This window comes from Myotis myotis, unplaced genomic scaffold (genome assembly GCF_014108235.1).
Source record: "Myotis myotis isolate mMyoMyo1 unplaced genomic scaffold, mMyoMyo1.p scaffold_m19_p_3, whole genome shotgun sequence".
Lineage (NCBI taxonomy): Eukaryota > Metazoa > Chordata > Mammalia > Chiroptera > Vespertilionidae > Myotis > Myotis myotis.
Window position 1 is genome coordinate 132924428 of NW_023416335.1, and position 576716 is coordinate 133501143.

General features: G+C 38.2%; 4 protein-coding genes and 2 pseudogenes across 5 annotated transcripts; 3 read left to right on the forward strand and 3 right to left on the reverse strand.

The window, feature by feature from the left end:
• The first annotated feature begins 31421 nt into the window (after positions 1-31421).
• On the forward strand, positions 31422-42568 carry LOC118650594 (annotated as a pseudogene).
• An 81864-nt stretch (positions 42569-124432) lies between these two features.
• On the reverse strand, positions 124433-147045 carry ALX1 (ALX homeobox 1). The gene is made up of 4 exons (XM_036300400.1): positions 146763-147045; positions 143686-143990; positions 140613-140741; positions 124433-125058 (listed from the first exon to the last, which is right to left on the reverse strand). The coding sequence occupies exons 1-4, from the start codon at positions 146986-146988 to the stop codon at positions 124738-124740; spliced, it is 981 nt and encodes a 326-aa protein (XP_036156293.1). The 5' UTR covers positions 146989-147045; the 3' UTR covers positions 124433-124737.
• A 6424-nt stretch (positions 147046-153469) lies between these two features.
• LRRIQ1 (leucine rich repeats and IQ motif containing 1) lies at positions 153470-416082 on the reverse strand. Its single transcript, XM_036298965.1, has 24 exons — positions 415945-416082; positions 413002-413113; positions 405749-405840; positions 403497-403611; positions 402438-402661; positions 397992-398066; positions 392612-394243; positions 385279-385431; positions 382417-382567; positions 347294-347487; positions 346638-346765; positions 341811-341884; positions 338432-338525; positions 321089-321268; positions 315750-316190; positions 301639-301849; positions 290563-290682; positions 278402-278491; positions 277618-277739; positions 276996-277091; positions 276649-276731; positions 213534-213666; positions 211226-211286; positions 153470-153718 (listed from the first exon to the last, which is right to left on the reverse strand). Exons 1-24 carry the CDS (start codon positions 416080-416082, stop codon positions 153470-153472), a joined length of 4968 nt encoding a protein of 1655 aa, XP_036154858.1.
• On the reverse strand, positions 225193-225293 carry LOC118652284 (annotated as a pseudogene).
• Positions 416083-425193: 9111 nt separating the features above from the next.
• On the forward strand, positions 425194-443593 carry TSPAN19 (tetraspanin 19). Its single transcript, XM_036297790.1, has 8 exons — positions 425194-425259; positions 425348-425420; positions 431363-431487; positions 432922-432996; positions 436540-436650; positions 438591-438734; positions 439910-439993; positions 443525-443593. Exons 1-8 carry the CDS (start codon positions 425194-425196, stop codon positions 443591-443593), a joined length of 747 nt encoding a protein of 248 aa, XP_036153683.1.
• Positions 443594-507305: 63712 nt separating this feature from the next.
• SLC6A15 (solute carrier family 6 member 15) lies at positions 507306-547666 on the forward strand. 2 transcript variants are annotated; one of them, XM_036301595.1, is made up of 12 exons: positions 507306-507765; positions 514198-514355; positions 514712-514838; positions 515990-516171; positions 526314-526424; positions 529740-529981; positions 530083-530275; positions 533653-533845; positions 538972-539131; positions 540725-540887; positions 541962-542091; positions 547434-547666. In XM_036301595.1, the coding sequence occupies exons 1-12, from the start codon at positions 507480-507482 to the stop codon at positions 547565-547567; spliced, it is 2079 nt and encodes a 692-aa protein (XP_036157488.1). In that variant the 5' UTR covers positions 507306-507479; the 3' UTR covers positions 547568-547666. The 2 variants fall into 2 exon arrangements, with proteins under 2 accessions (XP_036157488.1, XP_036157487.1); XM_036301594.1 differs by lacking the exon at positions 547434-547666 and having other exon boundaries at positions 541962-543394.
• The last annotated feature ends 29050 nt before the right edge of the window (positions 547667-576716 follow it).

Consider the following 576716-nt stretch of genomic DNA (forward strand, 5'->3'; position numbering starts at 1 on the left):
ATTAAGGAATAATAAGTAAAGAATGAGAGAGAATGTGTATAGATGATAAAGGTTTAAGGTGAATAATTATCAAGTGTTTCCATCAAGTGAATTCAGTGTGGCTGGGTGATATGCATTAGGATTAAATCAAAGCTTTAGGAATTTAAGCACAAAAAGTTGTTTCACTTTAGCGTATTTTAAACTTGTTATTTTACTAATATTGGCTGATTTTATTACTTTCTGATACTCAAATATTAGCACTAGTCTAAAGATAAGTACGTTGTTAAGAGCAAAAGTCTCTATCTGATTCATTTTGGTTATTGTCAATGGAAGGATTTGATTTTATAGTAGGAACAAAACTAATAAAAAACTTCCCAATTTCAGTGCATTTTTAAAAAGTCATTTCCTGGTCATGATTCAGACAGTAAAGATAAAGCAAGTTCAAAGTTCAGAAAAGATTTGGTTATAGATAATCATCATCCAATATTTTAAAGATCTAACAGTTTAAGCCACTGCATGCATTTCTGCCAAAGACCATGGCTTTTCCCTCTTGATGCAGACACATTGTGATATAAAGAATAAGCTTGTTTTCAGATCCTGGATATTTGCAAAGTGGGAATTAGAGGAAAAATATGTCTATTCACTTTCATTATGGAAAAAAAATGCACATATACATAAACAGCAACATATTACTATCAGCAGAATAACTTGTCGATGAAATTATAAGGAAGCGGTCATCAAGATTTAGTGCGAGTTTTTAAATGTTTTTATTAATTTCACTTAGAAGCCTTATTATACTGCTTAATAAAATAATTAAAACATGAGTTATCTATACATTATAGGCTAAATAAATAATAAGGCATTGCAGAATATTGACCTAAATGTCCCCTGTGGGCTATGGAGTATTTAGGACAATATACAAACTGAAGTGAGGAAATTGGAAAGTAACTTGAAAAAATTTGGCAAAATTGGATTCATAAAATACATCGATGCTTGAGACAATGAAGCCTTCAAAATTTAACTGAGCGCTTTATCCTTTTCACACGGTCCTTTTTATATTTTCTTAAAAATTCTCCTACAACACCAAAATATCAAAGGGGGAACAAATGAACGCCAACTGGTACACTAACAACCGGCAGAGGCTGTGAGGTTGCCACACCCACGTAACCTCTTGCTTCAATTTGCACTGCAAACTGTTGCATTTCATTTTATAACATCAAAAGTAAGCAGAAAGCATGCTCCCGAGTCAATTAACACAACAGGCAAGCCTTTCCTACCTCTGATCTTAAACAGTGCCTGTGAACTGAAGCACACAGTAAGGGGCTTGCTGGTAAATGTGACCTCTGAAGAGTCACCCGTTAGTCCTAATCATTCAAGAAAGCATATCCTCGGTTTTATGATTTGGAGCATAGAGTGTTTACCTGTTTTATATCAATTACTTCATTTAGTTGGACCTGAGATTCAGGGAAAAGCTAAGGGATGCTGCAAACCTGAAGGCTGTAGACACTATTGTAAGAATGAGTCACTCTTAACCGGGGATATTTTCTTGGAGTTTTTTTTTTTCATCAACTGGGTTTTCTACTCATATATCTTGAACCTCAGTTCAAAGGGCACACTCCACTAAGAAGCAACTTATTTATCTGTGCATCTTCTTTTTCCCCCAAGTGATTGATGAGAGGTTTTCATCAATATTTTTATTTTATTTACTTTTTTACTAATCTATTTTTATTTCATTTGCACTATATTGTATACATTGAAATATTCTAAGTTAAATTTATTGGTGTGATATTGGTTAAAATTGCATAGGTTTCAAGTGTATATTTCTATGGTACATGATCTATATCTTGCATTGTGTTTAAAAAAGAAAGATGCTAAACTGATAATCAATGAAATTGATTCTCACATATGTGATATCAAAGTGGAGTTCATGTACTATGGGACCCCTTGATAAAACAAGAGTTTTTCTGAGTATTTAACTTACTGTCTGAGAAGATATATTTCAATCTATTGTAAATCGAAATTCACTTGATAATGATTTTATTACTTAAATAGTTTAAAGTGAAAATGGCATACCAATAACTTTCTTATACATTTTTTTCCACAAAAACAATTCTCTAATATTTGTTTCTGTGGAATCATTTAAAGAATTTAGTTTTCATCTGAAATATTTTTTCTCCATTGAAATTAATGTGAAAATTAGGCAAGTAAATTATAGCAACTGAATACTCTGGTCTCATGCAGATACAGATGTATCTCATGGCCCTAACTGGTTTGGCTCAGTGGATAGAGCGTCGGCCTGCGGACTGAAGGGTCCCAGGTTCGATTCCGGTCAAGGGCATGTACCTTGGTTGTGGGCACATCCCCTGTAGGGAGTGTGCAGGAGGCAGCTGATCGATGTTTCTCTCTCATCGATGTTTCTAACTCTCTATCCCTCTCCCTTCCTCTCTGTAAAAAATCAATAAAATATATTTAAAAAAATTATTAAAAAAAAAGATGTATCTCATGAATTGTCAAAGGGCTGCTTCGGACTAGGGTAACACCTCACACAGTGGATGTTGGTGACTGATTCTTAGCTGAGGAAAGAACTATTTTGGTACTAATTTTTGTCCAAAAGGGACTCAAAGTACTTTTTAAATTAAGCCCTAGCATTAAGTTGAAATGAAGCCACCCTGGAGAGATTGCATGGCCTGTCAATCATTGAGGAGCCACTAGACAGTTGACGGGAAACAGCATTTTTGGCAACCATGGTAAAACCCTTTTCAGACCAAAATACAGTGGTGACTTTGATCTCAAAGAGAAAAGGAAAGACTGGCTAGCTTTTTCTTCAAGGATTCATCCAAAAATCTATAAGACAAAATCCATTACTCATACAAAACTAACTGTAGTTGACCACAACATAGAAAACAGACCTGTTCAGAAGCATTCAATAGGGAATTTTCCCCTCATTCTAAAGCTTGCAAAATTCCTGAGAGATATCTCGGGAATATAATTCTCACCGCAAGTACATTCATCAGGTATACCAAATTCTTTCCAATTGAAACTTTGCTCTGTTGTTTTGATAATAGTGCACATATAATTGTTTTTTATAGTTTTATTTTGTATGTGTGTATGTGTGTATTTATGTATATTTCTAAAAAGTTAGGAATTCCTACAAAGTTAAGGATGTACTTTCAAAAGCCAGGTTTAAATTTGTCAATTCTTTGTCAAGCGTTAAATAAGAGGACTAAGGTATTTCTAACAAAGTATGATTTTTAAAAATATACTTTAATCCTTTTATTTTGTGTTAATCCTCACATGAGGATATTTTTTCTATTGCTTTTCAGAGAGAATGTAAGGGAGGGAAGAAAGGGGGAGAGAGAGAGAGAGAGAGAGGAACATCAATGTGAGAGAGACACATTGACTGGGTGCCTCCTGTACACGCCCTGCTAACTAAGATGCCCTTGACCAGAAATCGAACCCTCCACCTTCCGGTGCACAGGCTGGTGCTCTAATCACTGGGAATACAGGCCACCGCTAATTATTCTTTTAATTATCAGTTTCTAGTGAGAAACATAGCAATTTATTCATTTGTAATCCTCCCAGTTATGATAAAAGGGGTCATAGAAAAAATGGACCCTGGAAAATTGTTTTATACTAGTACAGTTACGGTACTTCATGATCTGGGCTTTGTTGAGCTTGACTCCAGATCTCAAATGGGAAATGAAAATGAAATAAAATTTCTAGAGCACATACTATGTGCCTGGTACTCTGCTAGGAGCTTCGCTTTTCATCTCATTTGATCCTCACAGCAGTCCTGTGGGCATGTGATGACTTAGGATTGTTCCCAGTTACTCACTGTTCTTGCTTGTGAGACGGTGCTTCTTTCCTACCCCACTCATGGGAGGCTTGGGTATGTGACTTCCTCTGGGCTATTTAAAGGTCAGTGAGAACGATGCAAGAATCTTTCAGGCAGACCCTCGGAGCGCCATCCCATGGTTCCTGAATCTCCTTTTCTCTCTGCCATGAGACAAACACACGCCAGGAGGGCTGGCTTTTTCAGTCAGGAGGAAAACAGGGTGCCAAGCTGTAGCTGACCTGAAAAGGATCTGCCATCCAAGAAAGGAAGGGACCCTTGCTGTGAGCCATTCAGATTTGGGCAATGTTTGTCACACAGTGTAATTTAACAGAATGCAGGTAAGCGACGTTGTACTTACTTTGTTAAGGAGTGAATAAAGGATCAGTGGAATGAAGCAGGTTGCCTACGTAACACCGGTAGTAAACGAGGCAGCTTCAGAGATATCTGACTCCATGTCCCGTAGTCTTTCTCCCTTATGGCACTGGAGGTCAACAATGCATGCCAACTCAGTGTCCAGGAGATTCCTAGCTAAACGAGCTGGCCAAAATGATCAGATATCCAATTGTATCCCCCAATCTTCTTGCAAATGTGAGCCTACCAGTTTGAAAAACTCCTTTGTTCTCTTCTCTTTACTTTTCTATTCTTTGTCATTTGTCATCTACTTCTATAACTTCCAAGATTAATATACATATCTTTCAATATTTTCAGTATTCAAATCTCAATATTATAACTGGGTTTAAATCTCGACTCTGCCACTCTGTGGCCTTGAATAATCTCTGTGAGCTGCAGTTCTTGGTGTATACAATAGGGTAATAACTTTCATGGGCTTTCTGTGAGAATTAATAATCCATGAAAAATGTAGACACAGTGCACACATAACTAATATTAAAATCTTGTTTCTAGTGTTCTATCTTTTCTTCTGGTGAGGCAACATCTGTCTAGAATAGATGAGAAAGGTTCATTGGAAGCTGGATCCATAAAATGCCTAGATAACATTCTTAAAACAAAACCATTGAATAAAATAATTTGCTTGACCTTGATTTTCCTTAGTTTACACCTTTTAGCCTTTAGTTTCCTCCAAAGAGAGAATCTTGTTCTATTTTGCTTTGTTTTTCTAATTATTTTAAAGATTTTTTCAAAATAGTGGCAAGTTTGGCAATATTTTTTGTTTCTATTAAATTGAAAATACCAGATATTCCATATTAGATTCCTTGAGCATTACTGTCTTTATTCCACCACATTATATAGCCTTAAGCACAAAATACTAAAAAATTCTTAGCTATAGCCTTTTTTAATCTAATTACCAATCCGAATTTGAGAAGTTATCTCTAACTATATTTAGCATTGCTAAAGTATAACATCAGGGTGGCAGATGCATCCTCTATTTAATGTCAAATTGTTTATCTTTACATTAAATTTTGGCATTGGCCATTATGTCTTGAGTCACTTTAACAAACTATTTTACTTTTATGGGAATCATAAAAAGAAAAGGGAGCAGACTTCAAGTTCAAAACCAGGATTGAAATTAGAATCCCATCAATTACTAGAACATCCTTGAGTCTCAATTTTCCTTTCTGTTAAATGGAATAAAATTTTATAAATTCATGATACACAATGAAATTTTGAATTCCAAAGGAAAAAGCATTAGAAAAACATTACTATAAACTATTAAGTGGTATTAAATGTTAGAAAATTTTCTATTGCACCTAAGATAATAAAAAATACAGCATTTTCCTCTGTGCTCTATATCATCTCAGCAGTTGCAGAAACCTCAACTTAATATTTTAAAATATATGTGTAAACAATATTACAAATGCATTTATATATATTTATATATGTATAAAGTTATGCATTTTTAATTTGCAAGAAAATGAATTGTTTTCCACATTTGATTATATCATATTATTAACAGAGTGGTACAGAAATTACTTAAATATTTTTACTTACATGGAGAGATAAAAAGGGCTTTTTATGAATTAAGGACATTTTAAAAGATATTTGAGTAAGGCAATAGCATATTACAACTTTCATTTGTAAATCTACAAAAAAAGTAGCTTTGCTGACCCTTTTCCTTGTAGTTCAATTTTATCTTTTCATTCTAAGATGTACATATTATGTTCAATTTCCTTTTCCATCCTCTATCAAATTTAGTGTCCAGGTTATTTTCATTTCTGTAACTCATCACTACTCATCAGGTATTATTAGTGCTAGTTTTTCTGCTCAAATAAATGTGAAACAAATTTAAAACCAAAGGAGCTGATCGTGAAGTAATCCTAGGAGAAAACATGGTTTTCAAATTCTCCACAGCCTGCACAATAAATTAAGCTGAGACACAGAGACTTTTTACAGAGAAATTCAACGTCTATAGAAAAAACATTTTTGCCTGTGTGCTCATGTTTCTCAATTGCTTTTCCTCTAAAGCTGATACTTGATTTGATCTGAGCACTTTTAAGAAATAGGAAACAACTAGGTGCCAAATGCCTCTTTGTCACCTCTTTACATATTACCAGCTATAATGTTTAGCTCTGCATTATCCTTTCACATATCTGTAGTAATGCTTAATCACATCTCTTTAGCGGTTGTTTTTCGTAAGTATAAAGACACAGAAAGAAAAAAATGTTACTTAAGTTAGTATTTCTTAGAGTCTACCAAGTTGGAATTCACGGTGTAACGATCACAGAACCTTGCCTTTGTGGTTGTTTAAAATGAAAACGGCAGAGTTCACAGGCTTGGCTCACCATGCTATCTGTCCACGGTCTCTGAAAGATGGCATATTTTCAAATATTCCAGACTGGTTCGAAATGCTGTCATGTGTCACATCAGATTACCTTAGCCAGCTTGTGTTATGTTACATCAAGGATGTGACTAACATCAACCACATGTAACGCAGCAGAGCAGTGCTGTCCGCCAGATAAATTTCAAAATGGCACGGTTTTTACAAACCAGGATTTAGAAATTTCTGGTCATTAAGGAAGAAAAAGAGATCTTTAAATTATTTTGAAAGAGATTTTTTTTTTTTTTACTCTCACTTTCAAAGGGGTTGGCAATTATAGATAAATGACAGCTTGCCATACTGAGTATTCCAAATCAAAGTTAAACATCAAAAAATTCTGAAATTTATAATATCAAGAGCATTCTAGAATACAAATAACCAGGAGAAAGTTAAATGCAAGTACTTTAGAAAACACCAACTAGCTGATTATATGTAAATAAAGAAAATATCTAATGAAACAGGAGGAGATGCTGTGAAATTCAACTGTGGTTCAGGCTCCACTAGTTTCATTTTGTTAAATGATTATATAGTTGCATATTTTGGGGGGGAAATAAAAGGAATAAGGGATACTTACCAACAAAATAATCAGAACAATAATGCAAATATTTCTAACACCGAGAATCTAAATTTATGCAAATCAATTAGTAAAAATTATATATTGGAAATACTGTTTAAAATATCATGTAACTAATAATGTTACTTTATAAGGTTCAACAAAATCCTAATATTCTATCAGCCTTCAAAGATACTAAAATTCTCCATGATGCCATTAGAGTTCATTGTCAATGATAAAATAAAAAAAAAACCAAGTGAGAAAGAGTCTGATCCGATTTATGCCCACCTTAATACTGGAGATGCAATCCAGCCCTGAAAATGGGGTCAGCAAGAATAGTGTCTCTCAGGTAAGCCTATTCATGGATATGCAGTATTAGCCAACTGTACAAAGAGGATATGCCACTTTCAAATTAAAATTTATAAATATTTCATACCTTTTTCATTTTCTTCTCCATGGTAAATCCCATCTTCAACCACTTAGAAGTCTTTAATCTTCCTGACTTCATTCCTCCATCTACCCTGGATCCTACTTGAACTAATCTTACAATAGCAAGTACAAATATATTGAGTTCCTGTTCTTGTTGTTCATTCTTATGATTGTTACTTCACTTAAGGAAAATTGCCTGAGCCATATATTTTAAGAACCAAATTACTAATCTTGGTAGGGTTTTATGGTTTTCTTATTACTCTATACTCTCTTCTCAGTTACTATCATTTAAGTCAGTGTTCTGAATGGGCTAATTCTTCCACCCCTGAGCTATTTGTCATGTCTAGAGACATTTTTGGTTGTCATAAGTAGACTGCTGCTACCAGTCTCTGGTGGGTAGAGGCGAGAGATGCTCCAAACACCCTACAATACACAGCACTCCCTGAACAATAAAGAATCACTGGCCTAAAATGTCAATAATGCCAATATTGAGAAGCTCTGGTTTAAGCTTTAACTATACCACTTATGCGTGCATTAACATTTTCACTACAAATATCTCCTTTGGGCATTTGACCTATACATCCAAATGTCTATATACCCTCTCCATCGGCATGTCTCAAAGTTGTTCAAACTCAGTTTCAGTCCTCAACCCCAATCCTAGCGCGTGGCCTCACTACCCACCACCGACTGTCACAAGCCAGACACCCAGCCCAGAGTCCCCATTCACCTCTAACTGCCTTTCCACATGTCCAATCTATTACTAAGTTTTACTATTTCTACAGGCTAATTATTCTTAAATGCATCAACTTCTCTCTACTCTAATGCCAAACACCTGGTGTGAGCTACTAGCATTTCTTACCTAAACAACTTAGCCTTCTAACCGGACTTGCCAAAACCACTCGTAGATTTCTCCAGTCCAGTCACCCAAATGCATCTAGAGTGGTTTATGTTTTTGTTTTTTGGTTTTGTTTTGTTTTGCAAGCTCAGATGTTACCCTGTATCCCAAATTTCTAACAGATGCATGTTTAAGAACTCAACCTTCTTTCCAATATTCTGAGAAAGGCTCACCATTTTTGGTCCCCGCCTGCTCCCTCAGCCTTATTCCATGACACCTCTCTCCTATCAGTCTCACCAGAGCAGCCTTCATTTCACCTTCCCCCAAGTTTCTCCTTTATTTAAATAATTTCATGCTTTGGATTTATTTTATTAATTTTACAACACACACATTATCATTCAATAACTTATCTTAATTTTTAGATAATTCTAGACTAATATTTGTAATAATCCTTAAACTTAATTTAGAAAGTTAGAATTCATCACCATTCCTTCTATCCAATGATGTCTTCATTCTTGAGTTCAGCTTTTTAGAATGTATAGATACCTATACTTTCCAGGTAACTACATATATAAACACGTCTTAGTATTGCCTTATATATTAGTCCAGTGATCAAATTCTTGGCCACAATATTTTTTTTTAAATCTTTTTGCAGCACTACAGAGAAACCTGAGACCAGACCTATTTTTATTTATTTATTTTGTAGACAACTTTTTCCCTGTTTCTGGGAGTTCTTTTAAGAATTATTAAATGTAATTTCATGTAATTAAAATTTGTTGTAACCTATGTCTTGTTGTATCTATTTTCTAATACTAAAAATGGCAATTATGATGTGAATATTATTATTAATTAAGCCCTTGGTATGAGTCAGAAGCCAAGCTAACTGCCTTATACATAGTATTTAACCTTCACAATTACCTTGTGAGCTGATTACTATTGTTATTCCCATTTTAAAAATTGGGAAAGCTGAAACTTAGAAAGGTTAAGCAATATCCCAAGGTTGTACAAATTGGGCTCAGGTAAGGACCAGTTCTTGCTAACAAAATGATGGTAAAAGTTGTCAGTTTAGCAATAAGGCCAAAAAGGATATGAGTTCTTTACCCTCTTTTTCATCAACTCGCCAATTGGATATTAATACCCACGGACGTCATTACCAAAGATGTTAGAGCTTCCATCAGCCTAGGTCCCGGAATGTACTGGGTGTGGTAAAAGTAGGCTTATGTTGCATTCTTGTATTATTTAATAATTATTGTATTATTTTTCATTTAAGCAATTGTAATTCTACTTTTTCCCCACCCTGTATCTGCTCTGAATAATTATCCTAGTGATAGTATAGATTTAGCAACACAATGTTTCCAACTATAATATTACAAATGCAAAATATTTTCAGTATTAACAAGCGTAACCATAGCTAATTACCTTAAACTAAAAATGTATTGAAGGGTTGATTGAATCAAATATTTCTGCATCCAGTGAGCCCTTTAACATGTTTAAAAGTATATTTTATTAAAAACCTTAAAATGCTTAAATTCTCTGACTTCAATTTTTTAAATATGTTTTCTTTGATTTTTAGAGAGAGAGGGCGAGAGAGAGGAACATAGATCGCTGACTCCTGCATGTCCCTTACTCGGATCTGCAACCCGAGTTTATGTGCCCTGACTGGGAATCAAACTTGTGACCTCTTGGTGCATGGTTTGACACTCAACCACTGAGCCACATTGACCAGACTCTGATCTCAATTTTGATTTTGGTGATCTATCCCAAACAAATTATGCTAAACACATAAAAAATATGCCAAAAATATTTATGCTATTAGTTCATGTAAAATTGAAGCAAACTATGTGTCCAGAAAAAGGCATATATTAGGAAAATTATAGCACAATTTTTGTTTAAATATTATTGAGAAATTTTATTTGTTATTCATAGCAATATCTAGGATAACACAAAGACAGTGAATTAGAAGGACTGTGAGTATTGTGTACACAACTGAAAGTTTGATATAATTATGCTAGAACTATTAGTTTTATATAACTATATCCATGTACATATTTACATTTATATTCATATCCAAAAAATTGCCTTTTCAGCTCTTATCTTCCATATATACAATATTTATGATTATGTTATTCTTTAAAAGATTACTTGTTAAAATAGTTCCATGAAACCTATCAATGTATTTATTTTAAGAAATGTGTTGAGGATATCTTTTTATTACATCATAAGATGTCCTCATTACTAGGACTCATGGGGGGAAAAAAGCTCTAATTCTAGGCATAATTGGAACTGCTCCTAGACAAGAATTTAATTTTCATTTTGGGCTATAAATCAAATAGAGTAACAGTTTCCACTTTGGCAACTAAGAATCTGAGAACCAAAATGTGTTCTTGCTCTTGGCATGTATACAGGATTGTATGGCATATGTTTTATGTTGCAACTTCCACCTGGTACCTTCTCATTTTTAATCCTTATTTTACATCCTCCAATTTTTCATTGTTTATTTTCAATCAATTTTATGTAACTCTATTGTTGCAGCTCAGTAGAACCTAGAACTCGTTGCATTTATTGTATGCCAGAACTATACTAAGCAGTTAATATGAATTACTGAATCCTCCTAATTACCTTAAGAGTATATATAATTATTGTAAGATCTACATTGTACAAATAAGAAAACTGAGACGGGAAGGAGTAAAGTCATTTGGCCAAGTTCACACAGTTAATAAGACTGCAAATCTAGACAGCATTTAAAGCTCTCAAGCTCTATGCTTGTGTCTTAATTACATCACCTTAAATCATTTTTGGAGCAAGTTAAAAAACAAATACATTGTCCGAAAAATAGAAAGTTTTTTTTTAGAAACTAGAAAATAGCTACATTTAAAATGAGAATTTGTAGCAAAGAAACCATTAATAAAATGAAAAGGCAACCGACTGAATGGTAAAATCTATTTGCAAGTCATATACTTGATAAGAGGTTGATATTCAAAACATAAAGAACTCATACAATTCAATAGCAAAAAAAAATACAATCTGATTATAAACCAGGCAGAGGATCTGAATAGACATTTTTCCAAAGATAGACAGATGGCCCCAAAGTACATGAAAAGTTATTCAGCAACAATAACGGTCAGGGAAAGGCAAATAGAACCCACGATGAGATAACACCTCACACCTGGTAGAATGGCTATTATCGAAAAGACCAGAAGTAACAGGTGTTGGTGAGGGTGTGGAGAAAAAGAAACCCTTGTGCATGATCGGTAATAATATATTTTTTGGTGCAACAGCTATGGAAAACAGTAGGGAGGTGCCTCAAAAATGTGAACTATCATATGATTCAGCAGTTTCACTTCTGGGTATTTCTTCAGAGGAAACCAAAAATTAATGAAAAGACATATGCATTCCATGTTCATTGCAACATTATTTATCAAGCCATAGACAAGGTATGGGAACAAACTAAGTGTTCATTGATGGATAAATGGATAAAAGAAAATGTGATATTTATATTTAACAGAATATTATTCAGCCATTAAAAAAAAAGGAGGAAACCTTGCCATTTGCAACAATATGGATGGACCTTGAGGGTATTATGCTAAGTGAAATAAGTCAGATAAAGTAAAAAAAAAATTGTAATGATCATATATGTGGAATCTAAAAACAATCAAACAAAAATGAGCTAATAGATACAGAGAACAGATTGGTGGTTGGGTGGGTGGTGGGAAGCAAAAGGAGCATAAGGGGTCAAAAGGCACAAACTCCCAGTGATTAAATAAGCCATGGGGATATAATGCACAGCATGGTAACTATGGTTAATAATACTGTATTGCATATTTGAAAGTTGCTAAGAGAGTAAATATTCAAAGTTCCCATCACAAGAAAAAAATTGTAATTATGTATGAACATTAACTAGACCTATTGTGATGATAATTTCATGCAGATACAAATATCACATCATTATGTTGTACACCTGAAATAAATATAATGTTACATATTAATTATATCTCGATTCTAAAAAAAAAAAAAAAATTGACTTGACTCTCATGCATACCTGAAAAGCCAATGGCATAGATTCAAAGCTGTGACTTGATCCAGGTGTTTGACTAACATCACTGTCTGTCTCTTGGGTCTGTTTTTTTTTCTCTGTTGGTTTCCTTCTCAGACAGGGTCACCCATCCATGCAGTGCCAACCATAGTTGACAGAAACTCCAGGCTTCCTGATTCTTACTGCACTCCAGTGCTTACCATCTCAGCAAAAGGGGGGCAGCCTTTCCAGTGCAGGGAAAGCCTTGAGAAAAGATCTCATGGCTAAAAGGGATCATCTACCAAGCCTGGCCCAATCAGTGTCAACAATTATTAGCTGAGTCAGCGTCTAGGACCACCCTTTGACCTGGGGGAAGAGGTGGGATTAGTCCCACTGAACCACAGGACTGGAAATGAGGAAGGAGTGGGTTTTAAGGAAGGAAATAGATCATGGAGAATTTAAAACCGTGCATGTACAGGATTGAGACCCCAACCCTACATAACCTACTGACACTTAGATTTTTGAAAAAAATGATAATAAATAAATTAAAAGAAAATGAGAATCTTTGGTTAATTCAACATCCTACAATATTGTATTTATTTTCTGTTTATCTTTTTTCTTTAGTACAAGCAATAAAGAGATGAGAATACATCCAATTCTTTTTTTTAATATATTTTATTGATTTTTTACAGAGAGGAAGGGTGTGGGATAGAGAGTTAGAAACATCGATGAGAGAGAAACATTGATTGACTGCCTCCTGCACACCCGCTACTGGGGATGTGCCTGCAACCAAGGTACATGCCCTTGACCGGAATCGAACCCGGGACCCTTCAGTCCGCAGGCTGGCTCTCTATCCACTGAGCCAAACCGGTTAGGGCTAACACATCCAATTCTTAAGAAGGTACCTTATGAAAATGGAAACCACAGTTTTATTTCCTCTTAAATAGTGATTTGAACCACTTTTCAAACTCTATGTGCATATCAATCACCTGGGATCCTGTTAAAGTGCAGATTCTGATTTAACACGTTTGGGTTTTGCAGAAGATTCTGCATGTCTAACAAGTAACCAGGTCACGCTGGGGTTGGTGCTGGTCAATAACCACGTGAGAGTAGCAAGGCTTTAGACAAGCAGATGAGGCTTCGAGTGAAATTGTGACACTATTTAAATTGATTACACTAGTATATACCTAAAAGAATCAATGACCCTTTCAAAAGTTCTTAATTTGGGTCTAATAATACCTCAGGGAACAGGAGAATCTAGCTGTAAAGCATGCTGATAACCACACCGAGAAACAGAGGGAGAAGTTACATTCTTGCATCATATAAAAGAATGTTCTCCAAGATGAAATGAAGCACATATTTATTAGTGGGTTAGCACCACTTTTGCTGTCAGCAGATGTGTTCCAGTCAGTTGTCTAAAGTGGGATAATAGCTTATTTTTCTTTATTTACATCTTTATTTTCAGTGGTGAAGGTAAGGCACAGACCCCTGCTCCCATAACCTGCCCCCCCCTCCCCCACAAAAACACAGACTGCCTGGATTCAAACGTCATCCCCATGGCTTAGTAGTTGTGGTGTGTAGGACAAGCCGCTACATAGCTTCCATGTCATCATGTGTAAATTAGGAATAATATTAATATCTACCTCAACTGTTTTTTGTGAAGATTAAATTAGCTAACGTATATAATATGCTTAGGACAGAGTCTGGCATTTTATTGGCACTAGTATATGTGTTATTATTTGTTTGTCTCCTGGCAATTAAAAAAAAGCAGTTTCAAGATGCTTGGTACTAGCTGGTAATTAGGAAAATCATTGAATTGTGTAAGCTCGATTTAAGAACACATAGCAACATTGACTGAATAGAGAGAATTAGCTCTTATCTTTTGCCAATTATAACTTTAGCTGAGGTTGCTGGTTAAACACCAGACACTAACTAGTATACACAGCAGGACAAAATAGTTAGCAAAATCTCCAATTAGGGTTTTGTTTGCACTTCCAGTGGGAGGGATGATTTTTTTAAGTTTGAAAGAAACCTTTCGTGTTGATTACAGGTGTCAACACATCCAAGTTTTCACTGTGCTTGAATACCTGCTGGGAAATGCAAGATGCAAAAAAAAAAAAAAAAAAGAGCCTAATTGTTTTAATTCAAATTCAAACATATTTTCATTTATAATTGTGTTGATTGCTTTGACCCAGGCTGAGTAACATGTAAAACAAAACTTTAAAATCAATGTTTTTAACATGAATAATTGGACCTAAGTCAAGGAAATTTCTTGTTTCTCCCTTTGCTGCTAAAAAAAATACCTTATCTTTAGTAATTAAACAGTGACAGATGTATTACATCCCTCTTATGTAAGTCAGGTCTGAGATACGAGTTTAATTTTGTCTTTGGAAAGGACTAGAATGTATGTGTGCTTGTGGGAATAAGAACACTCTGAAATCAACAAATTCAGGAATAAATAAGACTCAGGTAGAGATACATAAAAAAAAAAAAACATTGCCAAAAATGGATCCTCCCACATGTATTCTTCATTCTTGGATGTGAATGTGGGGATGGGTTTGAGGGGAAGATGGATGGCTACCTTATGAAATAGGAAGGTAGATTGTGATATTTTCTGATGTCGTGATTTCTATAAAGTCCCCCAAAAGGACCTTTCAAATGTACACACTTATGTTCCCTTTATAATTTTATAATATGCTAGTGATATTTAATATATTAGGGGTTTTATTGCTAACTGGCTTCTTAGGATTTAATTTCAAATACAAAATCACCCAGATAATTTGGACTTTATGACACTGATGCAAGCTATTATTTACTGCTACCGTTTTATTGAATAAATAGAAATGAAAAACATTAGATTAAGTGAAAAAAATGAATAATGTTAAAAAACATGTCTGTTTGTTTTATCAACTTTAACTTTTGGGGCATTCAGCTCAGGCTACAATAAAATAAACAACCAAGGATTGTCTTCCCTGCTGAAGTTAATTTAAATCAGAACAGAGTATTTACCTTTTCTTCGAGTTTGTGGGATTCAAGGTTGGTCTATTTTGGAAAGTCCAAGGAAGGCAAACCTAATCCTTTTCTGAAGCTCATTAATTGGAAGCAGGGCCACACTGCAATAGCCTTTTTCTAAGCTGAAGGGACTAATTACGAATGTAAATCTGGTGAAAACCCTAAAATAACACTCTCCTAGTGGCTTCTTCTGTTTATACAGTTATACCCTAAATATAAAGCTGACACCATTCGTGTTAAATTTCACTAGTTAACTGATAAGCTAGAGCAGAGAGTACATTATAGCTCTGGGTAGTCTTGTCAGTCACTCTGAGAGAGCTCGTAATCAATGTTTGTGGATTTCCACGTCGCTGCCAAAACCCTTTCTTTTTAAAGCAGTGTATAAATGGATACATGGCTAGATACGTGGGTTAACAATTTCATCAATCACTCCCCTCATATTACTATCAGGTCTTGAAGATTTTAAATATTATTTAAGCTTCTCCAAGTGAATGAATATATGACTGACATTATGTACTATTCTTACAAAGATCTGGAACATATAACATTTCTTGTAATTGTGCAATTGACCGCAATGTCACAATCTTGCACTATTTCAGCCGTCTCCCCAATGAAAACCAAACTGAAGATTAAAGTGAGTTGCATAATGGAATAAAATTCTTCCACTAATATTTTAAGCCTTAAACATGACTTTTTGGCATGTTTCAAGAATATAAAATATAATAATTATCCAGTGCAAAGCACTGTCTATCATTTATATTCAATGTATATTTTGATGCTGAAAAATACCTATATCTTGTATGCCGAATCACTTTGAGGGTAACTCAGAAAAACAGAAAGCCTCGTTTTTCTGAAGAGGTAGCATGGTCTGGTAGTAGTAGCATGGCCCTGAAATTTAGTCCCTGCTCTGCTGCTAGATAGTTTAGTGGTGCATGGGCAAACAACTGGGGCACATCTGGCCCCTCCGCGGATTCACTTCTATCTTGACTCTATGAGACCACACTGTTTGAACGGTTTAGGCATAACAGAGAAGCCAGATCACAGCCTTTAGATCTGGAAGGCCCACTTGCCATCCCTTTATAATTACTCTCAAAATCCCCAAAAGACTGGTCTTCACAAACTATTTCCAAATTTACCCTCTCCCACCATCATTGTCCCTTTCGGCTAGAGCATGAAGTAGAGTCTATAACTTACATGAAATATAATGCATGACTGTGGCACATGCTTACAGGTGATTTGGGGAGTGGGTGCCAAAGGTTTCATTGGATTTTCAAAGGAATCCGTGAATGGAAAAGATTAAGAGTCCCTCCTCTAGTGTCTATCCCTAGTTTGTCTATGTAATCTAGCATTATATAATCCATGTCTTCCTACAGTTTCAAATATTTCTCTTTGAAGAACATTTCCAACTCCACATTAGGATTTAAATCTCCAGAAAATAATTAACTTTTTGGAATCAGAAAGGATTGGATTCAAAGTCTAGCTCTATAACTTACAGATAGGAAACTTTGGGAAGTTTACTTAAGCCGCAAGGTACTCGTTTTCAACATATAGACTACTCTTTTAAATACTGATTATTCAAATATTTTTGTACAACAATGTGTCAGTAATGATATCAGGAGGGTTGGGTTTCTTGTTTTGTTTTGCTTTGATGGTTAAGCAAAGACAATTTGATAAGGTAACATTTGAGCAGAGACCCAAGGCAGCGAAGGAGTGAACTCTGAAAATATAAGAGAGGTGATCATTCCATTTAGGAGAAATAGTAAATGTGAAGGCCGTGGGGCCTCCCTGCTCAGCGAGTTTCAGGAATAGCAAGAAATGCATCCTTGGCTGGAACAAGGGGTAGAGAAAGTGAGAGGGGATTAGAAATGTCGCTAAGCATTTTGGTAAAGATTTCAGCTTTTTTTCTTCTGAGGATTATTAGCACAGGAGTGGCATGATATGACACATGTTTTAAAGGAACAACTCTAGTTGTTATATGGATCATGGGCTGAAAGGGGCAAGAGGGAAAGGAAATGGTTTATGGAATGCTTGTATTAGTCCAAGTGAGACATAATGTTGGTTTTTACCAGGGAAGCAGTGGTAAAGGTGGAGATAAATAAATAAATTCTGAATTTATTTTAAAGGTTGAACTTACTAGATATACTTATGGATTAGATGTGAAGTGTGAGAGAGGAAGATAGTGTAGGACAGCTCCTTTTGGGTTTGGTTTTGTTTGCTTTAGTAACTGGATGGGTGGAGTTGCCATTTTCTGAGATATGAAAGCTCAGGAGATGTGGATGAGAAAAGTGAAATCAAGACTTTGTTTTGGGCTATGTTAGGTCCAACATACCTATTAGGCACGCAGAGTTCTGGGGAAGTCTGGCCCTGTACACTTATTTATGTCAGTGTCTTCAACATAAAGGTTGTGCTTTAAGACAAGACTAGGTGCAAGATCACTTAGGGAATGAGTGTAGGTAGAAGGAAAAAGAGGGTCAAAGACTGAGCTTTAGAGTGCTCTTATATTTAGAGTTCAAGGATGTGAGTTAAAACCAGCCACTGAGACAAAAAAAAAGTGCCTCAGTAGGATAATGTAAAAAAATTATCTAAGCTAATGGGTATATAAATTTAACTGGCTTTTTAAAAACAATGCCTTGTATATCATAAACCACCAATAAATAAAATATATTTTATTCATAGTAACCTCTCTAACTTTAGGCTTAGTCTGAAATTTTTAGTATCCATTGCCCAACAATGGGCATTAGCATCTGACTGTTCTGTTCGCACCTCGAATTCAAATTATCTAACACTAAGATTCATCACCTGCACCATAAACCAGATAATCCAGTTATGTTGTATACCTTGGTTTTGAGTAAGACTGCTCTCCAGACTAGTTAGAGTAAAATTACTTTCAAAAAGATTTATGGCCGAAACTGGTTTGGCTCAGTGGATAGAGCGTCAGCCTGCGGACTGAAAGGTCCCAGGTTCGATTCCGGTCAAGGGCATGTACCTGGGTTGTGGGCACTTCCCCAATGGGGGATGTGCAGGAGGCAGCTGATCGATGTTTCTCTCTCATCGATGTTTCTCTCTCATCGATGTTTCTAACTCTCTATCTCTTTCTCTTCCTCTCTGTAAAAAATCAATAAAAAATATATTTAAAAAAAAAAAAGCTATCATGATAGGGAACAACACATCAGTTCTCAGTAACTCCGACATCAACAGTTTTTCCTCCAGCTTTGGGCTTTGGACAGATCATGTGTTCTATGTTTGAGCCCATAAGAAGAAGCTGACTAATATATAGGGGCCATGCCACATGAAAAATATGCTTATATGTCATCTAACACTAGGAAGACACTCAGAGGTGTGATTCACGCACATTGTGAATGGCAGAGAGGAACTGAGACAGACAGATCTCAGGTCACAGAGCCAGCTTTTCCGTATCATACTCACTCTGGGACGTTTTTGAGAGGAATGGCAAATGAGGTCACGGCACTACAATGGGATGTTCTTTTCTCATTGAGAACAAATGATTCCTTCATTTTTTGCCAATTTACTAAAGTAAATTCAATTACGTTAAATTTAAGAGATATTCCACCTTGGCAAAATGAAGGGGACAAGACTAGAGGCGGCTGATCGATGTTTCTCTCTCATCGATGTTTCTGACTATCTCTCTCCCTTCCTCTCTGTAAAATATCAATAAAAATATATTTTAAAAAAAGATTTATGTTTATTCTGTGGTTTTGCTGAAGTGCAGAGTTTTATGCACTTGCTTTCTGAAACATAATTCTATAACTAAAATTCAAGTTTCTTAATAATGGCATCCCAGGCCCGCAGTGATTTAGACCAAACCTTTTTCAAACCATCCCATATTCTCATTTATTTGTTCATTTGTTTGTTTGTTTGTTTTTATTCTCACCAAAGGATATTTTTATTGATTTGAAAGAGAGAGAGAGAGAGAGAGAGAGAGAGAGAGAGAGAGAGATTGATCAGTTGACTCCTGTGTGTGCCCCAACTGGGAATCAAACCCACGACCTAGGTATATGCCCTGATGGTGAATTAAATCCTCAGACTTTTGGTCACAGGAGGATGCTCCAACTAACTGAGCCAGCCGGCTAGGGCCCTATCGTTTTATTTTTTTGTTTGTTTTTAAATATATTTTTTATTGATTAAGATATTACATATGTGTCCTTATCCCCACATTGCCCCCCCCCCCCGCCCGCTCATGCCCTCACCCCCCCATTGTCCGTGTCCATTGGTTAGGCTTATATGCTTGCATATAAGTCCTTTGGTTGATCTTTCCCCTTTACCCCCACCCTCCCCTACCTTCCCTCCAAGGCCTGACAGTCCAATCAATGCCTCTCCATCTCTGGATCAGTCCTTGTTCATCAGTTTATGTTGTTCATTATATTCCACAAATGAGTGAGATCATGTGGTATTTATCCGCTCTCCAGTTCCATCCATGCTGTGGCAAATGGTAAGAGTTCCTTTTTCTTCTTCCTCTTCTTAAAGAATACCTTTCAGCATTTCATATAATGCTGGTTTGGTGGTGATGAACTCCTTTAGCTTTTTCTTATCTGTGAAGCTCTTTATCTGACCTTCTATTCTGAATGATAGCTTTGCTGGATAAAGTAATCTTGGTTGTAGGTTCTTGCTATTCATCACTTTGAATATGTCTTGCCACTCCCTTCTGGCCTGCATGGTTTCTGTTGAGAAATCAGCTGACAGTCGTATGGGTACTCCCTTGTAGGTAACTGATGGTCTTTCTCTTGCTGCTTTTAAGATTCTCTCTTTATCTTTTGCTCTTGGCATTTTAATTATGATGTGTCTTGGTGTGGTCCTCTTTGGGTTCCTTTTGTTTGGGTTCTCTGTGCTTCCTGGACTTGTAAGTCTATTTCTTTGACCAGGTAGGGGAAGTTTTCTGTCATTATTTCTTCAAATAGGTTTTCAATATCTTGCCCTCTCTCTTCTTCTGGTACCCCTATAATTCTGATGTTGGTACGCTTGAAGCTGTCCCAGAGGCTCCTTACACTATCTTCATATTTTTGGAATCTTTTTTCTTTTTCGGTTGGGCATTTTTTGTTTCTTCGTATTTCAAATCTTTGACTTGATTCTTGGGATCCTCTTGTCTGCTGTTGGATCTCTGTATATTATTCTTTATTTCAGTGAGCGAATGCTTAATTTCTAGTTGGTCTTTTTTCATATCCTCCAGGTTCTCACTAAATTTATCGGCGGTTTCCATAAAATTCTTGAAAAACCTTATAAACGTGGTTTTGAACTCTATATCCAGTCATTTGCTTTCCTCCATTTCTGTCATTTGTGACCTGTTTCTTTGTCTCCACATTTTTTATGCTTCCCTGTGTTGGTAGAGTGGTTTTTTGTGCTAGGTGTCCTGTAGGGCCCAGTGGCTCAGCCTCCCCAGTTACCTGAGGTGGACACTCTTGGTGCACCCCCTTGTGGACTTTGTGCACAGTCTTGTTGTAGTTATGCCTTGATTGTTGTAGGATCACTGGGAGGAATTGACCTCCAGGCCAATTGGCAGTGAGAATCAGCTGTGTCTGCAGTGGGAGAACTTCTGTGCTGAAGACACCCTTCTGGGGCAAGACTTGCTTCAGTGGGGCTTTGGTGCTCACTGAGTCTGCACCCTGAGTGTGTCCCTTGTGGATCTGAGGAGTTGTAATCTGGATGGTCCCCCTCTGACCACTGGGTACACTGGCTCTTGGATCTAAAGAGGTGCTAATTTAGCCTCTTCCTGAGGTTACCCAGCAGGAGCTACGAAAAGAACTGCAGATTCCCCTTCCTTTTTTGGAGTTTGGAGGTGCCCTGATGAGGTCCAGCTGTGAAGCAATGCAAGCTGCTGTGGGGCCTTGGGCCTTCTCTTGGAAGTTCTGGGTCTGTCTGGCCCAGGTGCAATTTGTTAGGTAATTTTCAGATTGCAAAGGGCCAGGGCATTCATATGCAAAAGCCTCTGCTACAGTCTGGGGGGGGAGGGGTCTCAGGGAATCAAATGGCGGACAAGCAGCTATGGCTGGTCCTCAGCCCTGCCCTAAGGGGCTGCGCGTCTCAGTGTCCTGATAATTGCTGCAAGCACCTCTGAGGGAAAGCTGCCCTCAAGTTCAGAGTTCTGCCTGCTGCCAGACAGTCCAGTTTCTCCCCGTATGAGTCCTGGGTCCCCAGAGACTTCCCAGAACCGGAGTTCAGAGCAGTAGGGAGCTTGTGACTCCCTCCTGATTCAAAAAGACAGCCGCGTCCTCAGGTCCCAGCCCCTTTCCGCACGTGCTCCTGAGCCTCCATACCTTTGCACTTTACTTCCGCAGCTCCTCTGAGTCTCAGTGTGCTTTTCTCTTTTCTTCTAGTTGTAGAATTTACACTCAGCCAGCCTTCCTGTAGTTCTGGATGATCCGTTTTGTCTTTTCGTTGTATTTTTGAAGTTGTTGTGGGAGGCAGCAATTTCCAGGTGTTTACCTATGCCACCATCTTGGTTTCTCTCCTCCCTATTCGTTTTTAAGAATAGCTTGTGCTTCTATGAATATAGGGGTGCATATATTCTTTCTGATTGGTGTTTTGGTGTTTTGAAAATATATTCCTAGAATTGGGATCACTGGGTCAAATGAAAGTTCCATTTTTAATTTTTTGAGGAAATTCCATACTGTTTTCCATAGTGGCTGCACCAGTCTGCATTTCCACCAGAGTGAACTAGTGCTCCCTTTTCTCCGCATCTTTACCAGCACTTGTTCGTTGATTTTTTTTTTATGATAGCCATTCTGACAGGTATGAGGTGATATATCATTATGGTTTTAATTTGCATTTCTCTGATGATTAGTGACTTTAAGCTAAGATTTGGGAACAGCCCAAGTGCCCATCAGTAGATGAATGGATAAAAAAGCTGTGGGACATTTACACAATAGAATACTATGCAGCTGTAAAAAAAAAAAAAAAAAAAAGGATCTCTTACCCTTTCTGACAGCATGGATGGACCTGGAGGCTATTATGCTAAGTGAAATAAGTCAACATGAGAAAGACAAATATCATATGATCTCATTTATTTGGAATCTGTGAACAAAATGAATTAATCAACAAAATAAGACTCAAAGCATGGAAGCACAAAGCAGATTGACATACCTCCATGTGGGGATTAGGGGTACAAGAAGAGATAAACGAAAGAACTTATAAACTTACTAGAGGCCCAGTGCATGAATTCATGCATTGGTGGGGTTCGGCCGGTCTGCCCAGATCGGGCTGGGGGGGCCAACCAGGGCGGGCTGGCTTGGGGGAGGGGCTGCAGAGGTTGGCCAGCTGGCCCTGCCCCTGATTGGGCCAGTTGGCTGGCCACAGTGCACATCATAGCGACAGTCCGTTCCGGTCATTCCAGTTGCTTGGCTTTTATATAGAGAGATAGCCCATGGACACAGGCAATAGGGTGAGTGAAGACCTGGCAGGGGGGTGGGTAGGGGCTTGGAGAAGGGGGGTAAAGTGGGGTGGAATGGGAGACATCTATAATACTATCAACTATATAAATATATGTATTTAATATATATATTAAAGAGAGGAATAGCTTGTTCTAGTCAGTATCAGTAAGTCTTTTTTATCAAAACTATTCTGTATACTGTTGTCAAGTCACTCTTTGAATTAACTTTCTTCCCATCTCTGTTTGGTCTAATAATATTTAACTGTTGCCACAATAGCACAATTCCACCTTATTGGAAGCTCACCCATCTTCAAGGGTGTTTCCAGTGAGATGTTTTTCCAAAAATTTCCTGTCTTCAGTCAGAAGGGCCCTCACTGTCCTCTCAGAGCACTTGACTTTCAACCTGCCTATACTACATACCACTTGTTCCTAGTACTTCTTTAAAAATTATTTGTGCATGACCTCATTTCTCTTCCAGATTTTAACCTGCTTGGGAGTTTGTGAATATTATTTACTATTGAAGTAATTAAACAAGTAGACTGTGCCGTGCACAGCATGGCCAGGGGTGAACCTGATAGTGGGAGGTGGGGAGCCGGGGGAAGGGGTGAAGGATTAAAGAAGACAGACAAAAGAATAAAGCTGGGGTTAGGTGGAACACTGCTCTCGGATGGAGATACAGTGCCACAGCCTGCAAGCCGAGTCTTTATTTTATAGCCAGATTCCATGAGGCAAAGTAAGGGTGTGGTCAAGATGTTTTTACAACATTCTTGTGGGTTTCTAATCTACTCAATTACGTGCATCTGAACTCTATCAAGCCCACATCACTCAGCCTCCTGGGACCACAGGTTCGGACCATAAGGTCAAGCTTACAACTATAGCCTTTGGCTATAATTGTGCTGGGAGGGCTTTGCCCTCCAAGCTGGGACTTGCACATGGCTTTGCCACGAGAGGACCGTGCCCTCTCATTAGTCCCAGGCTTGAACCTGTCCAAACGCTATAGCTGCTCTCCAGAGTAGACCATTAGACAGAGGCGGCTAGAATGCTTTGGTAGCCTACATGTGCAAACCGAAAACTGAAGCAGAGACAATTCCTGTAAATGCACTTGTATGGGAGAAAACAAAGTTTTAGAACAACTAATCACAGGCAGCCTGCTAGACTTTCCCCCAAAATGCAACCACTTAAGCTCTAGACCAGGGGTGGGCAACCCCTGGCATGCGTGCCAAACATGGCACGCCAGTAACTTTTTCTGGCACTCAAAACCCTCTCTTATAATCTTCCATTTACAATTTTTTTTCTTAATATCAACTTTATTTTTCACATAAATTCAGTGTAGGTGCATCCTAGATAAATAAATAATTTTACATAACAAGTTATCTTAAAGACCATAGACATGGATTGACGAGAGAGGGAAAGAGCAATTTCTATGCCTCTGCCTTAACTCTCCCTACCTTCCTAGATCCGACCAGTGTTTTGGTTTCATCCACATACACTTGTGAATCTATTTTCTCAGTGATGAATTTTGTTAAGTCTCTTAATAGGAGTAGCCTGACAGATGAAAGTAGTAGCTTGTGCATATCTCTGAAGGTCACGAAATATAAACCTGATGTAAAATCTCTGTCATCAGTGATGCAGCAGCAAAAGTCCCACTGATAATATCAAACGGAGTCATAAAGTTTTCTGTCGGGCTATCAGTGTACATGTATACAGTAAAAAAATAAATGTATTTTTCATCATCATATACTGTGTTTTTGTCGCTCGAATGAATTTTATTATTTCTTCAAGGTTCTCCACATAGGTACACCTTAAGAGATATCAAGTAGGCTTACATGTTCTCAAAAAATTAGGGTTGGCACGCAGAAGAATTTTGAGTCAGAGATTTTGCTTGTTTTGGCATGCACTTACAAAAAGGTTGCCCACTCCTGCTCTAGACAATCAAATGATTTTCTTGCTTTGCTTCTGCAACTGCTTGTTGAAGGAGGTCATGGAAAGGATGCAATCTCAGGTTGCCCTGGGAGCTGGAGCCGGGCAACGGGAGGCTCTGCACCTCCCCCTCAGTCCTTGGAATGTACACTCTTCCCACAGCCAGAGTTTTTTTTCAAGGCCACAACCTTGAGAGTACAATGTGCTGTCAAGACAGCCTGGATGGTATAAATGACTGAACCCCGTTAAGGCCTTTATATACTAGTACTAGTAAACTTTCAAGATTCAGGTGGGCAGCTGCAGAGATCCACTATTCTTGTGGCCATCTGAGACAAGCCTCCTATAGATAAGTTCCCTTGCTTATTAAAACTGCCACCCACCAATTTGGAGAAGTCTACTTTTTTCTTCAGTCTCTCCTAGCCCTCCTTGTATGGAGACCAATTGCAGATGTCACCTGGAAAGCTCTGAGCGTAGGAGCCTATGATGCGCCACGAAAGCCTTTCCCAGGCTCCTGCCAAAGGAGTGTGCTCTTCATCACTCTGAGTTCGGTGCTGCCCAATTTCAATTAATTTTTGCTCAAATAAACGCTTGAAAATTTTAATTTACCTCAGTTAAACATTTAACACTTCCATCACTAACATCTTTCCCGCGTGTTTTATAAAAAGTTCCCTTAATATGTGTTTAACTGTATTCACTGTACACCAGCAGCCTTATTTTAAAAATGAAGTGCTGATGCCCCATGAGTTTTAATTACCTGCCCAGAGACCACATAGTGGCCTCGACAGAATTATGAGAATTATACTAAATTCAATTGTTCTTCCAATTACCCCATAGTAAATTATATTTTAATACAATAGGATATTGTCTGACGTTATAGTATTTCAAATCAATAATTCTGTCAGTCTTAAAAAAGATAAATATGTAATTTCAAATGTCAATAAATATACATATTTCTCCCACATCTTTGCCTCAGCTGACTTGGTTTGGCTATTTTTTTTATTATTATTCTTTTTTTTTTTTTGAATCCTTCTAATAGATGATTCCCCTTTGAATTTCAAAACACTTTGCAATTTAGTACAATAAGGTAAATCCCTTAATATAAGTAAGTAAAAAAATGTTTAAAAACATAGGGAAGTGAAGTCAAAGAAAGGTTAGGGAAGACTTATAGATTTACCATTTGAAAGACACCTTGACATTATCCAGCAAGAAAAGAAAAGAAAAAAAAGTAGTGAAAACATTAAAGTATAAACGATGTTTAGAAACCGGAAAACTGTGTGAATAGTGCATGAGTGGTGGGAACATAGTTGGAAAGAAGGATAGAGAGCAGATGTTAAAAGAATGTTTCCTCAGAAAGCATTTTTTGAAAGTAATTTTCACTTTCATTTTCACATGTTTATATATATATATATATATATATATATATATATATATATCCATAAACAGCTTCCACTGTTTTTTCCCTCAATGTGCATGTGTGTTTGTAAATTTCATTTAGATGGTATCATACTTGCAGGCATCATTATAAGCCATGTCTTTTCTTAATTTAATACTGTTTCTGAGAAATGTCCATGTTGTTGTATGTAGTTCTAGTTCATTTATTTACCTGCTGATTAGTACTCCACAACATACATCTATCCATTTTCCTGTTGGAGAACATTTAATGTTTCCAAATGTTTCCATTTTAAAGGATGCTGCAATACTTGGGTATATTATTTCTTGGAATATATTTGAAAATTTCTCTCTTGCAAATACCTAGAGTTGAAATTGTATCTCACTTGTGGCATTTTCAGGGTTTGTTTTTTTTTAACTGAATCATGAGGTATTTTGTTAAATATTCTTAATAATAATTGTATTATTTCCAATAATCTTTCTTAGATTAATTCTCTCTCTTTCACTCATTGCTCTTCGGCCTTGACAGAATCAATGCTGTTGTTCCAAGTCTAATGAAAATCTTTGCCCACAAAAGTAATGGTACAAGCATGGAAATTTATTTTTTAAGAGTAGCTGTAGAGAAGAGGACATTGCTTTATATGCCCCTCGAAAAATGGAGAGGATAATAAAATAGAAGTCCAAAGAAATGTATGAGGGATAAAGAAAGAAGATACTTTTTGGTTATCTTTCTAGTCCCTTCCTAGGGGTTATTTAGGTTAGAGGCTAAGAACCCTGGTTTAAGAAATCAACTCTCTCTGCTTTTATCATGTTTCCTCATCTCACAATGATTAATTTTCTCTAACTTATTTTTTTTACTTTGTTTTTGTTGTAGACACTATTACAGGTGTCCCCTCTCCCCCCTCCACTTTGCTCACCTTCACCCAGAAACCCCACCTGCCTGGCCATCACTCCAAGGGCTATGCATATATGTTCTTTGGTCAATCTCTTCACCAAGAAGTAAAAAATAAATAAATAAAAATAAAAGAATGTTAAGAGGTCAAGTATCTCGAGGTTGGGGGCAGGTATTCTATATCTGTGTTCTTGAAAAAAATAAAGTTCTGAGGAATGGGCTGGATGAAAAAAACACTGTCACAGAAAGACACTTAGGGGCTAATAAAAAGAAAATGATGAGGGTCTAAATTTATTTTTTGGTTTCCAAATAAAGCAAAATTCAACATGATATATTTTTGAAAAACGTAATTTAAAAATTACCCCTCTGCCCCTCACCCCTTTCTCTCTGTCCCTCTCTCTCTCTGTCTTACTGTCTCACTGTCTGTGTCTCAGAAAGACACTGATTTTCCTAAGGTGCAAATCCTTTACTTCACACTGATGATGGAACTAGAGGCCTGATGCACGAAATTCATGCAAGGGGCTCAGCCCTTGCAGCCCCGGCTTGCCTCAGCCTCACAGCCCCAGCTTCATCAGTAAGGTTGTCTGGAATGTTGTCCAGCCATCTGGTCTAATTAGCATATTACACTTTTATTATTATAATAGAACTAGAGGCCCGGTGCACAAAAATTTGTGCATTTGCGGGGGGATCCCTCAGCCTGGCCTGCGCCCATTTACAGTCCAGGACCCCTTGGGTGATGTCCACCTGTCGACTTAGGCCCACTCCCTGGGGGATCAGGCCTAAGCTTGCAGTCAGGCATCCTTCTGGCAGCCAGGGAGCCCTCGGGGGATGTCCGACTAAAGGCTTAGGCCCTCAAGGGATCAGGTCTAAACTGTTAGTTGGACATTTACTTAGTGCTGCCACAGAGGTGGAAGAGGCTCCTGCCACCACCACTGAGCTGGCCAGCCATGAGCCAGCTTCTAGCTGAGTGGCACTCTTCATATGGAAGTTCACTGACCACCAGGGGGCAGCTACTGCATTGAGCATCTGCCCTCTGGTGGCCAGTGTGCATCATAGCAATCGGTCATTCTGCCATTCAGTCAATGTGCATATTAGCCTTTTATTATTATTATATAAGATGTCCCTATTTCCCCCCTTTTGCTCCCTCTACCCAGCTCTTGCCCCCCACTTCTCTCTGGCCATCACCATACTATTGTCTTTGTCATGGGTTGTGCATATATTTTCTTTGGCTAATCCCTTCTTTAAATTCACTTCTTTAAATTTTTATTTTCAGATAAGGGCTTATAACTGCACTATTATATATTTTCCATTATATCATTTAGAATTAAGATATTTTTTAATTGAACCCTTGTAAATTTTAGCACAATTTAATAAATTATGCTAGAAGCAATTAGGAGATTTTTCATGTAATGCAGATACATTTCAATTAATATTTTATTAATTTTTAATTTTTAATATTTTAATTTTAAATAATCTCATACATGTAAAAAAAAAAACTATAAAATACTACAGCATATTATATGTACCCTTCACCCAATTTCTTAGGTGTTAATAATTTAAACATAACCATTATACAACTAACAAAATTTGGAATATATTTTTCTTATAATCTCTTTAATGTTACTTAATCCATTTACTTTGCTTTTGTTAATCTTCACCCAAGGATATTTTTCCATTGAATTTTAGAGAGAGTGAAGGGAAAGAGAGAGACACATTGATTGGTTGCCTCCTGCACATGCTCTGATAGGGACTGGGGATCAAGCCAGCAAGTGAGGTACATGCCCTTGACTGGAATGGAATCTGGGACCCTTCAGTCCACGGGCTAATGCTCTATCCACTGAGCAAAACAGGCTGCAGCTTAATTCATTTACTTTTAATCTATATGTGTCTTTATATTTAAAGTGGGTTTTGTTTTTGATTTACTCTCATAATCTGTCTTTTAATTGGTGCATTTATGCCACTGACTTTCAGAGTGCTTACTGATAGAGTTACTACCATATCAGGTGGCTTCTGGGGCTTCTGAGGTAGGGCTGCCTTGCCGCCCCAGAACCCACCAATCGGGGTCCCTGGCAGCAAGGCGGGGCCGGGCCTGCCCTGGATGCTGGTGGCTCACCCTGTTCCGCCCTGCCTACAGAATGCAAATTAGCCACCATCTTTGTTGGCGGTTAATTTGCATATTGTGCCGATTAGCCAATTGGAGGGGTAGCGAAGGTACGGTCAATTACCATGTTTGTCTATTATTAGATAGGATCCCTGAGAAAGAAAGCTTTTGAATCCTTAGCACTTTTTATTTTCTCAGATATTTCAACTGCTGCTTAGTCTTTAATAAGAGAAAACCCACCAAACTCAAAATTCCTAGCACAAGGCTTGAGAGAGTTTACAGAGGGTTTTCATTAGATTATATACATCTTACCATCCAGTGCCACATTCTCTCCAGTAACTCCATTAAGTGAGAATAATTATTCTTGCAGTGTATTTGAAAGTTCCGTAGGGTAAAATCCACAGCATATGGTTTTGACTCTGATCACCCCCCTTAATAATAATAATAAAAAGTTTAAGTTAAAGTGGTGTATGGTATAAATTTATAAGTAATATTATGTCTGGGGTATATAAAAATTTTATCATTTATGGCTAAAAATTGCAAAAAGGCCCTTTCCACAAATTTTATTTTTCCATAAGAAGGAGTGGTAATTTTACAGTATAATAAAATGGCTATATTATGTTTTTCCAAATCTATCTTAATATGTCTTATATTAGAATGAGCTGAAAGCAATTTCAACTCTTCATTAACATGCATTCTGAAGTATGTCATAAACATAATCCTAAAAATGCTTCTCATACATTAAATAGAATATATTGCCCTACAGCGATGATTACTAACTTGTTTTGGCATAGAAAAGAATAATTACTTGTGTCCTTTTGCATACAAAAAACTGAGCAAGCCTTCAGGGAACCATTGTTTGTATTTTACCTGTTTATGTGTTTATTAAACAAATATTCACTGAAGGCATAGCTGTTAGCAGAGCTCTAACTTCATAATGCTTATATGCTTATTAATTAATTATTAATATACTCTGTAGTATTAAGGTTCTTTAATACATCTCTACTCCAGGGTTTTTCCAACTTGGCACTTTGACAACAACCAAAATGTTTCCACAAGTTAACAAATGGCCCCTTGAGAACAAAATCTACCCCCTACAGAGAATCATTGCTCTGTTAAAACAAGAAGAGAAAAAAAAAAAAAAAAAAAAAAAAAGCCCGGCCTGCATGGCTTAGTGGTTCAACGTTGACCTATAAACCAGGAGGTCACGGTTCAATTCCCCGTCAGGGAACATGCCGGGGTTATGGGCTAGATCCCCAGTGTGGGGCATGCCAGAGGAAACCAATCAATGATTCTCTCACATCATTGATGTTTCTATCTCTCTCTCCCTCCCTCTTCCTTCCTCTCTGATAACAATAAAAATATATTTTTAAAAAATAAGAGAATGTTGTGCTCTTCACTTTAAATAATGCCATACACACACACACACACACACACACACACACACACACACATATGACTATTTCTAAATGATGCCCCAAATTTAGGTAAAACTTAAACTAAAAAATTCCATTATGTTATTTCATAACATGTCAATGTTATTTAATAGCTTGATATTTTGTGTTATATAGTCCAAGCAATTAGATGACTGAATAAATATTCAATTTTCATGTGGAAATGTAGTAGGTTTTCTTTTGAAATGTAACTTTTCATACTCTTATTTTAAGAAATGAAAGAGTTAACTTCTCTTCTAAAATCTCATAGTAGCTCAATAGTTATAAATCAAGGTGTGTATGAAGTGACTATGAATAGCTATGTAACGCAAAATGGTTACCCTGCAACATTAAAATCGCTTTATTGCTCCTGGTTAAAGGCTGAGATTCAGGACCCTCTTCCAACATCGCCCAGCCACTCCCCAAACAAGACCATGGCAACGAGTCAGAGACAAACCTGCACAAAGTTCACAGAAGATCACTTGAAAATCCTCATCAAAGCATTCAGCCGAAAACCTTACCCAGGCCACACCACCAAACAAAAGCTTGTTTTAGAAATAACACCCGAAGAGTTGAAAATCCAGGTTTGGTTTCAGAATGGAAGAGTTAGCCTTCGAGTCTGGAAAAGTTCCGAACCTGAGGAGTACTTAGAAGCAAGGCGAGCCCACCATCACCCTGAAGAGAGGAATCAGAGCAGAGAAGATGCCGGTGTCATGCCAACTTCTGCCCGATCACACGTCCTTATCACGGCACGTAGGAAGAACCCTTACACTGACATCGATTCCAGAATCAAGAGTCCAAATTTGGTTTTAAAATAGAAAGTCTAGATTCCATGTCCAGTGTAAACAGAAACAAGTTTAGCTGCAAGATCTCCGAGATGAGAGAGTTCAAGGTATAGAAACTACCCAAAATGGTGCCAATCTCACCAGCAACTGTCTTATTTCTCTGAAGCCAAAACAGGATGAACTGAAAGACCAATTCAGTGTAGTTGACATCAAAAGACTGGGTTCAGATCTCTCTGTCTTCTTGGCAACCTACTGTTCTAAACATACCTTCAGCCTTCTGTGATGGTAAACAGGACTTCAGGGGGCAGAGAGGTACACGGCACCACACAGCCCTACAGGCAGAGCCTGGTTCCCAGTCCAGCAGATGTCAGTCAAGGATGATGAAAAAAAAAATCATTCATATCCTTTTTAAGTCATCACAGTATTGACTGATTCAGGCAAGAACCAATGGATATGTAATATCATGATTTAGAAGAAATATGCTCTTCATCTACAGAGCTTCGAAAGCCATGGGAACTTCCTGTGATGGTAGCAGTAAAGTGTCCCTTATTATAAAATACTGTCATTTGCGACATTGTGGATGGATCTTGAGAATATCATGCTAAGTGGAATACGTCAGACAGAAAAAGTTAAGAACCATATGATTTCACTCATATGTGCGATATAAAACTGAAAGCAACAAGTGAACAAACAAGAAAAGAAACAACCCAAAACTCATAGACACAGACAATAGCATGGCACTTACCAGAGGGAAGGGGATTGGAGAGGTATTAAAAGGTAAAGGGGATCAAATATATGGCTACAGAAGAAGATTTGACTTGGGGTGGGGAGTACACAGTGCAATATACAGATAATGTATTATAGAAATGTGCACTTGAAACTTATATAATCTTATTAACCAATGTCACCAAAAAATTTTTTAATTGCACTAGCTTTTGAGGCAGTATGTGCTCTGGCCTGGCTTTCCTCTCTGATACCTCCTTTTCACACCTCCTTGGCTCCTCCTACTGGAGTCTAGCCATGGGTGCCTTTATTTCAGTTTCTCAAATACGTCAAACTTATTCTCTCAAGGCCTCTGCATCCTCCCAGGGCCTGGAATTTTCTTGTCACATAACTTGTGTCATGTTGTCATTCAGATCTCTACTAAAAGTGGTCTCCATGGGGAAGTGTATCATTTTCTAATTTTCTAAAATGTGCGTATTTATGATCCATTTCACATCACTAGACACGAAGCTTCATTAGAACAGGTTCATGGCTGCCTTCTTTACTGCTACATCTACAGGATCTAGCATAATGCTTCCTCATGATTGGTGCTCAATAAATATTTATTGTAGGGGAGAGTGAATGAATGAAAGCCATGAGTGCATAGGGCCATTTTTTAATACCTAATTCCTTTGTGGGGGGGAGAGGTACATAGTATGTTGCTGGTTCACTTCATGTGCCTAGGAAGATTTTTAAAACATAGCAAGGTACTTCACATTTCTACTATTCATTTCTGGCTTGTTGGGCCCACAAAATATAAAAATAAATACAACAATTTTGAGCCAATTATTTGTATTTTCCAATTATTGGAGTTTAACCAACAGTTTTAGAAATTTACACCCAAAACATTAGATCTATTTATAAAGTGCAGTATTTTGGTAATGATTGGTCAAAAACTAAAGGCATCGATGCAGTATTTTGGTAATGATTGGTCAAAAACTAAAGGCATCGATACAACTACAATTAGTCCACAAGTGAAAGACTAATTTTTCATTGGTAGAACACCATAACTCTTATTACTTAAAGAGAAACGTGTCTTATTACAAAACCTATAACTCACTTCCTTTGTGATTTCAACTGCAAAGAGCTTTATTTCAGCACATGTATACAACACCCTCTAATTCACAAATCCTGTTCAATTTAATAGAAAAGAAGGTTTTAAACTGATCATTATAAATGGGTGCTCTTTCTTCAAATGCCTCTTGTTTGATGATCTTAAATTGGAGTTACCATAAAGACTGAAACCGTGATATGATAGGATCTTTGTTCTTACAGCCCACGACTGTTTCATTTAACTACATAGCTTTGACACATTATTTTATTGCTTTGAAGCAAGGAGGGCAAATAGAGCCCTTAAAAAAAACCCACTAGAATTTAACTTGTAGTAATAAAGTAAGGAAGAAATTTTTTGCATTATTTCGTTCGTTAGTCCTGTCTATCCTCACGTCATCACATTTTCAGGAAGAAGGATTGGCTGAGAACTGGCTCCAACTAAATCCTTTTTAGTGCTGTTTCGCTGAAGGACTGGAAAGTGACAATTCCTATCAAGCAGCTGGTTTTTCCTACCCTTGCCAGACTCCAGGGCAATCAAGTTAAATTGAGAAAAACCACAACTCAATCGTGGGTCTTCCACTTAATTTTTCATACAAATTTAAGGTCAGACTGTGGTCTAACACCCAGTTAGGTACTTGCAACACAGAAAAAGTTACACACCATGCAGCTCTTCTGAATACCATCACCATATTACCTGACAAGAGAATGCTTTTAAGATGTAGTAGAGATGGAATTCGGTACAATGGTGCATTTTGAAGGCTGGGCTTACTCTCATAAAAATTTAGTTTTTATTTACTATGGATTGTAAAGTATTGTCAGTAAGCAAAGTTAAAGAGCTTGAATTAACTTTTGCAAAAGAATACATTTCTTATAGAAACAACTACAATCAAATAATCTATTATAGATAAAATTTTTACCTATAGGTATTTATAAGTAAACTAGTGACCTGGTGCACAGATTTGTGCACATTGAAAGGAAATTAATTAGAAGGTGGATGGTGGGGTGGGACTGGGCAAGATGGGCTGGACACACCCTGGAGCCAACCTCCAGCGGTCCCTCCCTGGCCTGGCCTGTGGGGATCGGGCCAAAACTGGCTCTCCCACATCCCCCGAGGGGTCCCGGAGGGCGAGAGGGCACTCTGTTGTACAGGGTGTGGAATGCAAATGCAAGTGTTCAGTAAGCCAGATTCGGGCCTGACAGTGCCCCAGCAACAACATAACCCACAGCCAAAAGTGGAATCATGTGGCCCCATGAGGAATTGGGCTCCCTCCTCTCTGGTTTCGGGGTGCATCACCTGAGAACCGCTGTCAAGTCACTGCAGCTTGGCAGCTCCTGCATTGAGCATCTGCCCCTGGGTGGTCAGTGCACTTCATAGTGACCAGTCAGATGGTCAGATACCTAGCATATTAGCCTTTTATATCTATACTAGAGGCCCAGTGCATGAATTTGTGCACAGGTGGGGTCCAGCTGGCATTGGCGGGTCAGGGCCGGGCCTGTCAGGAGAAGGAGATGGCGGGAGGTTGGCTGGCTGGCCTGCCCCAATTGGGGCCTGATTAAGGCTGGGCCAGCTGGAGAGAGGTGCCGCGGGCAATTGGCCAGCGGGTCCTGCCCCTGATTGTGGGCGGTGGGCCGGCTGGCCTTGCCCCCAAATAGGGTGGGAGGGCCGATCAGGGGCCAGCAGACTGGGGGAGGAGCCATGAGTTGTTGGCCAGCCGGCCCTGTCCCTGATCGGGGTGGGGGGGCGATCAGGGTTAGAGCTGGCTGGGGAAGGGGCTGTGGGACGATTGGGGTGGTAGGGGCTGATCAGGGGTTGGGCCAGCTGTGGGGATGGGCTGTAGGCAGTGGGCTGGCCAGCCTTGCATCCGAATGGGGTGGGAGGGCAATTTGGGGGCCAGTGCCCTGGGGGAGGGACCATGGGTGGTTGGCCAGCCAGCCCTGCCCCTTGTTGGGGTGGGGGTCAATCAGGGATGGGGCTGGCCTAGGGGAGGGGCTGTGGGAGATTGGCCGGCCGGCCCCACCCCCTATTGGGTTGGGCAGGGGGTCAATCAGGGGCGGGGCTGGCCTAGGGAAGAGGCTGCAGGCTGATCAGGGTGGGGCCAGCTTGGGGGAAGGGCTGCAGGGAGGTTGGCCAGCCACTCCACCCTTGACTGGGGTGGGAGAGGCCAATCAGAGGCAGGGCCGGCTGTGGGGAGGGGCTTCAGGAGGTTGGCCAATCAGCCCCACCCCCTGATCAGGCAGGTGTTCTGGATGCAGTGGGCATCATAGCAACCGGTTATTCTGGTCGTTTGGGCATTCTGGCAGCTGACTTTTTATATATAGATAGATATATAAAAGCCTAAGCGACTGAATGACCAAACGACTGGTTGACAGGTCACTATGATGTTCACTGACCACCAGGGGGCAGACACTCAATGCAGAAGCTTCCCCCTGGTGGTCAGTGAACTCCCTCAGTGGGAGCACCACTCAGCGAGCTTACCGGCAGCAGCAGGTGCAACATGGCCAGGATGAGTGGGAGCAGCGTGGCGCCCGGCCTGGGTTTGGGCTCCTCCTCGGCCACCTGCCACTTCGCACACTATTACATCCCAGTCTGACATCCCCCGAGGAGTCCCGGATTGCGAGAGGGCACAGGCCAGGCTGAGGGACCCACTGGTGCACTAGGCCTCTAGTATATAGATAAGAAAATAAGAGAGGGAGATCAATGTGTGTTCTTGAGTCTGGAGTTTCCATTTAAAAGCAAATATTATGTTGTTCCTTTTTTTTTTCATATGATGAAGCATATGACTATCATTTTTAAGTAATTGAATTAAAATGGTTCTCATATAATTTTTTTCCGGAAGCGTTCAGTGCTTACTTACTGAATGTTGAATAGAACCTTAAATACTTTGATTTTTAAAGCTTGAGAATTCTTGTTCCACTTACTCATCTGGAGGGACATGCAAATATTGAACAGCATTTAATATTCATCAGCTCTTAGGCTGCTCTTAAGTCTTTTGGTTGACATCTTCTATGAATTGGCCATGTGATGCCTGATAGAGTCCTGAACTCTATGTTTTTCTGATGACTAGATTGGCCCTTTAGTAACATTTGCTCACCGTCAATATTCTATGAATGAGGTGATGTTTCATTGGAAGAAACAGATTAAAAACTTATGTCTCCAATTTTGTCACATCTGGGTGAAGCTCTCAATGCAATTGTTTTTACTTTATTTTAATCTTACAAAGAAATGTTAAAACTGAAGGACTGACCCTGTGTTTAAAGTCATTGTCAGAAACAGTGAAGTCATAAGTTTCTGTTTTTAATAATCCTTCATAAAACACAGAGCATCATTAATCATAAATGGCTGCAGATTTCCTAGATCCTGGCATTGCTAAGGGGCCTAAGAATTTTTAAAGGTCTTATAAATTTGAGCAAACAACAGCCTCATGACATTGCATAAAAATTTGGCTGTGATGAAAAAATGAAAAAAAAAACAAAACAGTTGAAAGCATTAAAATACTTAGAAACTGAAGATAGTTTTATTGCCTTCCAATAAAATATGTCTAATTTTCAACTACTTTCAGTTTTTATGTTTCACTAACATATCAATCAATCAACAACTTTTTATTGAGTGACAATGTGTTCAGCACCATTAAGCACTGTAGGGAATACAGAAACTTATGAAAAATGTATTCATTCATGAAACATTCTATCCAGCATCTATTCTGAGTGCTTTGGAAGTACTCTGTGCTTGGTAAAGATGAGGAAGGAATGACTCCTTTCTTTAAGAAACCTACATCCAGTTAGGGAGGTACAAATTTTACACATAAATTTTTGGGGAAAATACTGGACAAGTAAAACATATTATAGTTCAAAGAAACTCTCCTTTGGTTCTTTTTTCAGGAAATATTTTTTCTGCTTGAGATGGGAACTAATTTTGATCTTCAACTTGGGATTCAGATAAGAAGAAATAGGTGAATGCTATAATCTGAATATTTGTACCCCCTGACCCCCCCTCCCAAATTTATGTGTTAAAATCCTAATCCACAAAGTGATAAGGGCCTTGGGAACTTATTAAGTCATGAGAGCTGCACCCTCACGAATAGAATTAGTGTCCTTATAAAAGACATCTCGGAGAGCGGGCTTGCCCCTTCCACCATGTGAGGACAGGTGGGAAGGCACCACCAGCCGTGAACCAGGAAGAGGGCCCTCATCAAAATGAGAACATGCTGGTGCCTTGATCTTGGATTTTTTTTTTTTTTTTAGAACCTTAAAAGATAAATTTCTGTGGCTTATAAGCAGTCCAGTTCATGGTATTTTGTTATAGCAGCCTGAACAGACTAAGACAAGGAACTTTCAGTTAGAGAAATAACACGGACAAGACACATATATGAATATGCATACCTGTAAAAGATACATGTAAAAGGTCTACCTACACATGTATGTTTCAGGAGAAAGTGAATAGATCAGTATTAGTAGAGGGAGTTCATGTGGAAGAAATAAAGTTCACAAAAATATCGTGACGATTTTATTTGCACAGTGCTTCTTCAACTCAAGTGAGTAGATTGCATTCAACATTATGCATAGACATATGGCTAAATTTCATAAGGAGTGAAAATGGAAGAGATAGCGCATGAGTTCTCAAAGAACTTTTAATAAAGCATTGGGGGATATATAAAGAATTCTGACTAATTTTGGAATATAAAACTATGGGTATGCAGGAAAGAAACTTTTTAAAGTTGTCAATGTGAGCTAAATCTTTTAGAGAGTGTTTGGATAACATAAGCAGAAGTAGACTGTGAAGTCATTCCATGTTGAAGGAGCAAATGGACACAGGGAGCTGAGAAAAATGAAAGATACCCACATTGAAGACAACATATCTACTTTCATTTGAATGTTTGAGAAGTTAGAAATCAAGCTTCATATAATGATCTGCTGGTGAAGTTTAAAAAATTTATGCATGGCCCTAACCGGTTTGGCTCAGTGGGTAGAGCATCGGCCTGCGGACTGAATGGTGCCAGGTTCTATTCCGGCCAAGGGCATGTACGTTGGTTGTGAGCACATCCCCAGTGGGGGGGGGTGCAAGAGGCAGCTGATTGATGTTTCTCTCTCATTGATGTTTCTAACTCTCTATCCCTCTCCCTTCCTCTCTGTAAAAAATCAATAAAATATATTTAAATATATATATGCATGCATATAGACATATCTATTAGTGTACATCGATTTAAAATAAACTTTACAGATGCAAAGGATGTGTAACTCACAATTTTATTAAAAATAATAAAATATAAAATACTTTTTATAGAATTTTCATATAGACAAATGATTCTCACAGAGTGCTTTCATCAGTTTTGGCTGCATTATTTTATAAAGAGCCAAACTATAGCTGTAATCGACAATCCATGGTAGTTCCAACATGAATATTGGTTGATACCTTTGTTTACATTAATTAGTAAGATAAAGTAAAACAATAAAGATGAATGCTGAACTTTCATTCATTCATCACTGACACTAGCAACTTCTTTGTTAAATCAGATAATAGTGCTTGAATACTGGGGGAACATTGCCTCCATTTGTTATAGTCTTCATGACTGGAGGGCTATAGGCATGACACATGTTTAAGTTTGAACTGCATTATCAACGTTTTTCTATCAGTTTCTTAAATCTAGACCAGGGGTTAGCAAAATACAGTCTACAGGTCAAATCTTTTTGTGTGCTATTTGTATCTTGTTTTGGAATCAAGCTAATATTAGCATTATAAAATGTACATAGCATATACGAAAATAATTTTCTGTTTTTTTGGAATTTGATACAATTTGTTGCTGGGACATTCTTTAATGGCTCATGTGGGGGTTTTTTTGTTTTGTTTTTTAATGCTTTCCAGAATTTTGTTTATTTCATATTTTTAAAAATTTAGTGCATTGTTTTTCATATTTATTAGTTTTAAATTTATCATTTATAATCGTTAAATATGTATTGTGTCATTATTTATATTTTATTCCGTATTTTACGGAATCAGCCCAAGAGGAATGAGACACAAGGTTATTGCTTTGAGACCCAAGAGCTTCAATTAAATAAAATCTTTTGCATCAAGAGCCCAGGATCCGCCAAAACTGGTTTGGTTCAGTGGATAGAGCGTCGGCCTGCGGACTGAAAGGTCCCAGGTTCGATTCCGGTCAAGGGCATGTACCTGGGTTGCGGGCACATCCCCGGTGGGGGATGTGCAGGAGGCGGCTGATCGATGTTTCTCTCTCATCGATGTTTCTGACTCTCTATCTCTCTCCCTTCCTCTCTGTAAAAAATCAATAAAATATATTAAAAAAAAAAAAATGAGCCCAGGATCCTAATTCCTAAGCCATGTATACATATGAATAAAGCCTAAGGATGTATTTTAGATGACCCCATCCCTTTTAAAAGTTATTAAAATGAAATTCCATTTCTCAAAATGTCATTCTGAAGGTCCTGGGGCGGGGGGGTGGGGGGGGATGCTGGTCTAATTAGCATATTACACTTTTATTATTATAGATTATCTCTTTATAATTTGCTTTTTCTTGATTCTTTAGTCTGTTGTTTTTATTCAAGCTTTCTCAGTTACGTTTTTAATCTATTGATTTTTAAATATTTCTTTTTTCTTATCTTAGAGCGTTACTCAAATTTTGGTGTTTTGTTTTTTTTCCTGTAGTTCAATTCTAAGCATTTCACTGTTACCTTTGCCTTTTTTAACCCAAAGGTAAATTAATAATATGCTTTGGAGTTTCCAATATGTGGGATTTTTAATAAACTATACATATTTTATTTGTTGTGGTTAGGCAGCATATTCTGCAGGGTGTTAATTCCGTGGAATTTATTTAATATTTATTTGTGACCTAGAATATAATACATTTTTGCAAATATACATTTGTTCTTTGTTGGGTGTTGAGTTTTTTATGCATTTATTAGTTTGAATGTAAACTTTGTATATCTTTTACATATTTACTTATTTTTCAATTTCTGAGATGCATTTGTTTCAAACTATAATTGTTGACATACATGTTTTTCCTTGTAGTTGTTAGTAATCTACACTAATAAAAGACAAACATGAAAACATGCAAATTGACCGTACCTTTGCTATGCCTTAAGCCACGCCCACCAGCCAATCAGAGCGACTATATGAAAATTAACCAAACCAAGATGGCGGCCGGCAGCCACGGAGCTGGAGCGAGCAGGTGGCTTGGTTGCCCCAATGATGGAGGAAGCTTCCTGCCTGCCACGGCCCCAGCTTTGAGCTCCACTTAAAGCAACAAAGTTTCAATTATAGAAGGTAAATAATTGCTTTCAGCCAGCCGTGACCACGGAGCTGGAGCGAGCAGGAGTGGGTTGCCCCTGGCAATGGAGGAAGCCAGGCTTCCCTCCCGCCCACCCTGGCCGGCTCTGAGCTCCTCTCAAGGCTACAAAGTTTCAATTATAAAAGGTAAATAAATTCCAGAATAAAAAAGAAAAAAAGAAAAAAAGGAGAGGCTGGGAGCTTCCGTCACCGGGGGGCTTGGCCAGCCTGAAAACGGCCCTCAGCCCCTCACCAAGACTGGCCAGGCACCTCAGTGTGGATCCCCCACCCTAAAGGGGTGTGGCCATCCTGAAAACAGCCATCAGCCCCTCACCCAGGCTGGCCAAACCTCCATGGGGTGAGGGTCCCCACTGGGAGGGGCTTGACCAGTCTGCAAACAGCCATCAGCTTCTCACTCAGTCTGGCCAGGCACCCCAGTGGGGACCCCCACCCTGAAGGGGGTGTGACCAGCCTGCAAACACCCATCAGCCCTTCACCCAGGATGGCCAGGCACCCCAGCAGGACCCCCACCCTGATCCGGATCACCCTTCAGGGCAAACCAGCTGGCCCCCACCCGTGCACCAGGCCTCTATCCTATATAATAAAAGGGTAATATGCAAACTGACGCTAACAGCAGAAAGACTGGGAATGACTGGTCACTATGACACACACTGACCACCAGAGGTCAGATGCTCAATGCAGGAGCTGCCCCCTGGTGGTCAGTGCACTCCCACAGGGGGAGCTCTGCTCAGCCACAAGCCAGGCTGACAGCTGCTAGTACAGCGGTGGTGGTGGGAGCCTCTCCCGCCTCCTCAGCAGCACTAAGGATGTCCGACTGCAGCTTAGGCCTACTCCCTGCTGGCAAGTAGACATCCCCTGAGGGCTGCCGGGCTGCCAGAGGGATGTTTGTCTGCCAGCTTGGGCCTGATCCCCCGGGGAGCGGACCTAAGCCAGCAGGTGGACATCCTCCGAGGGGTCCCAGACTGCAAGAAGGCACAGGCCAGGCTGAGGAACCCCTCCGCCCCCCCCAGTGCACAAATGTTTGTGCACCAGGCCTCTAGTTTATAAATAAAAGTAAAGGATTTCTGTCCAGAGAATTGTTTACTATTTATTATTAATATCTGTAAAAACATGTAGTGAGATTTGGAAGCAGACTACAATTCATATTAAAAAAGTGGTGTGGTTGGGGAAATAGTCTGTGTTCTTTTATTTTTATTTTTTATTTTTTTTGTCACATGGTGTGGTTTGCCGCTCTGAACTTCTCCTTCGGAATGGAGGTGCTCATTCCTTAGATGATGAAGATATTTATAGTTGGCAGCTGCCAATGAAAATTCTTTTCTGTAAAATGGCCTCAGCTGAAGGGAGCCACACACTAAGTTATGCCTCCAGTCAAATGAGGGATCCATATGGACATTAAAGACTGTGTCCCTTACCTCAAGGAAGAACAACTCTGAAGAACCATCCAAGCTGCAGAGACTCCTATGATCTGAGACATCTGTGACAGCTCTGTTTCAGTGTAACCCCTCCCTTTGCTCATTGTTATCGCCCTCACTCCCTCACAGGGTTAGTCCAAGTCCTGAGAGCACTCTCCAAGTTTCCTGCACAAACACCTCCATTCCGGAGTCCCTTTTCCTGAGGGAATGCAGCCTAAACAACGCGCTTGCACTTGTGAGTCTGAATGAGTGGAAAAATAAATGTCTACTTCCACAAGAAGCCTATACACTGCCCCTGGTGATCCCTGAGGAGCTCATTTTTTGAATACTCAGTACCAGTATCAATGGGTAGCGGAAATTAGCCTTTGCTATCACAGAAGTTGAGGGTGTGGGGTGAAGATCTGCTCATGTGATGTTGAAGAAGGCAGACATCAACCTCACCAAGAGGACAGGCGAGCTCACTAAGGACGAGGTGGACTATGTGGTCACCATTATGCATAATCCACACCGGTACAAGATCTCAGACTTGTTGTTGAACAGACTGAAGGATGTGAAGGATGTAAAATAAAGCCAGGTCCTGGCCAAAGGTCTGGACAACAAGCTCTGAGAAGACCTGGAATTACTGAAGAAAATTCAGGTCCAAAGAGAGCTTTACTCCTTCTGGGGTCTTTGTGTTCCAGGCTAGTACACCAAGACCACCAAGAAGAAATAAATTAGTAGACCTTGTCTATTAATAAATAGCTTATACACCTAAAAATATAAATAAATTCATAAACTGAATGGCAGGATAGTCCCTGTAATGTACTGCTCAACACATCATTTTTTAATAAATGTACTAGAGGCCTGGTGCATGAAATTCGTGGACAGGAGGCTGGGGATGTCCTTCAGCCTGGCCTGCACCCTCTTACAATCCGGGACCCCTCAGGTAGGGTCCTTGGCCGGTGATCAGGACCTATGAGGGTTTTCCTTCCCCCGGCTACCTGCAGCTGGCCCTGCCCCCACCACTACCACTAATTGCCATTTGTGTGGTGCTTTCCCCCCTCCCCTGCTACTGGCCGCCTCCCTCTGAAGGCGACAGGCATGGGGTGTGATTGCTTGGTTGGCCTGGGCCAGCCTCTGCGGGGCAATCACTGGGAGGCCCCACACACCTGCCACAGCATCATGGGCCGGTGGCCTAGGCCTCCCTCTATGGACTGATCAATTGCAGGGCCCCCCAATGGGTTGCCCAGCAGAGGGAGGCCTCATCCACCCACCACAGCACGACTGGCTGGGTAGCCTGGGCCTACCTCTTTGGGGAGATCGAGCGTGGAGTCCCCTGTTGATCGCCCCACAGAGGATCGCCTGGGCCTTCCTCTGCAAGGTGATCGTAGGGCAATGACAGGTCCCCCTGACCAATCGCATCGCACCCTTCTTGGCTGGCCTGGTGCCAGTGTATGTCATAGTGTGGTTGTCCAGAAGGTCATCAGGACGGTCATTCTGCTGTTCGGTCGTTTGGTCAATTTGCATATTATGCTTTTATTATTATGGACTAGAGGCCCGGTGCACAAAAATTTGTGCACTCGGGGGGAGAGGGGGTCCCTCAGCCCGGCCTGTGCCCTCTCGCAGTCTGGGACCCCACGGGAGATAATGACCTGCTGTCTTAGGCCTGCTCCTGGGTGGCAGAGGGCAGGCCCAATCCCTAGGTGCAGCCCTTGGTCGGGCTCAGAGCAGGGCCTATTGGGGAATTGGGGCGCCACCCCCTGTCATGCACAGAGCAGGGCAGATTGGGAGGTTGCGATGACACCCTCAGTCACGCTCAGGGTAGGGCCGATTGGGGGGTTGGGACACCGCCCCGTCACACTCAAGGCAGGGTCGATGGGGAGGTTGCAGCACCACCCCCTGACATGCACAGAGCAGGGCCCATCAGGGGGTTGGGGCTCCATACCCTGTCATGCACAGAGCAGGGCCAATCAGGGGGTTGGGGCACTGCCCCCTGTCACACACAGAGCAGGGCCCATCAGGGGGGTTGGGGCTCCATACCCTGTCACACACAGAGCAGGGTCAATCAAGGGGTTGGGGAGCTCCCCCCTGTCATGCACAGAGCAGGGCCGATAGGGGAGTTGGGGCACCGCCCCCTGTCACACTCAGGGCAGGGCGGATCAGGGGGTTGGGGCACTGCCCTCTATCACCCACAGAGCAGGGCCGATCAGGGAGTTGGGGCGCTGCCACTCTCACACTCAGGGCAGGGCCGATGGGGAGGTTATGGCTCTACCCCGTCACACACAGAGCAGGGCCCGTGGCAGGGGGGTTGGGGGGGGCGCGTTGGGGCACTGCACCGTCACACACAGAGCAGGGTTTATCACGGGGGTGAGGCGCCGCACCCTGTCACACACAGAGCCGCAGGGCAATCAGGGGGTTGGGGATCTCCCCCCTGTCACTCACAGAGTAGGGCCGATAGGGGAGTTGGGGCACCACCCCCTGTCACACTCAGAGCAGGGCTGATCAGGGGGTTGGGGCGCCGCCACTGTCACGCTGATCCCGATGCTGGGAGGCATATTACCCTTTTACTATATAGAATAGAGGCCCTGTGCATGGGTGGGGCTGGCTGGTTTGCCCTGAAGGGTGTCCTGGATCAGGGTGGGGGTCCCCACTGGGGTGCCTGGCCAGCCTGGGTGAGGGGATGATGGCTGTTTGCAGCTGGTCACACACCCTTCAGGGTGGGGGTCCCCACTGGGGTGCCTGGCCAGCCTGGGTGAGGGGATGATGGCTGTTTGCAGCTGGTCACACACCCTTCAGGGTGGGGGTCCCCACTGGGGTGCCTGGCCAGTCTGGGTGAGGGCCTGAGGGCTGTTTTCAGGCTGACTGGTGACTGAAGCTCCCAACTGCTCCTTTTTTTCTTTTTTTTTTATTCTGGGCAAGTTTTAGCTCTGGCTCCAGCTCTTGGCCTCTGCTCCTGAAAGCAGGTATCTGGTTTGTTTCGGTTCTATAATTGAAACACTGTATAACTCCAGCTCTGAGATCCCAGCCTCGCTGAAAGCAGGTTTCTGGGGTTTTGTTTAGCTTCTATATTTGTTACAATGTTTCTTAAACTGCAGCTCAGAGGCCAGCAAAGCAGGCGGGGAACATTGGTTTCCTCCGTCACTGAAGCAAGCAAGCCTCATGTTAGTTTCAAGCTGCCTGGCTGCCGGCCGCCATCTTGGCTGGCAGTTAATTTGCATATCTCGCTGATTAGCCAATGGGAAGGGTAGAGGTCGTACGCCAATTACTATGTTTCTCTTTTATTAGATAGGATAGTGTATTGATTTTTTTTTGATTTTTTTTTTAGAGGGAAAGAAGAAGGCAGAGGGAGAGAGAGAGAAACATCGATGTGAGAGCACAATATCCATTGGCCGCCTCCTGCACTTCTCCTGCCAGGATTCTCAAGCAGCATCCCTCCTGGGTCTGTTCCCTGGAATCCAACTGGCAACCTCCTGGTGCATGGGAAGAAGCCCAGCCAACTGAGCTACACCAGCCAGGCTCAACACATCTTTTTATGGTGGTGTCAGCTCCTAAAGACACCATCTAGACCAGCTGTGGGCAAACTACAGCCCGCGGGCCGGATCCGGCCCGTTTGAAATGAATAAAACAAAACAAAACAAAAAAGACCATACCCTTTTATGTAATGATGTTTACTTTGAATTTATATTAGTTCACACAAACACTCCATCCATGCTTTTGTTCCGGCCCTCCGGTCCAGTTTAAGAACCCATTGTGGCCCTCGAGTCAAAAAGTTTGCCCACCCCTGACCTAGACACACAAGAAATCCTATCTAATAAAGAGGGGATATGCTAATTGACCCTCATGCCATCACAAAGATGGCAGCGCCTACAGCCAATAAGGAGGGGATATGCTAATTGACTGCCACACCCTCAAAGATGGAGGCACCCACAGCCACAAGATGGGCAGCAGGGGAGGGCAGTTGTGGGCGACCAAGCCTGTAGGGAAGGGCAGTTGGGGGCGACCAGGCCAGCAGGGGAGTGGTTAGGGGGTGATCAGGTTGGCAGGCAGGCAAGTGGTTGAGAGCCAGCAGTCCTGGATTGTGAGAAGGATGTTTAGGCCCAATCCCTAAACCGGCAGTTGGACATCCCCCGAGGGGTCCCAGATTGGAGAGTGTACAGACTGGGCTGAGGGGCCCCCCATCCAGTGTATGAATTTCGTGCACCGGGCCTCTAGTTATAAAATAAAAGGAAATGCAATTGAACTAGAGAAGTCTTAAAAATAAAAGATTGTGGGTCTGGGTAGAGAGTTCATAAGAGATTTAAAACCTGCTAGAGAAAAGTTTGAAAGGAAAGTCAAAGTAGAAATGAAAGTTTGTTCCTAACAAGGTTAATAAGTTTTATTAACAAAACCTAACAGTGATGGAAAAGGTGATGAAAAGACACTTCAAAAGCATAAAATATTGAGAATCAGTGAGAAAAGCTACATAATATCAGGGGAGAAAGCATGTATGACAAGAACACAGAAGAGCTTTGCAACAATGTGCTATGTAGTTTCAGCTATATGCAATAATTTGAAAATAGAATATTTTTAAATGCTCTGTATTAGATTTGGAAGCTAAAATTAAGTATTACAGGTCATCCTTTTCTATTGAATTCATAGATGTATGTTTGTGACTGGCACCACACTGGAAACTGAGATACATAAAAAGAAGAATTATACATTGTTAAGAACTTATATATTGTTGGCTCAAGAGAGAGACTGATATGAAAACAAATAAAAATAATAAAGGCAGATAAAAATCACATGGGCTAACAAATGAAATTCATTCAGCAGTTTTTGAGGTGAACTGACATGCCCAAATGTAAGAGCCCTGGGTCATCATTTCAACTCAGTGAATAAACTGAAAGGTGAGGAATGGCAAGTTCCCAGATGGCTTTAGTTTGGTTTGGCTCTGAAGCACAAATACTGTACTCTTAAAGAGAAAATGATATTTCAGCATTTATGTTCAAATGGAAAAAAAAAAAAAGAATTGTAAATCTTTGAAGAGGAAGTTGATTTTCACCAAGCTTTTAGCCTCAGTTTCAAAGGGCAAAAATAAATCCATTTCTGTTTAGATAACACTTATTAATATTTCAATTTCCAGCAAATCACAACAAATCTATGTTTTTTAAAGTTTCTCTTAAGTTTTTCTCCTTAAAAAATTATTTAATAAAATAGCTGTTTCCTAAGCAAGTTACTGAAATATAGTAACCATAGCACATAAATTTTTGTACTCAATCTCTTTTGAGCTGCCAAGTTCAATTTTATAAATTATCCAAGTTTTCTGAAGTGTACACTGGAAGATATTTCCTAAAAAAGTTTGAAGTGTATATATATTATTATTAAAGTTTATCAATAAGTGTCTTGTTCTGTAATGTATCAAGATGATATAATTCTTCATAAAGAAGTACACAGGTTCATAAAATAATTTCACAGACTTATATATAAGAATATACTTAATTAGATACATATTTTAATTTAGAAGTCTACTTTTTAATAAAAGGTAAATAACTTTTTTCACTGCAGCTTACATTCTAATTTTGTATGTACATATATTTTAAAGATTTAGATAGTTTTAATTAATTCATATTTTTCTTTTTGTTGGTTTAAGTAAGCCATTATGATAGCAAATAAAAAAGACTCTTGTATTTATAAAATATGTACAAATGTACTGAACTAAAGAGATACAGTTGAATGATTAATTATCTCATATGACAGTCAAAAACTTACAATCTTTAATGTCATAACTGTACTAATATTTTCTACTGAACTGTCATAGAAAAATGCAACACATAATCAATAAACATGCCCAGAAAAGGCACTGAAAGTCAAAAGAATCTTTCATTACTTAAAGCTAAGGGTCTTGTGATGAGGATTGATAATTTTAAGATGATATTCATCCATCCTTCTTTGAGCATCTGTAGTTTCGATTCACTAAGGTGATTAACAAGTACTGTATCAAAGCATTTCCTTATGGAGCGGGACAAAGTTGGTATCTGCTTTATGTCCAAGACAATGAATGAGGTTGATGCCAAAAAAAAAAAAAAAACAGAAACAAAAAACCCCCACCAACTACACAGAATTATCAAAGCAAGGTTTTGGCTACTCATACTTCAACACTTATTGCCTTTCTATGCTTAAATGTATGCTACAGTAGAGGCCAACCATTTCCTACCTTTATTGCACAGTCAAACTAGGTCAGAGAAAAGCTAAAACAACTATAAGAAATTTCATACACTCCAAGTTTATTATATAACCAAAACTGTGCTTGATATTTTCCTCACAGCAAACCAGTGAAAACAGCACATTTTTATAAAGAACAGAGGATTTAAATAAGTTGCAGAATCTTACCACATAGATGAACAAGAAATCGGGATTGTAAATTTGAAAGTTATCCTGGCCCTTTTCCTCCCAACTCCACCCTCCCAACATACACACATACAAATCATTAGCTAATAGTTTATCCAGATAAATCTATCTCTCTTAAATGTAAATATTCTTATTTAAAATTTAAACAATTCATACACTGTTACAAGAAAAATTTACAAAACTGCCATAAATAAGGAAAAAATGGCTAGAATAAAATTCACTAGAAAGAAAGGTTGTCACAAAGCATTTAGAATATTAATCAACATTATAGCATGCACTATCACCAACATATAAAACTAACTGAATGTAGCAATTGCTGTTGTAATGGAAGACCAAAAATTTAAACATTAAGAATGGTTGTGTAGGCTGCAGTAGGTGAGAAACACACAACAGGAAAAAGAAACACAGGAAACTGGTAGAAGAAAGGAAACAGTGAAACAATTTCAGAAATAAAACCTTAAACTGAAGAAACAGAAAGGAGATTAGATCCTAACGAAACCATATATACATATATATGAGATAGACAAAGTGATGAATATCAAGAACAGGAAGAGATGATTCATTGTATATATAATTGAAATTCCTGAAGAAGAAAATAAAACTATGAGACAAAACAAAAAAATTTAATATGTAATTGAAGAAAATGTTCTGGAATAGAAAAACCATGACCTCTTCATATATTGAAAGATCACATTGTGTACCAAGGAAACCTTATTCATAGCAATAAGACATTTCTTCATAAAGTTATTGAACTTCAAATTTAAAAAGCCGAGCAAAAAAGATTGTCACAAATGAAAAAGATACAGACTTTCAGCACAACATTCCACATAAACCTTATTCACAGTTCCTCAAGCTTTCCTTCAGTATAAATATTAAAGACAAATGTTTTTGAACCTGAACAATAAATATATTTTAAGTGAAAAAAATGAAGTATAGAATAAATAGGGGACAGATAAAATATATATCTGTATTTTTATTTTCTTGTGTTAAAAAAAACACACACAACAACAACACTGGAAGCATACACAAAAAGCCAAAAAGAAAAAAGAAAAAAGGAGGGTTAATCATTAGAATAGTGGACAAGGACAGAAATGGAATAGAAAAATCCAAATGGAACCATTTTTGATTCATATGATTTTTGAGTCATATGAATTATTTATTGAAAATTTTAATCTAAATTTTAAGATTAAGAGAGATTACCATAATAATTTTCATATATATATATGTATATATAATACTATGAATTTAAGAACTTTGAAAGATAAGTACACAGACATTTCAATTTATGCACAATTTTTTAAAAAATGCATTCTGTGTACAAGAAACTATAGAAAAGATGAGTCTAAACAAGTTCAGCAATTCTTTATGTCCAGGTTTGTCAGAGAAATCTGTATGCTAGGTAAGCAATAAGTAGTTTATATTTAACAGCATTTGCCAAATGTATCCAAATTTACTAAAAGCACCTATCAATATGTTAAGGAGCAAAGCTCGAGAAATTCTACCTGTATATTAAAATGTTATGCTAATAAAATGTTCAACCAGGCAGTAACTTTGAAATGATAAAATTTTTGTGGTTATTTATTTAAATTGAAGGTTAAATATTGTGGTATTCCTTTAACATAACCTCATAGAACTTTATAATCTGTCCAACAAAAACAAGGGCTCATTCTTAAAGTTCTGGTTTAGGAATAAGTTGTTTTTCACATTGTGTCTGGATTTCCCCCTTGACAACCTGTTATCACTTCCTAGAAACAAGGTCCAGTGGTCCAGAGAAGGTAGGATTCATTTTTTGTTAAGGCAGCTATTTTCAACCCATGTGCCATAAATTTTTTTAAAATGCAATACCTGACTATTTAGTCAGGGCCACTGACCTCTTTTCTCTTAGACTCTCAAATACAAAAATGACAACAGCCAATACAACAGTAACCCTCCAATGCGAATGAATCAAAATCATACCTATTTAGTCAGATCAGAATTTTGGTAATTAGTTTGCATGTGCCATGAGATAAAGAAGCTTGAAAATCACTGGGTTAAAATAATCAGGAAAAGATTATTAGCAAAAATGTAAATCAGATCTTGAAGTAATATAATGAATACAAGTTTTGAAAATATCATCCCCAGCAAAACTATGGGGACTCTCAGAAGCACAGCTCTGACTTAACTAAGGAATACAGTCACACAATGGGTTTCTTTCTGGAATCTCTATTAAGAATTCTGTTATCAATTTTTCTTTCGTTGAGTCAGTGCCACACTGTCTCACTTATTAGAGCTTCATATTAAGTTCTGACATTAGCTGTGGCAAGACCTCACCTCCTGCTCCTTTTTAGAAGTCTCCTAGCTGCTCTTGGATATTTACTCTACAACATAAATATTATCAAATTCCATGGCTTTTTTCCCAACTATTCAGCTGAGTAACTTTTAACCAAAATTTTTCTGGGACTTATAGACTATTTTTTAAGGGCCTGCCTTTAGTAATAATCAATTATGTAATGTATTATGGCATGGTGAAAAGAGTTGTGGACCTTCCCAGCCTTTGCATTTTTTACTCTGGTGAAATTTGCATTTTTTACTCTGGTGAAATTGGGTGAAGAGTCTTTTAAATTCTCTGAACCTCTGATTTTTTATTTTTACATTTGTGTTAAACTTTGGTTATTTTTTTATTTATCTAATATGTGAAAAGCATTGTGGAAAGATAATACAAAAACATAATGGAAGCACTTCTATATTTCAGAAACATGTAATTCAGTAAAGAACCAAAGTATAAATAAGAATACACTTAAATTCTAATATAGAGACTAAATGACCACAAAAATTTATATAATTTCAGAAGATATGACAATTACCTCCCATGTGAGTAATGTAAAGAATGAGTATTATAATCTCAAATCAGTATTTATAATTACAGTAGTTATGGATAAATCCTTATTCATTTATAGGTAAATGTCCTTTGCATCTAAATCCATAGGAAACTGACTTTCCAATCTCAGGCAGTAATTCACCACCAAAGAAAAGTATACAATTCTGTTGTCAGAAAGCCCTAATTAATTGGCCAGCCCAGTGACATCCATCATTTAGTCTACTTTCAGGATTGCTGCTCTGAGTGTAATTGTACGGACATGTCCAATTTTGAAGTTAAATAAATGATCATGGAATAAACTGACATTGTTCCCAGAATTATTTGAATTTGATGCTTACACTGATTAAATTAATGATTCCTTTGGCACAATCAACAAAATTATTATTCTTGAATTCCAATCTGTTCAAAATAACTAGTTTTAGTTGCAAAGGTTCTACCACTTTTGTTTTTTCAAAAGATTAACAGTCAATTAGATGCTGATGCTGACTAACCAGTATAAAATGTGGATTGTAGGTTTTAACTTATACCTTATCTAACGGGAGAGCCTGCTGTGTTGTCCTAGGCACTCTGGCCAAGGGAGGTGTCAAATATTTGTCTGTCACCTAATGCTGGGCTCAAAAGTTACTAAGTACTTCTTGGATTTCTGAGCAAGGTTACTTAGAGAGGGCCTATTATGGATTGTTAATTCTCTAAGAAAACATTATAAAGTAGCTTTTAATTGGCCTCATGCAATGGTAAAGAGATTAACCAGAGGGGGTTCTATTTAGACAGAAAGGAATTAAACCTGGAAACATCCTGCAACAATTTGTGTAAGATTCTAATTATATGTTTTAAATACACACAGAATAAGAACACCATTTCCTTTTTTTTTTTTTTTTTTTTTTTTGTCTCTTCAGTACTCCGTTTAGTAAATATAATTTGATGACCATGAAACTTTAAGCCTTGGATTACATCATAGCTTTAAATAAACTAACATTCATTCATTCATTATTCTTCTTAACAAAGATTTAAGTTTTAGCTCCATGCCAAGCCCTAGAAATATAAAGTTGTATAAGATAAGATTGTCCCCCTTACAAATATTAGTCAAGTAGACTTGTATCAGTCAAGTAGAAAAACACACAAACAATATAAGTAGAATATTTGGTAGGTTTTTTAAAATCTGTGGAATCACTCAAGTGGCAGAGCAAAGCACAAATTAAAGTGAGATGACAAAGGTGGGAGAACAATGGATAGTACAAAGTAAAGATTATGAAATCCCAGAAGAAGGCAATAGCAATGAATCAGAAGATACCACCTGAAAGTAATAATGATAGTGATAATAATGGCAATAAGAGCTAGTATTGAGTACTCACTCTTTGACAAATGGCATTCTAGGAAATTTCCACATAATACATTTAATGGTCAGAACAACCCCAAGGCCTTCATTCAATTATTCCCATTTTACAGATGAGAAAACCAAGATACTGAGCAATCAGGCATCTTCCCCAAGGTCACTCCAATTATAAGTGAAGGACCTATTGAGCTGGAACTCAAACTCAAAGAAGGACTCCAGAGTCTTTCATAACTAGCAAATCATGAAAAATAAAGAATAAGAAGGGTCCAGATTTATCTGAAATGATTGCATGGGCAGCATGCTCCTATTAAAAATAAATATTAGAGTGGAAAGATCGTTGGAAGTGGGGGAGAGAATTAAATTTACTTCTGCTTATGTTGAATTTGAGAGTCTTATAGGAGACCTAAGTAGAGTAAGCTGCTGTTAAAAACAGAAATGTGGACCTGGGAGTTAAAAATTAGAGATAAGTATTTGGAGGGCATTCGATTGAAGTCATTAACTCACCCACAAATGAGTAGAATCAGGAAAGATCCCAGAATAGAGCTATGGAGTAGAACATTATTGAATGTGTAGGCAGAGAAAGGTGAGCCAGCGAAGTATTCTGAATCTAAATGTCCAAAGAAGAAAGAAAAGAGATTTCAAATGGTCAGGGGAGGGGATTCAAAGTAGTATCAATATTAAGTATAGGTTAAGTAAAATAAGGAATGAAAAGTAATGATTCAATATGGTATTTAACAAATCTTGATAAGAGCAATTTCAAGGAAAATATAAGGAGAAAATTCAGATTTTAGTTGGTTAGTCATCCTAAATATATGAGTAAACAACTGAATGCTTAAAATGGTACAGGTGGCAAGCTAATTGCTTTACATGATGATGAAGAGGTAAAAAAAAAATGAATATAGCAAGTTAAATGATCTTCTCAGTGTTCTACTTCAAGTACACAATCCTTCTCATGGATTTCTATGCTCATCTTTGTTACTTCTGTCAGGACTTTGTACCTGTTCTGAATCAAAATGTGTTTTGTAACTAAGGTTCTATATAGAATTATAGAAAGCAGTTAAACAATCAGAAGAGGTGATACTGTTAAAAAAAAAAAAAAAAGCAAGAACAACAAAATGTTAAACTCATGAAAAAATGTAACTAGGAAAAGCTAGTAAGACAATCGTTTAAAAACACTGAATTCATTCAAACCAGATCATTTGTTTCTATTTAGGCTCTAAGCCACAAGGAATCACTGAATGAAGAGATAAGGAAACCAAGGTCTTTGGAGCTAAAATAATCTGCCAAAAATCAGATAGCTAGTAGTGGTGGAATACAAACCAGAACATGTTTCCTGATTACAATCTTGGTGTTCTTTTGGCTACCCTATACTGTGTCCTTACAGACTTTATTGTCTAACTTAAACTCCTACCTGAAAACTTTTATACCTATACTTAAACTAGAGGCCTGGTGCACGACATTTGTGCACTGCGGGGGTGGGGGGGTGCCCCCTAGCCCAGCCTGCTCCCTTTTGCAGTCTGGGAGCCCTTGGGGGATGTCCGACTGACGGCTTAGTCCAGCTCCCTGTTAGTGCTGCCACGGAGGTGTGCTGCTGTGCTCGCCAGCCATCAGGCTGGCTTGTGGCTGAACGGTGCTCCCCTTGTGGGAGCGCACTGACCATGAGGGAGCAGCTCCTGCACTGCGCATCTGCCCCTTGGTGATCAGTGCACGTCATAGTGACTGGTTGTTCCACTGTTTGATCAATTTGCATATTACCTTTTTATTATATAGGATGAGTCAGCTAACTATATTAAGTACTCATACATAGATTGATGAATAAGTTGACATGTTGACTGTGTACATGACTGAATATATTACGGAACAATTGTAACTCTTTCATTATTATTCTTGTGTCTGGTAGGTAAAACAAACTTTTAATTAATAAAAAGATTAGCTTTCAAAGAGGATCTCTATTCCCAAGAATTGTGCAAAAAGATAAATCATCATTACCAATTACCATTCGTTTTTGGCTTCTTGGCATAGTAAGTATCTTCTATAAAGAGCTAAAGCAAGCCTGCAAAAGAATGATTCTCACGAGGAGGGGAGTCTCCTTCCTCGCCAATGGAAACATGTCTATGTACTAGTACAGGCCTTCATACACTATGCCCAGTCCAAGCGCTTTTTAAAGTCTCTAAAAAAAGAGGGTGCCACAAACTTAGTAAAATTAGTATTTTCTTATAACATTTGCATCCAAAGGAAGAAAACCAGGGGAAAGTATCCAAAACTAAAAACCTTTAGGTTCTTGAAAATGTGCTATTACAGGGTGGGGCAAAAGTAGGTTTATAGTTGTGAGTAAACAAAATACAGTTTAATCTTGTATTATTATTTGTTATTAATTGTATTATTCTCCATACTAACAACTATAAGCCTATTTTTGTCCCACCTTTTATATAATAAAGCCTATAACAGAAAATCACTATGTTCGTTAGTCAAAAAAAATCAGCAGATATTTTTGTACTGTGCATTTGTCTGTATGTATATTCTATTTCAACTAAATGCTTCCTTTTTAAAAACAGGAATAAGAAAGAACCCTTATAATTGCTATGACCAAAATCTGTATTTTAAGCCTTTTTATAAACCATGAAATAAACCATGAACTAAAATTGTTTTTCATTCCTTAAATACGAGAAAATTTTTAAATAAAAAAATAAATAAATAACTGGGTAGGCATACTTTTGTTTTATTATCGTAACAAAAGTGTTATAAATAATTTTTATATCTTTTTATTAATTTTAGAGAGAGAGAAAGGGAGAGGAGGAGAGAGAGAAAAATATTCATGAGAGAGAAACATAGATCAGCTACTTTCTGCACTCCCCTTACTGGGGATCTAGCCTGCAACCCTGGCATGTGCCCTGACCAGGAATCAAACCAATAACCTCTTGGTTCATGGGTTGTTGCTCAACCACTGAGCCACACCGGTTGGGCTAGAAGTACTTTATTTAGGTTTTAAAATAATGGAACTTTTTGAGAATATAGTCACTGTTGCTCCTATAAAACCTCTTAGGTTGACAATGAGCTTAAAGCATGTAGACACAAATCACTTCTGAAGATTAAGTTGAGCAGTTAGTAAAATTAATTGTCAGGAGTGAGAGGAATCTGAAATATAAGGAAGCCTGCATTAAGATCAATTATAAAAATGCCCACGTAGGTAAAACTTACAAAGGCCAGGGCTTGAGCTTATCATCAGCAAGGATCTATGTTGGAATTTGGGAGTTAGAATTTCTCAGTGAACCCATAATTTCAAACTGTCAAATGGGAAATTTTTACTACAAAATAAGTTCTTTTAGAGAAGAGACTATGAATTACAATGTCTTTTTATATTATTACTTTCACCTCTTTCTATGCAGCAAGCACTCAAGGGTGTTTGTTGACAAAATAATTAGTGAAGTCTCTCTTTGGCAAAAACTTGGCCTAGAAATGTTTTGTTTCTCCCTTTAGAAATTCTAATGAGATGTATTCCTAATATACTCATTTAAATAATAAGGAGGACCACAAGTTACTAGAGAAATAAAGGTCAGCTTCACTTAATCTTACCCAACTGAGTTTAGGGACAATATTCCAACAGGTCTCTTTTTGTCCACTTTATTTTCACTGCTTTATCTTTCAAGATAAAAGGAATGAGGAGAGATCAACTGAGAGAAATGAAAACTGTCAGTGTGGAGAGGTATATGTGTGTGATATATGTAAACAACCCAGCCAACCCAATCAGATTTAGAGACCTGGGTACCCAGCAGTGCTGTTCCCTAGAATAAAGTCCTACACTTTTCCAGATATTTCTCTGGAGACTTCAGAGTCCCATCCCCACCCGAACCTCTTATAGACTTTACTTTTATTCCCAAAGTGTCCACTTCCTTATTTCAGTGTCCTATGATATCATAATGCCTTATTCACTTCCGCTTATCATCCGCCCCTCAGAGAATAACCAGTATTTTCCACTGGGATATAGTATAGCCTTTTAAATAGAAAAGATGTTTACTTTTCAAATATGTTGTAAATATATCTCCATGTGAAACGAATCATATAAAATAAATGATCAGCTAAAAATTCTTCTCAGGGCTGAAGTGCAAAAGATCTAGTTTTCTTTAACCTAAAAATATGTAGTAGTTGAATTCCACAGAGAGATTTGGCAGTGTTGTGATATGTTTCTAACCAGGGCCTAATTTCTTGCCATTACCAGTGGTTTATGGTCAAAGAATTATAGTCAGCACATTGTAAAAGACATTCGGAGAGTGGCTTACTCAGTGCCAAACTGGAATTGAAATTTCATTCCTGGTAGCCTATCTACACACATCCCCAAAGGCACCCTAGATCTAATACTGTGATAAACACAAACAAAGGAGCAACCAGAGTAGAAAATCAATCTATATCGGTGGTTTGTTTTTAAGCTGGCTCTGCCCTTCACTTGAGTGAAAAAACCAACATGCAATCAGGGTGAGTGTTGCCCAAAGAAGGAAGTAAATTTTAAGATTTCTTACATTGCAATGAACTAAAGAATGTAGCATTTGCAAACCACTTTTGAAGCCTATAATTTCTGTTAGAATGATTCAGGGTGATGAGCTTTTCAGACAACTGGGACTTAACATTACACCAGGATTCAGCTTTTCCTTCTAGTTTCTCAAGGCCTCTGAAGGCTAGCCTGCTTGCTACACTGTGGTTGGAGGTTAACTGTTCATGGCTTTCTTTTTAAAGAACTTATGGCACAGGAGCCAATTAGGAGCCAGGCACTGTGTTAGACCTCAGGAATGCAAAAATTAATAAATCATGGTTTTTGACCCTCAGACATTTATTGCCAGTTTAGAAGATAATTGATAAAAAGATCCTTCAAGTGTGATAAGTGTGGTAATACAAAGAAAACCAGGGTGCTATGAGGAGTAAGAAATAAAAGGATGCAAAACCCAACCACCATGGACTCAGAGAAGGATTCCTAGAAAAAATGAGTCTTGAAGAATAAGGCAGAATCTCACACAGTAAATATTCAATAACTAGTACCTACTATTGTTACTATTATTACCATTCATATGCATAAAAGATAGTTATAAATTTCTAGTTCTAACTGGTAGTTCATTGCACATGAAAGATGAATACTTACTGGGCACACATTATTTTTATTTTTTATTTTTTTATTTTATTTTTTTTTAGAAATTAGTTAATGGAAAGTGCAGAGCAGCAGGTCAGATAAACTTTATCATGACCATCAGTGTTCTCATGCAGCTGCCAGTATCGCAGTGAAGCATTGTTTTATATGTGATCTGTAGCAATAATCCTAAAAAACTAACTGAATTATGATCATCATGTTGCAAAGAAGTAATGCCTTTGGCTGGATCACTCTAGAGTTAACCTTGTCCCTGGCATATGGACTTCCTACTTCCAGTTTGGATCCCATTATATAAAAGTGTGTCAAGCACAAATGAAAAAGGAACTAGAGTCATAATTCAGAGTGTTAGACCAGGGATCAGCAAACTATGGCTTATGGACCAAATCCAACCAGTTGCCTATTTTTGTAAATAAAGTTTTATTGAAACAGACACACCCATTGTGGGCTGCTTTCACACTAGAAAGGCAGAACTGAGTAGTTATGACCCCCAAAGCCTTCATTATCTGACTCCTTAAAGAGAAAGTTTTCTGAACCCTGTATTAGACTAGTAAAGCAATTCACAGTAGGTTACACATTGCAATCATTGCTTCCCCACACCCAAGGAGGGAAATCATCACTAATAGTTTCATCTCTAACTATCCAAGTGTAAGGAGCTAATTTCAAATAATTACTCATTTGAGTCATTTTACATTCTCACTGCATTGAGTTGTTTAGATGTTATAATAATTCTTTACCTGTTCTTATATATTTGCTTATCAATTGATTATTCATAAGCTACCTGCAATAAAGTACAATATAATTTTAAAGCCTATTTTTTATAAAAACGTTACAACCTTTTATTGCCCAATTCAATTTAATTTTGCCTTAAATATGACTCTTATTGACACCTTAGGGAAGACTGCTTAGAAAAATTTTTGTCACTAATTCTACCTCATATGAATCCTGACCAATTAAGTATAAATGAAAAAGAAATTACTGGTAATTTACAGTCCTGGTCTAGAGTTTTTATAGATTAGCAGATCTAAGTTGATGAGTACTAACTGCCTGTGTATCTTCAGCCAGATGGGAGGGAGTGTAGAGGATGAGGGAGTGGACTCTGTGTGTAAAATTTGAAGATCCTTTTGATCATCCCAATAAATCTGGTACCCATCTGACACAATATGTAGTTATTAGAATGTTATAGGCTATATTCCCTGTGTTGTACTTTACATTCCCATGACTATTCGGTACCAACAAGATTTATTGAGATGATCACTTAGTAAGATATATAATGTCTAACCACTGAGGTGTAACACCTGAAACTAATATAATATTATATGTTAAGTGTAATTGAAAAATAAAAAAAATTATTTAAAAGAAGATTCTTTTGATTGTGGAGCACAACACAATGACACTGGAATAGATGAAAGGCAGAACTCTGTTACTTACGGAGCCACAGTATAGGTGGGGCCACACACCACACGGAGGGCACCAGCAATTGGAAACTGTAGTGAGGCAGCACATGTATGGAAAGTGGGGTGGGTTATGTTTTCCTGGCTCCTGTGTATTGGCTAATTTGAATGATTGTACCCATTCCAAAAGGCTCTGGCCTTAATTGCCTAATACTTGGTCCTGGAATGATCAGGGCTGGTACATAGCAGCCAAGAGTATGAGAGCCCAAAAAGTAAAGTGTTGGGAATGGATTTAATTAGCTGCTTCAGAATGACAACTAACCGGCCTCTAGTCAGGACTTTAAACCTGGGTCAAGACAACTTTTAAAACACATTACACTCTGGAGTCCAAGTGCTTGGATTCAAATCTGGCTACAATACTTGCTAATGATTTAACCTTGGGCAAGTATGTCAACCACTTTAAAGCTCAGCTCCCAGATCTTTAAAATAAAAATAAAAAGAATACTTATCTTTCAGGGGCTGTTGCATGATGAAATAAGAGGTCCATATCAAGTGTTGGGCACAGCATGCATTATTTTTGGGGCCAATCTGTGCTTGATACAGATTCCTATGGTCTTTTATCCCAGAAAATACTATTACACAAAATGGACTACCATACATATTTCTTAATTATTTTTTTACTTATGCCTCTTTAAATATAGAAAATCAAATATATACTCTCTGCAATATCTAAACTAATTTTTCTTTTAACAGCTTGTCTGTTAAAAATATTCTAATGATGTACTGTTCATCACTAAATTGGTTGTACAGTCAATATAAATCAGTAGATTATAATTTTGAAAATTACAAATAAAATTGCTTTTTATTGATCTTTTGAAAAGTAAAGAGCATCATATAATTTTAGTTTTCAATAGCCACAGTAACCTACAGCTTAACAATGGCTTATGCCATCTTTTTAAACTTAAAATAAAGATCTATTGATTTGTTCACTTGCTTTTTAATATAATAAAATAAAGACTCTAACTGCAAATAGGTTTCATCTGAAGATTCTGAATAAGACTTTTAGCTAAACACTTGCAGATATGATCAATTTTTTTAGTACTTTCTAAATATGTAATGTTTTTAGTTGCCATACTAACACATAATTTATATTTATTTATAGAACATTAAATATTTTGAGAGAAATAAAACCTAGAGTTATAAGTGTTATGAGAAATTGGAAAAAATATGGAATGATATGGAATTTTTGTATCTGCTATTCCCTTGTTAACATAAATAACTAAAGTTATTATTTAAATAATTAAGTGAGATGTTTATGTTGATATGTAGTTCTCAATCTAAGATCATTCAATGTATAATTTAATATATATAATAGAATATTAGATGTGTGCAGTATAATCCTATATAATAAAGATGTAATATGCAAATTAACCCTCATGCCCTCACAAAGATGGCTGCCCACAACCAGGCCGGCAGGGGGGTTAATGAGGGATGACCAAATGACTGAGCAGCAGGCTGCATGGGGTGACCAGGCTGGCAAGGGGGTCAGAAGGGGTGACCAGGTTGGCAAAGGGGGGGCAGTGAGGGGTGATGAGGCCAGCGGGCAGCAGGGGGGGCAGTTGGAGGCAACCAGGCCAGCAGGCGAGGGCAGTTGGGGGTGACCAGGCAGGCAGACAGGTGAGCTATTGGAGCCAGAAGTCCAGGATTGTGAAAGGGCAGTTGGACATCCCCCAAGGGGTCCCGGATTGGAAGGTGCAGGCTGGGCTGAGGGAACTCCTCCCCCGACCCCCCGCACAAATTTTGTGCACTGGGCCTCTAGTTATGTATATAAAACACATAAACAAATCATGCAACACAAAAGCAGAGTATAGAATCACCCAAAACTGAACACAGCAATGAATATTACTGTTGATAAACCTATAGCCCTGGAAGTCAGCATATAGCTAGAGATTTGAGGCATTATATAATTCAGAGAGGGATGAGATGACATTGATTCTACAGGACCAGGGAAACATAAATCTTCCCTTAGTAATGAGTTGCCTAAAAATCAGGGTCTAGTCAACCATCCCAATTCCTTATCTCTTTTAGACGAGATCCTGGGTATTTGTAGAAATGGATTAATTGTCTAAGAAAATTCATGAGAGTTTTTATTTTCTCTTACAATTTCATCAGAAAATAAACACTTGTAGGAAGGAGATTTACAGAAGAAGATTTCATTTGAAGCATCCTGCTAGCAAGGAAAAAAAAACAAAAAAACTAAACTCAGCTCCACCCTGAATATTTGGACAAACTTTCCTTAGAGTCTGGCCAAAATCAACATTGTGTTCCTGGATTGCTGAATTTGTTTCACAAACCCTGAATTGACATTGCATCTGGGTTGGCTGCTAATCTAACTCATTACTCATTCTCAGAAAAGGATGACTTTTGATTTTGACATAACCTTTATTTTGATTTGAAAACTACAAACAAGTGGTGTGATGAAATTGGATTTTTTTTTTTTTGCCATAGTTACTATCATTACACAAGAACTATTTTTAGTATATTATATAAATGATATTGGGTTGACAATAATAATCACAACATATAGAAGAATATCTGTTTCCTGTAAGCAACAAGCAATCGTCAGACGAAGCCATCTTGTGTTTACCAGAAGGCTCAGTTTTCATCATCAAGTCATCATTTATATTTTCCCAGGTCAATTTTTGCAATTGTGTTCATTGTTTATGCTCATTTCACAACACAACAGTGTCCTTTTAACCTTTGTGTTGCTCCAGAAAAACTATGCCTGTAACATATCAAAATGAAAGGTCCAAATCAGAAAATGATCCAAGACATGTGATATGTTGGGATGGTTGGTCAATTGTAAACCAAAAGGTTTGGAGAAAGTATAAAGCCATTATTTATTTATGGATTGTGCTCTGAACTTTATATATCTCTAATAGGATGCTTTTGAGAATAAGCATTTATTTCCTCATCAAGGAAGAAAGAAAAAGAGAAAGGAAGTTAGAGAAGAAAGAAAAGAGGAAGGAAGGAAGGAAGGAAGGAAGGAAGGAAGGAAGGAAGGAAGGAAGGAAGGAAGGAAGGAAGGAAGGAAGGAAGGAAGGAAGGAAGGGAGGAAGGGAGGAAGGGAGGAAACTTTCAAGTATGTTTTCTTTGGAATTCTTTTCTGTCTGCCTGACTTTTTACTAATTCTTTGATTTTATTTATGCTTCAAACAGCCTTAGATGGCCTCTTTTGATCAGTGAGGAAAATTGAATACTTTTACCTTACGCTATAGGGGGAAAATGAAGCTTCATAAGTCATTTGCAAAGTGCTATGTAAATTGCATATTTGGCTCATTGACCCATTGTTTACTTGTGAGAATTTCACTCTAAATATAATGTGTTTGGCAAACAGAATGCTGAAATTCTTGTACTTTATTGTTGGTTATAAAGTATGTGAAGTGACCATGTCTTTTTTACCAGCAAAACCTTACCACTATATCAGGGCCAACTCCTGGCGGTCCTCTTTTAAGGAATGCTTAGAAACTGAATTGATAATAGCATCACATGCAGCATGTCATATAGATGTTTGGTTTTAATGTTGTTAGTACACTGGGCACATCTTAAATATTAATGGGTCAATTATTTGAAGTTTGAAACTTTCAGCAGAAAGTAAAGAGGGTTAATTGATTTATACTAACACAGATAAAGGGGTTTTGTATTGCTGAGAATTGGTTAAAGCAAATTTGTCTAAGCATGATTCTAACCAGGAAAGACATTAAACACTAAACGTCTGTTCAGGGTAAGATTCCAAATGTAACTTGAGATGAATGCTTCATATTTCAACATCATAGAGGATTCATAATTAAAAGGAGCACTGGATTAAGAGTCCGGAATAAAATTCCACTCTATAATTTAATTAATCATGTCATTTTTTAAAGGTTATTTTAAATACTTTCAGCCTCAGTTTTTTTCAACAGGAGAGTGGGGGAAATGTTATTTAATCTGTTTAGTTAACACTTATCCAATTTAGCTAAATGAGATAATGACTAAGAACATACTTTGAAAATTATTTACACACATGATCATATAAAAAAATGAACTCATTAAAATGAGCTCCTGGAGATCATATAGCTATAACCCACTGCAAGCAAAAAAAAAAAAAAAAAAGTCAAGCTGTTCTGGACATGAGTAGGGCACAAAGGTCACTGAAATATTTCGATGGATGTCTAAGAAGGTAAGAGGAGTCAGGGGCATATAAATCATCCCTACCTACACCGTCACTGTTTCTTCTCATGTTGACTTCGAGTTGGAAAGGTTGCCCCATCTCCTAGCTAAGCTTAGCTCTCAGACATAAGACAGATGAAGCAGGTTATCAGCAACCAGTGTGGGGAGGCCAGCTTATAACTTTCCAGTTTACAACAGGATCTTTTCAAAATTCCACTATAAAACTAGACACATGTACTTTGTATAAGTGCTTTTTTAAAAATATACCTTCTATTTTCAAGCATATGTCTGGAGTGGGGAAGTGCAGATAAAAAGTACCATTTTATTTTACACTATGCCTCTTTGTACCCCACTTGGTGCAAAGAACAGAATAGATGCCCAAACCAAGCCTATAAAAATTAGGACTTTGGGCCAGAAGCTAAACAGTCTCTTACAAATAGTAATCACAAATCTTTTCTGAGGTGACCTGGGTTATAAAGAAAATGAAAACCCTTCTGAAAAGCCCATAAGAAATAAAGTGTTATCTTTCCAGCTGAGGTTAGAGTTGTTAGTGACCTTAGAGCTGGCAGCAATGGAAAAACCATGTTGAGCTTTAATACGTTACTCACAAGGAATAAATGCACATGTGATTCCGATGACCTCATATGAGATAGAAAGGTGTTACATTGGAATAAAAGACCAAAACCTTTACTTGAAACCTTTTTCATGCAGAGTGCTCAAGATATTGCCTACACAATATAAATTATACAGGGTTTTCCAAACTTTTAACTGCCTGCTTTTAACTGAAGCTAAAGCCAGCAAAGCTATAGGATTTTGCTGTTTTGACCTCCGATAGCAAAAAACGAGGCATGAATTTTGAGTAATGGGGGAAGGGAGCAGGAAGTATTTTCCAGTGAGATTATCCTCAAGGGATATTATATAGTAAATAGCAACACCTGTTTATTTAAGCTGAGTCTGTAAATAAAAAGCCCCTCTGGGACAAAATAAGTAGATAATGAAGTATTTGAAAAACATAAAGCAGAGATGTAACAGCATCATTAAATGCAAAGAAAATTAGGCAGACTGGAACAACAGTAAGCAGAGATAGGCCTGTCTGGCCTAGATATAAACAGTAGCAAAAGTCTGTAAGCATTTCTCCTTCCTTTGATTAATTCTTACCTATCAGAACATTTTTAAATGACCCTTCTAATGTCACTGTTTTTAGTGAAAAGATAGAATTCTGAAATTCATTTTCCAGCTTCAGAAAAATGTTTTCAGGAATTTAAAAGAATTTAAAAATAGTTTTGAAAGATGATACATATATTTTGTGTATATATTTGATATATATTCATAGATAATAGATTAAGAATGTTACATATATGCATATGTGTAAATACACAAAAATTTACACACACACAAGTTTTTGCCAAATATTTTTGAAAAGCCATCATGTACAGCTCCTCAAGAGCAGTTGATTAATTGACACAGTCATTCCAGCAGACTCAATTAGCTGTTCATGGACACATCACAAATGTTTGAATTTTCCCAACTTGGTCCTTGTGTTGAAAATGCTCAATATAATAGTCAAGATATAGCTCCCTTAACCATTGTTTTAATCAAAGCAGTAATATAAGAAAAAGAATATTCAACCACACATATAGCCTTTTGAAGAATATAGCTCTGTTTTTAAAAAGTCAGTTGAATCATCTTAATGCCTATGGAAAATAGTATTAGCATAATTTCAAGAGATTTCTTTTTTCCCAAGGGTTAACTCCAAGCAAACAGCTTTCAAGTATTTACACTGTTCTCATCGAAACTTTCCCCCCATGTTAACTTAATTTAGTACATGGAAAAACTATAAAACATATACTTTTTCACTATATTTAAAACATTATTTGTTTTACATTATAAAGAAATGATGTACTTACTTTTACTTTGCACTGCTACTGGGATTTTTTGCTTTTTTTATTTTATTACTAGTGTCCCAGTGCATAGATTCATGCATGTGTGAATCAACTTAGCCTTTTATAGATATAGAACAAACTTACTCAATTAGACCTGCTTTCTGATTTAGCTAAAGTTTTACCAGCCCAGTGAAGCACCCCAACTTCTCTTTCAGGTAACTGTCAGCAACACAGCAGTAAATATCAACACAAAGCAGATTGTTATTGTAGATCATGCAGGGAGAACAAAGGGTAAAATATTTAACTGCAGCAGTGTTTGACTATATTCTGCGAAGTGAGAAAACCTGAAGTCATTTTCAGGTTCCACCATTTCTTACTTCTCGGGTCAAGTTTCTAAACTTTCTAAAGCTCTGTTTTCCGGCTAATGAAAAGAAAATAGGATTCTACCAAGTAAGTCTCCTATCTACCTACTCCAGGACTTCTGTGAGAATCAAATGAGATGAGGCATGTGACACAAACATTTGGTTAAACTATAAAATGCTTGCCTGGCTATAAAGCAAGTCATGTTGCTGGGCTGCAGAAACTATAAGGAGGCTAGTCACTAGGGAGAGGAAGCTGGGCGCTGCTATGTGATGTCATTACCCAGAGCCTGCAGCGACTGTTTCTTGGCTGGGCTGGGCTATGGGCCGCATTTTGTGCCATGGAGTCTTGGCAGCATTGGCTGTGATTTGGTGGGGTGTTGCTCTGGGGTGGTGGCAGAGTCTGTGTCCCACTTGGGGTAAGCTGAGTGCTGGTTTATCAGCACCAGGTCTGTGGTGCCGTTTATTTTTAAACTAGTGACTGGGTGCACGGATTCATGCACATTGAAAGGAAATTAATTAGAAAGTGGCCAGTGGGGTAGCACTGGGCCATATGGACCGGACATGCCCTGGAGCCAACCTCTCATGGTCCCTCCCAGGCAGGCTGCATGTGGGGTGGCGCCATGGCTCAAAGGGTGACTGCAGAGTGAGCGGGGATCCCTGTGGCAGATGGGGTGCCACAGCCTGGCCTGCAGGGATCAGGCCAAAAGCAGCTCTCCAACATCCCTGACGGGTCCCGGAGTACAAGAGGGCACTCTAAATTTGCTGTTGTACAGGGTGTGGAATGCAAACACAAGTGTGCAATAAACCAGATTCAGGGCCAACAGTGCCCCAGCAACAACATAACCCACGGTGGAAGGTGGAATCACGCAGCCCTATGAGGAATCTGGCTCTCTCCTCTCTGGTTTCGGGTGTATCACCTGAGAACCACCACTGCCAAGTCACTGCAGCTCTTGTGTTGAGCATCTGCACTCTGGTAGTCAGTGCACATCATAACTACTAGTCGGACTGACACTTAGCACATTAGCCTTTTATATATATACTAGCGGCCCGGTGCACAAAAATTTGTGCACTCGGGGGGGAGGGTGGGTCCCTCAGCCCAGCCTGTGCCCCTCTCGAAGTCTGGGACCCCTTGAGGGATGACCTCCTGCTTTCTTAGGCCCGCTCCCCGGAGGATTGGGCCTAAGCTGGCAATCAGACATCCCTCTGGCAGCCTGGCAGCCCTCAGGGGATGTCCACTTGCCAGTGGGGAGCAGGACTAAACTGCAGTCGGACATCCTTAGCGCTGCTGAGGAGGCAGGAGAGGCTCCCACCACCACCACTGTACTGGTAGCCATCAGCCTGGCTTGTGGCTGAGCAGAGCTCCTCCCATGTGAGAGCGCCCTGACCACCAGGGGGCAGCTCCTGAATTGAGCATCTGCCCCCTGGTGGTCAGTGTGTGTCATAGTGACCAGTCATTCCCAGTCTTTCTGCTGTTGTTAGGGTCAGTTTGCATATTACCCTTTTACTATATAGAATAGAGGCCTGGTGCACGGGTGGGGGCTGGCTGGTTTGCCCTGGAGGGTGTCCCGGATCAGGATGGGGGTCCCGCTTGGGTGCCTGGCCAGCCTGGATGAGGGGATGATGGCTATTTGCAGCTGGTCACACCCCCTTCAGGGTGGGGGTCCCCACTGGGGTGCCTGGCCAGTCTGGGTGAGGGGATGATGGCTGTTTGCAGCTGGTCACATACCCTTCAGGGTGGGGGTCCCCACTAGGGTGCCTGGCCAGTCTGGATGAGGGGCTGAGGGCCATTTTCAGGCTGGGGGGTGACTGAAGCTCCCAACTGCTCCTTTTTTCTTTTTCTTTTTTTATTCTGGGATTTATTTACCTTCTATGGCCATCACTGGAACTGAGAGCTGGCTTTAGCTCTGAGGATTGGCTCCAGCTCTGAGACCTTGGCTGCTGGAAGCAGGTATCTGGGTTTCTTTGAGTTCTATAATTGTAACACTGTTGCAGTCCTGCTCGCTCCAGCTCTGACGGCTGAAAGCAGGTTTATGGGGTTTGTTTAGCTTCTATAATTGCAACATTGTTTCTTAGAGTGCAGCTCAGAGGACGGCAGCGGCAGGCGGGGAACCTTGGCTTCCTCCATCACTGGAGCAATCAAGCCTCCTGTTCGCTTCAGCTGCCTGGCTGCCGGCCACCTTCTTGGTTGGCAGTTAATTTGCATATCTCGCTGATTAGCCAGTGGGAAGGGTAGGGAAGTTATGGTTAATTACCAGGTTTCTCTATTATTAGATAGGATAAATGGCCAGTCATGGCAGCTCATGCATTGTCTGCCCCCTGGTGGTCAGTGTATATCATAGTTACTGGCCAGATGGACGGACACTTAGCCTTTTATATATATAGATTTTTACCAGTTTTAACCAGTGGGGAAAAACACTAGGTAGTGTAACTGGAAGACTGTTTTATTCTCAGTCCTCCCACTCTAGCCTTGCAAGCTCTGTTCAGTTGATGTCTCTGAGCTTGTTTTCCCCTCTCACTTAAAATTTTGAGGTTATTTTCTCCCCTCCTTTGGAAACTTGTACCATTAAATAGGCAGTTCCTCATGTTTATCTTCAGACTATTTCTTTCTATTGGTTTCCTCTCTATTTATGTGCTTTCATAAATATGTTTATATTTCTTTTGCTAAATATTTGTAAAATCATACAAACATGCACACAAGCTAGAAAACTTTTCTTGATCTTGTCTCCTCATAACTACCATCTTGTCTCTCTATATTTTAATAATCTCAAATTATTTCAGGCCCTCAAAAACTCTGTGATCTTCAAAAATATTTTGGCAACACATGGCAATGCTAAGAACTAGATCCAATGATTCAGAATTTTACTATCAGTTAAATACATCAGAAAAATTTTCACACTTGGACAATAGGTGATGTACAAAAATTTTTAGAGCTGTCATGTTAGTAAAGCAAAATTCTGGAAACAAACCAAATAGCTAATAGAAGTCTAAAGAAATTCTTATATCTCTTACATTGAACAATTATACAATAATGAAATTTAATTTACTTCAGCTACAAGAATAAGTATGAATGACTCTCAAAACATATTGAACTTAAAAATCATAAAATAATAAATAATAAAATCATGTAATAAGTTTTCATTCAAATAAACTAAAAACTAGCAAAATTTAATACATAAATTAAAAATATATATGTATATATAAATAATATAAAGCAAGACAAGAAAATAACAATTCATAACACTAATTACATATTGAATATATAAAGAGCATATTATGTATATGTATGTGTGTGTGTGTGTGAGAGAGAGAGAGAGAGAGAGAGAGAGAGAGAGAGAGAGAAAGGGAGTCAGATACATAGTCTTTCAAAATTATTAGTAACATTTTATTTCCAATAAGAAAGTGAGGTGGTAAGTTTGTAAAGGTTATATCTAAATTTTATGGGTATTATCTATGTTACAATTTAAAAACTCTGGTACAGCCACCATGGAAAAGAGTGTGAAGTTTTCTCAAAAAATTGAGAATGGGTCTGCTGTTTGACCCAGTGATCCCACTTCTGGGTATATATCCTGAGAATCCCAAAACACTAGTCAGAAAGAATATATGGACCCCTATGTTCATAATAGCATTATTTACAATAGCTAAGATCTAGAAATAGCCCAAGTTCCCATCAGTAGATGAGTGGATAAAAAAGCTGTGGTACATTTATGCCATGGAATACTATGCAGCTATAAAAAAAGGAAGTATCTCTTACCCTTTGAGACAACATGGAGGGACCTGGAGATTATTATGGCAAGGGAAATAAGCAGAAAGACAAATATCACATGACCTCATTTATATGTGGAATCTAATGAATAAAATAAACTGATGAACAAAATAGGACCAGAAGCATGGATGCATGGAATAGACAGACAGATCTCAGAGGGAAGGGAGGTGGAGAGGGGTGGTAAGAGATTAACCAAATAATTTATATGCATATTAGACACCCGGTGCATGAAATTCCTGTGGGGGGGGGGTCCCCTCAGCCCAGCCTGCATCTTCTCCAATATAGGACCCCTCGGACATCCCTCTCACAATCCAGGATGCTAACTGACCCCCTGCAAGTCTGGTTGCCCCTCACTGCCCTTTTCGGATGGCCTGGTCATTCCTCACTGCCCCCCCCTGCTGGCCTGGTCGTCCCACGCAGCCTGCTGTTTGGTTATTTGGTCACCCCTCACTGCCCCCCCTGCCCGCCTGATCACCCCATACAGGCTGCTCAATAGTTTGGTCATCCCTCACTAACCCCCCTGCTGGCCTGGTCGCCCCACGCAGCCTGCTGCTCAGTCTTTTGGTCATCCCTGACTAACTCCCCTGCTTGCCTGGTCACCCATGCAGCCTGTTCGGTCGTCCATTCGGTTGTTTCTGATGTGACAGCTCCTGGCTATATGTGTAGATAGATAGATAGATAGATAGATAGATAGATAGATAGATAGATAGATAGATAGATTGATAGATTGATAATAGATAGATATGCATAGCTTTGGGACACAGACAATAGTGCAGTGAAGGCCTGGGGTGAGGTGGGAGCTGGGTGGAGGGGGCATTTGGTGGAAAAACAAGGGGAGCATCTGTAATGCTCTTAAAATTAAGATAAATAAATAAATAAATAAATAACAAAACTCTACGATCTCTCTTGTTACTATTCTTTTATATATTTCTCAGCCAGTTACATTTTTTTTCTATTTTCCTGTGCTCCCCTTCTATGTTTACTGATTAACTCCAACTTATATTCCCAGTCTCATGGTAGGTTCTAAAATAGGCCAGCTCCTTTGTTATATTAGCACCTGGCATCATGTTCTTAGTCTTTCTTAATACTCGGCTCACGAGCTAAATGATGTTTCTCCCCACCGGCCTCTGAGCTCCACTAGGGAACATAGTACTTAGCTCAGAACCTAACACAAAGTGCATGATCCATAAATACTTCTTGAATTGAATTACTTTGGGGGAAGAGGGGCTAAACTTATACTAACAGTTTATAATCATCACGAAAGCTTCCTCCAGGTCACATTTACTCTTCGTTATTCTAGAATATGGCGTCTGTCTTCACAAATCTGTCGTTTGTTTTCAGAGAAGTCGCCAGTGACCTCGTAATGGCCTTTAGTTAGTGTCAATTCTTGAGCAATTGTCTTCTCTGGGAGGTTTGGCACTCCTCAGGAGGACATTTGGTAACTTGTATAGCCCTTACTGAATGTTTCGTATGTGTCAGAAAATGCAAAAATGCTTCCCTTGGATTTCATAGCACATCCTTCATGCAGTTGTGCTACTTCTCCTGCTTTTCTTCGTGGACCTCCATTTGCTCTCGTTTTCACTGCGGGTTGCTCCCATCCCTTGACTCTTCCTATTCTACATGCTATTCTCACTGGTAATTCTTCCTTAGTTATGAAACTGAGTGTCACCACTTAAACTATTATAATATCCTTCTTACTGCTCCCTGTCTCTAATCATTCCTGTGCCAAGGCACCTTCCACACTAACCTTTCTCTTTAAAAAAAATCCACTGTTATCTGCTTTAAAATGTAGAATTTCCTCTGATTGATCATGGGATACAACTGAAAGTCATTAGCCCAGACTTTTCCCATTGTCTCATTAGCTTCCTCTGCAGCCTCATTTTCAGGTAGTCCCTATTGTGTTCTATGCCCATCCATCCACCCCAAATTACGTGACTTTGTTATAACACATCCTACAGTCAGTCACATACAGGCCTGTGCTCACATTCTACCTTCTGCCAAAGTTTCTTTTACTTTGCTTCTTTGCTCATAAAATTTCAAAGATCTTACATTACAGAAGAGAGGTTGTCAGAAAACCACTTCCAAATCTGATAAAATAATATATGGAACCTCTTGTCAGATAAATTCATACTACATACAATTTATTGTAGCATTTATAGGAATTTTCTCTGCCTTATTTACTTTTCAACAATGAAAATGAGTTGAATGATTTGAATATGAAAATACTATGTGAGTGTGATGAACTCTTCCTTCTTCCACCCAGACAGCAAAATCTTATGCGCTTCTTTGTCTGTATAGAGAACCCAAGTGAAATAGTTTCAAAGGAACGTTGACTTGGCAATGTTATCAGTTTTGTTGTGCTTTAAAAACAGATGATAGAGTCTCTATCCAGATCTGTAGTGTGTTAAGCAGTTGGGTATTTCATGAAATGGTACAAACATTCCCTAAAGTCAAATTAGAGGACACTAGGAGTAGTGAGGGTCAGAATATAATTACCTGAGAAAAACAGTACTGTGTGAGATTATGGAAAGCTAGCAGGTTAAGACCACACAGCTTATAAGTCATCATCTCTCAAATCTCTAGCCTCCTCTTCAACAATTAACCATTCCACAAACATGCATTATGTATTACTCCAGGTTAGGCATTATACTAGAAACGAGGGTACACAGGATAATAAACATGTTCTCTGATCATGAGTTTTATTATCTCGAAGATTACGGCATTCTTTATATCTAGTTCCCCATGCAATACATAGGTGAATGATTCATTCTATATATATATATATATATATATATATATATATATATATATATGCTAAACATGACTTTAGAGGAGACAGGCTGTCATTATGTACAGTCTGAGCTCAAACACCAGTATGATCAACTCTGTTACCTTGACCAATTCAAAATGCAAAAAGGACACCACAGAAATGCCAGCATGGACCTAATGAAACCTTGCGGGGACTGACCGGCAGACCCTGAGCGACGGATGAATGGGTTACTCTGACACACGTTTCTGTGAAAGAGAGGCTAACGGGCTAGTTTGCTTTAGGAGCAAATAGCCCTGTTCGTCTGCCTCCTTAGGCTTTTGTCACAACAACTTGAACTAAAATTAACCTCTAGATACAATCATCAGGGTACGTATCCTTGAGAAAACACCTGCATCTGTAGTGTCTTTCAAACAAGGAAGGTTTGAAGTCTAAACATAAAGATTCTAGTAAAACACCGGGGAGTCAGACTTGTTTGGAAAAGTCAAGGCAGGGGCTGCTGACTTCGGCAAGGTCCCCCAGAGGCCTCCGACCTTTCCGAGATTCCTCCTTACAGACCTTCCAACCAAGTCCAGTGCTTCCCCACACAACCTGATAAAAATGTTTTATTTTTTAATAAAAGTGTTGCATGAAATAACCAATGTTACTCCTATAAGCCACTAAGTTATGACTTTGTTGTATTGAATGTCATAAGGTCTATAAATGCCAATTGGATAGGCAAAAGGAAACACTGACTGATAATGAGTGAAGGAAACTGTGTAAGTCTGCGCAGCCCGGGCAGTCCCCACTGACTGATGTATTCTACAGCAGAAATTGAAAGGACATATACTTACCCTAAAATGCTGAGCATAGTTTGAAAGGAATGTGCTTACCACTGAGCAATTGACCCATGGAACTTTTTACTCCATCTAAGAGGAAAAATGTGTTCTGTGAAGCTGAAGTTTGAAATGTAGATTTTTTAAAGTTAATTTCACATTTTATTGAGATGTTTTGCATAAAAAACATAGCAATTACATGTGTATTAACATTTTTAAAGGAGGTTACAAAAGGAATAAAAGATCTATGAAACAGTAGCTAAAAATGTGGCATTTTCTTGTTAAGCAATTTTTAGATGTCCATTTGCTTTCAAAAGTTTATTATTGTTTTATTATTTCCTAAAAGTTACAAGCAGCAACCGGCTTCATACAAAGTCCCTATAGCATACTGAATATGCTTACAAACAGAAAAAAATACATTTTTCACCATTATTTTCAGCCACACCCATCACCATAGAGGAACTATGGAGTGGGTATCTGTGAGTTTATGAGCCATTGAATCCAAAAAACTAACTTTTCAGAGTGATTATTAATTTTGTTTTCAGAATCACAGAAAATATCCTTGGGATGGTATTATATTTAAGTTTTTCTGAAGAATACTAAGTGTAATCTAGTGTCAGTTATACTGCGTATATCAGCAATAAATGGACGAAAGGAAGAAACAAGTAAAACATAGTTTAGTATTTTAAATGATTATGGGGCCTTTGAATTTATAAAATAGGTGCAGCAATGTTCACTCATCAAACTTTAACACCTTATGAATTATGAATTATGGGACTTTAATCTCAATTTTACCAATGAAGAAAATAGGCAAGCCTTGAAGGATTAGAACAGGTAGGTCAAGAGTCTTACTGTGCAAAATCCAGGACTTTTAACCCATCTAATATAGTGACTGAGGATCTCACCAAGAATGAAAAATATATAAATCCTTTAAAAAAAAGAAAGAAAATAAACAGTCAAAATAAACTACTCATGAAAACAAATCACCTAAAGTAATTTGTAAGAACTGGAAAGAACATGATACATTATGCATTATCCACTAAGTCCCAAGTAGGCATGATATTGCTCTCAATAGGTCTCAACAAATACAAATTAATAAACAGAACAGATCTTCCTAGCTAACATTTCCCATAAAATGTAAATTAAGAATGGTGAAGTGGAAAACGAAATTTAGCAAGATTTTGTCATCCCCTTGAGTAACATTAGCCCAAAGATAACAACTCTGAATTTGATCATCTAGGAAGTAGTTCTCTTACCTAAAAGCCACATAGTCTAAATCAGTAACTCTTCATACACACGCCAGAGGAAACCCATAAGACCCTTCAACCTGCCATGTCATCCCAAAGCTGCTGCACAACCATTCCTACCTACTTCATTACTGTGGGGACCTAATTCTGTCTGTACTCAGGAAGTTATTACACCCCACAGAAAGGAACCAAGAGTTCACTCATCAGTAGCATTTGAGCAGATATTCTGTGTCCTTCCTTTCCTTAAGACATCTTCAAAGCATCAAAATAAGCAAAGCTAGTCATGGACATTCAACCTAAACTATGATAGATTGTTCATAAGGGTCATAATTAAGTGACTTTTCTGATAAACTCTAAGGAAACAAATCCTATATAATAAAAGGCTAATATGCAAATCAACCAAACCAGTCGCTATGATGCACACTGACTACCAGGGGGAGATGCTTAATGCAGGAGCTGCCCCTGGTGGTCAGTGTGCTCCCACAGCGGGAGTGCCGCTCAGCCAGAAGCCTGGCTCACACTGGCAAGTGCAGTGGCAGTGGCAGGAGCCTCTCCCACCTCCACAGCAGCGCTAAGGATGTCCAACTGATGGCTTAGGCCTGCTCCCCATGGACATCCCCCGAGGGCTCCCGGACTGCTAGAGGGTGCAGGCTGGGCTGAGGGACCCCCTCTCCCCCAAGTGCAAGAATTTCGTGCACTGGGTCTCTAGTATTAAAAGAAGATGCATAAGTTATATACTAGGTTTGCAGGTAGAAAAACTATTAGGTAGAGAATGAATAACTCAGTGTGTTTTCTTGTTTAGAAGGAAGGTTACTCCACCTTTGCACAAAGAATGCTACACAGTCCAGGGATTGATATGAGTAAGTGCAGGCTTCATCACCCAGTTTTTCTTAAAATGTTCTATAGATTTATAAGGAGTAAATTTACAGGCTAAAGTATGAACTACAGAAAGTGAAAAAGCTTTGAAGACATTTAGTAAAACAGAATCCAGCAGTTAGCAGCTTGTCACATACTGGATATCAGACATATTTGTTGAATGACCTGGGCAAAAAATTTCACTATAGTTTGAACAGTGATGATAATAACAATGCTGATGAATTATTTTAATTTAGTCCAGCATACATTTATTGAGTGCCAAATAGGTATGTCAATCAGCATATATTGTGCTTAGTGAAAATTCGAAGTTAGATTAAAAGATAGCAAATTTTCCAAATAAATTAATTTTCTGATGTTTTTATTTATTTGTTATGGGATAGATTTTAGTCACAACTGCAAGAAAAGGATAGCAGATAGCAAGAAGAAATTTCTGATATTCTGAGATTTACAGAGAAGAGGTAAATAAAGGAATAAAGGTAACTGTATTTTGCAAGTGTATATATATTATTTATTATATATGTTATAATGTAAAATGTTTAATAATTTAATAATTTAACATTATTTAACAAGCAAAATTATAACAATTTATTTTAAAATACCTTAGATAAAAATGCATGTTAGAATAACATAACAACATATAAAACTGTGTAGTATTGACTTTTGTGGTAATTTTTACAGAAAATGACCATTTTATTCTTCTGATTACAGCTATTATTCTCTATGAGACCTCACCGAAATGTTTTTAGATGTAAGATGTGTTAAAACTCTATTAAAGAAGTCAGTCAATTATAGGTAATCCATTGGCTAAATGAGGTTTCTATAAACAGACTAAAGTGATAACTGCTTTACATGGGATTGAAGATTGAATCTATTCATAAAAATGTGTTCGCTATTGACTGGTAATTAAAGATCTTGATCACTTAGTTTTAATTTTCAAACTATAGTTGGTGTCCCAAAACTCTACTTGAAATTTCTTTGATTAGTCTTTTCACACAGGAGCCAGTTCGTTCCTCGTAAACGCTCTGCACTTTTCAGGGATTACTCTAAGTGTGAATTGCCAAGTATTCCTTCCAGCTGCCTCCTGTCAGGCTATAATCCCATACTGAGCCTTGTCAGAGGTCACTGAGCTTTTGACTAATGCCCTTCATTGCAGGAGGAAAGCAGAATGCACACAAATGGCAGGAGACGCACAGCAGAGCCAGGGAATACTTTTAAAAAAAATCAAACTAAACTTTAAATCCATGAAATTTTAAAAGTTGCTTTCAGTACATTTCCAATTATTCAGAACAAAAGTTACCATATAAAATGTTTATAAACATTTGCATTGTATTTCAATAATTGATAAATTTTGAAATTAAAACTTTTAAGCTATTAACAATAATGCATGAATTATTGATATGAAAAAAGTACTTATATCTATGGACCTGTTTCTTTCCCACAATTGCCCCCTTAAATCAATTTTGGGGATATATGTTTTCTCACTTGTCCCTGATATTTAATATATTATCACATTTATTTCGATCTTTGAAATCCTTCGTATTAAAATCTACTTTCGGTGAAGGTAGAAATCCGCAATTAAAGAAAGTGTTAAACTTTAAATTTCAAAAAATGTATCTTGTAGAATCCTTTGACACATGAACATTTTATTGTCTCAGTAAGATATAATTAGCCAAAATGTTTGTCCACCATTGTATAATAGACTTTTTAGAATTGTTCTTTAAGCAAACTGATGTTTCTGTTATTATTGTTGTGGTTTAGCCTTAAACAATCTTAAAAGAAGATTTTTTTCGTTAGAAAGACACTACTATTCATTATGAAACATACCAAGAAATATTTTCTTGTTACTTCCATTGTCAAATTTAAATAACCTTATCAGAAGGTGGGGAAAATATGAGTTTACTGAAATGATTTCATAGTTGAATAAGGTAAAAGAAGTTTTGTTTCTACATAAAGATAAATTGTTTTTAGGAAAGTATCAATACTTTCAATCACACCTGTCAAAACTACATAATTAAGCTACATTGTCAAAAATAGTAAAATGAGCCATAACTGGTTTGGCTCAGTGGATAGAGCGTCAGCCTGCGGACTGAAGGGTCCCAGGTTCGATTCCGGTCAAGGGCATGTACGTTGGTTGTGGGCACATCCCCAGTAGGAGGTGTGCAGGAGGCAGCTGATCGATGTTTCTCTCTCATTGATGTTTCTGACTCTCTATCTCTCTCCCTTCCTCTCTGTAAAATCAATAAAATATATTTCAAAAAATAGTAAAATGAAATAACCAGTATCTGATCACCATACTGTCCCTATTGGCAAATAAGTTATCACTTCAAGAAAAACTTCTTACAGTGGTTCTCAACTTTCCTAATACAGTTCCTCATGTTGTGGTGACCCCCAACCATAAAATTATTTTTTGTTGCTACTTCATAACTGTAATTTTGCTACTGTTATGAATCGTAATGTAAATATCTGATATGCAGGATGTACTTTCAAGGGTCTCGACCCACAGGTTGAGAACCGCTGCTAGAAGATGGTTTCTTTTACTTAAATATATTTTTATTGATTTCAGAGAGGAAAGGAGAGATAGAAACATCAATGATGAGAGAGAATCATTGATCGGCAGCCTCCTGTACATTCCCTACTGGGGATCAAGCCCAAAACCTGGGCATATGCCCTTGACCTGGATCAAACCTGGGACCCTTCAGTCCATAATAGATGCTCTATCCACTGAGTCAAACCGACTAGGACAGAAGATTGTTTCTTTTAAAGGTCACTGGAAAGTGTCATTTTAAAAGAAAAAATAAGGTAAAATAAATTGAAAATGTTGCCAAATTTTAAGAAGCTGTATATTTAAAAATTAATGTTTTGTTTGTTAACATGAAATGACTTTTTTGCATTATTTTCTTGAAAGAATTAACTAATTGATTGCACATCTGTCATAAAGAGTTACCTTTATAGGAAAGTCAGTGATGTATCTGTTCTCTTCTTTGTTTTTCAGACTGAATATGCAAATGTAATTGCTTAGAGCAGTGATACCATTGCTATTTTTTAATCATTTTAATTTTTTTGTCTTTGTTTATTATTCATCTTCTCTAAGAAGTGTTTTTATTTTATTCTCCTTCCATTTTCTCTGAATAAAGTATATATATCTAACTAACATTCTGGTCAAAGAAACCCTAACGTGTGCAATTATTTCTCAATCACAGTTTAAAAAGTCATTTATAAATTCAGAGCTTAAATTAAGAACCACTGGATTCTCATAATTGCTTTAGGCTCTTTCTGAGTGGGAGAACTCTGAGATTATACAGCCTTTAGTACCCCTTTTAACCCTAAAATTATTTGCTTTTACATTTAGCCACACAATGAAATAATGCAAACTAACAATTGTGAGATTTAAAAAAATCTTTGAGACTGACTGACTCTATGCCTATCATTTGCTAGAAGCTCAAACTGAAAATATGAAGTATATAACAAGAAAGAAACGCCTTTCATAAGATATTTTAAAATAATAAATTAGCAAGCATATATATTTTGACTTTTAAAAATATCATTTGCTGGTTTATTTCTCCGCTACCTTTTGTTTATCCAATCCAGGGCAAGGAAAATATACAATAAGACTAGAACTCTTTTTACATATGGAAGTGGGAGGTGCTTCATAAATGATGAGGAGATAAAATGATAAAGAAGCCAACATGAAAGCAGCTACCAGTGACTCAATTTGTGACCATTTAATAGAAATAATTGATAGAAACAGGTTATAACACATTTTTAAAAATTAGAAACCTTGAAACTATTTGTTATAAATAAAGAGATGAATTAATTGAAAGTTTGTTGAGGAATAGGACATCGACATAATGTAGACAAAATATCCTATCTAATAATAGAGAAACATGGTAATTAGCCATACCTCCGCTACCCTTCCCATTGGCTAATCAGGGTGATATGCAAATTAACTGCCAGCCAAGATGGCGGCCGGCAGCCAGGCAGCTTGAAGCGAACATGAACATGAGGCTTGCTTACTCCAGTGATGGAGGAAGTCAATGTTCCCCGCCTGCTGCAGCTCAGCTCTGAGCTCTGGATGAAACAATGCTGCAATTATAGAACCTAAACAAACCCCAGAAACCTGCTTTCAGCCAGCGCGGCCTCAGAGTTTAGAGCGGCCAGTGATGGCAACAGAGTTTCAATTATAGAATCTAAACAAACCCAGGTACCCGCTTTCAGCCAGCAACGGCCTCAGAGCTGGAGTCTGCTCTCAGCTCCAGTGACAGCTATAGAAGGTAAATTAATCCCAGAATAAAAAAAAAAAAGAAAAAAGGAGAGTCTGGGAGCTTCAGTAGCCCACCAGCCTGAAAACAGCCCTTAGCCCCTCACCCAAACTGGCCAGGAACCCCAGTGGGGACCCCCACCCTGAAGGGTGTGTGACCAGCTACAAACAGCCATCATCCCCTCATCCAGACTGGCCAGGCACCCAAGCGGGACCCCCACCCTGAAGGGGGTGTAACCAGCTTAAAACAGCCATCATCCCATCATCCAGGCTGGCCAGGCACCCAAGTGGGGCCCCCACCCTGATCGAGGACACCCTTCAGGGCAAACCAGCCGGCCCCCACCCGCGCACCAGGCCTCTATCCTATATAGTAACAGGGTAATATGGAAACTGACCCTAACAGCAGAAGGACTGGGAATAACTGATCACTATGACACACACTGACCACCAGGCGGCAGACGCTCAATGCAGAAGCTGCCCCCTGGTGGTCAGGGCGCTCTCACATGGGAGGAGCTCTGCTCAGCCACAAGTCAGGCTTATGGCTGCCAGTACAGTGGTGGTGGTGGGAGCCTCTCCTGCCTCCTCAGCAACGCTAAGGATGTCCGACTGCAGCTTAAGCCTGTTCCCCGCTGGCAAGTGGACATCCCCCGAGGGCTGCTGGGCTGCCAGAAGGATGTCTGATTGCCATCTTAGGCCCAATCCCCTGGGGAGCGGGCCTAAGCCAGCAGGTGGTCATCCCCTGAGGGGTCCCAGACTGTGAGAGGGCACAGGCCGGGCTGAGGGATTCCTCTCCCACCCCCAAGTGCACAAATTTTTGTGCACCGGGCTTCTAGTTTATTATAAAAGACAAAAGATTAATTTGGAGTGGAGAAATCTATCTAATAAAGTGATCAAAATGAATAGCATTAGTGTGGGACTAATTGAAATCATATACTGCCCAACAGGATGAAAGGAGAAGAGTGCAGTGATGTGTCAGTGACACATAACCTGAATCTACCCACTTGGAAACATTACACAAGTCCCATATGAGAGACACTTCAACAATGTAAATGCCTGTAATTTTATTAGTATCACCTTAGCTCATAGACTCTTCTTAACACCTTGGTTAAATTTTTTCTATTAGCCTCCTAAGTGGCCTCATGCTTCTGTTCTCACTCATTTCAACCTACTCTTAACACAGCAACCAGAGTGATCCTGTGAAAGCATGTCATATCAGGCTACAACTCTGCTCAAAACATTTCATTGCTTCCCAGATCACTCACGTAAAGCCAAAGTCCCAGAAACAACCTTTGGGGCCTCTAAATTCTCTACTTTCCTCTTCTCTGTTGCTCAGAATCTTCTCCTTCTCCTATTTAAAGTCTTCTCTCAAATGCTATAACCTTAGCAGATCTTCCCTGATGTTCCTGTATAAAAATCATATCCATTTACTCCTGCACTTTTTCTTAACCTTCCTGGTTTCTCTTTCATTTTGCCTCAGAGCACTTCACTAACATTCTATGCACTTTTGTTATTATTGCCAATTGGCTGCCTTCCGTACTATAATGTAAGCTCCACAACAGAATAAATGTTTGTCTGTTATTCACTGCTCTTTCCTGTGCATCTCATACAGTGCCTGGCATATATTAGGCACTTAATAAATTCTTCTCAAATGCTTAAACCAACGTGCCCAAGCGTGCCCTCTTTATCAAGGGCCAGTACCAGAACTGAAATCCAGATGTCTGATTTCAGAGTCTATGCTCTTATCCCTTGTACTGTATTTTTAAAATTACCTTTAGCTCATCAACATCTCAAACCTAAATACCATTTTTTTTCACCACTCTCAGTAAACTGCGCCATTCCCCAGAATTTCTCTGATGTTGCAACTCTGGCAATATGTGTAAAGTGAACTGATGAATGCAGAATGTTTTTGTTATAGAAGGATGGGTTTAAAAGGAGATGTGTTTAGAATATTTCAAATAGGGGGATACTTGCATGTATGTCAAGTCATGGCAAGATTTTATATGGTTCTAGAGTCAGTGTGTATGTACAACTGGTAAATTCAGTAAATGGTTTCCAAGCACCAAAAAGTTTTATGTTTTACAGAGTATCTATAACACACACACACACACACACACACACACACACACACACACACACATTTCTCACCCCTTCACCACAATTGGCACTGATATTCTGTAATATTCTACACCCTAAACATAGACACACCTGTGTAGGTTAGTATGAAAGCCAAGTTGACAGCATGTTTTATGCACTGGCTTATTTCTTGGCCAAAGATTTGTTTTCTGTCATGGAGACCAGGTTTTGGAGCTGTTTTTAATGCAACATAATAGAACACATATAGAGAGATCTCAGCCAACTTAAAATGTGTATATTGAACACCTCCTCTGTCCAAGGTGCAATGAGGCTAGAAAAAAGGATAAAATGTCATTGTGTTGAGAAGGAGTTTCAGTTTGGATGAGGAAATTAAATTAATATATACATAAAATAAATATCAAAAAAATAAGTGACAAATTGTAATCTTGGAGTCAAGATGAAAAAGATGTACCCCATGAACCAGCATAGCTAAGGAAGGTTCTGTGAAGGAATGAGAAAGCACACTTAGTAAGCACCTGCTATGTGCCAGGTGCTTTGCATATATTGCCTCACTTAATCATCACAGTAACCATATGGGGTCTGAATCATGTTTATTTTATAGGTGAGGAAATTGAGTTGAGGTCAGTCCAGCAAGAATTTATTGCAACCTTATTGCAGTCATTTTGTATCTTCAGTCAGGAATGCAATGCCAAACTTGGAACTGACTTTTCAGTCTTGGTTGAGGAGGTTGGTAACAGGATAGGTCCGTGGTCGGCAAACCGCGGCTCGCGAGCCACATGCGGCTCTTTGGCCCCTTGAGTGTGGCTCTTCCACAAAATACCATGTGCGGGCGCACACGTACAGTGCGATTGAAACTTCGTGGCCCATGCACAAAAGTCGGTATTTTGTGGAAGAGCCACACTCAAGGGGCCAAAGAGCTGCATGTGGCTTGCGACCCGCAGTTTGCCGAGTCGCAGTTTGCCAACCACTGGATCCGACAGGTGAACAAAATTTCAATTTAATGTTAAATCATACTAATAGGACTAAGCTTACATTCTGTGGGAACGAGAAGCTTCTACCCCAAAATGTGGGTCCCAACAAAGTTTTCAAGAGGTAATGTCTATGCTGAATCTAGAATGATGACAAGGTCGAAACAGTGATTTTTCAGACAAAGGGGACTGCAACAACTAAGTTACAGAGCCCTGATACTGTATGGCATGCTTATTAGTCAAAGTTCTGTTGTAACAAACAACCCCAACATTTATATTGGCTCAAACCTGCTGGAATTGTTCCAATGCTTGTACTTTCCCAGTGAGTGCTCCTGATGTCAGAGAGACTCTTCTTAAAGTGATGATTCAGGGACCCTTCTGTCTTAAATCTCTGCCATTGTCAACATGTGGCCTTCAAGTTCTGCAAGCACTTTGGCATCAGGTTGAAAGAAGGGTAAGAGAAACTTTGGGAGGTTTTCACAGCCCAGCTCTGGAAGTACTTGCCCTTTCATTTTTCTGGAGCACAGTGGCATGGCCATTCCTATCTGCAAGTGAGGCTGGGAAATATAGTTATCTTTTTTACACAGGAAGGGAGTACATTGTTTTCATGAATACATAGTGGTATTTGCCATTGTGTATAAATTCTGTTATTGCTGTGGAATAAGGTTCAGTGAGAAAGAAACAGCTTCATCATAGAGAACCTTTTATTTCATGATAAAGAACTTCAGTTCAAATCAACAAACATTTATTGAGCATGACCAGGTACTATATTAAGCAGTAGAAGGCAAAGACTAAAGCTCAAGCTTTGCCTTCAAGGTGATTATATTTTAATAGCATACACTGGAAAACACATGGATAAGAGGAGCTTTGATTTGTATTTTGTAGGTGATGGAGACATGGTGAGGGAGGGACATGAAAGTAAGGGGATGGCACAAGCTTATTTGCTTCTATATGCATTATTTAGATGACAGCAAGCATGATGCACTTGAGAGTGAAAGATTAAAAGCAAATAAGAGAAAATGTTACTTAAAATTGGTCAGTTTTAGTGGGATGAAAAGTAAAAATGAAAAGTAGAAGGTCACAATTTACAATATGAAGAGAATAGAGGAGGAGTCATAGATGAACTCTAGGTTTCTGACTTGGGTAAATGAATGGATAACTTTACCAACAATTAGATGTTAAATACAAAAAGAGAATTTGGCTTAGCATATAGGATAACACAGTGATTTCAATTTTAATAAGGTGAGTTTGAAATGCCTGTGAAACATCTAGTTGGACATAATCATCTGAGTCTTTAATAGGATATTTTGATAGGCTGGAAAATCCCCCCCTTAGAAAATCCACATCTTAATCCCTGGAATTTCACATAAGAAAAGAGACTTTATAAATGGGATTAAGAGATGGGTAGGTTTGTCTTATCCAGGTGGGCCCAATATAATCATAAGGTTATTTATTAGAGGACTCTGGAATATCAGACTCAGACAGAAAATATAGCAGAGCCCTAACCGGTTTGGTTCAGTGGATAGAGCATCGGCCTGTGGACTGAAGAGTCCCAGGTATGATTCCAGTCAAAGGCATGTACCTTGGTTGTGGGCACATCCCCAGTAGGGAGTGTGCAGGAGGCAGCTGATCAATGTTTCTTTCTCATTGATGTTTCTAGCTCTCTATCCATCTCCCTTCCTCTCTGCAAAAAAAAATCAATAAAATATATTTTAAAAAATAAGAAAATATAGCAGATTGCAAGCAGAGATCAGAAAGAGAGAAAATGCTCTGCTGCTGACTTTGAATGTGGGGGAAGGGGACATGAGCCAAGCAATGGGCGTTGGAAAGTAAAAGTGGTAAAAGGCAAGGAAACAGATTCTTGCCTAGAACCTACAAAAGGAACCAGCTCTGCTGACATTGTTTCCCCTGATAACTTGATTTTAGCCTGGTTTAACTAATTTTATATTTCTTACCTCCAGAACTGTAAGAGAATAACTTCTTTAAAAGTTTTTATTGATTTCAGAGAGAGGAAGGGAGAAGGAGAGAGAGATAGAAACATCATTGATGAGAGAGAATCATTTATGGGCTGCCTCCTGCACACCCCATACTGGGGATCAAGCCTGAAACCAGGGCATGTGCTCTGACTGGAATTGAATTATGATCTCCTGGTTCACATGTTGATGCTCAACCACTGAGCAACACTGGCCAGGTGAGAATAACTTTTTTTGTTGTTTTAAGCCATTAAGTGTGTGGCTGTAATTGAAGCAATAGAAAAATAACACAGGTGCAAATATTCAAGTTCAAGGAATAAGCATGTAGGTAAATGATAGTTAAAACCATGAAACTAGATGCATATCTAGAAAGTATGAGGAAATATAATATATTGAACTTGATATCTGTAACACTGATTTTTTTTTCTTTAAAAGATATTTTTTATTGATTTCAGAGAAGAAGGGAGAGGGGGAGAGAGAGAGAGAAACCTCAATGATGAGAGAGAATCATTGATCAGCTGCCTCCCTGCACGCTCCACACTGGGGCGTGCTGGGAGGGCCCTGCCCTCCAAGCTGGTACTTGCACGTGGCAGTGAGAGGACTGTGCCCTTTCATCAGTCTAAGGCTTGAACCTGTCCAAAACACTGTAGTGGCTCCCCACAAAAAAGTTTTAATACATTATATTAGAGGTTGTGGTGGTACAGTTTTACCCACAGCGTCTACAGGAATTGCTGCAAATTTACTTCTCGGTGGAAGAACCTTTCATTCCCAATATAAATGACCAATTCAAGCACTCTGAAAGTGTTTTCACTCTTAATGTGGTGTACAGGGAGATATTAGAATAAGTTTAATCAATTTATCAGTCACTGTTTGCATCACTGTTGTTTTTATATCATGTTTTTGTTGTTTTCATATCATGTTTTTGTCGTTTTTATATCATGCCTCTGTTGTTATATCCTTTTTTACTGTTTATTTATTAATAAATTTATATATTATTTTCATATACATTTTACTAATTTCCTTTCATTTCTCACAATTCTATTATAGAGAAAGGGCAAATAGCAATATTAAAATATCTCCACTAATTAATTCCCTTTTTTTAAAAAAATATATTTTATTGATTTTTTACAGAGAGGAAGGGAGGAGGATAGAGAGTTAGAAACATTGATGAGAGAGAAACATCGATCAGCTGCCTCCTGCACACTCCTCACTGGGTATGTGCCTGCAACCCAGGTACATGCCCTTGACTGGAATCGAACCTGGGATCCTTGAGTCCGCAAGCCGATGCTCTATCCACTGAGCTAAACCGGTTAGGGCAATTAATTCCCTTTTAATGTGCATGAATTTTGTGCACCGGGCTACTAGTTATTAAAATAAAACAATGTGATGCCTCACTTTAGAATATTTTTAGTCCAAATTTCTTGGAAAATAAAGTTATGTTCTACTTAAAGGATAACAAACATCAAGATGTGATTTCATGGGAGGAGGTGGCAGGCCAGTAACAGTGAAATCAGAATGGTATGACAGACAGTACTCTACCCATGAATGGCTGCTTTTCACTGAATTGACTTTGTATCATTTCCTTTCAAATACATAACTCGTTCTGCTAGATGTCAAGATCCTTAGTTTATATGTGCAAAAACAGATTTAAGAGCTTAACCACCTTGCTCAAGGTATAGCTAATAAATAGCAAAATTAGATTTTAATCCATGCCTCTTTCAATAAAAATTCTAGTACATACCATTATCCCATTGTATATCAGTCTATAGGATAAGCAAGTAAAAAGGAAATCATATTTCACAGACACTAAGTTATTAATCAGTGTTCCCCAAAGTGACATTTTTTAATAAAAAAAGGTTTTCCATAGATGTTTCTATAATGAAAAAAGTCATAGTATTTTTAATACTGACTAATTTTATGTAATTGGTTAGTGCAATATGCTTTTCTGATGTCTGCTCTATGAAAATAGAATATAAATTTCACTTTTACCACTTCAATGTCTTTAATATTTAGTAACAATTTAATGTATAGAAAAGTATATTACATTTTACATAGTATTAAAATATATAAACTAGTACATACTTTGAAATATTATTCATAAGTTAGTAACACATGATTTTATTGGACTATAGATTTTGTGAATGCTATAATTATATAAAATGTGAAAAATATAATAATAAATTCTGATTTCAATATTTCTCAAATATTCCATCTTTTTCTAAATGAAGTGTTTCCTTCATAAATGTAAACTGCTTTTTTTCATGTTTTCCTCATTTTCAGATATTTTCCTGCAATTTCACTTCAAGAATCAATATGAGTGCAGCTGTGGTCTTTAAGGAGGTGTTTACACCACTTTTTTTGTACAGAGTTTTCCATCATATTCTACTCACATATTTCAAGAATTAAAATATAGAATAATAGTGGCAAATGCATTTATACCAGATAGGGCCCCAGAAATGCAAAATACATAAGAAAAAGTTAAAGTACACCAAATCTAAACTTAAATATGAGTAATACCTTTGTATGACCTTTTGCTCAAATGAGTGTAAAGATACTTAAAATTTTAGTTCCCAGCTAGGTTTAATATTAAATATAAGCTTTATATTGAAAAGACATTATTTAAAAGGACTGAAATATAAAAGCAGAATATGTACTTCTCTTTTCACAAGTCATTATTTCCAATGAGTTTGACCTTCCTATATCCCATCCTTTGGGTCAAGAAGATTTTTTAAAAAAACAGGACATTTCATGCTCCCTTTCAAAAAGTTTGGTTCTGCCTTTGCTGCCCATCAATTTACACTAAAACTGCTTTACTGCCCTGACCAGTTTGGCTCAGTGGATAGAACATCGGCCTGCAAACTGAAGGGTCCCAGGTTCGATTCTGGTCAAGGGCATGTACCTTGGTTGCGGGCACATCCCCAGTAGGGGGTGTGTAGGGGGCAGCTGATTGATGTTTCTCTCTCATTGATGTTTCTAACTCTCTATCCCTCTCCCTTCCTCTCTGTAAAAAATCAATAAAATATATTAAAAAATAAAAAATAAATAAAACTGCTTTACTACAGCATCCAAAAACCCTTCATGATGGGGCATAAATTTTATTTCAGAGATCTCTTTTCCCTGTGGTGGAACAACCATTATATTACTTGCAATACCCCATATATGTCATTTACTATCTAAATATGCATATACCATGTACAAGCAAAACATTAAGCCAAGCAATAACAAAAGCATTTTTATTAAAATCTACCAGAAATGTTTGTCATCTCCTTCAGTGCTTACCTACCTATTAACCATGCTTCAACTCCAGCTTAAATACAACCTCTATTTGAAGCTATTTATTTTAGTCTAGGCCTGATTGCTCCCTCTTCTGCGCTGTAATCACACTGTCATCAAATTAATGTGATACATTATGCATTGCACTGCAAGTTTGTGGCTGCATGTCTGTCTTCCTAATTGGACTATGAGCCCTATGAAAATAGGGACCATGTCTTATCTTTCTTTAACTCCCTAGAGCTTAGCAAGTGCAAATTCTTAATTCTATATCTGAAACTTTTTGGTGCAATACAACAGTCTTTTGGGTTTTAGGAAAATATTATGGCATATATGACATGTAATCTGTAAGACCACACTCGGTTTGGGGCACTATACTCTAGAATGACTGTAGTATTTCTGCATCGAAATATAATATGGTCATTTATTAGTGCTATTTAGCAAATATATTTCCCGTTCTCTTCCTTACCAGGCACACAGTAGGATTATACTTCTGTTTGTGAGAAGCCATGTGGCCAGTTTTTGTTTTGTTTTGTTTTTGTTCATTTTGTTTTGGGTTTGGTTTGTTTTTTTAGTGTAAGTGATGTTTGTCATTTCTAAATTGAAGTATTAATTTTTAATGCAAAATCTTTCACAGCTCTCTACAGTCAGCAGTAGTATTTGAGGTGGTGGATGATCCATCAGCCAAGGTTCTTGAGTGACTGTGACAATCCATGGTGGATGTGTTGTTGTAAGCCACTATAGTTAGAGGGTTTTAATACTACACCAGAATAACTTAATTCATCCTGACTGATATACACATGAGCATTCACACTAAGCGGACAAAAATGACTATAAAATGGTATGTTATTTCAGATCATGTTTTGTAATAAAATATAACCAAATAATTTATTTGGTCATAATGGGTTTTTCTACCAAATAAGTAACATAAAGTTTCAATTTTCTGAGTTTCATAATATTGGAATTATGAAAAAGGTACTGTGAGTCAATATCTACCAAACTTATAACAGGCAATCTAGCAGAAAACGATAGGCAACAAAAGGAAAGGAGGAACCTCCTTGATTGGATAAAGGGCGATACACTTTTGCTCCACCCAGTTTTGCTCAAGTGGTTAGAGTGTCAGTCGTGGACTAAAGGGTCCCAGGTTTGATTCTGATCAAGAGCATGCACCTTGATCCCCTAGTTGGGGTGCGTGCGTGCGGGAGGCAACCAATCAGGTGTCTCTCTCATATTGATGTTTCTCTCTCTCTCTCTCTTCCTCTCTTCCCTCTCTTCTGTTCTCTCTAAAAATCAATGGAAAAATTACCTCAGGTAAGGATTTTTAAAAAGAAAGGAAAAAAAGAGAAATGGGTATAAACTTTTGATATATTTACTGGCTTTATAAAAATTTTGCATGTAAATGGTAAGAAAATAAAATAGTATAGGTACAATAATATTGATTTTTTAATTTTATTTTCTACTGATCACTGAAAAGTAATGTAAAGAAAAAAATTAGATTAATATTTGACGCCTGAATGTTCTTTACATGAGGAAACCTCCCCATAATCATTCTGATTTCTATACATATATGTAAAATAAGAATAGACATTTTGCCGAAACCGGTTTGGCTCAGTGGATAGAGCGTCGGCCTGCGGACTGAAAGGTCCCAGGTTCGATTCCGGTCAAGGGCATGTACCTGGGTTGCGGGCATATCCCCAGTAGGAGATGTGCAGGAGGCAGCTGATCAATGTTTCTCTCTCATTGATGTTTCTAATTCTGTATCTCTCTCTCTTCCTCTCTGTAAAAAATCAATAAAATATATTTAAAAAAAAAAAGAATAGACATTTTTGTCCTCTATCTATCATTTGTTAGATAACTTTATTGAGAACTACTATGTATAGGTATATTTTAAACACTTTATATGGATTTATACATGGCAGCATAAAAATATCTCTATAGGGTTTTATTATGAGGTCAATTTTATACTATTGGGCAAAGAAATAGACACAAAGAGAAAGGCTACTTGTTTAAAATTACAAGATTAGTAAATTGGTTATACCCAGGAAGTCTGGAGAGAGAGAGAGATAGAAACATCATAGATGAGAGAGAACCATTGGTCAGCTGCCTCCTGCACACACCCCCACTGGGGATGGAGCCAGCAACCTGGCATGTGCCCAGACCTAGAATCGAACTGTGAGCTCCTGTTTCATAGGTCAACGCTCAACCAATGAACCACGTGGGCCGGACACAGAACCTCTACTCTTGACAAGTATATTTTGTGAACTGTACAGCAACTCTCCACCTAAGGAAATAAGAAATACCCATTAATATTTCTTTTATTCCATTTATCCTGGGCCTTATTTATCATACTTTAGTCACTTTTGCTTCCCCACTGAAATTCTCTTCAGGTTCTTTGATCCTGAGTGGTTGATTGAAAAAGCTATTAAAGGATCAGAATCAGAGGTAAATTGCTTAAATGTTACAATATTACATTAGAATTGCCTTTAAAAATACCATTTCTGCCCTAACTGGTTTGGCTCAGTGGATAGAGCGTTGGCCTGCAGACTGAAAGGTCCCAGGTTCGATTCTGGTCAAGGGCATGTACCTTGGTTGCGGGCACATCCCCAGTAGGAGGTGTGCAGGAGGCAGCTGATGGATGTTTCTCTCTCATCGATGTTTCTAACTCTCTATCCCTCTCTCTTCCTCTCTGTAAAAATCAATAAAATATATTAAAAAATAATAATAATAAAAATACCATTTCAATGTGGTTGGTTCATATTTTGTTTGCCAGTCATTAAATACTAAGTATATGTTTTCAGAAAATATGTCATAGCTGCCCATTTTATTTCAAAATGTCCCTCAAGATACACTCATTACTATTGAATGCATAATACTAAAGTAATTCTAGCTCCCATTTATTGAGCATGTACTATCTGCCAAATGTTATACTAGGCATTTTGAATTTATTACCTCATTTAGTCTGTACAACAGCATTTCAAGTTTCTCACTTTTAATTTTATTTTACAGATGAGGAAATAGATTCAGCATAGGTTTTGCAATTTATTCGGAGGTAGGAATGAAATTCCCAGCCTCAAAGTCTGTGCTCTCTACCCTATGGACATAAGATATTTGAATGGGTATTGGAAATAAGCTAAAAATAATTTCATATGAGGATTTGGGGTTTTGTCCTTCTTTTTGGTTTTTGATATCTTAAAAAATGCCATAATAGATGATATAAAAATAAAATGCATTCTATTCCAATATGTATTTCAAAAATAAGTGAACTAGTGAATATTATTTTCTTGGAAAGCTCTCTAACAAGTCAAGTCAATATATATAGTATGGTGGCACATAAATATGGAGACTATAATTTGCTTTCTTTAGAAGTTTATTTTATACAATTTAAATTTATAATGAGGTATCTCAGAGATATACTAACTTCTTCAACTACAAATCAGGTATTTTCATTTAAAAATGTAGTCCATATCAACATTCCTTAGTTCTCTTGGGGGGAAATATGTTTTAATAAGTGTTTTCTGTAGTTGATAAGCATCAACCAGCCCCAGTGCCTAAAGCATTTTAAAGAGCTTTGATAAACTTCAGTTTAAAAAGTGCATTTTTTTTTTTAGAAAAATGTACATCACACAATTCAAATGCCAAGGTAGTTTGGTAGGGATTATGGTAACACCTATAACAAAAGATCTATTTCTAATAAATGTTGTAGTTATTTATTACCAGGTACCACCTCGTTTTCCTTAGAAATAACTACCCTTAGCAAGCAACTTTAGAAACACTCATGTCTAAGAGAACACCAGAAGCAGCATAAATCCTCTACAGGAGCAGTAAAATACCTTTCCAAAAAACCTGGTCCAGATTCCATACCATAATTCAGGCAGCACAGCCCATCATAAACAAAAATTCATTATGCCTGCCGTGTGGAAAAATGTTAAGCAAGAAGAAATAAACAGAGAATGTTTTAACAAATCATATTAGTCAAATGAAAAAAAAGAGAGAGAGAGGATAAAGCCACAGTTCTGAATGAGTCTGCCAATAAAGCTTAAAACCGAGCCAAAATTCAGAAGAAATCTAAACATAGCAGGACCAAGCCTGAGTCTCTCTAAGATATTATATTCTGGGTGTTTTCTTTCAACTATTTCCTTTAGTTATAAGGGGAAACCTTGACCAGTCTGGAGATGTGATGTTAAACGCACACACACACAAATTGTATCCAAATTTAAATTGAGGATGCAATCGAGTGAAATTGAGAGACATGAAACAGAGCATCATTCCCATACTAGAATTACAAAATACATCAGAAAAAAATACATTAGGAGAAGATGAAGATGTTTGTAGTTCTAGAATGTTGCCTTTTAAAAAAATAAGCTAAAAAAAATGCTTGTTTGTAATTCAGTCCGCCATCGATGTGCAAAGCCATAAGTAGATGCAGTATATACTGTATATTCCTCAGAAGTTTAGCAGCATGTTGAATTTTGTTACAAATGTGTAATAAAATGGCCTAGTCTGGATGGCCAGATACAATTCAAAATACTTTCTTACTTGACATACACACAGTGACAACTCCCTGCCTGAGAAAATCCAAGGAAAACTGAAAAGCCCCAACACGAAATAAAATCTGTCTTTGGTACAAGGCAATCGCTCAGTTCTTTTCCACCCTGTTACTGCAGACAGGCGCTCTCTACATGATGAAATTGGGCAAATACAAGTTGACTTTCCTCTGTATGGATGAGAAGGTCACCTTCATGTGCTGCTCAGTGTTCCACAATTGTGATCTTGGGAGAGGAAGAAGGAACAAAGATAAAGTGAGAAGGAGAGAGAAAAAGGGAGAAAGGGAAGGAATATAGTTATCAGGAGCTAAAAGCAACAAATTGCCTTCCCTCTGCTGATGGATTGTGAAGTTATGCACATCCTTTTTTCTTATATGTATATATCAAGGAACAACATAGGGTGTAGAGTTAGGCTAAATATGTCTTTGTGGATTATCCTGAGATCTTAACCATTATGTTTAATAGTGTGCTATTGAAGAAAAAAGGTCTATTAAGTTCCACTACACCAAATAATGAAGATATTTTTAGAGCACACTGCCTTTGGAAGAGGTAGTGCATTTATTAAAACACTATCCATGCACCAACCACAACAATTGAAACAGACTGCACAATATTCACAATTGAGACATCCAAAAGGAACCAAATCGATGAATTATCTGAAAAATAATTGATTAGATGCCTATCTATAAAAGCAGTGGCACATTCTTCTTCACTGTAAACATTTTAAACATGATCTTCCAAATACTGAATTTTCTCCTCATGGATAAATTTCTGAACCATATGTGTGCTTTGAAACAATCTGTGTTTCTTCCTATCCTTTATACCTGTATATACTCAAGTGATCTTAAAGAGAGGAAGAGATGACAGGAAATGAAAGAAGAATATGCAGCATATTTTGTCTGCATAGCTGCCTTTTTATTCAATATCCCAAGGCAACTCTCTCTCTTATTATCCCCTCTCCTTCTCACTTTTCTCTACTATGTACCTCACCCATTTTATCTAAATCATCCTTAACCAATCTTCCTCCCTGAAAGAAGAAGAAGAAAGATGATACAGGTGAATGGAGAGAGAATATAGAAGGGAAAATCTCAATAAAGACCAGAAGGCAATTCTCAGATTAAGAATTAGAATGATATACAGATGCCATTTATGCAGATAAAAACTGTCTTTATTATGGTCTTAATACTAAATTGGTGGGGAAAGGGGGATTTGTTTGGCCAATTTTTTAAGGAGGTAATTTTAAAAATGCCAAAATCTTATTGTTAGTAAATATATAATTTCATTCTCCAGTGTCATTTTCTCACCAGAAATACTAATAAGTTGAAATAATGATTTGAGTTCCCCCTCTTCTATGCCTACAATAAAATAAGTGTGTGGGGGTGTATGCATGTAAATCGTGAAGAAACAGTGAGTCTATAGTGAACAATTACCCTGAAAAAATACACTCAGAAAGGCTGATATATGGTTAATTCATAAATATTACAGGACATAGCTTGTGGTCAAGCTTTTCCTTGTAATTAAATACAGCCCTATTCTAAATTACAAAAAGTTTTGAGGATTATTGAATTCAGTAAAAAAACAAAAATAAAGAAACTGATAGTAACCTTGTTTATTACCTAATTGTTATTAAAGACTTACTTATTTGCCTAAACTTTTTTTCATATTAGTTTTTGTTCTGAAAAATACTAAATGAAATGCATTCATCAGTATGAATCTACGACTAAGATTTCCTTCTCAGGTCTTAAAATAAAATCCCAGAAAACAAACATGATTATTTATTTTTGTGACATTTGCTATGTCACATCCTTTAAATGCTATCAGAATAAAAATTATAGCAATGACTACTTCAGGCTAATGGCTAAATATTCCAGTTTAAATAGACATTCTTTCTTCTATGTGCTTTTCAACAAAAGCTTTCCTTATACTATATTCAAGGCTGACAACTAGTTAATTTACTGAAACTGAAATATCCATATTTATACTATCAATAAATCATTTATGTTTCCACAGGCATGGAAACAAATACATTGCTGTTTGATTATATGTATTTAGAAATCACAACTTTTTAAGTCAACCAGATGACACTGGAGATTTAAGTGAGCTTCTACATAAGCAAATACAACATGGAACTACTGACAAGAGTAAAGACACTTAGAATTAAGAACAAAAAGGAAAGAATAGCTTGAATAAGCTATTTTACTAAATAACTTATGTGGTTTTAAGTTTTAGGTGTATTTCTGGGTGAAAAGGTTTGGTTTTTATGCTTTGTAAATCATAAACAAGGTTGTTGTTTTCTCTGTAATGTGATATCAGGTTATTGAAAGTAATAATGTAAAGATTACATTATTATAACAGTAAATAACAAATATTTAAAAGCTTTTTGGCTATTTATTCACATTAAGTTACACAGGCAAATTTCACAATCTGTTCTAAGGATAACAACATGGATTGGTCAAATAAAATATTTATTCTTATTTGATATCTTAATTTGTGATTTAGAGAGCAAGAATATTATATTTTTAAAAATTCACTAGCAATGCATTTTTATTTTAATTAAATACCCACATTTATAATACTAAAACTCAAATTTTGCATTATTTATGAAATCAGTAACATGATTATTAGCATTCTAATTTTTAATTATTATTTTTGATAACATAAAATATGCTCATTTTTAAAATTAGAAAATATAAAGAAGCAAAAATAATTTTTAAATGACCAGGTAATCTCAATATGGGATACATAGAGAATGAGGTATAAAGATAAAGATATAGTTATTCATATGTTCCAATGTTCATTGATCACTTGATCAATTGTGGGATAAACATGCTATCCCACAAATACTTTCACTCATGTACATATTTGTTTCCTGTTTTTATCTTCTTTCTTTTTATTCTAGCCTCTGCCTGCAAATGTGCATATGTGATATAGAGAGACAGGGGCATAAATACATTTTATATGTCAAAGTACTACTGTACTTAGATTAAGTAAATTTTAGAAGCTGTAAAACAAAAAAAAATAAACATAAAGGAGGATTTGTATCATTTCTTTATATCTCTATATGTGTAGGTATACTGTGTACACTTTCATGTACATAGACATCCACAGAGCACATGTTACCAATTAAAAGTTACATAAACTTTAAGCAAAAAAGCTTCAAAGCATTTTGGCCTCTGAAAAACATACATTGCCTTAAATTCAATGAAAAACACACAAAAAATATTTTCCTAAATAAGCACAAGAATTCTTCTATATTTAACTTTTTTCCTGTAGATCTATAAACTCAGGGAGGGGAATAGGCAAAGATAAACTACTCTGGATTTTTGCTCAGTATGATATAAGAACTAAAGATTAGTATGGCAGCTATTTTCCTTTGAAATTAGATATCATATCCATTGCTGCCACTTCTTTATAATCACTTTTTTTTAGTGTTAACTCAAATTTTTAATTTTAAAAATTAGAATGTGAATGTCCACCTATTTATTGAATGTGTGTCTGGCACCTACTAAATAAAATGAACTCTGTGAAATACTAAAGGTATAAAAAATACTCCCTGAAGAATGTATATTCTAGCAGAGGAAACATTTGCATGCTCAGCTACCTATATCACGTGAGGTAATGGAGATATGATCAAAGCATCAAGAAAACATTCAGAAGAGAGTGACAAGTTCCGACTGGGAGGTTGAAAACCTAGAGACTTCACAGATATCCTTCGTAAGAAACAGTAGCAGCAGATTTCAAAGAACATGTCATAACTTAAAATGTAAAAAAAAAGTCAGGGAACCATGGCATGTCATAACAAACAAGACACAGAGTGATACTGTCTAGTCATATAAACCAGTTTGATGTTTTGACTGACTTAATCAGTCAGGTCAGGAGAAAAAAAACGAAGGGTGTACTCATGATTGACATGACTGATACAGACAAAATAATCACACTTGTTTGTGTGTGTAAAGAACCAGTGTGCATATGTGTATACATTGAACATTTAAAGAAAGACACATGGGTGATAGAAGTGACTGTGTTAATGTATTTAATGATCAGATCATTCTCTTTACCCTGCAATAAAACTGAAGAGGAGAAGAGAAATGTAAAAGAAATAGCACTTAGAATTCTATTTCAAATACAGAGAGGCATTATATGGAGTGAGTGGTAGAGAGCTAGAGGGGCAGTCTACTAGAAAAGCAAGATTTGACAAAATGGAAAGGGAAGGAAGGAAGGAAGGAAGGAAGGAAGGAAGGAAGGAAGGAAGGAAGGAAGGAAGGAAGGAAGGAAGGAAGGAAGGAAGGCGGGAGGAAGGGAGGGAGAGAGGGAAGGAGATGGAGGAATAAATGTGTATCATTCAACTGAGGAAAATAGAAACTATTAAAGAAAGATGAAGGTGAGTCCTGTTTGTGTGAAGAGGAAAAGGATAGTCGAACTTTGGCCCACAGACAACGTGGCACACACTACAATGCTTTTTTGATGGTGTGGATACAGGAAATTTTTCAGTTTATTTATGCTGGCTAGTAAGCCTTTGATAACACAGATTCCATGTTTTCAGCATCTTAACATTCTTTTGCAATTGTCCACTGAAAATGCACATCATATCCTGAATAGAAATGAACCAGGCAAAGTTATCTATTGAAAGAATTTGAAGGAAGCTATTTTAAGTTTGTTTTCTTTTGACTTGGGATGATTAGCAATGAAAGATATAACTGCCATTTTAACAAGCTAATAAATGGCATTTGCCAAGCCTATTTCAGTCCTGTTGAGCTTTTATATTACTTCTTTTGTTCAACACAATACCCAAAGCAATCTACCATTTTCCATAACTGAGGTTCAGAAACTTTTCCATATGTCCTTATTATTTTGATATAAAAATACATTTGATACATCATTAAATTAGAATACATGACATTATTTTCAAGAACAATGTTCTACTTTATGAGCTAATCTACTATATATCAGGCAAAATACAAAACTTTTAAGGCACTCCTCAATGGACAATACTTATGTTCCTTTAGGTGGATTCAATCGACACACTAATTTATTAGGTAGCACAGTTCTATTCTTGCTTCAGACTCATCAGCCCACAGCACTCCCAACTGAACAGTTTCCATGTGAAATACTAACTGCTCTCTTACCTTTTATTCTCTTTAAATGTGTAAAATTCATTTTATTAAGAAGTAATAATGGAATTACTATCAAAATATAAATATGTTTCATAGTGAAACTATATATATATTAAACTATACATATATAGTTTATCTGTTTGATTATATTTAAGCCTTTTTACAGAAGACCAAGTAATAAATACAGAAGAAATGAGAAAGATAAAAAATCCCAATTAGAACACCAGTAGTAATTCTGGAGGAAAGATTTACTAATGAATACTATAATTAGCAGGTGAAACTTTAAGGGAAAACAGGATATTTGCATAGCCTCAAAGTAGCTCCCCAAATATTTATTAATATCTGTGGTGGTTTTAACACATGTCCACAAATTCTTTGATTTTCTTCCCTCCAAGAGGGGAAGCTTAATTCTCTTTCCAAATATAGTGTGGAATGGGAAAAAAATAGTAATTTACAGTGGAGAAAACCAAGTGATGAAGGCTAATGTCATCAGTGGTGAACCATGTTGATATGATGTACCCAGGCATGATATAAAGAGAATGGCATTTTACCTCCTTGAGAATTCCTTTCAAAAATCCATCCTTTTTGTTTTGTTTACTGCTATATGCCAAGCACCTAGAACAGTGACTAGCATCAAGGAATAAATATTTGCTAAATGAATGAATTAATATATTCTATAAATATTGCATTTTACTATGTTTTAAGTGCCAAGAACATTAAAAGGACATTATCCATATGTTCATGAAATGTTACAGTGCAATAAGGAGGTAGATACAAAAACATCTATAATAAAATATGATAATTGCTATAACCAGGGAAGTAGGTGTAGAAAGACAGTGACAGAACCACCTACACCAATTGTTAGCAAAGAGTCAGCCAAGACCTCCTGACATACAGTGAGTGGCCAGATTATTATGGCCACCCCATCAGTACTTCGTTGGGCCACCTTTTGCCTTCAATACTGTGGTGATTCTTCCTGGCATTGACTTCACGAGATGTTGAAAGATGATGTGAGGAATCTGACACCATGCCTGATGAATAGCACTGCCCAGTTCTGTGAGATTTGATGGTTGTGGAAATAGCTGCCTGATGGCTCTTTAAATTTCATCCCACAAATGCTCAGTTTGATTCAGATCTGGTGATTGTGGCGGCCACCTAAGCAAGGTAAAGTCTCCCTCATGTTCTTGAAACCACTCTTGCACAATACGAGCACCATGGCATGGCGCATTGTCTTGTGGGAAGAAGCCATCTCCATTGGGATACGCCATCAACATGATAGGATGAACTTGATCAGCAATGATACTTAGGTATGTTGTACTATTCAGACGTTTATAATGATCTGGCCCTCTAGCAACTTCAGAGGGAAATTATAGCTAATTTGCCTGCAAATGATTTTGAAGTTAGAACTCAAGTTAGGAGGAGCCTGACTGGAGTAGCTCAATTGGTTGAGCATCATCCTGTGCACTGAAAGGTTGCCAGCTGATTTGGGTCAGGGCACATACCTGAGTTGCAAGTTGGAAGACAATGTTTCTCTCTCACATGTGATGTTTCTCTCTCTTCCTTTCTCTCTAAGCATGTCCTCAGGTGAGAATTTTTTTTAAATCCACAAAAAAAAAAATGTGGGAGGATAATTAGAAAAAAAGTAGAGGAAGAAAACATTTATTTTGAGGCAAAAGTGATATATAGGAAAACCTAAAGATCAAAAAGAGCATAGATTGCATGCAGGACTTGGACAATAATTGGCCTTGGGCTGGAACATCAAGTGGAAAAGGTAGAAATTTTAGAGGACGCCAACTTACAGAGGCCTTGTCAACCATGTTACAGGATTTTGACTTTAAGTACTTAAAGACATGAAAGAGTTTGAAGCAGAGAACTGATTTGATCAGATGTGCATTTTACACTCTATTGCAGTAGGGAGACGGACTATGGGTTGAAATAGGTAAGATGAGGCAGAGGTGCCGAAATCCAGGTTGACATAATGAATAGATTAAAATTTTTATTCCCATATGAAGGGATTTTGCTTTTTGTCTTGTTTTATGTGGAATATTTAGTAACAGCTTTTTCTTAAACTAATATTAGTCATTAACTCAGATTACTAACTCATGAAAGATAAGTCTCAACATGGCCTCAAAGCATCTTTCTGTCTTACTCTCCTTTCATACCTTCTTAATCTGCACACATACAATCATACATACATTGCCATACACACATGCACACACATGTTACATTGACATCTATTTTTAAATAGCTGCTGTTATAATAAAATGATTAGGGTCTTTATAAGAGATGATTCTTCTACAACGTATTAACATGCATATGTTTACTTAATAATAAAACTTTAGTTTCTTCATAGCTATATGAGCTTTTTAAAAAACTAAAGTTTATCCCTGCCAATTGAAAGTCCAATATAAAATATTTTTAAAGTGGCATAGCATGCTTTTTTTTTTCATTCCAATCACTCAAGGTCAGTTTATATAAAACTTTTAAATTTTTATTACGGTAATAGTTAAGCTATAAATCTGTTAAGGAGAGGATCTATATCTAAGAATGTATTCCTGTATCCTCCATGATACTTAACAATAGCTATGTTATCCATACATGACATTTAATCTACTGGTAAATTAATTCAACAAAATTTTACTGATTACTTATGGTGTGCCATCCATAGTGTAATGTTTTGCTGTCCAATGAGAGCTCACAAAAGAGAAAAGGATTATACATGTTTATAGAGTTTGTAAGTCCTGTCACCTTATTTAGTATGATTATACTGATTATTTCATTAGAAATTAGTATCTACATGTCAATGTCCAGGAGGTGATTTTGGGTGGCACATAGATTGAAAGTTAACACCATGAATATCACAAATAAAAGACATTTATTTTTTCTTCTCTACTTTTCTTTCTATGCTCCTACTTTCATGAAGTCTCCATGATCGCCCTGGCCTCCAGGGCTCCCCTGTCACTCTGCCTCTAAAGCTCTGTAATGAGGTGTCTGAGCCAGCGATAATCCCCAGAGGTTCTCAGTGTTCCAAGATCCCCTTTCTCCCTTCCCCCTCCACAATGAAAACTTGAGACCAGTATTTTGGAAAAGCATTTCTGGAAGGCTGCCAGCTCTGCCCTGGACATTAGTGAGACTTGATTTTCATTCCATTTGTGTGACCTTACTTCTTCTAAAAAAGAAAAATATGGTAGGTTTTCTAGAGGTGGGGGCATTGGTAGCAAAAACAATAGAAAAAGGATTGAAGTTATTTAACAGGAGCTAAAAGAAAAAGTAAGAGAATTCAATGTGTTTAACACTTGTTCTTCTTTGGGGGACCATATTATGTGTGTGTGTGATGAATTGCACATTGGCACTTTTAGATTTCTCCACAGGAAAGAGCCTTTGCCGAAAACAAACCCTTGATAATTGGCTTGCATTTTTGCTATGTCAGTCTCCTATCACATGAATTGTACATTTATTCTTTCATCTCTCGATCCTCATGGCATTGAAACACAGAAATATCCTCACACAATAGTTTGATTCACGTTGCTCTAACCTGGAAAATGCCCCAGAAGCAAGTGGGCCTTCCTGTGGCTGTGCCACAAAGAAGAATTCAGGATATGGAGTACATTTCATGACTCAATCGCCACTTCAGTACTGTGTGCATAATGAGCTTACACCACTCACTGTGCATTCTGGCTAATAAGACCTCATCTCATAGTTAGGCTTCTGAATGAGGGCTTCTTAAGGTACGTTGTGGGGAGGATTTGTAGTCTCTGCCAGTCAGCCAGTCCTCTATGAGCTCTATAAGCATCTTAAATGCTTATATTAGAAGTTCAAAAAGTGATTAAAGACTTGGGGGCAGTAGGTTTCTCTGAAACTTGTACCCAAACAGCCATGGAAATCAACAGGGCTGGCACTTCAAAACATATGTTACAAGGAAAAGGTTAGTGGAAGGTCAAGGGGGGATGTGACAATTTACCTTAAGTTCTTTCAAAACGCTTCACAGTCAAAAGTATCTTGTTTTCAAAGTTACCAAGTTTTCTCCCTCTATCAATGGAATCAAAAGTAATAATTCAGAGGCGATCTCTTCCTCCTCAAGGCAGGAAGCTTCCACACTATGCCACTCATGTATCCCTTGCAATTGATTAAGATCGCCTTAGATGTGGGGAAGCTGTTTCTGATCCCCTTATCACAGTATAAAGTAAAACATGCTTGAGTGGTTAATAAAAATGGAAGATGGAGTTACAAAGAGGAAAAGTTCACTTGAAAATCCAAACAAAGACTAAAGTCCTTTGGTCACACCCAAGTAAGTCAGACAAGCATATTTTAGAAATAGAGGGTTAAAGGCTCCTTGGAAAAATTTTTCGAATTTATCATTAATTACAAATATAACTCTGAAAAAGGGCACTAGTAGCTGTCTGAATTCAAATACATAAAACATAACCAAAAAAAAAAAGAATGTTTTGCAGGTTTAAGTTCCACAGTCTAGGTATGCAATTGCCAAAGGCATCTGTAAAAGCAATTTTTTCCTATGTACAGGGAACACTAAATGAGTTCACTGTACTTCATAAGTTATTAATATGTATGATTTTTTGCTTCCCCTTCATAAATCACCATTCATTCTCTCTAGTTTTCCATTTATAATATATTCCATTTTAGACACTGCATTAGTAGTCATTTCTCTAAGAATTTGCTAGAACAATTAGAGAGAATCATAGAACATGAGACCTTCATGGAGCTGAAGTATCAGCTAAATCATCCCCTCATTTTACAGATGGGGAATCTAAGACATTGAAATTAAGGTCAGAGCTGTGTCAGAACTGGTCCCCCAACAATGTTCTTTCTATGGGAGACCATGCATACTATAATGGTTACAAGGGTTGGTTGTGGAGTAAAGTTGTCAGGGTTTGAATCCTGGCTCTCCCGTTGACTAACTTGTTGTGTTTACTTTGGATAAATTACTTAAGCTCTAAACCTCAGTTTCCTCGTCTATGAACTGGGTGTAATAATAGTAGCTGTCTCATAGCACGATTTTGAAAGTTGTTGATGAAGTGCTTAGCAGAATAACAATTTGCTATGCTAAGCTTTGTAATATATCAACTGTCATTCATAATTTCACCCCAATTTGGGCTGTAAGATCTGGAACCATCATTTACTCTAGGGGATGTTTGCTTGAAAGGAAAGCTTATTTGAAATCAAACAACAATCATGACAAATACTTAGTTTTTATGTTCCAAAACCTCTTAGTAGAGTGTCTGATATTACTAAATGCCCATTTTTATGAATATAAATCTATATCACCCAATCATAAGGTGTTGCATAAAGAATCTTTAATGAGAGAGTACACATGTGAAAAATAACAGAAGAAATTAAAAACTGATTATAGAATATATTGCCCACCCTATGCGGCTCAGTGGTTGAGCAGAGATCTATGAACCAGGAGGTGACAGTTTGATTCCAGGTCAAGACACATGTCCAGGTTGGGGGCTTCGTCCTTGGTGGGGAGTGTGCAGGAGGCAGCCAATCCATAATTATCTCTCGTCAAAGATGTTTCTATCTCTTTCTGCCTTCCTCTCTGAAATCAATAAAAATATTTTTAAAAGGATATAAAAAGCATTAAACTTATTATATTTAATTGTGATGGCTTTCAGAAACTTAATTTCTGAAGCTTGAACTATTTTGATTTTTAACAGAAACAAGTTTTATTGACACTTGTTCTTAAGAAGACTCACCAGCTTATATTTAGAACTTGTTATATTATTCTGAATATATTTTCTTAAAGCACACTCCTCTGTGTGGTTGAAAAGTTCACAGGAGGCCCCTTTCGCTTCTCAAGCCTCACATAAATGGAGTGGTTTCAAGTCGTTTCTAAGCACTTAAAAAGAGCTTGCAATGTGGTTCGTTTTAGTGCTGGGAAATTCTTCTTGGTGTTACCCTGACCTCAAGTGGTCTATTTCCTAACGCTTTTAGCAGCAAAAACAGCATTACGTTATATTCAAACCTCTTTTTTATTTACATAGTTTCTAAATTAGATGGAAAACACCATCAAGTTTAAATATCCAACTTTTCCTTAAAATCTGAAACAAAGACAAATTTGCTCTTTGGGATTCATCTTACTCAATTTTTGGTTCTCTTCCTCCTCACCTTCTCTCCACAAAGCCAAGACCTGTATGTTCTCATTGTCCTGGACCTCACTTTTGGCACTTCTGTTTACTTTGGTAGTTTCACATAATGTATGCCTTGAATTTCCCATAATGAAACCTATGTACTTATTTATTCCTTCAAGACCCTGAGCAATGCAGATATATTTTCTCAGCCTCAATTTCTTCTATGATAAAAGATGACAAGAATACCTATATAGGTGTTCTGTGATGTGTCCAAATTGGGGCATTGTAATAGCATAGTGCTTAAGAATGCAGATTTCAGGTCAGATGGAGATCATGTCAAAGTCCATCTTGGCTACATACTATACGTCTTGAGTAAGACTCTTGCGTTTTTGTCATCTGCAAACTGGATGTAAACAGTGAGCTTGACTTCAAGGAATTGTTGGAAGAATTAATTGAAATACTGGAAAGTACAAAACAGCATTGTGTATAGCACACTAAATGGTCAAAAATATTGGCTACTGTCACTATCATGTAAAGTAACTGGTATAGTACTTGGTATATGTGATTGAGTAAATGGAAATTGTTATTTTTAAATATTAGAGCTACAGCTTTTAACAAAAATAGGACAAAAAGCTATACTCACTTCTAGGTTAATAGGTAATGTGCCAACTTTCAGATGCAGCATAACATATATTAACCTGCTGGTGACACTCAGCCTCATTCAAATGTTGGAAATGAGCATGATTTGGAAGGCAGATCTGAGGGTCAGGGCCTGCACTCTGCAGCTCACAGGTGGCCGGTCATGTACTCTGATCGAGCTCCAGGCCTGCCCTGACGGTTGCCTATGGGGACTTCAGCTACATCACATGTGCTTTTTATTAGTGAGAATTGTATTTTACCTTTGAAGTTCTTGTTTTAAAATTCAATAATACCAAATACTCAGCAATCCACAAATTATATATAACTGATCTGGGATTGAATATAGCTCTTTCTCCTATGAGCTTACCAATTTCTATGTCAAATACAAACTTTATTTTATATACACTAAATCCTAAAGACATTTATTTTGGAAACTTTTGGCACTTTAGTTCAAAACAGATGCACATGACCCAATAAAATGAGGTTTATTGTATAAATTATGTAATCACATCTCTGAGTCAGGCATTCCAAAGAACCTGTATTTAACAATAAAAATCGGGTTGATATTCTCACTTACCCCCAGGAGAGCATCAAAGTTTACATTAGTATTTCCCAGATTAGGTGTTAACTAACAAAAATATTCTGGGATTAATTAGATTAGTAACCTCCTTATAATATATATATGACATATATATATGTCACATCTGAGATTCAGTATGTACATTAATATGTTAAAAGTTCTGAAAATTCAGATAGAACAGAAATATGTTCAAAATTGTTTTTCCTCACTAATAAATAAATGTAAAATATGTTTTTTAATTTAAAGGGCATCCATTATCAGGGATAATTGGTGATGAAAGACTTGATGTGGAGTGGTAAACACACAATACAATAAACAGATGATGTTTTATAAAATTGTATACTTGAAACATATATAATTTTATTAACCAATGTCACCCCAATAAATTCAATAAATAAAGAACACTTACCTTTTGCCAACCTGAGAAATTAGTGTTCTTTGACACATATTGGGGAGAAAAAATATTAATTTGGATGACTAATTTAGGAAAATAGTACCCTCCCCCCACCCCATTAGATTGCCTAAGTGAGCAATATTTGGTATCTCAGCTGTCACATCCAGCCTCTGGAAAGAGAGGAAGCCCAAGTTCTTGCTGCAATCTAGATAAGTCACATACTTAGCAGCCTGCCATTGAATTTTGCATACCTTTGTCTTTGTGGTTAGAGGAGCTGAGGCTGGCCAGAATTAATTGAAGATAATTTATACAGTTTCACAAAATTCTAAACCAAGAACTTTAAACCTAAATAACAAAAATAAATTCCTACTAAATACACCAAAATTAGGTGTAATATATCTTAATAATACAACTAATAGAAACCTACAATGGCAAAGTGTTAGAATTAAAGGTGTTAAGTCCATTCATTTAAAAACATTTAATAAACAGGTATTGAGCACCATGCATTGAATGTCTAGATGCCGGAAACATGTTCCTGACAGAAACGCAATCACTGCCCTAAGGAGAGTGGCAGAGATGGATGTAGTACATGAACGGCAGATAAGGAGTAAGTACTGTGATGGAGTGAACACAGGATGCTATGGGAGCAGATCAGAGGGGCACTTAGCCCAATCTCAGGGGATTGGGTTTCAGAGAAGGCTGCCCTATAACACAGATAAAATAGAGGATGCCCAGTTACATTTGAATTTCTGATAAAAAATGAATAATTTCTTAATATAAGTATGTTCCATGCAATATTTATAACTATGTATAAATACTATACCTATATATTATTCCTATATTCTGTATTTTTATTTCCTAAATCTGGCAACTGTATAGGACATGGTGTTTTAGTTCCTGAGGAAAAGAGTCAGGTGGAGAAACAGAAAGATCACCAGAAGCAAATGGACGCCTATCTACAAAGATGAAGATTTAACCCAAGGCCCAGAGCCTGTGGAGAAGTACAAGCTGGTCACTGTGGCAGAATTAGACTTTTTTTTTTTTCAAATATATTTTATTGATTTTTTACAGAGAGAAAGGGAGAGGGATAGAGAGTCAGAAACATCGATGAGAGAGAAACATCGATCAGCTGCCTCCTGCACACCTCCTATTGGGAATGTGCCCGCAACCAAGGTACATGCCCTTGACCAGAATCAATCCTGGGACCTTTCAGTCCATAGACTGATGCTCTATCCATTGAGCCAAACCGGTTAGGGCAGAATTAGACATTTGAATGAAGGGGGAAGTTGTAACATATTTTGGAGGTGATGGGGAGCCATGAGATGGTTTTATGTTTAGTGTTATCAGATTCGTGCTTTAGAAGTAGCAACCTGGATGAGGGCCAGACTGGATGCAAGAAGCTTATTAAGAGAGTGCTGTTAGTAAACTTACTGAAATGTGATGGTCCTTGAATTAATATGGTGGCAATGAGGATAAAGATATATTAATGACTTCAAAATATATTTAGAAAGTAGTGTAATGGTAGAAGGTTCATTTTTTTTGAAATCTAATTGCTCTGTCACTTATGAGCTGTGTGGCAGTACACCATAAGGGTTAAGAATAAAGATTTTTCAGTCTATTTATATAAGTAGAGTTCTCTCTGAGCTCAGGCTTTCACTATTAATATGGGCCTAATAATAGCATAGGGTTATTTTAGCATTACATGTAAAGTGCTTAGCACAGGACTTGGTGGTTGATTCACTATTAGAGAGAAGAGAGGGGAATAAAGAATGATACCCAGGTTTCTATTGGGGAAGTTAAAATAATGGCATATGAAAATCAGATATAGCCTAGAAACAAGACTCACACAAATATTGTCAATTGATCTTTGACAATGGAGCAAAATTGATTCAAGTGAGAAAAAAATAGTCTTTTCAACAAATGGTGCTGGAACAAGTAGACATCAACATGCAAAAAAAGTGAATCTAGCCGAAACCCGTTTGGCTCAGTGGATAGAGCGTCGGCCTGCAGACTGAAAGGTCCCAGGTTTGATTCGGTCAAGGGCATGTACCTGGGTTGCAGGCACATCCCTGTAGAAGATGTGCAGGAGGCAGCTGATCGATGTTTCTCTCTCATCGATGTTTCTAACTCTCTATCTCTCTCCCTTACTCTCTGTGAAAAATCAATAAAATGTATTTAAAAATAAATAAATAAATAAATAAATAAATAAATAAATAAATAAATAAAGTGAATCTAGACATAGACCTCACACTTTTTATAAAAAATTAATTCAGTATAAGCCAAAGACATAAAAGTGAAAGACAAAACTGTAAAACTTGTAGGAGAAAATCTAGGTGACCTTGAGTTTGGCAATCACATTTTAGATATAACACCAAAAGCATGATTCATGAAAGAAAAAGATTGATACATTAAGAAACATTAAAATTACAAATTCCTGGTCTGTGAAAGAGAATGCAAAGACAAGTCATGGAATGGGGGGAAATTTTTCACAAAACACATATCTGATAGAAGACTTGTATCTATCTGAAACATACAAAGAATTCTTAAAGCTCAACAATAAGAAAACATACCCAATTGTAAAAATTGGCAGGCAAATACCTCACTAAAGAATATATACAGCCCTGGCTGGTTTGACTCCCTGGATAGAGTGTCAGCCTGGGGACTGAAGGGTCCCAGGTTCGATTCCGGTCAAGGGCATGTACCTTGGTTGCGGGCACATCCCCAGTAGGGGATGTGCTGGAGGCAGCTGATGGATGTTTCTCTCTCATCGATGTTTCTAACTCTTCATCTTTCTCCCTTCCTCTCTGTAAAAAATCAATAAAATATATTTTTTTAAAAAAGAATATATACAAATGGCAAATCTATGTTATAAAAAGCCAGTGGCTATAATGCCGTAACAACCAAACAACTGGTCACCAGGAGGTGCATTGACGGGTCTCACAGTGCGGTGAGTCTGGACCCCGCCCACGCGGCGGGTTTCTGGGTCCCGCGGGCACAGCAGGTCTGAGTCTCATGCAATTTTGTGTGCTGGGCCTCTAGTCTTTATACATAAAACACTAAGTGTCCAACCGTCGGACAGACCAACCTGCCAGTACATATGACTTGCAGTGGCAATCCTATATAATAAAAACCTAATATGCTAAGTGTCTGACCATTCGTTAGATGAGTTGCTATGATGTGCACTGATAACCAGGGGGCTGATAGGTTAGCTTGCTGCGGGGGTCCAGACGATCCGGACTGGGTAAGACAGGCCAGATACGCCCTGAAGTTCTCCCCAGCCCCGATCATGCATCGGTGGGCTCACTCAGCCTGGCCTGCACCCTCTCGCAACCCGGGACCCCTTGGGGGATATCAGAGAGCCAGTTTCGGTCTGATCCCCACAGGCCTCTAGTCTAAAAAATAAATGTTGACTTTCACATGTGCGATACTTTTAAAACTCTCGCTGGCGCCAATGGTGCCCGACGCCAGAATATGTATGAAGACCAACTATTGGCACAACATACCTCAGAAGCCAAAAGAAGCCAGCGTTGTTGGAAGAATGTATCTGAAGACCAACTATTGTTTAATCAATTTATTAGTCATTGTTTTTATCAATGTTGTTTTTATATCATGTTTTTGTTTTTATATCATGTCTTTGTTGTTCTTATATCATATCTTTGTTGTTTTTATATCATGACTTTGTTGTTATATCATGTTGTTGTATATTTATTAATCAATTTATATATTATTCCCATATACATTTTACTAATTTTCTTTCATCTCTGACACTTCTATTATAAAGAAAGGCTGAATAGTGATTTTAAAATATTTTGTATTTTAATTTTATAATACTATACTAGTAGCCCGGTGCACAAAATTCGTGCACTGGGGTGGGGGGGGGGCGTGGAAAGGGCCCCTCAGTCTGGCCTTCACCATCTCTAATCTGAGACTCCTCAGGGAATGTCCAACTACCTGTTTGTGCCCACACTTTTAACAGGTAACAGCTCCATTGTTGTTTCTTTCTTTCTTTCTTTCTTTTTTAATATATTTTATTGATTTTTCACAGAGAGGAAGGGAGAGAGATAGAGAGTTAGAAACATCGATGAGAGAGAAACATCGATCAGCTGCCTCCTGCACATCTCCCACTGGGGATGTGCCCCCAACCAAGGTACATGCCCTTGACCGGAATCGAACCTGGGACCTTTCAGTCTGCAGGCCTACGCTCTATCCACTGAGCCAAACCAGTTTCGGCTGTTGTTTCTTTCTTATGCTTAAAACCATTGGAATTAGTAGGTATTCAAAGTGTGTATACATTTTGGGGGGACACCCTGTATATCTCTAGTCAGCGGTGAGAGAAACCAACAGCAGATTTGGAACCCCCAGACAGGGAACCACGCTCACTCCCCACATGTCTCCCCACTTCACTTTCCACCTTCGTGGGCAGCAGGAGAATCAACATTTTCTCTCATTAATTTGGAAAAGCACATCCTGTCACCCGCTGCCTGGCAGGAGTGCACTAGGCCCCAAGCAAGCGAAGCTCAGTCAGGGCAGCCTTCGCTCATGGGTGCTGGCACCCAAAGTGCACATTCCTCCTCTACAGTCACCCCAACTATCCCACTGTTTCACTGAGAGGATGGAATTCCTCTCCACCTCTGGGTTCTTGATCTTGAATGCTGACCGAAGGCACCTCAGCGAGGGCCGCCCGCGCCCACCAGGTGTGTCTGTCTGCACCTGCTCCCGCGTCAGCACCTGCATTCACCCCCTAGTGATCTAGTAGCTGCACTGGCCTCCATGGGAACAGGGCATCACCACTCCACCCTCTCACTGTCATCTCACAGGCGCCACCCTCAGCCCCCAGGACACCCAGACACTCTCCAAAGGACGTGAGCGCATCAGAGGGGATGTGTGCACATCCTGTGGGGATGTTAGGCATGCTGGGTTGATGGAAGTGCGGTGGAGAGGCAGGGGGAACTTGTGCACGCCTTGGTTTGCAACTGTTGCAGGCGCAGGAGGGTGACAGTGTGCTGGGGGATGTTCGCATGCCAGGGGGGAATGTGCACACCAGAGGCCTCTGGCTTTGCAGATCCGCAAACCCCCATGGTGCGGCCAGGAGGACGTCAGTCTGGCCCACCAGGGTGGCTGTCCCTGCGATCCTGCACCTTTTGGGCCAGGAGGCGGATCTTGCGCAGCCACTCCTGGGTGCTGATGGCCTGCAGGCACTACTTCAGCTCAGCCTGCAGGCTCCACTTGGAGCGCTCACAGCTGTCACCACTGCCATGTGGGGAGTACAGGCCACCCTCCGCCAGCCTGCCTCCCCTGTCCAGAGACTCTCTGTGCTGCTCACCTGCCCAGAGTGACTGGGGCTGGGTGGAAGCCAGGCGTCCTGCCCTGCCCAACCCCAGCCGATCAGCCCCTGTGCGAGCTGCCACCCAGCCGGGAAGGGTCATGGATCCGGTCCCGGGACAGCGGACAGCCTCAAACACTGCCCCCCTCCCGGCAGGGTCACAGATCCATGTCTTGGTCCCGTGGACAGCCTCAAGTGCTGCCCCCCACCCGCCAGGTCACGGATTTGGGTCCCAGACCGCGGACAGCCTCAAGCGCTGCCCCCCGCCTGCCAGGTCAAGGATCCGGGTCCCAGACCGAGGACAGCCTCAAGCTCTGCCCCCCGCCCACCAGGTCATGGATCCGCGTCATGGATCCGGGTCACAGACCATGGACAGCCTCAAGCATAGCACCCGCCTGCCAGGTCATGGATCTGGGTCCAAGACCGCAGACAGCCTCAAGCGCTGCCCCCTGCCCGGCAGGGTCACAGATCCGGTCCCAGACCACGGACAGCCTTGCCTGCTGCCGCCAGCCTTCAGTATGCAAATTAGCCGCCATCTTGTTGCTTCTGAGTGGGGGTCCCCACTGGGGTGCCTGGCCTGTCTGGGTGAGGGTCTGAGGGCCGTTTTCAGGCTGGCGGGTAACTGAAGCTCCCAACTTCTCCTTTTTTCTTTTTTTTTTAATCTGGGATTTATTTACCTTCTATGGCTGTCACTGGAGCTGAGAGCCGGCTTTAGCTCTGAGGCCCGGCTTTAGCTCTGAGGCCTCGGCTGCTGAAAGCAGGGATCTGGGTTTGTTTGGCTTTTATAATCAAAACACTGTTTCAACTCCAGCTCTGAGATCCCGGCTGGCTGAAAGAGGTTTCTGGGGTTTTGTTTAGCTTCTATATTTGTAACAATGTTTCAAACTGCAAGCTCAGAGGCCAGCAGTGGCAGGCGGGGAATGTTGGCTTCCTCCGTCACTGAAGCAAGCAAGTCTCAGGTTCGCTTCAAGCTGCCTGGCTGCTGGCCACCATCTTGGCTGGCAGTAAATTTGCATATCACTCTGATTAGCCAATGGGAAGGGTAGCGGAGGTATGGCTAATTGCCATGTTTCTCTTTTATTAGATAGGATTATGTATACTATTTTGACATGTAATTTTTTGCAGTAACATAAATCTTTCCTCTAATTAATTTCCTTTCAATGTGCACAAATTCATGCCCTGGCCCAGTAGTAGGTATATAAAAGGTGATCAAGATTATATGTCATCAGTGAATTGCAAACTAAAACAACAATGAGATATCACTACATGCCAATTAGAATTGCCAAAATCCAAAACACTGACAATACCAAATTCTGTGACAATGTGGAACAAAAAATAACTCTCACTGATTGCTGATGGGAATAAAAAGTTGTATAGTTATTTTGGAAGACAGTTTGGCAATTTCTTACAAAACTAAATATGCTCTTACCATATAATCCAGCAATTATGCAGCTTGGTATTTACCCAAATGAGTTGAATACTTATGTCCACACAAAAATCTCAGCATGAATGCTTATGGCAGCTTTATTCATGATTACTAAAACTTAGAAGCAATTGAGATGGCCTTTAAGAGATAAATGGATAGACAAATAATGAAATATTATTCAAATAAACCCTCAAACCACAAAAAGACATGGAGGAAATTCAGAAGCACATTGCTAAGTGAAAGATCCAATGTGAAAAGGCTAATTACTGTATAATTCCTCATATGACTATGGAAAAATCAAAACTATGGAGACAGTAAATAGATCAGGGATTGCCAGGTGTTCAGGTAGAGGGAGGGAGAATAGAGCAGAAAGGATTTTTGGAGCAGAAAAATTATTCTGTATACTACTGTAATGATGGATACATTTGTCAAAGCACAGAAAGCATAACACAAGGAATGAAAGAATGACCCTAACATAAACTTTGGATTTTAGTTAATAATAAAATATTTAAATTGGCTCATCAGTTGTAACATATGTACCAAATGAAAGCAAGATGTTAATAATAGGAGGGGCTATAGCCTAAAACTGCTCTAAAAATTAAGTTATATATATATGTATATTTTTTCAAAGCAGAAGTGGGTTGGAATTTTGAATTGTGTGAGTAGCAAGTAAAAGAGTGGAGCCATTGAGTGCAGATATGCCTTCTTCAGAAGGTTTGGGGAAAATCTGGAAGAAGTGAGGGGGCATGAAGATGTTTCCCCCACTGTTATTATTTTTTTAATAAATGAGATTAGGTAAATGGCAGAAAGGAGAAGTTTTAACATACAGGAGATACACTAAAACTCTAATAAGATGGGAATAGATACAATATAGAACAATGATAAGAATTAAAAATAAAATCTCTTTTCCCTAAAATAAACTGGAAGAAGAAAAATAAAGAGGCTTATGGATATATATTTGTAATTGTAGTGGCAAGAAACGGACACAGGTCTCTTAGGATGGCTTTTTTTTTTTCTTCCTGTGAATAAGGTGCAGTGAGATGGGGGAATATTAGAACAAAATATTTGAAGAGTGGGCAGCTACAAAATGCTTATGGTGGAAAATAGGAAGGTAGGAATGACTGCTCAGGTATGGGGAGGGTCCCTTTGGTAACAAAGATTCACATTTTTAGTGGAGTTAATAGGCATTCACTCAGTGGAGCTAATCTGCACACACTCTGATGTGTTCTAAGCGACGTTGATTAGCCCAGGTGGAGGCAGGTGTGATAAAAGGAAAACAGCAGGCTTTTGAAGGTATTGGCCAGAGCAGTTGAAAAAAAAAAGGGGCTGTGATATTTAAGCTGGATAATAAAGGAAGTAGATATGGAAGAGCGTGTCAAGAGATAACGGGCTAAGGTAGAGGGAATAGAGGATTTGATGGAGTCAGATAATAGGCAGGTTGAAGAAACTAAGTTAAATTTTTTCAAGGGTGTAGGATAATGTCAGGAAGTTGTTATTTCCGATTTCCAAGATGGCACTATTCTAAGTAATCTAAAGTTCTGGGTCTCACCAGGAATATAGTTGCCTGCAATAAGGGAGAGGTGAGAGTTACTGGAACTGATGCTGCAAGACATGAACTGTTTTCAATCTGCTTCTTAAAGTTTTTAAAGTATTTTCTACATCAGCCAAAATGTAAAATATAGTTGCGCAACATTAAGAATATATTTGTTTTAAAAATATCCAGCATCCTGACTCTAAGCAATGTTACAAATTGGTACATTTTACCTATGACATCCTCTCCTCCTCTAGTGTTCCTTATTACCCTTATTTTTTAAGAAAAATTTTATTGATTTTAGATGGGTGGAAGAGAGAAACAGCAATATGTTGTTCTATTTATTCATTCATTCATTGGTTAATTCTGTGTGTGTGCCCTGACCAGAGATCAAACCCACAATGTTGGCATATCGGGATGATGCTCTAACCAACTGAGCTATATGGCCAGCACCCTCTAATTGCTTTTAGCTTGCTCTCTCTTCCACCATAACAGACCCCCACATCCCCTCCCTCTGAGGACCTCTTTGCTTTTCTTAAAATTAGCCCCATGTTCCTAAAACTTCTCTGGTTTTCTGATTGGAATCTGTTTGATCACCTTAGTTTTCCAAGTCAGCTCCTTAAAAAATGTTGAATAGCTGAGTGAGTGATTCATGTTAGTGAATTGAGAGGATGCAAAGCAGAGGGAGCACAGCCTAGATAAAATATCTGGCCAAATCCTGGCCCTACCACTTACTAGCTCTGTGACAGTAGGAAATCTTAACCTCTCTGCACTTCAGTTTTCTTATCTGAACAAGGAAATAAGAGGATCTACTTACCTATCACAGAGCTAGTAAATAGATAAGTAAAGCACTGCTTATAAATAAAATCAGTATTTGCAAATTTGTTGGGCCTCCTGGATACAAAACTTTATGAGAGATAACTCTAATGGGGGATGTTTCACACCAGTCAGCATAGTTGATCCTCTCATCCCCAAAGTCACACTGGTGCAGATATCTTACACCTGTGCAGTGCCATCTACTGGTAAAAATAAAAATAATTGTAGGATTTAATATTTCCCTAAGTAATAATTTATTTTAAATTTTTAAAAAATGCATTGACATCTGAGATACTTTGCTGCTCTTATATCCTTTCCCTTACCTATTCTTCACTAGCTTTTCAAAAGATAGGTTTGCCAAGTAAAAAATAAAAATATATGCACAAAAATTTTAGAAAGAATGCCTTTCTACAAATGGATTGAGCTGAATTATTTCCAGGGTAAAACAATAACTTTTCTTCTGTATCTAAGTGTCCAAATTGCTGAGTGATTTACAAACTCGGTCAGAAAGACAAATGAGCTAGTAAGACAGAAGTGTTGCTGGTCTGAGACACATGAGCAGCCTCCACGTGGTGTATCAGCTGGGTTTACTCAAGATTATGTCATTCGCTGTAATAGCATCGTGCACTCTACTGGGAAAGTAAGGAAGCTGCTTCGTTTGCTGTTATCCCAGGGATTGGTATCAGGTCTTTCCCTGAAGTCACCTAAGACTTTAGTCTTGAAGAATGGGTTTTAGCTAGAAATGGGCTGCAGGAAAGGGGAGGGTAGATAAAAGAAGAATAAGAGATAGGTAGGAGTGTGGGAAAGAAACAATTGAAGAGCAATCATCACTTAAGAAATAAATAGATGAAAGGAACTCATACTGTGAGTTGAGAAGAGAGACGCACAATGCAATCAATCTTTTCTCAGGTATCATAATTATCCTCAAGTTGAGTTTTTCACCATTTTACGATAGGCACTAATGCTGATCTCCAGTTTTGTTTTATATATTGCCATCAAACTAGTTTTATGGATCTCTTTAATAATTTCTGATCAGATGACTTACTGATAATTGGCCAATGACAGCTGAGGATAATTCCATCTGACTTTTTAAGTGATCATAAAATTCTCTTTGCATGAAAAGGCTTAAATTAGAGATGACTTCTTATCTCACATTTGGAATTCTTTTCAGGTGATCAGTGGCAACTTAGCTGTGAGCACATCAAAAAAAAAAAGAAAAGAAAAGAAAAGAAAGAAAGAAAAGGGGGGAAAAAAGACGAAAAGGAAAGCTCTGTAACAGGATTTGGAGGACGAGGATAAAGGCAATCTGCCTGCAAAGGGGTTTGTTTGTTAATTGCTTTGGTCCACTTTACAAGGTCAAATCCATTCTCCTAATGACGAATCTCATCTGTTCTGGCAGAGAAAGAAATGTTTTCTTTCACTTCTACGTGTGGCAAGAGCTCATTCATCTCAGTAAGTTCTGAAGAGAAATCTAACTACATCAGAGAGAGGAGTATTCAAAGGGCAGCTGATGGCCAGGAAGATATATGGAATTCACTTTCCTGAGACAGACGTTCAAATGGTAACAAGTGATAGAAAACAGCTCTATATTTCAGCGTGATGTGTGTTCGCTCCTGATGATTAAACCCCCTGTGAGCCATCTGTGTTTAATGGGTTAGAACTACTTTGTAGCTGCAGTTTTTTCCTTCCACTGCTCTCTTATTTATTTGAGAGGAGACCGAACTCCACTCTTTAAAAGTTAAGCATGTAAGAAACCCTGCCAAGAGAATCAGAAAGAAAAGGCAAATTTATAGCCTAGTGTTGTTTTAAGCATTTAGTAGTATAAATAAGAAGTGTAGATAAATGTGTACAAGTAGACGCATAAGTGACCCTCTGTTTATCTCAGTTACATTATTTGCCTAAATTCCAGAGCAGAATTAACCCAATTAGTTTATATAATGGCTAATGCTGTCCCTCAGCTTAGCTATTAGGGATGTGCATAACCGATGCTAGACAGGGGATGGTGTTATTTTACATATAAGTCAAGCTTTGGGGACTGTGGCTTGTATCCAGTGACTCTTGAAGTTGAAAAATCAGAATCCAGTGTGGAAATCATTGTACCGCGAAGCAATGCACACTGCTGGTGTTATTAATGCAATTAAATTCAACTTCTGGTTTAAGATGCCAGTGATGATAATGATTTTCCATATGTGATACCGTCTTACCCAAGACATGTCACATTTTGCTAACATCTCATTATTTTTCTCTGACTTAGGAAAGTCAGCAGCCATAAGCACTCAATAAATATTTGCTGAATAAATTGAACTCTGAGAACTGAGAGGTGAGGTGGCACTGATCATCAGTGACACTTCTGGGATCAGAATCTTGATTCTGTTCTGCTAAAGAGCTGGTGATCTGAGCCAAAGCCAATGGAAATGTTGCATGTAGAAGTTTAAATCTAAGGGAATTTCACACAGCTACAAATGTTCATCTGAGACACGTAACTACATGAGCCTAGCAGGTTCTCTCACCATTTATTTTCACTCTTAATGCATTGACTAATTTCAGGGTTTTCCCTCTTCATACACCTAGTTCTATAGATCTCTGAAAATGTTTTCTAAGTTATTTTCCTAACGAAAATTATCCTGCCTTTCCCCCCCTCTTTGAACCAGCAAACATATCTACAAGGGGAGGCTTCTTAAGACTTTAAAAACATCAATCAATTTCACAGCTGGGAATAGAGGGATCCAGATAAGAAAGAGCAATTTCTCCATTGAACCTCTGCTTATAAAATTTAGAAAAGAATTTTTGTATAAAGTGAGACAAACCTCGGCAACACTGAGGCAGACAAGGAGTTAAATTAAAGACACAAAAGCAATGCTCAGCTGCTGCATTTTCTTTTCCCTTTCATGGAGAAGGGAGTATTTTTCCTGTAATGACCTCAGAATCTTCTGTCTTTTTCTTGGTCAGAGATCAAGGGGTATACCAGGGTGAAACCTTCTTCTTATTGAACTTTTCTATCAACTTTCTGCAGATGTGTATTTGAAGCCGCACTTACAGTTTTTCCTTCTTTTGTTATACATTTATATAGAGTTTATATTAAAATATGTATGCTATCTTTTCATAATAGGAAAGTTTCAGAAAATGTCATCTATCCAAATAAACTTAATATTCTTTGAAGATAAAGGCCGTGGCTTGCATTTACTCATAACCCCCATGGCTAGCATAGCACATTGTAATATTATGAGCTAAACTCATATTCATTGAATTATTTGAGAGTAGAAAACTCGAAAAACATTATTGAATGAAACAAATCATTTCTTTGCTGAACTTGAGAACTTTGGTTCAGTTAATTTAAAAAGGAAAAATAAATATTTAAATATAAAGAAAATTTGTGGCCCTAGCTGGTTTGGCTCAGTGGATAGAGCGTCAGCCTGCAGACTGAAGGGTTCCGGGTTCTATTCCAGTAAAGGGCACATGCCCAGGTTGCAAGCTTGATCCACAGGGTGGGGCGTGCAGGAGACAGCCAATCAATGATTCACACCATTGATGTTTCTATCTCTCTCTCCCTCTCCCTTCCTCTTTGAAATCAATACAAATATATATTTTTTAAAAGTTGTGGTATAATATAAAGGAAAAAAAAAGGATTGCAAGTATTTTAACTAGCACAAACATAGCTTTTCTTTCTTTTTTTCTCTTTTTTAATTAAATTTATTGGGGTGACATTGGTTAATAAGATTATATGGGTTTCAAGTGTACAATTCTATGGCACATCATCTGTATATTGCATTGTGTGGCCACCACCCAAAGTCAATCAAATCTTATTTGGGTTCTCTTTCAGAGAAAAAGAGATAAGATGCTATAGTTTTACAAGTTTCTATTCATTTTTCAATGTCTGGCTCACATGTCACCTCTTATCTGAAGTTTTTCATGACTTATAAAGGTTTGAATTAATTTCTCTCTTACCTGTTTTCCAATAGTATTTTGCTTGAGTAAATTCTATGGAAATTTTTAATTATTTATTGTACTCTTTTAACTCCCCAGACAGCATGTTTATTTCTCTTAGGTCTTGGCACAAAGAGGGATCTCAATAAATGTTTGATAAAGTAAATAAAACTGAATTTAAAGATTAAAATATAAAGAAAAGGAAGTAAAAATATGACATTGACTCCATAGGAGGGAAAGTTGGAATCTGTTAAAATATTTCATTTAAGTACTTCACAGACTATGATAAAGGATTTTCAAATGCATATTTCAATTATTTTTTCTTCCTACCTTTAAGGAAAACCTGTAGGATAAGGAAGCAGAAAAAGAGGCTTTAAACTTAAGAGTTCCATATATTCTCTGGTCATGAATTTGCTCATCTGTGAGATGAAGATAATAATACCCATTGTCACATAATAGGAACGTCAAAGAAGAAAATAAATGTTAAAGTGCCCTGTTCATTGAAAGCTTTACACAAGTTTTTCAATGATAGAGGAGAAAATTAAGGCTCAGAGGAATTAAATGATCCACCTAAAGTTTTAAAGCTAGAAGGTGGTAGAACTAGGATTCCTAAGGCCATATTTCTTCCCTAACACTGCCCAAACCATTTGCCCTCTTCCCAAATGCCAAGTTCCCATCTACTGGCTGTCCAGTGATCCTCACTAAAATGCCTCATTCATTCATTCTACGTGCTGGGGCTGCCTGCTTTAAAAAGTCCCATTTCTTTCAACCCTACATTTTGTTCAAGAGAGATAACCTGATAAACTTTGATGTACCCTATTGTACTACTTCCATAACATATGACTGTCTTCAAAGCGAACAATTATTTAATCTGGAGAAATGCCCCTGGTCCATTAAAAAGATTTCTTAATCCCTTTTGTGCTATGGACTCTGATCTTTGGAACCCCTTCTTAGATAATGTTCTTAAATAAATAAAATACATAGGCTTAATTGGGAAGCCAAGTATATTGTCTAAATATTCACAAAACTAATTTCAAGTTGTATTAATATCTGTGCATCTTTATTGATAGATTGATAAATAACAAGATACAGTAACAGAGCTAAAAACTTCCCTAAATTTGAAGTAGCTTGAAAAGTGTTGAAGTTTGAAAACTTTCCTAATCAAATGATAAACCAAAATTATAATTATTTCAAAATATCTATAATAACTGACCAATGTAATATGAGAACTATATTTTCTTTCTATTGGTGACAAAATCACAGGCACTGCTAGTACTATTGAGATTTGTAGTCCACATTCATAATTTTTTTTAAATGCCACTTTTCATTCTAGGGGTTAGTGAAAATAAATACAGAATTATTTTTCCATGTCAGTTTATGAACCTTCTGAACTCTATCCAGAGTTACCCCTTCCCTACCCACCGCCCACTAAGTTATGAACCCTATTCTAGTGATACGGGGAGATTTTGAGCATCGGAGTCTTTTCATGTCCACCAATTGGACTGTGTAAGTAACCCGTAGGGGGCTCCTTTTGCCTTCTCCTGAAAACCTGTCGTGTTTTGACAATGTTGGCAATTGTTCTCGATTACAGTAGTCCCCCAGTGGATGCATGAACTGCAGATAGTACTCGATGTACACTATGTTTTTTATACCGAGGATGAAGTTTAATTTATAAATTAGGCACATTAAGAGATTCACCATAACTAATAATAAAATGGACACATAATAATATACTGCAATGAAAGCTAAGTGGATGTGAGCTCTCTCTCACTTTGATGACTGATCTGATAACTAAGAAGCTACTAAATGACTGGCGGGCAGTAGTGTACACAGTGTGGACACATGGACAAAAGGATCATTCACACCCCAGGCAGGACAGAGTGGGACCGCATGAGATTCTGTTGCACGACTCCAAATAGTATTTAAAACTCATAATGGTATTTAAATTGTTTGTTTCTGGAATTTTCCATGTTGACTGTGGGTAACTAGAATCTCAGAAACCCTGGGTAAGGGTGACTACTATATTGTCTTAAATCTTTAAAGTGTATGTTAAAGTACCTAGATAAGAGGAAATATTATAAATATACATTATGTGAAAGCTTCATTAAAAACTTCATGAAAAACTGCAGTATGTAATGTCTTGTATTCTAATGTTAGACATGCTACCCTAGCGGGTTTGGCTCAGTGAACAGAGCATAGGCCTGCAGACTGAAGGGTCCCAGGTTCGATTCCGGTCAAGGGCACATGCCTGGGTTACGGGCTCAGTCCCCAGTAAGGGGAGTGCAAGAGGCAGTCGATCAATGATTCTCTCTCATCATTGATGTTACTATCTCTCTCTTTTCCTTTCCTCTCTGAAATCAATAAAAAATTAAAAATATAAAAAATAAAGGTAGACATGCTATAAAATAGTATCATGATGAAATGCTCCAGTGAAATAATTTATTTATGAGAGATAACCTAATAAACTATTATGTACCCTATTTTACTACTTCCATAACATATGACTATATTCAAGTCGAACAATTATTTAATCTGGAGAAATGCCCCTGGTCCATTAAAAGGATTTCTTCATCCCTTTTGTGCTATGGACTCTGATCTTTGGAACCCCTTCTTAGATAATGTTCTTAAATAAATAAAATACATAGGCTTAATAGGGGAACCAAGTATATTGTCTAAATATTTACAATATTTGAGTTGTATTGGACTTAAAAATGCATAGCGGTATATAATTCTAAGGCTAAGGAAAAAAAGGAAAAATCTCCTGTCCATATCCTACTACTTATTTAGCACATTAAAGAATTAGCAAGACCCTGTTGTAAAGCCTTGCTCGCCAATTTTGCAATATATTTCCAGGATACATTATGGCAATTTAAAAAGGAGAGTTATTAAAACAAACAAAAATACCCTGTTTTAGCATTAACTATTCCCTGTAAGACCAATCTTGCATTTAATCTGTTTTGCACCATAAATACGAACTCTACTGCTAAACATTTCACTTCTGATCGATTTTTTTCATTTGAATCATCAGTGACATTTCTTTCTGGCTTGTATAAAATATATATGATGAGACTAAGAACTTAAGTACAAAAGTACTACTTAAGATATAATTTTATTAAACAGATTCCTTACAAAATCCATATTCATATTCAATGCAAAATATGAATAGCTATCAGGAAACAATGTCTATTGGAATTTTGTATTTCTAATTTTTTTTAGAGGTGGCTTAAAGTTAGCAATTATATTCTAAATTAGAGGCCCAATGCACGAAAATTCGTGCAAGAGTAGGCCTTCCTTCCCCTGGCTGCTGTCACCAGCTTCTTTCTGGCACTCGGGACCTGAGCTGGCTTCCCTCCGGCCCCAGTTTCATCAGGAAGGACGTCTGGAATGACGTTCGGAAGATGTCCGGTCTAATTAGCATATCACCATTTTATTATTATAGATGATAAACATACATCTTTATATTCTAATCAGAGAAAAAAGAAATCAGCTCAACTAAGACTTAAAAATTAAGTTCATTTCCATATTTCTTCCAAAATATTTAGCAACAGAGGCGGTAACTTTTTAAATTAAAATTATATCTAACAAAATCATTCATTGTTTACAACACTATTCACATTAAATGTTGAAAGGCAAAAGTCAGGGTCACTGGTAAGTTTAGAAATTTATTTTAAATTTTTCAAACAGTTTATGTAAACACTGTAGTTGACTTTTAACTTTTTTAGCCAACTCATTCCTTAGTTGCTTATAAACTACAATCAGCATAATATATAAAACAGCACTATAGGAAACACAGGGAAGTGATGCATGAATTCTACTATGGAAGTCAAGTGTTTGAGGAGAGAAAGTAAAGATACTAGAAGGAAACAATAACATATCATCTTGTAAGAACTTGTGCTAAGTGCATTGGTCTGCCCCTTTTCCCTGCTTTGAAGGAAAAAAGTCAATGGCTAATTGAAATAATGCAACTAATACACTCCTGTAATTTATACACAGAATTTCATGGTTTTCCTCAAGGTTATATAGATTAAGTAACTTTGTTATTCTTTTTTTATTTTTGGTTTTTATTGTTGCAGATGTTATTCTTTTGAGATATGTTGTAGGACTGAGGGCAAAGATTACAGTTTTCTTTCTTCCTTCTTTTTTTTCTTTCTTTCTTTCTTTCTTTCTTTCTTTCTTTCTTTCTTTCTTTCTTTCTTTCTCTCTATCTTTTGATTGCTTCCATCAGAAGTTACATAAGATAATCACTTTTAATATTCATAAGAAATAAAATATATAACTTCAGAAGTCCACAAACTTCTGAAATTTTAGTTTAAGAAACTTCAAACCACATCTAATTCTCCATTAAATTTATGTCTTATCATGAAATCCAAACTACACTAAATTGCTCAGGGAAAAGAGTACAGGAATCATCTCTTAATCCACCTGTGCCAGACAATGAGTGGAAGAAGCAGATAGGGGATGAAATGTGAGCAAAATGGTCAATTATCAATGCAGTCAAGGATGATGCCAATAAAAGTAAATGAAACACCCTTAGTTTTTCCTCACGTATCTAAGTTCAACATTTTTGTGAACAATATTAATTCTAGTATGAAACTTTGTTTAACCTAAGTTCATAAAGAGCAAGAGAAAATTCAGGAAGTGAATTTATGACTTTTTTAAAGATTTATCTTTTCCTATTATATCAAAGTTCAATTCATTCTATTTTAGCAACTTAAATATATAATAACACTTTCAGCCAATAAAAAAGGTGAGAGTGTATTAACTAAAAAAATCGGTGCATTTCTTACTGTCATCAGTTCTTACTGTGAGGCATGGTTAAGGATGCTTTATTCATGTGTCTGTCCAGAAAGACTGTGAGCTCAATAAGAACAAGAATCATGGTCCGTTGTTATTTAATTATCCCAAATAGTACTTTACACACTGCAGGTGTTTAAAAAAAATTGTGCGGATTGAATCAAATTTATACAGAGCATTATGTATGTAGAACCTCAATTAAAAGATGTGATATAATTAAAAAAAACAGAACTATAGAAGCTTCAGCTGATTATTAGAAAAAAATGAGAGGAAAAACAGAATAGGAAAACTAAGGCATGAATTGAAATTTAAAATTGGACTCTGAGTTTTGTCTCTCATTTAAAAAAACCTAAAGTATTGGCCAAGGAACACTAACATTTCAACTAAGAAAGCAAAGAAAATGAACATGAATACTACTAATTTGGGAATTTAAAAAATATATTACATTTTAGTTCTAAGTTTTAGTTCACAAATTCCAACTAACCACATACCCTGTATATGAATATATTAAAAGAAGTTATCGTCTTCTAAAACATGAAGGATATTTAACAGCTGCCTAAACAATCTTTTAACACACGCTCCTGCATGTAAGCATAATTCTCGGGGCCAAAGTTGAACAAGTTTGTCTTGGGAACAAAACTAAAAAGAGAGAACACAAAAGTAATAAAGCACAGAGTTATTAGGAAGTCAAAGAATGTTTGTTTAGGACATCACTCATCTCCATCATCTGTTTGATTTAAAATTTTATTACAAAAGATGTCTAACTGCTGTAAATATTTTCCCACTAGGAAGAGATACTTACTGGATGTAAGTACTTTTATTCTTAAGTTTAATTTTTAAATGCATGTACTCTTGTCCTTTAGCCTTTAGATCTTCCAAGCATATCCCCAAAGGCAGTAGGGACCACAAGGAAGATTCTAAGAGAGGACAAAGCACAGATCTCGCTCTGCTCCATGCCACAAAAGTCATCTTCACTTCAATTAATTCACTTGGCCTTTATGAACTTCAGTCTTTCAAGGAGGTTGACATTTCACTCATCTGAAAAAGCTTGGAATGTGACAGGGGAAAGGGAGGAGAAGTAAATCAACGGGGTTAGCAATTTTCCAGATGCAATGTATTTTCCTTCTCCTTTTCCACCAGAAATTTTAGAGAGTCTTCTGACATTTTAATTCCCTATGCAAAACCACAGTAGCCAAAAATGCGTACAGATTATATGTCAAAAAATACAGACACAAGTGCACTTGCACATGAAGTAAATATAAATTCGGATTCACGACCCCTTTCACAGAATACATTTCTTTTAGTGCATTCATTATACGTTTGTGTATACCGTTTGACAATTCTAACTTAAAAGCAACAGCAGGTTTTGTAACTTCCTTTTTTTTCTTGTGAGTCCATGCTGACTTTTTCATTCGAAAGATGGCATTTATAAAAAACTGTTCTCATACCTATATTTTAAATCACACCAGAATATTTCAGTTATCACCTTTAGCCACATGGTTTCAGGAATCTATGCCCAAATATTTCATGCAAATGCTGGTCGTTTTAGAAGAGTTCTTTTTGCATGGATTGGAAACTAAGCATCTAGGGATAAAAAAAAAAAAAATCTTTGAGACCTGAAGATAAATTCTCAGCAGCAAGGGATATGCCCATTGTGTCGTGGAGCCAGAGAGGGAGAGATGGCATTTAACTCCCCGAAACACCCTGCTTCAATATTTACCTGACAGCTTCGGTATCCTGACAGGCTCGCCAGTGCATTTCTTCCTTTATCAGGTATTACTTTACAAGGGATTTCTTGTTGTGCAGAACTAACATAAATCAATCTATAGCAGAGGAATTTATTTAATACATTTATTCTTTTAAGAAGGTTGCATGACCATATTTCATCGATTTGTACAATGGAAGAAAGTTACTACTAAGACAGAGCTTGTGGAGACTGGTGCATGGTAAACCTATTTAGTCCTCCGATGTCCACTCTTAGATTTTAATGTTAAATAATCACAACTATTCATTTAAGCTGGTCTCACTGTATATCTTGACCGTTAGCAATTCCGCACACAGCAGCTTATTGTGATATCCTTTAAATATGAGAAATAAGGATGTTTGACTTTTCCATTTAAAGAAAAACAAGAGTCCTGTATGTTACATGGCCCAGGAAATATTGGCAGTGTGCTCCTTGGCTTTCATTCGAAGCACTGCGATACTGGAAGACCTCCGCTCGAACTCTGGCTTCGTTTCAAATGCGTGTCCATTGGCAGCCCCCGTCAGAAGAGAGTCAGTGAAAAAATTGTTGAGGGGCACGTGGCCGAACTGGTTCTGGTGGTTTGAGAACCCTGTGTAAGTGGAGTCTGTCCTAGGCGAGTGAGAGTAAGGTGTCATACAGGCGGAAGTGTCACGTGGCACCATGCATGACGTGACCACAGAACCTCCGCTCGCGTTTCCTGCCCACAAGTTGTTCTGAATCTGGAATATAGAAAACAACAAATATGACATTTACGCGTCCTCGCTTTTGTTACCCTGTATTCGCTACATTTTGTTAGCTGCTCATTGTTTGCTCCTGATGGGTGGTCTGTCATTACGTTCTGAGTATGTAAAGTGATTACTGAAAAATAATTATTTGAAAGATTCTTCCAATTTGTTTTACTGTAAGAGATCACCGAAACCCACATGCTTAACCACATGAAATACTCTCAAAACATGTCAATCTCTTGAGTATTCTTTTTACAGTCATAATTTTTAAAATGAAATCTGGAAGATTTAGTCATGATTCATGACCAATTCATGTGCTTAGAAAAGCGGTTTAAGAGGTGGTTTTAAGTTTAAATATAGTTTTCATATTTCTAAACAAATGACACAATTTCATTTTTTACGCTCCATCGTTGGACTCAGTGTGGCAGTTTTTGTTGGAAACCATTGCTGACATTAAGCTGTTTGCTCTGTAGATATTTTTGATCAAACTGATTTTGGAAAATGTTTAACCTTTCATTGCCTTTCATTTCGTAACATCTTGAATACATAGGTCTGTGAATATGAAAAATAAGTACATATTTTAAACATTTATTCTTTGACATATATGATATAGTGAGGTTACAACAGATGTATGACATGTAAAACAAATTTAGAATTCTAAAACATGACCATTACCAAATAATGGAAGCAACTGAGACAAATATTCAAGTATTAGCAAAAATATCTGAATATAATGTAAGTACTAAAAAACAAACATCATATTTATGATTGAAAATTGGGTTATAATTTGTACCCAAGAAATTCACATTTCATATCATTAAATCTCTACAGAAAACAATTAGTACAATATGACCAACAAACACAAATTTCTCTAAAGTTATGAGCATGTAAAAACACCCTAAGTCAAATTTGCATAATATAAATTTTCAACAGAAAGTAGATTAAGACTAGATATTTAAACAAAGGTAGAAACACAACGATCACAGAGAAAAATCATGACAAATGGAAGGACTGAGGGAAAACAGAAAGAGCAATGTTGCAATGGTGTAGGGTGGCAGACATGCAGCCTTAGGAGATGAAATTTAAATTTTGTATGCCTTTTACAACATTATTGCAATAGATGTGTAGTAGAACACAGCAGCAATATACACATTTATCGCATCTGCTTTCTTTTAAAAAATCATGATAATTAGAATTATAAATTACAATGTTTTCTTGTATTCATTTTTACTCAAAGATTCCAGTCTACTACATCTGGCATTTGGTGTGTCTTACAACACCCAAGCTTAAATTGTACTTTTTAAAACAACTTACTTCCAATTAAAAGTAGAAAATATGTTAGTGACTCTTCTAGATCACACTGGCAGAGAAGTTACTCTGTCACAGAAGAAAGACCTCATAGCCAGTTTCAAACTGAACATCTGATTTCATCTCTTAGGTGAGACTGCAACAATTGGCAAGATGCTTATTTTAGTTATATTTTAATAATAGTTCTTTATATGAATACTTTGTAAGCTGCTATAAATGTCAAATCTATGAGATATACCTACAAAAATGTATAATAATATGCATATTTTATTAATCCTTACATCGTCATGGTCTATGTTGTTTCAACTATGACTCATTCTATGATATGTATCCCACTTTAGAAAAATACGTAATGACTGATGCCAGTGATTACTGAATTATGTATTTCAAACCAACAGGAGAGGCTGTTGATGTCATTACCCTGTCCAACCAGCTCTTCTAAGTTGATTTGGTTGATTTTCCTCTGACATTCAATCAAACATTGTGCTACATTGAAAAAACCACAGTCACATGTCTGACAAAAGGGCTTTCAGGAAATGAAAGTGAACTTGCTTGCTTGTTTTTGAAAAAGTAAATGAAAGGCAAACTAGTGGCAGAGAAAGATTATTTACATTTTATGTTTGTTAAAGGATTTGTCAATCTATACATAGTGTTTAGAATTTATTTTTAAAAGCATCTGCTCATATTCTAAATGCATAGAAATATATTTACCAATTAGGTAAAAAGGGGAAAATAAGAAAGGTAAAGACAAGGAAGGTAATCTATGAATATAAATTAAGAGAGTATTTTCTCCCTAAAGGAATTAACATTGAACTACTTATAAGTTGAAAAGAAATTCTCCAGTTTCCAAGACATGAGAACCAAATGTTTTTATTTTTATCAAAACTTCTTATTTTTGATAAGACACGATTAGGCAAATTAAATATGTTACTTTTGGTGAAAGAACTTCTAGCGTATAGAAATATTTTCGGAACAGAGCAGATTGGTAAAGCAAGCTACCACAACAATGCTTTTAGTTAGATTTGGGAAGATAAATTTGCATGGGTGGCAATAGTGTCACACGTTTTTACTGATATGTTCTGTTTCCATGACTCTGTCTCCCCTCATAGCCCCCATGTCTTGCTCTCATTTTAAAATTTCTGATACGTCTTCATTTCACTTTAGGGATTTAGTTGGTTTTCATATTGAAAGTTATGTGTAAGTCACAAAATTAATATCCCCAATGAACTGAGGTTTTCCTTCCTCTAAAGCTTCATTTCTTCTGGATGTAAGATAATCGAAATGAGGCTCATGAGAGCTTATGATTATCAATTACCATGTGTCAGACATTATATTAAATGCTTTATGAAGACTTCTAATTATTATAACGCACTAAAAGGTGTGAGCTTTTACTATCCCCATTCAGCAGAAGGTAAACGTATAAAATGGAGAACTTAAGAATCTCACCCACGATTGAATGACTCCAATGGTGGAGATCAAATCTGAACCCAGCAAATCGTAAACAATGTTACAATGATGTAAAAATTACTCTATAAGTTAAAATTGCTTATTTACTTATTCATAATCCTAACTTTGTGGGGGTCCTTAGGCTTACTCCCCGAAAGCAAAATCCTCAATGATTGCTTAGACTCTTTCTTCATCGTCAGGCCTAACACAACACGTAATAAACCCTGAATACAAATTTATTAAGTGATTGAAAAAACTCTGAGAACATGAAATTTGAACTGATCCATCTTACAGATGCAATCAAACTTCTATGGGCAACACATGCTAATGCTAATGTTCTACATTTTGTTTCATAATTTGAACTCTAGAATCACCATACTACAATTATTATCATAATAGAAATCATAAAATTACATACCTACACCTTGCTAACTTTATTTCTCTGGGTAGATTTTTTTTCCCCTCTCTATGAAATACTTATTCTGTATTATAGATGCATCTTCTTGGAGATTCTGGCTCATTAAGCAGAAGGTGTGGCTCAAGGGGCTTATGTTAAAATAAAGGCCATAATACACACATGCAATTCTGAAAATCACCAAGGCTTGGGAAACACTGTTAGAGTCTTCTCTCCACATGCAAAAACCCCTCCTACACTTTTAATTATGTTCACTTCCATTGACAAGAAGCTCACCTGTTTTAAAAACACTCCATTTCCTTTTGGAGAGCTCTATGAAAAAGCAAGCTGTTTCCAAATCTTAGCTATGGTGAATTGTGCCGCTATGAACATAGGGGTGCATATATTCTTTCTGATTGGTGTTTCTAGTTTCTTGGGCTATATTCCTAGAAGTGGGATCACTGGGTCAAATGGGAGTTCCCATCAGCAAATGAGTGGATTAAAAAGCTGTGGTATATCTACACAACGGAATACTACTCTGCGGTAAAAAAGAAGGAATTCTTACCATTTGCAACAGCATGGCGGGAACTGGAGAGCATTATGCTAAGTGAAATAAGCCAGTTAGAGAAAGGTAAATATCACATGATCTCACTCATTTATGGAATATAATGAACAACATAAACTGATGAACAAAAACAGATCCAGAGACAGAGAAGCATCAATCAGACCATCAAACCTCAGAGGAAAGGTAGGGGGAGTGGGGGTAAAGGGGAGAGATAACCAAAGGACTTGCATGCATGCATATAGGCCTAACCAATGGACACAGACAACAGGGGGGTGAGGGCATGAGTTGGGCGGGGGCCTTGGGGGTAATGGGGTGATAAGGACACATATGTAATACCTTAATCAATAAAGACATTTTAAAAAGCAAACTGTTATCTTCCTCTATCGCTTCTATTTCTGTTCCTTAAAATGATACAGAATAAGTAGTGTCTTTTTCACATATGAAAACCTTCAAATATCCTACAAAATTATTACACAATTGCAAGTATCTCTTCTTTAAGCATTCCTCATATGCATGGTTTCCAGACTGCTCATTCCAGTCACATTCCCCAGATATGCTGGAGGCTGTCAACACCCTTCACCCACATCAATATCCAGCCCTGGGAACAGAATACCATTTTCTAGAAGTTGTCTGAACACCACTATAGGGGAACCTGGCAGGTAGCATCACTGTTCCAGAATATCTACTTTTGTTAATATTTAAAGGCAATATTTAACTACAAAGTTGTGTGATCTTGTGGTTTACGAAATCCGTTGTCAAGGTGGTCTCAATCTATGGCTGTCCAATGCCTCCACCAATTGTATACTCCTGTAAGTGGTCCTTCTAAAGCTATGTGCTAGGTCTACAAGTCATATTCTCTAAAACTGTTTATACATATTTGTCAACAGAAAAGCCATACAAAAATCTCACTCTCTGACTCATTATAAAAAATACTACATTTTCTGTTACATTTTGAATGCATATTTTTTCAATATATAGAATTGTTACTCTTTTGGATTATTTCACAGACGCCTACAATGGCAGTGCCCAGCACCAAATAAATTTTGGGGTGTTTCTGTCGGCCTCTAACTGTATAATAGTCAAGGGCTTTAAACCAGAAAGAACGTTATTAAATATCCTTCTTTCATGTGTACTGAGGAGAATAAAAAGACTGCCTGCCTTCACACTTTTTCTTCTTTGTGTTTAAAAGGAGTGAAGAATCTTAAAACATTCCGTGTTTTAATGTGCTTCGCAATGTTTTTAAAAGTTCTAGGAATATGTTCAAAGCACTGTCCAGGGAACTTAGCCAACTGCCTCCCATTAGCATGAATGGAAGTTCCGCTGACTTCTACACACCACTTTGAACATTTATTTGCCCCTTAATGTTTTCCTAATCAAATAAAAAGTTAACACTTAATTATTCCATGACTTTGAATTTTGGAGGAAAGTTATTCTTTTTGTCTGATTCTTTCCAAACTGAAAACAAATTAACTTAACATTCATTTTCATTCTAAGAAATTAAAAGCTATAGGTAGGAAGAAGAGGGTTCATATATACATGCATATTACACATACAAAATACACACATGTTAAGAGTTCTTCACTGTGGATATATATTTGTCATGAATTAAAATAATATGGTAAACCATGGATATGGAAATTACCTTCACTTAGAAACTTGATATAGATATATTCTTATACAGCCAAAACTACAAAGAAAATTTTAGTATGCTAAACATGGTGCATATTTCAAATATATTTGATGATTTTGTGAGTATTTTTTCATACTTTTTAAAAACCTTGTTAGTCTTTGTCTTAATTTTAAAGTATCATGATGTGTAAAAGACATCAAAGAGTTCCATGACAGCATTATATATTCTATATACTAATGTTAGTGCTATATAGAAGACAGAAGCCTATGGAATTGAATCTGGATTTAATAGAGATACTTATAAACATGAAAATATACATTTAACAGTCATTCTTTAATTTCAAAGCATCTCTAAAACCAATATTTGTCTACTAAAATAATTTCATCTAACCATACTTCTCCTCTGTATATATAGGCTGCTCCTACCTGCTACCAAAATCCATATGTACACACATAATCACGCATACCACATACACACGTCATGCTACTACACACACACTACCCTCACATCAAATAACCACATGCTTCCCTGTTAAAGGTTAACTTAAAAGATCAGAAATCAGGGATTCACAAAGAGGTATTTGTGATGCTAATATAGCAACAGCTTATTTGCATTAAAATACAAAAGTTGATTTTGGTTTTTCATCATTGACAGAATGTTTACATTTATTGATTACTCTGCATATCATTTAATACTTACTATACAGATTTATTACCACATTATCACCATATAATTTACCGGATTTTTTTTATGGTCTCTTTAAAAAATATAAACAACACTTTTTACAAAACCAGTTCAATTTTTTAAGAGGCTATTACATTATTTACTAGCCTATCACTTCCTTTAAAATGTAGGGTGGTAAAATATTAATAAGAATCATATGTTTGGTAACTTGCAGATATTTTTAGCTGTTGACTAACTTTAGGGTCCCATTAACTTTTCTAGTAACTACATCAGTAGGTTGCTGGCAGGGAGAAGGAATTAAGTGTTTTTCTAAGTAGGGAGTTTGCTACCAGTGAATCACACACATTGAGGCTTTGTCCATCTGGGAAAAAGTCCCAACTACAATAAATCACAGTAAAAAGATCGATTGATCTTGTTGAGGTACTATCTAAGATAGAAATGAGGTTGCACTTTCATTAGTGCCTACTTATTAGGTGTCATTTGGCCAAAGAAAAATTAATATATTAACTTTTTTGGAAATCATTTACATTTTAAAAATTCCAAACGTATATATTATCAGCATATAGTATTATTAAGCTGAAGTGATTAGAAATCAATTCATCAAAAAAGAATCACATATTAAATACTGATTGCTATTTAGATTTTTAAAATGAAATTTCACCTTACAAATATGGACAGAGATTTGGAACAAGAAAGAATGCATTTTCCATTTAAAAAAATCATTGTTATATAACGGTTATATTAAACCAATACTCTGAGAAAAAAATTGCTTTACAGAAAAATGAAAGCATATATCTTTTCTTAGTACAAAAATACAGGCACTAAGTTTCATAAGCAATGTTAATGTCTGGAAATTTTCAGAAGGACATCATATAAACATGTTTAAATTTTGTATTATTCAAATAATATTTGAAATACCAAGTCAAGTATATAAGAAACATTAAAGACATTTTTTTTCCTTTTCCTTTAGTTCTGGATGTGTTCACAAATTGTATAATAATTATTTAAAAAATTGTAAGAAAGTATACCCTATATTCCTTAAAATAAAACTTTTCAGCTCAACTAACTTAAAGAGATCATAAAATCATAGCACTTAGCATTTTCTATTTTATTTATTATTATCCAGCAAAAGTTATAAAGTATTTTTCAATTATTTTTTCACATTCCTTTACTTGTATTTTAATACATGCATGATAACCATTGCTGATTTATCAGGACCTGATTCATTTTTGATGACACAATTGCCCAATTAAAATTAAGTTCACACCCAGCCGGCATGGCTCAGTGATTGAGAGCTGACCTATGAACAAGGAGGTAATGGTTCGATTCCCTATCAGGGCACATGCTGAGGTTGGAGGCTTCAGGTGGGAGGGCCTGCAGGAGGCAGCCTATTGATAATTCTCTCATCATTGATGTTTCTATCTCTCCCTCTTCCTTCCTCTCTGAAATCAATAAAAATATTTTAAAAATTAAGTTCAGCCCTGACTGGTTTGGCTCGGTGGATAGAGCGTCGGCCTGAGGACTGAAGGGTCCCAGGTTCGATTCCAGTCTAGGGCATGTATCTTGGTTGCAGGCACATCCCCAGTAGGGGGTGTGCAGGAGGCAGCTGATTGATGTTTCTAATTCTCTATCCCTCTCCTTTCCTCTCTGTAAAAAATCAATAAAATATGTATTTAAAAAAATAAGTTCACAATAATAAGAAACAGAGATTAAAATATGAAGTAAGTTTTCTATTAATATAAATCAAATATGCAAATACTTTCATTTGCACAGAATAGTTCAAATCTTAGAAATGTCTAAGATTTATGTCAAACATGAACTTTGAATTTATTCTTAAAATCCTGAATAAAGTCATAAATTATAGGTATTGTGTACTTGTGTTAACTACAAAACTGAAATTTAATTTTTGTGATTTTTAAATCAAGTGTGACTTTGTGCAAATTTTCTTTTCTATTTTAATGCTCCATGATTTGGAATAGAAAAGAGAGCCCACAGAAACATGAGGCTTAATCAATATGGCACAGAAAAAATTCTGGATTAAAGTTTTTCATGAGGTTCACTAACCTTATTGTTATTGGCTAACAATAATAGTGTGAACTGCAAGTTTTAACCCACAGGTCTGTTCTCATAGACTTCCCAGGCTTTCATGGCTTACTTTCCCCCTGGTTCTTCTCTAGTCTCCTGTACGGTAGTTTCATGTGTATAAGAAACACTGGCACTCTTTAAAATCTATTTTTACATTCCTTATTTATTTTGGTAATCTACTCAATTTTTTATTTACTCTTTCCTCTTAATATATAAAATAATGTACATCTGAAACTAATACAAAATATTATTGAATGTCAAGTACAATTGGAAAAAATTAAAGAAATATATATAATACTTATGACCAATTAAGTTAAATGTAATGCTTTAACAGTGGCCACCTATTAAAAGCAACAACAACAACAAAAAATTAGCTAAGTTATAATTATAGATATGTCATTAAATCACAGTAAACTTGAATATTAAATATTTTAAAGAACTAAATCTATTTTCATAATCTAGAACATGAATGCACATTACTTCTTTTGGAGGACATTCTTTATCTCTTTATATGTATTTTCAACAAAATAAAAGTTATTCACCATTTGTGTCTAGCTGCATCTTCAGCAAATTGATATTGACAAAATCTGCTTCATGCTACATATAATTTACTTTTAATATATATACACCTCTATATGAAATATTATTTATATATTTATATAAAGCTTGCATATATTTAATTAAATCAACTTTATCAATTATATATATTTATTTGAGTAATAGACTATCATATCATATTCCTTGTATGACTTTAAATATTGGTGCTCTTAATCAGTGAGAAATTGTACAATATCAATATGACTTGTGGACCTAATGATGCTAACATTTTTGTCCCTCCATTCATAAAGGGAGTTTCACTGTATAATTACATAACCATTGCACTGGTTGTTTCATATATATGAGACTATTCATTATATCACACATCAAGTATAATTATATTACTAACATTTTTCAAAGTTTATTGGATTGTTTACTTTAAATATTTGGAAAATATAGAAAAAAACAATGATAAAATTGTGAGACTTTCTCCAAAGGTTAAAAACTGATCCAGATACCAAATTGCTACAGCACAGTTGTTTAAGGAGGGAAGTTCCTTATTCCTCATTTAGCTTAAGTAACTGTAAACTTTAAGATTAGTACAGAAAATGGTGATAGAAGAGGATAGGGTGAACAATATCCTCACAATCACTATCTTATTGCTTTATTATTCCCTTTCATTGTTTCTTTTTTGTTTTTTATTATTTCCTTTTGAAATTGCATCATTTACAATGTTTGAATTAGAATTTGCTAAACTAGAAATGTTATACAACCTTAATTTGTGTTTTAAATTACCACAATGAGTACAAATTGCCTATAACTGGAATCCAACTCTTGGTATGTTCAAACTCAAAGGGGCATATATTTATAAGGTCATCAATTAAACATCAGAAAACAAGATACTGTGCATGAATGTTTGTAATTTTTTTAGTATAGATTTAGTTATCATTTTCACTATGTACTAAGTAAAACCTCATTAAAATGTTTCTTGGGAAAAACTTCCATGCCTTCTTTAAAATTTTTGATGAAAATATTTTGGAAGAAGAAGAATATGCTCAAACTTTCCTAAAGTCACCAGACTTCGTTATCTAAATTTAAAGAAAAAATAATGTTAAACTGAATTTGGTTTTCCCCTAGATCCCTAAATAGTAAATTTACTCACCGACTGAATTAGTTTAAATGCTACAACATGCAGCATAAGAGAACATTCAAAACACTTACTTTTCCTCTCTACTGTAGGAAAAGATAATAATAACTAATGGCTATTATAGAATGGTTACTATTTATTGAGCACTCATTATGTACTAGGCAATGTTCTAAGTAATTTGCATGCATTGTTTTGTTTAATCTTCTCAAAGATTATAAGAACTTTATCCCCATCTGATGAATGAGGAGAAACATTCCTTGAAGTTAATTCATTTGGGGAAAGCTCCAAAACATATTAACCTGGCATCGTCAGGATTTGAACTCACCACTCCCTGACTGTGAGGCCCATAGTCCTACATTCACACCTGGCCCTCCTCAAGTCTCAGGATTTAGCTCAGTAGGCTGTTTAGAAATCAACCTATTCCTCTCAATAAAAGAAAAAGCTTTATAATGATGTTCATCAGCATCTACACCACCATAACGACCAACTCTAGCACTCACAATGCTTCCATTTTACAATAAAGAATCTGAAAATTAAGGAAGTAAAGAGACTTCTCAAAAGTTACCCCACTAGTAAATGATCAAGTTAATACAATCCAAAGTAAATCTAAGGACATAAAATTAGGGTTCCTTGTAAGAATGAAGGCTAGTTATAACCTTCCAGAGATTTTTATACTTTAACTAAATATTTTAATCACCAAAATAATTTTTTAAATGCTTTGGTTTTGATAAATTACAAACAAATTAGAATCTAATATTGATAGATGCTTTCGTGCATTTTCAATTGAAGGGCAAAGGTATTTTTGGTTGTTGGGTCTAATTTGCATCAAGAAGCATTTGCAGAATTTGGTACAAATATCACTTAGTTCTTTTTTGAGGGTATCATTATTTTTATTGTTGACACTATTATGATGTCCCCATCACCCTCTTTGCCGACCTCCACCCAGTCCCCGCCAGCTCCCCTCTGGCCATCACCACACTGTAGTCTGTGTCTATGGGGTGTGCATATATGTATTCTTTAGCTAATCCCTTCACCTTCTTTCATCCAGTCCTCCTCTGCTCTGACAGCTCTCAGTCTGTTCCATGTATCCATACCTCTGTTCCTATTTCGTTCATCAGTTTATTTTGTTCATTAGATTCCATATATAAATGAGTAACCTAGTTCTTAATTTGTCCACAAAGCAGGAAAATTGGTCTGGCTCATTTGTATAACCCCCATGCATACAACAGTACCACACATACTATATTTACTGGATAAAATGCAAAAAACTTTGGAAAAAATAATTGACTTGAAAGGTTTCAGCAAAATCTTTCTAGTCTATTCCTTTTAGCAGAGGAGGAAATTGAGATAAAAAAGGAAAAGCTAATTGCCTAAGACCACAGAGCTGGTTAATAGCAGAGATTCAGAAATCAACTGTGGTACTGAAAATTGAATAATTTTAGGTTTATAATGTACTCCTGAAAAAAATATTGAAGTGAATCAATACTTTGTCCACATCTATTCGGTGTATATACAAGAGTGGGCAAATGTAGGTTTACATTTGTATGTGAATGAGTTTGTTCTTGTATTGTTATTTATTAGTTATTATTTATTTGTATTACAACTGTAACCCCACTTTTATTCACCCCTGTATAATTTGCTTTATACTGTGGTGATACAAAGGTAAGAATTGAGTCATCTTTTAAAAAACTTTATATATATATAGTAAACTGGCTGGCAGACACTGTATACAGCCCATCACAGTCATGGAGAAAGTGATGTGCTGATTAAAGGAGGACTGGGAAAAGGTTTCATGAAGGAAAAGGGGTTAGGTGAGGGGAAGGGAATTCAAGAGAGAGGGGACAAATTCAGCACAAGCAATGAAACAGTTTTTAAAAATATCACGTTTTGGAGAACATCAAGTAGTTTAACTTATCTAAATCATAGTATTGTTGAATGGCAGCTAATATTGTGAGCTAAAGTGTTTTTTTTTAATGCTATTTTCAGTACCACATTAAATTATTTTACTACTGATATCTCACCACTCACTTCCTTATTTGTTTACTATCAGATATGAGTGAGCTGAAGAAAAATAATATATGAAAACAGTCTAACAGTGTCTACATTTTTTAATGCTTTATGTCCTTATTTTATATGTTTGAAATAGAAGCATTTTTGCTTCCCAAGGTAATTCAACGTTTTAGGGTCAAAACTTAACTATTTCATTGCTCAATGATACACTATAGAGATAATGTCACATAAGGTACCCTGGACTCCCACTCAGAGATCCTGGGTTCAGGTTCAGTGATTAATGGCTACAGGAAGGAAGTTGGGCTGAAATAAGCCCTCAGCCGGCAGTTACTTTCTCTTACTGTTATGGCTGTTGTTACTATAGTGCAATGGAGACCCCTGGAAACAAAGTATTAAGAACACTTTAGAAAATATTAATTATTATTCCTAAGTAATCATATTATATGTTATATATGGATACCTTTATGCTAAGTAAGATCACTGGGCAGGCTTGAGAAGACCTTTCTAAGCCATCTCTGTTTTTCGTGTATCTCTGTGCATGCCTTTGCTTTCTTGCCAAATTGCTAATTCTTTGTTTCTGTCCTGCCTCCAACATTTTCTATTTTCCAACTGTTTTTATAATTAATAACTTTTTTCTATAATTAGTAACAGTAACCAAATTCAAAGTTTTATTGCACTGAGCTGTTGCGTTCTATTTCGGTTTCTATTTTTGCCATTATACATTTCTATCTTCAAGCCACAAGATTAAAAAAAAAAAGTTTCCTTTAGGCTGACGCTTGGAGACATGGTACTGTCATAATTCTTTTTTCAAACAAACTAAAAAGTAAACCCCATATTTTAAAGTTAAAACAAAATTTCCCCTTACAGTGGGGGAGTGGAAGACACTTGATTTCAGAATTTCTGGCAAGCAAACATTACATGACTTCCCAGGGTAGAAAAGCACTATGGATGTTATAGTATTGATGTTAGTTATTGTTGACAAGTTGCACTGTCAAAATAACTTCCACATCTGATCTCCGTGCTTCCATACTTAAATTATGAGGTGGTATCACCAATGTACATACAGCATGGAGAAGCCACAGGGAGAATTAGTGTGAAATTCCCATGACTCGTGAGGGAAAATTTTAAATTACTCCTTTGCTAGAGTGTAAAAGACTCAGATGTATAATTCATACCATTTTCTTTCCTGCTTGAGCTGCTGGGTTGCCTCATTCCGCTAATTGTTAATATCTAAAGCTATGCAGCACAGTAACATAATGGCATGATAATCCTAGGAAAAAGGGCATCTAGTCAGAGTATGTTAAGTAATATTAAGCCACTATAAAGAGGTTAATTGGTCCCAGGCACTATAATTAATGCTTTAGGCTACACTGAAGACGAAAGGGGAGTTAGAGATAATGCAACCAATAGCAAGGAACAAAGTAAAAAATGGGGTTTACAAGAAAAGGAATGACAATTGAAATAATAAGGCATAAAAAATACATAGTCAACTATTGTGGAATAAACTTATCAGACTGTTTAAAGTGCATTTGAAAAGAGTTCCTAATATGTGACTTATTTCTAAAGTCCTCATAGTCAAATATCGCCTCTAATAGTAAAAATTATATAAAATATATGCTATGTCGCCCTAACCGGTTTGGCTCAGTGGGTGGAGCGTTGGCCTGTGGACTCACGGGTCCCAGGTTTGATTCTGGTTGAGGGCATGTACCTTGGTTGCAGGCACATACACCGTAAGGTGTATCAATGTTTCTCTCTCATCAATGTTTCTAACTCTCTATCCCTCTCCCTTTCTCTCTGTAAAAAATTAATAAAATATATTTAAAAAATAAAATAAAATATATGCTATGTCTATTATTTTTTATTGTTATTTCACTGGTTGTGAATACATTCGCTCCTCCCCTAAAGTGCAAATTCGAATAAACAGCTTAAGCTGTATGCTCCTTTGGTATTAATTTGCTAACCCTGCAATCATTCAAACATACTTGCTGAGACAGTCTATATTGACAGTCAAGTTCTTGCCCTTGGGAGCCAGAATGCCTCTGGTCAAATCAGGGCTTCACCACCAGTGGAGGTGAGTATATCCCTCCCCTCTCTGTGCCTCAGTTTCCTCACAGGAGACATGGGGATAAATAATAATGCAAACCACATAAGGTTGCTGTGGGGGTTAAATGAGTTAATATACACACCCTGGTTAGAGCAGTGCCTCAGAGAGTAAGGGCTATAGTCATATAACAAGAGGAGAACACTGCAGTGCCTGTTCTCAGGGAGCTTGTAGCCTAGGGGAAAGAGCCCCTTAGGCCTCTGCTTAGAACTCAACTAGGACACTCAAAAATGTCTGGTGCATAACATTTCATCAGCCCTATGATGATAAGTAACCAGGAGTGTATACACGCTTTTAAACAGAAGGAAGAAGTAAGGGAACTGCTTTAAGATACATTTTTAAAAGTAAGAGAAAACACAATTCTTCTCATGGCAGGTGTGGCATTTATTCCAAAGCTACTAGCAAACTGCAGTACAAGGCTGAGCCATTGCCTCCCTTAGAGACTGGCCTGTAAGGAGCTGCTTGTATGATCACAGACAATTCCTTAGCTCGCCTGGCCTGCTTTCCTAACTTCTAAAATGAAGAAGCAGAATAAAATGATCTCTAAGGCTCTTGTACATGTATAATGTTACACGAATAAATTTGGTGAATTTATCTGGAGGAGTGAAGGTCTCAAGATAGGTTGTTAAGGGTCAAAAAGGCATCAGGACATAAGGATAGTAGAAAAATAGAGGACTGAAAGGGTATGAATTTATAGTTGAAGAAAATGAGTACCTTAAGTAAGTTTGAGGCTGTGACGATTTTGTTACTGGACCATCAAGGTATTCCACCAATATACACGTTACATATTTGTTATCTAAGTGGTCTCTTACAGTGCATATAATTAAACAAAAAGGAAGTAAATAACAGATGGCTTGTTCCTTATAATATGTGTCAATCATGTACCAAATACAGTTCTGAATAATTCAGTGTTAGGATAAAGTAATACTCATTTAGAAAGGTAAGAATATTTTTTACTTACATGCATTACAAAGTATGGATAAGAAAAAAAACCCTCTAAATTTAAAAAAAAAGATGAAAAAATAATTTCTAGTCTTTAAAATGAGAACTCTCATTATAAAGGGAAGCACTTTTTTACATGATAAAAATTTTTTAAATTATATTCAGTCCTAATTCTACATGCATGTTAAGAAACAAAGGACTAAATGTTTCCTTCAAACAATGGGCAACTTCAAAGCTAAAAAGACAATATTGGAAAAAAGATTATTTTAAGTGGAATGCAGGCTTCATATACTACATTTGACACTAGGTTGTGTAGGACTGACTCTTGAAACATTATCAACAGAGATAGCATGCCAAACAATAGTCAGTATATTTTTGAAATAAACAAGGGAAATGATTTTGAATAATTAAAATGCAGAGTAATTAGCAGACATATACAATTGAATGATGCTACTTCAGGTGTTGCATTGTATAACAAGGAAGAGACCCTGAAATATTGTTAAATGAATGGCTCTGTAGGAAAAATAGTAACAAAATAAATATTTTAGTAAAATTTAACAACATGAAAAAAAGTCTCCTGGAGTTTAAAATTCTCATTCCAAACCTTTATATTAGATATAATAAAGCCTATACTAGCTCTTTTAATAATATACACACCGCATGTATTTTTCTTGATCAGTATTCCACAGTTTATCATACCTGAGGATAGCTGTCAGTCCTGGGCAAAACTGATATATCATAGGTGGCAGCAAAATGGCTTTTAGCTTGTTGTATTTGGCCATAGCGTTCTCTTTTCCTCCACTTGGCCCTTCGATTTTGAAACCAAACCTAATTTTTCAAAGAAGTAGAATTTTAGCTAAAGAATACTTGATAATATAAATGTGATGTTAAAATAATTCAAATCAGAAAGGTAAATCAGGTCAATACAATTACTAATAAAAGAAATTTTTATCAGAAAAAAAAAATCCACAAATTTTGCTTTCTATTTTACTTTTAGATAAGTGGTATAACCATGAGGCACTATAAATTAACATAAAAAGACAAAATACTTTAAAAACATTTATTTAATATGTTTGAGCCTCTGTTTTTTCAGTTATGGAAAATAAAAAGGATTTAGAGTATATGATCCTGAAGACTCCTTATATCTCCAAATTATCATAGATATCCTCCTCTCAGAGAATGCTGCAAGTTTGAGAGATGTTCATGACTTTATAATTGGGGGGGGGGGTATGCACATGACATTAACCCAGCCAATTTATAACCAAATGAATATCTGGGTCTATCAAAACAACTATCTTTAAAGCATTTCATAAAGTGAAGACTTTTCTTGATTATACCCATACTTACATACTCTTAGAAAAAATTTAAATATAAAGACTTCATCAAAAAATAGATGGCATCAGCAGAAATATCATGATTATATAGAAACATAAAATATTAAGATTAGATATAATACTGAGCATGATAGAGACAAAAAGTAAAATGGAATCATCTGAAGTACAATTATGGTTTTAAAATAAACAAATGTGTTTATTACATCATACCACTTATAACATTTATCTTCTCTTATAAAAAATATTCAGCCATCATCAAAATTATTCTCCAATGTAAATGACTTACAGGTAATAAATAATAAAAGAAATAGAGCAGATATAACCAAGTGTGAAGAAATCTATGAGTTAGTGGGACCTCTACAGGGTCACTACATTCTCATACTAACAATACTATTGCAACAACCATTTTCTACAGAGGGTTCAATATTCACTAATTCATACTTATCACTCTTCAGAATTTTCATTTTAATGTTTTCATGTATTAAAGGGAGATATAGAAAAGCATCTTAAATATGTATAAATTGATATTTTTGAGTAGACATGACACAAGCAGCTTCCAGGAACTCTTTAGTCTTTACACAAGTATGTTCAGAATATAAAATATTTAGGAAAGAAGCTAGAAATCAAATATAAAAATGTAAGTTGTAAAAAGCCTTTTATTAAAATTACTCGAAAGTTTTATTCTTTTGCAAATTCAATTATAATCACACTTATGGAAACATTTGAATACTCAGTTTAATATGTAAACATATATCACAGATTTAAGATGGCACTTCGGAAGAGTTTTCAGCAATTAAAACAAGGCAAAGGGAGTTACCTGTTCAGTGTGGTTTCTTACAACACTGCTGGCCAATGTGTGTTATCCATTACGCCCAGACTCAAGACAACATCAACAACCAAACCAAACAAAATGTAATTCCTTGCTGTCTCCACAGATAGGCACCAAGAGCATACTAAGGGAATTTAGTAGTAAGGTGTGTTTTTGTGTGTGTGTTTTTCACTAAGAAAAGACCTTGACAATCTCCTTAAAATGGATGCCAATAACCACTCTGATGTGAAAAGCAGGAAAGAAAACAACCTGTGTAAATTAGGTTCAGGCTGGCTCTCTGTGCATGTTCTTAGACAAAAAATGAATCAGGGCTTGATGAAATGCTAAGGGGGAAATATGCAGTGTACACAGCTGACCCCTCTGTATGCAAACACATTTTTCTATGCTTACAAGTATAACTAATTTAAATATGTGGGTACCAGGAAAAAGGAACACATGCAGGCTCCTGTTAACACTTGACAATTCTAAAACTTTTCGTTAGCATCAACTTTCTATATACCTACTTCCTGAACTAAGATAAAGTAACCATTTGCTTCCACAACTACAGAAAAAAACCTGCTGCTTGTTACCCCTGCACCACCAGATGTTGTGTTTAATGATGTAAAGGCCTTAACGATGGCTTAATCTTCAGAATAAATACTTACTCCACTAAGCACAAAAGTTTTCACTCATTCATTTATTCTGTAGTTTATGGGAACTGCAAAATTCAATAGTTTCCTATTTAGAGTAATAAAAGCATGCCAAGGAAAAAGGTCCTTCTCCCAAATGATTGTTATTTGGAACCTAATAAAATGTAGTGTAAGAATATCAACTCTAATAAAAATAAAAAATGCCTAAGAGGATAAAATTTTATCCAGTATAATTTTTCCTTTTCAAATGATTACAAATATAGTATATTAAATCATCCAATTTGATCATTTGAATACAACTTATAATTCACTACATATTTTTAAATTACTGTATGATCATTATTTCTATTGCCTCTGCAAAAACTATATAAGTTATCTATATTTAAAATATTGAATGGAATGACATCACTGGCAACTACTAAGGTGCTAAAATTGAAAATGAGTTATATGATCTTTCTTTAATTATGTATAATAAAAATAGATTTGCTTTACATAACAATTGGGAATTTATGAGATTGTTTCTTTTTTTCTTTGTGTTATTATTACCTTAACCTCAATAAAATTATATATTTATAGGCCATTATACAAATAACTTGTCAATACCTGGTGTATAACCTTAAAACAAAGCTCAATAGCTGATAAAATAGAAAAACAAAATAAAACACATGCATTAATAAGTGAATAACTATGGTTCTATCTTTTGACTTTTAAAATTAATTTTTGAAATCAGAGGTATAAGATATTCAGTTCTTTAAATAATCGATGGTTTTATGCCTATATAACTCAAGTATTCTTTTTTATGTTTTTATGTAAGTTGTTACATTCTTTGCAAGTAAAAAGAAATTTTAGCAGATCTACATACATAACATTGTTCTACATCTTTAAATAGTTCCTTTGTGGCAAATGCAACTATTGAAGTGTTCTAACACTACCTACCTATACCCACCAGCACCCACCCAAGGCCATCATATGGCTCCTACCTGGACCCTGGCCTCAGTGAGCTCTGTCCTCAGAGCAAGTTGTTCTCTGACGTACACATCTGGGTAATGAGTTTTCTGAAAGACCTTCTCCAGCTCCTCCAGCTGCAAGCTGGTGAAGGTGGTCCGGTGTCTCCGCTTCTTACTGCTGGATACGTTGCTGTCACATTTATCCCCAAGTTCATCCAGTTCTCCCTTCTCTGGCATCCCTTTCACGGGAGACATCCGGAGACTGTTACAGTTGTCCATAGCTCTATTTAGTTCAGTGTGAAGTGGCTGTCCTTCTACTTTAGTGATCCCATAGTTCACTGTAACCAAGGGAAAACAACAGTTCTCAACATTGTGAAACATTTAGATGAAGGACTTAAGTTGTAATTTAGAGCATCAGGAAAATGGTCTGCTAATGATTTATTGTGCCAGTATTAATTCAATCATCACATTAGGTACAAGTATTAATCCACTTTGGGCAGGTTTAAAGCCATTTTAAAATGTGTACATGGAACTCATATAATTTGCCCAAATTCATAGTTCTACAGGACTAATGCAATGTTATGCACATAATTTATAATCAAATTAAGGCAGTCAAATTAAAAGTGCTCCAGATTTTAAAAAGCCTAAGTGAGCATAATTTTTGAAAACTGAATCAAATTTAATATAAGTCATATATTTATTCACAGCAGACAAAATTAAAATTAAGCTACTTACATGGCCCAAGAAAGACATTTCAAATTTAAATATCTGTAAACCAAAATCCAAACTCTTTCCAAAAGTTATCTTCCTCCTCCACACAAAAGCTATAGATTTCCCACGTGGTGTTGTTTCTACTATATTTTGAATATTTCAACTGTATATTCATGTCTGCACTTTAATTTTTTTCAAAAAATTAAATTTTAAAAAATGATGTTATATTAGTTTCTGAAAGTGTTTACCATAGAAAACTGAAGTAGACTCCTTCAGTTTATAAATTTGTTTACAGTTCTTGCTAAATAGGCCATATTTATTCTTAACTCATAAAATATGTTTTAAGGTAGAAAGCTTTATTTTTACCTCTAATAAAGCATAGCAATTAAACTATCTATTAAAAGATTACAAAGAATTACAGCTGGCATTTTGTTTAGGGATGTTTTAATTTCAGTGATTTCCTCCAGATTTGGTTGTATGCTTAGGGTATGTTATAAAACAAAAAATGTATCATGTGTTGCCACACACACACACAAATGCAATTAATGCACATAATAAAATGGGAGGCATTTTTTGAAAAGTAAATTCAACCCAGCCAGAACAATAATTTCCAATGAACTGTCATAATTTTTTCTGCTTTTGTCTGTATTTAAATGATCTCTCACAATGTATTTTTACAACTGCTTTAATCATTTTACCAACATATTGAACTTTAATGCCTATATCATTGAAATGCCAAATAACTTTTGTGCAAAAGAAGATGTGATGTAAAACTAAATATAAAGAAGAGCCATGACTGATGAACAATTCGGTTTTGTCCCTGCGGACAGAGTTAAATGGGGAACTGCGGTAATTAGCGATAGGGGGAGGGGAAGCAGTCCTGAAACTAAGGGCATCTCAGGAGAAAGACTGAACTTTCCTAAAGGTAGCGGACTGCTGCCTATGTACCCTTACTTCTTTCACAGTAAAACTAGTCCTAGGAGTGTGATGTTCGTTTAAAGGTCGGTAAAGCATCAAAAATAACCTATTTCTCTTCTTATTGTGGATTCCCGACAATTTAAAATATTATGATTGAGTTCTATCCAGCAGTCAGCACAGGGCATTACAGAACCATTTAAAAACAAAATCTTGCCCGTTCTTACGTAGAAACCTAGGAATTCCAAACATCTAAAGATACTGCAATCTGAAAATACATCCAGAAAGCCAAACATTTAGTGTATTAAAAATAAAAAGTAATTGATGTGTCTTTCTAAATAAATGACCAAAATGATTAACTGATTTTCTCTATCGCTTTCGCCTTTATTTTTGGTTTAACGTTGCAAGTCAAAAGAAACTTGCAACATTGAATAAAATAGGTACTGTGTACAAAGCATTTGGAAAAGGAGCTACTATGAGCCAGTGCTTGCCAGATCTTCAACCTCCATTAAAACAGGGGGCAGGAGGCTTGTTGTAAATATTTCACACTTAATTCGTTTGTTGTTTTAAAGCAACCCGCTCCTTACAGCTTAACTGTGGAATATATACAATGATAAGGAAAAGTCCTCTTGGAATTGTAAACTTGATTGAGCTGTCGCGCTCTGAGAAAAAATAGGTTTGTATTGGGTTACAAGATAGAAAGATGGTTTGTTTTGATAACATTTTGACTTTGAGAGACTTGGCCATTCAAAGTTGAAGATTTCACCCAGAAGCATTCCGAAAGCTTCTGCTGTGACTTTTAACGTGGAGTCAGAAAACTGCACCATGCACAATTCCGGAGTGAGTGATTATACTGGGGGTCCTTTGCCCGAAGCTATTTAAAGTGACTGTTCTTCAGAAATTTGAGTTGTATTGCAAACCCAAAGAAGCAGAAATTACAAATTCACACAAGCTAATCTAGCAACTCTCCAGCTTCGCACAGAAAGATATCGCTATGTCTTGGGGGAAAATTAAAAAAAAAAAAAAAAAAGGTTTTTCATCTAAAGGAGTTCAGAGTGTTCTCATTTGTGACGACAGTGACATCCTCTAACGAGCTGTGATGGATTTCAGCTCCCGCTGCCGGGCGGCGCGGCGGGCCAGCAGAGGAAGCGCGCTGTCTTGACTCAATTACGCTTTATTTACCGCCCGATCGGTTTACGCCTGGACCTGGGTTCAGAGAATCGGGACCCGCAGGGGACAACACTGCGCAGCCAAAGGGGAGCCGCGGAGGCACGGCGGTGCCCACTCCTCCCGTTGCCCTCCCAAGTCGCCGGCAGCCAAGCACCGCTTCCCGATACCCGCAGCGTTGCTCTGCCCCCCTCCGCCCTCCCGCTTCCCTTCCCTTCCCTTCCTCCTTCACTGTCCCGATGGGTCCCCCGAACTTCGGATTTGCACATGGGCTACCGCGACTGGGGCTGGGGCTGGGGCTGGGGCTGCCGACTCACCGCTGCCGTCCTGACAGGGCGAGGTCCTCTCCAGGCGCACGTGATGCTCGGCGCGGGGCAGGGGCCCGAAGGCCTGCACGCATTTGCCCGCCGCGGCTTTGCTGTAAAAGGACTCATTGTCCAGCGTCTCCATAACGTGCTCCAACGCGCCTCCCGCGCCCATGTAGAAGTCACTGTTTTTACTCTGCGGGCTCTTGAGGGCAAACTTCTCGCTCAGAAACTCCATAATCCCGGTAGCTGTCTCGGGGCTCCAGGGGCGCGGAGGCTGGAGAGCGCTGGGGGAGGGAAGGGGCGGGCGGGAGGAGGGAGGGCCGAGAGGAGGGAAGGGGAAGCGAGCGCTGCGGCGCCGGGAGCTGCCCCGCTCCCAGCCCTTTAATGCGTCCCGGCTGGAAAGGGGGCACCCGAAGTTGCTTTTATATCTTGAAACTCAGCTGGGCTCCTCGGGCAACCTCCCAGTTCTAATGAATATGAAAATAGGCCAGCGACTAACTCCACCCCGGGCCCCCTCCGCCCCCACCCTCTCCCCACCTTCCCCCACTTCCCCGGGCAGGGCGCGTCCAGGCCGAGGTTAGACAGACAGCTCCATTTCAGACACATGCCAGGAGGGACGAGGCCCCGACACCCAGAACACCGTCGCAGCGGCTGGCATTTCGGAAGAGCTGGGTGAGATCGCAAAGCACTTAACCCTCCACTCCCCGCTCCCGGCGCGCTCCCGGCCCGCCCGCCCCCGGCCCTACCCCGCCCCCACGCCGGCCACTCACGACCAGAAAGATTTAGAGGCGTCTGAAGAACTTGAAAGGAAGTGTTGCTCTACGGGGCTTTGATTTCATCCGTAAATCGTTTGTGTGGAAGATCCACATTAATCCGAAGCCCGAAAAGCCAGCTACCTGGGCAGCGATGACCTGGGGTGGCGGAGGTAGGGGGCCCGCTTCTGCTCCCAACCCGGCGCTCGCGGCGCTGCCGAGCCCGGGGCCCGCCCCGAGCCAGCGGCGAGTGGCCCCGGAGGCTGGTGGCGCTGGGTGGGAGCGGGAAGCCCAGCCAGAGGCCTGGGAACCGTTACACCAATACCATCCTATTCTCCCCTTCCCTCCCCAACCCTCCCCGCGGTCCACGATTTTATCCTGAGATCCAGATTATTTTAAGAAAACTCCGTAGGAAAAGTGCCTCCAAGGGATTCTTGGTGTAGGCCAGAGGGATGCTCATTACACAAAGGGATCTGTGAACGAGGACGGCCTTCAGCCTTGTTTTTTAAACACTATTCTTCTTTTTTTTTTTTTTTTTTCCTTTTAAAGAAATGCGGTGCAATGACTTTGAAAAGCGCGTGCAGGGAGCGCGGGGCGCGCGGAGCTGGATGCGGGAGAGGCGGCGACCCGGGCGCGCACAGGGCCTGGCCCCCCGACCGCCCGAGGGTGGAAGGCCGGCCCGGCACCCGCCGCTCCCCGAGCGCGGGGTCGCGCTGCGGGATGGAGAGGCCTCTCGTGACTTTGGGACTGACTCGGTTTCCGAGCAGCCCGCGGCCCCCGAGGGGAACGCGTGCAGGGCCTTGGGCACGAGAAGGCAGCCATTGGCGACAGGTCTCTAAAACTAGCAAATTTGGGTGAAAAGCTCCCACCCGTTGGAGACTGAGGCTTGCGCCTGGCAAGGGACGCCTCTGCTCCGGGCTTTCCCGCACAGGCCCCGCAGCGCCCGTCGCGTGTCCCCGGGCCAACCTGGCACGTCGGGCAGCCCAGCCCCGGCTCTGGGAGCGGCGAGGCCAAGCCCCACTCTGGCGGGCATCCGGACGTTCGGAAATGCCCACCCTCTTCGGGGGCCTTGGCTGACCCAAGACTCGCTGGCAGGCCCTCTTGGAGGCCAGGACAGGCCACAGCCAGGAAGGAACCACCACGGAGATCACCGGAGCGCTGCGCACCTCGGAGCGGCTCCCGGCACTGCCCCAGAAGCCAGGCCGGGCCGAAACACCCAGGTCCGGGCTGATGGCGGCCCAGCGGCGGCCCCAGGCAGCAGCCTCGCTCCCCCAGTCGCTTCTTCCGAGCAGGGGCACTCTCTCAGTTCACCCTCCGAGCGCTCGGAGTTGACTTGGGCGCGCAGTCAGGTTCTGGCGAGTTGACACGATTCCTGTAATTATGTAGCTTTTCCTGTATTATTATTGTTACTATCTCCTGCAGCCAGCACCAAGCACGGCCACAGAAAAGCTTCCATGGACTTTGATCCGGGAGAAAGCCAGACTGCATCAAGGCTCGGGAAATCCAAGCCTGACATCCTGGGCTGGGGCACCCCATAAAAGCCCAGGAAAGGCTGGGGCCCCCGACTGTGCTTAAGGAGGAGCGGCCATGCCCTCCCTGGACATTTCCTAGCGGGTTCCTGGGCCACCCCTGCGGGGACGCTGAGTGTAGAGTTATCCACTCACTCCTGTGTGGGTTGGTTCTTTTTCATTCTCCATCCCCCTCTGTACTTTCAGATACACAGAAAGTCTGAGTTTCTCTAATAAACACGGGGGTATAAGAGAAATGACGGTTTAGTAGTGTGTTTTTTTCCCCCTAAAAATTCACAGCAGCAAGAACGCCTTGCAGACTTGAGGACATATACAAACAACTCCTAGCTATAAACTTAGTTATGTCGTAGAGCCATGTCGGCTTGTTTATAAATATGCGTCTTAAGAGCCCTAAGTTCCCTGAGAAACATTCGGTGTCTTTTAAATGAAAGGCATATGATGCGAGCTCTAGAGTATATGTACACCAATACAAGTTCAGCTCCTAGGAAGGTACAGGGAAGCCACGGGGGACCACTGCCTGGCAAGTCCTCCCCACCCTCCCCTCAGACCCATGTGAGATGGTGGTGGTCAGGGGGATGGGACCAAGTGTCACCAACCCCACTTAACATCCCTGGAAACTCCTGGAAATGCAAGTCTCTCACAGGGAATCCTGTGTGTTCTGGAACATGTAACCACATGTGCCTATTACAGAAGGAACAGCTAATGGCAAACTCCCATAAGGAATGCTTAATCTGCAGTTTTTGGCAAGAAACTGAGTTTCTGTTTGCCAAGAGCTTCATTAAATAGATTTTGAGAGGTTGAGAGGGAGTTTATGGGAATGGCACAGCTCTAGCCAATGGAGTATTGGAGTATTAAAAATAAATGTAAAATAATATTAATTGAAATGATGATAGTTGATTTCCAGAGGTCATGAGGAGAGAGCAGAAGTCAGATGGGAGGCTGTCTCGCCTTCTCTGAGACATACCAGTACCAGTTCTTCTAACTGGCACTTGGAGAATATCCTTCTCGGAAAATGCCCATAGCCCTTTGACCAGCACTTGCAGCTACCCTATCCAGACCTGCATGGCTCACTCCTCCTCTGCAGGTTTTTAAAACCTGTTCCTAACTTCATTCCCTATCTTAACCCTCCCCAGTTCCAAACAGTTGCCATTGCCATGGCCAGAGCCCCAGGGGCCAGTGTTCTATGGAGCCATCAGCTGGCTAGTGAGACCCAGTTATTAAGTGAGGTTCTGATTGGGATTTTGTCTTAGCAGGCCCAGCCCATCACCCTCAGGCCACCACTCCCATCTGTGCTCCAGCTTTCTATTTCACCTCTGAGAGTATCAATAGTTCGTATCTTTCCACAGGAGAGCCTGGGTTCTAATCCCAGGATTCTGCTCCCCATCCTTCATGTCAATCAATGAATCTGCTAGGCATAAAGCGACTCTCCTTTGCTATTTATACACGGGCAACACTAGTAGGAGGTGATGGGTGAGAGTGGGAGTAGGAGGGAGACAGCGTTGGGGGAGGCATCAGTTTCTTTTGAAGCCTAACAAAATATTAAACATCCTAAGATTCCAGCACTGGCAGACCTCGGGGTGCTGTGTAACCACTGATGCTTCCTCAAATCGCCTTGATGGGAGTGAAGCGCAGTGAAGGAATGTGCATAGTCCAGGAAGCAAAAGGATGAGGGTTAACAAAACATATTGCAGGTTCGAATCTCAGCCTCTTTGATAGACGGTTTTCTCTTCATTCCTCTGGCATCATTGGATGCCAACACAGTAGAAAGGCTATTCTGTGAAGTGGCTGATGTTCTGACTTGAAGTTACATCTATCATTCCCCACAGACAGTTTGTGGCTGTTGCTGTTGTTATTAGGTGCCAACTCCCCAAACACAGAGATTTGGGGCATTTTAATAAAGTTGTCTTTATTTAGTTCCCTTTAGAGTCTAGCACTAAAGCAATTGAATAAGTTAAACTAGTTGAAAAGTCCTCTGAAATGACTAGTGACCCCTGCCACCACGTACACATAAAGGTAAATTCAGATAAGTCAAGTTCAGATAAGAGATTGCCTGTCTGTCGGCTAAATTATTATACTTTGAAAAAAAAATATCTCAAGGTCTAAAAGCTGTTTTTAATGCCCTCCTCCCCCATGAGAATATATTTTGGGAAATGAAAAATATTTGGAGTACATATATCAAAGCAGCAGTTGAAGCACTGTGTGGACCACTCTAGTTCCTTTCTTTCTCAATGTATTGAAAGAAACGTCACAGTTATATAGTAATAGTGGGAATGTCAAGATAGGATTGCAAGAATTTTAATCTTAGCACTTTATTTTGTGGGCGAGTTTGAGACATATTAGTAAGTGACGCTGGGGAAAATGCGTGTTGAATCCGATGAACTATGCCAAATGTAGAAAGCAACGGTTTGGAGAAGGGCAGGGAAGCTGGGTGGAGGGAAAACTCTCATGAAAAAGCACTACAATAACTGAATGTCATGTATGTTGGCAAGAAGCCAGGCGGCCTCATGTTTGTGTGTGCTCCGCTGCTGTGTTTTTCCCTGGCTTCATCTTCAGCTTCTCACAACTCTGCAGACAGAGGAGATAAAGAAACATTTTGCATCAAAGCAGTTCAAGAGCTTTGCATCAAGATAAAAATAAATATATGCATACACAAGTAGTATTTAAGCTTTTCTGTAAAATATATGTCCCAGTCCAACATTATCTACTCCAGAAAACACACCCACAGACTACTATATAACTTTGTCACGTTTGAAGCTTCTATATTTTAACTTAAAAAACCAATAACTGAATTTCAATCAATCCCACTTTGTACTGTTACAAAGTTCTCAAATATAATAGATACAATTTATCTGTGATTTAAATAATAATATTGAGTGTTTTGGAAATTCATGAAGTAACAGGATTTTTCAAAAGCTATACTTGTTTTTGAAATTCACTTTGTTTCAATAATAGTTTTCACATAGTTGACCTTTTCTTAAAGAAACAGATTTGACTAGCTAAAGGATTCAATTGAAATGTAAAAATATAATAAGATTATTTTCCCCACATGCAAATATTTTGACTTTCTAATGTCATTGTTGACACTTACTATAGATACTACTTACATTTATTATAGAATGTTAAAAATCATAATGCAATAATTCTAATCACCTTTTATTTTTTGCTCCAGAAAGTTCTATTATAATATAAAAAACATTAAAGTTAGATCTCTTCTATGATACATACCTTTAAAATATGCATAATAAGTTAGGCAGCAGTTCTCAACCTGTGGGTCGCGACCCCTTTGGCGGTGGAAGGACCCTTTCACAGGGGTGGCCTAAGACCATCCTGCATATCAGATATTTACATTATGATTCATAACAGTAGCAACATTACAGTTATGAAGTAGCAACGAAAATAGTTGTATGGTTGGGTCACAACATGAGGAACTGTATTTAAAGGGCCAGAAGGTTGAGAACCACTGATATTAAATTTTAAAAATACAGATTTTACCAGAAATTAATAATCTTTTACCTATGACACATCTTCCGCTATTTTATTTGAGATATCAATTGGTAAAAGTTCTATCTAAAATATTTTAGATACACTTTCCTGCTGATTCACTAGATATGTCTGAAAGACAGCTTCTTTCCAAAACAGTGTCATCCATAGGCATTCACACATTGATTTTTTTTTTTACCTTTCCTTAAAGCATATTGCAATATAGATAGAGGCAAAATAACAACGTATGTTTCTCCTTTGGACTGGGATTATACAATGTAAGTATACCGTCCATGGTCATTAAGCAAACCTGGTCAAGTCCCGGCCAATAGACATAATCAAAGCAGATTTGATTTGCTCTCCAAACAGAGAGAATGAGATTGTCCTCTGGGTAGACCCCCACCTACGGTGCCCCACCTTCGCCCACGGACACCCTTCACCTCTGGAGGGAGGACTGGGTTGGGGCGCCTGGTCGGTGAGCTCAGAAGGCACCTTTTGTGAGTAGCTGAAAACCCTGCGCAACCAGCTTACCCTCTTTGCGGTGGTGCTCCGTGAATTCAACAGAAAGAAGAAAAACGCAAACACCTGTATCGCTTCAGGATTATTCAGGGGGAAGGAGAGGGGAGGGAGCGCCAAATCCTTTCCTCGAAAAAGTATTAAAGAACTTTAGAGAAAGATGAAGATTCCTGTTCACTCACTTCCCTCTCCCCATCTGTCCAGCCCGCCCCCAGAGTTATGGATTCCTGATGGGGATTTTGATGAGTTTTAATTTGCAAAGTGTCTTCAGCAGGATTTCTGAACAACAAGCTCTCTGTGCCGGTAGAAGGCGAGCCGAGCTCGGGGGAGGCCCCTCCTTGGAGGGCAGGCAGGACTCGGCGCGGCGAGCGGCTCCCCGGCCGCGCGGACCCGCACCCCGGGGCCTGCGCCCTCGCACCCGGGCGGCTGCGGCTCAGCCTCACGCCCGCGCTGTCCGCGGGAACCTGTGCGGGTCCGCGGCCGTGAGCAGAGCAGGTTTCCGCGGGCAGGCGAGGCGGAGCGCCCCTGGCAGGGCCGCCAGCCGGGGCGCACCTCGGCGAGGCACCGCCCGTCCCGGGAGCCGCAGGGCACCGCCCTGGAGGGCCTCTGGGGTGAGGGCTGAGTCTCCAAAGGCCGCTGGATTGAACCTCGAGGCCGTGGGCGAGGCCGCCTCGGACCCGGGACCACGCTGTGGTTAAGGGCGCACAGGAGGAGTAGTCTCTGTTCTGAGCAGAGAGGGAAGCTTGCCTCTCCTGTCAACTCAAAAGATCCTCCAGGACAGAGAGAAGTCAGGGCTTAACCCACTTGCTGCTAATGTTTCGCGGCTAGTGCTTTCCCTCCTTTCAAGTCTAACTCTTGGAAAGCAACGTCTTTTAAGCTTTCTATCCAAATATTGATATTGGCAAATAGATCATCCAACCGCCCCCTGGTAAGGACACTGCCCTTTTTGTTGTACAAGTCGGCAAACAGAATTCATCCATATTGCAAATTGCTGCAGATTTGGGGGACGAAGCAGAAGAGTTGTAACTCTCTTTGACAGTAGCGTGCGTGTGTGCGTGCCTGTGCGTGCGTGTGTGTGTGTGTGTGTGTGTGTGTGTGTGTGTGTGTGTGCAGCAGCAGCGCACGCCTCGCCCTGACCTGTCTTCAGGAGCGAAGGAGCCGCGCTCTCCCGTTGGGAAAAGGCAGGCTCCAGCCCTTGAACGCTTCTCCACCTTTTCTGAGCGTGTGTCTTCCTTTTTACTGAACAAAACTGAGCGCACTGTCTCCAGCAGGGTGGCCCCGCCACACCATGAACCTGCGGATTATTAAGTTCAAATAGAACAAGCCATTGAAGTATTTACTGCTAGTTTATCAAAAACTTCAGCAAGTATTTTTCCAAGTTATCAGAAAGACAGAAAAATTTGGCTTTAAGTAGTTCATTTATATTAGATTATTCGTGAAATTGCCATCACTTATACAATATCAAAACATTATAATAAACTCAGTTTTTAAAGAGATTTTTCAGTATAAAAGGAACTTGTTTTGGGGAAAAATCTCTTTAATGCAGTTATTTATAGGAAATCCTAACATTTCCAATAAAGTTTATTTCTGATTAATGTTAATGAAATGGTGTCTTTTACACCATTTGATTCACCTGTGTTGGGGAGTGGGGTTTACAGTCATTCTTTTACTACATAAAGAATTGTTCAATAATTAAATTGAATTAAGCAACATTGAAGTAACTGATTATTCTCTCTTGTGTAAGAATGCCTTTTAATCATGTCATCTTTCTAATGTTAATACAGCTTTGAATACTGACTTAGACTTTAAAAAGAAATACAAGCCTTGGCAAAATGAACAAGGAAAAGAAACTTTGTTAATGTAATTTCCATTTATGCAATAAAACAGGTCTATGGGCAATCTCATTTGAGCCATACACGCGTCTTTGGGCATCTCTAACTGCTGGATCACAGCTGTTATGCTGTTTGGTATAAACCCTAACATTTTTAAAATATTTTTGTGACTTGGGAGACTGGGTTCCTAATTCGATCTCTTATTATTCACACATCAACCTGTATAACCTAAAACAAATACAATTCTCTATTAAGATCTTAACATCTCTTCCTAAAATATTCTCATTGTAAGCAAAGTATTGACAAAAGACTATACTGAGGCAAACTATATAGGGCATAAGGACTTCCAAACAACTTTGTTAGCTCCAGAGATGAACACTGGGGAATCCTGTAAATCATTGAACAAATTTCCTTCAAGTACTATCCATTAAAGGTGGGCCTTAATTCTATAATTCTCAAATATGATCCTGTAGTTACATGGTTTTACAATGTATGCATTCTTACTTATAAAGCTAAAAGAGAAGAAAAAAATGAGAGGCAAATATTTTTGGAGACAGTGGAATGATGGAATTAAATCAATGGAGACAAACATAAAGTCACAAATTAAGTTAAAAAATAAATATAGGAGAGGGAAAACAAAGCTTATAAGGGTCCATATATTAAAGATCTGAGGATATTTTGAATCTACAGCATGACTTAGTTGCTAAAGTAGCTAAAACAAAATTAACTTACATTACATTAACAAAAGTGAAGCAGTCACGCATCAAGACAGATCAGGTCCTCACTACACACTGTATTATAACAGAAATCAAGGGAACTGAGAAGTGCTCTGGAAACTACTTTCACAGAGAGAAACTGATAACTTTGAGCTTTGCTAGTGAACAGTGGGTGAGTCAAAGGGGATTTGGAAACCATGTCATGCTATGGATAGTTAAAAGAATAGTGATTTTTAGCTAAGAAAAGATCTGCAAAAGAGTTATTAAACTTACTCAATTTAGCCCTAGTGGTGGAAATAGGTGGATTGGCTCAAGGTAAAATACAGTTGCTGTTGTTGTTTTAATGTAAAAAGCAAGCTTTCTAACAGCGAACGTGCTCCATGACTAAAGCGGGCTTTTTCAAAGCTGCACTGCACCAGACAAGAGGTGTTGCCGGTGTGAATGTGCTGTGCAAGTCTCTTCCAAACCAAAGCCAGCGAATGCTGCCCTTCATGCTCACAATAGCATCACATCTCTGAAGTTTCATTAACACACAAAAACTGCCGCACTATTTATTTCCAAGTTAGAATTAGTTTTCTCTAAGTAGAAAAAATAATTTTTTATCATATTTTGCCTCAATAATGATACTTGAAATTAAAGACTACACTTAGAGAGCAAGTGTTTTCTGTCTAATAACCACAGCGTCATTCTGATCTGCCTATATTTTTATGATCTAGATAACCCTTTTAATTACCTATGAATGACAAGTTTGGTTAACTGGTTACACACAACTTTTGTGAAAACATACATGTATGCACATCTATTTCATCTATAACATAAAAAGTGTAATAAAGTACAAATTAGATTTAGCCTCACAGGATTTGAGTCCAACTCTCCCACCTGCTGGCTGTGTGAAGCTGAGAAAGGTACCTGACCATCTTCTGTAAAATGGGGCTCTGAATAGTATATATGTCAAAGGGTGGCAGTAAATATAAAGAGAGTCCATGTATCTAAAGCACTCAGGGGCAGTGCCTGGCCATACTATAAGCACTAATTCAGAATGGGGAAGTATTTAATAAAGATTATGGGCATAGTAAAAATAAACTAATAGTATTATGAAACAGAAATTGACTTAGAAATAAAAATTCAGCCCTGGCTGGTACAGCTCAGTTGGTTGGGCATCATCTGGGGCACCAAAAGGTTTCCTACTCCTGGTCAGGGCCCATGCCCACCAGGGCACATGCCTGGGGTTGTGGGCTCAATCCCCGGTAGGGGGCGTGCAGGAGGCAGCCGATGGATGTTTTGCTCTCCCTTTCCCTTTCTCTCTCTCTAAAAATCAATACAAAAAATGTTTTAAAGTAGAAAATTCAACTATTTCAGAAAACCAAATATAGAATTATAAATTATTTAAGGGAAGAGAAAGGATCACATATGGGAGACAAATGTCCATGAGAATTCTATGTCCAGATGTACTAGTTTAAGGTAAGTGTGCTTGCCCCAAACCACCATTGTTAGGCTCTTTGGTATTACCCCTAATTTTTTTAAATTCTTACTTGATAATGTGTTTACAATTATTATTTAATTTATTATTTATTATTAATGCATTATTATTGATATTGATTTCAGAGCAAGATGTGTGTGTGTGTGTGTGTGTGAGAGAGAGAGAGAGAGAGAGAGAGAGAGAGAGAGAGAGAGAGAGAGAGAGAGAGAGAAATGTGAGAGAGAAACATCTATTGGTTGCTTCCTATACCCACCAGACCTGGGATTGAACCCTCAATCTAGATATGTGCCCTACTTGGAATCAAACCTGTAACCTTTTGGTGTACAGGATGATGCTCCAACCAACTGAGCTACCCAGCCAGGGCTTACTCCCAACAATTTTTAAAAGATTTTTTTTGACTTGGGAGACTGGGGTCCTACTCCCAGCTCTATAATTAACACATCAATCTGTATAACCTAAAACAAATACAGGTCTCTATTAAGATCTCAATATCTTGTTAAAATATTCTCATTTTAAGCAATGTATTGAAAAAAAGATTATACTGAAGTTATTATTAGAAATACAATTCTTTTTTTTAAAATATATTTTATTGATTTTTTACAGAGAGGAAGGGAGAGAGATAGTTAGAAACATAGATGAGAGAGAAACATTGATCAGCTGCTTCCTGCACATCTCCCACTGGGGATGTGCCCGCAACCCAGGTACATGCCCTTGACCGGAATCGAACCTGGGACCCTTCAGTTCGCAGGCCGACGCTCCATCCACTGAGCCAAACCGGCTTCGGCAGAAATACAATTCTTATCAATTAAACTATGCAGTCCCTAGCAGGGTGCTATGGACTGAATGTTTGCGTTCCCTCAAAATTTGTATGCTGAAACAGTCCCCAGTGTGTCATTTGGAGGTGGAGTATTTAGAAGGCAATTAGGATGATATACCTGAAGGAGAGTAGAGCCTTCATCATGAGATTAATACTCTCACCCATGAGTGAAGAGACATGATGTCTCTCTCCCTTCCAGGGGAGGATGTGGTACGAAGACTGTCATCTGTAAGCCAAGAACCCACCCATTTTGGAAGCTTGATCTTGGAATCCAAGCCTCCAGAACCAAGAAATAAATGTTTGTTGTTTAAGTCACCGAGTCTTTGGTACTTTGTTAGAGCAGCTCAAGCAGATGAAGACAGAGGCCTTCTAATATTTTTCTTTCTAATATACTCCACATCAATAATATTAGAAACTCACTTTTTACAGCCATTACTAGACTTAGAGGACTCAGCACAGTGCTTCTGAAGGCTTCATGGAACTCATTCCTGGGGGAGTGGAGAAGCTTGTTCTGAAAATTACTGTCAGTATCAATATCCTTCTGAGAAAAGCATTTACAGAGAGATCTGCCAGTGTCCACATTTACAAAGAGTTTCCCTCATATTTAAGAAGTACCCGCATATGTAAATCAACCTCCAACAGACTGAAAGGCTAATGCCTCTGTCATTCAAGTTTTTACCCACCTATCATTAATAATAATAAGAAGAATAAGAAGAATAATATGTCCTAACCGGTTTGGCTCAGTGGATAGAGCATCAGCCTGCATGTGGAGGACTGAAGAATCCCAGGTTCGATTCCAGTCAAGGGCATGTACCTCAGTTGCAGGCACATCCCCAGTAGGGGGCGCGCAGGAGGCAGCTGATCGATGTTTCTCTCTCATTGATGTTTCTAACTTTCTATCCCTCTCCCTTCCTCTCTGTGAAAAATCAATAAAAAATATTTTTTAAAAAATAATAATAAATCAGTGTACCCATTAATTAGGGGCTTTGGTGTAAGTAACTTTACTGTTATTTCATATTTGAATTAAATCAATATTTCCTCCTAATTGTATTTATTTTTATATGATCCCTATAATTACTGGTAATAATGTTATCTGAGAATCCTATCACCTTCCTATTTTTGAAAACCATCACATAGAGGTTTTCCACTTAGAGACCACACATATAACCTAAAATCTATAGGCTGGAGAGGTCTCAGGGTGTTTTATCCAATCCTACTTCTCAGTCACATTGCCCACGAATTTCCAGCCTTTTACACTAGGCTCTCTTAGTTCTGTCCAATAATAGTGTCCCTGATTGCTCTATTCCCCATTCCCTGGATATGTCGCTGTTATCTGTCTCCACATACTTACCCAGGCTGTAGCTTTTGCCTAAAATGCTTTTGTCAATATTATTCTTCAATATCAGTTAAGTAGAATATGAACGCACCCTTTCCTTGCCCATTCTCATTTGAAATTAATCCTTTCCATACACAAAACATTATTTATCTCCTTTAGAATACTAAAATAAAAGTATCTTAAGGGTTGTTTATTGGGTCTAAGTTAATACCCATCTTTTAAAATTAATTTATATTTATCAAATAATGTTTTTTTTTGTTCTCAAAAAACAGAATAAACATTAACAAATCAAGTCAAGGGATTGATATCCTTCTGTCTCCCTACAGAGAAAATAGGAAACGGATGAGAAGTGGAGAATGAGAGAGAAATGAAGAATGTGAGCTAGTCACCAGTTTAGCCAATTACCTGGCATCTGCTTTGAGACCTGGTAGTGGAAACATTTTCAGGGCTCTATTTTGGAATAAAAGCTTTGCACATAGAGTTCTAGTGCTGACATGTCAGCCTGTTTTTTAGAAATATATATTTTACTTGTCCACATGAAAAATTAAGTTAACATGTTATTAGAAATGTATGTCATTTATAATGCCAAGTATTCGGCACACTTTCAGTAGAGGATGTTCAATATGTATATATTGGAAACACTGAATTCCACTGCCATTTCAAGGCAACACTAGAGAATCCATTTTAAAGATCTTTTAAAAGTATTTTTCCATCTTTTCACAGAAATACTTCCTAAATAAGGTTTGCAGAATTGATCCAATTTTGGTTTAATTTTGGAAGATTGGTCTGGAAAGGTTTTCTGTGTCAAGTCACCATTTATTGAGTGCTTATGATACACAAGGTACTGAGCCAGGGGCTTTAGATATACTTCGCCACTTAATCTCATAGCATCCTATAAGTTATAATCTTAATTTAATAAGCAAACAGGCTCAGAGAATTTGCTACTTGTCCAAAATGGCATATCAATGGATGTTAGAACACAGGACAATTGAATTACAAAATGCATGATTTTTTTTCACTTTCTTCCATATGCATCATATTAGAATATGTACTAAGCAGAACGATATTGCTATGCTGATTCCTTACTTTGTTCTATGTATTACACTGAGTTGTTTTAAGCATTGGTTTCATTTTAAAGTTATTAGAAAGTCAATGGTTAGACCAAACCTGAATAAGCCAGAGAGAGATGAAGAAGAGAAACACCCTACTATGTCTTCTTGCAATTTTCTGTTGATATGAAATTAGGAGAGATATCTTGAATCCAATAATGTGGGAGGAAACCTCAAATCCACATCAAAAAGCAAAGCAGTAGAGTTAGTATTTATTTATTCAATTTGGAATATGCATAGTTTAATATTACTAATAGTTACACATTTATAGATATCAGAAATCATTTTAGATCATTTTTATTTTTCTCCAAGATATGTATTTTAGGGGATAGTATAACTGAATTTTTCCTTATAATATAATGGCTTTATAATTTCATTTGATAAAAATAACACATTGGGCCGAAACCGGTTTGGCTCAGTGGATAGAGCGTCGGCCTGCGGACTGAAAGGTCACAGGTTCGATTCCGGTCAAGGGCATGTACCTGGGTTGCGGGCACATCCCCAGGGGGTGTGCAGGAGGCAGCTGATTGATGTTTCTCTCTCATCGATGTTTCTAACTCTCTATCTCTCTCCCTTCCTCTCTGTAAGAAATCAATAAAATATATTTTAAAAAAAATAACACATTGGGTATATTGGAGTAAATAAAATATATTAATTTATCAATTTCTTTTTACATTTGTGATGTGGTTACTAGAAAAATTTAAAATTACATATGTAGCTCATGTTATATTTGTATTGTATAATGCTGATCTAGGCCAATTCTATGAGGATCCTAAAACAATTTTGAAAGTTTCTGTTATAGCCTTTGAGGAGAAAATTTTTTTCAGAAATTCCAATGACATGTTAAAAACATTACGTTATATTTACTCACCTGGTGGATGCATTCAGGCCCCCATAAGGAAAGCCTAGGCTTGAAGTGTGTTCTCACCTTTGCTCTTGCAATGTAAACGTGGTTATACCCACACTTACTAAAAGGGAGGGATGCTATGAGGATTGCATTCAGTCATGGCAAAAATAAGCCTGGGAACAAGAGGGAAACTTCACCTGCTGCACTGTTAATTGAATTGGTTTACTTTTATCAAAAGCTTTATAGAAGGGATCTGTCTTTTTGTAGTACCGTGGCTAATTATTTTCCAAAAGCAAAGATGAGGAACAAGTACCAGAGAAGCCCTCATTCTGACCATGCAGTGTGAAAGGGAACATTGCCAGTTGTGGTGCTCTCTCGTGCTGCTTTATTAATTCTTCCTTACTGAGCTCTAAAGAGGCCTCTTCCCTGCAGGTACGTGGTCATTCCAGATCTACTAGAGAGGGCTCTTATCCTAGAGTGCAGGCAGGGAGACAGGTAATAAGTGAAAAGCCACATGCCAAGTTTTTCAATCTTTGATTTGGGTAAAATTCCGGCTCCTAGGAGCAGTAGATGATCTATATGATATTTGGAGGGAAAGGAAGAATGGTGGATTGGCAGTACTGCATAAAGCATGTGTTGATTTCATGTGTTTAGAAGTTATAAACACACATTTGTTATTTCCAAATGCATTATGCTCATTATGTAACTGTTATTGGCTTTTATGTTTTGTGCCTTAAATTAAAACTGGATTGATAATACAATAAGATGCCAAATATAATATGGCTCCCATTAAAAGACCCCATTTATGTCACAGTTCAAATCATGCCATTTGCAAAATTAACAGCTATTCATATGTAAAACCTGGTGCAACATAGACTACAAAGTGGATATTAATTATATTTCTTGCTACCAGTAACATAAAAGATTTCAACCTGACTTTATAAGACAGTCTGTTATTAAAACAAAAATTTTAAATATATGTATAAATTTCATTAATGCATATTTGAATCCAGTTATGCTGGTTCCAGTTCTTAACGTCTAGAACTAAACCATAATGGAGGTTATCCTTCCTTTTTATTTAATAATACTCACTATGTTTAGCAGACTAAAAGTTCTCTTTTCTTATAATAGGAATTTTTGTGCCTTGTTTTCTGTGATCACTATCTTTTATCTATTCTCTTATCAATTATTTTCTGCATTAATATATTCTACCTAAGTTATCTCACAGAATAGTATGCAGATCGGTGCTATCCAATAGCAATGCAACATTAAATATATATGTAATTTAAATTTTTCTAGCATTCACATTTAGCAAAATAAAAAATAATAGATGAAATTATTTTATAATACATTTTATTTAAGCCAAAATATTAGTACAGGGGTTGTCAAAAGTAGGTTTGAGTACATAAAACACAGTTTATTCTTGTATTATTGTTATTTATTTATTATTGTATTATTTATTTGTATTATTTGTCTTATTATTGTTTCATATGTGTGTTTATGATTTATCTTTTAAGTAATGATGGTTGGTAATTTAACCTGCTTTTGCCCACCCCTCTACTATAGTTTTAACAGAGTCAATATATAATTATTAGGCAATTTTGCATTATTTTATCATACTAAATGTTTGAAATATGCTGTGTTTTATACTTAATATCTCAATTCAGACAAACTTTATTAACAGTACCCTGTAGCTACATGTGGCTACAGGCTAATGTTTTGGACAGCATAGATCTAGATTATAGATCTTCATCTGCTGGAAAAGGCTTTCTCTGAATCTCACAATCATCAACGACAAAAGATGCTTCATCTAGGTAAGCAAAGATAAAATGGTAGGTAGTGGATTTCATTCTATACTGAAATGGAAAGTAGAATTAGATATTCTATTAGTGCTCAGTTACAAATTAGCTTTAACAAAATTATTCTATAGCATGCTCAGGGGTCATCTTCCCCTAAATTAAAGTATATTCAATAGAAAACTCACCTTTCCTAGTACAATAATAAATGTCATAAATCCAGATGATAAACACTTTTCTAGCCTTTAAAGATAGTAGAAACAGTATTTCATAGTAAATCTATACATATAAAAGGCTAATATGCTAAGTGTCTGTCCAACCAGTAGCTATGATGCTCACTGACCACCAGGGGGCAAACACTCAACACAGGAGCTGCCAAGCTGCAGTGACGTGGCAGCGGAGCTTCTTGGGTAACGCACCCCGAAACCAGAGAGGAGGGAGCCTGATTCCTCATGGGGCTGTGCGGTTCCACCTTTGGCTGTGGGTTATGTTGTTGCAGGGGTACTGTTGACCCTGAATCTGGTTTACTACACACTTGCCTTTGTGTTCCACACCCTGTACACAACAACGTTGCAGAGTGTCCTCTTGCACTCTGGGACCCCTTGGGAAATGTCAGAAAGCCAGTTTTGGCCTGATCCCCGCAGGCCAGGTCAAGGGACCCCACCTGCCAGAGGAACCCCACTTACTCCGCAGATGCCCTTCAAGCCAAGGTGCCACCCCAGGTGGGGCCAGCTGGAAAAGAACCACGGGCGGTTGGCTCCAGGGCGTGTCTGGCCCATCTTGCCCAGTCCTCCCCTGCTGGCCACCTCCTAATTAATTTCCTTTCAATGTGCACGAATCCATGTACCGGGTCACTAGTACAATAATAAATAAAATGTATAATGAGTAGACCTTATTCACTTATTTAATATCTATTAAGTTAAATGACAAATTATTTTTTATTTGCAAAAATGTTTTTTAAACATTTTTAAAAAATAAGTTAAGAAACTTATTATAGTTACTTTGATTATAGAATGCTACAATTAAGTATTATAAAAATAAATCCTATATAGCCCTAGCTGGGGATAGAGCGTCGGCCTGTGGACCGAAGGGTTCCCAGTTGGATTCCAGTCAAGGGCACATACCTGGGTTGCAGGCTCCTCCCTGGCTGGGCCATGGTCAAGGCTCCTGCAGGAGGCAAGCAATCAATGTTTTTCTCTCACATCTATGTTTCTCCCTGTCTTTCCCTGTCTCTTCCACTCTCTTTAAAAAATCAATGGAAAAATATCCCCGGGTAAGGATTTAAAAAAATCTTATATATATAATTTTACTGCTCTAAACTTTGTGTCAATGCCCAGATTTTGAGGAAACTTAGAGGAAATAGGAGTATATTATGAAATAAAAAAAATCATGGCAATGATCGAATCAATAACTAAACAACATAATCAAGAAATAAAAGGACCAAAGCTTATTATGTGGATGATGGGAGGATTTAATGTTAGACAAGACCTCTTAAAATACTGCTATTTATTGTTCACTTGCAATTTTAATTTCTAAAAACCTTGTAATTTCTGTCTGTACCTCCCAACATAATTTTTCAGGTTAAAATGAATTCTCCCTTATTTTCTCAAAAAACAAAAATCAAACTGAACACTAATTTCTATGAATCCCAGCATATTCTCTCTTTTGCCTCTAAGGCAGAATGGTGCCTATAGCAGTGCTTTGGCTTTTGTTATATTATTCTGCCATTTTTTTAAAAAAAAAAAAATCTGAGTACTGTGCCTTAATACAATTTATGAGCACAGTAAGAAATTAAGGTTTGAAATACTTCCCCAAACACCTAATAACATGTCTTATAACAAACTCTGTGCACAAAGGTCTTGTTGGCAGATTGAACCTTGGGAAAGTGGTATCTCCATGCATCTATCAGGGGTCCTCAAACTTTTTAAACAGGGGGCCAGTTCACTGTCCCTCAGACCGTTGGAGGGCCGGACTATAGTTTTTTTAAAAAAAACTATGAACAAATTCCTATGCACACTGCACATATCTTATTTTGAAGTAAAAAAACAAAACGGGAACAAATACAATATTTGTATTTGCATGTGGCCTGCGGGCCGTAGTTTGAGGACCCCTGAATAGTGAACTCTCAAATAAAGACATTTTAGAATGTCCGAACACCCCACCAAGCTAATACTTTCATCAGCCTTTTTGTGATCAGTGGTTCACTTTACCATTCCTATTAGAAGTGAGGATGATAATTGCTTGTGGTAGTGCTGAAGGAAGAGGAGGTAGGAAGGTGAGGATTGAATTGGAAAGGGGTTGGAGTTAGTTCATAGGGTGCAGAAAAGGACAAAATGTAACTTCAGGTTATGTATTTGAAGAGTAGCATTGCCTAGATACATCACTGTCAATCTGTAATTTAGTAAGCTGACATTTAGGTTCATGTTTTTATCTTAAAAGACAAATATTTGCCATAAAGTCTCCCCAAGGAAACAAAAACAGAATATCTCTTAATTTGATTTCATTCAGGTTTTATGCAATTGTTAAAATTAAAAAAATTAAATATAATTTGAAATTTATTCAATAACTTTCTAGCCTTTAAAGAGTAGAAACAGTGTTTCAAATTTACCTTTACTATTTTTATAAACACAAATAAACTAGTATTAATGTAAGTTTAAATTCTGAAAGATTTTTTAAATGATCATTTTAAAATGATTTTTTCAATGATCATTTTTAAAATGATTTTTTAAAAATGCTCATTTTTTAAATGATTCTTTCAATGATCATTGAAAATCTGTTGTTTATTGTGGCTAAATAAACAACAGATTTTCAATTTAATGCCATAATTAGGAAACTAATATATATACATATCATCACCTAAAATTTAAGGAGCATCAGTACTCATCATCTTCCCCCAAATTAATATTAGGATGCTCGGCTGGTGTGGTTCAGCAGCTGAACACTGACCCATGTACCAAGAGGTCACCAGTTCTACCCTGGTCAGGGCACGTGCCCAGGTTTCAGGCTTGATCCTCAGTGTGGAGTGTGTAAGAGGCAGCTGACCGACATTTCGCTCTCATTGATGTTTCCATCTCTCTCCCCCCTCCCTGTCTCTCTCTCTAAAATCGATAACAACATATTTTTAAAAATTAGTATTATGAACACTGGCCAGTGGCTCAGTTGGTTGATCAGGTTGGTCATTGTTCTGTATACCAGAAGGTTTGGGGTTTGATTCCTGGTCAGGGCACCTGACTAGGCAGTAGGTTTGGTTCCTGGTCAGGGTGCTTACAGGAGGCAACTGATCAATGTTTCTTTCTCACATCGATGTCTCTCTTTCTCTCCCTTTCTCTCTCTCTAAAATCAATAAACACATCCTTGCGTGAGGATAAAAATAATAATATTGTGATGAAACAATTACATGGATCACAGAATAAGGAAATTATAGATTAAATTATTTTTAGGCACCAAAACAGTTTAATCATGGCCTGGCCAGTATCACTCAGTTGGCTGGGCATCGTTCCGGGCACCAAAAGGTTGCCAGTTAATTCCTGGTCAGGGTACATGCCCAGATTACAGGCTCAATCCCAGGTAGGGAGCATGCAGGAGGCAGCCCATCAATGTTTCACTCTCACATTGATCTTTCTCCCTCCCTCTCCCTTCCTCTCTCTCTAAAAAAATCAATAAAAATATTTTTAAAAACACACAGTTTAATGATAAGCATCTCATTTCTCATCCTAGCTTTTTCATTTGATTGATTTGAGCATACAAACCATAAAACCCTGTCAATATCAGCTTGAATGTGGCTTTTTCCTGCAGGGTTCATAATAAGCTGAGATAAAATATTTTCTGTCATCACATTATGTTGGTTGGTGGATACTGTTAGGAAAAGGATGGCGTAGCAGCATGCTCATAAAGCAACTACATATGGAGCTTATGTTCCAAAATTCAATTTCTAGGCCACAACATCTGAATCTAAGTTTTCTACATTGATTGACAGCTCAAGGCTCATTAACATTTCTATCTCAATCAAGTTAAAAGAAATTTATAGGTTTGAAATGCAATAGAGCTCCAAGAGTAGATAGGAGGCACAAATTAAATAAATGCATCTCTAAATCTGCACATTTTTAAACGAAATATTTCATTGAAAAGGAAAAATAAAGGAATAAAAACTAAAGTTCACGGGGTCCTTTTACACAGCAACACCCTGGAAAGTCACTGGAGAACTTAGCTTTGTGAAAAGGGCCTCATTGCCAGGAGAGTAAAAGGTCCTAAGGAGCATTAAATGTCAATGCAGCATTTTGTACACTGTATTTACTACGATATCGCAGAATATTAACTACATAATAGTAAGAGTTTAATAAAACTGGTCTGTCATTTTAGAGAACATATTAATGTTGCAAAATTATAAGGTTATGCTTTGAAAATATTTTTAAACAATAATTTAAGTTACCTTAATAAAAATTAAAATAATAAAGTATTTTTGAGTCAGTACAATAATTTTAATGAACCAGAATTAGTATCTACATTTCATAAATGATAACAACATACATCTGAATGAAAAGTTACACATAAAATATCCAATCATTAAATTGATCAATATTTTAATTTTATTTTAATGGAATGTATATTTTCTTAACATAACTCTAATTTATTTAAGATGACAAAGTCAAACAAGAAAAGAAGGCCCTTTTTCATTGTCTATTTCTAATTACTTCATATATATTTATCTTTGAAGTAGCTAATTATAATAATCTGGTAAAATAAAATGTATTAGTAGATTATTTATTATTACTATAAAGTGTCAATAAAATATAGTTATATTCTCTCATGTGTATGGTATTAGAACTTATCAATAACTAAAAATATCTTTAATACATAAATCATAAACTTTTAAACAAAATAAATTGAATATGTAAATTCCATTTCAATAGTTCAAGAACTAATTTCTGGAGGCCATTCTACATGAACATAGGAACAACAGCAAAACTGCATTTTACAGACTGGAAATTATATAACTCCACCATAAAACAAAATAAAATATGGGTAATAATGCAAATAAAATAGAGTACAATAGAGTAATAAAACCTTGTATCCAATTGGTAACATGACCAAATATCCACAGAATTCTTCAAAAGAAATCAAGTGCCACATGCTGAAGCTTGAAGAATTAGTCTGAAGTTTTCGCCTTCTTTTTGCCACTTCCCCATCCACCACTGAGTTGTACAGGATTGTCACGGAATGATATCCGTTCTTTCTTAGAAGGTCCTGCATTTGCTATCATTGGTGCAAGTATTCCTTTAATTGAAAAACCTAGACAGTGATATTAAATGTATACTTTCATTTAACTTGATCCAAATAACTTAAGTAAGCAATAGATTTGTCAACAACATTCATTATAGAACTATGTGAACTTTGAGTTTTTAAAAAAAGTATATTGAATTTCCATTTTGTTTGCAAAATGATATAATCAAAATTTTGCCTAAATCATATTTACCAGTAGGTTAAATAAAAGAAACTAAAAGAGTAACTAGCTATGACAGTTTCTTTGTACCTAAAATTCAAATATCCCTGGTACTTCAAGACTATTAGATAATATATCATTTTAGTATTTAGATACTTACATTTGTTTATATTTTCATAGTTTAAATTTTTATAATTGCTTATATTTTCATAAATAATGACAGTCTTAAAATTAGCTTTAGAATTAACAACTGATTGGATTAACAACTTCCAGATAAATAATTATTGGTGAAATGGAAAGGATATTAGATCTAGAGTCTAAAAATATTTATGGGTTCTAGTCTGGCTGCATATGACACAGGTTTGTCGTTCTGGATATGCCATAGCCTCTCTGAGCTTCGTTTTATAAATGAGGGGGAAAACCTGTGCATTACAGGGTTGATGTGGGAATTGCCTTTCTGATTATGCTGCAGTGGTGGTAAGGCCTGTGCTATAAAATAGAATAAATCATTATCTATAGTCAACAAATTAGGATTTCTCCAGAGAAAAGTAACAAAAAATTGTTAGAGGTTAAAAACAAATAGCGGTTGAAAGAATGGGATAGTTGATTAGGAATGTTTTACTGGGCAAGACCCCAAAACACTGTATTAAGAATATTACTGAAGAACTATGATCATCTGCTTTAAATCTCCCGAGGATTAGGCAAGCACACAGGGCTGGGTGTGTGGGGAGAGGGTTTGAAAAGCAACAGAGTGGAGCATTCCACAGCTCCCTCAGTGCTGGCTTCAGGGCAAGGTTTAAACCACGTGACTCTCCATCACGATGCTTTTGTGCTTTAAATAAATGTAGAGGGAAAATGTCTAATTCTTTTTTTAAAAAATTAATACTTTTATAACTAAAATTTTAAACATTTAAAAATATGTATCCAAATAGATAGGTTAGGAAACATTAGACTGTTTGTGGAAATTGGTCTGTAATTTCAAGTTTGTTGCAATATGATGGTGAATATTCTTTTTTTTTTTCACTTTCAAAGTCAATTTTATATTGACATGCTCTTCAAAAACATAGTATTACTTTTTGACTTTTAATCTTAAAAATGTGATTAGGAACACCAATACAAAGGAGTTTAATGAGCCTCTATAAAGAGAGAATATTTTACTTTTAGTCTACAAAGAGAACAGTACTGACAGGCAGGAAAAAAATAAAATAAAAGGTATTGTTTTAGGAATGGGTATGCTAGGCATAGAGAGGCTAATGCCTATGGCTACAGGCACAGTCTGTAATAGAGTTAGAAACAGAACGCAGATCAGGGGTTTGGAGGCCTTCACAGCTGGCACTCGTGAAGGCAATCACAGCAGCGAGAGGAACAACTAGGAGATGCTAAGTGGAGTTGGCTTTCATGTACCAGCCAGATTTAGCCTGCATTAAGCTACTCCCTGTAAGTCAGTCAGTAGTCCTTTGCCAAATTGTAAGGACTCTTTCAAGCAACAGCAATATTAAAGTAAGAATCTCCTAATGATAAAATAGTAGCCTAAAAAACATAAGAAAGTATGCTCAAAACTTATCTACTTTGTGTTTGCTAGTTACATATTGGAAATATGTTATTTCCAAATAACAGAATGGAATATACTTTGTTCTTTTTTTTTAAAGCAAAAAAACAAAAACAAAAAACACAAAAAAAACCCACACACACTGTTACAGTAAACCCCCATCTTGCCCGAGCAGTAAAAATTCTTTGATAAATAAACTATATCCTGGATATCAAGTATGTATGTACATGAACACATTATTTAGGGAGAAAGCTAGGATTGGAAGGATGGGGGAGCAGGGAGGTCTGAGAAATGTAGAGCTATTGGGACACATTGAGAATTCAGATATATTTATTTAAGAAAAAAAGAAATTAAAAAAGAATAAGTGGATTTCCAGAAATGGCTAACACAATGTTGTGTTCCAATAGAGCAAGCTTAATTAAGTTTCATGCAAGCATAGTTCAAGGTAATACATAGAAATAAGTATGTATTTTATAATATAATTATATAAGATAGTTTATTATTGGTTAATATTTTGATGAAATAATCTTATATTATTTAATGCCTTTATTCTTACTATATGCTTTTTATCAAAGATGGCAATAATATGTAAGAAGAGTGGACAAAATATTGAAATATTTATAGGTAACATCATAGGCTTCTAAAATAATTATTTTAAAATGAGATAAATGGAATTACATTAAAACAGCTTTTATTTTTACACAAAGTCCTAATTCTTTTAAAAAAAAAATTTTTAAATATATTTTTATTGTTGAGAGAGAGAGAGAGAGAGAGAGAGAGAGAGAGAGAGAGAGAAACATCAATGAGCTGCCTCCTGCATGCCCCCTACTGGGGATCTAGCCCACAACCTGGGCATATGCCCTGAGCAGGAATAGAAACAGCAACCTCCAGGTGCATAGGACCGGGGCTCACCCAACCGAGCCACACTGGCCAGGGCTGAAGTCCTAATTCTTAACTATTTCTGCATTCTAAAATTGTTTGTTTGTTTTTTTATTGACTACATATTTACAGTATGGTGCAAGTTTTTATTCCTAACACTGTTCTGTTGTCTTTATTTTGAAGCTGATAAAGAATCTTCAAGTTTTTTTGTATTTAGCCACAATCTAATCCTGTATTTAAAAGGCAGGTTGTGAGTTTTTCATTGTTTAGTGTAATTCCTTCAGCAAATAATAATTATTATTTAAAAATCATATTGTGTGATATTACAAAATAGCTTTATAAACATTTGAAGGATATTTTTAGTGAAATGAAAATGCTGTAGAAAACTAGTGTTTAAAATTACATAAATAGTTATGTGAATATATATATTTTTAAAAACAATATTTTAGATGTGATTAAAAGCTTTTATTGTTTGGCAATATGTAAATGAACAATTTGAGCAGTAATCAATATAGCTTATTCTTTCATTTGATTTTGTGAGATTCTTTTTGTTAATCATATACATTTTGAATCACCAGATCTATAGAAAATAAATTGAAGCGTAAAACAACACACCTATAAAGAATCCACATATTGGCATTCATAGCAAAGCTATTACTTCGTCCTATAATTACTCTAGAAATGAAAGTAGCAATTTGATTCTGTCAATGTATAATCATTGTAGAATTACTTACATGAAAATATAATAGATAATCTTGCCTCCAAAATTGTTATTAAAGCTAGATCTGCTGGTGTGTTCCTGGAATAAAAAGTTATGGCTAAAGGAACTGTGACAGGTTTTTTTTTCTCTCTTTCCTGCAACATTATTGTTATAGACTTTATGCTTTTTAAACACTCTGTTGCATATTTATAGGTGACCATGCACATGAACCAATTGTCTCTTACATATATGCTGAAAGTATGTCTTGATAAGCATGCTTTACCTTTCAAAAAGTCACTTCTTTGCTACATAATCTGTGTTCTGCTAAAGATTTGTTCTGGTCCTTTAAATTCTTTTTTTGTTGTTAAATCCTTGGTTCTTTAACAAATGCCAAGGTTTATATATGCTGTGTTTTGATAAGTAATTTAATATGTAAAATGCTTTGAATGACTCTCCTGGTATGTATAAAAAAAAAAACTTTGTTAAGCAGGTCAAATAGAAATTTCATGATGTATAGTGATACGTCATTGGATTTTTTTTCATTGATACACTCAACACTATGTGTCTGGACATAGAAATAATTTCAAAGTCCTTGCCATATTGTATTGCTTAACAGCAGATACAGCATGAGGAAAGCATGGAGAGAAAATCAGCAGTTTAATGAAAGTGACCAGAACAAATTTTTAGCAGCAAAGCGTTTACATCCATTTAAGTGCTATAATTGAGTTACACTTGGCCAGTTTGAGGTTGAGGTAGGTATTATAGTGTTCAAATAACAGTTACTTCTTAAGGCCATTTCTATGTCCAGCCTCGAATAATAATGGTCATTTACAGTGGACTTCAGGTAGATAGTTTAAAGTCTAACAGTAAGGATGAAAACAAAGCAAAACAACAAGCAGGTTGTTTCTATCACATCCAGATTTCCTCAATGCAATGTGGTGATATTGCTTGCTTCTTAAATTGTTCTCAAGCTTTTTCAGTGAATGTTTTTTATATAACTTATAAAGAGATTAATAAAGTATCTGTCTCTCAAAATCCCAATTGGACAATGACATGTACAGTTATTTTTTTACCCAACATGTAAGCAACATATAAATAAGAAAAGTTAGGTTTGACACATTTGATAGTCATAAAAATAACTGCAGTATTTGTTATCAATGCTAAAAATCATCACAATTATTATTTCTTTTTAAATCAACATGTGTGACATATTAATTAGCTTTATCTAGGTGCATTTATTTTGAAAAAGAATCCCTAAGGATGAAGGCTAATACATACTATAGGTGGTGGGAAATCTTATTTTGATAGATATTATATAAATTTTTACTTTTGTATTTTGCCTATTTCTTGATCTTTTATAATAGCTAGCATTCACATTTGATCTACAGTCTTCTTATCATATGCACTGATTTCCTAGGTTTTATTACTTTTGACACACTACTGTGTTTGCGTCTTCTTAAGAATATCTTGTGGCTGTGTATACACAGATAGAGATGATTAGAATGTGGTGCTAAAAATACTATTTTTTTATAAATTCTGTGGTTCTTATATTAATATGATTCAACACTTTTTTCTAAAGAAACTTTGATTGATTTTCAGTTGTACAATCTAAATAGGTGGTTTTTTTTTGTGTTTTTTTTTCAGAACTAGATGTGCCTTCCGTTACATGTTCCTTAAATTAATTAGAACACTAAACCTGCCAGAACCGGTTTGGCTCAGTGGATAGAGCATTGGACTCAAGGGTCCCAGGTTCGATTCCAGTCAAGGGCATGTACCTTGGTTGCGGGCACATCCCCAGTGGGGGGCGTGCAGGAGGCGGTTGATGGGTGTTTCTCTCTTATCGATGTTTCTAACTCTCTATGCCTCTCCCTTCCTCTCTGTAGAAAATCAATAAGACATATTTTAAAAAAAACACTAAAACTTTTCATTGGTAATTATTCTCTATAACTCAGGTTATTACCAAACTAGTAGATAGAGTACAGTGATTCCTCCTCATCCAAAGGACGCCTGAAACCACGGATAGTACTTAACCACAAGGATTCCTTAAACACAAGTCCTGTGATACCACAATGGTTGATGTGCTAACCAAGATGGCTACTAAGTGACTAATGGGCAGGTGGTACAGACATACACAACCTGGATAACCTAGTCAAAGAGATTATTTATATCCTGGGCAGGACAGAGTGAGACACAGTGAGATTTCATTACTACTACTCAGAATGGTGTGCAATTTAAGACATGAATTATTTATTTCTGAAATATTCCATTTAATATTTTGAACTGTGGTTGACCACAGTAACTGAAACCATGGAAAGTGAAACCACAAATAATGGGAAACTACTGTATTTAAACTTATAAATTGATTAGGGAGTAACAAGTGTAACTCAATAAGAAGCTAGAATGAAATTTAACAATTTATAAGCTACCTAGGTATCCAGTTTCTACTGAACACAGTTGGACCTAAAAATCAGGTCCTATGTCCCTTTACTTTTGTCAGTTCAGGGAAGATCTGTTCCCAACTTCTCCAATCATTTTTTTTAAATTCTCTTCAGAACTCTTTTCAGTTTCATTATATTTACAACTAAGTGTCCATAAGTATTTGTAAATAAAGAATACTGGCATAAATAATACTAATAATTTACCTTCATATGCATAGTCCTTTCATCAACCCAATTCTTATATAAAACTGTATTTTAATTTCTAATAATGTTGTCTCATCCCATTTTTCCCACATTAATTTTGCCAGAGTAAATAGTTAGCAAAAATATATCTCCTAAGTAAATTCCAAAATGTTTATTACTAAGCAGTTATCTTTTGGAATTTAAAACCAAAATTAGATTTTCAAGATCACTTGGGGTCTCTGAAAGCTTTAATTAAAAATCTTCCTTTTATTAGGAAGATAAACAATCCAATCAAAAAATGGGCAAAGGACCTAAATAGACACCTTTCAAAAGAGGACATTCAGAAAGCCAAGAGACATATGAAAACATGCTCAAAGTCACTAATCATCTGAGAGATGCAAATCAAAACAACAATGAGGTACCATCTCACACCTGTCAGACTGGCTATCATCAACAAATCAACAAACGACAAGTGCTGGAGAGGATGTGGAGAAAAAGGAACACTTGTGCACTGCTGGTGGGAATGCAGACTGGTGCAGCCACTATGGAAGACAGTATGGAGTTTCCTCAAAAAACTGGAAATGGAACTCCCATTTGACCCTGTGATCCCTCTTCTAGGAATATATCCCAAGAAACCAGAAACACCAATCAGAAAGGATATATGCACCCCTATGTTCATAGCAGCACAATTCATCATAGCTAAGATCTGGAAACAGCCTAAGTGCCCATCAGTAGATGAATGGATTAGAAAACTGTGGTACATCTACACGATGGGATACTATGCTGCTGTAAAAAAGAAGGAACTTTTACTATTTGCAACAGCATGGATGGAACTGGAGAGCATTATGCTAAGTGAAATAAGCCAATCAATGAAGGAAAAATACCACATGATCTCACTCATTCATGGATAATAGAGACCATTATAAACTTTTGAACAATAATAGATACAGAGGCAGAGCTGCCTCAAACAGATTGTCAAACTGCAGCGGGAAGGCCGGGGAGGGTTGGGGGACAGGAGGTAGGGGGGTAAGAGATCAACCAAAGGACTTGTATGCATGCATATAAGCATAACCAATGGACATAAGACACTGGGGGATAGGGGAGGCTAGGGGACTGTCTAGGGCGGGGGGGGGGGGGGATGGACACATATGTAATACCCTTTGTATTACTTTAAGCAACAACAAAAAAAATCTTCCTTTTATTTACACATTCGTTCACCATGTATTTATTTAGTGCCTATTATGTAGCAGGCATTGTTCTATTCTGCATTTTAATACAGCTGCCCTGTCAATTTTCTTCCATGTGCCAAAGAACATTAGTAACTACCATGTTGTAGTTGCTTTCCATTGATGCTATTCTCATAATTCCATCTTTACAGCCCTCATGTGGAACTTGTGTAAAATAAATACTTGTTTTCACATTCCCAGTGAAGACTTGTGGATAGGTTTCCCAAAAACTTTTCATGGAAACTTTCATTATCCCTTTTCATGCTTATTAGTTCTTAGCAGGGAGACATTTGGCAACAATAAACATGACTAGCCCGAGGAGTTATTATATTATGCACTTCAATTTCATTCATTTAACAAATGCATTTCACATTTGACCATACCTATTTATTTTCACACCATAGTAGCTAGTATAAGAAATTGATTTGAAAGCAATAACAACAACAACAACAACAACAAAAAGTCAGAGCAAAACAACTTATTTAAGATAATGATCATAAAGAAAAGGTTTAAGAACTAAAATATTACATTTAGAAACATGACGCTTTAATCTATGATCAATAGAACATACATGGATCCTATCCTCAAAAATCGTGATTTTTAACAAATAATAATAAATGTAGCTGACATATGCACAGGCAGTTCTCTCACACAAATATATTGATTTTTTTTTCTGGATGATGTCAAGTGCTGGTGAAACTAACTATTGTTTCAGATCCATAAACATTATTCTATAGCTTCTAATAACTTTCATTTAACTGTGTCTGCAATCATTGTTGACTGTTTCATTAAACTGTCTCAGATTGTGGAAATAGGCAGTGTCCGACTGTTAAAGGACATCAATCAACTCTGTAGTAGACTTTTAATATGTATCTATTAGATGATTCCACCATCCATCTAAGTATGCTTTTGGTATACCAGTAATTAATTTTAACTATCCAGTTCTGGTTACAGGAATAATTTGCAGGCTGAAGTGTTAATGTGTTTGTTTTAGTAATTGTCAAATTTTGGGGACAAAATGTCCAGATCTACTAATCCTGTATTTTTAAAGCTCCTATCAAAAAAACTTGAGACCAAGAAAAATCAGAGTAAACTGACTAAGCAATTATAAAAATAGCCTCAAAGTTTAAAATTTGACATTATTAGAGACCAAGTCTTGCTGAATAAAAAAAAAAAAAAATACATTCTATGAGATGTAGCGCTAACTTCTAAATTGACAGGTTACTAAATGGGAGTACATAAAACTAAAATGTTTTTGTGTAGTAAATGTTTCCATCAACAAAACAAAAAGAACCCACTGAATGGGAGAACATACTCACCCATAATATATCTAATAAGGTGTAAACATTCAAAATTTATAAAGGACTTATACAATTCAACACAAAACAAACAAACAATCCAATTAGAAAATGGGCAAAGAACTTGAATAGACACTTCTCCAAAGAAAACATGTAGGTGGCCAACAGACATATAAAAAGATGCTCAATGTCACTAATCATCAGATAAATGCAAATTAAAACCACAATGAGATATTACCTTACACCTGTCAGAATGGCCATCATCAATAAGTCAACAAACAAGTGTTGGTGAGGATGCTGAGAAAAGGGAAACTTTGTGCCCTGTTGGCAGAAATGCAGACTGGTGCAGCCACTATGGAAAAGAGTATGGAGTTTCCACAAAAAAATTAAAAGTGGAACTGCCTTATGACCCAGCAATTCCACTTCTTGGAATATATTGAATAAACCTGAAATACTGATTTGAAAGAAGATATACACCCCTATATTCATTGCAGCATTATTTACAAAGATTTGGAAGCAGCCCATGAGTAGGTAAGTGGATAAAAAGTTGTGGTAGAGGTGCACCATGGAATACTACTTGGCTGGAAAAATAAGCAAATCTTACCTTTTGTGACAGCATGTTTGGACCTGGAGAGTATTATGCTAAGTGTAATAAACCAGTCAGAGGAAGACAAGTACCGTATGGTTTCACTTATATATGGAATCTAATAGACATACAAACAAACAAACAAACCAGAAGCAGACTCATAGATCCAGAAAAAAGGCTGATAGCTGACTGTAGGGAATGGGGTAGAGGGGCTGGATGACAAAGGTGAAGTATTTAAGCAAAAAAACCCCAAAAACACACACAAAAAAACAAAACCAAAACAAACAAACAAACAAAAAACACAAAAAAGCAAAAAAAAAAAAATCCTCATATACACAGACAACAGTATGGTGATTATCAGAGGGAAAAGTGAGTGGGAGGAGGTAGAAGAAGGTAAAGGAGGGAGGATAAATGGTGATAGAAGGAGACTTAACTTTAGGTGGTAAACACACAATATAATATGAAGATGATCTATTATAGAAGTGTACACCAGAAACCTATATTTTATTAATCAATGTTATCCCAATAAATTAAAAAAATTAACAAGTAATCTATATATACAAAAGCCTAAGCGACTGTTATGACTTGAACAACCAGAACAATCAGAATGACTGGTCGACTGGTCGCTACTATGTGCACTGACCACCAGGGGCAGATGCTCAATGCAGGGGCTCCCCCCTGGTGGTCAGTGCACTCCCACAGTGGGAGTGCTGCTCAGCCGGGCAGCAGAGGCAGTGGTGGTGTTGGCACAGCAGGGCCAGGATGAGCAGCAGTGGAACTGCACCTGGCCCTGGCTGCGGCTGCTCCCGGGCCACCTGTGTCTTTGGCCACCTACCTCTTCAGCCACCTGTCTCTTTGGCCACCTGCCACTGCTACTGCATCCCACAGCCCGATCCTGGATTGTGTGAGGGTGCAGGCCCGGCTGAGGGAGCCCACCCGTGCACGAATCAGTGCACCGGGCCTCTAGTATATAAATAATATGAAAATTTTTAGAAAAATAAAACAAAAAAGAGGAGAAACAGAGCCAAATTTCATTATATATAAAACAAAAATGTTTAACTTGGCTACAATTATTTTAAAAATCTTATCCTTGCCTTATTTTTATCTGGGGAAAATATGTACCATCTAGAGTGGGGTTGAAATTTGAATCTTTTAAAATGAAAATCTTATAGTCAATTTTCATCTCTTCTACAACAAAATTTTGCAATAATTGGCATAGATAGTGCTATCACATAATTATTTTACTAGAAGATTTGTAGGCAAAACACCTTCATTTATAAGTATGCTAATTAATCAAATATATACCAGTTAATGCTATTGCCAATATTTCCTTATCATCCATTGCTCTTCAATTTGTCAACATCAGTTCACTCACAACTTTCCTGAAAATTCACACTGATGGAGCAGTAGGAACTTAAGAGGCTACTATGTCCCAGCACTTCATATTCACCCTTTCTTTTAATCCTCATTTCAAGTCTGAAAGATACATATCACTTTCATTTTAAAAATGGGGAAACTGAGTCAGTGCAGTTAAATTATTTTCCCAAAGGTAAGTGATAGAAATGAAGTTGAAACTTGACATTACATGAATAAGGTTTATTGTAAAAAGACAACAGCTTGTTTATTATTCAAAAATAAAACATACCTTTAAAATAATGTTACCATAAATAAAATCAATAGGTAGCAAATGTGAGATGCTTATCTGTTTTTGCATGCCTTAGAATGGAAAGAACTATTCATTACCTGGAAATAAGGTCTATAAAATGAGAAATAAATAAAATGTGTCAATACTAGCCTCGTTATGAAAGCAAGAACACACAGTGGGAAAATATTTCTGTATCTCTATTCATATCTATATCTACTTATATCTATGATACAGGTTATGATTTCATAATTTTTACAATCTAAGAACTATTTTTATCAAAAGTATTTTCAGATTTTCTTATACATTGTTATGTAACTATCTGATTACCCTTCAAAGTCTTTGTAAACTAGGTGTTACTGCAATTTCTCAAACTATTTAAAGAATACCCCCATATTTAAATGATTTTGGCTGTTACATGAACACATACTTTAATAAAATTAAGTTAATGAGTGGTGTGTCCTTTGAACTTCGCAAAAATAGACTGCATCTTTTTAAGATAGTATATAATGAAAATGTCAGAAAATTATAATTATCTAAGTTTTATAAAGGCCAGGTATAAATAAAACCAATATGCTAGTTAATTAGTGGACAAATGAAACAAAACCCAATTTATTCTTTTTATATATAGTTTCAGTCTATAATGAAAAATATGCAAGTAGGAACCAGATTAAATATAACTTATACTCGCCTTTGATCACTCTATGTAACAGAAAATTAAGTTAAGTGAAAATGTTCTTAATCATTCAGTGAAGAAATTATTGATTTGTGAATGTAATTTATGAGATATAAAGGATCAATAGGAAGTAACAGAACTGCTATAATGGTCAAAATGCTAGAGACTTTGGAGCCTTGAAAATGGGAAATTTCAAAGGAGAGGCAGAGACTTAGAGAGCAGCAAGATGACAAACTGGGGAGGTAAATCCAAGAAGCATCAGTGATTGGTATTATATTTATAAATGAAAATAAAGCAACTTTATTACGATGCTTTACAGTTTTCAAATCATTTTTGTAACTACATGAAAATTGTAACATGGCAAGAATTAGGAGGTAAAATTCTGTGTGTGTGTGTATATCTATCTATCTTTTTTTGCCCGATATTTTATGTTAAATTATAAGTTTATAATTTAAGAAAATTGGTATTAGAAAAATGCCACATAATTATGGAGAATAGACAATATTTCTCATCCAATCAAGTTTCCTAACTGTAGGAGTAGAGAGAGGATAGCTGGTGACCTCAGATGTGGGTCCTCCAACTTAAAAATTGACAGGGAATTTTATTAACACATCTTTGCATTGAATGGAATTATTAACTAGAGGCTCGGTGCATGAAATTCATGCATAGGTAGGGTCCCTAGGCTGGCCGGTGATCAGGGCCTCTCTCTGAGGAGCAACCGGCAGGGCAATCAGGGGGGCCCCCCCGCTGGCACCCACCTTGGCCAGCCTGGCCCCGCCCACACACCAGTCCCACCCCCCCGCTGCTGCCTCCTGTGGGGCAATCGGCAGGGCAATCGGGGGAGGAGGGGTTCCCCACTGGCACCCACCATGGCTGGCCTGGGGCCTGTGGGCTGGGGGAAGCTCCTGTGTTGAGCATCTGCCCTCTGGTGTCAGTGCACATCATAGCGGCCAGTTGGTCCACCATTCAGTCGATTTGCATATTAGGCTTTTATTATATAGGATCATTTTAGAGAGAAAAATCATAGCTATTTTACATAAGATACTGCTGATATTTTTGAAATACAAAAATAATATATATTTTTTATTTTTGAAAATAAATTTAACCTCTACTTTTTAAAAAAATTGCAACATTTGCTATATTAGGCATAATTATAAGGTATAGAGGCTGACCGTATTTTTTAAAGTTTAGAATTTTAATATTTAATTGAATTTGAAATTATCTCTATAATATAGAAAAATACCTAAGATATATTAAGTGCTTAATAAATGTTCATTGAATAAAACAGCCACAAATAACTTCAAAGGTAGAACTTATTCAGGGTGGATTTAAAGTATTATTAGTCTTAACTTCTAAAAGAGAACCCTTCTGTTGCCTTTCAGTTTGGGCCCATAAGTAGACTAGATGTCTTTTCAAAACATACATTGCTTTCCTCAGGAGAGACTGCAGGCCTGGTTCTCTGATTAATATTCTGCATGAGAATGATCAGATATAAAAATAAAGTCTATTTTCACACAGTCCTATAAATTGAAAACTGAAATTTCTCATACAGAGGATAGTTTGTTTTTCCTATAATAGCATTTTACAGTTGTAAAAAACTTCATAGACTTTACTAATTACTTTTAGGATAAACTATTTATTAAATTGTGCCTATTGATTTAAACCAAGTCCCCCCTTAAAGTTTTTAATTGTAAATTTACAAGCAACAACTTTTATATTAAAAGTGAACATCTTGCTAAAGCAGCAATTTTCAATCTTTTCCATCTCATGGCACATAAACTAGTTACTAAAATTCTGCAGTTCACTAAAAATATATTTTTTGCCAATCTGACAAAAATAGGTATAGTTTTTATTGATGTACCAAAAAAAAAAAGTAATTACCTACCATTACTGCTTCAAAGTGACTTTTTAAAAAATTAGGTGCCTATATTTGTATTTAAGGATTTCTAGTACTAAGAATTAATCAATCAGATGCAACCTTTTTATGCAATGTGACCAATAAGTTGAAAATCTAATATATGGTCTGTACATTTATGGTTCAAGGCAGTGCATTCATACTGGGTGGTCACTGTTGTGTTGGCTGCTGTCATTTTTTTTATTTGACAATCGAAGGGAAAAGAAGTCAGTGTGCCTGACAAAATAGTCAGGTATTGCATGTAAAAACTCTTGTAGCACACCAGTTGAAAATCTCTGAGCTAAAGTAAGCTAAAGATAATTTCCAAATGCTACCCTATGAAATGTTACTGGATTTTCAATAGGACATTGTTTGTTTTTTTGTTGTTTTTTTTTTAGAATATATGTATACTAGTTTATATTGAGACATTAAGATATCTACTAAGTATTTATAGTAGAATATTTCTAAGTCAAATTATTTCAGTTGGTCTTCAAAATCACTTATAGCTTTCTAAAATTCAACTTAATTATTTTAAATAGCCCTCATTTCTCATAGATGGTGGAATTTTCTTTACTTGGAAAACTTTTAAAGAAAAGATCCATACCCCCACCCTAATCTTCAGTTGACTGAGCTTAGCTAAAGTAATTAGAGACAATTTAAACAATGTATAAAATGAGCATCATTTAGAAGTATTCTGGCATGAAGAAAATTTTCACTCACAAACATAATTTTCATACAACAACACATCATAAATAATAGCTTATGTTGCTTTTTAATTGGGAAACTGGCATACACAGTTTTATTGTTCTAGTTGTAGAATATAGATATTCAAAGTTATAAGAACTCTTGGAACTCCTTTATGTTTATTTTTCTAATTTTCTTCATTTTCCATATAAACACAAATATATATTTACATATTTCCCTAATTTCCACCATGATATTTTCTAAATGGACAAATCAAACCTAAAATATCCCAATCCAAGCCCCAAAAAACATAAGTGTGAGAAGTGGGGTTTAAATTTAAATCTGGCCTACTCCAAATTTCTTTTCATTCTGCTAGGCTGCCTTATACCTATTGAATTTACAAAGGAGTTGTATGTGACTTAACCAAGATAACAAACAAGCTGGTGAGGAGCAAGGCCATGATAGCAATTGATTTCCCAACCTCTTAACACAGTATTCGTACCAATACCACTCTCTCTCTCACGGTGTTTAAAAATGCAATTGGCATATTAATGACCTCTTTCCTCTCCAATTTATTGAGGGCTACACTATACTTTATAATAGTCATTCCCTAATTGCTGGTTTCCCTAGTCAATAACATTGTTCCATAGGCTAGAATTAGTCTATAAAACAGAAGAAATTTAAAAAAAAAAAAAAAAGATGGAACGACATTTTCTTAGAAATTTGAGGTCTTCTTATCTTTGATTTTTCTCAACTGTGAAATTTTTACTTTGCATTCTTTCTCACTCAAACAATCTTCCTAGCTTAAGATGCCATGAAGAAAATAATACTAGTTCTTAGTTTGGTCCGAGTTGTGAATCTCTTATAAGACAAAAATAGTGACTCCAATTTATTATTATAAAGATGTTTTTCATACATATACCTGTAATTCATATAAATAATGTTCAGAGGGTAGTTATTTAGTGCATGCATTTATGTCAGTTATCAGTTTACTAGAGACCTGGTGCACGGATTCGTGCACCGGTGGGGTCCCTCGGCCTGGCCTGCACCCTCTTGCAATCCGGGACTCCTTGGAGATGTTGGAGAGCCAGTTTTGGCCTAATCCCGGCAGGATCCTATAGTCTATATATATAAAAGCCTAAGCAACCGAACAACAGAATGACCAGTCGACTGGTCACTATGATGCGCACTGACCACCAGGGGGAAAATGCTCAATGCAGGAGCTGCCCCCTGGTGGTCAGTGCACTCCCACAGCGGGAGCACAGATCAGCCAGAAGCTGGCTGAGTGGGTGCAGCTGCAGAGGCACGAGCCTCCCCCGCCTCCCAGGCTGCACTACTGAGCAGCGGCAGTGGCAGGCACAGCAGGGCCAGGATGAGCAGGAGTGGTGTTCAGCTCCAACTCAGGCTCCTCCCCAGCCACCTACTGCTTCACGCACTACTACATCCCTCGGGGGACATTGGCCTGCCGGTTTTGACCCAATCCTCGAAACCAGCAGTCCAATGTCTCCGAGGGGTCCTAAATTGCAAGAGGGCACAGGCCAGGCTGAGGGACCCCACAGGTGCACAAATTCGTGCACTGGGCCTCTAGTATGCATATAAGATCTTTGGTTAATCTCTTCCCGCCCTCCCCCCCTCCTCTTCCCCCTGAGATTCATCAATCTGTTCCATGTTTCCATGCCTGTTCATTGAGTTTCTGCCCCCTGGTGGTCAGTGCGCATCATAGATAATGGTCGAACTGTTGCTTAGGCTTTTATATAGATATAGATGTAGATACAGATACAGATACAGATATATAGATATAGATAGATATAGATATAGATATAGATATAGATATAGATATAGATATATAGATAGATTGCCTTGTAGCAATGAATACACCGTTACATTTTTTATAATAAAATTTATAAGCACTTCTTTTTTAAAAATATATTTTTATTGATATAAGAAAGGAAGGGAGAGAGAGTTAGAAACATCAATGGTGAGAGAAAATCATTGATCAGCTGCCTCCTGCATGCCCCCTACTGAGGATCGAGCCTGCAATCTAGGCATGTGCCCTTGACTGGAATCGAAGGCAGAACCTGTCAGTCTGCAGGCCAATGCTCTATCCACTGAGCCAAACAAGCTAGGGCTATAAGCACTTCTTTAAAGTGAGAAAAATGTTAAGCTTTCTCAGTTAAGTGTGGTGAAGGGATGCTGCCAGAGGAAGATGTGGGGAGCCAGCACGGCCATGGCATACTCAGCCCCAGGGCGCATTATGTGCCATGCCAGCTCAGCCTGGTTCAGTGACCCTGAGTGTGTGTGTGTGTGGGGGGGGAGGGGTGAAAGGATTGAGAAAAGACAGGCAAGAGAATGAAAGCTGGGTCTCGGTGGGACACTGCTCCCTGATGAGGAGACAGCGCCAGCACCCACAAGCCGTGTCTTTATTTTATAGCAGATGCCACGAGGCAAAGTAGGGGCATAATCAAGTTGTTTACAGCATTCTCGTGAGTTTCAACCTCACTTAACTACATGCACCCGAACTCTATCACAAGGCACGTGGGGCTACGTGTTCAGACCATAGGGTCAAGCTTACAACCACAGCCGTTGGCTATGATTGTGCTGGGAGGGCCCTGCCCTACAGCTGGGACTTGCACGTGGCAATGAGAGGACCCTGTCCTTTCATTAGTCCGAGGCTTGAACCTGGCCAAAACACCGCAGCTGTGCCTCACAGGAAGAAGCTTTGCAATTTCTGGTATAGATGGGGGTAGGGTTGGCCTTGTGGCTGTGAGGACTCTGATGCAGCCCCAGAACATGACCCCTCTGCAACTGCAAAGCTTGGACCTAGTGATAACCTGTGTGCTACCCTTTCCACAGGGAAACAAAAGCCTGCCACACCTTCTGCCCTAGCAAGGTCCACTCTTAATGCATGCCCATGCTACTGACGGCTCATCACCTGCTCCCACCCTGCAGTGCAGAGAGCTGCCTATTGTTTGTTCAGGAACTATAAACTGGCTTTGGTCTGGCCAAACCAGGGAACTTCTCTACTGAACCCCTCTGTCTGAACCCCTTTCAAGTTTTTCCTTCCTTGGGTGCTCTTACTCAGCCCTAGAGCACCATGGAGAGTTTCCTTATATATTTAAGCTACTCCTCTAGTGTAAATAGTATTTAACCTTTCCCTGTGTAACCTACTGTATGAAAGCTATCTCTTGATTGGGCCCAAATTACCACAGCATATATTTATGTAGATTATAAACTCCATAAGGCTGGTGTTGCTTAACACTCTCTCCCCTGTGCAATGCACTGGGCCTTCAGGGAGCACTCCATAATTATTTTTGATGAACAAATGACAAAATTGGCTTTGTGTAGGCAGGATCCATGGGGACTTGCATCTCATGACTGGGTTGTTTGACTCACCTGGGAGAAAACACTTACCACTTGGATAGACTGTACTCCTTAATAACAATACCAGCATTTTTAATAACTCAAATGCTTTTAGAAGATTTGGAAGATACTGTTTAATGTCTACCAGTCAATCTTCTACCCCTCTTTTTCTTCTACCCCACTGTGGAGCTTAAAAATGTAAGATATCCTTTTCTAGCTCTTATTCAGCTAAAGGAGAGCCATATTCATTCATTCATTCATTCATTTGTTAATTCATTGAATATATATCAAAAAGCCTGCCATGTGCCAGGTAGCTTTTCTAGGTTCCTAGGATACTTAATTAAATCCCGTGCCTTCCTGGTACATACACTTAGAAGGGAGAAAGAGAATAAACAATAAACTTAAAAAATTAGTTGAGTCCAACAAAATATGAAAGGAAGTCTGTTTAGCATTTAAATTCCATAATAGAGGACTATTTATATTACAAACTTTCATTAATATCTGTAACCATTAACCTAAATCTCATACGTGTAGTATGAAGAGAAGTCCATGGAATGTTAATGGAAATATGTTCCCTTGTTCTGGAGAAGATAATATCCATTGACAAACAAGATGATATAGGAGAAAAGCAACAATGCCTGATATATTTACTTACTCTCTTAACTCTATGTTCTAGGCACATACAGGTCACCTTAGTTCTTTTTTTTTTTTAATATATTTTCATTGCTTTCAGAGAGAAGGGGAGAGGGAGAGAGAGAGAGAGAAACACCAATGATGAGAGAGAATCATCGATTGGCTGCCTCCTGCACACCCCGCACTGGGGATCAAGCCCGCAACCGGAGCATGTGCCTTTGGAATTGAACCAGGACCCTTCAGTCTGCAGGCTGACGCTCTATTCACTGAGCCAAACTGGTCAGGGCTGCCTTAGTTCTTTTATTTTAGTTGAGGAAATAAAAATGTATATTTTTGCTCCATCTTTACCTTGAGATAGAATGAAATATTTATGGTACAGTCCTAGCTGGTTTGGTTCGGTGGATAGAGCTTCAGCCTGCAGACTGAAGGGTCCCAGGTTTGATTCCAGTCAAGGGCATGTACCTTGGTTGCAGGCACATCCCCAGCAGGGGGTGTGCAGGAGGCAGCTGATTGATGTTTCTCTCTCATCGATGGTCCTAACTATCTCTCTCCCTTCCTCTCTGTAAAAAATCAATAATATATATACTTTTTTTTTTTTAAAAAAAAATAGATATTTATGGTACAGAAAAATTGGATGGGAAACAATTGATATCTTTACACAAGGAATCAGAAGACACATATTTGAGTCTCAACTCTATAGCTTTCTGCCTCCTTAACTCTGGGAAATTTACATTTATAAAATTGAAATCCAAATTCCATCTATTCCCTAAGTAAGTCTCAGGAAATAGCTGGCAAGAAAGACACTTCTGAGCTTTTCCTTTAGTTTTTTTTTTTTCTTTTCTTCACCCCTACTTTTATTAAGACTTTATGTTTTTTGAGTCATTTCAGGATTACAGCAAAATTGAGGGGAAGGTAGAGATTCCCCATACAGTCCCTGTCCCTACACATGCACATGCATAGCCTACTTCATTACCAACATCCTTCATCAACGAGGTATCTTTGTTAAAACCGATGAACCTAAATGGACACATCATAAGCACCCGAAGTCCATAGTTTACATTACAGTTAACTTTTGGCTTTATACATTGTGTGGGTTTGGAAAAATGTATAATGAATGAGATGTATGCATCATTACAGTGTCATACTGAATAATTTGTAGTCCTAAGAATCCTCTGTACTTAACTCTCATCATCTCTCTTCCTCCCCAGCACCCTTGCAACCACTAATATCCTTACTGTTTCCATAGTTTTGCTTTTTAAAAATGTCATATAGTTAAAATCATACAGTAAGTAGCCTTATTAAATGTACTTCTTTCACCTAGCAATATGCATTTAAGTTTCCTCCATCTTTCATGGCTTGGTAGCTCATTTCTTATCCCATTATCTGGATGCATCACAGATTATTTAGCCATTAGTTACTTCTCAATTTGGGCAGTTATGAATAAAGCTGTTATGTGTGGACATGCTTTCAACTCCTTTGGGAAAATACCAAGGAACATGATTACTGGTTCATAGGGTAAGAGTTTTATAAGAAACCACCAAACTCTCTTCAAAAGTAGCTGTACCATTTTGCATTTCTACTAGCAACAAATGAAAATTCCTATTGTTCCACATTCCTGCTAGGATTTGGTGTTAGTGTTCTGGATTTTGGTCATTTTAATAGCTGTGTGGTGGTATCTGGTTTTAATTTGAATTTCCCTTTATAGTAAGTATTGAAGTTGGGTGCATTGGCCCTTCAACATTGTTCTTATCCTTCAATACTCTGTTGGCTATTCCAGGTCTTGGTCCTCTCCATCTTTGTACTTTTCTAATGACCTGGATAGTGCTATGCACATTGTAGGCATATAATTGCTTGTTATCATGAGGCATGGTTTATATAACGACCCACAAATATATGCAATAACATTTAAGTTTGCTCAGGGGGGATTATAAATGTATATTATATAAATACTGTAGCTATAACAGATTAGATATCCATACATATATGTGCATATATACATACTAGAGGCCCAATGCACAAAATTTGTACAAGGGGTTCAGCCCTTGCAGCCACAGTGGCTGCTTCAGCCCTCGTAGCCCCGGCTTTGTCTGGAAGTTTGTCTGGAAGGATATCCAGATGGATATCCAGAAGGTTGTTCGGCTGTCCAGTCTAATTAGCATATTATGCTTTTATTATTATAAACTAGAGGCCCGGTGCACAAAAATTTGTGCACTCAGGGGGGAGGAGGAGGTCCCTCAGCCCGGCCTGTGCCCTCTCCCAGTCTGGGACCCCTCGGAGATAACGACCTGCTGGCTTAGGCCTGCTCCCAGGTGGCAGAGGGCAGGCCCAATCCCTAGGCACAGACCCTGGTCGGGCTCAGAGCAGGGCCAATTGGGGAGTTAGGGCGTCTCCCCCTGTCATGCACAGAGCAGGGAAGATCGGGAGGTTGCGATGCCACCCTCAGTCACGCTCAGGGTAGGGCCAATTAGGGGGTTGGGGCACCGCCCCCTGTCACACTCAAGGCAGGGTCAATGGGGAGGTTGCGGCACCACCCCGTCACGCACAGAGCAGGGCCAATCAGGGGGTTGGAGCGATGCCCCGTCACCATACAGAGCAGGGCCCATCAGGGGGGTTGGGGCTCCATACCCATCATGCACAGAGCAGGGCCAATCAGGAGGTTGGGGTGCTGCCCCCTGTCACGCACAGAGCAGGGCCCATCAGGAGGGTTGGGGCTCCTCACCCTGTCATACACAGAGCAGGGCCGATCAGGGGGTTGAGGAGCTCCCCCCCTGTCACTCACAGAGTAGGGCCAATAGGGGAGTTGGGGCACTGCCCCCTGTCACACTCAGGGCAGGGCGGATCAGGGGGTTGGGGCGCTGCCCTCTATCACCCACAGAGCAGGGCCGATCAGGGGGTTGGGGCGCCGCCACTGTCACACTCAGGGCAGGGCCAATGGGGAGGTTATGGCTCTACCCCATCACACACAGAGCAGGGCCAGTGGGTGAGGGGAGGGGGTTGGGGCGCCGCCCTCTATCACCCAAAGAGCAGGGCTGATCAGGGGGTTGGGGCGCCGCCACTCTCACACTCAGGGCAGGGCCGATGGGGAGGTTATGGCTCTACCCCGTCACACACAGAGCAGGGCCCGTGGGGGGGTGGGGGGGTTGGGGCACCACACCCTGTCACTCACAGAGCTGCAGGGCGATCAGGGGGTTTGGGCGCTGCCCCCTGTCACGCTGATCCCGGTGCTGGGAGGCCTCGCGACTCCGCTGATCCCGGTGCTGGGTAGCATATTACCGTTTTACTATATAGGATAGAGGCCTGGTGCATGGGTGGGGGCTGGCTGGTTTGCCCTGAAGGGTGTCCTGGATCAGGGTGGGGGTCCCCACTGGGGTGCCTGGCCAGTCTGGGTGAGGGGATGATGGCTGTTTGCAGCTGGTCACACACCCTTCAGGGTGGGGGTCCCCACTGGGGTGCCTGGCCAGTCTGGGTGAGGGGCTGAGGGCTGTTTTCAGGCTGGCAGGTGACGGAAGCTCCGAAGTGCTCCTTTTTTTCTTTTTTCTTTTTTTATTCTGGGCCAGCTTTAGCTCTGAGGCTCCAGCTCTTAGGCCTCCGCTCCTGAAAGCAGGTATCTGGTTTGTTTCGGTTCTATAATCGAAACAATGTATAACTCCGAGATCCCGGCTCGCTGAAAGCAGGTTTTTGGGGTTTTGTTTAGCTTCTATATTTGTTACAATGTTTCTTAAACTGCAAGCTCAGAGGCCGGCAAGGCAGGCGGGGAACGTTGCAGTCCTCCGTCACTGAAGCAAGCAAGCCTCATATTAGTTTCAAGCTGCCTGGCTGCCGGCCGCCATCTTGGCTGGAAGCTAATTTGCATATCACCCTGATTAGCCAATGGGAAGGGTTGCGGTCGTACGCCAATTACCATGTTTCTCTTTTATTAGATAGGATAGGTATACATGAATATACAGCATGCTAATAATTCTTCATTTGCAAATTCAAAATTATGTTAATGGAATGTTATGGAGCTTTAAAATATAAGATATTCCTTTCCTAGCACTTATTGTCCATATTCATTCATTCATCCATTTATTAAATCATTAAATATACATCAAAGGGCCTACTGTGGCAGGCAGTCGGTCTAGGCACCTAGGATCAACATGCCCAAATTCAATACTTACTATAAAGGTAAATTCAAATTAAGACAACATGCCACTACACACCTATTAAAATGACCAAAATCCAGACCACTGATAACACCAGATGTGGCAAGGGTGTGGAAGAATAGGAACTCTCATTTATTGCTGGTGGAGATGCAAAATGTTACAGCTACTTTGGAAAAGAGTTTGGTGGTTTCTTACAAAACTAAAACGAGGAGTAAACTTTAATGGTCATCTTTGAAATCTACTTTTGCTTTAGTTACCACCTTTAGTCTCTACATCTGCATAAATTATTTAGTATTGGCATCTATTAAACTATTTCATTTTTTACTTTTGATCATCTTTTTTGATAATGCCTACAAAATTACTTTGTACATATGTTGGAGACATTGCATAATATTAGGATTGACTCAGAATACCTGTCTTTAACTGATCTTAAGCTTTCTAAAACATGAAAGTATTTTCAGAAATCTTTGTTAGCTATGCATTATCAGTAAGAAGGTCCAGTTCCTCCAGTCCTGGCCAGATGTCTCAGTTACTTGGAGCATCGTCCTGTACACCAAAAGGTTTTGTGTTCTATTCCCGGTCAGGACACATACCTAGGTTGTGGGTTCAATCCCTGGATAAGGCATGCACAGGAGGCAACCAATCCATGTTTCTCTCTCACATCGATATTTCTGTCTCTACCTTCCTCTCTCTCTAAAAATCAATGACAAAATATCCTTGGATGAGGATCTTTTAAAAAGTCCAATTACTCCACATTACTTTCAAACTTACCCAAAACTAGGCTTTATTTTTAATCCAACCTTATTTTGCATTACTTCAGTATGTGGAACCTCTGGTCCAGGCAGACTGACTCTTCAATGTCCCACAAATATATACAGGGCGAGGCAAAAGTAGGTTTACAGTTACTCATATGGAAAATAATAAATAATTAATAAATCATAATACAAAAATAAATTCTGTGTTTCATGTACTTACAACTGTAAACTTCCTTTTGCCCAACCCTTTATTCACATTTTATCCCTTTCCTTTGTTTAAATGGCTTTCTTCTACTTCTTTCCTTACTTAAATCCCAAATGTCATTGTAGGTACAAAAAAGAAATTCCTCACCCATTTCAACTACATTTGCCATTTCACTTCTTTAATGTATTTTATTCCATGTTCAGAAAAATTATTACCATGTTAAATGGCTTAAATTTCATGATAATTTAGACATGCTCAAAGAATAAGTTGACTTTGGGATGATTCTACACTATTACAGAGAAACTGTGGATTCTCAATCCTGGTAACTTTGAAGATGGAATATGTCCTGGAACATGCAGAGATGATTAGGAAGCAACTGGAAGCCTAAACTAGATATACAGTGATCATGGTTATTCAATAAATGGCTCATGAATGAATGAATAAGAACTACTTTAATTATATTGTACTTTTACTAAGTTATATATTTTAGTCCATAGAGAAATAAAAGGCAATTAAGACTGGTTTTGGAATAAGAAAAGATAGGTTCAAATTGCTACTAAACCTTGCTAAGTTTTTTGTGCCAAAAGCAAATTAAATAAACTCTCTGAGTCTTATTATTTATATTAGTGGTCAAAGAAAAATAATCATTATAAATAAGAATGATAATTAAAATAAATGTGTATAGCTATAAATTGCCATACTAATAAAATTATTATTATTGTAATCTATCATTTATTTTAAGTATTAAATGAGAAAATTGATTGAGAAAACCAAAACCATTTGAAGAAATCAAATATTTTTTCTCAATATTGTCTAAGTGAGGAAATCTCTTGGCATATGCATTTTATAAGTGGCATTTAAAAAATAATAATCTAACCTCTTTCAGCTCTATTTAAACCATAAGGTAGTTTAGAAAGCTAGGTAGCAGAAGACTGCCTTGGTTTCTCATAGGAGAACAGTGAGACCTAAAAGGAAAAGAACAGAAAATGGGAAAATCACAAAGAAAAGTAGCATGTATTGTTTGAGATGGCTGACATGCTGAAAGTATGCTGGTTCTGCTATAATTTGACACACAGAAAAGGAGGACAATTTTGCCTCTGAGTTATTAAAAATTAAGCAACAGCAAAATAAAATATACAATAGCACACAAGATATCAGCACATACTATTATTTAAGTCCTTACTATAAGTTAGGCCATATAGCACAAGCTTTACATATATTGTTACAAATTTCTTATTCAGGAAAACTCTGTGAAATAGACATTATTATTTATATTTTTTCAGACAAACTCATTTTTAGAGGTTAAATAATTTACTCACAGTTACACAACTTACATGTAATTGTAGTATTGGTATTTTAAACCTGAGTTTATCTGATTTTAAAGAATCTATGTTACAAATATTATAGCAACATTAAAAGAGAAATATCTAGTAAAGTTCAAAGGCCGAAAGAGTTTTATAGTTGCAGCCCATAAACTATTCTCTTGCAAAGCTAAAAGAAATCCTTTAGTTTTAATAAGGTGACAAGTGTTTGAGAGAGAAACATGGAAGGCTGGAGGTAAAAGAGCTGTCAAAGTACCAAAGCTATAAGTGCTTGGCCCAGAGCCCTGGAGGCCTAGGACCCAAGGACTTTGGAGGTTAAAAGATTTCTATAAAAAACAGGCTATGCCAAGTTTTTAATCAAGCGACTATTAAGAGTAGGTTTCTTATAAGTTGAGCCATGTGCCTAGATACTTCAATATCTTATCTCAATTGTTTCTTCTTTTACAGCTATATGTAGGTGCAATTATAAAGAACATTTTTTACTCAGGACTTTTATGTGCCAGGTATTGTTCTAAATGCTCTACATTTGATCCTGAAGACAATTTAACAAGGTTAAGTATTTTCATTATCATTTCCATTTTAAGGATGAGAAAATTAAGTCATGATTCAAATCCAGGCAAATTAATGTCAGAGCCTTTATTATTATTACTAGAGGCCCCAGTGCATGAAATTCGTGCACTTGGGTGGGGGTCCCTCAGCCCAGCCTTTCCCCTCTCACATTCTGGAGGTCCTCAGGGGATGTACTACTGACAGCTTAGGCCCGCTCCCCAGGAGGAGGAGCGGGCCTAAGCCGCAGTCTGGCCCCCCTCTGCGGGAGGCAACAGGGCTGATCTGGGGAAGATGCCACCCCCATCACCACTGCTGCCTGCCACAGCCGCCAAGGAGTTTTCATCAACACAGACTCCAGTCCCTTCACCATGAAAAAATGACACTTTCTTTAGGCATTTTCAAGATGTGTCTTTCATAGAATATGACATTTATTTATTTATTTTTTATCCTCACCTGAGGATATGTTTCCATTGATTTTTAGAGAGCGTGGAAGAGAGAGGGAAAGACAGAGAGAAACATCAATATGAAAGGAACACTTTGTTGGTTGCCTCCTGCATGAGCCCTGACCTGGGCCCAGGGCAGGGAGGAGCCTGCAACCTAGATACATGCCCTTGGTCAGAATTGAACCCAGACCTGGCGGTCCTCAGACTGAGGCATTATCCACTGAGCAAAACCAGCTAGGGCAGGATATGACATTTCTTAGCTCCTCCAGCAGCAGACCTTCTTTTTTTCCTCCAGGAGTGAGATGGAAAAACCCTAGATCACCTTTTTGGATTCTTATTCCCCAAGTTACCACAAACACTGCTAGTGGTGTACTGGGAGCTTAGCCAAGGAGCGGTCAGAAAAGGTGTTTCCTCTGCAGCTCACATGCAGAGGCGGGACTGCTGACACGTGGCGGCTGGCAGGCTCCCCTATCTCCGCTCTGGGCCTGCTCAAGCCACTGCAGCATCTGTGGCTTGCCTCACCTCCCACACAGTACCCTCCTGCCCACCTGCATGCACAGCCTCCTCCTGAGTGGTGTGACGTTATGGCATCCTGGGCAATTTTCATATTACCTCTTTATATATATACTAGAGGCCCGGTGCACAAAAATTTGTGCACTAGGGGGAAGGGGGGGTACATCAGCCCGGCCTGTGCCCTCTCACAGTCTGGGACCCCTCGGGAGATAACGACCTGCTGGCTTAGGCCTGCTCCCCGGGGGCAGAGGGCAGGCCCAATCCCTAGGTGCAGCCCCTGGTTGGGCTCAGAGCAGGGCCGATTGGGGAGTTGGGGCGCCGCCCCCTGTCATGCACAGAGCAGGGCGGATCGGGAGGTTGCGATGCCACCCTCAGTCACGCTCAGGGTAGGACTGATTGGGGGGTTGGGGTACCACTCCCTGTCACACTAAAGGCAGGGTTGATGGGGAGGTTGTGGCGCCACCCCCGTCACGCACAGAGCAGGGCCAATCAGGGGGTTCGGGTGCTGCCCCCTGTCATGCACAGAGCAGGGCCCATCAAGGGGTTGGGGAGCTCCCCCCTGTCACGCACAGAGCAGGGCCCATCAGGGGGTTGAGGAGCTCCCCCCTGTCACTCACAGAGTAGGGCCGATAGGGGAGTTGGGGCATGGCCCCCTGTCACACAAGGAGCAGGGCGGATCAGGGGGTTGGGGCCCCGCCCTCTATCAACCACAGAGCAGGGCCGATCAGAGAGTTGGGGTGCCACCACTGTCACACTCAGGGAAGGGCCGATGGGGAGGTTATGGCTCTACCTCATCACACACAGAGCAGGGCCTGTGGGGGGGGCAGTGGAGTGCCGCACCCTGTCACACACAGAGCCGCAGGGTGATCAGGGGGTTGGGGAGCTTCCTGCTATCAGGCACAGAGCAGGGCTGATCAGGGGGTTGGGGCGCCACACCCTGTCACACACAGAGCCGCAGGGCGATCAGGGGGTTTGGGCGCTGCCCTCTGTCATGCTGATCCCGGTGCCGGAAGGCCTCTCAGCTCCGCTGATCCTTGTGCTGGGAGGCATATTACCCTTTTACTATACAGAATAGAGGCCTGGTGCACGGGTGGGGGCCAGCTGGTTTGCCCTGAAGGGTGTCCTGGATTAGGGTGGGGGTCCCTACTGGGGTGCCTGGCCAGCCTGGATGAGGGGATGATGGCTGTTTGCAGCTGGTCACACACCCTTCAGGGTGGGGGTCCCTACTGGGGTGCCTGGTCAGTCTGGGTGAGGGGCTGAGGGCTGTTTTCAGGCTGGGACTGCAGCTCCCAACTGCTCCTTTTCTTTCTTTTTTTTTTTTTTTTATTCTGGGCCAGCTTTAGCTCTGAGGCTTGGCTCCAGCTCTGAGGCCTCAGCTGCTGAAAACAGGTATCTGCTTTGTTTCGGTTCTATAATCGAAACTCTGTATCAACTCCAGCTCTGAGATCCAGGCCAGCTGAAAGCTGGTTTCTGGGGTTTTGTTTAGCCTCTATATTTGTTACAATGTTTTTTAAACTGCAAGCTCAGAGGCCGGCATGGCAGGCGGGGAACGTTGGAGTCCTCCGTCACTGAAGCAAGCAAGCCTCATGTTCAGTTTAAGCTGCCTGGCTGCCGGCCAACATCTTGGCTGTCAGTTAATTTGCATATCGCCCTGATTAGCCAATGGGAAGGGTAGCGGTTGTATGCCAATTACCATGTTTCTTTTTTATTAGATAGGATATAGATGCTGCTGTTATAATCTATACTAATAAAAGAATAATATGCTAATTAGGGCAGACATTTTCCAGATGTCCATCCAGACAAAGTCACAGCAGCCTTGAGCCCCGGTGGCTGTGAGGCCCAGGACTCAGGCCTCGCAGCCACTGTGGCTGGAAGTTACAGCAGCATTAGGGTGATGAGGGTGGCACCTTCTCCTGATCAGCCCGGTTGCCTCCCACAGAAGGAGGCCACATTGTGGCTTAGGCCTGCTCCCCATGGGAAGCAGGCCTAAGCCATCAGTAGGACATCCCCTGAGGGCTCCTGGACTGTGAGAGGGGGTAGGCCAAGATGAGGGACTGCCACCTAGTGCACGAATTTTCATGCACTGGGCTTCTAAGTAAACTAATAACTACAATAATTAAGTAAGTAGTATTGTTATCTAATGAAAAAGTTCTTTTCCAAAGGGGCCTCTTTTTTTTTTTTTTCTTTTTTTTGGGGGCCTCTTTAAATTGTAACTTAGTAAGTAGGTTTAGAAATCAGTAGTGTTTTTAATAATGTTACTTTACTTATTGACACCTAATTAAAATTACAGTGTGAATAGCCTTATTACAGCTTATTAGAAAATGTGTTAAGAAGTGAGCTCTATATAATGATCTTTTATACTCTACAATCTATGATTTTATGCCACAGAAGTGAAAAATGAAGCATGAGCATTTAAGAAAAGTTGCTGAGCCCTAACTGGTTTGGCTCAGTGGATAGAGAATCGGCCTGTGGACCGAGAGGTCCCGGGTTCGATTCCTGTCAAGGGCATGTACCTTGGTTGCAGGCACATCCCCAGTAGGAGGTGTGCAGGAGGCAGCTGATCGATGTTTCTCTCTCATCAATGTTTCTAACACTCTATCCCTCTCCCTTCCTCTCTGTAAAAAAATCAATAAAATATATTTTAAAAAAAAGAAAAGTTGCTGATTTATTGAGCTATTTGTGTTTTAACATTCAGATGATTCCTTATTTAAAAAAAACTTTGAAAAAGGAGACAAATGTACTACTATTTGTAATACCTTAAACAATAAATTTTAAAAAATAAAAGAAAAAAAATAAAAGAAACTTTGATATTCTGTAAAAGCATAAAGCAGTTTTTTGTTTCTGTTTCATATGATGCGTTCCTTTTTAACTACACTGCTCCAAAGTGATATCATATGAGTTTGCAATATGCAGAGCTTAAAATGAATATAGTATTATTCATTATTTTGTGTGGCACAGGTTGATTCCTTCTGAAATGAAATATATATTAAAGAATTGATGTGCCAAAGCCAGTTTGGCTCAGCGGATAGAGCGTCAGCCTGCGGACTGAAAGGTCCCAGGTTCGATTCCGGTCAAGGGCATGTACCTGAGTTGCAGGCACTTCCCCAGTGGGGGATGTGCAGGAGGCAGCTGATCGATGTTTCTCTCTCATCAATGTTTCTAACTCTCTATCTCTCTCCCTTCCTCTCTGTAAAAAAATCAATAAAATATATTTTAAAAAAAATAAAAATAAATAAAGAATTGATGTTATTAATACATATGTTAACAATATAAAAAACTGTATTAGGTGAATAAACATAAGGTATTTTATCTTAATCATATCGACTACAGCAAACTTTTAGTGTCTAGATTCTATACTCAGGTAAGAAAAACTCAAGCACTCTAAGAACTTCAAAGCCTGATAAATATATTTAAGCTAGACATACTAAAATTATTTCAAAAGCAAATTAAAATTTGTCAAAATTAACTTGCATATTTCAATGATTTTAATTGACGGGGATGTAATTATTAAGTACCTATATAAAAAGTAAAAGAGTCATTTACCCAAAAAGTACCATCTGGATCATTGAATTTTTCACATTCAATCAAATATTGAATTTATGTGTACATAACTATAATATCAATGAGTAATAAACCTTTTTCAAGAATAATATATATATGTAATGAAATGTAACTTAAAAAATTGATTTCTGAGGTTCAGTATACTTTAGGGAAGTTAACAAAATCCTATATAATAAAAGGCTTATTTGCAAATTGACCAAAGGGTGGAACAACCAGAACAACCAAACAACCCAACAACCAGTCGCTATGACATGCGCTGACCACCAGGGGGCGTGTGTGGAACATGGCAGGTGTTGGCTGCAGCGGGATGGAGGAGCAGGTGAGCGGGGCACCAGACTAAGGCAGGGCGCCAGTCGCTGTCATCGGAATGAGCCTCTGGTGGTTACTGAAAATTCTTTGCTCCCACACACTGCAGTCCCGCCCGGTGCTCACACCTGCTGCCAGCGCCAGCCCCGCTGGCATCCACTGCTGGCACCAGCCCACTTGCACCCGCTGCCAGTGCCTGGCACCGGTCCCAATCACTCGGTACCATCAGCAGGTGCAAGCGGCGGCTGCTGGCCCTGATCTCTCCTGAGGGCTTCTCCACCTCCCCCTACTCCTGAGGGGTGATCAGGGCTGCAGCCACCACTCACACCCACTGATGGTGCCGGTGGCCCATTAATGGAGCCGGCCCTGCTCACATCCGCTGTTGGCGCCGGCCCCAATCACTCTGTGCTGTCAGTGTGTGGGAGCGTCAGCGGGAACAGGGCTGCCAGCAGACAGGGGACCGGGGCCTACAGCAGCCTCACGGCCCACAGTACCTTTCATGGTGCATGAATTCGTGCACTGGGCCCCGAGTATGATATAAAAAGAACATCTTTTATACAATAATATTTTAAAATACATTTCAAAATCCTTAGGGTTTACACCCTAAGTGAAGAGTTTGAAAAAATTAGGTTCTATAAGCCCCAAATACCACAAGATATAGATATTTATTTGTTTTTAAATATGTTTTTTATTGATTTTTAGAGAGAGAGAAAGGGAGAGGTAGAAGGGAGAGAGAGATAGAAACATGGATAACAGAGAAACATCAGTTGGCTGCCTCCTGCACACCCCCTAATGGGGATCAACCCAAACATCTGCCTGGACTGGAATTAAACCAGTAACCTCTTGGTGCATGCAGGGGTTGATGCTCAACCACTGAGCCACATCAGCCTGGCAAGATATAGATAATTTTAAAGTATTCATATTTTTTCAGAGTTAACCACAGTGCAATTCTTATTGAAACCATGACAAAAGGGAATAGATGTGTGACAGATTTACAAATGCAAAAAGCCATCATTAATAAATATAAACTGTCATCTGTTCAATGAAAATAGTTTTTTAAATCATGTTTTTGACAGTATAATATTATCTAAATTCTACTATTTTTAAAAAAGTTTCCTTTAAAAATTAACTCTACCTACAACATCTATTAAATCAATGGCAGAAGTCCAAGTTACACTACTTTGATATATAAATCCAACTTTTTACAATTAGCCTAAAAAATTTCCTTTTAGAACTAAATGATCAAAGAATTCCATATGATCCATCAGGGACTGGAAGAGTAGATCATTGAGTCACAGAATATAATTAAAATAGCTGTGCTGTTAATTTTAGAAATAATTTAATTTTGTTTATATCAAAAGAAGACATTTAAGGAAAGAAAAAAATTCAAATACACATTTTTGGGCAGTTCTGGTTGCTGGCATCCTACCCCCTATATGTAAAAGAATGCTTGTTGGCATTAGGTTCCATCAATTCATTTGTGATTTCTAAATTAATTCTGAAGGAAACCACAACTTACTTGAAGATCCCTCTGAGTGTCTGTGTGCCTGATTTTTTTTTTCCTTCTTCACAGACAAAGCACTTCCACTGGTCATGGAAAAAAGCTCTAAATCCGTGTCTTCTCTGCTTACAAGTCTTGCCTGGGAGCAATGGGAGAGAATGTATACAATCATGAAACAAAATATGGCATTTTCTGAATGCAGCTCACATTACCCCAAATAAACAAACAGGCTCTGTCAAACAACCTTCTTCAAAATGATACCACAATCCTTTATTGCAGCCCAGGCAGAACAAATGCACTATGTCAAAGCATTTTTCGCAAATAAGAGTAGATTTTAAAATTGAGGTTTGCTATTTGCGTCTGTACAACAAAAGAAAACATTTTAGTATAGTAATTTTGATGAAAATCAATCTTAAAGGCAACTGATGAAACTTTACACAGTTTAACATCACTTATTTACCAAGAACATTATTTAGTTCTTAAGCGAATGTTCGAAATGTCATATAGGGTTATGTTCTGCAATATTTATATTTAACACTTTTAAGTATTAGTTTTCTCAGTAAAATTCCCTTAAATGTCTTTCATCCCATATTTGTATATTATGAAGTCACTAAAGATATCTACCTTCTCATTACAACAATTATTAATATAAAAGTACTATACATTAAGTCTTATTTGGGGGTAATGATAGATATATAAAATTTTCAAAATATACTAGGACATAAGAACTAGGTAATTTATTGTATCTAAAATTACCATCTGAATTTTTATTACTATTTTGGACTGAGCCTAAGAGTTGAAAAACTTGCTTCTTGCCTATAAAATATTGTTTTACAGAATGTCTAATATCATTAAGTAAAGATTTATCAGGATCTAGGCACGAAGTGGGGGAAAATAAAGTGATGGAAAGCAAACCAGCTTCAAAGTAGCTGGAATTTAACCCAAACCACAGGATGTTTGAAATCCTGTGAGTAAGCATTGTCTTTAATGTTTGATGTGAGAAGAATTTAAATAAAGCCATAAAATCATCACTGTGGTTAAAAAGCTGTCCCTATATGATGAGCTAGAAAAACTCATGAAACCAGCATCTAATGATGATCATCCCCTTTCAAATTCAGATGTTTGTCTTTCCCCTTTACATTCCCCTTCCCCCTTCTTCCCATCCTTACATGCATGAACTTCTCATTGTTAAGTAAGACAGTTTGCTATTGCCAAACTCAGAATAGAAACCATTCTATAATGTCAGTCAGGAAAACAACTGTATTGTCAAAAAACCTCAGCAGAAAACTGTTTAAAATGAAATAAGGAACACTTGGCTTCCAATATACACTTGTGATTAGTAAGAAAAGTGTTACAAATTCTTTATTTCAATTACTACACAAAAGCATGCATGTAATGTTCCCATGAGACTAGCTTCACCAACACTAAGACTTAAAAACAAAACAAAACAAAACACCAGTCCAAGAATGAGAAGGAAATACCAAAACAATACCACAGTTTCTGTGAGACCAGTTACAAAACAAAGGAAACAACGTTAACTACATTGGTGACCTGCCTGCTGGCTAAAGAGGTGTTAACTATAAGCCTCAAGATTTTAAGATTAGGATTTATTCACTTCAATTTGATGACATGAATTTACTATGCCTAAATAGAAAGTAGAAATCCACCCCTCCCCAAATAAGACAATATCTACATACCAAGAAAATATCTGTGAATATATGCCTTCCAAAAATCTCAGTCATCTAAGCCATTTGCACCCAAAGAGTGCTTCTTCTGAGATAGAAAACCATTAAGGTTAGTTACTAATTCAGTCAGATTATATCTAACAGGGATTCAAATTTAGAAGTGAGATTTAACCAGAATACATGACTTTACAATGGTGTCCCTTGGCCGCTGAAATGCAAACCTGGAAATTTTGTCAAGGGCGCATTAGTGCATCTGACACAGCCACACATGCATGAATGTTCAGATTCTATTTTTGAAAACATTGGTTTTCAAATTGAACATTATTATTTCCTTTACTGTTAACAAATAGGAAAGTCATAAATATAGTACATCTTTTGTTCTATATTATGCAAAATGGACGTACTTAAAAACTGAATGTAACTGATGATACTTTTAACACTTCTATGACATATGTATTTAATTTTAAAACACTGTAATATTAAAGTTTGTATGGTTATAACAGTTTTAAGTTAATGCCAAATAAGAATTCTCTATGTGCAATTCAATAGAAAATATTAAAAACCAATTTTGCAAAATTGTTTTTGGTCTTTGTTTACTGAACAGGTCACATTTGTAGCCCCATCTACAAGGTTAGTAATAATTTTTCTCCATATTTTAACAACAAAATGAGGGGGATAAATTTTGGAACATGACTTTTAAGAATCTGGATTCTGATTCATCTGTAACTCAGGCAACTGAATTAAAAATAGAGACTCATTTATTAAAAAAAGAACAACAACAACAATAAAAAAAGGGAGTTTCTTCTTCAAATTTTTCATAAAATATACTTTATTAAATATTTATTTTTAAAATTTTGCATATTTAGAAGTTAAGACATTAAAAGCACACATTAAAATAAATACTTATTACCCCATTCTTTTAAAAAAGAGATAAAATATTATAAATTTCACTTAAAGTTGTCTTGTAATATGTCTATGTATAAATATTCAAAAAATTAGAGTATTTCTAGATATGTGAATGATTTAAAAGCATTTTTATTTTTGGTTGCAGAAAGCTGAGTTATGTATATCCCTCCATTCATCATTGCACAAATCCCTCTTCTTGTATAATAAGGCAGAGGTCTTGCTATATAACTTTTGAGGGCATGGAAGGAACTTTGAATGTTTATCTTATACTAGGGGCCCAGTGCACGAAATTCGTGCACTGGGTGGGTGTGTGGGGGGGGAGTGTCCCTCAGCCCAGCCTGCCCCCTCTCACATACTGGGAGCCCTCAGGCGTTGACCCCCATCACCCTTCAATCGCAGGATTGGCCCCTTGTCCAGGCCTGACGCCTCTGACAGAGGCGTCAGGCTTGGACAGGGGACGCCCATCTCCCCCCGATCACTGGCTCTGGCCCCCGCCCAGGAATCATGCCTGGGCAGGGGACCCCCATCTCCCTCTGATCGCTTGCTCCACCCCCCGCCCAAGCCTGACGCCTCTGACCCAGGCTTCAGACCTGGGCAAGGGGACCATCATATCCCCCCAATCCCCGGCTCCGCCCCCCGCCCAGGCCTGATGCCTCGGCCAGAGGAGTTGACCTTCATCACCCTCCGATCACCAATCACCGGATCGGCCCCTTGCCCAGGCCTGAGGCCTCCGGCAGAGGTGTCAGGCCTGGGCAGGGGACCCCCAGCTCCCGCGGTTGCAGGCTCCGCCCCTGCCCAGGCCTAACACCTCTGGCCTGGGCGTCCGGCCCGGGCAGTGGGGACCCGCAGTGGCAGCGGCCCCGCAATCGTGGGCTCCGCTTTAGGCCCAGGCAAGGGACCCCTAGCTCCTGGGACTGCCAGCTTCGACCGTGCCCAGCTCCCATCGCTGGCTCCACCCCTACTTCCTGCTATCACTGGCCAGGGCAGCAAAGGCGCCTGATTCTCCGATCATGGCTGGGGGGCAGGGCAAAGGCGGCCCCAGGGCTGCCTTTGCCCTGCCCCCCAGCTCTTAGTTCCCCCTGGGTTTCCGATCACTGTCAGTGGCAGGGGGCTTCTTCCTGCTTTCCCTTTCGCCTCCCTGCATTGTGCCTACATATGCAAATTAGCCACCATCTTGTTGGCAGTTAATTGCCAATCTTAGTTGGCAGTTAACTGCCAATCTTAGTTGGCAGTTAATTTGCATATAGCCCTGATTAGCCAATGAAAATGGTATCACCGTATGCCAATTACCATTTTTCTCTTTTATTAGTGTAGATAATAAAAGCCTAATATGCTAAGTGTCTGGTCATCTAGTCGGCCATTCAACCAATCAAAACATAATATGCTAATGATATGCTAAAGCTGCTCAACCGCTCGCTATGACGTGCAGTGACCACCAGGGGGCAGACACTCCAACCTATAGGTTAGCTTGCAGCTGGGGTCTGTCCGATTGGGACTGAGCATGATGGACCAGACACTCCCTAGAGCCCTCCCACAGTCCATCCCTGGCTGGTCAACTTCCTGTGTCCCTTCCCAGCCCCGATCATGCACTGGTGGGGTCCCTTGGCCTGGCCTACACCCTCTCGCAATCCAGGACCTCTCGGGGGATGTGAAGAGCCAGTTTCAAATGGCGGCAGAACGACCAGTCGCTGTGATGCGCACTGACCACCAGGGGTCAGATGCTCAATGCAAGAACTGCCCCCTGGTGGTAAGTGTGCTCCCACAGGGGGAGTGCCATGGTGGTAGTAGGAGCCTCTCCTGCCTCTGCAGCACTAAGGATGTTCAACCAAGGGCTCCTGAATTGCAAGAGGGTGAAGGTTGGGCTGAGGGACCGCCCTGCCCCCCCCCGAGTGCACAAATTTTGTGCACTGGGCCACTAGCAGAACTATAATTTACATGCAAAGAAATGCACAAACCTTAGACATAAATTTCAATAACTTAAAAACATTTTATTTTGAAGTTAAAACTCCCATAGAAGTTGCAAAAATTGGTACTGATAATTCCCTATATACCATCCACCCATCTTGCCCCAAAGAAATCTAACCAAAGTGTGATTATTAAAACCAAGAAATTGACGTAAGTGCAATACCATTACTAAACCACACATCTTGGTAAGACTTTACCAGTTTTCACATGTACAATATTTATGGTTTGTTTATACTTCTACTAAAGGCCCAGTGCATGAAATTCGTGCACAGAGTGGGCGGGGTGGGGGGTGCGGGGGGTCCCACAGCCTGGCCTTCACCTCTCACAATCCGGACATCCCTCTCGCAATCTGGGACTGCTGGCTCCTAACCACTGGCCTGCCTGATCACTCCTAACCACCTCTGCCTCGGCCCCCGCCACCATGGCTTCGTCCAGAAGGACATCCAGAATAACATCTGGGAGGTCATTTGGCTGTCTGATCTAATTAGCATATTAAACTTTTATTATTATAGACTAGAGGCCCGGTGCACAAAATTCCTGCATGGGAAGGGGGTCCCTCAGCCTGACCTGCACCCTCTTGCAATCCAGGACCCCTTGGGGAATGTCCAACTGCCAGTTTAGGCCAGATCGCTGCCTGCCTACCTGCCTGATCGCCCCTAACCACTCTGCCTGCCTGCCTGATCGCCCCTAACCACTCTGCCTGCCTGCCTGATTGCCCCTAACCACTCTGCCTGCCTGCCTGATCGCCCCTAACCACTCTGCCTGCCTGCCTGATTGCCCCTAACCACTCTGCCTGCCTGCCTGATTGCCTCTAACCACCTCTGCCTGCCTGCCTGATTGCGCCTGATCACTCCTAACCACCTCTGCTTCAGCCCCCGCACCTGGGACCTGGGCTCCCCTCCCTCTGGACGGCCGCAGGCACCCAGGACCCAGGCTTCCCTTGCTCTGGCCAGCTGCAGGCACCTGGGACATGGCCAGCCTCGCCTGGGCCAGCCGGAGGCACCCAGGACCCGGGCTAGCTTTGCCTGGGCAGGCACCCGGGACCCTGGGCCGGCTTTACCCAGGCAGGCAACCAGGACCCTGGGCCGGCTTTACCCAGGCAGGCAACCAGGACCCTGGGCCGGCTTTACCCAGGTCCGGCATTGTCAGGAAGGATGTCTGGAATGACGTCCAGAAGACATCTGGTCTATCCAGTGTAATTAGCATATTACCCTTTTATTAGTATAGATAACTCGACTGTCTTTTGCTATGGTTGTTTCTTATAGATAATCTTTTTTTAATTTAAATTTTTTATTTTTAGAAAAACAACACACAAGATTTTATTATTCTCATGTCAAAAAGTTAGGTCTTTTCAGGACAAGGAAGTGAGCTCTGATGTCAGGGAGGAAGCCCCTACTTGCCAGCAATGAACAAAACCCCTGCAGGACCACAATGACCAAATCCCATGCAGGAGCAGGTTAGCGATGTAGCAGTCCTTGTTGATTGCCCTGGACTTCTTGCCTTTGCCACTCCTGAGGACCTCGGTCCACATCTCATCCACATTCTCCAGCGCCATGTTGCAGTGCCTGTCAATAGGCTTCACATGGCCCAGGAGCTTTTTGTTGTTGTGACAGTTGATATATATTCTTGACAAAATGCATGAGCTTGGAGAGTTGGCCTGTGTTAAACTCCTCCTCCTCCCACTTCTGCGGTTCTGCCAGGGTCATCTCACTCTTGGGCTTGTGGAGGAGGCTCCTGGTGGTGGTGTCTGCACTCTTAGAACATTCCTGTCTCCTCCACTTTGCTTCTGTCTCTGAAGAAAGCTGTAGATAATCTTTCAATTCACTAATTCTCTCTTTTATGGTGTCCAGTCCAGAGTTTATTTCACTGATAATATTTTCTTATTTCTAAAATTTATAATAGACTCATTTGCATATCCATCTGTCCTCTAATTAAATTTTTATTACTTTTGTTTTCAAATTTTCTGTCTTTTTATTATGGATGTATTCTTATTTTTATCTTTGAGGATCTTATAATAGAGGCCATTGAAATATTTTTTTAAAGTTCTGTTAATAGCCTTGTCCTAGTTGTGAAATTATCTGTCCAGTTCCCCAACAAAAATAGTGTGCTTTTGTTCCCCAACACTCTGCAAGATTTCTACTCTGGTCCTTCAATTCACCCAGTATTTCTTTGTCATAAGTTCTTCCTTGATTTCTTCCCTGTCTCAACTCATACACACATAAAATATGTATTTCTGTTCTACTACTATTTTCCTTTTTTTGTATCCAGCTATACCTCTTCAAAATTGAAAAAATGCACTTGTATGTGCTATGTATTTGTCATATATTTGTATGTTGATAATCCATGCAATCTGTTTTCATTCATTTTTAGAAGTATAACAATTAAATGTGATATCACTTCCTTTGTCCAGGCATTTTTATTTTTCCCATTCTTGCTCCAAAGTGGCCACGTAACAATATGTGAGAAAGTGCTAGTCAGTAATATGCATGCTGTTAACAAACTGAAGTGCCAATTTTCCAGTGACAATCTTCACGCCACTCTACCAGAGGGGTTAAAATGCAAGAATATATTTGCAGTGATTATTTCAAATTTAAATTCTATAAATATTTTCATAAACATTAATTTTAGCTAATGGCTATCCAAAATGTGCTGCTCTGCCAGGAAAACTCCTTAAGCCCTGACTGGTATGGCTCAGTGAATAGAGCGTCTGCCTGCGGACTGAAAGGTCCCAGGTTCAATTCCTGTCAAGGGCATGTACCTTGGTTGCGGGCACATCCCCAGTAGGGGGCGTGCAGGAAGCAGCTGATCGATGTTTCTCTCTCATCGATGTTTCTAACTCTCTATCCCTCTTCCTTCCTCTCTTTAAAAAATAAATAAATAAATAAATAAATAAACTCCTTAAGTTAGCTGTTCATGATGAATAGTATTCTGGATAATACTAGTTTCTACTAGAAACTACATTACCTTCTTGTACTAAATTCAACAAGGCAGGCTAAATAATAATCAGTTTTCTTTGTGAATGTAGAGACTGAGCAAGGAATATTAGTTGATTGATATAAATGGATGGCATCATAAAGTTAGGGTCACCTGATGCATCCATTTTTACCTACCAAGGAGGCCACATACTTCTGTCATTGTTTAGGGTACCCTCTTCACTGTAAATTTCTGAAAAATACTGAAAATTTCTTATTTTGTGGGATCCACTTTTCTAAACTTCATATTGGCCATTCTCTTTTTGTTTACATAGGCTTCCTTCCAATAACATATAGCACAATTGACTTTAGCAATGCACATACAGTTATACTACCTAGAACCTACACTCAGCATAGAGTTTAGAACTTGATTGTTCCTAAATTTCTGATAATTTATACTTTACTAGAGGCCTGGTGCACAAAAATTTGTGCACTCGGGGCGGGGGGGGGGGGGTTCCCTCAGCTCGGCCTGAGCCCATTTGCAGTCCAGGATCCCTTGGGGGATGTCCACCTTTTGACTTAGGCCCACTCCCCGGGGGATTAGGCCTAAGCTTGCAGTCAGACATCCTTCTGGCAGCCAGGGAACCTTTGGGGGATGTCTGACTAAAGGCTTAGGCCCCAAGGGATAGGGCCTAAACCATTAGTTGGACATTCTTAGTGCTGCCATGGAAGTGAGAGAGGCTCCTGCCACCACCTCTGCGCTGGCCAGCCATTAGCCAGCTTCTGGTTGAGTGGTATTCCCCATATGGAAGTGCACTGACAACCAGAGGGCAGCTTCTGCATTGAGCGTCTGCCCCCTGGTGGCTAGTGCGCATCATAGCAACCGGCCATTCTGCCGTTCAGTCAATTTGCATATTAGCCTTTTATTATTATTACTAGAGGCCCAGTGCACAAAAATTTGTGCACTCGGGGGGAAGGGGGTGTCCCTCAGCCTGGCCTGTGCCCTCTCGCAGTCTGGGACCCGTCGGGAGATAACAACCTGCTGGCTTAGGCCTGCTCCCGGGTGGCAGAGGACAGGCCCAATCCCTAGGTGCAGCCACTGGTTGGGCTCAGAGCAGGGCTGATTAGGGAGTTGGGGCGCCGCCCCCTGTCATGCACAGAGCAGGGCGGATCGGGAGGTTGCGATGCCACCCTCAGTCACGCTCAGGGTAGGGCCGATTGGGGGGTTGGGGCACTGCCCCCTGTCACACTCAAGGCAGGGTCGATGGGGAGGTTGTGGCGCCACCCCCTGTCACTCACAGAGCAGGGCCCATCAGGGGGGTTGGGGCTCCGTACCCTGTCACGCACAGAGCAGGGTTGATCAGGGGGTTGGGGAGCTCCCCCTGTCACGCACAGAGCAGGGCCAATAAGGGGGTTGGGGAGCTCCCCCCTGTCACTCACAGAGTAGGGCCGATAGGGGAGTTGGGGCTACGCCCCCTGTCACACACAGAGCAGGGCCCATGGGGGGTGGGTTGGGGCGCCACACCCTGTCACACACAGAGCAGGGCCGATCAGGGGGTTGGGGCGCCGCACCCTGTCACACACAGAGCCACAGGGCAATCAGGGGTTTCGGGAGCTCCCCCCTATCAGGCACAGAGCAGGGCTGATCAGGGGGTTGGGGCACCTTCCCCTGTCATGAACAGAGCAGGGCCGATAGGGAGGTTGTGGCCCCACCCCCTGTCACACACAGAGCCGCAGGGCGATCAGGGGGTTTGGTCGCTGCCCCCTGTCACGCTGATCCCGGTGCCGGGAGGCCTCGTGGCTCCGCTGATCCCGGTGCTGGGAGGCATATTACCCTTTTACTATATAGGATAGAGGCCTGGTGCTTGGGTGGGGGCTGGCTGGTTTGCCCTGAAGGGTGTCCTGGATCAGGGTGAGGGTCCCCACTGGGGTGCCTGGCTAGCCTGGGTGAGGGGATGATGGCTGTTTGCATCTGGTCACACACCCTTCAGGGTGGGGGTCCCCACTGGGTTGCCTGGCCAGTCTGGGTGAGAGGATGATGGCTGTCTGCAGCTGGTCACACACCCTTCAGGGTGGGGGTCCCCACTGGGTTGCCTGGCCAGTCTGGGTGAGGGGCTGAGGGCTGAAGCTCCCAACTGCTCCTTTTTTTCTTTTTTTTTTAATTCTGGGCCAGCTTTAGCTCTGAGGCTCCAGCTCTTAGGCCTCCGCTCCTAAAAGCAGGTATCTGGTTTGTTTGTGTTCTATAATCAAAACAATGTATAACTCCAGCAATGAGATCCCGGCTGGCTGAAAGCAGATTTCTGGGGTTTTGTTTAGCTTCTGTATTTGTTAAAATGTTTCAAACTGCAGGCTCAGAGGCCGGCAAGGCAGGCGGGGAACGTTGCAGTCCTCCTTCACTGAAGCAAGCAAGCCTCATGTTAGTTTCAAGCTGCCTGGCTGCTGGCCGCCATCTTGGCTGGCAGCTAATTTGCATATCACCCTGATTAGCCAATGGGAAGGGTTGCAGTCGTACGCCAATTACCATGTTTCTCTTTTATTAGATAGGATAGGATGTCCCTATTTCCCCCCTTTTGCCCCCACTACTCAGCTCTTGCCACCCACTTCTCTCTGGCCATCACCATACTGTTGCCTGTGTCCATGGGTTGTACATATATTTTCTTTGGCTAATCCCTTCTTTAAATTCACTTCTTTACATTTTTATTTTCAGATAAGTGCTTATAACTGCACTATTATATATTTTCTATTATATCATTTAGAATTAAGATTTTTTAATTGAACCCTTGTAAATTTTAGCACAATTTAATAAATTATGCTAGAAGCAATTAGGAGATTTTTCATGTATTGCAGATACATTTCAATTAATATTTTATTAATTTTTATTTTTTTAATATTTTAATTCGAAATAATCTCAAACATGTAAAAAACACTATAAAATACTACAGCATATTATATGTACCCTTCACCCAATTTCTTAGGTGTTAATAATTTAAACATAACCATTATACAACTAACAAAATTTGGAATATATTTTCTTATAATTTCTTTAATGTTACTTAATCCATTTACTTTGTTTTTGTTAATCTTCACCCAAGGATATTTTTCCATTGAATTTTAGAGAGAGTGAAGAGAAAGGGAGAGACATATTGATTGGTTGCCTCCTGCACATGCTCTGATAGGGACTGGGGATCAAGCCAGCAACTGAGGTACATGCCCTTGACTGGTATCGAACCTGGGACCCTTCACTCCATGGGCTAATGCTCTATCCACTGAGCAAAAAAAGGCTGCAGCTTAATTCATTTACTTTTAATCTATATGCGTCTTTATATTTAAAGTGGGTTTTGTTTTTGATTCACCCTCATAATCTGTCTTTTAATTGGTGCATTTATGCCACTGACTTTCAGAGTGCTTACTGATAGAGTTACTGCCATATCTGGCAGCTTCTGGGGCTTCCAGGGCCCAACGGTGGCCCTGGACCGATCCGGTCCCGGGCAGCAGGCAGGCAGCTTCTGGCATCGCCCATGGGGGCCTGGATGGCAGCTAGCACTGGTGGCTCGCGCTGTCCCGCCCTGCCTGCAGCATGCAAATTAGCCACCAACTTTGTTGGTGGTTAGTTTGCATATCTCGCTGATTAGCCAACGGGAGGCGTAGCGAAATATGGTCAATTACCATGTGGCTATTATTAGATAGGATTACTTAGAGTGGGTGAATTCCCAATTACTTGATAATTTTTATCTGGTTTAATTTTCTGAGTTGTGAGAGTACTTTGCTGTTTCATTCAAGTATTCTACTCTTTGAATATTCAAAAAATATTTTTATTAAGCAAATTCCTGTTAGGGTAATTTTATTTTAAATACTGTAACATGTTAATATTTTATAATCTACCATGTAGAATTAATATTCTAGAGTAATACATTTATTAGTATATTTTTATTGATTTCAGAGAGGAAGAAGGAGAAAGAGATAGAAACATCAATGATAAGAGAGAATCATTGGTTGGCTGCCTCCTGTACACCCCACACTAGAGATTGAGCCCACAACCAGGGCATATGGCCTGACCTGGAATTGAACCATGACCTTCTGGTTCATGCTCAACCACTGAGGCACACCAGCTGGGCAAGAGTAATACATTTTAATGTTAGACTAGAAGTGAAGAAAATGTTATTATCCCAGTACATAGTATTTTGATATTATCCTAAATAAACACAGTTGAGATTTTCATAATTTATACTAATATATGGACATATTTTAAAGTGCACTTGTTAAGTACTTGTGTCTACAACTTTTCTGTATCTTTAAACACATTTCTTACCACAAGCTGAACTCTTCCACCATTAAGTACATTTGGATCTAACTCAGGCAAGAAATGATTGCTGCAGTGACAAAAAACAGAAATAATATTATTACATAAATATAGAGAAAGAATATGAAAGAAATGCCCAATGAAAGGTTTGGGACTAATTAGTAATTAAAAAACTGGTAATAATAGTTTTCTTAAATAGGGGTTACATGCAAAGTTATATACAAATTTACGTTTTTCCATAGTCATTAATAAAATTAAATTTGACATAAAATTTCTAAGTTACACTTTAATGCTACCTTTCTTTGCTAAACATAAACACATACAATAAAAATATGAAAGAAACAAGAATGATAGCTAAAAAATTATAAAAAATATAAATACTTATTTACCTACATATCTTTCTTGTTTTATGATTAAGGTAAAGCTTCCTATTTTTAAAATATTTTGTGGTTTAATACATTATTCTACTGCTCATAGTTAACTTCTGTTTAAAAGTAGAGCATTTGGCTTTTCAAGAACTTCCATTCTTGCCCTGGTCAGTGTTAGAGTGTTGGCCTGTGCACCAGAAGGTCTCAGGTTCGATTCCTGATCAAGGGCACATTTCCAGTTGCCGGTTCACTCCCCCACCCCTGCCCCAGTAGGGAAGCCTGTGAGAGGCAACCAGTTCATGTGTCTCTCTCACATTGATGTTTCTCGGCCCCTCTCTCTTTCTCCCCTTCCCTTCCACTGTCTCTGGAAAAAAACAACCCACTTCCATTCTTGAAAATAATATTTCTTAAAATGTTACTGCCTATGCCTTTACATATTATATTTCAAAAGAGAATATCCATAAATAATTACCTGTTGTATAATATATTTAAATATAACTTGTTTAGGAGTAAGGGATATTATTAAATGTGTGAACTTATCTAAACTACATCCCGAATAAGTTTTTAAAATTTTCACATTATCTCTGCTAATGCTTTAAAATCTCTGAAAGACCTCTTATATCTGGTTAATATAGATGGCAAGTCATGGGGTTATACTACATTTGTTTATAGTTCTAAGGGTTTCATCTTATGAATTACACTAATTGTAGGATTTTGTTTGTTAGTGTGTTACTCATTTAAATAGTTATTACCCAAAATGCCTGGAAATGTTTCTAAAGTGGCATCTACATTTACATTCCATATTGGTTTATACATTTAATAAATGCTTAAAATAACATATATTTTACTTTTCTGTGCATATAAGTGGCTACAATGAAAATCTTGAAAATTTATGTCAAAATATTATCTCCAGGCTTTTATTTCCTTAAAACTTTGATTCAGTGGCTATATATATATATATATATATATATATATATATATATATGTTTTATATTGTTATTGGCTGGATTTTGTTCCTATAAAATTCATATATTGAAGTCCTAATCCTCAATGCCTCAGAATTTTACTGTATTTGGTTGTAGGGTGAGGGAATGAAGGTAAAATGAAGTCACATGGCTGGGCCCAAATCCAGTATGACTCATGTCTTTATAAGAAGAGATTAGAATATAGACAACACAGATGAGGGATGATCATATGAGGACACAATGAGAAGGGAGCCATCTGCAAGCCAAGGAGAGAGACCTCCAAAGAAATCACACTTGCTGACTCCATGACCTGGGGTTTGTAATTTCCTGAACTGTGAGTAAACAAATCCCTGCTGTTTAACCTACCCAATCTGTGGTATTTATGGCAGCCCTCACAAAATGTATATATATATATATATATATATATATATATATATATATATATATATAAATTAATTGACCCTGTTTATTGCTAAATAAAACATTTAATATCTTCAACCTTGTGAGCTCACCTCTATTCTGTGAGACAGATAAAACATTATAATCTCACTATAAAGGAGAGGAAGTTGAACCTTGGACATCATTGAAAATTAGTTATATGACTGGTAAAGTGTCAGCATCAAGGTAGAATTATAATTTTAACTGCCAAACATAAATGATAACAAAAATAACACAAAATAAAATACAATTTGTACTAAATATTACATTTATCAACAGTTAATATATACTTTAAAAAGCAGAATCATTTGTGCAGTTCATCTGTTGTTATTAAGCTTTTACAGAAAGAGTTTCTTAAACATTTTAGAATGAAAAATATAAAGAGTGATTAAGTCTATTTTATATAAGAGGCCATTTTATAACCTGGCTTCGTGGTATATTGGCCTTTGGCTATAAGTCATGTTTGTTTTAGCACAGTTAACCTAGGTTTAACTTCTCAAGATGTGTTTACAATACAAAAATCTAATTTAAGGGAAATGACCTTACCATTTCAAATCTCTGGAACTAGTTGTTTCATGAACTCCAACCTGTGTGTGAAGCCACTGATACGTATATTCTTTACTCCTTTCTAATTTCTCATGTGCCTTGGTATCCTTGCAGATAAATTCTTCTTCCTTAACTGAGAAAGGAATATGGACATTTTATTTGTTATTTAAAGAGATCAAATTCTGTCCAAACAGTTCAGTTAGGATAAAAACTTTATCATAAGAAAGGGGGAAAATAACATAATGCATGGGATCTAAATCATCTGTAAGAAAAAAGTCAGTCACAAAGTAACTTGTCCTGCTTGAGTTTCAAACCCACATACTTTGAAAAATAAAGAAAATGCTTTAATGCAGCCAATTTTTTAAGAGTTGTTTTTTTATTCTTATAATTAGAAATTTCAAATAATTATTTTTGGTTGACAGTAGAATCTATCTATATATATAAAAGCCTGATATGCAAACTGTCCCCTCTGGAGTTCAACCAACCAGGAGTTCTTTCGCTTGCTATGACGTGCACTGACCACCAGGGAGTGGCGTGGAACGAAGGAAGGCCCTGGCTGGCAGCCAGCAGCTGCTAGGGACCCTACCTGTACTGGGACTCTAGTTCTAATATAAAAAGATCTATCTATGCACTATGATGTCCTTTTAGGCTTATTTTAAAGACCAATTGTTCTCATACTAGTTTTATGCATATGCAGAATTTATAAATATAATGAAGATATTTAAACCAGAATTTTAATTTATTTAAAACTAAGCTTGGTTTGTGTAAGGTAATATAATATTTTAAGTTGGGAATGCAATTTCTATCAGGATAATATGGCTTATGCCATAACTAGAGTCCCAATGCACAAAATTTGTGCACTCAGGTGGGGTCCCTCAGCCCGGCCTATGCCCTCTCACAGTCCAGGAGCCCTCAGGGGATATCTGATGGATAGCTTAGGCCTGTTCCCCACAGGAAGTGGGCCGAAGCTGTCCATTGGACATCCTTAGCACTGCAGCAGAGGTAGGAGAGGCTCCCACCACTGCCACTGTGCTCGCCAGCCATGAGTTTGACTTCTGGCTGAGCAGCACTCCCCCTGCATTGAGCGTCTGTCCCCTGGTGGTCAGTGGGCATTATAATGACCAGTCATTCCACCACTCAGTCAATTTGCATATTAGCCTTTTATTATATAGGATACTTATTTCAAAAAGAGGGGTGGGGAACATAACAATAAAAGTGTTTATGGAAAATATGAAGATGATAAATTATACTAGGTATGAATACCAAGGTAACAAGCATAAAAAATAAAATAGCTAAAAGAAGACTCCAACCATTACATTCAAATGTAAATTTTAATATATATGTATATATAGTTGTATTTTTTAAATTATAGACATTGCTGCTACATTAATGCTATGCATTTCAGAGTTACACTGAAGATCTGTTGTTTTAGAGCTTTTACCCATGAATATGATATTGGGGGCTGGTTCCTTTTTCAGGTGCCATAACAGTTTTGGGGGCTTAATAGTTTTAGACAACTGATTGACAGTAAACCAGATAAATATACCTCTTGAAAACTAACTCATGGTAATCAAACTCACAAGAGTGCTATAATTAAAAATCTGTTATTTAAACTGTCAATTTATTAATTTGAACTATTCTTTTGCCATAGATCATCAGCTAAAAATCAGAATGTTCATTTCTCAAACCTCTTAGTACTCATGGATCTTACGTTTCCAAAATGGCCACACCCTTGCATCATGAGCTGAAGCTAACCCACCCATATTTGATATGTTGGAGGCACATATACTTTACATACAAGGGCTAACCACTGAATCCATAACCTGTCACCATTTTGGTAAATGGCCTTATAGGTAGATGTACAGAAACTATAAAAGAGACTCAAACAGAGGAAAGACTTGGTGTTACCACACCCAGTTAGCACAGCATTAAGTCTCTTCTCCAGCAGAGTCCCAGCCTTTTCTATGCTTTTCTTGGTTGACCAGGCCAGATTTTGGAACCATGAGTGCAGTGACAGAGAATAGTGGGGACTCGGTGACCCTGTTAATGAAACGAGTCCACAGCTGTAACCTTATTATTCAGAGAATCTTTTTGTAACAAGTGTACTTTTAGTTAAAAATAAGAATTATCTATGGCTTCCTGCTTTTAAAAACAGTGACACATACTGATAGTCACTTTTTTAAGTAGTCATTTTGGAAAGTGTTCCTCAACTGTGCAAAAACACTCTATATATTAAGCAGTTTTTACATCAGAACTCAACCAAGATTCTAGACAACTATTCCCAAGTAAAGATGAGACATTTCACTGTAAGGGTCCCATTCAAATGAACCATTTTAACCCTAAGGAATAGATTGGTAGATTGGCACAGCTCAGTGTTAGAAACAGAACAAACACAGTGATGAAGTTGGCTGAATGAACTCAAAGATACTGCAATTCAGAAGCTGCAGGAAGTGATCTGGCTAACCCATTTCAGGACCACTTCTGCCACTGAGAAGAAAAAACTAAGGTTTACTCATTGAAACTTGCAGAAGAAGTCCTTTTTTTTTGCAACTGGGGTACGAAAAATAGTAGTGACCTGGGTTACTTAACAAAGTTCTAATTTAGCCAGGCTGCCCAATAAGTATTTCCTTTCAGTTTACAGAAGCATCATTTTGCCTTAAGAAAGTGAGGCCCTTATCTACTGTGCTATCCTACTTCTCTGGGACTTGCTTTACTAACCTCTCACATCATCAGCCTAAGAAAAATGTCTTCCTTTGATTCCTGCTCTCCCCTAATTACTACTGTCTATATAGTCCCCTTTATTTCAAAACACAAATTTGATTGCTTTTATTTAAACAAATTGTTAAACTTTTAAATTATAAAAATAATGTAGTCTCATTATTGACACTTTAAGAAATAAATAAAAGAATTAAAAATAAAAGAAAATCCATAAAATTCCCACTATCCAAAAACAATCACTGGATAATATTTTTAAGGCATTTCCTTGTAGTTTTCTCATAAAATTGCTTTGTTTGTCTTTTGTATGTATACAGCCTACCTTTCAGTTAGTACTGTAACAAATGTATTCCATGAAATGTAAATCTCACTCTGAACATACTATTAGTGGTTTTACACTATGATATACAAATTTGTTACAGAAGTTTGTAATTATCCTATTTAGTTAATTTATTTGATCAGGTGGAATTAAAGACTTGTCTAAAACTATCAATATTTTGAAGAACTTAAAATAATCTATATTATTAAATAGTTTTAAAAGCTTTAATCAATTTACCACATAACTATATGAGGTTTCTCAATTCACTGAGTCCCTGGTCAACATTATCATATTACATATTTAAAGTTGTTGATATTTTGACAAAAATATCATATGATATTATCTAGTTTACATGTCTTTGTGGCTAGTGAAATTTTGCATATTTAATATGATTATTTATTAATTATAGGTCATATAGTATAAAATATCTTTCTGTTCTCCCCAATAATCTACTGAATCTTAGTACTGAATTTATGTTTTTGTTTTCAATTGACTACTTGTGATCCTTTATCTGTTATCACTTGTGCAAATATTTACTTCTGCCCATTATTTGATTTTAGTTTTCATTCTACTTTCAAAAGAAGATATTTTTCTTCTTTAGGAAAACACATTTCTTTATTTGTTAAATATCTTCTAAACTATAAGCCATTTCCTCCTCATAATTTATAAGTTTGTGCCTCTCAATTCAGTAAACTTCTAAAATGAAATATAAAATGTCAGGGACAAATTCTATAATCTTCTAATACCTTGTGTTTCACACTAAAAGGTATTGATTAACTTTTTTGGTAAGAGAAGTCCACTCTCTGTCTCTATTTCTTTAATTTCTGTTCCCTCCTTAATTTATTGCAATCTGGTTTTATGAAATTGAAATTGTCCTTACTGAGAAGGCTTTAAATTGTCTTCTCTGACAAGCACATATATTCTTTACCTTCATTGACCTTTTTGCTAAATTCAACTATGCAGGCCATTTACTTTGTCTTAAAACTCGCTTCTCAGAAGGACTCTGCAACAGCCAAACTTCGAGTGCTCCTCTCAGGCTCCTTCAAAGATCCCTAGATGATGGTGCTCCCATTCTACAAGTACCTAAGAGACCACATTTCTACTCTGTGCCTGGCACTGTGCTGGCTTCTGAGGAAGGTCAGCTAGGGAGACACTGTGTATTATCTCATGAGGCTGGCAGCCTAGAAGACTAGGTATCACCAACCTGTATCTTATTTATATTTTCATATCCAGCTGAATTTCAGAATCGCAACTTAGTTTTACCATTATCATCCCACTAAGTCTGTTTTCCTCCTGAATTCCCAAGGCATCCAGACCAGATATCCTGCAGTCAACCCTGGCTGCTCATTTCTTAAGTACCAACATCTAATCAGAAACTTGCTCTAATTCATCTGCTGTGTATCACACTCATACCTGGCTCCTCCTTTCCATCTCTACTGGCCCCATTTTATTTAGGTGTACTTTTTTTTTTTTTAAACAGGAATGAGTGTGCAATGACAAAATATCTGTAACAGTAAGAGAGACACCCCTCCTCCTAAGACCAATACTCTCAACTATGCTCTGAATCCCAAGTATTCATATAATTTAGGATTCATTGCTATAATTTAGGATTCGTGGTATTTTCTTTCTTTTGCCTCTCAGAAATGGCTTTATATCTTCCTCTCCTCTCTCATCTTCCCTAATCAGATGAACTTTTTGAAATAGAAGATACAGTCCAGTCTCTGATGACTCATTGCCATTCATGCGCCAGCCCACTGCAATATGTATTCTCCCCACATCATTCCACTGGAGCTGTTCACACTGAGATCACTAATACTGCAAAGTCTTTGGGACTGTTTGAAGTTCTTATCTTGCTGCCTCCTCTATAATATTATATACTGTTGTCCACTCCTTCATTCTTAAAGGTTTATTTCCTTTGGATTTTGTTTCAAACACTCTCCATGTTTTCTTCTGACTTCTGTCTTAATCTCAGTCTCCTTCAAGGATTCCTTTCATTGCCATTCCTTCCAGTTTCAGGATTCTTCTTTGGGGTCCTATCCTGGCTCCATCTTATTCTATTCCCTGTATGAGGACTTTCATTTAATTTCTTCAATCACTCTCCCTATTGCCTTCTGAAATGTATTTATCCATAACCTCTCTATTTAGTAGATATGCCCAGATAATTTCAAGTGAGGATGTAAAAAGACTGAAGCCATGCATTAAACCACCTTTTCCAAGTTGCTACCACACTACCATCATTGTCAATGTACAACTCAGAAGCCAGAATGTTGCACTTAAACAGCATTCTACCTCCCAACTACATATTTTACCTCCTAAATTATTTTCACTCTGTCAAATCTCTTGCATTCCCATTGCCACTACTTTAATTCAGGCCACCATAATCTCTGAATTACTGTAACAGCCTCTCTCTTGTCTATTTGCTTTGGTCTTGCTACTACATATACTATCTCCATACACCAAATAGTCTTGCTAAAGTACAAATCTAACATGCTACTTCATAGATTAAACTCCTGGTTCTCCACTGCTTTTGGATAATGTGCAAAATTTTTTGCATAGCACACAAGCCTTGCATATACTTTTAAGAAATTCATGTGTTAGGTTCCTGCCTCAATCACCCAGATATAATTGTTCAAAATGATCTCTTTCGCCTATAAACTTTGTTCTTGGTATTATCCACTTTACCAACCATGTTCTTGCTTCAGGTCTTCAGATCTCAGCTTTAGAAATTACGTTCTTTGGGGTAAGCCCCTGAGCTTCCAAGATTGCATTCCTTATTCAGTTTAGGTAAGAGATGTCCTCCAAAGGATCCTATAGATCCCATAATAACATCTATTACATTATATTCTACTTTCCTATTCAATGTGTCTATTTTGGCTACTAGAGTATAAGCTATTTAAATGGGACATAGTAGTATGGTGCTCAATAAATATTGGTGAAGTAAAGGAATCATTGCCATAGTTGATTAATGTCCTCTCAGAGCCCTGAGAAAGGTAGAGCTGGAATTTAGAATTTTAGGGTGGATACAAACCTGTGCATTGTGAAGGATATCCCATTATCTAAACACTAGAGGCCTGGTGCATGAAATTCGTGCACTCGGCGGAGGGGGGTGTCCTCAGCCCAGCCTGAGTCCTCTCGTAGGGAGCAAGCCTAAGCCAGTAGTCAGACGTCCTTAGTGCTGCTGTGGAGCCTCTCCCGCCACTGCCACTGTGCTTGCCAGCAATGAGCCTGGCTTATGGCTGAGCGGTGCTCCCCCGTGGGAGTGCACTGACCACAAGGGGGAAGCTCCTGCGTTGAGCAGGATCGGGCCAAAACTGGCTCTCCAACATCCCCCAAGGGGTCCCAGATTGCAAGAAGGTGCAGGCCAGGCTGACGGAACCCACTGGTGCACGATCGGAGCCAGGGAGGGACGCGGGAGGTTGGCCAGCCAGGGAGGGACCACGGGAGGGCTCCAGGGCATGTCTAGCCTGTCTCACTCAGTCCCGATCAGCCGGACCCCAGAAGCAAGCTAACCTACAGGTTGGAGCATCTGCCCCCTGGTGGTCATTGCACATGATAGTGAGCGGTTGAGTGGCCTTAGCATATCATTAGCATATTAGGTTTTGATTGGTTGAATGGATGACCAGACGACTGGACACTTAGCATATTAGGCTTTTATTGTATAGGACCCAGGACCCAGACCTTCACTCTGGCCACTGCCTTCCATCTCGGCTCTGGACACAGTCTTTGCTGCAACTGGAGCCTTCCACTGCCCACCCTCTCCCTCATAGCTTGATCACTGCTTCGCCTGCAGACCTCGCCGACGGGCTCCTGGATCCCAGGGGGCCGCCTTGCCTGCGGCCTGGCTTTCTGCAGCTCCTGAGGTCGCACACGAGGGCCTGGATGGCGGCTCCTGGTGTCCCACCCTGCCTGCAGTATGCAAATTAGCCACCATCTTTGTTGGTGGTTAATTTGCATATCACTCTGATCAGCCAATGGTGATGGTAACGAAGGTACGGTTAATTACCATGTTTGTCTTTTATTAGATAGGATGATTAGCTTAATTATTTTAATAGAAACTTCACCTCAATAAGTCAAATTAGATTGGAATAAAAATTGACAACTAACGTGGCATCACCTGCATGGAGAGGGGATAGGGGGATTAGGGAAGTTTCTGTGCCGAGTCTTCTGCTGGAAAAACTCCAACAACTTCTCCCCTCGGAAAGGAAGACAACTGTGTCCCAGATTTCCCAGCTTAGACCACCTCACCCCATAGGGCGTGTGGCAGTGGAGACCTGCCACCTACCCTCCACCCCACCTAAGTTAAATATGCTCCTCAAATCTGAGGCTGCCAGGGAGTTACATGCTGAAAATCTAACCCTAGAACTTAAAGAATTAGAAAGAGATCAACAAGAAAAGCCCAGAGTGAGCAGAAGGAAGGAGATAATAAAGACCAGAGTGGAAATAAACGACATAGAGACCACAAAAACAATACAAAAGATCAATAAAACCAAGAGCTGGTTCTTTGAAAGGATAAACAAGATTGATGAACCTCTAGCCAGGCTCACCAAGAAACAAAGAGAGAGGACCCTAATAAAAAAAATCAGAAACGAAAGAGGTGAAGTAACAACAGACCTCACTTCCTTTCTTAATGACTGTTTAGAAAGTCATTTCAATTTTTAAAAGATGGACGATTTAAAATGCTATCTTCCCTAGTCATAGCAAAACTTAGGAGAGCATTGTTGAGTAAAACTGGTTATTCAGGCTAAATGGAAATAAATATGTGTAGCCTGTTTCTGTTATCTGCTGAGTGTTGTTATTGAATAAATGATTTGATGATGTTTCAAAAATCTGACAATTAAAGGTATTAAATTAGAAAAAAATACCAGAAAAACTTCTCTGTCATATAAGGCTTCTTTATAAAATGTTCATAATGTATGCAAGCCTAGAAAAAGTTGTTCAGTTTTAAAGAAGTTCACCAAAAGAAATAAATTCTTTTTTTAATGGAAATATTCCTTTCTTTATGAAAAGCAAAATAAGGATTCATTAAACCCATATGCTTCAAATAAACCAGTTTTCTAAATTTTCAAATATAGCATAATATATACAGAGGGAGATTAAGATTCAATTGTCATTTGGGGCACACAAAAAGGGCTAATTATTTATATTTTTATACTTATGGCAATTTTCCCATGACTATTTTCTTTTCCTGTAATGGCTTTCCTCGGTAATATAATAATAAAATACTCTTAGTTTCATGGATAGAGATGAGTTCATTTCTTTAACAAAAGCTTTTGGAGGACATGGTTGCATGCTGAGAAAAATGCTTCATGTGATAGAAATATTTTTGGTAACTTTGATAAATGGCTGATTCTATGTATTTTATGCTGGAAATACTACAAATGTGATTTACATTATAAAGTATAAGTGGTCCGTATGTGTTTATTAAAAGAAGTTATTGCATCATACCTCACAAATAAAGCACAAATAAAATTGGAGTTTGGCATAAATGTTACACTAATAGAATTTTAAATTCATTAACATTTGTATAAATACTTGTTGATAGGCTGTTTATGGCTTCTTCCTTAACCAATCCAACGTGTTGTTGGAATGTTGACAGCACTGGCATGTAACCAATAATTCTCTAAGAGCCATTTGTGTGTGACAAGCAACATCCCTATTCTTTTAAAATATATTAAATATATATGTAATTGATCACTAAGGAAAAATGACTTCATGAATAAAGAAAAGGATTGTTTGTACAAAAGTTTAAAAACAGAAATTTTGGGAATAGAGCCAAAGCTCTATGTAAGGGTGAAAGGCTAACTGCAGCACTAATCACTCCTTTACATATTTCATTGTATTTTATGGCAGGAAGAGTAAAAAAAAAGTACTAGAATGAAAAATACTTGCTAGTGCCTGACATTTGAATTCATTTTCAAAATTCATCTGTTTGGGGGTTGGGTAGTACATACAGTGTATGAATGTTTTTTAATGAAAGCAAAGAAAAATAAAAATGAGTTACTAAAGTATATCTTTTAAAATATATGGATTCTGCAGACAGTAGACAGAACATTTAATATTATGGAGTTACTATATTTAAGTGAATCTCTATGGAATAACAAATATTCTTCTACAAAGTGGACATAAGTGTACTTATCAACCAATTACAATAAGTGTCTGTATTCAACTTATGTACAATCCTGAAAGCACTTTAAAAGTTTTGCCATTGGTATTGTAAAGTTGATCTGTATCTCATTTATATCTTTCTAGCAGAGTACCCTATAACACATAAAGGTGGTTCTTTGGTTTCTACTGTGAGAGCTCAAGAATCACAAGTTGGTAAAGTCATAGAGATATTAACTTATAATATGTCTCCATGTTTGTTGTTATCTAGGGCTAGAACGAGGGCAAGTTAAGTGGGACAAATGAAATACCTTAGGCACAAAATTTAAGGTGGTGACAAAAAAACCTCAATCATCGAATGAATATTATTTTAATGTAATAATTTAAAATAAAAATTTAAAAAAATCTATGATTAAAAAATATCAAAGTTTTAAATGATAGGATCAGAAAATGATGTGCCAAGACCTACTGAGCTTGAAGTAAAAGGGAAAATCAGTAATACTGATTCTTCTCTGCCATGGTATTGGCAGATTTACCCATTTTTAAGAAATGCTACGTGTAAATAGGGCGTTGTTTTTAGGACTACCGTTGCCTAAAATTGCTTTCTACAGCTTCCGGTGAATCGGGCACAACACTTAATTTTCCGTTAAAAGAGGCGCTGGAATCGTGACATATGAGAAATTAATTACAGAATAAATTAACTTGGTTCTTAGAGAAAAGACTTCACTTTAGTCATCTTTCTATCTGCCTAGCTACAGACTTGAACAAAGTAAGTTGGCTTTTTCACTTATTAGCTGTGTAATGTTGGGTAAATTATTTACTTTCTCTCTGTCTGTTTTCTCCTCTTAAAATGTATATAATAATACATAATAATAATTGCCTAATATATATGAATTATTTAACAACTGTAGCCATTTTATTATTTTTTTTAAAAGTGAATTAAACTCTCCTATGCATACGCTTGCACTATCTAAATTGCCACACACTAAGACTCCCCTACCCTAGAGGTGAGACTATCTGTAGAAGTCTCTAAATCCAGACCCAGAACAAGGTTCCGGGGAGTCACTGGCAGGAGAGGAAGATTCCAGGATTAACCACAAAACTACACAGAACACTATTCTGGGGTTGAGTCTAGGAAGGCCTCTTTATCAGAATTCTAAATCTGTAACAGGTATTTTCAAATGTATTTTATTTCATACTATATAAGGATTTTACTGTGCCTTTAAGAAAGAAAAAAATAAGAGATAAGAAGGGTATACAGTCCTAATTGATTTGAAGTTATTTCAAATAATTTTGAGCAATTGCTCAGGACTAACCATGACAGAGGTTCCATTGACATGATTCTCTCTTGTTTCACTTTCTCAATTTAATTAGTCTCAGAAAATATTCCTCTATCCAACTCAAAGTCCCTCAGGGAGTGTTAATACAGTAGGTCATCCAAACTAGGGCCCACCTGAGAGAATAATGCCTGATGATGTAAGTAGGTTGACTTTTAAAATAATACAATCTTAGAAATTCTCCTGCCTACTGTTTTTGGTTTGGGAGTTTTTTGGTTTTTGGTATAGTGTTAAGACTTTAGGTCCCTGACATATCGAATAGCTTTTACTCTTTGGTAAAAAAAAAAAAAAAATCCGTAATTCTATTCATTTGTGTACTAGTATTATTAATTGAAAGCCAAGTAGAAATTGTTAATTTCCTTACTAGTTTTATTTGAAAATAAGAAAGTGTTATTATATTGATACATTAATATAGAGGCTTGATGGAACAATTAAACATTTTAAAAGTATCATTGTAATAACTTTTTATAGCTATAGCTCATGGCACATGCCTACACATTCATAATGCATTTCTTAATGTCCATTAATGTTTTGCACCTAATAATTTCTATATTTGTCAAACTTTAGAATATATATATGCTTCTATTATAGACAGGAATAACATCATATGGAGTATTAAATGCATATTAATAACACTTGCATTATAAAATGCAATAAATAAAAATAATTTTCCTTCACACTTTGAGTGACAATATATTAATTAGAGACTAATAAACCTGGTACCAAAATTATTGTATTCTTTAGGTAATAATTTGAGAAAATATTCCCATAGCCTCCTGAAGATGTAAGAATTTTCATACTCCATTAGTGCAAAATTTTAAAATTTTATTATATTATCTTTAAAAAGACAGAATTTTGCTTTATGTAGCAGAATTTCATTTGTAAATGAATCAGGGTCTCCATTTATGGATTTCACTTTTAATTGAAATGATATGTAAAAGCATTATGGATCCACTCACACTGTACTAGAGAAAGAAGTCAGGATAAGGCATTATAGATTTTCCTGTAAACAAAGTTAATTTCTAGCTGTAAAATATTTATATAAATATTGATTTGTAGAAGCTCTTTCATTTGTTTGGAGGAGAAATTGGGAGTGGAATTTTAACCTTGAAGGGCGCTCAATTGGACAAGTCACCCCATTTATCAGAGACATTGTTTTGTTATCCATAAACATTAGAAAATAAAGCAATATATAGAATGCTTCATGGATTTGCATGTCATCCTTGTGCAGAAGCTATGCTATCTCCATATCCTTCCAATTTTAGCACTGCATCTGTGCTGCAAAAGTGAGCACTGGGAGCTTTTTAATTACTTGTATTTTATTGAGATATATACGATGCATGCAAAATATTGTATATGCCATGTGATTATATCAAGATTTATAAATAAATATATTATAAATATACACATAATTATGGAAATTATATGAATTATTTTAAAGAATTATCTATAATAATAAAAGCAAAATATTCTAATCAGACGACCTTCAGGATGAAGCCAGGGCTGTGAGGGAAGTGTCCCGTGTGCCAGAGGGAAGCCGGTGCCGGCAGCCGGAGGAAGGAAGGCCCACTCTTGCATGAATTTCATGCACTGGACCTCTAGTATAAATAAAATATGCATAAATATTTCATGTGACCTCTGATCATTAAAAAAAATAGAACACTATTTTTCCAAAATATCTTACTTCTCTTAGGGTAACCACTATGATGAAGTTTATAACCTTGACATTCTTGATGTCCTTTATAATCACCTATGTATTAAATATTATAGAATAGCTTTGTTTGCTTTAGAATCCTTAAGAAATTTTTAGGAACTGATTTAAGTCCAGTATGTGTTAAAGTTTTCTGAATATCCTGTGTGTGCTTGAGGATAATGTACATCCTCTAGGTGTTGTGTCTTCTATGTATGTCTTTTATGCAAATGTTATTCAATTGGTTTATCAACCCATGTCCTTACTGAGTTTTTGAGTACTTGTTCTATAAATTACTAAGAAAGATACCTTAAAATTCCCCCAATATAGTTGTGAATTTTAAACCCTCTTGGTACTTCTTTCATTTTTGCCTTATATTATTTTTTAATTAATAACAATTCATTTTAGAGCAGCTTTAAGATTAAAACAAAATTAGGAGGAAGGTATAGAAATTTTTTCATATACTCCCTGCCCCTACTCAACCAAAGCCTCCCTCATTATTAACATATTTCCCTCCCCCACCCAGTGATACATTTGTTATGATCTGAGAACTTACACTGAGACATCATAATTACTGAAAGTCCACAGTGTGCATTATGGTTTATTTTTGGTACCATGGATTTTATGAGTTTGCACAAATGTATAATGATATGTATCCATCATTATGGTGTCATACTGCTCTGAAAATCCTCTGCTCTCTGTCTCTTCATCCCTTCTCCCCTGCACCGACCCCTAGCAATACTGTCCTTTTTAATTGTCTCCATAGTTTTGCCTTTTTAAGAATGTTACATTGTTAGAATCATGCAGTAGGTAGTCTTTTCAGACGGGCTTATTTCACTTAGTATTATGCATGTATGTCTTCCACATGTCTGACTTGATAGCTCGTCTGGTTTTAGTGTTGAATAATATTCCATTATCTGGATGTACTGCAGTTTATCCATTCATCTACTGAAGGGCATCTTGGTTATTTCCAAAATTTTTTCAATTATGAACAAAGCTGCTATAAACATCTGCGTGCAGGTTTTTTTGTGTGGATATAACTTTCCAATTCATATAGGTAAATAACATAGAGTGTAACTACTGGATGGTAAGAGTGTGTATAGTTTTAAAAGAAAACTCAAAACTGTCTTCCAAAGTGCTATGCCATTTTGCATCCCCACCAGCAAGGAAGAGAGCTCTGTTGCTCTCCATCCTCACCAACACTTGGTATTGTCAGTGCTCGTGATTTAGGCCTTTCTCATGGGTGTGCAGTGGTATTTCACTGTAATGTGCATTTCCTTGATTAAATAAAATGTGGAGTTTTTTTCATAGGTTTATTTGTCATCCATGTATCTTCTTTGGTGAAATGCCTGCTAATGACTTTGGCCCATTCTTTAAAATCAATGTGCTTTCTTCTTGTGGATAATTTAAGAGTTCTTTGTATGTCTTGGGTAGCAGTCCTTTATCAGATACATGTTTTGCAGATTTTTCTCCAAGTTTGTGGCTTGTCTTTTCATTCTCATAACATTGTTTTTAACAAAACAGGAATTTTTTTTATTTTATTAAAACCTAACTTATAAATTATTTCTTACATTGTGCCTCTGGTATTATAACTAAAAAGTCAAAGCCATACACAGGTTATCTAAGGTTTTCTCCCAATATTATCTAAGAATTTTAGAGTTTTGCATTTTACATTTAGTTCTGTGATCTGATTTGAGTTAATTTTTGTGAATGGAATAAGGCCTAGATTCAGTGATTTTTAAAATGTGGACATCCCCTTATTCTACCAACCATCTGTTGAAAAGACTAGCTTTACTCAGTTGTACTACCTTTGCTTCTTTGTCAAAGATCAGTTGACCATATTTGTGTGAGTATTTCTGGGCTGTCCGTTCTGTTCCATTAATCTCTTCTCTATTCTTTTGCCAACATCACACAGTTTTGGTTACTGTAGCTTTATAGTAAGTGTTGAAGTTGAGTAGTGTTGATTCTTTGTAGTGTCTTAAAAATGTAGAAAAATTTGTTATCTGCTAACTGGGTTATTTAATGATTTATATATAGTGTAAGTACAGATATATTTGAAAAAATTACATACATATATATCACCTTGTTTTGTGCTTTCTATTTGCCTGAATAGGCTATGTTCTTTTTCATTACTTCTTGGTTTCATTTTGAATTGAGTACTTCTTTTCTTGCTATTGTTTTCTTTCTACTAGTATGGAAATAATATTGTTTGCATATATTCATTTTAGTTTTTGCCCTGGAAATCATAACATATGTAGTTAACATAATTTAAATTAACCAATCATTTTGTCATCCCAGAAAATATAATATTATAATATAAAATAATATGAGTAATATATTAATATATCTATATTTTCATTGTGATATTTAATTTCACAAGACATTATCATTGCTAGTCATTTGTTATATTTTACCAACATTATTTCTTATTTTTGAATTTTTTTCACTCTTCTTTAAACCAGGGATCTTTCATGTGGAATTTTCTTGTGACTAGGACTGTCCATTTAAATAAATTTCCTTAATATGCAACTGTTAGCAGTAAACTCAGTTTTTGTTATTATAAAAGTGTTTTGTGTTTTTTTGTCCTTATTCTGGTGAATTCCAGTTTGGCTATAACTTACATTTATACAACTACCCAATCATTGAAAAGACATTAGCTGTCAAACTTTTTTTTCTCATTAGTTTAATATTTTTTTTCTATTTTGTGCTATTTTATTCTGATGCACCTAGATGTAGATTTCTTTTAAAATTTATACTGCTTATGATTCACTCAACTTCTTGACTTTATGGATAAATATATTTCATCTAGTTCAGGAAATTTTCACTCATTATCTTATTGGATATTTCTGTTGCCTCATTTTATCTTAACTATCTCCTTGGAACTCCAACTACACATAACTTAAACCTTCTATAACTTTTTCTATATATTTTCATGTCTTAAATTTTCTATCTCTTTGCTTCTCTGTACTGAATTCTAGATAATATTTATAACATAATATCAACTTCATGATTTCTTCTGCTTTGACTGATCTTCAGGTAAAACCATATTATAGATTTTAATTTCAATTACTTAATTCCTAAAATTTATATTCTGTTTTCTCGATCTCTTCTCCCCTACAAATAATTTCAAGATAGACTTTATTCCTTAAAATAAGCATTCTTATCTTATAATCAGTAACTAATAACAATTAATATAAATTATTTGTATATTTTTTCTGATATCTATTATTTCTACTAGACTGACTCATGGTGTCTTATTTTATTACAAACTAGGGGCCCGGTGCACGAAATTCGTGCACTGGGTGTGTGTGGGGGGGGGAGAGTGTCCCTCAGCCCAGCCTGCCCCCTCTCACATACTGGGAGCCCTCAGGCGTTGACCCCGATCACCCTCCGATCGCCTGATCGGCCCCTTGCCCAGGCCTGACGCCTCCGCCAGAGGCGTCAGGCTTGGACAGGGGACCCCCATCTCCTCCCGATCACTGGCTCTGGCCCCCGCCCAGGCCTGAGTCCTCTGGCCCAGGAATCATGCCTGGGCAGGGGACCCCCATCTCCCTCTGATCGCTTGCTCCACCTCCCGCCCAAGCCTGACGCCTCTGACCCAGGCTTCAGGCCTGGGCAAGGGGACCATCATATCCCCCCAATCCCCGGCTCCGCCCCCCCACCCAGGCCTGATGCCTCGGCCAGAGGAGTTGACCTTCATCACCCTCCGATCACCAATCACCGGATCGGCCCCTTGACCAGGCCTGAGGCCTCCGGCAGAGGTGTCAGGCCTGGGCAGGGGACCCCCAGCTCCCCGCGGTTGCAGGCTCCGCCCCTGCCCAAGCCTAACGCCTCTGACCTGGGCGTCCGGCCCGGGCAGTGGGGACCCGCAGTGGCAGCGGCCCCGCGATCGTGGGCTCCGCTTTAGGCCCAGGCAAGGGACCCCTAGCTCCTGGGACTGCCAGCTTCGACCGTGCCCAGCTCCCATCGCTGGCTCCACTCCTACTCCCTGCTATCACTGGCCAGGGCGGCAAAGGCGCCTGATTCTCCGATCATGGCTGGGGGGCAGGGCAAAGGCGGCCCCGGGGCCGCCTTTGCCCTGCCCCCCAGCTCTTAGTTCCCCCTGGGTTTCCGATCACTGTCAGTGGCAGGGGGCTTCTTCCTGCTTTCCCTTTTGCCTCCCTGCATTGTGCCTACATATGCAAATTAGCCGCCATCTTGTTGGCAGTTAACTGCCAATCTTAGTTGGCAGTTAATTTGCATATAGCCCTGATTAGCCAATGAAAACGGTATCGCCGTACGCCAATTACCATTTTTCTCTTTTATTAGTGTAGATTAATATGTATTTTTCAATTCAGCCACATATGTAGAGTTGACTCTATCAAATTGGGGTAGTATCCCATATAATAGAGGTAATATGCAAATTGACAGTCACTTCAACACACAATATAGCCACACCCATGTTGTCAAAGATGGCTGCCCCCATGTGGCCACAAGATGGCCTGAAGAGGAGGGCAGTTGTGGGCATTCAGGCCAGCTGGGGAGGGCATTTAGGGGAGACAGGCCAGCAGGGGAGGTCAGTTGGGGTGACCAGGCCAGTAGGGGAGGGCACTTAGGGGCAATCAGGCTGGCAGGGGAGCAGTTAGAAGTCAATAAGGCTTGCAGGGGAGTGGTTAGGAGGTGATCAGGCTGGCAGGCAGGTGAGCAATTGGGAGCCAGCAGTCCTGGATTGTGCGAGGGATGTCCTACTGCCCATTAAACAGGCAATCGGACATCCCTCACATCCCTCAAGGGGTTCCAGATTGGAGAGAGTGCAGGCTGGGCTGAGGAACACCCCCCCCCAGTGCATGAATTCCGTGCACTGGGCTACTAGTATTACAATAAGTTTATATTTTAAGATTTCTTTTTAAATATATTCTGAATTTATTCTGGTTTCAGCAGAAGAATATATCCATCAATCTTTATTTTCTCAAATGGAAGTTTGTATTATTTGTTAACCCTACAATTTTTAAAGATTTTTCTGTCAAAATTTATTCATCTATCCCAATATCACAAAAATCATTTAGCCTCTCTTTGTCCGAAAGTATTTCTGCAGTTTAAGTTTTACTAATTTTTTCCCTTTTGTTTTTATTTTATGTACTCATTACAAGAACCTTTCCTAAAGCCTAGGGAATCATATACAACTGAGGGCTTCTCAATCTATGCAGTAGAAATAGTAACCAAAGTTGGCTTTCAATTTATTTCACCATGTTGGAAACATATTATCAAAACATTGTCTATCACATTAAAATATGTTTTTATTGATTTTTAGAGATAGAGGATGGGAGAGGGAGAGAGAGAGAAACACTGATAGGCTGTCTCCTACACACCCCCTACTGGGAATTGAGCCGGCAACCTGGGCATGTGCCCTGATGGGGAATTAAACCAGCCATCCCTTGGTGCACAGGAGGAGGCTCAACCAACTGAGCCATGCCATCAAGGAATGCTTATCATTTTGAATAGCTTGGTTGTAGAGAGAGAACTGGTATAAGAATCAGAAAAATGGTTGCTATCACTTTAAATCTTAGTTTCATGTATTGTAAAATGAGAACATGTCTTGACAATCTGTGAGACAAACTCACAAAATCATTTGAGGATCTGGGGAAGGAGTCCTATAAATTAAAAATATATATATATAATTTTCTGATTTATGGTGTCTACAGACCTTAGAAATGGCAATTTTGATTTTTGACCCAAAGTCTTTGTGATTTCAAAACTTTGGCCCTCTCTGCTATAAAAGATTATTTGATGTTTCCTGGGATATGGTTGGCTTGTGCTAATTCCCATTAATATCTTTTAAAATCATACCTACAGCCAGGCATATATGACATTATTACAGTCCTAAAAATTATATTAGTGTTCCTCAAAACTACTAGATAGTTTAAAAGCAATAATTACACATGCGTGATTCCTAATAGCATTCCACAAATCAACCAAAATATGGGATAAAATATACACAAGTTTAAAGAACAGTTTGTAAAGCAGGATGATTCATTATATAATTGCATGTACCTATTATTGGTAACTCATTTATTTATTAAGTTGTGAAATGAATGTTTTTCTATGTCGAAAAATTTGTAGGCTTGAGATTTGATCCCACTTTCAGGTAGAAAGTTTGCCTAGCATTCTTTAAAACTCCTAGGTCAGGGGGAAGGGGCTTTAATATTCACAGCACAGTAAGAGCGTGAACATGAGCATATTTGTATTGGTTTAGATACTGAGCTCATGAAAGGTTTTTGTCCCAAGCTTAGGGAGCTCAAATATTTTATAATTAACCTGCCTTTTGTACTGATGAGAGAGTATTTTCTTTATTATATTGGACAGCAAGTAAATCTGCCCTATGCTTCAGAAGAGTCATTAGTTCTATCTTCTTAGGCTGTTTGCTTTATATTTTAAAAGATATCTGGAATGGAAGGGTAGCTAGTGCCACCCTCCCAGGATGCTCAAAAATGCAAGTAAATTGTCTCACCACACAATCCCCAAGTCAATCTTGAATGTGAAACTCATGATCTACATTTCCTTTCCTTCTATTAGAATTCAGGCTAAAGTAACTCTGTAGATATCACTAATTTAACTAAAATATTATGTCCCATTTAGTGTCAGTGATATGAAGTGTTCAATTTGTAAAAAGAATTCTCTTTATAAAGGTGTTTTTTTCCCTAATTTGAAAAACATAGTAATAAAAAAATGAAGCCAAAGCACTTACATTTTAAGTTTAAAAGATACAAAAAAAGAAGTCAATAAGTTCCATCTTTAGGTCAAAATATGCTGTTTTATAATTCTATTGTAGCACAGAAACATATGGAGATAAAAGTTATTTTTAGTCTTTCAGTGAGCATAGGTAAGAAATATGCTTAAATAGTCTTAAGTATATGTGTTATGCAAATGTGTATAAAAAGCTATTCTTGAGAAAGTATTAACCATAGAAAAAGTACAGAGTTAGAGAATACTGGAGTTTCTGAGCAAATCATACATAATTTCCTATGGCTACAATGCTTATTGTGCTTATTCATTCCCACAATTTAACAACTATATAGTAGAAATTTACAAATTCCTCTGTGACCGAATGTGGAAAATTTTGTTCAAAATTCTTTCTTATTTTCCAAAAGTCATTCACAAGAAAAAGTAAAGTCTGTGTTCTTTATTACACCTGGTATATTAAGAACCTTTTAAAAAGGCATTCATTTCCATATTCAGAAATACAACATTAAGGGAAATTTTGTGGGAAAATATGGGTTCCTGCTGAAGTGGAAACACTGTGGCATTTGGAATCAGCCAGATGTAGGTTCAAGTTCATACTACTCTTACACAAGCTCCAAACCTTGGTTGCATTCTTCAATAATATGGGGATAATTACTTTTTCTTTTATAGGAATGCTGTGAAGACTCAATGATATATAAAGTCTCTCAAGATTATTCTGGTTGCTCGACAAATAGCATTTTATTTTCTTTCCTCCTGAGGCAGCCACCTCAAAATAGTATGAATATTAGGTATCAATTCCTCAGGAAAGAAATTTATTAGAGCTCCTTATATTATTTAATTACTAGTCTAAGGATAGGAGGTTTGTCTTAATGTATTTATACTAGCTATACCCAGAGATAAATTTAGAAATGAAAACTAATTTCTTTCATAGTAAAAAGAAAGCACATAACTAATGTTTTTTCTTTTTTTTTTTTCAAATGAGAAAACTGAGATTCAGGTGAGTTAAGGATTTACCCAGGATGCAACAGCTAGCCAGTGACAAAACAGAAACCCTCTAAATCTTAAACTTGTGCCCTTTAGCTATATTGCCAATACTAAGGCAAACCCGTGAGTTTAGAACTGTTTGAGACCACAGCTGAGCGCTTTCTTTTCATGTCCATAGAGGTTAAAAGTGCCACTAATATATTCTTTTGCGTTATAGAGGCAGAAGACAGAAAATTTTCTTAAGTCTCTTAAAAAAAAAAAAAAAAAAAAAGCCAGTACTTTAGGTCATATGATTCCTGAGTAAATTTCAGGTCTATAATGTTTGGTAACAACCGAAAATAGTGTGCTGTCTTCAGTATTTAATAGCTAATTGTATAGATGATGCATACTAACAGTAGACCAGGCTCACGATTTTTTTCTTCAATTAATCTAACTTCATGTTTAATCCATCTATTGAGTTTATAATATTAACTACAATTTGTTTTTATGATTTTATTAATCATATTTAATTTCTAGAACTGCTATCCAGTTTTTTCAAAGCTTCCTAATTTTGCTAGTTGCTTATATTTTACTAGCTTCATTATATTTTAAAATACATATTGATGTATGAAAATACATAATACATTATGCAGCTCATCAAGTTAAAGACATTTTTATTCTGTAGCTGATAAATCTACTACATTCATGATTCAATGAACTGATTCTCTAGTTTTTTCTATTTGTTCTCACTCTAGTGCCTTTTACCTCAAATGTTTAGTAATCTTGTGACTGTTTCAGTTTATATATATTTATATATATATGAATATTTAGAGTTGTGACTTTATCCAACTCAGAAAGACTAACTGCTTCTGCCAGGTACTAGAAGACACATTCCCACTTACTCTGGAGAGATCACTCCTAAGCCATTACTTGCTACACCTACCTGTATAATATTTGTGTTTATTTCCTTTTATAATTTTCAGCATTTATTTTTAATAAAAATTATGTTTAAGGTGCAGAACCTGATGATTTGATATACATAAAAGTAGAGAAATGATTACTACTGACAAATTGGTTGACATATAATACCCTCACATAGTTATTTTGTGTGTGTTTGTGTGTGCGTGAGATAAGGGCACCTGAAATCTACTCTCAGTAAATGATCAATATTCGGTACAGTATTAGCTATAGTCATCATGCTGTACATTACGTCTCAAGACTTATTCATGCTTATATTCACATTTTATTACTTCTGACTTTTGAGGAATTCTCTACCTTTGTTGGTAAGGAGGAGAGAACAGTTTTTAAAATAGTGAAGTTATTTTGTATGATACAATAATGATGGATATATGTCATTATGCATTTTTTCAAACCCATGGAAATAAGTGTGTAGCTAAAGTGAACTCTAATGTAAACTAAGGACTTTGGGTGATGAAGTGTCAGTGTAAGCACACTGATGATAAGAAATGCACCTCTCTGGTGAAGCCTGTTCATAGCGGGGAGCCTGTGTATGTATGAGGTGTATGGGAATTCTACTTTCTGTTCAGTTTTGCAATGAACCTAAACTGCTTAAAATGATAAAGTCTATTTTAAATACTTTTTTAACCTCAGTATTTTAGGTGAGCTATACATGAATACTTAGTTCATGACATTGCCTGGAACAGCAATCTCTTTAACAATTACTGTGGAAGCAGAAGCTCAACATGTCAAGGACAATAAATACATTTCAGTGAAGAGCATGTGGCTGAGATGGCTGGTGGGGAGATTTGGAGGTAAGATAGATAAGCTTCTGGCTGCTGTAACAGTTGCCGTTTTCTAGTGAGAACTTATATGCCAAGGGGTCCATGCACTTCAGTACATTCCCTCACAAGGACTTTGAGGTGCACAATAATATTGCCATTTTAAATATAAGAATGCTTCTGCTCAGAGAGGTTACATATAATGTTGCAAAGTAAATAGTGCAGCCAAGAATTTAAAATTAGTCTGAAGCTCCCATCAGAATATTTCTTAAATATATTATCATAATGTTTTTATATCTTTCCACCAGAGAAAGAACACCCAAGTCCCAATTTAGTCTACCCTCATATGTAGAATTTGGGACTCAAGAATTACTTTTGCATTTTCTATCAAAAATAGTTTTTTATTTAGTCACTACATACATATTTTTGCTACTGATCCTGTATTTTTTTGAGATACTTTCATGCTTTTTAATAGCTTGATATCAAAACCTATATAATTTTCTTTTGCTTTTCCAGATTTCTCTTAATTCTTCAGTTACATCCTATTTCATGTTTACTTGCCTTCTACATTTCCCTACCTTTACTTAAACTGTCTCTTTTCCCTTCTACATTTTTCGCAGTGTTCGTATTATGGCAAGAATATATACAACATCGCTGACAATAGTGAAAGAAGTTGAGGTGCAGTCTATAAAGGCACTTCTTGGAGGGGTCATTCATTCCATTCACAGAGTAACGGCAGGGCTGTCAGGACAGTGCTGCTATTCAATGCGCACCCTCTCGATCAAATCTAGCCATTTTCTTTGTCTTCGCTCCATCTGTGGGCCCCAAGTTAGCCACTCTTGGGTATGAACTACTTCACTCCCATATCGCATACCCTGGCACTACCGGGCTGAGGGAATGTCTGAATTGCCTGTTTATCTTTTACTGGGATTTTGCTTATTTTAACTTGGTCTTTCAATTGCACAAATTTAGTGCCTGTGCTTGCTTGGATTTCAGATTCTTCACCTTGTTCTGTCCCTATTACTGCAGGCATCAGTTTAGAATGAGGTTTGCATAACAGGGCAGGTAACATTGCCTTGCTTGGTCTTATTTCTTCATCTATAAAATCTGGGGATCACAATTCCTATGCCTTACTCTCTGAGTTGAATCATCTTAAAAGACTGATGTGATATAGGAGTGATCCTAAAATTTTTATAGCTTTATGGCATGGTACTGAGCAATCAGAAAGGATCCTGGCCTTGAACTGAAGCAGAGTTCTGAAGGGCCCTGACTGTGTAGGACAGTTATCCTTTAGTTGCTAAATATCATAGCCTTGGGAGGAGATTTCCATGGGAAGAATAAAGCAGCCACAGTGCATGGGGTGGCTGGAGTGGGGAGAGGCTCATGCTTGGACATGCCAGTCTTATATCAGGTCTATTTAAATGCTCTCCAAATTTTAGAACACTATATTATTTCCTAGTATCTATGATGTTTTGATCTTGATGTTACTGGAAAATGACAAGTAGAGATTTTTCATGTGTGTCAACTGCCACCTGGATGACAGCAACTTGTAAGCTTCCGTCTATTATGAGATGCTACCTGAGTGCGGAGAGATGAACATGTAAAAAAATGCATATCTTGAAATAAATTAAATACTAAATAATTTAATAATATTTTATTAGCAAACTGTATTCCACAATATAAAATGTAAATATCCATAACAGTCAATCTTGGATCATTAAATTAGCTTATCCCAAACAAGATTTATGCTACATAATTTTTTATGGTTGCTCTGCTATAAATTTGATATATTATATGTGAGTTACTTAAATTTTTTGAGTGCTTACTATTCTAACAGCTGAGGATCTAGCTATGAACCAACAGAGTCCTGAACTTCGGCAGCATACACAATAAAGACATTTTAACTGTAGCTATGAAGCATGTACTTCTGTATGAAATAAGCACTAGGGAAAAGTCCGTCAGCCCTATGTTCAATAGGAGTGAATAGGAAGGGAATTACTCTTTGCTAAAGTCTAATCAGGTACACTGCTCTCACGATGTGCTTTGTGAAGTCCTTGGAGGCTTTGCAAATGCATCTCCCTGGCTGCTCTGTGAAGAAGCCAGGAGATCAGACCCACTTCCCACACCAGAGCAGATGTACTCTTAGCTGTTTTACACACAATATTGAATTTGGGGCAATGTCTCATTCAAAGAAAGGTTTTCTTGCTAACATATAAAGTTGGAAAATTGTTCATCTGGTGGACAAACCATAATCTCAGCATGAAAATGTTTAAATTAAATTTCCAACTCTACCGCCCATTTATAATTTGACTTCAAATAACCAAACCATGTCTAAACACATGACTGACAAATGATTCAGAATGATTCTGATCCCAGCTTTCAGTTAAACTGTGAAGAAAGCTATGCAAATTATACTATTTGGGCTGCTGTGCATGAAACAGCCTTCATCCCATCAAGTGATTATAGAATTCTGGTCCTATCCTGTATCCATTATGTTTTCCCCTCCTTTGGGAGGCATTTGAAAAAAGAAAATCACCATAATAACAATGATTACAATATGTGCTGGGAGTTGTGACATACCCTTCCTATTGCATAAACTTTTTATTTAATTCTCATAAACTCTGAGTGATGCTCCCTACTTTTAAGGTGAGAAAATGGAGGTTCAAAGAATTAAGTAGCTAGCCCTGGTGACAGTGGTGAAGCTATGATTTAAAGCAGTGGTCTTCCTGCTTTAGTCCTTACCCGCATCACACTATGCCATGCTGCCTCTCTACATCGACTTTCTATACCTTAGCCAGGGACAGATGGGGGAGGAAGAGGTGGTGGAAAGCAGAGTATTCTTTGAGGCAGGCAAAGGTATGTAGGTAAATAAATGTTGCATACATAAAGTTTAAAAATGCACTGAAATAATAAACCTGCTTGAGAAATAAATGAAGATTTGTTTTAAAGACTAATAAATCACAGATTTCTCACTTGAAAAACGAAAATTTTGCATATTTCACTACATGCAAAATGCTACTATTAAAAAGCACTCAGCCAGATGTATACACACAAAATAACAGTTTTAGACTGTGGAAGGATAGACTGCATATGTAACAGACTGAGGGGGCTGACAAATCTATACAGGCAGACCAACTTCCCTGGCTAAGAACCAGGAGTTACGCTTGTTACATAGAACTCTCAAGGGTACCAAGCAATCAGAGGTCACAATCGAGGCAACAGAAGCAATGTCACCATATCAGAGAATGGGCCAATTCAGATCTGGTCCCTGACAGTCACTGAGGTCAAGGCTTGCAGCAAATAATTGTATTAAACAGGAATAGTGCCTGCACACTTTTGGAATTGTCATCTGAACAAACAAGTCCAGGTCATCTGTAGGTTAAATCTGAGTTTTTTTGGGTTTTTTTTGTATTACAGCTTACTTTCTAGTTTTAATCCCTTACAGTTTTTACATTTATAACTGTAATTTTCTTTTAAGCATGTAAATGCTCAATAATTTTTTGTTTTCTGACCTTAACAACAAGCCTTCATTTAAATTCACGCATTTGTCATTCATTCCATTTTATTATTTGTTCTCAAATGCAATTTTTAAATTTGGACTACAGTGATAGTACAATTTAATGTATAAAGTGTACTGTGCTTAAAATAACATGAAAAATAGTCTTGTATTCAAATTAAATGATTATAAATTTTGTCAATTAATTACTATTTATATCACTGTATATACTTTATATGACAGCAATTAAATTCAGAACAGTAATTTTAGATACAAGATGCAAAAATTGCAATTAGTAATTAAAATGAAACAAAAGCTTTATTTATAAGTAAGTAGCTTAAATATCCATTTAAATAAAATAGGGAAAAGAAAATATATATGTAATAGAATTGCATTCAGTTTTATATGAGATACATGATATACAATATTGATAAGTTCATATTTTCCTCAGAGCAATTTGGAATTTATGAATTATCACCACCACTTTTTAAGAAACCTCAGATCACATTTGAAAAATTATTTTTAATCCATGTTTTTAATATAATGGTAAATATTTAAAACATCTTTAGTTATGCTACTATTTTAGTGTTGCTTAATTTAAATAAAAATCCTTGAGAGATTATTCTTACTATAAATGTTACTTCTTTACATGCTTTCCACAATCATGCTTGAAAACTGTGTATTCTAGAGCTCTTTTTATTCACATAAATTCCAGGCAGTAAGAAAATCAAGGATTTGATGCTTGGTTTTATTTTACATTTATTTATATTTCACTCTTAAAAATTCTCAGAGTTAATATTTAAATTATGCATACCCATACAACACACACACAGGTCCATGATAGTTCCAAATGGAAAACAAAATAAACCAAATTGTAAAACTGGAAACAGTTCATTATTCAACTGTATAAGAGTGAAACTCTCCTTTTCCATGGCTGTATAATTATTACATCATCAATAGAAGAGTGTGGTCCTTATGTGTAAGATGATACATCACATTCTAAAATACAATCAATATAATACTTCTCTCACTATTTAATCAAACCTATAGTTTTTAGTTGTTTATTTTATAATAATTCTTTAGGATGTGTGATCAAATCAGAGAATTTATACTGTTCGATAAATTATATGATCCTTGTGGAAGTATAAATCTCAGCTTTGTTTAACAGCTCAGACTGCATCAATTTCAGAGACTCTTCTCAGTATTTACTTTTTAAAAATGATATTTTAAGTTTAGTGCTAATATATTTTTAATTATTAAGTTTATTAATTGTGTAAGAAGAGAAAGCAGCAAACATGTTCAATATTAAAATTGTTATTTTAAGGAAACAATTTTTTACCTCATTAAAATAATAACTATTTCAAAACATTATATTTCATATCCAAATTATGAGAAAGCCAAAAATAATCTATAAGTCAATTACATTTTCAGATCAGCAAAATGCACTGTGAGAGTGTTCCTTCCCTTAATACAATTGCCAAAGGTGTTTTAGCAGCTCAAATAGGTGGTTAGACACATTCCTATCATACTTCTGAAATGTATAGATGGTTTTTGTTATTATGGTTATTCTTTCATAACTTTAGCCTTTCTATAGCTATAAATGTTAATGAAGACAAGACTACACTCATATACCCACCTATTCACATAGTATGTGCATATGTAATTGAAGTTAAGTTTTAAAATCACTGTTTTCAAACTATTCTGGTGAGTTATTGAAATAGTATTATTTGTGATTTATTTATTTAATTATTTAGTTTATGATCTGAATTACCTTAAAAGAAAATAAATGAGGAACTTAACTGCAAGCTAATCTTTTAGAGGCACCTGGTCATCATCCATCCTAATGGGCAATAAAATCAATTATTTGGACAGTGCTAAAAATGATGAACAAATAGAAGGGAATACATTTCATTTTGATTCTTTCATATTTAACATACACAATTCCACTTTAAAAGAGAAAATTTTAGTCAAACTGTCATCTACTTCTTTAATTCTATGGCATTTGACTTGTTTCTAAAATTATCTGAGTTTCGCACTCTAAGACCTGGGTCACAACCTTATTTAGGGACAGGAAATAGTTATCAGGTCACCGAGTGGTCAAATGGAAAAGGATTTGAAATGCTTCAGCACTTAGGACTCTATTCATTGAGATGATTGACTGCTACGTTGTTTAAAGGTTGAACTTTCTTTGCTGGTATGTCAGCTTATATCTGTATAATTACAGCAATTTAAAAATATCTACAGAGCATAAACAGATTATAATAGTATAAGTAAACAATCTTATACATCTACAAAAAGGAGACATCTTTAGGACATGCACAGATATTTTAATTAATAAGTTATCTGAGTCCAAAGCTAATATAACTCCCTTGGCAGTTGGGTGCAACAAAACTATGGGTAAGGAAAAGAAAACTTAAAAGTTATTTCTCTCTGCTATTTTTCTTCTAAAGAAGACTTGAAACTTGCCATGTTAATTTAGCACCACATTTTAGTATTATACTGGATAAATCATATAATTCTTCCTATATAATAATGATTAATCCAAACCCATAACAGATATTATTCCTAATTTTTATATGCACCTGATATTACTTCAGGTGAATACAATCTACCTTTGATGATGGAAAAAGGAAAAATAGGGGGAAGTTGGAGCAAAATGAGTAAATATTTGATTTGAGTCATTTAGCACTTGATCAGTTTCCCTAGGGTCCACAATCATTACTTGAAATTAAAATGATCCTTTTGCACAGTTCCCATGGCATGTAGTGTCAGAAATTTTATGCAAAGAGAAGTGTATGGCTGGAAAAATATTTTAAAAACATATAAAAACTCATAGAAGAGAATTAAGCAAAAGCATTGTTTGACTAACTCGCTTTCCAATGTTCAGAAGCCTAAGAATAGGATGTTATAAAAACTGTGCCAAAGATATTATTCCATATTGACATTATTTCATATGATCACTAAAACTTAAGAAATAGATGTTTTATTCCACAAATGTGAAAGGAAGCAATCTTATTACCGATGGACAGAGAGTTGGAAAATTAGGCACAGATTTTATTTATAAGTTTTATTTTATAATAAGAAACTGGGCCATTACAACCCTGTAACCAAAGCTGGAGTGCGTGCACTGGCAGGCCCCTGCAGCCTTTTACAGCTTCTCGGAGCCTGGGCTGTGAACTGGGTTTGCACTCTGCCAGCAGAGCAGCTCTGACCCGTGGAGAGCACGCCTTCAGATCAGCACTGCCTCAGGCCCTTCTGCTTTCTCCAAGAAGTCTTACATTTCAGGCATCAAGTTGAATTTCTTCTGGAGATGATTAACCCAAACCCATGACAGATTTTTTCCAAGATATCCAACCCCTTATGTTTATTTTATCCTGGCTCTTTTTTGGATGTACTGGACACAAGTAACTTACTCATTTTACATGTTAAAGGGATGGTAAAGAGCCATTAATTCCCTTAAAATAACCCTTACAAAAATTCCCTTAAAAGATGAGAAAATATTTTAATGTGCCAGGCTCTATTGTGTGAGCTCATATTAATGATATGATTGAAAATGTTAAGAAAGATGTTTCTCTTCTACTATAAAAAAATTTAAAGCATTTCATCACATTTCCAGATAGGGATCTTACCCTTTTTGGGAAATGCATTCTTGTGGTGTATTAAAAATCACAATGTTAGAAGGATCAGTTACTGTTTCCATAAGCCCAGTTTGTAGGGGGTTTCAACTAACCTAAATCTTGGCACACAATTTTAGTTAATAGTCAAATAAAAATGCATAAAAGGGTCTATTCTCTTCATACACCAACTCCTGCCATTGTTTCTATTTCTACATTTTCTTCTAATCATTGGTGAGATGAGTTGTAGGAAAATAATTTAGGTGTTTTTATGTTCTTCCCAAAGTAAAATATTTTAAACTCAGTGGTAATTAGATGACTTTTTTGGAGCTATTAGTATTTTTTGAACAAGAACATTTTTTTTCTTCTTTGGAGGAACATAATATGAATTTTATAAATATTTTTTGGAGAATATATTTAAATATTTCAGGCCCTAAGATTTCAAATGCAATAGGATTTTTATTATAAACACTGAAGTTATTTTACAAAATATTTTAAATATTAAAATTGTTAAATATATAAATTACCAACACAAAGCAATAGAAAAGCTTACTTAATATATTTGAATATTTACTCTCCTAAAATTAACAGAAATACATTGAAAAATTAAATTAAATTTAAAGAATATTTCAAATGTAAGTCTGGGTTTCAATATTGGGTCTGATAAAAAACAATTTAAGAAAAAATTGTGTGCCAAGAATAAGAACTCATTTCATCAGATAAAATATTATTAATATGTACATGTGCAAATCCATGAGAATGGAAACAAGCAAAATATAAAACTGGAAAGCAGCTTCGAGGTATACACCTCCACAAACACAATTCCATTTGAATATAAGCATTCATTTATCAGTGACAATTCTGAGAAACTTTCAACTTTGAGTTTAGCATTGGGTGATGATAAAATGTTGTCTCTAGTAAATGGTTTAATATATTAATATTAAGTCTAAATATTAGTTATAATAATATTCATTTAACTAATTTCCAAGTAGTATTTAATATAATTATTTTGTTCTAAATAGGAAAACCTCATATACAATTAAAAGTCACTGGTGCAAAGAATCATAGATTTTATTTTAGAAAATCTTAAGGAATAATATTTTTATGTAATATTGATAAACACTATAAAATTGTTAAAAATTATAAATTAAAGAATCACAAAAATTATATAAAATCAAGTCACTGCTCCAACTCAGCAATTCTGAAAGTATTAATTTTCTTTTACTTTTCAATAAAATTGCAAAATAAATTTTATCTTATAAAACATGTCAATAGCTAAATCAAAATATTTTATCTCTAAGTGGAGGATAAAAACTAAGTTAATTTTTATAATTAGATTTATTACTGGAATGTTTAGAGATATCAGTTTCTTCTTTAATTCATGCTTCAATGGGTTATGTAGGTTCAAGACCTTATAGAGAGTGAAAAAAAAGAAATGACAAGAGATAGCATACACTCTAGGGGTGGTAGGTTAATGCCAAAAGTGTGACTGATTGATTGATTGATATCAATTTCAGAAGTCTGATTAAAGCTGCCTATCAAATTTGTCTAGCTAAAATTTAGAGTTAAATGGATCATTGACCAAAATCTGAATCTTGTCTATTCATTCAGGTACCTGCATTTACCTTCACCTGAAAAATCTCTTTCCATGGAAGAAGTATTGGCTAAGAAAAAGAATAACATGCCCTAAAACATATACACCATATTTCAAAACTTTCAAAATTTATCCAAATAGTATAATCAAATTTTAAGTTGTACAAATTTCCTTGTAAATGGCTATAGTTCTTGACAATAGCAAGAACTAAAATGTATTGAACTTACTACGCATTTGGTACTCTTCCCAGCATTTTGCAGGTATTGATTAATTTACTCAACTCTGAGACCTATACATTATTTTACCTCATTATACCAATTTTACAAATAAGGAAACAAACACAGCAAAGCTAAGTGTATGATTTAAGTCACACCCCCAGCAAGGGTGGAGTTTGTATTTACACCTAGTAGTCTGACTTCATAGCTCACTCTCTTAACCATTAAGCTGAGTAATAATTTTTAGAATTAAAATAATGATCTTGAAAAATCTTGAAGAAAGTAGTAAAGCCTTAGAAAAAACACAGAGGATCCCACAGTTCTATTAAAACACTATAAAATCTCAGAATATAAAAATTATTTAGTTTTCTGAAAAATTTAAAACTTTTTTTGACTTTAATAAAATACTCATCTCTATGTTTCAAAAAAAATGTTTAAAATCTATAAACCCTTAAAATGAAGAGATACTATTTATAATGATGAAGTTTTTCAAAATTCAAAACCTCACAGCTGGTTGAGCTCAAGTAGGAAATGATTAAATGAATTTCCAAGTTTGCTAAATAGATCGCAAAGGTTCGAGACAGTGCGACCTAGAGCTTGAATGTGAACACTGAATGAGTTGTAAGTTTAAGTTGGGAATAGGCCAATATCTGACTTTGAGTAATAGCAATTGGCAGGAGGAGTGTTTCTAAGAATCCACAGGTATTTTTTAAAAGTCAGAACTGTTTATTAATTCAACAAATACTTATTGAGTGTCTAGTATAGATGAATCTAATACTGTTGCTAGGTTCTGGGGATGGGAGGAAACAGAAATATCACTAAGATTTGATCCCTGACCTTGGAAGGATTTCCAGTCAGGGGAAGAAATAGACAAAAGCATATAGTTATAGGACAGTATTAAAGAGGCATGAACAAAGGTCTAGGGGAGGGTTAGTAGTATTAAGAATGACTTCCAGATGAAATGAAATTTGTCCGAGTCATGAAGGATAAATATACGTCTGAAACTAGAAAGGTGAAAAGAATCATTGGAGATAAAGTATCTTGATACAAAAGTATCAAGGGCAGTTCACTTTGGGTAAAGAAGAAGCAGCCCATTATGGTTGGGAATGTACTGAAGCAGTTCAATATGGTTAGGGAGTATTAGGGGTGGGAGAGAAATGGTGTAATGTGGCACCGGGAGACAGTTTGGGAACAGGCTGTAAAGGGAATTGCATGCCTAAGTCTTTGGAATTCGGACGAGAGAAAACAGAAAGACACTGCGAGATTTTCAAGGGTGTGCTGTGTGCTGAGTCACAGTTTAGAAAGACATTGCAGTTCAAGTACAGATGATAGCACTTAGATCAGCGGTTCTCAACCTGTGGGTCGCGACCCCTTTGGAGGCCGAACAATCCTTTCACAGGGGTCGCCTAAGACCATCCTGAATATCAGATATTTACATTACGATTCATAACAGTAGCAACATTACAGTCATGAAGTAGCAACGAAAATAATTTTATGGTTGGGTCACAACATGAGGAACTGTATTTAAAGGGCCAGAAGGTTGAGAACCACTGACTTAGATGATTGAGAGCCCTAAGAATATTAGAAAGGAGACTATTACAGTATTTCAAGGCAAGAGATATTGCAGATAATGGCTCATGTGGGAGCAGTGTTTATATTCAACAAATGAGAAGACAGAATTAAGAATGATTCTGATTTTTCTACATTGAGTGAATGGCTAATGGTACTATGAACAGAAACAAGAAAAAAAAATCAAACAGGTAAGCAAAGTGGGATAAATATAATACAGTTCATGTTAGATTAGCTGGGTTTGAAGTTCCTAGAAAAAAGTCAAAGTGGGAAGGATGGACATATTTAGTTGTCATTGACTATAAATAAAAGTTGTATGAGAATTAGGTGTTTCAAATCTTGATCTTTTTATCAAGCCATGAGAACAGGTCTCATTAGTATTTCCATGTTTGCTTTTGTCTATTTACATGCCTCCTCAACTGGATTCAAGGTTAGTTTTTGTAAAGAGAGAGACTAGGTCTGATCCATCTTTATATCCCAATATCTAGTATAATGTCTGACAAAGTAAACATCTGCTCTATGCGTGAATGAATATGTGGGTTGGATAGAGAATAAGGTCAGAGACAAAATTCTACATAAGTTGATATTTAAGCAATAGCAATAGGTGGAGAAAATAACTGGAATAGAGTAATTAGACAAACAGAACAGGAGAGAGTGGAAATGAATATGGAAAGGAGTGCGATGGCTTAGTAGCTCAGTTGGTTAGAGCTACTGAGGATAGTCAGGATAAGGCTGTGGTCACTTCCTGGTCAGGTTTCAGAGAGTGAACCACAGGTTACATACTAGAATCAACAAATGAATTCATTAATAAGTGGAACAACAAAGCCCTCCCCTCCCCTCCCTTCTCCTCTCTTCACGTCTTACTAGGGAAATTCCTGAAGAAAGGGCACATAGAATGAGAGCAGAAAAGAAAAAAGAAAAAATAAATTCTTGAGTGTTGCAATTGAGAGGTAAGCATTGATTACTGTAACACATGTAGTTTGAGTAGAATGGTGGGAATGCGACCAGAGTATACACTGCATAACTTTACAAAAGAATTGTACATGAGATTACATAAATTTCAATTTATTAGTCTCTCATCAGGCTGAAGTTCTGAGGGAGGAGCTGGTTTGTCTGTAAATTTGTTTATTTATTTATTTATGCCTCCAGTTTCAAGCACAATGAAAGAACACCAAAGCTCACAACACTTTTTGAAGGAATCAAAATTGTAGAGTGAACAGAATGTGCAAAACAAAGACACTAGACTGCCTAAGGAACTTGATAAAGAAAAAGAGCCCAGCCCTGTGGCTTAGTGGTTGAGGATTGACCTATGAACGAGGAGGTCATTTTGGATTCCCAGTAAGGACACATGCCCGGTTTGTGGCCTTGATCCTCAATAGGGGGCAGGCAGGAGGCAGTAGATCAATGATTCTCTCTCATCATTGATGTTTCTATCTCTCCCACTCCTTTCCTCTCTGAAATCAATAAAAATACATTTTAAAAAAATAAGGCATCCTTTCAGGCTAAACAAATGTGAGAGATGGATGGAGTAGTAGCTTGAAAACAAGATAGAATAATTTTTTCAATGACTTGCTCATATACTAATATTAAGAAGTTAGTAGACATATAGTAAAGTTAGAAATTTAAGAAACAAAAGACAGGAGACGACCAATCATGCAAAATATCACTGAATCAGGCCCTTTAATGGGTGGTTTTAAAAACATTTCATTTAATCATTTAAAAATTTAAAGTATATTGAAGCTAAAAAATAAAGTGTATTGAAGCTATATATGTATGGGTATTGTTTTAAAACTGAAAAATGGCAATCCGCAGATTTATACCTCCCTATCCCTAATTTACACTCTTAAAGGCAACCACATTCAACCATATTAGTCATTTTTAGTCATTTCTTCTACATTTGGCCTGTATATATCTTGATGTCTTTATTTTCGACATTTTTATAATACCTATTGACTTCACAATATGAAAGACAAAGGTTTAGTCCTTTTACAACACCTCTACCATATACCTTCTCTTCCCATCTCTTAAACAAACAATAATTTTTGGTTAAGTCTTTTACAGATGAACCATATAGAATACCAGAAAGGAAGGGTTAATAACTTGTTCTATGTTTTTTCTCTAGGTGCAGGGACATATGAGTATTTGATTCTCTGGTCAAGAAATTGTTAGAATTTAATCTTTAATCAACCCAAGATCAATGAGCATTCAGCTGTACCAGACCAAGCACTTTTACCTTTTACTTCATTGTTGAGATTGTTTATTGAACAATAGTACGAAATACTGGTGAAATGCAGCTGAAGCAGAGAATTGGCGTTTGCTACATAGCCCTAAGTGGACTGGGTCACTAGCTAGCCATTTACCTGAGAAGGCTCCATGACTAACTGATTATAAAAGCTGCTGGGATCCAGAGCTGATGGCATCCTTTAACTGAGTTTGTCTACACAGTCACAGCTTCATCTCTGCTGCCCACATATTTCCTAAGTACAGCATGGCGAGGATACCAGATGCTGTGCCCAGGCATCACAATGTCATCACCATACTAAGCATGCTATATGGACTCCTCTCCTTTGTTATTCCATTTTTTTTTTTAAGTCTTCATCTAGGATATTTTTCCATTGATTTTTAGAGAGAGTGGAAGAGAGAAGGAAAGACAGAGAGAAACATCAATGTGAAAGAAACACATTGATTGTTTGCCTTCTGCATGCCCCAAACCAGGGCCCAGGCCGGGAAGGAGCCTGCAACCGAGGTACATGCCCTTAACTGGAATCAAACCTAGGACCCTTCAGTCCATAGGTCAATGGTCTTTCCACTGAGCCAAACCAGCTAGGACTTGTTATTCCTTAAGTGCAGTAAATTTATGTGTAGTGCCTATTGTGTTTCACAAATTTAATATGAACTCAAAAAACACAGCTGGTAACAGAAAGAAATGATACAAAAGTTACAGGTATAATTTCCTTGTATAATTTTGTTTTGTCACATTTAGTTATCTAACTTTTTACATTTAGTTTTCTATGTACAATTGTTAGTCTCCAAATTCTGTGTTAGCAGAGTATATCTACTATATGTTCATGCATTAGTATTCTATATTCTAGTACATATTTCAGATGAACACAAAACTCTCTTCATAAAGAGTGTATTAACTCTTATAAATACATCCCAGCACATTAGACCAGTAGTCGGCAAACTGCGGCTCGCGAGCCACATGCGGCTCTTTGGCCCCTTGAGTGTGGCTCTCCCACAAAATACCATGTGCCGGAGCGCATGTACAGTGTGATTGAAACTTCGTGGCCCATGCGCAGAAGTCGGTATTTTGTGGAAGAGCCACACTCAGAGGGCCAAAGAGCTGCATGTGGCTCACGAGCCACAGTTTGCCGACCACTGCATTAGACAATCGATACTATTTTATTTTCTCAGAGATTGCTCATGATGTTTTCTCTTATCATGGAGTGTTTATTCACTAAGATGGCATGAGCTGTCATCCTGGGATCTCCCTTGACCATCATTACATAGATTCCATCGCTTCTTTTCCTTGCTAGATCTCATGTACTTCTTTTTCATAGCTTACTTCTTCAATTTTATGAAGGCAGACCTCCAACATCTTTCTGAGCAAGATTACAAGGGAGATAAATTAAGACTCAGCATGTTTTTATCTTTTTTAATTTTATTAATAGTTTGCCTCTTTTGGAATTGTACGTTGGAAATAACTTTTCCTAAGAATGCTGAATATACTGTCCTATTGTCTTCTAGGTTCTAATATTAATGTTGGGAAATTCAATGACATTTAGATAAGTGACCCATTGCAAGTGATACGTTTCTCTTTCTGGAGCACATTTAGTCTCTTTCCATTGCCCCTTGTTTTAATGACATTTTTCAAATATGTGCCACAAAGATGGGTTAATTTCCATTCATTTTCCTAACATTTAATAGGCCCTCTTGCTCTGAAAACTGGTATCCCTTAGTTTTGGCATTTTTTGAATGATTACTTTGATAATTCCCTTCTATCCGTTTTTGTCGCGTTCTCTCTTTTTGGACTGCCTATTGTTTATCAAGAATTGAACCTTCTAGACTAATTTTCTTCTCTTTGTTTTCTTTCATGTTTCCCATAACTTTGTATTTTTGCTCAAGTTTCTGGGAAATGTCTTTAATATTATCTTTTAACTTTATCTTTTGCCAAGTTTTCATTTCTATTATCATGTTTTTATTTTCAAAGAGATATTTTTGGTTCTCTGACCTCTCTTATTTCATGGGTGCAATGTTTTATAATGTCTATGAAAATGGTCATGGTATTTTTGAAGACTTTTTTTCACTTGGTACTATCTGTTTCTTTCAAGTTGAGTATTATGTTTGTTAGTTTTTTCCTCTATCTTTCATTTTATAGGTTTCTTTTAGATGGTTAAGAATCCTCATTTGTGTGCTTACATTTTAGAGTGGCAGTCTATAAAGTCGAGAGGAAATTCTGCACAAGTGAGTGAGGCCTATCATCTGAAAGGTTCACCTTAAGGTGACCTACCTGAGTCCTATATTGGAAATATTTGCTGTCAATAATTAGATGCTTCCTCTTAGACTTATAAGAATCTCCAGAAAGACTCTTCTAATCTCTTTCCTGGAGGTTAAAGGCATGGTGCTATGGACTGAATGTGCCTCCCTAAAATTCCTATGTTGAAACCCTAATTCCCAAGGTGATGTAATTTGGAGATGGTGTCATTGGGGAGTAATTAGGAATAGATTAGGTCATAAGGACAGGCCTTCATATGGTGGTAGTGGCCCTATAAGAAGAGAAAGAATGATCTCTCTTTCTCCTTGTGCATGCACCAAGAAAAGGCCACATGTATCCACAGCAAGAAGGTAGCCATCTCTAAGCCAATAGGAGAGGTCTCACCAGGAACCGAATATGGTAGAACCTTAATATCGGATTTTCCAACCTCCAGAAATGTAAGGAATAATTTTCTGTTTCTTAAGCCACGCAGTCTATGGTATTGTGCTAAGGGTGTTCAGGTTTACTACAAAGCATGATTATCAGCATTCTGAGGGTTGGGCAGGAGAAGTGCTTGGGGTCTTAGCATTTAGTGTATATACCTGCACTTACTCTTCTTTGTTTTAGTAAGATGCCAAGATTCTCAGGTAAGTCTGGTGTTCCTGAGTTCAGAGACTTTATTTTTTCCTATCTAAACAATTAAGTTCAATAATTTTGCAAAGGTAACCCGGAACTATTTATTTTAATAACTATTTAACCCTACTTTCAATTCCTGAAACTTTCAGTTTGAAATAAATTTTGTATTTCATTGCTGGTTTAAGCTTTTGCTTTGCCATTATTACCCATGTTTTTAATTTTCTAGACTAAAAAATTCTATTGCTGTTGTTCCTTCCCATATTTGTTAGTGTGTTTTAAAAATACCTCCACTTAAGTATTAATTTTTTCATACCCAACCTCTTTCTCTGGAAGACCTTAGATTATCATTTTACTTTCAAAATATCATGAGGAGCAAAGATCAGTGTTCCCAGTTACAGCTGAGAAAACCAAGACATGGATTATACAGCTAGTGTATTTATGTACAAAATTCAAATCTAAGTCTTCTCAGTCCAAATCCATTGTTATTTTGTAATCATATTTGGCCTTCTTTAGATAGGAGAGTAAAATGAGCCTTATAATATTTTATAATAATTCTCTGAGACCTTGATAGGATTATTATTGGCTATCCCAGATGTATAGATAGTGTCTTAGGTAGCAAATGCATGGGCACCTGATACAGGTGGGGACAGAAGTTTCTTTCAGGGGCAAGGACCAACACAGAATTTTTTAAAAAGTGCCATGATCGTCCCCTGAAACCAAAAACTTTCCTACTTTCTCAGTGAGACTTTGACTCCAAAGTCCAGGAGTTCTCCTTCTCCTTCTTTGAGGCGCTACAGAGAAGCAGCAGATAGAGAGCTGAATGGCAAGAAGCCTTGCTTTCATTTTTGAAGAAGAAAATTTTGTTGGACACTTCCATGGTGAAACTTTTAGCATTTTGAAGATATCATCACATTGTGTATTAGTCAGCTTGGGCTGCCATAACAAAATACCACAGGCTGGGTACTTAAACAACATAACTGTACTTCCTCATACTTCTGTAGGCTGGAAGTTTGAGAACAAGATGCTTGCACGTTTAATCTCTTTTGAGGCCTTACTCCTTGGCTTGCAGTGGCCACCTTTTCCAGGTATTCTCACATGGCCTTTCCTCTAGGCGTATGCATTCCTGGTGTCGTTTCCTCTTCTTATAAAGATAACAGTTCTATTGGATCGGGGACCCTCTCATCTGATGTCCTTTAATCTTAATCACCTCCTTAAAAGCCCCATTTCAAAATGCAGTCATATTTAGGTTAAGAGATTCAACCTTCTAATTTTGTGGGGTGGGACACAATCCATAACAATTTTATCCTGGTGCTCATGACTGCCATTAAGAAATCATTTATTATTATTGCTCCTTTGAAGATAATATACCTTTCCCCATCCCCTCTGACTCTTATTAAAAATTTTCTCTTGTGTTACAGTGTAATTTTCTTGAAATATATTTTCTTTGTGATTTATGGAGTTTCTTGAATCTATAACTTGAAGTTCTTCCTCACTTTTGGTAAATTCTCAAATATTAACTCTTCAACTATTACTTCTATTCCATTCTCTTTTGTCTCTCCTTTTTGGTCTGTAATTACATGTGTGTTAGACATTTTGTAGTTCATATATCCCTGCTTCTTTTTTATATATATTACTAGAGGCCTGATACACAAAATACATGCACTCGGGGGGTCCCTCAGCCTGGCCTGTGCCCTCTCACAGTCCAGTAGCCCTTGGGGGATGGCTGACGGCCAGCAGGCAGACATTCTTAGCACAGCCATGGAGGAGAGAGAGGCTCCCGCCACCCCGCTGTGCTCGCCAGCTGTGAGCCTGGCTCAGGACTTCTGGCTGAGCGGTGCTCCCCCTGTGGGAGCACACTGACCACCAGGGGGCAGTTCCTGCATTGAGTTTCTGCCCTCTGGAGGTCAGTGTGCATCATAGTGACCAGTCGTTCTGCCGTTTGGTCGATTTGCATATTACCCTTTTATTATATAGGATCTTTCATTTCATGCTTCACTTTGGATATTTCTTTCAGAGCTATTTTTCAACCCAATAATTCTTCATTTTAGTAGTAAGATCCATCCACTGAGCTCTTAACATCAGCTGTTATTTTTAAGTTATAGACTTCTTTTGGATATTTTTATAGGTTTACTATCTTGTTGAGGCTTCCAGTCAAGATGGTGAAGTAGGTAAATGCAGTACACACATCCTCCCACAACCACATTCAAATGAAAACTAAACTAAATAACAACTATCATTCAGAACTGCCTGAAATCTAGCTGAACATAAGTCCTACAACTAAGAAGATAAACAAGAAGCCACATTGAAACTAGTAAGTGGGGTAGCGATATGGAAGGGGCTGGTTTCACGCCCATGTTTTCACGCCCATATTTGGCAAATAAAAACCAGGAGGAGTATCTCAGCTATTGAGGTCACCCTTGAAGAGTAAATGGTCCCAGTCCCAGACCAGGACACCCAGCCCAGGGTTCCAGTGCCCAAAAGAGAATACCTATAGATGCTGGCTGTAAGAACCAGCAGGGATTGTGGCTGAGTGAGATGGAGAGCTATTGGAGTCCCAGGTGTTCCTCTTAAAGCAGCGGTTCTCAACCTGTGGGTCACAACTCCTTTGGCGGTTGAATGACCCTTTCAGAGGGGTCACCTAAGACCATCCTGCATATAAGATATTTACATTACAATTCATAACAGTAGCAACATTACAGTTATGAAGTAGCAACGAAAGTAATTTTATGGTTGGGTCACAACATGAGGAACTGTATTTAAAGGGCCAGAAGGTTGAGAACCACTGTCTTAAAGGGTCCATGCATGAACTTTAAGTTATTTGACTAATCTCTGAGCTCCAGTACCAGGGAAGCAGCTAGAAAGGCACCAGGGACATACGGGGCAGAACTGAAATATATGGCATCAGGGAAAGAGAAGTGCAGCTTTCCCCCAGACAGAAGTGCTGGCAGAGACCATTGCTCCTTTTCTAAACCCTTTCCCAACAGAGCCATTCAGGCAGGCACTAAATCTGTGTCTCCATCAACCTGGGTAAGAGTGTTCACCTACCCTGGTGATTCCCTGAGAACTCCAACCCCATAATTGACTCATAATTCTTTACCAACTTGCATACCCACCGTGTCTCAGATGGCTTTTCTATATGAACAGCCTGTCTTTGTTTATGCTTTACATTTTCCTAAAATCTCTCAAACAAGCAGATCTAGTCTTAGCATGCCCCATACCTCTCACTAAGTAGTTCTAGGCCCAGTACTAGTGACAGCTGGCCTTGGTTTGCAGCGTGGCCTCTCCTAAGTACCTCAAAACACAGCAAATTAGCAGACATCTGCTGGTCACTTTGTACCTCATTCCAGGTGCTCCCAGAATCAAATAAAAGATTTGGAAGATAAGAAAGCAGAAAACACCCAATCAGAACAGCAAAAAGTAAAAAGAATCCAAAAAATGAGTATAGTTAAAGGAGCCTCTGGGGCAACCTCAACTTATTAACATTTATATAATGGGGGTGCTAGGAGGAGAAGAGCAAGAGCAAGATATTGAAAACCTATATAAAAAAACTAGAGGCCTGGTGCATGAATTTTGTGCATGGGTAGGGTCCCTAGGCCTGGCAGCGATCAAGGCCAATCGGGGCCTTCCTTCCCCCAGCTACTGGCTGCCGGCCAGGGCCTTCCTTTGTTCCATGCCACCCCCTGGTGGTCAGCACACTTCATAGCAAGCATTTGAACTCCTGAGGGGACAATTTGCATATTAGCCTTTTATTATATAGGATAACAGAAAATTTCTTTGAACTGGTGAAGGTAATAGATATACAAGACTAGGAAGCACAGAGTCCTAAGCAAGATGAACCCAAAGAGGCCCACACTAAAACACATCATAATTAAAATGCAAAAGTTTAAAGATAAAGAGAGAATCTTAAAAGCAGCAAGAGAAAAGCAATTAGTTACTTACAAGGGAGCAACCATGAGACTGTCAGTTGATATCTCAACAGAAATTTTTCAGGCCAGAAGCAATTGGCAAAAAATATTCAAAATGATGAAAAGTAAAAACCTAGAACCAATATTACTCTATACAGCAAAGCTGTCATTTAGAATTGAAAGACAGATAAAGTGCTTCCCAGACAAGAAAAAGCTAAAGGAGTTCATCACCACCAAACTAGTATTACTTAAAATGTTAAAGGGTCCTGTTTAAGAAAAAAAATAAAAAACATAAAAAATAAAATGGCAATAAATTCATAACCATCAACAATTGAATGAATCTAAAAACAAAATAAACAAACAAATAGAACAGAAACAAACTCATAGATACAGAGAACATTCTGACAGTTGCCAGATGTTGAGGGATGTATAAAAAGGATGAAAGGACTGAGATGTGCAAATCGGTAGTTACAGAATAATCACCGGGATGTAAAATATAGCATAGGCAATATAGTCAATAATATTATAATAATTATGTATATAGAGTCAGATAGATACTATATTTATTAGGATGTTCACTTAGTAAGTTATATAATGTCTAATCACTGGGTTACACACATGAAACTAATATAATGTTATATGCCAACTGTAGTTGAAAAATAAAAATATTTAAAGTCAAAAAATAAAAAAGGAGATTACCAATAATTAAAAAATATCTTGTTGAAATCTTAATTTCCTCATCTATATCCTCAAAGTTATTAAGTATATTTCCTTTAAATTATCTAATATTTGAAATCTTATTGATTCTATTTCTATTGTCTATTCTGTTTTGTAGTGTTCAATGATATTGCCTTATCTCCTTCTAAGCATACTTACTTTTTATTGTGTGCCAAATATTGTATAGAAAGAATTAAAGAGGTAATTTGAAGTTTGTTATCTTTTTTGAAGGTTGTTTATGAAGGTTGTTTATGTTTATTTCTGGCATAGTCTATTCATCTAGACTGGTGATATTATCATAAGCTTTCCTCAACTTCTCAATGCTCTGGATTTCCTTTTTGACTCATAATTCTTTACATACTTGTTAGTTCTTCAATGTCATCAATAAGATTTAAAACAAATTTTCAGACATTTGTAGTTCTCTACAGGAGGGTTGTTCTGAATTACATAGCTCTATTATCAGAAGAGGAAGTCCTCTTTTATTTTTTTAATGAAAAGTAAACTACATACATAAAGAATATATGATATATGTATATATACACTTTGGAACAGAGTTTATATAGTTCATTATGGCTTAATTAGAAAAACAAATTATAAATGATGTGGATAAAGAAGAGTTTAATAGCCTACTCTTTGACCCTAAATTATCATTCCCTGAATCCCCCTTATCCATAGATAAATATTTTTTTATTATAGTTTTATGCTTTACTACACAAAATAGACTAATAATATTTTTTCCTTTAAAAAACTGAAATGACTTCAAACCTTATATTAAAAAACTAGAGGCCCAATACATGAAATTCATGCAAGAGGCTCGGCTCTCGCAGATGTTCAGAAGAACATCCAGAAGGCCGTTCGGCTGTCTAGTCTAATTAGCATATTACACTTCTATTATTATAGATGGTATGATAGTGCCTGGACCATATTTAGGAAGTTTTAACTATAAGTACATCTTATAGACATATTTTCTCCCTTATTCAAATATTTATTGAGTACCAACTATGTACTTGTCTTTATTCTAGGTGCTGAGGATAAGTGAATAAGAATGTAATGGTTTATCTTTCATGGAACTTATATTCTACTAGAGGCCTGGTGCACAAAATTGTGCACCGGTGGGGTCCGTCATCCTGGCCTGCGGGGATCAGACCAAAACCGGCTCTCCAACAGTCCCTGAAGGGTCCCGGATTGTGAGAGGGCACAGGCCAGGGCGAGGGATCCCACCAGTGCAAGATCCAGGCTGGGGAGGGACCACAGGAGGGCTCCAGGGCATGTCCAACCCATCTCGCCCAGTCCCGATTGGCCAGACCCCAGCAGCAGGTTGGAGCATCTGCCCCCTGGTGGTCAGTGTGTGTCACAGTGACTGGTTGAACAAACGGTCAGGCACTTAGCATATAAGGCTTTTATTATATAGGACTAGAGGCCTGGTGCATGAAATTCATGTGTGGGGGCGTGGAGTGTGTGTGTGTGTGTGTGTGTGTGTGTGTGTGTGTGTGTGTCCCTCAGCCTGACCTGCACCTTCTCCAATCCGGGAGCCCTCAGGGGATGTCCTACTGACGGCTTAGGCCCACTCCCCATGGTTCTCTGCTCTCTGCAGGGCCTGCTTGCTCCACACAGCAGTGACTGCCAAGTAGGCCATGCTGTTAGCTGCCTGCGGGCCACATTTGCCTGCTCCTGAGTCTCCATGGCGATGGCCAACCGGGCTGTGCTGTGCTCGGAGCTGCCTCCTCCCTACTGTCAGTCTCCACGGAGGTGATGAGGTTGATTTTGCATATTCACTCCTGATTGGCTGGTGGGCATCATGAAGATACAGTCAATTTGCATCTTTCTCATTTATTAATGTAGATTGGTGGAAACACAACACAAAAGTAACAGTTTAAATTAATAAATAAGACAATTACAGATAAATGTCACAACTGTAGCAGATGCCATGACAAAGAGTAACTGCATGGAGGAGGAAGAGTTACTTTAGGATTTATTGTAAAGGAAAGGCCCTCACAGGACTAGAAATGCAAACTAAACAATGAGAGGAGCCCTTTTGCAAAGTGTGGAGAGCAGAGTTTTTAGGCAGAAAGATGAAGTACAAACGTTCCAAAGTAAAAAATTTCTTAGCATATTTGAAGAACAGAAAGGAGTCTGATATTTACAGTCAGATGGGCCATGATGTAGAGTACAGTTTTGTTTTAAGCTAAGGCTCCCATACTAATTTTGTTTTATTTATTGAATTGAGAGAGATGAAGAGAGAGAGGGAGAGAGAGAGAGAAAGAGAGGAGAAGTATTGATTTTTTGTTCCATTTATTTATGCATTCATTGGTTGATTATTTTACGTGCCCTGATGGGGGATAGAACACACAACATTGGCACGTGGGGATGATGTACTAACTAAGCTACCTGGACAGGGCCTATCATATTAAATTTTAAAAAGAGAAGTTAAAATATGACTTCTGATCTTCAACTATCTCCACTTTGGGGTTCCAACATACAATGCATATTTATTTTAATTGACTAATTTATCTATCTATCGTCTATCTATCTATTTATTTTTTTAAATCCTCACCCAAGGATATGTTTGTGTTGTTTTTTAGAAAGAGAGAGAGAGAAACATTACTGTCGAAGAGTAACATCAATAGGTTGTCTCCCGAATGTGCCCCAACCAGGGATCAAACCCCCACCCTTTGGGCGTCGGGATGAAGCTCCAACCAACAGAGCCACTCAGCCAGGGCTCAATTTTATTTATTTTTGCTACTGACTTTCCTCAGGTCCTTTTCTCTCTAATCGTCAAATTGAGCCATAAAAAAACAACATATAAAATTAAACTACAAAACTTTGTTAACTGATATTTAATTCATAGTTAGTGCAGGCAAATTTTCACTTTTCTAAAAATAGTGAAGTTTTGTCCTCCATCTCTGAAGGGGGTTGTGAGAATTTAATTAGTTATTATAGATAGAACACTTGGGATATTGCCTTACTCACATGGTAAATGACAGGGAAGAGTAAAGAGGCTGTGATATCATATTCCACTAAATTATGCGGTAGATAAAAGCTTACTCCGACTATTGTGAAAACACACTGGGTGATGTTCCAAGATAGAATCTGAAAAGTACTGCTAAGGCATTAATGCCTAAGATGACAAGAATTAGCCAAGTGAAGAGATTTTCTGCAATGCATAGGGCAGTGAGTCCAAAGCAGCATGATCAAAGACATAATATAAGCATGTTGCATCTCCATCTATATTTAGACTATTTAGGGAAGGGTCCTTTGTGTTTTTATTTATTCATTACAAAACATTTATTTAGCATTGATTATACATTAGGCACTATGTTAAGGATAGTAAACACTAAGGGGATATAGAGAGCTAAAATTTTTGTAGAAAAATAGCAATTCAAAGTAGACTGGTTGTTAGAAACTGAGCTTCTGATGGGCAGATCACATTTAGAAATATTCATATTCAGGTCTACTTTGTCTAATACTGAGACTTGCTCAGTATAAATGATTATGAGCATCTCTTCTTAAGAGCATGCCTTCAGGTCTACCCTGGTTGCCTGCATATGCCCTATACCATTTATTCTACTAGCTCCTAATACCTAGTCATTAGCAAGTACTTTATACAGCTATGTGTGTGTGCATGTGCATAAAATCTATTTTACAACAATCTATATAATGTGACTGAGTCTGTGCTCTAAGCTTGAAAGAGAGAGAGAGAGAGAGAGAGAGAGAGAGAGAGAGAGAGAGAGAGAGAGAAAGTTGGGGAGGATGTGTGTAATCCTATAATTAAAAAAAAAGCACAAAAGAAGATGGTTTGATTGGAAATGCTCAGAAGTAAAATTATAGAAATTAAAGGTCTTTTAATGCCTTTAATACAAAAAATTTAATACAAAAATATTTGAACATTTATGATGTATATGGACATATGATATGTGTGTTAAGTTTTATAAGAGGAGAAATCAGAAGCATGTTACTGATGACAGCACCAGACTGATAATTTTAAAAACTTGATTGTAAAATCAATCAAAATTGTTCCAGGGTTTGGAGAAGTAAATACTAAAATACTAAAACTTCCTCTCTGAGAAGGTTGTTGGGCCAGATCCATTTTTTTTTGCCGGCTTTTCTAGTTTCTGTCGTTGTTCAAAGTAAGAAGTGTAAATTTGGAATTGGTTTTAGGAATCAATCTAAAACTAAAACTAAAATCTAATCTAATCAAATCTAAAACTTTCAGCAGATTAGGGCAGGAAAGTCATAGCATTTATGTATAAATAAAAAGAGAAAGAAATGAAGCCAAAATATGGTGTTTACTTTGGAGCTGTGTGGAGAGCTTTTTATCCACCTGAAAATTAAAACAGGTTTTTGAAAATATGGTCATTATTTATTTACAGTCTAATAGGTACTTATAATGCTAGATAATCATAATTATATTAATAATAATACTAGCTTTGGTAGCAGCTAATATAGGGTACAAATCACATCTTTATCATGTTGGCACTGAACTGTTTTTTAAATTTATATCAATGTGCCCAGTCGGTGTGGCTCAGTGGTTGTGCATTGACCCATGCACCAAGAGGTTAGTGGTTCAATTCCAGGTTAGGGCACATGCCCTGGTTTCAGGCTCAATCAGAGTAGGAAGCGTGCACAAGGCAGCTAATTGATGTTGATGTTTCTCATGGATGTTTCAATCTCATTCTCCCTCTCCCTTACTCTCTCTCTCAAAAGCAATAAAAACATATCTTAAAAATCATATTAATGTAAGGTGTGAGAAGTAACAAAATTGATTAGTCTCTCAGAATTTTGCCTAATTTAATAATGTCTTTATTCCTTTCTTAAATATTTTGATTCTAAGTTTGTATACACTTCAGGGTTACCTAAAAACCTCAGTTCTTCCATTTTTGTTTGATATTTGCTAACTTTTTCTTTTGGATAAAGAAGTTATTCTCATTTCTCTCCAGCCATTTATTCTCTGTATGATCTTGGATAAGTCATTTGTCAAGCTCTTAAAACTAGTTTTCTCATCTGTAAAATGTTGACAGTTATAATACATTTTTCAGAATTTCTAAGAAGATTGAATCAGAGAATTATGTAAAACTCTTAGCATAGTACTTCGCAAGAAATATAATAAACACTACCAATTGCAAAACAATAGAAAGATAAAGCCATACTTTTAAAATGAATGTTGCTAACAATGAAAAATTTTACGCACTTATTATGTATTTCTACTGTGTGTTGCAAGCATTTCACAAGTAGGATCTCATGTAATCCCCAACAACTAAGTATTATTAGCATCCAGTTTTACAGGTGAAAAATAATGCTAATAGATGTTAAGTAATGTCCCCAAGTGTGCAGAGTCAATAAACGGTGGAATCAAGACTGGAACTGTGCTAAGACTAACTTTAGAGTATACACTTATATCAATGAAGCTATGTGTCCTCCATACAAGTGATAGCTACAGAAGAGTATGTCAGGGCTCTAAACATTCAACACCACCCCCGCCCCCCCCCACACACACACAAAAACAAACAAACAAACAAACAAACAAACAAACAAAAAAACAAAGGAAGGTTGGTGGGAGATCTTCAAGGTAAGGAACAAGACAATGATAAATCAAGAATCAAATTCCAAGGCAAACATCAGATATTGAAACCAAAGTAGAAATTATGGGTGATAAAGGACAAACTGAGACAGGTACCTGACATTAAATACTATAAATAAGCAAATAGATCAAGTAAATAAATGTTGAATCTGTAAAGTCCTCAGGCTTTTAATCGAGTATCATAAAACTGATTGATATCTGGCACACAGCCTGTATATGAGGTTATCCAGGGAATAGGTATGGTCAAAGGTTCCTCAGCCTTGATTGGGTTAAAGGTATAAATCTAGCACCTATACAAAAATTTTCAACATGGTATGAATATGATAAAATATAAGAATATTCTGTAAGATAAAGCCTGTTAGGAGGGTATGATTATCTACTTTATAAAATTTAATGCAATTTAATATTTTATATTCAATATTTCATATTAAAATGTCTCAAACTTAAGCATATATTTTACTCTAGACTAATAGAGTATATCCACCATCTTGTCTGTCCTTTTAGTGATATCCAGAAAAAGTCAAGAGTAATAATAAAAATATTTAGTACAACTTATAAGAGGAATTATGAAAACCCCACTTGCCAATATTACAAAGTTTAAAAATGGATTTTTAAATATAGCTAAAATATCAGACATTATTATAAAAGAAATGAACATTATAGGAAGAAATAGTCAAATACTATAATCTAATTTCAACAACACCAAAGAAGTTATATGACCATGTGGCCTGCCATTGTGCTGAGGTAGTTTTCCATATAGAATCATTCAATCTAACCCTCCAGCAAAATTTAATTCTGGTCTCCCTCATTTATGGAAGGTAAGATGCCCAATTATTAATTCTACTTAAACTTTTTAAGAAAATTAAAAGGCTTCCAATATTATAAAATTAGATTGTGATAATGGTGATGTAACTAAATATAGTATGAATTCTACTCATAATGGGTAAATTTTATACTATGCAAATTTTATCTCAATAGCCCTGGTTTAAAAATGTGTCCCTACAGGGAGGCCGGTTTCAGTCAGGCTGCTAACATATAAGTTGACTGGCTGAAAATAAAAGTAAGTCAGGAAGGTGGGTGAGGCCAGAGTAGCGGAAAGACAACATGGGATTCAACCTGGCCAGCAATGATCAAATTATATTTGCCTCACTCTTTCCCCTTGAAAAGGGAACAGAAATAAACATATTACTGAGGGGGGGGGGAAAGTTTTGCTACATACAACAATTTTTGCCAAGCCCATCCCTTTAAAAAAAATGTCTTAATGTAACTAGTGGTCACTAGAATATCTGGCACATATATAACCGTCATTCAGTGAAATTAATGAAATGCCAAATGTACTTAACCCTTTGAGTGCCAACCAATACCCTAGGAACTATGCTAAAATTGCCAAGGCATTTTTGCTGATTTTACAGCAGTTTAGGAAAAAATTATGAATCACAAGTAAATGAAGTTACATATTCAGTATCTTCCACAAAATCGTCATCTTCACAGCAAGAATTGACATATTTAGCAATATCATCATCACTAATAAAAGCAGACTTAGAGCTGGACACTGCAGGAGGAGCGCGATAGCACTCCTGGCACTTTTGGAGATAGACAGGAGGAGCGTGATTGCGCTCCACGGGACTCCAGGGATTAAGGTAGAAAAAAAAACCTAAACACATTTCATTTGGAAATGAAAACAAAAATACACATTGTATCATAGAGCATATGTGAAAACGTTTCATGTTCTATAGTCCTCTTTATCTCTACCACTATTTGAACTATTCTTAGTATCTATATATATAAAAGCCTAATATGCAAAGTGTCCCCTTGGAAGTTCGACCAACTGGGAGTTTGATCACTCTCTATGACATACACTGACCACCAGGAGGTGGCACAGAAAGAAGAAAGGCCCCGGTTGGCAGCTGGCAGCTGGCAGCCGCTAGGGACCCACCCATGCACAAATTTTGTGCACTGGTGCCGGAAGCTGGTCCATCCTTGCTGCTTGACACAGTTGCTGCAGGATAGAAACATCTGCACAGCATATGTTTCAAGGGACCTGGCGTATATAGCATACTGTTCTTAATATGTTTGCTTCCCTTAGCGCTGTGTGTTTTAACCAAGGTCACCTCTCCGAGAAAGGTTGTTTCCCCAGGTAGGGATTTTTCCCTGAAGTTAGGGAGGGGATGAAACTCCTTAACTAAGTGCCAGGCGGGTAGTTAATCACTTTAACTACAAACAATCATGCTTAAGCTACATAATCTTTACTCCCTGGAATGGAGATAAGAAACGCCCTAACCTTCGTAATAGAGATTGATAGGATTGAATCAACTGGTATAAATACAGATGTAACAAGACAATAAAAACCAGAACCTCTCTGGAGATCCAGACCAGAACTTGGCTGGAGATCCTGGCTGGAGATCCTGGCTAGGCTGCTGATCAACTGAACACTGTCTCCGTGTCCTTCCTTCTTCGCCTACTCCGTCTACGCCTTTGGGAACCCCTGGACCTGCTGGGGTTGGACCCCAGCACACTGGGCCTCTAGTATTTTATATTAGCACAGAAATTAATAAGTATACTATATGCACACATAAACTATTCTTGATAGTTACTTAGCTTCATATTTCATAGGAAAAGAGAAAATACAAAAAAAAACATGTTAGGATTGATTTCTTTTCTGATTTTTAAGTATGTGCTAATTTAAAGGGGAAAAAATGGCCCAATTATCCTTTTCCCCAGGCATTTCCTTTTTAAAGTAACAATGCTCCTATTTAACAGGTAATATCTGTCGAGTTGGCACAAATTTTAGCAGAATTTCCACTCTTTCTTCTATTGTATCATTTTTTTTTGGGGGGGGGTTATTTATTTAGTCTTATTGTTGACAGTATTACAGATGTCCCCATTTCTCCCCCACCTTTGTCCCCCTCCACCTAGGCCTCACCACACTATTATCTGTGTCTATGGGTTATGTATATCTGCATGTAAGTTCCCTGGTTAATCTCTTCCCATCTCCCTCCTACTCCCCTCCTTTCGGGATCTGTCAGTCTGTTCCATGCATCTATGCCTCTAGACCAGGGGTGGGCAAACTTTTTGACTCGAGGGCCACAATGGGTTCTTAAACTGGACCGAGGGCCGGAACAAAAGCATGGATGGAGTGTTTGTGTGAACTAATATAAATTCAAAGTAAACATCATTACATAAAAGGGTACGGCCTTTTTTTTTTTTTTTTTTAGTTTTATTCATTTCAAACGGGCCAGATCCGGCCCACGGGCCGTAGTTTGCCCACAGCTGCTCTAGACCTGTTTTGTTTATCAGTATCAAAAGATACCTTGAAACAGATGAAAATGAACACACAATAACCCCAAATCTATGGGATACAGAGAGAGTAATCCTGAGAAAGAAGTTCATAGCATAACAGGCCTATCTCAAGACATAAAAATCTTGCCCAGCAGTTATGGTTCAGTGGACTGAGCATTGTCCTATCCACCAAGAGGTCACTGGCTCCATTCCAGATCAGGGCACATGCCTAGGTTGCTGGCATGATCTCCAGTAGGGAGTATGCCCAGAGGCTGACGATCAATTTCTTTCTCATTGGTGTTTATATATATATATCTCTCCCTCTTCCTACCTTTCTCTTTAAAATATCAATAAAAACATACTTTTAAATAATATATAGGAGAACCAAGATGGCGGCATAAGGTACAAACCTGTACGTGCTGCCCCCCACAACAACATTAAAACCACAACTATAAGACAAAAGAGCTATCATCCAGAACCACGGGACAGCTGACCGAGTGGAAGTTCTACAACTAGAAGGAAAGAAAAAAGCACATTGAGACCGAGTAGGAGGGGAGAGGCGCCAAGAACAGAGGTACGGAGGCATGCAGGAGGCTGCTGCACCTGGGTGCGTGGTTTTTTTCAATCGGAAGGGGACAAGCTCTCGAACGCACTGAACTCATTTACAGCAAGACACTGGGGTTCCAGGCTCCTACAGGGAGAAATGGGACTGTCTTGCAGTGGGTCGGAAAGCAAGGGTGACTTTCACACAGAGCTGCTCGCAGGGATCATTGTTGCTGTGGGGCCGCGTGGCACTCGGGGAGTTGTGGAGTCAGAGTTGCGGGGTCGCTGACGACACCATTGCTGTTTGCTCCACCCTGGGGACTCTCTGAGAGCCCGCCCCACTCAATTTACATCCCTTCCCAAGCTGTGCTCGGTGGCACAAAGGAAGCACCTGCGCTTTTGCAGCCTAACAAACTGCAGTGAATCAGAGAGCTCTAAAACTTCCAAACTCCAAACAAAGAGGAGAAATCTGTTGATATTGCTGTAGCCCCTGCTGGGTGGACCCACACAGTGGTTGACTTGAAGATCCAGGAGCCAGGGTACTCTGGGTCAGATACTACATTTCAACTCCTCACATCTATAAAGGACACACTCAAGAAGCAGACTCAGTGAGCACCAAAGCCCCACTGAAGGAAGTCCTACCGCATAAGGGTGTCTCCAGCACAGTAGTTCTTCTTATAGACACAGTGGGTTCTCGCAGTCAGCCAAAAATGCGAAAACAAAGAAACAGGTCACAAATGAAAGAAATGGAGGAAAGCAAACTAATGGAGGACATAGAGTTCAGAACCACAGTTATAAGGTTACTCAAGAATCTTCTACGAACCTCCGAGGAACTTAGTGAGACCTTCAAGGATCTCAATGAGAATGCCAAAAAAATGGAAAAGGACCAGTCAGAAATTAAACACACTGACTGAAATAAAGAATAATATACAGAGATCCAACAGCAGACGAGAGGATCCCAAGAATCAAGTCAAAGATCTGAAATACGAAGAAGCAAAAAAACACCTATCCGGAAAAGTAAAAGGAAAAAAGAATCCAAAAATATGAAGATAGTGTAAGGAGCCTCTGGGACAACTTCAAACGTACCAATATCCAAATTATGGGGTGCCAGAAGAAGAAAGAGAGCAAGATACTGAAAGCCTATTTGAAGAAATCATGACAGAAAACTTCCCCTACCTGGTGAAAGAAATAGACTTACAAGTCCAGGAAGCGCAGAGAACCCCAAACAAAAGGAATCCAAAGAGGACCACACCAAGACACATCCTAATTAAAATGCCAAGAGCAAAAGACAAAGAGAGAATCTTAAAAGCAGCAAGAGAAAAACAGTTAGTTACCTACAAGGGAGTACCCATATGACTGTCAGCTGATTTCTCAACAGAAACTATGCAGGCCAGAAGGGAGTGGCAAGAAATATTCAAAGTGATGAATGCCAAGAACCTACAACCAAGATTACCTTATCTAGCAAAGCTATCATTCAGAATTGAAGGTCAGATAAAGAGCTTCACAGATAAGGAAAAGCTAAAGGAGTTTATCACCACCAAACCAGGATTATATGAAATGCTGAAGGATATCCTTTAAGGGATAAATACCACATGATCTCACTCATTTTTGGAATATAATGAACAACATAAACTGATGAACAAGGACTGATCCAGAGATGGAGAGGCATTGATTGGACTGACAGGCCTTGGAGGGAAGGTGGGGGAGGGTGGGGTTAAGGGGGAGAGATCAACCAAAGGACTTATATGCAAGCATATAGGCCTAACCAATGGACATGGACAACGGGGGGCGGGGGGGAGCATGAGCAGGGGGGCGTAGGGGGTAACATGGGGATAAGGACACATATGTAATATCATAATCAATAAAAAATATATTAAAAAATATATATATATATAAAAGAAACAAGAAAAATATCAAATAAATTATCTAAAGCTACAACTAAAAGAATTAGAAAGAGAACAAGAAAAACCCAGAGTAAATAGAAGGAAGGAAATAATAAAGATCAGAATGGAAATAAATGTCATAGAAACTAAAAACAAAAGCAAAAACAACAAGTACAACAAAAAAACAACCATGAAATATCAATGAAACCAAGAGCTAGTTATTTGAAAAGATATACCAGATTTATAAACCTTTATTCAGACTCATCAAGAAAGGGAGAAGACCCAAATATGTAAGTAAAATCAGAAATGAAAGAGGTGAAATAACAACTGATACCACAGAAATATAAGGGATTGTTAGAAAATACTACAAACAACTATTTGTCAACAAATTGGACAATCTGGGAGAAATGGACAAATGCCTCAAAACATACAATGTTCCAAAACTCAATCAGGGAGAATCAGAAAACCTGAATAGAGGGATAACAACTAATAAAATTGAAACAGTAATCAAAAAACTCCCAGCAAACAAAAGTCTTGGACTGGATGGTTTCTCAAGTGAATTTTACCAAACAAGTAGAACTAATACCAATCCTCAAACTATTCCAAAAAATTCAAGAGGAAGGAAGATTTCCAAGTTATTTTTAGAAGGCCAGCATTATTCTAATTCCAAAACCAGACAAAGACACTACAAAGAAAGAAAATTACAGGCCAATATCTTTGATGAATATAGATGCTATAATCCTCAAAAAAATTTGCCAATCAGATTCAGCAATACATTAAAAATATCATATACCATGACCAAGTGCAAGAGATGCAATTCCAGGGATACGAGCTGGTAGAATGTTAGAAAACCAATAAATGTGATACATCACATAAACTAAATGAAGGATGAAAATCACATGATCAATTAACACAGGAAAAACATTTGACAAAATCCAGCACCCATTTTTTATAAAAACATTCATCAAAGTGGGAATAGTGGCCATACATAATAAAGGCCACAGATGACAAACTACAGCCAACATCATACTCAATGGGCAAAAACTAAGTGTTTCTCTTAACAGGAACAAGAAAATAAGCATGTCCACTTCTTCTCTTTCTTTTAAAATAGTGAATGGTGAAGTTAAGATTGTAATAAGAAAATGAACCTTTTCTAAAAGTGAAGCCTTATTTTATATTGAAAACACATTTTAATTCCATTAAATTCCAGATTTTAATTTTAAATATTTAATACAGTTTGTGTACATAGGTAGTAAATTAAATATATTAGAATATCATTTCAATATTTGATCACTTCCATTGACATAGGCTAATATTATCTGTCATTATAAAATTTAAATTATATAGTAAAACTAATCATACAGCATTATAAGACTTTCACAAAAAACCGAAGGAATTCAAATTTATGAAAGCATTGATATAAATACTAAAACACTATGCTAATTAATCAATACACTAAATTCATATTTTAGCTCCAGGAACCATATTTTTAATGTTATTTAGTTATATCTAATATATAATTTTTCATATATGTCCTTTAGTACTATTGAGAATTTAAAAATTTGTTTTAAATACACATTTTAATCTATATATTTTTTACCTTTCTATGAATCTGTGATTAAAACATACCTTCAAAGTAACCAAGTCTCTTGGGTTGTAGCTTCTTTGGTGATTGTGTAGTAGAAACTTTATTTTCATTGTTTTTGAATAATGCTAGGCGCACTGTGGCATCTGGACAAAATAGAAAGGTAAGACAGAAGGTCAGCCGTAGATCATTCCTTCTCTGAAATAGCTATATACTTTTTATGATAATATTAAAAATGATACCTGCTCTATAAAACTATGTGAAAATGATATTATTTTTTAAAGACTCATAATATGAAAAGGTAATCAGCCTGATAACCACTAATGAAATTGAAGCAGTAATCAAAACACTCCAGCAAACAAAAGTCTTGGACTGGATGGCCTCACAAGTGAATTTTACCAAACATTCAAAGAACTAACACCAATCCTCCTCGAACTATTCCAAAAAATTCAAGAAGAAGGAAGATTTCCAAGCTACTATTGGTTATCTGATTAAACACATAGCTACTATTTAATACAAAAAGCAGAAACACTAATAATGTGAACAAATTTTACACCTAAAATTGTCAGTTATGGCATCATCCTTTTATTTGGGGAGTTGCTTCACTGTTTATTATTTTAGCTCCTTATTTAAATTCCTAATATTTCTGCTGCAATAAAGTACAATTTCTATAAATACATAATAGGTAAAAGCTATTATTTTAGGAAATATCAAATACCCTATTTTTTATCCTCTAAACTATGATCAACTGGGCTAGATGAGATGGACAGAAGATAACTAATGGGATGAAGACAGATATAAAATGATTATTCATTAATTTTAAAGATAAATTAATAGTTTCTTTATTGCCCTAATTTATTGTATTTTACATAGCAAAAATGTAAAAATCCTATATATTTTTATACCCAAGATAATTCTAAATCTAGTAACTTTATAAGATAAATAGGATAATTGTAAACGTAGGGCCCTATATATTTCTTTTTATTTGAATGAATGGTTCTATAGAATGTAAAATTGGGGATTTGGTAGGTTAAAATAAGACAAAAGATTTTTGCTTGTTGATGAACTGTAAGAAAAGAAAAATATAGTAAGTAATAGGAAATAGAATAAAGAGTGGAAATTTTTACATTAAAGTAGGTTAACTTAGTTGTACACCTGAAACTAATAAAATAGTGTATGTCAATTATATAGGGTGTCCCGAAATTCATGCAAGATTTGCAATTCAATTCAATTTAATTAAAATAAATAATATGCCAAAGCCGGTTTGGCTCAGCGGATAGAGTGTCGGCCTGCGGACTGAAGGGTCCCAGGTTCGATTCCGGTCAAGGGCATGTACCTGGGTTGCAGCCACTTCCCCAGTGGGGGATGTGCAGGAGGCAGCTGATAGATGTTTCTCTCTCATCGATGTTTCTGACTCTCTATCTCTCTCCCTTCCTCTCTGTAAAAAATCAATAAAATATATTAAAAAAAAAACCCAAAAACAAATAATATATTGTAGGTTAGCATTAAACCACAATTTAGTTCAATGTACATTTCTTAGTAACTCACATCATCTTGCGGGGGTTGGAGAAGGCAATGGGGGAAAAAAGGGACATATGTAATTCTTTCAACAATAAAGATTTATTTAAAAAATAATCTTTGATTAATACCTAGTATAATAGAATTAAATATACTAGATGGAAAAATAAGATTTTAAACATTATAAACCCCAAAATACATATCTTCATGAAATGCTAAGACAGCATGTGTTTTGGAGTAGAAATCTAAAAAACAGTATCTTCAGGGTTATTCTCTAGCATGAGCAAACTGAAGGTTTCCACTATTCCTCTAATAATAATTTATCTTTAATAAGCATAATTTATATACTTCACAGATATTATATTTCATAATATTAGGGAAAAATTGGTCAATATTTGGGCACATCTCATAATTATTAGTGACATGAATTATTATGAGTTGGGTTCTTTATATATTCAATAAAAACCATCAAAAAGAACAATAAAAATCCTGGCATGTATATATTAAAATATATTTAATAGAATGAGTATTATATATCATTTAAGTTATTTACAGAAAAACATAATGGCATGCCAAAGGAGCATTAGTCATTCGGGCATACAGATTACCATGGGCTTACATACCTGTAATGACACCTTATTACAACCTGCTGATCTTTCCTCACATTGTTCAGACTGTCTTGCCTTTCCATTTGAATATGTATTTTCTCAGGCAAAGGCATTACAATTCAACAGACCTGGGTTAGATTCAAGCTCAAACTTACACTAATTCTATGACTGGTAAGAATGCTCTCACCCTCTGCCTCCTCTGTCCAATAGAAAAAATTTTGGTTTTGAAGTATTACTGTGAGATTTAATGAGATTATGTGTGTAAAGCATCAAAACTTGTGTCTATATAAGTGTAGGTGCTCAACTAATGTAAGCATATAATAACAACATAAGTAATAATAATATTTCCAATTTTTATATTCTTTTAAACGATGAATCCTTCATTTAATAAGGTGGGATATATTGAAAAAAGTTTGATGGATCTATAATTGATTTCATTTTATTCAACATAGCACATAGAATAAAACCTATTGATCTTTTATAAGTACTTTGGTACTCCCTTGGGCAAATAACAATTTTTTCTGTGACTTGATTTCTTCATATGTAAGACATAGATAACAATAACACTTTCCTCACACTATTATCAAGATTAAATAAGCGAATATACACAAAATATTTAACAGTTGTCTAGCTCTATTTACTCAGTAAGATAATTTTATTCATCAAAAGCACATAAAGAGTGCTACATTTTTAGTATTTTATTTCAAAACATTCTTATTTTACCATCTTAAATTGATTTAAAACTTAAATTAATTCAAATTTCAAAGGGATAATAATAAAGAAAAACATAGTAATTCTGGGCGGGGAAAAAATCACTTAATTTTGATAGTCCCTGGAAATACCACTGTGAACAAGACACAATTCTTACCCTCAAAAACAACATAATCGAGTAAAAAAGCTTAGACATAAGGATATTGCAAAGAGTACAGCTTTGACATCTTTTCTTGCATTGTAAAGTCGGGTTTATACTTTTAAATTGATTCATCTGATATCATCAATAGCATGACTGTCCTTTTTTTTAAGTCTTTATAGCTCCCAGTATGACTTGCCCAGTATCTGGGAAATAGGTTTTAATACATCTTAATAAAATATTTAAAGAAACCCAAAAGTAAACTGAGTTTCTAGTTTGCATGTGGCACTGTACTTGAAACTTTATCTCCATTATCTCATTTAAACAACATAATTTTATTTAGACATTAGAATATACTAAAAATCATTTCCTTCCCTGTGGAATCCCATTTTAGTTTCTATAACCTTGACCTTAGCTCATTGATTATCCTCACTAACTTTATACTGAAAATCTGGTTATTATCTATTTTCTTTATGTGCCAAGAACAATAGTGTTGTAAAATAAGTTTTATGTTAAGACGGAAAGACTAACTATATTTCATCATCTTATAAGGAGTAATATTTACTAATTTAAATTTGCCTTCCCAAATATAAATATGCACTTAAATGACTATACTACCGGACACATACAATCATACACATAATCAAAGTCAAATGTATTTAGTGACTTTTATCTAACTTATTTCTGATTTTATTAACAGTTATTTATTGAACATCTACCATATACCAGGCAGGGTATTAGGTTCTGGGTATTCAGTGTGGAACAAATAGAGTCTTAGCATCAAGGACATTACTATTAAAATGAGTTTTATCATCATTTTGTGGATATAAGAAAGTAAGATTTGATAAAATTCTTATAAATTTGTTGAAAATCACTGAGGCAAACAAAACATATCAATAAACTTCGTTTTACCACAGTTTTGTCTATACTATTCCCCTTTAACATTTATTAGTTGCCTTATCATTTTACAACCTGATCTCTTTGCTATAGCCGATGAGCTGCTTAATTCATATTTAAAAAATTACCCTGTCTTATTTTCTAGCAGGCTTAATTCCTGGCTATAATTAAATGTTACCAACACAGTCTCAAGCTATTTTCTTTATTGAAATAAAATCACTAACTATTGGAATGGTTAGCATGTACTTAACACTGTACTAGGTGTTACAAATAGATGCAAAATGATACTTATCCCTACTTGCAGCTCTATATTTATAACTAAACTAGAGGCCCGATGCACAAAATTCGTGCAAGAGTAGGCCTCCCTTCACCTGGCTGCCGGCAACGGCTTCCCTCTGCAACCTGGGATCCGGGCTTCTCTCTGGCCCCCGGTTTCATCCAGAAGGATGTCTGGAATGACATCTGGTCTAATTAGCATATTACCCTTTTATTATTATAGATTAACTTTGTTTGCTCCAGCCTGCTCTTTCTTTTCTCTAATTATAAAATTCAAAATGCATAAGCATGATAAATGTTGGAAAACATTATGTCTTCAGCCTTATGTCCATAGCCCTTAAGCTTCTTACCATCTGTTCTTCACCAAAATCCCTATGCCCAGGATTCAGCCTCTCTGAGGAGTGGTCCACGTCAAAGCCAGTCACTCACTTTCTTTCCCCACTTGGCTCATCTCATTCTTGCTACCAATTATACTCACTACCTTTAGGTTATTGACCCTCATCTATATTAAGAAAAGGGTAATATGCTAATTAGACTGGGAGACCTTACAGGAGACCTTCCAGAACATCCTTCTGGACAAAGCCATGACGGCAGGGCTCAGGCAGAGGCTGGGGGGGGCGGGGCAGTTGGGGGAAAGCAGGCAGGCAGGGAAGGGCAATTGGGGGTGATCAGGCTGGCAGGGGGAGAGGCTATCAGGCCAGCAGGCAGAGTGGTTAGGGGTGATCAGGCAGGCAGGCAGGTGAGCAGTTAGGAGCCAGCAGTCCTGGATTGCGAGAGGGATGTCCGACTGCTGGTTTAAGCCCAATCTCTGGAGGATCGGGCCTAAACCGGCAGTCGGACATCCCCTGGGGGGTCTCAGATTGGAGAGGGTGCAGGCAGGGCTGTGGGACACCCCCCCATGCATGAATTTCGTGCGCCAGGCCACTAGTGTATTCAATAAACCAGCAACTCTCACCTTGCACATAATGTGTTTGACTACAGTACCAAACTCTAAAGTTCCCTAGGTATCTGTTAGTTTCCAGGGCAGATCACCACATGCTGACATTCTGTGCATAAGGCAACAGTAAAAACAAAAACACAAACATATAAAACCCCACAAAAACAATACTAGTCATAACTGATTTGTGCTTATGTCCATCATGAGGGAAATATCAACGACTTCCTAGGAATAACAATAATCAGAACCCAAACCCAAACTGAGTAAAAACAATCATGGTAACTTCTCACAATTTTGTATATTCTCCTGTGGCTTCCCGTCAATTTCCCTTGCCCTGCCCCTCCTCCTCCTGCTTCTACTCTTTAAAGCAAATGGGCTCATTTATCACAATAGAAGTCATCAATACTGAGTCTCCCCTGATGGCTGCCCACACTGTGTTTCCTCTGCCCCTTGCTTCTTCATTAATCAGTGTTCTCAGTGGTATTATTACTCTACCTGCAACTTTCTTTAAATAATTGACCCCATGCCTTTGCCCTATTCTCACTCTCATCATAAATCAAATATTATTGTCTCATATATCCCTTGGCTAATAAATATATGTAAAAGATATAAAAAGATAATATTATGAAGTGCTTGCTAAGAGCAACTTGCTCTAAGGTTTTTCATAGCAGAAAGTTGAATTAAAGCTTCCATTCTCCATGCATTTATGCTTCACGTCCTTGAAAAATATGGCTGTGTAGATTTAGGATATAACTGGTTCAATTTAATAAAGGTTCCTATTCTCTGAAGCCCCACCTGCCACCATCCCTACCCCCACAAGAGCTGGTTAGTCTCCAGTAGTTTTAAGGAAAATGTTGCCCTCTGGTGGCTTGAAAATTTCAAGTTGTCCATATAAGATATATCTCCATTTATATTTGAAAAGTATTAGTAAATTTTTAAGTTCCATCAGAATTTAAATATTTAAAATATCATTTTAAGTTTTTAGTGAGTAGAATTTTTAAATTATGGTCATTATTTTCGTCATAGTCAAATAAATAAATAGCATATCACAGACTAATTAAATTTTAAAACTGAAAAAGTACTAGAAAATGCTTTAGTCTATAAAGAAGAAGACCCAATAACAGTGTTAAATAATTTGCTCACAGAAACAAAATGACATAAGTGCTATATCATCAATCTGGTAGAATTTTAAAGCATCATAGTGGAGAAGGGCCCATTGATACTCTTTTTCTCTGTTAATCTTACTTTGAATATTTCTATGATGTGTATCTGTTGTGAGGGAGGAGTAGAGAAACAGAAAGAGGAGAATTTATGGTTATCGTTAAGTTTTACATTTTAGAACTCAATTTTTAAAAGGCCTTTTATTTCATCAATCTAATAGTATTTTGGTAAAACAAAAGCTTAACAGGTAGATATAGAACCTCACACAGTAATAAGAATGCAATTGGTTTTATAGTCATGTAATTAGAGTAAAAAGCCCAATAAAAATTACACAACTGCCATTTTGGATTTTTACCTAACAGGCCATGCTTAATGACCACTATTAAAATGTTAAATTTAAGATGTAGTTGTTAACTTGGATGTCTAATTGTACTTTTTTGTTTGTTACCCTACCATGCCCCCTTGTGACAGATAAAAAGAGGTTTAGACGAAACCGGTTTGGCTCAGTGGATAGAGTGTCGGCCTGCGGACTCAAGGGTCCCGGGTTCGATTCCGGTCAAGGGCATGTACCTGGGTTGCGGGCACATCCCCAGTGGGAGATGTGCAGGAGGCAGCTGATCGATGTTTCTCTCTCATCAATGTTTCTAACTCTCTATCTCTCTCCCTTCCTCTCTGTAAAAAATCAATAAAATATATTAAAAAAAAAAAGAGGTTTAATTTTTGCCTGATAATAATTATGTCTAATCTTTGGCCATTAAAGCAATTATTTTGATGTATAAGCATATATTCTTTATTCAAACTTTTGCTAAAACATATTATTTACTATGCTCAACCTAAAAAACAATTGCTCAGTTATAAGAATTAGTAAGAAAAATCTATATAAATTTCCAGAGACTGAGTCTAACAGAATAAACTTTTCCTTAGCTTCAGTATCAGAAACCATGCAAATACTTTTTAAAATAAATATTGAGCATAAATCAGTAATTGTTTAACATTGGTTGAATCAGTTCTTAAGCCACTTCTGATATTTGAACTTGCCACAGGAGTTTCAGAAACTTTTATTATTATCAAAATAGCTAATGTTACAGTACTAAAAAATATGCTTGTAATTAATTTTAATATTTTAAAACTGACAAACTTTTAGTACATAACAAAAATACTAGTTATCTCAAAAATAAAAAATTAAGATTCACTAATATAACATCAGAAAAGGAAAGTTGAACATTTGTGAATATAAAAATGAATTACCAGTACATTATCAATGGCTAGTAAGTACTATGCCAATACATATCAGTTATTCTTTGAAAACTAACAGTATTTTGGCTATTTTTATTTGTTTTTCTTTTCATTAAATATATATTATATATGCTACTTAGAATTATACTATTGAACTAATAATAAATAATACATAGAAAAATAATAAAGATAAAATTAACCTTTTGAATGCTTCTTTGTATGCTTAAGTCTATGATTTCATAAGTAAATATTTATAAACTTATGACTAAATGCAAATATATATGCAATTTTCAAGTTGTAGATATAAAGTCATAATAACCTGCTATTTCTCTCCCTGCCACCTATTAACTATTCCACATATTAAGTAATTATGCTAACATGATTAAAGTTATCCAAAGAACAACAAATGATTTAAATAGCCTGATAAGTGGGATGGAAGAAAAGATGCTTTTCTATAACTAATGTGGATTTTATTTTCCCAAGTTCTACATAATTATGAAAGATACATATCATTGTGCTTTTTTTCCAAATTATCAAGTTCATTGCTAATGTGAACAGTTCATGGGCCTGATGAATTTACATAAATAGTATATTGACTAAACATGCAATTTAAAAACACACAAAGAAATAAGCACGTGAAGCAGATGCTTTTTAAAATCAACTTCTGCCAAAATAAACCTGCTCAGTAATAAATTACAGAATAATTTTTTTAGTTCACAATAGATAAAAGAATCAATAGCAAAGTAGATAAGAAACAGAAAAAAAGTAAAAATAACATTTAAGAGCATAACAAATAATTTACTGTAATAACAATTTTATTATTGGAATTATTATCTCAGAAATACTCATATTTGCATTTCATTTCTGTTCTTATTAATACAATTCAGTAAAAATATTTAAAAGAATGTATATTCCATGTCAAACACACAGTTATTATTCAAAGAGCATTGAATACCCACCTAATTTTTTCCTTAATTTCTTCGATTTCATTTTCTGTGCTCTCTTCAGCATTTGCTGAGCAGTAGAAATATCCTTAAAGCCCCTATTAAGAGGTTAAAGTTAATAAAGACAAAACAAATATCCAGGCAATATTTATATAAACATATGCATATAAACACATATCTGAATTATATTGTCTTAAAGCAAATTTGAATTTCCATTTAAGAATGTGAAATTTAACAGATACATAGTTTCTTCAAAACTAATAAAGGTATTTTTGAAATCTTGAAAAATATCTGCCTTGGACATTTAAGAGTCTTTCAATTTTATAAATCTTTAATATTTTAGTGTAAAGTAGACCACATACCATTCTTCTGAAATTTTTTCTTCTTTTTCAGATTTTAGCAAACTCTTTCTGCTGGTCTTTGATTCAGGTGCCTGGGATAAAGTTCTACTTTCTGATCTGGCAATAGAAAAAACACACACAACTGAATCAACACAAGTATATCAGCACTTTTTTAAACTACAAGCTATTTATGTTGCCTCAAACTTGAAAATAAAATCCATTTAAGTTACAGAAAAGCTTTATCTTGAAAAGCAATAAATGTCTGCCATTAATTTAAAATGTTTACATTGCAATTACTTGAAGCATATTTCAATCGTTTTGTGGAAAGAAATGCAGCACCAGAATTTTTATTCTAATCTTTATCTCAACCTATATAGTAGTATTTAAAAGTTTACTTGTTTACAACAATTACATTATTTTACTGACACAAGTTTTGTAGTTTCTTGAATGAATCTACTACCTTACATATTTTTATTACCTTGAAAACTCCATAAAATTACTGTATGTTAACACTAAATGTTGCTCCATCTTCTAAACAAGTAAAGTTGCTCCTATTTTCATTATTTTCCTGCTTTTGCAAAGAATGTAATATTCTTCTTAAGTATGTCATTCGTGGGTCAATCCAAGAAGTGATTTGGCTTACCTGCCATTCAACTGTGTGTGTTCCGATGAAAGCAAATTTTCTTTCTCATTACATAGCCATGCTTGAGCTGGACGACTTGGTAAATTAAGTGAAGTATCATCATTGTTTAAGGTTCCAGAAAACTTATCAGGAAAAAAATGTACATAAATATAAAATAAATTGAAAAATTCTGGCATTCATATTGTATTATTTTACATGTAGCAGAGAGCAAGTAGCCTCCTAAGGAAAATGTCTAAAAATTGATCATTATAATAAAATGAAATTTATGTAATAAAGATATAAGCATTCTTTGTTGTAGTGATGAGGAATACTCTTTTTGGTATAGCTTGCATATACAAAATGATTAATTGCAAAGATCTTTAAAAATCTCAGGAAACAAAAACTTCAAAGATTATCAAATAAATAACAGATATTGCAGTACATTGACCTCTGGCTGAGAATCTTCAGCTGTTGCCCTGTTAATGCATATTTTTATATTTTAAAAGTGCTTTCAACTAGTGATTTTAGTCTACTGCCAAATATGCAGCTGAACTGCATCATTTTTTTTTTTTTTGCTACTGTGAAATAAAGTGTTGAAAGAAATCCAAAATAAAGAAAAAAATTAGGAGCAAATGAAAGAAAGGCTACATGAATAATTACATCTGGGGATGAGGAGGAAGTCAGAGGCTTCTAAAAGTAATTGTGTTTTTCAAGTCAATAAATTGTATTATTAATCACTGCGAAACAGCACAACCCTAAGAAATGAGCACAGATTGAGCACTAAGAGGTTTCCATGACATGTTACCTTTGGCCAGTGCAGCTGGTTTGGTAGAAGCTGTGTTTGTGAAGGGAAGCAGGCGGGATCTAAAGCTCGCCATTCTTTCTCTAAGGCAGCCTGCACGAATAATAGCATGAATGTACATCGTTTAGCTTGCATAACTTTTACAAAGAATTTCTAAGTTGTCTTATATACTACTAAAGTTAAGAAAACATATCAGAATTTTTATTTACAGGAAAATTTGCTACTTGTTATTGTGAGATGTTATGCATCTGCTTAACGCAATCATTCTAAAAAATGGATTAAGATTTTTTTTTTAATCCCCAGTGGAATAAAGTGAGAACTCGAGTCCTCAAGTGCTCTAACAGTGAGAGGTGCAGACTACTCAGTGTATTTAACCGTTTAATAACTATGACTCTGAGACAACGCTATATGTAACTGAGGGAAATAATTGATTAGTTATTTATAATATAAATTATAATATCTTCCATTAAACCTCACTATTGAAAATGCATAGTAGTTTAACACATTAGTATCCATTTTTCTATAAACACTGTAAGATAGCTTTTATTTAATATTTTTCCAAAATTTCACAAATTTTTTGAATAGATGAAAAAATAATTTTATGGCAATATAAGAAACACAGTACTTAATATTGTATTCTCTCATTTAAGTGTTTGAAGTAAAAAAGATATATTTAAATTTTGAAAGCTCCCATTTTAAATCCCTTTACGTTTACCTTAGAATATCTTTATTTCATTTATGTAATTTACAAATTTATTTATCTTTCTATAATGAGACTATACTAGTTATGCTAGTTTGTATAACTTCGGATATAATTACCCAAATTTTATTTGCTTGGATGATCTAATCTGATTTAGAATAAACTTCCATGGCTCTTCAATGTTTTTAGAATCTTTATTTTAAAAAAAAGATGATCAGAATACCAATAAACTTGTTTCTTAAAGGTTCTAAAATGATTAAACATATTTATGATTTAAAAACTAGCATCATTATGTTCTGGGGAGATGGGAGTGCAATTTTCAATTTATACATTTGCAAAATTTCTTGACCATTGCTTGAAAGACCTTTGGGAAGGCAACACTAAGATATCCTAACTACAGGCTAGCATTGCAATGAAAGACTTTCACTTACATAGCATTTAGTCTTAGGAAGCCTAATCAAATTTATATTATTTGAATATCTATGCAAATAGGACACCTTTCATTAGTGTTAAACAGATACGTTGTCCAATTCCTTCAAGGCAGAGATCACTGACATATATATCACAGTTTGATCCTAGTTAGATCTGGTTTAAGAGTGCTATTTGATGCAAAACAGGTTTCTGGGCTCAGAAATTTAAATTATTTCTTTTGTATGACAAATAAAGGCAAATCCAGATATAGCTCAAGAAAGATCAAGACCTACAGCATATCAGCTACGATCAAATTAGTGTTCTTAGTCTGGTGAGAACAGAGAAGATGTGACGATGTAGAGACATTATAAAAGGCAATGTTCCAGAGTATTCTGGGAAGATGGTGGAGTAGGAAGCACCAGGAACCTGTCTCCCAATTGATGTAACTGTGTTGGGATTCTGGAGTCTATAGAAGGCTTGTAACTCCCAGGGGAAAATTGATGGTAAATTGAAGTTAATTTCGGTCAATTTCAGCACTCACCACAGTAGCAGCTATCTATCTTCCATCCCAAACCCTGAAGCAGGCAGCTGCTCATGTGTTTCTGAAGCAGCTTGCACACAGCGTGTAGGAGTCAGGGTAGACAATGAGGACTCTGTCCTCCAAATATTGGGGATCTGTTCTCTAATGGTTGATTATTGCTTCTGACCAAAGAGGTGCAAAGAGCTTTTGTTGTTGCACCTGCTCTATTGTTGCAAGCCCTGCCCTGCCAGCTAAATGATTTCCAGGGGATTTCAAGGGCTGGTGTCCCCCCTGCATCTTCATTTTTCCCCCTTTTCCTCTTTTGGGAGCCAGATATTAAGGGCTAGGAAATTCGTTAAAATTTTTCTAGAAGACGAAAGCATTAATATAAAATGTTAAAGAAATTTTTAGTAATTATGTAATCATAACCAAATAATGTTACCAAGACATTATAATGATTTATATGAGTTCAAAGATTAATATCAAGTCTATTTGGCAGTACCTAGAATGTTGAAGGGAAAATATCTCAAAATGTCAGGGAGGAATTGGCCAATATTATAAATATACTACTGTTTTAAAAATGTATATCAATAGATCATGATCACCACTGGATATTTATACAAATGCTAGTTATGGCTTAAGAAAACCTTCTGTTCAGTTATTTTATAGCTCACAACTGAGGATCTAGAAAGGTTTCTGGTTACTAAAATACTATTATCAAACTTATATACTGAAAATGAACTTGAATTTAGATAAATTTGTAACTCTATTTTCACAATTGAGCATTTGATCAGATATACATATACTATGTGGCTTTTGATCAGAGAAGGAATCATCCTATCAAATAAAAGAGAAACATGGTAATTGGCGTACGACCACTACCCTTCCCATTGGCTAATCAGGGCAATATGCAAATTAACTGTCAGCCAAGATGGCGGCTGGCAGCCAGGCAGCTTGAAACTAACATGAGGCTTGCTTGCTTCAGTGTCGGAGGACTCCAACGTTCACCGCCTGCCGCTGCAGGCCTCTCAGCTGGCAGTTTGAAACATAGTTACAAAAATAGAAGCTAAACAAAACCCCAGAAACCAGCTTTCAGCTAGCCGGGATCTCAGACCTGGAGTTGATACAGAGTTTCGATTGTAGAACCTAAACAAACCAGATACCTGCTTTCAGGAGCGGAGGCCTAAGAGCTGGAGCCTCAGAGCTAAAGCTGGCTCAGAATAAAAAAAAGAAAAGAAAAAAAGGAGCAGTTGGGAGCTTTAGTCCCAGCCTGAAAACAGCCCTCAGCCCCTCACCCAGACTGGCCAGGCACCCCATTGGGGACCCCCACCCTGAAGGGTGTGTGACCAGCTGCAAACAGCCATCATCCCCTCATCCAGGCTGGCCAGGCACCCCAGTGGGGACCCCCACCCTGATCCGGAACACCCTTCAGGGCAAACCAGCCAGCCCCCACCTGTGCACCAGGCCTCTATCCTATATAGTAAAAGGGTAATATGCCTCCCAGCACCCGGATCAGCGGAGCCGCGAGGTCTCCCGGCACCGGGATCAGCATGACAGGGTGCAGCGCCCAAACCCCCTGATCGCCCTGTGGCTCTGTGTGTGACAGGGGGCGGGGCCACAACCTCCCTATTGGCCCTGCTGTGTTCCTGACAGGGGAAGGCGCCCCAACCCCCTGATCGGCCCTGCTCTGTGCCTGATAGGGGGGAGCTCCCCAACCTCCTGATCGCCCTGTGGCTCTGTGTGTGACAGGGTGCGGCGCCCCAACCCCCCCACCCCACGGACCCTGCTCTGTGTGTGATGGGGTAGAGCCATAACCTCCCCATCGGCCCTGCCCTGAGTGTGACAGTGGCGGCACCCCAACCCTCTGATCGGCCCTGCTCTGTGTGTGACAGGGGGCAGCGCCCCAACCCCCTGATCCGCCCTGCTGTGTGTGACAGGGGGCAGTGCCCCAACTCCCCTATCGGCCCTGCTCTGTACATGACAGGGGGGAGCTCCCCCAACCCCTGATGGGCCCTGCTCTGTGCGTGACAGGGGGCAGTGCCCCACCCCCTGATTGGCCCTGCTCTGTGCGTGACAGGGGGTGGTGCCGCAACCTCCCCATCGACCCTGCCTTGAGTATGACAGGGGGCAGTGCCCCAAACCCCTAATCGGCCCTACCCTGAGCGTGACTGAGGGTGGCATCACAACATCCCAATCCGCCCTGCTCTGTGCATGACAGGGGGCAGCGCCCCAACTCCCCAATCCTCCCTGCTCTGAGCCCAACCAAGGGCTGCACCTAGGGATTAGGCCTGCCTTCTGCCACTCGGGAGCAGGCCTAAGCCAGCAGGTCGTTATCTCCCGAGGGGTCCCAGGCTGCGAGAGGGCACAGGCCGGGCTGAGGGACCCCCCCCCTCCCCCCCGAGTGCACAAATTTTTGTTTACCAGGCCTCTAGTTATTCTATAATCCAACTTTGAGAGACTAGACTATAAGGCTATCAGAAAGAGGAGCTGCAAGTAATACACATGTTTATTTGTATATTAATATACAATTTTTTTCATGCAATCCAGTGCAGTCACTAAGATCTAACTTATCCTAAGTATCAGGTCAGTTAGAGTTAAACAAGTCCTAGAAATTCTAAAAGCCATGATTTGATTTTTTTCCCTACTCCCTTCATGACCTGCTACCCTGCCCCAACACTTTCCTCTTCTTCTGTCCAACTTGGCTCTTGCTATCCCCCAAAAAATTATTTCTAATATTTCATGATAACTTTGTTGCATCTCAAAATCCTTAGTTTGGAAACTTAGCTTGTTCTGAATCCTAAATCTCATTTTCTAAACCCTCTTCATTATCAATGGAAAAGCTTGTATTATTGGAGATTTCTGTTATATATTCCATGGATTCCTCTTTTTACTAAACCAAATATGTCACTTTTCTTTTGCCTTTTCCTTTGCCTATACTTTGGGTTTTGTTTGTTTGTTTACTGTCTCTCAATGTACTATAATATGTAGTACTCTCTAAAGTAAATTTGAGATAGGGATCCAAATATGAACTCCAGAGCTAAAAGTTGCCTCATATAATGCATGTTATATCCTCCTCGAACATTATCCCTACACTCTTATTGAATGTGACTTTGGTCTTAGACAAACAAACAAAACAAATACACACACACACACTCACAAAAAAAAAAATCCAAATTTGACTTTTGTGGTTTTTGTTTTTGTATTTATGATATATTAGCTTCCCTCTTCTTCTCTGGGTTTAGGGACTCATAAGAGGATTGGCTGTTTAAGTTTAAAGACAACTTTATTTGTTCTTTATATGTTGGCTTCTAAAGAGCATATGTAAAAGACGAATTTAAACTATGTTAAATTAATTCAACAACTAAAAATATCAACTAAAATTTACTTTATAACTTAAAGGGTGAAAAAAGAAGTGCCAATGTAGATCACTATGCCACATCAGACCTAATACACCTATTATTTTAGATATTTTTTATGTTGTTATATACATTTCATGACAAAGTGGCAACATTTTCAACAAAAGGAGGTTTAGACCTAGGTTCATGAAGACATCTGCTGAAATAATTCGTTTTATAAGGTGATACGTTGAGTATTCAAGGACTAAGAAAATGTCTTACTCATCAGTGTTTCAGAGGATCATTATGAGTGGTATATAGTCGGTGCTCAATGTTGGGAGACAACTCTTCACGGGTCTCCCACATTTCTGCATGTCTTATTACAGATTTTTTTTTTCTCCCAGACTGTATTTTCAAAACACTTTGTATAGCTAGCAGGTTGGGAGGATAAGAGATATCTTATCTTTCACCGTACCTTAGAGGAACCTAACTTAGTGTTACCCAGACTCATGGGGTGTTTGGCAAATTGATTCAACTGATGGATTTGTGCATGGTTCATAGGAGAGGACAGAGCTAAAGTTATTTCTTGGGCAGGGTCTTTTATAATGTTGTTTTGTCTAGTCTAGAAGTAGACTAGAAATTGACCTGATACATGTTTTACTTTTCCATCCCTAAGTGCCATAGGGGATTATCCCAATAAGGGAAAATTGCAGCCAGAGAAGTGCTAGTGTGATAAACTCTTAGGACCAATGGGTCAGGATTTAGTGTGAGCATCTCTACCTTCTATGTCCAAAGCTTTCACTATATAGATGAGATCCTGTAGGTTGTATGTGAATTATAAAGGGTGTCCCAAAATTCACGCAAGATTTGAATTTTGCGTGAGCATTAACAACAACAACAACAAAAAAAAATAAAAGCCTAATTTTACTTGGTTTATTGAATCAGATTCTAATATCTGTTGCCCTTTGATTTCAATCACTTCAATTTGATATGCATTACCAAGTACCAATTATGGCCCACGAGCAGGAACAATGAAGACCAATGAAGACCATGGCTTTGCGTACGTGCCAGCAAAGCCGTGGAGGCCATTTACCTGATGTGCTATTCCATACATAACCCTATACTGTATACTTTATGAATCAATAAAAAATTTATAATTTTTAATTATAAACCTGTGTTTTCTATCAAAATTATTTCTTGCGTGAATTTTGGGACACCCTTTATATCAATTTTTAAAAATCCTGTTTCAATGGTCCTGATTATGGTGAGTAGTATCACACACATTTGTATTCAGGGGCTGGCTGACAGATCTGAAAAAATTCTGGGCTTCAATTCTGAAGCCTGTTTATCAGTAGGTTCTGGGGACTCGCCTATGTGGGAAAATGTACAATGCTCAGTCTCTCCAGTAGCCAGGGAAAAACTCCTCTCTATTCAGCTCTTTACCACAAAAAAGGAGGCCCAACAACATATCAGACCCTTTCAGTAATGCAGGTAATAGAAGTCTCTGTGAATGGTGATTTGGCTATTTGGAACCTCTGTCCTCCAACTGGAAGCATCCTTGTGGTTTTGGGTTTGTGGCCCTTCTCACCCAGATGCCAGGCATATTTATATTGAAATCAGCTATTGCCATCCTACCGGACTATTTTAGAAACTAAATGATTGACCCATTGAGGCCTTGTGACTGTCTGGCTTGTTGTTCTCAGTTTGAGAAGTCAGATTCAATCACCAACAAGGTATGACAGCCCCAAAAGCCACACTTGTTAGAGTGGCTCAGTGGCATCTCAGCTTTACATGAAAAAGTGGAAGTCATACCTCTCAGGAAAACTTTGTCTCCACTTCATGGCCTAATCCGAAGCTGCTGGCTTGGAGGGCTCTAGATTCACTCAGGTTCCGCTAATGTTTTGGCCTGGTTCAGGGATGGTTCAGCTAGGCTGAAACTCAACTGAATCTTGAGCTGCAGTCAATGGCCTCGGAGTTTGATCTGCCATGTGGAAAACTATAGACTTGCTGACTAAAGACACTCTGTTTGGGGCCCACACACCAAGGAAACAAATCACAGCTGCACCTGATTACCAAACAGAACCATTCTGATTATTCATGTGGATGTCCATAGTAAGGCCTATTCTCCATGAGACAAGTAGAATCATATTACTAATTTGGCCTGATTCTGTTTCTGAGGCGAGCCTTCTGGTGCTTGCCATACTTGTGACTTCTGCAAAACTTACTTAATTGTTTTACAGTGGAGGAGGTCCCATTCCATGGGTCCTTGTCTCTGCCTGCTCTTGGAAAATTAACCACACACATTACACCTTCAATACCTTACCTTTGTTTATACCTTTTCAGATGATCTATCAGCTGATTTTGGCCATATAACTGTGACCCTTGAAACTTGTCTTCATAATTTCTCAATTTTCTAGACCATTGGAGTCTGACAGTTGTGTGTGTTTTATTACAAAATCCACTCAACAAGGAGCTAATAGTGGGACTCTACCCACTCACACTTCCTTTCGTCCATGCAATTTAATAAAGTAGTTTGATCAGTTAACTGGGGATCAGCAAGGATTAACCATTACAGCTACTTCCTAAGTAATAATTAGGAAAAATGCATGGCGAGTTTTGACAGCTCAGGATTCTATCCTGGCCACTCCTGTGCAAAATGCTTAGTTATTTTCCCCAATAGCAAGTCTCAGGCCAGCATTATTGCCATATCTTCATGGTGAGGCATGACCAAAGGGCGCTTAGGATAAGTTACATGGTTAAGTTTTATACAAATGCACCCTTTCCTCTAGTTCCCCACCCTGCCAGATGGAAGGTCTAACTGTAGTGGAGAATAATTAGAAAAAGGATACAATTATAGCTAAACTAAATGGAAACTGAAATTTTGAGGAGATAGATGGAAAACAACCTCTCCGAACCATTGAAGGGAAGACCTTATATTCTGAGAGGTATAGGGAAGGAAGAGAAATTAACAAACTTTTTTCCTTCAGAACTATCCCAGAATGCCTTTATCCACAAGAAAAATGTTCCTAAATGGCTGCAAGCACCTTAAATTGAACCTATTGCTGGGTCTGCCATCCCTTTCAGAAGGTGTGGAACACAACTTGGTAATCATTTCCCTTAAGTTTGCTGGGAAGTCTATCATGACAATAGACGACAGCCTGACAGCAGGAATAGAGTGAAAACCCTGCAGCTCCCATATACACAATCTCTGAATGTTTTCTCCACCCCCATTCTCAGTCATCCCATAGACTGGACAAATGACACCTGGAAGGTGTCCTGCTCACAAATTACCTTCGAATGTTTCAGGAAACAACACTATGGCCCTGGAAAGTATTTAAGTCAGCCTCAACTCACTGGCCAGGGTTGTTTTAGATGGCAGAATTGCATGAAACTTCTTCATCAAAAGCCAAAGAAGGAGTCTGTAATATCTAATACTTGCAGCTGTGCCTGGATTAAAGCTTCAATCTAGTGGGAAGGTAAATACAGAACCTTAAAGGTAAAACCACCGGGGCTATTAATAGTAACCTTAATTGCATCATGAGGATAACCAAATGGCTTTCATCCTAGACTCTGTCGGATTATTTAGAGTGGCCACAGGAGTGCGTACTTATGGGAAACTTTGCCGTGTAGAATAAAGGGGTAGATATTGTTAGGAGACAATTTTCCACTGGGCTCTGACAATTATGCATGATTTATGGCAGCTTTTATTCTGGACTGTCTTTTCAAAGATGTTAATATAGCTAACAGATTTGAAAAATGGAGATAGTCTTTTAGTGTTTCCCTCTGGGGAAGTCAACATTATTTTATATAATAAAGATACTGACACTCTGGAGCCTAAAATGATCAACATCACTAATAATCAGAGAAATTCAAATTAAAACCACAATGAGATATCATCTCACACCTGTCACAATGGCTATCATGAATAAATCAACAAACAACAAGTGCTGGTGAGGATGTGGAGAAGGGAACCCTAGTACACTGCTGGTGGGAATGCAAAGTGGTGCAACCACTATGGAAAACAGTATGAAGGTTCCTCAAGGAATTAAAAGTGGAACTTCCATTTGACCCAGAGATCCCACTTCTGGGAATATATCCTAAATACCATGTAACACCATTCAGAAAGGATATATGCACCCCTATATTCATAGCAGCATTATTTACAATAGCTAAGATTTAGAAACAGCCCAAGTGCCCAACAGGAGATTAGTGGATAAAAAGCTGTGGTACATCTACACAGTGGAATACTAGGCTGCTGTAAAAAAGAAGGGTCTCTTACCCTTTGAGACCGTGTGAATGGACCTGCTAAGTGAAGTATGCTAATCAGAGAAAGAAATATAGCATGATCTCACTTATTTGTGGAATCTGATGAAAAAAATTAATTGACCAACAAAATAAGACTCTAGGCATGAAGGCATAGAACAAACTGACATATCTTGTGGGGGAGGGGGGGTGGGGAACGAGAAGAGATAGACTAAAGAACTTATATATTTATATGCATAGCCCATGGACACAGACAATAGTGTGATGAAAGCCTGCGGGGCGGGGGGGGAGGGGTGAGGGTGGGGTGGGGGGGCAGTGCTGGGTGAATGGGAGACGAAAGGGAGATTGAGGATATCTGTAATACTATGAACAATAAAAATATATATAGCTTTTAAAATAAATAAATACAAATAATACATTATATATTAATTAGTTTATTCTAGAATACAAGGATTAATGTTTGAAAAATCAATGGTATATGCATAAAAAGTATTTGATAAAATCCAAATCATATATAAAATCATCATGATCATGGTCATGATAAACATATTAACCTCTTGGAAAGGTAAGAAGATGCTATGGAAGGTAACTTCCTTAATCAAATTCAAGAACCTATATTAACAAATACTTTACTTAATGATGGTATGTTGAAAGCTTTCACCCTGATTTGAGGAGCTAAAAAGATGTCTGCTCATATTCAACAATTTACTGGAGGTAGTAGTCAGGACAACAAGGCAAGAAAAATAAACTCAAGGCATAAGAATTAGAAAAAAAAGAAATAAAATTGTCATTCTTCTGAGATGACTTATTGTGTATACAGAATATTCAAAAGACTTGAGAGATAAACTACCAAAATTAATAAGTGATTTCAACAAAGCAGCACAAAATAAGGTTAACATGCAAAAATAAATATAATATCAGAAAACATCAACTACCTAGGAAAAAAAATCTAACCAAAAATGTACAAGATCACTACAAGAGCATTGTGCACAAAAACCTGAATTGGCCTAAATATATGGTGGAATATTCTGTGTTCATGGATTTCAAAATGTAATATTCTAAAAGATATCAGGTCTCCCACATTGGTTTATAGATTCACTGCAACCTAAGACAAAAATCCTAATATTTTTTGTGCAAATTCACAGGACGATTCCAAAATTTGTACAGAAATGAAAAGGGTCAATAGAGCAGTAGTAGCACTTTCTTGAAGAGAAAGAACAAAATTGGAACTTTTTATAAGACTAAATATCAAAACTTATTATAAAGTATATAGTAATTAATGATGTAAGGATAAACAATATAACAATGAGAAAAATTAAGAGAACCCCCACACATAGTTACCTGAGTTTAAACAAAGCTTCTACTGCAATCCATTCTGAAAAGTATGGTCTGTATAACAAATGGTTTTAAGTCAATGAGATAACCAAATGTGTGTGTATGGGAGGGAGGGGATCTCGACCCTTTTCTCACACTACTCACAAGAATTACTTCCAGATGAATCATAGACTTAAATTTTGAAAGTTAAGATCATAAAGTTTCTCTAATATGATCTGGGAGTAGGCAAAGATTTCTTATATGTTAAAAAAAACTTTAGCCATAAGAGAATAAAAAATAAGCTTCAGAATTTAGAAGGGATATTTGCAAAGAAAAGGAGAGTAGTATTCAGAATATATAAAGAACTTCTACAAGTCAGTAAGAAAAAAGTGTACAACCTAACTTTAAAATACCCAAACTCTTGATCATATCACAAATGTGGATAATTAAATGGCCAGGGAGCATATGAAAAGGTACTCAACATTATTAATTATGAGAAAATTTCAAATTAAAACAAGAAGATACCATGACAAAACTTACTGGAATAGGGAGAAAAGTCATGAAAATATAAACTGTTGGTGAGAATAAGGCTAGTCTAAAATTCTCATATTCTGCTTATAGAGCTACAAATTAATACAATCACTTTGGAATAATGTTAGGCACTATCTACTAAACATGGGTAAAGACTATGATCCAGAAATTCTATTCCTAAAACAAATGTGAATATACATATCAAAAGATATGTAAAAGAATGTTCATAGCACCTTTAGCCATAATAGGTAATACTAGAAATAATTCAACGATAACTAATCTTTCAATTGTAGAATAGAATTTTAGAAAGTGGTATATTCAAATAATGGATTACAAGTGGTATATTCAAAAGAGTGGAATTTATACAGCTGCATTCAACCACGTAGCTCAATCTCACAGACATAATACCATGTAAAAGAAGAGCACATACAGTACGGTTCCACTTATAGAATGTTCAAAAATAGGCAAAACTAACCTATGGTAAAGGAGGTATGAATACTACAGAGGCATGAGGAAGTCTTTTGGGCATGTCTATATATTCTTTATCTTAATCCAAATGGTGGTTATGCCGGTGTTAACTATCTAAAGAGGAGGGAACAGAATGAGCAAAACTAAGGATGTAAAAGGCAAGTGCTAGAGAGAGTAAAAGTGTGCTCAACTTGGCAGGAACGTGTGGAAGCCACAGGGGAGAAGTGGTGAGTATGTCTGTACAGCTTGCTACCTTTTTGTGGAGTACATGAATAACAATTTAAGGAGGTTATTCTCATTTTTTCTAGGGAACAACGAATTATTAAAGGGTTTTTTTTTAACAGGGTACACATAAGGTCATAGTTATATTTAATAAGGAATAATTGATACAATGCGTAAATCTGGTTGTATCCCAGAACTCTTGTCAATATTCTATAGCCACGTTTACACACTGTAGGGTAAATTAAGATGTTAAGAAATTAGAAGAATACTTCTTCAAGTGTTATTTTAAAAAACTGTAACAGTGTTCAGAGGTTATAAACTTCAGAAACTGGTTTAGCTCCAAAATAGTATACTAAAAATATTGTACGATCAGTATTTCTATGTTATAGTTGTTACTTACTTCATCAAATTTAAAATCCTCTAAATCTATTTCTTCATATTCTTCTTCAGATTCTTCATTCTTAATAGCCTCTAGAGCTGTTGTCAGTTTCTTTCGCAAAAGAAAGCCCTTCCAAACCGCCTAAACAAAAATTTAAAGCATGTTATACAAGGTTATAGATCAAACTCTAAACCAGATTCTCCGTATTATCCCATTAGGAAGATAAAACATCTTAGACCTTAGTTTAATGGCTCAGTAATCTGTTTTTTGAACTTTATGTGACACTTAAAACTGCAAGATAAATTAAACAACTGCATGTGTCTAAAGTTTTGAATCTCAGGAGACCTTCCTTGTGGTCAGCAGAAAAGAATCTTTAAAACTCCCTCAACTGCACATGTAGGTCAACCAATCAATTATCTGATAATTCCTCCAGGACCCATTCTAAATTAAGAAGAAAGAGATACAAAGGAAAACTAATTTTGCTAATTTTTAAATGATTATATATAAAATAAACTAACACATATTTAGGAAAATGTCACCATACATAAATGGCCATATTAGAGAAATAGTACCCTGGACCATAACAATTAACTAATTCTTCCTTAAAATAAACTAAGCGTAAAAGTAATAGAACTAAAACCATTTAGATTCCCCAATAACCTTGGAGTAGGGTAAACTTCCCTAACTGTAACTCTAAGATCACTGCAGCTTTTTATTTAAAAATAAGTATCTTTATATACTGCTAGGAAGTATGCTGCCAGATATATTATATATTATAGATATAAGTATAAAGAACAAGATAGACAGAGTGGGATGTTTTTGTCTCTTCCTATTTGAAATATTTTTCACAGATAAATGCATGTTACCATTTATCTATGAAAGACTGTGTGTAAATATATAATAAATGTATCTAAATATATATTTAAATATATGCATAAATAGTATAAATATAATATGTTTAATAATTGTATGTAAATATATATTTAAATATACCTATATATTTAAATATACATATATATATTTTAAATATACATTTCTAATATTTAAAAAGTAAAAGTATATATTATAAAATAGTTATGAAAATATTAACTTATAGAGGCAGAAAACAGCAATAGAAGCCAGACTTCTGTGACTATACCTTGCTTAGATTTGACTTTGGAACTGTGTGCATACTTAGGATAATTATAAAACAAATAAATATGAAAAAAGAAATTCCTAAAAAATATAAAAATATGCAGGTATAACCACACAGAAGTTATTTAAAGTGACTTTAAAATAGATTTATTTAATTATATCCCTAGTAATATATACTCAAAAGACACATTTAACAATCAAAGATACTTTAAATATGTTTTCCATAAGGGTAATGATAATGATATATTGATATCGTTATTCTGAAAAATACATATATTGAGAAGTGGAATTTACAAACACACAACAGATACACCATATATGACAGCAGAAGTCACACACAAATTCAGCAGCAACCAGCCTAAGCAGCCAAAACACAACCTCTACAATTAGCCAAGACTTGGTCAATGACTGATATTAAGAAATAATTATCAGTTTTTAGGTTAGTAATATATTGCAGTTAAATTTAAACTAATAGATCTTATAGAAATTTATACTTATATATTTATAAAAGGAATGATAAGATCTGATTTTTTTTCCAAATAATCTAGTGATGAGGCAGGAGAGGTGGATTGGTTATAAAAGAGTTGGCTATAGAAGATAGCAAGGTCAGGTACCAACATAGAGAAAAGAAGGTATAAAGGAAATTGTTTAATCCAGGTCTTCAATGACAAAGATTCATTCACTGTGGCTCACAATGGATCCAGCCTAACTCATTAGGGAAAGAACATTTACAAAGCTCCAGACTATAATACATAGCATGTGTTTTCCTGGTGTGAGACATATAGATATCTTCTTCATGAGTCTGCATCAGGAACTCAAGCCCCAGACATCTCTATTTAGTTTATGAAAAATAATGGTAATATAAGTATGGAATAAGTAATATTTAGGTTCTTCTTATTTGTTTCTGTCAAGGTCTCAATTTTTCAAGTAATCCATCTATGATTGATTCATTTTTATTTCATACATTCAAGTCAATTCCTTGCCTGGACAACTATATCTAGTCTAACTGTGCTATGGCTTCTTATTATTCCAGTAATATGAAATTCTACATTGTTTTTATTTTCACTGCCCATTATACCAAGAATTCCATTCTCTTACATATTTTACACTGAGCATTATATATTTCTCAAAGTGTATCTTACATACTAGTACTTTTTTAGAATAGGCTAAGTGCTATAATAAAAATACATAGTAGCTCAGAAAAAAACAGTTATTTATTTCTTGACCATATAACAAACACTGAGAGAATATACAACACAATGGGACACCACTTTAGCATAGAGCAGTGGTTCTCAACCTTCTGGCCCTTTAAATACAGTTCCTCATGTTGTGACCCAACCATAAAATTATTTTCGTTGCTACTTCATAACTGTAATGTTGCTACTGTTATGAATCGTAATGTAAATATCTGATATGCAGGATGGTCTTAGGCGACCCCTGTGAAAGGGTCATTCGACTGCCAAAGGGGTCACGACCCACAGGTTGAGAACCGCTGACATAGAGTGATTCAGATATCCAGGCTTTGCAGACTACAATCTCAACAGACAGCTTCCAAATACACACAAGACAGCTTCCAAAGATACCTCAGCGGCTGTCTTCATTTCAGCCAACAAGAAAGGGAAAAGAATATGGAGGAATGTCAGTGGGAGGTTTTATGGGCCAGGCGTGGAAGTGGTGGAAATATCTTTCACTGGAAATATGTTCTATTGCCTGGAAAGGGGCCATACTAAAGCGTAAGGGAAACTGGCTGTATGCTAGGAAGAAGAGGAGAAGGGGAGTTTTGGTAAGCAGAGAGTGGTCGCACATCATTCATGAAATCTTCATTTTGCTCTAAAGCCCAGGATGTTTCTACTGTACCATGCTCTGCTCTCCAGGATGATTAGGCAGCCTAGAATTTATATTTTAAGGTGGATGGTTTTCAAAACTAGATGATTGTACTCGAGAGAAAATAGAGTTGAGATGACTTTAATGATTTTAAGTACCATGATATACAACAAAAGAGACATGTTCTAAGTTACAAAGACAGGCTAAATTTTGCTTACTTTTGTAAGCAAAAGAAGCTTGGACAATTCACAACAAGGAAGAGCAGAGGACGCCTGGAGAATAGTAGGAACAAGGATCTGGGCTGGAGAGGGACACGGGACCACCAGGCTGAGAGGGTGCGGAGGAAGGTGCACTGCACCAAAGCCATGTCCCTTGGGGACAGGCATAACATCCGACTGTAGAATGAAAGTCCACAGGGCTGCTGGCAGCCAGGGAATCTAGATCTAAGACCAGAGCTGCTAAAGGCTGCTTCCAGAAAGGCGGCCTGAAAAGTGGCTGGAGCAGCATGATGTTGGCTGGAGAGAAACCAGAGGTTTCATGGTTGTTTTGCCTTTCTTTTGTCTTTGCTTTTATTCACTAAAGCCAGTTCATAGGACTTTTCAACTGCAAATACTCACCTGAGACTTCCATGCAGGGAGAACAGCACAGATTTGCAGATCCTAAGGAGAGGCTGTGGAGGGAAGCAGGGCAGGGAGATATGGCCAGGATCCTGCATTGGGACATTTTTAACCTTGCAAACCTAAGCAGCTATTTTTCTCCTGAAAAGCCAGCCCCTCCCAGTAGCCTCAAGCCAGGTAAAACAACCTGCCACCCCCTGCCTGCATTTTGAGCTACAAAGGAAAGAAAGGATTTGAAGAGCCTCCAAGAGCCTTCAGTGACTAGGTTGGAAGAGGGGCCTGTCCACCCCACTATTCTGGGAACCAGACTGATAAAAACTCCAGGTTGCCAGCCAACCCCACTGGTCTCCATACAAGGATCTCTGACCAACCAAGGCCAGAGTAATATTTTGGGCCACTTGCAGAGGAATAGCTCTGAGTCAGGGAAGAAACACCTCATTCCCAGAAAGCCAAACAGCACCACCCCCACCTAAAGCCCTGTCATAAACAGATGCTTGAGCGATTAAGATTGACAGTTGGCCTACATGAAAAGCACGCAGATTGGTCCTGCCTGCTTGCAGCCAAGGCCTGTGTAGAAAGACACAAACAGGGGGGTGGTGGATCGCTTGGAACCTCAACATGGTACTCAACACCAAAAACAGTGCCTGACAGTGGTCAGCACCTAAGTACCTAACAGGAAGCCCAGAATTGGCAGACAGAACAGAAGAGTGGGGTCCTAAGCCAGCTCCCATGGGGCATTAAAAGTCAGATGAAGCAAATAACACTTCACTTTTTTATCTTTTATTTAAAAAATATTTTTAATATTATCTTTTCTTTATTCTATTTTTATTTTTATTATTTCATTTTATCTTCTTTTTTTCTTTTTTTTTGCATGTTTTTTTTCTTCACTTCTCCCTTTTTCATCCTGTTTTTTTTTTCTGCTCCTGTCACTGCTTAGCTTTTCTCTTTCCTTTCTTTTTACCCCTTGTTAAAAACTGATCTTCTTTATCTTATTTATTGATGTATTATTACTATATAGTCTCTGTTGGTATAGTCATATGTCTAATTTCCTCTTCCGTACTCCTACTCCATGCCCCCCTTCTCTTTTTTCTTTCTTCGCTAGGCATTTTTTTCTTTTCCTCTCCTCTCTTGTTCTTTTCTTCTCCTAATTTGTCCATTAGTTTTACTTACTAAATTCAAGCCTATCTGCTATCTCCTCTACTCTCCTTTTCAATCAATCAATCAATTAATCAATCAATATTTATTTTTACTTTTTTAACTTTATTTTTTCTTCTTATCCACTCATTATCTTTTTACCTCCTCTATACTAAACTGTGGCCCTTTCCATAGTCATCAAATTCCTTAACCTTATTTTCTGTATTTAAGCTCTACCTCTACAGATTCTGCCCCCCTTTTATCAGGTTGTTTTTTGTTTGCACTTTTTGGTTTAATTGTTTGTTTTGTGGTATTTTCTCCCCATATATATTTTTTTTCTTTTTTCTTCTTATATCTTTCCATTTTTTCTTTCTCGATAATGTTTTTTGCTCTTTTCTCTCTCCTAATTCTCTTTTCTGGGGTGGTCACTTTAATTGGGGTTATAAGTGTCTTTTATACATTCCTGCTCTGTTCCTTTTGTGTCGTGTCTTGTTGTGTTATATTTTGTGCTGTTCAGTCAGCATCTCCACAACAATCGGCATGGAATGGTAGAGAGTGAGTCACATAACCAGACACCCTGAGAGGAGACTCTATCCATGAGTGGGACAATAACATTCAAGACACAACTTCATCAAAAGAACCCAAATATCTCAAGTAGGGTACATCCCTAGAACACCCAGCATAGAAGACCTGAGAGGCAGCACTGCTGGGTCCCGCAAAACATCTACTACTTATGAAAAATTCAAAAAATCTGGATAGCATAGCAGTTTGATTTGATACATAGAAATAATCACAAAGGAACAGCAAAAATCGGGAGACAAAGAAACAACACCCATATAAAAGAAAAGGAGGAATTACCAGGAAAGGAAGTAAATGAAATGGAGGAAAGCAATTTGTCAGAGAAACAATTCAGAGTAATGATTATAAGGATGCTCAAAAGGCTGGACAAGAAATTCACCAGCATGTGTGGGAATCAAGAGGAAATGAAGAATGACATAGCTGCAATAAGGAACACAATGGGACGAGAGAAACCAAGATGGCAGCATAGGCAAACACTGGAGATTGCTGCCTCGCACAACCACTTCAAAAATACAACTAAAAGACAGACTGGACATCATCCAGAACCACAGGAAGGCTGGCTGAGTGGAAATTCTACAACTAGAAGGAAAGAGAAAAGCATACCGAGACTCAGAGGAGGTGCAGTGCGGAAGTAAAATACAAAGGTGCGGAGACGCTGGCAGCTGAGTTCACGATTGTCTTTTTCAATCAGGAGGGAGTCTCAGGCTCTGAGCTCCAGTTCCGGGCGAGTCTCTGGGGACCCAGACTCATACGGGAGAAACGGGACTGTCTGGCATCGGTCGGAACTCAAGGGCAGCTTTCTCTCAGAGGCACACGCAGCAATTGCAGGGGCCTCTGAGGACAGGACTGAGAGCAACAATACTGCTTGCTCCACCCGCCCAGTTGATACCCTTGGGCTCCACCCCACCCAAGCCATACATGGAGGCTTCTGAATGTGAAAGGCCCGGCACTTTGTAAACTGAAAATTACTTAACAAACTGCAGCTGCCCAAGGCCCCAGGGCAACTTGCATTGCTTTACAGCTGGATTCTGCTAGGTAGCCTCAGGCAGAGGCTAGATTACCACCTCCTTAGATCCAAGAGCCAGTGTACCCAGAGGTCAGAGAGGGACCATCCAATTACAACTCCGCAGATCCATAAGCGCCACACTCAGGGGGCAGACTCAGTGAGCATTAAAGCCCCACTGAAGCAAGTCTTGCCCCATAAGGGTGACTTCAGCACAGAAGTTCTCCCACTGCAGACACAGCTGATTCTCACAGCCAATTGGCCTGGAGGTCAAATCCTCCCAGTGTTACCTACAACAATCAAGGCTTAAGTACAACAAGACTGTGCACAAAGCCCACAAGGGGGTGCACTAAGAGTGTCTTCCTCAGGTAATTGGGGAGGCTGAGCCACTGGGCCCTATAGGACACCTAGCACAGAAAGCCACTCTATCGACACAGCGAAGCATAAAAAATGCTGAGACAAAGAAACAGGACACAAATGACAGAAATGGAGGAAAGAAAACTACTGGATATAGAGTTCAAAACCACACTTTTAAGGTTTTTCAAGAACTTTCTAGAAACTTCCGATAAACTTAATGAGACCCTCAAGAAATCTAGTGAGACCCTCGATGTTGTGATAAAGGATCAACTAGAAATTAAGCATACACTAACTGAAATAAAGAATATTCTACAGACTCCCAACAGCAGACCAGAGGAGCACAAGAATCAAGTCAAAGATTTGAAATGCAAAGAAGCAAAAAACAACCAACTGGAAAAGCAAAATGAAAAAAGAATCCAAAAATACGAAAATAGTGTAAGGAGCCTCTGGGACAGCTTCAAGCGTACCAACATCAGAATTATAGGGGTGCCAGAAGATGAGAGAGAGCAAGATATTGAAAACCTATTTGAATAAATAATGACAGAAAACTTCCCCTACCTACTCAAAGAAATAGACTTACAAGTCCAGGAAGCACAGAGAACTCCAAACAAAAGGAATCCAAAGAGGACCACACCAAGACACATCATAATTAAAATGCCAAGAGCAAAAGACAAAAAGAGAATCTTAAAAGCAGCAAGAGAAAGAAAGTCAGTTACCTACAAGGGAATACCCATACGACTGTCAGCTGATTTCTCAACAGAAACTTTGCAGGCCAGAAGGGAGTGGCAAGAAATATTCAAATTGATGAATGCCAAGAACCTACAACCAAGATTACTTTATCCAGCAAAGCTATCATTCAGAATTGAAGGTCAGATAAAGAGCTTCACAGATAAGAAAAAGCTAAAGGAGTTCATCACCACCAAACCAGTATTATATGAAATGCTGAAAGGTATCCTTTAAGAAGAGGAAGAAGAAGAAAAAGGTAAAGATACAAATTATGAACAACAAATACACATCTATCAACAAGTCAATCTAAAAATCAAGTGAATAAATAATCTGATGAACAGAATGAACTGGTGATTATAATAGAATCAGGGACATAGAAAGGGAATGGACTGACTATTCTTGAGGAGGAAAGGGGTGTGAGGGATGTGGGAAGAGACTGGACAAAAATTGTGCACCTATGGATGAGGACAGTGGGTGGGGAGTGAGGGCGGAGGGTGGGGTGGGAACTAGGAGGAGCGGAGTTATGGGGGGAAAAAAGAGGAACAAATGTAATAATCTGAACAATAAAGATTTAATTAAAAAAAAAGGAACACAATGTAAGGTTTCAATATTACATTAAAAGAAGCTAAGGGCCGAAACCAGTTTGGCTCAGTGGATGGAGTGTCGGCCTGCGGACTCAAGGGTCCTGGGTTCGATTCCGGTCGAGGGCATGTGCCTGGGTTGCGGGCACATCCCCAGTGGGGGATGTGCAGGAGGCAGCTGATCGATGTTTCTCTCTCATCCATGTTTCTGGCTCTCTATCTCTCTCCCTTCCTCTCTGTGGGGAATCAATGAAATATATTTTTTTAAAAAAAAAAAAAGAAGAAGAAGCTGAGGATTGAATCAGCCAGTTAGAAGACAATGCAGAAAACAAACAAGTAGAGCAGGTACTGGAAAAAAACAAACAAACAAAAACTTAAAGGCTGGAGGAGAGTCTAAGGGAGCTTTGGGACAACATGAAATGAAACAACATCTGCATAATAGGGGTAATAGAAGGAGAGGAAGCTGAGTAAAGAATAGAAAACCTGTTTGAAGAAATATTGACAGAAACTTCCCTAACTTCGGGGAGAAAAGAATCACACAAGTTCAAGAAGCACACAGGAATCTCAGACAAGATGAACCCAAAAAGACTGACACCAAGACACATCATAATAAAATTGGCAAACATCAACAATAAAATAAGAATCTTAAAGGCTGCCAGAAAGAGACAGAAAGTTATCTACAAGGGATCTCCCATATTAGACTATTAACTGATTTATCAAAAGAAACATATCAGGCCAGAAAGGAATGGAATTATATATACAAAGTGTTACAAAGAAAGGGACTGAATCCAAGAATACTCTATCCAGCAAGGCTATTATTCAAAACTGATGGTGTTTAGGAGCTAGCGGTCCCAGATTGCGAGAGGGATGTCCAACTACCGGTTTAGGCCCAATCCCACCAACCAATTGGGCCTAAACCAGCAGTCAGACATCCCCCGAGGGATCCCAGATTGCGAGAGGGTGCAGCTCAGGCTGAGGGACCCCCCCACCCATGCACGAATTTTGTGCACCAGGCCTCTAGTCCTATCCAATAAAAGAGAAACATGGTAATTAGCGTACGACCTCTACCCTTCCCATTGGCTAATCAGGGCGATATGCAAATTAACTTCCAGCCAAGATGGCGGCCGGCAGCCAGGCAGCTGGAAGCTAACATGAGGCTTGCTTGCTTCAGTGACGGAGGACTCCAACATTCTCCGCCTGCTGCTGCCGGCCTCTGAGCTGCAACTCTAAGCAACTATGTTACAAATATAGAAGCAAAACAAAACCCCAAAAACCTGCTTTAGTCCGCCGGGCTTCAGCCAGCAGGATCGCAACATTGTTTCAAATACAGAAGGTAAACAAAGGCCAGAAACCTGCTTTCAGCAGCGGAGGCCTAAGAGCAGGAGCCAGAGCTAAAGCTGTCCCAGAATAAAAAAAAAAAAAAGAAAAAAAGCAGCAGTTGGGAGCTTCAGTCACCCGCCAGACTGAAAACAGCCCTCAGCCCCTCACCCAGACTGGCCAGGAACCCCACTGGGGACCCCCACCCTGAAGGGTGTGTGACCAGCTGCAAACAGCCATCATCCCCTCATCCAGGCTGGCCAGGCACCAAAGTGGGACCCTTACCCTGATCCAGGACACCCTTCAGGGCAAAGCAGCCAGCCCCCACCCATGCACCAGGCCTCTAATATGCCTCCCAGCACCGGGATGAGCAGAGCCGCGAGGCCTCCCGGCACTGGGATCAGAGTGACAGGGGGCAGCACCCAAACCCACTGATCGACCCAGCTCTGTGGGTGATAGAGGGAGGTGCCCCAACCCCCTGATCCACCCTGCTCTGTGTATGACAGGGGGTGGTGCCCCAACTCCCCTATCAGCCCTACTCTGTGAGTGACAGCGGGGAGCTCCTCAACCCCCTGATGGGCCCTGCTCTGTGTGTGACAGGGGGGAGCTCCCCAACCCCCTGATGGGCCCTGCTCTGTGCGTGACAGGCGGGAGCTCCCCAACCCCCTGATCGACCCTGCTCTGTGACAGGGTACGGAGCCCCAACCCCCCTGATGGGCCCTGCTCTGTGAGTGACAGGGTGCAGCGCCCCAACCACCTGATTGTCCCTGCTCTGTGTGTGACAGGGGGTGGTGCCGCAACCTCCCTATCGACCCTGCCTTGAGTGTGACAGGGGGCAGTGCCCCAACCCCCTAATCGGCCCTACCCTGAGCATGACTGAGGTTGGCATCGCAACCTCCCAATCTGCCCTGCTCTGTGCATGACAGGGAGCGGCGCCCCAACTCCCCAATCGGCCCTGCTCTGAGCCCGACCAGGCGCTGCACCTAGGGATTGGGCCTGCCCCCTGCCACCCGGGAGTAGGCCTAAGCCAGCAGGTCATTATCTCCCGAGGGGTCCCGGACTGCGAGAGGGCACAGGCCGGGCTGAGGAGCCCCTCTCCCCCCCCCCTCCAGTGCACAAATTTTTGTGCACCGGGCCTCTAGTTTATATATATAAAACCCTAACATGAAAATAGACCGAATGGAGGAACAACTGAACAACTGAACAACTAGTCACTATGATGTGCGCTGACCACCAGGGGGCGTGCGTGGAACATAGCAGTTATCAACAGCAGATGGCAGAGCGTGAAATATGGCAGGCATCAGCCATGGCGGGTTGGTGGTACAAGTGAGCGGGGGGTGCCAGACCAAGATGGGGCACTGGCCACTGTTATCAGAGTAAGCCTCTGGTAGTTATTAAAAATTATTTGCTCCCACTCACCGCAGTCTTGTCCAGCGCTCGCACCTGCTACCGGCACTGGATCCACCACTCGCACCTGCTGCCAGTGCTGCAGCCACCGCTCACACCCACTGCCAGTGCCTGACACTGGCCCCAATCGCTCCATGCCATCAGCAGATGCAAACGGGGCCAACACCGTCAGAGCATGGGAGTGGCAGCAGTGGGAGCGGGCTGTTGGCAGGCAGGGGACTCAGGGCCACAGCGGGAGGTGCTGGGCAGGGGTGCAGAGAATGGGCCGAGACCCGCCCCTGTGCCCTCCACAGCCTCGCAGCCCACAGTTCCTTTGAAGGTGCACAGATTCGTGCAATGGGCCCCTAGTATAGAATAACCCAGTGAAAGATGACCAATGCATCCCTTCTGATTATTTCACCAAAAGATTAATACTAACCTGAATAACAATTGCAGCCTTTTCCATCTGTTCTTGGATATTCACAGTGTTTTGTATTTTTTCTTCCTTTAAAATACTTTGATTTTTGATGCCGGACTCTGGCCGGGATCTCAGGAGTCCTGATGAAGCAGTATGCAGTTTTGTAGATAAATGAATTTGTCTGCGCACAATGTAACCACGCCAGTATGCCTGGATTACTTTAGCGGCCATACTATTATGAAGAGAAAAGAAAACATTTTTAGTTCCTAAAAATACATAGTTGTAGATAAGAGGTCCTTCCTTATCAGCTATATTTGAAAACCTGGACTAAATAAATTATTTGAAAATAAGACATCATCTTTTGTTTAACTTTAGTCATAGAAGTAAAGATAGCATGGAAACTCAAATCTGAAGGACAGAAATGGGACAGGAACTTAGAGAGGGATGTGAGTACAGGAGCTTTTTTTTTCTTTTTCTTTTAAGGAGGAAGATATTGCCTAGATTTTGCGTGCTACTGAGGGTGATGATCCAGGAGAGAGGAAGTAAAACAGATGATGTTGAAAAGAGGGGACAAAAGTAGGAACCGATGTTGAGTTGGCAAGAGAGGATGAGATCCTGTTCACAGTGGAGAGATCAGAGGAAGAAGAGCCCCCTGACCTGAAGAGGAAGGACCCACTAGGTCTTTACTAGCTTCACTTTCCTTCATGCCCATAATTAAATACTTAAATTAGACCCTTACAAGCCCAGTAGTTACTTCTAACATGTTCCAAGCCTACATATTTGCCAATGTCAGGCACTAGATCAATCCATGCCCCGCTTTTTCCACATCCCATTAGGGTGCCTATCAACATGAGCAAAATTTGAATAACAATATATATTGATTATAAGTGGATTCTCAATGTGCTTAATTATTTAACTCTTCCTAAATAAATGTGCTTCCTTTCTCACCCAGATTAATGCGGGACTCTTATCAAAATAAAGAGTTTAGTCTAAATGCTAACTATTATCTTAATATTTTTTCAAATCCCTCAGTTTAGTTTAAAAGTCTTATGAAGGAAAACTAATTCTTGCATCATATCCTTCTCCAGTGCTACCCTGAAACTGTTTTTAATAATTTCATAATTGTCAAACCCGATGATATTTTCTTCTACCTCATTTTAGTCATGTAAAGCAAAGTGGAATTATGTGATAAACACTGCCAGAAATGACTAGATTTTTTTTCATAGTTATCTATTTATGGAAAATAAGAAAGGAATGATGTAACCATATTCTCTTATTATTTGACACTATTATTGTTATTACTATTGTTATCATCAATACCACTACCACAACCAACATTATCATCACCATCATTTTACCTAAAGCCTTTAGAAGCCTTCAATCTATTTTGTTATGTATGAATAGAAAATTCAAGTTAATGGATAAAACTTCTGGCCTAAGATAAACTGCTTGTACTCCTAATACTTGGAAACAAATAATCACTGCTAAAAAGAAAAACACAGGCCCCAAATAGCATCCTTGTGCTAAAAGCAAATGATACCAAACTCAGATTTAATACCTGATCTAATTGCAGATTTGATTCTCCCAGAATCATAACTTTAATCAACCCATCTGTAATTTTCTGGTCAAGCACCCATCAAGTAAACAGTCATGTGCTGCCCGCCTGCCCCGCATACAAGTAAGAGACTATCTGCATGATAAAAATCCTTCCTGTTCTCTTCCCCAAAGAAAAGATGTCCTGGCTTCAAACTAATTCTTCCTTTCTTTCTTAATAGCTACCTTGCCCCATCCTTCTTCTTACAAAAACCTTCCATTTTGTACAACCTCTTATAGCTCCCTTCCAATTGATTCATGAATCACTTAATAAAGCCAATTAGGTCTTCAGATTTACTGGGTTAAATTTTGTTTTTTAATGTCACAATCCAACAAATCATTTTCTTCTCCCAGGGTGAACAGAACTTTGTAACTTTTGCTATGGATTTAATTCACATTCAACCATCAATTCATTTCTTCATCTTTTGAACAAAAAATAAGTTATACCATTTTAAAGCACTATATATAATAGATACTTTGAATGTTAAAGAAAAGAGTCTAAAAAAATATTTGCAATGTATAACTGGTAAAGAATGAGAGATTTTTAACATAACACATTTAACCTAAGACAGCATCTTATATTTTACTAGATGCCCAGTGCACAACATTTGTGCATGGGTGGGGTCCCTAAGCCTGGCCAGCAATCAGGGCCGATCGAGGCCAGGTTGATTAGGGCTGGGCTGATCAGGGCCCAAAGATCCTGGCAGGGTCGGGAGAGGAGGCAACAGTCGCCGGGCCGGGCACGGAAGGAATGGATGCCAGATGCTGACACCACTATTGTTAGTGCCCCTCCACTATGCAGTTCCCTGCCTTCCCTCCCTCCTATCCTCCCCCCGCCATCGCGGCAGGTGGGCAGCAAGCCAAGGGCCTGTCAGCCAGGAAGAGGGACAGAGCATGGGAGGTTGGCTGTCAGCCCTGAGGAGGGAGCTGGCCCTTGGCCCCCCCATGGAAAGGGGTCGCATCTGCTGCCATCCACCCCCAGTTTCCCATTCCAGCCCAGGGACTGGGGGGAAGGACCGTGGGAGGTTGGATGGCCAGGAGGGAGGGACCGTGGGAGGTTGGCTGACCGGGGAGGTTGGCTGTGGGAGTGCATTGACCATCAGGGGACAGCTCCTGCATTGAGTGTCTGCCCCCTGGTGGTCAGTGTGCATCATAAAGATCGGTCATTCTGGTCGCTTAGGCTTTTATATATAGACTAGAGACCCGGTGCACAAAAATTTGTGCACTCGGGAGAGGGCGGTCCCTCAGTCCAGCCTGTGCCCTCTCGCATTCTGGGACCCCTCAGGGGATAACCACCTGCTGGCTTAGGCCTGCTCCTTGGGGGATTGGGACTAAGCTGGCAGTCAGACATCCCTCTAGCAGCCCGGGAGCCCTCAGGGGATGCCCACTTGCCAGCGGGGAGCAGGCCTAAGATGCAGTCGGACATCCTTAGTGCTGGTAAGGAGGTGGGAGAGGCTCCCGCCACCACCGCTGTACTGGCGGCCGGCAGCCTGGCTTGTGGCTGAGCAGAGCTCCCCTGTGGGAGCGCACTGACCACCAGGGGGCAGCTCTTGCATTGAGCGTCTGCCCCCTGGTGGTCAGTGTGTGTTATAGTGACCAGTCATTCCCAGTCGTTCTGCTGTTAGGGTCAGTTTGCATATACCCTTTTATTATATAAGATAGAGGCCTGGTCCATGGGTGGGAGCCGGCTGGTTTGCCCTGAAGGGTGTCCTGGATCAGGGTGGGGGTCCCGCTGGGGTGCCTGGGCAGCCTGGGTGAGGGGCTGAGGGCCATTTTCAGACTGGCCACACCCCCTTCAGGGTGGGGGTCCCCACTGGAGTTCCTGGCCAGTCTGGGTGAGTGGCAGATGGATGTTTGCAGGCTGGCCACAGCCCCTTCAGGGTGGGGGTCCCTCACCCTGCAAGGGTGTGGCCAGCCTGGGTGAGGGGCTGATGGCTGTTTGCAGGCTGGCCATCCCCCCCCAGTTAGGGACCCTCAACCCATGAGGGTGTGGCCAGCCTGGGTGAGGGACTGATGGCTGTTTGTAGGCTGGCCATGGCCCCCAGCCACCCAAGTTCCCAGTGGAGGCTGGCTGGAAGCAGTTATCTAGGGTTTGTTTATCTTCTGTAATTGAAACTTTGTTGCCTTGAGTGGAGCTCAGAGCTGGCCAGGGCCTGCGGGAAGCTTGGCTTCCTCCATTGCAGGGGCAACCAAGCCTCCTGCTTGCTCCAGCTCCATGGCTGTCAGCCGCCATCTTGGTTGGGTTAATTTGCATATAGTCACTCTGATTGGCTGGTGGGCGTGGCTTGGGGCATAACAAAGGTACAGTCAATTAGCATCTTTTATTAGTGTAGATATTTCTCACCAGATACACATAAGTTTTACTGACTGTAACTATGAATTTCTTCTAAAGTTGATCAGTCATTGTGTGCTTGAATTCCTTGGCCCAACCAATATCATCAAAATTTCCCAAGGGGGAAAACATAGATGAGAGATATCTTCTTCAGTGACACCAACACATTATATTGAAAGCAGTGTGAAGACATATAAAGGTTACTTTAGAGCTTCCTAAACATAGTGTGCTCTCCATGCTGAGAAAAACAACTCCCATTATCACCACATCATCATCATCATCATCATCATCATCATCATCATCATCATCACCATCACCTATTTTTACCAAAAATCACCATAAAATGCCCTTAGCTTAAGAACATATGTAAATCACTTAGGAAACACCTCTAAAACTGACAGCAAATCTTCCTGAATCACTAAGTGGCAAGGTTCAGCAAGCGGATATATATTTTCTTTTTCCTCTATTCTTTACATGTTTAGTATGTCAATATTTTCAGTTTTTTATCCTTCCTTATTATCATTTGGACATTTTATATACCATGGACTAAGAAGTTCTAAATACTGTTTACGTGTGTTTGGAGTTAATAGAGTTCAGGACATGCGTTGGTGGCACAAAAAAATGTAACCATGCAGAAACTTCATTTCTTTAATATGATCTTCTCTCCTTTCTTTCCCTTTGATGCAAACTGGCCACATCCAGCACCCTGACTCACCTGCCTCCTCCCTTGTAGGACCACTCCCTTAATCATTAAGCCCTCAGTATAATGAGGTTCTTTCTGGTCAGCATCAAATAATCTTAGGAAACAAAAGCCTGGGTCTACTGACCACAGAGACAGTGTTTCCATCAAACTAGGGATAACATGTAGGCCTCAGTTGTATTTCAGCTCAATAACCAGAAAAGCCATATGGGGCTGACACCAGGACCAGATGCACTGATCAACTACCCCCTATCCCTAGCGCCAACCAATCAGTAGAGACCATGGACCTAAGTCACTTAGTCACCATGATTATGCTTCCCCTGTATAACCCATTCCCTAGACACCATAGAGGAGCCAGGTCTTTGAGCATCCCTCACCTGTGTCTCTGGGCATGGGACACTTCCTGAAAATAAAGTTCTTCTGGCTGGAGAAAATGTCCAAGTTTATTTCAATGTATAATCGGGTGAGTCATAAGATATGAAACCCAAAAAGGCATTGGGCAGTTGAGGTGTCTATGCCATTCTGGAGCAAAGGAGAAAGAAACAGGCCTATGGTTTGGGATTTCAAAGGGCAGGAAGGCAATCAGATAGAAATGAAGAGCAAATGTTGGGTAAATAAATGTTTGCTGGGCCATTTTTAACAATGGGCCACAGAGGGCTTTGAACAAATTAACCTTGTAGAGTTTTTCTCTATCATACATTGGTTTATGGTAAATTATAGTTATCTGTGATGGTATTGCCCTTCCTAGAGAAAGTTCTTTAGCTAAATTCCTTTAGGATATTAACCAGCTTAAAATTACTATTCCAAAAGGCATATTTTGGGGGCAGCAAAACTTTGGTCCCCTCATATGCTACTCCAAAATTTGGTGCATTGGCATATTTAATACTTTAATTTGAAAGATTTGAGGAAAGGCATGTGCAAGAAGGGTTTTTGACCTTCCCAGGAAGCAGGTCATAAAATCCTCATAGGAGAGTTGCCCTCCTGATAACCAGAGGAAAAAAGCATTCTTATCCAAGATGAAGGACAAGAGGGATACGAATGAACAGCCCTTGCTAAATTGCCTGTTTATTACTCTTAGCTCATACCCTGTGTCATATCATATTTTTCTAAGACCTTCCATTCTTCATCGAACCTAATATATAAATGCTCAGGCTTAACTATTTATTGGATCCTTATTTTAATGCAAGCTCTTATGTAACATAAACGTTATATTAAATAAATTAACATGTATGCATTTCTCTCATTAATCTATCTTTTGTTATAGGGGTCTCAAATGAAAACTTATAAGGATAGAAGAAAAAATATTTTCCTCCCTACATAGCAAAAGCAATCAATTAAGTAAATTGGTAAAATGTCAGAAAATGTTAGACTTCTTAGGTAAAATTTAAAAAATATTAGGAAATACATGTTAGTTTCACTATATGAAACTTTTTAATATAGCTCCCAAAAAAGGAATTACCATTCACACTGGCAACTCCTGAAAGAATGAAGATTGGGAAAAGCAAGATTAGTTATTGTGATAATCCATGTTCTATCCCGTTCAGCCTTGTTATTAAGGACCAGTTGAATTTGACCCATTCTAATTTTGTTGGCTTGACACTGAGGCCCAAAGTAAAAAGAAAAGAAAAAGCTGACAGGCCAAAGTAAAAACAAATCTGGTAGTTCAAAAAAAAAAAAAAAAAAATTAAAGCCAACCATTTCTTTTTAAAAGATTTTTATAGTTAGATGGGGATTTATTTTATTAATCTAAAAGAATATTGCCCAACCTTGCAAATTGTTATGCCAAAGAAAACTACAGCATGTTTTCATATGTCTTTTGGCCTTCTGTATGTCCTCTTTCGAAAAGTGTCTATTTAGGTCCGTTGCCCATTTTTTGATTGGATTGTTTATCTTCCCTTTGTTAAGTTGTATGAGTTCCCTGTAAATGTTGGAGATTAAACCCTTATCGGTGATATCATTGTCAAGTATGTTGTCCTATGCAGTAGGCTTTCTTGTTTTGTTGATGGTTTCCTTTGCTGTGCAAAAGCTTTTTATTTTGATGTAGATCCATTTGTTTATTTTCTCTTTAGTTTCCACTGCCCTAGGAGCAGTATCAGAGAAGAAATTCCTTCAGCATATGTTTGCGATTTCCCTGCCTGTGGATTCCTCTAGTATTTTTATGGTTTCCCATCTTACGTTTAAGTCCTTTATCAATTTTGAGTTTATTTTTGTGTATGGTGTGAGTTGGTGGTCTAGTTTCATTTTTTTGCATGTATCTGTCCAATTTTCCCAAACCATTTATTGAAGAGACTGTCTTGACTCCATTGTATACTCTTGCCTCCTTTGTCGAATATTAATTGGGCATAGTGGTTTGGGTCGATTTCTGGGTTCTCTATTGTATTCCATTGATCTATATGTCTGTTCTTGTGCCAGTACCAAGCTGTTTTAAGAACAGTGGCTTTGTAATACAGCTTGATATTGATATCTGGTATTGAGATCCCACCTACTTTGTTCTTCTTTCTCAGGATTGCTGCAGCTATTCCAGGTCTTTTTATATTCCAGATGAAATTTTGGAATGTTCGTTCTAGATCTATGAAATATGCCATTGGTATTTTAATGGGGATTGCATTGAATCTATAGATTGCTTTGGGTAGTATGGACATTTTGATAATGTTGATTCTACCAAACCATGTACATGGTATGTTCTTCCATCTGTTTATGTCTTCCTCTATCTCTTTTTTCAGTGTCCTGTAGTTTTTCGCATATAGGTCTTTTACCTCCTTAGTCAAGTTTATTCTTAGGTATCTTAATTTTTTTGGTGTGATGGTAAATGGGATTGATTTTTTAGTCTCACTTTCTGTAAGTTCACTATTGGTGCACAGAAATGCCATAGATTTCTTGGCATTAATTTTGTATGATGCTACACTGCCGAATTCATTTATTAAGTCTAATAATTTTTTGATGGAGTCTTTAGGGTTTTCTATGTACAGTATCATGTCATCTGCAAATAAGGACAGTTTTACTTCTTCTTTTCCAATTTGGATGCCTTTTATTTCTTCTTCTTGTCTGATCGCAATGGCTAGTACTTCCAGTACTATTTGAACAGGAATGGTGAGAGGGGGCATCCCTGTTTTGTTCCTGTTCTTAGGGGAAATGGTTTTAGTTTATGACCATTGAGTATGAAGTTGGCTGTGGGTTTGTCATATATGGCTTTTATTATGTTGAGGTATGATCCTTCTATTCCTACCTTGCTGAGAGTTTTTACCAAGAAAGGGTATTGGATTTTGTCAAATGCTTTTTCTCATCAATTGATATGACCATGTGATTTTCATCTCTCAATTTGTTTATGTGATATATCATGTTTATTGATTTGCAGATATTGTACCATCCTTGCATCCCCGGGATAAATCCTACTTGGTCATGGTGTATGATCTTTCAGATGTATTGCTGGATCCGATTTGCTAGAATTTTGTTGAGTATTTTGGCATCTATGTTCATGAGGGATATTGGCCTATAATTCTCTTTCATTGTGTTGTCTGTATCTGGTTTTGGTATTAGGGTGATGCTGGCTTCATAGAATGAGCTGGGAAGTGTTCCTTCCTCTTGAATTTTTTGGAATAGTCTGAGGAGGATAGATTTTTAGTTCTTCCTTCAATGTTTGGTAAAACTCCCCTGCGAAGCCCTCTGGCCCTGGGCTTTTGTTTCCTGGGAGCTTTTTGATGACTGCTTCAATTTCTTCCATATTACTGGCCTATTGAGATTTTTAGAATCTTCTGGGTTGAGTTTTGGAAGATTGTATTTTTTAGGAATATGTCCATTTCCTCCAGGTTGTCTAGTTTGTTGGAGTAGAGTTGTCCATAGTATTTTTTAAAAAAATATATTTTATTGATTTTTTACAGAGAGGAAGGGAGAGGGATAGAGAGTGAGAAACATAGATGAGAGAGAAACATCGACCAGCTGCCTCCTGTACACCCCCTACTGGGGATGTGCCCGCAACCAAGGTACATGCCCTTGGCCAGAATCAAACTCGGGACCTTTCAGTCCACAGGCCGACGCTCTATCCACTGAGCCAAACCAGTTAGGGCTGTTCATAGTATTTTTAAGAATTCTATATATTTCTGTGGGGTCTGTTGTTATTTCGTCTCTTTCATTTCTGATTTTGTTTGAGTACTCTCTCTTTGCTTCGTGATGAGCCTGGCTATAGCCTCATTAATCTTGTTTATCCTTTCAAAGAACCAGCTCTTGGTTTCATTAATCTTATGTATTGTTTTTTTTGGTCTCTATGTTATTTATTTCTGCTCTAATCTTTATTATCTCCTTCCTTCTGCTCATGCTGGGCTTTTCTTGTTGCTCTCTTTCTAATTCTTTGAGTTGTAGAGTTAGATGATTTACTACCATTTTTTCTTGTTTTTTTTGAGGTAGGTCTGTAGAGCTATAAACTTCCCTCTCAGGACTGCTTTCATTGTGTTCCATAGATTTTGGATTGTTGTGCTTTTATTGTCATTAGTTTCCATGGTGTTTTTAATTTCCTCTTTGATCTTATTGGTAACCCAATCATTATTTAGTAGCATGCTATTCAGCTTCCAAGTGTTTGAGTTTTTTGGACTGTTTTTATTGTAGTTTATTTCTAATATTATGCCATTTTGGTCTGAAAAGATGCTTGGTATGATTTCAATCTTCTTGAATTGGGGGAGACTTTGCTTGTGAGCCAATATGTGGTCTATTTTTGAAAATGTCCCATGTGTACTTGAGAAGAATGTATATTCCGTGGCATTGGGGTGAAATTTTCTGAAGATGTCAATTAAGTCCATCTGATCTAGTGAGTCATTTAGGATTGCTGTTTGTTTGCTGACTTTTTGTCTAGAGGATTTATCCAGTGATGTCAGTGGTGTGTTTAAGTCCTCTACTATGATTGTATTGTTGTCAATCTCTCCCTTGATATCTTCCAGGAGTTTTTTTATGTATTTGGGTGCTCCTGCATTGGGTGAATATATGTTTATCAGGGCTATATCCTCTTCTTGTATAGATCCCTTTAGTATTATGAAGTGACCTTTCTTATCTTTTGTTATGGCCTTCACTTTGAGGTTTATTTTGTCAGATATAAGTATTGCTACCCCAGCTTTTTTTTCATTTCCATTTGCCTGAAATACATTTTTCCATCCCTTCACTTTCAGTCTGTGTGAGTCCCTTGTTCTGAGGTGGGTCTCTTGTAGACAGCATATATATGGGTCATGTCTTTGTATCCATTCAGCCACTCAATGTCTTTTGATTGGAGCATTTAGTCCATTTACATTTAAAGTTATTATTGAAAGGTACTTGTTTGTAGTCATTTCTATTTTTGTGCCTGTGTTCTTTCTTACCTTTTTATTTCTTCTTTTTACAGCATTCCCTTTAGCATTTCTTGCATTGCTGGCTTGGTAGTGATAAACTCCCTTAGCCTTTTTTTGTCTGCAAAGCTCCTGATTTCCCCTTCAATTTTGATTGATAGTCTTGCTGGATAGAGTATTCTTGGATTCAGTCCTTTGCTTTGCAACACTTTGTATCCCTCCTTCCATTGCCTTCTAACTTGATGTGTTTCTGTTGAGAAATCATTTGATAATCTGATGGGGGATCCTTTGTAGGTAACTCTCTGTTTCTCTCTTGCAGCCTTTAAGATTCTCTCTTTGTCATGTACATTTGCCATCATTATTATGATGTGTCTTGGTGTGGGTCTTTTGGGGTTCATCTTGCTTGGGACTCTCTGTACTTGTGTAACTTTTTTCTTTCCCATATCTGGGAAGTTTTCTGTCATCATTTCTTCAAATAGATTTTCTAATCCTTGCTGCTCTTCTTGTCCTTCTGGCAGCCCTATTATGCGTATGTTACTTCGTTTCATGTTGTCCCAACACTCCCTTAGGCTCTCCTCCTGCTTTTTAATTTTTTTCTCCAGTTGCTGTTCAGATTGAGCTTGTTTCTCTACCTTATCTTCTAGATCTCTAACTTGGTCCTCTGCTTCTTCTAGTCTACTGTTGAAACCTTCCATGGTGTTTTTGATTGTAGCTATATAACTTTTCATTTCTTCCTGATTCTTGCATAGGTTTTTGATTTTCTCATCCATCCGGTGAATCAATTATACAACCATTACTCTGAATTCTTTTTCTGTCATGTTGCAAGCTTCAATTTCACTAATTTCCTTTCTTGGCGACTCCTTCTTTTCTTTCCTCTGGGGATTGTGTCATCTCCCCATTCTAACTATCTCCAGAAGTTTCAAATGTCGAGTTGCGTGGGCCTGGGCCATGTGCAGTGGGAGCTTCGCTCCACCCTAGTGTCAATGAAGAGCTCTGACACTAAGATGTGTGGTTGTTGTGGGTTGGTGGGAACCAGGCTCGCTCAGAGTCAGCGTTACCAGCACTCAGTGTGGCCTCGTGTGCGCACTTAGAATCAGGACCCCGCCTGCACCGTGCAACTGAGACCTACCCGGGAGTGTTGAAAATCAGAGCCCCCTAGTGTGCACCAGGAGTCAGAGTTCCCCAAGAATCCAGTATCAGAGTCTCTGTTGCTTCGTGTGGCCCCGCATTTAGAATCAGGGTCCCTGTGTGCACATGCACCAAAAATTGGAGTCACTGGCTTAGCATGAATGCGCTGGAAATCAGGCATCCCAGGCGCAGATGATAAGAAACAGAGTCAAGTCACTGGTGCTTAGTGCTGCCTCTCGCCCAGAGAATCAGGGTCCCGGAGCCCATGCTGCGGGGAACAAGTTCCCAGTGTTCGCGTGTTCCCAGGCTAAGATTCCTGTAGCAGCACTGAGGCTTGGGCGAGGGGTGGGTTTATCAGTTACTATGACACTGCCCGCGAGCCTGCGGGGAGTGGGATGGGCTTTATTACTCACAGTGATCTGCTGCTGGGATGTCTGGATTCTTAGTGTCCGTGGGTCTGTAGCTGTGGTCACAGGTCTCTGTCCCCAGTGGCTGCAGGGTCCTGGTTTGCATCTGAGACCACACTGGGTGGTGCTGAGGCCAGGATCCTAGTCTTAAGCAGCTCTGTTTCTCAAGATGGCGTGGTCTCTGTACCTGTGCTGGCCGCCCAGGAGTGTCCGTGCTGGGACCAGGGCTCCGCCGTCTAAGACTGCCTGGTTTAGCAGCCCCTTAGAAGACTTGCAGAATCTAACTGTCCCTAGCTCATACACACACACACACACACACACACACACACACACACACCACTCACGTCCACACACTCCTCTATCACTCCCTCGCGCTCTCACACTCTCTCCCTCCCTACCTTCCTGCCGGTCGCCATCTTCTCATTCTTTTTCTTTAAAAGCAACTTAGAGTGGATGCAAGTGCTTCTCATTCTTGCATCTGAATTTTTCTTCTTGCTCTTGTAATAGCAAAGCTTATCCAATTTACACTTTCCCTTCAAGGGCTTATATTTGGTTCAGTTTCTAGTTGGCTCCCTGCTTTTTTTTTAAGCAATAAATTTGGGTTGTGATAGTAAGCCTCACTTGGAATCAAGCCTGTAGGTCTCCCTATCTGAATATTTCTAGAATACCTAACACTTTGCATACCAGAGACTGTGTTCATTTATAGAAAATAACAATAAATGTCACCTGATTATTTAATCTTCTAGTAATATTTTATAGCAAGATGTATTATTCTAGTAATTTAACTATTACAAAACTGAGGCGTGCAGAAATAAATCACATTGAACAATAAAGAATAACTCAAATATCAAAGCATAGTATACTTAGGGCCTCCCTTGTCCTGTGCCTCAGATCACAAGGCAAACAGGCCAGGCCAGGCCTCCCCACGATCCTGGGGTGAACAAGCCAGGCTAAGCCGCCCCACGATCCCAGGTGAAGAAGCTGCTCCGCTGACCAGCCTGTGCTATGGACCTGCTTGGGCGCATGGTGTGGAGTCTGGGGTCTAGCCTGCAGCCACGGGAAGTCTCCCTCTCCCCAGAGTTAGGAGCACCAGCCCAGGTCCACCCAGCGGACTGCACATGGAACTCAGTTTCCTTTAAAATAGGAAGGGATCCTATACTCATGAAGCAGCTACTTCCACACATATTTTTTTTATTTAATTCACAGCACATACTCTTTGTACTAATTTTTGGAAAGTCACCCTAGCAATTGCCTCTGTTCCTCTCTGTATTGTTGCCTTACATTCTGATATCATTACTGTGCTTTTATCATCCACTTGCTCGAATAAGATTGTGAATTATTTAAGGGCAGAAATCATGACTTGAGCTTGCGTTTCCCTGTCATGGTGCCTAGATAAATACTCAAATGCCATCCAGTCCAAATGACTGTGATGAGAGAGACCCACCGTTGCTGGAGACCTCTGATTTTTATTTAAAGGACCTCACTTGTTCTGCGCTTTTACAGAGGGGTAAGTAGGGCCTGAGGGAATTTGAGGAAACCCAGACAGAATTCTCCTCCTAAAAGATTTTGCTAAGCTGGCACCCAGGACCACTGGGCATTTGTGCAATTAAAACCCAGACACACAGCAATAACAAAAGCACTGGTCTCCTACTGCTAATGCCTGGGGATCAAACCCCAGACTGCAGGAACTCACCCCTGCAGTCAGGACTGCTGGGTGGACCTGGGCTGGTGCTCCTAACTCTGGGGAGAGGGAGACTTCCCGTGGCTGCAGGCTAGAGGCCCTGGACTCCACACCATGCGCCCGAACAGGTCCATAGCACAGGCTGGTCAGCGGAGTGGCTTCTTCACCTGGGATCGTGGGGCGGCTTAGCCTGGCTTGTTCACCCCAGGATCGTGGGGAGGCCTGGCCTGGCCTGTTTGCCTCGTGATCGCAGGCGGCCTGGCCTGGCCTCTTTACCCTGGGATCATGGGGAGGCCTGGCCGGGCCTGTTCACCCCGCAATCATGGGGATGCCTGGCCTGTTTGCCCCATGATCACAGGAAGGCTTGGCCTGGCCTGTTCGCCCCATGATGGGTGCCGGGCTGAGAGGCATGAACCCGGGCCGCCGCTTGGTGCCGGTGCACACACAAGTGGCCATGGGGCGGGAACATCTGCTTGGTGCCTGTGCCTGTAGGCCCGGAGTGGCTGGGGGCATTCAGGGAGCCCGGTGGCTCAGGGCCTACGTGCGGGCCTACAGGCTAGGAGCGGCCTGGGTCCCGAGGATGTTCCTGGGACCCAGGCCGTTCGGCGCCTGTGTATGCAAATTAACCTGCCATCTTTGGCAGGTTAATTTGCATATTCTCCTGATTGGCTGGTGAGCACAGTGGAGGAACGGTCAATTTACATGTTTCTCTTTTATTATATAGGATTAAAGGCAGAAAAATAATTTTGTACTCACTCATTTTTAATGAAAAACTAGTTAATTAAATCAGAATCTGCCACAAGTCAATCAAATTAATCTGTGCTATAATTAATAATGTGTGTACATTATAAGAATGTAATTAAGGAGATTAATATAAAATATAATAATGATTTAAATCCTTTATCAAGTTATTATTTGGTAACATTGACTAAGATTAGCTATAAAAAATATACACTGTAAAAGAAAAGTTATCTATAAATCTTACATTTCTTCATAATTTTCAATATTTGGGTGATTCTTCAGCAGGTAGCTTGTCATCACTGTTTTCATGAATGGGATTCTTTTGGTGGGGATATCGCTTGCCTTGCTGTCTTCTTTCTGGTCTATTATTTTTTCCTGATTCCTCCCTTCCATATCTTCACATGAGTTGGTTAAAAGGGAATGATGAGAACCAGAGTTCATCCGTTTTTTAGAAATAGCTGGTGAGTCAGGTTTATGTTTGTTTGCACAAGAGTGAAGGACTCTGTTTTGCAGTGTGCTGTTACTGTCTATCGGAACCAGATGAGTTTGCTGTGCTTCTGATTCACTTCTGTTGGTGATACTTATATCTCCGAGTTCATGTGCATATCGATATTGATTACTAAGTGCCATTAATTTCTTAAAATGATGACAGAGATTTTCTGCAGCATCCAAGGTGAATATATTTCTGAAGAAATAATGACAATAGTTAATAACAAGATTATATATGCAAATATCTAAACTTGTATAGGTTTTGAAATTTTCCCTGCATGGCATGACATGAACATGAAACTTTACTATGACATTCATTAAAAACTTATTTCTGGTTGCTTAGGTAAAAATTTATATCATTTCTAATGAAATTTGAAAATATTTGTTTAGTTAATATAGATCTGTCAATCCAGACAAAATATCTGGAAGTTTTAGGACCATTTTTATTCTAGGTATTTTTGGTACAAATGAATGAGAAAAATCTATGCTTTTCCTACCATAAACATGAGAAATTATGGCTGCCTAAATTTTGAGAAGTTATTTATGAAATATAGTTAAAAGTACTTTCTACATTGACACTTGCCATGCAAAATATTTGTATTGGACTTTTAAACAAAGAACTTCTATCATGGGAAAGTTTATATTCCCATTTTTATCTGGAAAAATAATCCATTCCAAAGAAAAATCAAATACTTTAAGCTATAAATGGTTGTGATTCTCTTGAACAATTGTTGGATTTCTGACTTATTGAGATTATAGTTTATGTAAGCAATCAAACTTTCACTTTGCCAGATTACAGCTCTCAATAGCAAATGTAAAGGATTTTGCATTTGTATAAGCCTTATTTTTTGTCTACACTTTACTTATCTTCCTTTATTTCTGTTTTATTATTTGTAATTTTACTTACTTCAAATATATATTTTCTGTATATACCCCCAAGCTGCCTTAAATTTATTCTGAAACAATGTAGGATATAAAAATATGTATAAAAATGTTATCAGTAGCATACAAAATAAAAAATATTTCCTAAGATGTAGAGATAATTAGATAGTCCTTATGAGCACAAAAGATTAGTTGTTAATATGTGCTCCTCCAATATCTTTTTGATATTTTATATTTAATTAATTTTGTTGGCTAATGATGCAGAAAGGTTCAATTTAATATCAGAATATCAAATGCTTATGGGTAGGCTTTAAATTTACCACCGTTTATGATCAAAACATAAAATACAGTCTATTTTCCATTTTCAATGCTAATGACAATAAATTATCCAAAGGAATTTAGAAATATAAATTTCAACATGAGGGATGTCAAGGATCACTTTGACATGAAAAATTGTACATTCCCCTACATTTATAAGAAGATATAAATTGAGGTTTATGCAAACATAAATCTAAATAACCTTAGTATTTGTTCAAAGTAAACATTAATTATGCATGAAAATTTGAATTATTTTGAAAGCTATGAAGTTACTTTTTAATATGAATAGACTATATTTTAAAACATTTAAATAGAAAAACTATCTCATATAGATGAGTATGTATGAAAGTACAAATATTAATATTTTAAGAATATAATTTCATAATTAAGACATTTGGAAGCCCATATTATTGTTCCAGTTATAATGAAACCTCATCATAAGAGAAATAGGAGATCATTTTCCTTTTTGTGTTTTCTGAAGCAAAGCAAATTAGAAAAAAGTTATAGAAAGATCATTTGTAATTCATTCATAATAATGCATTCAAAATTTGGGATGGGAAATGAGTTTTCTTTTTTGTTATTTGATTAGGATTTTACTCTGTTTCTGTACCCTGAATATGTGCATGTGTGGACTGCTTTTCTCCACCATGCTCCCCTAATACACTATATAATAAAAGCCCAGCGACCAAAACAGCAGAACAACCATGGTCCCTTTCCCCAGCTGGCCCCATCCCCAAGCAGGGCCCTCTATCTCAATCAGGGGCGGGGCCGGCCTGAAAACTGCCCACAGCCTATCTCCCTGGCCGGCCCCACCCCCCAGCAGGGACTACCACCCTGATCTGGGACCCCCATCAGGGCAAGCCAGCAGGCCCCACCTATGCACTGGGCCTCTATCCTATATAATAAAAGGGTAATATGCAAATTGACCCTAATGGCAGAAGGACCAGAACAACTGCTCAATCAGTCACTATGAGGTGCACTGACCACCTCTTGGTCCCTTTCCCCAGCCAGCAGGCTCCTATTGCCCAATGGCAAACGGGGAAACAGGGGTGGGTGGCAGGGGATTCAGGCAGCTCCAAGCCAAGGCCCTTGCCCTGCCCCACCAGTCACCCTATACAGAGAGCGACATGTGGCAGGGAAAGGGCCAGCAAGTGGATGGGAACAGGCAATCTCTCAGTCCCTTCTCCGAGCCATCAGGCTCTGATTGCCCGATGGCAAATCGGGAACTGAGAGTGGGTGATGGCAGGGGGCGGGGCCAGCTTCGGGCAGCCAGGGAAGACGGCCCTGATCTCAGGCCAGGCCTAGGGACCATACCCATGCATGAATTTCATGCGCCGGGCCTCTAGTGGAAATATAAAATACTAGAGGCCTGATGCACTAAATTCATGCCCTGGTGGGGGTCCCTCAGCCTTGCCTGCAACCTCTTGCAGTCCGGGACCCCTTGGTTCTTACCACCCACCTGCTTGCTGCTCCTTACACTCGGCTCGCTGATTCTTAATGCTGTCACGGAGGCGGGAGAAGCTCCTGCCTCTGCCGCTGTGCTCGCCAGCCATGAGCCCGGCTTCTGGCTGAGCGGCGTTCCTTCTGTGGGAGTGCACTGACCACTAGGGGCGGCTCCTGCATTGAGCGTCAGCCCTTTGCTGGTCAGTGTGCATCATAGCGACCGGTTGTTCCGGTTGTTGCGCTGTAATGGTTGCTTAGGCTCTTATATAGACTAGAGGCCCGGTGAACAAAAATTTGTGCACTCGGGGGGGAAGCGGGGTACCTCAGCCTGGCCTGTGCCCTCTCGCAGTATGGGGACCCTTCGGGAGATAACGCCCTGCAGGCTTAGGCCTGCTCCCGGGTGGCAGACGGCAGGCCCAATCCCTAGGTGCAGTCCCTGGTCGGGCTCAGAGCAGGGCCGATTGTGGAGTTGGGGTGCCGCCCCCTCTCATGCACAGAGCAGGGAGGATCAGAGGGTTGCGATGCCACCCTCAGTCACGCTCAGGGTAGGGCCGATTGGGGGTTTGGGGCACCGCCCCCTGTCACACTCAAGGCAGGGTCGATGGGGAGGTTGCAGCACCACCTCCTGTCACCCACAGAGCAGGGCCAATCCGGGGGTTGGGGCGATGTCCCCTGTCATGCACAGAGCAGGGACCATCAGGGGGGTTGGGGCTCCTTACCCTGTCACGCACAGAGTAGGGCCGATAGGGGAGTTGGGGCACCGCCCCCTGTCACACTCAAGGCAGGGTCGATGGGGAGGTTGCAGCGCCACCTCCTGTCACACACAGAGCAGGCCCAATCTGGGGGTTGGGGCGCTGCCCCTTGTCATGCACAGAGCAGGGACCATCAGGAGGGTTGGGGCTCCTTACCCTGTCACGCACAGAGTAGGGCCGATAGGGGAGTTGAGGCACCGCCCCCTGTCACACGCAGAGCAGGGCGGATCAGGGGGTTGGGGTGCTGCCCTCTATCACCCACAGAGCAGGGCCGATCAGGGCGTTGGGGCGCCGCCACTGTCACACTCAGGGCAAGGCTGATGGGGAGGTTATGGCTCTACCCCGTCACACACACAGCAGGGCCCATGCAGGGGGGGGAGGGGGGGTTGGGGCGCCGCACCCTGTCACACACAGAGCCACAGGGCGATCAGGGGGTTGGTGAGCTCCCCCGTATCAGGCACAGAGCAGGGCTGATTAGGAGGTTGGGGCGCCTTCCCCTGTCACACACAGAGCAGGATGGATAGGGAGGTTGTGGCCCCGCCCCCTGTCACATACAGAGCCGCAGGGCGATCAGGGGGTTTGGGCGCTGCTCCCTGCAACACTGATCCCAGTGCTGGGAGGCCTCGCGGCTCCGCTGATCCCGGTGCTGGGAGGCATATTACCCTTTTACTATATAGGATAGAGGCCTGGTGCATGGGTGGGGCTGGCTGGTTTGCCCTGAAGGGTGTCCTGGATCAGGGTGGGGGTCCCCACTGGGGTGCCTGGCCAGCCTGGGTGAGGGGATGATGGCTGTTTGCACCGGGTCACACACCCTTCAGGGTGGGGGTCCCCATTGGGGTTCCTGGACAGTCTGGGTGAGGGGCTCAGGGCTGAAACTCCCAACTGCTCCTTTTTTTTTTTATTTTGGGCCAGCTTTAGCTCTGGCTCCAGCTCTGAGGCCTCTGCTGCTGCTGAAAGCAGGTTTCTGGTTTCGGTTCTATAATCGAAAAAATGTATAACTCCAGCTCTGAGATCCCGGCTCGCTGAAAGCAGGTTTCTGGGGTTTTGTTTAGCTTCTATATTTGTTACAATGTTTCTTAAACTGCAGGCTCAGAGGCTGGCAAGGCAGGCGGGGAACGTTGGATTCCTCCGTCACTGAAGCAAGCAAGCCTCGTTCGCTTCAAGCTGCCTGGCTGACGGCCGCCATCTTGGCTGGCAGTTAATTTGCATATCGCCCTGATTAGCCAATGGGAAGGGTAGCGGTCATATGCCAATTACCATGTTTCTCTTTTCTTAGATAGGATGTGTGATACCCCTTGTATGTATAAATATTATCTATATTATAAAACTTGCCTTACTCCATTGCAACAATTTATTTATCTAATTTTCTCTTATGTTATTCTGATTGTGTGTTTTATCTACAATAATTGAATAAATTTATAATTAATTGAATGACTGAATAAATGTTTACATCTTATGTTGAAACTATCCTCATACATTATTTTATTTTATTTAATATTTAACTTTTAAAAAACATTCAAAATAGATATTGATATATTTCAAACAATGTAAAGATGATATCAGATTTTTAGAAGGGAGACTATCCCTAAAACACACTATTCTAATCCAAAAAAGGTATGATTATATTGATCAGAATATTTTTAATCATATGTATAAAATGCATTACGTATTTTAATTAAGGTAAAGATAAGAGTCTTACCCTTTTCCAGTAATACAGTTTTCAATTAGTAAGTTGAATTCTGTAATCTGGGACTGACAAAGTAACAGGAAACGTCCTAATTCTGATTGATAGTGTTCTTCAATGTGGCTTTTTGAACAACAGTCTAGAGTTTCACCATTGAGGATTCTTAGAGCAGGTAATATTTTAAGCAAAGAATGCCTATAGAAAACATAAAAAAAAAAATATTGAAAAGGAGCATTTATTTCTAAACAACCATATGCCTATTACTTAAACAAAATAAGCACAGAGTATATCGTGGACACTGTCACTGTTTTGTAGAGAAAATAATATTATTAATTTGTTTTAAACTGTTCTGATCCAGAATACATTTTAGAGTTCTTTGCATTTAACTGTTTCCTTCTAAATACAAAAGTGAAATTCAAGAAGTTGGAAATGATCTGGGAATAAATAAAAGGTTGCTTTATAATAATAATAATGTCAGATGCACTCTTTTATAAAGAAGATAATTAAAATAATCTTACTGAATGTTGCTGTTTATTTGAGAAATAAAGGTGAATTTTGGTTGTTTTTCTTAACAAAATAGAATGAGTGTAGGCTAAAACAAGAGGGGTGGGGATTGCCATACTTTTCATGATCTGGGAAATCTAAAACTATGTTATTTATTCTTTCAATTACTAAGGATTATATATAATAATATTAGTAATTTATAACTAATTTGTTGTATAATAATAAAATAATCAAGATATGGGTATAAGTCTATACCAAACCAGGTCCGACAGCAAAACTTCCAACAAGCCCAGTCATTTTGAAGTACTCCCCAAGCCTTTCACAAAGAGAGTGCAAGCTTCTTTCTACAAGGTTTTATTGGTGGTCACAGGGGCAAAAAGAACATCTTGAATAAGTAAAACTCCTTAGTTAAAAACTCACAGTTCTTTTGAGAAAAACTACTGAACTTTGAAAAAAGGTATCAAAGAAAACTAAATAAATGGAAAGCTGTTCCATGAAATTATGTTCATATATAAGAAGATTGAATATTGTCAAGAAGTCAGTTCTCCCCGATTTGGTCTTCAGATTCAACACAACCCCAATCAAAATGCCAACAAGATATTTTGAGGACATCAATAAATCGTATCTAAAGTTTACATGAAGAAGCAAAAAGACCCAAAAGAGCTAACTTAATATTGAAGGAAAAGAACAAAATTCATAGATTAACACTACCTGACTTCAATATTTACTATCAAAATACAGTAATCAAGAGAGCGTGGTAGCATTGGGAAAAGAATAGACAAATAGATCAGTGGAACAAAAGAAAGAGCCCAGACTTAGACCTGTGCAGATATCATCAACTAGTCTTTGACAAAAAAGCAAATGCATACAATGAAGAAAAGATAAATGGTCCTGGAACAACTGGACAACCACATGCAAAAAAAGAAAAGAAAAATAAAAGAGTATAGACACAGGCCTTAAAACTCTTCACAAGTTCAGCAAGATGGCGGCTGGCAGGACCGCCGTGAGGGAGAGGGTGTGAGTGAGTGAGGGAGTAAAAGGGGTGTGTGTGGACGTGTGAGGTGTGGGCATGTGTGATGTGTACATGTGTGTGTGAGGGACAGTTAGATCTCACAAAGTCTCAGGAGCTGGCAGGCCAGGCTCTCCTGAACAGGGAGCCCCTGCCACGGCTGTGGGCACTCCCCAGGCTGCAGGGCTTGGGCACGGAGCCCATACCATCTTGAAGGGGAGAGCAGCCTTCACTAGGAACCCAGTCTCACCATCACCCAGACTGGCCTTAGACACTGCCTGGAACCCTTCAGCCACTCCGGCCAAAGTGGTACTCCCTCGCCTGCAGACCGGCAGACCTCAGGACATCCACCTCATGGCTGCTGGCTCCAGGCCCCTCAGGCACACAGCTCCAGCAGAAGAAACTGTGACTTCCCCCTCTCTGGCTTCCAGCTTCTGGACACTGTGGTCATGCTGCTCCAGTGGTGGACTCCATGAGTTCACCTCCATGGCAGATGGCTCCAGGGTCCCTCAGAGAGTTGCTGAGGGTGCAACTCTCCAGCCAAGGGCACATGGCTTTGTATGTAGAACCTGTGACTACTACTTCCCTGGCCTCTGGACCTTGGGCTCCTTGGTGAGTTGCTAAGTGTGCGCCTCTCCAGCTGAAGTCCTGCTGTTTCAGCAACAGATTTTGAGATTCCCGCATCCCCAGCTGCTGGATCCTGGACCCCCTCGTGATTCATAGGGTGAAATCTCCCTGGCCAGAGTCTTGCTGACTCATCCACAGACTACGGGACACTGGCCTCCCACTGTCATGGGCTCCGGGACTCTCACCGTGACTTTCAGAGAGATGCTATCTCAGCAAGAGTCACACCACACTGGCAAGAGTCATATTACCTCAGCCTCAGGCCCTGAGACCCCTTACTCCTAGGCCATGGATTCCGAGATCTCACACAGTGAAACCTCAGTCAACCCTTTGATGTTTCTCTCTGTCTTTCCCTTTCTCTTCCACATTCTCTAGAAATCAATGGAAACATATCCTCAGGTAAGGATAAAAAAATAATAAAGAAATGTCATATTCTACGAAAGACACATCTTGAAAATGCTTAAAGAAAGTTGTCATTTTTTCATGGTGAAGGGACTGGAGTCCGTGTTGATGAAAACACCTTGGTGACTGTGGTGACTGGCAGTGGCTGCAGCATCAGGGTGATGGGGCTGGTTCCTTCCCCTGATCAGCCCAGTCGTCTCCCACAAAGGGAGGCCAGACTGCGGCTTAGGCCCGCTTCCCAGGGGGAGCAGGGAGCGGGCCTAAGACATCAGTAGGACATCACCTGAGGGCTCCCAGTATGTGAGAGGGGGCAGGCTGGGCTGAGGGACCACGCCCCCCCCTGCACGAATTTCATGCACTGGGCCCCTAGTATTTTAAATATTCACCAAAGTCCCCAGTCAAGTTTTCATCAAGACATGACTGTAATGTCAAAATAACTTATTTAGTCATAATCATGAAATGCCAGGTATGGCATAATGATGTTTTTGAGGTGTGATAATAAAGGGTATTGAAAATTAAGACTGTATTGTTCAACCAACTTAAAAAAAGATTCTCTAATTCTATTACTGTTCCTGCTTCTTTAGTTTAAATTTCCCAAATTATAGGAGAGCAAACATAAAGCTTCAATAACTTGACTGAAATAGTCCTTGAGAATAATAAACAGTTCTAATTCTTTGTGGTTCAAGCAAATTTCTGCTGGAGTGCACCTGAGGAGGAGAAGAATGCAATATACCAATGACAGGCTCCAGTCTTTGAAATAAGTGTATCTTCTAAGGAAAATTAACAAAGCAGACTTTCTTATTATAAGTAGCATTACTTAGGAGGTAGGTAAAACTGATTTTTTTTTCCTAGGGTATAGTCATTTCTGGTTAAACACACAAAACTTTTCACCAGGATCCTGGACCCTCAGTGGTCATGCCAATACAGTAACACCTATGAGAGCCTCCTAAGCAGCCACCTTTCAGGTCTCATTTTGGCTAAATTAGCAACTGTCAACAAAAGAAAGGCAATACTAATGCTGCTAACATGAGACCCACCAAGTCTAACATATCTATCCTTTATCTAAATCACTCTAAATCCATGGGATGGGAATTCAAGGCTAGATCTCTGTGTGCCTTCAACCCTGCAGGTCTTGTTTCTGAAAAGATTGCCCTTGAGTTGCTGCACCAGTGGTACCTGGGACACTTTTTAAAATACAGAGTCTTCAGTTACATCAGACATGTACTGGTGGGTCTGGTGGAATCTACACTAATAAAAGAGAAAGCTGCAAATTAACCATCACTCCGCTACACCCACCAGCCAATCAGGAGCGAGTATGCAAATTAACCCAACTAAGATGTCAGTGGCCACGGTGCTGGAGTGAGCAGGAGGCTTGGGTTGACCCTGGCGAAGGAGGAAGCCAAGCTTCCCGCCTACCCTGGCTGGCTCTGGGCTCTGCTCAAGGCTACAAAGTTTCAATTATAGAAGATAAATAAATCCCAGATACCAGCTTCCAGCCCACCCTGGCCTCTGCTCAATGAGGCACTGAAAAAAGAAAAAAGAAAAAAAGGAGAGGCTAGGAGCTTCGGTCGCCAGGGGGCGTGGCCAGGCTGAAAACGGTCATCAGCCCCTCACACAGGCTGCCCAGGCACGCCAATGGGACCAACACCCTGATCTGGGATACCCTTCAGGGCAAACCAGCTGGCCCCCACCCGTGCACCAGGCCTATATCCTATCTAATAAAAGAGAAACATGGTAATTAGCCATATGTCCACTACGCTTCCGATCTGCTAATCAGGGCGATATGCAAATTAACTGCTAGTCAAGATGGCGGCCGGCAGCCAGGCAGCTTGAAGGGAACATGAGGCTTGCTTGCTTCAGTGACGGAGGACTCCAACGTTCCCCGCCTGTCACTGCTGGCCTCTGAGCTTGCAGTTTGAAACATAGTTACAAATACAGAAGCTAAACAAAACCCCAGAAACCTGCTTTCAGCCAACCGGGATCGCAGAGCTGGACTTGAAACAGTGTTTTGATTATAGAACCCAAACAAACCAGATACCTGCTTTTAGCAGCCAAGGCCTAAGAGCTGGGGCCAAGCCTCAGAGATAAAGCTGGCCCAGAATTAAAAGAAAAAAAGGAGCAGTTGGGAGCTTCAGTCACCCACCAGCCTGAAAATAGCCCTCAGTCCCTCACCCAGACTGGCCAGGCACCCCAGTGGGGACTCCCACCCTGAAGGGTGTGTGACCAGCTGCAAACAGCCATCATCTCCTCATCCAGGCTGGCCAGGCACCAGAGTGGGGACCCCCACCCTGATCCAGGACACCCTTCAGGGCAAACCAGCTGGCCCCCACCCATGCTCTAGGCCTCTATCCTATATAGTAAAAGGGTAATACGCCTCCCAGCACTGGATCAGTGGAGCCACGAGGCCTCGCAGCACTGGGATCAGCGTGACAGGGGGCAGCGCCCAAACCCCCTGATCACCCTGCGGCTCTGTGTGTGACAGAGGGCAGGGCCACAACCTCCCTATTAGCCCTGCTCTGTTCGTGACAGGGGAAGGCGCCCCAACCCCCTGATCAGCCCTGCTCTGTGCCTGATAGGGGTGAGCTCCCCAACCCCCTGATCACCCTGCGGCTCTGTGTGTGACAGGCTGCGGTGCCCTAACCCCCTGATCGCCCTGCGGCTCTGTGTGTGACAGGGTGCAGCGTCCCAACCCCCTGATCGGCCCTGCTCTGTTTGTGACAGGGTGCGGCGCCCCAACCCCACCCCCACCATGGGCCCTGCTCTGTGTGTGACCGGGGTAGAGCCATAACCTCCCCATCGGCCCTGCCCTGAGTGTGACAGGGTGTGGCACCCCAAACCCCTAATCCGCCCTGCTCTGTGTGTGACAGGGGGCGGTGTCCCAACTCCCCTATCAGCCCTACTCTGTGAGTGACAGGGGGGAGCTCCCCAACCCCCTGATGGGCCCTGCTCTGTGCGTGACAGGGTACGGAGCCCCAACCCCCCTGATTGGCCCTGCTCTGTGTGTGACTGGGGGTGGCGCTGCAACCTCCCCATCGACCCTGCCTTGAGTGTGACAGGGGGTGGTGCCCCTACTCCCCAATCAGCCCTGCTCTGAGCCCGACCAGGGGCTGCACCTAGGGATTGGGCCTGCCCTCTGCCACCCGGGAGCAGGCCTAAGCCAGCAGGTCGTTATCTTCTGAGGTGTCCAGATTGCGAGAGGGCACAGGCCGGGCTGAGGACTCCCCCTCCCCCCCGAGTGCACAAATTTTTGTGCACCAGGCCTCTAGTCCTATATAAGAAAAGGGTAACATTCAAATTGACCCTAACAACAGAACAACTGGGAATGACTGGTCACTATGACATACACTGACCACCAGGTGTCAGGTACTAATTGCAGAAGCTGCCCCCTGGTGGTCAGTGCACTCCCACAGGGAGAGTTCTGCTCAGCCACAAGCCAGGCTGATGGCTGCCAGCACAGCAGTGGTGGTGGGAGCAGTGGTGGGAAGTTTTATTTAACTTCCCACCTCCTTAGCAGCGCTAAGGATGTCCAACCGCAGCTTAGGCCTTCTTCCTGCTGGCAAGTGGACATCCCCCAAGGGCTCCCGGGCTGCCAGAGTGATGTCTGACTGCCAGCTGAGGCCCAATCCCCGGGGAGAGGGCCTAAGCGAGATCCCCAGAGGGGTCCCAGACTGTGAGAAGGCACAGGCTGGGCTGAGGGACCCCCTGAGTGCACAAATTTTTGTGCACCGTGCCTCTAGTCTCTAATTATAAAATATAGCCTTGTGCACCTTACAGAATAACAACCATGGTATTAGGAATGAAATAGACTACAACACATTATGCTAAAATCAGAGATGCTCAGGTTAAACTTAACTCTGGAATTGTAATCATTTAAAAATTGTCTTTAATTTTCAAGAAAAATAAAGCTTTCATGAAAAATGATAACAAAACCTATATATCAATGATGTTAGAAGAATTGGCCAAAAAATATAAGAGATATTGTGGGCCTAGGTAGTTATATTACATCTAGAGGCCCGGTGCATGGGTGGGGTCCCTGGGCATGGCCTGTGGGGATTGGGCTGACATTGGCAGTCCAATGCTGCCTGCTACTCCTGTTTGTCACTCCCACTCGTCTTGGCCCTACTGCACCTACTACAAACTCGTGCCCAGTTAGTCCCAATTGGGAGAGTCTCGCGCCACTACAGCGGTGCTCGCCAGCCATGAGCCCTGCATCTGGCGCCCATCCCGAGGAGGCTGAGGAGGGAGCTGGGACATGATCGGCCCTCCGGGTGGGTGGTGGGATGCCCTTGCTGGCCCAGGATCTGGATCCATCCTGCTAATGTTTGCGCTGGTTGTCGAGAGCCACCTAGCAGTTGCTTTTATATTGTTTCTTCCTTGTAGAGTGTCTAGGAAGGGGAGGCAGCCATGGTGCCCGAGGCCGACTTCCAGGAGGCCACTGGCACTGTCGGGATTGTGCTGGCGGCACTGGTCCGTCGGTGCCTGGACCATTCTCCGGAGATTGGACCTACAGGACTACTGAGGGAGTGAGTGTCTACTGCCAGGCTGGGCCACTGGGAAAGGTCTGTCAGCTAAGCAGCACTCACACAGTGGGAGCGCACTGACCGCCAAGGGGCAGCTCCTGCATTGAGCATCTGCCCCCTGATGGTCAGTGCACATCATACTGACTGGTTGACCAGTCATTCGGTCGTTCGGTCACTTAGGCTTTTATATATGTACTAGAGGCCCGGTGGACAAATATTTGTGCACTGGGGTGGGGGGGGCATTCCCTCAGCCCGGCCTGTGACCTCTCACAGTCTGGGACCCCTCGGGGGATGACCACCTGATGGCTTAGGCTCGTTCCCAGGGGGATCAGGCCTAAGCTGACAGTCAGACATCCCTAGATCAGGGTGGGGGTCCCACTGGGGTGCCTGGCCAGCCTGGGTGAGGGGCTGAGAGCTGTTTGCAGGCTTGTCAAGCCCCGCAGTGGGGACCCTCACCACATGGGGGTGTGGCCAGCCTGAGTGTGGGGCTTATGGCCATTTTCAGGCTGGCCACACCCCCTTCAGGGTGGGAGTCCCTACTGGGGTGCCTGGCCAGCCTGGTTGAGGGACTGATGGCTGTTTGCAGACTGGCCAAGCCCCGCAGTGGGGACCGTCACCCCATAGGGGTGTGGCCAGCCTGGGTGAGAGGCTGAGGGATGTTCTCAGGCTGCCCACAGCCCTTTCAGGGGGGGAGGGGTCCCGCAGGGGTGCCTGGCCAGCCTGGGTGAGGGGCTGATGGCTGTTTGCAGACTGGCCAAGCCCCGCAGTGGGGACCGTCACCCCATAGGGGTGTGGCCAGCCTGGGTGAGAGGCTGAGGGCCTTTCTCAGGCTGCCCACAGCCCTTTCAGGGGGGGAGGGGTCCCGCAGGGGTGCCTGGCCAGCCTGGGTGAGGGGCTGATGACCGCTTTCAGGCTTGCCACGCCCCCCAGTGACCGAAGCTCCCTGCCTCTCCTTTTCTTTTTTCCTTTTTTTTTCCCAGCGCCTCCTTGAGCAGAGGCCAGGGTGGGCTGAAAGCAGGTATCTGGGATTTATTTATCTTCTATAATTGAAACTTTGTAGCCTTGAGCGGAGCCCAGGGCCAGCCAGGGTAGGCGGGAAGCTTGGCTTCCTCCATCACCAGGGTCAACCCAAGCCTCCTGCTCACTCCAGCACCGTGGCCACTGACATCTTAGTTGGGTTAATTTGCATACTCGCTCCTGATTGGCTGGTGGGTGTAGCGGAGTGATGGTTAATTTGCAGCTTTCTCTTTAATTAGTGTAGATAGACTAGAGGCCCAATGTAAGAAATTCCTGCAAGAGCCTCAGCTCCCGCCACCACTGCGGCCTCCTCCGCCTCTGCCTTGGGCAAGGCAGCTTCATCCAGAAGGTCATCCCTAAGGACGTCTGCTCTAATCAGCATATTACGCTTTTATTATTATAGATGATCTGTTCACTGATTAACATTGTCATTAATTCTTTTTAATCTTTACCTGAGCATATGTTTATTGATTTTACTTAGAGAGAAAGACAGATAAAGAAATAGAGAGATCCTTGCCTCCCATATGCACCTCAACTGAGAATTGAATCCAGAACCTAAGCATGTGCTCTGACCAGGAATCAAATCCTCAGCTCCCTGGTGTACAGGACGATGTTCCAACCAACTGACCCACCCGGCCAGGGCTGCCTCTGGTTTTATATAAGTGGCATGAAAGTTTTGTAGAAAAATATTCCTGTGAGACTGAAATTAGAGAATCCATATCAAATATACAGAAGAAACCAGTTTTCTATTTTAAAATGTGAAGATAAAATAAAGAGCCACTTCAACCAAATAATCTAATACAATCCTAGAGAAAAAAAATATATAAGAATTTGCTTTTTCAGATTAATGGACAGATCAAAATTTTTACCCCCAGCATATTTTATTTTAACTAAACAAATGTTTAAGCTACAAACAAAATAATTAAAAATAAATAAATTCAAAAGTAATAGTGGACATTAGGTTTGTTTCTAGGTGTGCAGTTGGTGCTATGTGGAATCTATTCTGATGTTAACTGAAACTACATCATCAAGAGACAAAATGGCACTTTATCACCAAATACTATATTTTGGACATGGTTATTGACATAGATATTACTAAGTAAATACACCATTTTAGCTATAGGGAATAATTCTAGAGTTGGTGGTTCAACAGGGCTTGAATTTTTACCTTTGGAATATTTTAATGTTACATTTATCATCTTTATATAAAAAAAGTTACCAAATGATTTATATTAGTCCGAATATTTCGAATGTTTTTTGGATGTAAAAAATTCATTTGCTTGGGAACTTCACAAGTGTGACAACATCTTAAAATGTGTGATTTACATAATAACTAGAGTGGAGTTAGTCTTTTACTTTAAAATATTTTTTCTTTAATTTTTTTTAAATGAACAGTTCTCAGATCTGTAACAGTAGTGCATGGATTGACCTTAATTAAGTTCAAATTCAGCCTTATAGGACTGTATGATAAATATATTAGAAAGTGCTGTAACAAGTTTTTTCATGTATAAGAATACAATGTAACTCAACATTAGTTTTGCCATCTGGGTTCCTCTTGGTCAAGGGCTGAATCAATATTTCATTTAGTGAAAACTTCCTGGTGAATATTCTGTCACTTAAGAAGCTCTATTAATCATTAATGAGTGAAACAAATTCCCAAAGGAGATTCCAAACTGAGTCTGTGGTTTAAGTTCTAAAAAGAGATTTTTTTTAGCACATCAGTTTTGTCCGTGCTATCACTGGCTAGACATGAAAGTGAAAAGCCAATTGGGAAAATCTACAACTAATCCCTTTGTTGGTATCAAAGGGTTATGTAAAGTTCATTGGAACATACTGGTTAAAGTTTGAGTTGATACTTTCATTAGCAAATCCATATTTTATAGATTATGAGATATTAAAACCTTTAGATAAATGAGTCTTTTTAAAATTATGAAAAATTATGCCAACTAATATAAGTGAAATTTGATATGTACTATTTTCAAGTTGGTATTACTCTAGTCCAGAAAAGTTCATTTAAATATAAAAATTATAATAGCTAAATTATGTATATCTTTACTAATAAAGCCTAAGTGGTCATCACGCCATGATGCCCTCATGCTGTCACAAGATGGCTGTGCACACAGCGGGCGCACGCAGGTGGGCGGGGCTGGGCTTGACACTGCATGTGTGACACAGAGCCTGCCTGGTGTTTCGCCTCCTCCCTGCTCCTTGTGGCAAGGCCTGCCTGAGGGTCCCAGCTCCGCATGGCGAGGCCTGCCTGGGAGTCCAGCCTCCACGAGGCGAGGCTTGCCTGAGGATCCCACCTCCACGAGGCGAGGCTTGCCTGGGGGTCCCTCGGCTCCACACGGCGAGGCCTTCCTGAGGGTGCTGCCTCCTCCCAGCTCCATGCAGTGAGGTCTGCCTGGGGGTCCCACCTCCTCCCAGCTTTGTGCACGGAGCCGGGAGGAGGCGGGTACCCCGGCTCCATGCAGCGAGGCCTGTCTGGGGACCCTGGGGGTCCCAACTCTGCATAGGAAGCCTTCCTGGGGGCCCGGTTCCACATGGTGAGGCCTGCCTCAGGGTTCTGGGGGTCCCACATCCTGGCTTCACATGGTGTGGAGGCGGGACCCCCGGCTCTGGCCTACCTCTTTGGGGCAATCCATCGAGGAGCCCCAGATGGGTGGGCAGGGCCTACCTCTTTGGGGCGATCAATCGTGCAGCTCCCACACTGTGACAGGGCACAGGCCTGGCTGGGAGACCTCCCCCCCCCCCCCCCCCCCGCCACTAGTACATGCATTTCGTGCATCGGGCCTCTAGTATTTATGATATAAATACTACCTATTTTCTTTCAGTATTATTTCTAATTAAATATCTTCTTCAAGACTATAAAGTACAGTGGGGCCTTGACTTACGAGTGTCCCAACTAACGAGTTTTTTGAGATACGAGCTGTCTCTCGGCCGATTTTTTACTTTGAGTTGCGAGCTGAAATTCGGGTTACGAGCCAGCTTCAGATACCCCACCGCTAGTTGGCGCAGTGAACTTCACAGTGAACGCCACAATATCAGCCCAGCATCACGTGTCTCACTTGTTCACAATTGATTTGACATATGAGTAATTTGAGTTACGAGCTCCGTCACAGAATGAATTAAACTCGTAAGTCAAGGCCCCACTGTATATATAGTTAAGTAAGTGCAACATGTGAATATCTAGCTATATATCTTTTTTTTTGGGGGGGGGGGGGTTGTTGCAGGGCTGGGTGAAAAAGGTGAAGGGATTAAAAAAACACCTCATAGACACAGACAACAGCATAGTGTTTACCAGAGGAGAAGGGAGAGGGTGGGGGGAGATAGAAGAGAGTAAGGGGAGGATAAATGGTGATGGAAGGAGACTTGACTTTGGATGGTGAAAACACAATAAAATATACAGATGATATATTATAGAACTGTACACTTGAAACCTATACAATTTTATTTACCAATGACACCCCTCAATAAATTCAATATCTAGATTTTAATAGACTAATATAAGTATGTTTACCACAAGCATATTCTATTAAAAATAAGTGTTTATGCTTCATATAAATAAAAATAAATTTGAAGATTATTCAGGACACTAGAGGCCCAGTGCACAAAAATTCAGGCACTCGGGAGGGTCCCACAGCCCAGCCTGTGCCCTCTCGAAGTCCGGGAACCCTTGGGGGATGTCCTCTTGCCAGCTTAGACCCGATCCCCAGCTGGCAGTCAGACATCCCTCTGTCAGCCTGGGAGCCTTTGGCTTAGTCAAACATCCTTAGTGCTGCCACGAAGGCAGGAGAGGCTCTCACCACTGACACTGCGCTGGCCAGCCATGAGGCAGCTGAGTGGCAATCCCCCTGTGGAAGCACACTAACCACCAGGGGACAGCTCCTCCATTGAGCATCTGCCCCCTGGTGGTCAGTACACATCATAGCAACCAGTTGTGCCACCGTTAGGGTCAATTTGCATACTACCCTTTTATTATATAGGACTAGAGGCCCGATGCACAAAATTCCTGCAAGGGGCTTGGCCCTCGCAGCTGTGACGGCTTGACTTGGCCTTCACAGCCCCGGCTTTGTCCAGAAGGTTGTCCAGGAATGTCATCCAGAAGGTAGTTCGGCCATCCAGTCTAATTAGCATATTGCACTTTTATTATTATAGATAGTTTGTTTCTAGTTGCAACTGGCAGCATAACAGCTCCTTAAATGGAAACTGATACTGGATCAGCAGGAGAATCCATGTCTTATCTGTCCAACACCTAATAGAAAAACCATTGCCCCTAAAGACATGGCTCTGAATCATGGACATAACTACTTATTTTATTTTGCATTGTGGACTTAGTCTACATAGTTACTCTGGAAAATAAAGATAGCTATTTAAAAACAGCCCACCATGTATTTTCATTATAAATAATATTTCCTGCCAAGCAGAGTCTTTTGGACATAATTATACTCTTCTTTTTGTATGAAAGATTTTCCTCTAAGATCTGAATCCTAGAAATAAGAACCCAAGATTTGAGGTTAGTGCTTTAAATCACAAAGCAAGAGAAGCACAGACTTTTAACACAGACACCTGACCTCTTTTTGCAGTTATTTCCTTCATCAGGCTGTTTTCTGTATTTGTGTGGTTTTTTTAAACTTGATTTTAAATCTTACCAAACTTGAGAGGTTTAACTCAAAGTTTTCCTCTTCAGGGAAGGCAGTGTTTCCTAGGTGCACTAAATAAAGATGGTATTCCCAAATTTCTAAACCATATCTATACCTTCAATAATTATCAGTGTTAGGTACTAAAATGTAAGAGTTAAGAGCACAGACTCTGGAACCTCACTGCATGGTTTGAATCTGGGCTCTTCCACTTGCTAGTTGTAGGACCTTCAATGTTATTTAGCCTTTTTGTGACTAATTTACCTTAACTATAAAATGGGGATACCAGTTAATTATTTAACTATGCATATTGTAGGGATTAAATGAGAACAGTGCTGGCACAAAGTAAATGCTATTTGAGTGTTTGCTATTAGTTTTCATGGTTATCATTCTTTGCTATCCCTCACAAGATCACAAAAAATTACTTGAATTCTTGGGTTACATTGACTTTCCTTTATAATGTCCAACATGTTATGACACTATTTACATATGGTAGGCACCCCCTAAATACTTGGAGATTGAGGACCTATATATATATAGTCTGGTTTCCCTAGAAATAGACAAAGGTAGATTTTTTGTGTGCTTCCAGGAATTATTCTTAAAAAAATATGTATATTATCCCATTCAATTCTCACAACTACTCCATAAAACAGGCACTATTTTTATCATGACTTTATCAATGATGATTTAGAGACCTGGGGAAGTTATTTGCCTAGAATCACACAGTATGGGGCAGGATTAGAATGTACTTGTTTAAAAACACAGTGATTTCCAAACTTTAATGTGTATGGAATCATACAAAGGGCTTAGTAAAGCACAGATAAATCGTCATCTCCTAGTTTCTGATTGAGTGAGTCTGGGTAGTATCCAAGATTTTGCATTTCTAATAGGTTTCCAGACGATGATAAAGTTGGTGGTCTGGGGATATGCCTTTATAAAGGAAATTCAATGTAACCCAAGAATTCAAGTAATTTTTGTGATCTTGTGAGGGATAGCAATGAGAATTACTGCACTGGATTATACTCTTTCCTCTATGCTACACAACTTAAACTGTATTTGGAAGCATGTTTCTAAAGTAGAAATTGACAAGTTCTGTTCTAAAACATGTGGATACATAAAAATGTTTCCTGAAAAATAACAACAGTGTAACATTAAAAATTTATGTGGAACCTGAGCTTTGGGAAAAAAAAAAAAAAACTTTCTGGCAAAGATAATACCTCTACTGTGATACAAAAGTTTCACAAGTAGCAAATTACACAGGTATTTGATTTGGTGTAAAAATGCAATTTTCTTAACTAAAGACCAATTAACAAATACAGGAAACCAATTCAGGGGTGGGTAAAAGTAGGTTTATAGTTGTGAGTACACAAAACAAAGTTTATACTTGTATAGCTATTTATTAATTATTGTTTTATCTACTTTTATTCCAATTGTAAACCTACATTTGCCCAACCTTGTACATCTGGCAAGAGAGTAGTAGAGAGGTTAGCAGAGGCCTCAGACAAGGGAGGCAGCAGAGACTACTCCCTAAACTCTCTTGTCTTGTTCGGCAGGTAAATTAAACAAGATATAGAAATTTTAACCATTACAAGATCACTGGTTCCTCTGTAAGATATTCTATATGCCTTCTGAAGATATCAGAACCAGGGTCTCCTTGACTGTGGCCATGTATCATAGGGAAAACAAGTCAGAGCAAAGAGTCAACTGCTTCTGCCCTAAAGTCAGGTGTCATAACAACCCCTTTTTAAATCTTAAATTCCTTCTCCCCTATATTTTGCTCAAGACTGTTCTATTTTCACTACATGATCAAATTCATAAGACTTGCTGACTTGATCCAAACTCTGAGTATCCTGAAACAGATATTCCTATCTAAACTTTAAGAAATGATTGCTTTTCCCTATACTTGCATATTACCAACTCACCTTGATGTACTGGGTTGCATACCCAGTCTATTTTAGCTTTGTTCTGCCTTGATGTACCCATGACCTGACATGACACAAATGTCAAATGTATAATAAATCATGTTGAATCTTTTAACAAATGCATGCTTCTGAACATTAAAAAGAAACACAAGTTTAGGCCAGAGTCATCACCAGAAATTCCAAAGTGGACATACGCAAGTCTCAGTATTCTGGGATGCAATTGACCTGGACCTGGGTAAATGAGTAATGATCGGAGGGTGTGTGAGAACAAGGGAAAGAACCAGTGGAAAGCAAAAGGCAGAAACATGATAGGAATCCACATAGGGCACAGGACTGAAAGTAATTCTGATCAGCTAAAGTTGAAAGAATACCTATAAGAGGTATTAGGAAGAATACTCAGAAACTCAGCACCACAGTAGTGGGACTACATTAGCACTAGTCTAAAGATTTCCCACAGAACTTAAAAGCAAGCTTTGAACATGTCTCACTAATTCCAAGTAATTTAGCTGCTGCATGTCAGAAACAAAATAGAAGCCATTTAATTTTTTAAAAATATGGTATCAACAATATCAAATTTAAAATGTCTGTAATGCAACCAAAATTGACCAGTTATACAAAAAGCAGGAAAATATGACCCAATCAGAAAAAAGAAACCATTGACAACCAAACTCAAAATTAAAAAGTTGATGGAACTAGCAGACAAGAATGTGAAAACAGCATTATAAATATTCTACCAAGATGATTCAGAAAAACATAAGCATGATTAGGAGAAAAATTGCAAATGGTGTTAAGGCATAAATGAAACTTCTAAAGATGAATAACAACATCTAAAATTTGAATTGAAAAATAGTCTGGATCAAATGAATTACAGAGTAAATACATAAGAAGAAAATATCAGAAAACTTGAAGACACAGCAATTACTATTAAGAGTGAAATGCAGCCAGAAAAAAAAGTATTATAAATGTAATAACAGAGCAATAGCAACTTCTGGGATATATCAACTGGTATAATATTGGTGAAATTGGCGTCCTAGTAAGGCAAGATAGGAAGGAGGCAGAAAAATATTTGAAAAAATAATGGCCAAAAGTGCTCAGATTTTTTTTAAAGTACATATTTTTATTGATTTCAGAGAGGGAAGAGAGAGATAGAAAAATCAATGATGTGAGAGAATCACTGATCGGCTGCCTCCTGCACACCCCCCAACGGTGGTTGAGCCCATAACCCAGGCACGTGCCCCCAATCCCCGACCAGAATCGAACCTAGGACCCTTCAGTCCACAGGCCGGCATTCTATACACTGAGCCAAACCAAGCAGGGCAAAAATTCTCAGATTTTATGGAAACTATCAATCCCTTAATTCCAAGAGGTTTAATTAATTCTAAGTAGAATAAATCCATATATAATCATACCAAACACATCATTATCAAACTTCTGAAAAGCACTTAAAAAGGGAACATCTTAAAACTATCCAGAGGCAGCCCTGGCCAGTGTGGTTCAGTTGGTTGAGTGACATCTCATGCACTGAGAGGTCACTGGCTCGATTCCCACTCAGGACACATGTTGCAGACTCAATGTTTTTTCTCTCTCCCTCTCCCTTCCTCGCTCTCTAAAATTAATAAAAACACATTTTTTAAAAAAGTATCCAGAGACAGACCTGGGCAGATGGTTCAATTGGTTGGAGTATTGTCTTGTACACCAAAAGGTTGCAGGTTCAATTGCTGGTCAGGCCACATACCTAGGTTTCAAGTTGGGCGCATATGGTAGGCAATCTCTCTCTCCCTCCCTCTTTCTTTCTCTCTCTCTCTCTCTCTCTCTCTCTCTCTCTCTCTCTCTCTCTCTCTCTCTCTTCCCCTTACTCTCTCCACCCCTCCCCCTTCCTGTCTAAACATATCCTTAGGTGAGGATTTTTTAGAAAAGTATCCAGAGACAGAGGAATGAAGATAAGAATGTCAGCTAACTTTAGGTAAAAAACCATGGAAGCCATAAAGACAGTGGAGAGGCATTTTTAAAGTCCCAGGAGAAGGAACTGACAGCAACAGCGAATGAGGTAATTTTCTGGGGTGATTAAAAAAAAACACACATTTATTATATGTAAATTATCTTTTAAAAAGTTGATTATATAAAAGATGCTAGTCAATTTAGGGGAAACAGTGCTAGCATAATATGAGAGTTTCAATTAGAATAACTTTTTTGAGGAGGAAAATTAATTTTTAAAATTACAGAATACTTTCCTTCATTTACACCTACGTACTGCAATGTTTCTAAGAGAGGCATGAAATCACATGTGCTTATAATACATATAATATATACAAACTTCCTATTTTAAGAAATTAAAACAAAATCAAATTATTGACAGAAGGGAAACAATTTTAAGAGATTTAGGTGACTCATAAAAAGTAATTCCCAACAAATAAATGTCTTTTCATAAATAAAAATAAAAACAAGTTAACATCATACTAACACTATCACAAAATGGTAATATGGATCAGAATTATCCATTCAAATCTGCATTAGTTCATAAAATGCCAAAAATTATTATAGGTTGAAAAATATGTTCAAACTATTCTTACAAAACTATTTTGTCTTGAATAACTTTTAAATTATCTTTATTAACTTTTCCCAAGCAAACTGTATACTCAAAACAATTTTCACCCACTTCTGTTCTCTACAACTATCATAAAGTATGTACATAGGGTACAACAGTGTTTTGTTTTGTTTTTTACCTCCAGTTTATTTCTTGAAGAAGTGGGTTTCCAGTGATATTCAATTCACGAAGAGAACAGCATGCATCAAACCACTTTAGGGTACTTGTAAGATCTATAAAAATAAACAGTAAGAATCATTATGAAATATTTCAGATAAAGAAATCATAATTAAATGAACATTTTATTTAATTAGCTGTTAAATAAGCAACAAAAAGTATTTGTTCCGCAGAAAACAATATACATACTATATTAAGAACACAGACTCTACTGCCAGAATATATATTTCTACCATTTAGCAGCTGTGTGAACTTATGTAAATCATACAACTGATTTATAATTCAGTTTCATACCTATCTCACAGGGTGAGGATTAAATAATGTGTGTAAATGGCTTAAAACAGTTCATTTAAGGTTGTAAACACAAAATTGGAAAAAGTGAAATCTAAAGTAATAGGATAAGTGGTAAAATTGAACATATCCTTAAATAGAATTACATGGACCTATTAAACTTACAAAAATAAAAATAGTCGGTCAATCTCAGAATTTCTCTCCCACAGAAAACCACCATAAAACTGGACAATTACATATGAAGCACCTGTTTTTAAGCCTGACTCTGAGAGAAGGGAAACACACATGGTGACCTTACAAGCACAGTAGTTTTCTACCTGAAAGCATTTTACCACTTCAGAGCAAGAAATTGGAAAACAAGCAAAGAAACTATCTTGCTGAGTGAGGAAGCAAAGATTAGAAGTGAAGCTGGAACTTATGGTAAAAAGTACTGATAAGAAGCTGTGTATATATGTGTTGGGGGTGGGAGGTGGGAGAAGAGTCTATGTGAAGATTTACAGCAGGTCCCTAGAGGAGGGCTAGGTGTTATACAGGCAGAAAAGACAGAAAACTAGCAGAGATCACATTCTGTAGGGCTAAGAGCTGAATAATGACACTACAGTTCATGCAGACATGAAAGACATTGGAGTTCCAGCCCAGCCAGAATGAGGCCCAACTGAGTAGAGATTCAACTAAAATCCAAAAGGCTATGCATTGGAAATGAAATGGCCTGGTGTAGGGGCATGCACTAAGAGTTGAAAACTTAAATGAGTTGTCCTAGGAGAGAATAAAATGAAGACTGACAGAAACAAATTATCTATTACTACTTTAACTGTCTGCCAGAGTTAAACTTAACACCTTTTTTTAAAAAATATTTTTTATTGAGAGGAAGGAAGCAGGAAAGAGAGACAGAAACATCAATGATGAGAGAGAATCATTACTGGCTGCCTCCTGCATGCCCCCGACTAGGGATCCAGCCCACAGACCAGGCATGTGCCCATGACCGGAATCAAACCTAGAACCCTTCAGTCTGCAGGCCAATGCTCTATCCACTGAGCCAAACTGCCTAGGGCAAACTTAACGCCCTTTAAAAGGAGGACAACAATGCCCAGACCCAGTAAATAAACTGTGTGCACAATGTTCAACATACAGTTACAAAGCACTAAACATAAAAAGAAATAGAAAAATATGACCTAGCATTCAGAGAAAAGCAGTTAATAGAAACACGTTAATAGAAAGTAGCCTAATGTAAATCAATTTTGACAAAGACACCAAAGTAATTCAATGTTGAAAAAGCTTATTCAACAAATGTTGCTCAAACAATTAAATATCTATATTAAAACCTGAATTCATCCCCCTACTTCATATCATTCATAAAAATTAATCTGAGATAGGTCAAAGACCCAAAGGTAAAAACTAAAAGTATTAAACTTCTATTAGAAAGCATGAAAAATCATCTCATTCTGGAGGTGGGAAAATACTACAAAGGACACAAAGAAAAATAGTTAATATGATAAATTAATTTTATCACAACTTAAAACTTCTGTTCATCTACATATAAAATTAATAAGTAAAACAGTTCTGGGAGAAAATATTTACAAAATATAACTTCAGAATGTATTTTAATTTATACAAATCAATAAGAAAAAAGCAATAAACAAATTTTAAAAATGGTAAGAAACTTCAGTAGACATAAAAATATACAGAAGTCATCAAAAATGCACGCAAAGAGGCACAATATCATTCTTCATCATGAGAATGCAAACTAAAACAATAATGAAATATAAAACACCCTGTAGAATCGAGCAATTGGAACTCTCACACGTTGCATTTACCCAAGAGAACTGAAAACATATATCCACAAAAAGATTTACATAAGATTTTCCAGAGGAACTTTATAATCATAGTATCTCCGAACCACAAACAAAATATCAATCAACAGGAGAATAGACAAATTGTGATGTATTCTATATTCATATAATTGACTACAATTCAGCAAAACAAACAAACAATACAAACTACATATATAAATGACATAGTGGAATATTTCATGAATGTTCAGCAAAGAAAATTGGAAGCAAAAGATAATGTACTATTTTATCCCATTGATACAAAAAAGTATAACAGTCAAAATTAACCTATGGTGACAAATTAGAACTATAGTTGTCTTTATGAGGGGACTCACAGGGAGGAGGGATGGGCAAACTTTGGGGGATGAGTCAGCCAAATGAATTAATCATTTTTTAATTTAGTACATTCTTAATTGGTGTCTACTATATACCTTTTAGGAGTCGACAAGTTAGACAATGTTTTGTGTTTTGTTTTGTTTTTACCTTTACTAGGCTACTTATTTCATAGTTTCAAGGTATATGAATTTAAAATAACAATATAATTGAGAGATATGCCCAGTTCTACCAGAAAGATATGGAAGTGGTATGATTTTAAAGGTGGGAAGAATATATCAACTGAATTATTTCACCATGCCTTTTTTAAGGAACTTATAAAACAGCAGATGTAAAAATACTCTGACCTTTCTTCTTTTTCTTTAAAGCAGGAGATGAATTCCTGTGTGAAAGATACCCTCCCTATACCAGGAGGAAAGAGACATTCTTCTCACAAGGACAGGAAGAGAGGCTGAGAGAAATATACACAAACAAACTTGTTAAACTAACCCTTATTTCCTAGTCAATTTTTTATTTAATTAAATTCCTTAAACCAAGCACCTTTGCCTGGTCACATTTTCATAATTTACTACACTTATCCAATTCTCTAGGTAAGTGTTCAATTCTAACTGCTTCTTGGGATCTTTATTTTTCTTGGGAGAACTCCCATGTATATGTGTGTGGGGGGGAAACGCTACAATTAAAACTTTTTTCCCCTGTTTTTCTTGTGTCAGTTTAATTCTTAGTCTCAGCCTAAGAACTTAAGAAGGTAAAAGGGAAAATTTTCCTCCTCTCTATGTTAGTGTGTGTATGTATCATTAATACGTCTATCTAAAACAGCTCCTCAATGATATTTGGAACAGAAATTCAAAAAAAATTTTTTTCAATTATATATTATTATAAACTTACCAGAAAGGCAGTTGTTGCTGACATCCAGTTTTTGCAGAGAAACAAAATGAAAAAGTGGCGTGATTTTTGCCAAGCTGAAAACAAAAAAATAGAATTCATAAAATTTTTAAATTGGAAAGGCCTTAACATTATTGAACTAACTATATAATTATAAATCATATAGTACAATTAAATGATATGCAATTATATGTAATTGAATATGCAATAGTATTTGTACACTAAAATACAATTATAATAACACTAAATAACAGTACTTATTAAAATGCAATAATTATAAAATATAAGTATTTATTTTATAATGTAAAACTTATATTATTTCTATAGAGAAATTATCATGGGCTTGCCAATTTAAATAACAAATATCATTTCTTTAGTGTATATGTGTTATTTAAATAAAAACAAGTGAATGTTTTATTGTTAATTGTTTTTGTCTTCGTATAAGGCCAAATTTATAATATTTATGTATTTTTTCTGGATTAAACCATTAGAAGGAAAAACTCATAAAAATATGTATCTTCACTTTTTTACAAGATAACTGATTATAATCACTAATAATAATAGAAAATGTTTTATAACAGTAGTATAGACAAGTCTGGCAGAAATATATGAATATTTAAAATCAATGCTCTTATTAAATTATGCATATTCAAATTCTAATAATAAACTTTCCTCCTACTTTTAAAAGTGTCTATTACTTTCTAAGTTAAAATTGTCATTAAGAGCCTATATTCTAGCAAGGAACATAATATTTAAAATATCACATCATTGGAAACAAAAGTCATAAAAGAAAAATTAACTTTAGTTTGACTTACATTTCTAAGACAAGTCTATACTTACTATGAACATAATATCACCTTATCCTAGATATTTGGAAATAAAAATTAAGTCAAATCATCTGAATCTTTAAATAAAACAAAAATTCTTTCATATAAAATATATTCTCATCACAAACACAATAGTGTTCTGAACCAATTCCCATTATAAATGTTGGAACTCTATAATTGTTCAAAATATGCTTCAGTGGAAGGAATATTTATAGTACAAAAAAAGTATGCATTAATTTCCAGGTTTTTTGTGTTGTTGTTTTTAAGAAATATTGCCTTTTCAGTTGGCCTGGCAGATTTCTTCATCTTTATTTCTAACAGCTCTTAGCAATTGAAAAAAATATATATACACTACTATTAAGTTTAGAAGGTTACAGAATAATACTGTTACTGGAGGCTCATGGATCTGACACAAAACTATCACTTGTACTGACCTTGACTTCTCTCTTGTACTATCCTGTTCTGTATTAGCAGAAAGACAGAGGATACTACCGATGAAAACATAGACTAAATAACAGGCTGGAAGAAGATCTCTCTGAATGTAGCCAATCCTAAGTACAATATTACTATTTATACTAAACCTACACAACACTACTTCTTAAAAACAACGTCCAGTGGGGGAAATCCAAGGTAATAAAAGAAAACGTGGAAAAATATGGCCATTTCATTTATACATTTACTTCATTATTTGTACACAGAGTCCTTAATAGTAAAATTTACTGAAATGTCACATATACACAGAAAAACAAAGAAAATAAAGGGAAAAAAAACCTTAAAACTTTGTCACTGTATACTTAATGGATTTAAGCCCTAACATTAAGACATATCTATTTAGACATGTTCTACATTATTATTACAAATAGGAAATTGAAGTTATTCTTCAATATATAATTCTAATAAATGTATTTATTAAAAGAAAATTCTTATTTGTTTTCTACCTTTAATATATGTCCAATAATAACTCTTTGCTCTTCTATTAAAAGATTTGGAAAGATTAGCCGATAATTAGTTTTTCTCTTTTTTCAGAGTATATAATTTTTTTTCCACCAATTACTTACATAGCAACATACGGTAGAGGTAAAATACAGGTTGTATGAAGACATCAAGTAAAAGTAACTAAGAAAGTTTTAGAATTAAAAAAAAAACCCTTTGCATATACCTATTAAAGTAAAAAAATATTTGGTTTGATCAAATATTTTAATAATATTGAAATTTTATCTTTTCCGATAGCCATGCTTTTAGAATCACGTTTTCATTTTTGGAAATTTAAATCAAGAAAACTGGCAATTCATTCACCTTTGTGACTATGCATTAGGATGGTAGAAACCTAATAGTAGAATCTTAAAACAAAACAAAAACACACAAACTCTAGAACTGTTACTGACATTCTGTGTATATTTTTCCTAAGAAAATTCAAACCAGAAAGACAAAGGACATTAGTGAAAACCTAATACTATTTGACCTTGTCACATTAGCCCTGGGCATAAAAAAGATATAAATTTCAAAGACGACAAAAAGCAAAAGATTTGTACAATGAGCAGCCGATGGGTAATAGTTTCCACTTTCTGCTCCTACTTAGAGTTGCACTGGAAGTAGAAAGGCTTGTGAAGCCAGAGAGTCCTCCAGTTATAACTCCGCAGAGTCAAACTTAAAACAGTCACATGTCCTAATGAAAATTTAAAACAGAAGTCAGAATGAAACAAGTATTTCAAAGAATATGTGCTAAGTATCATTCTTTATATGTATTTCATTTGTTGGAAAAAGAGCATATGGACATAATTTCTTCCCTGTGATGAAAATATTTATCAAAAACTAAAAGAAGAATATATAAAATTTAAAAGACATACCAGCCACAAATACAAATATCTAATTTATAATTTTTTTTTTCAGGTTTACAAATACACTAACATTTTCCTTTTGGATCATTATTATACCTCATAAAATAGGTTAGGTAGGTATTATTATCTTTTTTTACACATGAAAAAAGTGAAGTTCAGGTAGCGAGAAAAGAGTTGTTCAATGTCAACTGACAGATAAATGTGGATTCAGAATGCAAACCTAAATCTGCTGAGTCTGAATTTTACCAAACCTGATATGGTTCTGAAAAGGTCAATGCATATGTGAAAGCTTAATGTAAAATGGCTACTCTTTACAGTTTATCATATTAGCTTATTATGAAAAATCCTGAGATTGAAAATTATTTTTACTATGATTTTAGAAAATAATTTTTTTACTGTATATGTTCATTCAGATCAATCACGTTTCCATGGTTCCCTCATACTTCCCCTTTCATCCTTTCAAAAGTGGTAGACATTTGGATGTACAAAGAGCTTTGAGAGATCCACAAAAACTAAATTCAAATATGTGACAGCAGTATTAAAATGTTCAAAAAAGCATATTATATAATTTAATCTCTTTTTAAATATATTAAGTTCAAGATTAAGCTCTTTTATTCCTAACAGTTTTTTGAGGGAAAGGACATATATTACTCAGTTTTGTATCCCACAAAATAGCAAGCATTATCTCAATATATAAAATGTATAAAGCTAAGCAAACAAAATTATAAATAAATAATTTTATTTTAAGTATACCAATTATAATTAGTTATCTCTAAAATAAATTTTAATAGTCTAGCATATATTATTCCTAGTCATATCAGATTGATAGGGCAAAAATCTATTAGCCAGAATCACCTTTAACTTTTAAAAGTAGAATATTTCTTTGATGATTTCAATGGCTCAATAAGATTAAAGGCATTATTTCTCAAAAATGTTCATAATTTAAATATTTCTAATATTTTAAAATATTATGCTCATCACTGTGGCTTGAGAAACATTTCTATGGTATATGCTAAATATGTCCACTACTGAGGGATTTTTTTTGCATATATCCAAAGCACAGCTAAGTATTTCTATTAACATTTTATCTCTTATCTGGAAATATTGAATAAAAAATCCAATGGGTTTTTGGGTGGCCCAAATTGCTTAAATAGTGTTATCTGATAGAGCTGACTCTGGAATAAATATCCTTTTAAAGTCAAATCACCTTTCATATTTTAGATCTGATTAAAACAATGTGAAGGTATTTTTGAATACACAGTTGGTTCTGATTTGTCAAGTAGTGGAATAGTATATGATAGATATAAATTAAACCATTTGGAGTGTACATGCTTAAAAGATGAACACTATTCAGGCAGAGACTGAGAGAAAACTTTTTTTGTGGGGGGATAGATATACATATTAACATTGGATTGTACTTGTTTACTTGTTTTGCAAGAATTATGTAACTCAAAGAAGAAATTTATGTTAAAGGTGGTTCCTTTTCCATACTCCATGTGCCTTTCGTGAACAAATTAATCATATTAGTCTGAACAGTCTCAATGAAATATTAAACAGAGGGAGACATACACATATTGTGCTCCTGCTTTGGTTTCAACAGTTATTCTCTGCAAAGATCCAGATGTTTGGTGGTTTCAAATGGAACTCCTGTGACAGGTACCCATCTCAATTTAATGTTAAGGTATTTTTTTAAGTGTTACTTTATATCCTTAGGGAAATCAAATTTAAATCTATCTTAACAGTTACAAAAAGACATGCAAGTTGAGAGCAGATTAAAAATCCTTCTTCCAGGACTTAATAAGTACCATTTGAGAGAATGAGACATCCTTCTGAATTAAATTAACTACCTCCTGTATTTTCCAAGGACTATATTCTTTACAAATATAAACAAACCTGCTCTAAGAGTTTTCTACAAGTACATTTTGAGAAAAAACAAAATGAGTAGGATAAGTGACAATTAAAAGTCTACTAAAATTCAAGGGTATGTCAAAACACTTTAATTTTTTAAATTCTATAAAATTCTATTTATAATTTAAGTACCAATTCATTGCAATGCACTTTCTATGAATTACTGGGGGGAAAACTAACAGCTTTTCCACTTAGTATGAAGACCACACAATTAAGTAATCATTTACTGCATTTATTAAGTAAAGTTCATTTTTTACCTGTTTTGAGACAGAGTCAGGTTTTGTAGCAAAGGCAGCCAATACGAAGAACATGCATCCACAATTGAAATGCTGTTATCATCCAAGTACAATTCTCGTAGTAGAACATGATTCTCCAAGGGTGGAATCTGTATTTAAATTTGTGTCATTAGCTTATATTAAGCAAAATATTTTTGTCACTTAACCAAATTTAAAAGTATAAAATTTATCAAAACTAACAACAGATATATTCTGGTAAACTGTGTATCACAAATCAAAGTATAATGTTATGAAAATTTTAGTATAAATTAAATTTTTAAGAATTAACCTCAATTAGAATTTTGTATAGAAAGTATTTTATGCTGAATTTTAGTTAGAATTACATGATAGAAAAGTTAATCCCACTACATACTAAAATATAACTTAAAAGATTTAATTTATTATATTTTGGAATTATGAAAAAGTAATGTTAAATTAGATTTCTTTAAAAATTTTCCTAACTATGGCAAACATTTGTTTAAATACTGGAAAGTGTACAATAGTTTAAAATAAACTGAAAATCAGATACACTGATAAGCAAAAGAAAAATAATCAAAGTTTATTTGAAATATGTGGTTGATATTTTCATCAAAAGAAAAATGTTGCATTAATCACAGAAATGATTTCAAAGCAATTACCTCACTTAGGTAATTTCCCTGTAACTTCAGTATTTGAAGCAATCCACAGTTTTCAATGCCCTCCACTTTAGTAAGATGATTATGTGAGCAATCCAGGTAGATAATGGTAGGAGTGTCACAAAGGCCTTTTGTACTAATTAACTGATTGTTGTCCACAATTAGTTGCTGAAGATTTTTTAAAGATTCTAAACCACCTAGAAGAAAAATTTTCCAGATCAATTGTATCATAATTCTTCAAGATTCTATACGAGAGTTTCAGAATAATTGTGCATTTATATTTGCTAAAGCTAGTATCAGTAAAGTCTTAGACAAGATTCCTACTGAAAACTGTGTAAGTGTAAAATGTATTATTATTTAAACTTGTACTGGGGAGATATATTTTTGAATGATATATATCAATTGAAAAGTGAACAAAATTCTAAAAGGTGTACATTGGGCACAGAATGTTTTATTTTCTAATGACAATGGGACAATGGATAGATAGAAGGACTCTTTTTTAAAAAATAATTTTTAAACTCAGTTTTTTAAATTTTTTTATTAAGTTATTACATATGTGTCCTTATCCCCACATTACCCCCATACCGCCCCAACTCATGCCCTCACCCCCCTGTTGTCTGTGTCCATTGGTTAGGCCTATATGCTAGCATATAAGTTCTTTGGTTGATCTCTCCCCTTACCCTCACCCTCCCCTACCTTCCCTCTGAGGTTTGATGGTCTGATTGATGCTTCTCTGTCTCTGGATCTGTTTTTGTTCATCAGTTTATGTTGTTCATTATATTCCACAAATGAGTGAGATCATGTGATATTTATCTTTCTCTGACTGGCTTATTTCACTTAGCATAATGCTCTCCAGTTCCATCCATGCCATTGCAAATGGTAAGAATTCCTTCTTTTTTACCGCAGTGTAGTATTCCATTGTGTAGATGTCCCACAGTTTTTTAATCCACTCATCTATTGATGGGCACTTAGGCTGTTTCCAAATCTTAGCTATGGTGAATTGTGCTGCTATGAACATAGGGGTGCATACATCCTTTCTAATTGGTGTTTCTAGTTTCTTGGAATATATTCCTATATTCCTGGGTCAAATGGGAGTTCCATTTTTAGTTTTTTGAGGAAACTCCATACTGTTCTCCACAGTGGCTGCGCCAGTCTGCATTCTCACCAGCAGTGAAGGAGGGTTCCTTTTTCTCCACATCCTCGCCAGCACTTGTCGTTTGTTGATTTGTTGATGATAGCCAATCTGACAGGTGTGAGACGGTACCGCATTGTTGTTTTGATTTGCATCTCTTGGATGATTAGTGACTTTGAACATGTTTTCATATGTTTTGTTTTTTTTTAACTCAGTTTTAAGAGCTTAATTTTTTTTTTTAATTTTTTTTTTCAGATACCAAGCTATATTACAAAGTCACTGTTCTCAAAACTGCCTGGTACTGGCACAAGAACAGACATATAGACCAGTGGAACAGAACAGAAAACTTAATTCTATTTCATGTTTTTTTAAATGCATGCCCTAACTGGATTGACTAAGTGGTGATAATATAATAGTAAGGATTATGAGTGTATTATAAAATACTTTATATACATTTCAAGAAAAATGATATTTCAAAATTACAGTATCTCTAATAGTTTGAGTCAAAGTAACAATGTGACAAATGAATATTTCTTATAAAAAAGAATATATTTTATGCTAAAAGTAAAATTTTTATAGTGAGAAATGATTACACAATATTCAAGAGAAGCAGGAAAATGCATAGAAGACCCAAAGAAGGAAAGAGAGACTGAAATTTAATTTTAAGGAATAACCTTATATTTTTAAAAAATTCTTATCTAGGATCAATGTACAAGTATTTTCCCTGTAATGTAAAATAGCAATTATGACTGAGAGAAAATTATTATCTGATGTCATTCAGGGGTAAATTTTTCTACCCTATTAGATATTTGACTAATTTAAAATAATAAACCAATTATATATTATCAATTCTGAGGGATTATAAATAGAATATTACATATAATAGTAATATGTATTAGCCGCAATATAATTTAAAGTCTGCTGAAATAAAAATACTTTGGAGTATAGTATACTCTATGATTATATCTAATGAGCATCAATTAAACCCACTGAAGCAGATAAATGCTTTCCAGGCAGAATGAAATACTAATTAATATTAATTTGTAATTGTGTAACTTCAAATGTCCTTTATCAAATATTTAAATGTCTTAAGCAAGCTACTCGTATAAGCTCAATATTTTTAAAAGGCATGTACATTGCTCTTAAGTTTTTCAGAGCTAATCATAAATATAATTTTCAATTAACTCATTTAAAGTGAATAATACTATGAAAGAATACTATGAAGAATTTATGAAACTTTTCAAAGGTCATCCAAAAAAAGAATTCAGAATGACAAATTAGGTTACACAATGAGAAATGGTAAAGGATCTGGCATAAGAAGCTGAAAGGAAATTGCAGATAAAGTAGGAGAACAATTGGAAGGATAATAGAGGAAAAGGCAAATTGAATACTGTAAGGATGATAGTAGTTAGTAAAATTAAAAATAAAACTATCCTATGTAATAAAAGCCTAATATGCTAAGTGTCCAGTAGTCCATACAACCAATGAAAGCGTAATATGCTAATGATATGCTAAAGCTGCTCAACCGTTCACTATGACATGCACTGACCACCAGGGGGCAGTCAGCTGGACGACAAGTCGCTATGACGTGCACTGACCACCAGGGGACAGATGCTCTGAATGGTAGGTTAACTTGCTACTGGTGTCCGGCCGATCGGGACTGAATGAGATGGGCCAGACAGACCCTAGAGCCCTCCCACGGTCCCTCTCCAGCCTCGATCGTGCACCGGTGGGGTCCCTTAGCCTGGCCTGCACCCTCTCACAATCCAGGACCCCTCAGGGATGTCAGAGAGCCAGTTTCAGCCTGATCTCATTCAATGCAGGAGCTGCCCCCTGGTGGTCAGTGGGCTCCTACAGGGGGAGTGCTGCTCAGTCAGAAGCCGGCCTCACTGCTGGCGAGCACAGTGGTGGTGGCCGGAGCCTCTCCTGCCTCAATGGCAGTGCTAAGGATGTTCAAGTGCCAGCTTAGGCCTGCTCCCCATGGGCCTAAGCTGTCAGTTAGACATCCCCCAAGGGCTCCCAGAGTGCAAGAGGGCACAGGCTGGACTGAGGGACCACCCCCCAAGTGCACAAATTTCGTGCACTAGGCCTCTAAGATAATTTATTTATTCAAAGGCATTTTTATTTACATCAAATTATATACAGTTGAGTGGCATCAGAGGAATGGCGGCATACGGGCGCATCTATCCTCTCCCCCTAACATTTCAACAAAATAATCACCTATAATTCAACAAAGAAGTCCCTGCTCAACACAGATGCACACCTGAGCGACCTGCACACTGGAACAACTAACATGAGCTCCTTGGAATAAGCGGGGAGATGAGAAAAGGGAGGGAAGCTGAACACGGCTACCATGCAGCAGCATGTCTTCAGTGCAGCAACTGGGAACTGACGGCAGCAATCATGAGCAATTTTCTCAGCCAGCCTGGACCAATAGAGAGCTGACCCAGCAAGTGGCTGGCTGTTGGAATAGCCACTGCAGTGGTGGCATTGTGTGGTCGCACACACAAACAGTGAGAGAGTATCTGAACCATAGGTGCGCCTTGTGAATGGGATCTGAGTTGCATGCGTAAGCTGTGAGTCAGCAGACACCTTCCTTACAGAGTCGCTACCCATGACTGGGACTGGCTGACGGCTTTCAGGCAAAGAAAGTAGATCACAGAGCCCTGCCGCTGATTAGATTCCCAGATCTTGCCCCCCCTCCCCTGTTGCTCTTGGATTGTTTCCAGGAGTGTATTGTCTTTAGGCCAAGAGCACTTGCAGTAGAGACAGTTTCTTTCTGTCACTGAACCCCAGGAGGGGTGCTTGGGCTAGAACCTTGGAGGTCAGGGACTGACATTACTGTGAAGGAAAAACAAACCTCACCCCCAAGCTGTAGAGGCAATACAGCCCTACAGAAGCTGCAGAGGCTCAAAACTGTGAGGCCACAGAGGAAAAAAAATCTTGCAATTCAGTGTCATTTACTGCAACAAAGTAGAAAGACCTCCTCAGAGATAAATGGGAAAACAAAGGAGAACAACGAATGCCATGAACAACCACAACAATAACGATGACCAGAAAGAAAATGAAAAATCCCCAGAAAACAGGCTGGAACACACGGAATTATGTGAGTTGAATGACAGAGATTTCAAGATTGCAGTTCTGAAAATACTCGATGAGATTCGAGAAAATACTGACAGGCAATCCAGCTCACTCAGAAAACAAATCAATGAACAAAATGAATATTTCTCCAAAGAAATTGAATTGTTAAAAAAGAATGTGGCAGAAATCCTGGAAATGAAGCAGGCAATTAAAGAAATTAAGAGTGAACTGATGAGCACAGAAAACAGAAGCAACCAGTTAGTGGAAAGAACTAGTGATATTGAAAATAGAAATCAAGGAATGATGCAAAGGGAAGAAGAGAAAGACCTGAGAATAAAGAAATACGAAAGAGCCATATGATACCTCTCTGATTACATAAAAAAATTAAAATAACATCAGAATCCAGGCAGAGCAGAGGAGGAAGAGAGAGAGTATAGAATGGAGAGTCTATTAAAACAAATAGTGGATGAGAACTTCCCAATCTATGGAAAGAACTAGAACCTCAAATCCAAGAAGCAAACAGAACACCTAGTTACCTTAATCCAAAGAGGCCCACTTCAAGGCGCTTGGTAATTAAGCTGTCAGTAATTAGTGACACAGAAAAAATCCTCAAAGCATCCAGGAAAAAGAAGGAAGTAACCTACAAAGGGAAACCCATCAGAATTTCACCCGACTTCTCAGCAGAAACTCTACAAGCAAGATGAGAGTGGAACCAAATATCCAAATGCCTGAAAGAGAGAAATTACCAGCCACGGATATTATATCCAGTAAAATTATCACTTAAATATGAAGGAGAAACATGAACAATCCCAGACATACAGAAACTGAGGGAGTTTATTACTAGAAAACTTCCATTGCAGGAAATATTCAAGGGGTTATTCTACCTGAAACAAAGAACATAAGATCATAACACTATCAGAAGGATTGTCAAAACTTTGCCGCATAAACAGGGATAATTTGTGACAATAAAAACATACAAGGGGAAGAAGGACAGGTATGAATAGGCAAAAGAAGATGAAGATCAGATGCACTCAAAAGGGGAAAAAAACTATGGTATATATGCAACTTCACTTTTTATAAAACTAATGGCAACCACACACAAAAATCCCCCAAACAAGACATATAGCTTAAAAAAAGAGAGGAAACACAGGAAAGATGTATGGAATACCACCAAACAAAAACAACAGGTAGAAAAATAAAGGAAAAGAACCAATGGAAGCACAGAGTTAAAAGAAAACAAAAGATAAAACGGCTATAGGAAATCCTCATACATCAATAATTACCCTAAATGTAAATGATCTAAGTTCACCAGTAAAGAGGCACAGAATAGCAGAATGGATCAAAGAACAAAACCCAACCATATGTTGCCTTCAAGGGACACATCTAAACAGCAGAGACAAAGGTAGATTCAAAGTAAAAGGGTGGAAAATGATTCTCCAAGCAAATAACACCCACAAAAAAGCAGGTGTACTTTCTTGATAAAAATGCTCACCAAGGTGGGAATAGAAGGATCATACCTCAACATAATAAAAACCATATATGACAAACTCACAGCCAACAATATACTCAATGGGCAAAAACTAAAACCATTTCCCTAAGAACAGGAACAAGACAGGGACGCCCACTCTCACCACTCTTGTTTGACATAGTACTGGAAGTACTAGCCATTGCGATCAGACAAAAAGAAAAAATAAAAGACATCCAAATTGGAAAAGAAGAAGTTAAACTGTCCTTATTCACAGATGACATAATATTGTACATCGAAAACCCTAAAGACTCCTTCAGAAAATTATTAGACTTAATAAATGAATTCGGCAATGTAGCAGGATACAAAATTAATGCCAAGAAATCTATGGCATTTCTATACACCAATAATGAACTTACAGGAAGAGAGACTAAAAAAGCAATCCCATTTACCAGTGCACCAAAAAAATTAAGATACCTAGGAATAAACTTGACTAAGGAGGTAAAAGACCTCTACTCAGAAAACTACAGGATGCTGAAAAAGGAGATAGAGGAAGACATAAACAGATGGAAGAACATACAGTGTTCATGGATTTGTAGAATCAACATCATGAAGATGTCCATACTACCCAAAGCAATCTATAGATTCAATGCACTCCCCATTAAAATACCAATGGCATATTTCACAGACCTAGAACAAACTTTCCAAAAATTCATCTGGAATAAAAAAAGACCCTGAATACCCGCAATCCTGAGAAAGAACAATGTAGGTGGGATCTCAATACCAGATATCAAGCTGTATTACAAAGCCACTGTTCTCAAAACAGCCTGGTACTGGCACAAGAATGGACATGTAGATCAGTGGACTAGAATAGAGAACCCAGAAATCGACCCAACCACTAAGCTCAATTAATATTCGATAAAGGAGGCATGAACATACAATGGAGTCAAGACAGCCTCTTCAATAAATGGTGTTGGAAAAATTGGACAGATACATGCAAAAAAATGAAACTAGACCACCAACTTACACCATACACAAAAATAAACTCAAAATTGAAAAGGACTTAAACATAAGACAGGAAACCATAAAATTATTAGAGAAATCCACAGGCAGCAAAATCTCAGACATATGCCGAAGCAATTTCTTCACTGATACTGCTCCTAGGGCAATGGAAATTAAAAAGAAAATAAACAAATGGGACTACATCAAAATAAAAAGCTTTTGCACAGCAAAGGAAACCATCAACAAAACAAGACAGCCCACTGCATGGGAGAACATATTTGCAAACATTATCACTGATAAGGGTTTAATCGCCAACATTTATAGGGAACTCATACAACTTAACAAAAGAAAGAGAAACAATCCAATCAAAAAATGGGCAATGGACCTAAATAGATACTTTTCAAAAGAAGACAGAAGAAAGGCCAAAAGATATATGAAAACATGTTCAAAGTCACTAATCATCCAAGAGATGCAAATCAAAACAACAATGAGGTACCATCTCACACCTGTCAGAATGTCTATCATCAACAAATCAACAAACGACAAGTGCTGGCGAGGATGTGGAGAAAAAGGAACCCTCGTGCACTGCTGGTAAGAATGCAGACTGGTGCAGCCACTGTGGAGAACAGTATGGAGTTTCCTCAAAAAACTAAAAATGGTACTCCCATTTGACCCAGTGGTCCCACTTCTAGGACTATATCCCAAGAAACCAGAAACACCAATCAGAAAGGATGTATGCACCCCTATGTTCATAGCAGCACAATTCACCATAGCTAAGATTTGGAAACAGCCTAAGTGCCCATCAATAGATGAGTGGATTAAAAAACAGTGGTACATCTACACAATGGAATACTATGCGGTGGTAAAAAAGGAGTTCTTATCATTTGCAACAGCATGGATGGACCTGGAGAGCATTATGCTAAGGGAAATAAGCCAGTCAGAGAAAGACAAATATCACATGATCTCACTCATTTGTGGAATATAATGAACAACATAAACTAATGAACAAAAACAGATCCAGAGACAGAGAAGTATCAATCAGACCATCAAACCTCAGAGGGAAGGAAGGGGAGGATGGGGGTAAGGGGGAGAGATCAACCAAAGGACTTATATGCTAGCATATAGGCCAAACCAATGGACACAGACAACAGGGGGTGAGGGCATGAGTGGGGGGAATGGGGGGAATGTGGGGATAAGGACACATATGTAATAACTTGATCTAAAAAAAATTTTAAAAAGAAGGTGTAACCATACTTATATCTGATAAAATAAATCTAAAGATAACAAGAAACAAAGATGGACACTTTATAATGATAAAGGGAACACTACAACAGGAAAACATAACACTTCTTAATATATATGCATCCAACCAGGGAGCACCAAAATATATTAAACAGCGACTCACAGAACTAAAGGAAAAAGCAGAGAGAGAAATATCTTGCATGTACCCCAACCAAGCCAAGGATTGAATCTGCAACTGAGATGCATGCCCTTGACCAGATTGAACCTGTGACTCTTCTATCCACTGAGCTAAACCAGCTAGGGCAAGACAACATGATTTTCAATCAATATACAGAGAAGGCATGATTAGTCTATTCTATAAAATAGATTTAATCTGATGAAATTAATATGATTTCAAGCTTCAGATACAGTGGTGTATTTCTGAGCATTCCTACTTCTAGGAATCTACCTATATATATAAAAGCCTAAGCGACTGACCAACCGAATGACTAGTAGACTAGTCTCTATGATGCGCACTGAACACCAGGGTGCAGACTCTCAACGCAGGAGATGCCCCCTGGTGGTCAGTGCGTCCCACAATGGGAGCGCCGCTCAGTGACCGATGGGTGCCAGACGCTGGGCTCATGGCTGCTGAGCACAGCTGCAGCAGCACAGCCTCTCCCGCCTCCATGGCAGCTATACTGAGCAGCGGTGGTGGCGGCAAGCACAGTGGGGTCGGGATGAGAGGGAACAGCAGGGTGCCTGGCTGGGCTCGGGCTCCTCCTCGGCCGCCTGCCACTTGGCGCACTACTACATTCCTCGGGGGATGTCGGACTGCCAGTTTCGGCCCACAGGCCAGGGGATCGGGCTGAAACAGGCAGTCTTACATCCCCCGAGGGGTCCCAGAATGCGAGAAGGCGCAGGCCAGGCTGAGGGACCCCACTGGTGCCTGGATGGGCCTTTAGTCCATTATACAGTAATACATACAAAACTATAAAATAATATATAGAAGGATTCTTGCCATATTATTTAAAAACAAAGAAATAGAGATAAGTTAAATGTCTATCCATAAAAAATAGTTATTATAGAGTATCTATAAAGTGAAAATATATAATCATCAATATGAAGTAGTCTAATATAGAAGAATGTCTATGACTTATAACTATATGTAAAATCTAAGTTACATACATAGACTTTTAATGCCTGAGTATACCTGAATCTAAATCTACACATCTATAATTGTATTGCATAGGACAAGGGCTTGACTGATTCATAAGTAACTGGGAACAGTGGTTACTCCTACAAAATAAAAAAGAGAAGGTGTCAGTAGAGAGATAAAATTTCACTGCTTATATTGTATATTCCTTTATCTTGATAAATTTTAAATGAGAATGCATTTCTTGTGTAAAATTTTTAAAAATCATATATTTTTTTAAAAAATCAAAGTAAGTATTGAATAGAACTGTTATTCTGTATTTAATTCTGACCATTACCAACGAGGGGTGGTTGAACTGTAGAAGAACATGGGAAAATCTGATTCTGTCATCCATCAAAAGGGTTTGTTATATACCCAAACTGGAGGAACTCTCTACATAAATAGTAGGACATTTAACATGAAAATTTTAAAGGAAATTCAGTGAAATGTTAAAATGTATACAGTGGGGCCTTGACTGATGAGTGTCCCGACTAACGAGTTTTTTGAGATACCAGTTGTCTCTCGGCCCATTTTTTGCATTGAGTTGACAGAGTAATTTGAGTTAACGAGCTCCTTAACGAGCTCCTTAACGAGCTCGGTCTCGGAACCAATTAAACTAGTAAGTCAAGGCCCCACTGTATTTGGTAGGATCTCTAAAACACTGGCCTATATGTAATAGTGAGACTATTCATTTAAAAAGACAGCAAATATTGATTATACAACCTAAAAAATTATCCTTATGAGGAAAATAAAAGAAAATCATCTAAAAAAATAAATGGAATTGAGGTCTGCCAACAACCATGTGAGTGAGCTTGGAGGTAGTTCTTTCAGCTTCATTAAGCTGTGGGATATAGGCAGTCTTGGTTAACAACTTGACTGCAACCTCATGAGAGACCCTGAGCCAAAACCACTCAGCTAAGCCAATCCTAGTTTCCTGACCAACTGAAAATATGAGGTAATACATGTTTGTGGTTTTAAATTCTAAGTTTCAGAGTACTTTGCTTCACAACAACACATAACTAATACAGTAAGTATTCTAGTCTGAAGAAAACATGCAAAAGAAGAAAATATGTTAAAAATGCTTTGGGCTATGGAGGCACATTTAAAGAAATGTAATGTTACAACAATTAAAAAATATTTAAACAACAGATATAGGTCAACAAATAGACCAAATATATTAAAACAGATGCAGGTAAACAAATGGACCAAAGATATTTAAACAACAGATATAGGTAAACACATGTGCCAAAATGGACATGACAGACTAATAATTTAGAAACAACACTTATAGAAGAGACTCAGAGAGCTAAATAAGGCGGAAATAATCACATTGAGAATAAAATGTGAAGAAACAAAAGATAAAAAGACATAGATTAAATTGGTTAAACAATAATAGACATGAAAGATAGACAAAGTCAACCAAAATATAAATCATCTATAACTGAAAAATACAATTAAGCCAAACAAGTTTTCATATATATAAAACTAAAATTTTCCAGAATTGAAAGAATAACTTAATGTGTAGTTTGAAAAATAAATTACATTCCAAGACAAATTTGTGTGGATTTGTTGACAATAAGATGTTTCTTGGGTGAGTTATTGACCAGGGACAAAGAAAATGTTATTCAGAAATATAGACACCAATCAGTTATGAAGAGAGAAAAATCAAGTTAGGCTATCAGTTTACCACAGCAAAATACAATATCATATATTCAATGGAGCAATGTCTACAAAGTACTAAGTAAAAGTGTGACCTCAAAATAGAATGCATAAATATATTCTCATTTAAGTATGAAGGCAATGACAGGTATTCTCAAGTGTGTACGAATTCAAGGAATATAGCATCCATTAGTTCATTTTAAAAAATAAGATTTAAAAAGAGCTAATAAACTATGTAATCCAGACAACCAAAAGATGAAAGAAGTAGTTGTAAAAAGAACTAGTACTGACCCATTTTCATACGAATCTAGTGCTGCTAAAAAAACACAGAAATAGAGTCATAAATTCTGATATAATAAAAATTGTGAGGGGGAAAAATGATTGGAGAAAGTATAAATATTCTAATTTGTCCTATTTTCTTAAAGAGGAGTTAGTTTATCCAAAATAAATAAATCAGAAGCACAAGTTTTAATAAATCATTGAAAAACACAAATTATATTATATCTGACAAAACTGGAAGAGGATTTTTAAAAATGTTTCCAAATGAGTTGTTTAGAAAGTAAACAATTTGAAGTTCAAAATCTAAATAAATATGGTAGGAAAAGAGAATAAGCAGAACAGTAAAGCCAATTTTCAGTGTGAGAAAATTAGTTCAATCTGATGAACAGGAAGATCAATTTCTATAGCCTCACAGTTTGAGGAGGCAAAACTCAAAATTCACCTATGGTAGACAAGTAAAACAGACAATTCCACATATATATGGAAGCCCAACCACTTACATCCAACCAGAGGACAGGAAATAATTAAATTATCTGTCTCAAATCTCAGAATTCAGAAAAAGGAAAAAAATCTACTTCTTAAAATAATAAACCCAAGTTGACTCTCTCATAAATTTGCAGCTAAAATTCATTTTAATTGTAGCACAAATTATTTTAGATTGTTTATATTTCCCTGCATCTGAAAAAAATCCTCTTTAAAGAACAAACTTTCATCCCAAAGCCTTAATTTTAAGGGAAATAAATAGGTGACCTCAAAAATCACATGAAATATACAACAAAATAGGGTACCAAAAATAAGAGTTAATAGGAACAACAAATTCCAGAAAAACTAGATGCACATGGAAATTAGAATTGAAATTAAAAACTCAATAACTTGGATTCATAGCAGGTCAGAATTTGTCAACAGGTATCTATAATAATAAAAGTGTAATATGCTAATTAGACCAGACAGCCAGATGACCTTCCAGACGTCATTCTAGACGTCCTTCTGGATGAAGCCACAGCAGTGGGGGCTGAGGCAGAGGCAGTTAGGGGCAATGAGGCAGGCAGGTGAGCGGTTAGGGGCGATGGGGCAGGCAGGCGAGTGGTTAGGGGTGATCAGGCAGACAGAAAAGCAGTTAGGGGCATCAGGCAGGCAGAGGCAGTTAGGGGTGATCAGGCAGGCAGGTGAGTGGTTAGGAGCGATCAGGCAGGCAGGCAGGTGAGCCTTAGGAGCCAGCGGTCCTGGATTGGGAGAGGGTGCAGGCCGGTCTGAGGGGACCTCCCACTCTGTACACAAATTTTGTGCACCAGGCTTCTAGTATAGATACATATATATAAATTATCTAGAGACAGCAAAAAGACAGAAAAATAGAATACAGGAAATATGAAAGCTAGCATCAAAAGATAGATATATGTTTCAGAAGGAGAGAAAAAATAAGAAAAAAACGTTTGAAAAGATAATGGCTGACAAATAGCCAAATACATTTAAAGAGTGCAAGCTACATATTCATTAACTGCATCAAACCCCAGGCAGGATGAATGAAAAAGAAACATCAGAATAAAAGCTAAGACACATCAGGATAAAAGCACATACCAAAAATAATAAGGAAAATTACTATAAAAAGGCATAGAAAATACTCTCAGAACTTTCAGAAATGTAATTGACATCTGACTTTTAACAGCAACAGTGAACATTATGGAATGGTATCTGAAAGTTACTGAAAGATAATAAAATTCAATTAAAAAATATAATCAGTTAAACGATTCAAATACGAGTGTTAAATAAAGAAACCTGCATACAAACAAAATCTGGCAGAGTTTTTTTTTTTATCAACTATTGCTACAAGAAACTACTAAGGATCAATCTCAGGAGAAAGTAACTTAAGATCTTAAAGAAGAAAAGAGGAAATGAGGAAAACCACAACAATCAACTCAAAAGAAGACAAGGTTGGGGGAGGGAGGAATAAAAAATGTAGCAAAGGCTTTCTCTTTACAGTAAATACGTAGTAGTTAGGTAATCAAATAATTCTTTATTGATAATCAGAAAAAAAATGACAAAATATGAACATCAAGGCATTTAATAACTAAAATAATATAGAAGAAAAGGGTTAAGTTCCAAAAAAGTGAAATGAGCATATTATTTAGGGATATCTATTAATTCTAGGAAAAGATGGCTTGCAAAACTAGGGAGTCAAAACCTGTGCTCCAGGGATGTCCTCAGAGAAGGAGGCCTCATGAATCCCTACCTTACTTTTGGTCGGGACCTCCATGTGCTATACATTAATTCAAATACAGAATGGCTCCAAGCTACTGAAGCCAGCTTTAAATAGTCTCTCTCTATATATAGATTTGGCTGCACACAGATTGCTAGAGCAAACAGTAAAGACCTCTGGAGGAAAATAACAGCGTCATAGCCTCAAATAATCATACAGTTTTGTTTTTTCTTAGTATACTTTGACTGTAAAAAAATAAAAATAAAAAATAAAAGCAAGTACATAACATTGTGTGAACAAAAACCAAGAAAATCAACAGAAAATAGAAGCCATCCACAGAGAATCAGATAATTGTTATCAGATACAAAAATTAATAAGACTTTGTTGAACGCATAAAAGTTAAATATAAAAATTTACAATGTAGATATTATAAAATGTTAATTGAATGCTAAATAAAAGCAGCAAAGACATCCTAAAATGAAAAACTACAATAACTACAAACAAGACTTTCATGGATAGATTGGCTATTATATTAGACACAGCTAAAGAGAGTTTTTATAAACTAACTAGAGGCCCGATGCATGAAATTCGTGCAAGAGTGGGCCTTCCTTCCTCTGGCTGCCAGCACCGGCTTCCCTCTGGCACCCGGGACCTGGGCTGGCTTCCCTCCAGCTGCCCGCAGGCACCGGGGACCTGGGCTGGCTTCAATCCAGCCCTGGCTTTGTCTGGAAGGATGTCCGGAAGGATGTCTGGAAGGATGTCCGATAATATTAGCATATTATCCTTTTATTATTGTAGATAGCTGTTAGACAGACATGAGCAGAGCAAAGATGATGGGCCAGGTACAGAAACTCACCAGGGTAGAAAGCCCTGGATGACTAGCAAGGAACAAAACTGGGAAAACAAGAACCTCACCCCCAAGGTAACCTATTCTCCCCTAGCATCACTGGTCATAAGGTTTAGACCCCCTGACCTTTTTCTGCCTAAATATAGCATCTAGGCCTCAGATGTATTTCAACTCCGGGCTCAGAAAAGCAGCAAAACCAGAAAAGTGATGCTTGTGGCTGCCTCAGGACCAGCCTAATATATTGACTAATGACCCCCTGCCTTGGCACCACCTAATCAGTGGAGAGCATGACCCCTGCAAGGGCACACCTGGTAAATATTCTATGGATACTCTCCCCTGAACCTCCCCTAAGATTTCCACCTGCCAAAGAGATATAAATATGCTCAGGACAAAGGACCGAGTGGGTGCTCTCCCCCAGGGGAGCACGTCCCTGCCATCCCCTTCTCCCTCCTTTACTCTTAGTGACCCCATGAGACTTGCAACCAGGGAGCAATGGGCAGCAGCAGCTCGAGCTGGGCTAACCCTAGAATCTGTCTCCAAGGCCTTTGCTCTGACTCCTCAGTGAGCCAAAGCAGCCCAGCCTAGGCTCTCCTGTTGCATCTTCTATGCCAGTGATGGCGAACCTTTTGAGCTCAGCGTGTCAGCATTTTGAAAAACCCTAACTTAACTCTGGTGCCATGTCACATATAGAAATTTTTTGATATCTGCAACCATAGTAAAACAAAGACTTTTATTTTTGATATTTATTTTATATATTTAAATGCCACTTAACAAAGAAAAATCAACCAAAAAAATGAGTTCGCGTGTCACCTCTGACACGCGTGTCATAGGTTCGCCATCACTGTTCTATGCCCTTCCTTGTTTCACTGTCCTATGTACATTTTTGCCACCATCATGGACCCGGTACCCTTTGGCTCGGTGCTGTGTAGCCCTTCCCTTTGGATATCCCCATTCTCCATCCTCTTTTCTTCAAATAAATTTAATTTTTCTTTCTTAGCCATCTAAGATTGCTCTTTAGCCTGCCCGTGTACCAACAACTTTAACCTTCCAATAGTCACAAGAAAACATCCAGAGTGATGCATAGAGATGCAAAAGAAATTTTTAAAAAATCATGAATATAATTATAAGACTGTAATAGGATTATGGGATATAAAGGGGATCTCTCTCTCTCTCTCTCTCTCTCTCTCTCTCTCTCTCTCTCTCTTCCCCCCCTTTCTCTCTCTCTCCATATATATAAATGACTCAGAATTTTTCAACACTGTATAAAGATGCCAATCCACAGATTTAAGAGGCATGATAGATTGAAGCAGAATAAATTCTAAGATGACCACAAGTAGGAACATCAAAGTAAACTCATGAAAATAATAAACAAACAAAAAATTTTTTAAAGGGAAAAGAATATTATCTTCCAAGGATCAACAATTAGGTTACTTCATATCAGCTTGAGCAGGGAAAGCTAGTATAAAATGGAATATGTTCACTATTTTGCAAAATATATGCCAACTGTTAAGTCTATATTGCAAAATATACATATGTACATATACAAATGTGTATATGTGTCTATACTTAAAAACATACTTAACCAAATAAAATCTGAAAAAATTCATCCCAGCAGACCTGTACTTGAAATATGGAAAATGAAAGAAGAAATAGAGAACAATGGAAGGTTTAAAAAAGTGGGTGAATCTAAATGATGACTATTTATAAAAGAATAATGTCTTAAGGCATTCCAAACACACACACACACACACACACACACACACACACACACACACACAAAAGTTGGAAGGGAGTTAATGAAGTTTAAGTGTTCTATGACTTTAGCATTGCTTTGGGGAATAAAAAGGAAAGTACCAAATAAATTTAGATTTGGTAAATCAAGAAGGCATAATGTAATATCTATAGTAAACCAAAAGAACAGTGAAATAATATTATATAACTGGTAATATAATAGAAATGAAACATTGGATAATTTAAAACATTAATCAAACCAAAGATGGTGGAAAAAAACAAGCAAAACAGAAGGACAAACAGAATCAAATAGTAAGATAGTAAATTTAAACACAAATATATCAATAATTGCACTTAATTATTGAATTACACAATTATTAGGGACTAACTGCTACAAATCAAAGTTAGAATTTGTCAGACAGCCTTGTAAAAACAATAATGAAAACAAGAAATTTTTACATTAAAGATGCATACTAAAAATAGGACTTGTAGAAATATTATAAGTAAAACTAAGCCCCGTGCACGAATCCATGCACCAGTAGCTCTCTGCGGGGCCTGGCTGCTCCACGACTGCTGCCCAGAGGCTCTCAGTGGCCCAGAGGCCCATCTGCAGCCAGGCACAGAACGCTTGCCTAGTCACCAGGGTGACGAGGCAAGTGTTCCCCCCACACCCTGCTGCTTTGTGCCCACTGCCCAGAGACCCTCCATGGCTGGGGTGGAATGCTTGCCTTGTCGCCACGGCAATGAAGCAAGCATTTCTCCTGGCCACTCACACTGCCCACTCTCAGCAGCCGCCTCCCTCCCCTGGGACTGGGGGGCTCCGGCAGGGCTGAGAGGACTGGGTGCCACCATCTTTGTGACAGAGTGATGGTTAATTTGCATATTACCCTTTTATTAGATAGGATAACAGAAAAATATCAATTATGAAAGTACTATAGCAGTGATTCTCAAAGTGTGATCCAGAGGAACCTCTCACACCTCGAGATGCTTTTAAAGGTTTTATGGAGACAAAACTATTTTCATAATAATTCTAAGACATTATTTACCTTTTTATTCATTATTGTTCAAGAGCACATAGTGGAATTTTCCAAAGGCTATACGAGATATGATATTATAACAACCTGAACGGAGAAGAAACTATGGAAACCCAGTTGTCTTGTGCTAAGCAAAATATTAAAGAAATTTGCAAATGTGTAACAATGACCCTCCTCTCACTATATCTTTTGATTTTAAAAATATAGTACAAATTATGAAACTGTTATGAATGCAAAGGTATAAATGTGTTATTATTTTAAATCTGATTGAATTAATAAAAATTAATTTTTCTAATACAATAAATATTGAAAATATTAATAGATATAACCAACATAAATGAAAGCTGCTTGAGGGAGGTCCTCAATCATTTATAAAAATGTTAAAGGGTCCTATGTCCAAAAGAAATTTCATTTGGTTATATTAGGAACAGAAGACTAAAGCAGGAAGCTTTTAATACAGGTGAACAGGGACATTCACAAATGATTAAATTGATCAATTTAACAGAACTGTATAACAGTTATAAATTTGTGTGCACCAAATTGCATAGCCTCAAAAATACTTATAAAGCAAAAATTTTGTATATAAGATTAAAGACAAGCAATATACAATCATCATGGGAGTCATGTACATAATTTTCTCCATGACTATGCTAATATGTTCAGTACCCCATTTAATCAATAGGCAGTATGAGAACTGAATAGGCTCTGAGGCAGGTAATCTTAAATTTCAATAAACATGCCTATTCCAAAACTAGCTATATTAATATAAACAGCTTAGTTAATTTCTCTGAGTCTTTGTTCCTTAATTTGTGGAGTGGGGTGATTTATGTTATTAGGAGGATTAAACATATTTTAAAATAGAGCTTGTATATAGAGAGAAACCGAGATGGCGGCATAGGTAAACACCAGAAATTGCTGCCTCTCACAACCACTTCAAAAATACAACTAAAAGACAAAACGGACATCATCCAGAACCACAGGAAGGCTGGCTGAGTGGAAATTCTACAACTAGAAGGAAAGAGAAAAGCACACTGAGACTCAGAGGAGGTGCGGAACTAAAGTACAGAGGTACGGAGGCACACGAAGAAAGGGCTGGCAACTGAGGACAATGGTTGTTTTCTTCAGTCAGGAGGGAGTCTCAAGCTCCAGACTGCTCTGAACTCCAGTTCCTGGCGAGTCTCTGGGGACCCAGACTCATACGGGGAGAAACTGGACTGTCTGGCATCCGTCAGAACTCGAGTGCGGCTTTCTCTCAGAGGTGCTGGCAGTGATTACTGGGACAATGAGACATGGGGCCTCTTAGGATAGGACTGAGGAGCAGCCATAGCTGCTTGCTTTGTCCTGTTGATCCCCTGAGACCCTGCCCCACCCAAGCTACAGCAGGAGCTTTTGCATATGAAAGGCCTGGCCCATTGCAATCTGAAAATTACCTAACAAACTGCAGCTGGGTCAGAGAGACCCAGAACTTCCAAAAGAGGGCCCAAGGCCCCACAGAAGCTTGCATTGCTTCACAGCTGGGCCTCATCTAGGCACCTCCACCTCCAAACAAAGAAGAGGAATCTGCAGATCTCTCCATAGCTCCTGCTGGGTAGCCTCAGGCAGAGGCTAAATTAGCACCTCCTTAGAGATCCAACAGCCAGTGTACCCAGTGGTCAGAGTGGGACCATCCAGATTACAACTCCTCAGATCCATAAGGGACACACTCAGGGCGCAGACTCAGTGAGTACCAAAGCCCCACTGAAGCAAGACTTGCCCCAGAGGGGTGTCTCCAGCACAGAAGTTCTCCCACTGCAGACACAGCTGATTCTCAGAGCCAATTGGCCTGGAGGTCAATTCCTCCCAGGGATACCTACAACAATCAAGGCTTAACTACAACAAGACTGTGCACAAAGCCCACAAAGGGATGCACCAAGAGTGTCCACCTCAGGTAATTGGGGAGGCTGAGCCACTGGGCTCTACAGGACACCTAGCACAGAAAGCCACTCTCTATCAACACAGGGAAGTATAAAAAATGTGAAGACAAAGAAACAGGTCACAAATGACAGAAATGGAGGAGAGAAAACTACTGGATATAGAGTTCAAAACCACACTTTTAAGGTTTTTCAAGAATTTTCTAGAAAACGCCAATAAATTTAGTGAGACCCTCAAGAAATCTAGTGAAACCCTCAAGGTTATGAAAAAGGACCAACTAGAAATTAAGCATACACTGACTAAAATAAACAATATTATACAGAGTTCCAACAGCAGACTAGAGGATTACAAGAATCAAGTCAAAGATTTGAAATACAAAGAAGCAAAAAACACCCAACCGGAAAAACAAAAAGAAAAAAGAATCCAAAAATATGATGATAGTGTAAGGAGCCTCTGGGACAACTTCAAACGTACCAACATCCGAATTATGGGGGTGCCAGAAGAAGAGAGAGAGCAAGATATTGAAAATCTATTTGAAGAAATATTGACAGAAAACTTCCCCTACCTGGTGAAAGAAATAGACTTACAAGTCCAGGAAGCACAGAGAACCCCAAACAAAAGAAATCCAAAGAGGACCACACCAAGACACATCATAATTAAAATGCCAAGAGCAAAAGACAAAGAGAGAATCTTAAAAGCAGCAAGAGAAAAAAAAGTCAGTTACCTACAAGGGAGTACCCATAGGACTGTCAGCTGATTTCTCAACAGAAACTATGCAGGCCAGAAGGGAGTGGCAGGAAATATTCAAAGTGATGAATAGCAAGAACCTACAACCAAGATTACTTTACCCAGCAAAGCTATCATTCAGAATTGAAGGTCAGATAAAGAGCTTCACCGATGAGAAAAAGCTCAAGGAGTTCACCACCACAAAAACAAGAATTATATGAAATGCTGAAAGGTATCCTTTAAGAAGAGGAAGAAGAAGAAAAAGGTAAAGATACAAATTATGAACAACAAATACACATCTATCAATAAGTGAATCTAAAATTCAAGTGAATAAAGAATCTGATAAACAATAAACTGGTGAATATAATAGAATCAGGGGCATAGAAAGGGAGTGGACTGACTATTCTCAGGAGGGAAAGGGGTGTCGGGGGTGCGGGAAGAGACTGGACAAAAATCGTACGCCTATGGATGAGGACAGGTGGGTGGGTAAGGGCAGAGGGTGGGGTGGGAGCCGGGTGGAGGGGAGCTATGGGGGGGAAAAAGACGAACAACTGTAATAATCTGAACATTAAAGATTGAATTTAAAAAAAAAAATAGAGATTGTATAACACTGTCACATACCAGATATTAAAAATGATAGCTATTAATGTTTCCTGTAACAATTATATTCATTGAAAACAAGGAGTTTAAAAACTGTAATTGTGATGATCAAATAAGTCTTCAAAGAGAACTGTTTGAGCTAAACCTTAAAGAAGGAATAGGGTATTAATACACGCTGAATAAACATCTATCCTATCTAATAATAGACAAAGATTCAAATTGACCATACCTTTGCTACACCCACCATGGGCTAATCAGAGCGATATGCAAATTAACCGCCAACAAAGATGGTGGTTAATTTACATATGTAGGCGCAAAGTGGCGGAGCGAAGACTGAAGTCGGCTCCAGCCGGAGCAGTGAAAGGCTTGAAGGCGGCTCCATCTAGAGTGAAGGCCTGGGTCCCAGGTGCTGGAGTAAAACCAGTGCCAGTAGCCAGGGGAAGGGAAGGCCTATTGCACGAATCTTTTCGTGCAACAGGCCTCCAGTATATATATAACTGAATAAGCAGTAATTTGATCCAGTCAGGGCATTTGGATCAAAAGGGAAAATTTAGATGGGGAGGAAGTTAGAATAAGTTACCACCCTTCCTCTTTTAATCTTAGAAATCCTTTGCTGTTGAATGAAAAATGAGAACTGAGCAAAATAGACTTATAGCAAGCCTTACCTTAGAATACCAGTACTCCTCAACATATCTAAGAAAACTATTTTCTCCCAATAAAAATTTCTGATATTTCTTCCATTCTGCATCCAAGACAAAACAAACAAAGAATAGCCAAAAATACTTTCAAAGGACTTAAATGTAATAAATACAAAGAATTGCTTAAATATTCTTGAGACATTACTGCTTCAATGTTTTCTTTATTAGCACTTGAAAAGTTTTCTAGGTCTCACAAAATAAAACCGAAGCCAAGTGTGTTTATCCCGCACGGGGCCTTGCCCATGGCAAAGTTAGCATTTGGATATACTTGCTACAAATATCTGTTTCAAAGAATTCCTCCCACTGAAATGAGCCAATGGTCTCAAAAACATTCCTGCCAGAGGAGAAAAAAAAGAAACAAAAAACTCGCTTGTAAGGAACAGCCAAACTACAAATGTTAAATTAGGCTGGAGGTTTTCACTAACTAAGTGTTTGGTAAGCATCTATATCCTTAGCTGTTTAGTACGTTTGACAGTCACCTACAAACATGCTGAGTTGCATTTGAGATTTTTAAAATTTCAATGCAAAAAGTGCTTCAGGATCATACATGTTGCAGGGAAAAAAGAATACTGGTACAGGGATCAGCAAACTTGGATTCTAGCCCCACCTCTGCCAGGAGTTAGATGAAAACTATGTGGGTCTGTTTTTCCATGTGTAAACTAAGCCCAAGCCAAGACTGGCAGATCTGTAAAATCCCTTTCAGCTTTGTACTAGGCACTGTGTTGTGTTTCAAAACTACAATGTTACTTCAGCTATTCAAGGACTTTTATGCTTCCATACAAATCTGATTATTTTTTTGGTTCTATATCGTTAAAAAATGTCATTGGGATTATTTTTATTGACTTTTGAGAGAGGGAGGGAGGGAGGGAGGGAGGGAGAGAGAGAGAGAGAGAGAGAGGGATTGATTGATATCTTGCCTCCCTTACATTTCCTGAATGGGGACTGAACCTGCCAGTGTACAGGACCACACTCCAAACAACTGAGCCATGTTGACCAGGGCAGAAAAAAAAATGTGATTTTGACGGGGATTGCATTAAATATGTATATTGCTTAGCCCTAACCAGTTTGGCTCAGTGGATAGAGCCTCGGCCTGCAGACTGAAGGGTCCCAGGTTCCATTCCGGTCAAGGGCATATACCTTGGTTGCGGGCACATCCCCAGTAGGGGGTGTGCTGGAGGCAGCTGATCGATGTTTCTCTCTCATTGATGTTTCTAACTCTCTATCCCTCTCTCTTCCTCTCTGTAAAAATCAATAAAATATATTTAAAAAAAATAAATATGTATATTGCTTTGGGTAATGTGGACATTTTAACTATTATATTGATTCTTCCAATCCATGACCCTGAGTAACTTTCCATTTCATTGTATTTTTTTCAATCTCATCAATAATGCTTTGTAGTTTTCAGTATGTAGGTCCTTCAGATGCTTTGTTAAGTTTATTTCTAGGTATTTTTTTCTTTTTGTTGCAATTGCAAAAGGAATTATTTTTCCCCATTTCTTTCTCTGAAATTTCATTGCAGTGGCTTTTTGTTCATTATTTTTGTATCCTGCAACTTTACTGTATTTGTTTATTGTTTCTAATTGTTTTTTGGTTGAGTCCTTAGGGTTTTCTATGTAAAGAATCATGTTATCTGCAAAAAGTGACATTTTCGTTTCTTCACTCCCAATTTGGATGTCTTGTCTTTCCTTCTTTCCTGGTTGCTCTGGCTAGGACTTCCAGAACTATGTTGAATAAGACTGGTGAGAGTGAACATCCTGTTTTGTTACTGATTTTAGAGGGAACGCTTTCAGTTTTCCACCATTGAGTATGATATTTGCTGAGGGTTTGTTATATATGGCCTTTATTACATTGAGGTACTTCCCTTCTGTGTACATTTTATTGAGTGTTTTAATCACAAATGGATGTTGTAGCTTATAAAATGCTTTTCTGCATCTATTGAAGAGATTATGTGATTTTATCTTTATTTTGCTAATGTGGTGTATTACATTGATCAATTTGCATATGTTGAACCTTCCTTTTCCCCTGGAATAAACCCCACTTGATCGTGATGTATTATTTTTTAATGCATTGTTGTATTCGACATGTCAGTATTTTGTTTAGGATTGTTGCATCTGTACCCATAAGACATACTGATCTGTAGTTTTCTTTTGGGAGTTATCCTTGCAAAGTTTTGGTATCAGGATTATGTTGGCCTCATAAAATGTGTTAGGAAGTAGTGCCTCTTTTTCAATTTTTTGGAAGAATTTGAGAAGGACAGATATCATCTCTTCTTTGAATATTTGGTAGAATTCGCTAATGAAGCCATCTGGTAATGGACAAGTAATAACAAGGGTTGGAGAGTTTGTAGAGCAGCAGTTTTCAACCTGTGGGTCGCGACCCCTTTAGCGGTCGAACGACCCTTTCACAGGAGTTGCCTAAGACCATCCTGCATATCAGATATTTACATTACAATTCATAACAGTAGCAACATCACAGTTATGAGGTAGCAACGAAAATAATTTTATAGTTGGGTCACAACCTGAGGAACTGCATTTAAAGGGCCAGAAGGCTGAGAACCACTGTAAAAAAGGAACTCTCATTCACTGCTGGTAGGAATGTAGACTGGTACAGTCACTGCAGAAAAAGAGTATGGAGGTTCCTCAAAAAATAAGAACATAGCAATTCCTCACAGGGGTATCTACCAGAAAAAAAATTGAAAACATTTATTCACAAAGATATATGCATCCCTATGTTCACTGCAGCATTATTCATGGTGGTCAAGACATGGAAATGACCAAAGTGTTCTTTGACAGATGGCTGAATAAAGAAGATGTACATATATAAAAAGGAATACTACTTACCCATAGGAAAACATGAAATACTGCCATTTGCAACAACATGGATTGATCTTGAGAATATCAGAAAACAAAACTAAGAACCATATGATTTCACTCATATGTATATACATAAAATAGACAGAACAATGGAACAACCAAACAACCCAACAACTGATCGTGTGCTGACCACCAGGGGGCATGCATGGAATATGGCGGGCGAAGGCTACTGCGGGATGGTGGAGCAGGTGAGTGGGGGAGGGGGTGCCAGACCAAGGCAGGAAGCCGGTCGCTGTCATCAGGGAGAGCCTCTGGTGGTTACTGAAAATTCTTTGCTCCCACGTGCTGCAGTCCCACCCAGCACTCACACCTGCTGCTTGTGCCCAGTGCCAGCCCCAATCACTTGGCACCATCAGTGGGTGCGAGCAGTTGCCAGCCCTGACACCCCTCAGGGCTTCTCCACCACCCCCTGCTCCTGAGGAGCAGCAGCTGCCGCTCACACCTGCTGATGGTGCTGGCCTGGCCCCAATTAATCTGCGTTATCAGTGGGTGTGAGTGGGGCTGGTGCCCTCAGTGCATGGGAGCAGTGGCAGTGGGAGCGGGGCTGTTGACAGAGAGGGGACCAGGGGCTGCGGCAGGAGGGGCTGGGCAGGGGTGCAGAGGATGGGCCGAGTTGTGCCCTCAGCAGCCTGACAGCCCACAGTTCCTTTCAAGGTGCACGAATTCATGCACTGGGCCTAGTATGGGATATAAAATTGAAACTCACAGACACAGACAACAGCATGGTAGTAACCAGAGGCAAGGGGGTTTGAAAGTAGTAAACCGTAAAGGAAGCCAAATGTATGGTGACAGCGATTTGACACAGGATGGTAGGTACACAATGCAGTACACAGATCATGTGTCATAGAAATGTACACTTGAAGACCATAATTGTGTTAACCAATGTTACCTCAATAAATATAATTTAAAAAATAAAATAAAAAATCTAAAAAGCCAGCACCATCTAGTGGAATCCAAAGGATTCACTAAATATGTAACGAAAGACATTCCTACAAGCAAACTATCCAGAGCTTTATTTTTACTTCACTATTTTTCTAAAGTTCCAGAGACATTTGGTAGCAAGAATCAGCTTAGGCACATTTCCCTGAGCCATGATATAGCAATGAAGCTTTGTGAAAATGATGAATTATTTCAGTATCTTTTATACTTATTATATACTAGTGTCACTTTTCCATAAAGTGATATGATGCGAAAATAAGGCAGCAGAGAAAAAACAAGACAAACAAACGAACAAAAAAACCCTCTTAGTAGCTCCATTAATTTACAATATTTTCTAGGAGGTTATTACCTGTAATTTATAAATGAACAAGTTAATTGCTTGCATCAAAGAAACATATTTTCCAGATTAAAGATTTCCTAAAATAGCAGATCAGAAGCTTCATCAATGAGAAAATAAAAATAATTATTTCCTCTTACACATTAAAATCATACTTATTTTCATGTTGTCCAATATTCAATAAATGAAGTATGTCAGTTTACCCCTAATCTCTTTCTCTCTATATAAATATTTATCACTAGGATAATCCTGGTGAAATTCAGGATCTTTAATTGTTTTGTTTATTGCTGCATCCTCAGCAATATTCCAGTGCTATGCTCTTGTGCCTGGAAAAGTGCTAGCACATAAGTGCTTAATAAATTTGCTCATTAGTAAATTCATTAAGGAATAAACCTTGAAATCATTACATTTTTTTCAGCATAAAGAATTGTACTACAATGTAACAAAAAGTAAAAATATTAAATATTAAATGCATATTTATTAGAGAGGCAGTAGTACGAGGCAATTAAAAAATTAGATACTAAGGTAGACTGCTGAGTTTCAAATCCTGACTTTGTCATTTACTAACTGTGATCTTAGACAATTTACTGAACCACTCTGCACTTCAGTTATCTTACCTGAAAAAAAAAAAAAAGATTTAATAGTATCTAACTCATAGCAATTCTAGGGAAATCAAATGATTTAATACAGCATAAAATAATGCCAAGTGGTAAAACATTATCTATTACTTTATTATTTTAAGTTGTATTTGTTTCTGTAAAAATTTATAAAACAATTTTGTCATACAAATTTTTTCAAAATTAATTTAGTTTCAAACGTTTCTACTAGAAAGTCAATAAAATTTGACATAAAAATGAGAGGGACAAAGAAAACTAGATTATAAATTCTACGTCTGCAATTTTTCATTTGCTTTGGCCATTCATTTATATATATATATATATATATATATATATATATATATATATATTCAAAATAAAAAAAGTTTCCCACAGAGATTTTGTAAACTTTAAAAGTTTCCCACAAAGATTTTGTAAACTTTAATGATCACTGTTAGAGCATCCATTCAATGAATATTTTCCCACATTATTTGCACAAAACAAAATGCTTTACCAAAGAAAGCATGTATATAATAATAATATAACAAACCTTAACACTTAAACTGAAATCCACCCAAATTAACTGAATTATAAAAGATAGCCATGTAACTCAAAGAAAAATCATAAAACATTTTAAATAAAACAGTATAATAAAATAGCTTGTTGAATTAAAATAAATCCATCTTTAAAATCATCAACCTAGTGAACTTAATGAGATTAAAGCAATTATTTTGTGCATTAAGTAAAAATATCCTAGTATCAAAACTTGCTACCAATATAGAACCAATAATAAGATATTATAGAAAAATATACATGGTATTCTTTAAATTACTTCAAAATTTATATGACCCTACATACCCTAATGTAATAGTTTCTTTTTTACTAAATTTGGCTAGAGAATAATTTGTATATATATATAATCTCAGAAATAACACTTTAATTTATATTTCAGTTATAATCCTATATAATAAAAGGCTAATATGCTAAGTGCCTGGTCGTCCATTCAACCAGTCAAAGCGTAATGTGCTAATGATATTCTAAGGCCACTCAACCACTTGCTATGACGTACACTAAGCACCAGTGGGCAGACACTCCGACCACTAGGTTAGCTTGCTGCTGGGGTCCAGCTGCTCAGGACTGAGCGAGATGGGCTGGACACGCCCTGGAGACCTCCTGCAGGCCCTCCTCAGCTGGCCAACTTCCCGCGTCCCTCCCTGGTCCCAATCATGCACCAGTGGGGTCCCTCGGCCTGGCCTGTGTCCTCTCGCAATTGGGACCCCTCAGGGGATGTCAGAGAGATGGTCTCGACCCGATTCCGCAGGCCAGGCCGAGGGACCCCACTGGTGCGTGAATTTGTGCACTGGGCCTCTACTTAATAATAATAATTAAAACCATCTCTTTCCATAGCTACAGCACACAATATATTTAAACATTAAAGGCAATAATAAAAATATATTAACTTTGTAATTTTAATTTAGAGAATTAAATTTTAAATTACCTTTTAAAAATGTATCTTTATTGTTGAAAGTATTACAGATGTCCCCCCTTTTTCCCCAATGACCCCCTCCCTCTTCCACACCCTTCCCCAGGCATTTAGAAAGAAAATTTCATAGTGTGCTGTTATTTCTATAAACAGTTTAATTAGAATGGAAAACACTCAGCATGAATAATTTCCAATAATTATTTTAAATAAATTGATGCAGTAGCAATTCTCAGTCACTTAAATGTAAAGAAGGTCAAATGAAAATGTACATTAATGTTTTATCATAAAAAGTATAATTAGCACTAACATTACATATTAACTATTGCAATAACTACAGCTTAGAAAGAATTAGAAACAAATTAAACTTGAAACTACAGATATAAACTATCTGGTATTGCTTCCAATGTTATTTCACCTACATAAGAAATACAGCATGGATTAGTAACTTATTAATTTATAAACACAAATCTTTCTTTGTGCCCCTTCATAAGAGTTTTCAGCATCAATTTATCATTGAAAGACAAAATCTATGCTTTTCACTTAGCTTAACCAGAATCTCTGTAAGCAGTTTCTGAAGATGAAAAACAGACTCCAACTGGTTTTCAGAAAACCTACTTTCTCAGGTACACTCTCCTCACACTCAATAAATAGTGTGTTCATTGTAGCCAACAGACAGCAAAGACGTCTTTTACCTTGTCTGCTCTATACTACATAGAGATACCTCAGGTACATCAATTAATACGATGGCAGCTTTCACATAAATCTTGCAGATGCCCTATCCCAGGAAATCCACTGCCCACAAAAAATCCCATACAGCACTGCTGGCAATGCAAGTGAAGTGAATGAGAGTTCAAGCATTTCTTCTTACAAACAGCCTTTCAATTTTTTTTAAGCATGCTGTACTGTGTGCCAATACAGTAACATACATCTCAATGCACTTGCCTTCATTCCAACAAAAACAACAAAATATTCCTATATGTATATTACATTGAAATTTTAAAATAAAAATTCTGGATCAAAAGTATCAGTATTTCCATATGGAGAAGTCATAAGTAGTCCTAAAGTAGGCAACACAGATATGCAGGAAAATAAATTAAAGTATATTATACATTATACTATTTTCAAAGGTGTTTTTTGAAACATTTGCAAAACAAAAGCTTGCTTTGTGCTAACAACTATATTTTCCTCATATTTAAAATAAATGGGAAATGATTGTGACTGCCTAGATCCAACTATCTCCATACCTCCTCCAGATTTTCATAAAGAGCAAAAAGAAATAAAAAATACCTACAAATTACCCTTCCCATTTAAATGGGAAATAAATTACAAGCTGATTTTTTCTAAATGGGGCAATAAGTAAGTATCCAGAAACAACACATTCTAGACTGAATCCACAGAGGGAATCCTAGGGAAACAGAATGGACAAGTAAGAAATGAAGGTGCCCTATTGGTGAAAGAACCCATGTATTATCAACAAGGCCTCCCACGAGTAAGAGAGAGCATTACCCTGAGTGCCATGGCAGCACTGAGACCAATTATGTAAGTTAAGTTAATAAATACAAATGACCATGGTCTATATATGAGGGGGAAACATTTAAGCTTGGATCAAAATTTAAAACACAAATCTATGCTGTATATAAAGACATACCTAAAACACATTGACTCAGAACAATTAAAGAAAGTTGTTTTTTTAAATTGCCCAAAAGGTAAATATGAACAAAAAAGAAGCTGTTAGACAAGGTAGAATTTAATCTCAAAAGCAATAAAGAGACAAAAGAGGGCACATAATTTTCTAGGCTAAAATTCACAATGAAGATAACTCAGTTAAGAAGATCTATGAAACAGCAGGGAGCAACATTCATTAAGCAGAAACCAAATGACACAAAAAAGAGATATGCTGATAAGCAACAGACAGATTTAACGTACCTCAACTCCTATAGCCCAAGATATATCAAGTAGATATAAATACCTAAAACAAGTGGTCAAGGTAGAGCTATATTGAAATAAAAATAAATAACTTCCTTTTCAAATATACATGAAACATTCCTACAAATTGACCACAATTAGAAAAATCACAGTAAGTTCCAAAAAGCAGAAATAGCATAAAATTATTCTCTGACTATATGCTATAAAACTAAAAAAAAATAACAGCAAAGTGTCCTTTTCATATGCAAATTTAAAATCTTAGCTAAAAGATAAAATTATAGAACTGATGAAAATACCTATATATGAAAAGTTATGCATTAAGTAGTACTCAGAGGGAAATTTATAGATTTAAGTATTTCTGTCAATAACAGTGAAAAAGATAAAGAAATTAAATATTTTACTAAAAATAAAAGAACAACATAAACCGGTAGTAGCATGCATTAGTGATAGGAATACAAAATTATACAACCTATATAAAATGCATCTTGCACTGTCTTCCTAAATCACAGATTTCCTTTGCCCCAACAATATATAGTGTGGGAAATTAACAAAGATATATCTGATAAAGTGTGAAATGACATTATGGCAAAGTAGGAAAGTAGGAACCATTCAATGTCCATTAGTCAAGGACTGGTGAAATACACTCTGATCTATCTACAAATTGAATACTATAAAGCCATATTCAGGCTTGTTAAGTGAAAAAAGGTAAGAAAGAAAGGCACAGTACTTAAAATATTCTATATTTGAGAAAGGATTCGCATATATATTTTTACATATCTGAAAATGCATATTTATATATACATACATGTATATATATATACTTTTGAAACATATATTACTATATACATATATATACATATATAAAAAATCATCTATAATAATAACATAATATGCAAATCGATCGAACGACCGAACAGCAGAAGGACCATCCAGATAACCTTTTGGACGACCATGCTATGACACACACTGGTGCCAGGCCAGCCAAAGTGGGTGAGATGCGATTGGTCGGGAGGCTCGCCATCGCCCCATGATTGCCCTGCAGAGGGATGCCCAGCCCACCCTCTGCAGGGCGATCAATGGGGGGCCTCCGCGATCAATTGCCCCAAAGACGGAGGCCCATGCCACCAGACGGTGAGGTGATCGATGGGGGGGGGGGGGTGATTGCCCCAAAGAGGGAGGCCCAGGCTACCTGGCTGGCAGTGCTACAGTGGGTGGGCAGGGCCTCCCTCTGCACAGTGATCGATCTGGGGGCCCCACGATTGATCACCCCACAAAGGGAGGCCCAGGACAGCCCAGCAATCGCACCCCATGCCTATTCCCTGCAAAGGGAGGCAACTGGTGGCAGGGAAGTGGGGGACAGCACCACACAGATGGCAAGCAGTGGCAGAGGCAGGGGCGGGGCCAGCTGCCAACAGCAGGGGGAAGGAAAGCCCCAATAGGCCCTGATCACTGGCCAGGCCTAGGGACCCTACCTGAGGGGTCCCAGATTGAGAGAGGACACAGGTCAGGCTGTGGGACACTCCACCCACCCATGCACAAATTTCATGCACCAGGTCTCTAGTCTATATATGAAAATAGATGAGAGAACAGTGAAAAAGGTAGGCATGTAAGCAAAATCTCTTTGAGTATGCCTTTTTAAAATGCAGTTTTAGCTCAGCCAGTGTGGTTCAGTGGTTGAGCATCGACCCATGCACCAAGAAGCCGCAGGTTGGATTCCCAGTCAGGGCACATGCCCGGTTTGTGGGTTGCCACTCAATCCCGAATAGGGCGTGTGCAGGAGGCAGCCAATCAATGATGCTCTCTCATCAATGATGTTTCTACCTCTCTCTCCCTCTCCCTTCCTCTCTAAAGTCAATAAAAATATATTTTTAAAAATTCAGTTTTTCTTTTAAACCTACTGTATAACATATCAAAAATAATACTGAATAAAATGGGGAAAAAACTAATTATATTTTAAATTCATAACATAATCACTAAGATAAAAAACTTCAGGTTTCACTTTGGGGAACAAAACCCAAGGGCAAAAAGAAATGCAAAGAAATTTTAAAATTAATTTAGTAATTTTATAGTTATTGATATTGGGATTATTTTTAAAGCTATTTTATGAATATGTAAGAGATAGTAAATAATTATGTTAATGTTATCAAACAAGGGTTACAGTGGAAGAGAAAGGAAATACTATCAAGTTTAAAAAGTAAATTTGAATTGGATTATCAATATTTAAATCAATTACACAGTATAATTTAAGCATCAAAATGTATAATAAGGCAATTAACTGAATTTATGAGTTCACAAGAATACTAAGAAAGGGGAAAATGGAGAGGGAAAGGAAGAGGGAGAGAGAAAGACAGCCAAAGAAAGTGAGGGGAAGGAGAGAAAACAGGTATAAAATAAAGCAAAATAAATAAAACAAAAAATTCATGTAGCACCACTAAAGGCAACAAAAGCCACTAGCACTTTAATGTAAAAAGTTGTCTATACAAAGATAGGCATTTATCCTTGTATTTTCTCTACAAACTATTTCAAGATAACCAAATAGTTCTTATTCAATAAGGATCCCAGTTTAAAAAAAAAAATATGGAAGGAAAGATCAAATTAGAAAACTTACTTTTTGCATCCCCCATTACCTTAATTGATTCAGGCCACAGTAATCAATGGCTAGAAGCAATATGAAAAAGTTGGGGAAGAACTTTATTACTAGCTACTCAATGTCAATTATAGTAACATGCAAAGCAAACACTCTATGACTCCAAATAAAAGCCACAGAGCACCACCCATGAAAAAGTCCTGCTAAAATGACTCAATGTAAACCTAATCAAGACTGTTGCACTAACTTCAATGGCCATTAAATGAAGGGCTTTGTGAAACAATTCCAATGACACTAAAAGGAAGTAAATAAACAAATCCAAAATGTGGACATTATACAGGATAATTAGTATAGGTTCTGCAATAAATCAGTGGTGGGGGTGGGGGGAGGGAAAGTGGGAGGATTGCTACAGATGGGAAAGACTTCAAAGACCTATATAATATAATATGTGGTCATTTCTTGTATTATGATTCAACTCAACTCAGAAAATTTGAAAAATAAGAAAAACTGGAGTACATATTATCAGTTTATACAAAGTATCAACATCTACACTAATAAAAGACAAAGATGCTAATTGACCATACCTTCACTATGCCCTAAGCCATGCCCACCAGCCAATCAGAGCAACTATATGCAAATTAACCCAACCAAGATGGAGGTCAGGAGCCACGTAACTGGAGCAAGCAGGAGGCTTGGTTGCCCGGGCGATGGAGGAAGCCAAGCTTCCCGGCAGCCCTGAGCCAGCTGTGGCCTCCACTCATGGCAACAAAGTTTCAATTATAGAAGACAAATAAATCCCAGATACCTGCTTCCAGCCAGCCTCCACTGGGAGCTTGGGAGGCTGGGGGTTGTGGCCAGCCTGCAAACAGCCATCAGCCCCTCACCCAGGCTGGCCAGTCACCCCAGGGGACACCCCTACACTGAAGGGGCTGTGGCTAGCCTGCAAACAGCCATCAGCCCCTCACCCAGGCTGGCCACACCCTCATGGGGTGAGGGTCCCCACTGGGGGGCTTAGCCAGCCTGAAAACAGCCCTCAGCCCCTCACCCAGACTAGCCAGGCACCCCAGCAGGACTCCCCCAATCCTGAAGGGGGTGTGGCAAGTCTGAAAAATGGCCCTCAGCCCCTCACCCAGGCTGGCCAGGCACTCCAGTGGGGACCCCCACACTGAAAGGGCTGTGGCCAGTCTGCAAACAGCCATCAGCCCCTCACCCAGGCTAGCTAAGCACTCCTATATAATAAAAGGGTAATATGCAAAATGACCCTAGCTGCAGAACTGGGAATGACTGGTCACTATGACACACACTGACCACCAGGGGGCAGACACTCAATGCAGAAGCTGCCCCCTGGTGGTCAGTGCGCTCCCACAGGGGGAGCTCTGCTCAGCCACAAGCCAGGCTGATGGCTGCCAGTACAGTGGTGGTGGTGGGAGCCTCTCCTGCCTCCTCAGCAGCACTAAGGATGTCCGACTGCAGCTTAGGCCTGTTCCCTGCTGGCAAGTGGACATCCCCCAAGGGCTCCTGGGCTGCCAGAGGGATGTCTAACTGCCAGCTACGGCCCAATCCCCCGGGGAGCGGGCCTAAGCCAGCAGGTGGTCATCCCCCGAGGGGTCCCAGACTGCAAGAGGGCAAAGGCCAGGCTGAGGGACCACCCCCCTGAGTTTACAAATTTTTGTGCACTGGACCTCTAGTTAATTATAATTGGTATCACAATGCATGTGGTTAAGTAAGAATGGGCCATATTATTAAAAACCATCTACTGAAGCGTGGAAGGTTAAAATTATATATTTTGGGGGTTTGTTTTTAAAAAGAAAAAGTAAGAACAAACCAAAAGTAGTGATGAAGCAAATGTTGAACAGGTTATGTGGAATCTTCATATATTTATTTTGTAAATGTTTGAAATTTTCAACATTATAAAAATGAAAGAAAACAAAACAAAACATAAGCGAACAGATAAAACTAATATTGAGGAGGCCTAAGTAGAACCAGGGCTAAGCATAGAAAGTTGACTTGCCTTTATTCCCCATCTACTCCCATACAGACCCTGATATTTCAGTCTATGTCACTTTCTTAATGATTCTGGGAGATAGGAGATAAAAACGATGGAACTCTGGGGACGCTCCAAAAATTTAAGCCATTAGTATTGTACCAGAATAAAGTTTTTAGTTCCTGATTTTTTGCAATCCTTGATTATTAATTAATCATTATTTAAGCTCCTATCATGTCCCTTGAGCATTTCATAAGTTAAATAATAAAAACAAAATTTTAAGCCAGGTAGTAAATAATATAAGATTTTTATATTAGAACTAGCGGCCGGGTGAACGGATTTGTTTACCAGTGGGGTCCCTCAGTCTGGCCTGCACCCTCTCACAATCTAGAACCCATCAGGAGACCTGCAAGGATCGGGCCGAAATTGGCAGTCCGACATCCCCTGATAGTATGTGTGCAAGGTGGCAGGTGGCCAGGAAGGAGTCTGAGCCTGGGCCGAGTGCCGCACCACTCCTGCTCATTCTGGCCCCGCTGCACCTACCGCTGCCGCTGCTTGGAAGCCCTGCAGTGAAGGCAGGAGAGGCTCGCACTGCTGCAGCTGCGCTTGCCAGCCATGAGCCCGGCTTCTAGCGCCCGTTGGTCAGCTGAGTGGCACTCCCACTATGGGAGCACACTGACCACCAGGGAGCAGCTCCTACATTGAGCGTCTGCTCCCTAGTGATCAGTGCACATCATAGTAACCGGTTGACCAGTCGTTCAGTCACTTAGGCTTTTATATATATAGATTATCACACTAGAAACATATAGAAGTAAGTTGAATTTCAGTTGGTAGACTAGAGAAGTTGAGTAGTAACAAGTGAAGCAACAACAGAACACTCCAAAACTTGACAGTAAAATATAAGAGAGATGAGGTGAGGATAGAAGTGAATGGCAAGAGGAAGAACTTGACATAAAACAGGTGATAAATGATGGAGTAAGCTGCCAGAGGAGACTGACCAGTATATTTATAGAATTAGAAGGACTGGCCCTAAACAAAAAAAAAGGACAGTTTTGTTGCTGAATTATACGAATTATAAAGTATGAAGGTGGAAATAGATACAGATATATGTATATAGATATACAAATGGAGTGATGGAGAAGATTAGGAAGGTGAATTATTTCTTCTAGGTAGTATTAGTAGCCTTAGCTAAGAATAAAAGATTAATACAAGTGATGTATGTAGGCAAAGGAGTGATGGAGTGATAAAAGGGTTTACCACAAATCACTCTGGCAGTTCCCACCAGAAAGCATAGGATCCATAAAAAATGATGGCATCAACCTGTGGTATTATATTCCCCATTAGAGCTCAGATCAATACTGGTTATAAGGAAAGGAACAGGAAGGTGCCTATACTAATAGCAAGAACTACGAACAATTACCCATTTGTCAGTGGTGGGAGCATATTCCTTTTGTAAAATTTAAAAATTATTTTATGTCCTTAGTAAATAAGGATAAACGATTAAATAAGTATGGCATGAATAAAATAAACAAATAATGGATGGTGGCCTATTCTTTAATAGGAATAAATGAAAAAATATAATGATAAGAAATAAATATCTATATATTAAAATTCCATTTTTCTCACCAATTCGAGTGATTTTATTATGTGAAAGTTCAAGATCTTGGATATTAGTGCAGCCATCCAAACCATGCAAAGAAGTTAGTTTATTTTTATTAAGAAGAACAACACAGAGATTTTCCAAATTTTCACAGTCGATAGTCTCAATATTATTTTCCTAAAACAAAGAACAAATGTAATTAGTTTTATTTCAATGGCTTCTAAAAAAAATTTAAAGCTCGCAAAAAGATGAGATATAATCTCCAAATGAACATCTAATTATCTAACTTAGAATAACCATGCAAAATGTATTACTATCTAGATGAAAATATAGAATCTATCTATATAAAACCCTCGTATGCAAATTGACCAAACGGTGGAATGACCCAACAACAGGTTGCTATGATGTGTGCTGACCACCGGGGGCATATGCGGAACATGGTGGGCCTCGGCAGCAGGTGGCAGAGCACAGAACATGGAGGGTGTCAGCCACCACGGGATGGTGGAGCAGGTGAGCGGGGGGCACCAAACCAAGGCAGGGCGCTAGTCACTGTCATCAGGGCAAGCCTCTAGTAGTTACTGAAAATTCTTTGCTCCCACGTGCCACGATCCCACCTGGCACTCGCACCTGCTGCCGGTGCCGCCCTGCTCACACCCACTGCTGGCACTGGAGCCGCCGCTCACACCCACTGCAGCCCCAATCACTCAGCGCCATCAACAGGTGCAAGTAGTGGCTGCTGGTCCCGATCACCCTGAGGGTTTCTTCACCTTCCCCTGCTCCTAAAGGGTGATCAGGGCAGCAGCCGCTGCTTGCACCGCTGATGGCACCGGCCCTGTTCGCACCCACTGCCGGCACTGGCCCCAATCTCTCTGCATCATCAGTGGGTGCAAGCAGGGCCGGTGCCATCAATGCATGGGAGCAGCAGGAGCAGGGCTGCCGGCAGACAGGGAACTGGGGGCCACAGCAAGAGGGGCTAGGCAGGGGCTCAGAGGATGAGCCGGGCAGTGGCATGGCAATAAGATCGGCGAGGCGGGTAGATGGCTGGGGGAAGGGAGGCCGCACCTGGCAGCCGCTAGGGACCCTACCCATGCACGAATATCGTGCACTGGGCCTCTAGTCATGTAATAAATCATTAACTGATCTTGTATTTATTGATAATCTTTTAAAATATTGAAAATAAAGAGGATGATCCTATACAATAAAAGGGTAATATGCAAACTGACCCCAATGGCAGAATGACTAGGAATAACTGGTCACTATGATGCACACTGACCACCAGGGGGCAGACGCTCAACGCAGGAACTGCCCCCTGGTGGTCGGTGCGCTCCCACAGAGGAAGCTCTGCTCAGCCACAAGCCAGGCTGATGGCTGCGAGTGCAGCAGCAGTGGCAGGAGCCTCCCCCACTTCTACGGCAACATTGATGTCCAACGTTGATGTCCTCTTGGGGAGCGGGCCTAAGCTGTCAGTTGGACTTCCCCGAAGGGTCCCGGACTGCAAGAGGGTGCAGGCCAGGCTGAGGGACCCCCTGAGTGCATGGATTTTCATGCACTGGCCCTCTAGTATAACAAGATATTTCAATCTAAATGAATAAGAGTTAATATTTGGTACTATATAAAACTGTTACTAAAAAAAAAACAGCCCTGAAATAATTGAAATCTCCCCACCTTCCCTCCTCAGTTCCTTCATCTCCCAAGAACACTAATTTCATGAATTAAGTATACATCTCATATATAGGTTTATATTTTTACTATACATATACATCTCTGCAATACATATATATTGGTCTCAGTGTCAAGGTCATGTGTCAAGGATGCATTAGCAACTCTCTCTTTTAAGACCTCAGAAAGATAAATGGACTTTTCTGAATAGACCATAGCAACTCTCTCACAAATATTTTTGAGGATAGCCCTAAGTGGTTTGGCTCAATGGATAGAGCGTCGGTCTGCGGACTCAAGGGTCCCAGGTTCAATTCCAGCCAAGGGCATGTACCTTGGTTGCGGGCATATCCCCAGTAGGGGGTGTGCAGGTGGCAGCTGATCCATGTTTCTCCCACATCAATGTTTCTAACTCTCTATCCCTCTCCCTTCCTCTCTGTAAAAAATCAATAAAATATATTTTAAAAAAATATTTTTGAGGATAGCCTTTGTCTAATGGAGTGAACTTAATAAGAAGCAGAGACAGCCCACAATGTTTTAAAAGAAAATGATATTTGTGAAAGTACCACAAGTTTGAACTGAAAAGAATATAATTAAAAATGAAAAGAAGCTTTTATGTGCCCCACCTTCTATGGGAAAGAAATTGAGAAAAAATTATCAACTGCAAAACAGCACACTTTTTGAGAACAAGGAAGTATGCCTTGAGGATGGACTCAAAAGTCAGTGCACAGAATCAAGAGTCATAGAAAACCATTACTGTGGAGCCAACCTGAATCCTTATTAGGGAACTGATAACTTCCCAAGGTACAAATCATAAACAGAAGGTATTTTAGGCATTCAGCCCCGGCCACAAATTACATAAGAGACCCAGTGAACAAAATATGAAGCAGAAGAAATACCCAGACAATCCTGGCCTCAATTCATGGCCCCCAAAACCATGAGCAAATAAATGATTATTATTTTAATTTGCTAAGTGATGTGGCCATTTGTTATATAGCAAAAAGTAACAAGAACAATCATCCACACACAGAGAGAAGCAATTCCCTGGTCATACTGCCTAATCATTTTCCCTCTATGGCTCTCAGAAATTTTGGCCCTTGATCTCTGTACAACATGAGTTACATGGTATTTTAATAAATGTTGTTATTTTTCAAAATAGTCATTTCTGAAATGTAAAGATGAGTTCACTTTATATTTTATTACAAGATAAATAATGAGAACAGAGGACATACCTGTACATCAATGTACTTCAGTTTTTTGCAGTTACTCAGGCCATGCAAAGAATTTAATCCACAGCGTCGAAGAGACAGAAGCTGAAGATTGGTACACTCTGCCAGTGTGGGAAGACTACAACCTGGCAAATCTTGAAATGTTATTCTTGTAACCTAGATAATTCAAAAAAATTAGAGTGCATAACATTATTTAACAGCAACAATCCCTGAGATCAGGGAACTATATCTGAGCAGACCATCTCCACCTGGATCTGATTGAAATGAGATGATTCTGTGCCTCACGCCACATATTGCTGAGACTTTGGGGTCTTTGGGACCTGAACCATGGAATGCAAACAACATTCTATTGCACGTCTTCTCTATTATAAAGGTATGAATCATTCCTGACTACTGAATAATGTAATATACCCAACCATATAGTATCTGTGCTAAAAAAAAAATCATGAATAATATTTTTTCTGTATTTTTCAAATATCTGAAGACCATGCATTTATAATATTTCATATTACTGAGATATTACTATAGACTTATCACTTCATAATGCTTTTTTTCTTAAGGAACTCCCTTTTTTGTCTTTTTTAGCTAAAGAAAACTCAATATCAAAGAAAGTTTTCAACTTTATATATACTAAGGGATACAATTATTGTCTTACAACAATAAATCAGAAATATTTTTTGATTAGGAAAATGCACTGCATTTTTTAAACTCAAGATTTCTCACCTTAGTTAAAGGGCAGAGGAATAATGTAATAATGTGTTGTTATTGTTTATTTCATTATAATTGAGTCTATGCACTGAAATAACTATATAAAAAAGAATATTTTCATATTGCCATATCAAAAGTCCTAAACCAGGTTTCCCATGTGCTGAAAGACAATTTAAAAATTATTAGCTTTATAAGAAGAGTAGTATCACAATAGTAGTATCACAATCAAAATAGAAATTCAAAAATTGTTAGTTGAAATTGAAAGCATTATTGCTTCAGAAAAAGCTGGAAAAGTATAAAATTTTAATTTTGATAACTCCTCTTCATATTGAAATTTTCTGTGCATGATATTAAACTAAAAGTTTTTAATTTACATATTTACATGAGTGAATAGGAAGATCATATGCTCATGAAGAGTGATTAAGAAGTGATTAAGTCTATTCCTTGCTTAAGTAACAAAAGAAACAATCCATATTTTTAAAACTTTGGGTGAATAAAAGCTTTTAGTTTCATAATTATTTTAGAAATTTCTCAGTCATAATCTAAACATATATTTTAGTGAAAATATTTTTCAAGAATGAGGATAAAATACATCCCTCCCCAGTCAAACAAAAGTGAGAGATATTTCAGTGCCCACAGCATACATTTTAGGCAGAAGGAAAGTGATATAGATGGGAGACCTATAATGAAAGTAAGAAAGACAACCAAAATAATTAGTAAGTCAGACAAAGAAAGACAGAAACTGCTCTAGCCAGTTTGGCTCAGACGATATAGCATTGGCCTGCAGACTGAAGGGTCCCAGGTTTAATTCTAGTCATGGGTGTGTGTATATATACATATATAAGAGTTCATTCTCAATTATTCTTGAGTTCAACCCAAGGAGTGCCAGTCACCCATGGTAAATTGAAAATACAAAAGCAACAAAAGCAATGATTATGTTTTGCTTTGCAGAACATCTGTTCTGTGCCACATCTCAAATCTATTAAACTTGAAGAAATAATATTGTGTAAAAATTCAGGCTGCAGAGATTGAATGTGAGGTATGATTAGATGATTAAGTAAAAGAGAATCTTACTTCACGTAAATTATGTACCACCACACCAGTTTATTTCAATTTGCCTTGTATAAGGAAAGTGAGTCATCTAATCTAAAAGTAAACCAGCTACTAAAATGCTGTAATTTATGCCATGTTAGAAAGCCATATCAAAAAATCCCGCCTGGGAGAGGAGAACCAAGATGGCGGCATAGGTTAACGCTGGAGTTTGCTGCCTTGAACAACTACTTCAAAAGTGAAACTAAAAGACGGAACGGACATCACTCAGAACCACAGGAACGCTGGCTGAGTGGAAGTCCTACAACTAGGAGGAAAGAGAAACGCATACGGACACTCAGAGGAGGCGCAGTGCTGAAGTCAAATTCTGAGGTGCGGAGTGCACGGAGCGGGCTGGCGGCGGAGGGCGCGGTTGGCGTTTTCAATCGGGAGGGAGTCGCAGACTCTGAGCTCCAGATACGGGCGAGTCTTTAGGGACCCAGACTCAAACGGGAGAAGCGGGACTGTCTGGCTTCGGTCAGAGCGAGTGCAGCTTTCTCTCTGAGCTTTGCAGCGGGTGCTGGGACTCAGAGAGGCAGAGCCCCTGGGGACAGGACTGAGAGCAGCCATAACTGCTCTCTCCGGCCCACCCTGTTGATCCTGTTCGACCCGCCCCGCCCAAGCCCTGCATAGAGGCATTTGCCGGATAGCCTCAGGCAAAGGCTAGATTAGCACCTCCCTAGAGGACAGAAGTTCTCTCACTGCAGACACAGCTGATTCTCACAGCCACTTGGCCTGGAGGTCAAACCCTCCCTGGTATTAGCTACAACAATCAAGGCTTAACTACAAGACTGCGCACAAAGACAACTCGGGGGTGCACCAAGAAAGCATAACAAAATGCGGAGACAAAGAAACAGGACAAAATTGTCAATGGAAGATATAGAGTTCAGAACCACACTTTTAAGGTCTCTCAAGAACTGTTTAGAAGCCGCCGATAAACTTAATGAGATCTACAAGAAAACTAATGAGACCCTCGATGTTATGATGGGGAACCAACTAGAAATTAAGCATACACCGACTGAAATAAAGAATACTATACAGACTCCCAACAGCAGACCAGAGGAGCGCAAGAATCAAGTCAATGATTTGAAATGCGAGAAAGCAAAAAACACCCAACCGGAGGGGCGGAATGAAAAAAGAATCCAAAAATGCGAGGATAGTGTAAGGAGCCTCTGGGACAGCTTCAAGCGTACCAACATCAGAATTATAGGGGTGCCAGAAGAAGAGAGAGAGCAAGATATTGAAAACCTATTTGAAGAAATAATGACAGAAAACTTCCCCCACCTGGTGAAAGAAATGGACTTACAGGTCCAAGAAGCTCGGAGAACCCCAAACAAAAGGATTCCAAAGAGGACCACACCAAGACACATCATAATTAAAATGCCAAGAGCAAAAGATAAAGAGAGAATCTTAAAAGCAGCAAGAGAAAGAAACTCAGTTACCTACAAGGGAATACCCATACGACTGTCAGCTGATTTCTCAACAGAAACTTTGCAGGCCAGAAGGGAGTGGCAAGAAATATTCAAAGTGATGAATACCAAGAACCTACAACCAAGATTACTTTATCCAGCAAAGCTATCATTCAGAATTGAAGGTCAGATAAAGAGCTTCACAGATAAGGAAAAGCTAAAGGAGTTCATCACCACCAAACCAGTATTATATGAAATGCTGAAAGGTATCCTTTAAGAAGAGGAAGAGGAAGAAAAAGATAAAGATACAAATTATGAAGAACAAATATGCATCTATCAACAAGTGAATCTAAGAATCAAGTGAATAAATAATCTGATGAACAGAATGAATTGGTGATTATAATAGAATCAGGGACATAGAAAGGGAATGGACTGACTATTCTTGGGGGGGAAAGGGGTGTGGGAGATGCGGGAAGAGACTGGACAAAAATCGTGCACCTATGAATGAGGACAGTGGGTGGGGAGTGAGGGCGGAGGGTGGGGTGGGAACTGGGAGGAGGGGAGTTATGGGGGAAAAAAAGAGGAACAAATGTAATAACCTGAACAATAAAGATTTAATTTTTTAAAAAAAATCCTGCCTGCCTGGTGTGGCTCAGTTGGTTAGAGTATCATCCTATGCACTGAAGGGTCGCTCCTGGTCAGGACACATATCCAGGTTTTGGGTTTAATCCCCAGTCAGGGCACATCTGGATAGATGTTTCTTTCTCTCTTCCTTGCTATTCCTCTCTCTCTCTTTCTACAATTAATGAAAAACATGTCCTCAGGTGAGGACTTAAAAATATACATATATCCTTAAGTTCGGTGACTTTTTTTTCTGGTTGTTATTTAAAGCAAGTTACCACTATGAGCAAAATACCAAAAAAATAAAAGAAAAAATAGTAAAACTTGGAAAAATTAAAATATATTAGTTGTCAATAATCACCAGTCTCCAGTCATATCCTTTTGTGATATTACTGCATAAAGTGGATGGCTCAGCATTTTCAATTGAAGAATTTATTTGATGAAACCAGCTATTAGGCAGCTCTCAAAAATCAATTTGCCTGTTTTTCAAATATGTGGGATCCACATTTGACAATGACAGTTAGGAGCCCTAGACTGTAGTCAACATAGTCAACAATCCTATAAAGTAGGTATTGCTCTTCCCAGTTTATAGAAGACAAAATTGAGATTCATAAAGGTCCAGTACCTTGCACAAGGTGACACACACAGTAAATAGGAGAAATAAAATTAGAACCCTGATCTTACCTGTTATACAGCTTGTTAGTGCTTTATTAAATTGCTCTCAAATAATTTTATATCAATTTCCTTTTTAATCAATACACTCTTGAAACTGTGACGTTAGTAATAATATGGAGATAAGATGAACATTCAGCCAGATTTATTTATCCATTCTCTCATTCATCCATCCCATAGTCAATTGATCAAAACCACTATTTGCCTGGCAATACGTAAGGGAGTATGGTCAAGAAGCAGATCTGATTTGCGTCCTAAAGGCTCAAAGTGAGAGATTAATATAAGCAAAATAAATTCATTACTGACCGAAATTCCGGAAGAGTAAATTTTCTTTTCTAAAGGTCCTCTCCAGAGGACCTTTCAATTATGGCAATGGGTGCTCAAGATAAGGTCAAAGATGGAAAGCTATGAGTTTAGAAAATCAAAGTAATAAAGTGAGTCATAGGTCAGCAGCAGTGGTGAATGAAAACACCATGATAAGCCATCTGCCAGAGTCATTACAAGATGATATTTTACAAGATTTCAATATTTATATTGCACATTTACATATATTTTTCATCCCTATACTATATAGTTTGAGGCTTCAAAGAAAAATTCAATATTTGAGGTAGTTGTTTGGAGTAGTGGTCAGAGGATTTCAGGATCCTTCAGAACGCTGCTACTCCAGGTAGTCGATGGGCCAGCCCCAACAGCACCACCCAGGGTCACTGTAAAAATGCAGAGCATTGGGATTGATCACCAGACCTGAGGAGTCAGAATCAGCCCCGGCGACCTGCGTACACATTGCAGTTTGGGATGCTAACTGCACTCTAAGAAGTAAAAGAAAGGGTCAGTCCTCACGTTATGAACATTGACAAGAGTTCCAAGGGAGGAACTGAGTGGTCAGGAACAGAAACTCCAACGAGAAAGAGGTTCACACATTTTAACTTCCTCAGTGCTCTTCTCCTTGAACAGAACAGAGACTCACAGGAAGGAGGGTCCTACTGTCTGCCTAACTTCAGTTTTACTTTTCAGACAAGTACACTATAGGCATGAAGCTGTCACCCATGCTTAGCCCAGACCTGTGGTCGGCAAACTGCGGCTCGCGAGCCACATGCGGCCCTTTGGCCCCTTCAGTGTGGCTCTTCCTAAGCCTTAGGAGTACCCTAATTAAGTTAATAACAATGTACCTACCTATATAGTTTAAGCTTAAAAAATCTGGCTCTCAAAAGAAATTTCAGTCGTCGTACTGTTGATATTTGGCTCTGTTGACTAATGAATTTGCCAATCACTGGCCAGACAGACATTCATGAGGAAAATTAATTTAAATAAAAGAGTTAGTAGCTAATGTCATTACTTCAAAAAACCTGCAGCAATATCTTTCGGAAAGCAGAAAAAGAAGGATTCCAAAGATAATGTAGCCAAAGGTTAAAAACAAACAAAGAAAAACAGAAGAGCTAATCAGAGATTCTATAATTTTTTTTAAATATATTTTATTGATTTTTTACAGAGAGGAAGGGAGAGAGATAGAGAGTTAGAAACATCGATGAGAGAGAAACATCGATCAGCCACCTCCTCCACATCTCCCACTGGGGATGTGCCCGCAACCCAGGTACATGACCTTGACCGGAATCGAACCTGGGACCCTTCAGTCCGCAGGCCAACGCTCCATCCACTGAGCCAAACCGGTTTCGGCGAGATTCTATAAATTTGATGGACAAGGCAAATACACTGCCTAGGAAAGAGAGGACACTTTCAAAGTAGTGCCTGTTCTTTACACTATTCCTTTATACCCCAGGGATCTCTTTAAATACCACTGTCTTCTCTTCTCACAGAATACCCTGAAATTGTATTTACAGTAATTATCAAGATCTGTATTTATCTGCAGGTTATTTTAATAACTTTTTCTCTACCACAATAAGTTCCATAGGGGCAGAGACTCAGTTTTGTATCCATCCCTTTGTTCCAACAGTAAATATTGACTGATCATATTAGATAGATGAATATTTGCTGAGTGAATAATAAAATAATGCACATATGTTAATATGAATGTTTCTTTTCCCAGGCATCAGTCAATATGAAGAAACTAATTTTATTAAATACATTTGCATTTCAGGCCCTAGCTAAATATATGATTTTTTAAATCATAAGTTATTTTTGATATTACACTATTTGAAATATTCTTCCCTGTTTTTCTACACACGTGTCAGTTTCTATCTTAATTTTAATTGAAACTATGGGCTCCATAAACATAGAAAATTAGTAGCACTTGATGACAACTATTTTAAATTTCAGGCATATATCCACCATGTTCACATTGCACATGACTAAATAATGTTTTTATAGAAATTCTAGAGTCTTCTATGGTTATAAGCAGTTCTTTCACAGCAATTTTCAAGTACAGGGAAATCAGTTTCATTCCCAAAGGAGCCACTAGGTGGTGCTGTTGCTCAAGACTAAAGCAAACGCCTAGCTGAATAACAGAAATTTCCTATTCTAATTCAACCCTACATTCCCAGATGCCTCCACTCTTAGAAACTTAATAATGACGTTAAGGCCCTTAAACACAGGCTTCAACATATAAATAAAAGGTTTTAATAGTGATTCGCTGAGGGATAAGATGCCTTAATAATTTGAGATCTCAAATGGAGTCAGTATTTCATTAGCAACTTCACTGATTAAGGAGCATAATTATTGAATATAAAATATGCCTTCCAAAATGGGAGGCATCTGTAATATTATCCACAATAAAAACTATATTTAAAAATAAAATATGCCGTCCACTAATATTTTAAAAGTTACATTTAGAAAACCAATTGCAATTAAATAAGACAATACATTATAAAATTACAAAATACCTGTTGTAAAGTATTCCATGGGCCACATTGAAGAATTTCTAGGGTATTCAAAGGAGGCATCGTGTTGGCTGGACATTTCACAAGTCTCTTTCTCTTAACAATCTTCTTTTGTTGATGTTGCTTGAAAATGTCTGACCAGGATTTAACAGATTTTATCCAAGCTTGCCTCTTTTCTTCAATAGAAGATAGAAGTGTTGGCTCCAGTACAGAGCAGGTCACAACACTCTCACATTCAGCTCTATTTTCATGACATTCTTCTGGAATTTCTTTAATCTGAGACTTTAGAGAGCTTACTTCTTTAAGAACCAAGGAGTTTGTTGTATTGTAGCCACTCAAGTCTTCACAAGGAGCATGTCTACCTAAAATATAATTTTGCTTGTTTATTTTCCTTTCTACATTTATCAGAGCATCACTACCATCAATAATTAAGTCACTATTCGGAGCACTGCCTTTTGGGTTCTCAGTTTCTTCAGATTTTAAATCAATTTCTTTTCCTGGAAGTATTACATTCTCACCTATACATTCAGAATGTTCTATTGTTAGTGGTAGTAGTTTTTGATTCATTGAAATCATTGAACTGTCATCTGCTTCGTATAATGTTCCATTCTGTTGTGATATTTCTTCTTTTTCTACTTTTTGTGTCTTACTCTGTTGATGATCTTTGATTGTTTTCTGTGCCTCATTGTTTTTTACCTCATTAATTTCTTGATTATGTCCTAATATTATTTGGGTTTCTTGTATTATATTCTCATTTACGGCAGCCTTCATGGTTACTTCCTTTTGTATTGGGCGGATTAATTCTTGCAGCTGAAACTGTTCTTTCCCATGTTCCTTTAGATCTGGGTTTTCTAATTCAGTTTTATGGTTGATGGTTTCATATTTTCTTGCTTGCTTGACCAATTTCTCTGAACATTGTTGTTTTGCCTGGTTTTCATTTTTTTCTTCCATTTTAAGATCTGCCAAAATTTCTTGGTTTGATATAGATTCTTTTAATTGCACTCCTATTGATTCTTTCAGTACAAATTGTCTATCTATATTCTCTCTCTTATTCAACTTTTCATCTCGCCAAAGGGGAGCAGCTTCCCACTTCTTTGACTTTTCATCTCCTAGCATTTTGGCTATTTCATCCTTATTCTTTGATTGATCTTCAATAGTTAAATGTGTAGCATTTTGTTCTCCCCTTTTTAATGCTCTACTTATTATTAGCTGTTTTCTTCCATCTTCTTTTAATCTTAATTTTTCTTTGTTTAGTAGTTGCTCTTTTTCTTGTCTCAGGATGTTCTTTTTTTCTTCATATTCTTTCTCTCTCTTTTTTTTTCCCTCTTGCTTCTGCCTTTGTATTTCTTCTTCTCTCCTTTTTTCCTCCTCTAATCTTTTTTGTATTTCTTCTTCCATCTGTCGTATTTTTGCTTCTTTTTCTTTCAACTCTAGTGCTTTTTTTTTCTTATTTTCTATTTGTTCTTTTATAATTGGGCTATATTGTCGGTAGGCCACAAATGATCTATATTTAGTTTGAATTTTTACAGCTGCATTATGCTGCATTTTTAATAAACGCATTTTTTCTTTTTCCTGCAGGTCTTTAAATTTTGTTCTTTCTTCTTCCATTTGTAAATGCAAATTCCTAATAAACTCCTATAATAAAGGTAAATAGTAGTCAGCATAAACTAAATATGTGCTGTTACTGAAATATAATCTAAAATAGAGATTACAAACAAATACTAAAACTAAAATAATTATAAAGTTACTATACAATTCTTTTACAAAAACTAATTTTTAAAGGATATTACTTTTTTAGATATTTAAGAGCTTCTACCAAGTTAGTAAGTTGATACTCTAATATTGAGGAATTCTTTGATGATAGAAAGCAAATAAAAATGGCATGGCCAGTGTTTCTCAGTAGGTTGAACATCGTCCCATTCACGAAGAGGTCACTGGTTCAATTCTCCGTCAGGGCACATGCCTGAATTGTGGGCTTGATCCCCAGTAGCGGGCCTTCAGGAGGCAGCTAACCAATGTTTCTCTCTGATCGTCATTTCTATCTTTCTCTTCTTCTCCCTTCCCCTCTCTCAAATCAATAAAACATATATATATATAATGACACAAGAGAACAAGCAAGAGAAACCACAAGCCAAAATTTGTATAGGACCAAACACTTCAACTTTCTGAGAAGGGAGTTCTGATAAAGGAGACTCCCAGAGCTAGCACAGGGACTGCAGAATTAACCTAGTCACACATCTTATTCTTTCATAACTATTAAGAAAATTGATAAGCATATGTATTGTATTAAATGAGACTATTTGGAGTTAGGTGAGAAAATATCATTGTCACTGGAATCCTAAAACAAATAGATCAATAAAATTCAGCAAATATTTGATGAAAATTAACAAAAATTATGTGAGGCAATAAAACAGTTTAATAAGCAGAAGAACCAATTTCTGAGGAAAGGTAGCTATTAAACTAAATAAAAATTTAAATAAATAAAAAGTTAGAAAAACATTTAAATAGAAGTAAGCTCATTAAAAATAAAATGTAAGTACTCAAGTTAAAAAAAAAAAGGACTCAAACAGAAATAAAAATAGAATGGCTTAACAGCTGACTGCCTAAAGAAAACCTTCTAAAACAGGTGTTTTCCCTAAACAGCATAAAAAATAATGACAGGGACTATATGACAGTGCCATTTAGGTGTAAAGAGGATCAACACAGAAACTCACGACTAGTAGAATTTCCAGAATAAAGAACTGAGAAGGTTTAAAGGGAATAGAAAAATGTTCTTTAAACCAAGAAAATGGCATAAGATAAAGAGCTGAGGTAAAACACACACACACACACACACACACACACACACACGTGAGCGCACACTACATTCATGTAAATGGTAATAACAGTTCAGAACTCTAAGAAATGTAAGGTTCCTGAAGGCATGGGTTATTTTCTATTGATACACTGCTGTATCTTGAGCACTTGGAGAAGTATCTGGCAGACAACAGAAAATAAGTAAATATATGTGGATGAATGTAAAATTAAATAAATATGCAATGGAAATATACCTTTAAATTATTTAAACTAAATGGTAATAAATCTGTATTGTAAACCCAAGGAAACAAATCATTCAGTTTTGAAAGCAAAAATAAAAACATTTTCAAGGGTACAATGACTGAGAAAATTTTCCATCCAAAAATGTTTCTAGACAAGTATTTTGATACATATTATAGGAAATCAAACTGATCCAGAAAGTAGGTAAGATGAAGGATTCAAAGAACACTGATTATCAAAAACCATTAACATTTAACACTTATAAATTTTACTGTCTTCTCCCTTTCATCATTTAACTTAAGAAAACAGCTGTTACTCTTCCTCTTTTTTATATAATGTGCCTTTTTTTCTGGCTGCTTTTAATAATATTTATCCCTTTGTCTTTAATTTCAGTAGTCAGGTATGATTTTATTTGTATTGATTCTACTTTGGGGATCATTAATCATCTTTGAATATTCAGAATGATTTTTTAAAAATATATTTTATTGATTTTTTAGAGAGAAGAAGGGAGAGGGATAGAGAGCTAGAAACATCGATGAGTGAGAAACATCGATTCAGCTGCCTCCTGCACACCCCCTACTGGGGATGTGCCCACAACCAAGGTACATGCCCTTGACCGGAATCGAACCTGGGACCCTTCAGTCTGCAGGCCGATGCTCTATCCACTGAGCCAAACCAGCTAGGGGTCAGAATGATTTTTAAAAGATAATTTAAAACCATTTCAACTATTATGTCTTCAGACCCCATTGCTTCTGCTCCATTCTCTTTCTTTCCAAGATTAATATTATAAGTATTTTTATCTTTACACTGTATCACATATTTCTTGTGCTCTTTTCTGCTTTTCCAATTTTTGTCTTATCTATGCTTTAATTCAGATATTTTCTATTGACCTTACTTCAGTTTCACTAATTCTTTCTCATTGTGTCAAATATACTGTCAAATATCCACTGAATTTTTAATTTTATATACTGAACTTTTCAACTTTAAAGTGTACATTTAATACTTCATTGTAGATTCTAATTCTCTTTTCATATTACCTATCTGTTTAACTGTTTTGCTGTTGCATGAGAGTTTTAGCTATTTTAATGGCTCTTCTAACTCCAACACTTGGGTTACCTGCAGGGAAGATACTATGGTCATTTTTGTCATTCATATGAATCTGTCTCCTCACAGGCCTAACAAGATTTTTTCTTTATAAATGGACAGTAGAGATAATTATATTATAATATGTAACTTCACCAAACCAACATGTCTATACCTTAAGCTTATGCAATGTTATATGCTAAATATCTATAAATATAAAAGCCTAAACGACCGAATGACCAGTCGACCAGTCACTATGATGTGCACTGACAACCAGGGGACAGACAACACACAGGATCAGGCTCCCTCCTGTCTGGATTGGGCCTGCAGGGATTGGGCTGAAACCAGCTACCTGACATCCCCTGAGAGGTCCCAGATTGAGAGAGGGTGCAGGCCAGGCCGAGGGACCCAACCAGTGCACGAATCCGTGCACCAGGCCTCTAGTATTTTAATAAAAAAAATAAGGCCAGTAGAAACCTACCTTTCCTGGAATGTATTTATATAAAGAATGAAAAGATTTGAAGGAATACAAAGAAAGCTTATAAGTTTAGCTGAATAGCAAGATTATGGAAATTTTTATCTATTTTATCCTTATGATTACTTAAAATAATTTTATATAAAAATAGATAAATAAAAGTTAAAATTTAACATGTCAACAGAATTATTTAAATTCAAAGGGGTTATTTAGTACATTCAACTAATTGTGTTCAAGAAATGCAGTAACTTTTCATAATAATTTTCAATCATAATGAAATGCTCATAATAGTTTATTTCAAACCTTAAAAAAATTTAGAATTATAATTTTATATAGATATAGTCACTACCAACCACTTTATTTTCATTATCAGGACATTCTATTTCAAGAACAGTTTCTAATGATTAATGAATGTTTAAAACTTTAGTAATTTAAATCCTACACCAGCTAGGCAATATTATTTTAAAATGTCCTTTTCAGGCATAGTAATTTATTTCAAATGAAAATGATTGTTGCATTGAGTAAAACAACAAATAGAGCCGAAACCGGTTTGGCTTAGTGGCTAGAGCGTCAGCCTGCGGACTGAAGGGTCCCAGGTTCGATTCCGGTCAAGGGCATGTACCTGGGTTGCGGGCATATCCCCAGTGGGAGATGTGCAGGAGGCAGCTGATCGATGTTTCTCTCTCATCGATGTTTCTAACTCTATCTCTCTCCCTTCTTCTCTGTAAAAAATCAATAAAATATATTAAAAAAAAACAAAAAAACAAAACAAAAACAACAAATAGATACCTCATGTTGTTTAAATTTCTCTTTCCACATTTTCTCTTCTTCTTGGAGCTCATCATTCATCTTGGCCTGTTCTTGCTGAACACATGTTAATATTAAAATATTAGATTCAAATGTCAGAAAACATTATGTTCACTATACATGATTCTCACAACATATATTTGTAAATAATGGTTAAAACACCTCAGTTAATGGTGCTCAGTTATTAGTACTGGGATAACAACTTTAATCTCAACCTAAAGCATCATATAAATAACACCTAGGGTTCCCCTTTTGAACACATAAAGATGTCTGTAACCTGGGAAAGTTGCTTTATTTATTTGAGCATGTTTATTCACATAATAAAGAACATCAGCTAGAAATAGTGTTGGACAATGCCAAAATGACAAATAATGTTCGTAAGATGGGCTTTGCATTACAATATTTTTCTCTCCACACCATCCCACTTAATTCACATAGTAAATCAGTTCAGTGGCTAATACTTCTTTAAGGGATAGAGAAAGAGAGAAAGAGAAACATCGATGTGAGAGAGAAACATTGATCGGTTGCCTACCATGTGGGCCTCAACCTAGGTATGTGCCCTAACTGGGAATTGAACCTGCAACATTTTTGGTGTGTAGGACGACGCCACCTGACTAGGGTGTGGTTTTCTTTTAATAACATTTTAGTAGCACATATTTTGTTAAGGATCTGATGAATAAACAAAAATAAGCAAAATATAATCCCTTTTACTCTAAAAATTGACCTTTAATATAATGGGAACATTCTCACAAGTTCACACATTACTCCAAATTTAGCAGAATAAGTTTACTGAAAGAGAAGATTATATAGAATCATAGGAATAGGTGTTATAATTGGTGGATCGTGAATGGTTTCATGCAGAAGATTATATTTGAAATTAGTAGGCTTTCAAGAGGTTGGACAGACATGTATTAAGTGTTTTTGACCTAGAAAAAATGACGACAGCTCTGTGTTTAGAAAAATCATAATGTCAGCTCAGGTAGAGTTAGAGACAGAAAACCCAGGAGACACCAATATGATCAGTAAGATAGATATTAGCGAAGTCCATGTGAGAATTAATGAGGGCCTCTGGATAGTGGCAGGAGCAAGAACAGATACAAACATAATGTGAACATGAAATTGCCACAAATAGCCAACTCACTGGATATAAAGGTAATGGAAAATTTTCCTTGGAAATTGTCTTATGTGAACTATGGGAACTTTTGATGGGATTTAAGAACGTAAAAAAATAACCTCCTGACAGCACTATGGTGGATGAGTCTGTGGAAGATAAAAAGTAGAGAGATCAATTAAAGAACATAATAAATATCCAAAGCTAGACATTAGCACACCCTGAACTATGGAGCAGCAGTAGCTATATGGATGAAAAGATAGATAATACAACTATTTTTAAAAAGAAGAGGATAATAAAAGAGAAGGAAGAGTAAAAAATGGTCCTCATCTTTCTAGCTTGGGCAATGATGGTAGTGTAGCTCACCAAAATAAAGAATACCAGAGGAGGAACTTGATTCAGAAAGGAAGACAATGCACTCAGTTTTAGATACATTAAGTTCTAGGTGTGAAGTATCTGCAGGAAAGTTATGTAATTAGTTTACTTTTTGTTATAAATATAGATTTGCTTCTAAATAGCTAAGGCTATGAGACGAGATTAATAAGAAAAGGACAAGGGAATGGTGGGGGGAAGGCTGGGGCGCAGGGGCAGGCTGGGAGAGGACAATGGGGGTAAAAAGGGACATATGTAATACTTTCAAAAATAAAGAATTAAAAAACAGAACAAAAAAGGAAGCCTTGGTGGTGTCATACTCAAGGAGAAAGAAAAAAGAAGCTTCAAATGGATATCAAGGAGGAAATTCCACACATAGAAGAAAGAGAATCAAGGCAGTGTGGTCCCCATGGGAAAGAGAAATGGCCAACAATCAAATTTTTACTGGCATAAAATATAATAGAGACCAAAATAAAAACTGAACATGAGCCTGTGAGTATGGTAACTTAGAAGTCATTGGTTAGTTTTGAGAAGAACAGTCTCACTCAGTGGATGGTGGTAAATAACTAGCAGGTTTACAATTGAACAAAAGAAGGAAATAGATATAGCAAAAATAACACTCTTTTAAGAAGCTGGACTGTGGCCCGGCCTGTGTGGATCAGTTGGTTGAGCGTAATCCCATGTTCAATTCCCAGTCAGGACACAGGCCCAGGTTGCAATTTTGGGGTGTGTGTGGGAGTCAAACCATCCATGTTCCTCCCTCACATAGATGCTTCTCTCCCTCCCTCCCTCACCCTTCCTCTCTCCTAAAAACCAATAAAAACATTAAAAACATTATATAATGTTTTTAAATAAAAACATTATATTTCCTCCTTGATATCCATTTGAAGCTTCTTTTTTGTTTCTCCTTGAATATGACACCACCAAGGCTTCCTTTTTTGTTTTGTTTTTTAATATAATGTTTTTATTGTGTGTGTGTGTGTGTATATATATATTTTAAAGAAGCTGATTATGATCAGTAGAGCTAAAGCGCTTGATAAAATGAGATATTATGAACGAAGGTAATCTCATGGTTTTCCCTTTGTTTTGTTTCTATGATGGGAGAAAACTGAACATGTTTATAAAGAATAAGAAAGGAGGAAGTTGGAAGAGGTGTTTTGAATATAACAAAAAGCAGGGGTAAACTGGAAAATGAGAAAGCAGAGGAGAAAAAGCTAAACTTTAGTTGAAGAGGAAATGCTTGTTACTGAGATACTGATCCAGAAGAAATGGCAAAAGAAAAGGTGAGTACAGAGATTGATACTAAATAGATAGGCAATTAGAAAGAAGAGGAAGCTTGTAATTAATGCAAACATGTTATGTGATCAGATGCTAATAATAAGGAGAGCGCAGTTGGGTGGAACTCATGGAAAAGATTTACAATAGCAGTTTTGAGGAGAAGAGGACACTAACAAGGGGTACAGAAAAGAGCTACTAAAAGGAAGTAAATCACATATTTAAAACCCATCATTATAAAATTATGGAATGGCCGCATCAGAAATTTTAAGCCTCAAGTTATAACAAAGCACATATTTAGGAATTCACTAAACCTACTAATGTCATTTTTTAAATCATAATTTTATGATAATAATGATCATATTTATCAGATTAGTAGAAAGAAAATATAACTAAAGGAAAGCTAAAAATTTAGACTTCGCGAGAGAAAATATATGACCAAAGTGGCTCTACAATATTACAATTACTTTAACTTGTTTATCCTATGTAATAAAAGGGTAATATGCAAATTGACCCTAGCTGCAGAACAACTGGGAATGACTGGTCACTATGACACACACTGACCACCAATGCAGAAGCTGCCCCGTGGTGGTCAGTGCGCTCCCACAAGTGGGGAGCTCTGCTCAGCCACAAGCCAGACTGATGGCTGCCAGTACAGCGGTGGTGGTGGGAGCCTCTCCTGCCTCCTCAGCAGCACTAAGGATGTCCGACTGCAGCTTAGGCCTGCTCCCCGCTGGCAAGAGGGCATCCCCTGAGGGCTCCTGGGCTGCCAGAGGGATGTCTGACTGCCAGCTTAGGCCCAATCCCCCAGGAGTCCCAGACTGAGAGAGGGCACAGGCCAGCTGAGGGACCCCCCCGAGTGCACAAATTTTTGTGCACCGGGCCTCTAGTTTTTTATATAAGCAGGAAATGTAGTGCACTCAACATGGAAGACTAGAATACCCTGAACTGCCTAGACGACCACATGGTAATTTCTCTATTTGAAACCCTCAAATCTAGCAATTTCTAGGTAACATGTAAATCAGCTTTAGTGATGTTAGGCAGACAAGTCTGTCCAGCCTGATATCTAGAGATTCTAGGGATCATGATGGCCCTCAAGGAAGATCCTAAAAATCTACCAGTTCCTAATATGCCACTGTAGTGACCTCAGGGTGTAGACCTCCTGAGGTGGGGTTGGAGAAAACAGAAATAATTACAACACAAAAGTCTTCCATACCAAAAAAATGTCTAGTCCAAGGAATTAACTCAATTATAGAGCTGAAGTACAAACTATCATTTACTTGGTTGAACCTCTTCAACCAAATATGTTTTACTTAATTGCTATATATCAGACCACATAGCAAGGGCACCACATGATCAACAAAATTCTGTTATATTTTCCTATAATTAAAAGGGTATAAAAAAAGCAACAGTTTGTGCTATAAATATCATCCTTTCTAGGACTATATTTAAAACTTCAAAGAGTTTAGTGGCTCCCATAATCCAAAGCAGTATCTGAAATTCCAATAAATTTCAATAAAAACTAATTAAGGAAACCATATTAAATATTATTAACCAGTCAATTGCCTCTATTATCAGGAGTAATTAAAAATAAACCCACACTATACTCCAAAACAGCAATACTCTTCAAAGTAGCTACTAATTTAAAAAGAAGTATGAAAAACAAAAACCTTTTGAATATTCTCTAATTTTTTCTTTTCAATTTCAAACTGTTTCATCCAGCAATGTCTCTTTTCTTCTTCTTCTTGAAACTGCTTTTCTTCTCTTTCCCTCTGAGCTTTGAGAGTTTCTTTCTCTTGGTCTTCTAGTTCTTTCTGTTTATCTTGCCAAGCCTCAAAAGATTGCCTACATCTTTCTTCCACTTCACAGTATCCAAAATTTATTTCACCATCATCTGCAGTCATAAAGAGAAATATTATTTTTAAGATCAAAACTGTTAATAGTGATCCACTGTGAAGTATAAAAGTAATTTTGAAAAGAAGAAATAATTTCAACATATTACCAAAGAAAAAGTGATAAAATAAAAATCCTATATAATAAAAGGCTAATATGCAAATCGACCGAACAGCGGAATGACTGGTCGCTATGCAGGAGCTGCCCCTGGTGGTCAGTGCGCTCCCACAGGAGGAGCGTCACTCAGCCAGAAGCCGGGCTCATGGTTGGCAAGTGCAGCGGTGGTGGCGGAAGCCTCTCCCACCTCCAAGGCAGCGCTAAGGATATCCGACTACCAGCTTAGGCCCGATCTCAGTCAGACATCCCCCGAGGGCTCCCGAACTGCAACAGGGCACAGGACCAACTGAGGGAACCCCCCCTGCCCGAGTGCACAAATTTCGTGCACTGGGCCTCTAGTAAAAAAATATAGTCTTAAATATACATGGAAATTCCACTGCAGTCAACAAAGAAAACACATAACTTGCCTTAAACTACTCAACAAAACAATCTAAAATTATAGTGTGTGTGTGCTCCTGGATAGTTATTGTATTCTTAAGAAATTCAAGGCTGGGTATGTTTATTGCAGTCAACTATATATGTAGAAAAATTATAAATACATTTCAATCAAGGTACTTTAGGAAGCATAAACAAAACTAAGAGAGTATGTAATTAAATAAGCAGAGTGAAAGTATTATATATGATTGTATTTTCCTAATTGTCAAAAGAAAAAAACTCTACATTTCCTAAGATAACTAAAATCAGAATAAAAATTATCAAAAATATCGAGTTTTGCCCACCTAGAAAAATATGTTCATCTACATGTTCATAAGGACCAGGCTCTGGAACAGAATCAGGACTGTCACAGTGGGTATTACTTCTCAGAAATTCTCCTTTTTCTATTTCAGATAATATCTAAGAGGTTAAAAGAATAGCAGTGATTAAAGAGAACCGAAATAGAGGATCAAGCTATCAGTTTAATAATATAGAAAATATGCCTATACACATAGCTACAACTTTTTTAAAAACTTTATTTTTTAAAGTATTACAAATGTCCCCTTTCCCTTCCCCGCCTCGCCCACTGATCCCCTCCATCCCACCCCCGCCCCCTCCCCAGACTGTCCCCACAGTGTTTTGTGCCCATTGGCTATGCATATATACATATAAGTTCTTTGTTTAATCTCTTCCCACCCCCCTCCCCCCACCCTTCTGAAATATGTCAGTCTGTTGCATGTTTCAATGTCTCTGGATCTGTTTTGTTCATCAGTTTATTTTCTTCATTAGATTCTACATATAAGTGAGATAATGTGATACTTGTCTTTCTGACTCACTTATTTCACTTTAGTATAATACTCTCCAGGTCCCTCCATGTTGCATCAAAGGGTAAGAGATCCTTCTTTTTTTCTTGCTGCATAGTGTTCCATGGTGTAATTGTACCACAACCTTTTTATCCATTCATCTCCTGATGGGCACTTGGGCTGTTTCCAGGTCTTAGCTCTTGTAAATTATGCTGCTATGAACATAGGGGCACCTATATTCTTTCTGATTGGTGTTTTGGGATTCTTAGAATATACTCCTAGAAGTGGGATCACTGGATCAAATGGGAGTTCCATTTTTAATTTTTTGAGGAAAATCCTCAGTTTTCCACAGTGGCTGCACCAGTCTGCATTCCCACTAGCAGGGAACTGGGGTTCCCTTTTATACTCATCCTCACCAGCACTTCTTGTTTGTTGATTTATAGCTATAACTTTATTTATTTCAAACCCTTCTCAAATACAATTCTATAGCACATTCATAATCATTGTCTTCATGGTGAATAATACTGTTTTTCCCATGCAAGCTGACTGTATTTTAACCTTATGATTTTAGAACTCTAGTCACTCTATAATATTAATCCACAGCAATTACCTAAACTGCTTGATAATCATTTTAAAATATTTTTACTAATATTTGTTTTCCTCCTAATACATTTCTATCTTTCTTACCTGTAGTGGTTTTTCACATATACAAATTTCTGATCTATTCAATATGTTTAAAAACCAGGACTATTACCTACTTTAATCTGAATTATATGTAAGACATAATTCTGATGAATACTTTTCTATGATTAGATTCCACCAGAGTCTAGATCAGTGGTTCTCTAGCTGTGGGTCACAACCCCTTTGGCGGCTGAACGACCCTTTCACAGGGGTCGCCTAAGACCATCCTGCATATCAGATATTTACATTACGTTTCATAATAGTGGCAACATTACAGTTATGAAGTAGCAACGAAAATAATTTTATGGTTGGGTCACAACATGAGGAACTGTATTTAAAGGGCCAGAAGGTTGAGAACCACTGGTTTAGATGGAAATGAAAAGATTATCTATTCCAATGAAATACCAGTGTGATAATTCTAAGTTAATATTTCAAGTTTTAGTGTTATCACAACAGCAAGTAATAAAATACATATAATTTTCATATTATTTTAGACATCTTAGGGAGCAGGAATAGAGTTAGATAAAATGAGAGTTAAAAAAATAAATCCAAGATACTGAAACTGTAGAATAGATTTGTGGGAGTTTTAACCCAAAATGCTAAGTCTCCTTTACTCTTATATTTTAGGAGTATTCAATTATATCTTTAAAGAAAAACTAACATAAGATGTTCTAAGTTGAAAGTTTCTATACAATATTTAAAATCTCTGCTGGAACACATTACATTCCTTAAGCAAGGCAATAAACACTAGAGTATATTCATTTTTTGGGGGGTCAGAGTTTTAGGGGGAGGGGAATGCACTATTATTCTACTCTTTTATCTACATACACATAAACTTCCCAAGTAGTGATGTTTCATTTTTTTTTTTCAAATTTCTATTTCTTATATTTTTAAACATTGAAATTTGAGTGGTTTTATTTTATATGCCAAGGAAAATATAAAACTAAAAATAATTTGCTTAAAAACTATTTAAATTTTAATTTTTAAATCAGTGAACTTTAAATCAGTGAATATCATCTGGTGTAAGAGGAGAGGTAATAATGAGTAATTTTAGTTAAATGTTGAACATATACCTTCATTAGTTGATCTGAGTTTTCTTTATATTCAGTTGATAATTCTACCCTTAAGTGCATATGATTATTAGAAACTGCTCCATAAGTGTAGCCTAGAAAAAGAAAAAAATATTTTAACTTTAAATATTAAAGGAACAACATATTAAAATTTCAAGCCTCCCAACATCCTTTAATCTCAAATTCTATCATAGCATATTATTGATCAGTAACAAAGTAACAAAACAACAGAAAAACAATGAAGAATAAAGAACAGAGGAAATCTGTAATTTTTACTCTAAAATGTAACAAATTTTCATATCACTAATTTGGTATCCCCTTTTATATTCTAGACTAAAGTTTATTCTCCACATACACATAGTAATATTTTGTTTGATATTGTAATGACATCTTGATTAGAAATCACCAAAAGTTTAATTCTACTTACTACAACTGGCAATATAATTTTACACAAGATATTGAAACTGACTTTAATAAAAGTATTAGTTTGAAAGATTATAATTACTAACATGTGAATGAGGTAAACTTTCTTTCTTGAGTTTATGAGTTTTTGTTTTATTTTTATCAAGTCTTCGTATTATCTGTGTAGATGTAGTTATGTTTCTTTTCCTTATTCATTTAATGTGTTAGATCATGGTAATGTTTCCTGACAGTAAACTATTTTTTAAGAGGACAATTCTGCTGGTTAACTTTCCATTCACAACTATTTTGTCAGATACAGATTTTCCTCTTCAACAACTATGCACAATCTTTCTGGCATGCTTTCCTGTGTGAGGGGCTGTAGAGCAAAAATAACATTCTCCAGATCCCCTTTAAGCTAGGTTTTGAAGGGTGACTTAGGTTCTATCAACTGATATATCTGTGTAATTCTTTATTTTTATAAAAATATTATGTGTGAAGAGAGGCAGGGAGCTATATTTTAACATTTTTTTGGCCCAAACCATGATAGATAGAGGAAGCTTTGGTTTGGAGACAGGAGTGCATAGTAGATAATAAATGTCCCTGACTTTCTTAATTATATCAGACAGCAAGCTCCTGCAGCAGACAGGTTCTACAATTCGTGTGTGTGTGTTTTGTACACGTTGGATATTCAGTCTACAGTCTGTTTCTTAAGTTCTGTCAACAATCTGTTACTTATTGTTGTAGCAGATCTCCAAAGATTCTCCTCCCACATTTCCTGGTATGCACACCCTGCATAGATCCTCCTGCACAGAACCTAGGCTAACCCTGCGTAACCATCAGGATCTGGTAGGAATGATGTTGCATGATCTGAGAATCCTATATAATAAAGAGGTAATATGCAAATTGACTGTCACCCCATCAGAAAGATGGCAGCACCCACAGTGGGGGTGGGGCCGGCTGCTCTGCGTGCCTGCTGCCAGAGTCCCCTTAGTCCCGTCAGAGGCCTCAGGTCCTCCTGCACTCCCCACCAACTGCACTCATTCAACGAGCTGCCCATCCCTTTCTTCCTCCCTCCCCTGAAGCTAAAGCCAGACTCTGGTGTCCAACAAATTGGAAGTTATAACTCATGTCCTTGAGAGCATCCTTCATTCCTCAGCGGGGGCTGGCCACTCCGTGTGCCTGCCACCGGAGTCCCCTCAGCCCTGCCGGGGGCCTCGGGTCCTCCTGCACCCCCACTGACTGAGGCTCAGGCAAGCTGAAGATGGCAGTGGCCACTGCCCAGGGCTGGCCCGAGGCGCAGGCAAGCCTCGGATGGCAGCTGCCCAGCCGCACAGGGCCAGCCCAAGGCTCAGGTAACCAGGTCGGCTGAGGCTTGCGCTGCCAGCAGTGGCAGCAGCAGAAGTGTGATGGGGGTGTTGCCTTCCCCCAATTGCAGGGTCGCCTCCATCCCTGAGGGATCCTGGACTGTGAGAGGGGGCAGGTTGGGCTGAGGGACGACCCCTCCAGTGCATGAATTTTCATGCACCAGCACTCTAGTAGGTCATAAGAAGCCTTACAAGATCCCACCTTTGTCTCTTGGTATTTTGTTCGTGATATGGTACTTCTCACCATGCAGGTGCCATGCAGGCCATAGGGACAAACCACATGCAGGTGCCTCCTGTTGATAGCACCAACTGAACGCCCAGCCAATAATTAGCACCAACTGCCACATTTGAGTGAGCCATCTTAGAATTACAATCCAGTAAAGAATTCAGGTGACTGCAGCCTTACTCAACATGTGACTCCAAATGCATAAGATACTCAAGCAAGAACTGCTCGGCTAACCCCAGTCAACCGACAGAATCATAAAAGATAATAACAAATTGTTATTTTAAATCACCAAGTTTGTTTTGCAGTAATAAATAACCAGAACATTTACTCTACCCATAAAAACAAACACACAAACAAATACCCTCAATGGCTTCTGATGTCTACAACTGGGAGTCCTAATCAACACATCTATCTTCTAAATTGATTTAGACTCTGGCTTCTATTGTATGTGTTATGACTATATAATTGTATTTTTTAAATATGTACCTTTTTATAACTAAATTAGTATATAGCCTACAGATTTCTGCTCCTGGATGGTTTTTAATAATTCTACTGCAAAATTATTTCTAGTTTCTAAAGACATTTGAAAAGAAATCCATTTCCACCATCTTGCCAGATTATTGATTTAATAATATTTCTATTTTTTATCAATAAATTTTGATAATTTTAATTTTCTTGGAAAATTATTCTATCCATTGAAACTATAAAACCTATTTGACTAGAGCTGTATAGGAGATCTTCTCATAATTTTCTAAACCACTGCCATAATTGTAGTTATATAAGCTTTCATATAATTAATTTTCTATAATTGTTACCTTTGGCTTTTTTCATAATTAAGGTATATAATTGGCAATATACTTTTATTTTCATTGTGTAAACCTTAGTAAAAATAAATGATCATGCCATTAAAATTCCTCATAACTCAACTATAAATAATCACTGCCAAAATTTGAAGAATCTATATATAGCAAGTCTTTACATATCCATTCATACAGATGCTCAGGACAAAAATCTTGGAGCCATCTTTTCCTTTCTCTTTCACACCAATCCATCAATATATCCTTTTGGTTCTTCTACCATAAAAATGGTTTCTAGAATATGACTGTTTTCATCATTTATACTCAAACTAGAGGCCCGGCGCACAACATTTGTGCACTGGTTGGAGTAGGGAGAGGGGGTCCCCGCATTCTCGCAGTCCAGGACCCCTCAGGGGATGTCCGCCTAGGGATCGGGCCTAAGCCAGCAGTCAGACATCCGTCTTGCAGTCCAGGGCTCTCAAAGTCCAGGACCCCTCATAGTCCAGGACCCCTCGCTCCTTACCACCCGCCTGCCTCAGAGGCGGGAGAGGCTCCCGCCACCGCTGCTACGCTCACCAGCCAAGAGCCTGGCTTCTGGCTAAGCAGTTCTGCTGCTGTGGGAGCACACTGATCACCAGGGAGCAGCTCCTGTGTTGAGCGTATGCCCCCTGGTGGTCAGTGCACATCATAGCAACCAGTCATTCCACTATTTGGTTGATTTGCATATTAGCCTTTTACTATATAGGGCTAGAGGCCTAGTGCACAAAAATTTGTGCACTTGGGGGGCATCCCTCAGCCAAGCCTGCCCCCTCTAACAGTCTGGGAGCCTTCACAGGATGTCCTACTGGTGTCCCTGTGGGGAACAGGCCTAAGCCGCAGTCTGGCCTCCCTCTGTGGAAGGCAACTGGCCAATCAGGTATATAGATACTTTCTGAAGGCAGCACAAACTCCTTCCTTATTTCTTTCCTCTGTGGTTGGAGAATAGGGGACTAATAGGTGGATACAGAACTTTGGCCAGGCCTGGGGCTTTTGTAGGCAGCAGAAAGAAGGAGAGGGCTGGGGAAAGTCTAGACACAGTTTTCTTCAATTGTCCTCCCTTCCTCCGGGTCCCTCGCTCTGTTCTTTCCTTGTTGTGGTGGACGCTTGGGCCTCAGACTGACAGGAGCCCAGCGATGGTGGAGTTCAGCCTCCTTACTTCTCAGCTGAACATACAACCGCCTCACATTCCAAGTGGAGCTGTTTTCAAGTGGCTAAAGTGCTGGCAATTCATGCCTCCCGGCCTTTCCCCTCTCGGGTTTCTTCCTTGGGTCAGTTGCAAACTTCACCGAGACACCAAAGCAACTCTGCCCTGGTACTTCTGCACCGGCCCCTGCCTGGGTCCGGCCGGGCACTCTTCCTTGAGGTCTCTGGGTCCACAGTCTGAGCTCAGGGAGGTCACCCAGAGCCCATTCCCCCGGCCAGGTGGGGCAGGGGGGCTAGCTTGAAGAGCTAGAGGAAGATGGCAGAGTAAGAGTTGGTATGAATCAGAGCCTGCTTAGCCAGACTTCCTAAGCTCCCCACTGGGCCCAGGCTGAGCCCCTTCCCCACACCAGGAGGATCCCAGCTGAGGTCCCCTCCCTGCACCCAGCGCTCTCCTCCCTGTTCTACCACTGGGGGAAGGGAGTAGCTCACCTGCTCTGGACCCTGCCAACCTGGCAGGCTGAGGCACAGGAGGTGCAGCCTAGGGTGCTGGTGGCTGCGAGCCTTCTCCCCCTCCCTGAAGCATGGGACGGGGTTGCAGCAGCTCACAGCCGCCCCTGGGCACCATGCATGGAGACACTGCTCTCCACAGAGCCACCATCCACCCGAGACCTGTGGGGGTTGGGGTGGCCTCGGGCTCCCACTGGCCCCACTGAAGCCAGACTCGGCTTGGCCGGCCACCCCTGCCGCCCAAGAGCTGTGCATGCCCCATGGGCCTCATTGCCCAATGAATCGCCGTGGTCTGGCCGTCTCATCCCAGGAAGTAGCCATCCGATCGCCATGGCTCACGCCCCGGTGCAGTTGGGCCTGCCCAGCAATCATGTAGGCAGGAGCTGGGCCTCTGAGGGGAAGGAGGAGGGATGCATGGGCCAGGGCAGAAGTGGGGAACTTGGCGGTGTAAACACAGTCCCCCACATTGTGCCGGCCCCTTGCACGGCATTCCCGAACCCCTGGGTGCCCCTGCCCAGCACTGTGCTCTCGGGCCTGGGGTGGGGGTGAGGGACCTGGAGCTGCAGCCTGAAGGCAGCCCTCGCTGGCTTGGAATTGCAGTGGTCGATCAGGGAGGTGGGCAGGGGATCAGGTGAAGGCAAGTGATACCAATCGCCTCACCTGAGCCCCCGCCTGCTCCCGGGTCACATACGGGAGTGGGCCCCGTGTCTCTGGCGGGCAGGCGGGGGCTCAGGTGAAGCCATCAGCGATCACTTTGCCTGAGCCCCTGCCCCCAGGTCGTATACGGAGGCCTGGATGGCGGTTCATGCTGTCCTACCCTGCCTGCAGTATGCAAATTAGCCACCATCTTTGTTGGTGGTTAATTTGCATATTGCTCTGATCAGCCAATGGGAGGTGTAGCGAAGGTACGGTCAATTACCTTGTTTGTCTATTATTAAATAGGATTACTCTCATCTCTAACTATTGTAATAGTCCACCATGATTTATAAGAGCCCTATATGATCTGACCCTAGTATTCTTAGATATAATCACAAAGGCTTACTGTTCTTCAAATATATTAAGCCCACTCAAGGTGTCTTGGCATTTACAATTCCTTCTTTCTGGAACACCGGTTCTCTAGATATCCTTATGGTTCATCTTCTCATTCATTAACACATTCATGTGGCTTACCTTCTTAGTCATTACTTAAATAGCACCTCCCTAGAGGGGCCTTCCCTGACTACACTATCTAAAATAGCAACCTCAAAACTCTATCCCTTTATTTTGAATTTGTTTTTCTTTTTTTTAAATATATTTTACTGATTTTCTACAGAGAGGAAGGGAGAGGGACAGAGAGTTAGAAACATCAATGAGAGAGAAACATTGATCAGCTGCCTCCCACAAGCCTCCCACACACCTCCCACTGGGGATGTGCCCACAACCAAGGTACATGCCCTTGACCGGAATCTAACTGGGACCTTTCAGTCCACAGGTTGATGCTCTATTCACTGAGCCAAACCGGTTAGAGCTGTTTTTCTTTCATAGCATTTATCTCTACTGGAACATTACATATTTATTTATTTGTTTGTCCACACTGGAACATTAGAACAGTAGAGTAGAAGTTTTGCCTATTCTGTTCTCTGCTGTATTCTCAGTGGCTAGAACAGATATTATCACACAGTAATATTTGTTGATGAGTATCTGTGAATATCCACATTATGATTTATACTATTATTTGCATAAATTACATTAAATTTTATCACAATTTAAATAATATACCATAAATATTTAGGTCATTAAATATTTTTCTAATATTTTATACCTTTTTTAATGGGTGTATTGTTGAACATACCAACCTCCTGTTGAACATTTAGATGGTTGCAATTTTTCATTATAAACGAAGCCATGATTAATTCTAATTAAATATTTTATTAAATTACTAGAGACCCGGTGCATGAAATATGTGCATGGGGGGCCCCCTCAGCCCAGCCTGCACCCTCTCCAATCTGGAACCCCTCGGAGGATGTCCAACTGCCAGTTTAGGCCCGATCCCGGCAGCTGGACATACCTCTCACAATCCTGGACTGCTGGCTCCTAATCGCTCACCTGCCTCCCAGCCTGGTCGCCCCTAACTTCACCCCCTGCCGGCCTAATCACCCCTCACTGCCTCTGAGTGCTGGCCTAATCGCCCCTAACTGCCCCCTCCCTGCTGGCCTGCTCACTCCTAACTGCCCCCGCCACTGGCCTGGTCACCCCTTATTGCCTCCATGCCGGCCTAGTCACCCCAACTGCCCCCCTTTGCTGGCCTGGTCGTAGGCAGCCATCTTGTGAGGGTGTGAGGGTTAATTTGCATATTACCTCTTTATTATATAGGGTTCTTAGAATAATTCCCAGAAGTTAATTTGCTCAATTGAAGAAAATAAACATTGTTAGACTTTTTATATAAATTATACTTTTCTCCAAAAAGATATATAAACTGATACTTTTAAAACAGTCCCATGATTAGTTTTCTTTAATGTAGAGTAATAGAATGTCTGGTTTTAATTAAGGCTGGTTAAACAAATATTGGTGATTAGTATTTATTGGAGATATAAGGAAGATTAGTAAGAAAAACAAATGAACTAAATTGAATAGTCCAATATACTATAAATATTATATTAGAGACTAAATATTTGCATAAAATAAGAGATAAGTACTTTAAGCAGTTTAATTTTCTACATTTTGTCTTTCTCTGACTGGATTATATTGGATTATTCTTATAAAAAACTTATCTATCAAGCAGATAAAAACTGTACTTACTTAAAACATCAGTATCTTCTAAGTCCTGAAGAATGAGCTCCTCAGCAGTTTTACTTTTATTCTTTATGATGTTAATACACTGAAGAACTGACTCTGGTAATTCAACTAAGTCCTGAAAATTTCAATAATGAAAGAAAGTATTAAATTGTCCATTAAAACTATGTATCAAATATCCCCTCCTTCATTCCACATAAAATGTGAGAAAATGCATAGATGAGGTAAAAGGCTATAAAGAGCATAGCACCTCACACCTGTCAGAATGGCTACTATCAATAAATCAATAAAAAACAAACTCTGGTGAGGATGTGGAGAAAAGGGAACCCTCATGCACTGCTGGTGGGAATGCAGACTGATGCAGCCACTGTAGAGAACAGTATGGAGTTCGCTCAAAAAATTAAAAATGGTACTGATTTTTTACCCAGTAATCCCACTTCTGGGAATAAAGCCTAAGAATCCCCAAACACCAATCAGAAAGAATATATGCATCCCTGTTTATAGCAGCATTATTTACAATAGCCAAGATTTAGAAACAGCCCAAGTGCCCATCAGTAGATGAGTGGATAAAAATCTGTGGTACACTTACACAGTGGAATACTATGTTGCTCTAAAAAGGGAGAAACTTCTACCCATTGTGACAGAATGAATGGACCTGGAGAGCATTATGTTAAGCAATATAATCCAGTCAGAGAAAGACAAATACCATATTATCTTATTAATATGTGGAATCTAATGAATAAAATAAACTGATGTACAAATTGGAACCAGAAGCTTGGCTACGTGGGACAGACTGGATGGTGTCCAAGGGGAGGGGCTGAGGGTGACTGGATAAAGAAGGTGAAGGGATTAGCTAGAGAACATACATGCATACCCTGTGGAGACTGACAATACTGTGGTGAAGCCCAAGGGAGCAGGAAACGGGGGAGGGTGAAAGGGGGAAGGTGAACACCTGCAATAATATCAACATCAAAACCTACACTAATAAAAGAAAAAGATGCAAATTAACCATCACTCTGTCACTCCAACACTCCGCTACACCCACAAGCCACACACACCAGCCAATCAGGAGCAAGTATGCAAATTAACCCAACTAATATGGCGGTGGCCATGGAGCTGGAGCAAGCAGGAGGCTTGGGTTGCCCCTGGCGATGGAGGAAGCCAAGCTTCCTGCCTGCCCTGGCCAGCCCTGGGCCCCACTCAAGGCTACAAAGTTTCATTTATAGAAGATAAATAAATCCCAGATACCTGCTTCTAGCCACCCTAGCCTCCGCTCAAGGAGGCACTGAAAAACAAAAAAGGAGAGGCTGGGAGCTTGGGTCGCTGGGGGGTGTGGCCAGCCTGAAAATGGCCATCAGCCCCTCACCCAGGCTGGTCAGGCACCCCAGTGGGACCCCCCACCCTGATCCAGGACACCCTTCAGGGCAAACCAACTGGCCCCCAACCGTGCACCAGGCCTCTATCCTATATAATAAAATGGTAATATGCAAATTGACCCTAACAGCAGAATGACTGGGAAGGACTGGTCACTATGACACACACTGACCACCAGGGGGCAGATACTCAATGCAGAAGCTGCCCCCTGGTGGTCAGTGTGCTCCCACAGGAGGAGCTCTGCTCAGCCACAAGCCAGGCTGATGGCTGCCAGCACAGCAGTGGTGGCAGAAGCCTCTCCCACCTCCAAGGATGTCTGACTGCAGCTTAGACCTACTCCCTACTGGCAAGTAGACATGCCCTGAGGGCTCCTGTGCTGCCAGAGGGATGTCTGACTGCCAGCTTAGGCCCAATCCCCCGGGGAACGGGCCTAAGCCAGCAGGTGGACATCCTCCAAGGGGTCCCAGACTGCAAGAGGGCACAGGCCGGGCTGAGGGACCCCCCTGAGTGCACAAATTTTTGTGCACTGGGCCTCTAGTGTTTTAATAATAAAAAAAAAAAACTGCAAAAAAAGGCATATTTCAAACAAATATATATAGTGAAAATTAGCTTTTCATTTTCAGGTTTTATGAATTATATCTATGATTCTGTTGAATTTCATAATCTCATGAATAATATCAGGATATTTTGTTTCATTTAAATTTGCTATGGCTAAAAAGACATAGTAATATAAAAATATTAAATTTTCTCAAATATTATATGTAGGTTATTGAAATCCTAATGAAAACTTAGAATATAGTTATTTTTTGAAACTTGGCAAGTGAGTTTTGTGGGGATTTTTTAAAAAACTTAGTTGAGAAGATTTTGAAATAACAAAACAAAATTGGACTCTTTTGAAATTAAAAAACATAAACTATAATACAGCAAAAATTAACAGAGTAATGAGAAATATTAGGTAATCTTGGATAGATCATATGTAAAACACTAAATGTATAAAAAGATATTAAATCAATTGAGAAAAGTTGGATTATTCAACAAGTGACACTAGGAACATTAGCTAAGTATGTTCAAGAAAATTTCAAATCAGATCTTCATTTTATAACAAATTTCCATTGTATTAAAAGTTTTGATGTAAAAAAAGAATCATAAACAGATTTTTTAAGCATATAAACATTGGAAGAAATGCACAAGTGAAAAGATAACGTTTGATTAAAAAAATAATTACCTCTATAGATCTAAAGTTTTCACATAAAGTTTGCTTCCATCCATATATATTCATATTAGAATGTTCGTGATTAATGTTAAAAAGCAGGATACAAATATATATACATAACATGGTATAATCCCAATTTTACCCCAAAAAATGCACATATAGAATGTGGTTTATAAGGTGATTTCTATCTTCAACAAACTTTTATGTTTAAATATCTATCAATTTACACTGTTTAAAGAAGATCCTAAGGTTAAACATGAGATAAGCACACAGAAACACACAAAACACACTGAGAAATTAAAATATCTCCTGAAAAGTTTACTCCAATTAAAGGGCTCAAAAGTCCAAAACTTAATACTTACAGCATCACTCTCATCACTCTGGGTTTCTGCGTTTGAATCACTATCTACACCATCTTTTTCCAAAGAAGAAATGCTGATTTTGTCCAGTTCAGCTTGTATTTCTTCGTTGAGCTTTGCATCATCATCATCTTCCATCATCCTTCACAATAAATCACAGAACTAATTAAAGAAAATTAAAGAGGCTAATATGCTAATAAAAATTATGGGTTCTTTAATATTTCATAATAATCCAACATGGCTCTATATACACATTTTAGTTTAACAAATGTTTATCACACCTTATCATGTCTGTACCATAATTTTAAGAACAATGTTTGACTACAAATGGTCAGGTCTATTACTAGACTTTTAATTCTCCAAGCGAAAAGTTACATGGAATGAGCTGGCTTGCCTTCCTGAATTCAAGAAACTTGACAGAAAAACTCATCCTAATAGAAATGATTAATGGAAAAATACATATCATCATCTTGAATATTCAGAGATTAAAATACTCACAAGAGAACAACTTAAGTCTATGTATGGGGGAAACATAAGGCTAGTTTCTACTCATTAACTCAGAGTTGTTAATTTTACCAGAGAAAGCCATGTTTTGCAACAATAACATGTAATATTGGATAATTATGGCATGTAAAATCAAAATTTATTTCATTTAAATATATATATTTATATATATAAGTATATATATAAATATACATATATATATATATATATATATATATATATATATTTATTTATTTCAGAGAGGAAGGGAGAGGGAGAAAGAAATAGAAAAATCAATGATGAGAGGGAACCATTAATTGGCTGCCTCCTGCAAGCTCCTGACTGGGGATCGAGCATGTGCCCTGACCTGGAATCAAACCATGATCTCCTGGTTCATAGGTCAATGCCCAACCACTGACCCACGCTGGATGGGCCATTTAAATGTTTAATACTTGTAATAGATATGCATTAATCAGTATATTTCAGTATATCTTCATCATTTCAGTATGTCATCATCATAATCACTATCATTAGCTTCCAAGTATTAAGTAGCTGTGACAAGGCAGGCACTAGAAGACATTTGTATAATGGATAATCTTCAGAGTAACTTAAAAGGTTAAAGATCATTAGAGTCATTGTATAGATGAGAACACTCAGGTCTGAAGAAGTTACTTAACTGTCGATAGCCATTACATTAATAAGAATGGGGGCAGGATCATAATTCAGACATCCTGAATTCAAACCCTAAGTTCTTCATTATCAAATGGTCCGCAAGACAGTCAAGCTATTCATCTGCCCAGCAATCCTTCTGAACATCTCGTCTAATAATCTTCAAATTGTTTATCATAATCCGTTAGCAGATCAAAAAAATAATTTAGTGGCTCTTGATTATCAAATTTTAATGATAGGATAGAAAATGTTAGAATAGGCCAGAAAAGAAACTATAAGTATACTCTATATGCTAAAGATAAGAATTATTAAAAAACAAACATGTTTCTAAAGTATGTATGTGTGCTTGAATTACAACGTAACCTACTTTTTGTTGTTTGTTTTATTGTAGGTCTTCGTAAAAATAATTTTGAAAATGACTATACTAGTCAGCTATTATTTTATTTTAGAGACTATTCCAAACTTTCATTCTTTCCTCAAGTCCCTGACCTTTCAACCTCTGACTTCTGTCTTCTTGGATTTGCCTCCCTCCCTCCCTCCCTCCATACTTCCCTTCTCTCTCTCTCCTCCCTTCCTCTTTCTTTTCCTTATTTTATTCATCCATCTCAAAATCAACTTTTTGTTGTTGATTCTACATGGAATTATGCTGAGAAACCAAAGCATGAGATACTTTAGGATTGCATTACTATAACATTTTTACATGCAACAATTTTATAAATGGAGAACTTATAAGTGGTTGATAAGAGTTGGGAGTTGATTGGGTTGAAAGATGGTTATGATGATAAAAGGCCAACATGAGAAATCCTTATAGTGTTGGAACTGTTCAGTATCTTGATTGTGGTAATAGATAAGTGAATATATTCAGATAATAAAAATTATATAGGACATACACACACAAATAAGTAAAGTAAAGCAGATTGTATCAATTAAATATCTTGGTCATGATATTATAATATAGTTTACAAAATATTATCATTGGAAGACACTGGACAAAGTTATGAGGGATAGTTCAGTATTATTTTTTAAGACTGCATGTGAATCTACAATTACACCACTAAAATGTAAAGATATCCTAAGTACTCATTAGGAAAACAGTTAAATAAATTATGATGCAGCCGTAGAATAGAATAATATACAAGTTCTTCAATAAAAATAAGCACACTTACTGTACTCCTCAGGAAATATAGCCAAAGGGAAATAAGAAAGGGCAGGTATCAGAAAGATATGCAGAGTAATATCACTTTTATGTAACCACACACACTCTTTAGTTTTAGACAGAAACTTGCTGGAAGGCATTGAGGAACTTGTAATTTTAATTTCATACCTTTATGCTGAATGATTTTTAAAATAATAAATATGCACTGCTTTCATAATTTTAAAAACTAGTTTAAAAATACTCAATTTTATGCACAACCTTTCTCACCTAAAGGAAAACAAAACACCACCACCGGCGCAAAATGTGATTCTGTAATCAAACCAACTTAAAGTGCAATTTAAAGGTCAGGTGAAACTTTTTTAAAAAATGTGCTTTAAAGCAGAATACACAGGTATACACAACTTTATGTAGAAAGAAAGGCAGGAGACTAGGGTAAAGGTAAGAGTCACTTCCATTATATGTCCCTCTGCTCATTCACTGATCTTTAGATCAGCCCTGTCCAATTACATATTCGAGCACATTTGTAATCTTAAATTTTCTAGTTAGTAGCAATGTTTTAAAAAATAGAGAGAAACAGGTGAAATTAACTTCAATAATATATCTTATTAACTTATTTTATCCAAAATATTATTTCGATATGTAATCAATTAAAAACTGTTGCGAAGATCAACATAAAAAGGTTGCATTCTTGTTTGCAAACTAATTAGTCAACATCTGATGTGCATTTTTACAGCACATTTCAACTCGGACTGGCTGCCTTTCAAACCCTCAGTCGCTTCCTTAGCTGGTGGTTACCGGGCAGGTGAGTGCAGCCCTAGGTTGATTCCGAAGTACAAGGACTACAGCAAACATTTCAAGTTTATAAAGAATCACTTAGAATTGGCTAAAGCCGCTAAAAGTGGTGAATCTGAAGTAACTCCACCTTTCAACCACAGTTCAACTATAATAAAAGGGGAGCGAAATCTACTTTTAAAGAGTAACCAAAATTATATATGAAAAAAATAAAATACGAGAAAGAACGAATCGAGAGGGAGGGAAGGAGGGCACCGTCATTTAGGGACGGTTAGTCCGAGTAGATCAAGTTTGACTAAAGCTACCAAAATCCCCCCAAATGACGGGAGCCTGGAGCTTCCGAGCCTCGCGCAGTCACCCAGCAGCCCGCGGCCCCTCCCGCTCGCGCCCTAAAGCCGGGTCTCGGCCGGGAGGCTCTGGCTCGTCGGCGCTCCCACCGCGCGACCTCCTTCCCACCCACGACCCCGACCCTGGGGGCCCCGGCCTTCGGGGGGGCCCGCCCTTGCGGGGGGAGGCCGCCTTTGGGGGGCCCCGGCCTGAGTGACCTAGCTCACCCACCAGCAGCTAACTCCCTCCACCTAGTTGGAAGACAGCGCCCGGAGAAGCCAAACAAACTGTAACCACGGCAACAGCCAATCCCAAGGCAGATGGACGGCTTTCCCTACGGGTGCCCCAGTAGGACACACTATCTCCTCCTGCAATTGCAATGAACGCTGGAACTCCGGAGCTGGATGAGCAACTTAGGTAGATGTTAATATTTAAATAATTTTGGAAAGTGGTTAATGAAGAATTTTAAATTGTTTCTGATCTATCTATGCCTAGTACTTGCATCTAGTGAATGTTAAATTGCCTTTGTTCATTCCACAAAAACTTGATCCTGAATAGTGATTTATGGGGTCGGAAATATGAAAGGAAGCCAATAAATTGTTTGCCTTCCATGACAACAGTTTCTTAAAAAAAAAAAAAAAAAAAAGTAAATTATCACTCAATGTCTATCAAAAATCCTCTAAATGAATGAGTTAGTGGAGTGAGAAATTAGAAAACTTATTTTCTAATTACGTTTTACTGTAAAATATTGACCTGACTCATTGTTTTAATATTAATATTTTAAATTTATGTATAAATCATGTGATTTAATTTTTATTTAAAAATTAATCAAAGATTTTTGTGTGCAACAAATATCTAGAATACAAATGTGAAATTTAATTTTAGTTAGTAACAGATATTTGTGTTTTTAAGTTTGCAAACAAAGAATTAAATTCCAAGAGGAAGTGGCTATGCATAATTGCAAAAGATATCTCACATACAGTAAGCCAAAAGCAAACATTTAATTGAGCCTTTGAAAAGAAATAGACTCTATTGCTTGTTAACAATACTAGTAAATTTGTATTGCATCAACTTAAGAATAAATAATATAAAATGAGAAATCAGTAGACTTTTGATATTAAAAAATACATTAATGCCTCATTCAAGAAAGATGATGATTTTCAAAACTAAACTATTCCTGGTTTGAGATCTAATAAAATTTAATACTTTCATTATCAAAGTCCATGCTAAAATGCCCTCCCCCCTTTTTTAGTTTAGTTTTGTGGCTGGTTTATAGACTATTCAAACTCTTCACTTATAATGGTCAAACTAGAATATTATATTGAAATCCACATGTAAAAATTTTAAGCTTATTTTTTTTGTAATTATGAAATTATTTAGGCTTTTCCTAATATATATATATAATCTATTAGTAATCAATTAATTTCTAAAACCAATTTTAAATAGCTAATTTAGTAATAAGCTAACTTGAAGATGATGTATAGATTGCTTTCCTTCATAAACCTTACCTTGTCAAACAAATTGAGGGCAAAAATAAAAATATTGAAAGTTCTTCTGGAGATGAATTAATCCATGATGAGTGTAACTACATCTCTTATTTCCTCATGGTATTTTTTTTTTACTTTGGAAAAAGACTGAAAACTATATCAACTAGCCATACCTTAGTGATCACTAATTAATATCACTAATTACAGAAAAAAATAACAATTATTTCAAATAGTTATAGATTATAAATAAATTTAACTTGAAACTATTATTTAATGATGCATTGTTTAGCAGAAATCTATTTCATTGCAATCTTCCTAGAAATTATAGCCTTAAATTGTTTAAGTTAGTTTGCCAATAACCTTTTAACCTTTCATTTTATAAGTAACTTTTTTTAAATTAAATTTTGCTCTTATTTGAAAATCATTTGTATGTCTGCTTGGTTTATATCCTATTGCCCTAACACAGCATATTTCTCTAGAGCAGCGGTTCTCAACCTGTGGGTCGCGAACATCGGAAAACACATGTAGCATATCAGATACTTACATTACAATTCATAACAGTAGCAAAATTACAGTTATGAAGTAGCAACGAAAATAATTTTATGGTTGGGGGTCACCACAGCATGAGGAACTGTATTAAAGGGTCGCGGCATTAGGAAGGTTGAGAACCACTGCTAGAGAGTATGTAATATTTTTTGAGAAAATGAAAAGATGAAAGAGAACTGTTTATTCCTCAGATATCTGATAAGAATAAGATTTATTTGAAAATATTAATTGATGGTGGGCTTTAAATTAATAGTATTCTTCTTCAACAGATGACTTATTCTCCATATGGCAATGATGTGATTTAAATACTCCAGAATATCATTGTAGTACTCAAATAACTGCATAGTAGGTATTGGCTTGTTTGTTTCATTTTTTGAAAGATGATTATTGAGCCATCATATATGCTTTTTAATATGTTTGTATTGATTTCAGAGAGGAAAGGAGGGAGAGAGAGAGAAACATCAATAATGAAGAAGAATCATTGATTGGCTGCCTCCTGCACGCCCTCTACTGGGGATTGCACCCACAACCTGGGCATGTGCCCTTCACCAGAATCGAACCCGGGACCCTTCAGTCAGCAGGCCGAGGCTCTATCCACTGAGCCAAACTGGCTAGGGCAAGCCACTATATTTTTAATAAGCAAACCAAAGTATTAGATTCTTAGACCTCTCTTCTCTTTTCCCACTAAAAGACTATCCCAAACCTTCAGGTTCCTTCTCTAGCCTCTTTGTGCTCTCTTCCTGCAGCTGCCAAGACCACCTGCTTCAGAATCCATACTTTCCCACGGTTCTCCTCCCATTTCCCATCCTCATGCCAGCCTCCCTTGTATAACCCTAATATTTCTATACTAAGATGTGGTATAATGAGATTAATAGCTAGCATTTAGCCAGACACTGGGTTCAGTGCTTTATAAACATAATCTCATTAAGTTTTCACAACAGCCCTATGAGGTGTGTGCTATTATAAGGGTCATTTACAGATGATGACTTATATGGTATATATCCCTGGGTTTGAATCTCAGCTCTGCCACATATTAACTGCGTGGTATCAAGCAAGTTATTTTACCTTTCTGAGTTTCTTCCTCATTGGTAATTCTGAGAGTCATAGCATACTAGTGCTGAATTTGCAAAATGTTGATGGTCAAGGGAATCATTAGAAATGACACATTTTAGGATGTGGGGTAATGCTAATAGTTTACATATTTAAGCTCTATAAACCTGAGTCAAGTTTCATCATGGCCTCTTGCTAACACCCAACTGCTGGCAATTTTATTTCCTATTATATCCCTCATATCCTGGAATTGTTCCACAGCCATCTTGCAGTTTAGATCACATACATTTCTCATGAACTAGTGCGTTAGCTTTGAAAATTGTCTCCCTGTCTTTGATTTGTGCACTGATGACAGAATTATGGTCCCCCAATATGTTCAGAAAATAAAAGCAGATTTTAGCAGAGCATACATGACCTTTCACAATCTTTATTTCTCTAGCCTTACCTTCCATCTCTTGCTTCTCTGATCCATGCCCCAATGCACTTCACTGTAAAGCTTGTGGACACAGTGTTCTTCCATCTGTCTTGAAAACTTCCTACCTCTACCCCATTTTTATCTAACTGTCTTAGTCATTTTTCAAGGATCATCTCAAATTCATCTTCTCTTTGAAGCATCCCAGTTCCCTTTATTCCTACACCAACAAATATTTCAGGTTTTAATAACTGATTCCTTGACAGTTTTTATTATTTAATCATTTTTGTGTTCCTATCTCCTGGAACTTAGAAGGAACTTAAAAACAATAATAAAAACAATTAGAGTATTAATTAGTTGAAATGGCACTATGAAAAGGTCAAATATTATAAATTATCCTTCCTTACAGCATTTATACTATTAAAATTACCCCTGCTGTTGGACCATTGATTAACTTATCAGGAAATGAACAAAAGAAATACCGCACCCGGACTTTAAGTTAAAAACAAAGTATTTGCCTACAGTGAAAGAAAATATAGATATTTCATGCTACAAATATTTAAATAGGATCTGCACTGACTTGTTGTGTGTTTGCACATCTACGTTTTCATTGACACAGTTTCCAATATGTGGGGCTTGTGGACAGATCAGCACAAGACATCTCCTCCTACCATTCTGTGCAAACATGACTGTGGGCGTCCTTGATTCGTTGCTTAGACACTTTGTTTTCTGTGTTCTAACTCTTTCACATGAACTCCTTGCTGTGGTCTAAATGTGTGCGTCCCTCAAATTCACGTTGCAATCCATACACCCACTGTGATGGTGTTAGAAGATGGGACTTTTAGGAGGTGATTAGGACACAATGAATTCCTCATGAATGGGATTGGCACTCTTATAAAAGAGATCCCACAGCCCTGGCCGGTATTGCTCAGTGGATAGAGCGTCCACCTGTGGACTGAAGGGTCCCAGGTTCGATTCTGGTCAGGGGCATGTGCCTTGGTTGCAGGCACATCCCCGGTGGGGGACGTCAGGAGGCAGCTGATCGATGTTTCTCTCTCATCGATGTTTCTAGCTCTCTATCCCTCTCCCTTCCTCTCTGTAAAAAATCAATAAAATATATTAAAAAAAAAGAGAGAGATCCCACATTGTACTCTAGCCCCTTTCACCAAATGAAGATAGAAGAAGTTTGAGACCTGGAACAGGGGTCTCACCCAGCCATACTGGCAAACTGATCTTGACTTCTGGCCTCCAGAACTATGATAATTTTTTTTTTTTTTTTTTTTTTTTTTTTTTTTACTTATAAGCTTCCTAGTCTGTGGTATTTTGTTTTAGTAGACCAAATGGAATAACACACTGCTGTTTTGAAGTTACTGTGAACATCTTCCTTACCAAATTGGTTGTCTTTAAGAGTACTGAATTCTCACTTTATTTTATTTTTTTTTACTTCTGTACCATGTAACACCATTTAGAAATTTCTTCTCCTATCAGTTTCTATAAGAACCTGTTTTTATTATCTTCTCATTTTGTAAAAGTATGCTTTAAAAAAAGTCCAAATTTCTAAACATATCATTCTCTCCCCAGAAAATTTTAAAACATTGCTATGTAATAAAGCAACAAAAAAACAATGGGGTGTTGGTTTTTTCATAGAAGTTTTAGGAAAATTGGCATGGGGAAAAATTAGTTAAAACAACCTTAAGTTAGTTCCTTTCCTTATACTCTGTACCCTAATATAAATAAATTAAATAATTTAATCTATTCATTCATTCAACAAATATCTTCTGAGTACCTACTATGTGCTAGACTATGGGGTTATGATGATATACAAGACCTATTCTCTTCACATAAAGACCTCAGAGACTACATAGGTAGAAAGACATGTCAAGAAGAAAATAGGCAAAAATTGAGGTCAGGCAACAGCAAGACCTCAAGAGGAGCTGACTTTATTCTGGCAAAGAGTAGGGACATGAAGAGAGAAAGGAAAGGAGAAAAGAGTGTTAAGACTGGAAACCAAATAAAATATTTTACTTTCTGAAAATTGCAAAAAGTTGAGAAAAGCAGCTATTGACATACTATAAAAATTCCTCTAGGTCTCAACTGTCTAGCCAAAAAATGCAGATAGAGAAAGACAGGTACAGTTTCAAGATAATGTCAATATGTTCTTATATTGAGAGGGCAGAAGGGAATGTGATATTGACCACTGGTATGAGAAGGAAAAAGTACAAATAAACAACGTTAGGCAGCAGAATCATTTAAAATTGTTACTATGGCAAGTGTTGTAGTAAAATTTTTGCTTATCTTTTCAGAACCATCAGTATCTTGGGAGGAAAAGAATGTTAAGGAAAAGCAAATCATTAATTTTAAAATACTTTCTTAACCTCATTAATGGAGCTTTCCTGGTAAGATTCTTCAAAATTATTTAGTCTAGAAAAAATGCAATGAATTTTTATTAGCAATTATTAAAAATCACATTGACTTTTTTTGTAGGTTCTTGGACTTTTACTCATAGGATTTGCTGCATGGCTTTTATTGGATAGAAATAATTTTTTAACTGCTCTAAGTACGTACCTATTTTCATTTTTCTCTCTGAATTAAACAAGGCATTCCATTTTGAACAATTGCAGGCATGATTTATTCAGCAGCTGGCCATAGTTCTCTAAAATTCCGGGGGTTTTTTCCTCTAAAGGTCTTTGTCATTTGGTTTTAGAAACAGCTTATTAAATGGCAGGGCTTAAATCCAAGACCATAAAGTAGAGAAAGTTTTGAGAGAGAAAACTAGGAATTTTGGACAAGAGGAATGAGAGAATTGGAAGATTATAATTATTCTACTAACTCTGGCACCTTTACAAGGTAAACTTGAAAAGATAATGGAGATCAACATAGATTCACTGCCCAAGTTAACTATTCTCTTCTATTCTCATCACCACATGGTTAGAAATAAAATATATTTCCTATACAACCAACATAAGTGTCCATCGGTGGGTAAATAGATAAAGAAGATGGGAGATAGATGATAGATAGATGATGATGATAGATGATAGATAGATAGATAGATAGATGATAGATAGATAGTAAAAAAGAAGAAAGAAAGAAAGAAAGAAAGAAAGAAAGAAAGAAAGAAAGAAAGAAAGAAAGATTATTCAGCCATGAGAAAGAAGGAAATTCTACGATTTGTGACATAATGGATGGACCTTGAAAATATTATACTAAGTGATATAGACAGACAGAGAAGGACAAATACTGTATGATATGACTTATATGTAGAATTTTTAAAAACTTTGTAAAAACAGAGTATAATGGTAGTTATCAGGGCTAAGGAGTGGTGGAATTACAGATATATTGTTTAAGGGTACAAACTTATAATTAGTAGATAAATAAATTCTGGCAATTTTATGCACAACATAGTAATTATAGTCAACAACACTGTATTATAATTCAAAGTTACTAAAGGACTAAAGCTTAACTATTCACAATACCAAAAGAAATTTAAAAAAATGTGATAGGCTAAAGGCATTAGTTAAGGCTACTATAATAATCACTTTGTAGTGTATAAATGTACCAAGCCAACACATTGCACACTTTAAACTTACACAATGTTTTATGCCAATTTTATTTCAATACCAATATTTCCCATATAATTTTGAACTTGAGGTCAAAAGACTCTAGGATTAACCTCACCTCAGGTGTCCAAGATTGTGAAACAGAGAACCTATCAGCAGCCATATTTTATCTTATGAATTGAAACACAGCAGCAGCTGGTCTGGAGGAAAAAGTAAGTGGAATCAGATTCCAGAGAGAGACAGAGATAAGAGAGAGACATCATACTTTCCCCAGTGTGTTTGTTCAGATATTTTGTGCATGTCTCTAGTATTTATTAAATATATTTTAATATATAATATTTTTTATGTTTACATATTTATGTAAATACTAGAGGCCCAGTGCACAAAAATTTGTGCACTCGGAGAGGTCCCTCAGCCTGGCCTGTGCCCTCTCGCAGTCTGGGACCCCTTGGGGGATGTCCACCTGCTGACTTAGGCCCGCTCCCCGAGGGAGCGGGCCTAAGCTGGCAGTCAGATATCCCTCTGGCAGCCCAGGAGCCTTCGGGGGATGTCCACTTGCCAGTGGGGAGCAGGCCTAAGCTGAAGTTGGACATCCTTACCGCTGCTGAGGAGGCGGGAGAGGCTCCCGCCACCACCTCTGTGCTGGCAGCCATCAGCCTGGCTGAGCAGAGCTCCCCCTGTGGGAGCACACTGACCACCAGGGGGCAGCTTCTATCTGCCCCCTGGTGGTCAGTGTGTGTCATAGTGACCAGTCATTCCCAGTGGTTCTGCTGTTAGGGTCAATTTGCATAATACCCTTTTATTATATAGGATATATTTAAAATATTTTCTAAATATAAATACAGTAATTGAATACATTTAACTTCATTTTTTAAATGTTAGATCTTTACATTGTCCTTATTTTACCATATCATGGTATGCTGTGGTCACTATGGACCGAAGTTTAATAGCCTAAGGATTATTTTCATATAAACGTACTCAGTTGGCAGAAAGAAGCCACATTTCAAGTACTCAGTGACCATATGTGTCTATGGGGTATTGTCTACCTTATTGGAAATAGCAGATGTAGAACTTTTCTTTCATTTCATTAAGTTCTACTGGACAGCACTGTTAATTATTAAATATATGGCAAAACCATCTACTATAAGAGCCAACCTATTTCTTAGTGGATATCAAGTAAGAAAAAAACATGTTTATAGAAAAAAAATAAAGCTAAATAAAAAGGTTTAATATGTAATACAGTGCTACAAAGTATTGAATCATTTAGCTAAACTTCAGCTATTCCTAAGTGCTTAGTATCTTTATTCTCTTCTTTTTGTATAATACTTTGCTTATGGAAAAGTATTCATGATGTCTGAGTGCATTAGGGATTTGCTCAGAGTAAGCAAATGGGTGTATGGACCTTTCTATTTCTCTTTTGCTTCACCATAATAATGACAATAGTCATTTCCACTTATGTAATACTGACTGTGCCAGACACGGGGCAGAGCACTAATTTAATAATGTAGTAATTGTGTGCAGCAACTCATTTTTTCATTTTCCCCCTCCATTTTGGACTTGACAGATAATTCTCATTAACCCTAATGTCCTTACTTATGAAAAACCCCTGCAAAGGTAGCCAGAAACTATTCTTTAAGGTTTTGTTTCATCCAAAATGGATATTTAATGTAACAAACAAGAGAGAGATTGCTGTGTCATTCAGAAACCCCAGTTCTTTCTATATTGCTGCTCTGCTATTTCCTAAAGTTGTCTTCGACTGGCTCAACACCAGGTTTGCTTTCTAGCATGTGAGATGTGCAAGAGAGAAGTAGAAGGCAAGTGATTTTCTTATTTAAAGAGGGAAGGCTAGGGTTGCATACTTTATCCGTGTGTTTAAAATAGTAAAATCTCAATTATGGTTTCAGGATGTGGAATTGAAAACCATTTGTTTTCTTCTTTTAAATATATTTTTATTGATTTTTTACAGAGGAAGGGAGAGGGATAGAGAGTTAGAAACATCGATGAGAGAGAAACATCGACCAGCTGCCTCCTGCACACCTCCTACTGGGGATGTGCCTGCAACCAAGGTACATGCCCTTGACCGGAATCGAACCTGGGACCCTTCAGTCCGCAGGCCGATGCTCTATCCACCGAGCCAAACTGGTTTTGGCTTGAAAACCATTTTGAGACAAGAAATGTTGGGCTCTCCCCTCTTTGTTATCCTATCTTTCAATTAATTTACCTATTTTTAAAGTATTCTGCCCTCACCTCTCCATCTGTAATAACACCATGTCACCTAAAGTCCTCAACTGCCTTTGGCCACTGCAATGGCCTCTAATAGCCTTGTGCTCTGATCTCCTTTCTCAGCCATCTTCCGAATGCCACTGAAGTAATTCACTTAAAAGGCAAATTTAGCTGTGTAACATGAAAAGCCTTTCTCTGGCTCCCATTGCCATTATTTATCCAATGACAAATATACTTATAGAGCATATTTTATATGTTGGATGCTATTGTGAACTGAGGATACAGTTGTATACAAGAAAGATAAAGGTCCTGTCCTCATGGATTTTAATTCTGGTGAAGAGGACTAGAAAACACCACATAACATATCCATTATATGTTCTTTGCCAAACCTCCCCAGTCTCACCATCCTCAAACAGTAAGCACCAGCAAAGCAGGGTTTCCTATACGCTGTTCTGAGCCTCCAGATGCTTCTACTGTTCCACTGTAGATATTTCTAATGATCATTTAAAGCCAAAACTCAGGTGTTACCTTCTCCCCACCCCCTACTGGATTAGGTGCTCTTGTACCCAAAAGTATGCTGCTAAATGTTTAACAGGTTTTGGGATGGAGAGTTTTGATTGATGATATTTGTTGATGTCTATGGTTTTACCACTACCACAATGGCCAGTTTTAAAGTGCCAATGTGAAGTGAGTTGGCTTTCATATTTTTCAAACAATTAACAGTTGCCTTTTTCCTCCTCACCCAAGGATATGCTTTATTGATTTTTGAGAGAGAGAGAGAGAGAGAGAGAGAGAGAGAGAGAGAAGTAGAGATACATTTATATGAGAGAGAAACATCAATTGGTTGCCTCTCATACCTGCTGGACTGGCGATCGAATCTGCAACCTTTCTTTGTGTATGGATGACACTCCAACCACCTGGCCAGGGCAACAGTGCCTTTCATGAGCCAGAGCAAGTGGTTCCAGCACACCACTGCCTGTCCCATAGAACCTATGGCATATTTTATATATTTATTCTTCTTGCTTTTAAATAAATATTTACTGAGCAATTAGTGTTCTACAGTCTGCGCCATAGCATTAAGCATTTAACAGTTAATTTATTGAATATATATATATATATATATTAGAGGCCCTGTGCATGAAATTCGTGCACTGGGGGGGGGGGGCCCTCAGCCCAGATTGTGAAAGGGCACAGACCCCACTGAGGGACCCCACCAGTTTACAATTGGGGTGGGGGAGGGATGCAGGAGGTTGGCCAACCGGGGAGGAACCATGGGAGGGCCCCTGGGCGTGTCTAGCCCATCTAGCTCAGTCCCAATTAGCCGCACCCCAGCAGCAACTAACCTACCAGTTGGAGCATCTGCCCCCTGGTGGTCAGTGCACATCATAGTGAGTGGTTGAGCAGCCTTAGCATATCATTAGCATATTAGTCTTTTATTGGTTGAATGGCCGACCAGACAACTGGACACTTAGCATATTAGGCTGTTATTATATAGGATATTCCTCTAGTACAGAAAGCTCAATCTAGATGTAGAGAGAATAAAATATAGCTTTAATAGGGCCATATTAGCAATAAACTCAGGGTAGCTTTTGTACATAATTTAGGTACTTAAATTTTTTTTATAAATAAATAAATAAATGCATATTTGAATGTGCATTAGTTGTAGAAAAGTTCATCTTAGTGAAACATGGAAATTAAACTGGAATGCATAGTTTTTCCTCTGGGCAGGATGCAAAAGTGATTTCCTGGGTTCTTATCCAGGTGGATTCAAAGAATGAAGCCACAGACAAAAGGTAGTATAGGAAAAGGTGGAAATTTATTGGGAAACAACCACATGGGGAGGGGGGAGAGACCCAATAAGTCCCTCTTTCTTAAGGTTTATAAAGGCTGCAGTTCTTTGTGTCCTGATATCCCCTCTGATTGGTCACTATAGCAGTTTCAGAGCTCAAACCCCACAGTGGGGTTCTGTTCTTTTTCTCCCATTTGTTTTTCTATTCCCTGTTGCCTTCCTCTTTATTCTGTAAATGAGTGGCTTCCTCTCCCCCTTTTTTCTGTAAAGGTATCCCTTTTGGCAGATCCCAGCACCCTTATTCTGTGAATGTATGCCTTCTGCAGCTCCCAGCTTTGCAGCCCTGCGGTTCTCCCCCATGGACCCACTAATTCCTAAAACTCCCTAACCCTGCCTATTTTACCCCTAACAACTCCATTCATTAGGGGAAAAATGCTTATTTTTATGTAAGATAATTAACATAAGGCAAAGGTAAAGATTTCTTCAGAAATTGAAGAAATTCTCCATCATGCCATTAAAAGAAGAAAAGTTGTTTCTACAAGTAAGTAAGAGGGTCTAGAAAGAAGTTTTAAAAATAGTGAGAAGGGCCCTGATCGGTTTGGCTCAGCGGATAGAGCGTCAGCCTGCGGACGCAAGGGTCCCAGGTTCGATTCTGGTCAAGGGCATGTACCTTGGTTGCAAGCACATCCTCAGTGGGGAGTGTGCAGGAGGCAGCTGATCAATGTTCCTCCCTCATCGATGTTTCTAACTCTCTATCCCTCTCCCTTCCTCTCTGTAAAAAATCAATCAAATATACTTAAAAAAAAAAAGAGTGAGAAGGAATCCTAGTAACTTGGCGATAGTTGCTTAGAGAAAATTTGGGTTGCTGCATTTATTACTAAATAGAAAACAAATATTACTTAACAATAAATTATTTTATTATTTCCACAGATGAAAGTAATCACTTGATAGTATATATTTTTGGAATTTTAATTGGAACTGGATCAGCTATTGTTCTTCTTTTTCTCTTGGGTTATTTGGGAATTCAATATGAAATCAGATGGCTCCTAGTTCTGGTATGTATTTCATTTCAATAGCCTGACAGTGTATTTTTGATTTGAATCTCCAAGTCACACAGTTGAACTGAATTATTTATGTTATCACAGCATTTCAGTACAGTGTGCTCTTGGGCATAAGGCAAATAAATCCACCCCTTCCAAGAAAGGGTTCTAGGTAGAATCTGAGGGGAGAGTTTTCCATGGATCAAATCTATACCTCAATTTTTGTGCCCTTAGATAATTAATTTTTAGTACAAAGTCAATAGGGATCTGTTTTTTAAGGTGACCTACAATTAACTAACATAGGAATGTGAAGATTAATATCAGTATAAACTATATTAAAGTCAACAAGCATTGTAGCTTAGCATGCAAAAGGAAACATATCCTGTAGTCAGCACATTTTCTCCTTGTGCGCATGCCATGTAGGAAACTGACTTATAACTGAGATCAAAATTAATTATTTAACAAAGAGAAATGTAACTGCTGAGAAGAGCAAACTCTAGCCTCTGGCTAGTATTCTCTCTCCCAAGACATAACATGAAAATATAAATTATAAACCGAACATGAGCTATTTACCATACATGTGGTAGCTATAGATCACAGCTGACACACTTAGATGGACTATAGTGTTTAACATTTCTTTTAAATCTAATTAATTTTAATTCACAGGCACTCTCCTGTCAAGAAAATAAATAAGAAATTTAACTGCAGTCATTGTGTCTTGCTGGGAAGAATGCAGAAATACTTACCTTTCCTGTAGCACTAAAGGTCTGGGTGGTCATTCTAGACCGGTGGTTCTCAACCTTCCTAATGCCGCGACCCTTTAATACAGTTCCTCATGTTGTGGTGACCCCAACCATAAAATTATTTTCGTTGCTACTTCATAACTGTAATTTTGCTACTGTTATGAATTGTAATGTAAATATCTGATATGCAGGGTGTATTTTCATTGTTACAAATTGAACATAATTAAAGCATAGTGATTAATCACAAAAACAATATGTAATTATATATGTGTTTTCCGATGGTCTTAGGTGACCCCGTGAAAGAGTCATTTGACCCCCAAAGGGGTCGCAACCCACAGGTTGAGAACCGCTGCTCTAGACACTGATTTTCAGTATACACTGGTCAAAGGAATTGACTAATTGAATTTCCTTCTGTGACAGTTTTAGATCTGAATGAAGACAGTGTCAACAACATCACCTTAGACCACGTAACCTGTGAGGGTTCTACCACTTCCTTCTTTCTTCCTCCTATCCAAATGTTCATTGATATATATATTTGTTGCTGTTTTGTTTGAATAATTTTGATATTATATATGAGAACAGGAAATGTCAGCAATACCTATGTATATTTTAAGACTGTTTCATATGGTGTACACCTTCCCATCATTGTAGCATCTAAAAATATGTTAAAAGCATAGTTGTCATCTCTATTTTTCTTCTGTTTTAGTATGCAGTACTGTTAATCTGGGCCTTTGGTGTTCAGGTTGCACTTTCAGCACTCATCTTCACAAAGAAAGAGGAGGTATGGAAAGATCAGCCTTTTTTTTTTTTTTTTTTTTTGAAATCTAAAGAAAATTGAATATGTTAGATTTTTGAGAACTATAAGCCTATATTAAAAGCTAAAGGTAAATGTCTCTGGGGGTAAAAGGAGTCAATGAAACTACTAGAACTCTATACAGGAAGGGGCCAGGTGCAGATGGGAAGGGTGGGTTTGGGAACTTGGCTTTTACTCTGTTTGCAGAAGACTGAGAATGTATATATAATAAAGAATGTGGAGGTGGAGGAGAAGATGCTGAGTGTGGGAAATCCAAAATTGGCCACCCAGCCCTCCCTGGCTACCACTGCTGACCCAATCACTTTGCTATATTCTCTTCTATAAAGAAATATTTTCAACTTTTACTCATTTAAAATTTAATAATTTCATTAAGTAGATTGGAAAAAAAAGATAGACTGAATAATTCATGTATTTTGCACTGGTGTGGCCATGAGTAAGATAGTTAAATTAATTAGGTAAGTTCAAAATAACACATAATAAATTGCATGAAGAAACTTTTCATAACAAAACCTACCTATTACAGCCTAAGGTTACTTTCAATCCTTCAAGAAATGTCTGTTTCAGGTTAGTTGGGGCTGTCTTTGTATTAGGGGAATTGTCCTATAGTAAAAAAGAGCATGGACTTGAAGTCATACAGATTTGCATATGACTAGATATTTAATAGCCAGAAGCTTAGTCTTCATCTGTATCCTCTGGTTAATGCCTATTTACCTTACAGAGAAACTGACAATTTTCAAAGTTCCTGTCATAGAGTAGCTACTCAAGAGCCCTCTTCCTTCCCTTCATTAATTTTAAATGAGCTCTTGGTTAATTCCTTGCTTCCTGGCATTCAAATTGTCTCTATATGTAGGCACCTATGTACTAGTAATGACCAAACCCAACAAAATCTTCCTTTGGAACACCACTGCTTTCCACCTTTATTAGCTATCTTATACTTAGCATCTACCCTGGGTATCTAACCACCTAGGACCTGTTGTTAATGGCCTGGCATTTGTAACTAAAATTTCTTCTCTCTATATCCAAAATGTGCGTGTGTGTGTATACAGCAAGTAAGTTCTATAAAGCTGCTTTGGTGAAAAAGCATGTTTCCAACCCATAAGCTTCTAACTAGTGATAGAACTAGTGATAAAACCTGAATATAATACTTAAGAAACCTTAACACATATATATAGTGTATCACTGTCATCGATATTTACTTAAGTATTATTTACATACTTTTCTCTATCTACTTTAAGAATAATAAAAATCATCTATATATATATATATATATATATATACAAAAGGCTAATATGCAAAGTGTCCCCTTGGGAGTTCCACTGGGAGACCGGGAGTTCGATCGCTCACTATGACATGAGCTGTCCACCAGGGGGTGGTGCGAAATGAAGGGAGGTTCCTGCTGGAGCCGGAAGGCCCCGATCTGCCCTGATTGCCGGCCCTGCCTAGGGACCCTACCTGTACACGAATTTTGTGCACCAGACCTCTAGTTTAATAATAACTACCATGAGCCAGAGACTGTGATAAGCATGTTCTAGGCATTATATTATTGATCCTCATAGAGGTGCACTGTTAGTCCTACTTTCAAGTACAGGAATCTGAGGCTCTGAGAGGAGAAATACTTGCTTAAATATAATGTGGCCAAATGACAGCCGGGACTAGAACCCCTATTAACACATTGATTGCGGGTAGTTTTTATCGTGCACTAACAGGTGGCACGGGCCATTTTTGCTAAGTTTTTGCGCAAGTGGCAACGTTCAGTAAAATTACGCTAACTTTAGTTTACGTATTTATACCTTACCCGCATTCTACCGCTAGTCTATAAAAAACGTATTAATACGTGTCCTGCGCTCTACTACACTGGTAGAACGTATAAATACATAAAACGTATAAATATGTTTCCCGCATACAATGTGTTAACTCATCCCAGAGAAGAACAGCTTTGTTTACATTGATTTGTCTTCTACATTCAAAGTCAATTCAGCTTTTAGGAGCCTCTAAATCTCTTATGCTATTCACAATGCCTAATTCAGTGTTGGAGATGCACTAGGGCCTCACAGTATATATGTCAAATTAAATATGTGTGAGGGAATTTTATTTATATAGTAGTCACACAGTTTATTTAGGAAATTCACTTTACTCTTATGTACAAAGGTATGATTCATAAGTACTTTGGATCTCCCAAATAATGTTTAGAGGCTAAATGAGAACATGAATCTGTCCTCTCCTGGCAACACTATAGAATAGAAAACATCATTTTCTATTCTCAATAAAAGTTAACTTAGAGAATAAGTTAGATAACATATAGCTCTAAGTAACATTTTATGTTATTCTAATCTTCTTACATATATTAAAGCATAGATATATAAGTAACTGCATAAGTGTTTAACTTGTACAGATGTTTTAATTATTATAGTACTAGAGGCCCAGTGCATGAAATTCATGCATGGGGGGAGGGGGTGTCCCTCAGCCTAGCCTGCATCCTCTCTGATCTGAGACCTCTCAGGGGATGTCTGACTGCCAGTTTAGGCCCAATTCCATAAATCGGCAGGCAGATATCTCTCTCACAATCTGGGACTCCTGGCTCCCAACCGCTCACCTTCCTGCCTGCCTGATTGTCCCTAACTGCTTCTGCCTGCCAGCCTGATCACCCCCTAACCACTCCCCTGCCAGCCTGATCGATGCCTAACTGCTCCCCTGCTGGCCCAATTGCCCCCAAATGCCTTCCCCTGCCGACCCAGTCACCTCCAACTGCCCTCCCCTGAAGGCCTGGTCCCCACCAACTGCCCTCCCCTGCAGGCCTGGTTGCCCCCAACTGCCCTTGCCTACCAGCCTGGTCTCCCCCAACTGCCCTCCCCAGCAGGCCTGGTCACCCCTAACTGCCCTCCCCTGCAGGCCTGGTTGCCCCCAACTGCCCTCCCCTGCTGGCCTGGTCACCCCCAACTGCCCTCCCCTGCCAGCCTGGTCCCCCGCAACTGCCCTCCCCTGCCAGCTATCTGTGGCGACCATCTTGTGACCACATGGGGGTGGCCATCTTGTGTGAGGGCTTGTCGGTTAATTTGCAAATTACCTCTTTATTATATAGTATTCTCACCAGTTATTTAATTTTGATTATTCAAAGACAGCAAAATATAAGGAAATGTCACTAGACTAGAATTTAAATAAAACATATATACACATCTCAGCTCCTCTTCCTTATTCATGTAAACAAAGCAAATAATTAAATTCTCTAAGTATCTGTCTTCGTGTTCATAAAATGGGAATAGTATCTGTTCTTTTTAAGTTTGGGCATTTTTGAGGACCAAATTAGAGATTAGTTGTGAAAGTCATGAACTTTTGAATGCTTAAGTAAAACCAAATACATCAGTACTCACTGAGATTGTTAAAAATAGGTATAAGGAAGAAAAAAGCTTCTAGACATAAGCAAAAAACAAAAGGTAACTTTGAATACCCTTTTATGAAGAGACATAAGGAAAGTTCCCATCAAAATTTCACTTTTTATACAATTTTCAACAGGTTCACCAAGTATGGCATGATGAAATTGATTTAGTCATTTCTCAGTATGGATCTAAAGATGTGCCTGAAGACATATTTAAGTGGACTATCCTGAATGCTTTACAAAAAACAGTAAGACAAAATTAGCATAAAATAAAAATTAAATGTCAGAGGTGATCACTGTAGGATAGAGAGGAATAGAGGGAAGGGTAGAGGATAGGGACAGAGAAAGGAGACATTCTTTTATTTCTTCCAAAACAAATAGGGTATAATCGCGTTGTTTCCACATACAGATCTTAGTTGTCTCTTCCTTTTGTAACTTACAGCTCCTTTTCTGGGTTAAGTGATGTGCATTTTAACCTGGTTTCCCTAGGAAAGTGTTGGTGGTCTTTGCCAAGTAGGGTCATCAGTCCTCCTGCACCCTTGGGAGGTAAGTGTGAGCACAGTCCGAGCTGGCAGCAGAGTAGCATGACGGCCCCCATTTGAGCCTGCATGTTTGGATTACCACACAGTAGCTTTGTGTGTGATCCCGGGCAAGTAATTTTCTTAATTTCACATTTCATATTAGTAAAATGGGCAGAATAACTCCTACCCCTAGTGGCAGGAATAAATGAAGTAATAGAGAGACTATTTAGAAAGCCTTAGATCTGGAACATAGCAGGCAGCTAATATTTATTAGCTAATGTTGTTAGGGTTATTATTGAACAGTTCAGCTATTTCTGGGCAGTGAAGGGAATTGGTACGGTCAGCCAAATAATGTACAGGAAGAGATCAGCACCTGGAACATTTACATAGTACCAGTTCCTTTGGTAAGTGCTTTGCATGTATTAACTCACTTTATCCTCTCAACCAATGAGGTCAAACTATCATTCTCATTTTATAGATGGAGGACAGAGAGATTCAGGACCAAGCCAGCGTCACCCAGTCAATAAGTGGCAGAGCCAACATCCAGTCCCAGACAATCTAGCACTAGATTTTGTATTCTTAACTGCCACTTTAGATGCCTCACATAGAAATAGTTCATTATTTTTGGTACCTTTACTAAACAAAATGCATTTTAGGAGAATTGAAATGTAATTATAAATGTTTTATTCTGCATATGTTTTTTTTCTGATGTATGTGAATTGTAGAGGTATTCCATTTCCAGATTGCATTACAACCTTTTTTTTTTATGGTCATAAACTAATAAACGGTAAAACAAGTCTATGTATGACATTACTATCATTAATGAGAATCCAACTTAAAGTTCCTAACCATGAATATAATTGATATCTTGTATGTAGGTTTGATTGATTTAACTAACTTTTAATATCCAAGCTCTAAAGCACTATTATAGTCATTCAACATTCCCAAGTTCTTGTCAAAATTGTTGGTACATATTATGACATAGACAATACTGATGTTATAACTTTCAATAACAAGTTTAGAAAAACAATGAAATATTCACTTTAACCTCTGTTTTCTAGGTGTCAAATATATAAACTGATTTTTTTCACATCCTCCCAGCTCAATAGGATAGGAAATGAGACATTTATTAGATGTTTGATCATCTCTGTGACTATCTTCCTTATCACCTTTTTGGTTCTTTGTTGCAGTTTTTCACACAATACAAAATTGAAAGTTAACATCTCACATTTTAATCCTAAAGAAAGTAGATTAACCCTCTTTATGTATACTAAACATCTATGGCAGCATAGCGGGGATAAATATATAGAAAGATAATTGCTATAGTTAAGAAGAGGATTCTTTCTTCTATGTTCTGGCCCAAAACATGGTTGTAGATTTGGTCAATCAAGCATACCTTTCATTCTGGGCTCCTATAAATAAATTCAGATATAACAATTTCAGCCAAACATAGTCCACTTATCAAGTAAAGATCTTTACCTCTTGTTGACATCAACAGTAGCAGCAACAATATAATAGATTAAACAAACGTGTACTTATTTACTTAATTCTCTACATTTTAACAGAGAATAAATTTATCATGAAAACACTTTAATGTGCATGAGCATTATATAATTACCTGCATTTTGAATATTTTATGGTAAAATTCATAAAAATCTTTTTCCTAGTTGCAGTGTTGTGGCCAACACAATTACACAGATTGGATAACGAATGAGAATAAAGAAAATTCAGAACAGGTGCCATGTTCTTGCACGAATTCTACATTAAGAAAGTGGTTTTGTGATGAGCCACTGAATGCAACTTACTTAGAGGTAAAGATAAGTCAAAGCCGCTGCAAATATTTTACAGTGACTTTTTAAAAATTTTATTTTGCAAGTCAATTTATAATTCTGAGCCAATTTTTATATAAAGACAATGTTATTTCTGGTCGTTAGGTTCTTCAGTGACTTATCTAAATTGAACTCATATTTAGGTGATTGCAGTACTATCTCAGGTATATAATAAATAAGTAAACTTTCTGGGAGTATCGTATGTGATCTAAGTGCTACTAGAACTTGGGATGCCATCAACTTTTCTTCTCAACCTTCCTTCCCAAATCCTTGCAGAGGAAGGGGGCGCTATTGGCAACTCTCACTATTGGTCGGAGAGCTGCCATACCAGTATTAAAGAGTATGGAGATTGGCAGAAACTGAAGGGAGGGGATCCCAGCAATGACAAAAGTGGTATTCAGGTAAATTTGGCAGAATTGAGAGTACAGGTTCACCTGGAGCAGTGACTATTTACAGGTATGGAATATTGATGAACTAGAGATTTCCATCCCAAGAACTTCTAAAACTTTGTATAGTTTATTTACTAATGCCATTCTAATTTTAAGATGTATCTTTTAATTATATAATTTATTCATAAATATATAGAGGATTTAAAAAATTTTAAATATATTTTTATTGATTTCAGAGATGAAGGGAGAGGGAGAGAGTGATAGAAACACCAATGATGAGAGAGAATAATTGATTGGCTGCCTCCTACGAGCCCCACACTGGGGATAGAGCCTACAACCTGGGCATATGCCCACACCGGGAATCGAACAGGTGACCTTTTGACTCCAGGGCTGATGCTCAACCACTGAGCCACACCCGGCTGGGCTAGAGGATTTTTTGTGAAGCTTCTGCTATTTGGGTACTAATCATTTTAGGTGCTAGTTATATACCCTATTAAGTTAAAATTGTCTGCAGTTAAATCCCTCTAAAACAATAAATTTCTGATTTCAATTGCATGACAACATCTTAGTAACTTTAAAAGTAGCAAGCAAGGTGTCCTGTCATCACATGAAGCTCTCTGGATTAAAACATTGTCTCCAGTTAGACACTGACTTGTTTTTCAGACTTTACTAAATGTCTAATGTCTATGTCTCTTCTTATTGGTAATGGAATTATGTATAAAACTATGTCAATCTCCAAGTTAACTTAAGTGACTTTTTATTCCTTAGGGTTGTGAAAATAAAATCAACACATGGTATCAAGCTAATGCTTTATTATTAATTGGAATTAACTTTGGACTTTTGGTTTCAGAGGTAAGGTTTTGTTCCTGTGTTTAAATATAAAAATATTAAGTATAAATAATACAGAATAATCTATGGAACAAACAGCTGGAGACCTAATCAAACAAGTTAATCTAACAGTGGTTACAATTCCTCATGTTGGGACCGAACCATAAAATTTTTTTCGTTGCTACTTCATAACTGTAATGTTGCTACTGTTATGAATCGTAATGTAAAGATCTGATATGCAGGATGGACCCCTGTGAAAGGGTCGTTTGACCGCCAAAGGGGTCGCGACCCACAGGTTGAGAACCGCTGAATAGGAGCCAGGCTCTTGAGACTTTAGCACCAAGAGAGGGATTGGTCCAGCTGGAGGTGATATCCCTAAATCAGCTAAGTCAGTGGGGATTGTTAATAAGGAGTCATACTGGCCTGTATCCTATAATTTCACTGCTTTGTGATATTTAAAAAATAATAATTCCTATCTCAGCATCCAGAGCACCATGTTGGCAAGTTGGCAAACTTCTGAAATTTGGGCAGATGTTTGACATTAGTAAATCTATTCACTCATAGACTCATTCATTCATTCAGAAAATTTGGAGGGTGGTGAATATCTGCTGTCATTCAGATACTATATACTAGATGTTAGAGATACATCTATGTTGTGGAAGCAACATAGACATATTTCATGACCCAAAGGGTGCCAGCTACAGAGCTGAGATTCAGAAGCAAGACTGCATTTTCCAATCTCAGTGACAATTGATAAGAGCAAGTAAAGGCTATGGATTCAAGAAAACCGTAAGTGGACAGATTATTACAGTGCAGACTATAACATTGGAATCCTATCTAATAATAGCCAAGCATGGTAATTGACCGTACCTTCACTACACCTCCCATTGGCTAATCAGCGAGATATGCAAATTAACTGCCAACAAAGATGGCAGCTAATTTGCATACTGCAGGCAGGGCAGGACAGCGCAAGCCACCAGCACCAGCCGCCATCCAGGCCCCCGTGGGTAACAGCAGAAGCCGCCTGCCTGCTGCCCGGTACCGAATCCGGTCCCCGGACGCAGGCACACCGGCCCTGCAAGCCCCAGGAGCCGCCAGATATGGCAGTAACTCTATCAGTAAGCACTCTGAAAGTCAGTGGCATAAATGCACCAATTAAAAGACAGATTATGAGGGTGAATCAAAAACAAAACCCACTTTAAATATAAAGACACATATAGATTAAAAGTAAATGAATGAAGCTGCAACCTGTTTTGCTCAGTGGATAGAGCATTAGCCCTTGGACTGAAGGGTCCCAGGTTAGATTCCAGTCAAGGAATCCATGGGTTGTGCATATATTTTCTTTGGCTAATCCCTTCTTTAAATTCACTTCTTTAAATTTTTATTTTCAGATAAATGCTTATAACTGCACTATTATATATTTTCTATTATATCATTTAGAATTTAGATTTTTTTAATTGAACCCTTGTAAATTTAGCACAATTTAATAAATTATGCTAGAAGCAATTAGGAAATTTTTCATGTAATGCAGATACATTTCAATCAATATTTTATTAATTTTTATTTTTTGAATATTTTAATATTAGCCCTTCAGTCCAAGGGCTAATGCTCTATCCACTGAGCAAAACAGGCTGCAGCTTAATTCATTTACTTTTAATCTATATGTGTCTTTATTTTTAAAGTGGGTTTTGTTTTTGATTCACCCTCATAATCTGTCTTTTAATTGGTGCATTTATGCCACTGACTTTCAGAGTGCTTACTGATAGAGTTACTGCCATATCTGGCAGTTGCTGGCTTGATTCCCCAGTTCCTATCAGAGCATGTGCAGGAGGCAACCAATCAATGTGTCTCTCCCTTTCCCTTCACTCTCTCTAAAATTCAATGGAAAAATATACTTGGGTGAAGATTAACAAAAACAAAGTAAATGGATTAAATAACATTAAAGAAATTATAAGAAAAATATATTCCAAATTTTGTTAGTTGTATAATGGTTATGTTTAAATTATTAACACCTAAGAAATTGGGTGAAGGGTACATATAATATGCTGTAGTATTTTATAGTTTTTTTTATATGTGTGAGATTATTTCAAATTAAAATATTAAAAAAATAAAATTAATAAAATATTAATTGAAATGTATCTGCATTACATGAAAAATCTCCTAATTGCTTCTAGCATAATTTATTAAATTGTGCTAAAATTTACAAGGGTTCAATTAAAAAATCTTAATTCTAAATGATATAATAGAAAATATATAATAGTGCAGTTATAAGCACTTATCTGAAAATAAAAATTTAAAGAAGTGAATTTAAAGAAGGGATTAGCCAAAGAAAATATATGCACAACCCATGGACACAGACAACAGTATGGTGATGGCCAGAGAGAAGTGGAGGGCAAGAGCTGGGTAGAAGGGGCAAAAGGGGGGAAATATATAATAATATATTATTATATAATATATATAATATATATGTTTATATATATTAAATATATAATAATAAAGGGGGGACATCCTATATAATAATGATAAAAGTCTAATATGCAAATTGACTGAACGGCAGCATGGCCAGTTGCTATGATGTTCACTGGCCACCAGGGGGCAGATGCTCAGTGCAGGAGCTGCTCCCTGGTGGTCAGTGCACTTCCATATGGGGAGTGCCACTCAGCCAGAAGCTGGCTCATGGCTGGCCAGTGCAAAGGTGGTGGCAGGAGCCTCTCCCACCTCCGTGGCAGCACTAAGAGTGTCCAGCTAATGGTTTAGGCCCAATCCCTTGAGGCCTAAGCCTTTAGTCAGACATCCCCGAGGGCTCCCTGGCTGCCAGAAGGATGTCTGACTGCAAGCTTAGGCCTGATCCCCCGGGGAGTGGGCGTAAGTCAACAGGTGGACATCCCCCAAGGGGTCCTGGACTGCAAATGGGCGCCGGCTGGGCTGAGGGACGCCTCCCCACGAGTGCACAAATTTTTGTGCACCGGGCCTCTAGTGAATATATAAATGCACAGTTTGGCCAAAGTAGGATGACAGGTTTAATCTCCGAATGATGATAAACCAAGAAATTCTTAAAAGCATTAGCATAGTTATTTTGAAATGCTTTTGTGTCCAAGCTGAGGAGTGTAAGGAAAGACTGGGGCGGGGGGGGGGGGGGAGTGGTGGTATCTGTGTTCCATTTACTACCTACCTTTTACACACTACTTTTCATAATCCTGTGCCAAAAAGAGGCAGTTTTGTAAGATTAATGATATGGTTAGAAAGATGAACAAAGAACGGATCAGCAATTCATCAAGGCCGCTAGCCCAATGATAGCCCATGTAATTAAAATTTAACAGTCTGTTCATTCTAGTTTCCTCTATAAATGAACCTGGTGACACGAGGTTACTCTAGAAGACTCTTTCTGCAGACTTCTCTTTCACAACCATATGTACCTTATGCTGAAATTTCTCACCCTATTTCATCTTTTTTCCCTTTACAGTATGCATGTTAGTGATTACACAGTAAATACTAACATTATAAATTATTCTTATTGATTACATTTTGATCTGCTATTGTTTCCTTTTCTTCCAGGTTTTGCAAATCTCATTAACTGTCTCTTTCTTCAGACATATCAAGAACAGAATATTTGCAGAAATGTGATCTTTGGATTTTAATTTGTCTGGAAGAAACCAGTTAGTTCGCAAAATAATCACAATGTATTCTTTTATCCCAAAAAGTTTCTCAATTACATTAATGAAGTTTAGGAGTCATTGAAGTCATTGGTTATATGTAACATAAAATTTTTGGAATTATAATACATCACTTCATGAACTTTTTATTTGGCTTTTCAACATATCAAATATTTCAAAATATCAAAATATTCTGCAGTTTAGAACTTTACCTTGAGTTATTTTCTGAATTCAGGGGATATCACGAATATTAAAATCAAAATGTAGTTAAATATTATGATATATTTTGAGTTTCTTATATAGAAAATATTAATTAAGTAATTATAGCATGTACCTTACATTTGCAAATTTTAAGAAAATGATGCTGATTTATAGAAAATTTAAAAGGAAGATTGAAAATCTTCATGATACATCTCTACTGAACTAATCATTTATTCTGATAATGCTTACAAATTAATAATAAACTTAAAATTTTAGAGATTTGGATATATTTTGGTGGTAATAATATCATATTAAAATAACAATGATTTTTTAACTGTGGTAGAAAAAAATCTATTCTGAATGACCACTGAATTCCAATACTTTTTACTTGCTCGTCATTTGCTTCTCTTTTTCCTTAAATTTTGTTCAATGTGTGTGTGCACAATTCCCTGGAGGAAACAAAAATAACCTAGTTTTCTATTTTCTTAAAAATGATAGTGTGAGAACAAAAAACAGTGTTTTGAAAAATAAAAATAACTACTATAAAGATGTGAGCTGTTTTTATATCATTGTTGTCCTTTATAGCAAAAGGCTGTCTTGACCTTGAGAAAATGAAGAAAGGATAGAGTAACTGAAGATCCTACATTGCTCCACCCCTTTATTTTTTTTTTTTAAATTTATTTTATTGATTTTTTACAGAGAGGAAGGGAGAGGGATAGAGAGTTAGAAACATCGATGAGAGAGAACCATCCATCAGCTGCCTCCTGCAAACCCCCTACTGGGGATGTGCCCGCAACCAAGGCACATGCCCTTGACCGGAATCGAACCTGGGACCCTTCAGTCCGCAGGCCAATGCTCTATCCACTGAGCCAAACCGGTCAGGGCTCCACCCCTTTAGAAGTCTCACACTCATCTACTAATTCAATCACATCTGTTTTCATCTATATGTTCAGTACATTGAAGGTTTTAGAGACCTGTAGAACTGTTTTTTTTATTTTATTGATTTTTTACAGAGAGGAAGAGAGAGGGATAGAGAGTTAGAAATATCGATGAGAGAGAAACATCGATCAGCTGCCTCCTGCACACCTCCTACTGGGGATGTGCCTGCAACCAAGGTACGTGCCCTTGACCGGAATCGAACCTGGGACCTTCAGTTCACAGGCCAAAAGCTCTATCCACTGAGCCAAACCAGTTAGGGCCCTGTAGAAATTTCTTAAGTCAGCAAAAAAGAAAATAGAATTACCATTTTCTCAAAGTGACTTGCAAATAGACATGCCTTATATTCTTTAAGGAAAATTATCTTGGGATTTAAAGCTCATTTTCAAATTCTTATTTTCTTTAAAACATTAACATTGACAGCAAAAATCTGTCTCCTACTTGGGAGTTGAAAGTGGACTTACTGGTAGTCACATCAATGTTATAGATTTGATTACATAGATTTGATTTTGCATCAAGGAAACAAAAAGGGTTCTCTTGATTCCAAATTGCCTATTTTAAGTGCATACAGTTAATTCACAAAATACATGCACCACTGATTGAATCTATCACCTTTATGGTTGTATGGAATATTGTCTTGAAAGACAATGCTTTACACCATGAATAAAATAAAGACTTGTTTGATAATGTAAAATAGAGTAGATCAGGATCATCTGTCTCTAACTTGCTTTTTAAAAAATTTTTGAAATAGAAAACTAATAAGTTCTGAAAATCAACCTGGACCAGAAGTGAACCATTTAATTTTGTTTGAATTGAGGGCAACAATGGCTCCTTACTTCCCCTTCTGATTTTCATATCACTCACAAAAACACATTTAACTGGCTTCAGTCTCCTCATCTGCATTATGTTTTCAAAATTTAGAGTGATTTTGTGATGATACTAGGAAAGTGAAATACTTTAAAATTCTTCTAGATAAGGACTTGTGTATTCAGTCAACAAGCATTTATGCAGCACCTACTCTGTGCAAGGAGCATTACTCCCTGTTAGGATATGAAGATGGAGGGACACATAAGTAATTCCATCACAGGGCTGGCTTTAGGGGTATACAGCCTGTCCTAAGAAGAGCTCCACACTTGGTTTAGTACTTGGCAGTTCCCAACTTGACATTTTAATAATTTTGGAACAAAAGATGTCACATTTATATTTTGCACTGGGTTCTGTGATTCGTTTGCTGGCCCTGTCCCTATAGTTAAACTCACACAGTCTGACATGAAAAAATGTTTTATATATGTGATATTCTTTCTAAACACGCAGAAAGAGTATGCCTAAGTATGCCTTAGAGCAGTGGTTCTCAACCTTGGCTGCACATTAGAATCACCTGGGAATCTTTTTTAAAATCCTGATTTCTGGGCCTCATCCTCTGGAAATTCTGTTTCTTTGTTATGGGGTGGGGCCACAACATTAGTAACAAAGAAACAAAATTTCTGGAGGATGAGGCCCAGAAATCAGGATTTTAAAATGATTCCCGGGTGATTCTAATGTGCAGCCAAGGTTGAGAACCACTGCCTTAGAGGATCAGAGAATGTTTCAAAAAAGGAGAGCCATTCATTCAACAATTATTGAGTGACTGCTACGTGTTGAGCACTTTTCTAGGTGCTAGAGAAACAATAGTGAATAAAACAAGATGAAAGAAAAATTGCCCTCATGGGGATTACATTCAAGTCAGGGCAGTCAAACAACAAACCTAATATATCAGATGATGGGAAGAGCTATAGAGGAAAAAGTTAGGAAGTAGAATAAAATATCTTATGGGACTAAGAGGATTGTAGTTTTAAATAGGATGTGCAAAGAAGGAAGCACAGAGAAAATGACTTTTGAGTAGAGATGCCGGAAGCCGGTCCATCCTTGCTGCTTGACACAGTCGCTGCAGGAAAGAAACATCTGCACAGCATATGTTTCAAGGGACCTGGCGTATATAGCATACTGTTCTTAATATGTTTGCTCCCCTTAGCGCTGTGTGTTTTAACCAAGGTCACCTCTCCAAGAAAGGTTGTTTCCCCAGGTAGGAATTTTTCCCTGAAGTCAGGGAGGGGATGCCTCTCCTAGAAAGGTTGTTTCCCCAGGTAGGAATTTTTCCCTGAAGTCAGGGAGGGGATGAAACTCCTTAACTAAGTGCCAGGCGGGTAGTTAATCACTACAAACAGTCATGCTTAAGCTACATAATCTTTACTCCCTGGAATGGAGATAAGAAACGCCCTAACCTTTGTAATAGAAATTGACAGGATTAAAATCAACTGGTATAAATACGGATGTAACAAGACAATAAACAGCAGAACTTCGCTGGAGATCCAGACCAGAACTTGGCTGGAGATCCTGGCTGGAGATCCTGGCTAGGCTGCTGATCAACTGAACACTGTCTCCGTGTCCTTCCTTCTTCGCCGACTCCGTCTACACCTTTGGGGACCCCTGGACCTGCTGGGGTTGGACCCCGGCATAGAGAAACAAAGGCAATGACAGAATAAAAGGAAAGTACACTGTAAGCAAGAGGAAACAGCAATTAGGAAGGAAGAAAGGACCAGAGACAACAGTATACATGTTGACTTCAAGGAAGGGTGAGGAAACCAGTGTGGCTAGACTAGAGTGAAGTAGGGTTGGGTACTGGGAGGCTGAGATGAAAAGTCCAGTGGGAGGGGAAAGGCCTGGTAGGCTCTTGTCAGCCACTCTCAAGGCTTTTGTTTTTACTGAGTGAAATGAGAAGCAATTGGCAGGTTTTGTACCAGTGGCAAGATTGCGCAGGGCTTGTAGGCACAATCTTGCTGCCATGAGACTTAAAAAAGCTACAAGTGTGGAAGCAGGGAAAACAGATTGGTTTTTATTTAATAATCTAGATAAGAAAGATAGTAGGTTTGGCCAGAGAGTAGAGGTGGAGTTGGTGAGAAGTGATCTGATTCTATATATGATTTTTGGTGCAGTCATCAGAATTTGCCAATAGTTTGAGTGTAGAGATATAAGAGAAAAGGGGGAGTTGAAGATGACTTAGTAACTGGATGGATGGAGTCACTTCTTATGGATATGGGACAGAATTTGGGAGAAGCAAAGAATTTCAAGTTAACACTTAAAGTTTCAAAAATCCTACTGTAGCGGTCTGTTATGTGTCTGTACCCCCCACTAGTCTGTAAAAAAACTCAAAGTTAAGGATATTTTGAATCGTCTTTGCAACTCCAAAGCTTTGCTCAGTACTTGACAATATAGGTGGCCAACAGATGCTAATTAACTTTAAGTCAGATTACTCAGTAGGCCACCAGATAAAACCCATTGCCCTCTTAGGTTGCCTGATGCTGACTGTGCTCAATGGTTTTGATTTCATGAGGCTATCATGAATATAAACGGTCCAAACTTGTTTGGTAATTAGTAGCTGCTAAATCAATAACTCACTGCCACCCACATCTTCTTTCTCCAGGAACCTCAATGAGGGATGTTGGCAAAGTAAAAACATGAAAAGGATCTCAATGAAACAATTTTAAAAATAATATTACAATGAAAATAGGGTCAGACAGTCCTAAGTGTTTAATGTTTACAATATTTGTTAAGTATTTGTATATTTTGTTAAGTGCTTGTATACTTTTATTTCCTTTATCTGATCTTAGAGGGGTAATTCTTCAGAGACATAATGATGGCATTACAATTTTTTTTTTTAAGTCCTCACCCGAGGATATTTTTTTATTGATTTTTAGAGAGAGTAGAAGGGAGGGGGAGAGACAGAGAGAGAGAGAAACATCGATGTGAGACACATTGATTGGTTGCTTCCCGCTTGAGCCTCAACCAGGGCTGAAGATTTAACCTGCAACCACGGCATGTGCCCTTGACCGGGAATCAAATCTGTAACCCTCTGGTCCTTGGGCCAACGCTCTAACCACTGAGCAAATGGCCAGGGCTGTGCATTTAATTAGTAATTCTTCATAAACACAAGAAAAGGATTACCTGAATTCTAGTATATCGATTTGTTATACACGTATATATTTATAGTAGCATATATTCATCCATATTCATTATAATATTATTGACATCATTTTTCCATCTTCCAGTTTTAGTCTATTTCTAAGCCAACTAATCCTTTTTTTATAATATTTCTGGTATTTCTGTTCAATCTATAAACACTGTACCAGATGTGGATTTACCATCAGAAAAGTCAGATTTTTCAGAAACATTACCTATCTTTATTTTCTCTAAATTAAATCTATGAGCCCCAATATTACAATCCTAGCTGGGTGGACGTTTTCAATGCCTAGGTTTTTAGAAGGAGATTCATGTATTAGGAAGAAGAAAAAAAAGAGTTCTTTCATTTTTAGGCCATGCAGGTTTCATTAAGGCCTCTACCATCACTGCTCCATAAAATCTTGATGTAGGGTATAGGCTAATGTTTGTCCAGATCACAAAGGCCATCCTCTTTGCAAGACTTGCAAGAATGTCTTGCATTATACTCTGAATGTGAGGGTGTTTTGCAAGTATTTGTTTTCATCCTGAGGCCTCATCCATAGTCTACATGTAGACCAGCTTTGCATTCTGGGATTTAGTGTCTCCATTATATCAAACCGATTTATTAAAGAAAGCATGATGCTCTTGTACTTGGGATCTCATACTCAGAATAAAGAACATTAATTGTAAAGAACAATTCTTGAAGAATGTTTGTGCAAAAAAGAGCTCGTGTAGTAGGCCTGAGCTGCCTAGCCTTGGAATATTCTGTTTGCAAGATTGACCCTCCGCTTGCCCCTGGGATCTTGGCTGATAAGCAGTTTCCTACGCATATAAAAGACTCCTTAAGTAATAAGCGTGGCTACTTGTGCCTGCACTGTTTATACAAGCAATGTGATTCACTCTGAACACGTTTGTTTCCTTTGAGATTCTGGAATTTATACACAGGCTAGACAGAGGATACATATGTGCCCAGACCCCAATAAAAACTTCGAACACTGAGCCTCTGATGAATTACCCAATATAGTGTGTGCAGTGTGACTCCACTGGCAAAGATTCCCCAAAGCAGATCCCTGGTTTCTTTCATACTTATCTCCCACTCACCTTTTTCTTTTGCCAATTTTGCTTTGCATTCTTTCACTGTAATAAATCTTAGCCATAAGTGAAATTATATGCTGAGTCCTGTGATTCACTGAACCTGGATTAGTCTTGGAGACCTTCCACACACTCCCTGGGAAGGAGAATTCTATTTTTAGCCAAGGGGTTAAAATTCAGGAATGATGCTATCATTAGACAGAAATTTGTTACCTTCATCCAAAATATTTGCTTTATATGTTTATTCTGGTGCTGAATTGATATCTTCACTACCTCTTAACTATTTTTCTTACATATAATAAAAATAAACCTACAAAATAGGTACTACTATGTTAGGATTAAATTATTCAATTTAATTTTATTAAAGCCTTTAAAACTGTACATAGCACATTATAAATGAACATTATTTATGCATTTTTAAAATAAAGAAATTATACTGGCTTCATAATTGCCCTAAAGAATAAATTGTCCTGGTTTACTAATTGCTCTGATGAATATGCATAAGGTGTCACTGGCTGAGATCCATGGAATGGGTGACAGAGTAGACTTTTAGAAAGAAGAGTAATTTTATGTCTTGTTGTTCTGTGTCTGATTTCAGGATTGCCTCAGGGAGGCACTGTTTTAAAATCTCTAGAATAATTTTATGTGAAAATTGGCCTAACATGACCAATAACTTCAAAATACATGGTGAACCAAAAAGTCACAGCATTCGGAAGTTTGCTTTTTAAGTTGTAGAATATTGAAAATATAATGAGTTTTGGTGTTTACTGTGGGGTCCACAAATGTCTGACTTTGAGTAATAAATCATTTTTTTCTAAAACCAACAAAATAGTGTAGTTGGGCCAATTTGCCTTCTGAATTCAGAAGACTTAAAGTGAGACTAGAAAAGATATTGTCATCTGCCCACCCTTTCGGCCACTCTGCCCATAAGCGCTCCATAAAAACAGTTCTTTTACTTTTGTAGTCCTCTAGTCTATTGGCCACCTCCACGTTATCATTGTTTACCTCCTTTTTTATTTAATTAGATTCACAACTCATCAGTAACTTTTTTACAATCATCCTTATCCACAACTCTCTTAATCTCAGCAGCCAAGTCTATGCTGGCTGTAGTGTAGTTACAGTTTGCTGGAGAAAATATTACAACTGCACAGCACACTATAAAATCATGATCACTTACATTACATCAGCACTCGGTACTTCCTGGCAATGCTAGTGGTTTTCTGGCAAGGCCCCTCTCTCCTGGGGAATAAGATTGTGTGCAGGGTATTATGGAGTGGAGGAGAAGTGAAGAAGTATGCTTTCAGGAACTATAAAAGTGATCATAAATAATAAATATGCAAATAGATGTTTCCTGTTCACGGATTTAGCAAAACCCCAACTTAATCCTTAGACCAGTATGCAATAGCAGAATAAAACACAAGGTTAGGAATTAAATTACATGAAGTTGAGCCCTGGAGTCATTCCACATATACTCTGAAGTCACAATTACTTAAGTCTCAGAAGCTCCTTCCCACCCAACTGAACCAGGCTGACCTTGACAAAAACAAAATGTCTTGAAAGAAATGTATTCCTATTATAGAATGAGATGCAGAAGGGAATTCACATTTTGCTGCCTTCATCTGATATTGTAAATTTTTTTTGTCTCTCATCCTCCAACTATAATCTGTGAACATTAGTAGCTCTATCTTAGAAGCTGTTGAAAAATAGCCCCCTTCAGAAGTTTTGTTTTGTTTTGTTTTTTATCAAATTGTCTCCCCAAAGTTCCAAACATTTCCTAAAGCTCTTCTGGAACCCTGGCTATGCCTTACTGGAGAAAAGACCAAATCTTTTTGTTTAAATTTCATTGTGTTAAACAGTGTTTAAGGTTTTTGCAAAGGCTCTGAAATTTCATTATGGTGTTATGTTATTATTCCATTTTAACCCAATTGGTCTAAAACTTGCTGGATGTGCTGCAATTCAATTCTGGCATTAGCCACCTGGAGTTAGGGAAATCCTCAAAATTAAAGAGCACAGTCCCTCAAAAGACTGATCTTAATTCTGATCCAGTCACACTTAAGTGTCATCGTAAGAGGCCACCACGCTTCTGGCTGACTAGCTATAAATTCGGAAGTTCCCACAACCCCCTCAAGTTCAAAATGACTCACATAATTCAGAAAAGTACTGTATTTATGGTTATGGATTTTTAAAAAAATATATTTTATTGATTTTTTACAGAGAGGAAGGGAAAGAGACAGAGAGCCAGAAACATCGATGAGAGAGAAACATCGATCAGCTGCCTCCTGCACACCCCCCACTGGGGATGTGCCCACAACCAAGGTACATGCCCTCAACCGGAATTGAACCTGGGACCCCTCAGTCCGCAGGCCAACGCTCTATCCACTGAGCCAAACCGGTTTCGGCGGTTATGGATTTTTTAATAAAAAATACAAACCAGGACCACCAGTCAAATGAATAAGCACAGAGGGTAAAGTCTGGGAAGGAACACAGGGTGCCTGTGGCCTCTCCCTGTGTAATCAGCGTGCATCACCCTCCCAGCACACCAGCAGACTCACCAAACAGGAAGCTCCACTGAGGTTCAGTGCTCAGAATTTTTATCACAGCATTATTACATAGGTATGATTGATTGACTCATTGGCCACATGGTTGAGCTCAATCTCCAGTCTTTGGTGCCCCCCGCCAGGAGGTCAGAACTTCAGCAGATACCTTGTGGCTCCAATTTCTAACCTTTTAGTTAGTCACATAGCTGGTGTTTCTGGAGTGACATACCCAATCCTAGAACATTCTGTTAACATAAGCTAAATAGAGGCCTACCATGAGTCACCTCATTTGTATAAATTCTCAGGACCCACTATCAATAACAAAGAACTCATCACAAGGAAAATTCAGGGATTTAGTTCTCCTCCTAGGAACCAAAGACAAAGGCCAGTCAAATCATTTATGATAGCCACAGTTATATTGCTTTATTACTAACTAGAAGCCCAGTGCATGAAATTCATGCAAGGAAGGGGTTTTCCATCAGCCCACCCTGCACCCTCTCCAATCGGGGACTCCTCGGGGGATGTCCGAAGGCCGGTTTAGGACCACTGGCTCCTAACCACTCACCTGCCTGCCTGCCTGATTGCCCCTAACCCCTCTGCCTGTCTGATTGCCCCTAACCTCTCTGCATGCCTGCCTGATTGCTCCTAACTGCCCTCCCCTGCAGGCCTGATCTCACTCCCAACTGCCCTCCTCTGCCAGCCAATTTGATTCTGATTGGTCAGTTTCTATGCCAGTCAGCGTCTCTGGACCTATCAAAGAGGCCTGATCAGAAAGGCAGGGCTGATCAGCAGCCCTGGTGGAGGCCTGGAGAGAAATGGAGGTGCAACTTTTGGCCAGGCCTGGAGAGAAAGAGGGGCAAGTTCTGATCAATGGCTGCCACAGAAGCTACGGATCAGACTCTGCCTCTCTCTCTGCAGGCCTCTCTCTGGGCCTGATCTGCAGCCCTCTTGGCAGTCAGTGCTGGGTCAGCCCACAGCTGCGCAGTCAATGCTGGGTCACTATGGCAACCCAGCACTGACTTCCAATCTGGACGAGCCTTTGGTGGTAATCCATCTTTACAACCCTGGCTCTTTATTATATAGATAGATAGAGCATATCAACAAGCAGGTGGAACGTATGGGTGTATGGCTTTAATGTAGACAGCACACAATATTTGCTATTATTTCTTAGAGGTAGGGCAGTTTGTTAAGTCAAAGTGCCTTATTTCACACACAGCTCTGTCCTTCACCAGTCTATCACATCTTGAAGCAGTTACTTAAATTTAGTGCCTCAATTTTCTCATTTGTAAATGGTGAAAATAAGATATCTACTTCATTGCTAATTATTTGTTACTTATCCAAGCCTCTTGCTTGTTCCTAGGCTCTTAATATCACAGACTTTGTCTTGTTCATTTTCATATCCTTTCAAGTACCTTGCACATGGAGGTCACAATGCATGTTACAGGGATTTTTCAAGGATACAACCATGTTGTTCTTCAGTTACTTCAGTTATCTTTAGTTGGCTCAAAGGAGTCTGAAGGTATGGGAATTAAGGGACATTTTATAAGAATTATTTCTCAAAGAAAAGAAGTAGAAAACCCAATGTGAACTGGCTTAAGTAAAATCAAGACTGTAATTGCCCCTGCAACTGAAGAGGCAATTGGGCCTTCTGATGTAGTTTGGTTCATGGGTGAAATGTCTCCTGATGCATGTCTTGTGTTCATCTGCCCCTGGAGTATCTCTATCTTTGGCTTCCTTTGATGGCTTCTACTAGCTTCAAGTTTTGCCATAGTGGTCCTCAAGGTGGCTGCAGAGAGTGTTTGTTTGTTTTCAGAAAAAATAAAGATCATGTAAATGCTGGCTCAAATTGGATCATTTGCCCAAACCTGCATTCATTACTTTGTCCAGTGGAAAATGGAATGTATTATTAATGTAAGCCAATCAGACACTACTATTAGAACTGGGTATCCAGTTAACCCCCTCTAAACCAAATTCAATAAAAATGCCAAGTGTGAATTCCCCAGATGAGAACAGATATGGTTTTCCTATTTCAGCCACTGTCTTGCAAATGCCATCTTCATCCTTTCATGTGGGAGACTATATCTCCCAGTGTTTTTTCTCCCTCTCTTCTCTTCCTTTCTTCCTTCTTCCTTCCTTCCCTCCTATTTTGGTTATTTTCTTTCATTCTTTCTGCCTCTGGGCCATTGATTAACTTTACTCCATTTCTTCCTGCCCCTTACCCATATTTCTTCCTTCACTTTAGTTATATCTTGCTTCCATTGCATTTTAGAAATTTTCGTCATAAATCAGGGAAAAGAATTAACTAACCAACAGATATTTATTAAGAATAAAGTTGATTCTCTTTCCCTGGAGTGACTCATTGTAAAAAGAATTGCCTCTGGGAGAATTCTTCAATTGAAAATATTTCTATGTAAAGGATCACAGATGAACCAGTAGGAAAAGTTTTATTATGGCCCCATTTTTTCTTTTTAGTTGAAGTGCCAATATGCATGAAAGAGAGTATTCTTGGCCTTGAATGTCTCACAGTGCAGCTTGCTATATCCATCATCCCAAAGATGAATCGGGCTGTCTTTAATAGCCTGAAACTAGGATTCACAATTTTCCTTTGCCATATGATGTCTACAAAAGCATTTGATTTTAATATGCTGTTGTTTTGTCAATGTAAACACTTTCTGACCTATATTCCTTCTTCCTTATTGCTTCTTCAGCTGGGGAGGAAATGCTACCATGGCAACCTATCAGCTGTTACAACCTCTTTATGGTTTCAATTGGCTATTATTCAAAAGCAATTAAACTCTTCAAACCAACATTCAGTGAAGTTCAATGGCAATGCACATGATTTCAGTGTCTTGTTGCCTTATGAAATTATATGTAGAAATAGTTTAATTTATTTTAATTGTAACTATAGATTCACATGGAAAGTTAACCATATTTTAAATTTCACTAAAGTTCTATCTCTTGTTTGATGAACATCTTGAACATTTTTTGTAAAGAGAGAAACCCTCTCTAAAACAGAATCTTGAAATGAATCTTGTTTAAATGGAGTAGCATTTGGTATGTCATTTTTACATTTATATTTTCTGACTAAAAGACATCAGTTTCTTGATCTCTAATTTTCATTTTATGTTTATCAGTAAGCTTAAAAATTGTCTTCCTTTCTTATTCATTTTTTACAAAGAAATATAGTTCTATACCTTTACACAAGTTAAAGTATACTATGAGATATATTTAAATGTGGTTGACTTGCCTGCTCACAAGGTAAATGATTCATTCATACTGTATTCAATACATTTTCATTTCTATCTTCTATATTGAAATAGGAATTTTAGGGGAATATAGGTAGGCTTAGGGGATTTTTAGAATTGTGGGTTCATGGAAAAAACACAGGGCTATGACTGGGAGAAGTTACATTTCCATAACACAGGGGAGCTGTAACAGTTACATTTACATAAGACAGGGGAACTGGGAGTAGCCAAAAGGTCTATGTTTACAAAGTAAAGAAGGAGGAAGAAAGCCCAGAAGGAATAGGAGGACAATGAGGGAGGAGGGCCTCAGGGGTTACTATAGTAACCAATTCAAAAGGTAATATTGACCAATCAGAAGGGATATCAGGACATAGGGACTTGCAGCCTTTATAAACCATGGAAACAGGAAGTCGGTGGGACTCTTTCCCCCTCCCCACTTGAGAGTCTGTACTTGTTCTTCAATAAATCTCCACTTTTGCTATATCATCTTTAGTCTGTAGATTCATTCTTCGACTCTGGCAGATGAAGAATCCAGGGAGCCATCCTGCCCAGGGGGAACACTGCATGTTCCACTCCAAAAATCACGTATCAATGTTATTTAGAGTTTGTTATAAATTAATTTTAAACATTACTTTATTGTGTCTTGCTGCCTTCTGAAATAATTCTTCAATCTGACATTTCAGCTCACTAATTCCTTCTTGAGCTGCATTCATTCTATTGTTATTCACACTGATTGTGTTTCTTATTTTAATTACTGGTTTTGTGCTTTCCTATGTGCACATTTCCTTCAGACAACCAGTACCTCCCTTTTTAGCATGGAAGTTAAAAGCTATGACCTGGACCACAGATTATCAAGGTGGTAAATCAGGAAGCTGCATAAATTATCAAAAACTTGAAATAAACAACAATTGGTCATTGCCTTCTATTCAGGGGGTTTTGGTAAATTATCTTTTTTAATCTCATGAAACTTGCCAAAAAGACACAGACTAGAGAACCTAGCTTTTGGCCTTTTCTCATACATATACATTATCAAACTGAGTGACTGATAACCTTCTTGAATAACATGATCTCACAGACAAAAATAACCAGAAATCAAAGTACAATACAATAATGGAAAGGGGGGTCTGGCTGAATCATATTTACCATCTGAGGAAGTATTCTCAGAACAGATAAATCAAGAATATAAAATAAGCTTGGTAAATATACTTAAGGGGAGAAAATAGGAACAATTTGAAGTAAGAATAAAATAGCCCCCCAAAATTTCAAGTTAAGATATATTACATTAAGTATGAAAAATAGTGTTTGAAAATGAACAGAATCAGTGGAAGAAAAAGCAAGATACATGCTGCCGAAGAATAAAAGAGTGAATTGGAAAGTTCAGATAGAGGAGCTCTCCCAGGAAGGAGCAGGGGAAGATACTATATGAGGGAAAACAAGCACTCAGTCCATAACATTTACTATGACTGGTGTCCTCATAAGAAGAGAGACACTGGGCTGCATGCACACAAAGGCAAGTACATGTGAGTGATTTGGGTTGTTTTATTGAGCAGAGTGATTGCTTTCTCCAGGCTCTTGTCCTGATGGATTCGAAGAATGAAGCCACGGACAAAGGTGATAGGTGAAAAGTACAGAAGCTTTATTGCAAGCAAACACCTCTAAAACCTAATTCTAAATTCTAAGCCTAAGACTCTGTCCCCCCTGGATGGACAGAGGGGCCCCTAGGAAGGGTGACTGCCGCCTTCTTTGTCATGAGGCATTAAATAGGCTGGAGACCCCCTCCCTTTTCTATGGTGGGACCTTAGCCCTGCAATCAGCTTTCACAACCCCCACCTCTGCACTTTTTCTCTTTTGGTTATTTGTTTAAGTTGGAGTCACTTCTGATTTGTCTTAAAGCTCTCCCAGTTGTGTTGGCAGTGAAAGTCTATCTTATGGCCCTCCCAACTACTCAGGTCAGGGCTACTTTTGGCCTAACTTATAGTCACTTTAATTGCTCAGGCCAGCTATACCCTTGTCTGTCCTCCGTTTATGGTTGTCTTAATTGCTTAGACCAGGTATATTTCTATTTGCCTGTGGCATTTCTCTATCCTCTGTACAAGTATTAGTCCTTTCCATGGACCATTTTCATTCCTAAAACTCCCTAGACCTGCCTACTTTCCCCCTAAAACTCCTTTCATGAGGATACAGTGAAGGTGGCCATCTGAAAGCCAAGGGGGGAGACTTCAGGAGAACTGTGAGCCTATAGAACTGTGAGAAAAAAATTTCTGTTGTTTAAGCCACCCAACCTTAGTTTGCAGCCCTAGGAAACTAGCATGGTCACCATCAGCCTGTGATGCTTCATGGGGAAGAGGGCGCCCATTGCCTCCATGACATGAGCTGTTATTTCCTGAGAACCCAGGACACAAGGTGTCCCTTTTCTTTTTTCTTAAATATATTTTTTATTGATTTCAGAGAGGAAGGAAGAGGGATAAAGAGATAGAAACATCAATTATGAGAAAGAATCATTGATTGGCTGCCTCCTGCATGCCCCCTACTGGGGATCAAGCTCGAAACCTGGGCATGTGCTCTTGATAGGAATCAAACCTGGGACCCTTCAGTCCACAGGCTGATGCTCTATCCACTGAGCTAAACCGACTAGCATGAGGTGTCCCAATTTGGAGCACTGCCCACGTACTAGTTCTTCGGAGACTGGAGTCAGAGCACTTAGACTGACTACCAGGGCTGATAGGCATGAAATGTTTTTTTTTTTTAATCAAAATTTGATCAAGAAATAAAAATTAAAATTTACTATACAATTATTTGTAATGAAGCATAGTCACTCCAGCTTGTTCCTGTAACCTCTAGGTCAGTGATGGCGAACCTATGACACAAACTCATTTTTTGGGTTGATTTTTCTTTGTTAAATGGCATTTAAATATATAAAATAAATATCAAAGATATAAGTCTTTGTTTTACTATGGTTGCAAATATCACAAAATTTCTATATGTGACACGGCACCGGAGTTAAGTTAGGGTTTTTCAAAATGCCGACACGCCGAGCTCAAAAGGTTCGCCATCACTGCTCTAGGTTGTAAAAACTGCTGTTTGATATTTTCACTAAGCATAGATGGTCCTTTGTTCTGTAAATTTACTCTGCTATTCTTGGCTTCTGTAAACACGCTTGCTCGAATAATAGGGAAAATAAGCTCAATTATCTGGCCACTCTGCTGACATAAGGGTCTGGTCCATCCCTGGTTACTCCCATGCCAGGTGTCTTTTAGTTATCTGAATTGTATTGTGCTCAAGGTTACTGAATTATGCGGTGCTCAAGACTATAAGCTTCCTGCAAAATATCTCCCAGTACATAGGGCTCTTTGTAAAGCCTGCAAAAGGTCTGAAAGCCCATATTTAGGAGACAAATAGACCAGGAGAGTATAAAGGGAAGGCTTCCTCCATATTGCGTTGTTCAGACTTTGAGAGGCAACTCCTCTGAGACCGCTGGCGTAATAGACTCCAAATTTGGCTTACTAAGGCATCTTCTGTTCAGCTCCCTGATTTCCAATATAACAGTAACATTTAAGTTCCAAAGAAACATGACACCTCTTTCCAAAAGGACAATAGGCTTTGAAAAGTTTAATCTTATTTTGTGTTAATCTATGCAACATTAGAACTTCAGAGTCTGTATTAATGTTAGAAACTCTATTAATCAAAAGTTACATGCTTTTCAAAAGCACCATGGTCTTTTTTTTTCCCCCCCTTTCTTTCTTGAAAGTGGAGAGAAAAAAAGGGCTTCAATTTTCCTCAGGAGAATAAAAACAAAACCCTCCATATTTAGTTACTACACTTTTTTATTGTTTTTATCTGCATTTTATTTTTTGCTACATTTCTCTTGGCATGTTGCTGTGTAATGCACAACACATTTTTTAAATCGATCCTTATCAAAACTGGAAAGACATTGAGAATTACTTCCAATTTGCTTGTCATTAAGCTTATTATAACATCCTGCTATCTCTTCCTAGAGCCCTTCCCAGGCTGACCCTCTAACTGAACTTTGTTTATGCTTTTTTCCCACTTTATAACAAAAGCTCAGTACCTGGCATCAAAAGATGGATGAAAGAAAAACTCCAACATATTTTTCTCAGAATAATAATTCATCATTCTGTGAACGATGAATTTCCAGTTTTCGGAATAAGTAAAGGAGGCTGACCAGCTGCTACAGATGGTCACCAACTGTGAAACGTGGATTCAAATGGTTGGGCTTCAGCTCACAGTGGTTAAGACAAACATGTGTGCCTCCAGTTCCTCTCCTCCATTTCTATATAAGACTTAGCTGTACCAATGTTCACCCACCTAAGAATAAATTCCTCACCTCTCTTGCAGCTAATGTGATGATGTAACTAATTTCTGGTCAATGAACATGAACAGAAGTGATGTTTTCAACAGTTCGCCATGCCCCTAAAAATTAAAGCTCATGTCCCCCATATTTCTTTTTTTCCCCCTTTCCAGGGCTGAGTGTAGATGTGGTTGTGAACTGCCTTTTGCTCCGTGGATGAGGGTAATATTTTAAGGATGGAAGAGCAACAAAAGGAAAACTCTCTGAGTCTCTAACACAGTAGAGATGGTCTGAAAGATCAACCCATACTACCAATTAAAGGAATAAAGTACCTTTTAAGCTACTGTCCCTTTTAGTGTTTATTCTAACTATCATGTATTACTTAATCCCCAAACTGGAGTTTTAACGTTTGTTTGAGGCAATGAAATGGTGAAGTTGTGCCGGGGTCCAACCCCAGCAGGTCCAGGGGTTCCCAAAGGCGTAGACGGAGTCGGCGAAGAAGGAAGGACACGGAGACAGCGTTCAGTTGATCAGCAGCCTAGCCAGGATCTCCAGCCAAGTTCTGGTCTGGATCTCCAGAGAGGTTCTGCTTAGGATCTCCAGCTAGGTTCTGTGTCCATGTTCCCTCGCTAGGTTCTCCAGCCAGGTTCTGTCCAGGTTCTCCAGCCAGGTTCAGTCACCAGGTTCTAGTCAGGTTCTTTTGTCAATTTCTGTAGTCAGGTTCAGTCCAGGATCTTTTGCCATATTCTCTCCAGCGAAGTTCTTCTGTCTGTAGGTTCTATGTAGGTTCTGTGGTGGTTCTGTCTTCTTACATCTGTATTTATACCAGTTGATTCCAATCCTATCAATCTCTATTCCAAAGGTTAGGGCGTTTCTTATCTCCATTCCAGGGAGTAAAGATTATGTAGTTTAAGCATGATTGTTCGTAGTTAAAGTGATTAATTACCCACCTGGCACTTTAGTTAAGAGGTTTTATTCCCTCCCTAACTTCAGGGGAAAATCCCTACCTGGGGAAACAACCTTTCTCAGAGACCTTGGTTAAAACACATAGTGCCAAGAAGGTGAGAACAGTATGCCATATATGCCAGGTCCCTTGAAACAGCAAGCATGGACCGGCTCCCGGCAAAGTTGCATATGTAAGTTGCATATGCTTCACACCTGCAACAGTAATGAATAATATCAGTGGACATAATTGAGCACTGAACTAAAACTCCAGTTCTATTCCCACTCTATGTGAACCTTTGCCTTATTCCAGAGCTATGTCTGTGTTTGCTCCCTTATATTTGTAGTGCCTAGTACACAAAGAGGCGATACTGAATAAATATCTATGTTTTAAAAATTAGAGAATTACAACTGATCATGTACGTATCTTATTGATTTGACTTTTTGGAAGCTCAGAATTAAAATGTACTGCCCAACTATTGCAATTGTTCAAAATCTTAGTGGCTTAGTGGTAAGCAAGGGCGTGGTTTAAAGCTTGGGTGTAAATATGGATCCAGTTCTTAAGGAATATTATTGAGAAATTCACTTAAGCTAATCAAGTTTCTAGCTCATCATCTTTAAAAGTGGGATAACACCACGTACTTCAAGCTTTGCAATGAGACCATATAAAGGCACTTAAATATCACAAGGGTGCAGTATTTGTTGGTTCTCCTATTAATTAAAGTATTTGGTAAGCGTCAAGTTCATGTATTTCTTCTCCTCTTTATAAAAGTAAACATAAGGTAGTAAAAGTGAGAATATTATCCTGTTTGAAATTCATTCTCTTCACAGTTCTCTTAAGAATATCATTCTCTTTGTAATAGACTATTAAATGCTTCTAAACTTAAATGGAAGATTACATGGCCCAGAGTCTTGTCTACATGATACGTATCTAACACTGATCCTTATGTTGTTACATCGCAGCTTTTTCTTTCTGACTGAAGATAGATAGCCAGAGTTTTTTAACACAGGGAATAAATAGAGTTTGTTTATATTTGTTCTATAGAATCTTTCTTCTCATGGCTTCATTATTTATTCCCAAATTTTTAAGAAATATTAAACTTGAATAAATTTATGGTTTTGCATTAGGCATGATTACATGCTATTATATATATGTGATCTTATCATTTTACTCAATTTTAGCTGTTCTGGAACTTCAGAAAAAGAATCTCCTCTGAAAAGTGTTTCTTTTTTAGCTTGCTTTAAATGAGCATGGTAATAGTTATAGATTCCTCAACCTTGTTCTTAATTGTGATGGTAACAGAGGAAGGTGTTTGTGATTCTAGATCTACTTGTTTCTTATGCAGCAGAACAGGAATTAGCCTTTTTTATGAAATATAAATTATAAAATGACAGAGACAAATAAAAATGATCACATCTGTTCTACCTGTATGTAATTTAAATTCAACTTTGCAATAACTCTGGAAAACCTAGCCTTTTATGTTACCATGGTCGTTCACTTCAGTTTTCTCTGCTCCTTACTTTTCCTCCCTTAATAATCTGCATTATAATTGCAACACACTTGAAAACTCCGGTTATCTGGAGCAATATTTCTGTCTGTTTCATTTTGCTTAAATCCTTCTACATACTGTTGCAGGCCAGCAGAGTCACGGAAGCAGTTACATGCTTTTCTGTTGCTCAGGGCAACACTACAGATGGCAAAACGGACTATCATGTGTCACGTGTTACACACACAAACACATGATGGTTTGAAACAGCTCAAACTACTCAAGAGCACGTTGCCTCCAAGTGTTAGGATTTAATATGCCATGTGATTATATGACCTTTAAAATACTGTACTGGATTCAGTTAAATAAAATGATTTTTCTGTCTTGCTATTATGAAATGCATAAGGGCCTTTAGGACTAGACTAATTCTCAATTCAAAGACATTACAAAATATAAGAAATACAAGGTAATGTATAAAAGTATAAGGTCAAGTTTATATTACATTTGAATTTCTAATTTTTGTATCTCTGCACAGTCCTTTGTGAACACTGTGTTTCTCCTGGCTTTATTTTAAGTAACTGTGTTTCACACTTGGGGATCGCACAAATCATTTAAAAAATAATATTTAAGATCCAGGCATAACCCACGGACACAGAAAATACGATGGTGAAGGCCTGCGGCAGGGGCTGGTGGTGGGCTAGAAGGGTTTAGTGGGGGAAAAGGGGGACATATGTAATACTTTCAACCATAAAGATTTTTTAAAATTCCAGAAATATATGTAGATATAAATGTAATTATGTAGATGAATTTATGATAAAATATATAAACATAAAATATTACTTGGAATTAAAAACACACACATTATTTTATGGACCAATGATTCTCAGTGCTTGGCCCTGTTTGCATTTTCTTCTTTCCTAAACAGCTGTCAATCTCTTTGGTGAACAAAATTACACAGGTTATCCTGGAAAAATCTGAATGTGATTTTCATGCGATGAAAGTTGAGTCTCAAGTTGCCTCTGGACAAAGAGTTGAAAAGCTGAAGCAATTGCCCGGCTGGTGTGGCTCAGTGGTTAAGTATAGCGTATATAGACCCATGCACCAAGAGAACTGAAAAGCTCTCAATTAGTTCATCCCCGCTCAGGGCATATGCCTGGATTGAGGGCCCGATTCCCAGCAGGGGTGTGCAGGAGGCAGCCGATTGATGATGTTTCTCTCTCATCTATGTTCTATCTCTCACATCCTCTCCTATTCTCTCTCTCTGAAAATCAATAAAAGCATATTTAAGGAAAAAAAAGAAAGCTGAAGCAATTATTGAACTAAATAAAGTGAAAGCGATGAAATACATTACCTGATTTAACTCACTGAGATGTCACTCCATTTTCACAGTGCTATTGCAGATATGAATCAATAATGCTATCACAAATAGAATCATCTGAAACTTCTAAATACTTGGGACAAAAACCAATTTTGACTTTTGAGTAACATTTATCTATATCTGTATTTCCTCTGTATTCTCCATTTCTGTGATGAAGATGAAAGAAGATGGATTTAACTAAAAAATTGAGATTTGAATTCCTTCCATCTCACTGATGGCAATATGACATTGACCTCGATTAACCTCTCTGAGTTTCAGTTTCCTTGTATGTAAAACAAGAAGAACAATAATACATGGGTTTGAAACATTTGTATGTAACTATATTTTAAAATCATACATTTTTACATAAATAATTGTTATTGTTAGATACCAGCTTACCGTTTTAGGAATTTACCAGAGACAGTGTTCATTCAGAAAAAATGAGGTCAGATAAAACAACAACAAACAAATAAAAAGCAAAGAAACAGAAAATAACAATAACAGTATCAGCTGAGATTTGAAATAAAAATATTACCTAATAGCATAATTTAAAACATTATCTAAATGTGCATATTTATTTGGTTCTATATGTAATTGAAGGATCTATTTTACTATATCACAAAAAAGGCATTTAAATTAAGGGTAGAATAAAATTTTAAATTATTTATTTATGGAAATAATAATGTCATTCAAAAATTTTTAGAGATATGCTTTTATTTTACTTTGCCTACTCATATATAATTTTCCATTAGAGTGCTTTACTAAAATTAAGAAAATTTAATGACATCCATCTTACTAATCAGTATTTGTTTATTTTAGCTAATTAAGTTATAAGTAATGGGAAATTATATATATTTAAATATTCAATTTAGTTATGTATATTTCTAAAAGATATAATTTTCTCAGGAGCTCATTTAGCCCTGTCACATGCTGCAAATACTATCAACCACATTATAAATAAGACAATCCAAACAAGATTGTGAAATGACTTGGTTCAAGATAAAACTTTTAATGGAAATAATAGAGTTATAATTATATTTTCATGATTTACATAATATGTCAATGAATTACTGATTTATTTTTTAGGATTGTTTCCCCTTAAATATAATTTAGATAATTCTAACTCACTTCTCTTATTTAGCCTCTTTGTTATTTTAACTAATTTATTTATTATGTCAGTGAATTTCACTTTGTTTTCCTTAAGAAATGCTCTTGTTTCTCTCAAGGGATATGAAACACAGATTTTAGTTGGGGATGCTAGTTTCAGTTTGCTTAAACTTAGTGTAAACTGTGGAAGTTCAAACATCTTACCTCATTCTCTTTTTGGGAATACTTTTTAGAGCTTGTTTCTTCTGCCAGTGACCCTGTCTCTTTTGCCTTCCCTGCTGTACCTCAGATTAACTTAGATTTGAATCTTAGTCTCTTAAACAGTTTGCATAAGCAGTCCACTTGGATACATAGTTTATGGGCTTCAGTGCACTATACTGGAGATTTGGGAGGAGTCATTGTTGGGGCAGGTGGCAGCCTTCCATGGTCCCCTTCCTACCACATACTCTTTTCCCTCTGGAATCCTAGCCTACCCCTTATCTCTTACCCCTACAGATTCTTTCTAGAGTGCTTGATATTTCTTCAATTACAAAGAGTAAATCATTTCCCTTTGGCTCTTAAATTTTAAAACTAACCAAAAAACTCAGAGACTGGGACCAGGAATTTATATAAAAAACTTCTTGCAGGATGATCCAGTTCCAATCTGAAGCACAATAGATCCTGGGAGAAAACACATACCCAGAGATACTGAATAATTTGGCAGTGGTTAACTGATACTGCTTTTAGTTTTCACTCAGGGTCTGAAGAGAGAAGGCTAGCCCCTGGCATTTCTGCTCTAGATGAAGAGAATGCTCTGGGCTCATCAGGGGATTCCTCACACTAGTCACATCTCCACTCCAATCTCAGTGGTGGAGTGTTGGCCATCAACATTTGCTGGCAGCTTCCCGTGCTTAATTGTAACATTGAGAAGGTCCCAGATCTGGCCTATGTCCTAAATGAGTTAAGTTGCCAATAAATCATTTAGACTTACCTATATTTTTGTTTGTAAATTTGATTTGGGTTTTTCCTTGACCTTATAACCATTCCCCAATGTCTCTTTACCTGGTTGAACTGATCCTTAAAAGAAATAGTTGATAGTACAATAAAATAAACAGCTATAATACTTATCATTATCCTACATAATAAAAGGCTAATATGAAAATTGTCTCCTCAACCAGGAATTTGACCAGGACTTCGACCAGCAGGCGGGGCCAGCCAACTACCTGCAGCGCCTCCCCCCAGCTGGCCCTGCCCACAGTTGCCCCCCTGATCGGGGGCAGGGCCAGATGGCCAACTGCCCACGGCCCCTCCCCCTGGCTGGCCCAGCCCAATTGGCCCCAATTGGGGCGAGCCGGCTGGACCTCACCTGTGCATGAATTCATGCACTGGGCCTCTAGTATAATATAAAATGGCAATTTTTAAAATAAATTTAACTTGTTTAAATTGCATTCAACCAAATTAATTTTTCTGCATTTACAGATTTCCTCATGCCAGTTAGGAACAAAATAAAATAAAACAATTGGAAAACTAAGAACATCAACAATATTAATCATTTAATTGTAAATCCATACCCAGTAGTGATGTCTTTATTTTCTCTCTTCTATTTTCCATCAGTATCAAATTTTGTTTTGACCAACTATTCCTCTATGTCTTTTCAAAAGGTCAGTGTTGTGACTATTCAACTGCACATTTATCTCAACTGGCATATATTTAATGTCTGCTGTGTTGCAGAACTATTCCTTACAATTAGAAACATAAAGAAGTATGGGACATGGTCTTAGACCCCCAAAAAGGATGAAATATGCTTAGCAAAATGACACTAACCCACAGGAACAAGTTAGAGAACAACAAGTAGTACTGTATTCACAGGATATGTTTTCTGTGGGCCTCAAAATGTTTATTGAGTCTCTTGTTTTTGCAAAGCATTGTGCTTAATACTTGGAATACAATGGTAGGAGCACAGAAGTGATCTTTGCCCTCATGAAAAGCAACGCATATTAAATTAACAACTGCAAGAATAGGGTAGTGATTAAAATTATCATAAGCCCCACAGGAAAAAAAAATCATATGCTGTAAGCAATAAAGGAAAGGAATGTTACCTAGTCTGGAGCGTTGAGTAGTCTACTCTGAAGAAGTTACATTTAGTGGGTAAGTGCAGGAGGAGTAGGTTGTGAGTGAAGAGAACAGGACAACACACAGGAAGAAGGATAGAAGAAAGTGTTGATTGAGAAGTTTAGGGCATTTGAGGATGACAGTGAGCAGGGGTGAGGGTCGGACAGTAGTGAGAGATCATGATAAAGAGCAGCCAGATCCTGTAGGATATTGTAGGCTAGATAAAAGATTTTGTATTCTATTCTAATGCAACAAAAATCAATTGACAGAGTTTTAAGCAAGGGAGTAAGTACTTTGATCAAATTTGCCTTTTAAGAGAAAATTAATTATAGGTAGTGCAGGGGGCTATTCATAGTCTAGGTCAAGCATGTCAAACTCAAAGGCTAACATGGGCCAAATAAACAAGATTTAAGTTTTGATAGAGACATGCTGAATACAAATGGCTGAAATAAATGAGTGATTGTTAACATAAAATAATAGAACATTTTAATAAAAATTAATATTTTTTCTTGAACATTAACTTACCAGACACTGAATAACTACACAAATTAATAAGTATAACACAAATAAACCTATTTTTCTTGTTCTCCATAAGTGAAATATTTCCTGTTGTGCACACCAAACAAATCTGTACAAGACAAATGACCTGGCAATCAGCTGCTAAAATATTCACTGCTAGTATTAGTGGAGAGAAATGGTGAGCCTGTGGGTAAGGTGAGAAGGGAAATGAATGCATATATGAGAATTGGGACACAACATATATTTTATTTGCTTGTTTGGATCCTGCCACTAGGATCTAATCTCCATGATGGCAGAGATAATTTCTCAGCTTTTGTTTACTGCTCTATCCTCAGTGCCTAGAGGACCTAACACATAGTAAGTGCTTAATAAGTACTAGTTGAATGAATACATTTCCTTTGACAAAGAAGCTTCATGTCCTGCAATGGAAAAATAAACTTTAAACCTTACATATAAATGAGAAAAACTAAACATACAAGTTGTAAGAAACTTACCTTAAGTTGCACAAGTTACTCAGTAGCAGTATTGAACCTCTGTTCAGATCTCCTGGCTAATCAACTCTTAGTTTTAAAATTAGAGTACCTATAGACATTCACACTCCCACCTTACAGAAAGCTAACATCTCTAACATATGTGATATTCCAGCTTTTGACTGACATTTCCAGGGATAATGAGGATGTTATCGGGATGGTAAAATAAGATTCTTCTTGTCTTGATTTTCAGTCCACTATTTTCAGTGTTCTACACTATTTACTTACTTAATCATCACAATAAACTTAAGAAATCTGCATTATTCGTGCTATTTAGGTTTTATAGAAGGGGAAACTCAACCTAGAAAGGTTACATAAGTTGGAATCTGAAGCTGGGAGATCTAGGTCCGGAGTCTGTGCTTTTAACTATTATATTATTCTGTGGCTCAAATACCAAAGCAAAGCAGATGTGTTGAAGAATTTCAAAAGTGATAGAACGACAACAACAAAACAGTTATATAAATCTCAAACACCCTCACTCACCAGGGTACATAAATATAAAAGGACTGAGGGACTAGATCCTGACTAGAACCTTCCCCAGAGAAAGTTCAATGGTTGACTCAGAAAATGTGATATCTGTCCCCAAAGATTAGGAAATAGAGTGGCTTTGTTCCAGACTCTCAGGCATGAGTCTAAATAGCAGACATGGGCTGGGAAGCTGCTCCAAAGGCAAGAGTAAAAGGATTTGCCACCCGGTAAGAGTCAACATTTCCTCTCACTACTTCTTAGGAGCAAAGGATGTGTGAGTGTTTCTTCAGGGTCATGTGTGGGCCCCATGCAAAAGAGAGCTAGCATGCAGATAATCTTAGGCCTTAACCTGTAAAATAGTTTAGAACAGGAAAAGAAGCTCGGCATTAAGTGGTGGATATTACTATATTTTCAGGGGCTGCAGGATTAAGTAACAAGCCAAAGAGAGGAGAAAAAAGCATTCACTCAGATTGAGAGAACAGCATATGCACAAGGGAGCCTCTGAAGAATGTACAGACTGAGCTAAAAAGGAAGTTGGTTGTCAGCTTACCTACCTGGGCTGAACATTACGTATAAAGACAGAATATAAGAATACCAGCCAAGTAAGATCTGGCTTTCTCCCCTCCCTCTCCTGCCTCGCTCTGGTCCAACTCTAAAGAATCAAAGCTATAATTAACCAGAGTGTGGGAAGCCTAAGGCAAAAGAAGATTGGCTATAACCTGGAATTAAATTGACAGCTTTGACTAAGTACATAGGGCCAAATATTCTGAACATCGAACTGATGCTTCTCTGTGATTTAAAGAGGCCAAGTAAATTTTAATTACCTAAGAATAAGGTGTAAAATCATGCCCCTGCCCACGTTTTCACCCATAGGCAAGAAAGAACTCCCAACAGAGGCAAAAACAGATCTGATTTCTGAGTGCATTTCATGACACCCACTTGTTCTATTTACTAGTAGGAAGGACCTCCGATGCTCTGGACTGCCGCGGCCATGGTACAGTCCTTTCTCCTCATCGCGTGGTGGAGCTCCACCATGGCACTGAGGTTTCCGAGCAGACAGAGACTGTGTTTACTTTCCTACAATAAGAATTCAAGCTTGCTATTTCCTTCTGTGATTCAAAGAGAGGATCACACTCAGGCATATGTGGACTAACACCTTATTTCTAAGGTAATTTTTGGATCATATATTCTTGGAGGTTAAAATTTTTTTTTAAGTAAAGCAGTTGTCAGCCTGTGCCTCGAGGATCTTGGTTCCTCGAAAAATATTTGTTATCTTTGGTAAATAGAGATAAAATTTAATACAAATGATTAGATATTAGATAATGAACATGATTTGCTTCAAAATGTGTTTTAAGCCGAAACCGATTTGGCTCAGTGGATAGAGCGTCGGCCTGCGGACTGAAGGGTCCCGGGTTCGATTCCGGTGAGGGGCGTGTGCCTGGGTTGCGGGCACATCCCCAGGAGATGTGCGGGAGGCAGCTGATCGATGTTTCTCTCTCATCGATGTTTCTGACTCTCTGTCTCTCTCCCTTCCTCTCTGTAAAAAATCAATAAAATATATTTCAAAAAAAACCCCCCAAAAAAACAAAAAAAAAAAAATGTGTTTTAAATCAGACCATTTTTTTCAGCTAAACATCACTGGAAGATAGTTCTCATTTATCAAACTTAACCTCTTCGTGTGTAAAGTAAGAGTTAAGAAAATACAATATATATTCAATATACCCAAATTGGTCCCAGGAAGAAGAAAACCTAAGAAAGATAGATAGATGAAAGGTAGATAGATAGATAGGTATAGAGACACTCAGTTTCTGATGGTATTCACCTTGATAAAGGAAGACCATTTAGAGTAGGTTTGATCTGACTAAAAAGAACTGCCAAGAGATGGGGAGAAACCTTAAAATGCATAACCTCCCATCACAGATTGGGGCTTCTCTAGTTGATCTTCCATTTATCTAAGATGGATTATGTCTTAATCTCTACCTTACTTTTCTAACTTTCCCTAGGGTGGAAAAGATCATGGCCCATGTAAGCATTCCTTTCACACTGCATCTCTGTCTGGCATGTCAATTCACAGAGGATGAGTGCCTGTGACCACAAGAATCTTCCACTGTGGGATGAAATAAGATTAGCAAGGTTGGTGTTGATGTGGGTGATAATAGGATTCTTAGCATTTTTTCTTCATCTTCTCCACACAACCAATGTATGTTATTCCCATTGTTAAATAAAAAGTACATGGATAATACTGGAGAGTATAGTTTTCCCATATAAGTGGGCCACAGAGAGTTGTAATAGCTATTCAAAAATTACAGAACTTGTTTTGGAAACATATCAACAACTATCCCTAAAGATCACAATCATCAAAAATCTGGATATATTAATATTTAACTAGAACAGCGAGTGTGGTAGCTAGTTTGCAAAGATAGCACAAAACACCTCCACTCATCTCTCCCCCCTCCAGTCCTCCCTTGAAGAGATGGAGGTTCGGTCCCCTCCCCTTGATCTGGGCTGGACTTGTCACTGCTTTGACCAACAGAAGTGCAGAAAGGGATGCTCCAGGACTTGTGAGTCACAGAATTTAAAAGGTTTTCCTTGCAACTTTCCCTCCTTTCACTTAGAGCACAGCTGTCAACATGAACAAAGTTTAAGCAGGTCCTCTGAAGAGAGGGAGTCTACGGAGAGGAGCAACAAAAAGCCAGACATCCAGTCACAGCCGCCATGTGGCTGAACTGTATGAAGATTCCAAGAAAGACCAGCAGGGAAAGTGCACCTTGGGCCTCAGCAACCCACAGAATCTGAGCTACAACAAGTACAGTTTGAAGACACTGTATCTTGGGTAGTTTGTTCCACAGCTATAGGTATTGTAAACAATAAGGATCCCTTAAAAGTTGTCTCTTCTTGAATGTATTGAATTTTAAGTTTTTCTTTCAATCAAACAAATGAACAAATCTACTCTGTGGAGGCCTTTAGTAGCAATTTTTAAATTGGCTCCTAAATTTTATCTCATAAGTGACATGGCATATCACATGAAAAAAAAAAAAAGTGTTGAAAGCTGCCTCTCCTCTTCACTCATCTCCACTTTCATCTTAGGCAACATAGCTTGAGATATTCAAGGTAGTGACATTTTATGTAAGAAATCTTAATCCTCACCAAAACCGGTTTGGCTCAGTGGATAGAGCGTCGGCCTGCAGACTGAAAGGTCCCAGGCTCGATTCCGGTCAAGGGCATGTACCTGGGTTGCGGGCACATCTCCAGTAGGAGATGTGCAGAAGGCAGCTGATCGATGTTTCTCTCTCATTGATGTTTCTAACTCTCTATCCCTCTCCCTTCCTCTCTGTAAAAAATCAATAAAATATATTTAAAAAAAAAAAAGAAATCTTAATCCTCTCAACCTGCACAATTGAAAATCCAGATAATTCTGGATCATTTTTTTCTGAGGATAGTAGGTTTCTATCACATAAAAATCTCATTCCCTGTGCATATCACATGAAAAATCTCATTCCCTGTGCACTATGACAAAATATACTACAATATCCCCTTTTTCCTCAGGGCAAATGACTGAATTAAGTAACTACACATCCACTCCACCTACTCCTGTTGTTATAAAACAAGGCCACATAGTAAACCAGTGCAATGACAAAGACAGCCAAGATGACATTAGCCCATCTAAACTGTGTCGGAATTAAGGTGATGATATTGTATGGTTGCACTTTGTGAAGATTTAAGTCATACAAATCTGAGCCAGTATGATGTGAAATATCAACTCTCACTTTGTGATACAAATCCCAAAAATAGATATAACTCTTAAGAATAACGTAATTTCATTGGTTAAGGGCCATAATTTAAAACTGAGTTTACATGATTGCCACTTAATAGAGCTACATTAGCTAGTGAACAGAAAAACTTACTATCCTCAGAAAAACATGATCCAGAATGATCTGGATTTTCAATTGTGCAGGTTAAGAGGATTCAGATTTCTTACATAAAATGTCACTACCTTAAATATCTCAAGCTATGTTGCCTAAGATGAAAGTGGAGCCGAAACCGGTTTGGCTCAGTGGATAGAGCGTCGGCCTACGGACTGAAAGGTCACGGGTTTGATTCCGGTTAAGGGCATGTACCTGGGTTGCGGGCACATCCCCAGTAGGAGATGTGCTGGAGGCAGCTGATGGATGTTTCTCTCTCATCGATGTTTCTAACTCTCTATCTCTCTCCCTTCCTCTCTGTAAAAAATCAATAAAATATATTTAAAAAAAAAAGAAAGTGGAGATGAGTGAAGAGGAGAGGCAGCTTTCAACACTTTTTTTTAACTTAAGAGCTCATTGTCTACAGAAGCACAGCACAAATGTTTGAAAGCCTTTCTTGGATTCAGGAGATCTGAATGGACTCTAAACCTTGATCTGCTACTTACCAAATGAGTGATGTCAAGCACCCTACTTAGCCTCTCTGTAACTACTTTAATGATAGGATCCATTTATTCTATTTCCATTCATTTGTTCACTCATTCACCAGTGAGCATTTTTGAGTGTCTACAATGAGCTAGGCACTGCATAATGAGAGTACAAATAAAAACATCATGATTGTTGGTGCAATAGGGCTGATAGCACCTTACAGAGAACAGAATTGTGTGGAGTAAGCTAAAGAGTATAATTTAGATCTAAAACTTTGTAATTTTGATTCCTTTTGATGTTTCAACACAAACTGAAATTCAAAATGAAAAGACAAGCTACATGTTCATTTTATTTCTGTTAGAACCATGAAGCTATCAAGAGATCAACACAGTTTTAGAAAGACTGCTTGCTTTGCATAAGGGTATCCCTGAAGAGTTTTGTATTATTCAATGTGGGGGAGCAGCTACAGTGTTTGGACAGGTTCAAGCCTTGGACTAATGAGAGGGCACAGTCCTCTCATGGCCAACTGCAAGTCCCAGCTTGGAGGGCAGAGCCCTCCCCACACAATTATAGCCAACAGCTATGGCTGTGAGCTTGAACCTATGGTCTGAACACGTGGCTCCACGTGTCTGAGTGATGTAGGCTTGATAGAGTTCAGGTGTGTGTAGTTGAGTAGGATTGAAATCCACGAGCATGTTGTAAACATCTTGACCACGCCTTTACTTTGCCTCATGGCATCTGCTATAAAATAAAGACATAGCTTGTGGGCGCTGGCGCTGTCTCTCAGAGAAGCAGCGTCCCACCGAGGCCCAGCTTTCATTTTCTTGTCTGTCTTTTCTAAGCCTTTCAGCTGCCCCCACTCAGGTTCACCCTTGGCTGTGCTGGCGCGGCACAATTCAATGAAATGCTCCATGAGATACAATATAGCCACTGTGCAAAGATATATTTCTCTTACAAAACTCTCTTGACTTATAGAATGGCCTCCACATTGGTGTTAAAAACCTGAATGGATGAATTGGAACACTTAAATAATATCATAATTTCTCATACTTCCCTTTTATATGCCAGAAAATCAGTTTCCATTCTTTTTATGGAATCTAAAGGAAAAAATGTCTTGGGGATTTATGAGAGGTGGATAGAACCTGGAGAGAGCTTGTTGTATTTTTTAGGGTTTCATGAAGTCTGCAGTCTACCTGCTTGGAAAATCTCAAAGGGCTTATTTTAAAAAAGCAAATTCAGAGGCTTCCACAGTCTTAGCGAATGAGAACTTTTGTGGAAGGTCTTGAGAGTCTTCATTTTAACAAGCTCCCCAGGTTGGGTTCTTACACACCCTAAAGTTTGTGGGTCACATATTCTAATCCTGGCACCATATTTTGCAGACGAGAAAACTGAGGCAATGAGATGGTTAAGTAACTCGCTACGTAGTCTAATAAATTTCTTCCTAAAGTAACAGATCAAGAGAGAATATTTTGAATAGTTTCTAACGTGGAAAGAAGAAAAAGAAAAGGGTATAAAAAATTAGAGGACATTTTTATAGCCTGCTTTTTAAATGTTTAGCTCTATGATGAATGCATTTATTCCTTTCCATCCTCCTTGGAAAATTTCTTCAGCTATTTACTATTCAACTGGAATAAATGCTCTTGACCTGAAGTTGGCTTCAAATCATTTGACAAATAAGATTAGTAAAGTCAGAATAACTCTATTCTCTCAGCATGTACCATCTAAGGCTGAATACACAATCAAAACAGAGGAGGAGTAAAAACACTTTGGTACACACAAGTGAATACATTTGGAGTCACCTGTCTCATGGATAGTCTGAGTGACAAAGAATGCACTTATTAAAACCATACTAACACTAGCAATTTTAGTTCACAATTATATATCTTAAGATAGACTATATTTTTTCAGAAATGATTATATAATTGAGGAAAATACTTTGTCTTTAAAATATTAATCTATGAAATTACCATCTACAACAAATAAATTCACTAGGTCCTGTTTTAGTTTGTGCTATCCTTATTTTTGTTAAATAAGGTAACATGCACTTAACATACTAAGTACATAACTGGTGTTTAATGATTGTCTGAGCCACAAACATGCTTTGTTCAAAGAGATTTTAAGTAGATACTAAATTTGTGCGAATTAAGTGTTTTTAATATTGCTAATATACTTATTTTTACATTCTTACTGTTCATTTATGAAGGGCTAGGAATATTTTGTAACTACATATGTATATGTTTTACTATCTTGAATCTGTTCACTTTGCAGAAAATATAATTTAAATGTCTGCTCCTTTTGAAAACAATCTCCTGAGAATATGGTGCCAGTTATTTACGATACCTTCTTCAAGGGGAATGAAGACAACAGAAACACATTTTAAAATTATTTTGAGGATAGCTGTGAATTGGACAAAGAATGTAGGTGTTAATGACATTCTATCTTAATTAGGGTTTCATGCAAAGGTGCTGATAGAAATCAAATTTTATTTGATGCTGAAATCTTGACAAAGTTTTAACTTGTCAAGAGTATGAAGCTTATCAATGTGTATATATGGTGAAATTTTATTCAACTAAGCCTCTTAATGCTCTAGGTATTTTATTGTTCTGAAAAGATCTCTTGAAAATGCTATTTACTGTACCCACAGGCTAATCTTCAAAGTGTACATTCAGAACTGAACAGTAGTCTACAAATTTGTAATAAATCCCGTGGCATTTTCTAAACATATATTATTTCTTGTAAAACACAGCTTTTCTGTTGAAACTTTTTGGAGTATAAAATGGAATTAGGGGCCTTTGATATCTTTTTTTCTTAATTTAAAAATATGAAGAAATCTGACATTAAGTAAGATTACCAGTGGCAATGAAACTCGAAATGCACTCCTGATGCAGAGGTACCTGTAAAGAGCCAACATAGTGATCTGATATACTCAGCACTGTGCATTCATGAAACAGGTAAGGCAATCAATTTGAAATATAAGCATGAGTTTTTTATGTTTATATGCATTTCTCTGAGGGAAGGTCCTTATTACACCAATGGGAGTTACGATGACTGTGAAAGGAAATCATACTATAGTCCCAGCATGGTAATGAGGCAGCATCACATAACAATGGCTAGAACGCTATGTTGGAATATACTTTCTGGAGTCTGATGGGCTAAATTGAAATCCAGATTGTTTACTGGTTGAGTGACCTTGGGCACATTCATAGTGTCTAGGTGCCTCAGTTGTATTATCTGTGAAATGGACACATTAAGAATACCAATCCTTACACAGAAGATTGAGTTTACTGATAGTAAGTGGGACATGCCTGTGAGCTACTGTTCTATCTATCACACAGAGTACTTATGGTTCATGATCATGACATTATAGAGATGAATAACAAGTGTCAGTCTGATTAGGGAAAAATGTAAAATTTGAAGGTAGAAAAGGAATGTATGTACATTTAGCTAATTAATGGGATAGTCAGGAATGACTCATAAAATCATACAGGGCTGATTATGGTATTCATATTTAATCTTGTAGGAATTAACTTATTCAATAAATATTTACATAATAAATTTTGTATGTTAGATATAAGAAACTTTAGAGTGAGGGTAGCAGGCACCATCCCTAAAACAAGGAGAACATCCTGCTGTATGTCACAACATAAGTGAGTTGGGATGACATTATGCTAAGTGAAATAAGCCAGTCACAGAAGGACAAATCCTGCATGTTTTCATTTATATGAGGTATCTAGAACAGTCAAACTCATAGAAACAAGGAGAACAGTGATTTGGAGAGCCTGGTTGGAGGGGCAAGTGTGGAGTTGCTGTTCATAGGGCATAAACTTTCAATTTTGTAAGATGAATAAGTTCTGGAGACTTGCTATACAACATTGTTGCACATAGTTCAATACTGCCTTTGCACTTAAATTTATTAATAGGATAGATCTCAGTTAAGTGTTCTTACCATCATTTTTTTAAAAAAGTAATTTAAAAAGAGGCAATATTCCTACCCTTTTTACACTTACAATCTAGATTTGTATCAATAAAAAAAAATTAAGCTTACGTCAAAAACCTTTCTAGTGCAGCTAAGGATTGAAATTCACTAGAATCTCCAGCATGTGTTCAGCATACAGAATGTTTACTGAAGTTACTTATTACTGCTGTACTGTAGTTAAAAAATTTTTTCTAAATATGCCGGAATCTCAATGAATGTGGCACAAATTTACCTGAATATATCATTTAATAGATTTAGAAGAGTTATAAAGAGTAAAATGTTTGTGCAAAGTGTGGATTTAGTCAATTAGATATTGATAGTCAAATCTAAAAAGGTATTTTCAAATGTCTATAATATTACTTTACTTTCATTCTAACTCTAAAATGATATCTAATTTTCTATATATTTTTATGTAGTGAAATTGGATATATATGTAATTATGATCGTCCCAATCATTTATATAGAAAAAACAATCAAGCTGTATTAGTGCATATTTTACATTTTAACAGTAACTGAGAAGAAAAAGCCAACAGACACTAACCTTAATTGACAGAAATGACAAAATGGAAGATCAGTAAGACAATAGAAGAATTAGTTTCTTTGTTGGCTCTTGTTTGGTTTTTAGATTGTGAGTGTGGCAGAGACTGTCGTTCTCATCCAATATCCAGGTATTCCCTTATAGTTCGGAGACCCCACATGACTAGCTGAGTGAAGGTGATGATTTATCACCAAATTTTTGAGGGGAAGAGAAGTGATGGATCACTTGTTATTCATCTCTACAATGTCTGGTTTAAAGCAGCCAAGAATGTGCAGGTCTCTTCACTTCATTCTTTTTCCTCCTCTGTGAAGCTGGGAACAATTTGAAGAAGGTAGAGTTCCAAGACAGAAACAATCTGGATTCTTTAGTCATCACTTAGAACAAAGTTCTTGTAGAAAAGCCACCTGCACCACAGTAGGTGTAATGTGAATGAGAAATAAAGCTTTTGTAATGAGCCTCTATAATTGTGTCTGTGTGTGTGTGGGGGGGGGGGGGGGGGCTCAATGGAGGACAGGGTGGGGAGCTGTTTGTTGCAAAAGTTGGCATCCCTTGATTAAAAATGGGGTTGTTATCATTTATTTTAGTCCAAATCTCAGGATTTCCCTGGGGAAAGTTTTATTTTTTGCTGATTATAATTGCCTTCCAAGCCTTTATATTACTACTGCTGTATCATTTCCTTATAACATTTTTGTTAAACAGCAGGTATGCCCTGGCCATCTATTCTAGATGATTGATGTGGCATAGCTCCCTCCCTGGTCTTTCTCATAAGCCCCAGGAAGAAATGGAACATTAGACATCATACAGGGTTTTATTTTACTCTTTAGCTACAGAGTTTAGCATTCTGTCATTTGGAATTGTTTGATTTATATATGTGCTCTGAAAACAAATAGTATTTCCATTTATCTTAGTATCTTCTTCCCCCCAAATGCCAAAAGATAAGAAATGAATTCTTCTTTGCCAATGCAATCTAAAATAATATCTAGTCTAACACATCAAATGCCATGATCATTATAAGATTTTTTTGTAATTGACCCCAGCAGCTACACAGAGATTTTCCATCTTGACCTTGGTATGACCGTAGGAAAAGCTCTAACCATCTGGAGTAAGGGGATCACATGCTTTTGAAGCAAATTTCAACCAGAAGCAAAGTACATAAAGATAATAGAAACTGGTCCTTCAAAATGGGTGGAAAATACTTTTCTGGAATAGTGCAGTAAACACAACAAAAATCTATTTCTCCACAAGAGCTATGAGAAAGCTATCAATAATTGTTAAAAATCATCCTACATAATAAAAGCCTAGATGGTGTCACGCCCTCGTGCGATGCCCTCACAAGATGGATGCCACAAGATGGCCGTGCGCACAGCTGAGGCAGGGCCTAGTGGCGGCTCCATGTGGTGAGGCCTGGAGGTTCCGTGGCTCTGTGTGGTGTGGAGAAGGCCGGTCCTGGTGGAGGAGGCAGGTCATGGCAGGGGAGGGCAGTTGTGGTCGATCAGGCCAGCAGGGGAGTGGTTAGGGGGCAATCAGGCTGGCAGGCAGTCGAGTGGTTAGGAATGAGCAGTCCTGGATTGTGAGAGGGATGTCCGACTGCCAGTTTAGGCCTGATCCCTGCAGGATATCCCCCGTGGAGTCCCAAATTGGAGAGGGTACAGGCCGGTTGAGGGACACCCCCCTGTGTATGAATTTTGTGCACCAGGCCACTATCCTATCTAATAAACGAGAAACATGGTAATTAGCCGTATATCCACTACCCTTCCCATTGGCTAATCAGGGTGATATGCAAATTAACTGCCAGCTAAGATGGCGGCTGGCAGCCAGGCAGCTTGGAGTAAACAGGGAGGCTTGCTTGCTCCAGTGACAGAGGAAGCTAAGGTTCCCCGCTTGACTGCTGAGCTCTGAGCTGCTCTCTAAGAAACATTGTTACAAATATAGAAGCTAAACCAAACCCCAGAAACCTGCTTTCAGTCAGCCAGGATCTCAGAGCTGGAGTCGCAACAAAGTTTCAAATACAGAAGGTAAACAAAGTCCAGAAACCTGCTTTCAGCAGTCGAGGTCTGAGCTAAAGCCGGCTCTCAGTTCCAGTGACAGCCATAGAAGAAAATAAATCCAAGAATAAAAAAAAAAAAAAAGAAAAAAAGGAGCGGTTGGGAGCTTCAGGCCCCCACCAGCCTGAAAATGGCCCTCATCCCCTCACCCAGATTGGCCAGGAACCCCAGTGGGGACCCCCACCCTGATCCAGGACACCCTTCAGGGAAAACCAGCTGGCCCCCACCCATGCACCTGGCCTCTATCCTATATAGTAAAAGGGTAATATGCCTCCCAGCACCGGGATCAGCTTGACAGGGGGCAACGCCCAAACCCCCTGATCGTCCTGCAGCTCTGTGTGTGACAGGGGGCGGGGCCACAACCTCCCTATCCGCCCTGCTCTGTGCCTGATAGTGGGGAGCTCCCCAACCCCCTGATTGCCCTTCGGCTCTGTGTGTGACAGGGTGCGGCGCCCCAACCCCCCGCCCCCACGGGCCCTGCTCTGTGTGTGATGGGGTAGAGCCATAACCTCCCCTTCGGCCCTGCCCTGAGTGTGACAGTGGTGGTGCCCCAACCCCCTGATCGGCCCTGCTCTGTGGGTGACAGGGGGTGGCGCCCCAACCTCCCCATCGACCCTGACTTGAGTGTGACAGGGGCGGCACCCCAACCCCCCAATCGGCCCTACCCTGAGCATGACTGAGGGTGGCATCGCAACCTCCTGATCGGCCCTGCTCTGTGCATGACAGGGGGGAGCTCCCCAACCCCCTGATGGGCCCTGCTCTGTGTGACAGGTACGGAGCCCCACCCCCTGATGGGCCCTGCTCTGTGAGTGACAGGGGGCAGTGCCCCAACCCCCTGATTGGCTGGCTCTGTATGTGACAGAGGTGGCACCACAACCTCCTGATCCTCCCTGCTCTGTGCATGACAGGGGGTGGCGCCCCAACTCCCCAATCGGCCCTGCTCTGAGCCAGACTAGGAGCTGCGGGGCAGGCACCTAGGGATTGGGCCTGCCCTCTGCTGCCCGGGAGGAGGCCTAAGCCAGCAGGTCATTATCTCCCGAGGTGTCCCAGACTGTGAGAGGGCACAAGTGGGGCTGAGGGACACCCCTCCGCCAGTGCACAAATTTTTGTGCACCGGGCCTCTAGTATTAAATAATGAAATAATGCCAGTTTCTACTATAAACCACATCATTTTATCTTAAGTTTTTATAGAAAATCCCTCACTTAAAAACCTGACAAAAATTGCTTTAAAGCCATGTCTAAACAGACAATGTAAAGTGTGCAGCAGACGTTTGTTAAAATAACATTGGGTAAGTTCTATGTTATATGAAATGGATAATTGCAAAGTTTTCATTTAACTTTCTCCATTTGTATTAAATAATTGTATTTATGCAGAAACTTCTAAAATTTTTAAATAGAGGCAAAACTTATAAAATGCATATTTTAAAGTACAGCTTATAATAGCAAAAAAAAACAAACAAAAAAAACTTTGGTCATAGCCCAAAATTAAATTGCAAAAAATCTCAAACTAAAGCACGTTAAACAAAAATAACTTTGAATATCTCAAATCTTAATGCAAGGCTCCAGTTAATCTTTAAGATTTACGAAATTAACATTTTTATCTGTTTAATATTTGATTAACTGTCAGAAATATCTTCTTGCTATAAAATGCAAGCAATTTTCTAGTTGGCGATAGAGAGTTCACTGTTTTGAAGAAGTCTTACTTAAAAAATAGATTAGTTTATCAGAATAATTAAAATTAATTGAAATTTAAATTTTATCACATTCAGGTGAGCTTGTCCTCTTAACAATGTGGGAACACTTCCACTCTGTGTGTGTGTGTGTGTGTGTGTGTGTGTGTGTGTGTGTAAGGTTTAAGTTTATTCATACATTAGTCCCCTGTCCTTTCTTCATCCTGTTATCCACTTTTGGGAAACATATATCTTTCTATTTGATTTTGTATTTATAATTTTACCTGATAATTACTTATGCCATATAAAAAATAATAGCAACACAGTTTCTGAATAAAGTTCTGAAGTCATTACTTTCAAGATGCTATCACAAAGCTTAGCAGAAGAGTCAGACTTAATATTAATTGTATTTTGAAGTTTTATAGAAATTTACATATTTCATGTAAAAGGCAACTTATTTATATTGTTGTTATCTAAATTTTCTATTTCTAAATAGACTTAGGGCAATTTATAACCTGTAGCCTCTTGATATCTCGTGGATATAAAACCACCTTCTATAAACTGTGTTCTTTTAAAAACATATATTTAGAGCCCTGACCAGTTTAACTCAGTGGATAGAGTGTCAGCCTGTGGACTGAAGGGTCCCAGGTTCGATTTCAGTCAAGGGCATGTACCTCGGTTGCGGGCACATCCCCAGTAGGGGCTGTGCAGGAGGCAGCTGATCAATGTTTCTCTCTCATTGATGTCTCTAACTCTCTATCCCTCTCCCTTCCTCTCTGTAAAAAAATCAATAAAATATATTTAAAAAAAATATATATATATAAAAACAAAAAAATATATTTAGAATTGTTCTATCTAAATTCTAAGGACAGAAAAAAGTTGTTTTGCATAAATCATTTTTATTCCCATTAAGCAAAAACAAAAATTGCACTTCTAGTCCTACAATTCCAGAGGAGTGGGACTCTTTATTTATTTGTTTATTAGTCCTGGTATCCATTAAAGCTTAGAGTTGTCCCCCAAGTGCTTAAGGTAGAGTATTCTATAAGTACTAACTAACTACTTTAGCAATGACTTAACTTGTATTTAAAGAGTAGCCTCATTTTCAAAATAAAAATTGTAAGTGTTTTTGTCAATCTTTGAGATTGTATCAAGAAGGATGTTATCCTTTCACTGTGTTCGCCATGCCTCTGCTTGCTTCCAACATCTATAATAATAAAAGCGTAATATGCTAATGACCTTCTGGATGAAACTGGGGCTGCAAGGGAAACCCAGGTCCCCGGTGCCAGAGGGAAGCTGATGCCGGCAGCCGGGGGAAGGAAGGTCTACTCTTGCACGATTTTCATGCATCGGGCCTTTATTCCTATATAATAAAGAGCTAATATGCTAATTAGACAAAAGAGTAGAACTACGGTCTGGATGACCTTTCAGACGAAGCCGGGGCTGTGAGGGCCGAGCCCCTTGCACGAATTTCATGCACTGGGCCTCTAGTCTGTATATAAACACAACACATTTGGCTTCTGAAAAACACTGGGTTAATATGCCAGCAGTTGGTTTTTAAATATAAATGAAAAGCCTGGCTACAAAAATTGTGGCAAAAATGTATTAGGTAGTGTTGTTAATAAGTCAGTCCTTTTCAGGGATATTACTTGGCATCAAATTCGTAACAATATTTGCCCCCCCACCCCCCCAGGGCCTTGGCTAATTATCAATCACCTAATTTGTTTTCACCAAACACCATCCACAGAGCTTTATTTCTAGTGGACAAATACGTACTCCTACCAGAGTGACATCTACTGGTATGTATATGGGGAACAATGTTGAGGAATTGAGAAGACTTGTACACTAACCTAAAGGCTGGTAACAAAGCCGGATTTTTTAATACTGTCACAGGACTGGACAGGCTGCCAGAGCAGGTCCGCCTGGGGCCAGCTGGTAGTGTGTGAGTTCTTGACTTCCTGTAGGAAAGATTTTACAACATGAGCCCAGGTGATTTTGAGAGAGCATGTGTTAATATTATTATTTTTTACTGTTTTAATCTTTATTCTCTTCCTGATTATAAAAATACCACGTGCTTGCTGTAAGTATTACATTACAGAAAACTGGAACACTTAACATTTCCCCCAGAATCCCACCCTCAGAGACAACTGCTTCTCTCTCTGGTAAATATTCTTACAGATTTGGGGGGCATGTAGCCAATGAACAGGAAGAACAAGTGGAATTCTCTTATTATTAGAGCACATGCTATTCTGCTCATGTGCAAGTTTTCAAATAGTCCTGACAGATAATCCACCCTACCGCTCTCCCAGAGAACTGCATGCACTTGTTTCGGAAAAGACTGAACCACATAATGGGCAGAGAAACCACTGAGATTCTCTTACCATTCAGTATTAAATATTACTCAAAGTATTGAAGGTGAAAGAAAAATTTAAAAAGTACAAAATGTAGAATGAATTTGATTCAAAGGAGAAAACAGTTCAGAAAATCGTGGCAGTTTCTTATCAGAATAAAAACTCCAAAATTCCATTTTCAGCAAGTATCATAAAATGGGTTTAAAATTCAAACCTGGAAAACAGTAATCTCTTTACCATTAAATATAACCATAAAAATAATTCTACAGTTATTCTCATTTGACCAATCCTAGCGAATGGAGTGTGCACAGCCAATGAGAATCCCAAGTCCCACTGAAGTAAATTATAACGGGAACGGCTGCATATAAAATTACCCCTCAGCGGGGAAGTCCAGGTGGGAGACAGAGCAGCTTTCAGTTGGCAACTGGCAAAGGACAACTTCATTTCCACGCCCCACAGCTCCATTTGCAATAGTATCAAAACCAAGGATGTGGAAGGGGAGGGATGAACAGGCAGGGCACAGAGGAATTTTAGGGCAGTGAAAATGCTCTGTCAAATACCATAATGATGGATGCAGGCCAGTGCACAGTTGTCCAAACCCATGTAATGTGTAACAACAACCATGAGCTCTAACGGAAAGTATGGAATTTGGGTAATTATGGTGTGTCAGTATAGATTCATCAGTTGTAACAAATGTACCACTCTGGTGGGGAATGCTGACAATGGGAGAAGCTACGCATGTGTGGCAAGGGTATGTGGGAAATCTCTGTGCCTAAAACATTGCTCTAAAAAAAATAAAGTCCTTAAACTGTAGGTATAACGATTCCACTATAAAACAAAACAAAACAAAACAAAAAAACACTGAGAGTGCGTTTATTACAGCTGAAGACAGTGAAACAAAGGCAAGCCTTGGAGTAGAAGAAGCAACCGGAGGGCGCCTAGGCGGTGCTCCGCTTTGCCTCCTTAGGAACATTATAGGGAAGAAGCGAGCCCAAGTGAGGCTGCTGTTAGCTCACTGGGGAGTGAAGGTCACAGCGAGGGAAGTGAGCCAAGACAGGCTGCTTTAGGTCCCTGGAAAGGCAGAGGAAAGGGGGCCTGGGAGACAGTTCAGGGGGTAAGCTCAAAATGAGCTACCGCTGCCTGCTGCTCCCCTTGTTATAAGTCCTCCAAGGACCCTTAGAATTTAGGGAAAAGAAAGTAAAAAGTTCATGCCTGAGAGTGGGTATGTGCATGCTCTAGGTCAGTGATGGCGAACCTCTGACACACGTGTCAGAGGTGACACGCGTGTCAGAGGTGACACGCGAACTCATTTTTTGGGTTGATTTTTCTTTGTTAAATGGCATTTAAATATATAAAATAAATACCAAAAATATAAGTCTTTGTTTTACTATGGTTGCAAATATCACAAAATTTCTATATGTGACACGGCACCAGAGTTAAGTTAGGGTTTTTCGAAATGCTGACACGCCGAGCTCAAAAGGTTCGCCATCACTGCTCTAGATAGAGCCTGTTCTGGGTCTTTGTCTCAGCGTTTCTCTCTCTTTTGTGTGTGAAATTCTACCAGAATATTCGCCAGCTTTCCAGATGCATTTTTAATATGCTGATGCATCGAAAGGAGCACATAGGGGAGTTTGGGATTACTCTCTGATCTGCTTTACTATTTTACTTCTATCTTGGGTTTCTCTGGCTCTAATCCAATTTTTGTTATTTGTTTCCCTGACTTCATCCATCCTTGAGTTTGGCACAAACAACATTAATTGGGTTTCTGTCCTCTTTCTTCCTGAGGAGGATGATTTAAGGTATTTATTCTCTGGTCAGGGAGGAGAGGTATAAACCATTTGTTCTCAAGTGTCCTTGGTTAGAGAAGGTAAGATCTTGCAATTCACTAACTGGCTGTAAATTGCTTAAATTGCTTGTCTTTGTTTAATTATCTTGCCTCGGTTTCCCATTCCATTTGCCCAGGAATTTTTCTAGCTTCTTACTAATAGCTCCAGAATAAACTTTTAGAGGTGATTTATTCTATACTAGTTTAGTGTGGAAAGTCATTTAGAAAATTGGTAGCAATCATGACTGCCAATCTACTCTTATTCACCAGAAGACATAAATAAATCTATAATAAAATACCAGCAAGCATCAGCTCATACTAGTGAATCCTCTGGCTTTATGTTTTGGTGCTACTTGACAATATTATTCAGCTATAGATTTTGCATGTCACTCACTTGTATTCTAAACCACCTTTATTATTTCCTTTAAAATTAGTCTAAAATTTAGGAAGATTAGGATTTTCCCCCAAATTTTAAAATATAAGAGCATCAAGGAATTCTTTTTTAAAAACTTACACTCCCGACTCCCACCCAGACAAATCACCGCAATGACTAGAGACACCTCTGACCTAGAAGTAAACATTCAAAATTAATTAAATGATTTTGCTGGTATGACTGAGGAGTATGAAAATATTTCTCAGTGGCAGGTAAATTACCATTAAGAAATGGTTCAAATATTGTCAGGCAACCAATAAGGGCTCATTTCTCAAGAAGTCAAGATACACAAAGCTGGACCAATGTGTTAATTCAGTGAGATAAGATAAATGTAAGACTGAAATAAGCCAATACACAGAGAGCATTAAGATAAAATTTTACTATGAGATTGTTGGGTTTTCTCTATTTTCCTTTCCATCTGAAATAAAAATCTAGATGATCCCAGTATCATCTTTCTTATGAATAGAAAGATTAATACTTACCTTTTAGAGCGACAGACTTTCTTTGTCAAATTGAGTATGCTACCATTTGAAAAATGTATGTGTTTCATAGAGTTCCTAGTGGTTACTTCACCTGGAAACACAGATACATAGTTTTCTGTTTGGGAGTTATGAATAAAAGATAAATGTTGGTAGCTTTTCAAATTGGTTCCAGGTGTAGATATAATAAAAGAGAGCTAGCTGTATTTAACATATATGAAGGTTGTAACCTAGAAAAATAAGTTAACTGTACTAAGATCACATTCTCTGAGACATATCCTGTTTTAAAGAGTAACCTTAACGTAGTAATTTAGTTTTTTCTATGAGTCTAACAAAAAAATTATGAATTAATTTAGGCTAATAGAATCTGGCAAACTAGTTCCTATTGAGATGCAAGTGGTAAATGTAGATACTTAAAAAACATTTTTATTGACACAAATGAAAAACATCAACATTTATAAAATGGTTTTAAACTCATTTTAAATAATTAATTTTTTTAACAACTACTATATGTCATACTGTAAGGGAGATAACGGAAATATAAATTAATATTATGCCTCATGCTCTTTTTTGTTGTTGATCTAAATTATCTCTTTATTTGGAAAGAACCAATACCACATTCTTAGAAATGACTTAAATTTTATTTGCCTCAGGTTTATGACTTGCAACCAAAAACATTGTGCAAAGAAAGCAAAGTTTAAGTACACTTTAAGGAGAAAGGAAACTATACACATTGGTGACAGAGGAGATCACATTGACAAAAACAGTTGAATATTGTACAATATAGATTGCAATATTCAATAGTGTTTTAACAAAACCTTGTTTTAAATCGAGAGTAAAAAAAGCAATGTTTACAGTGCATAAATCTTATACAATTCAAAAAGCATTATTTTTTTCAGATCATAGAGCGTAAAATGGATGGCTATGAAGGTGAAGCTAACTTCTTTACATTAATCTCATATTAAAATTGCTTATATGCACCACAGTATTAAAAAAATACCAAACAAATAAAAATATTGAGAATTATCTGACAAAAAGTAAAATAACTAGTGACTTTTAATATCTTCTTTTGGTTATCAGTGGTACAAAAAGACAAAAATCGTTTCCTAGTGGTTACTTCACCTCGAAACACAGGTGATAAAACCTGGCAAAATCAAACCATTACCAAATTAGACCCACCCATAGAAATATACTATCCACCCACGCATATTTTTCACCAAAAGCTCCATTTTGCTTGTTTTAATCTTTGAGGACCATTTGGTCACAAAATGTTACAAATATTTATGTATACATGTGTGTGTGTGTATTTTACACCATGATATCATGTTTGTCTGCCACTATTCTAAAGCTAGTTTATAATGATGATAATGGTGACATAGAAGAAAATACCAGTGCCCATATGACTTATGAACTCACTGGGTAGAAATGAGAGGGGGGAGGAAGGAATTCAGCCTACCAAGGAAAAACATCCATATTGATCACGCATCACCATTCCCACATGCTTCTGACGACTCATTTTCATCCTGTTCTTCATCACTGTAGAAATTGCTCACAACAGGTTTGGCTTTTCCTCGAGGCATAGGATGAAATTTAAAGGAGTATAGTCAAGGATACTAGAGCAGGGTTGGAGATGAGGACATTAGACTTGAAGATATTTGGAGTAAAAGTGTTCCAGGCAGGAGAAAGAGCCCTTTTGGAAGACCCTGTTAAGGGTGGAGCATGCCTGAGGTGCTTGAAAACATGAAGGAAGCCAAACTGTCAGGAGCTGAGTGAGCAAAGGGGATAAACAAAGGAGACTTGCATATAAACTTGGGCAGTATGCTAAGGGATGGAGAGATCACTCAAGAACTTATAGGCCATTTTATGGAATTTGACTCTACCCTAAATAAAATGTGGAACCATTCCAGTTTTTTAAGCATGTGAGTGACAGGATATGACTTCCATTTTCAAAGTATTATTTTGGCTACTATTAGAAATGATATCTAGAGGGACAATGTCAGAAGAGGTTTCCTATTTAGGAGGCTATTGGAGTAACATAGGTGAGAGAGAGAGATGGTGGTTCACACCAGAGAGATGGAAGGAGAGGAGATAGAAGTAGTCAGTTTCCTCATTTATTTTGAAGGCTTATTCATATTTTGATTTTATGCACTTGTTGTTGTTTTTTCTTAAAAAACTGAGGTAGAGGTGACTGTTAATATGGTCATGTAATGCTAAAACACTCCCTCAAAATGTTGCATTTACTGTACCATTCAAGTGTACTTATGTTATCTCACATGTGGATGGTGAGTTGCTTGAGAAAAGAGTGCAAATTTTATGTTTCACTTTGTCTTAACAGTACAAAGTACTCAGCAAATATTCTTGGATTCATTTCTTAGATTAAAAAGGATTTAGAAGAATTTATGAATATCACCAAATTTGTTTAATTATCTTGTTTATTAACTCTTCTGTGATTATGAAATTTAAGGATATGTTTAAGGGCAATATGGACTTACTAGAGGCCCGATGCAAGAAGATTCATGCAAGAATAGGCCTTCCTTCCCCTGGCTGCTGGCACCATCTTCACTCTGGCCCGGAACCACCTTTCCATCTTCGCTCCAGCCCGGAGCTGCCTTTCTGTCTTCGCTCTGGCCCGGAGCCGCCTTTCTGCCTTCCCATGCTGCCCAGAGGCCCAGAGTGGCTGGGGTGGTGCAGAACACCTGTGTTGTCGCCATGGTGGCCTCTGGCCGCTCAGTATCTGCATTCATGCGTGCTGCTCACAGGCCTGCCATCTTTGTTGGGTTAATTTGAATACTCAATCCTGACTGGCTGTTGGCATCATGAAGGGATGGTCAATTTACATATTTGTCTATTATTAGTATAGATAATTATTTTAACAAAACAATGTAATTAAAAAGATTAATTCACTTAATTTTTCATCAATAGTAATATTAAGGTGAGAGAATTTAATATTTTTTTGTATTCTAGAAGCAAATATACAATCAAGAGGCACTAGCAGTAAAAGAGAAACATGAACAAAAAAAGGAAGGAAAAAGTGAAATATTAGCTTAAGTTTAAGTTCGCCCCATGAAAGAGATATGAATTTAACTTAGTGAGATATTTCTGGGAATAATTAATATGGCATGAGTGGGTATAGTTCTTATAAAGACATGAAAATCAGTGCAAAAATATAATTATCTTTGGTATTTATAGTTTTTAAAGTTTATGTTAATATATAGTACAAAATGAACAAAAATGTCCAATAACCTCTATAATTTTACCTACATAGTGGAGAGAAACTAAATAATATAGCACCCACATCTGATAGCAAATTGAAAATATGTTCCCTGTTTTTACCTTCTAGAGAGGGAAATATCATTTTAACATTGATCTTGGCGAAGACACATTGCTCTAAAGTATAACAAATATTTGACACAAATTATTATTTAAATTTCTCAAGTAAAAATTCATTAACTTATATTAGTCTATTTTTATTTTTTTATTTTAATGTAAAGCCCATAATATTAATGAAGGTAACTAATCTAAGAAATTGGAGGAGGTAAGCAATTATGCAGAAAGTACTTTGGCATAACACGTGTAGTCAACAGAGAAGCAAAGATTCTTTTTTGCATTTTAGGATAACCACACTATGCCCATTTAAGCTAGGCTTACATTTATATTTAAATTTCAATGTGATTGGAACCAGAATTTTTCTAGTTAAAAAAATAAACTCAACACTAATAACTATAAATAAGAAATTGAAGATATTTAGGGCATAGGCAAAATGATTAGCGATAGGTATTTATAGAACTTCATGTAACATTAGTAGTTCAGTTTAAAAATACTTTTGAAGTATCCTCTCTTTCAAAATCTAAGTTCACTGGATAATTTTATATTCTTTTCTTCTAAAAATTTACCTTTAATGGACTGCATAGAATACAGAATAATATACAAATCATAAAACTAGTTCAACAGCATCAGCTTGTGGGGTTTTTGTTTTGTTTTTTTGCCTGTCAAAATTTGCAAGCAAAAACCAAAATCTGGAAAGTTTTGTTTAAAGATATGTTACTATTTGCTACCTAGTGGGAAATAATTCAATTGGAGCTACATAGAAAGGTTTTAATATTCTCAATTTTCTCAGAAATAAAGGACATAAAGGCTTTGAAATAAAATCTGAAGTACCCACTGGTTCCGGTTTTTTATGAAAAGTATTTAATGCACATCTACATCTGGTGGCAAGTCAATTCATTGCTTTATTTATTTATTTTTTTTTTTGCTTTTTAAAATCCTTATCCAAGAATATGTTTATTAATTTCAGAGAGGGAGAAAAGGAGAGAGAGAGATCAATCATTGGTTGCCTCCTGTACATGACCCAACTGAAACATAGGTATGTGCCATGATAGGGAATCAAACCGTCAATCTTTTGGTATAAGGGACAACACTCCAAGCAACTGAGACACCCTGCTAGGGCTCAATTCATTAAGTTAAAAATGATTCTAGACCCTTCTCTATAACCAGAGGCCTAGCCCCCTCGGGGGATGTCGGACTGCCGGTTTCAGCCTGATCCCCACAGGCCAGACTGAGGGACCACACCTGTGCAAAAATCTGTGCACCAGGCCTCTAGTATGCATATAAGATCTTTGGTCAATCTCTTCCTGCCCTCTCACCTCCCCCCATCCTTCTGAGAGTCATCAGTCTGTTCCATGTTTCCATGACTGTGCATTGAGCATCTGCCCCTTGGTGGTCAATGAGAGTCATAGCTACTGGTCAAATGGTCAAATGGTTGCTTAGGCTTTTACATATATACTAGTAGCCCAGTGCACAAAATTTGTGCACATTAAAAGGGAATTAATTGCCCTAACCGGTTTGGCTCAGTGGATAGAGCATCGGCCTGTGGACTCAAGGGTTCCAGGTTCGATTCCAGTCAAGGGCATGTACCTTGGTTGTGGGCACATCCCCAGTGGGGAGTGTGCAGGAAGCAGCTGATCAATGTTTCTCTCTCATCGATGTTTCTAACTCTCTATCTCTCTTTTTTCCTCTCTGTAAAAAAATCAACAAAATATATTTTAAAAAAAGGGAATTAATTAGCAGAGATATTTTAATATTGCTATTTTCCCTTTCTCTATAATAGAAGTGTGAGAGATGAAAGGAAATTAGTAAAATGTATATGAAAATAATATATAAATTTATTAATAAATAAACAGTAACAAAAGGATATAACAACAACAGAGGCATGATATAAAAACAACAAAAACATGATATAAAAACAACAGTGATGCAAACAATGACTGATAAAGTGATTAAACTTATTCTAATATCTCCCTGTACACCACATTAAGAGTGAAAACACTTTCAGAGTGCTTGACTAATTTCCCTTGTGATGAAGTATTTAGAACTTTCACTGTAACATCACATGCTCTTCAAACTCGAGAGAAAGCAACATATAACTAACCATGTATGAAAATGGGTTCAGGTAGGAATATGCCTACTCTGTCTAGAGTTTGTCCTTGTGATTTATTAATAGTCATCACAAATGCTGCCATCACGGGAAACCATTGTTGAATCAATTTAAACGGGAGGCCAGTGTTAGATGGGGACAAATCAATTCTTGGAATCAGAACAACCTCTCCCTCTGCAGATCCTGTTAATACTTCAGCTTCAATAATGTTAGGTCATAATCTTTTGATAATAAATCTGGTACCATTACAAAGACCCCATTTACGATTGAGATTTCTCAATAGCATGATGATTGCACCTACTTTCACTTTTAATCTATGACACAGCATTCCTGAAGGAGTAATACTGTTAAGAAATCTGATGGGAAAATTTTCCTTTTCAGCTTCATCTGTGGAATCTATGGAATCATCACTCAAATATGTGTGAAAATCTCCATTGAGTATATCCAAAATTTTTTCATTTAATTTTTGAACATGCTCATTTTTTTGGACAAAGAATTGCACATTTAGATATATTTTTAATATGATCTATAGATATAGTATTTCCAAAGGTAGCTTCAATAATAGATCTATTACAAATCATTTCACAGGGGATTTCAATAATATCCATTCCTAAATGAAAACTGCTATCAAGTTTGCCATCTCCAAGTTTTACTAACCATCCACTATAAGCAGAATCCTCTGATCTCATATTTGTTATAAGAGACAACTTTCTGAAACATCCCCAAACATTGCAGTACTTTAAACTCATTTGTACTATGGCCGATCCCATAGCATGCGGTAGAATACTGAGACATTGTCGAAAATTCCCTCCAAAAAGGAGAACTTTCCCATCAAATACAATATTCAGACTCATAATTTCTCTTAGTAATCTGTCTATGGCGTTTATAGCATGACTGGATGTCATGGTGCATTCATCAATAATGAGAAGTTGGGCCTTTTTAATAGTTTTAGCAACCTCACTGTTTATATCGAGTCTAGAAATTGAAGTTTCATTTAATGGAATCAGTTTTATATTGGGAATGTAGGGTGTTTCCACCGAGAAGTAAATTTGCAGCAATTCCTGTAGCTGCTGTGAGTAAAACAGTACCACCACGACCTCTAATATAATGTATTAAAACTTTATATAGATATGCAGGTGAACAGGATTCCTAGCTGGCAGGCCCCTGACAGCAAGCTGGCCACCTGTGGATTCTGTGAGGAATGGGGCTGCCTCCTCCCTCCTGTCAGGGTCCAGTGTGCAGGTGAATGGGGTTCCTGGCTGGCAGGCCACTGACAGCAAGCTATCCAACAGCAGATTCTGTGAGGAATAGGGCTGGCTCCTCCCTACTGTCGGGGTCTGGTTTCAAGGCCAGCCATGCCCCCTGTTGGGCCAGACCCAGAGTTCTACCAGCTCAGCAACCCAAGACTGACTGCTGCTGGGTGCTCCTGGCACTCGGAGGGTGGGTTCTTACCTCAGGCCTCATAGGAAACAGCTCAGGGAGGGCGCAGCCCTTGGCAAGGCAATCCAGGACTCAGTACTTCCATGCTCTGAGGGCGGGTTCCTGCCTGAAACCTTGCCCTCAGGGAAACAGCTGGGTGAGGGCGCAGCTGTTTCCAAGACAACCCCTGCAGGACTGACTGCTTTCTGGTTGGTCGAGCTTCAGGTCATGATGTTTGTCCCAGGGTTTTTATATAAGTAGATAGATACTACTTTTTATCTAAGAATAGGTAAAATTAGTTGCAGGATATTACCAAAGTCAGGTAACCTTTTGTTAAAACTTCCCATCTTCACTGAGACTGAAAATCATCCACAAGAGAAATTCTCAGAAATTTGGGTCTGTCCTTCTTTAATTGCATAGAACATGTTTTATGCTTGCAGATATTTTAACATCAGACAGCCGGCACTTCTGCTTGCCAACATGAAACTTGTTTCACACATTTTACAGCAGCTGGTATGATAATGAGCCAGTTTTTATGTAAATTAGTGATCTTCCTAATCAATTTTTAACTACAAAATTTAAATTTTTCTAATTTTTAAGTAAATTATGTTTTAAATGGCAAAATGCTTTATCAAATCTCTTTATTTGGCCTATTTTCCATTATATTAAGTCTCTGGTTTTAAGAGATATTTCTAAAAAGGAAAAAACAATTTCTGCTAGAACAACAGATTTTAAAGGTGTGATATAATGAAAGGTACATTTTACTTCCCCTTTAACTAGTACTATTATAGATGATATCTTTCGTAATGAAATATAGTGAAATTGACAAAAAACTTTAAATATATTTACATCAATCATTTCTTTAGAAAGACAAATGACTACTTTTGGTTCTGCAGCTAATTATTCATTTAAATTGCCTGAGCCAACTTTTTTTCATATTACAAACTAAGCAAATATAAAATGTATTCAGTTATTTACAGAGTGTAAGTTACTTTATTATTATTTCATGAAATGCTCATTTTTCTGAGATTAAAGGAAAATACGTATTACTGATGGGCTTACTGTTCTGCAACTGCATTTATTTGTGTATGGAACTACTTTCCCAATTTCATGCCCTGTAGGATAGTAGTGTCCTCAGGATAAAAAGAAAAATTCTACTTAACCACCACTAAACTGGGAATAAAGTTTAAAACCATATTTACATTTTATCTGAACAGTATGCATGTCTATGTAAAAACCACAATTGGTTGTACCTTTGCATTTAGTTATTTCTAAAGAAACCAGAGAAAACTTTTGAATTTAAAAATTCAAATATAAAGCAAGATTTATCTATGACTCAATATCATAAATATTCAAAGACCCATTGGGCATATTATGAAACACCAATAATCTAAGTTAAAGGATATAGGAACATTTTTATCCTCATCAATTTGAACAATTAAATGAATCTTTAATATTCAATGATGAGGTTTTTAAAATGATCATGGATTTGGCTTTTATATTTTTAAAAATCTTTATTGTTGAAAGTATCACATATGTCCTCCTGTTTCCCCCATTGACCTCTTTTAGTGTGCCCCTGGCCACCACCCCAAGACTTCACCACCCTATTGTCTGTGTCCATGGGTCATGCATATAAGCATACAAGTTTTTTTGGTTGATCTCTTCCCACCCACCTCCCCTTCCCTCTGAGATTCCAGTTTGTTCCATGCTTCTATGTCTCTGGATCTATTTTGTTCATCAGTTTATTTTGTTCATTAGATTCGACATATGAGTGAGATCATGTGATACTTCTCTTTCTCTAAGTGGCTTATTTTGCTTAGCATAATACTCTCCAGGTCCCTCCATGCTGTCTCAAAAGGTAAGGTCCTTCTTTTTTACTGCTGCATAGTATTCCATGGTGTAAATGTACCACAGCTTTTTTTATCCACTCATCTATTGACGGGCCCCTCGGCTGTTTCCAGATCTTAGCTATTGTAAATTGTGCTGCTATGAACATAGGGGTGCATACATTCTTTCTGATCAGTGTTTCTGGTTTCTTAGGATATATTCCTAGAAGAGGGATCACTGGGTCAAATGGCAGTTCCGTATTTAATCTTTTGAGGAAACTCCATACTGTTTTTCACAGTGGCTGCACCAGCTTATATTCCCACCAGCAGTGTACTAGTGTTGCCTTTTCTCTACATTCTCTCCAGCATTTGTCATTTGATAAGGAGTTAATATCCAAAATACATAAGGAACTCATACAACTTAATAAAAGGAAGACAAGTAATCCAATTTAAAAAATGGGAAATGGGCAAAGGAACTAAACATTTCTTCAAAGTGGACATACAGACGGCCAAGAAACATGAAAAAATGCTCAAACTCACTGATCATCAGGGATGCAAATTAAAACCACAATGAGGTATCACTTTACACCTGTCAGAATGGCTACCATCAATAAATTAACAAATGACAAGTGCTGTGAGGAAGTGGGGAAAAGGAAACCTTGAAAAGAAAAGGAAAAAAAACCACTTTTTTTTGTGTGTAAATCTCTATTTTTATGAACTCTGGTGTTACATCTTTGGGAGTTTTTTCATAATATTGTCATTTGAAAAATTTGGTGCTTAAAAGTGGATACCAAATTCAGAAAGTGATTTAGAGAAGAGCTGACTATTTTTGTTTTTTTACAGTATGCAACAGATGCCTCTGACTGTTTGAGCTCTGACAACCAAAGTCTCCGTGTTTTGTTTTGCAATGTGTGGCTAGTAACTGTACCTACATCATAGGGTTGGTGTAAGGATTAAGAAAAATAAAGCATACAAATTATTCCACACATTGTAAATACAGTGTGGCCAAAAAGATCAGTCTTCTTTTCCTTGCAGGTTGAAATCTTCCAAGTTCTGCTGTTCCCCTGTGTGTGCTGCCTCCACGCCCCACCCACCACCCCCCCCCACACACACACACACACCAACACCATGTGGTCATTTTCCCACTCAGTGATGAGAAAACACTCAATACTCATTAGCTAAAATATAGTAATTGAACATTAAAAATTTTAAGGGTGTTTATTGTTAAAATATGCAAATGGATATTTTGTATCTTTGTGACAGGTTGTCAGACTCACCTCTTGGGATCTCCCCATCCCCTTCTTATTTTCAAAGGGGTCTAGCCCTTGTGTTAATTCTCCATTTTCCTCCTGTTAAAGTCTATACCTTCACAAGAGAGCACGAAAAAATGAACTCTGAAGCCTGTGGATCTGGGTTTAAATCTCCATTCTGTCATTGAACTAGCTGTGTGATGCTTTTCATTTTTTCCCCTGAGTATCACCTCTGTATAATGTCTAGATTAGGAAAACCACCTCATTAATTAATTGAAAAGATTAAATAAGCCATTTAAAGTCCTAGATACTTAGTGCAAAACTTAATAGCTATTTTCCCTTATTCCCCCTCATTGGCATCAGGACATAAATTAGTATTGGACATGTTTGAGGATACTGCTCCCCAAATACTTTGTGACTTGGTGCTTTGTACATGCATTTGAGATAAGTGTCAAACATCTGTGTAAAAGAGTGAATACTTGCAGGCAAGTACTAGTAAGCCTTCTTGTTACTACTGTAAACCATTCCTACAAGCATGCAAAAAACTTTGTTTTCCACAGAAAATCCTAATTCTACTTATTTTCTTAATTCTCAGTTGCTATTGGTATTATTTCACTATATCTCAATTTCAATATATACTGTACAAATTATATGTATGAACACAATATTTGCCTGTCACCAATATGTGAAGTAAAAAGCAAATTATGCATGATATTCTGTTAAGAGGTTTATTGAAACTGTTATTTTATTCCTGTGGGGCAGCAATCAGAGTATTTTTTACACATGGCAAGGCAGGGGCATCCAGGGGATCAAATCAAATTTAATAATAATAATAATAAAACTATTTTAAAGAGACTGAGATAAAGCTCCCTTGGCTGCCTTAAAAGCTAAGGATTAGTAGCAATGTTTTGACCTGAAATTTAGGTCTTGTGATTTCTTTCCAGGAGATTTTTTTTCAATGCATGAAAAACCAGTCTGAAATGGGTTTATTATTTAATTCATTCATAGCTGGAAATCTGTGGGATTGTTGGAAGGCCTAGAAGTGCACAGAGGTATTTTTATTAATCATCTGGAAGCGAAAAATATCCTTTACCAAGTCACCAAACCTTTCTGCTATAATATGTTTAAGGTTCACTTTGCATTTATTTCAAATTTTGAAAATTTCAAGGACATGGAATTTAATCTCTGGAGCATAAGCCATGTTTAGGGTAAGATTCATGCATTTTCAAAAGGAGGCTAAGCTTTGTGCTCAGTGATGTATATTTTAGGAATTCTCCACTTGGCTTAATTATGATTGTGTCTTGATTGCCAGTAGAAGTGAGTCAGCCTTCACCTTGTACTGAGACCCCTTGGAGAAGAGCTGGAAGCTAAGGGGCCAGATAGGGTGCGGGTCAGCGCCAGAAACAGCCTTTCCTAACGTGGCCAGAAGCGCTACCAGGCCGCGGCTTGCTGGCGGAAGCCCAGAGTGCTTTTCTTTTGCCAGAGATGTAAAGGAGCGGCTTGGAGAGAAAGCTAGGGAAAAAAATAAATAAAAGGTACCTTGAGTCACCCACTTCTTCTAGTCCCATTACCGCCTCTGAGAGAATATTCAGACGGTGAGAGGTCAGACCATTTCTATTGTTACCCTCGCTGAGACTGAGGTGGGGGGTGCGGGGGCGGGCAACTGGTGTCTGCCCTTTGGGAGCTGGGTCGGGAGGCCCGGGAGGCCCAGGGATGTGCTTTGTTTAGCTTTGGGTCGGGCTCCCGGGTCCATGCAGCCCCGCCGGGTCCAGCCGGAGGACTGGGAGGACGGGGGCAGCCGCAGCGGCCTCTGCGTCAAGGGGCGGTGGAGCGGGGAGGGGCGGCGCCCGGCCCCCCGCCCCCCGCCTCCCTCCCGCCTCCCGCCTCCCGCCTCCCGCAGCCTTTCCTCTCCCCGCAGCCTGTCTGTACGGGCGGGTCCGGCTAGTGGGAGCCTCCATCACACACACACACACACACACACACACACACACACACACACACACGCACTCACACCTCTCTCTCTCTCTCTCTCTCTCTCTCTCTCTCTCTCTCTCTCTCCTCTCCTCTCCTCTGCTCTCCCTCTCCCCACGCGCGCGCTGCATCTCGTGCTCCTTCCCAGCCCCTCGCAGGCCCTGGCGAGTCCCTCGGTGCCGGCCCTCTGGGCTGCGACCCCTCAACCCGCCCCAGGGCCCGCCCTTGGCAGGCGGCCGCTGCTCGCCAGCCCGCTCCTTCCCGGCCTCCCTCGCAGGCACCTGGCCCCGACCCGTTGGCACCGCAGCTCCTGTCGGACGTGGAAGCGGCCGGAGGAGCCGGTTGGACCCGCTAACGGTAAGGCGCGCTCCCGCCGCCCAGGGCTCGGTTTACTAGGGTGGGGCTCGCCCGCAGCCACCCTGGGAGCCCGGGGACGCGGGCGGGAGCGGAATCGATGCTGGACCCGGGAAGGCTGTGTCCCGAGGTGAGGGCAGGGAGGGAGGGAGACTCCAAAACGCTGGGCTCTGCAGGAGACCCTCCGGGCTGTGCGTCCTGCAGCCCATCCGAGCACCCCCCCGAGGGGAGGCGAGGAGCGGAGCGTGGGGGGAAGCACATGGGCCGAAACGTGCGGCCCTCCTCCTTTCCTTCTCGTCGTGGAAACTGCCCACGGCCTCCCCGAGAGACTGCTCCTGTCCAAGTCAGATCTGGATGGGCTGGGGGTCGGGCTCCCCGGGGGCAAGTCCAGGAGGAAAGCTGGGAGGGTCGCGACGGAGAAAGGCGCTCCCGAGGTTCTAGGTGCGTTGAAAAGCCACCCCCGAGAGTGTGAGCGGCGAGGCGGGGAGGGAGCAGCCTCATTCCTCCTTGGCCCTGGTTGCTTTTGCTACTACTCGCGGCGACCGCCAAAGGCTGTGTGTTTTCACTGGAGCCCAACTACCTTTCGCCCGAGGCGTGGAGCGATCCGTGTTCCTAAAGTGAGCCTCTCCCCGAGCCGGTGCACGAGGCTACCTTGGACAGCACAGCCGGGCCCAGGTGCTCCTGCGCACCCGGGAATTGCAGAGCGTGCCGGTGAGGGTGGTGTTGCTGGGATTTCAAGGATATGGGGGGGTGGGGGGGGGTGTGAACTGGAAACCCAGACCATTTCTGCGTTTCATCCACAGGGCTGGTCTGCGAGTGGCCTGGACAGAGGACAATTCTGAGTTTAACACAGCCTTTCATGAAGGCACTCCAACCAGCCTTATAAATAAGAATGAATGAATGAGATGTCATGTCTCTGACAGTTATTTGTCTCCCGCTGGGTGGCAGAGGCTTCGGGGGCCAGAATTAGTTTCTTTTCAGCAGGGAAGCGGCTTTTGCGCGCGCGTTGGCGGTGAACGCAGCCCTAGGTTCGCGCTCTTAGTTTCCCTTCTCTTTCCTCGCCCCTCGCGGGGAAAGGCTGGAGTGAGAGGGGGCGGCCAGCACTCGAGCGCGGTGACGTCACAGTGTTTGGGTGCTTATGCAAATGACTGCGACCGTTTCTCCCCGTCCGGCCGTTTTCCTTGGAGGTCTTAAAGGTAGACCCAGTCATTCGTCTGCACTATTTGTGTGGTTCCCCATGCAGAAAGCGAGAGGACTGAAGGCTCTGCTTCATGTACTTCGTTTGGGCTCCTCATCACCCAGCTTTTAAAGCTGCAGTATAGGGTTGCATTCCTGGTTGCTCAGGAAATATCCTGCTCATACAAAGCGGCCCCGCCCAGATCCTGACCCCGCCCAGCCCCATGCTGCAAGAACTGGGACGCTGCTGATACCAACTGACTTGTCTTCAGAGCCTCTTACTGGGCTTGACTTGTAATAGGTTCTTCACTAGTACTTGATGCCTGAATTTTCCTCGAAGAGTCTGTGCATTGCTCTCAGTAAGTTCAGAGTATTCGACCATCAGAGTCGTGGATTTCATTTTTGTGAACATGAGTGCCATTTTTACCAACCTGTATCTTTGTTGCAATATATTATCCCACCAAATTTTGAATGGAATTCATTGGTGATTTTTCTCCAAATGAAGCATTCAGTATATTCTCCCTCCCCCACCCCCCAGAAAGACAGAAAAGAACTGTTTTGAAAGGAAGACAATCTGTTTGTTGACACTTCTCTTTCTGATTGCAGTTGTATACCTGATTCAAGAATTACTTTATACTCCCAATATGTATAACTCAAAATATAGTATCTTACTGACATTATGAAAAGTTTTCATACATGTTCTAGGAGATAAGTGCTCTATTATCCACTTAATAAATAAGAAATGCTATCTTAGTCCCTTCAGGCTGCCATAACAAAATACCATGAACTGGGTGGACTAAAAACAACAGAAATTTAACTTCTCCCAGTTCCGGAGGCTGGGAAGTCCAAGATCAAGGCACCAGCACATTCTAGGTGTCTGGTGAGAACCAGATTCCTGATTTATAGATGGTGCCTTCTCATTGTGCCCTCACATAGTGGAAGGGTCTAAGTTAACTCTGTTTTTTGTTTTTTTTTAATTTTTATTTTTTGCTAGAGGCCCACTGCACGAATTTGTGCACATTGATAGTAAATTAATTAGAAGGTGGCCAGCGGGGCAGGGCTGGGAGAGATGGGCCAGACACACCCTGGAGCCAGCCTCCCACCATCCCTCCCCAGCTGGTTATACCTGGGTAGTGTTGGGGCTCGATGGGCATCTGTGGAGTAAGCAGGGTCTCTCCGGCAGGTGGGGTCTCTTGGCCTGGCCTGTGGGGGATTAGGCCAAAACTGTTCCTCTGACACTCCCCGAAGTGTCCCAGAGTGTGAGAGACACTCTGCAAAGTTGCTGTCACTTGGCAGCTCCTGTGTTGAGCATCTACCCCCTGGTGGTCAGTGCATATCATAGCTGTCGGCCGGTCAGTCGGTCGCTTAGTCTTTTGTATATATAGATTACTTCCTAAAAGTCCAACTTCTTATCCCATGGGGTTAGGATTTCAACATTTGAATTTAATGGGGGAAGATAAACATTCAACCACAGCAAATAGTAAAGAATTTTTAAATTAGATAATAGCTATTCGAGAGACCAATAATCAGAAGAGATGCCTGACTTTTCAATAATTGAATAGTTAAAATAACTTAGAATAATTACTAAAACCTAAAATCTATACTTATAATGATTTATTCAGTAATCACAGTTCAAATTTTACTATGTGTATGGTATAAGATATACTTCCTATCAAAAAACAAAACTTTTTTTATAAATAGGCAAGCATTTGCATTCTTTAGATCTCTGGGGTTATTCTCCATTTAAAAAATCATTGACTTAGAATGATAGACTTGAAAGAAACCTCAGTGATTATCAAAAGCTTTGAAAAGTTCTACTTCTCAACTTCTATTACTACATGCATATGCATGATTAGATATAATAACATATTCCTATTCACAGTAGGTTTTAAAATAGTTTTTTGGGGGGAAACCAAGATGGCGGCATAGGTAAACACCGGAGATTGCTGCCTTGCACAACCACTTCAAAAATACAGCTAAAAGACGAGACGGACATCACCCAGAACCACAGGAAGGCTGGCTGAGTGGAAATTCTACAACTAGAAGGAAAGAGAAAAGCATACTGAGACTCAGAGGAGGCGCAGTGCGGAAGTAAAATACTAAGACACAGCTGATTCTCACAGCCAGTTGGCCTGGAGGTCAAATCCCCCCCAGTATTACCTACAACAATCAAGGCTTAACTACAACAAGACTGCGCACAAAGACCACAGGGGGTGCACCAAGAAAGCATAAAAAATGCGGAGACAAAGAAACAGGACACAAATGACAGAAATGGAGGAAAGCAGAATGCAGGATATGGAGTTCAAAACCACACTTTTAAGGTCTCTCAAGAACTGTCTAGAAGCCGCTGATAAACTTAGTAAGGCCCTTGAAAAGTCTGGTGATACTGCTGATAAATATAGTGAGATCCTCAAGAAATCTAATGAGACCCTTGATGTTGTGATAAAGAACCAACTAGAAATTAAGCATACACTGACTGAAATAAAGAATATTATACAGACTCCCAACAGCAGACCAGCGGAGCGCAAGAATCAAGTCAAAGATTTGAAATGCGAAGAAGCAAAAAACACGCAACCAGAAAAGCAAAATGAAAAAAGAATCCGAAAATACGAAGATAGTGTAAGGAGCCTCTGGGACTGCTTCAAGCGTACCAACATCTGAATTATAGGGGTGCCAGAAGAAGAGAGAGAGCAAGATATTGAAAACCTATTTGAAGAAATAATGATAGAAAACTTCCCCTACCTGGCGAAAGAAATAGACTTACAAGTCCAGGAAGCGCAGAGAACCCCAAACAAAAGGAATCCAAAGAGGACCACACCAAGACACATCATAATTAAAATGCCAAGAGCAAAAGACAAAGAGAGAATCTTAAAAGCAGCAAGAGAAAGAAACTCAGTTACCTACAAGGGAATACCCATACGACTGTCAGCTGATTTCTCAACAGAAACTTTGCAGGCCAGAAGGGAGTGGCAAGAAATATTCAAAGTGATGAATACCAAGAACCTACAACCAAGATTACTTTATCCAGCAAAGCTATCATTCAGAATTGAAGGTCAGATGAAGAGCTTCACAGATAAGGAAAAGCTAAAGGAGTTCATCACCACCAAACCAGGATTATATGAAATGCTGAAAGGTATCCTTTAAGAAGAGGAAGAAGAAGGTAAAGATACAAATTTTGAACAACAAATATGCATCTATCAACAAGTGAATCTAAGAATCAAGTGAATAAATAATCTGATGAACAGAATGAAGTAGTGATTATAATAGAATCAGGGACATAGAAAGGGAATGGATTGACTATTCTTGGGGGGGGGGAAGGGTGTGGGAGATGCGGGAAGAGACTGGACAAAAATCATGCACCTATGGATGAGGACAGTGTGGGGAGTGAGGGCGGAGGGTGGGGTGGGAACTGGGAGGAGGGGAGTTATGGGGGAAAAAAAGAGGAACAAATGTAATAATAAAGATTTAATTAAAATCTTTATCTGAACAATAAAGAATTAAAAAAAAGAATTAAAAAAATAAATAAAATAGTTTTTGAGCAGATGGGTTTATTAACAAAAATCATAGGCATAATCTGATATATGAAAACATTTAAGATTATATGGCAGAAATCTTAGATTTATTTCCAACTTTCTTATAGCATAAAACAAATATTCTTCTATACATATTTAGTGAATATTTTTAAATAAAAAAATTATCTGCTTAAATATTAACTTTGATCAATAGTGATTGTCTCATATTTCTTGGTGAAAAACAAACTGTATCTACTGGAATACAGGGTGATTTTAAGTGCACAATGTCACTTGATATAGGATAGAGCTGTTTTCAGTCTTAAAGTTCACTTTATTTCTTCGTGATTACTAAGGTATGCTTTCACATAAGATTAATTGATTACTAAGATATTCTTTCACATAGGATTAATTGATTATTATCTTTGAGTAGAATGCTTACCCTGGGAACTTTTCACCTATCAAAGTGAAAAATCAAGATGCAGAATTGTGAATACTGGTATAGTAACAGTTGTGTAAAAAATGAAATAGGTTGGGTAGATGAAGAAAAAGCACATTAACTTGAATATACCTGAGGAAACAGCATAAAGGTGATAGAACTAGTAGAAGTTGTGCAGCTGATAAATAATAGAGTGAGGACACAACTCCAAGTTTGTCAGATTAAAATCAATGCTGTTAGCCATGTATTAGTTAAATTACTATGCCAACAGTTTATCTTTATATAATTCAATAAAGGTAGACCTTTAGATAATTTATGTCTTGCAAATCACAATTTCTTATATGTCAGGTGGTTCCTTCCAGCAAAAATAATTTGGGAAATTAGCTTATTTCAGTTTTTCAATGGTTATATTTATTCATTTAGTCAACTACTATTTATTAAGCTCTAGGGGGAAACAATGCAAATTAAAACTATTTTTTTCTCAAAACCTTTTCCATATCAAAACCTTGTTGATAAGGTTTCAAGTAGTCACCATGAGAAGTTTTGTCCTTTTTCTAGAGATGTGTCTATTATTTAAAACTAGTAGCCCAGTGCACGAAATTCATGCACATTAAAAGGGAATTAATTAAAGGAAATATTATAATATTGCTATTTTCCCTTTCTCTATAATAAGAGTGCCAGAGATAAAAGAAAATTAGTAAAATGTATATGAAAATAATATATAAATTTGTTAAAAAATAAACAATCACAACATGATATAATAACAACAAAGACATGATAAAAAAACAACATGATGTAAAAATAACATTGATACAATGAGTGATAAATTGATTAAACTTACTCTAATATCTCTCTGTATACCACATTAAGAGTGAAAACACTTTCAGAGTGCTTGACTAATATCCCTTGTGATAAAATATTTACAACTTTAACTTTAACATCACATGCTCTTCAAACTCGAGAGAAAGTAACATATAACTGACCATGTGCAAAAACAGGTTCAGGTAGGAATATTCCTACTCTGTCTAGAGTTTGTCCTTGTGATTTGTTAATAGTCATCGCAAATGCTTGCATCACAGGAAACTGTCTTCAAATTAATTTAAATGGGAGCCCAGTGTCAGATGGGGACAATTCAATTCTTGGAATCAGAACAACCTCTCCTTCTTCAGATCCTGTTAATACTTCAGCTTCGATAATGTTGGGTTGCAATCTTTTGATAATAAATCTGGTACCATTACAAAGACCCCATTTACTATTAAGATTTCTCAATAGCATGATGATTGCACTCACTTTCAATTTTAATTTATGACATGGCATTCCCAAAGGAGTAATGCTATTAAGAAATTCGATGGGAAAATTTTCCTTTTCAGCATCATCTGTTGAATCAATGGAATCATCACTCAAATATGTGTGAAAATCTCCATCGAGTATATCCAAAATTTCTTCATTTAATTTTTGAACGTGCTCATTTTTTGGATAAAGAATCTCATGTTTAGATATATTTTTAATATTATCTATAGATATAGTATTTCCAAAGGTAGCTTCAATAATAGATCTGTTACAAATCATTTCACAGGGGTTTTCAGTAATATCCATTGCCCATCTCCAAGTTTTACTAACCATTCACTATAAACAGAATTCTCTGATCTCATATTTGTTTTGAGACAACTTTCTGAAACTCACCAAACATTACAGTACTTTAAACTCGTTTGTACTATGGTTGATCGCATAGCATGTGGCACAATACTGAGACATTGTCGAAAATCCCCTCCGAGAAGGAGAGCTTTCCCACCAAATGCAACATTCAAATTCATAATTTCTCTTAGTAATCTACCTCAGGGCGCTGCAGGTGCTCTGAGGGCGGGTTCCTCCCTCAGGACTCGTCCTAGCCAGAAACAGCTTGGGGAGGACGTCTCAGGGCCAGTGGGACTGATGAAAGTGGGGGTGGCAGGGAGGTGGTGTCTGCCCTTCTGATCATTTGCACACTCCTGCAGGCCATCAGAAGCCTCTGGCAGCCATCACCACAGCAACCCAGGACTCAGTGCCTTCGCATTCTGAGGGAAGGTTCCTCCCTCAGGCCTCACCGTAAACAGCTCAGTGAGGGCACCTCAGGGTCGGTGGTACTGATGGAAGTGGGGGGGGGGGGTGGCATGGAGGTAGTGACTGTGCTTCTGATCACTTGCACACTGTGTTTTATACCACAGCATGTGGCATTGACTGTGAAGGTTGCCACGGCAACCCAGTGCTGACTGCAGGACTGACTCTGGTTGGTCGAGCCTCCGGTCATTACGGTTGTTACTGACCCAGGATTTTTATATATTAGGATATTGGTAATGATTTTCTTTCAGAATTTTCTTCATAGTCTTCCTATTAATCTTCACCAAATTTTAATTGTTTGCTTTTAGTATATATATTCTAGTTTTGGAAACAACTAAACATCTAATCATAAAGGCAAAAATATAGGTTACATGGTCATATTAAATAATTATATTTTCTTAGGGTTACCATCCACCCTGTCTTATTAATTAACATTAGTATGATGGGCTGCTTCTCTCACTTCTAAAGTAAAAATAACAGCAATTCCATGAAATAATTTTATTTTTTCTAGCAACAACTGGCAGAATTCTTGGAGTATCATTTCTAAAGCCTCCTGATCCAGCTTTGAAGAGAAGCACACGTGTTTAATCACTTTTTAAAACTGACAGTCTCATTGGTTTGTAGACAAGCCTTGTACACTACTTGGTCTGTATCTGAAAAGGGTATAAGATATAATATAACAGAAGATGAACTAGAGAAAGAAAAACTGCCGAAGTGATGGCGGTGCTTTTCTTGAGGTGTTTGAGAGAATGTTCACACAAATACCGTGAGGTATTTTTTACTACTTTCTGTGTGTATTTATGTTGTTCCTTGTGTTTGGTGTGGTCTCACTCTCTCTGCCCAACTCTTATGTCACTTCTATCCAACATTACTGGACTCTGTTACTGTAATGAAGCTGGGTCATTTAAATTATGCAATATAGTGTAATTATTTGAGATATGCCTTTCTCTCTTAGATATAAGCAACTTAAAGCAGATCTTGTATGTTTCATTTATGTTTGTATCCCTGAATGTTCATCATAATATCAAATGAGTGAATAAATGAATACATTAACAGAAGAGATTCTGTATAAAAGAAATTTATAAGAGTGGCATGCAATTGTTTATGTAGTTCTATAAGTAATAAAATGGGACCTATACTTTAGTTAGAAAGGAAAAAAGGAAAAAATTTTTAAAAAGAGTCACAAAATTTAAAAAAATATATTTTTATTGATTTCAGAGAGGAAGCGAGAGGGAGAGAGAGAAACATCGACAATGAGAGAGAATCATTGACGGGCTGCCTCCTGCATGCCCCCTAATGGGGATGGAGCCTGCCTGCAACCAAGGCATGTGCCCTTGACTGGAATCGAGCTCGGGACCCTTCAGTCTGAAGGCCGATGCTCTATGCACTGAGCCAAACAAGCTAGGGCAAGAGTCAAGAAATTTGAATTACAAATGAACAGAGAATATTTTATGCATTGAGTTTGTCCTATCAAAGTGGAATTTTGAAAGAAGGAAGATGTTAGCTAAAATAAAATCTGTATGAAGCTCATGTAAACTATACAATTCTTATACTTGTGGAAATGTTAAGCTCTGAAAGGCCAACAATCATATGTTTTATATTCTGTAGAGAGATGATTTATCATATAAATTAATAAGAAATGGTATTTATTAATTTTAGTATTTTCCTTATTAAATATTATCATTTTTAATTTAAAATTTTACAGATACCTGCAGAATATTGGACACACAGATCCAGGATCCGTAAGACTTTACCACCTTGAATCAAGGATTTAGTTGATATCCTCCTCTGTCTTTTCTTCATATCAACTAAATTATTTTTTAAAATAATTAACAAATTTGCCATAAGAGAATTTAAGAAAAATAATACAACCCACACTCTCTAATGCCTAAGAATAGCAAGATGATAAAAAAAGAATTAGAAGATGAAGTTATTGAATCTGCCAAAGACCTTCTTTCCAATGAAGATGCAGCTGATGATGCTTTTAAGAAAAGTGAACTAATTGTTGATGTCCAAAAAGAGAACCACACAGATGCTAAAGTATCTAACATCAAAGATGAAAGACGAGGTTGGAACAATAGGCTACAATACATCCTTGCCCAAATTGGATTTTCTGTAGGTCTAGGAAATGTGTGGCGATTCCCATACCTATGTCAGAAGAATGGGGGTGGTAAGTTTTATTTTTTTAAGTGATACATTGCTGAATAGATTTCAACTGATTATCTCAAATAGCTGCTGTTGTTGCTGGAGTCTCAGTAGTTTAGAAACTATGAATTTTATTATAAAGCTAGGGAGATTCCTTTGTTGAAAATGAGTTTCACTGTTTTCAGAATAGGTTTCCATAGGAGCAGATGGCTTGCTATGAATACACAAGGATTGCTTTAAAGGTAATACATTCTCAGATTCTTTTTGTGGATTCTATTAAAAATCTCTAAATTACTGACTTTTTAAACAAATGTTGCATCCCTTGTACCTGTTGGTTATTCTCTTTGGAGAAAAACACTGAAGTTTCTGATATAAGGCAATATTTGTGAAGACAAAATTTTCTCTCTATGACTTATTAAATCTGAATTTTTAAAGTTGTTTTACTCTCCCTAAAAACAAAAATTACATATCATTTAGAATGATTATAGTCCTCAAATGCTGACCAGAACTTTAAAGATTTCAGTAGAAGGGATTTAATGGGATCCTTTACAATAAAGAGTAATATGCAAATTGACCATCACTCCCTCACAAAGATGGCTGCCTATGACCAGGACGGCAGGGGCTTAGTGAGGGATGACCAAATGACTAAACAGCAGACTGCATGGGGCAATCAGGCCGACAGGGGGGTTAGTGAGGGATGACCAAATGACTGAACAGCATGCTGCATGGGGCAACCAGGCCGGTGGGAGGAGGGGGGCCATGAGGGGTGACCAGGCTGGCATGGGGCCAGTAAGAGGCAACCAGGCCAGCAGGAGGGCAGTTAGGGGTGACCAGGATGGCAGAGGGGTGCAGTTAGGGGCAACAAGGCCAGCAGGGGACAGTTGGGGGTGATTAGGCTGGCAGGGAGGGCAATTAGGGGCTACCAGGCCAGCGGAGGGGGCCAGTTGGGGGTACCAAGCTGGTGGGGGGTGGGGGGCTGTTAGGAGCGACCAGGCAGGCAGGCAGGTGAGCAATTAGGAGCCAGTGGTCCAGGATTCTGAGAGGGATATCCAACTGTAGTTTAGGCCCAATCCTGGCAGTCGGATATCCCCCAAAGAGTCCCGGATTGGAGAGGGTTCAGGCTGGGCTGAGGGGGACCCCCCCATGCATGAATTTCGTGCACCAGGCCTCTAGTAATTAATATTATACCAGTCATTCTTTATCCTTAAATATCATACATATTTGGTTCCCAATTCTGTAGTATTTGGGGGACAATGTTTTGTTTTAAAGAAAACTTTAAAGAAATTAGAATCCTTAGTTTTAAACAAAAATATATACATCAGCATGATACTGTAGTTTCTTGTATTTGTGGATATAAATACCAGGGGTTATTTAGCAAATATTTCTTAAAAATTATGGACACATACAAAGGAATAGATTGTTTGTGTAGGACATAATCTTTATAGTACACCAAAGTCAAACTGAATGTTTACTAACATTTAGTTTGAAGCTTTATTATTTATATACATGGAAGTTGTTAAAATAAGCATGGCTAAAAACTAAATATTTTATGTGCCTCATTTCAGTACCCAAAGGATAGAAAGACTATTTTGGTATTTGATTCCAGTTTGTGATAGTTTTGTTGACTGAACAAATATTTTTAATTTTTATGTGATTGCCACCTACAAATCAAATGAAATAATATAACCATTCAATATGGAATTTCTTCTTAGCCACTAAAGATAAAAGTGTTATGGTGACAAAATAAGGTTTAAAATCTTGCTTAGTTAATTCAACCAGGCACAAAATCACAGGTTTGAAAAAATTAGCCTGTTTGACAAATCTTCCTGAGAGGTTGGAATCAATACATAGTCGGTGATCCACTACAGATCACATCAGTCCACTGTGATGTGAGCTCCTTTGCGAGTCGGTAACATCACATTAATTATTTATCAAATCAGCTATAAGCAGCTGTGCACTACCCTGTTTTGTGTTTCTCACAAATCACTTCATTTGTCAAGACTTTGAGAAGATGAAATCTAATTTTCAGACCTCTCCCCTTATAAACCTTATTCATACTGTAAAGGAAAAAAGTTTTCTTGACTGAAGGGTCAGGTTGCCTTCCATTTAATACAATTTTTGTCTTGATGGAGAGCTGAGAAAGAATTTCGTGTTTAGTAATTAGCGAAGTGACTCCTCTTTCTAATTTTCATGTGAAAGTAGTCAAAATACCCTTCCTAATATTGTTTCCTTTCTTCAAATCACAAATACTAGAGAGTGATATTACAAAATACCAGCAAACTTTTCTCATTTCAAGATGGCTGTTAGAGTACAAAAGATTTTGCTCAATATGCAGTATAGCATTGAGCCTTCTAGGTACTCAAGTGGTATCTTCTGGCTGCTGAGTCAAAGAGCCTCGCTACCCAAATCTTACTTATTCATTATTTGAGGCACTTTATGAATAATATGAATAAAAAGTAATAAACCTAATGTAAGTTGATTTGTCTGAAAATATACTTAAAGCACAGTGGTTAAGCTTAATAAGTGGTATAACATAGAAGCTACCAGCTCAAAGTTTGAAATCAATTTGACTATGAAGCCTAGCTCAGTGGTCGGCAAACTGTGGCTCACGAGCCACATGCGGCTCTTTGGCCCCTTGAGCGTGGCTCTTCCACAAAATACCACGTGTGGGCGCGCATGTACAGTGCGATTGAAACTTCGTTCCCCATGCGCAGAAATCGGTATTTTGTGGAAGAGCCACACTCAAGGGGCCAAAGAGCCGCATGTGGCTCGCGAGTCGCAGTTTGCCAACCACTGGAGCTCTTTCGGACACTAGGCATGTGATCTTTTATAAGTTATCGTACTTTTTCTGGCTTATTTCTCACACCTATAAAATGAGGAAAATAAATAGTACTTATGGCACTTACCCATTGGGTTCTTATAAGGAATAAATGAGTAACTAACTACATGTACCTGACAAATGGTAAATAGTCATATTTTAGCCATGACTATTTTTAATATTAGATTAAAATAATCTAATATTTTTAGTATTAGATTAAATTGAGTTAGAGAAAAAAGCTAAGTATCTAATATAATGTCTTGCATACATAACTGAGGAAAGATTTCCAATGAGTCCAGTCTTAATTAATTCTCTTTTTTTCTCCCCTGGTCATTCACTCACACATAAACCCATTCATATTCTAGGATTTGATGCAGGTGTTAAAATGCACTTTCATTTCTTTTGGAAACATTTTCAGGTTATTAGTGTCTGAATGTTACAAATCATTTTAGAATTAGAAATTTGGTAGTTCTGTTCTATAAGCTATGCATCCATGCTTTACATTATTTATTCCTTTGAACAATCAATTCAAGTCCGAAAGACTAAAAGTCAGCCATAATACAGTAAAGATCATTGACCACTGTATTAGGGAAAATTCTTGCATATAGTCATTATTTCAGCATTAGATAAATATTGAGATAAATAATTTGAAAAAATATTAATATTTAACTCTTCATCTGAATACCTGAACAATTTGTACAGCTTCCTAAATCTATTCAATACAACTTAACATTTTTAAAAATTGGAAGATGTAATAAATGGCCTTTTATTTAAAAAGGGAATTGGTACAATTGATTTCATAACTCACCTGACAGTATCTGGTTGGACAAAACTCCAATAAGAAATTTGAATGTAGGTCTTACAGGTTATTTAAGGAATGATTTGTATACATATTCTCATGTAGAAGTGAGTATAGGTTTCACATTTAACTTTATCAATTAATAGTCTAATATTAACTTTGTCAAATGGTACATTTAAAAATCACTATTTATATGTATATATATCTTAATTTGCGATTTAGCTGTAATATATTTTTTAAGCATAGAAACTCTACTAAAATGATAATAGCATATCCTATATAATAAAAGAGAAACATGGTAATTAGCGTACGACCGCTATACTTCCCATTGGCTAATCAGTGAGATATGCAAATTAACTGCCAGCCAAAATGGCAGCTGGCAGCCAGACAGCTTGAAACTAACATGAGGCTTGCTTGCTTCAGTGACGGAGGAAACCAACATTCTCCGCCTGCCTTGCCAGCCTCTGAGCCTGCAGTTTAAGAAACATTGTAACAAATATAGAAGCTAAACAAAACCCCAGAAACCTGCTTTCAGGGAGCCCGGGATCTCAGAGCTGGAGTTGATACAGAGTTTCGATTATAGAATGCAAACAAACCAGATACCTTCTTTCAGCAGCAGAGGCCTCAGAGCTGGAGCAAGAGCTAAAGCTGGCCCAGAATAAAAAGAAAAAAGAAAAAAAGGAGCAGTTGGGAGCTTTAGTCAGCCTGAAAACAGCCCTCAGCCCCTCACCCAGACTGGCCAGGCACCCCAGTGGGGACCGCCCCCCTGAAGGGTGTGTGACCAGCTGCAAACAGCCATCATCCCCTCACCCAGGCTGGCCAGGTACCCCAGTGGGGACCCCCACCCTGATCCAGGACACCCTCAGGGCAAACCAGCCAGCCACACCCATGCACCAGGCCTCTATCCTATATAGTAAAAGGGTAATATGCCTCCCAGCACCGGGATCAGCGGAGCCGAGAGGCCTTCCGGCACCGGGATCAGCGTGACAGGGGGCAGCGCCCAAACCACCTGATCACCCTGCGGCTCTGTGTGTGACAGGGGGCGAGGCCACAACCTCCCTATCGGCCCTGCTCTGTTCGTGACAGGGGAAGGCGCCCCAACACCCTGGTCAGCCCTGCTCTGTGCCTGATAGGGGGGAGCTCTCCAACCCCCTGATCGCCCTGCGGCTCTGTGTGTGACAGAGTGCGGCGCCCCAACCCCCTGATCAGCCCTGCTCTGTGCATGACAGGGGGTGGCGCCCCAACTCCCCAATCGGCCCTGCTCTGATCCCGACCAGGGGCTGCACCTAGGGATTAGGCCTGCCCTCTGCCACCCGGGAGCAGACCTAAGCCAGCAGGTCATTATCTCCCGAGGGGTCCCAGACTGTGAGAGGGCACAGGCCGGGTTGAGGGACCCCCCCATCCCCCCGAGTGCACAAATTTTTGTGCACCGGGCCTCTAGTATTTTATAATAGACTAGTGGCCCGGTGCACATAATTTGTGCAGGGTGGGGGGCGGTGTCCCTCAGCCTGGCCTGCACTCTCTCCAATCTGGGACCCTATGGACATCCCTCTCACAATCTGGGACCGCTGGCTCCTAACCGCTTGCCTGCCTGCTTGCCTGATCACCCCCTAACTTCTCCCCTGCCGGCCCGATCTCCCCCAACTGCCCTCCACTGTCACAACCCACCTCCTCTGCTGGGACCCACCTCCTCTGTGCAAGGTGGTGGAGATGACAGAACTGGCCGCCTCTGTGTTTTGCAGAGCGGCCCCCAGGCCCCACCACCACTGTGCGCGTGGCCATCTTGTGGTGGCCATCTTGTGACAACATCATGTGTGAAGGCCACCTAAGCTTTTATTAGTATAGATAGTATAGATGGTGGCCATCTTGTGATGGCCTTCTTGTGATGACATCACGCACGAGGGCCCCCTAAGCTTTTATTAGTATAGATATGAAATGCCTTTGTTTCTGTCAATCTCACCACCCCATCACAGAATTTTGGAAAATAAAAAATTGCTTGTTTCCTAAAGTGTACTTTTTATATGAGGTATATATAGGGAAAATGACATTTCTCTGTGTTAGAGGTTATTGTATTTTTTATATTTTTAGTTGAAGCAGCCATTTATTCTCCTTTGTTGTTATTTAAGAAGAAAAGTCAGTTTTAGTAACATAAAATTTCATTCATTTTAATTTATCTGATTTGCAGTACATGATTTATATCAATAGATGAATTTGAACAAAATTTAATAAAGTACTTCATAAATATTGTATGAATAAGATTTTTATGATGCCTGGCTGGTGTGGCTCAGTGTTTGAGTGTCAACCTATGAAACAGGAGGTCACGATTCCATCCCTGGTCAGGGCACATGCCCAGGTTGCAGGCTCAATCCCCAGTGGGGGGCATGCAGAAGGCAGCCAATCATTGATTCTCTGTCATCATTGATGTTTATATCTCTCTCTCCCTCTCTCTTCCTCACGGAAACCAATAAAAATATTTTTTTTTAAAAAAAAGATTTCATGAGTTTGTGAAACCTACTTGAGAAAATAATTAATGTTAAGGAGTCAATTATTTTTATGGATAATTAAGTTGTTTATCCTTTCATTAAAATGAAACCAAGCTATTCATTGATATACTTACTTTTATCATAATTATTTTTTATCAGAAATTCTTTGTAGCAGACAAATTGAGGTTTCAAATACTAGAAAGTTTAAAGTAATGAAATTGCATTTTCTTTAAAGTCCTTTATACTTATTATATATAGAAGTTCAAATATCATCTTTTATGAGATAATGAGAATTAGTGTATTCTCTACTGTGACTGTTAAAAATATAATCTATTTTATTTGTTCTTGTCTCTGTAGGTGCATATCTTTTGCCATTTTTTATATTGCTTATGATAGTAGGTGTTCCACTTTTTTTTCTGGAACTTGCTCTGGGGCAAAGAATTCGACGAGGAAGCATTGGTGTGTGGAATTACATAAGCCCTAAATTGGGTGGTATTGGATTTACAAGTTGTGTAGTAAGTTTCCTGATATAGTATATGCCATAAAATTTTTATAATGTTTGGATTTATATTATTTGTATTTAAATAAAATACTCATGTATTTCTACTGAACTGTTTATCTTCTAAAAACACTATAGGAGATTTTACTAATATACAAAACAAGATGAAGTATATTAATATAGTTCAATCTTATTAATGCATGTTCTTAAGACCTGTGAGAGACTTTTTTTCAGAAAAGATAATGTGTTTTAAATTAAAATAAAATGAATAAGATTTTTAAAATGTTAAATGGGGTCATATACATGTAATCTCATTGTTTCAAAGGAAGGGGCATCAGAGGTTTAATGTAACCCCATTATTTTATTTTGCAGGTGAGCTTGTTTGTGAGTCTCTACTACAATGTCATCATTGGCTGGAGTGTGTTTTATTTTTCTCAGTCTTTTCAGTTTCCTCTACCTTGGGATAACTGTCCAATGGTGAAAAATGCTACACATTCTTGTAAGACATGGCCAATATAATGTTTTTATATTTAATGATTATAAAGTTGATAAAGGAATGAGCTTTCAAGATTTTTAAAAATAATGTAGAAAAAATTATTATCTTAACAACTTTCCTCACATTTAGGATTGCCATACTCAGAGAAATAGAACTTGGGCACCATCTAAGTTTACTAGCTCTTCCCAAGTTACTTCTTCTCAGTTAAACATAGTTGGTGTACAATATATTAGTAGTTATAATAGTTTCAGGTGTACAATGTGGTGACTTGATATCTCTATAAGTTACAATGCAATAACCCCACTAATTCTAGTAATCATCTGTTAATGTGCAAACCTTTCCCAATATTATTGACTACATTCTCCTTCTCGAGTCATTTTGTTGTGCCCCATGATATTAGGGTGAAATATTGTTAACTTTGACAGCCTTTAATTTTGTACACCTCTTTTGATGCCTTATAGTTTTTGTTAAAATAAAACAAAGTACAAAAAAAAGTACTATTGAAGTAATTGTTTTTATTTCATAGTTTTTCTATCATTTATTTTTATATCCTAGAATATAATAAAGAACATTTCCTTATAGTGATGTCAGGTAAATATAGAATATGCCTTAAATTTTCTTGTAGCCACAATTTAAAAATAAACAGGTGAAATATTTTATTTAATCCTATGTATCCAAAAATGTTAATATTTCAACGTATAATTAATATAAAGTTATTAATGTAATAATTTGCATTATATTTCTCATATTAAGTCTCCAAAATTTTCTTTGTATTGTATATTACAACACAGGTCATTTCGGGCTAGCTTATTGCAAAAGTCACATATGGTCAGCCACCCGTGCATTTGACAGCTGTGCCCCAGTAAGATAATTCTGGGAGTGGAAGGGACTATAAATTTGATATGTTTTCATTACTTTGATAAAAAGTTCATGTGTTTTTATTAATAATTGTGTGATAAGAAATATCAAAGAGGATACATGTCTGTTGATATTTCACTTCTTCTGCAGTTGAGTTTTTATTGTGAATTTAAATGCTTCTGTAGAATAGTAATACTTTTCTAGAAAAAGTTGAGAATTGATTTATAGGCTTATTGGGAAAAAATTCTTATTACTCTTTATAATCTGAAATTACTGTGTTATCTTTCTTTTTACAGTGGTAGAGCCAGAATGTGAAAAAAGTTCTGACACCACCTATTACTGGTACAGAAAAGCACTGGATATTTCCAGTTCCATTTCTGAAAGTGGGGGCTTAAACTGGAAGATGGCCGTCAGCTTGCTGGTTGCCTGGGCCATGGTTTGCTTCGCTATGATCAAAGGCATTCAGTCTTCTGAAAAAGTTAGTGTGTTAGAGACCCTCCCGATTCTGCAATCTCTGTGGGCAAATCGCAAGTAGCGCTTTGTTCTACGTAGTTAATGAAAGATTGATAAAAAGTGGTGCTTTCACGACATGTTTACATTAATAAAACGACATAAACAGAGAGATAAGTGTTTTATACTGAAATATAAAGTAATTTATAATCTTTTATTTCATCAAGAGTTTTGAAATTTTTTGTCAATACCATTTTTTATTTATTTATTGAGTTTACCCTAATATTTTAATCCTCTGATTATCAGTTCCAAACATGGAAATCGGGGAAAGTGGTAGAATAAAGAAATTTTTCATTTTAGTTGTCTTATATCATTCATTTTTCTCTATTGTAGTTATTCTAAGGAATGCTTGCATAAGATATTTTAATATGGTCTCTAGTGTGGAGGGTTTCTTAAAGATCTGAGCAGCTCTAGGTAAATTATAAATTATCATAATTCTAAATTATTATGATAATCTCAACAAACCACTCAGAGTAAATCTAAAAGACTACAGGGCATGCCTTCCAGTGCAAATGGAAAATGTTAAGTGGCTGTGGTTGAAAAAGACATTAAGTGAATTCTAGAAACTTAGAATTCTTTTTTTTTTAAGAATACATTAGTAAAGTAATTGTTATTCACTCTTTTGCTTTCATATTGCATTTTTTTCATTATGACTGTCTTTGTTTTAATGCTCTTCTATCTCTTGGATGGACTATAGCAAGAATTTATTATTGATTCTTCTTTGCCTTTAATAATCTATCTCTAATATTTTTTTCTTTCCAAAGCATAGATCTGATTGTATATCTTTCCAGGCTAATATATTACCAATCACCAGCATATACTAGTAGAAGTGGAGATAATAGTAGTAGTAGTAATAAATGATGATAGTGAAGGTGATTCCCACAATGATCAGAGCAAGAACAATAACAGAAGCCAATATTTATTGCAAGTGCTTTTTGCTCTAGGAAATGTGATAGGTACTTTATATATTTTATCCCATTGAATTCTAAAGAAAACTCTAAGAAGTAATTACTATTCTCAGGCCTTCTCTACAGATATAAAATAATTTTGAGAAATTAGGTAATTTCCCTAAAGAATCGTGGCTAGTAATTGCTACCTGGAGTAAAACCCAGCTCTGTGTAAATCTAGAGCCCATATTATTTAATTGCAATCCTCTAATGCCTCTCACTGCCATATTTTTTTACATCATATAGTTAACATTTTTTAGGTCGGAAGTCTACGTAATTCATCTTTACTTCCTGTTACTTCATCTTAAATTAAAAATGTTTGATGATTTTAACTTGTAAATCACAACTAATTTCATATTTATCTTCCTGCTGGAACTCCCACACCATTTTTCCTTTGGAAAAATCAATGTGATAAATAACACATCTAAATATCTTTTCATCTTTTTCTGAGTGTCAATATACAATTAAATAAGTTCAATTAATTGGTTCAATTTGGTTTCTTCTACCATTCTGAGACACATTACAGTCATATTTCAAATAAAGGAATAGATTCTTAAGTCACATCTAACCACATTTACATGTTTCTTAAGATAATGTCATTTGGTAGAAAGAGAACCAAAAGTGGTTAGCCAGAGAAGTAAAAAAAAATCTTTGTGTTTGAGTCTTACTGCCACATTTTGTTTCTTCTTAATCTGAGTGTGTCTTATTATTATTTTTTTAAAAAAATTCATCCTTTTCTTATCACAAAATTTTGTGGTTATTTTTCTTATTCATACAATATAACTTTAGAAAATTTTAGTATAAACTTACATATCATATATAATTTATTATTTAAATTAGAAGGTTTCAGTGGCTTTGGGGCAATATTTGAATAAAGAATTCAGTAGTCACAGATGAGGGAAAAGCTGTAATTTGAGCAAAGATATGAAAATTGAAATTGTTACAATTCCTCAGTCTGAAACAAGTTAAACTTAATAGAGAAATGTGTGCCAGGGATAAATATAAAGCTCTCTGTTTGCCTGTGAAACAAAAAGAACCTCCAGATAAATAATCACACAAGTACAGGATAGAGAAACATAATTTATGGGCAATATGGTTTAAAGGTAGTATATGAAAATACCATTTAGAGAATTTAGCAGTTAAAAGAAGAATGTGAGTCAACTTGCATTAGGCTTTGTCAACACACACACACACACACACACACACACACACACACACACACCACAAGGACTGACTAGAAACTTCATGAGATAAAAGAAGAGTATGATAATGTCAGTCTCTTTTGGGCCAATAGGCACACCTCAGCTGATCCATGCCTGTAATACTGGATTTCACTGAAATCTTTATTTCTCCCTGTATTGTGGAGAGAAATTTTAACCCTGTGATCGCAATCTTCACCTCGCTGAATAAAAAGAAGAATAAGGCTTAATCCGTGCTACAGAGAACAGAACTATGGTCAAATAGTGTGAATTACGGAGAATGGTGGGGTAGTGATACATCCTCAAATAAAGGAAGACATTTCAGGAATCAAGCCTGATAACAAGGAAACGAGTTCTCTCAGTGAGTGTGAGCATGTCCCTTTGTTACAGTCTCTGTTAAAGGGATACCTGCCCCAAGATGAAGTATGCAAATGAGAAGTTCTAATTTTTCTTCTAATTCTAAGTTAATACTTTTTGGCCAGTACTACTTTGCCATTATTTCCTACTACTATGCTAAGGACTTGGTGTACATTAGCATGTGTAAATCTTTCACATCTACACTAATAAAAGACAAAGATGCTAATTGACCATACCTTTGCTATGCCCCAAGCCATGCCCACCAGCCAAGCAGAGCGATTATATGCAAATTAACCCAACCAAGATGGCGGCCAGCAGTCACAGAGCTGGAGCAAGCAGAAGGCTTGGTTGCCTGGGCGATGGAAGAAGCCAAGCTTCCCGCCTACCCTGAGCTGGCTGTTGCCTCTGCTCATGGCAACAAAGTTTCAATTATAGAAGACAAATAAATCCCAGATACTTGCTTCCAGCCAGCCTCCACTGGGAGCTTAGGTGGCTGGGGGCCATGGCCAGCCTGCAAACAGCTATCAGCCCCTCACCCAGGATGGCCACACTCTCATGGGATGAGGGTCCCTGCTGGGGGCTTGGCCAGCCTGCAAACTGCCATCAGCCACTCACCCAGACTGGCCAGGTACCCCAGCAGGACCTCCCCCCCGAAGGGGGTGTGGCCAGCCTGAAAACGGCCCTCAGCCCCTCAACTAGACTGGCCAGGCACCCCAGCAGGACCCCCCACCCTGAAGGGGCTGTGACCAGCTTGCAAACAGCCATCAGCCACTCACTCAGGCTGGCCACACCCTCATGGGGTGAGGGTCCCCACTGGGGGCTTGGCCAGCCTGCAAACTGCCATCAGCCACTCACCCAGACTGGCCAGGCACCCCAGCAGGACCTCCCCCCCGAAGGGGATGTGGCCAGCCTGAAAATGGCCCTCAGCCCCTCACCCAGGCTGGCCAGGCACCCCAGTGGGAACTGCACACTGAAGGTGCTGTGGCCAGCCTGCAAACAGCCATCAGCCCCTCACCCAGGCTGGCCAGGCACTCCTATATAATTAAAGGGTAATATGTAAATTGACCCTAACAGCATAACGACTGGTAATGACTGGTCACTATGACACACACTGACCACCAGGGGGCAGATGCTCAATGCAGGAGCGGCCCCATGGTGGTCAGTGTACTCCCACAGGGGGAGCTCTGCTCAGCCACAAGCCAGGCTGCCAGCTGCCAGTACAGTGGTGATGGTGGGAGCCTCTCCAGCCTCCTCAGCAGTGCTAAAGATGTCCGACTGCAGCTTAGGCCTGCTCCCCGCTGGCAAGTAGACATCCCCCAAGGGCTCCCAGGCTGCCAGAGGGATGTCTGACGGCCAGCTTAGGCCCAATCCCCTGGGAAGTGGTCCTAAGCCTGCACATGGTCATTTCCTGAGGGGTCCCAGACTGCAAGAGGGCACAGGCTGGGATGAGGGATTTTTGTGTACTGGGCCTCTAGTGGTTTTACAAAACCTAATTTTCCTGCAAAATTAACATGTTTAAGGAGAACAAATGGCCAGAATTGGCTATAAAGTCCTCAAAGAAAATGACTTTCTCAAAGTGTGTTTATAATAAGTATTTTAATATTAAAAAAAACTAACAAAACTATTTCGTATGTTTTATGGTCTTCAGTGGTTTGGTGGAATGGAAATATTTTCAGACAATGTGTTTGTTGATAAACTAATCTCTTACTGAAAGGCATTCCAGTTGTCAAGATCCAGAGGGTCTTAAAATTAGCCAAAGAAACATTTCACTGTTCCATTTCTCAGTTCTTAAAAGTGTTTATTTTCTGGACGAGGTAGTCAGTCATTCATCAAATCATTTAATACATATATATCGACTGAGCACCTACTGTGTGTCAGGCACTGACCTTGCTCTGAAGATGGAGGGATGAACAAGGCAGACGAAGCAACTTCCCTCATGAAATGTCCAGTCTAGTGGCAGAGGGAGACAATAAACATATTTGAAAAATAATTTCATTTAGCAATGAATAAAATAAAGTGTTGTAAGGAGAATGTGTAGACTTTTACATATAGAGAGGTAGATGAACCTATTTTTAATAATAGTAGGTCTCTATTTGGTATGATAAGATTATACCCATATGATTAAAGAAATAATTTGAGTTTAAAAACTCAAATGGTAGAAGACACCAAATTGAACCAATTAATTGAACTTATTTAATTGTATGTTGACATTCATCTGGACACCTCTGTAAAGAGCTGGCTTCGGATTCATCTTAAATCTCAGAATTTAATAATTAATATTTTGGTGTGTGTGTGTTTTACCTGTGACCTACTTAATACTACTTACATGTTTAAATTTTTGGTCATTATTTTTCTCCGTGTCACATTAAATATAATTTTTTAAAATATATTTTTAATGATTTCAGAGAGGAAGGGAGAGGAAGAGAGAGATAGAGACATCAATGATGAGAGGGAATCATCGATCCTCTGCCTCCTGCATGTTGGACCGATTGCCCTTGACCGGAATCAAATCTGGGACCCTTTGGTCCACAGGTCAGCACTCTATCCACAGAGCCAAACTGGCCAGGGCTAAATATAAAGTTTTATTGTTCATTTTAGGAAGCTATGCTAGAGTCTTTTCATTGAATCCAAATCAGGGTCTTTAAGAACTCAAATACTTGTTGAACTAGTAAATGAAAATTGAAATGATCTGACAATATAATTACTTTCTAGTTTTAAAAATATTTCAGAATAAAGATGAGTTTAATTTTTATGGAATGTATGCATAAAGGAAAACTTAACTTTGTATAAATTCTGTACATTTTTTGAGTATTTACTATATGTTAGGAATTAACAAATATGAAAATATGAATAGGGCACAGTTTTGTCCTCATGGAACCCATTATTTAATGGGTGAGATAGATAATTACAGCAGAATAAATGCAGTAATAGAGGTATATAAAAAATGCACGATGGGCTATGGCTGGGTAGCTCAGTTGGTTAAGAATGTTATCCCAATATGTCAGGGTTGTGGGTTCAATCCCTGTCAGGGTACATACAAGAATCAATCAATGAATGCATAAATATGTGGAACAACAAAACATGATCTCTCACTCTTTAAAACCAATAAATATTTTTTTAAAAAAAATCAATGAGTGACTGCATAAATAAGTTGAACAACAAATTGATCTCTTTCTCTCTCTCTTTCTCTCTGTCTCTCTTTCTCTCTGTCTCTCTTTCAAATCAACAAATAAAAAAATTTAAAATTTAGAGGTAGTCACTGAAATTAACATGGATCTGGGGTAAGTTTTCATAGAGAAGGTAACTTTGGGGCTAGATGTGTTTGAGGAGAAAAAATAATGGATGCATGGAAAATAGCATGTACAAAGCCCAAAGATTGCTGAGTACACACATCTTTATGACTTTTACATACAACTTGTGCAGCTTTTGGGAGATGAAACTTGAAATGTAAGTTGACTTACATTCTAACAGTAGATGGACTGTTAGAATGATTGGCTGTTACATACCAAACAATGTAGACCATTTGAGGGTCTTTAGCTATTCATTGACACCATCAAATCTTTACTTTAGAGTGATCATTCTAGTGTAGATGATGGATTTCAGGAATGAAGGGAAAATCTGGAGGTTGGGTAACCAGGAAATTATTTTAATGGTGACACATCAGTAAGGTTGGAAACAATTAGATATATGTGTGAATTCAGTGATAGAATCAATAATTTTGCTTGATGAGTTGGTTATGGAAGATGGGCAAGAGGGACTTATTATGGGTGTGATTAGCCTGGACAAATAAAAGTACAGGAAGAGTCATTTCTTCTCTTAGTCTCTAATTTGAAGTTATATTAAGAACATGCTGATAATATGTCACAGTTATTGGAAAAACCATAACCTATTCAGGCTACTTTATTGTGTAGCCTTCATTTTCACTTTTAAAGTAAGTCGAATTAATGAAAGTAAGTCATTTATGAGGCAGGAAATTTGAGTTCTGTTAAAAAAAAACACCTCCTTTACAAAGTAAATTCTTACTTCTGGCTAGCATCAAGATTTGTGAAGGAGAATCATAAAAAAGAATAGCTTTAATTCAAGTGAGATCAAGACTATTTAAGTAGATACATAAACTGGCAAATTTAAAGAATACTAAAAGTAGGCAATAAGAAGAATAAAAAGTACTCCATCTGAAGGCATTCTGATCTCAAGTAATTAAGGAATTAAGCCAATTTTAAATGATTATAAAATTATGTTTTATTAAAAACTAGAGGCTCAGTGCACGGATTCATGCACCAATGGGGTCCCTCAGTCTTGCCTGCAGCCTCTTGTAATCCGGGACCCCTTGGAGGATGTCAGACTGCCAGTTTTGGCCCAATCCCCACAGGCCTGGCTGAGGGGCCGAAACTGGCAGTCCGACATCCCCCAATGGATGTAGTAATGCACAAAGTAACAGGTGGCCGGAGAGGAGTCTAAGCCCAGGCCAGGAGCCATGCTGCTCCAGCTCATCTCAGCCCCGCTGTGCTTGCCACTGCCACCATGTGGTAGCGCTGCCATGGAGGTGGGAGAGGCTCACACCACCGCAGCTGCACTCGCCAGCCATGGGCACAGCATCTGGCACCCATCAGTCAGCTGAGTAGTGCTCCCGCTGTGGGAGTGCACTGACCACCAGGAGTCAGTTCCTATGTTGAGCATCTGCCCTCTGGTGGTCAGTGTGCATCATAGCGACCAGTTGACCGGTTGTTTGGCCACATAGGCTTTTATATATATAGATAATTAAATTAAAATATTGATTTTAAGTATGTTGGGATTTTATTCATAACTAAAGACCTGGTGCATGACATTTGTGCACTGAGGGGGGGTCCCTCAGCCTAGCCTGGGACCTCTCCAGTCCGGGACCCCAAGGGGTCCTTAATGCTGCCACAGAGTCGGGAGAGGCTCCCGCCACTGCTGCTGCCCTCGCCAGCTGTGAGTCTGGCTTCTGGCTGAGCGGTGTCCCCCTGTGGGAGCACACTGACCAACAGGGGCAGCTCCTGTGTTGAGCTTCTGCCTCCTGCTGGTCAGTGCTCATCATAGCGACTGGCCATTCTGCCGTTTGGTCGATTTGCATATTAGCCTTTTATTATATAGTACTAGAGTCCTGGTGCACGGACTTTATTTTGCACTCCCAAAATTTGTGCATGGGAGAGGGGTCTCTCAGCCTGGCCTGCACCCTCCGGCAATCCAGGACCCCTCAGGGATGTCCGACTGCCATTTAGGCCCAATCCCTATGGGCAGTTGGACATCCCTCTCAAAATCTGGGACCGCTGGCTCCTAATTGCTTGCCTGCCCACCTGCCTGATCACCCCTAACCACTCTGCCTGCCTGCCTGATTGCCCCTAATTGCTCATCTGCCGCCTGCCTGGTCGCTCCCAACTGCTCACCTGCCTGCCTGATCGCCCCTAACTGCATCTGCCTGCCTGCCTGATCTCCCCTAACTTCTTTGCCTACCAGCCTAATTGTCCCTAACCACCTGTGCCTTGGCCCCCGCCACTGTGGCTTCATCGAAAGGATGTCCGGAATGACATTCAGAAGGTTGTTCAGCTGTCCAGTCTAATTAGCACATTATGCTTCTATTATTATAGACTAGAGGCCTGGTGCATACAATTTGAGCACAGGGAAGGGTGTCCCTCAGCCCGTCCTGCACCATCTCCAATCTGGGACCACTCGGGGGATGTCTGACTGCCGGTTTAGGCCTGATCCCTGCAGGCCTAAACCAGCAGTCAGACATCTCCCTTGCAATCTGGGACTGCTGGCTCCTAACTGCTCGCCTGCCTGCCTGCCTGATTGCCCCTAACTGCCTCTGCTTGCCAGCCTGGTTGCCACCTAACTATTCCCCTGCCAGCCTGGCTGCCCCCTAACTGCTCCCCTGCCAACCTGATCACCCCCTAACTGCCTCTACCTTGGCCCCTGGCACCGTGGCTTTGTCCAGAAGGATGTCCAGAAGATGCCTGGTCTAATTAGCATATTACCCTTTTATTAGTGTAGATAATTTTTTCTTAGGGTGTTCCCCATGCATTTAAATATAAGTACAATTAAATTCAATTACTAAAAATAATACATACCATTTAAAAATAAAAATAAATGCAATTAAATAACAGTGGATAGAACTATAGAAGTGTAAATTATAATATTGATATGTATGCTGTTTGTCTATAGGTATTACTGGATTCAATATTTCTTACTTGCCTTACACAGGTTTCTCCTCCATTCTTCCCACCCTCCATTCCTTCCCTCCACAGATACATATTGTATACCTACTATGTGCCAGCAATTGTATTAGGTGTTTGGGATATGATAGTGAACAGGAGAAAAAAGGCCCCTGACCTCACAGAGTTTACATTCAAGTAGGAGAGACTGGAAATTAACAAGTAAACATAAAACAAACCAAAAAACAAAACAAAACAAACATAATTTCAACAATGCTGAGTCCTGTAAATAAACAAAACAAGATAATGTCACACAGGGTAAATGGGACACAGGGGAGGGCAGTTAGTGATATTAGATGGAAGAAAGCACAGCTGTTTTAGATTGGTCTAAGCAGACTTCCTGGAACAGATAAAGTTGAGACATAAATAGCAAGGAGAAAACTCCTGTGCAGATACGGGAGCTGAGTGCAGCCCTGCTCTGGCCCTAAGTTGAAGCGCTTAGTCTTAGGACAGGTAACAAGGGCCTGTGGGACTAGAGTTCAGTGGGAAGTGAGTGGTGGGACAGGCAAATAGGGCTCTGGTGTAAGGCTGTGCAGGTCCGAGGGAAGAATTGGGATTTTATTTCAACTGTATTCAAAGTCCCTGGGATATGTTAAGCAGGGAATGAGCTAATCCAAGTCATCTCTGGTTATACACCTGAAGCCAGTTAGGAAAATATTACAAAAAGTGCAGGACTACTTCTGAACCTTTAACTTCAGCCCAACTGGATGGATGGTGGGCCATTTACTGAGATGGAGATGAGTGAGGATGGGTCTGGGGGAAACTGAGAAGTTACCTTCTGAATCTGAAATATTTTAGAGACTTAGTAGGCTTTCCCTTGGAGATATCAAGGAGGCAGTAAATGTCTGGATAGGACATTATTTTTCTGTAAAAAACATTTGCTTAACTTAAAGCAAAGCTTCTGAAGCCGATGGTTATTTAAGTTCCTTGGGGGATTTAAAAGGGACCACTCTCCAGTCCAGAAGCTAGACAGAATCATAAGGAAAGTTTGGTTAATGAAAAAAAAAAAAAGACTTTTTTTTTAACCTAAAACAATAAAGTAAGAATTTTTTAGGGAATTAGTGCCCATTTATTTCTCTTAAATATTGTTTATTTTATAAACTATAATGAATCAACACTATTCAAATTACACAATATCTCTGGACTATTGTAAAGGAGATTAAGTAGAACTTTCTTATGTCTTAGTACATCTCAAACAAGATCTTAAATAAGTCATAAAATCAAGACTAATAAGCCATTTTCAGATGGCTATACAAGTTATTAATCATTTTATTAACCATATAAAAATAGTAACTGTCAAATTATAGAACAGAACACAATCTGAACTATAAAAAAGAATATATGTGTCTCACCTATTTTTGTTTTTTTTCTTTGCAGATTGTGTATTTTAGTTCTCTGTCTCCATATGTGATACTTATATGTTTCCTAGTCAGATCACTCTTTCTAGAAGGTTCAATTTATGGCATCCGCCACATGTTTACCCCTCAGGTATGTACTTTGTTTCTATTTAAGGCTTATGATCTTGAAATCATTATATTTGTTGTTAAAATTTTCCCACAGTTTGATTCCAGAGATAATTGTCCTAACATATATACGTCAGGCTTTCAAAGTATAGCTGTTATGTTATCTAGCCTAGATAAACCAGAGTTTTTATCTGTCTTTAATTATCTCTATCTAGCTCCAATTTTAAATGTCCCATTTTAGTTCTAGATTAAGGCTGTCACTATTGAAACTTTACAATTTCTCTGTTATATTAAATTGACTTCCAATTTTTATACTTGTAAATTTTAGAACTTTTTAGTCTTCATTTTTCTCCTTCTATTTCAGTGGATTCTTAACATTTTGTGTCATGGATCCCTTTTAAAAAGACAATAATAGGAACTTCTTACCAGAGAACATATTCATTTTCTTATTGTGTCAGGAGGTGGACAAAACATATAAAATCCATGGACCAAGGTTAAATCCCTTCTCAGAGAAAATCAATCTTTTTTTGTTTTGAAATTTTGTACTTTCTAAAATAATATTTACTTGGTGAGTTTGAGAAGTTCTGTAACTTTTGTAAATAAATGTACATTTTAGGAAAATTCTCATTTGATTTCATAAAAGGCTCAGAACTTCAGTATGCTCTGTCATTCAGGTTAGTGCTGAACTCAAGGCTCGGCACATTGAACACGCACAGCAATCTTTGTGGACCAGGTATTTTGATTTGACAGGAAAGAAAGCCAAGTTTTGAGATGTATATTTATTTGGTTAGTCATGAATGAACTTATACCTCACTATTACTTTGCTAATACTATTTAAAGCAGACAATTTCAAATTTAGGTCGGCAATTGGAAGTTACTTGAAGAATGATCATGGTGTGAGACTTGGGCAGAAGATACTAGCTTCCCAAGAATTGTCACTGCTGGTAGCTGCTTTGATACTGTGTACAAGGGGCAGTGTTTTTTAGGTATCTGGTTCTAACTTGGTATTCATTCTCTAGTAGCAAAAATATTGACATTGGTGTCTGGTGTTCTTGAGTGGTTCATAAGGCCTGTTTAACATTTATCATTGTTGGGACACTTCACTGAGTAACTAGTTAAGATTCATCAGTTTTAGCTACATTATAATGCACATCACCTTCAAATGGGACATAACTTAGTGACCAACATTATAATATCAAAAAAGAAAAGTGTTTTAAGTTTAAAACAACTAACTAGCTTTGGTATGACTTTCTGGCATATCACCTTTTTCTAAGTTGGCAATTGCTTGAGACATAATTCTCAATATTTGATTTAAATAGATATTTTGGAATTTAAACCCTTTGTTATGGAACTTTTTGCATGGCCCCTATATTCAAATCTGCAGCATTATTAACATTCTAAACCAGGTCTACAGATCACTTAAAATATAGTTAATTCTTTATTCGGCTCACTTTTCATTGACTGTAGATAAGATTCTGTGTTAGTTCACTATACGGTGTGATAGTTGATATAATAACAATACGAAGGTGTTAATTACTTTTAATTTACATTGCTTATATAAGGGAAAAGTACCTAAACACATGAAATATTCCCTAAACTGTGAATGGAGATTTAGTTCCTGAATTAGAAGTATAGCAATCTGAATAATGTCCTTAGTAAATAAGTGCTTTCTGCCACCTAGTGGGTGAAGTGGAGATAGGCAGTTGATTGTAGTAGTAGATCAACACAGAATTAGTTAAGATAACAATGGTCAATAAACAATATGCCTATCTCAGTTAATTATACATACATTATAAGTATAATAATTATTATGTTATGAAAAAGTCATACATTTCAATAATAATAACTAAATGAATTGAGCAATAAATTCTAATATTTGAGAGAACCATGGATTTTGTCATCTCTGAGTGTGTTAACATTTCTGTTCTACCCCAGAACTGCTGTGCAACCTTAGGCAGGTTCCTTAACCTTTCAAAGATGTAGATAATAGCAGCAACAATTTCATGGATTATTGCAAAGATTAAATCAGATTATATATATATATATATATATATATATATATATATATATATATATATATAGTGCTCAACAATGTGCCTGCCACTATAGTCTATATATGTTAGCAGTTTTTGAACAGTGAGAGTGTGGTAGGCAATGTGGCAAGTTGTGTCTTATTACTCCCATGATTCATCTGGGGAAGCAGAAACAGAAAGGACTGGCCACTTACCCTAGGGGGCACTATTTAGACTATTTGGATTATTAAGTGGCAGAATCAGTATCTGAAACTGTCTGTGGATTTCATGTTCTTACCTGTATTTGGCATTGCTCCCATGAAAGGTAGTTTCATCACAATTGTAAAAAAAAAAAAAGACAAAATGGCAGTTAAAAACACTACTATTACTGAAATCCAACTTAACTATTTATTGTGGTCTTTGACACATATACCTAATATTAGTTGTTCCATTGGAAAGGTTTGATAATTATTTAAGAAGTAAAGCAGAGTTACTTGAAATACATGTTCAGCACAGATTCAGAACTTTAGAACTTTGGATCTGAAAGGGTCTTAGATATGATATGAGGTGTGGGCAAAAGTAGGTTTAATTTACCAGCCATCATTACTTAAAAGGTAAATCATAAGTAGGGATCTGAAATAATAGCAATAATAATAATAATAAGACAAGTAAATAATACAATAATAAATAATGACACAAGATTAAACTCTGTTTTGCGTACTCACAACTGTGAGTCTACTTTTGCCCACCCCTGTAGGTGCATTTCTCTAATTATGAAAAAGAAGGCTTTCAGGAAAGTCTATAGGAATGAATGAATAATATATGAATTAACACATATGTGGATATGCAAAATACAAATAGTTTAATTCTACCATACTCATGATTAATATCTGCTTTGACTATTAGACTTCCACCAGAAAACACAAAACCGGGTTTTAGTTAAGTAATTATTTAACTTTTACTGATAATTGATTTATTTTGCTTTGGAAAGAAAACAAAGACATAAATAGGAAGTAATTGAAAATAGTTCACTTCTCTTTTAAATAGTCCTTTGATGATTTGTCTTAAAGTATTTAAAAATTCCCACGTAGATAGAAAATCTCTATGTTCATAACATCTCCCTCTGTAAGCTTGATCGTCTACAGTATTTCTTGTTCATATTCCTTGTTTCATTTTCAAATGAAAAAACTATTATTTCTAATTAAGAACAGATTATCCCCCTGATTTAAATATTATGATGATATATTTAATCAATACAACTAATTCCATGCAGATTATTCTGAACTATTACTTTGAAGCTGATTTCTGTTATGTTTCATTTTAAACAGCTTGAAAAAATGCTGGAACCCCAAGCCTGGAGAGAAGCGGCTGTTCAGGTGTTCTTTGCCCTCGATCTGGGATTTGGTGGTGTCATCGCCTTTTCAAGTTACAACAAGAGAGACAACAACTGCCAGTTTGATGCTGTGCTGGTGCCCTTAGTCAATTTTTTTACTTCTATCTTGGCCACATTGGTGGTGTTTGCAGTTCTGGGCTTCAAAGCAAACATCATAAATAAGAAATGCATTGAAGAGTATGAGTATTAATTTCCTTTAGCATTTGATGGAAGAATTATATAGAAATTAAACCCCCCAAACTCTTAAGTGTTCATTAACATGTTGTTCTGTTTTTCAGAAATGCTATAATGATTCAAAAATTGTTGAAAATGGGCAACATTCCTCAGGCCATTATTCCCCCTCACACCAAGTTTTCAACTATTACCGCAGAAGCTTATCACGAAATTTATGACATCATTAAAAGAGTGAAAGGGGAGGAGTTTCCTGCTCTTCATCTTCGTTCCTGTAAAGTTGAAGATGAGCTAAATAAAGTTAGTAGCTATGTTTAAGCAATAAAATAGGTATTATTCAGTTAAAAGATTCATTCTCCAGAAGACATTTTTGGTTTAGGAAAATGACTGTTACAGTTTTAAAATTTACATTCTTTATTTCAGAAGACCACTTTCTTAAATCATTAAAGGTTTCCTTTACTTTATTTTTTTTAATTTCTTTATTGGTTAAGTTATTACATATGTGTCCTTATCCCCACATTACCCCCTCATCCCCACAACTCATGCCCTCACCCCCCTGTTGTCTGTGTCCATTGGTTAGGCCTATATGCTAGCATATAAGTCCTTTAGTTGATCTCTCCCCCTTACCCCCACCCTCCCCTACCTTCTCTCTGAGGTTTGACAGTCTGATCGATGTTTCTCTGTCTCTGGATCTATTTTTGTTCATCAGTTTATGTTGTTCATTATATTCCATAAATGAGTGAGATCATGTGATATTTATCTTTCTCTGACTGGCTTATTTCACTTAGCATAATGCTCTCCAGTTCCATCCATGCTGTTGCAAATGGTAAGAACTCCTTTTTTACCACAGCGTAGTATTCAATTGTGTAGATGCACCACCATTTCTTAATCCACTCATCTACTAATGGGCACTTAGGCTGTTTCTAAATCGTAACTATGGTGAATTGTGCTTCTATGAACATAGGGGTGCATATATCCTTTCTAATTGGTGTTTCTAGTTTCTTGGGATATAATCCTAGAAGTGGGATCACTGGGTCAAATGGGAGTTCCATTTTTAGTTTTTTGAGGAAACTCCATACTGTTCTCCACAGTGACTGCACCAGTTTGCATTCCCACCAGCAGTGCATGAGGGTTCCTTTTTCTCCACATCCTCACCAGCACTTGTCTTTTGTTGATTTGTTGATGATAGCCATTCTGACAGGTGTGAGATGGTACCTCATTGTTGTTTTGATTTGCATCTCTCGTATAATTAGTGACTTTGAGCATGTTTTCATATGTCTCTTCACCTTTCTTCTGTCTTCTTTCAAAAAGTATCTATTTAGGTCTGTTGCCCATTTTTTTTTTATTGAGTTCTTTATCTTCCTTTTGTTAAGTTGTATGAGTTCCCTATAAATGCATGCAAACAAATGAAACTAGGCCACCAACTTACAACATATGCAAAAATAAACTCAAAATGGATAAAGGACTTAAACATAACATGGGAAACCATAAAAATACTAGAGGAATCCACAGGCAGCAAAATCTCAGACATATGCCGAAGCAATTTCTTCACTGATACTGCTCCTAGGGCAATGGAAACTAAAGAGAAAATAAACAAATGGGACTACATCAAAATAAAAAGCTTTTGCACAGCAAAAGAAACCATCAACAAAACAATAAGAAAGCCCACTGCATGGGAGAACATATTTGCCAATGTTATCACCGGTAAGGGTTTAATCTCCAACATTTACAGGGAACTCATACAACTTAACAAAAGGTTTCCTTTACTTTTAAAAGCAATTTCATTGATTAATCCACAGTAATTTAAAATATGAATATAAATGAAGTGATTTTCATCATATAAAATCAAATCAGTCTGATACCTTTCCTGGTATAATATTTAATATAAAAATTGTATCATGATTATCACATATTGCATGACTATTTTGATACATTAATAATTTTTGGCCATTTTAATAATTGTGTTCAACAAGTTATGATTAAATTCTTTTTCTTAACCAGTGTAATGTATTTTAATAAATATAAAATAGGTGAACACTAATATTCTTGTATTGCTTACCACCTTTTCCCTGTATTGTCAAAAATAAAATGTCATAGAGAAATTAGCCATTAATCACTTGATTTAAGATACTTGAGACTAAACATAAAGTATCATGTGCAGCATGATCTCACTCATATGTGGAATCTAAATAACAAAATAAACTGAACGAAGTGGATCCAGAGACATAGAAGCATGGAACAGAGTGCAGAATCTGGAAGGGAAGGTAGGGGAGGATGGGTGGGTGGGAAGTAATCAATCAAAGACCTTGTATGTATATATGCATAACCCGGGGACACAGACAATAAGTGGTGAAGGCTGGGGGTCAGACTGGGTGGGCTGGAGGGGGTCAATGGGGGAAAAAGTGGGACATATGTAATACTTCCAACAATAAAGAATTATGTAAAAACAAACAAAAAAATAATATCCTCCTTGTTCAGCAGAGTGAAGGGCACTCATGGCTGCGGGATCAGGGCCTCCTATGGCATGATTATGTCGCTTTCTGATCCCATGCAGCCCTCTCTCACAGAGCATGTAGCTTTGGGGGGGAGGGCTACTGTGGTCCTTGGTCCTCTGTGCCCTGCTGACATGAGGTCTCAGGCTTGATCTGACCCACCCTTTCAAATCCCCTATTCACTCCTAGTGATTTTCTGCTAGGACCCTGCTTCCAATCTTCCTTGAGCCAGGCATCCAAGGGCTGGCATGGGGGGAACTGTTACAGAGCTGGTTAGTCAGATGTACATGTCAGGATAGGTCTGAACATAAAAAAAAAGAATCATGTGCAGATAATTATGGATAAAACCATATATGTATATATATATATATATACACATATATATATCTAATATGCTAAGTGTCTGACCAATTGGTCTACCAAATGGTAGACCAGTTGCTATGATGCGTACTGACCACCAGGAGGCAGACACTCCAACCCGCAAGGTTAGCTTGCTGCTGGGGTCCAGCCGATCAGGACTGGGTAAGAAGGGCCGGACACGCCCTGGAGCAGCCGTGGGCAAACTACGGCCCGCGGGCCGGATCTGCCCGTTTGAAATGAATAAAACTGAAAAAAAAAGAGACCGTACCCTTTTATGTAATGATGTTTACTTTGAATTTATATTAGTTCACACAAACACTCCATCCATGCTTTTGTTCCGGCCCTCCGGTCCAGTTTAAGAACCCATTGTGGCCCTCGAGTCAAAAAGTTTGCCCACCCCTGCCCTGGAGCCTTCCTGTGTTCCTCCCCAGCTGGCCAGCTCCTATTGGCCCGGATTGAGACTGGGCAAGAAAGACCCAATTGGCCCCAATCGCTGGCCAGGCTGAGGGATCCCACACATGCACGAGTTTGTGCCCCTGGCCTTTAGTCATTAATATAAAAATCTTGAATCCTGTAAGGAAAGACAATCTTACCATTTAAAGGTGTTTTGTTGTTTTTAAATTCTGGTTTATTTGTTTTCTTTATGAGATAACACAATCAACTTGTTAGTTGAAAGGCACAGTTTCTTAGGAGACAATGTGATTCTGCATGTTTATTTCCAGTCTCTCAAGGCATTATTCAGAGTTTCTCTTCTTTGTAACTGATGTATGTAGCCATCACTTAAAATTGCTCTGTATTCGTGTTGTTATTCTGTCTATTTTACAGGAGGCTCAGGGAATTGGTTTAGCTTTCATTGCCTTTACAGAAGCGATGACACATTTCCCTCTGGCTCCCTTATGGTCAGTGTTGTTCTTCCTCATGCTGATAAATTTAGGCCTCAGCAGCATGTTTGGATTCATCGAAGGGGTCATCACGCCTGTGGTGGACAGTTTCAAAGTGAGCAAAGAATTGGTTACTGGTGAGTTTTTATGTACTTGACTTTCCATTGACTGATACAGGCCATTTTACTCTTGGTGTTGTTTGGGGTTTTATTAATGTCTATTTGTAAATATGTATTGCTAATATTTGTTATTTTTTTTATATAACTGTATAATCATATAACTATGTAATGTATAATTGCAAATGATAGACTTAACACATCACACTATTGGCGATTATTTTTACATTGCTCTTAATTAATAGTAATGTCATCATGAATTACTGTCACTAGAATAAAGTCATAGATTGTTCATGTATTAATTTGTATACAAGTCAAATAATTAACTATAGTAAGGTGGCTCAGACCTCAAATTCCTTTCCCAAATTTGCTAAAATTGATAAATCTAAATTTCTAGTGTAAAAGAAGTTGTGGTCTACTAGTAGTTTATAGTTCTAATAGGAAAGCAAATAAAACAACTTATCAATATCGATGCTTGTTAATAAGCCAATCTGCAAGCACTGAGTAAAGTACCAGTTTTGAACTGCATTTGAAGGTTATAAAAGATATGAGAAATTATAACTGAGAAACAAAGATATAGGCAAGCTCCTTCTCCAAAAAAACAAACAATTGTATTGTTAATTAAAAGCAATCTGGGTAGATAAAAGACTTGTACCATGTAGTATACTTATAGATAGCATAATAGAGACTTTACATGTTATATAAATTAAGAAGAAACAAAGTCATCTAAGTATATACTTGAACTGATAATGAAAGAGGTGGAAGTTGAATTTGAAAGAGGAGAGGTCTTCTCACAGGTCAGAGGATGTAGCACATGTAGAGCTAAAGAGAACAGTGAGGAAGCCAACCAGACCAGTGTTGGGAAGTGATGCAAAAATAAATTGGCTAAAAAACATGTAGGTGATCTTGAATGCTGGGCAGTGGTGCACAAGCTTCCCGAGGCTCTGTGTTTAGCTCTGAAAGATTTTAGTAATATATTATGTGTAAACTAGAGGCCCAGTACACAAAAATTTGTACACTCGCGGGGTGGGGGTGGGGGGGGCTCAGCCCGGCCTGTGCCTTCTCCCAGTCTGGGAACCCTCAGGAGATAACTACCTGCTGGCTTAGGCCTGCTCCCGGGTGGCAGAGGGAAGGCCCAATCCCTAGGTGCAGCCCCTGGTCGGGCTCAGAGCAGGGCTGATTGGGGAGTTGGGGTGCCACCCCTGTCACACACAGAGCAGGGCGGATCAGGGGGTTGGGGTGCCGCCACTGTCACACTCAGGGCAGGGCCGATGGGGAGGTTATGGCTCTACCCTGTCACACACAGAGCAGGGCCCGTGGGGGGGGGGGTGTTGGGGCGCTGCACCCTGTCACACACAGAGCTGCAGGGCGATCAGGGGGTTAGGGAGCTCCCCTGTATCAGGCACAGAGCAGGGCTGATCAGGGGGTTGGGGCGCCTTCCCCTGTCACGAACAGAGCAGGGCAGATAGGGAGGTTGTGGCCCCGCCCCCTGTCACACACAGAGCCGCAGGGCGATCAGGGGTTTGGGCTCTGCACCCTTTCACGCTGATCCCGGTGCTGGGAGGCCTCACGGCTTCGCTGATCCCAGTGCTGGGAGGCATATTACCCTTTTACTATATAGGATAGAGGCCTGGTGCATGGCTGGGGGCCAGCTGGTTTGCCCTGAATGGTGTCCTGGATCAGGGTGGGGGTCCCCACTGGGGTGCCTGGCCAGTCTGGGTGAGGTGCTGAGGGCTGTTTTCAGGCTGGCAGGTGACTGAAGCTCCCAACTGCTCCTTTTTTTCTTTTTTCTTTTTTATTCTGGGCCAGCTTTAGCTCTGAGGCTTGGCTCCAGCTCTGAGGCCTCGGCTGCCAAAAGCAGGTATCTGGTTTGTTTGGGTTCTATAATCGCAACAATGTATAACTCCAGCTCTGAGATCCCGGCTGGCTGAAAGCAGGTTTCTGGGGTTTTGTTAGCTTCTATATTTGTAACAATGTTTCAAACTGCAAGCTCAGAGGCCGGCAGCGGCAGACGGGGAACGTTGGAGTCCTCTGTCACTGAAGCAAGCAAGCCTCATGTTCGCTTCAAGCTGCCTGGCTGCTGGCCATCATCTTGGCTGGCAGTTAATTTGCATATCGTCCTGATTAGCCAATGGGAAGGGTAGTGGAGGTATGGCTAATTGCCATGTTTCTTTTTTATTAGATAGGATAAGTCTCAAATATACACCTTTACCACTTACTGCTCTGCTAAGTGTGTGTGTGTGTGTGTGTGTGTGTGTGTGTGTGTGTGTGTGTTCGTTAAGCAATTTAAGGAGTTCCTTAAATATTGATTCTAAATATCCTCTACTCAGCTGAACAAAAATGAGAAACTTCTTTATCTTTATCACAAGGCAGTTTCTACTTCTTCATTTCTATTCCATTTAAGGCTATTGATATTCTGCCTGATGTGCAGGCTAAATAACAGCCATCTTTGCTGCTTTCCTCGTCTTTGTCTCATATCCAAAGCCCATGAGGTAAGAGGGCTTGCAAATTCAGGAAAACGCAACAGTAGAGAGGGAAGAACACACATGGTAGGGTCTGCTGCCTACTGGGAGACCTATTTGGGCAGAGCAAAGGGAATGTACTCTCTTCCCCCATTACCCGTCTTTGGGATCATACCTGTATTCAAGTTATATTTGACCCCAATAAAGTGATCCTCCATCAACTTTGCCAGATGTGTTTTTGTCTTCTCTAGTGGAATAGTGAGATTATATAAGTGAATCCCCCATTATCTTTTCATCTCACATCTCCAGCAAAACTCTGTCTGTACCACCTAGGATTTACTCTCTTCACGTTTGGCTTATACTGTGGTGTAATTAGGAGACAGTAAAAGTGACACAGACTATGGTCCATATTCAAGCTCTGCTACTTCCATCCTGAGACTTTTAAGTACAATATACTGTGACAAGCATTTAAACATTTCAATATATGATAGATTCCAAGTATAGTACATGTTACTTCTCATTTTCTACATATATATATATATATGTAATTTGTTTATGTATGGTGCAGCTCATAATCCTAGCATAGTGCTTCAGAGATGGCCTAATATGACCCATATCTGTTGACACTGTTGGAAACCCCATCTTCAAACCCAGGGATTTCTGTGTTCTCGCCTTCTTTTGCTTTTGCTCACTTCTGTTAAAAGGTGGTTGACAACTAGAACACAGTCATCTTTTATTTTTGACAGTTTCTCTACTAATGTGCATGAGAGAATAAAAAGTCAAACAAAACTATGGTAATATTATATGGATTCCAGAAGTTTCTCTAAGTTTTTATATTAATGGTCAGAAGTTTCTGTATCTTTTTCAAATTCTACTGCAGAAATTTCTTTTAGGTGGTTCTTCTTAGTTGGATAATCAGATTGCCCAACCCTGTTATAATTGGCCCGGTGCATGAAATTTGTGCGGAGGTGGGGGTGGGGGGGTGGGGCACGGTTGTCCCTCAGCCCGGCCTGCACCCTTTCCTATCTGGGACCCCCTCGGGGGATGTCCAACTGTTGGTTTAGGCCCGATCTCTCTCACAATCTGGGACCGCTGGCTCCTAACCACTCGCCTGCCTGCCAATCTGATCGCCCCCTAACTGCTCCGCTGCTGGCTTGATCACCCCCAACTACCCTCCCTTGCTGGCCTGATTGCTCAAAACTGCCCTCCCCTGCCACGACCCGCCTCCTCCACGTGAGGCGGCAGAGATACTGGGACCGGCATCCTCCATGCCTCATGGAGCTGCGGGACCCCCAGGCCTCACCGTGCAGAGCAGCTGCCTGGCCCCATCTCTGGTGTGCGCATGGCCCTCTTGTGATGCCATCTTGTGGTGGCCATCTTGTGCCGACGTGAGGGTGTGACAACCACCTAGGCCAGTGATGGCAAACCTTTTGAGCTCGGCATGTCAGCATTTTGAAAAACCCTAACTTAACTCTAGTGCCGTGTCACATATAGAAATTTTTTGATATTTGCAACCATAGTAAAACAAAGATTTATAGCCATAACCGGTTTGGCTCAGTGGATAGAGCATCGGCCTGCAGACTGAAGGGTCCTGGGTTCGATTATGGTCAAGGGCATGTACCTTGGTTGCGGGCACATCCCCAGTGGGGGGTGTGCAGGAGGCAGCTGATCGATGTTTCTCTCTCATTGATGTTTCTAACTCTCTATCCCTCTCCCTTCCTCTCTGTAAAAAAATCAATAAAATATATTTAAAAAACACAAAGATTTATAATTTGATATTTATTTTATATATTTAAATGCCATTTAACAAAGAAAAATCAACCAAAAAATGAGTTTGACACGCGTGTCATAGGTTCGCCATCACTGACCTAGGCTATTATTAGTATAGATTTCCAACTAATCTGTTAAGTAATATCAAAATATAGATTTGGTTTGGTGCTAAGGCAAGGCCTGCTAAGTTTTTTTAGTTATGCTTTAAAAATAACCAGACTTCAGTCAAATATAAAACTATGTATTTTATCACAATTTTATTATAAGCTTCATTACTCTCATTATTAATGCAGAAATTCAGAGCTTCCAAAACTATAAAATGCTATTAAAAGTAGGAATGACCACCCAGTCGACGTGGCTCAGTGGTTGAATTCCCGGTCAGGGCACATGCCCGGGTTGTTGGCTTGATCCCCAGTTTGGGGTGTACAGAAGACAGCAGATCAATGATTCTCTGTCATCATTGATGTTTCTATCTCCCTATCCCTCTTCCTCCTCTCTGAAATCAATAAAAACATATTTTAAAAATACATTAAGAATGACCTATGAAAATTTTCTGCTGGAAAAGGTCACTTTGCTCTTAATAAAGAGAAGAAAGGCATGGGGATTTATACTTTTAAAATCTTCATGGTTTTACCTCATTTATTATTTGTGCTCGGTAAGTAAGTTTGCACAGACTAGGGGAGATGGTTGTATTACTCTCTAACAATGAATTTATATTAAATGTGTGCTAAATCCTTGTAACTACTACCACTATGTAATGTTCCACAATATTAGGAAAGGTATTGCCTATGCATATTATTGACAAGTTATAAAAGTGAAAACAAAATTATACTTTGAATATAGTAATTCATAATACAACTTAAAATACTTGATTCTGAATAAGGGCTTAATTTTTCATTTATTCCTTTTGTCCAGTTATCTGTTGTCTTCTGGCATTTTGTATTGGTCTGATATTTGTGCAACGCTCTGGAAATTACTTTGTTACAATGTTTGATGATTACTCTGCTACACTGCCGCTTCTAATTGTAGTCATTTTTGAGAATATTGCTGTATCCTTTGTCTATGGCACAGATAAGTAAGTATATTTTCATCTCTATTTTGGAAACACCAATTGACATTATCTATTTAATTTAAAAGGGGAGAAAAATGATTAGAGGGGAAAATACCACAAACAAAATCTTTTGAAGGCTCTTCTTTATTTAGCAATTTTAATAAAGTATATTCGCCTATTAGGTAATTAGATCGAATTGTGTAGATGGTAATATAGTCTAGGATCCTGGAGCTTTGATTTAATACTGGTTGTCAAGTAGAAACGTCCAAGCTCCAGTGGCTATTTTCCACAAACCTCATTGTTTTGAGTTGTTGTTATCTATGTTTTACAGATGAGAAAACTCAGGCTCAGTGAGATACCAAGTGACTTGCTCATCGAACCTGCCCCGAGGCAGACCTGGGACTCATAGTCATTTCTGCTTACCTCCCAGCCTATGCTCCTAATTACTTTTCTGACTTGTTTCATGAGAGGAATTTCATTTTTTATGCTACATAATGCCTTGTGTAACAGGCCAATTTTGGGAAAATACAGGGTGTCCCCCCAAAATGTATACACAGTTTAATAGCTGATAGCTCAATTTTGAGAATGAAATGTATTTTAATAAACACTGCCTTTATAATTATTCAAAGTGTGTGTATACATTTTGGGGACACCATATATATACTGCTCTGAGATATATATGGCATTTGATAATACACAAACTTCATATTTATATGGAGTCATTATTTGAGTTCACTAGATGCCGTTAACCTCTGAATTATACACCTGCTTGATGTGAGAGGTGTATATGTTTGCGGTGAGATGAAGCAGGAGAGTAATCTCAGAAGAAAAATGTTCCTGGAGGCATTTTGGGCAAAGTATTGTCCAATTATTTTTAAGTTTCTGTCTTTAGTGAACATGTATAGACTAAAACAATAAGATCATCAAGCTTATTAGAGGTCCGTGTAAAGTAGGAATGTGTGTTGAATGAAGACCAGAGCCCTCTTACACGTCACAGAGAGGAACATATTGACATTGAATAAGCTTTGTGAGAATGTTTTTACTACTGTCAAAAGCTCCAGGTAGGGGAACTTCCATGTTGTAGTCATGTACTAGATAGCAATAGTAGCAATGGCTGTCTGACATGCACTGATTCTTAAACTTCATAAAAATACTCTGTGGTAACTAATAGCATCCATGTCACATGGAGAATGTGCCCTCCTGTACAGAAGGACTTACTATATTAGTTGTAGAGCCAGGACTTTAACTCTGACTTTAATTTCAAAACCAGCCATCTGGACACTCTATCAAGCTACCCACAAGTTCTAACCTGCATTGTACTGAAATTTGATAAAGTATTGCTGATGTTGTGTTCATAGAGTAGGAAGTCATCAGTAGAAGGAGACATTTCAGTAGTTGGCTAAAGAGTGCTTTACCTAAATAAAAATTACGGTATGTATTTAACTGGTTCCATTTTACTTTATATGATCTTAATTTATGTCATCTTCCAGTGTAACTTTTTGATAAGTATCAAATGTCATATGGTATCATGTCTAATTCCCTATCAAATCATTGGTCTAATGCATGTTTAAAAGGTAATACATAAAATTGAGAAATAATTACCTTCTTTTTATTTAGATTTATGGAAGACCTAAGAGATATGATGGGCTTTGCTCCCTACAGATATTACTACTATTTGTGGAAATATATTACTCCTCTAGTGCTATTATCCCTGCTAATAATTTCTACTGTGAATATGATATTAAGTCCTCCTGGCTATGATGCATGGAATAAAGACAAGGTAAAATACAAAATAAGGAAGTTTTTACCTTTTGCTTTCTTCACAGTATATTTTACTATTTAATGACTGGTGTTGCTTTTATGCAAAAATCTTGAGATTTATGTTTTGTTCATTCCCAAACATGTATGATTTTTTTATACATTGTAGATTTTTATACATTGTAGATTACATCAAATACTAATTTGGTTCTCATTAAAGTAGCTTTATTCATATCACCACATAGATGAACCAATAATTATTCAGCCTTTAACTAGAAAACATATTGCTCAAACCACCAGGAATATTCCCCTTACAAATGTATTAAATCATATCCCAGATACAATTTTCTGATGAAAAGATGCATCAACCATATAGATACGATGTAAACAACTGTTGAAGTAATATTTTGTTGTAACTATTTTATATTAGCAATGACTATTTTAGTTCTGTCGTCAGGCTGCATTACCCATATCATAATGCAACCATTATGTATACATGGGATGTTATAAAGTTAGAGTGCTTATTTTTCAGAAGTATTTCTGACCTTTATTCTATGGTCAATAATTCTATATAATAACAACTGAATTCGTGACAAGGCATAAACAAGTCTGTTATCCCTCACCAAAACCCCAGAAATGTGATAAAATTTAGATTTCAGAAAGTCAATATGGCATATGTAACAGGTATCTATTGCTTAATAACAAACTACCTCCTACATGTCACAATTGAAAGCAATGCTGATTATTATTTTTTGGGTGCTATGGGTGAGCTGGATGAGTCTTCTTTTGGTCTTGCCTGAGCTAACTCATGCAGTTGATTAAACTTGAAGAGCCAGAGTGTCTCTGTAATTTTTTATTCTTGGCTTCTTCCAACTAATATGACTTATGGCAGCATTCTATGAAACGAGCAGAGATTGCAAGGCCTTTAAGGTCTAACCTTGAAGTTGCTTAATGTCACTTCCAAGCCATTCTATTGGACATAGTAAGTCATAAGAACAGGTCGAATTCTTTGCTTACAAACCTGAGACAAATATAATATTTTTTTTCCATACTTGCAGGGAAAATCGATTATTAATACATATTTTGGTGTTAACAGGCATCTAAGGAATTTCTGAGATATCCAACGTGGGCAATGGTTATCTGTATATCTCTGGTAGTCCTGGCACTACTCCCCATCCCGGCTGTCTTCATCATCCGTTGCTTCAACCTTATGGAAAATAGTTCCGGTAATTTAGCCTCCATGGCCTATAAGAGAGGAAGGGTACTAAAGGATCCTGTAAACTTAGAGGGAGATGATGCAAGCCTCATTCATGAAAATTCAAGCGAAATGTCATCTCCAAATTTGGGTAAAAATATTTATCGGAAACAGAGTGGATCACCGATGTTGGACACTGCTCCCAACGGGCGATATGGAATAGGGTATTTGATGGCAGATGTGGCAGATATGCCAGATCTGCCCGAATCTGACTTATAGCTGGGGCGGGGGTGTTGGATCAGTGGGGTTTATTTTGGTTAATTGCTATCACTGAACATTGTCTTCATGAAGAGAGAAGCTTTAGGCTTCACTTATCAGAGGGCGATCTCAGGTGTCCCATGGCTGTGATCTTTAACACTAACAGTGTATGTAAATTCAGCTGGTGTGTTCCTTTGGATTCTCCAGTTTACATTCGCACAGGAAGAGTGGCAGACAAAAGTTACAGGGACTGAGGTTCATGTTTGTCAGAATTTTTAAAAACACTTTTGGTGGTTTTTTCAAGTATTTCTTTCTCTACAAAAACAGGTGTTACCTCAGTTTCTAATAATTTCTGGATGTAATGGCATTTGCAATTCAAAAATGGTGGACGCACTTTAAAATGCATAAGTTTGCCTTTAGGGTAACTCCCAGCATGACAATGAACAGTTCTGTAAGTTGGTGCCTCTCAGCACATTCCTGTGACTGTTTTGTGTAGATAGGCTGTACTTATTTTGGTTGCATTGATACCTTGTCAGGCAATTAGTTGAAGAAAACTGCAAAATATTTTCTTATGTGATTGCTGTATAGTGCAATAGTATCAAAGAATAAGAAGGCACTGATGTTGGGATGAAAGGTTATATTCAGGATCATGTGTATGATGGTTGTATATTTTGTGTGAAATATGTGTGAAAATGACATAAGTGTGAGTCACTTAGCACTCTCAAGAATTATGCAGATTCTGCATTTTTCTATGCCGTGTGCCTAAAAAACCTACTTGATGTTTATTGTGGATTCAATATTACTCATAGTATATTTATACACTATACTTGCAATGTATATAGATGTATATTAGCATTCTAAGTATTGATTTGAAAACTTGAAGCAAGATGGCATTTTATTTCATATCTTTCTGTTTTGCTTCTGTTTTAAGCAAAAATGAATCCTTTTTTAAGTGATTGTTAAAATTGTATGGCATTACATTTTAAGCTACAAATAAAATTTAAAAATGATATTTGTTTTTCACATTGATTTTTCTTGTATCACTTGAACTGGATTACTTGAAGTGCATTTCAGTCAGCACTTAGGAATTTCATCACAATTAGCCATCATATTTCAAGTAGAATCAATATATGATTAACAGAGTTACCACTACTTTGGAGACAACAGCAAAGTAGAGTATTACGGTGAAATAGTGTTTTGATGTGATCCCACAATTCTTGAAAAAAATACTTGCAGTTTCCCAGGAAACCACATGTACAGTTGGCAGCTTGCTGGTCAGTATTGTCTCAGAAGTATAAAAAATTATGGTGATTTTTATGAAACTTGTATATATGAAATTAGATGAAGCAGGAAAACTCCACTGAGTACTATCTCATTAAAAGGCTTTTATTTATAACAATAAAAATATATTAGTTGTATTTTTTTAAATGATGGATAAAGCAGCAAAAAATGGGAGATAGTACCGCATCATATCCATTGATTTCTTTTTGCCAAATATTCTTGATCTGCTATAGGCATATATTATAGACTGCATCACAGCATTTAAAATAGAATTCCACTGGTGATTAAAATTTTTAGTTTTTTGCTTTACATATTCAGTATATTTTGTATCTCTTTAAACATATTTTATAGGTAGGCAATAATGCACCTTACACAAATTCAAAAATTACAACAATGCAATGTGAAGTAATTTCCTCCCTAAAATTTCACCTAGCCTCCTAGGTCCCATCTTTAAAGGCAACTCCCATTGTCAGTTTACTACTGATCCTTGTGGAAATGTTCTATAAACACACATTATATAATTGACAGCATTTAGCATTCTTTCTTCTGAATCTTATTTATTTCTATGAATAACTTATTTTGGACAGTGTTTCATATGAAGGCACATAGATCTGCTTCGTTATTTTAGAAGTTGAAATAATATACACTTTATATATCTTTTGTGCTGAAGCAATATGTTTATAAACTACCCCAATATTAAAAAGTTTATAGCAAATAGTTTATCTGCCAGCCTTTAACTTATCATAATACATTGCCAAATAAGCATCTTTTTTTTTTCTCCCCCTCTCATCATGTGGCTTTTAATGACAGTTTGGATACTTGCTTTCCACTAGGGAATTAGGTTTCCACCTGTCTACGTTTCTATTCACAGTGTGATAAGAATGTAGGAATCCTAGTTTTGAGAAGGAAGAGAATCTAAACTGTTTCTAATGCCCTCACTGGGAAGATGAGGAGACTGACCATGGAAGTTAAAGCTGAATAGACAAGGTCTCTCCTTTTTGTTTCTTTTCATTAGTTAGTTCTTCAGCTATCCATTCATTTATTTATTTGCTCATCCTTTCTTTCAACATCTATTCACCAAGAATCTATCTTATTCTTAGTGGTAAGCCATGCATCATTGTAAATAGAATATGAATTATCCATCTTTCCCCAGTTTCTCTCCTTCCTCATGGACACTCCTTCCCCACCCTTTCCCAGGTAGTGTAGTATTTAATCAGTGAATGGTAGTATGAATTATTCTCCTCTGCACTCTAAAATTTGAGGCTACTTGTTTTTGTATTACTTTGCACTACTTCTGTAAACTATGGTGTACATTTGCCCCTGAACATAATATAGCCAAGTATTGTGTATCTTCAAATATAAAGGCAGGCTGGGGAGTGTGCAGGAGGGCTGATTGAGTGTGCAGAGTGGAATATAAGAACAATAGAGAAAAAAATTACTATTATATATTAGAGTCATAATGTGGGAGTTGAACATATTGGTGCAATGAAGTCTTAGGATGTAATTTTATGAAAGTATATTTGCATTTCCATGTGTCTCTGTTTATGTGCATTTTTAGACAGAAGTTTATTTTTTCATTTAATCTTCAAATGTGTACATGATCGCAGAAAGTTTAAGATCAAGATACAGTGTTACTAATTACTAGAGGCCAGGTGCATGAATTTGTGCACGGGTGGAATCCGGCTAGCCCACCCTAATCGGGGTTGGGGGAAAGGACGTGGGAGGTTGGTGGTTGAACTCTGGTTGGTCAACTCCTGCCCAAGGGGACAATTTGCATATTAGCCTTTCATTATTTAGGATAATTATGCTTTTGAGTTACCTGTGCCCTTTCTGTATATTTTAAACATACTGAATTGGAATCCTTTTAGAATTGGATGCAGGAAATGAATATTTAAAAAAACACCACATATTATAATGTTAGTTAGGTACCATGGGTATGAAAAAGATAAAAAGAAGTACAAGTAAAATATGAAAACGGGTTGTCTTGAAAGAGAAAGAAAACAACAATGTGAAAACCGTGATAACAGGTGAACACAATTTGGTGGATAGAAGTTGGAATTTATAATAAACCCTTTGAAAGTAAAATATCTTTCTCCTTTTGATTTTGTTCTGGTCACTGTGTTTCCTGAACAATCCCAAAGAGATTCCTATTTATCTTGATTGACTATGAATAAAATCAATAACAATCACATGGATTTTTCCCCCATACATTTTAGTTGTAAATTGTTTGAACTGTAATGTGTTGACAAAAAGGAAAAAACCATAAAACTCTAGAAAACTATTGGAAATACTAAAGATAACACTTTCCATAAGCTATCCATTAATGAGCATAGCACATTTTTACCTTTATAACTTAGAACCGAAGTAAAATGTTCCATATGTTATTTTGCCTCAAATGACTGACTCCAAAATTGGCTGATTTACTAATTATCCTGATATGCATTCCCACCTAAAACATTGCCTTAAGAATGCTTATCACATGGAGGTAAAAAGAGAAAAGGTGCTGAGACATTATCTCGTCCTAAAATCAATGTCTTTTGAATTCTACTAATGTTTTAGCATACCACAGTGATTCCTGGCACCATCATTGAAACGCACAGATGTATGTATTACCACACCACCACCACCAAAAACAAAATACCTGATTTATATGAACAGCAAGAAATGTGCCATGTGGTGCCTAGACAATGCCATATGTGCCACCATGTACATAAAAAGAGCCATGCCTGTAGGTTAATGGTGATATCTCAGCTGCTATTCTGTTTCTACTGATGGCCTTTTTAGGGCATATTCAGTTGTGTACTAAGGAAGGTAAAGGTTCTTTAGAAGAGGCTGATGTATTTCTAAGAATACAATTTTCTCAGTAAAAAAGAAACACATTAAAAGGGCTGCAAATATATCTCATTCTACTGTTCTTTAAAGGAATGCTTATAAAACAAGCAAAAAAAAAAAAAAGAAAAAAAAAACAAGCAGAACATGGTAACCCAGAGCACCCCAATCTGAAATGAATGAGTAAACCTTACATTTGTGAGCATGGTAGCAATGATGGCATTCATTTTATCTGTTCATCACAAGCAGCTACCTATATTATTATTATTTTTAAAGTGGGTTTTTATTGATTTTGGAGAGAGGAAGGGAGAAGAAGAGAGAAATAGAAACATCAATGACAAGAGAGAATCATCTATCAGCTGCCTCCTGCATGTCCCCTACTGAGAATCAAGCCTGCAATCTGGGCATGTGCCCTGACCAGGAATCAAACCTTGACCTCCTGGTTCATAGGTTGATGCTTAATCACTGAGTCACACTGGCTGGACTTTACCCACATTATTAACCAGATACACCAAATTCATAGATGCAGAGGCCTGGCCTATATTCATTTCTCCAAAGAACTCTCTTTTGTCAGTAATATGTTTTTTTTTCCCTTTCATTTTAAGGTTTGCTTTATTTTAGGTAAATATTTAAATGATCAAATTGGGAGATTTGAGGTCTGTTAGATTAAAACTGGTAGAATTAAACAATGAAGATAGTTTTTCTGAGCAAGAGAGGATCTGGATGGTCCAATCTCTGGGGGGAAAAAGCAAGTAGAAATTTATTGATTGTCTGCTTTCTTAATAGACATTTGGGTAGACTTATTTTAATTAAGCCTTTCTGTAAATAATCCTATAAGAGATTTAATCATCTCAAACTTTTTTTTTTTAGATACTGTATATAGTAATGCAATGTCAATGTAGAATACCAACCAACAGGTCATTTTGATAAGGGAGGGGCATGTAATAGATGAAGAATCACAGTTGTTTTATACTTATTCACATAGAAAAGAGATTTTTCTTACAGACCCTGGGAAACTGAAGGATGTGTCGCCAGCAGGAAATCAGGGATCAGAGACAAGGATATCTCAAAGCCCAGATGAGCCGGACACTAAAAAGAAGATACCTGTTATGCCCGGATCAAGGGTAGAACCTACCTGAGAGGAGGCAGCGTCCCGGGGCTATCTTTGCAAGGACAATGATAGAAAGAAGACCCTGGGAACTCCCTAGTTTTAGATTTTTTTTTAACCCACCCTCTAATCTTATATAAGCACTGGCTTGAAATGAAATGTCAGAGCAGTCTTTTCAAAGTATTACACCTGCCGCTCTCTCAGATGGCCAGTCATCTGAATAATAAAAAGCACCACAAAGATTCAACCTTGTCTCTACTTATTCGACTCTGGTATTGATGGGTAGCAGGATCCTTTTGTGTACAGTTTCAATTTGAAATAGAAACATTTACTCTCACTTTTTTTAGCCAAGTGTGGTCACCAATAAACTGATTCTAGAACTTAGATTCAGTAGAATAAATCTAATTATTTACATAGTATATAATATCATATGGAATTTATTATATAGTTTATTTTCACCTCATAGTCATACCTAATATCCATGCAATATTGAGAGAATTTTTTCATTCAAAACTTTTTCACTTTGATTTTTTCCCCATCTCTTCACAAAATATTTATATTCAAACAAATCCCAATTCAAATGAGTTATCCAAACAAATCCCATTTCACAAGCTACCTTCCTTTTGAAGTTTACAGATGGACTACAAAAACAACACCCATTTTTGTCATCACTTTGTGGTTAATTTACATCAAAACTGCAGTAGTCCATAACCTAAACTTAAATTTGTAAAATATTTTAATTTTTCAAATTCAATTTATTTAAATAACACTGTTAGAACTAGTTCTCTCTTTTCAGGCAGAGTCAGTAAAACGCCTCTGGCATGGGGTTGACTGATAGAAAAATCACTTTTTGGGGCTATTTCCCCCATAACAGTACACTTTCTATTACATACAATGATGACAAGCTCTAGTTTAGAGATTTTTTCTTGATTTTGCCATGAAATGAAAAAACAAAAACTTGACATTTCACAAGCAGTTTGTTTTATGGGAATTCAATTGCTGTGTATGATTAAGGCATAAGTATTTATTTTTCATGATGGAATAATTTCAGGTAATGTTAACGCCATAAAGGATATTTTTTAAATAGGGAGAGAATAATTTTGCATTAAATGATGCTATTTGTGAGTGAAAATAATGATGATGATTTGCCAATAGTCTGAAAAAATTTGTCTTTGCATTATTGTTAAGGTAATCAAAAAGTAATTTTATGTTTATGAGTATTTTAACAGAAAAAAAAAGTACTGCCTGTATATCATTAATAAAAAAACAAAGCGGTTTTAGTCTGTTCAGAGAAAATAGGGAGATATTTCCAGCAAAAGAGCTTACTTGTGTGAACCAGACAGAAGGCTGGACTCTGGGGTCTTGCTGCGTTAGCCTTCCCTGAGCAGCCAGGCATGGCAACCCTGTCTGCTCTTATTGATTAGCTCTCAAGGCTGATTTGGAGCTTGTGCTGTCAAGGTTTCAGGTTTGTCCAGTTGGTTTCACACAAAGAAAATTCTAGGACCTGTCACCTTACAGGGGTGGGCAAACTTTAAGAACCCCACAATGGGTTCTTAAACTGGACTCAGAAGAAGGAGCTGCGGCCGTGTTTCCAGGCGTTGCCATGTTAACACTGCTGCTGGTGAAGGAGCGGAGGGGAGAGCAAGAGAACCCTCTGCTCTTTCGGCTCCGAGGGCCGGATAGAACAGCCAAACGGGCCGGATCCGGCCCGCGGGCCTTAGTTTGCCCACGGCTGCCTTAGAATGTAGCCAGCGCTAACAGCAGCCCCATCTTCAAAGGCACCAGGGAACAAGTTGAGAGAGGGTTAATCGCTGAACATAAGCTATGGGAAACCTAGAAAAATAACCCTTACTTGTCATTCATGTTATAAGAAGCAAAGTATGTCTCAGGTATTATGGATTTGAAAAAATAGAGACTTGGCTGCTGAAAATTATACTCCAAACTTTTGAAACAGTGAAATGTAATCATTTCATTTAAGAGCTCTAATTTTGAGGCCTGGGCAGCTAGATATAGAGAAATTAGCGATTGTGTCCCTAATTCTTATTAACACAGTTTAAGCTGGGTGTTTATAGGATTTACCTGGTTAGCCCTAAACTTAAAGTCAACTTGACTTCCCTTGGCTCTTTCCTCTCTCCTTGCCCACACGCAGGCCGCAGTGTTCTCTGGCCCTCTTCTGTCCTCTTCGCCTTCTCCTTAATTCACATCTACTAGTCAAGGCATAAATGACTAGTAAAAGTTTTAGGTTTTTAGCTCTACTCCCAGAGACAACTGCCCCATTTGATAGAGTACAGTCTCAAATCAGTGCCCCCCTTTAATCCAGAGAGCCCTAGTTGGGGGAGGGGGTGCAGTGGCAGTGGAAAGGGCTTCTGCTCTACTCCATCCCCTTGTATTCAACTTAAAGTGGCTTCACTTTTTTCAGTTTCGGGGTTGGGTAATATTTCATTAAAAATGAATCCCAAGTTTACAAAAGGCAATATGCAAACATTTCAATTTTACTTATATGAAACATATATAAAATAAGAACTCTTTGATCCTGAGTTCAGAATTATATTATTTTAATATGAGCTCTGCCATTTATTAGTATGTAACTCTGGACATTTATCAAGCCAATCTGAGCCTCAGTTCCTTATCTGTTAAAGTGGATTTACTAATAATATCTACCATGTAAAACTATTATGAGAATTAAGGAAGATAAAATGCTCAACACAGTTGCTGGTCCATATTAGGTGGTAATTATACTCAGGCATTCTTCAAATGCAGAAGGTGATCCTTTACAATCTTGGAACTTTCCAAAATACTTAAAAATCAAACCACATATAAGTATTTTCCTATATGTAAGAATAGCTGTGAGAGGCCAAGACAAATTAAGCCTCTCAATTTACAAATGGCTAAGGCATTATATACTTCTCTTCCATTCCAAGTACATTTCCTAAGCTAATGCTACTTATAAAATACAGCCAATTAGAGAAGTCAAATATGTTACAGGATCTAACCAATGAATGTAGGGCTGAAGAAAGAAAATGTAGCCCAAAAGTCAAGAGCCAGAGAGTTAGGCCCAGCCTGCATGGCTCAGTGATTGAGCATCAACCCATGAACTATGAGGTCACTATTCAATTCCCTGTCAGGGCAATTTAGTTAAATCACCAGTCGGGGGTGTGCAGGAGGCAGCTGATGATCAATGATTCTCTTTCATCATTGATGTTTCTATCTCTTCCTCTCCCTTTCTCTCTGAAATCAATGAAAATATATTTTAAAAATAAAAGAGAGAGTTAAGGAAGGAATCAGAACCAAGAAGCAAATGAAAGAATGAGGTTTGAGGGACCAGAACTTTGTGAATAGAAATACCAAAATCTCCTTCATATGGGGGTAGAAATGGTTTGTTGTATTGGCTCAAAGGAATCAGATCAATGCGGACCCTCTTTGCACTCTATAAAGATAATATAGCCAAGGTGACAGGTACATATATGGAAAGCAAGTTGGATAATATGTGTTGAAAAATTCAGATCTGAGAATCTAGAGAGCATGGGAGGATGTGAGTGACTGGGCTACATGTCTAAATTCTTTTAAAATGCGACAAAAAACCAAGGAAATAACATACAGCCAAAGGCCAGATTCTGCTAACAGGCTGCCAGTTTATAATCACATCACATACAATATCTCATCTGTTCTTACTATCATCATGGAGTTCATATAACATCTTGGGAATGGCATGGCCAGGGAATATTTCTTGATGAACTGTTATCTCAGCAGGCAAATTAGAAGACATGGGAGTTAACTTATGAACATTGTTGGGTGCTTAGATAACTGTGTTTACCTAAACACATAAACATGTAGACAATTCAGAAAGGGGAAAATATGTAAAAATGTCCTGCAAAATATAATGATGGCCTTTTCCATAAGTCAACTGCCTGGCCCTTGGTAAATTCTGGAGTGCTCTGGAGTGCTCCTGGTATGAAATCTTAGAGACAGAACAAGGAGGGAGGGTGTATTTGTTTTCTAAGGCTGCCATCACAAAGTACCAAAGACTGGGTGGCTTAACAGAGCAGAAATCTATTCTCTCACAGTTCTGGAGGCTAGAAGTCTGAAATCATGCCATGCTCTCTCTGAATGCCCCACACCTTTTTCTTAGTTCTGGTGGTATTGGAAAAATGTTGATGTTCCTTGACCTGCAGATGCATCACACCCACCTCTACCTTCTTTGTCACATGGTACTCTCTCTCCACATGCCTATGCCTCTTCTTAGAAGGGTAGCAGTCTTTTGTATTAGGGCCCAGCATGATTCGGTATGCCTTATCTTCATTTGATCTGCAAAAACCCTTTTCCAGATAAGGTCACATTCAGAGGTACCAGAGGTTAGGACTTTAACATATATTTTTTTGGGGGGAGCACAATTCAACCCACTACAGACGAGATTGCACCTGTATTCCTTTGTGTTCAACTTTCTTGATGGAATTATAAATTATATATTTTATCATTTTCTTTACTTTCTAGAGGAAAATGCAAATAACTGGAACATTTAAAAGTGTAATTATGGTCTGACTATTTTCTTAAATATATTTCTAAGGCTCTGCATTTCCCTCAGGATAAAGTCCAAACTGTTTATGATGATAGATTTGGTTTTTCACAATAAGTTTCTGCCTTACCTCTGGCTCATCTCTTCAGCATATTCTACACCCCAGCCATGGGCAAGTGCTGAATTTACACTTCTTTGAGTCTTAAATTCCTTCTAAATCATTTCTTTGCACATACTGTCCAGATTGATCTCCATTTCTCTCCACCCCTTTCTTTATCTTTAGCTAGAATCAACACATCTTTCAGTTCTCAGTTTAGATGGTATTTCCTTTGTGGGGCTATTTGCCCTGTTGTTGTGCTCTGTTTATACTTGGACCAGCACTCATCCCACTGTATTCAAATTCTCTGTTCCCCACATTAGCCAAAGGTTAGATGCTTTGTTTTATTTAGAATTGTATCTTCAGGACTTAGATAGGGCTTGGCACAGAATGGTCATGCACGTTTTTGGGGGGACAAGAGGTAGGAAGAGGAGAGAAAGAGGTATTGAAAAGGGAAGAAGCATTAGAGGAGAATAAAAAAGGCCATGTCAGGTGCCCACACTCTTAGCAAGTAGGATCAAACTGAAGCATGGTAGCAACCATCGCGGGTAAAAATTGCTGTTTGATATTTTAACCCTGCTGATTTGGCTTCTGTAATTTTTTCCTTGCTAAAATAATAGAAAAGCTATTTTGATTTTCTGAACTCATATAAGTTATCCCATTCCATTGAATGCTCCATTGATTGTGGTTTTAGTGCCCCACTGATTGTGATTTTACTGGTCTTTTGAAACACATTCCTCTGCACCTGGAGACCAGGACAGCACAATTACTCTAAATGGCCTCAGTGCCTCCAGATAATGCGTTTCCGTTGACTCAGTGGTCCTAAGACCTGAAACTATAATTAAACTTTGTGGATAACTAACTTGCTCAATCTAAGCTTCTGTAACAAACTGCTTTTTGCAAACCAGGTTTCTCATTCCAAACCTCAAGATGTAATCAATATCTTTGTGATATTTGCCTATATAAGTCTGATGTTTTGGCCAAGGGAGCACTATAAGATTTGGAGAGCATTTGCCCCCTCATAGTCCCAGCTTCGAAATAAATGTGGCTCCTTAATTTGACTTCTTGAGGCGTCCTTGTGTGATTCGCGGGGTACAATACAACAAAACTAGACTACCAATTCAATTTGTTAAAATGATCTAACAGGAGATGAGCTGACAATATTTGGGTTCCTTTTAGGAGTAATGGGTAGATATATCAGATGTTTTTTATAAATTATCTTGGTCATAGAGTACCAGTAGACTTTTGGACTGAGAAACAGGGAAACGGATATCCTGGGTTCAAATGCCATCTCTGCAACTTAGTATCCAAGTGACTAAGTAATTTATTTATTTTTTTTTTATTTTTTATTTTTTTAAAGTATATTTTATTGATTTTTTACAGAGAGGAAGGGAGAGAGATAGAGAGAAACATCGATGGGAGAGAAACATCGATCAGCCGCCTCCTGCACACTCCCACCGGGGATGTGCCCGCAACCCAGGTACATGCCCTTGACCGGAATCGAACCCGGGACCTTTCAGTCCGCAGGCCGATGCTCTATCCACTGAGCCAAACCGGTTTTGGCTAAGTGACTGAGTAATTTATATACTTCTCCATACTTCCTTTTCCTCATCTGTATATTAGGGATGATATAATACCTACCTTATATGATTGATGTGAGAATACTGTAGGGGAATATATGTAGAATGCTTTTTACCTAGAACAATGCATATAAAATAGTGCATGTTATATAGTACTAATTATTTCAACATTTTCTTATTCAGCTTTTTTCATATGGATTAACCAGCCATGATAAGCAGCTATTGTTTAAATATTAAAGTGAATATTTTTATCCAGCATAAACTCAACTATTATATTTCAGTTTTTCATGAAATATACTATTCTAACTCTGATTCAAATTCAAAGAGCACTATTTGAGAAAAAAACTTGTGGAAATTCTGTTGATTAAAGAGAAAAATTATACAAATAATAAAAATTCTTAAATGCTGTTTTGTACTAAGGAAGTTATCTAACAAAAAATAAAACAATAATTGGACAGAATAGAAGGAATTAAATCATATTTAAAATTTTTTTTCTCTCCACTTCGAGATGTTTAAAAACCTCTGAGTGTCATACAAGTACCTTCCATAAGAGGGCAGTAGCACATTTCGATAACAATGCAAGGTTTTCAAGTATTTTCATTTACATTATGACTAACTAACGTGACAGTAATAATTGGTGTTTTGGATGTATATTTATGTAAAATTTTTGCTTTTATAGCTTAAAGCTGTATGTTTTACACCTTTATTATCATGTAACTTTAAAAGGGAAAATATTTGTATGTAGAAATAAAATCTGTATAAAACATAAAAAGACCAACATAATTGATTCTTAAAAACAAATATACAAACAATAATTACAAATATTGTTTTCTTTAATAAAAGCAACCATAAAATTAACATAATGTATCGATATTCCAGTAGCAATTCTGAACATTAGTAAAATATTTTGAAAATACTTTTCTCTTGTTAAATATAAGTAGCTAAAATATAGTAGCCAATTTTTCCATCATTATATTGACACTTATTGAGTGTGTGTATATATTAGCGACTGTAGAATGCCAAGAATCATCTTTTGAAAATAAATCATTTGAAAATAAAGAGTACCTCTTTGTAAGAGATAATATAGCAAAATAAATGTATTCACAGTATTTTATATAATATGCTCACAAGTATGCAATATTTTTTATTGATGTAAACTCATAATGTTTCTTAAGAAAAATCTTCAGGTAGTGTAATGATATTTTTACAATATATGATTATGAGTTTGGGAATACATACATTTTTTTAAGAACTTAAATCTGAGAAATGTAAATGAATTGAACATCATATTAATAATACTACCCAAAATACATTTAATCAACAACTAACATTTTTTTTTTACTATTTTTATGCGAAATAAAGTTCACAGCAAGAACTTTGCATTTCTGATGTAAAGTTTATTCTTCACGACATCCATATGAGTTAGCTATCTCAATATTATGAGCCCCTTTTTATACTTGATGATTATAACCTGTTGGCCTAGGTCACAAGCTAGTAAGTGGCAGAGTCACGTCTCCAGGAACAGAGATTTTAACCAGTTTGTTGAAATAAAACATCAAAATTTCACACATTTGTAAAAACTAGGTAGTTGATCTTATATTTTTACTTTTGACCTGTGTGTCACGGTGTAAAGAAGAGTCCATTTTAAATATGATTGCATTTGAGCTAGGACCCAAGAATGAAATTAAAGTGATTAAAAGATATGATGAGGTTTCCTCCTTTTTCCTCCCTTTTCCTTTTTCTTTTTCTCCTTAGTAAGTAATGAGCTTTTCCTGAAACTGCTGGAATATTGATACATGTAAATTAGAGGGGCTAAGAAAATAAGCAAATAAATGTAAGACAGTGGAGTTCCAAACATAGAAAGGGGTGACTAGAATTGGAGTTAGCAGTGTGAAATTATGAGTTTTAAAATAAATTGTAGATAAGTAGGTATAGAAATAGATGTAAATGTATATCTATTTATAAATGTATATCTCTCCACCAACCAGCCAGTGAGTAGTGATGTACCATTTACCACAAATAACACTGAGAGCTTGATTTACAAACACTGCTTTCCACTAAAATGTACCAGGGCTGTTTAAAGAAGTGGCTGTCTCCAGGGCTTGGGCAAGGAAAATACAAGATGAACTTGGGACAACTCCTTGGGCTGGGAACAAGGAAGTGCTAAAAGAATGATGGAGATGTGTCAAAAGGATACAGCAACAACTTTGAAAAGGCTTCCACTGACCAACTTTGAGAGAATTTAACATCAAGTAAATAACAAAAGTAACAACTGTTAATACTTTGAGTAAACCAGAAATTCAAAATCCATATATACAAAAATAAGTAACCATGCATTAAGTTGAAGAGACAATAAGTTCTAATTTAAATAAAAGGAATGCTGAAGTCGGAAAATCAGCATTCGGCAACTTTCATACTGATAATTTATGCAAGCATCATGACTGGATGCAAAAATTGATGAGGATCAGAATATTTACGGAGTATCAAAGTAGTTTTCCACCAAATACCTTTAAATTATTATTAATAAATACATTAGGTAATTAATTCCACAATGTAGAAACCAGGGACTGTCTTAACCAAACAATAAAGGCTAACATTACAAGTGAAATTACAGATAGCCATAGTGTACTTTCTAATACAATATAATGAGAACATGCATCCATATAAAAGGTCCACAGGGTAACTGCTCTGTAGTCTTTAAACCTGTCAAAGACATGAACTACAGGGAGAGAATGAGGAACACCTTCAGCTTAAAAAAGGCTAATGAGATGTCAATGAAATGCATCATAAAATTCTGGGTTGGATCTTAGTTCTGCACAGCAAATTATTATGGATTTTGTGGATTAGGTGATAATATTTAATGAAAATTTGGTCAATAGTAATTTTCAGATTGTGATGGTTTTACTGTGGTTATGAAAACAAGTGTCCTAATCTGGACAAAGTATAAAAGAAGCCTTAGTATTACCTGGTGATTTTTATGTAAATTAGAAATCATTTCAAAATATAAAGGTTTCATAAAAGCAAGAGGGAGGAATTTATTGGGGAGAGAGAATAGTGAATGCCAAGGTGCTAAAGCTGAGAAGGGAGGTAGAGACAGGAGGGCGGGGTGGCTGAGCATAAGGAGGGCAGGGGTGCACTGTGCACCAGATAAGGCTTCAGATGTGTGCAGGAGCCCTATCTTGCCAGCCAAAGGCACTGGGTTTAATCATAGAGAAAGAAGAAGCCCTGAAAATTTTATAACATAATCTGATTTATGTTTTAAAATTATACTCTGTGTGCCAAGTATAAATTGAATTGGGCAGGGGAGTCGGGGAGGGAAGAGGAAGTAGAGAGCAGGAGTGAGGGGGAAGGTCTGTGGGAGATGATCATTGCTTAGCCAGAGTGGATGCAATGCAGATGAAAAGGAATAGGCACATTTGAGATATATTTTTAGTTAGAACCTATAGCTAGCGGCTGATGGATTGAATGGAAGAATTAAGGCTGACTGTGAAGGTCTCTGTAAAATAAGGTAACATGTCAATGATACATTTTGGTATGTCTCAAAGTACATGCACAGCATAGGGTCTTGCATATGTAAAATATCCCATGTATATTGCATATATACTGATTGGTACTTTTTATATCATTTGGAAATCATTGGAATTGGGGACATAATTATAGAATACTGCTTCTATAGTGAATGTTTTATGAGGAACTTGTACCTTGAAGCATTTTACAGTCCTAATGTAAGCTATCAATGTGATTACCTCTATTATTCTATCACATTTTAGATAATTTAATAGAAACTCCATAATGGTTCAGAACACCCACTCCTTAGTTGCATAGAAGTAGCATTAAAAGTAATTTTACAGTGACTAGTGGACTCCTAAAACAATACTGCATGTCAGTATTTTCTGACAAATGTTTATCTGATTATTCTCCAAGGATCCCAGGGACTAGGAAACCTTTGCATTCGCTTCAAAGACTAATCAACAAATATTGATCTCTTCTGCCTTCTCTTTTGTTTCCTTCTGCTTCATCCATCTCTATCATGTCACTTATGAGGAAAAAAAGTATGGGATAGAATGGTGTATTGTTCAGAGGTCATTCATTCTAGATTAATCTGAAACAGGATAGACATTTAAATGGATAACAAGAGGTTTGGAAAACCATTGTAAGAGCTGAGGATGTGGTGGTGAAGAAAGCACTTTCAGGAAATGAAAATAAAGAATGAATCGTCACCAGGGACCTCTGCTGCCTGCAGCCCTGGGTGGGTTATTTTCAGGAGGAGTCCAGAAGCCCCAGGAGCTTGCACTAATGATCTTACAGGCATGGGCACCGAAGTGGATAATACTCAGGAAGAATTCATTGGTGCTAAAAATACCCTTCATGTGCTGCTTGCCTGCTGATGTCCACACATCTGGCTGCAGCTGCCACAGGTTACTCACGCCGCCTCCTCCGCTCCACCTTTCAGCTGGTGAAGGAGTCTGTGGCTTTTAGTTCCCCTCACCTGAAGTGTTTGAGAAAGCTTCGAAGTGCAGGGATGACACTGACAATCAATAAATAAGACCTATCATAGGAAGGGCGTGCTATTCTTGAGCTCAGTATACAAATTAATGGCTTCTTTCTCTGCACCTGCTCTTAGTCAGTTGAAGGTGAATATTTTCTCTTTAGTTCTCCAGAGTCCCTTATAATTGTATAATAAGAAGCAAAGCAAGGAATTTGGGAATATGAAATTAGGATTACTTATATTTTTGTCAAGATGCCACAGGTAACTCAGTCACGTTTTGTTTTGTTCTACTTTGGCAAACATGTATGGGGAACAAACAATGGAATCCCAAACCCAAAGTCATTATGTATGTCATAAATTAGTTCAGAAAACAGCATTTGGTTTAATGACAATTTATATAATTGCCCTTGTAGATCAATTTTATTCCGGTGGAAAATATTTATTGACTACTTAAATGTGTCAGTAACTCTATTAGTTTTGGGGGACACTAAATTAATAGTCATTGAGATTGTGCTACTGGCTCTTAGCTGGCTGAAGTTCTTTACCTGGTAGTAATTTAAATGTTGATTCCTGAAGGGTTTGAATCATGAGTGGACCTGTCTCATTTGTCTGTTTGTTTGTGGGCTTGTTTATTTGTTCATTTATTTGCTTTGCTCTAATTCTTATTTTTATTTATTTATTTTTTAAATATATTTTATTGATTTTTTACAGAGAGGAAGAGAGAGGGATAGAGATCCAGAAACATCGATGAGAGAGAAACATCGATCAGCTGCCTCCCACACACCCCCCACTGGGGATGTGCCCGCAACCAAGGTACATGCCCTTGACCGGAATCGAACCCAGGATCCTTCAGTCCACAGGCCGATGCTCTATCCACTGAGCCAAACCAGTCAGGGCAGCTCTAATTTTTAATTACTTTATGAAGATAATAAGAGGAGACCCTAGGGAATCCCAGAGGTTCCAGATAGCCTCCCCTCAACTATATGGCAGCAACCACAATTTATTCTTACTTATTACGATCTATCACCATGGCCTATCATCATTTGCCTCTTGCTTGCATGACATGAGGAATACAAAATGGCAGATGCTGTTTTAAAGGCCAATATTCTGAAGGCTGTGGTGCACTGGAGCAGATACACATGGACTCCCAAGCACTGATTATGTGGGTTATTTCTCAACTCTGTGTTCAGTGACAGCACCTTGGATGGGGGAAGTATTACACTACAGATATCAGAAAATTCTGCAAGGCAGGGCCTGTATCAATTGCGGCTTCATGACTGATTATAAAAACAAGTACCGTAGCAGCTCTGCATGTTTTCTCCAGCATGCTGAGTGTGTGTGTTTGTGTGTGCAGGTTACTTTGCCCCACTTTTATTCTCATCTTTATTATTTTATTAAGAATTGTCAAGGGTAGTTAACTCTATATGTTTGTCTTTAGGTTACAGAATATTCAGTGGGACCAGGACTGAATGTGGGGAGTGCAGTGATTAACAATATCTAGTGATGGATTCTCTGGCCAACTGGATTTTGTGTTGCCCTTTTTAGGGTATAGATGAGAACATCTTCATCTGTCAAAAAGATCAATGAATATTTTTAAGTGAAAGCATGAAACTGACATAGTCATTATATGGCTTTCTAACAGGCACCCTGAAAAGACTGTACATAGGTGATGAGTAGCAGAAAGGATTCACCCTGCTGGTAATTAATCTGTTCTCTGCTCTGAGATGCTGGTGTTGTTCCTGACAGTCCTGTCCTCGCAATAGCTGCACACTCTGGGAATAGCACTTAGTTCCAGTTTCCGGCCTTTTAAAAACACATTTCCCAACACAGCCTCATTATGCCCCCTCAGATGAACCTGTTCTGGTTGAGAAGAAGTTTCTCCTTAGAGATCTGGGCTCATCTCTGCCAAGCTCTGAGCTCCTGAGTACCAGCACCAGCCAGGCAGCACCTTCCATTCCAAGGCCTAGGTTTCAGCTCTGCTGAGCCTCTTCTCCCTTCCTCAGAGGACAGAGAGCTCCTCAGAAATCTCTTTTCAAGCTCCCAGCTTCTAATCCTCATTCACTTTTCCTTTCCCTAACTTAATGATAATAGCTGGTAGCTGCTTACCCTCTTTACTATCTTTGTGACGATAAAAAATATATATATATATTGAGCCCACCAATACCACTTTAACCAATTCTCTATATTAAATTATCACTATTAAAATAACTAGTGTGGTTTCTGTTTTCACAGACTTTTATTAACAACTAGAGGCCTGGTGCATGAATTTGTGCATGGGAGGTGGGGAGATGGCAGGAGGTTGGCTGTTGGAGTGCACTGACCACCAAGGGGCAGCTCCTGCATTGAGTGTCTGCCCCCTGGTGATCAGTGTGCATCATAGTGACTGGTTATTTGGTCATAATGGTTGCTTAGGCTTTTATATATATAGATACCATCAATAAACATATATCTGGAATAATGCTGGACATTTCACTCCCTCATTCTTTGTTATTATAAAATGAAAGATCAAGTTATTATTCCTACATATTCCATACCTTTCTGTTACACAAGTTTATTGTGTACCTCTAGGAGTCTTAAAGAGAGACAACGGTCAATAGTGATAAAAAAGAATAAGAAAAATATATGCAATAGAATAAATTGCTCAACATAATTAAGCTTTATGGATTAGACAAGAAAATAACTACAGAAGTAAAGAAACTGTAGAAGCTGATGATTAAAGAAATGAAGAGATGGAAATAGGCGAAATAAAGATTTTTAAAAAGTTAGTGATCCTTAGTTTTTTTTGTTTTGTTTTGTTTTGTTTTAGGGAACAATTCCAAAACTATTATAAAAAATAATAATAAAAATTAAAAATATTTTGCATGCACCATCACTTCATAAAGAAAAGACTTCTTAATACAAATGAAAAAATAACATACTATCAGAATATAAATCAGTCCTTCCCTAGAAAAGACAGTAACTAACTTTACTCAACATAGATGCATGCAGACATACCACAGATATGCTTTAAAGATCATTCTCCCCTACTATATTTGGGGACAAAAGTAGTTATAGTATATCTTCAGCTAAATAGATTAATTGAAAGAAGGTTTCTTTAGTGTTGTTTCCCAAGTCTCCCACTTCTGAAACGGACTGCCACACATTGCAGCTTCTTTGATGATGATGGTCTGAGTTTCAGAATCATTGGCCTCCCAGGATAATGCTACCATGTTTTCCACAGAGATGTGCACATGCGAGAGGTCAAACTTTACTGTCTTTCTATTCTCCCATTTATAAGACTTTACTGAGAAATGGTAGTAACTAGGACATTTAAGCATAAAAGAAAAAATACTGAACCTGCACACTGAATATGGATTCTTTCATAGTTTAATGTGGGGAAAAATAACTGTTATGGGGTCACTGTTTTAGAGCTAGACAAAAACAGAGATGGGATCATTTTCTGGAATAGAACACATTGAGTTTTTTATTATATAATTTTCAAACATACAGAGGGAAGATATAATCTATATATATAAAAGCCAAGAGACCAGAATGACTAGAATGACTGGAACAACCAGTTGCTATGATGTGCACTGTGGCCGGCCAACTGGCCTGATGGGGGTGGGGCCAGTGGCCAACCTCCCGAGGCCCCTCCCCCGGCCAGCCTCACACTAATCGGCCCTCCCACCCCTATTGGGGGAAGGGCCAGCTGGACCCCACCCATGAACGAATTTGTGCACTGGGCCTCTAGTGGTATAATAAACCCTCATGTGTTCTGTTCACCTACTTGAATAATTTTAAAGGATTGGCTTATCTTTTTAAATCTATTCCAGAGCTACCTTCCCCTCCCCGACCCTGGAGTATTTTAAAGCAAATCTCAGACATCAGATAACTTTAATTTGATTTGCCAGATTTATATTAAATACAGTAGGTCCTTGGGTTACGTTGGAGACTCGTTCCTACAGCGTGACGTACTGCGATTTTCGCCATAAGTCGGAACCCACCTACGTAAGCACTTAAGTCACTCGCATGAAGCACATACACAGCAGTAATGAAGTGAAACAGTAAAAAAAAAAAAAAAAAAAATTAAAAGAACGATAACAATTCCTGACCTTTACTTGTGGTAAATAAGTAATAAAAAACAGCCCTAATCAGTTTGGCTCAGTGGATAGAGTGTTGGCCTGCAGATTGAAGGGTCCTGGGTTCGATTCTGGTCAAGGGCATGTACCTTGATTGAGGGCACATCACCAGTGGGGGGTGTTCAGGAGGCAGCTGATCGATGTTTCTCTCTCATCAATGTTTCTAGCTCTCTGTCCCTCTCCCTACCTCTCTGTAAAAAATCAATAAAATATGTATTAAAAAAAATAAAGCACATATGTACATACATTGAAATGATGGAACTTTTTTTTAAAAAAAAAATAAATAAACTAGAGGCCCTGTGTATGAAATTTGTGGACTGGGTGGAGAAGTTGTCCCTCAGCTCAGCCTACACCTTCTTCAATCTGGGACCTCTTGGGGGATGTCGAGAGGACAGGGATCAGGCCTAAACCAGCAGTTAGACATCCCTCTCACAATCTGGGACTGCTGGCTCCCAACTGCTTGCCTGCCTGCCTGCCTGATTGCCCCTAACTGCTTCTGCCTGACAGCCTGATCAACACTTAACTGCTCCCCTTCTGGCCCAATCACCCCCAACTGCCCTCCCCTGGCAGCCCGATCACCCCCAACTACCCTCCCCTATTGGCCTGATCGCCCCCAACTGCACTCCCTGCTGGTCTGGTCACCCTTAACTGCCATCCCCTGCAGGCTTCATCTCCCCCTAATTGCCCTCCCTCCCCTGCAGGCTCAGTTGCCCCCAACTGCCCTCCCCTGGCAGCCCAGTCACCACCTACTGCCCTCCCCTGCAGGCCTGGTCACCCCTAACTGCCCTCCCCTGCCAGCCTGGTTGCCCCTAACTGCCCTCCTCAGCAGGCCTGGTTGCCCCTAACTGCCCTCCCCTGCTGGCCTGATCACCCACAACTGCCCTCCCCTGCTGATCATCTTGTGACCACATGGGGCCAGCCATCTTGTATAAGGGCTTGATGGTCAATTTGCATATTACCTCTTTATTATATAGGATGGGAGATGGTGACATAACCACGAAATGATGTATGTCGAGTCTGACATAGCCCGAGGGCTGCCTGTATACTATATTCTCTATAGGATACTTTGCCTATCATGTGGATACCAAAGTATACTCTCACTCACACCCCTGCTTCTCTTCTCAGTTCCAAAACTATACACTGAGGGTTATGGGTCAATGAAAAATAATGCTAATTGGTGTGCATTTTCCAAGCATCTGTGCCTTATGAGTATCTTCCTTTACAAAAATTCCCTTTGGAAGAAAACTAAAATATCACATTTACTTTCTGTAGATTATACAGAAGCAAATAAATGAATGAGGGTAATATAACGATTTATTATTTTCCTGCTCATAGCAATTAGTTATCCAAAGGGTCAAGAATGAGAAAAGAGAAAGGGTGGTTTCTAACTTCTGTACATATTCACTGCATTATCTTTATTTTTCCATCTTATTGTGGACAGAGAAGACATCCTCTTAGACTGAGTCATGTATGAAAGGTTTGCCCCTAGTATTAAAATTAGATGTGTGATGACATGAAAAATGTTAATTTCTGCATATAAAAGTCTTTGAAAAATATAAATTTATGCCTTTATAACAATTGTTTTCAGACTTTACTGTGATTAAAATTACTTAGGAAGCTTATTTAAATAATAGCTTTCTGGTCCTTAAAAATGGTGATTTAGTAAGTCTGACATGGACTCAGCAATCAGTATTATTTTTCACTAATATCTTTGAGGATCTGAATGCAAATATTTGTGAAATTTACTGTGAGAAATATTCTTCCACAGATTTTAAACGTATGAAATAAATTTTGACTCATAATTGAAAAGGAAAAACAGTGTAGGGAGTATATTATGTTTAACTAACTCAGATGCACAAATTATTTCACTTTACCTAATGCTTTCAGCTCCAAAATTCTGTGAAACACCTGGGTCTGAAGACTCTTGCTTCCTTAGATCCACCACACAGTAATCTAAGGAAGACATTTATCTTCCTTCTTTTTTTCCCTCAAACTCTCAGTCTTTATACTCAATGAACTAAAACTTATGCTTGAGAGAAAAGACTGGCTGCTCTTGAGGCAGAGAAGCCCAAAGTCATGACTTGATAAAAAGGATTTAACAAAAATGAAAATACACAAATTATCAACTTGATAAATTTTCTTGCCACCTGAGTAAATCTACTGGTATTAATATCCTTGACCATCATAACCATGTTCATACCACTTACAAGTACCATTTGGCATAATTTTGAATTTTTTCTAGTTATGAAAGTAATTCATAAACATCATAGAAATTTTGGAAATACTGAAAAATTATAAAAGTAAATAAAATTATTCCTAATTTCAGCATCTGGAAATTATGAGCTTTTTCTAAACAGTCCTATAATCTCTACACCAAACCTTTTATTTTTTGTTTCCCAAGCAGAATCCTGAAAAAACCATAGATCAAATAATCTCAGAGGAGAGACTAGTAAGAATAAACATGACATAATGGAGTCTGGAAAATAATAATTGCAGAGATATTTAGGTGCGGTTTTCTTCTTGCCTGGAATCATTCGGTTTACCACAGGACACTGGCATGAGTGTCCATTTGCACTTAGTGGTCACTATGGTTGATCTCTGAGATAATAAATGGCTTAAAGCAAGTTGGATTTAATAGTTTATTTTTAAAAAGCAATGCAATTTATCTATATCTTCAAGAAGTACCAGCACTTAAATATAATACTGGTAGATTTTTAGGCAATTATTACATATTACCTTTTATATTAGTTTGTTTATTGTCTCTGTAGTATGATCTTGTATTTTTGGCTTAGATCCTAAATCCTTATATCTAGACTAGCCCCATTCAAGTCTGTTGATGTCCTCAACATTTTTTCCACTTCTGGAGTTTTACTGAATCAAAATCTGCAGGGATTAACTTTTGAATTCTGCACTTTTATTAAATAAAATGAGTAACTTTAGTGGCCAAGTTTGGGAACTACTGAAATAGTATAAAACTATGGGGTTTCACTAAGAAGTTATTTTTCTTTAACAAAGTTTTCAAAAGATTTAAATCTTCTTGTAAGTGACCCAAATTTGTATATTTCTGTTCTTGCAATGGCTACATTTTGAAGAAAGGTTTGATAACATTGTTTAGAACTGCTAAAATAACTCATCATTAATTAGTTTCTTATCTCCCCAATTTCCATGCAACTCAAGAAAACAGTTACAACTCATATTGTTCTTTTATCAAGATAATTCACCAAAAGATTTTCTTTTGCCTGAATTATTCAAAATACTTTAATAGCATATTGAAAACCATTCATTTTATTTTCATTTCTGCTATCAAAGCTGTGTATTAGTTTTTTGGTGGTTTTAGTTAAAATAAGAACAATTTAACTTAGTTGTAATAAAAAAGATTCTAGTTATAGTTATAAAAATGGAGGAATAGGGGCATTTCCTTTTGAATCTTATGCATGCCAATGAATAAATTTACAGGTGTCATGAATTCTCATCCTCTTCCTATGCCTCTTGTACCACTGAATATTCAGAAAATGTGGAAAGAGCTAGAGAAAAGAGTTATTTCAGAAGTGTGCACATATAGATAGAAGATGGGTTTAAAATGGTTAGAGTATGTTTTTTCTGAGAGGCAATCTTAAAATTTTGTCTTTCTGAATTCATAGAATTATAGCATGGCTGAAATAAAATATTGGACATAAAAACTCTCTAAAATGTAGAAAAATCATGAATTGTTTTTAAATAACACCTTTTTAGAGGCAGTAAATTTTATCTGATAAAGTTTAAGTCAAGTTTGAGTTTCAAAGCTGCAGGTCAGCTTTTAAACTCCATGACAGCATTCTGATGTTCTTTGCAAAGTATTTTGCTTACTTTCCTCTCCTGAACCAATTACTTGTTTGGTTGATTTGTAGCTCAGTTAATGATTTTTCATTATTAGAAGTGACTCCTACCAACACGTGATAGGCTTTAGGATACCATACAAAAGAGGACTAAATGTCATTTAACACATCAGCCTTGCCATTTTCAAATGAACTTTCTCCCATGGCACATGGACTTTTCATGGAGAAACACCATTAGCTTCAAAATTAGTTATTAAATAAACGAACCAGTTTTTCACCCTCTGCCAGTGCAGAAAAAGATGTGAATTATTGGGAATGGCTTCAATTCATCATCAACCACAGAGAATACTGCAAGTTGCCATTTCTGCAACATATCCACTTTCAGAGGTGATGTTTGAATCGGGATATGTCATCTTTGTTATGAACCTAAAGAGAAAATTTTTCTCTGATATATTTATTTTGTCTCTTGGTGATAGTTTAGAGATTTGTGAGACATTAGTCTGAGAGCTGTTGAAATTATGTGGGCATAATTACATACAGTTTTGAAGTCTATTGTTTTTGCTGGATGTTACTGCATTTAACACTATAGTTTCAATATGTACATATTCATGTATATTTAATATACATATATTCTGAAAAGACCCTAAATACTTCCAATTTATCATTATTGTGTGTGTGTGGGTTAATCCTCACCTGATGATACCTTTTCCATTGATATTTTAGAGAGAGTGGGAGGGCAGAGGAGAGAGAGAAAAAAATATTGATGTGAGAGAGACATATCGATTGGTTGCCTCCCAAATGCACCCTGACAGGGGCTAGGAACAAAGCTGCAACCCAGGTATGTGCCCCCTGACTGAAAATCAACCCCCCACCCATTTGGTGGGAGGTCTGATGTTCTAACCACTGAGAACACTGGTCATGGCCTTCAAATTTATTTTTTAAATTAAAAATATTTTATTTGATTATAGGCTATTGTGTACTTTTTAACATTTACATGTAGAAAGAAATTCAGAGCCCATAATATAATATTGATGTCTACTCATTGAAAACAAAAAGAGGAAAAGAACAAAATAGAAAAAAAAAGTTACATTGATTGCCAGAACCTGAGAGATATACTCCCTAATTATTTTTTCTGCATGAATTTAATCATATTCAAATTTTATACATGCAGGAGGGTCTGCTCATATTATAAGCTAGGAGAAGTGGAATTTTCAATTTCAAGAAAGCTTCAGAGAAATATTTTTTTAAATGTCTCACCAATGAATTAAAAAAATAATATTATAATGGTATCAAATTTCATAGAATTACCATGATGGATTTCTGGTCACTATACACTATTTTACAAATTGTTTCCAGCTTATACAAATACTGTGAGAAAGCAGAACAGATTTACACAAGAAGTCCCAAGAAGAGTTTCTGTTGGAGAGGTTATTTTATTCCTTTGGCCTACATTTACTTCCAGCTAAGAAATGGGTTTGCAGTACTGGGGTATATCTGCGCAGACTAAATGCAAAGAATTGAGAATTGAGGCAGTGATCTAAGGCAGTGCAACTCAAACTCGTATGTGCATACAGTCATCTAAAGCATTTGTTAAAATATAGATTCTGATTCCACACTTCTCTGATGAGTTCTGAGCTTCTGCATCTCTAACAAACTCCCAGACAATGCGGATATTACTGGGGCCACATGCTGAGTAGCTGGGATTTAGAGCAGTGGATCCTATATCTGACTGCCTATCAAAGTCACCTTGGTGAGTTTTAAAAACAAAAAAAGAGTCACCGGCAATATCCAAGTTCTGAATCTGGGTCACCCAATTGGGCCTTTTCCATCTGTGATATTATTAAGCTCCACCAGTGGCTGAGTCTCAGCCAGGATGGTGAACCACTGACTTAGAATAAATGATTTATCTCACAAGAGTGCACATAGAGAGAGGGGTGTGTTGGGAGGTATGTGGCTAGGGATTGAGGTGAAAGTCTTTAAAGGTCAGGAGGGAGAAGGAGAGTTCCATTCTGAGCAGGTGAGCCTCCTGATCTCAAAGCTCCTTTCCTCCCAAATATAGGAGCACTGATTTGTGAAGCAAAAATAATTTGACACATTGTCACAGCCTCATTATTCAAAACTAAGTCCAAAGACTTCTGAAATCATCTAATTCTCTTCCCTTGCTGAACTCTGTTCTGGTCATACTGGCTTCCCTGCTATTCCTGAAAATTCCTAAGAAACCACTCCCCAAATTTTGCAGTAGATGTTTCTTCATACTTACCCCAACCCTTGGCAGATCTCTGGCCTCTTTCAAGTATTTGACCAAATATTTTCTCCCCAATAAGCCTTCCTGACACCCTATTTCAAGTGACAACTTTCCATCAGCTCTTATTTGCATCACTCTAGTACATATCGCATTCTATCATATTACTTATTTGTAATTTTGATTATGTTCTTAAAAAAATTTATTTTAGAGACAGAAAGGAAGAGAGAGAGAGAGAGAGAGAGAGAGAGAGAGAGAGAGAGAGAGAGAAGAGAACATCAACTGGTTGCCTCTTGTATGCACCCAACCTAGGGATCAAACCCACAACCTGGTTATGTGCCCTCACCAGGAATTAAACCTCTGATCTTTCCATGTATGGGACATTCCAACCAACTGAGCCACACTGGCCAGGGCATATGTTTACTGGTTATTTTTGTTTCTCACTCTCCTCCACTGTTATTAGAAGGTGGTGATGGTAGGAATCTTTGTTCACAGATATCACCAAATACTAGAAAAATTCCTATCCCATGGTACATGCTTCATTAATGAATAAATATATATGAACTCAAGTATCACTTCAGAGAGATTTTCTGTGACTGTCTCAATAAAAGAAGCCCTTATCTTCAAACTTCTTACTCTCATCACTCTTTATTATAGTAGTTTATTATATTACTTTATTCTCTATTTTTAAGCTCTCTGTCTCTCTACACAACATATACCTATATAATTTTTATTTGTTTTGAGTTTATTAAAACATAAATTCTTTAAGGACAGAGGCAGTTTTTCACAGGTACTACTGAGTAAACATAACACCTCCTAGCACAGAGGAGAGGGGTAATAAATATTTGTTGACTCTTTAAAAGTCATGGGGGTGGTGATAAAGATATCCCTGCATTATCCCTGCATTACTATAATTTGTTTTACATTTCTCTGGATATAAAGCGTTGTCTGATGGCTGATTTAGTGCTCTTTTGTTCAAGTGAGCAAGGGCAAACAAATCAGTTAGACATTTATTCCCAACATTTGTGCTATGATCTTTTCACCAAGCAAAATTTAGAGTGTAATTATGTCCAATTGGTTTGCTTGCCAAAAAACACCAGGTATTTAGATTCTTTCTCCCCCACCATCCCATGTTCTTGGCTCCGAAAGATGCTTATTCAGAGTTCCAATGAAGAATTGGCACCGCAAAAAGCCTGGTTCAGCTCAAGGCAAATTCACACAGCTGGCTAAAGTAATCACATGGTGAGATGCTATTTTACTACTTAAATATACTTGTGGTCTATCAAGAGCTCACTGTTTCATAGTTGTTTGCATTTGACCCAATGGGGGGTCTCTATTTTCCATTATACAGCACTTTAGCAACGATGTACCTACAGAGGTTACCCACCCTGAGATGGCACACGAGAGGCACTGATGCCCAGATTTTCCAACAGACTTGAAGCTGGTATCTGTGTGTTCTTTCCTGACCTAGGTCATCCAGATGTGTTGATTTACTACATAGTTCATGGCACAAGAGACCATACTCATAAGGCCCAAAGATAGTTGTGCATTTGTTGTTCCTCTTGCTGTAGATGTAAGCATAAACAGAAGTAGATAGAAGAAAGGAAAAGAGGCTCCAATTTCAATTTGAAAATTCAATGGTATTAGTTTCTAAAATTATAATAACATTTAAAATCAAAATATTAATTCTCCAGTTGACAAGACAGGAGCTAAATACAGATCATTTTTTATCTCTTGCTAAGCCTTTTGCTTAAAAATTAGTAGTCACTTTATTCAGTCATTCATTTATTAATCTACTCAAGAATATTTACTGAATTCTATAATGTAATATACAATGTTGTGCAAGGCACTTTGGGACAAAACTTCAATAGTCCTAATTACGCATTATCAAATAAGTAAGAAAAAAACACAGAAAAAAAAGAAGGACCATGAATGTGACGATTATAATGAATTTAAATCCAATTTAACCAATATTTATGAAGGTACCTATTTTGTGCTCACATTATCATCTTCACATGCACACAGATCATTGTTAGTTGATTTGATCAATTCTTAGCTATACACTGTGTACACATAAATGTTACAGCTATATACTACATTCAGAAAAATCCTAGAATATTTAACTGATAATGCTGTGAAACCATACTCTATAGCAGTGGTTCTCAACCTTTTGGCCCTTTAAATACAGTTCCTCATGTTGTGACTCCAACCATAAAATTATTTTTGTTGCTACTTCATAATTGTAATTTTGCTACTGTTATGAATTGTAGTGTAAATATCTGATATGCAGAATGGTCTTAGGCGACCCCTGTGAAAGGGTCTTTCGACCGCCAAAGGGGTTGCAACCCACAGGTTGAGAACCGCTGCTCTACAGAACTATTTATTTATTTATTTATTTATTTATTTATTTATTTATTTATTTATTTATTTATTCATTTATTGCAGAGAGAGAGTAAATAGCAAAAAAGAGTATAGGAAAAAATCAAAGTTTTGTATTTGGAATCTACGCTTTGCCAAATCGTGCTAGGATTTTGTTGTGGTTGTGGTAGTGGAGGGATTACAAAAAAAAGCTTATAAACCTTATTCTATCTAATAAAGAGGGAATATGCTAATTGACCTTCACACCATCACAGAATTGCAGTGCCCACACCAATAAGGAGGGAATATGTTAATTGACTGCCCCACCCTCAAAGATGACAGCGCCCAATGCCACAAGATGGCCGGCAAGGGAGGGCAGTTGGGAGCAATTGGACTGGCAGGGGAGCAGTTAGGCGTTGATCAGGCTGGCAAGGGAGTGATTAGAGGGTGATCAGGCTGGCAGGCAGAAGCGATTAGGGGCAATCAGGCAGGCAGGAAGGAGAACGGTTGGGAGCCAGCAGTCCCAGATTGTGAGAGGGATGTCTGACTGCCTAAATCGGCAGTCAGACATCCCCTGAGGGGTCCCAGATTGGAGAGGTTGAAGGCTGGGCTGAGGGACACCACCCCCCCCCCTCAGTGCACGAATTTTGTGCACCGGGCCTCTAGTCCTATAATAATAAAAGCCTAATATGCAAATTGTCCCCTTGGGGGGTTGTTTGACTGGGAGTTCGACTGGGAGAGTAGGAGTTTAACCACTTGCTATGACATGTGCTGACCACCAGGGTGTGGTGAGGAACATGGCGGGTGTCAGCAATGCACTGTGACTGCTTGCCTGCTACCTGGGGGTGGGGATGACAGAGACAGAGGTGCTGTGAGAATGCGGGGTGTCCACCAAGCTCACTCTCACTACCCCTGCTACCTTCCCACAGGACGCTAGGTGCACAAAAATTTGGGACTCGGGGAGGGTCCCTTAGCCCGGCCTGTGCCCTCTCAGAGTCTGGGACCCCTCACGGGATGACCACCTGCTAGTTTAGGCCCGTTCCCTGGCAGTCAGACATCCCTCTGGCAGCCTGGGAGCCCTCAGAGGATGCCCACTTGCCAGCAGGGAGCAGGCCTAAGCTGCAGTTGGACATCCTTAGCACAGCTGAGGAGACGGGAGAGGCTCCCACCACCACTGCTGTACTAGCAGCCATCAGCCTGGCTTGTGGCTGAGCAGAGCTCCCCCTGTGGGAGCACACTGACCACCAGGGGGCAGCTCCTGCATTAAGCATCTGACCCCTGGTGGTCAGTGTGTGTCATAGTGACCAGTAATTCCCAGTCGTTCTGCTGTTTGGGTCAATTTGCATATTACCCTTTTATTATATTGGATAGAGGCCTGGTGCATGGGTGGGGGCTGGCTGGTTTCCCCTGAAGGGTGTCCCAGATCAGGGTGGGGGTCTCGCTGGGGTGCCTGGCCAGCTTGGGTGAGGGGCTGAGGGCCATTTTCAGACTGGCTACACCCCCTTCAGGGTGGGGGTCCCTGCTGGAGTGCCTAGCCAGCCTGGGTGAGTGGCTGATTGCTGTTTGCAGGCTGGCCACGGCCCCCAGCCACCCAAGCTCCCAGTGGAGGCTGGCTGGAAGCTGGTATCTGGGGTTTATTTGTCTTCTATAATTGAAACTTTGTTGCCTTCAGCAGAGGGCCAGAGACAGCCAGGGCAGGTGGGAAGCTTGGCTTCCTCCATCCCTGGGGTAACCAAGCCTCCTGCTTGCTCAGCTCCATGGCTGCGGGTTGCCATCTTGGTTGCGGAAATTTGCATATAGTTGCTCTGATTGGCTAGTGGGCATGGCTTGGGGGCGTAGCGAAGGCACGGTCAATTTGCATGTTTCTCTTTTATTAGATTAGATAGATAGGCATGAGACTCTGACCACTTTGTACCATTTAGTATAGTCTTGCCTGAGTGTTAACATAGGGGGGAAAAAAGCAGTGCTTTATTATAATTTTAAAAATATTTATTTCACTAATGCCCAAATTCAGGCAATAGATTAATTTTTAACTTTGTACAGGTAAGTTTATTTTATCTTTTATGCATTTCATGAGAGAAAAGTAATGGTATATTAGAAAATTATAAAAGGAAATTTTATATATCTAAAAAATTTTAAAATCACAGTACTGATTCAACAAACATATTTTTTAGAGTCCCATTTTCCTACTAAAATCATTGGAAAGTTCACTCCTGGTACACATAAAATATGATAGGGAATACATAAGAATGGGTATAGGTAACAATAAATTATGACAAAACAACATGTGTGGCTTCTATAAAGAAGGGGAAAAAAAGGCTAGTAGAAGCACAAAGGAAAGAGAACCCACCTTGAAGGATGAATAGGATTAACCTGCAGAGCAAGCGAACAGTGAGGAAAGGTCATGCCTAAAACCAAGTATAGGAAGTATTTAGGAAAAGGTAAACGGACTTCATTGAGAGTTGGGAGCAGGGAGGGAGATAAGTCATTTTGGTAGATAAAGACTCAAGTTTTTGCTTTTAAACTTTTGGGTGAATACAGATCAAAGACCAGAATAGCATTTTCAGCTTTTCATGTAAAATATAAATAAATGCAGAGGAAAAACTACTGAAAATGAGATAGATCATTTTCAATAGGACTAAACTATGTGAAAAGTGAACATAAATATTAGTTAGGTTCTTAAAAATTAAGAATATGTGCATGTTTTTGCAACATAGAAATAATAAAGTTGTGTTTCAAATAATTGTATATGATTAAAATCCCAGGCCTGTTGAATGAGTAGCACCCCTGCTTCCTACATTTCAACTCAGTACCTATTGAGTTTATGACTAGACTAAAAACATATTTCAGAAACCCAAATTTGTCTGGCTTTAATCGCCTTGGTGCCTGGACTATGCAGAGACTTAGTCTGGCTGACCCACGAAGAAACCAACTGTATTATGGCCATGTTTAAAAGGGTAGAGTCATTTAGTGGTTGAGAGTACAAGGCTGGAGCCTGTGGTAGGCAGGATGACCTCTCCCTCCCCCAAAAGATGATGACATCCTAAACCCCAGAACTTGTGAATTTGTTATTTGCATGTCACAGAAGAAATAATGTTGCAATTAGAATTACGGTTTATCAACAGCTGACTTTAAAATAGGGAAAATATTATGGATTATGAAGATGGGCCCACTATAATCATGAGTCCTTAGAATTGGAAGAGGAAGGAAGAAGAGACAGAATCAGAAGAAAATGTGCCAAGGAAGAGGTCAAATGAGATGTAATGTGTGAAATACTGAAGACTAGTACAGAGCCAGAATGTCTGGGTTTAAATCCCAAAAATGCCCCAGGGTGACTAATTTTGGACAAATTGCTGAGGTTCACTTTTCCATCATTTCCCATCTATCAAATACAGAGGATGATGATCATAGTATATACCTTATTCTATTGTGTTGTTAGGATTTAGTGAGTTATTCAAATGCACTTCTATAAATCTCTAAGGACTGTGCCTTGCACTGAGTAAGTGCTACCTATACCATTCTTAGGATTATTCTCTAGTGTTGTCCACCTATGTAATCTGTGGACTCAAGAGGAAATCTCTAGAGTAAGCGTCCTGGATTTCTTCTTATCTGCCTGGCATGTCTCTAGGTATCCTTTTGCCTTCTCTCTCTCTCCCTTATTTGGCGTCTGTGTTTAAATGTCACACTGCCACTGAAGTACGCTTGACTGCCCACTATCAGCATTTTGTAACTCCCTATCTCACATTTTCCCCATAGCATTAATCATTTATCCGCCGTACTAAAAATATATTTGTTTTTATCAATCTTCCCCAATAGAGTGAGGGCAAGGACATTTTTGTTCACTGCTGTATCCCTAATGTCTAGAACACGAGCTAAAATAGAGTGGGAGCTCAAGAAATATTTATAAACTCATGAAAAACACTAATTGGATTTGTTAATGCTCAAGCTTTTAGATTGTATGCAGTGATTTTCAGATTTCAACTCCAATTTGTTTAACATCAGATTGCCACAGGGCAAGGATTTGCTTAACTAAATCACAAAACCCCTCCCTCACTCCCATCACTGATTCTTTTGCTACTGCTCTATACACTCTCTTGGCTTCTTCACTTGAACATTGCATTACTTTTGCTTGACTTGAATTGCCACATCTGCTATTTCATAAGAATTACATTATTTTTTGGCCACCTGGTCTCCTAAAATATGTCAGGTTTCATGCTTTTCTTTTTGATTTTTTCACCAGGACTATAAGTCTCAGTGGCCACACATTAACCCTTTGGCTTGTGCAGTACCACCTGTGTACACACTGGTACATCCATTTTAGTTTCCCAGGCTTCATAATCTATTCTTCCTGCCTTTTTTTTTTTTATTTATTTATAAATATACTAGAGGCCTGGTGCACAAAAATTTGTGCACTCGGGGGGGGGGGGGGGGCTCCTCGGCCCTGCCTGTGCCCTCTCGCAGTCTGGGACCCCTCGGGAGATAACGACCTGCTGGCTTAGGCCTGATCCCGGGTGGCAGAGGGCAGGCCCAATCCCTAGGTGAAGCCCCTGGTCGGGCTCAGAGCAGGGCCGATTGGGGAGTTGGGGCGCCTTCCCCTGTCATGCACAGAGCAGGGCAGATTAGGAGGTTCCAATGCCACCCTCAGTCACCCTCCTGGTAGGGCCGATTGGGGGGTTGGGGCACCGCCCCCTGTCACACTCAAGGCAGGGTCAATGGGGAGGTTGCGGCGCCACCCCCTGTCACACACAGAGCAGGGCCCATCAGTGGAGTTGGGGCTCCGTACCTTGTCATGCACAGAGCAGGGCCAATCAGGGGTTTGGGGAGCTCCCCCCTGTCATGCACAGAGCAGGGCTGATCAGGGGGTTGAGGAGCTCCCCCCTGTCACTCACAGAGTAGGGGCGATAGGGGAGTTGGGGCACCGCCCCCTGTCACACTCAGGGCAGGGCGGATCAGGGGGTTGGGGCGTCGCCCTCTATCACCCACAGAGCAGGGCCGATCAGGGGGTTGGGGCGCCACCACTGTCACACTCAGGGCAGGGCCGATGGGGAGGTTATGGCTCTACCCCGTCACACACAGAGCAGGGCCCATGGGATGCGGGGGGTTGGGGCGCCACACCCTGTCACACACAGAGCAGGTCCGATCAGGGGGTTGAGGCGCTGCGCCCTGTCACACACAGAGCCGCAGGGTGATCAGGGGGTTGGGGAGTTCCCCCCTATCAGGCACAGAGCAGGGCTGATCAGGGGGTTGGGGTGCCTTCCCCTGTCACGAACAGAGCAGGGCGGATAGGGAGGTTGTGGCCCAGCCCCCTGTCACACACAGAGCCGCAGGGCAATCAGGGGGTTTGGGCGCTGCCCCCTGTCACGCAGATCCCGGTGCTGGGAGGCCTCGTGGCTCCGCTGATCTGGGTGCTGGAAGGCATATTACCCTTTTACTATATAGGATAGAGGCCTGGTGCATAGGTGGGTCTGGCTGGTTTGCCCTGAAGGGTGTCCTGGATCAGGGTGGGCGTCCCCACGGGGGTGCCTGGCCAGCCTGGGTGAGAGGGATGATGGCTGTTTGCAGCTGGTCACACACCCTTTATGGTGGGGGTCCCCACTGGGGTGCCTGGACAGTCTGGGTGAGGGGCTGAGGGCTGTTTTCAGGCCGACTGAAGCTCCCAACTGCTCCTTTTTTTATTTTATTTTTTTTTATTCTGGGCCAGCTTTAGCTCTGGCTCCAGCTCTGAGGCCTCTGCTGCTCAAGTTCTATAATCAAAACAATGTATAACTCCAGCTCTGAGATCCCGGGCTCGCTGAAAGCAGGTTTCTGGGTTTTTGTTTAGCTTCTATATTTGTTACAATGTTTCTTAAACTGCAGGCTCAGAGGCCAGCAAAGCAGGCGGGGGAACGTTGGAGTCCTCCGTCACTGAAGCAAAGCAAGCCTCATGTTAGTTTCAAGCTGCCTGGCTGCCAGCCGCCATCTTGGCTGG

Excerpts from the sequence above, each read along its gene's own strand:
- TSPAN19 (XM_036297790.1), top strand. The coding sequence starts at position 425,194 with ATGTTAAGGAAAAGCAAATCATTAATTTTAAAATACTTTCTTAACCTC. Across the intron at positions 425,260-425,347 it reads TCATTAATGGAGCTTTCCTG|GTTCTTGGACTTTTACTCAT; the intron begins GTAAGATTCTTC and ends CTTTTTTTGTAG. Across the intron at positions 432,997-436,539 it reads TCTTCACAAAGAAAGAGGAG|GTTCACCAAGTATGGCATGA; the intron begins GTATGGAAAGAT and ends AATTTTCAACAG.
- SLC6A15 (XM_036301594.1), top strand. The coding sequence starts at position 507,480 with ATGCCTAAGAATAGCAAGATGATAAAAAAAGAATTAGAAGATGAAGTT. Across the intron at positions 539,132-540,724 it reads TTTGTCTATGGCACAGATAA|ATTTATGGAAGACCTAAGAG; the intron begins GTAAGTATATTT and ends CTTTTTATTTAG. Across the intron at positions 540,888-541,961 it reads ATGCATGGAATAAAGACAAG|GCATCTAAGGAATTTCTGAG; the intron begins GTAAAATACAAA and ends TGGTGTTAACAG.
- LRRIQ1 (XM_036298965.1), bottom strand. The coding sequence starts at position 416,082 with ATGATGGAAGATGATGATGATGCAAAGCTCAACGAAGAAATACAAGCT. Across the intron at positions 398,067-402,437 it reads AATTAGAGAATATTCAAAAG|CAAGAACAGGCCAAGATGAA; the intron begins GTTTTTGTTTTT and ends ACATGTGTTCAG. Across the intron at positions 278,492-290,562 it reads AGGATTTTAAATTTGATGAA|GCTGCCTTAGAGAAAGAATG; the intron begins GTAAGTAACAAC and ends TTATTCGTGCAG.
- ALX1 (XM_036300400.1), bottom strand. The coding sequence starts at position 146,988 with ATGGAGTTTCTGAGCGAGAAGTTTGCCCTCAAGAGCCCGCAGAGTAAA. Across the intron at positions 143,991-146,762 it reads GCCCTGTCAGGACGGCAGCG|TGAACTATGGGATCACTAAA; the intron begins GTGAGTCGGCAG and ends CCTTGGTTACAG. Across the intron at positions 125,059-140,612 it reads GGACTGACAGCTATCCTCAG|ATTCAGAACAACTTGTGGGC; the intron begins GTATGATAAACT and ends TCTATATTCCAG.